The sequence below is a fragment of the Lepisma saccharinum genome, chromosome 6 (genome assembly GCF_977018435.1).
Source record: "Lepisma saccharinum chromosome 6, izLepSacc3.1, whole genome shotgun sequence".
NCBI classification, from domain to species: Eukaryota; Metazoa; Arthropoda; class Insecta; order Zygentoma; family Lepismatidae; genus Lepisma; species Lepisma saccharinum.
In genome coordinates this window covers 75,821,176-76,397,891 of record NC_139234.1, presented here as the reverse complement: position 1 = coordinate 76,397,891, position 576,716 = coordinate 75,821,176, and the positions used below count along the sequence as shown (strand labels likewise).

Here is a 576,716-nt window from a genome sequence, read left to right as displayed (position 1 = left end):
GTCTACCATTTTGAACGTCAGAACTCTAAAATTACATAGAATGAAAATCACAAGTGATAATGACATATATATTTTATTTTTATTTTGAAGAGCAAACAATGGCGTTAAGTTTTGAACAATATGTTGTTCAAATGAAATGGATTCTGAATGTCCAATTTTCCAGCACGTCTGCACACATATTGAGCGGTATAGCCTCAATGGTTCGTTCGATGTTCCGTTTCAGGTCACGAACTGTGCGTGGCGTAGTCTCATAGACCTTAGATTTGACATAACCCCATAGCAAATAATCCAGGGGTGTTAGATCACATGATTTTGGTGGCCAGTTCACATCACTCTTTCTGGACAGAAATCGTCCGGGGAAGTTTTGCTGCAATAATTCCATTTTTTGGCAAGCTGTGTTGTACCGTCCTGTTGGAAAAACACATTGTTGATGTCAAGATTTGCCAGTTTAGGACACAAAAACTGCACCACCATATTAATGTATCGCTCCCCATTGACAGACACGTGATTTCCATGTTGGCCCTCAAAACAATAAGGCCCGATCACGCCATTGGCCCAAACTCACACCACACAGTTGCTTTCTCAGGATGAAGGGATACGTCCAGAATCACTTGCGGATTTTAATCTGCCCAAACCCTACAGTAAATATGGCGTTCTGCCGGTCGATGATGTTAACCATAAATTCCTCTCAAAGCACGAAATGTCTGTCGAACTGAACACGAAATTTGATAATAAGTTCAAATGATTTCTATGCGTTGTTGCATTGTGTATCTCTCCATGATAACTTGCCACAGACTACTGCACACAGATGTCACAATCCAATCTCGTCATTTCAGTCAGTGTTGCCACAACACTCTAACCAAATTCTGACGTTCAAATTGGTAAACCCTGTATTAGATAGAAAGGGGTAAAACGATATAAAAATTAGATATCTCTTCTTGTCGTATCCACCAAATTTCACAGCATAACTGTCTCACCCTATTTTCCATTCCAAAAATTGTTTGTAGCTTTTTATCGCGAAGTTTTATCGCGAAGTTAACGAAAGCTAATAAATTGGCGCAATATCTTCGGTCACAGAGGATTAAATTTTGTAACTCTGAAGCTAGCAACTCTGTACTAAATTTTCTCAAGTGTAATATTTCGACTATTATGCACAAATCAATATCAACTAATGTGTTAACTTTTTTCCGGAGCGGAAAATGTTTTGCTAAACTGTCACGAAGAAATGATGTGTGTCGATTTGGAGTATAGTATAATTTTAACATAGCTATACTCAAGAGTATTCCTTGCATCCCAATCTTGCACTAAAGACAGTTTACCTAGTGATAAATGGTTTATAAGCATAAGTAATACCGGCATATTTTTTGTAAAAAATATTCATATAGAATCATCGTAACCCATTATTTTAGAAAAAAGTGTCCAATTAACATTGTCTTTGATCCTCAAGGTCTCGAATAGCCAAAAGTACCAAAAAACAACAAAAACACAAAATACAGAAAATTATTGACAAGACGATACTCTCAGACAGCAAGTCTTGGTCTCGTTTCCGTCTAAAGTTTTACACTGGCATCTCGGTCTCGACAAAATTTCAACTTTGTAATTCTCATTAATTTTTGTTAAGAGTAAAATATGAAATAACAGGATTTACTCTTGCTTAAAAGAGTAACACTAAAAATTCGTAGAAAATTAACAAAACTAACAGCAGAAAGAAGGATGAGAAAATACATATCTGCATCAAACTACATTTATTAGTACATTTACATTAGTACTTACATAATGTTCAGTGTTGGATACAGGTACATAAAGTCGACATTTTCATTACAGTTCAATATTATAATTTGTTGTTCTTCAAGGCTATACGAATTACAAACAATAGAGTGTTTCACAAAATCACTGCCTAAAATAAACAGCTTTGGGAAAAAAAGCAGAACCGGGCAATATGCCTCTAAGGGAAGGTAATCATGTGGCATTTTGAAAATGTATTTTACAAGATTAATACAACACACTCAAAGCTTATAAGAAATAAACTCGGGAAATTTATAATTTCTTTTATGAATATTGCATATTCAAGAACGTATTTATTTAATTATTATTGATATTTGCAAAAAAAAGAACACATTTAATATTGAAACTATAGAATTGTACATATTTCAACACACGCCTTGACTGAAATCTTAAAGAGGACATTCGCGAAGAATTTTACTTTTCATCAAGGATATTCTTTTAAGAACAAGAAGAAAGTAAACTGTGAAAGTAGAAAATTTGGTTTCTATTCTTTGATGTTATGAATAGAATATGGAATATCAGCATTAAATTAGTCCCAATGGAGCGCTTTAAAATATCTTAAACGATTAACGTCAATGTTAGTAGAAAATTAACATACGAACGTGAAAGGGATCTAGCATTTAACGTAAAATATCATAGAGAACATCCAAACTATGACTAAATGAACGTTTTCACTAGATATCATATTCTATTAACAGCGTATGCAATATATCAAGTGCTAGGTACACAGTTTTGTACGTATATTATCACTTCACACTAATAAAGTTAACAGTTTATTATTGTAATGATAGTTCAGTATCTTGATACTTACTGTGCTTCAATTGTGTGAATTATACATGATATTAAGTTAAAAGACAACATGATAAAATCACAATATACAGCGTTGCAACCATGTATCTGCCATAAGGTAATGATGTTACAATTTGACAACAACATCTTTTATAAGAATAATTCAACCCATTCAATATTTGTAGTGAAGGACTTGAACATTTTTAATTAAATGAATGAGAACTAAACAGTGGTTTAAAATGAGGTACTTATGTACATAAATGTACATTGAAGTACATAGCTATTCTGTAACAACAATATTTTACACGTTATAATAATACATGAAGAGAGAATACGAATTAAAAATTCTATATCAAGCCTGATCAACTTACCGCACTTGTATGTACGTGTGGACTGCAGAACGAGTAGTGGTGCTATGGCTATGTAAGAGGGGCAGAAAGAAAGAGTGAACGAAGCAGCAGGCTTCGTCGGTCGCGTTCATGCAGTTGGAAACCACTTGTATCTAAAGCGTGAGTCACAGTGCATCGTGGCATTGTAATCATGACAAAAGAAGCATGAAATGGTTAAGTACTTTCCCCTCTCTCAAGTCAACCGACTTCCCCTAGTATTTTTTTTTTTTCATCTCTAGCCAATAGGCTTCCGCATCCTTGCCCTGTTGCTTACTAACGTTTAAGTCCAGTGTGCAGAAAACCTCTCACTGCATGGAGCACTCGCTAGCATTTACAAATTCAGGGGAGTTGCTCAAACAAGTTCCAGATCTTAATTTTACAAAAGTAATTGATCTTGGGTGCTTTACATTTGTACGATTTCTCTGTAGAAACAAATTCCTGGCTATGTTGAATAACACTAGTACAGTTTGAACACAATATACATGAAACATTACACACATACACCCCCCACACATATACAGGGTGTTTCAAAAATACTTTTACAAACTTTGCGGGCTGGTTCCTCAAACAAAAACAAGAAAGAAAGCTCATATAAACATATGTCCGAAAATCCTTAGTTTCTCAGTTATTAATGAAAGTTTACGTTCAACGCATTTTAAGGTACAATCTATGAGACCAACTTAAGTTTGTAACCAATAATAAAATTAATTTTGTTAGATAATCTAATGATGTTATCGACAGAAGTCTGTTGATATACTCATTGTATCTTAGATGGCGATGTGTTGCCAAGGAGACTTGTTTACATTTCTCATTTGTGTACATTTGTGGGCAATCTGTTTCTCTTGCGTTGCAGGTCGGGTGAACCATGGCAAGATATTCATATTGTGAGCAGGCAGATATGATGTTTATGTACGGTCGCGAAAATGGTAATGGATGCGAGGCTGCACGGTTGTATCAGATGGCGTTTCCAGACCCAAATCTTCCGAGTCATCCAACATTTGCTGCTGTTTATCGTTGTGTTGCTGAGACAGGATCCGTAGAACCACAAAGTATGGATCGAGGAAGACCAAGAGTCGCTCGTACGCCTGACCAGGAAGAACACATTTTACAGGTTGTTGCAGAAATACCGGGTATCAGCACACGACAAGTGGCTGGAGTATGTGGTGCATCTCCTACCACTGCATGGAAGGTACTTCACAACCAGCGCATGTATCCGTTATTATCTTCAATGGGTGCAGGGTATTTAGCCTGCCGATTACCCACCAAGGCGAACTTTTGCCAGTGGTTTGTTCCACAAACTGCTAATTTCGTCTGTCTTGTTTCCAGATGAGGCACCATTTGGAAGAGATGGAATAACAACATTTGTGGGCGTTTGAAAATCCTCATGGTACAATTCAGGCTAGACACCATCATCTGTTTAAGATTAATGTGTGGGCTGGAATTGTAGGAGACTGTCTAGTAGGTCCATATGTTCTCCCAGCACGTCTTACAGGCGCTATCTACAGGAGCTTTATTCAGAGCACTCTTCCAGCCTTGCTACAGGATGTGTCCTTTCAAATAAGAATAAGTATGTAGTTTATGCATGATGGGGCTCCAGCACATTTTAGTCGCATTGTTCGATATGCACTGGCTGATATCTACCGTGACAGATGGATAAGTAGGGGAGGATCAGTTACATGGCCTGTACGTTTTCCCGACCTCAACCCTTTGGATTTTTATCTGTGAGACCACCTAAAACAATTGGTTTATGCAGCAGACATTCCTAATGCAGAGACACTTCATCAACGTGCAATGGAAGCCTGCGAAACCGTTCGACACCGTGTGGGAGTATGGGAAAGGGTGCGCCGGTCCATATTCTGACGCGTGCATACGAGTGTGGAAACAAGAGGATTACATTTTGAACATTTAATATGATTTTCTGAGCTGATGACAGTTTCTACACTTGCTAATAAGCTGACAATGTCTAATAGATGTGTCATTACCTTCCTTCATTAATAACTGAGAAACTAAGGATTTTCGGACATATGTTCACATGGACTTTTTTTATTGTTTTGGCTTAAGGAACCAGACCTCAAAGTTTGTAAAAGTATTTTTGAAACACCCTGTATAATCATAAACCACGTAAAATGAGGCAAGCAAATACTTTGATTAACTGGTAAGACAAATTAATCTATTCTTAACATACATTGATATCGCTTAAAAAAGTCTCAATTACTCGTAATTTATAAGCATTGTGTTAGACTGTACGAAAACGACCAGAAAGAAATAGAATATAAGTATCATTGTTTTACTCTATGGTAAATAGAATAGAGGTCAGACAGATGTGAAAGGAATTGCTAATGCTGTTGTGTCTATAACAAAGAATGTATTTCCTTAAATTCTTTCATTATAGACAATTAACTGTAAATCTTATTCGAAGCGATGAAAACCGGGTCTAAACTTAAGTCCCATACCTCTCAATAAAACTGTATATGAGACATGACATGCAAGTACATTTAAGATAACTATACCTACAGCCTTCCATTCTTCAAATTATGTTACTTACAAATCTGATTAACTTAACAGTTTTGTTATTGTTATTTTAATAGTGTAAGACTTCTACCACAGGACACACAATCACACACTATACGTTTATCACTTTCTGAATTTACATCTACAGAATTTGTATCCGACTATGGAAAATATCAGCTCAGATAAAAATGCCACGAAGCTGAGGGACAGGCCTAAGAAGAAAATAGCAAACGCACCTTGCAAATGTTGAAGTCCAAACACAACATTTTCATCTTCTGCCTGGAAAGTATATATTTCCTTAAGTAATAGTTTGTAATCTACAAGGGCCTCCTTCTTCCAGTATATGTAGAGTCCAGACTCAAAGCATGCGTCGATATGACGTGTAAAGGACGCTGTAAATACAGAACCAAATTTCATGTGAAACACTGTTGGGATTTGATTCTTTCCTTCGGACATTACGTGGAACTTCTTTTTGCCATGAGAATCATACATCTTGAGGAAAAGAGCGTAGTCATTTTTGAAGCTGACATAATCGAATACCTCTATGTCATAGTTCTCCACAAGGCTTTTATACGCCACTCTCACACTGTCCTTGTGAACCCATCTCTTAAAGATAGACTTTGAAATATCATCTGGATAACTAGAAAGCTCGAACCGTCCGTAAATAGGGCCAGTTACAGGCAATTTTGAATTTGAGAGGTCTTCCAGCGTGTCAACGATTGGTTCCATTTTGGGATGGGTTGCCAAACTGAAGAGAGAACTCTGGTATCCCGTATTTATCACCATGGCGCAAAAGAGCCACAAGACAAGGAATATTCTCGAAGATGTCACTTCTGGTTCTTTGGGAATCGAAATTCCTAATAGAATCAATAGGTTACGAAATGCAGAGTATTCAAACGAGAAATACCTATCCCTATCAACAGCCTGTGGCATGAACTTCATGAGAACTACAACAGCGAAGTAGCAGAGTGCGATAAAAACCCAGGAAGGACTCTGGTAAGTAAGTATTACATTCATCCATGTAGGATATGGCCTTGGTATTGGTACGAAGAATCCATACACGAATAAATATCTGGACAGAATTACATCGAAACGAACGTAATTGAAATATAAGAGCTCTGAAAATTTCACGGTTCCCTCAAATTCATTATCAATTATGTGTTTTAAATCACCACGTCCTTCACCTTTGAAGTTGACATATCCAACATGAAATGAATTATTGTAAATATCATTTAACTTTAGGGTGCCGTTATTTTTTTCCGTGTAAAGTGTCAGCAAGTTTCCGTTAATCCCTGTAACAATTTCTGTCCCGTCTGGTTGTGTTTTGATGGCAGTATATCCAGGGTAATAGCGTGCAATCATTTGAAATGGGCATCCATACAAATTTTCCGCTTTGTTTGGGTACAGATTTCGCCCATAGATAAGCTTATTGTTTATCCATATATCTAGAAGCGTCTCTTTTACAATAGTGTTGCAATTATCCTTAGAATATGGGAAATAAGTGTAGAGGAACACTGCATTCAGTTGTTTTCCAGGAACTATAACCACAACGTTGAATATGCGTCTAGTACGGAAAGCAGCAAATATGCTTCGAATTTCGTAAGGACGTGTTGCATCATTTTGAACAATTACCAAATATTTAGAATGTATTCTCCAGAACACCATAAACGCCATATTTTGCAGAGCGGCATAGATGTATGATGCTTTCCTCAGAGTAATCAACATGTGTGAGTCGAATCTTACCACCATCTTAAATCCTATTATCCTACTCATGGTTGCTGCTTGACTTATACCACAGGTGGTTATAGGCATTGGAAGAATCTTGTATATGGCAACATTAAGTTCCGTTGCGTCTTCGTCCAAAAACAGATACAATGCCCTTGTTGTGGTGAAATATTTCCTAAATATCTCTCCTAGGCAGGAAGCTATGTCATCGGTTTGTGCAGATTTCTGATGGAAAGTGATGCCCGTTGGTGCAAGGGCATTGATAACAACGGTACATGTAAAGAAGCCCAGATACCTGAAGTCCATCATGTTGGAGACAGTTTTCTGTAAATAGAAACGTTAATTTGAACTTAGTCATATTTTCCTATGGACAGGATGTCAACTTACCTCCGTAATTACCATGCATTTTGAGATGGGCTGGTCTCTTCCACTGCTTATGAGGAAGCTCATAGTTAATTCTTACTTTTTAATGTGTTGTGTTCGTCTTGTGCAAGTCCTTTTACAACCTTGCACTTTTAATTTTTCCCAAGATGCTTTTTACACCCCTCGTTTAAAATTTTCCAGTAGGATATTTTAGATAAGGAGATATTTCGCCGTAATGAAGGGTGCAAAATGGTCTATAGTGTCGATGTACCCAAATATTTTAATTCAATCAATACATCAATCAATTATATTGTATGTACGTTTTGAATGTTCTTTATAAGTGAAACTGCGTGGAAGCTGAAACTTTGACTATAGCTCTTGTCCAGTCTTACGACGGGCGCCCTAAATGCTGGCAAATGAAGTGCGGAGCTAGGAAGCGACCAATCCAGCGTGATAAGTAGATCTTGGATTTTAGGTTTTTAACCTATTTTTTTTCTTTACAGGTATGTAAGAAATAATAAGTTGTGTCAACGTTTCGTTAAAAAACGCAACAACTGGTGAAGTTTTATAGTGACTAAAAAACTATTTTGCTTGTTAGAACCTATTTTAGGTTTATGCACCTAAATCAAGCCTTTTTTAGGTTTTTATATATTTTTAAAGGTTTTACAGAATTTTTATGTCACACAGAGGCATTTGCTTTGTTTGGTCACGAAAAAATTCAATGAGGAACGTGTTTTGGAACGTACTCTGTGTCGATTTCCCTTCCTCCAAGTCCATTTCAAAGCTCTAAACAAAGCAAAATGTCTGGTGCCACTGTTACCTGTACAATCCAAAGTGGTCTTGCTCACTTTTGCTTCACTTCTGTGCTGTGTGGCATTCACACCATGCAAACTTAACATTTCAGCATTGAAGTTTGCACCACTGACTATGTTTTTGTTGAAATATTGTTTTCAGCATATAAAACGATCCTCGGACAAAATTACGGAGTTTGACTGTGGATAACATGAAAAAGATTGTTGCCTAACTGTACGGCGAAGAGTGGATTGTAATAGCAAATTTCCAATAGTAAGTTATGCCATCGCCGTAGGGTTAGGCAACACACACAACGTTATACATAGTGCGTATTTCAGGATATAGGTGTCCCTTTTTCATTGTCGGTGACTATACCTAAACAGCATTTTCAAAAATTTTGAAGTATTTTAAGTTTTTTTGAACCTACTTCAGGATTTTTCGAGCCTAACTTAAGATTATTAGGACCTATTTTAGGATTTTTAGAAACTATTTTAGGGTTTTTCGAACCTATTTTATGATTTTAAGAGCTATTTTAGGAACCTAAAAGCACACTTTTTAGAACCTAAAAATCCGAGGTGTACTGATAAGAAACACAGCAGCCTGTAGAACGAGGTACGCAGAGGTGCAGCGGGTGGTGTACATGGTCACGTGGTGTGTGCTAATTAATCAAATGAACGTTTAAAGCAACAGACAGGCATTTGTTGAATCTTCTGAACGTCAACACTGCTATTCGTCTACTTGATTGAACGTCATTTTCTTGCACAACTCTGACACCGGGATACACCTGCACTGCACAGAGTGTCAAAAAGTGCAGCATACTAGACTGGGCCTTTATAAACCTTTTGGAGCAGGCCTCTTCTCCAGGAAGTATCAACTCGGGGCAAGCCCAGGCACCTACAGACCTGTTGAGTGAAAATTAGTCAAGGTAAGGACTTCATAAACCTTTTCCTGCTCTCCCAAGAATAGGCAATAGTTAAGTTGGACAGTTCGATGAACCAACCGATTTCTGAACGCACTGTGTCACCAACGGACGCAGTTAATACGTATCTTATAATTTGAGCAAAAAGTTGCTGTATCGTTTTATACGTACAGTCTGTCCCGGGAATCTCTGGAGCAAGCGAACGAAAACAAGTCTCTGACGAAGTAGTGACTCGTGAGGGATCGGCCAATGAAAGCGTGAGATGAAAAAAGTTACTGTAGCTACCAGCTGTTTACAGAAGCCCGCATTGCTTTGGTTCGCCCACTCGCTTTCGCTCATTTTTTATCATTATGTGCCTTGCTCCAGATATTCCAACAAGAATGTAGTCTGAGAGGTCGACAGCAGAGCACTTAAATCGAAAATTCAGATCCTTGAGCAACGTGTTTTAGTTTCTGTCTGCCTGTCACTACGTCCGTTAGGGGTATAAGGGGTGAACCTTCCCCGTAGTACATCCAATTCCCATTACGTAATACACCCTTGACTGTATTTTGCACACTCTGGCCTCTGGACCTACGGCCAGTATAATCTTCTTAGGGCTGTGTGTGTGTAGTCTTGTGTTTTGTCCTTGCTTGTGCTGAGTGCTCCTTTACAGCCTCAGCTTTTAACTGAAGTCAGAATATTTTAGTCTCCTACATTACAGTTGTGTTCTTAGTTATCTTTCAGATACGGCAATGGGCTGGACTCCGTATCATGTGATGAGTGTAAAATAGCCACCAAAAATTTTAAATTCAATCAATCAATCAACTCCGTCCGTTAGTGTCAGCGGTCGGTATCTCAAAAACTAGCAGGGATATAAAAACAAAATTTGGTGATATGATGGCTCCACCAAGTGATTATAACTCAACACAACATGGTCGCGTTTGTCTGGACGTGATACAGGAAAATCGATTCATTAGCAACTAGCACCATTGTCAACAATTAAAGGTCTAGCAAATATTAGTTTATTTATATATTTTTCATTGATCCGCAATCTATTGAAAGTTAATTTTCAATGCTCCCGTATCTCAGAAATCATTCGTACTGCGCATGTAAAGTGTGGAGAATTGAAAGAACTGTGAACTTTCGACATCATTCGATATCCACGTTATCGATCGACCCTGTTCTACAGTAAAAAAAATCGGGGCCAATCGATGCATATAGATTTCTCGGAAATTACTAAAGATTGAAACAAATTCCGGTAGAGAGGAGGAATTATAGTGAAACCAGTGTTGTGGGAAAGGCTGTTCAAAGTGGAGTACGTTTCTTGGAACGTGTATCACAATTATGCAATTTTCTGGAATATTCATCTCGATTCCGCCGACAAAAAATGTGCAATGATCCAATTGAGGGACTAGCGAGTTGATCATGCAATAACACCGCTCTGCAATTTTAAATTTTTTTCTTGATGTTTTGGTTTCGAATGTCGTTTCCCCCTAATTTTGGGGCGCTGATTCCAAATGTGTAAGCCGTTTTCTTCTATCACGTCCAGATTGTTGAAAAAAAATTAAAACAAAATGTGCATATTGAACCATTACCGACATATATTTATACCCTTCTACAAGATCATTGCCATGCTTAAAAACGTGGTGTATATTATAATTATGTAATGTAAATACAGTGTACGTACAGTTCACAAGAACTACCAACAAGTGATATTATTTACAGTGACCTCACTTATTTTACAGGCAGGAATTTTCGTCTTTTTGAACTTCTTCCATATGCATGAGAAGAACTTTCCCTTTTCAGGGACCAACAGTAGTCTGCCATCATGTTCACAGTCCAACCACCATGGTAACTTCTTTCCATGTCTTTCACATCCTGATGGAAACGTTCACCCTGTTCCTCGCTGTAAATCCAAGGCAGGTATCTGGAAAATAGTGAATGTGAGCACGTAGGAAGTGTAACTTCAAACTCATGTTACAACCTAGTTTTCTCAAATTTTCCAATATGGTGTTCACAATGGTTTTGTAAGCTGCCTTCTGTTTCCTAGGAAGCTTGCTCTCCCAGGCTTGCTTTTCCGTTTGGCTCATTGTATCCTCGAAATTGGGGTCACACATTAATTTCCTGATCTGAGGTTTAGTAAAAACACCGCTTTCATCTTATCTACGGTCATTCTCTGATAAACACTGCATATGTACTTATCTAGGGCACGTACAAACTGGCTCATGATACCCAATTTAATGTGTAGAGGAGGGAGAAGAACTTTCGTGGGATCCACAAGGGGCACATGCATAACATTCTTTGTTTCGGGTATCAAGGGTCCTCTGGTTGGTCACTCCCGCCTTTGCCAGTGATTTTGTCTGTCTTGACTATCCCACTCGCACAGGAAACCGGGCATTTTGTGTATCCCATATGTAGTCCCAGTAAAAGGTTGATAACTTTGAAGTCACCACATACAACCCACCCATACTCGGAGTACTTCACACACTGCAATAGAAACTGCAAACTTTCATATGATTCTTTCAAAGTAATAGAATAAGCAACTGGTACAGATCCAAGAACATTACCATTGTGGAGTAAAACACCTTTCAGGCTGGTTACAGAAGAATCTATGAAAAGCCTCCATTCAGAAGTTACATACTTCACACCAAGCCACCTTACAAGTCTCGGTATGTCATTGCAGAAGATCATAGACCCTTCTTTTGAAAATAAAGAAACTATTACTTGTTCCCGGGATCTGTAACATGAAATTTTAGTGCCAGGTAACAATAAATGTCTGTCTTTCAGTTCAGAAGCTAACAGTTTCCTTTGATAACGCAAGATCACGTACCAAGTCATTCAGTGTGGTCTGACTAAATAAGTGTGGGGTATTATCACTTGTATTGATCCACTGATGTCCGTTGTATCGCTTACAACTTCCTTTCGAGGCGATGTACAGCTTGAAGATGGACACTATGTCACTTTTGTTCTTGGCACTAAAACCTTGCACTTGAACTTGACAAAAATAACAGTCATCCATATGGTTTAATTGTTCCCTCCATACCATTGGCAGAGCAAAATAGAATTTCTCTCTTTGTCCTTTCATCCAGAACCTCAAACCTTCCACACAAGTCTTACATACTTTCTGGGGTGCCCATCGTTTATTTTCATCGCCAAGCACAAGTCCAAAATATGCAAGGTAGGCTTCTTTGACGAATGGCGTTATCTTTAGTCTTTGTTTACACAACATGTACTTCCCACATACTTAAGAGAAAGTGTTCGGGTCGTATTTGCAGCCACGTGAAAACATTGTTGTCCGAATATACACAATTTGTCACTTCATGCAACCGTTCAGCACTAGGAATACAAATCACTCGACCAGCTGTGAAACTAAAAAACAGTTAAATTAGTGTTTCCAGACCACATACTCTCCATGCCCTCCTATGGTATATAAATGGGACTTTTATGAAACACAAATTCCTGATTTTCTCGAAAACCTGACGTGATAGGAAAAAAACTGATTGCACCGTTGATCTCAGCGTGAAAATTCCATTTAGGAGCACTCATTCATTTGAAAACCTCATTTTTGCTGCAGAGCAGTGTAAATTGAAGTACCAGACATCACATATTTTGTATGCAAAAATTAAAAGCACAAACACAACACACACAGACAAGCACTGCAAAAAAAGTTCGACAAATGTATCAACTAGCTGCCAGTACAGGCCACTTGCCTGGAGGTTAAATGTTGGCCATTTCTTCCGGCAATACTGCCGCACCCGACTGCACCTGTCTATATCTCGCTTAAGAAAAAACTAGACCTTATTCTTCCTTCCAAATAAAATAAAACAGTTTGATCGAGATATCGATAAGAGACTTCAGATCGATTGTTGTGTCTCACGGTCAATTGGACAGAGCGATCGAGTTTGTTTATGTGACATTAAGCTACTGTTTGGTAGGTCTATCAGTTCACCAAAATTTCACTTTATACCTCTGTTTATTTCTGAGGTACTGAGAGTAACACGGACCGACACGAGAGAGTACATTATTCATATTTTCTGATTAGTGCCTTAAAAATCATGATAAACTGTGTTAAGTGTGTTTTTACTCTATCTAGATACTCTTTCCATACTATGAAGTTAGGATCACCACTAGAAATCAGAAGCTGCAATTCCGGCCACAGTTGCCAGCTGACTAGTATCGAAGTCGGAATTTCACTGTTACCAGGTGAAGTTTCGAAATCGTCGAGGAAGCTCAAACGACAAACAGGTCGTGTTTTCATTGAAGTAACCCCATTCTTCACAGTCATAGAGACACGTATCAGTTCATGTTCACAAACAATTTCAATATTAAGCTGCAAATACATTGGAGAAAGATAACTAAAACTTATTGCTTAGCATTTCGCGTAACAACTGTAACACAGAACACAATTTTTCAAAAATGACATTTTTGAGAACAAGTAAATACTTAAGGTCAAAATATAAAAGTAACGGTTGAAATTACCAAGTTGGAAATTATGGGCAAATAATGCAACGACATCTACTGCCTTATATTAATGCTTTAGTTTGGTTGAAACGTGTTAGCTACGTAGTATATAAACAATTTTATGTTTGTGATTGCATGACAGATTACTAGGAAGTAAATAAAGTAAGATCACAGAGAAAAGAAATATATATTGTTTTTCGAAACAACAATTTTATTACATTCTAAAAATCTTTGGTAGTTCACATGCTCTATAATGGACATTTCCACTCAATTTTTTTTACAACAATTTTAAAAACTACACCCTGGAAAAATGACCCCTGCAAGTTCTCGCGTTTCTCTGCGTCCAGTTTAAGGCAGAAACGAGACTTCCGAAGTTGTGAGGCTAGCGTTGCGCTGAAAACACGCCGCCGCCATGTTACTACGTCACTTCTTAGGAAAAGCTCATGATACTAAGAGACATGGTAGGCTCATGCGCATCGCCGGGGGTTCCCCGAGGCCGCTGTGACGTCAACTGGTGAGCAACTCGAGATTTCGCCCGCTACATCTGGCAGTGAATCTTTGTCTCTCGCTAACAAATAGACGTTTCTTTAGGAGGAGCTGTTAGGTATTTTAGATTTCCAAGAGATGAAAATGTACGAAAACAGTGGATTTCGCTTTGTAGAAGCGTGTGTATTTCACACATACATGTTACCTAGGTAAAATGTAGAGCATGGGGAATTCCATTTTAGACGCGAATATAGAGTTTTTAATGCAAAATTTGCCTAAATAGTTTTTATTTGTTTATTTATTTATATTATTTACTTTTTAAAATTTATGACCATTTCAAAACAGGTTTCAAGACCAGATAACAATTCCAAAACATATAAAGTTCTGGAGCTTATTCTGAGCTCATTTTGAATTTAATGGGATGGAAAATCATTAGTTTGTAATATGAAAATTGCAAGCAAAGCTACATGTATTTCTTTAAATGCATTGCTATTTAAATGAGGTTACGAGCATTCTCCCTTCTCTAACTTGATTCATTCCATATCAGGAATAATCATTTCCCACCCACTGCATATGAAAATCATATTTTTTAAATATATCGTACTTATAGAATTCCACTTCAGTTGAGTTCATTTTAGAGTCCCATAGCTATATATAAAAATATCATTAAACTAATTTATGGCAGATATGTACCGTATGCACTGCTCTTTAGTCAGACTTTTAGAAGGTGTTTTACAAGTACTTTTCTATCAAATACGAAAACTTTGATGTGTGTTAATAGCACTTTTTGAACGTTTGTTGAAAGCTATAGCGTTGTGTTGCCTTTTTTTTTTAAAAAAAATACGGAATCAAGATGATTCCCGATCAACTCGCAAGAGATCTAACTTTGAAGTATTTGTAAAACATTTGACTAGTAATTATTTGTAATGTAATTAGCTGTATCTTATGATGCTCTTCAAACGCTGAAAGTACTATCATTGCATATGCTAAACCGAAATCCTTCATATCTCAGAGCAAGCAAAGTTAGAGGAAAACCATACACTCCAAATATTTTTTTATCAATGGTTGGTACACAATATGAAGAGCCGGTTTGAAAAGCTATGTGTGTTTTATGATGACATGTTAATTCCTCGTTTATATCAAAAAGTGATCTTTAATGTAAGCGAAAGCAAGATTTTCGCATCTACAAAGAAAATTCAATACACATTCCCTCCTCACTCGAAGACCTTGTGAATCAAATCCAAATTGTACCAATATCTACAGCTGACTGTGAAAGCGGTGTCAGTGCCATGAACATTACCTTAACTGATTAGAGAAATCATTTAGAAGTTTTAAACCTGCTTTTTCTTTCAATACTTGTAGACTCGCAGTGCATTGTTGTAATGCAGAAAAATTTGCAACAAAATGAATCAAGTCATAAGCATTACAGTGTCCTTGACAAGCCAACTGGCAAATCATCGAACCTGCAGAGTTTCATTAATTTCGTGCATTCAACTGAATAATGTAATTTTCTTACAGTTTGACTTTAGAATTTAACTTGAAATGGTGTTGTGTTTGTGTTGCATTCAATATCAAAATTAGATTTTAAGCAATTTATTACCAATTCTAAGCATATCTATTTCATAGTTAAATCCTCCCCTTCTGATAAAATCACAACTCGCACCTGTTTTAATGTCTAGGAAATATTGCTGATCCATTTCAACTAGGAATGATATCGAGATGAGATAAATGTATCACCACTCAAACTTTCACAACGTATATATGTCATTAAAGCAAAAACTTTTCTTAATAACGGTTTTCTGCTTTACATTTTGTTCGTCGCTGCGAACCATTTTATCCTGAATTGATGAAACCGGGCAGCACAGGTTTGCAATTGTCACTAATGGATTAACTTTTTAATTACAATGAACAAAATAAACGACTTATTTGGATTGATTGATTGATATGTTGTTTTAAGTCCACTTTATGAACAGAAAGGATAATCGGGACTGGACCTACAGTTTAAAGTGGGATCCGAACCATTATGTGCCTCCACCGGGTATCGAACCCGGGACTCCTTGATTACAAGGTGACGACGCTACCACTGCGCCATCGGGAAGGTCCGACGTATTTGGAATATGAACAAGATATACGCTTTGTTTGTCTGAATAAGAGACACTAATTTAAATTTATTTTAAGTACATTCTTGAAATGTGATACCAAAGTTTCGAACGAGATCGTCGCAGACATCAAGTATCGTCTCGTTTTGATTTTGCAGAGATTTATTTCAGTCTCGTCTCCAAATTTGATACTTTTCTTGTCTCAGTACCATCTCTATTTTTAAAAAATCTCTTAATATATGTAGGTTAAAGTACAGTTTTCCGAACACCCTCTGACAAAGTTATAAAAATAATCGGTGAGGTATATTGTACCCCCGAAATTGGTCTGTCGTGTCGCGTCTCGAAAACAAGACGAGGCAGGAATGAAATATTTCGTTTCGGAAAATTTCATTTGAAAAATTCAAAATGAAAGGAGGTCAGTCATATACTCTTCTGATGCAGATTTATATTTTCGAATCGACGCGATCACTTGTTTACAAAACATGTACCCCCTTATACGAAGGCAATTCGTCTGCAGCGTGATTTTCTGAAAGTAAACTTTAGCTCATTCCATCGACCCACACACATTTTAAATAATTTTCATGAATTTAAAAAGATTTCCAAACACAAATCAATGAACTAACTAGTAGCAAGCACAATGTAGTACATGTAGAATAAGTTTACAACGGTTTGAATTCCTGTGATAGGCTAAGAAAAATAATGTTTACAATTTACACTTTTTGCATTCAGCAATTAGAAAATACTAGGTTCTTTTAACAGTAGCATCTTGTATCTGAGGGGGTTGGTACAAGTGGTACAACTAGAATCTTCGATTTAGGGGGGTAGAATGTACCCACACCCCCCGTTCCTGCGCCATTGTTCTTATGGGTTTGATTCTATGTTAAGAAGGATTACGTCAGCCCTTGTGCTTGTACGTGTGGTACTGTAATGTTGTTTGTGTATTTTATAAAATTTGTGTTGAACTAAAAAGAATTGCAGTAAAAACTTACATTAGAAATAATGTAACTAAACATTTGGCGTTTTGGAAATATCATTTACAAAAAAGAAAAAAACTGCACTATATAAAATTTTATATTTATATTCTTCATTCTTGCATTAAAGAAAATATTCAATTTAGATTTTTGTTGTTGTTTCATTGATTATTTTTCCACCCGACGAACTGTATCTTGGATGACTACCGTGACTACCTCTCTATGTAGGCTACTTATTTTTTACTACTTTTCACAAACACTGATATGGGTATATTAAACTAACTGAAATTAGTACAATGACACTGAAGGATCTTAGAATGTGTTTTAACACGTTACATTTTATGAATTTAAATATGTCGGCTTCATTTAAATCTACGTATCATCAGACAATATATGATTTAGTAAACGCAAGTAGTGTCTAGCAAGTTACGAAAGTTCGAATACCGGGTAAAGCATTTCTGTTACTTGCCTTTGCGAAATATAGAAGAAAAAAGCAACAGCCATGGTGAAAATACGAAAATATTAACACTTACAAAGATCAATGCAACATGTGTTAACTTAAGGTACAGAGGAAAAGCAACTACAGAAATTAGCTACAGGTTTTCTTCCGTATGCTCCTCCCCTACGCTCTATTCATTCCTACTTTTACTGATTTTGTGCACAAAGAAATAGCGGTCCTTTTAGGCAGTAAATAAGGTTTTAAACCTTCCCCGGAAGACTTCATTAAATGAAAATGGACCCCTGCTATGTGTTTTCTACCCGCTGGCTGCGACACAGAGGACGTAATGCGCTGGAAGGGACGAAAGTTGTCCGCCGTATGAGCTAACCTACTACTCTTAGAACCATGGGGAAAGCTCGTTTGTCGTCTGCTTCGAGCGTCCAGTTTCGGATGGGTAGCCCACGGTGAGCGAACACGTACAGCAGTTTTACAATCTGTACCGATTTAAATACTGGAAGAAGGAGCGATAGAAGAAAGGAAAGCTATGCTTTGTAATGATCATTCTTCCATGAAATATCCGTGCTGCTCACGTGCAAGGTAAATGGATGGGTTCAGCTGCGTGTGTGTTCTCAGGCCATGCGAAAAATATTGCTTATAAAATTGGTTGCTGACCAGACACTCAAAAATATTTTTTAAACTTATATTTATCGATATTTACCGTAACCTATGTAGTGCAAAATAGGAATTTTCACATTCTTCACTTTATTTATAAAGCCTATTTTACTTTATTTTCCATAAAGCAATTTCAGTTTGTGTTTCATTTCTGTTGACCAAGTTATGATCAAATATTTTTGGGCAATTAAGAGAAAATACACTGAGAAGATTACATCAGTTGCACAGTACATATTAATACTTAGTTTATGTATAATTATTACAAGGAAATAATGTGTATAACCATGGGCGTATTTAAGGGGTATTCAACGGGTCCAACCCCCTCTTTTTTTGGTTCACTAAAATTACCAGTTTCCTTGTTCTATCCGCTTGTACATAAAAAATTCCTTCGGACTTAGCTATTTCATTCTCTTAAATTAGAGACGTATAGGACGGGATACGGATGGGAAGGAAATTTCTTAATTCCACACACCAGATGGGACTGCAGACCAATATCTGCAATTTCCTGATAGTTTCGGAATTTCTGCGATAAGAAACTGCATTGAGACTGTCAAATCAGTTATTTTTTCCCCCTCGAATCATATTAAAGAAATTTGGTTCTTAAGAACGTATTGACACAAGATGAACAGAAAAGTATCAATACTAAGTAGCATGACTTCGTGACTGCATACACACAACTTTGTCGGGTCCAACATCCCCTCCCCCCATGCTCCCCAACAAGCTTCCGGCCAACAGTGTCCTGGATTTTTACTTACGAAATAAAGCAACCCTAATCATACCAAAAGTTGATCCATCCCTCCCCACTCCCCCGTGAACTATATATACGCCCATGAAGTGTATAACAATATCCCATACTGAAATAGTACGATATAATTATTTTGAATTTTGTACTGCGAAAAAAGCCGCCTCATCTCGTTACCCCGAACGCATTAATTGGTTGGTTTACAACTTCACCACTAAGGATCCTATCGAGACGAGACATGGCAGGCAGTCGTCTCAAGTCTAGAAAAATGTAGAATTAACAACGTATGAAAATGCTTATCATTATAAATACAAAAAAAACTTTCTTAATATATATATATATATATATATATATATATATATATATATATGTATATATATTACTCCTCGTTTCGACGGTACAGCCCTCGAAAACTAAATATTATACTGCTTATATATGCAAACCAAACTGCAGATTCAGAATTACCAGGAATGAACTGGCGTTGTAATTATTATACACAAAATTCATGATTTATCTGAGGAAGTCGCATGTTTCAGGTTTGACTCTCGACCTGGGCATGACTGTTTCCTTGTGAGTGACATTTCATTGAACTGGAAATTGTTACATGGGAGGATGTTTGCTCGAGACTTTGGGGACAGCTAGGGGGATGCTTCTATTGTTAATGTTAGTGTTGCTCACGAGACGAGACATTTTCCGTCTCGTCTCATAAAAGGAATGTTTTCGAAATGAGGCAGGTTGGGTGATACTTAGATTGTGCAGTTGATGGTAGTGTGTATGTGTGTGTGTGTGGGGGGGGGTGTACTCCTGCACCCCGACTTCGAATACTGCTTGTAGTTATTCATCTTCATTGTAGCGATTAACCAAAAGTGGGAAGAAATGTGATGTTAGAGATGATACATAATAAATTAACCATGCGTTCTCATCGTTGCGGTTAAACAAAGTGAACGGAAAAGCGACGTAAAAGTAGGCTAAATACAAAAAATTGCAATATATATATATATATTAACTGAAGAAAACTGTCATTTACTGCAGGAAATTTAAAAACTCACCGTACCTTTTTATACCGTATCGCCTCCTATATTGCAGAAATTGGCGTGTAAACCAGTGTGTTCTAAAAGTATTATCTTAAAAATTGCGAAGAAAATATTATGACGAAAATAATTGTAATTCCAGAAAAGGCATTCCTATAACATTAAGTTCTTGCCATTAAGAACTAACCTATGTATTCGCAATGAACCATTCGTTCACGTGTTCAGCCATTGACTGTTACAAGGTTTGCTTTGTCACCCTAATGGGAAAACGCTCTACCGAGTGGCTGAAATATAGTAAATACTACTATACTGCTAGGGCATAATTCATCTCCAAGAAATGGAGCACAGATTTTTGCACTGGTAGTTGTAAGATACTTGTTTTACACAGTAACAAGTGAATATGCTGTCCCTCCCCGCGGCTCATGCTAAGTTGACGGGACGAGCAGAAGCCCCGCCTGCTTGCATTTCTAAGTGATGACGTCAGAGGACCTCCTGTCTGTGGAGAGGACGTTTTCAAATCCGTGACGTAGGATGTGAATTTCAGCGGTGTTTGAAGGCGTGTTTCTCGAGAACCGAAACAAATATCGCCGAGATATTTTGCACATCTCATGTTTGTGTCATTATCTGTAAAATGAATGGATTTAAAACGTTTTTCATGTCAAAGTGGAAATGTCCATTTGACAACATTCATATTTACCACTAATCCTAATGTAATGGAATTTATACAACAGTCCTTGGATATCTATCAAGGATTTATTACTAAGCAGAATAGAATATATATGCTATATAATTTATACCAATTGCTCATTCTTGTAATTTATATCCAACGCTTTAAAGTGCATAGCTAAATATGGAATTGCCTTGAAATTCTTTCCTAAGAATTATTGTTTACATCTTCTATAAGAAGTTTCTGGAATATTGTATCGAATAGTCTTTATAAAAATATCATGAATGTGTCAATTCACATAGAAACTATATACAACATATTTGCCACTTGGAAGTTTCCATAATTCCTTATTTCAGAACATTTTATATTAATCCGTGTCTGTCAAGCATATAATAGTAACGTTTTATAATTTATATAAGCGTCCTTGGACAGCTCTCAAAGTGTTATAAATTTGCAGGAAAGAATATATATATATATATATATATATATATATATATATATATATATATATAATGTGTGTGTGGGGGGGGTGGGGGGGTGGGGGGTGTGTGTGTGTGTGTGTGTATAATTTGTATCAATTATCTCAATCGTTTTAACATCCAGAGGTAAATATGGAATTGGCTTGAAATTGTTTGCAAATAATTATAATTTACATCTCTATTTCCTTTAGTACGAGGGCCTTCCCGATTGCATACTTGTAATGAAGGGGTTCCGTGTACGATACCCGGTGGAGGCACATAGTGGTTCGGGTCCCACTTTAAACTGTAGGTCCAGTTGCTATCAGACTTACTGTGCATAAAGTGGACTTAAAACACCAACTCAATCAATCAATCTTTAGTATGAGAAGGTTCTGGAATATGGTGGCTATCGCAATTGGGGTTATTATCGAATGGTCTTCACAAAAATATAAAGAATGTGCCAGTACACATGGAAACTATAACACCTTTGGGAGTTTCCATACTTTTTTTATTTCACAACATTTTACATTAAGCCATGTCTGTCACTAATCTTAACTGATTCAATTTATGCAAGACTTGCCTGCATCTTTCAACGCGTGGCACTGATTAACAACAAAGAAGGTAGCTGATGATGCCATTCGGAGTGGAGTAAAGTGTTCTTACTTATTTCACGTCGATTTTACCTAAATGAATAGAGGGATTAGATCTGGGTATATAGCAGATCATGCCATGGATCCGCAATGTGTAATTCAAATTCCAGATAACTTATTGTTAAAATAACCCCGTGAATGCTTATGCTAATGAGGAAGAGCATCCATTGTTTTTGGGCAATAATCCTCAATTTCTCCTTCCGACGTTTATTTTACTTGAGCATTGGTACCAATTTCCATACACTGGACATTTATGAAAAAAATGTAGCAGGCTTCTCGGGGGAAAAAAAATATGGAAGGAGGCATAGGCGCCGACTCCATGGGGCTTGGGGGGGCTCGAGCCCCCCAATGTTAACGATGTGGGGGTAGAGCCCCCAAATAATTTTGCTTTAGAGGATCTAATGTATTATTTTGCTTCTCTTTGTAGCGTGGGGAGGGGGGGGGGGCTAAGTGAGATTGCACGCGATAAATTGTCTGGAAGCGCACGCGGCAACTCACCTAAAAAGAAAGGAAATCCAAGACCCACTCTTCACGTACAAAAAGTAATTCCACCTCCTCCTGCGTCGTACTTCCCCCACAGTGACGCGAGAGTTTACGGGCGACAAGTGCAGGAAGCACGAGACAAGAAGGGGAGGAAGGTGACCCAAAAAAGGAACTCACGTTTAGCACGTACCGTGCTTCAAGGTTTCAAAAAGGGGGTCCGACAGCGAATAGCAACATTAACCTTCTCCGCTGTAACAAAATAAAAAAAAGGATAGTATTCCTCCAACGTAACTACTTTTCTCGCCTCTGTGCAATGTAAGTTACATAAAAAAATTGAATACGTGTACACACTCCTTTTTTTTTGTCAAGTTAATTTTAGGATTCTACGTAACGTTACTAACGGGCAACTCTTACTGTTCAAACGTTCCACCAATAATTAAGACGCTACTCAATTCAATTAACAAATATAATTGCATTCAAGATTGTTCTCCATTTTACATTATTTGAATATTACAACAAATCCCCACGTATTGCACTGGGTGCGATTTCAATAACACGTTCAATGATTAACAAACCGAGCGACCAGCGCTTTATTCTACTACGTTACATAAACTCATGTTCAATTTTAACAAACCAGCAAAATCACGAAGCAAAAAAGCTTCCACTTAACAATCTTGTCGTGTTATCAATTGATCCTACGTAATAATTTTATTTGCCAAAACATTCATCTCTCTTATACAGTATACGTAGCATATCCAAAAAATAATAATGCGACGTTCTTCCTTTGCCCAATCAAACAAAAGACCTAGATGGCCTCAATCTTTAACGTAACTTGTACGTACTTATGTATACATTAATATATATCGCTTGTCCCCTATTCTTTACGCATCAACTAGTGCTACCTTTACTTATATAGGATCGCTATTAGGACAAAGGGGGAAAAAGGGGGGGGGAGATTGCAATTAGTGCTAGTCTTTTTTTTTTTGTTTCATTTAATTCTGGTGCGAACACGCACGCCTTTGTCGTAGCACGAACAAGGTAGTGCTTCTTACAACCACGAGTTCCGCCGTAAAGCTTCAAATTTATATTTTTGCCCAATTGTAGATTACCAAGAGATTATAAGCAATTCCCCACACTTCTTCTTGCGTTTATTTTACAAAGCCAGATTCAACCGAAAAGATCGGTTCGTGAAGTTATGCCACACTAACACAAAACGTACGCGATTTGCGTCGTTACAAAAGTTCGCCGTGCTACAACAGGGTAGCGAGATAGTAAATCACAGGTCCAACACGTAAAAGCAGAAACGTATATATATTAGTTTTCTCGCAATTTCACTTATTCAATTGGGTTATGTCAAAGTTACGGGGTTCCCAACACTTATGCGACGAACGGCAAGGAATTAACCTTGTTCCCACTTTTCACGGTCTAGTTAAAGTTTGTACGTACCTCACCACGATTGTAAACGTCCCATGGAACTGCAACGCCTTCCTTTCACAAAAATCCAAGTGATCACTCCATTTGCCTTCTTCCCATTTAGCTGTCAGCGCAGCAGACGTGGTTCGGCAGGTACTCTCTAGCCGGTTGGGACTGGATGACGAAGCACCTGGCTGGTGCGTGCCGTTCGAAGCGAGCGAGAAAGACCGAGGTCGGAGGACGAACTGAACTGCAATCGCAGCAGGATTTACAAGCGGGCGTAAGCCGCAAAAATATGCCACCAGGAGGCAGCAGCAGAGAGCGATCGTGAGGCGAAACGCCCTCGATGGCGAAAAATTGAACTGCAATTTTTTTTTTTGTTTTAACAATGTAAGGATTGTAAACCGCAAGGGACAAACGTTACATCTTGTAAAGTTTACTCACAATTGTGGCACATGAACTTAACTGTAAATACACATTTGAAATGTTCTAGACCATCAATTTGGGGGGCTGAGACCGCTAAACCATCAACTTTGGGGGGGGGGGCTGAGACCGCTAAACCATCAACTTTGGTGGAGGGGGGGCTATGACCAGAGACAGCAAAACACATGACTTATTACTATATACATGTAATTATGAGTATTGTTAAAATTTTTACTAAAAAGAGTTTCAAAAGACGATGTGCATGAACTAGGGTAGTGGATGAGACTTTTGGGCTACAAATGGCTCTAACATGACATTCAGAACGAAATCATTGATATATTAGGGAGATCTGTTTTGCTCTCCGTGGTAGCAGATATTAAAAGTCGGGAATATTTTGCTATTATGGTTGACGAAACTTGTGAAATATCCATTCGTGGATAATATTAATATTCTGCATTAGAACTGTGAATAAAATTTTTTATATTTTTGAGGAATTCATGGACTTTTACGTGATTCCGAACACTGAGATCAAAACTTAAAAAAGGGAGAGAGTGAGTCATTCATTAATTTATTTCAGTGATCAGAGCCCCCCCAATAATTTTGACAAGTCGGCGCCCCTGTAGAGGAGGTGTAAGAGGGTGTGTTGGGTGTGTGTGTGCATTAATCACTGATGCAACCACACCAGAGTGTCGGTCCCAGGGGACACCAAACTGAGAACGTTACGATTGTCAATTTCGTATCAATCTCCTCTAAATAGAGAATTGCAGCAAGCCAAGATTAATAACCTCTTTCACCGGCCGTTGCTCTCGCAGGCATTCAAAGAATGTCATGTCAGTAATTAACAAATCTTCCTGGTTAAGGTGCTGATCACCTGGTAAGGCAGGGCAATGACCAGGGGATCGAAAGAAGGAATAAATCAGAGAGCAACGGGTGGTGTGGGGTCTTTGGTCTGGAGTCTTGGAAGGAGAAGCAACTGGGGAGATTGAGCGAGCCAGTACTGACGGATTCTAAGAGCTGTCAGCTAGGAACTTCTTCATCGGAGATAGACAGGTATTATCCTATTACAACAATGTTGATCTAGACTTGAAGGTGTAAATCCAAATGCTTGTGTCTTGTCATTTCTAAATGTGTGTAGTTACCCTCTTGTTCATTACTATCAAGTTATCTGCCAGGAGCGAGTGCTTAAATAATGAGGATGAATGATTAAGCGAGTTACATCACCCACCAGAATGGTTAAGGTTCTTGGTACGATCCCACATTCCTAGCAGAACGTCACGATTTATACTTAAATCCTTTGCTTCATTTACATTTTGAATGCAATATAGAGCAATAAATATTTAGCTACAGACATGTAAGTAAGAAAATTCGTACAGATATTTACAGGAATTACACTCATTCTTACAGGCGAATAGCAAAATAAACTTTATTAGCTTTCAATAACTGCCATATCAACCAGTGAAGTAAGTAGTCTGGAAATTAGGGTGCAGAGTTCCATACGGTAAGTATAAAAGTGAAGTAATAAATTTAAAAAAAAATAACCCCTTTGGTTAGCGATAATTAGAACCCTCATTTTATCGCGAAAAGATTGTTTCAGCACAATAGTTCGTTTGAGGGCGCTACAATCATTATACGTAAATTATGTATTGCCTAAACTCGCCTATTCCGATTATTAATGACTGTAAGCGCCCAAAATGCTTTGAAACAGGGACAAACAGCCTACAGAGAATTTGCCAAAGGCAATCGAAAAGTTGTGTCCTGACATGTCATCGTAAGAAAGGAAGGAAGAGAGAGAGAGAGAGAGATTTGAGACGGCATAGAACGAGAGAAAGGAAAAAGAGAAGAGACAGAGAAAAGAAGGAGACGAGATTTAAAGAGAGAGAAGGGGAAGATAAACAAAGAAGAGAGACGAAGAAGAAAAAAAATATAAAAATATAGAAGGGATAAAAGGGACTGAAGAGAAAGCGAGAGAAAGATACGATATAAGAAAGGCGTAAGGAAATTTTCCAGCGTATGAGGAGAATATTTGCAGTACCACTTAAAATAAAAAAAAAAAAACGTTGTTGACAAATAATTTAATTTATTTACAAATAACACAGATAATATGCATTTAGACAAGCACATGAATGCTAGTTCAGGTTTCATGATGCGACTCATAATATGCGTACAGCGATAGGAACACAGGCGTATGAAGCAGTGGCGTGGCGTGGCGTTGTGTGAGGTTCTCGAAAGTGTAAGGAATCCTAATACAGCCCCATCACTGACCAGTGCCTGCTCAGCAACCTTAACTTTCGTCATCAGATCAAATGTAATAAATTTCACAAAAGCTTACATTGCACAATTGGATAGATTGTATTGTTGTCTGAAAATAGTTACAGGAGAATGCCAACTGTTTCATTATAGTATGCACAATATATCAGTTTGGTGATTCACTGGCTTTTTCACTAGTGTCAGTTTCATAAATAACATTATGCTCTTAGCACGAAATTTAAAACAGTAAATGTACTTACACCACTCGAACATTTCTTGCACTAAACGATTTTACCATCAACAAGCCTTCAGTAGCACAATTGCAGACATTTTCAGTTGATAATGACGTTCTCACGGATGAAAATTTCGCCGAAATATTGAGCACACCAGCTTACACGGCAGATTATACAGACACATGCTGCAGAGAGAAAGCAATGACCGCTATCGTATCTGGCCGGAGTGGCAAGTGCGTTGCTTACATGTGTCTCACCAAGGCATCTGTTGATATTAATGAATACTATGCCCACAACAAACTAAGAACGCTGATTAGCATTTGTTGAATACCTTACATTTCACCTTTAGGATTATGCGCGGGATATAATATATTTTTTTTTATTTCTAAGCTTTGCTTAGAATGTTTAAATGCACGCCATGCCCCTGATATGAAGTACATATTATTTACATAAGGAGTTATATCTCTTCTATCCGTAATGACAGTAAAAGTTTAGTCATTATTCAAGATGTGCATAACCTCTCAGAAATATTTTTCATCTTTCTACAGTTCTCCAATCTGCAATGAAAAAAAATAATAAATGCAAGAGATGACATTGCAACTGTATTTTATGAAATGAACGGTGATAAAAACTTTGGGAAGTGTAGACCTATAAGTAAAGTAAGATCTACTTAGTTACGTAATAAAAGGACATTAAGCTTTTGAATTCAACAGCGGAAATTATAATATTTGTACAGTCAAGAGCAGAAGTGGGTAGATTGATTGATTGATTGATTTGCTTTATTTTACTTCGCTGCTTTTTGTGCCACTTTTGGCTAATTTGCAAATATGGGTATGAGTGATGATATGATGAAATTGATGAATGGACATTCACAAACATCCATGCCCAGGCCGAGAATCGAACCCGGGACCCCTGGCGTCGTAGCGCGATGTGCTAACCATTGCACAAGGTGCAATGATAACTATTACCCCAGATAAGCGCCAAGAAAATGGATTCCAGAGGTATTCAAGACTGATATTCGGACAAAGACTGATATATGTATGCTTTTTTAAAAACAAAGGCGAGTGGCAGTATATCATATGGCTTTTCTCTCCTGATCAATCCTTTATTTTCTCTGCTGCTATGTCACAATGTAATTCCCATATTCATCAACTCTGAGTAGCAACTCATTCCACCCATGATTGTACGTACGTACACGTTAAGAGGAAGATTGTTGGTTCGGTGATTTGGTGTTAGAAGTCCAGTTTATGCACAGTAAGGCTAATTGGGACTGGACCTACAGTTTAAAGTGGAATCCGAATCACTAAGTGCCTCCACTGGGTATCGAACCCAGGACCACTTGATTACAAGTCGATGGCGCTATTACTGCGCGTTAAGAAGAGAATGAGAAATTTTATATACTTTAACATTAGAGTATTTTGCAATTGATGTAATACAAAATTCAAAATTGGCACAAAATTAAGAGAGATAAACCTGCAAATTTGAAAACAGTATTATACTAAAGTTGCATAACCTTGATTCTCTGCAGCAGAGTAGTCACGTTTAAAAAGTACATAAACCAGTACTGTACAGACAACGAAATGAGTAGTAAGGTGTGTTTTATGCAGCGTATATTGATACAATTGTAGTTTTAATCGTATCTTCTGCAAATTTGCTGTAAAAAGAAACAAACTGCTGGAGTACTAAGTGAGGTAAGTATACATCTGGAAGTGAGCATAAAATAAAAATTGTAATGTTGAAAATCTGAAAAACCGATAAGGAATAGAAAAAATTTCAACTTTTGATTTACTTATTTGAAAATAAAATCATGAAAAACATCCAGTTATTCACTCACGTGTGATCTTACCTTTGACTTATAAATCTCAGTGTGGCACCTGGTGAAACTGTTCCTCCCCGAAGTTGTGAGCAGGATGACTAAACCTTTCAACGTAGGCGTAACTCGGGACACGCTGCTTTTGGCTGAAGATCTTGGCCAATCCGTTGATGGCTGACAAAACCAGCGATATCTTTCCCACAAAGAGGGCTGCAAAACCTATGAACTTAGCCCCTACAACCCCCAAGGTCACCAGAAGGGCGTAGAAGCCTGCAGCCGCGGCGAAGGGCAGGATAAGTCTCTGCTTGTGACCACCTGAGAATTAACATGTGTCATACAAGTAATTTATATCTATGAATTGAAATTAGTGTTGTCTTTTTAACACACTGACAAGTTTCATAGATGAAAATCACCACATAGTTTGTCTTATAATGTTATTAAGACTGTGATAAAACGTGAGCAAGGGCATAAACATGTATTTATGTTTGCAGTCTGCTAATTCATGATTGTTTTCCTCAATAATTGAGCTCGTGACTCACAAAGCTGCACATTTAAATACTATAACGATTCCAAAAACACGAAAGGTTCAGGAAGGTCTGAGTATCACCTTATTTCCAAACACCTCTTATACTTTTCATAGAGTGGTAAAGGCGGTTAATGATGAAAGGACATGAAAGAGCAAACATTAATTAATATTTGGTGCTTCTTCGCCTATTGACTAACTAACTAACTAACTAACTAACTAACTAACTAACTCTCTAGCCTTCTTAAACCCGAAGGTTCAAGGGCTGCAGCAACACAGGCCTTCCATCTGTCCCTATCCTGAGCAAGATCTATACACTCTTTTCCATCCCTACCAATTTCCTTTAGGTCCATCTCAACATTATCCCTCCATCTTCGTCTTGGTCTTCCTACTGGTCTTTTACCATCAGGTTTCCCAACAAGAATCCTGTAAACTCTTCTTTCCTCTTCCATTCGTGCCACATGGCCTGCCCACGTAAGTCTTCTTGATTTAATTATTCTAATAATATCTGGACATGAATACAAATTATGTACTTCTAAATTATGTAACCTTCTCCACTCACCTGTCTGCTCATCCCTTTTAGGCCCAAATATTTTCTCAAGGATCTTATTTTCAAATACTCTCAATTTATGTTCCTCTTTTAAAGTAAGGGACCAAGTTCCGAATTCATATAATATTACATGCAAAATTACTGTTTTGTATATTTTAACTTTTAGTTTCTTAGATATTAAACGAGAAGACAAAAGTTTATGAAGAGAAAAGTAACATGCATTTCCTGAATTAAGCCTGCTTTTTATTTCCTCTTTAATATCATTTTCATTTGTTAGTATTACTCCTAAGTACTTGAATGTCGAAACTGGTTCAAACGAGTTGTTATCAATAATTAGATTTTGATTATTACCTAACACTTGGTATTGGCCTGTAAGCATATATTTAGTTTTCTCTTTGCTAACTTCCAAACCTATCTCTTTAGCTGCTTTCAAAAATATTTTAGCATTATTCTTAATTGTATTTACATCATCCCCCAGTAAGTCTACATCATCTGCATATGCTAACAGCTGAGTCACACCGTTTAATTTTGACAATATGAAACCTGGAAAAATAACATAACTTTGTGAGATAAATTCAGAATATGAACAATAGACCTTCGTTAATATTAGATTACAAAATAAGAAGCAATAAAAGAAATGAAGAAGATGGTAAAAATAGAAGAAAATACGAAACTCAAATATATTCGTGATAGTAGAAATTGTTACGTTAATCAGTTTCACAATGGACTAAAGTTTATGATATTTAACCAACATATAAAGGTTTCCTCAAGGAATTTGCATATAATATGAAATAATTATACATTTACATATAATTTTTAAATGTTGAACCTACATATCTGTTCGGAAAGAAACACTTAGAAATGTAATTCTACAGCTGTTTATGTTTATTCTTTAATAGCAAACATTACAGACATGGTATTCATGTTTGATCATGATTAAAATTTTTACACATGCCCATTGTAAAATTATACTTATAATATTTTCTTTAATTGATTTCAGTGTGACTTAGATGGGAGAGACAGAGAATCTCAGTTTGTGACTCATGTTCATTTTTCTGAACGTCCTATATACCTTCCGATTAATTGTCTAGAGTTTATAGTTAGAAATAACGTAAAAGGTCTTACGTGCTTCACCAAGGACAGAGTAAAAACTTTCAACTATCCTTGGAAAAATATTTTCCGACAACAAGTTTCTTGTATCTTGTTCCTTCAGTTCTCCATCTTCTTCTACGAATTGCTCATCAGATTGTCCATCAGCTTGTACGGAAGCCACTTTACCATCTTGTGTAGCAGAGCATATGGCCAGAGCAAGAAGTGCAACGCAAAGCAAGACAAGGATTCTTGGAGAACACATTTTCTGTGCTTGTGACAAGTCTGAATGAATCTGAAGTTGTCGGTGCATTAGCTTTTTATATGCTGCTCGATTGCCTTTCATTTTCATACGCGTAAAGTTAAATATAGGTTTATATCCACTTCTTCCCTTTATTACATTACGGACGTGTTTGTAGTTAATTACATTACAATGTATGTAGATGCTTGCTAACAATCAGAGTGAGGAGAATGAAAACATGTTTAATTAAAACACATGGAATGGCAGTCCACTTGTCACCATGAAACTGAAATTTATTGCCTGGAAATAAGTGAAACAAGATCGCATTATTCGGTTACAAATTTGATAAAATGTTCTAGAGTTTGTATGGAAGGAGGAAATTTGGCAGATGTTTCCCACACACGGGTGTGCCCGTAAAACTTTGTCGGAGAGGGGTTGAAGAGATGACAAGGTCATTATTGTATAAAGCAGTGTGTGTTTGTGTGTACGCAACAAAAACACGCACACACACACACACATCACAAGAACACAATTACAGGAGTTTGTATTTTAGGACCAATTTAAGGTCAGATAAACTTTATCGGGACTGGACGTTCAAAGTGGAATCCGAACCACTCTACAATGTACCTCTACCAAAAAACGACTAATGGTTAGGAGATTAGGAGATGAAACATTAGTCGATTTTTGTGAAATACTAAGATTTAACAGTGATATTCAATAGTCGGATATTGCCCCCCCTCCTCCAACGTTTAATCCTCAATCCCCCAGCAGAATCCACGTGTCGATTTAAGACCCAATGTGTAAGATTTGGATATCCCCACTTCCTTAATAATAATATTACCCGTTACAATTTCCTTGGCAGTCTAGAATTTGATATTTATGTAACAGCAATGGATAGTTAATAACGTAATTCAACTTGTGCCAAATGCTGTACTGTTTCACATCAAATTTCCATCACAAAAAATCGTCCCCCCCTCCAAAAAAAAAGTTGCTTGGACATAACGTGACTTCACAGACCCACCTGTGGGCATCATCGCTACCTCTAAATATACTTCATTTTCCTCATCTAATGGATTAAATATGGTGTACCTAAGGTATAAATGTCTTTACATTTATTTTGGAAATAAAACATAAATGTTGAATTTTATAATACATTAAGGAAAAATCCCCCCCAAAAAAATTTCGATGGCGCAATCTACGTCACAATTCCCCCCTGTGGGCACCCCTGACTTATAACCCTTATGAATGAAAAGGTGTGTAAGATTTAGGTTCCTTATTATTTGTAAATACTGACGTGAATGTGGCTGTTTGTGACCAACTTCCTCCTGTTATCCAGGTATTATCAAACTCAAAATTTTATTTACAGGAACCCATCCATCACTGAGGCTTCTTTATGTTGTAAGTATCAAATTTTTATTAGGCCCCCACCAGAGATATTGTGGCTCATTTAAAAAAAAACAACAATAAAACTGGTATTTTCAAATAGCTATAGCAAAGAGATAACCAGTAACAGAGCTCAAATATTTTCTGCTACAACTTTGGATGTAAACAATTACATGCTCTAAAATTACAGACCTTTCCTGCTAAAGAAATCTTAAACTTTGATTTTTGTTGCTAAACGAATATCAATTTTTGCCCTAAATTTAACCAACCGTTGTTGTTGTTTCTTTCATGAAATACAGTATGTTTAGTTTTAAAAGTCTTTCAAAGACAAAAATGGTTAAGGGATCTTCTTACAAACTTACAAGTTTGGGTTTCCCCCACTTCTTTACTGCTGTCATTTGAATTTGTTAATTTTTATTCAAAATTTCTGTGAACTGTAGGTATGTAAGCCGCCCTCTGCGCACGCCAGTGGCTGGATGCCCCGCACCAGATCCCATGAGAAAAAAAACGTTCAATAACGTTACATGCAAACCATGGGCGTTGCCAGAAATTTTTGCAGGGGGGGGGGGGTCGGGCAAATGTTAAAGTTGAATAGTAGAAAAGTAATAAGTATTATTATTACCACGGTTATAAATGTTATTATACAATAATAAATATTATAAACTAATAAAAATAAATTTTATTCGAAATATTAATAATTATTAATTACTACTATTATTATTATGTAAATGGGGAGACTCGATCCATCAAACGAGTGAATACGAGCACAACTATTTTCCATTATTTCTTTTGCATTTTATGCAGTTAGTATCTGAAAAGCACTTTGATATTAACTTTTGCACGTTTCGTTCAAGAAAAGGCTTTAATGTTAGGGGTATTTTTTTTCATAAAGTCTGTTGTGTGACCTCTCACCTATAACTGTACTTATTAGAATTTTGAAAACTGTGGAACCATTTGTTCTTTGGATGAAATGGTAGAATATAACCTTGTTTCTGTATTTTTGTCTTAATGTTTTCGATCCAATGCATTTTACTTTGATTATTCTGTTCGAATACTAACTAAACGAACTTTATTTCTGTTCTTAACAATAGGAGAACAAGCTTTCGGCTTTCTTCTATTTTTAAATGAACGATGTCAATTTCCAGGGGGGGGGGGTCGACCGAACCGTTCGACCCCCCTGCCGACACCCATGATGCAAACTACAACGCCGTAATTCAAATTCAAACCAAAACTTCGTACAAGGTCGACACCAGCGCCACTGCGGATTTCATCTGTAAGTATTTTCCGTCTCGTGACTCCGACGCTACGGCAGCCTAATCTGTGCCATGTCAGTGTCACAGGAAATGCTTCAAGGTTTGCAGACGTCGGCGGGAATATCCCGACGAAAACTTAAGAGAGAGTGGTAATAATTGACAGCATACGGTGTGATTATCAAGTGCATATTACTTGGTGAAACAGCATCGGGAACTGATAACTTGATACGTATGTGCACCAAAAAAGTTTCTTAACTTTCTCTCTGTACAATTAACATTTCCAGTGATAAATTCAGGAAGCAAGTGATAACTTATTTCCAAGAAGTTGAACGCTATGAACTGGCAATTTTGATGGTCAGTGAAAGGTCTCACCATCTGTCGAGCGTGTGTTGTCGTTTCTTTTTTACGTGTTGTAAAACTCAGAAGCAGCATCTAAAAATACACAAGCATTCACAGTATTCGGAACTGAAATCTGCTGTTTGCTGATTTGTTCAAGACCGACCGTGTATGGCTAAATCAAAAACGCAGTCAAGGGGAAATCAAATAAATCTGTAAGTATTTTCTGGGTCTATCTTTAAAGTTTGCATTCACGTATTCAGTGGCGTACCCAGGAATTTCATAGGGAAGCATGATCAATGGCAAGCACAGACATTTTATTGTGGGTGAACCACTAATTGACTAACTGAGCTATAAATTGTCTTTTTTTCCAGGTTTCAATCCTGTACTACATGAAAAGTCAGACCCGTATCTACAGCCACGGGGGGTGGGGGGGGAGGGGGCGAACGAGCAAAAGAGATAAAAGTTGGAAAGGAGATGAGGAAAGAGAAGCCACATTTACTCTCCTACTGACGGCAGTCTCTATAAAGATGAGCGGCGGTTGTCTCTCGTCACCATTGTTAGTAGGGTAAACGCTACGTTTTGAGCCACCCCTAAAATTTTGGTTTACTTTTATTGTGTACACCTATACAGTAATATACTCAAAATCAAACTTTGACTGTTACAAAAATGACACAATACAAGCGCAAAAAAAAAAGTCAAAGCTCAAATTCCAATTTTCATAGTGCAAAATTGCTAATTTTAGAAAATCCCTCTATAACTTTTGCTAAAATTTTATTTTTCAAATAATTAAAGCGAAGTGCTAAGTTAAAAATATTATAAATTATTACAAATTTTAGCAAAATACCCCAGCATCTATTCGGTTCAGATCTGAACACCCACACCCACCCACCCACACATACTTACCCACACATATTTACTTCCGGTCTACTTCCGGTCTACTTCCGGTTTAAGTTCAGAGAATTAATATGTTGACTTGTAACATTCTAAATATTTTAATTCAAGACCAGGCTCAACTTGTTTATCTAATACTAAACACAATATAATATGCAAAAGTCTTCTAGAATTGCTCTGTGACTCTTTCATTTCTTACATCATAAACATATGATTTTTCACCTATAAGAATAACACTACATATGGTGTCATCAGGAAGTGTATCATGGAATTCACAGATAATTTTAATATTTGTCCTGTCATTAACCACAACTTGTTTCCTTTTTGAGGTGTTGATGACAAACATGGGTCTCTGTGCTTTCAACAGAGCCATCTATGTACAAATGTCTGAACTCGGTGAACACTTGGGAACAAGTCAACTTTTATCAATACCACATTATTTTAAACTCTTTAAATTCTTTTAAAATTATTAAGTACAGAATTTTGATTTGAATCCCGAAAAATCTGATATATAAAACCAACTTCAAAAATTAAAAATATTAACACATTATATATATACAATATATATAAAAAGTACACTGCTAAACCCAATTAATATTTTATATTAAATATAGAGGTTTAATTTAAACCCCAGGAAATCTTATAAAATAAACTAATAATAAAAAAATATTAACATATTAAATATATAAAGCATATTATTAAACACAATTAATATTTTATATTAAGTATAATGTTAATATTTCAGTATAATGTTTTCAGAATTGCTTTTTGATAATGTTCGGTACTTAATTTAATCAATTGTTAGACAAAACACACATTAGAATTCAAGAACGGAAAATATGAACAGCGAATAAATGCTTTAGAATAGATGTGATATTTAAAGGAGGTGGCTCTACCATGATAATTTTTGTTTTCTGAATTTAAACAAAAATTCATGAATGTTATCATCATTGAATGATTAATTAGGTGCTCGGTTTATCTTGTCCCTCTAGACGAAAGATGGAATGTAAATAAGCCTATGCCTCCTAAAGTTCATCGTGGCTTGCGAAAACGAAATATCTAACCGGAAACTTCCAATGATTTTTTATTTTTTTTAGAACATGCTTCGCTAAGGAGGTCAAAATGACAAGTTCCGTAATTCGAATAACTTGTTGATTTTATTACGAACGAAGAAGGAATGCATGACTGTAGTATTATTACATCAGGTAATTTTTTATTTTGTTCGCGTCGATTAATCTTCTTACGTTTCTTCTTCTCCTTGTCGTTTTCGTCCAAAATTGAATTTACTGGAACGTTGAAATGTTTACCGGAACGTTGAAACGTTTACCGGAACGTTGAAACGTTTACCGGAATCCCGAAATTTCGTCAGTGGACCATATCTCGAGAACGGTTAGAGATACAGCAAAAACGATTAAAAATCACAAAAGCTTAACGAAAAGCACGTGGTATAAGCTACCTGTATATGATGTTTTCAATAGTTGTCGTCTGGGAACCATGTTGGCCCACCCCCAAAATTTAACTTTAATGGACTATATTTCGAAAACGGTAAGAGATAGAGCAAAACAGACCGCGATTTTGACTTCGAAGAAACATTTTATGATAGTAGAGAATTAGCCATACCAAGTTTGAGCGCGCTACGATTAATATGGCCAACCCCCAAAATTTCATCAGTGGACCATATCTCGAGAACGGTTAGAGATAAATAAAAATAGTAATACCCTAAAGAGTACAGTGTCTCTCAAAAGTTTTAGGACAACGACATTTTAAACTAGGCAACTCAATTTACGCAAGGCAAGGGAAGGAGAAAGAGAAAGCGAAAAGAGAAGAGGAAAAGTAGAGGAGAGAAGAAAGAGAGGATAGATGAGGAGAGGAGATGTAGTGAGGAGAATGGAAGAAGATTCTAGGAGAGATTAGGAAAATGGAGCAAAGAAGAGAAAAGAGAAGGAAAACGAGATGAGAGAAGAGGAGACGAGAAGAGGGGGAGTGGAGAGTAGAGTAAAAGAGAGAAAAAGAAAAGAACGAAAAGAAGAGGAGAAGAGTGCAGTGGAGTTGGAAATCTAAGACAGGAGAGGAGATACGAGGAGTGGAGATGAGTGGGATGGAGATAAGATGCGAGAAAAGTAGGGAAGGCGATATGAGATAAAAGCAGAGCGAGCAGAAGGATGGGAGAGAAGAAGGAGAAGAGAAGAACAGAAGGGACTGAAGAGAAGAGGTATTTGCAGAAAATATCGTCTCAGCGTCAAGAATTGATGCATTGGTCAAATTATCGACATGAAACATTCAATAACATTTTGAGATGTATTGGAGAATGTATTAGATCGGTTCGAAATGCCTTTTGGCTTAGTTCAGAGCAAGGTAAAATCAAAGATCTTCCATGTAAGAAAGCTTAATGCATGTTATTTTTCTCTGTCTTCTCGTTTAATATCTAAGAAACTAAAAGTTAAAATATACAATAACAGTAATTTTTGCCTGTGGATGCGAAAACATGATATCTTGCATTGATATTGAGAGTATTTGAAAATAAGATTTTTAGGAAAATATTTTAGCCTAAAAGGGATGAAGAAACAAGTGAATGGAGAAGATTACATAATTTAGAAGTACATAATTTATATTTGTTTCCAAGTATTATTAGATTGATGATTAAATCACGAATACTTAGGTGGGCACGAATGAGAAAGGAATAAAGGAGATTTTACAAAAATCTTGTTGGGAAACCTGATGGTAAAGGACCAAAACGAAGATGGAGATGGATCTAAAAGAAATCTGTAAAGATTGTAATAGAATATATATAAATTTTACTCAGGATAAGTACAAATTGAACTGTAACCATGAATTTTCAGAATCAAGAGGGCTAGAGAATTAATTAATTAATTAATATTTAATGTAATAAAGGTAGTAACATGGTATTCTTATTGAGAAGAGAATTCCTACAAAACTTATTTTCCTCGTACGTTTACTAATAGCAGTTACATTTAACATGTTTGACTAATCGCGAAGATGAGTATCACAGTACGTTTTATCGTTCTTATATAAACGTTAAAACTTTTAAGAACGTATAAGAACGTTTACCGAAACGTTTTAACGTTTAATATTTTAAATATTAAACGAAGATCTTAATCTTAAAAGAAGATTAATCGACGCGAACAAAATAAAAAATTACCTGATGTAATAATACTACAGTCATGCATTCCTTCTTCGTTCGTAATAAAATCAACAAGTTATTCGAATTACGGAACTTGTCATTTTGACCTCCTTAGCGAAGCATGTTCTAAAAAAATAAAAAATCATTGGAAGTTTCCGGTTAGATATTTCGTTTTCGCAAGCCACGATGAACTTTAGGAGGCATAGGCTTATATACATTCCATCTTTCGTCTAGAGGGACAAGATAAACCGAGCACCTAATTAATCATTCAATGATGATAACATTCATGAATTTTTGTTTAAATTCAGAAAACAAAAATTATCATGGTAGAGCCACCTCCTTTAAATATCACATCTATTCTAAAGCATTTATTCGCTGTTCATATTTTCCGTTCTTGAATTCTAATGTGTGTTTTGTCTAACAATTGATTAAATTAAGTACCGAACATTATCAAAAAGCAATTCTGAAAACATTATACTGAAATATTAACATTATACTTAATATAAAATATTAATTGTGTTTAATAATATGCTTTATATATTTAATATGTTAATATTTTTTTTATTATTAGTTTATTTTATAAGATTTCCTGGGGTTTAAATTAAACCTCTATATTTAATATAAAATATTAATTGGGTTTAGCAGTGTACTTTTTATATATATTGTATATATATAATGTGTTAATATTTTTAATTTTTGAAGTTGGTTTTATATATCAGATTTTTCGGGATTCAAATCAAAATTCTGTACTTAATAATTTTAAAAGAATTTAAAGAGTTTAAAATAATGTGGTATTGATAAAAGTTGACTTGTTCCCAAGTGTTCACCGAGTTCAGACATTTGTACATAGATGGCTCTGTTGAAAGCACAGAGACCCATGTTTGTCATCAACACCTCAAAAAGGAAACAAGTTGTGGTTAATGACAGGACAAATATTAAAATTATCTGTGAATTCCATGATACACTTCCTGATGACACCATATGTAGTGTTATTCTTATAGGTGAAAAATCATATGTTTATGATGTAAGAAATGAAAGAGTCACAGAGCAATTCTAGAAGACTTTTGCATATTATATTGTGTTTAGTATTAGATAAACAAGTTGAGCCTGGTCTTGAATTAAAATATTTAGAATGTTACAAGTCAACATATTAATTCTCTGAACTTAAACCGGAAGTAGACCGGAAGTAGACCGGAAGTAAATATGTGTGGGTAAGTATGTGTGGGTGGGTGGGTGTGGGTGTTCAGATCTGAACCGAATAGATGCTGGGGTATTTTGCTAAAATTTGTAATAATTTATAATATTTTTAACTTAGCACTTCGCTTTAATTATTTGAAAAATAAAATTTTAGCAAAAGTTATAGAGGGATTTTCTAAAATTAGCAATTTTGCACTATGAAAATTGGAATTTGAGCTTTGACTTTTTTTTTTGCGCTTGTATTGTGTCATTTTTGTAACAGTCAAAGTTTGATTTTGAGTATATTACTGTATAGGTGTACACAATAAAAGTAAACCAAAATTTTGGGGGTGGCTCAAAACGTAGCGTTTACCGTACTATTGTTGTTAAGAATTGTATCTTCAAGTGGTCTGTTTGTGTTCCTATAGCTAGGGACATCGATTTTTCGGTGTTATTATTTTCCCCAAAAAGATCTGTGTTATTTTTCTTACTTTTCAATGTAAAATTAATTTTTCTTTTAAAATTTTAGTACACAATATTCTGCCAAATATAACTACCCAGAATTACACCTTCATTGTTCTTTTAAAGTAGTCTAGTAATTTTTATTATTCGTGATAGTTTGATATACTGAAAACAACTTTTGAGGGAGTTATTTTCCATTATTTATCTCGCTATATGTATCAATGTTATGGCTCCTGTGCAGGGGTGCCCCCCCCCCAAGGCCCATGACGCGCTTTCCAGTTTGTATGCTCGACTAACCTTGTATTAATGCGAATGCCACGCCCCCCACTCCATCCAAACAGATTCTAAAGGCATAAGAGGTGGTGTTTCATATCAACCCTATCGCCGCGATCACCCACAGGTAGGTCGAAAAACTATACATAATAACCATAACTAAAAATCAAAAACAAGTCAATCAAACGATACGACCCCCCCCCATTATTGTGCGAAGATATATATAGAATTGGTATAAAATTTTGTCCCCTCCAAAAAATTCCCATGAAACCCCCCTGTGGGCACCCCTGCTCCTGTGTAATATTAGTCAGTGTGCACTCGGTCTCCTTCCCTCAGGATTAGCTAAATATCAAATAAAATAAACTGTTAAGTTTTATTAGCATTTTATCACAGATGCCTACTAAAAGTTGATTGGTATTTGATGCAGTGGCTAAAGACTTCGCATTTCATGCCTTCCTTATTTTCAACATCGCACCCCCTAAATTTCATTCCGCACTCCCTCAGCACCCCTAGATGATTAATCGTGACGTCGCCGCTGGAGATAACGCCATGTCACCATTTCAAATTACATAATATTGTCATTTTGCAAAGAAACAGATCAAATAGTTTTCTTTCTCATTTCACTGGCCATACAACAATGTTTTGTCACATGATATTATACGTATTGCTTAAGAAGAGTTATTGCATTATATTCGTTCATGAAGATGTGATATACGAGTACAGGCATGGACGTACGGAAGGAGGGGCAAGGGGTGGCCACGGTCCCTCCCTGGGAAATGATTATCCACCTAAAAATTATGTTTCACACATAATTTCATTGCAGTCACAATAATTTATGCTAATTATTATAAGTGCGTTGAAGGAACATGATAATTTCAAACTGTATCAGTGTATTTTGAGGGGGCATCACTATTATGGGGAAAAAGTGCCCCCCCCACATGGAAAAAATACCTTGCTTGCCCCTCCCTGGGAAAAAAATTCTGCGTACGTCCATGAGTACGGGCACTTATCTAGGGTTCGAAACCAAGTGTTTCACAAATAATAATAATAATAATATAAATGTTTATTCATACGCGCGCGCGCGCGCCTTAACACAATTAACAGGTTTATTCATAAGAAGTATTAACATAGGTAAATTAATAATATTGTTATTGTTGTTATTACATGAATAGGTACACTGCATATTTCTTATCAAGATTACGCGTAATTACGATCGCTAGAATTGATAGAAAAACAGATGACAAGAGAAATTAATTAATGTAAAGAAATTAATAATCTAATATTTATTGAATAACAAAAAGGATTAAATACAGTAGATGAAGTGTACAATTTCTGATAAATATTTTGTGCGTATTACTTTAAGCAGTAGTGATCTTAAATCTTCTTAGACTGCCAAATCAAATCCCTATGTTCAGAGCCTAATCCTTGTCTTCGTGTGAGTTCGGCGGAAATATCATAAATAACTCTTTCGACGATCCAACAAACGCTAAACACGTAGGTATATTTTGATTATTTAATTGTACGTAGTACTTGTGATATACAGGTGCCCAGTGAACGAGAGTGGAAAGACGCCTACATGAAAATTCCTCTGCCCTCCCAGACAAATCGAAATATAAATAAATACTAAGGAAAATGCAAATGGTAAATAAAAATATATTCTGGACTTTACTCGTGCCTATTACATATGAATTTGTATTATATTGTAATTTCTAGTATGAATATTGTTGAATAATCACGCATAAGTATAGCGATCTTTTAGATTTACATTTACAGTTAAGATTTCGAAAATCGTAGTAAAATATCCTGATGTTTAATTCCAGTCAAACATAATTAATTCTACCTTTTCTTTCAAACTTCCTGAATTCTGTCCTTTGAAATAATAATTGTGATCTAGTAAACACTTCCGTGATATGCAAAGTAAGAATGTTTTCAGAATGAATTAAAAAGCTTTGAATGCTGTAGCATAGTCGTAAAATAAACAGTTTCAGGGTGCATCACAGTGATATAAAATACTAACAGTAAATACGTTAAGCTACACAATATGGTGTCATAATTTGAACATTATGTTTATTATTATTAAGCTGAATATAATTCTAAAGGAAAATGAAATTTAAGAAAATGTCACCGAGTCATTCATTCAAGAAAAAAACTAAACATACAAATTTATCTCTCGAAACTTGAGCTTTGGTCTCAAATACCTCTCAATAAAATAATTATTTGTTAGGTTAGGTTTTGCTTAGATGCACACACAACAAATTAATGTCAAATAAAGCAAATTTTGAAACTGCAAATTTTTGTGCGTTAACAGTGGTAAATAAATGGGAAACAGTTGAAACTTATGAATCTGCAAGCATGGCCGGTGTCGCAGGAATGGCTTACCCCCGAGAGATTTTACCCCCCCTCCCGCTAGTAATTCCCTAGGAATGGTTTACCACCGCGGAAACATCAAAGAGAATACAGCATAGGAGGCAGTAATACATTACTAGGGAATTTTTATACCCCCCCGTATTTAATCCCTAGGAATCGTTTACCCCGTTCATTTTTGTCGGCATATGGTGACACAACAAAGAAACTTTAAGCCTGATTCAGTGAGAGGGCGCAATCCTACCCAAGGAATGGTTTATGCCTTGAGTATACATCCCCCAGGAATGGTTTACCTCCTTAGCTAAAGGTGGCCTATGGTGACACTACAAAGGAACTTTGAGCCTAATTGAGTGAGAGAGAGTAATCGTACCCCAGGGGTGGTTTACCCCTGGGTATAAATTCCCCAGTAATTGTTTACCCCCTTAGCTAATGTCGGTATATGATAACACTACCAAGGAACTTTAAACCATTCCTGTGGAATTTATAGCCAGGGTGTAAACCATCCCTAGGGTAGGAATTAAGCTTAAAGTTTCTTTGTTGTGTCACCATATGCCGACATTTGATGAGGGGTAAACCATTCCTGGGGAATTTATAGCCAGGGTGTAAACCATCCCTAGGGTAGGAATTAGGCTTAAAGTTTCTTTGTTGTGTCACCATATGCCGACATTTGATGAGGGGTAAACCATTCCTGGGGAATTTATAGCCAGGGGGTAAACCATCCCTAGGGTAGGAATTAGGCTTAAAGTTTCTTTGTTGTGTCACCATATGCCGACAAAAATGAAGGAAGTAAATGATTCCTAGGGATTAAATACCGTGGGACAATAATTCCATAGTAATGTATTACTCCCTCCTATGCTGTATTATCTTTGATGTTTTCGCGGGGGTAAACCATTCCTAGGGAATTATTACCAGGGCGTAAAATCTCTCGGTGGTAAACCATTCATGCGACACCGGCCCTAAAGGGCTGGGATATACAATATGCGTGGTGGCCTACAACCAATATTTTACGGAGACTTTTGTTCTATATCCTTAGTCTGAAGTACACGTGTTTTATAAAATCACAATATAAACATTATTAGAATTAATAAACAATTAATTTGTATTGTAGATTAGGCACACACATGAGATGTACTACGTAGAAATTTTCAGCGAAAAATGCAGGTTCGACCAGGACTCGAACCCGGGTCTCTGACATAACGTGCCATTGCTCTTTTACCACTTTTTTAAATTTGTTAACAATTTTTCTAATACAGTAATTTTACACTTGTTGGATAACAATAGTTCTCTTCACTTTAACATTCAATCATCACCTTTAAAAAGTGTGCCAATAATATTTTTATTTTATCTTGAGACACTTTATGATATTCCTGTTTAACATGTATTAAAAATTGATAATGAAAATCTATACCTTTATATATGCAGACAAACAATATATAATGTCCATTGAACACTACGCAATTTGGTACATGGAAAATACGAAAATGTAGGTAACATTATGTTGTGAGCAGTAAACGCATTGGGATGGATGGGACAAATGTTTCTTAATAACACACACAGATATTTCCATGTTTCACATGTCCGTTTGCATTCACTTAGCCAGTGTGCAATCAAACCATTTTGTTTACACCTACAACATAGTGGGTCTTGTAACAGTTGTAATTTATGTAATTTCACTTCCGTCAGCACTATATCCTGTACCACGCAGTACCACGCAGATTTTACCAAGGACGATAAATGTGGTGCTTGAACATTGTTCCACATCTTGTGCCAGAGATGGGTTCTTTAATCATTATCTTGTAGCTAGGCAGTGTTGCCGAACAACGTGACTTGTATAATTGAGACACTTTTGGTATTTCAATAGTTTTCGCTGAAAGTAGTATATAACAAATTTCTAGCACTGATTCTTGTAAATTTTATAATGCGGCTTCACCGTGGCTATAGCGATCGGAGACTGCAGTGGGAAGTTTACTAACATTGACACATCTGCTTGTACACCCAACGGCGAAAGAAACAGTAGGCAGATTGTCCACCACCATTTTCATTCGGTCTGAATTACACAATGTGATGACAATGAATTGAAATAATTACGTCAATAAGCAGAGAACAATTCCTGCTTCGAACCAACATAGTTTCATTCCTTAAAACAACACAAGATGTAGAATAAAAAAGTAATGAAAGTAGTGGTGGACAATTTGCCTAAAAATGGCTACACATAGACATGGGATCACCTTGTCTTACACCCATTTGTATAGGGAATGTCTTAGTTAAAAAAAACATTGATTTTTACACACGATTTGGCATCAGTATATAAACTCTTAATCGCATTTACAAATTTTGGACTACAACCCATCCTTAAGAATACAGTATATAAAAATTCATGCTGTATCGTATCAAAAACATTTTGAAAATCTAATGCTACTATACCATGGTGACCTTGAATGGTCGTATGTCTATAACTAGTTATGACAACACGAATTGTTTGTAAAACAGTAAAAATCGATTTATTATTACCAAAGCAATATTGATGGACACCTATCATTGGTTCCATATAAGGTAAAAGAGGACGAAGTAAACCGTGCAAAAAGTTTATAATCCGTGCGCAACAAAGATATAGGTCTATAGTGTTTTACTACCGTAGGGTTAGGAACTTTGGAACCAGGACGATTTCACCTGTATTGCTCGTCCTTTCCAAGCAGTGTTGATTATATACTGCATTTATCCAGTCTGTCACAATATTACCTACAAGTGACCAAAATCCTTTATAGAACTTTATATGGGAATACCATCTATTCCTGGCTATGAGTTATTCTTCATTCCTAGAATCGCTTCGTACACCTCAGCAGCTGTAAAGGTCTTCGATACGCAAGTTATCATTAACAGAAAAAGAATCCGGAACTTGTAAAATCTCCATGAGCTCGATCATAATTTGTTCCTTGAAATCTAGTGTAATAAGATCGGTAAAATATTTCCTTTATTTCAGTCGCATTACTATGTTCAGAATTGTCTTCGTCTATTATCTTACGAATCGTTTGGCGTTTTCCACGATTACGTTCATGTAGAGCATGACTAATGTTGGCCATTTCAAGAGGATCAAAATGTAAAAGCTTACTACGTACTTTGCACCCGCTTCTTTTTTGCGCGTGTAATTGCAACAATATTGCCTGTACTTGTTTAATGTTCTTTTGTACTTTTCCCCCCTCTTACCCCTTTACATAGTTAGCTCTCGCAACACTTTATAGTAAAAATTGTATTTATTATTCCAATCCTGGTTCCGTTCCCTACTATATTGTCTACAAAATCGTGTGATAGCTGGCTTTAGATATTCATCCACCACTTAATTATGTTTATTTGTTTCGCCCTTAATCGTTCCCAATACTTCCACTTAGCTTGTAATTTGTCAGCAAAAAGTGGATCATCAAATAAAGAAATATTCATTTTCCTTACCCATATTCTAGTATATTTGGCATTTACATTTTCACCACCATTATAATTGCACTATGATCTGAGAAGCACATTGGCACCAAATTAACATTCGTGATATTAGGGATGATTGATTGTGAAACATAAAATCGATCTAACCGTGAAGCACCACCATCCTTCACGTATGTGGGGCCTGCACTTGTTGGGTGCAAAGTGTCCCATGCATCTTTCCATTGAAACCCATTAATCAACGTTGCAGCGCATTGGATGTATTAAATCCAGGGCGCTGGTCTTTTGGCAACAAAACACAATTAAAATCGCCTCCACAAATAATATTTTGCTTATTACCTTGAAGCTCCGTAGCTATCAGTTGCGAAAAATTCATTGTGTTGCTGCCTTTGATTACTACCAGAAGGCGCATACAGATTACATATCCACAGATTTTCCGCTTTTACAGTTGCAATTCTACCACTCGGATGGTATTCTACATTTGATGTAGGTATATTATTTCGAACTAATACAGCTGTTCCTTACGCGGAATATGTGGAATTATTATAGAATAGACAATTTAATTAGAGGGTAATTCCTAATTAGTTATTGCTACTTCTTGAACGAGGACAATATCTATAGCTGACTGAATTAGAAAGTCTCCCAATGCACTTTGTTATGTTTTGTTTTGTAATTTGTTTATGTTTATGCTAGAAAGTCTAAGGGTGGTAAGCATCACTATGGACATGTAAACATTTGCTTTTACAATACTGTTAAATGTGTACATTGTACGTACTGTTTTTTGGTGTACTTTACACACAAGGATTCTCAAAAGGCAAAAAAATACTATTTCACTCTATAATACCTATATGTTATATTCTGGCTATGTATGCAATATTTCACACCAATTATCAAGGCCAAACTATTTGTTAAATTAATTGTTTTGATTTACTTAAATCACCTACCCTGCGCCTAGATCTTCTTTTCGCTAAGTTCATGTTGCTCACTGTCGCCGAATTTTTAGTCCTTTTTTTTGGGACCAGTTACATTTTCCACTACAAGTTTCATATTTACACTACTACTCTAACTATCTTCATCAGTAATCAACTCACTATCCATGTCTTTCTCCATTGCGTCTTCTTGTTCTTCCTGTCTTACCGCTGTCTTCTGATCCTTAATAGCATTGGTGCGTACCACGCCATCCTCTGGGACAACTTCTCTCACTGATTCCGGATTGGAGTTTTCTTTCTCAGGTACCAAACATTGTGTACCATCTTCCTCTGGGGTCTTCGAAGCCGCAACTGCCACTTTCGCTTCCTTTGTTGTGCCTTCTACGGGGTTGGTGTAGATATTCCGTTCTTCTGGGGGTTAGGGTGACTTCCTGTAGGTATTTCAGTTGCTTCCAGCTGGTTCTCAAGGCTAGTAGAAGGTGTTCCACTGGATGGAACTTCGTGGTATGGTCCCGAGGTTCCTACGTAACCTTCTCGTTGTTGCGTCACTTGACTGTAGTTTCGTCCGTGTCTGAGCGGAACTCGCAGGACAGTGGGTTGACGAAGCTTGCACATTCTACGTTCATGACAAGGCTGGTGATAAATCTGGCACGTCCGTTACTGTCCATCATAGATAACGTGACACTGGAACGAGAGGATTACTAGAAAATTCCCCGACCATTGTTCTTTGTCTACACTATCGACAGCTGCAAATTCTCGCAGTTTTTTTTTTTTACACTATCATCGTCCATTTTCAGTGGAAGGTTAAGGACACGCACAAATTTCACTTCCTTTCCTGCATCCTTTAATGACACTTTCACACTATTGCCATCAGCTTAACGAAATTCCATGCCAGGCCCATGTTGTTCTAAGAGTTTCTCATTGTCCCTTCTCTCACAAATTTAATATACACACAACGTGTAATTGTCGGGAGTTGTATTCCCATCAGTTCGTCAACATGCAGACGAAATTGTCCGTGAATAAATTCATTTATATCCGTTGCCCTCGGTTTAGGAGCATTCACTGGAAAGCTTATCTTTATTGTGTTAAGCCTATTCATTTCGTTATTCTTACTTGTCACTATAGTACTTAGTGGTTTACTGATTTGTCGCTTATTTTACAAGTCCAATATTTCAGTCGTAGTTGACTCACTAGCTGCACTCGTGGAACGCACTACCAGAGAATGATATCAGCACGTCCAACACCACCGGCGTCCGCCGACGAACTACCACTGAGCTACCAAGCCGGCCTAGCCTCGCCTGGTTTTTCACTATCGCTGTTTTGCCTGCATCCATGCCAAATCAACACAGATATGTGCAACTTCCAACCTGACCATCTCCGATTTTTATGAAATTTGGGTAGTTGAAACTACGCATGGAACTTAGTAACTATGAAAATTTTTAATTTCGTTTGTCTTGTAATTGGTAAATTATTCAAGGTCAAAGTTAGCAGAAATTGCCCTTTTTGAGCCCGCTTAGCTATACTAAATGTGCTGTAACTCCGCCCCTATTTTGCCTAAGAAGCTCAAATAAAGCTTATTGTACAGGGAATTGAACAAGCTTTCCAGTTATATATAACAAGCCTACCTTTGGATAAAAATATAATTTTGTCACGTGACCATGACCTTTGACCTTAAATATCTCAAAACATGTGATCACCAAAAATCGTGAAAAAAATATATTTGGTCCCTCGTGCCATACTATAAAACATATCTAAGAATCAACCTGGTACTGCAATGGGATCAGAAGATAAAAAATAATCGTAACAGATTCATACATCGGAGACACATTTCTTCAATTTTACACAAGAAACTACTTACGGAAATGAGTTTCTCCAAGGTTTACAACGTTCGTCGAGGTATTTTCTTTCAACGTGGAATCTATTTGACCGGGAAATCATGTATTTTTAAAGAGAAATATCTCACCGAACGCACAACTGCCATTGCTTTCATTTGCTTGCACTACGACAACCGGATGCTGCGTACGTTTGATGACGTAAGCCCCTGTCAATGTTTCAACACCCCCTTTTTTTTACTATGCTTGCGTAACGTAACCATACCTAACTTAACCTTATCGGAAATGGTTCGTGGGGCTATCCGTCAGCTACCCGTGCATAATGTATAATTTCGACCGGTGACGAACAAGATAGTAGGTATTTTTCGGTGAAGAAGGTTGAAACACTGCATACCCACAACGTGAGTCAAGATGTGCCGCCATATTGTGTGTTTCGGAAGCGAAAAAAGGAATAAAAAAAGAGCACTCTGAATGTGAAAAATTGCGTTTGTTGTCGTAAAAAGCATAATGGCACCTTGAACTATGTTCCGCAGTACACAATTGGTAAGTACGAACCATGAAAAACACAAAATATGCGATTTTAATGTGTCTCCGATCTATGAAACTGGTACCAAAATAATATGTGTAACTATGTGACTAATAAAAGCCTCATTACATGAACTATGACGAGTCAAAAGTATTTTAAGTCTTTTTCCTTTGAATTTTTTGCGTTGAATTGAATATGGCGGCCAACACTATGCCGGACCTGCGCTTGACACACACAGCTAGAGATCTCCCTGTGCCTAACCTATTTCTTTCATGACCAGGATAACTCCTTTACATTTTGTAGTGGGTGTTAAAAGACTTTTCACTCGTCATAGTTCATGTAATGAGGCTTTTATCAGTCACATAGTTACACATATTATTTTGTATCTTCTGATCCCATTGCAGTCCCAGAATGATTTTTTGATATGTTTTATAGTATGGCACGAGGGACCAAATATATTTTTTTCATGATTTTTGGTGATCACATGTTTTGAGATATTTAAGGTCAAAGGTCAAGGTCACGTGACAAAATTATATTTTTATCCAAAGGTTGGGCTTGTTATATATCACTGGAAAGCTTGTTCAATTCCCTGTACAATAAGCTTTATTTGAGCTTCTTAGGCAAAATAGGGGCGGAGTTACAACACATTTAGTATTGCTAAGCGGGCTCAAAAAGGGCAATTTCTGCTAACTTTGACCTTGAATAATTTAACAATTAGAAGACAAACGAAACTAACAATTTTTTATAGTTACTAAGTTCCATGCGTAGTATCAACTCCCCAAATTTCATGAAAATCGGAGATGGTCAGGTTGGGAGCTGTGTTGATTTGGCATGGAATGACTCCTGCGTGGAATCGTCTCTGCCAGTGCTACCGCATCAGGATCTGAAACACAGTATACTTCGACCTTGCCTGGTTTGAGTCCTGGTCGAGCCTACATTTTTCGCTGAAAATTTCTACTTAGTACATCTCCTGAACATCTCTACGCTGGGAGGAACCAGGCAACGTTGAAGTCTACTGTATTTCAAAGGCAACAGATCCCGTTGCGGTAGCACTGGCAGAGACGATTCCACGCAGGTAAAACAGCGATAGGGAAAACTCAGGCGAGGCCAGGCCGGCTCGGTAGCTCCTCATTGAATAAGGGACCTTCCGGATGGTGTGCTAACGTTATCAAGGGACTGTGGGTCGATACCCTGTGCGGGCGCATGGTGGTTCGGATTCCAATTTAAACTTTAGGGCCAGTCCTGATTAGCCTAAAGTACACAAAGTGGACTTAAAAAATCCCACTAAAAAATAAAACAGTTCAAATGTCCAATACAATATAAAATTGTGAATTGTAGACATAAGCTGATCTTTAATCATATATAGTGGCTAATAAGTCAGTTGATAAAAATGCCTATTAATTAATGTAAATACTTTTTTAACAAATGCCAAGCCATGCAAGCAACATTTATTGCAAAAAGGCCGTTGCATAATCTATCACATCTTTCTTATGATAAACATAAGTTACTGCCTTAGTCAAGAGGCTACTATGATTGTCAACGAAGAGGTGAATTATTGGCATTGTCAACTAACTTATGTGCCACCTTGTACGTAAACATTTCACAAGCACTGAAACTATAATCTATAATTATATTTTCAGCATGTCATCCTTGCCAGAGAGACGTCATTATTCACTAAAAGGCTAAATGTCCACGAGCGAAGATATGAAGATGACGCAAACTACTAACCAAGCAAAAGAAGAACTTCAAGAAACTCGTAAAAGATTAACAGAAATAAATATAAGATTAGATGAATTTAATAAGCTAGATAGAAGTACGAGATCACCACAGCAACAAGGAACAGACAATGATTCTCATCCTAACTCACCATTAGCTACGAGATCACCACAGCAACAAGGAAGAGTGAATGATTCTGATCGTGAACTTCAAGACTTTGACTTTTCATTAGAAGAAAAATTATTGTATGGCTCTCTTCCAAATATTGTGTCAGATGATCCATTTGACCTTACCCAATTCCAAAACACAAGTTCAGGGAATATGACAGGAAACCAAACCTTGAATGCAGATGAACCTTGTAATAATGCCACAGGATCGTCAGAACAAGCTTCAACACTTGAGAAATTTTAAAAAAACACAAGTGATGAAATTGTATCTCTAGTTTCATGGAATGTGTCAGGACTTAGCAGGAAGATTTTGAGGCCAAGTTTCAGAGAATATGTACAAAAATTTGATGTAATATATTTTTGTGAAACTTGGTTTAGGGATGGAGAAGATTACGAACTAACAGATTACGAGTGGAAGTCAAAATATGTAGACATAGCAGAAAACAGACGCAGGTCTCTAGGTAAAGTTGACAAGGGTAAGTCAAAAAGTGAAGGTGGAGCAGAAAGCAGAGGTAGGTCTCCAGGTGGAGTCGTAATGTATTGGAGGAAAAATCGTTTGAAGTTATTGAAAGAAATACCAACAGAAACAAATGAAATAATAGCCCTGCAATTAGAAATAGACAATTCATTTATCATGTACATTGTTGGCATTTACAGACAACCTATTGAACCTTATGTGAACCAAAATTTTTGGGAAAATTTTAAGACAGTTATAGAATATATAAGAAGTGAAGATGAAGTGTCAAAAATCTTGATCATGGGTGACCTGAATGCAAGAATTGGACCAAAGAATGTGACTGATAAAGAACATGACAGAAGGAGGAGGAGTCAAGACAAGAAGTACGATCCAAAATTTGGAGGAAAACTGATGGAGTTATTGAGAGAAATGCATTTAGAAATACTAAATGGAAAATATTTTGATGACGAGGAGGGGAAATACACATACAAAAGTGGTTCTAACAGTAGTACAATAGATTATGTATTCTGTACCCAAAATCTGATTGATTGTCTGAATTATTTTAATGTAGATGATAAGAGAACCGAATCTAGTCATTTTCCATTGGTAACGCATATATTAACACGAGCATGCCAAATTAGTCATAATGAGAGTACCTTGTAAATTTCCAAGGATATTGCATGCCACTACACTCTGTAGTGATAAGTGTGGCTGCCAGTTTGGTTTCTACATTCGCAGGATGCTGACATATTTGTGTATGTTCGTAAAGATGACGAGGAAATTCCAAGATCTCCTCAATTAACTTCATCGAGGTCGAGCGACCTATACTCTTTCCAGTAACGCCGACCGCTGTGGCGAAGTTAACACAGCATGCTAAGACGTCAGGGGTCCCGAGTTCGAAGACCGGCCTTGGTATGGGTCTTATTTGTGAGTGTTCAAAATATCCACCTCAACAAATACACTACATGCATGATGGCGCTCCCGCACACTATAGTATCGTTGCCCGCAGGATCCTTCATCGAAGGTACCCTGGTCGGTGGATCGGTAGAGGTGGACCAATCGCCTGGCCTCCACGTTTACCTGATTTAAACCCCTTGGACTGCTACTTGTAGGGCCATTTAAAATCACTGGTGTATTCGTCTCCGATGGCAGATGTGGACACTCTCCGCAGAAGAAATATATAGCACGTTGTGAGACAATACGGAACACTCCAGAAATTTTAGAGCGTGTTCGCGTGGCCATGCGACGTCGCTGTGCGGCCTGTCTTGACTAGGTATGGCCAGATCCGGATCCTAGCGGATCCGAAATCCGGATCCGGTTGGTTCCGGACCCTAAGGATCCGGATCCTAAAATTTTCCGGATCCGGAACCGATACTTTCAAATATAGTGCACTTCGTAAAATAACTTGGTGACATGGCAAGGAAAGATAAGTGTGAACATTTTGTAGTAATATGCATTGTAACTTTCAATGAGCTTAGAGATTCGTGTACATAATGATATTTTATAAAATTGGTTATTTTCTAAAAATAATCATGTGAACAGCAAGGAAGTAGTGCAACTTAGTAATATTGCCTGACTTATCCTTAGAAAAATAACATGCCGAGTTCTATGCGTGCGGGAAGGTCTCCGTGTTCTCCGAGCTTGTTTTCAAAACACCAGCAAGGACAGCCTTTGAAAAGGGGTGAGAAACAGATTCTACTCAATATTTATGTAACGTTCTGTCAGTGGTATCCTGAGAAACCAGTAAATGAAGTGGTTAAGTTGGTATCCCAGTGCAGTGGTGTGTCAGTGTCTGCAGTTTTAAGGGTTATGAAAGAGAGAATGACCGGGAGAGTAACAGTGTATGCGGCTGCATATTCGTCTGATGTTTTGAGAGCGGGTTCTCACATTCAGATGCTCTTATATAAAATGAATAGGTGCGGCGAACTATGAGTGTAACAGCAGATGATTGCGGTCATGAATTAGCTGACGCGGAGTGATACATCGAATCGGTGAGACCGTTTGTTTACAGAAGGTCTCAGGGTTGGTGATTTACACTTTAGTGTGTGTGCGCGCATGAGCGATTTGTAATTAATTAATACACTTACAAGGGAGGTCTAAGTCTCCCCCTCCGATTTCCATGAAGCTTGGCAGGTGTAAAGAGGGGCCCAAAGGAAGAAATACGTGTTTTTTTTTTCAGCTAAAAAAAAAACTGTTTTAGGGGGCAAAACCCCTCTCAAAGGTCAAGATGAAGACAAATTGACGCGGGGATCTGACCCCTGTGTGCCACTCCGATTTCCATGAAATTTTGCAGGTGTATGGAGGGGCCCAAAAGGAAGAAGTACGTGTTTTTGTGTTTGAGCTAAAAAACTGTTTTAGGGGGCAACCCTTCCCCTCAAATGTCAAGATGAGGAGAAATTGAAGTGGGGATCTGACCCCGAAACCACGTAAATATGGCATAGGAAGAAACAGGGGGCATAGGGCCTCTGCCAAATTTCATGGAATTCGGAGGGGGACACAAAGGGGTCAGATGATCACCACATCAATATGTCCTCATCTTGACATTTCAGGCGGGTTTTGCCCCCTAAAACAGTTTTTTAACCGAAACAAAAAACACGTATTTCTTCCTTTGGGCCCGTTTATACACACACCTGCCAAGTTTCATGGAAATCGGAAGGGGACACTTAGATAACCTCCCTTGTTAGTCTTACACTTTGTAATTATATAACACTGCATATATTATAATGTTTTATTTTAATTTTTAAAACTGTAACTGTAGAAAAATTGTATAATTTTTGTATAACATTTCTATCTTGTTATGTGTGTTAAAGGTTTCATCCTGGAATGGAATGTCTCACATTTATGTGTGTTTCCATTTCCAATACATTCGAATGAATACATATTCGTTTCAATGGCATTTACAAAATCACCTCTCATATTTTATGTTAAACAAGTAAGATTATTTTTGTGCACGAGTGTGTTAGCCGATGCGTAGCAAAGTATATTAGGAACAACACTTGAAAAAAATTATTGTAGGACCAACTAATGAAAAATTTCTTTGTAATCGAAGATCATAATACCTTTTAAGGTGTGGTAATATTATAATGGGATTGAGATACGAAACCCTCGGATCCGGATCCGGATTTTCGGATCCGGATCCAGATCCGAAACTTTCGAACCCGGATCCGGATCCGGAATTTTCGGATCCGGATCCAGATCCGTAACTTTTGGATCCGTTTGGCCATCCCTAGTCTTGACACAGGAGGTGGACATTTTGAACATCTCCTCCAGGGTACTGTGAAGAACTCAGTGTCATAGACCACATGTGGGAGATACAGACATTCCGGTTAACACCTGTTGCGATAGCGTATAACTCGGAAACCAAGCATTTACAGACCTATGTTTATCCTACATAAACTATTTTCATTGTATGCATATGAGGAACACATTCCTGAAGTTATTCCACTTATTTTTGGGACACCCTGTATATACTGTTTATATAATATACTGATGTAGAGTAGTTGTGAGAATTTTTAATACCACACTGACGACACACTCTCAACGGTTGTTGCCGTACAATACCAACAAGCGTTCACGACGGTTAGAAAATGTTAAGACAAACTTTTGAAGATACGAGCCCTCAAGAAATGGCAATTTCTACCTTGCATGTATGCAGTCACGCGGCCTGTCGGTAATATACTACGACACACCGTGCAGAGTGAATTCTGTCTGTTTGAAACCTCCTCCTCAAATCATGAATGTATCAACAGGCAAGTTTATGTTACACTTTCACTTTCATGCTCTTGCGCTCGATATACCGTCAGTGTTATATAAATCCTATCAAAAAAAAAAAAAAATTGTTATCCATGTCTGTAACTAGAAACTTTAGTAAGGAATACCAGAAGCATGAAAAAGAAACCAAGCTATGCTGGCAGGAATTTTGTTTCTGGCAGTTATAAATCATGCTCTGCTAGCAGAAATTTTATGAAATTTCCAGTTGGGTTAAAATTTCAAAAGTTACAACGGAAACGCAATGATTCTTCAGAGGCCGGTGTTTTACTTTAAGAAAAAAAAAAACAGTAGAACGAAACAAGTATTTAGTGATGGAGGTTAATTGTCGAGACGCCTTAAAGCTCGCAATGAACTTCGTCAGATTTGCTGGGCCAAAATTGGCACATGCGTGTTAAGAAGTAATGATAGCTACAATAAAAATGTGTACGTATATTAATTGCTTACCATTGGTTTCGTACGCTTCAATAAATAGCAATGAGTAATTCAGCATGCACAAGTAAATAAAAATCACTAATCCACCTGGTTGCTAAATACACCATGCACAATGTACTAAAGATCACTTATAAAAGTAGTTTGTTTGTTCAATAACAAGATCAAGATTTCAAATTAATCAACGATAGAAAACGTGCTTTATTACGATTCGCAGAATTCTTATAATTTTCTTTGACAACGTGCTTCATTTACTTTCAACAATTGGACGGCTTATAGTTACAGTGGTGTAAGTCACTTTTTTTAAAAAAAGCAAAGAGCCTGACTCACAGCACTTTGCTGATCAACACAACTGCTGTTTCCTTTATCACTAGATCTTCAACTGTCATCTGTTGCCAGTTGAATGAATCTCCGACTTACTACTCGTTTTCTGTTAACAGATTGACTTATTTCGATCTGGTTTCTGTTGTGTTTTTTATTATTATTATTATTATTATTATTATTATTATTATTATTATTATTATTATTATTATTATTATTATTACAAAGTGGCTTACACAACTGTAACTTTAACCCGTCCAATTATAACCATAACCCCGAGGTCCGTGGATCGTAACCATGCTCTGCGCACTTTGGAAGTGTTCATTCACACTCCGTTGCCTTCATTCTGTCATTTACCTACTAAAAATGTTGTTGTTTCTCGAGAGAAAGAAAATAAATGTCAGTGGCAACTGTCACTCTGTACCGCATGCCTGCATACATACCGTACAAGATATAAATTGCTGTGTTTTGAAGTCACATAGCGTCAGTGGCGGCTATTGGGATCCAAAACTGGGGGTACAAGGGTAGTTTACTTTCCGTTGATAGATAAGGTTTAGCATAGTGCGGGGATAAAAGTGAGAGGGGACAAGTGCCCTCTTTTGCGCCCCCTAATCGTCGCCCCTGCTTAGTGTACAATAACGAGCAAAATGTTATTGAGAAAAGCTGTAAGTCTGTCTTGCTTGTCGGTTTTGTTCGGCAACACCCTATGTGCAGATAGCTTTGTTGTTACCATCGCTATTCTGCCCCTCTTTGGATAATCGCGACGATTAGGGTGACTGATGATTAGACGAAATTGATGAATGGACACTCACAAAGAGCACCCAGGCCGGGACTCGAACCAGGAAACTCCGGAAGGGAGGTCGAAAGGTGATTAGTCTACGTGCTCGACCACAGAGTCGACCATTTCTATATGTACAGTCACCAGCAATAAAGATGCGACACGTAGATCCAGAAATGCTCGTATCCCTGCAAGGCGTTATGTGTGTTGTCTAACTCTAAGGCGGTGGAAGAAATGGACATTGACAATTTCATATTAAAATTCACTCATTGCCGTGGAGTTATTATTATTGCCGGTGACTGTACATGCTAGTGTGTGTGTGTAATTACACATATAGAATACTGATATTAAGCAATTCTGTGGAAATAAATTTCAGTTTCCTATATTGTTAAAAAGGTTCAAAATTCCCTTTTCAGATCATACAGTCTGTGCTTGGAAGTAACTATATTTACTTTTCTAGTAATGAGTAACGAAGTTAACACTTACTTTTATCTATGTTTTCGCTGTAAAGAGCAGAATTATAACTGCTAAAAGATGGAAATAAAATTGTAATTTTTATATGTAAACCTACAACTACATTTGTTATGAATAAATGTTTTATGTGATGTAATTTTTCAAGTACAAGTGATTTCCTTGAATTTTTAACCTCTATACTTTCCCCATTTGTTGTAATTTAATGAGAATTAGTGCAGTTTGCAGTTCACAAATGTACCTCGAGTTAAGAGTTACAGATTATTTAAAGTAAAATAATTGTAAAATTAACTTTACAATAACTTTTTATTGCTACAGTAGGTAACTATACTGAGTTACATAGCACAAAGGGTAACTTGTAACTGTAATTGAGTTTCGTATGTTTTTAATAAAGTAACTTTAAGACTGTGCAAAGAAAAAGTCTAGAATTAACTATGATAAGTTTTCTGAACCTTGGGAATATGGAAAAATATTTAAAAAAAAAAAAATCAGAAGTCCAAGCAGGGTGTGAAATCCGTGGGAGGGGGGGGCAAGGGACATTTCCCGCCACCATGAATTTCCCGGGGGGAGTTATTGTTACAACAACAAAATATAAGCAATTAATTTCAGCTTAAAATGTAATTTACTAAGGATAATATCAAAACACACACAAGATAGTGTGGTTGTGAGTGCAGAATGCTTTCTCTCTCTGTCTCTCTCTTTTTCAAGAGATCATTAACAAATCTACACCAATAAAAACAAGATACGCACAAGAAAGTAAATCAAGAATGCAAGGCAAAAACAAGTATAACTATGAAATCTGAAAGATGGAAGGCCTGTGTTGCTGCAGCCATGAACCTTCGGGTTTAAGAAGGCTAGGGAGTTAGTTAGTTAGTTAACCGATGAGAATGCCCTTCAGATTTCTTCTTTCTCCTTTATTTTCTGTGCTTGTTAATAAAACTGGTAAAATCTTACAATTTGACATACACAGAACATGTACTATGTAGCCTATACATTTTAGCGCAAACTCAGTCGAAGTCAGTGGTGGCTCGGTGGCTCAGTTGGTAGAGCAATGGCATGGTATGCCAGAGCCCTGATTCGGGTCCTGGTAGAGCCTGCAATTTCCGTTAAAATAACTACATATGCAACATCTTCTTGCTTTCTCTTCTCGACATTCATAAAATTTTCGACTGTCCCTTCATGGTAGTTACGTATTTGTGTGTGTGCGAACCCAGTAGGCTTAAACAAAATTATTTCTTTTATGCCATGAAATTCTCGGACTGCATACATGAAATTTTGTTCGGGCACAACTAAATCATCACTCAAAACTTTGATTTTCAGTTGCTCTGTGAAGCTTATTTCTGTTTTAATAAACCGCTGAAATATTCACTTTAGAGAGAGAGAGACCTTCGATCTCTTCGGCTCTCGACCTGAACTAGATGCACTACACTGAGGCTCCGGAACTTCCGCTGTCGTCAATGTCTTCAGCTTTGAACACAAAATAGTAGACTTCGTTACTTTACGATATTCAGTCCTTTTTAATTTCGAATCACTAGATCTTACAAAGCAAGCAATGGACACTCACAGATCACTAATCGACTGTATGAATTGCCATACTCTGAAAATTCTGAAGTCTCATTAACCGATTCTGTTGTACAGATCAACCGGTAAATTGAAGCCGCATATTTATATCCTCATTATATTCTAGAACGTTCCGCAAATAAAACGATTCGTTAATATTGCCAGTAGTTCCACTCCTTCTCTTATTCAAGAACGTTCCCTCTCGCGCTTTCCAGAGATTGAAAATTACAGCGAATCGTCCTACTTGTGGCGCTACCTTTGTTGTGCAGCTTCCAAAAAGTTCGCTGCGACAACACCGACAGCGTAAGAAAGGTTTACGTGCAATACTATCAACAACAGGGTTATATAGAACATTCTCCATCTTTATAATTACGAATTTCCTTAAATTATCGTCACAGTATTCAAGAAGACAAAAACATAATTTTATGCAGTGTAAACTGAAAAATTTCCTGAAGGGGAGGTTCGAGCCTTCTGATCCCCAATTTCGATACATGCTATTAACAATAATAAATTTATAGAACATTCTTCGTTTTGCCTCTATAATTATTACTCTCAAATTAACATCATATTATTCAAGCACATAATTTTATCTAACGTAATCTGAAAAATTTCCTGAAGGGGGCTCAAGCACCCTGATCCCAACCTTGGATACATGCTATTGACAATAACAGGTTTTTAGAACATTCTCCGTCTTGTCTTTATAATTATTTTTCTCCTTAAATTATCGTCACATTATTCAAGAAGCCAATAGCCTAATTTTATCTAGTGTAAACTGAAAAATTTCCAGAGGAGGGTGGGGGGGGGCTCGAGCCCCTGATCCCCACCTTGGATACGCGCTATTAACAATAACAGGGCTATAGAACATTCGCCGTTTTGCCTCGATAATTCTTTCTCTCCTTAAATAATTGTCACATTATGCAAGAAGCCAAAAACCTAATTTTATCTAGTGTAAACTGAAAAATTTCCTGGGGGACGGGGCCCGATTCCCCTGATTCCCAACTTGGATACGTGCTATTATCAAAAATAGGGTTACAGAACATTCTTCGCCTTTTCTCGATAATTATTTCTCTCCTTAAATTATCCTCATTTTATTTTATTTCACACTTCAACGAACCAAAAACCTCATTTTATCTAGTGTAAAATGAAAACTTTCGGGGGGGGGCTCGAGCCCCCTAAGCTCCCCCTTGGATAAGTACCTGGCTAGAGAGTTAGTTAGTTCAGTGACTCTTGCCAGAATTGTGGAAATTCCTTGCCTCGTCGTATTGTGTCGGCGTTATTGCGAACGTTCTTCCCGCTATTGTTTTCGTAACCCCTCGGTGCTGAATCTACATCCATACCACTAAATAATATTGATGAAGTGTTTTGTGAATAGCCTAGAAGTAGTTAATGCGTTGAAATGTTTTTAAACTTACTTTCGAACGCAAAATTAGACTCAGTTGAATTTAGCAAGAAGTATTTTACATCGCGCCTCAGCATCATCGTGGGTGAGTTCCATAGGTAAAGGTAATGTAAATTTACCCGTGCATATAACGCCGTGCCATGAAGGCATATGCAAGAGTGGGGCCCCACACATTCTCGATCTCGACCATTTTGAGGTGATGTGATCACTACGCTCCGGCAGCCTTCAGCTCGCTGGTTTATTCTCAGGTACCCATTGATATAAGTGTGAGTGAACCTTGGAGGCAGAAGGCCGGAAAAATTCCAACCTTAGATAACCCATCCCGGGAATCGAACCCGGATCGCTCGCGTGGTTGTCAGACGCCCTAACGACTAGATCACCGCGGCTCCTTGCATGAATTCCAAATTTGATTATTTCAATATACTTTAATATATTTGCTTGCTCCTAGAATTTGTTAAATATCGAATGACTAGAAAGTAATTTCGTTCTATTACTTCATGTAGGTAGTAGTGGTATTAGTAGTGACATGAGCTGCATTAGTAGCAGTATTAGTATTAATTTCATTAATTAATTAATTATAAGTATTATTAATTAAATAAAGTATAATAAACACTGGAAATGTGAATTTGGCGGAAGTTTTAGAAATTGCTCCCGCCCCCTTTCATGTAATCCTATGTACGCGGCTGAGTACCATAGAAGAGTTTTGCCAAATAAATAGATTTATATGTTATTCTTGTTTACTTGTTTGTAGATGCATGTTCGTTTGATGGGCGAGCATGTTAAGTTGTCGACTTTCGGACTTCTGAGCGAAGTTCCCAGGTTTGAGTCCCGGTTTGGACATGGGTGTTATTTGTGAGAGTCCCTTCATCAATTTCATCATCACTCATTCTCATCATTGCGATTAGTCAAAAGTGGCAGAAGAGCCACGCTAAAATCATCCATGCCCTGCAAACATGGGCGTAGTTAAGGGAGGGGGGAGGGTTCGACGGATCCAAACCCTACCCTTTTGGTTCAGTAAAACTACCAGATTGCTTGTTTTATCCGTTTGATCATAAAAATTTCGTCGGACTTATTTTACTCTCCTAAATTAGAAACGTATAGGGGCTATCCACCGGAAGGAAGTGCCTTCGCGCGGACGCCATACTTGTAGCACAACAACTTCCGGTTCGTAAACTCACAACATGTCGCTAAAGGGAGCTGAGATTGTGTCATGTATGAAAGGAACGAATGGGTGTGTACAAGGAGGATGTAAACTACGGTAAGGGCTAAAAATCTTTCACGGATCTTTCTTCATCCATTTCCTCGAGATCTAGGCGCCAAAATTATTGCATTCAAGCTGTCAGGCGTGCAAATTGGAAGCCCATTAGCAGGAGTAGACTCCGCAGTAAAGACAACGAATGTGCAGGAAAATTAAGTGCGGGTACTATTATTAATTTTCGTCTTTTGCAAGGAAATCTTTTCAACATTGATAGATAGAGTGCCTCCCCGATGGAGCAGTGATGTCGGTCTCTGTGGAGGAGTGGTTAGCACAGCGCGCTGCAATGCCAGAGGTCCCGGGTTCGAATCCCGGCTAGGACATGGATGTTTGTGTTTGTATGTAATGAGAAAAACCGAGAAAATAGTAATATTGATATGAGTGAAAGTAGAGAAAATGCGTGAATGACGGGGAATACTACCCCATAGGAAAAAAAAAGTGGTAGCGTCGCCGCCTTGTAATCTAGGGGTCCTGGGTTCAATTCCCAGTGGAAGCATATAGTGGTTCGGATCCCACTTTAAACTGTAGGTTCAGTCCCGATTGGCCTTACTGTGCACAAAGTGGACTTAAAACACCAACTCAATCAATCAAATCAACATTGATAGAGAAGAGGTCCTAGGTTTGAACACCATGGTGTGTTATCATTAATTTTTCCAGTTTATTATTCATCTTTATTCATGTTTAACACAAATAGCAGAAAATTGACTTAAAATAACATTGAGTGTTTTGTATTTCTGCGTTCAAACGGGAACGAAACCAGCAAGTGTGCATTACCGCATCCCTCTGACTCGCCCTGACTGAAGATAGAAGAAACGTTTTCCGTTTTTTATAGGTCCGTACATCTCGCACTTTTTCACTTAAAACATAAATGTATACATTTAAGCGCTCTCGCTCTGTAGGAAAAATTACTTTCTATTAAATATGTAGGCTACAAATATCGCCAATGAAACGACGATCAGCAAATGGATCTCATCTTGGAATAATGCCGTATTACTTCCTAGTTGCTCATCCAATTGATATGCAAAGGCCTCCACTTTGCCCTGATCTCTCTTATTCTCTTCGTCGTCAAGTGCTTTTATATGATCCATTTCATCCGATATACAAAACGAGAAGAAAGACCGGAAGTACGTGCTTGAATTACCCGGCCTCCGTGAACCGGAAGTTGTTGTGCTACAGTTCCATAATCGATTGTGCCGTTCGATATGTTTTTGTTTACTCGTGGATAGCCCCTTTAGGACGGGATACAGATGGGAAGGAAATTACGTAATTCCACACACCAGATGGAAATGTAGACCAAATGTCTCCAATTTCATGATAGTTTCGGAATTTCTGCTATAAGAAACTGCATTGCGACCGACAAACCAGTTATAATTTTGTCCCCTTGAGTCTTCTTAAAGGAATTTGTTCTTTTAGAACGCAGTGCAAGAAAACTACGGGAACTCAGTAACATTCTCAAGTTGTTTGACACAAGATGAACAGATTGATTGATTGATTTAGATTTATTTTACTTCGCGTTTTGTACCTCTTGGCTAATTTGCGAAGGTGGAGATGAGTGATGAAATGATGAAATTGATGAATGGACATTCACAAACAACCAAGCCCGAGCGGGATTCGAACCCGGGACCCTTGGCGTCGCAGCGCGATGTGCTAACCACTTTTTTTAATTATTTTTTTTATTTATAAAAGGAATACCCCTAAGCGGTAGTATTCCCAGTTTATCATTTCTCGGCTTTTCTCAATTTTCATTTTTCTCATTAGGACAAACACAAATACCCAAGCCTCACCCGGGACTCGAACCCGGAACCCCTGACGTCGTAGCGCGCTGCGCTAACCCCTCCGCCACGGAGGTCGACAACCACTCGGCCACAGTGTCCGGCACAAGATGAACAGAAAAGTATCAATACTAAATAGCGTGATTTGTGGAAATGTAGAAACTTTAGAGGCTTTACAATTTACCAGTTCAAGAGAAACAGTTCAGCAAGCTCTTCAGTCTCTATAGTGTGTAACCTGTGAGGTGTTTGAAACAAACCAAATTGCTTTATGCAGTGCAACATTATTTTGGGAACCTCAAAAGGTGGACTGTTCAATATTGTGAACGTCAAGATATTTTTTAAAAAAAGAAAATCTAAGAGAAAATTCTGAGAACTTAAATGAAATTTATTTTAAAGCAGAGAATGAAGAAATGAAGAGACCTAGAACACCCAGCCGTCAAATAGAAGGAACAATGCACCAGCTGAGAGCACAAAAGAATATTACAAACTACACCATTATCGTCCATTTTTGACAGCGTCAGAACTCTGATACCAGCTCTCTTTTCTACTGCTCCCTTCTTGTAATATTCTATTGTAACGAATACGAGAAAATGTTCTTGATTTGAAGACCTTCAAGACGACAAATATATTTCAGAATATTAAACAACTTATCAATCACCGTTTGGTTTTTATTCATCCCTTTCCCAAGTAATTCACCAAGTATAATCTTACATATATTTTTTTTAAACTTTTTTCATCAATTTACTCGGGGGGGAATGAAGGTTACCCCTCGGTAGATTATCTATGCAACAAGACGATATAGTGGTGTTTTTTCTCATTTACATTGCAACGTAATTACTAAGGGCCAGGGGTGCTCATCCCCCCAAGCCCCATGACGCACTTCCCCCAAAAAAGGTAGAACACCCACCCACCCCCACCCCACGTTTATGCCGAATTAATTACTCAAATTATTTTTCACATTTTTCGGGTTACTGTCTCATTTGAAACAAAACCGTGTCCATTATACCGGCACCGGCACAAAAGCAAATCTCCCTCCCCCCTCATCGTCGCATTTTAATCGAGGGATTAGGGTTCGATACCCGCTGGAGGCACATATTGGTTCGTATCTCACATAAAACCTTAGGTACAGTCCCAAAAAAATTACTGTGCATACAAGTGGATTTAAAACTCAATTAATCAATTAAGGTGTGAAATTGATGAAGTTCTGTTGTATTTGTGTGAACAACGATTACAGAAAGAAAGATACATAACATCGGATATATCCAATCTAGAATGCTCTTGCTTTGTGTCCATGAGTTAACGTATTGCCTTGCAAGTAACAAGTTCCGGATTAAATTTACTTAGGTATCTCATAAATCTATTCCCTATTTATGCATTTGCGTCAAACTTTGCTTTATCATTTTAAATATCAGTGACGTGCACTGAGGAGTAGCTAGTCTGACAAGTTGGCCACTTTTTCTTTGTTCGTTCTGCACACATCTAGAAACATGTCCCTGTGCAATGTTAGCTTGTCTTTATTAAAGTCTGTCCCATCTCAATATTTTAATTGCTTATTATTTTTTGATAATGGCAAGTGAGAAATATTTATTTTATTTTGTTTTTATCAAACTAAAAATCTTGTGGGTGCGGCGCACCCACAATATTATTTATGTGGGTGCTCGAGCCCCGGAGCACCCACGTAGTCGGCGCGCATGCCCGACACCCATAATGCAAACTACAACGCCGTAATTCAAATTCAAACCAAAACTTCGTACAAGGTCGACACCAGCGCCACTGCGGATTTCATCTGTAAGTATTTTCCGTCTCGTGACTCCGACGCTACGTCAGCCTAATCTGTGCCATGTCAGTGTCACAGGAAATGCTGCAAGGTTTGCAGACGTCGGCGGGAATATCCCGACAAAAACTTAAGAGAGAGTGGTAATAATTGACAGCATACGGTGTGAATATCAAGTGCATATTACTTGGTGAAACAGCATCGGGAACTGATAACTTGATACGTATGTGCACCAAAAAAGTTTCTTAACTTTCTCTCTGTACAATTAACATTTCCAGTGATAAATTCAGGAAGCAAGTGATAACTTATTTCCAAGAAGTTGAACGCTATGAACTGGCAATTTTGATGTTCAGTGAAAGGTCTCACCATCTGTCGAGCGTGTGTTGTCGTCTCTTTTTTACGTGTTACAAAACTCAGAAGCAGCATCTAAAAATACACAAGCATTCACAGTATTCGGAACTGAAATCTGCTGTTTGCTGATTTGTTCAAGACCGACCGTGTATGGCTAAATCAAAAACGCAGTCAAGGGGAAATCAAATAAATCTGTAAGTATTTTCTGGGTCTATCTTTAAAGTTTGCATTCACGTATTCAGTGGCGTACCCAGGAATTTCATAGGGAAGCATGATCAATGGCAAGCACAGACATTTTATTGTGGGTGAGCCACTAATTGACTAATTGACCTATAAATTCTCTTGTTTTCCAGGTTTCAATCCTGCACTACATGAAAAGTCAGACCCGTATCTACGGCCACGGGGGGGGGGGGGGGGGGGGCAAACGCGCAAAAGGGATAAAGGTTGGAAAGGAGATGAGGAAAGAGAAGCCACATTTACTCTCCTACTGACGGCAGTCTCTATAGAGATCAGCGGCGGTTGTCTCTCGTTACCATTGTTGTTAAGAATTGTATCTTCAAGTGGTCTGTTTGTGTTCCTATAGCTAGGGACATCGATTTTTCGGTGTTATTTTTCTTGCTTTTCGATGTAAAATTATTTTTTCTTTTAAAATTTTAGTACACAATATTCTGCAAAATATAACTACCCAAAATTACACCTTCATTGTTCTTTTAAAGTAGTAATTTTTATTGTTCGTGATAGTTTGATATACTGAAAACAACTTTTGAGGGAGTTATTTTCCATTATTTATCTCGCTACATGGATCAATGTTATGGCTCGTGTGCAGGAGTGCCCATCCCCCCACAAGGTAGAATATCCCCCCCTGTTTATGCCAAATTAATTACTCAAATTATTTTTGTCAGACAAAATTTCCTATAAAATATAATACCAGGGGCAACCACTAATTTTTGTCTGGGGGGGTGGGCAAGTACCAGGATAAACGTACCAATAATAATAATAATAATGACATTATTAGTATTATTAGTGCTAGTAGTTATTGTCCTCAAAAATTACGCAAAAGGGGGTAGAAGTGAGTGCTATAGCATTTGTTTAGAACAAACGATTTGAAATATTTTTTTTAATACCGTCAATTTCACATTAGCTAATAATGGAAACCAAGCGCACAAACTGTATTTTTGAATGGCAGAAAATGAATGATAAATGCATTCCGAAGATACATGTGTAACTTTCATGTACTGTACAAGATATGTTTTACACATATGCAACATGGAGCGACATAAAATAAGAAAATACTACATATGCAACAAGCTAACACTAAATTGTGTATCTATTCAAAGATTATTCAATACAAATATACATAATAAAACACATATTATTTAAATACATCACATTACAGAAAACAAGTAGAATGCGAGCGAAGCGAGCAAGAAAATTTTTAGATCCAATTTTTGCAATTGAAAACAATATTGTTTTCATAGGGTGCAAAATAATTTCACTGGACGCCATGGCATTCTCTCTTTTACAACTTTTTTCTTTAGATCATTCGGCGCCCATGGCCGACTCCCGCCGCCCCTAGCTACAGCTCTGAACTTGACGAAAACGAGAAAAGCAGATAATGCGAACGAAGCAAGCAAGAAAATTTTACAAAATGTATTTTTATTTGCATAACATTTGGAATCGAAGGGGTAATTGCTCTTCTGTGACCACCCTGCAGGTGCCCTTGGCCGTCAATGTTTGTCCCCCCTTGCCCTCCTAGAATTAACTTCCGTCAAAGGTTGGGGGAGCAATGACCCCCCCCCCGGCCCCCTGTGTTTACGTCACTGTATAATACAGCATATTTAAGCAATATATGTTTACTTTAGATACTTTAGGCTCACTGCCATTGTTAGTCAACCTTATTCTGCACAGTTTGTCTGCTCGACTAACCTTGTATTAATGCGAATACCACGACACCCCTCCATCCAAACCGATTCTAAGGGCATAAGAGGTGGTGTTTCATTTCAACCATATCGCCACGATCACCCACAGGTAGGAAGAAAAAGCTATACATAATAACCAAAATTAAAAATCAATAACAAGTCAATCAAACTATACGATCCCCCACATTTTTATGTGAAGATGTATAGAATTGGTATAAAATTTTGTCCCCCCAAAAAATTCCCATGACGCAGACGCGTCATGAAACCCCCCTGTGGGCACCCCTGCTCCTGTGTAATATTAGTCAGTGTGCACTCGGTCTCCTTCCCTCAGGATTAGCTAAATATCAAATAAAATAAACTGTTAAGTTTTATTAGCATTTTATCACAGATGCCTACTAAAAGTTGATTGGTATTTGATGCAGTGGCTAAAGACTTCGCATTTCATGCCTTCCTTATTTTCAACATCGCACCCCCTAAATTTCATTCCGTACTCCCTCAGCACCCTTAGATGATTAATCGTGACGTCGCCGCTGGAGATAACGCCATGTCACCATTTCAAATTACATAATATTGTCATTTTGCAAAGAAACAGATCAAATAATTTTCTTTCTCATTTCTCTGGCCATACATCAATGTTTTGTCACATGATATTATACGTATTGCTTAAGAAGAGTTATTGCATTATATTCGTTCATGAAGATGTGATATACGAGTACAGGCATGGACGTACGGAAGGAGGGGCAAGGGGTGGCCACGGTCCCTCCCTGGGAAATGATTATCCACCTAAAAATTATGTTTCACACATAATTTCATTGCAGTCACAATAATTTATGCTAATTATTATAAGTGCGTTGAAGGAACATGATAATTTCAAACTGTAGCAGTGTATTTTGAGGGGGCATCACTATTATGGGTAAAAGTGCCCCCCCCCCCCACATGGAAAAAAATACCTTGCTTGCCCCTCCCTGGAAAAAAAATTCTGCGTACGGGCACTTATCTAGGGTTCGAAACCAAATGTTTCACAAATAATAATAATAATATAAATGTTTATTCATACGCGCGCGCGCGCGCGTTAACACAATTAACAGGTTTATTCATAAGAAGTATTAACATAGGTAAATTAATTAATATTGTTATTGTTGTTATTACATGAATAGATAGACTGCATAAGGATAGAAATACAACTAAACGTATTTCTTATCAAGATTACGCGTAGTTACGATCGCTAGAATTGATAGAAAAACAGTTGACAGGAGAAATTAATTAATGTAAAGAAATTAATAATCTAATATTTATTGAATAACAAAAAGGATTAAATACAGTAGATGAAGTGTACAATTTCTGATAAATATTTTGTGCATATTACTTTAAGCAGTAGTGATCTTAAATCTTCTTAGACTGCCAAATCTAAGCCCTATGTTCAGAGCCTAATCCTTGTCTTCGTGAGTTCGGCGGAAATATCATAAATAACTCTTTCGACGATCCAACAAACGCTAAACACGTAGGTATATTTTGATTATTTAATTGTACGTAGTACTTGTGATATACAGGTGCCCAGTGAACGAGAGTGGAAAGACGCCTACCTGAAAATTCCTCTGCCCTCCCAGACAAATCGAAATATAAATAAATATTAAGGAAAATGCAAATGGTAAATAAAAGTATATTCTGGACTTTACTCGTGCATATTACATATGTAATTGTATTATATTGTAATTTCTAGTATGAATATTGTCGATACTAGATATATTCTATTGGCCTACATGCTAGATATATTCGCAAATAATAATCACGCATAAGTATAGCGATCTTTTGGATTTACATCTACAGTTAAGATTTCGAAAATCGTAGTAAAATATCCTGATGTTTAATTCCAGTCAAACATAATTAATTCTACCTTTTCTTTCAAACTTCCTGAATTCTGTCCTTTGAAATAATAATTGTGATCTAGTAAACACTTCCGTGATATGCAAAGTAAGAATGTTTTCAGAATGAATTAAAAAGCTTTGAATGCTGTAGCATAGTCGTAAAATAAACAGTTTCAGGGTGCATCACAGTGATATAAAATACTAACAGTAAATACGTTAAGCTACACAATATGGTGTCATAATTTGAACATTATGTTTATTATTATTAAGCTGAATATAATTCTAAAGGAAAATGAAATTCAAGAAAATGTCACCGAGTCATTCATTCAAGGAAAAAAACTAAACATCCAAATTTACCTCTCGAAACTTGAGCTTTGGTCTCAAATACCTCTCAATAAAATAATTATTTGTTAGGTTAGGTTTTGCTTAGATGCACACACAACAAATTAATGTCAAATAAAGCAAATTTTGAAACTGCAAATTTTTCTGCGTTAACAGTGGTAAATAAATGGGAAACAGTTGAAACTTATGAATCTGCAAACATGGCCGGTGTCGCAGGAATGGCTTACCCCGAGAGATTTAACCCCCCCCCCCCCCGGTAGTAATTCCCTAGGAATGGTTTACCTCCTTAGCTAAAAGTGGCCTATGGTGACACTAATATATGCTTACAGGCCGAAACCAAGTGTTAGGTAATAATCAAAATCTAATTATTGATAACAACTCGTCTGAACCAGTTTCCAAATTCAAATACTTAGGAGTAATATTAACAAACGAAAATTATATTAAAGAGGAAATAAAAAGTAGGCTCAATTCAGGAAATGCATGTTACTTCTCTCTTCATAAACTTTTGTCTTCTCGTTTAATATCTAAGAAACTAAAAGTTTAAATATACAAAACAGTAATTTTGCCTGTAATATTATATGAATTCGGAACTTGGTCCCTTACATTAAAAGAGGAACATAAATTGAGAGTATTTGAAAATAAGATCCTTAGGAAAAATCTTTGGACCTAAAAGGGATGAGGAGACAGGTGATTTTAGAAGGTTACATAATTTAGAACTACATAATTTGTATTCATGTCCAGATATTATTAGAATAATTAAATCAAGAAGACTTAGGTGGGCAGGCCATGTGGCACGAATGGGAGAGGAAAGAGGAGTTCACAGGATTCTTGTTGGGAAACCTGATGGTAAGAGATCTGTAGGAAGGCCAAGACGAAGATGGACCTAAGGGAAATCGGTAGGGATGGAAAAGATTATATAGAACTTGCTCAAGATAGGGACAGATGGAAGGCCTGTGTTGCTGCAGCCATGAACCTTCGGGTTTAAGAAGGCGAGAGAGTTAGTTAGTTAATAAGAACGGTAAAATATTTCCTTTATTTCAGTCGCATTACTATGTTCAGAATTGTCTTCGTCTATTATCTTATGAAACGTTTGGCGTTGTCCACGATTACGTTCATGTAGAACATGACTAATGTTGGCCATTTCAAGAGGGTCAAAAGGTAAAAGTTTACTACGTATTTTACACCCAGTTCTTTTTTGCGCGTGTAATTGCAACAATATTGCCTGTACTTGTTTAATGTTCTGTTGTACTTTTCCCCCTCTTACCCCTTCATCAGTTAGCTCTCTCAATACTTTATAATAAAAATTGTATTTATTATTCCAATCCTGGTTCCGTTCCCTACTATATTGTCTACAAAATCGTTGGATAGCTGGCTTTAGATATTCATCCCACCACTTAATTATATTTATTTGTTTCGCTCTTAATCGTTCCCAATACTTCCATTTCTCTTGGAATTTGTCAGCAAAAAGGGGATCATCAAGTAAAGAAATATTCATTTTCCAGTATCCATACCCATATTGTATATTTGGCATTTACATTTTCACCGCCATTATAATTGCACTATGATCTGAGAAGCAAGTTGGCACCAAATTAACATTCGTGATATTAGGGATGATTGATTGTGAAACATAAAATCTATCTAACCGTCCGTGAAGCACCCCCATCCTTTACGTATGTGAAACCTGCACTTGTTGGGTGCAAAGTGTCCCATGCATCTTTCCATAGAAACCCATTTACCAACGGTTGCAGCGCATTGGATGTATTAAATCCAGGGCGCTGGTCTTTTGGCAACAACACACAATTAAAATCGCCTCCACAAATAATATGTTGCTTATTACCTTGAAGTTCCGTCGCTACGTCAGTTGCGAAAAATTCATTGCGTTGCTGCCTCTGATTACTACCAGAAGGCGCATACAGATTACATATCCACAGGTTTTCCACTTTTACAGTTTTAATTCTACCACTCGAATTGTATTCTACATTTGATATAGGTATATTGTTTCGAACTAATACAGCTGTTCCTTGCGCGGAATATGTGGAATTATTATAGAATATACAATATAATTAGAGGGTAATTCATAATTAGTTGTTGCTACTTCTTGAATGAGGACAATATCTATAGCTGACTGAATTAGAAAGTCCCCCAATGCACTTTGTTTTGTTTTGTTTTGTAATTTGTTTATGTTTATACTAGCAAGTCTAAGGGCGGTTAGCATCACTATGGATATGTAAACACTTGCTTTTACAATACTGTTAAATGTATACATTGTTGTACTGTTTTTTGGTGTACTTTACACACAAGGATTCTCAAAAATCCAAAAAATACTATTTTACTCTATACTACCTATATGTTATATTCTGGCTATATATGCAATATTTCACACCAATTATCACGGCCAAACTATTTGTTAAAGTAATTGTTTTGATTTACTTAAATCACCTACCCTAAGCGTAGATCTTCTTTTCGCTAAGTTCATGTTGCTCACTGACGCCGAATTTTTAGTCCTTTTTTTGGGCCAGTTACATTTTCCACTACAAGTTTCACATTTACATTACTACTCTCACTTTCTTCATCAGTAATCAACTCACTATCCATGTCTTTCTCCATTGCGTCTTGTTGTTCTTCCTGTCTTTCCGCTGTCTTCTTATCCTTAATATCATTGGTGCGTACCACGCCATCCTCTGGGACAACTTATCTCACTGATTCCGGGTTGGAGTTTTCTTTCTCAGGTACCAAACATTGTGTACCATCTTCCTCTGTGGTCTTCGTAGCCGCAACTGCCACTTTCGCTTCCTTCGTTGTGCCTTTTACGGGGTTGGTGTAGATATTCCGTTCTTCCGGGGGTTAGGGTGACTTCCTGTAGGTATTTCAGTTGCTTCCAGCTGGTTCTCAAGGCTAGTAGAAGGTGTTTCACTGGATGGAACTTCGTGGTATGGTCCCGAGGTTCCTACGTAACCTTCTCGTCGTTGCGTCACTTGACTGTAGTTTCGTCCGTGCCTGAGCGGAACTCTCAGGACAGTGGGTTGACGAAGCTCGCACATTCTACGTTCATGACCAGGCTGGCGACAAATCTGGCACGTCCGTTACTGTCCATCATAGATAACGTGACACTGGAACGAGAGGAAATGACGGTATTGTTTTTTTGACTTCCATTTTAGCCACTCGCACTCCATTATACACTGGGTATCGAAAGTTCCCCGACCATTGTTCTTTGTCTACACTATCGACAGCTCCAAATTCTCGCAGTTTTTTTTTTTACACTATCATCGTCCATTTTCAGTGGGAGGTTAAGGACACGCATAAATTTCACTTCCCTTCCTGCATCCTTTAATGACACTTTCACACTATTGCCATCAGCTTAACGAAATTCCATGCCAGGCCCATGTTGTTCTAAGAGTTTCTCATTGTCCCTTCTCTCACAAATTTAATATACACACAACGTGTAATTATCGGGAGTTGTATTCCCATCAGTTCGTCAACATGCACACGAAATTTTCCGTGAATAAATTCATTTACATCCGTTGCCCTCGGTTTAGGAGCATTCACTGGAAAGCTTATCTTTATCGTGTTAAGCCTATTCATTTCGTTATTTTTACTTGGCACTATAGTACTTAGTGGTTTACTGATTTGTCGCTTATTTTACAAGTTCAATTTTTCAGACGTAGTTGACTCACTAGCTGCACTGGGGGAACGCACTACTAGAGAATGATATCAGCACGTCGTACACCAACGAACTACCACTGAGCTACCGAGCCGGCCTGGTCTCGCCTGGTTTTTCGCTATCGCTGTTTTGCCTGCATCCATGCCAAATCAACACAGATATGTGCAACTTCCAACCTGACCATCTCCGATTTTTATGAAATTTGGGTAGTTGAAACTACGCATGGAACTTAGTAACTATGAAGATTTTTAATTTCGTTCGTCTTGTAATTGTTAAATTATTCAAGGTCAAAGTTAGCAGAAATTGCCCTTTTTGAGCCCGCTTAGCTATACTAAATGTGCTGTAACTCCGCCCCTATTTTGCCTAGGAAGCTCAAATAAAGCTTATTGTACAGGGAATTGAACAAGCTTTCCAGTGATATATAACAAGCCTACCTTTGGATAAAACATAATTTTGTCACGTGACCATGACCTTTGACCTTAAATATCTCAAAACATGTGATCACCAAAAATCGTGAAAAAAATATATTTGGTCCCTCGTGCCATACTATAAAACATATCAAAGAATTATTCTGGGACTGCAATGGGATCAGAAGATAAAAAATAATCGTAACAGATTCATACATCGGAGACACATTTCTTCAATTTTACACAAGAAACTACTTACGGAAATGAGTTTCTCCAAGGTTTGCAACGTTCGTCGAGGTATTTTCTTTCAACGTGGAATCTATTTGACCGGGAAATCATGTATTTTTCAAGAGACATATCTCACCGAACGCACAATTGCCATTGCTTTCATTTGATTGCACTACGACGACCGGATGCTGCGTACGTTTGATGACGTAAGCCCCTGTAAATGTTTCAACCCCCCTCTTTTTTTTAGTATGCTTGCCTAACGTAACCAAACCTAACCTAACCTTATCGGAAATGGTTCGTGGGGCTATCCGTCAGCTACCCGTGCATAATGTATAATTTCCACCGGTGACGAACAAGGTAGTAGGTATTTTTCGGTGAAGAAGGTTGAAACACTGCATACCCACAACTTGAGTCAAGATGTGTTCCGAAAGCGAAGAAAGGAATAAAAAAAAGCACTCGGAATGTGAAAAATTGCGTTTGTTGTCGTAAAAAGCATAATGGCACCTTGAACGATGTTCCGCAATACACAATTGGTAAGTACGAACCATGAGAAACACAAAATATGAGATTTTAATGTGTCTCTGATCTATGAAACTGGTACCAAAATAATATGTGTAACTATGTGACTGATAAAAGCCTCATTACATGAACTATGACGAGTCAAAAGTCTTTTAAGTCTTTTTCCTTTGAAATTTTTGCGTTGAATTCAATATGGCGGCCAACACTATGCCGGACCTGCTCTTGACACACACAGCTAGAGATCTCCCTGTGCCTAATCGATTTCTTTCATGACCAGGATAACTCCTTTTGACCAGCGGCGTATACTCTGGGTCATCTAGGTAATCGCAGATGACCCGGCTGTATTTCTTTTTTTTAAATATATATATATATATATATATATATATATATATATATACACACACACACACACACACACACACACACATTTCTTCGCAATATTCTTCCAAACCAATTTCGATGCATACATTTCTTTGCTTCCAGCGCGCGAATGCTTCCAACCGTTTGCCGCTGAATGTCCGGGAACCTTTCTCCAGCCGGTGGAATGACTTCAGGGAATCTCACCCCGACGTCATTCAACCCGTTTCCCTTACAACCCTTGGCGAGGAGGGAGGAAAGGGGGGGAGGAAACACTATTTCTCAGGCTCGGTGATTCCGTGGCCAGGGTAAGCTCCTTCTTGTGAGAGTCCACCGGTCGCACTCTCCACGCCAGAGCCTTTTCCATTCCCTCCGCTGAACTAGGGAAAACATACCCGGTAGAGTGCGAAGAACAGGAATATTGAATAACATGGGCAAACCAATTCCACGCTAATTTTCACTTTACATTTGTTTCTGTCTTGCTGATTTCTGTTACTTGAACAAAAATTTATCAAAAGGAAAAAGCTTAAATATTGAAGATGAAGCAAACTAAATTAAAATTCAAAGCTTAAGCAATTAAAGCACCTATATGCTGACTCCCCCCATCCTTGTATTTACAAAAATAGTTATTGTTTCTTCTCTCTAATCTTCTTAAAGCAGCGAGTATACTTCTTTCACTGAACTGAATATTTTTTAAGGGAAAGATATCAAAAATAAATTATATATATATATATTAGTTAATTTAAGTTGCTATATTCCGCCTCTTTAGATTAATAGTGATGAAGATGAACGAATTATACATAAAACGAAAAAAAACACATCAGGCATGTAGCCAGGTGGAGGACTCGGGGGACTGAAACCCCCTCCCCGAAATCCTACAAATATCTAATTTAAAAAGTGTATAGTGGTAATTAATTGTACTTTATTAGCAGGATTAAACACCTTGCATAATACGTTGTAATAATCTGAGAGTCATCTTCAGGACTTCTAACCCCACTGTTTCAACTTTATGTGGCGGCTGCTAATAAGGGATGATCCCCACCCCGAAATAAAATTCTGGCTCTGGCCTGCAATGATTTGAACTTTTAAAACCTGTCATTTCGAGCTCGGAAAAAGATTTTTTTTATCATTCATAGGGAATTTCATTCTGAGCCAGGAACACAACAACAGAAGTTTGGCGCGTGAAACTGAATGCGTGTAGTCGTTTGCTTCGTGCTGTGCTTCGTGTTTATTATTTATTTAGGTGTTAGTGTTTGTCGTGATAGTGCTGTGTTAAAGGGTAATGGATGTGATACAAGGTTTGCTTGTGGAATCTTTTGGAACAAGATCTTTTCAGGAGAAGTTGCAAATTGTTAATACAGGCCAGTGTCATCGCTTGAACTTATTTCTACACACAAAGACAAAAATCGGGAATATGTGAGGCATTTTCGCAAGCAAATTATGACAAAACACCATGGTTGACAAGAAGTATAAGTGTTGATAAGCTTTGCTTTTTGTTGGCCGTGCTTACTTTTCGGGGCTGAAAAGAATGTATGGACGCGTGGCGGATACTGTAATCTTTGCAACGCTTGTGCCAAACATGAAAAATCCAAAAGTCACTTAACTTCCTTTGTTAAGCTGCAATCTTTCGCACAGACACGTATTGACGTGCAACTGGATATGGTACAGCACAAGTAATCGGGTCCTGGAGTAAGTTGAATTTTGCACTTAAATTAATATTGCGTGTTTTTATTTCACTAGTGCGCGTCTTTCATTTTATATTTCACAGGTTGTTTTTTTATAGCTTTATAATACTGTCTTGTTTTATCATTTGAAATTCTACACGTATATTAAACTGCAATAACGAGAATTAATTGATTGTGGTCGTAGCAATAAGGCAAACATTCCGACACAATATTCCTAAATCCAATATGGATCCTGACATAAATTGCACGGAAACTTTTGGAGTTTGAGGATCAAGGGTCGGAGATTACCTACTCGTTAGAACCAGCATACGCCACTGCTTTTGACTCGTCCATGTAATGAGGCTTTTATCAGTCACATAGTTACACATATTATTTTGTATCTTCTGATCCCATTGCAGTCCCAGAATGTTTTTTTTAATATGTTTTATAGTATGGCACGAGGGACCAAATATATTTTTTTTCACGATTTTTGGTGATCACATGTTTTGAGATATTTAAGGTCAAAGGTTAAGGTCACGTGACAAAATTATATTTCTATCCAAAGGTAGGCTTGTTATATATCACTGGAAAGCTTGTTCAATTCCCTGTTCAACTCCCCAAATTTCATGAAAATCGGAGATGTTCAGGTTTGGAGCTGTGTTGATTTGGCATGGAATGACTCCTGCGTGGAATCGTCTCTACCAGTGCTACCGCATCAGGATCTGAAACACAGTATACTTCGACGTTGCCTGGTTTGAGTCCTGGTCGAGCCTGCATTTTTCGCTGAAAATGTCTACGTAGTACATCTCCTGTGTGTGCCTAATCTACAATAGTTAACATCTCTACGCTGGGAGGAACCAGGCAACGTCGAAGTGTACTGTGTTTCAAAGGCAACAGATCCCGTTGCAGTAGCACTGGCAAAGAAGATTCCACGCAGGTAAAACAGCGATAGCGAAAACTCAGGCGAGGCCAGGCCTGCTCGGTAGCTACTCATTGAATAAGGGACCTTCAGGATGGTGTGGTAACGTTATCAAGGGGCTGTGGGTCGATACCCTGTGCGGGCGCATGGTGGTTCGGATTCCAATTTAAACTTTAGGGCCAGTCCTGATTAGCCTAAAGTACACAAAGTGGACTTAAAAAAAATCCCACCAAAAAATAAAACATTACAAATGTCCAATACAATATAAAATTGTGGATTGTAGACATAAGCTGATCTTTAATCATATATAGTGGCTAATAAGTCAGTTGATAAAAATGCCTATTAATTAATGTAAATACCTTTTTAACAAATGCCAAGCCATGCAGGCAACATTTATTGCAAAAAGGCCGTTGCATAACCTATCACATCTTTCTTATGATAAACATAAGTTACTGCTTTAGTCAAGAGGCTACTATGATTGTCAACGAAGAGGTGAATTATTGGCATTGTCAACTAACTTATGTGCCACCTTGTACGTAAACATTTCACAAGCACTGAAACTATAATCTATAATTATATTTTCAGCATGTCATCCTTGCCAGAGAGACGTCATTATTCACTAAAAGGCTAAATGTCCACGAGCGAAGATATGAAGATGACGCAAACTACTAACCAAGCAAAAGAAGAACTTCAAGAAACTCGTAAAAGATTAAAAGAAATAAATATAAGATTAGATGAATTGGATAAGCTAGATAGAAGTAAACGTGGTACCGTTTTGCTGCTGAACTATTTTCCAGAGAACAATGACGTAATGGTGCCAGATAAAGTTATTGAAGTATTCAGATCCACCATTGGGTTAGTGCATCCGAAAAGGGCAATCAGGAGCTGCTTTCGCACAGGAAGTGTAATAGCTGTGGAATTTCAGTATCCAGAAGACGTAGCATCTCTATTGGCTAGATCAAATGAACTAGGAATGAAAGGATGCCATGTTATGGATTTTGATTTTTACAGATTAGAATTAATGACATATTGTCTCGAAGTTATTCACCAGAATATTAGTAAAGCATTAGAAGCAGTAGATGATATTTGCACTACACTGGAATTAACCGAGGAACAGAGAACCATGCAGCAGATACTCCAAAGAGAGGAAACTGAAGAATCAGGAAAAATTAAGAGGGATTTGTTGGGTTCTGGAGATGTGAAAGAAGAAAAATTGGAGAAATTACCAATTACAGAGCTTTACATGTCATCAGGGCAGGCAGATTCGTCATGTGATGTTTCTCTGGAAATTCAAGCACGTAAGAATATCTCAGTTCAGCAGCAAAAAACAGCGATTGATTCCCATCCTTTACAATTATCACCACAGGAGCAAAGAACAGCCAGTGATTCTCATCCTAATTCACCATTAGCTACGAGATCACCACAGCAACAAGAAACAGACAGTGATTCTGATCCTAACTCACCATTAGCTACGAGATCACCACAGCAACAAGGAACAGACAATGATTCTCATCCTAATTCACCATTAGCTACGAGATCACCACAGCAACAAGAAACAGACAGTGATTCTGATCCTAACTCACCATTAGCTACGAGATCACCACAGCAACAAGGAACAGACAATGATTCTCATCCTAATTCACCATTAGCTACGAGATCACCACAGCAACAAGAAACAGACAGTGATTCTCATCCTAACTCACCATTAGCTACGAGATCACCACAGCAACAAGGAACAGACAGTGATTCTCATCCTAATTCACCATTAGGTACGAGATCACAACATCAACAAGGAAGAGTGAATGATTCTAATCGTGAACTTCAAGACTTTGACTTTTCATTAGAAGAAGAATTATTGTATGACTCTCATCCAAATATTGTGTCAGATGATTCATTTGACCTTACCCAATTCCAAAACACAACTTCAGCGAATATGACAGGAAACCAAACCTTGAATGCAGATGAACCTTGTAATAATGCCACAGGATCGTCAGAACAAACTTCAACACTTGAGAAATTTAAAAAAAACACAAGAGATGAAATTGTATCTCTAGCTTCATGGAATGTGTCAGGACTTAGCAGGAAGATTTTGAGGCCAAGTTTCAGAGAATATGTAAAACAATTTGATGTAATATATTTTTGTGAAACTTGGTTTACGGATGGAGAAGATTACGAACTAACAGATTACGAGTGGAAGTCAAAATATGTAGACATAGCAGAAAACAGAGGCAGGTCTCCAGGTAAAGTTGACAAAGGTAAGCCAAAAAGTGAAGGTAGAGGAGAAAACAGAGGTAGGTATCCAGGTGGAGTCGTAATGTATTGGAGGAAAAATCGTTTGAAGTTAATGAAAGAAATACCAACAGAAACAAATGAAATAATAGCCCTGAAATTAAAAATAGACAATTCATTAATCATGTACATTGTTGGCATTTACAGACAACCTAGTGAACCTTATGTGAACCAAAATTTTTGGGAACATTTTAAGACAGTTATAGAATATATAAGAAGTGAAGATGAAGTGTCAAAAATCTTGATCATGGGTGACCTGAATGCAAGAATTGGACCAGAGAATGTGACTGATAAAGAACATGAGAGAAGGAGGAAGAGTCAAGACAAGAAGTACGATCTAAAATTTGGAGGAAAACTGATGGAGTTATTGAGAGAAATGCATTTAGAAATACTAAATGGAAAATATTTTGATGACAAGGAGGGGAAATACACATACAAAAGTGATTCTAAAAGTAGTACAATAGATTATGTATTCTGTACCCAAAATCTGATTGATTGTCTGAATCATTTTAGAGTAGATGATAAGAGAACCGAATCTATTCATTTTCCATTGGTAACGCATATATTAACACGAGCATGCCAAGTTAGTCATAATGAGAGTACCTAGTCAATTTCCAAGGATATTGCATGCCACTACACTCTGGAGTGATAAGTGTGGCTGCCAGTTTGGTTTCTACATTCGCAGGATGCTGACATATTTGTGTATGTTCGTAAAGATGACGAGGAAATTACAAGATTTCCTAAATTAACTTCATCGAGTTACTCTTTCCAGTAACGCCGACCGCTGTGGCGAAGTTAACACAGCATGCTAAGACGTCAGGGGTCCCGAGTTCGAAGACCGGCCTTGGTATGGGTCTTATTTGTGAGTGTTCAAAATATCCACCTCAACAAATACACTACATGCATGATGGCGCTCCCGCACACTATAGTCTCGTTGCCCGCAGGTTTCTTCATCGAAGGTACGCTGGTCGGTGGAGGTGGACCAATCGCCTGGCCTCCACGTTTACCTGATTTAAACCCCTTGAACTGCTACTTGTAGGGCCATTTAAAATCACTGGTGTATTCGTCTCTGATGGCAGATGTGGACACTCTCCGCAGAAGAAATATATAGCACGTTGTGAGACAATACGGAACACTCCAGAAATTTTAGAGTGTGTTCGCGTGGCCATGCGACGTCGCTGTGCGGCCTGTCTTGACACAGCAGGTGGACATTTTGAACATCTCCTCCAGGGTACTGTAAAGAACTCAGTGTCATAGACCACATGTGGGAGATACAGACATTCCGGTTAACACCTGTTGCGATAGCGTATAACTCGGAAACCAAGCATTTACATACCTATGTTTAGCCTACATAAACTATTTTCATTGTATGCATATGAGGAACACATTCCTGAAGTCATTCCACTTATTTTTGGGACACCCTGTATATACTGTTTATAAAATATCCTGATGTAGAGTAGTTGCGAGAATTTTTAATACCACACTGATGACACACGCACAACGGTTGTTGCCGTACAATACCAACAAGCGTTCACGACGGTTAGAAAATGTTAAGACAAACTTTTGAAGATACGAGCCCTCAAGAGACGGCAATTTCTACCTTGCATGTATGCAGTCACGCGGCCTGTCGGTAATGTACTACGACACACCGTGCAAAGTGATAAGATCACTTATGAAAGTAGTTTGTTTGGTCAATAACAAGATCAAGATTTGAAATTAATCAACGATCGATATTCGCATCATTCTTATAATTTTCTTTGACAACGTGTTTCATTTACTTTCAACAATTGGACGGGTTATAGTTACAGTGGTGTATGTCACTTTTTAAAAAAAGCAAAGAGTCTGACTCACAGCACTTTGCTGATCAACACAACTGCTGTTTCCTTTATCACTAGAACTTCAACTGTCATCTGTTGCCAGTTGAATGAATCTCTGACTTACTACTCGTTTTCTGTTAACAGATTGACTTATTTCGATCTGGTTTCTGTGTCTAAGTCTTTTTTTATTATTATTATTACAAAGTGACTTACACCACTGTAACTTTAACCATCCAATTATAACCATAACCCAGAGATCCGTGGATCGTAACCATGCTCTGCGCACTTTGTCTGGAAGTGTTCATTCACACTCCGCTGCCTTCATTGATCCCATAGTCTGTCATTTATCTATTAAAAATGTTGTTGTTTCTCGAGAGAAAGAAAATAAATGTCAGTGGCAACTGTCACTCTGTACCGCATGCCTGCATACATACAAAATATAAATTGCTGTGTTTTGAAGTCTCATAGTGTCAGTGACGGCTATTGGGATCCAAAACTGGGGGGACAAGCGGAGTTTACTTTCCGTTGGTAGATAAGGTTTAGCATAGTGCGGGGATAAAAGTGAGAGGGGACAAGTGCCCTCTTTTGCGCCTCCTAATCGTCGCCCCTGCTTAGTGTACAATAACGAGCAAAATGTTATTGAGCAAAGCTGCAAGTCTGTCTTGCTTGTCGGTTTTGTTCGGCAACACCCTATGTGCAGATAGCTTTGTTGTTACCATCGCTATTCTGCCACTCTTTGGATAATCGCGACGATTAGGATGACTGATGATTAGACGAAATTGATGAATGGACACTCACAAAGAGCACCCAGGCCGGGACTCGAACCCGGAAACTCCGGAAGGGAGGTCGAAAGGTGATTAGTTTACGTGCTCGACCACCGAGTCGACCATTTCTATATGTACAGTCACCAGCAATAAATATGGGACACGTAGATCCTGAAGTGCTCGTTTCCCTGCAAGGCGTTATGTATGTTGTCTAACTCTAAGGCGGTGGAAGAAATGGACATTGACAATTTGATATTAAAATCCACTCATTGCCGTCGAGTTATTATTATTGCCGGTGACTGTACATGCTTGTGTGTGTGTGTGTATAATTACACATATAGAATATTGCGATTAAGCAATTCTGTGGAAATAAATTTCAGTTTCCTATATTGTTAAAAAGGTTAAAAATTCCCTTTTCAGATCATAGTCTGTGCTTGGAAGTAACTATAGTTACTCTTCTAGTAATGAGTAACGAAGTTAACACTTAATTTTATCTATATTTTCGCTGTAAAGAGCAGAATTATAACTGCTAAAAGATGGAAATAAAATTGTAATTTTTATATGTGGACCTACACCTACATTTGTTATGAATAAATGTTTTATGTGATGTAATTTTTCAAGTACAAGTGATTTCTTTGAATTTATAACCTCTATACTTTCCCCATTTGTTGTAATTTAATGAAAATTAGTGCAGTTTGCAGTTCATGCATGTACCTCGAGTTAAGAGTTACGACTTATTTAAAGTAAAATAACTGTAAAATTAACTTTACAATAACTTTTAATGCTACAGTAACTATACTGAGTTACATAACATAAAGGGTAACTTGTAACTGTAATTGAGTTTCGTGTGTTTTTAATGAAGTAACTTTAAGACTGTGAAAAGAAAAAGTCTAGAATTAACTATGGTAAGTTTTCTGAACCTTGTGAATATGGAAAAATATTTTTTAAAAAATAATAATAATTCAGAAGTCCATGCAGGGTGCGAAATCCGTGGGGGGGGGGGGGCAAGGGACATTTCCCGCCACCATGAATTTCCTTGGGGGAGTTATTGTTACAACAACAAAATATAAGCAATTAATTTCGGCTTAAAATGTACTTTACTAAGGATAATATCGAAAACGAACACAAAATAGTGTGGTTGTGATTTCTCTCTCTGTCTCTCTCTCTTTCAAGAGATCATTAACAAATCTACACCAATAACAACTAGATACGCACAAGAAAGTAAATCAAGAATGCAAGGCAAAAACAAGTATAACTATGAAATCTGAATGATTTGTGCAAAAACTAAACAAAAACTTATGCATAACGAACCTATTTCAACTATTTCGTAATTTATTGGCATCTTTAACCAGTTAGTAAAGAAATTGGTTTCTACTTTATAAATATCTAGGTAATTCTTTATATGTATTTAATAATACTGTATCTTTAAATATTTAGTAATTTCCTTTATATTTAATAACATTATAAATATAATATATAATAATTTATATATTTGTATATTTATGTGTGTGGGGGGGATTCAGATTTTCCTCCCCCACCAGTCTTCAATGATTTCGCACCCTGAGTCCATGTCCTCGTCAAGGCTGATTGCGCATAGTGTATGTCAACAACCCATTTGACTCAACGATTAGATTACATCACCTCGAGATATTTTATGTTTTGAATTATAATAGCTCTGTTTATTTATTTAGTAAAATTTCAACTAAAGCACTTAACTTAGACATTTTACATTGGAATAACCACAAGGATCTTGGTCTTCTTGAGAAGGGAAAATGTTTGCATCGGGTTCAAAACTACAAGGGTACAAAAATTAACCACAATATTTTAAACGAAGTCGTTAAAACTCATTGATGTACATTATATTTATTTCACGTCATATTTATCATCGTGGACATACTGTAGATGCTTTTAAACTAGAACATAATATATTATTGAAGAAATAACTGCATATCCACTACGATGGCTGTGTCCAAGAAGTGAAAGACCGTACTTGAAACAAATATAATCCGAGAATGGTCTAGCAGTGCGGTTTTCAAGTCGTGGACTGGAAGTGAAAGTTCTTCGAATTGCACTTCGACTGCAGCGCCAAATACGATCAGGAGATAAAACTGACGACACTTTGTTTTTCACCATACAAATCACATAGCATTTTAAAATGGTTTCATACATACATCTCCACACATAAGAAGAACTTGAACCAACAACTTGCTGGCTTTCTACCTCCGTGATTTAAAAAAATGAACAACGAGTGCACGAGTCGAGTACTCAAGCTCGCAACGATGCGTGCTCCGCGCTGTGGTCTCGATTGCCGCACTAGGTGACGTCACTTCCGACAAGACCATACTTCAAGTCTGTACTTTGTACCTTTCGTACACAGCCTAAGTCAATTTTCTGACGTAAGCGAGATAGTGATGTCATTTTCTGCCATGTTGATGCTGTCATGGATTTTACAAGTAGAAAGGTAGATAGGGAGAAGAGGTACTGATCCTTCGTCAGCGCGTTCGCCTGATCTGAACCCACTTGATTTTTTGTGGGGTCACGTAAAAAAGTGTTGCATACGAGACACTTGTGGATAATGAAGATGATTTCCTGTCAAGAATCCTTTCTGCCTGTGATATAATCAAAACAACTCCGTTAAAGGCAGTCACGCATTCAGAAATATATTTCGGGGAGGGGGTCCGAACCAAGTGTCTCAGAAATAATAAAAATAATAATAAGTACGTTTAAATTAATATAATTGTAATTACATTACATTAAATTAAATAATATTAATTTAAATATGTAAATTAAATAATAGTGTATTATTATTGCATAAATAGGTAAAAAGACTTTTGAATGAATTAATATAATTTAATTTAATTAAATTAAATAATATTAATTTAAATATGTAAATTAATTAATAGTGTATCATTATTGCATAAATAGGTAGAAAGACGGTACGAGAATAGATATATAACACCACATATTCATTATGTAGCTTACGTGTAATTATAATCGCCAAAATTTGTGTAAAAACAAGTGTTTTGGCAAAGAAATTAATGTCAAAAAGATAAAGAATTGAATATTTATTGAATAACAAACAAAGATGTTAGATCCAATTGAGAAAAGTAAAGTTCCTGATGAATATTTTAGGCATGTTATAATAAGTAGTAGTGTGTGTATAAATCATATTTAGTACTATCCTTAAGTCGTATGATTCCAATCCAATCATGGCCTTCCAATAAGTTCACAGGAAATAAATAGCGATCGACATGGGCGTATTTAAGAGGAGGGTTCAACGGGTCCAAATCCCCTTTCCCTTTTGGTTCAGTAAAATTACGAGATTAACTGTCTTATCCGCTCGTTCAGAAAAAAAATCTTCGGACTTATTTTATTCTCCTAAATTCGAGCCGTATAGGACGGGATACGCATGGGAAGGAAATTACGTAATTCCACGCACCAGATGGGATTGCCGCTCAAGCGAAAAACGCTCATTGCAGCACTCTACTAGATACACACAACTTTGTCAGGTTCATCACCCCCCCCCCTCCCCAACAAGCTTCCGGTCAGCAGTGTTCCGCATTTTCACTTATGAAATATAGCAACCCTAATCATACCAAAAGTTGAAACTCCCCCCTCCTTACGCGAACTATATATACGCCCATGGCCATCGACAACAAATGCTAAACAAGCACATTCTTCTTATTTGATTTTAGTAATTGATAAGTCTTTCTGGAGGGAGCCAGACCTCCTGGATCCTCTCCCCTAAATACGACTTTCGTTAGAGCAGATGCGACAGATCTTATTGCTGCGCTGTCAGTTGCAAGCTGGAGGACGTCATTTTGATCAACTGCTGTAGATGTATTCATCTTGGCTTTCTAAGAATGACGTAGTAATAATAGCAGATAGTAATTTACTTACGTGGTTATTTTTTAAGTAAGGTCCGTTTTGCAATAAAAACGAAGTAAAAATGTTTTTTTTTTAAATATATTTTCTGAATTTACATACACTTCTCTATTTTTCTACATAATTTCTTTGCCGCTTTAAACATTTATCGTAACGATCTACGAGTTTTTGGATATCCTCCTCATAGAACTCTGCCGCCTGTGATGATAGCCAGTTAGTAGTAGTCGCTAGGCGCAAGGTCTGTTTGTGAATAATGTTTGAAATTGCGCGTGCGCGTGGGAATGAGTGCGCGCGCAGGCTCCCGGCATTCGTTGAGCAGCATCCGACGTCATTTGCATTCACGGCGTCAGTCTGTACGCTTCGTTAAAATGTTTAAGAAAATCGAGCGCCCCGCCAACTGTGAAATACGGTCAGTCATCCGACTCTTAACAGCAAGAAACATGAAACCTGCGGATATTCATCGCCATATATGTGAAGTTTACGGAGACAGTGCAATGAGTGACAGTAAAGTGCGAAAATGGGTAAGATTGTTCAAGGAAGGTCGGGAAAACGTCCATGACGAATCGCGCGCTGGTCGGCCATCTGTAATCAATGACGAGTTGGTGCAGGCAGTTGACACCCACATTCAAACAGACAGGAGATTCACAATTTCAAGTTGTCATCGGAATTCCCACAAATTTCAAGGTCAGTTTTGTTTAAAATTGTGTCTGAGAACTTGTACTGTCGATCGGTTCCTAAACTGCTGAGTGAGGAACACAAAAAGAAAAGATTGGCAAGTGCTTTAACATTTTTGACCCTCTACAACGAGGAAGGTGATGAGTTTTTGAGTCATGGCGTCACAGGAGATGAGACATGGGTGTCCCACTTGACTCCTGAGTCATAGCAACAATCGATGGAGTGGCGACACACATCATCGCCGGTCAAAGTGGAAGCAAAACAAGATACTTTCAAAGCCCAAGATCATGGCCACTGTGTTTTGGGACAGGTAGGGTGTTTTGTTAGTGGACTTTTTGCCCCAAGGAACAACGATTAACTCAGCTTCCTACTGTGAGACCCTAAGAAAACTTCGCCGAGCAATCCAGAACAAACGGCGTGGAATGCTGTCAGCCGGTGTCGTACTGATTTATGACAATGCAAGGCCACATGCTGGGGTTCACACTCAAAATCTGGTCGAATCTTTTGGCTGGGAGGTATTCGATCCGCCATACAGTCCAGACCTTGCGCCTAGCGACTATCACCTCTTCCGCCATCTGAAGACCTTCCTGGGCGGCAACCGTTTAGACACTGATGAAGAAGTGAAAAATATCTGGAGTAACTGGCTATCATCACAGGCGGCAGAGTTCTATGAGGAGGGTATCCAAAAACTCGTAGTTCGTTACGATAAATGTTTAAACAGGCAAGGAAATTATGTAGAAAAATAGAGAAGTGTATGTAGATAAATTCAGAAAATAATTATTTCGTTTTATTGCAAAACGGACCTTCCTTAAAAAATAACCCTAGTATTAAAGCTATATATATCTTGTACCGGGTGTTTCAGAAATAATTGAGGGGTTACAAAAATGTATTGCAAGTAAAGTATTGAACTTACATTAATGAAACCAGTCCAGATCGAATGAAGAACTTAAACAGTTTATTTTCTAACACCTACAAATGTTCAATGTGTGCACCACGGGTGACACGGTACACATCTACACAATAGTTTAGTCACACTCGCATCAACATGGGTCTGTCGACAGTGTCTACCGCTGCAATGATACGCTTCTTCAGGTCTGGTAAAGAATAATATATAATAATTTCACGCGACTGTAACTTTATTTTTATAGTTGTTAGTTATTAATAACTGACTTCTCTTTTTACGTGATATCATACTTTTCCTCATGGCTAGTAAATATGATTCTCTATTTTATACATACACGTTTATCCAGAAGAAAAATTAATAAAAAAATATTTTATATTCTCTTTCATGTCTCGCAACCTCTAGGGCTTTCTTATTTACATTAATTAAAATTTTATAATTGTTGTAACCCAAAACAAAAAGGACGAAAATACGGAGGGGAAATGTCTGCACAATACAAAGAAAACATATGATAATATTAAGTTATCGGATGGAGAAAAGTGTATAATAAATATCATGTGATTACTCACTTAATACATTTTCCTTTGTAATTTTGGGAGTTTCTCCGATTCCTACTCCAGCCGTTGAATTACACATAATCCCAAGTCGCAACAAGAGGAAACATAAAAGAGTAGTGTAATAATGTAAATTTTTGTATAACAGACCCATGGCAGCAAGTTTAGTGCTCTTTGTGCTGCTATATTTAGCCCTTCTGAGCTCCCTGCCGTTTCGCTTTAATATATTAATTCTTAGATTCAGGAGAATGTAATTTTCGGAAACTTATAACTTACTACATAATCTTAAAGGTTTCCTAAACACATTTTTATTATTGATTTACACGAGAAATTCTTACCATCGTTGAAAATAACGTTTGACTATCAATCCTATCGCGCTCCAATATAAAGCTTAGGGCAACCAGATGATGAACGAAATTATTTAAGGACACAACAGAGGTGTCGCCTCTAGCGAAAAGTTTTGGCAATGAACAGCCCTATTGCAAGTGACGTAAACAAGTGCTGTGCAAATTTTAAGGCTTTTTTATTTCCGATATCTTTTCTGTTGTTGACGATCGTCTTATTAAAATTCTAGTTTCAGAACACTGATCATTTATCTAACATGTTCCGACATAATTTCTGAGGTTAAGATGAAATTTAACTTGCATAATAGCACGTTCAGCATGAAATTCCCCATGACTTTAAATGGGGAACAATTGCGCATCAAAACCGTGGCGACACCTGACGTCTGCTCTGAATAAATTTGTTGTTAGATTAGGTATGTTATGTTTAGTTCTCTTAGCATAAATACACTGCAAATGTATCATTTATGCTAAGAAGACTAAACAAGCCTAACCTAGAACCATGCTAGCACGAAGGTGTTTAGTAGGGGTGTGCGGTATCCCATAAAGTAGGGACCTTGATAGGCAAGAAAATTGCCCGTCCCAATCCCGACTTCGGAAAATGACTTCCCGACTTTTCGGGATCCCGAGAAGTCGGGAAATACCGAATGGTCATTTTAGAAAGTTGTTAATTCTCGACGTTTTCTGCATTGCAAGTGTCTGGAACTTATCGTAAACTGTTTGTATTTATTGCAGAAATGCAAAAACAATCACTTATGTTGAAAATGACGTGTAGAATTTAAGATTTTGAGAGCTTCGGGAAATTTCGGACATTTCTCGTCCGAAAGAAGAACAAGTACACCAATTTACGAGCAGAACAGCAAGAGGAATAAGATGGCAAAACCAAGTAATAACAAGGAAAATAGAATTCCAATTAGTAACAGATATCAAAACCTTCAAGATGACGATTGTGGCGATGGACAAACAATTCTTCCCGGACCCAGCAACGTTAAGGAAAACAGCAGAAAGACACAACAAACGTACAATCAAGAGAGAAACCTGAGAAAACCTCAACCAATATTCATATACAGAATTACTGAAAGATACAACTTCGTTAAATCAATAGGAAGAACGCTGAAAGATTAACCGCAAGTTTTCCAAACCAAAGAATATTTGAGATTACAAACAAACAGCAATGAAGATCTAGAAAAAATAAGAGCATTTTGTGACCAAACTGGGTACGAATATGCACTTGGATTGCAAAGAAACAACAGACCTTTAAAAGTTGTTATACGATTTCTACCAATCGACGCAATAAAAGACGACATTGTGGAAGCCTTACAGGACAAGGGTTTTACCGTAGAAGCAGTAAATCAAATGTATAGAAAAAACAAACAAACGCAAGAAAAAATATACCATCCATTATTCCAAGTATGGTTAAAAAGAACAGAAAATGTGGCAAAAATATACGAGGTCAGAAACATTTATGAATTTCCATGCAAAATAGAACAATACCGTTCTATTGGAGCAATGCAATGTAGGAACTGCCAAAGGATTGGGCACAATCAGGACAACTGCAATGCTGCAACTAGATGTGTAAAATGCGGAGACTACCATATTGCCGCAAACTGCCAGCTAAAAGAAGATGAATCTCCAAAATGTGCCAATTGTAATGAAAAACACCCAGCCAACTACAGGGGATGTGTATACTTCCAAAACTACCAAAAGAAAGAAAATCAGAAGAGAGATGCCCGGAACATAACGAATAAAGTACAGGACAGATTGTCAAATACAGTCTCCAGCACAGGAAGTAGCAGTTGTACTAGTGAAGAAGAAGAGGAATTTGAAGAAAATCTTGCGAACAAAAATAAACCCTCTATAAAAAACAAGCAAACAAAAGAGAAAGTGGAAAAACAAAAAGGAACGAGACCTTCATACGCCAATAAAATCAAGAAAAATGAAAATCCATCCAATAAGAACAAGAAGAATGAAGAAGAAGAGGAAGGAAACTTCATGGAAGGTATAAAGTCAGTCGTCAACTTTCTCAAAAGTGAACAGTTCAAAAAGATACTAAATCACCTGAAGAGAGGAATGAAAAAACTTAAACATAAAAAAGACAATATTTCTAAAATAACTGCAGCAATAGAAGTAATTTCTGAAATGATAGATGATGGGTGCTTTTGAAAAAGTAATCAAAAGACAACTGAAAATAATTGCATGGAACGCAGACGGAATTAAGGAGCAAAAAGGAATTTTCACCAAATTCTTGACAGAAAATAAGATACATTGCATTAGTCAACGAATCCCATCTAAAACCCAAAATACCTTTTAGTATAAGGAACTACGTAATTTTCAGAGATGACAGAATAAGTAGTGCAAAAGGAGGCACAATGATATTAATTAAGAAAGAACTAAAGGCTACAAAAATAGACCTCCCTACTTTCCAAACCTTAGAAGCAACAGCAATAATTTTAAAAACAAAAGACAGAGAAATTATCCTTATAGCTGGTTATAGATCGCCAAGCAGAACGATGGAAGAAGGAGACATCAAAAAGATCTTCGATTTGGGGAAAAATATAATTTTAGCAGGAGACATTAATGCAAAACATAAACATTGGAATTCTAAAAACCCCAATGAAGCAGGCAGAAAGCTTTATAATACCATATCTGAATTACCGGTCATAGTAATTGCACCAAAAGAACCTACTCTATATCCAAAATGTGGCGGAGAACCGGACGTGATAGACATAATAGTATCCAAAAACGAATATCTATGCAACGAACCACGAGTACTGCACGAACTAGATTCCGACCACCTACCAATCATATTTCGAATACCAGCTAGCCTAGAAAAAAATACTACAAATCACCCAAAAATAATTCATACGGATTGGAAACAATATCAAAAAAGAATCCATGAAAGAACAGATTTAAAGAAAAAGCTAGAAACACAAGAAGATATTGAAAATGCTATAGAATCTTTAACAAATGAAATGAATACAACTTTCAAACTCAGTTCCAGAGAAGAAAAAAGTCAAAAATCCACAGAAAACGAGGATAAAGTCCTGAGTATGCTGATGAAAATAAAAAAATGGTACAGGAAGAAATGGAATAACTCCAGAAATAAAAAGTACAAAACCTTATGGAATATTCTCAAGAGGAAAGTGAAAGATAGAATAATCAAAACAAATGAAAAGCAATGGGATGAGAAATTCAAAGGAGTTGCACCACTAGACAGCAATTTCTGGAAAATCCTAAAAGAATATCAGAATACGGACGAAATGACTTCCGCAATTAAAGACAAGAATGGCCAAATCATGGAAGAAGACGAAATTGCAGAAAAATTCGCGAAAAAACTAGAAGAACAATTTAAAATAAATGAAGATCTGGATAATACGGAAACAACTAGGGAAGCAGAAGAAAATTTAAGGACAATAAAAACAGAAAAGTATAAGGAAAAACCATCTCTTACAACCCCACAAGAAGTCGCAAGAATCTTAAAAAAATTAAAAAGTAACAAAGCAGCAGGACAAGACAAAATCAAACCAGACATGCTGAAGAATATACCAAGAAGAGCAATAGTACTTCTAACAAAAATCTTTAACGCAACCATGCTCTTAAGCTACTTCCCAAAAAGCTGGAAAAAGGCAAGAGTAACTATGATCCCAAAAGGAAAGAAAAATTCCACAAACCTGGAAAACTATAGACCTATAAGCCTTCTATCCCAGATCAGCAAAATTTTCGAGAGAATATTAATGAAAAGACTACACAACAAGCCCGTAGCTAGGCAGGGGCCAGGGGGGGCTGAGCCCCCCTGGCATTGTCGTCAGCCCCCCCCTGGCGTTGTCGTCAGCCCCCTGCTATTAGGTAAAACTATTGCATAATTTGTTTGCCGTGACAAGTGAAAATGTAGAGTGTGGATATTATTTGCTCATAACTTGATAGAATGATAAATTCACAGTACATGAAGAGCAGCTATCACATTTGTTCATCTTGTTTATAAACCGAAGTTTAAGTAACGGGAAGTATTTAGAAGGTTCTCCAAATTTCTTCCACAGGGGATCTATGCACCTTCGCTCCCCCTCTTTCGGCTTTCCCTTGTAGCAGGTCCTTTCCATCTGCATCAAAGGTCATCGGCTCCCAAGTTTTGCGAAGGGAAGTTTTATGGCCCGGTCGGGGGTGGAATATAAGGGCTTGCCCATGCCCTGTCGGGGAAAAACATTGACAAAGACACTTTGTAGAGTTCTTCATTCGTGTAAAGAAGGTTTCGCGTTTGCGCGGGTGTTATTGTGTTTCGTATCTTCGTAAAACTGATTCGTGCGATAGTGAGTGTTTTTAGTGACTAATAATATAACCATGTTTTGTCCTTGGTGTGTAGTGTTGTGATATTTTAACGATTCCCCAGCACCATGGATAAATTTATAATTCGTAAAAAAACATCTGAATCTTTGACCACGGCGACCACCGTACCTACTCTTTCCCCATCTACGGCTGCCTCCAATCAAGAAGAGGATTTCTTGCCTACAGAAGTAAAGGACATTTCCAAACCAGGTGAGGAAATTAAACAGCTAAAACTCAAACATTACCCCCGAAATGCTGATGGACGGTGTTTTCAAAGTGACTGGTTTAAAAGGTTCAAATGGTTAGATTAGAGTATTCACAATTTTTAGATGCAGCATTCTGCTATGCTTGTAGACAATACCGGCCTTTCGGATGCAAAGAAGTGGCCTTTACATCTAAAGGTTTTAAGAACTGGAAGGCAGCTCTCGATAAAACCAAAGCAGGGCTAGTGAAACATGATGCGACAGTTACACACATAGAAGCAATGTCGAGGTGGGCAGAAAAGCAAAACAGTTCGTTGGTGGGTAAATCTATTTCTACACTAGTCAATCAGAATTGTAACGCCGTTCCTCGATGTCGGTAAAAATGGGAAGCATGAACAAGATGACCAATACTCGCAGAGGTATATTGAGCGTGGATAATATAAATCGAGGAACCGCAATTACAATTTTTGCTTGTTATGGGGTTAAACGAATACACATACAGAAATAATTCCCACAATAACAACAGTTTGAATAACGTGTGTGTAAATTCCGCACCCTTCTTTACCCTTTCCAAAAATTCAGCAAGTCATACAACAAGCATTACCTCAATTACGTCACCAATCGCAACTCACACCAATAAAAAAGGTAGGACATTCACTATAGACGTTTATTTAACACATTTAAATTTGCGGCAACATTCTTTCAATATTTTCCTTCTATTTTTTTACTAAGCTTCACAACAAAATTCCAGTTTATGTACGACCGACAATTCTCATTTTTTAGTATTTTTTGATCAGAATAATTTACAATAAAAAAATAACAATGCAAATAAAAAGGTACGCCTTTTTCGGCAATAATACAGATAAAATTTACTTCATTTTAAAAGGTTTGTATCATTTCAACATTTAACGGACAAATTCTACTAGTTCAAATAAATACCTAAAATTACAATTATTTAAAAAAACTTCTGCCTATTTTTTTTTTTAATTAGATGCTCATTAATTCCAAATACTCAGTCGGTTAAGATTTGTCTCGTTTTGTTATTAGTTGTAAAAGGACTTTCGTTATGACGTCTTTGAGGTTGAATGATTATCTATAAAAAATTACATTCTTGGTTCACACGCGTATCAGTTGCACATTTGGGTTACTGTTGCGGCGATATTTTTACACAATTGCTTGGTACACGCATATGTACATATCTATTTTCTCACTCGTGATCTTGTTTTATGCACATGACGCATTCAAAGCCCCATCTTTTATCGGGTCTTATTTGTAATGCAAATATCAACAAATTGGCAAGTATGAATTTAAGTTATTGCACAAGTTCAGTTCACTATAACACACGTAATCTTACGTACCTTCAAAAATGCTCTAGTTGCCAAATTAGCCCAGCTGATCGCAACATCCAAAGTAGTCGAATTGATGCAGTCAAATTCAAGTGTTTTGGTTACGTAATAGATTTTTGCTGTTACTTCCTTGATGCCATGTGCGCTTGTGGATACTGCAGCAAGGTGTATTGGTTCTAGTTATTTCAAGGTTCAATGTCTATGTTCCGACTCAAGTTCATGCCGACATTAAGTACTTCTTGGTTAATTACTTCGAAACAACAAATACTAGTCATGCAAATAAATATATGTGTAAAAATGGTTACCACAAATTAAAATACTGGGCGTGACGATTACCACAAAATAACTATCGCAAAGATTTATATATATGCTGAAAATTAGTTCACGAAAAAAATAAGTCGAAAAAAATAAGTCCAAAGCACAATTCCTCACAAATGTTTTTTAGTGACGGGACACGATGTTGCAAAGAAGCAATGTAAGTTCAAACGGCAACTCGTAACATTTAAAATGAATGACCAAAAGTTCTCAAAGTCCCAACTTACGAATATGTGGTTGCACACGATACAATAAACTTGCCCCAGTTTTTGAACGAAATACCAAGCGACGTTGAACCTTGATTGTCGCGACTTTTAGAACAACGTTGGTCAGGACATTTAAAAATGACGAGAACAATATTTGAAAACTACAGAGATATAATTCATGTTTTGCAGTTGGTGAAAAATGGAAATTTTAACGGGGATGACGTAGCAGCAAGTGTTGGTTTGCTTGTAGTCATTAGCAAACCTCAGTTTCGGTTTTGCTTAGTGTTCATGAAAAAGATCCTTGAAATATTAAGCCCAGTTGATAAAATGCTTCAAGCACGTAATGTTCATTTGGATGCTGGTAGAAAGATGATTGAAGCTGCCACAGAAACATTAAGGGGCATGCGTCAGGAAGATGTGTACGAAGGCATTCTGCAAGAAAGTAATGTACTGCTAGAAGAGGATGGAATTCATGACGAGATTGTTGAGCAGCCCGCAAGAAAGAGAAAACGAAATACACAGTTGCAAGACGTCGTTATCACTGACGTCCTAGGAGAGGAAAAGCTCACATCTCTCACACAAATATTCTACGAATGTTTAGATCTTGTGCTAACAGAAATAAATAGACGTTTTACCAATAACGACGACTTATTGGAGGCTATATCATCGGCTGAGTCCCTTCAATTTAGCAACATTGAATATTTATCAGCCTTTGGAATCACCATTCCGTCAAAAGAGGAACTAACTGTTGCCAATGCATATCTCAAGAAACTGGATTCCCCTGATACTTTTAAAGAACTGTACAAAACTAGAATGGCCTACGAAGACACTTATGCTCTACTTGCTGGCATAAGAACTTTTGCATACAGTACAGCGTTGTGTGAATCCACTTTCTCTGTGTTAACCCGCATCAATAGCCCTCAGAGACTGTCAATGTGCAGCAAGCGCCTGGCAAATCTTGTTTTTCTGGCATTTGAGAAGAAACGAGCATTGAACATAGATATGTCGAGACTGCTTCACAGGTTCAACAACATGAAGAATCGCCGACTCCAACTTTTTTAAGGCAGAGGTATGTACTGTAGTCACTATTATTGAATATTGTGCATTTTTCATATGCTAACTAACTAACTAACTAACTCTCTAGCCTTCTTAAACTCGAAGGTTCATGGCTGCAGCAACACAGGCCTTCCATCTTTCCCTATCTTGAGCAAGTTCTACAGTATATACTCTTTTCCATCCCTACCGATTTCCTTTAAATCCATCTCAACGTTGTCCCTCCATCTTCGTCTTGGCCTTCCTACAGGTCTCTTACCATCAGGTTTCCCAACAAGAATCCTGTAAACTCCTCTTTCCTCTCCCATTCGTGCCACATGGCCTGCCCACCTAAGTCTTCTTGATTTAATTATTCTAATAATATCTGGACATGAATACAAATTATGTAGTTCTAAATTATGTAACCTTCTCCACTCACCTGTCTCCTCATCCCATTTAGGTCCAAAGATTTTCCTAAGGATCTTATTTTCAAATACTCTCAATTTATGTTCCTCTTTCAATGTAAGGGACCAAGTTTCACATCCATATAATACTACAGGCAAAATTACTGTTTTGTATATTTTAACTTTTAGTTTCTTAGATATTAAACGAGAAGACAAAAGTTTATGAAGAGAGAAGTAACATGCTTTTTTCATATGGGATACAAATATTTGTGTAATCAAAAGTGTATGAAGTGTTTAGTAAGGAATGAGGTCAGTAGCATTCAATTAACACTTCGAGAGATGACCGTGTTTTAGAAGATATTGCAAAAGAGGGTATTATTTGTATTATATTTCTATTTCTTTAATGCTTTATATTAACTTAATGACCCCCTGAACACACACAAAATACGAGGGAGAATCAAATGAAAACCGCAATTAATTTTTTCCCACTATTTTAATGCAGATTTTAATGCAGGGATTATGTTTAGTTGTACATTATTTTTCTATATAGTCCCCTCCCAGTTCAATGCACTTCCCCCAACGGATAGGTAGTGCTTCGATACCGCATCAAAAGAATTATTTCGGTTGACTGAGTAGCCACTCGTGCAATGCCGATTGGATGTCTTCATCAGACTTGAAACTCTGCCCTCTTTTAATGGACCAAAGATGTGGAAATCAGATGGTGCCAAATCTGGTGAGTATGGCGGATGTGGTAGTCACTTGAACCGTAGGTCATCGATGGTTTTCATGGTTGCGCGAGCAGAATGAGGACGGGCGTTAACATTTTGAAGCAAAACACCTGCACTCAGCAATCCCTTCGCTTTGTGCTTATCGCTGGCCTCAAATTGTTCTTGAGAAGCTCAGTGTAGGTGGCACTAGTCACTGTCGTACGTGGGGGCATGTAGTGTTCCAGAATAGGACCTTTCTTATCCCAGAATAAAGTCAACATGACTTTCCCTGCAGAGGGCTGGCTGCGAAACTTCTTTGGTTTCGGCGAAAACAAATGTCGCCATTCTTTGCTTGCACGTTTCGTCTCCGGTTGAAAATGGTGCACCCAACTTTCATCCCCAGTGACAATGTGAGCTAGGAAATCCTCACCCTCCTCTTCATAACGCCTCAGCAGCTCTTGACAAGCATCAACCCGACGGACTTTCAGTTCATCTGTCGAGGAACCAACCTGGCGGACACTTTTCTGTAGCGGAGCTCGTCATGCACTATGTGTTGTACTGAACTGAAGCTCATATTCAGCAAGGAAGCCATTTTAGCCAGGGTGACACGCCGGTTTTCCTGAATAAGCCGATCTGCTCCGGCTATGGACTCCTCTGTCAGAACTCGCTGAGCCTGACCCGGACGGGGAGCATCAGTCAATAAAGTCGTACCTTCTGCGAATTTCTTGCACCAATCGTATACATTTCCCGCTGTGACAGACAGGCGTCCCCATACTTCGTCTACATTCTCCGATGAATATCAACCGGTTTCACACCTTCACTCCATAAAAATAGAATAGCTCCACGCTGTTCCTGCTTGGTGCAACTGCGTAGTTGAATCTTGAATCATCGGTAACTCACATCCAACCCCACCTACCGGTACTGCTTCGTACTACCAGTTCGGAAAGACGTCAAGGACTGTGTCTGCAAATTTCCAAACGCCTAGAAAGAAAAACAGATTATTAATGGCACGTTTGCGGTTTTCATTTGATTCTCCCTCGTAGCTTACCTTTATTTAATGTGAAACGTTTTTTTAAAAAGTCACCTGATAAACCGTGAGCCCCCCTGATAAACCCTGAGCCCCCCCTAGAGATCAATTCTAGCTACGGGCCTGCTACACAAGACCACTGCAATGAACAGAAGATTATACCTAATACCCAATTTGGATTTAGGGAAAAACACAGTACGGAAGATCTTTTACTGAAAACCACAGATATCATCACGACCAACTTTAATCGAAGACATTATACCCTAGGAATATTCTTGGACATCGAAAAAGCATTCGATAGGGTTTGGCACCAAGGACTCCTCCTTAAGATGAAGTATTTTAAGTTTAATGACGCCTACATAAAACTTGTAGCAGACTACCTGGACGACAGAACTTTTCAAGTTCATTATAAGAAAGTTTTATCATCCACTATGACAATTAAGGCAGGAGTTCCGCAAGGTGCAGTAATCTCACCTCTTTTATACTCCATCTATACCAGCGATATTCCTTCTTCGGAACACTGCACAATCGTATTTTATGCAGATGACACGGCATTATTTGCTTCAAGTAGAAACCAAAAATTCACCTATAAATATATGGAAAGGCTGCTCTTAAAATATGATGAATGGACAAACAAGTGGAAAATTAGAGTCAATGCAAATAAAAGCAGTGCAATTCTATTCACCAAAGACTCCCATAGAAAAGAAGAAACCCTAACAATCCAAGGAAAAAAGATCGAAAGGAAAAATGAAGCCAAATATTTAGGTCTTATTTTGGATCACAAACTAACTTTTGGGAGGCAAATAGCTGACGCAGCAATTAGATCAAAGACCAAACTGCATGCAATGTATAGGCTACTTAAGATGAATGCAATATCGCAAGAAACTAAACTACATTTATACAAAATGATAATCCGACCCACAATGACATATGGATGTACATCCTGGAAGCACGCAGCCAAGGACCACATAAATAAACTACAGAAAGTACAAAATGAAGCAACAAGAATGATCACTGGGATGAGCAGGAAAACAAGAATAAAGACCTTACATACCCAACTAGGTCTCGAAATGTTCGAAGAATATATAGACAGAATTGGGAAAAAGAGATGGGAGAGAAATAAGGAGCATGAGAATGAAATAATAAGAAACATAGGAAAAACAGTGACACATAAGACGATGTATAATAGGCCCAGACCTTAAAAAAAAAAAAAAAAAAAAAACGTAATCTACGCTTTCAAAAATAATGCAATACATCATTGAAAAGAAAAAAAAATGTAATTTAATTATATAAAAAGAGACAAGGGCCAGACCCGACACTCACCTATAACCAGAGTTAACGCAACGCAACGCAACGGAGCTCAGTTGGCTCCCGGATGTCAACTGGCAAACATCCTGGGAAAAACCGGCCATCCAGCCAGAAGCCTAGCAGCCATCCCAGAAGGAAGGAGGAAGAAAGAAGAAGAAGAGCCTAGCAGCAACCTAACTACCCGGTCTAGGTGCCAGGTTCTACCTGCCCGGCTTGTCTAGGAGCACCTAGACCACCTTCCTAACCTGCCGCCCTTGTACAGGAGACACCGGTCGGCTTGCCGATTCCTAGCTAGCGCCGGGGGTGTCGCGGCATCCTTAAATCCTTTACCCAGCGCCCGCTTGTCGGAGGTGCCGGCTGGCTACGGCCAGTTCCCAGCTGTGGTTGGGGGTACCGCGCACATACTACTTTCTCTTACAGGGGAGCCCGTGACGTCAGCAGCGAACAGCGCCCTAAATAAAACTAGGTCCCTATCAGGGTTGGCATGTTTAAAACACTTTGTTTTAAACGTTTAAAACACACGGCTTTGTTTTTTTTACAAATGTTTTAAACGTTTAAAACAATGTGTTTTAAACATGTTTTTTTTAGAAGTGTTTAAAACACATTTTGGTAGGTACTTGATATTTTATAGTCTGTGATATTTTTTTGTTTGGCAACCCTGTCTTTTCATTGAATCAGTGTCAATTAATCCTTGCTTTACGGATCTCACTTATCGCACAACACTTGAGCAACCTTATGTTCTGACATCACGGGAGAGAGCTTTTTAATTTTGGCCGAGTCTGCTGCCACGCGCGTATCAGCAGTAAGAATAAGCGTCAAATTTGCTCCTGCCACGTAATTCGTCTGCTAAGAGGATGTTAGAAATCTTAAGAACAGATGAAGACGATAAAAATGCAAGTATATGACTAGTGGGAATCAATGTACAGGTAATTTAGAACCTTTTTCTTATAAAGCATTTAGTTATATTATTTTAATGCTAACAGAACGTAACCTAACTACGAGAGCATTTAGGTTTATTATTAGGAGAATGCTAAGGGACCTAATCTTAAAGCATTTTGTGTAATTAATCGCTAAAACTTCACAGTGTGTGTTACGAACGTAATTGCATACATAGCATGATGAAATCACGATAAAACAGTCTGCTGCCACGCGCATGTCTCTTTTGGGTTACAGCAGAAAAAGAACGTGGCAGCAGACACTACCTTTAATTTTGGCTAAATGCCTACGTTGTTAGGTTAGGCAGGCTAGCTATGTATGCACAAGGTAGCAACACTGTTGTGCGACAAGAAGGGCCCGTGCTTTACTGTAGAAATCGAAACTTCTCAGTTCTTTGTTTCGTACCGTCCTGTAAGTTTGAGACTGGTTAAAGTATCTGAATACACAATGCGTGATTTTGATCATGACGTGAATTTTTTTTCTCTTGCGATATGATTCATTGGTTTGGATAACTGAATGAAGCGCAGACGCTTACTTTTGGTAACACAATTTTGTACTTTGGATAGATAAATTGACCTGGAGAATCTATTATGACACTGCAGGTTGTTTTCTCCTATATAAACTGTTCAGGCAGCAGGAAATATTTCACCTTTATTTTTCCACGACGAAGATAGTAATTCTATAATATTTAGTTTCTTGAAATTTAGATGAATATGAATCCTAACCTACTTCAGCAGTGGCGGAAAAAGGGGGCTATTACCCCCTACTTTTGTCCCTGCAGTAGAGGTGTGCGGGATCCCGAAAAGTCGGTACCGGGATCGGGGGGGGGGGGATCCCGTCCCGATCCCGACTTTTCGGGGTCCCAAGCAGTAGAGAAATACAGAATGGTCATTTCAAAAAGTCGTCAATTCTCGACATTTTCTTCTGTAAATGTATGTCTGGAACGTATCGGAAATTGTTAGTTTTTGTACCAGAAGTGCAAAAACAAACACTTAAGATAAAAATTACGTGTAGAATTCGAGATTTTAAGAGCTTCGGGAAATTTCGAACATGTCCCGTCCCTAAAATTTCCCGACTTTGTCGTGAAATTGAGAATTTTTCCCGTCTCGAATGTCGGGATTTAAAGAATTTCCCGTCCCGACCCAAAAAATTCTGTCCCGCACACCCCTTCCCTGAAGTATGGTAAACATTATCTCCAAAGGGATATAAACTGTTCTTGCAGCCACTGTACTTCAGTAATATAGTTTCATAAAAATGAGTATTTTTTCAAGGGGGTGTGCGAGACAGAATTTTTTTGGTCTGGACGGGCATTTTTTTAAATCCCGACATTCGGGACGGGAAATAGTCGCCATTTCCCGACAAAGTCGGGAAATTTTCGGGACGGGAAATGGTCGAAATTTCCCGAAGCTCTGAAAATCTCGAATTCTACACGTAATTTTCATCTTAAATGCTTCTTTTTGCACTTCTGGTACAAAAACTAACTGCTAGGGAACCCGAAAAATCGGGAAATTTTTTCCAGATCACGGTCCCGACTCTTCGGGATCCCGCACACCCCTAATTTTTTCTTTAACGACTTTAACTATAATTTACTGGGAAAAGGTTGACTTTCTTTTGTTTAAAACACATGTTTAAAACATGTTTTTTTAAACTCATGTTTAAAACTATGTTTAAAACCAAAATAAACATGTTTTAAACAAAAAAAACAGTTTGTTTTGTTCTTTTTAAAAAAAACACAAATTTTGCCAACCCTGGTCCCTATACTCCCCCTGGCGCCTCACTGCGAGGAATAAATTGAATGGTCCCTTCCCCCCTTTTGAATCCAGAAGTGCACGTGTATGGTAAATGTAAATGCACTTAAGTGATAAAGGTTAAAGACTAGTGTGCTAACAGACTTTCTTACGATAAGTTTATAATAAACATATATATATATAAAGCTGTTGTTCACGTTTTACCCAGCAAGCCCTGATATATCTAGAATCTGTGTTCAACGACTGGTAAGAAGTTAGCATTTATGGGTAGACTTTTGCCGTCCTCCTAATTGAAGTGTTTAGAGTGTGGTAATTTAGTGTAGGTGGGCGGAACGTTGCAACCTCTATTCGCTGCCAACAGAATGAAGGCTGATGGATACCATACACGTGCATTCACCACTTCTGGATTCAAAAGGGGGGAAGGGACCATTCAATTTATTCCTCGCAGTGAGGCGCCAGGGGGAGTATAGGGACCTACAAGTGTTGCTTACTTCCAGAATTTTCTGTGCATCCGTAACACCACCTAACGCGGTACGATTTCATGTTTGAAACTCTATAGTAATCAACAAATTACATTATGAAGTTAGCCAGTGATCGCCAGTCGTATGCTATTTATAAGAAATAAGTAAGAAACCGAAACCCGTCCGTTCATTTAAGATCGAAACTTTATGCTAATAGGATGTTTATTATTTTCAGGGTTAAAAAAGAACGTAATTTAATTTACAGTTGCCCTTAAATATCAAGTAAATCATTATTTTCTTCATGGTTAAAATTTACAAGTTTATATCAAGAGGCTGTTTTTCTTCTTTATAAACCGTGCAGCTAAGATTTGATTTTACCATTATGCACATTATTGTAAGTAGCAGTGGCGTCTCGTCCCTTGGGGCTTCCGGGGCTTAGCCCCTAAAGAAAAAAACGGACGTATTCACGTAATTATCAATCACCATAACGCATAACTATCACACAGTATTTTAAAAGGCGATTTTTACCCACGTAAATTCATCGTCTGTTGCAATGGATACGACAGCGCTCCTAGCGGCATTGATGTCAATTATCGTTTTCCGGGGCAAGTTGCAAAGGAAGGCGTGGCCTACACCCACCTACGCTACAGTGAAGGTCACGTGCTAGCAGAGAGAGGAGGGGAGAGTACAATGGATTTGAGTGCTGATTCGGGGCAACTTCCGTTGCGTCGCGTTCGATCTCGCGTGTTGTTTTGTAGTGTTTTGGTGGCTTTCATTCGCTATGTTTGAGTGAGTTTGGCAGGGTTGATGTTCGAACACAAATTGATGAAGGACATAGGCTGTCAATTACAAGACACAATGAATTTGTCCGGAAAAATAGGAATATATTAAATAGAATTATCGATTGCTTAAAATTCTGTGGTCGACATGAACTTGCTCTACGAGGACATAATGAAAGAGAACAATCTTTAAACAGAGGCATCTTCCCAGATTTATTAGCCCTTCATATAAGAGGGAAAACTAAAGAGGGAACTTCGTGTTCTTTATTGTAGTGAAGAGTTGAAAAACATCAACTCTATCAGTAGATTGCATTCATTTTTTATTTAAAATTATTTAGAGGGTACCTTTTCAGAAACAGTAAAAATGACAAACATAGTTTTAATAACTCCAGTGACAACAGCTAAATCTGAACGATGTTTCAGCACATTGAAGCGTATTAAAACCTGCTTAAGAAATGCAATGGGACAAGACAGACCAAATGCCTTGGCACTTGCTTACAATAGAGATAGAATACATTTCAAACATTGAGGGCTTCATCGAAAAAGTAATAACAAAATTTGCTGAGCAGAAGAACAGGAGTCAATATTCGTAGAAAGGTATGTTTCACAACAATACCTGTTTCTTTTGTAATCATGTGAATTGTCATTATATTTTAAATTCTTTAAAAAAATAAGTCCAGTTTTGTAGTTTAGAAGAAGATAAATACCCGTTTTTTTGTAATTCGTGCAGTGGCGGCTGCTTAATACGTGCTACCTTGCTATAGCACGTTGCTAAATTTGTTAAAATGAAAAGAAGAAAAAAGCAAATCTCACAGATGCAAGAAGTTTAATGAAGCTCCAAAGTGAAATGAAACTTCTCATGTTAAGAGCCTCAACATTTACCAGCGGCGCCACGTATTTCCCTCACGCTGTTGGGCTGTATGGAATAGCGTACCGTGCTAAAATCTCAACAGCACGTTTTCGCCCTTTTTTCATCACTCCGCGCATGAATACTGTACACCCCCACTCCTCGATTTGTACTGGAGATAGAGTCTCGGCTCGAAAAAAATCGTCTGCTAGCGTGCTACAGGCAGACTCAGCACGGTAAGTGTGCCATCTCAGGATAAGAAGAAAGTCTACGACAACCTATTGCCTCTGTCAGAACAACGTTTTTTAATGTCATTTTCAAACGTTCTGTACGTTATCAGTGTAGACTTATGTAATGTTTGTAACATGTCGTATACATTAGCAGCACCTGCAAAAAGTTGGAACGCTAATTGACACTACCCCTTAGCCTTTTATCTATTTCGGTGGTAAGTTGTAAAGATTGCAACTCTGAAACTATAGTCCGTACCTTTTTTGCTTCCGAAAGTGGATTCTGTATGTAATTTATGTTTAGGAAATTTTAATTTTATATTTTATCTAAATTACCTGTTTTTAAATGCTCTAGAAATATATTTCCTTGTGTTTACGTAGCACTTCCATAGTCAAGAAACAAACTTACAGAGCTTACAGAGTACCGTCATTTTTCCCCGGCTTCCAGACCTGAAAATTTTCCGCGCGGTTCATTGTGATAAAATCACGTGGCGCGTGAAGTGGTGGTCATTGTTGTGAAGGATTATATTTTTGTTGTTGTTAGAAGTGAAAGTGTGTGTGTGGTAGTGTACGATGAATTCGGTGGATTCTTTGTTGCAGCGACCTTTCTCTTCAAGAACGCTTGAAGAAAAGTTGGAAATAAAAGCGCTAGGACGGCCGTTGCCAGATTTACATCTATTGCAAAATGCAAAGGGAGGTAAGAACGCTATGTATAAAAGGCGATTTAATAGAAAACCGTACGATAGTGAACCATGGCTATGTGGGTGTCAAATTCGAAATGCATTATTCTGTTTTCCTTGCCTACTTTTTGGAAAAAATGATTCGTGGTCTAAAGGAGGGGTAAAAGATCTAAGGCATTTATGTGAATATATGAAAAGCATAGTGAAAGCAAAAAGCACATAAGTAGAATTGAACCGAGATCTGACCAAACAATAGACCCTTTAATTGACATTAATGGCTTTTTTATTCCTTATCGAGGGGTGACGCTATTGTTAATTAATCAAGCGCCACGTGTCGGGGGTGGAGGAGGAGATGAGTCTTCGATGACTCATGCACACGTGTGAGTTTGAAATTAATGGTTTTCCATTATTGCACAAAACATACTATTATGTATTCCGTTTTTTACCCTAACCTAACCCTATTGTTGTATTTTATATATGCGTTTCTGCCGGATATGAGTCACAGATGATTTATACAGATGTGGGAACTTGGAATTAATGGTTTTCCATTAATGTACAAAAGATACTATTATGGAGTTCGTTTTTTACTCTAACCTAACCCTATTGTTGTATTTTATATATGCGTTTCTGCTGGATATGAGTCACAGATGATTTATACAGATGTGGGAACTTGGAATTAATGGTTTTCCATTAATGTACAAAATACACTATTATGGAGTTCGTTTTTTTACTCTAACCTAACACTATTGTTGTACTTTATATATGTGTCACAGATGGTTTATACTGACGTTGGAGTTTGGAATTAATGGTTTTTCCATTAATGTACAAAAGACACTATTATGGAGTTTGTATTCGGACTATTCTAACACTATTGTTGTATTTTATATGTGTTTCATCCGGATATGAGTTACGGATGATTTATACAGTCGGGGTACTTGAAGTTAATGATTTTTCCATTAATGTACAAGCCATTTGATGGCGTCAGGCAAGGTTTCCAGGCGTCGATGACGTCATGTGGCGACGGTGCTGGATTATATTAGCTATAATTATGGATCTGGATTTACCCGAATTCAACCGGTGCCGATGCGATCGGAGGTAGAAGATATTATAACACAATATATGGCGTTATTCTATGTTCGCTTTAAAGGCGAAGAAATTGAACGATGTAGCCTATATGAAAACGAAGTATTCGGGAAAAATGCATGTTATTAATAATAATTGATTTTAAAAAAAGGGAACAATACCGCAAGAACCTGTTATGTGGTTGCATTCATCGTCACCCCAATCTGCGAGCGATCATTGACGCACGAGGGGAGAAACGACTCTATTGTTATGTCCCCCATCGGTCTTCTTCCGGAGTTGAACGGTAGGCAGGTGCCGCCATTTTTTTTTTTACACGCGTGTATTGATTTTCTTTGAGGTTCCAATTTTATTTTGTTGAAGTAATTTACGCGTTCTTTTTTCTTCCGCCTTTTGTAACATTGCAAAGACTATTTGACCTAAGGCGTAAGGAATTTGGCTGAACTAGGAACAATCAGTTCCAGTATCTGCAGGTTAAAGTGGATGTGATCCACTATTTGCCCTTATTTCTAGGTTGCGAACCACGGACCCTTTGATTATTGACTTATCAGGATTCACGTAAAATTGACCAGATGTTTTTACTGTTAGGGCCAATATTTCGCTTTTATGCTTAGTCATCTGCTAACATCGACTTGTCCTGTGATTTGTCATTATATTGTTAAATTGTTATATTTAAGGGATGAAAGAAACAATATTAATAAACATTCAGTTATAGTACTCTTGGTAAAGGGGTTTCAGTGCTTAGAGACATAATAATTTTAGTTACAGTAAAAGTTTGGCCTCTTAAGTAGAATAGTGCCCGGGTTCTGCGACCTCATTTGGGGCTCGAATCATCATGTGGGGCTCAGTGTTGCCAACTCACCCCACGAAAATTTCACCAACTGATATTTTGAAGCGTTTTATGGTGTATGTTAACCTCACACAAGCAGTGTTGCCAACTCGGCGTAGCCTTTTATGGTGTATGTTAACCTCACCAGCAGTGTTTCCAATTCGGCGTAGCCTTTCACGGTGTATGTTAACCTCACAAGCAGTGTTGCCAACTCGGCGTAGCCTTTTACGGTGTATGTTAACCCCACTAGCCTCAGCGTACATAAGAGTTCTGAATCCTTTTTTGAGGCTCGAATCATTATTTGAGCCTCGTCGTAGCTTTTTCTGATGTATATTTTGAGGGTATAGAGTTGGCAACACTGTGGGCTATTACTGTAGCTTTTTATGAGGGGGGTTTATTGTTTTTTGTTTACATTTGGCAACACTGCCGTAGATTTTCTGACAGTGTTGTTAACCTACTGGGTTTTTCACTGAGGGGTCCATGTATTTTTTTTATGTTTGGCAACACTGTTGGGGGCCTAGTGTTGGCAACACTGTAGGCTTTTACTGTAGCTTTTTATGAGGGGGGCCTATTGTCCCCTTGTTTACATTTGGCAACTCTATTGGATGTTTCTTTGAGGCTTGGGTTTTTACCAACCCATCCGAAGAAAATTCCACTATATGATCTTTCACTGGCTAAGCTAACCTACAAATAGGAATTGGCAGTACTGATTTATAAACCCACTGGGTTTTTTGGTATGTTTTTTTCATGATGTGTTGCTAGGCTATTGAGCATTTTGGCGTATACAATGTATATATTTTGAGGGGGTTATAGCTTTTTATGCTGTACGAATACTGGAAGCTTGACAGTGACAACCAACAGAGTAGGTAAACCTACATCCAGGAACTGGCAACACTAGTTTCTGACAGTGAATTTGAAATAAAATATTAAACAAAATACATGAGTAAGCACTGTGAGTACAAATAGTACCAGTGTTATGCCCCCAACTCCAACTAGGCAACTGGGGGAAATAATTGTACAACAATTTGTACTTAATTGTACAATATTTGTACCTAATTGTACAACATATACACAGACATAAAAGAAAGAGCCCTCCCGTAACTTACTTCATGTACAATTTATATGATTTTACAACTGTGAAAAGAAAGCATATGTGTTCTGTATGCACATATTTATTCTTATTTTTCGAAGTTGAATGAAAGCACATGTTTTTACGTTCTCGTAATACTAACCTTGCTCCACTGATTTTAAATTGCTTCCATCCGCTTTTTTTTTCTGTGTTATTTCCGTATGCACGCAACATTCGCTTTCAATAGTATAATAAAACACAGAAGGAGTGTTAGTATAGCAGGCTCTGAGTTTACAATTTATTAAATTAAACAATAATTTATGTAAGAATATACTTGTACTTACCGAATACAAAATAATAAAAGCACATGTGAATGTTTGCGTGTGTTTATGTTATATGACGACTGAGTAAAAAAATAATGTTGACTCCCCGAAAGTTCTTAGTTCGACATCAGATGTATGCAAATTTTATATTTTGCTCTCCAAAATCTTGATTTTATGTTTGTGCTATTTGTCATACAGCAGAGGAGGAGAAGAGGGGAGAGAGAGAGGAGGTACTATCAGCGTTATTTATTAGCAAACAATAGAAATAAAAAGTATGTCAAACTTTTTCAACACCCAAACATTTTAAACGTCCTCGCGTAGTAATACGATCTAGCTGAAGATGTTTAAAAGAGTACTCTTAGTCGACGAAGCTAATTGCTAGGGCCCTTATATTACTAAAATATTCTTTAATTTGCATATTTCTCATACCGCCATATGTTGTTCTAGTTGACTTCTTCCAAAAAAAATGCTAATTAGCGAGAGTTAATTAAGCAAGGCAAGTAAAAGAAGCAAAATAGAACAACATATGGCGGCGTGAGAATATGTAAAAATTCGATTCAGAGGTGGATCGAATTAAAATTGGGGGATATTTTGCATTTTTTCCCTATAATATACAAAACATTTACCGTACATAATCTTTTCTATTTACAACAGTATAAAATAAGAGAAATGTGTGACAATATCCATATTAACCTATTCGCTTACTATTTAAATGCCAATTTTTTGCCATGAAATACCATTTAAATTTGGCTATCTCCCGTGAAGGTTGCACAGCAAGACAAGATGTCAAATATTGTGAAAACTATTCAAGCAATTTTATATATTGAAGTGGAAGTACAGTAATAAGTTTGCACATATGCAGTTTATTTGAAAGATAATTAGAAAACTCACCTAATAAATTTGATCACACACACTTTTGCATTCTATTTCTATTCCTCAACCTTTTATATTTTTCCTGCCACAGCCACCTCTTTTTTATTTTCACTACATTCTTCAGTTTCACTAACATAAAATAAACCCCCGTGGTCACCTCCACTTCCAAAATCCATATTTTTCTCTTCATCACTATCGAAAAGCAATTTTTCAATTGCAGAATCATCTACAACATTCTAAGCAACATGTTTGCAAGACGTAACAATTGAAGGTTTGTTTACATGAGAAATTACTAAACAAAACACGCTTGAAATGGTATGAAAAACTTAGCAGCGCAAACATACACGTCATAGATTTGAAAGATCATACAACCTCTGCCATCTATTGAATGAAAAAGGAACTACGTGATGAAAATCGGGAAGCCGTCGATTGGACAACTAGGTAAGCGGATGGGTTAATTAGGAAAGTATGTTGTATGCTAGGTTAGCTAATTGTGTCTTCTACAGCTTCACTGTATAGAGGGAAGATGGAAAAAGAGAGCTCTACGGAAACTGACGCTCTTAACAATATTGTACGCCCCGTGAAAATTACATATAAATAAGACTTAAGCATATTATCTGCTTTCATGTCAGATTTTACCAACCTGTGAGCTGTAGTGTTTAGGTGACAAGCGACCTGCTCAAATATGAAACTGTTAGCAATATTGTACACCCGTGAAAATTATATATAAATAAGACTTAAGCATATTATCTGCTTTCATGTCAGATTTTACCAACCTGTGAGCTGTAGTGTTTAGGTGGCAAGCGACCTGCTCAAATATGAAACTGTTAGCAATATTGTACACCCGTGAAAATTATATATAAATAAGACTTAAGCATATTATCTGCTTTCATGTCAGATTTTACCAACCTGTGAGCTGTAGTGTTTAGGTGGCAAGCGACCTGCTCAAATATGAAACTGTTAGCAATATTGTACACCCGTGAAAATTATATATAAATAAGACTTAAGCATATTATCTGCTTTCATGTCAGATTTTACCAACCTGTGAGCTGTAGTGTTTAGGTGGCAAGCGACCTGCTCAAATATGAAACTGTTAGCAATATTGTACACCCGTGAAAATTATATATAAATAAGACTTAAGCATATTATCTGCTTTCATGTCAGATTTTACCAACCTGTGAGCTGTAGTGTTTAGGTGGCAAGCGACCTGCTCAAATATGAAACTGTTAGCAATATTGTACACCCGTGAAAATTATATATAAATAAGACTTAAGCATATTATCTGCTTTCATGTCAGATTTTACCAACCTGTGAGCTGTAGTGTTTAGGTGACAAGCGACCTGCTCAAATATGATACTGTTAGCAATATTGTACGTATATTGTATTGTATAGGAGACTAGAAGTATATAATTTGGCGGAAAAAACCCAAGTAAGGTCATAGAGAATATTTAAAAATAGATTTTTTTTTAAAAAAAAAGTTAACAATTATATTTTGTATTGCACAGCATTGGGTATTAAATAACATACCCCCAAAAAATCTCTGCATTATGCGTTCTGTAAAAAATTGTCCTACGTGCCAAACTGCTGTGTCAAGTAAACATTTTCAAAGGCACTGTCGTACTTGTGTGCCGGGAAAACAAATATGTGCGACCAAACTGTGCTCTAAGTGTGGAAAAAATATTTCTATTGCCAACTTCAAGCGACACCAGCTTACTTGCAAGAGCACTGGAACATCTCTACCGCAACCTTCCAAGCGAAAGGTAGAAGTAACCTCCCTCGATGCATCGCCACCTGCCAAACGCGTCAAGTTGGCGAAGAAAGCAGACCGGTTTGCGTTTGAGCATTTATTAGAAGACTTTGACATAACATCAGACAGCTTCTGTGATGTGGGCAGTTTTCTGGGGAGCGAGCGAGCTAAGATAATATCCATCCTCAACAATGCATTGGCCACACACTCCACTAAATTCTATGCTGTGCTATGCTGCAAGTATAAGAAACCGTCTGATGAAATATATAAATTCTTCCATGCCACAAAAGCAAAAACACTGCATAAGGCAGATGTCACTGACCTCAACAGCATCTACGACAAGTTTGTCGAGGAACTTGTGGCAAAGCACGAGGAGCATCAGGCTGAAGGCTCGGGCGGTTCGCTGTGTGGCGACCCCCACGAACTTTGTCTGACACTTAACAAGTTCCTGCCACTGGCAGGGTCTAGCTATATTGCCCTGCCACCCGAGGTTGAAAAAAGGAAAGCTGTTGTCAATATTCAGAACAAAGACACCAAATGCTTCCTCTGGTCGGTGCTGGCAGCATTGCACCCTATACCTCGGGAAAACGGTCCACACCGTGTTGCACACTACAAGCAGTATGAGTCGGAACTGGAGGATGCAATGGCCGGGATTGCCTACCCTGTAGAAGTCTCGCATATTCGCAAGTTTGAGGTTCGTGCTCGTGACTTGTTGGGCTTGCAATTAGCCATCAATGTTTACGGTCTCGCCGAGAACGAACATGAGGTCCATCCTATCCGGGTGAGCAACGTGAGCAACAACAACGAGGCACGAGAAATCAACCTCCTGCTCATCAAGGACGAGACACAACACCACTACACCCTCATCCGTTCCCTCTCTCGGCTTGTTTCGACCCAACGGAGCAAAGACAAAACCCACGTCGAGGTGTGTCGCAGGTGCTTGTCTACATTTCATAATCGAGAACAGCAGGATTACCGGCGCATCAGAGGTCCCAACATTGCTGCTGAGAAGCTAGCTCGCCACATGCTCTACTGTGGTACCAACAAGCCTGCACGAACTATCCTGCCTGAACCTGGCGCAGTAGAGTGCTTTCGCATGCACAGTGCTATGGTGAAGCATCCTGCCTTTATTGTAGCAGACTTCGAGGCCTTTCTTCAACCTCTGTCTAACTGCGAGCCCAACCCCGAAACATCCTCTACCATTCCTTTCCAAATCCACGAGGCCTCGAGTTACTCCTATGTTGTGGTGTGGCGAGACCAACATATTGCCTCCGAGCCCTATGTGTATCGCGGTCCCGACCCGGTCAAACACTTCCTGGAGAGAATGCAACAGGAAGCCATCAAGATAGGGAAGGTGCTGTTGGCCCCCAAGCCCATGCTCCCTCTGTCTCCCAAAGACAAGCATCAGCACGAAATAACTCTAAATTGTCCTGTTTGCAACTCGGTCTTCACTGACAATAACAAAAAGGTCCACCACCATGACCATTATGGGACCGGAAGCTACATTGGTCCGTGGTGCAAGAGGTGTAACTCGAGAGCCAGGGACCCGCGCTTCATACCGGTCTTTTTTCACAATGGCTCGGAATATGATTTCCATCACTTGGTCACACATCTAGGGTACGACAATGCAAGAATCAATGTCCTGGCACAAAACGAGGAGCGCTATATTAGCGTCAGCAAGTGGGTGCCGATCCCCGCCGACTCAAAAAACAGGAGCATCGAGCTTCGGTTCCTCGACTCTCTGAGGTTCCTCCAGGCAAGCCTGGATGCTCTTGCTGGGAAGCTCAAAGACGACCAACTAGCCATTACCACATCAAGTTTCCCGAACTTAGATGTCGCACTCATCAGACGTAAAGGGGTCTACCCCTACGAATACGTCACCGACCCTTCCAAGTTCGAAGAAGAGTTGCTGCCTCCCCAGGATAAGTTCTACAGCCAGCTGAGAGGTTCAGGTATTACCGACGAGGAGTACAAGCATGCTCAGTCTATGTGGGTCGAGTTGGGTTGCGGAACTTTCGGTGATTACCACGATGCATACCTGAAGCTTGATGTGACGCTTCTTGCCGATGTGTTCCAGGCGTTTCGGGCGACTGCGATAAACATTTACAACCTGGACCCTGTATATTTTTACAGCCTTCCTGGACTGGCATGGTCGGCCATGCTCCTGCTGACTAAAGTTAAACTTTCACTTATCTCCGATGTTGATATCATGCTTTTCATCGAGAGAGCTATCCGGGGCGGCATGGTCCAAGTGTCGCAACGCTTCGCACACGCCAACAATCACCACATGGCCACTGGTTACGACCCCTCCCAACCATCAAGCTACATCATGTACACTGACGTGAACAACCTTTACGGGCACTCCATGATGCAGCCACTCCCAACAGGACAGTTTGAGTGGGTTGATCCTTTATACCACGACATCGAAAAAGAGTGCGACGAGTTTGGGTTTTTTGCCGAGGTGGACCTTGACTTCCCCGAGAAGCTGCAGGATACATTCTGTGACCTTTCGCCTGCTCCGGAATTCAAATGTCCACCTGGCTCGGATCAACCGAAGCTCGTCATGGACTTGGAGCCCAAAAAGCGTTATGTGCTACACTACCGGAACCTCCATTGGTTAATGCAGCAAGAGGTCTCGGTCAAAGCAATTCACCGCGTGCTCTTGTTCAGGCAATCTCCATGGTTGAAGCCGTACATCGAACTGAACACCAAACATCGCACTGATGCCACTTCGGAACTTGATCGCGATTTTTTCAAATTAATGAACAATGCGGTATTTGGGAAGACCATGGAGAATGTGCGAAATCGCGTTGATGTGAGGTTGGTGACGAAGAAAACACAGTGTCGTCGACTTGTTGCAAGCCCGCTGTTCAGATCTCGAACAATTTACAACGAACAGATGTCTCTGATTCACATGAACCAGGGCGAGGTGCTACTCAACAAGCCCATCTATGTGGGAGCTGCAGTTTTGGATCTGAGCAAGTTGTGCATGTTCGAGACATATTACAACATACTACGTGCACACTACAACCGCAATATCTCGCTCCTCTACACAGACACAGACAGCTTGGTGTACCATGTTCGCACGGCCGATGCGTATGATGATATAGCCAAAGTTCCAGCTCTTGTCAAGCTCTTCGACACATCGGGCTATCCCCAGCCAAACCGGTATGGAATTCTGCCCCGGAACAAAAAAATACCCGGCAAACTCAAGGACGAGAAAGACGGGGATGTGATTGTGGACTTTGCTGGACTTCGTGCCAAAGCCTATGCAATCCGGGCTGAGGGTTCTGTAACAAAAAAGGCAAAGGGTGTAAGCAGGCAAGTGGTTCGGGAGCACCTCAAGTTTGAGGATTACCTCGAGTGCCTCAGAACAAAATCGCCCATTCTACAAAAAGAGCATCGTATCCAAAGCGTCGATCATGTGCTTACAACTAATATTGTCAGGAAAGTTGCTCTGGATGCACACGACGACAAGAGGTGTATTCTTGAATGTGGGGTCCACACACTTCCGTGGGGTCACTATCGCCTCCAAACTAGTAAGGCCTGCCCAGAGTGTAACAAAAAGTAATAGGCAATGCGAAAAGAAAAAAAAAAAACTATTTTAATTTACTTCCACTTCCTCGATTACATGCATGCATGGCACAGCAAAATTAAACTTCTGGGAAACTGCTTATTGTAGTTTGTACTTGTGTATATAAAATTCCACATTTCTTATTGTGTGCTATTTTTTTTAATTTTTTTTTGTATCTAAAACTGTTCAGTTACTCTTTCATTCTTGACGTCATACACAAATGTTTTCTCTGCAATAAGAATGACACTGCACAGAGTATCTGCAGGCAAGGCGTCGTGGAACTCGCATACAATCTTGATGTTGGTACGATCGTTAACAACCACCTGTTTTCTTTTAGATGTGTTGATGACAAACATGGGTCTGCGAGCTATGAACTCGTTGGGGTTGTAGTACACGTCCACATTGCCGGAGGTCACTCTCTTGTAAGCTGTGTACGCCTCGTAAAGTTTCAGGTAATCGTTGTTCGTAATGTTTAGATTGTAGTTCTCGCGTGGAAAAACTTCATTCCTTCCATTTTTGAGGTAAACATTTTTAATTTTGCAATTATCAAACTGGCTAGAATCTTTCTCTTGGTTATTATCTTTCCCCGTCTGGAAGAGCACGACCGTAAACTCAGGCATATCGTACCGGATGTTGTTGAACTGCGTAGTAACATCAAATTCAAAATGGCTGCCGGAAGCAGGTTTCTGCACACACTGGTAACCGTAAAATTGGATGGGTACTTGGGGGTTCTTCAAAATGTCGGCTTTGTACTTGAGACCGTAGTTAGATTCGTATTCCACCACAGGCATGCGCAGCTCCATGAACTGGATGACGCACTTGGCTGCGTCGGGTAGTGTGTTGGCAAGTGCTGCACCGTCTGCACCCAAGGTGCTGTAACGCATCAGCACATCGTTGTCGTTGGCGCTTCTGCGAAAAGTGACGCGCAAGCCACCCTTCCACATGATCTCCGTGTAGTCGGAGAAGAAGCCTGGTAGCAAGCGCATGGGAAACAGTACTGTGTGACTTGTGGACAATATTTTGGTCCCGGCTTCGAATCCTCCTGCTTGGTAGTATGCTGCGTCCGTTTTGGATAATTTCAATGTTCCTACTGCCGTCGACGTGATGCCTGGATAATCGATTCTGTCGATGACGGTGCCATGCTTTCTAACTTCCACCTGCGAGAACAGATGCGGCACAAAATTGTCCACAAGTCTTAAATTTGCATTGGCGTGGAATGCTTCGCCGTTGTCTCTCTTCACCACATCAAACTTGATATACAAATCAGCTCTGTGAGGGTGAATGAACCCATCCCCAACGTCCACATCGTATTCGATCTCCCTGTTCGGCTCGTTCAAATTGGCGAACGTGCGGCGATTGGGTGGGAAAGATTGCAACTCGTAACTTTCGATTTGCTCCATGATTGATTGTTATTTATTATACGTTAATCTCCACGACGGCGGTGGTAGTAGCTCCGGCAAAATTCACCACCTCATCTTTTTCGTTTGTCACTGCCAATTCTATGTTGTCTATGCGATTACGAGATATAGGGAAGTATATCGGTGGTGAGGATGTGTATATAATCGGTTCCATGAATTCAGAGTTTGGTTTGAACGTAGCGATGATACCTGTTTGCTTGTGGCTGCCTGGGATACCATCCGAGGATTTGGTGATCATGTCTTCTGCCACGTTGCAATGTATGTTCAGAGTCTCGATGGCTAGAAATTTAGGAATGTTGGCACCGATGTGCTTGATGCCAGGTTCGAGCTTTGTGTTGTTCTCGAATCCCAGAAGCTCTCCAACAGTGCCTAGGTCTACTGTTTCCGTAGCAGACACAATTTCAACTCTGTGAGTTACAGAATTTTGAGATAGCAGTACATTTCTTGGCAATTGGGCTTGCAAGGTAGACAGATTGTACTGTCCTGGCGTGATAACTATTTTTTCATTTCCAACAGTAATTTTGTTATTGTGCTCCGTGACATTGGGTATCAGGTACATGCTGTAGAATGCACGAAGAGCAATAGATTTAGGATAGATAATGTCGTCATGCAACGCGAGTTTTAAGACCGAAGTCTCGCTGGTGAGATGGAATACTCCCATGGTGTTTTAGGTACCACAATGCTTTCTGAAAATACTCCACTGAGGGGTTATTTATTTTAGACATGTATGCGAGAACGGAAAGGCATAGGTGGCCGCAGTTAACATCGGTGAAACCCTGGATGCGTTTGTCATTGTAGTAGAGGTTGGCAACACTGAGATACTTCACCAACCTGGCAGGCGGTGTGCCACCAAACGAATCGAAAACAAATGCATTGTGATCGTTAATTTTGAGGTAGCATATCCAATGTGTACCAGGATTTTTGTAACTGTCCAGGTTGACTACGCCATACTCCTTTTTCTTCACAGCAGAGGGTAGAGAATCGGACATGAAATCACCCATGAAGTTCCTTATTCCCAACAGTTCGATCAGAGATTCAATATCGAAGTTGGACAGGGCTTCTTCTTTTTTTTATATTTCTTCAAAGCATCGAGGTTGTTTTTTCGCTTTTTGGTCACACCTTTCCCCTTCTTCTCCATAGCCAGGTTGTGACGTTTCTGTTCTTCCAGCTCGGCCTTGTTCTTCTTTGCATCGATGACGGTTTTCGCGATAGCGGCACTGCCTCCTGCCAAGCTGCCCACTGCACCCAAAGCTGCCAAGATGGCCGGAATGCTAAATATGAAACCTCCAATCTTCTGCTGCTTCCGCGAATGCTGCAACTTTTTCAATTGTGGAGTGCTAAGCAGCAATTTCATTCCGTGTCCTTTAGACAAGCATGAACGTTTCTTCTCGAGTTGTTTTTTGGTGAGTAACCCATTGAGGGCACCCAGCGTTTTCAGATTCGAATATGGTATCTGGTACACGACGCCCTTGGGCTTCATAATGTATTTTTTTTTTTACGATATGTTATTTTATATATTTTCAGAGATTTTTTGTTTTCCCTCCCGTGTAATTTTTTTACGGTATGTTATTTATATATACTTTGCAGCTATTAAACAAATTCGATTATGTGCTTTGTTTTCTTACCAAGAAGTTCTTTTGTCCCCTTGTACACGATTCGAGTTGTGTTCTCGATTAAAATAGATAGCTTCTCGTCGGATAACATGCTAGCGTATCGATCTGGTAAAAATAGACTGTATTGTCCGTTGAGCAACAGACGTACTTTGGGACCATACTGGGTTGCAACAATTGAACCGGAAGTTATTGCGTAAGGTTTGTCCACTTTCAATTCCTGAATTTTTATATATTCGACTGACAAATTTAGCATTTGTTTTAATGCCTGGACGTCACTAATTTTTTCACTCATATCGAAGAAATATTTTTTTTTGGTCTCGTAGATTTTTTTTACAGTGTGTTATTTATAGAAAAAAATTTCGGCATTGCCTAATGCGATGAGGTGATCGATGATCCTGCTGGTTTCAGCATTTGAAGCATACCAGTCGTCTGTATATCGTCTCCTCCCCTGTCTCCACTCGTGAAGTTCGTCCATTTTATCAGCCAATTTTTCATCAGCAGCCCGAAAAAGAGCATAGGGAGAAGAAGAAGATTTTACACCGCTTATTTTTCTCAGATGATCCAGAAGTAGCATTTCACAGGGCAAGCGAAATTGTGGTGTTATTTTAACTAAATCAATAAGCTTTTTAACATCCTCGTGACTATCGTCGAAGGTAAATATAAATATTTTGGATAACACTTTTGTTGGTAACTCTGTTATATGCGTAGACATTTTTTTACTGTATGTTATTTAATTACAGCCCCCACCCCAATTTTCGTTTTGTATTCATGGCAATGGTCGTGCCCAATGCTGCAACCCGTTCACCCAGCGAGGCGTCTCTGCTGACGAGTCTCCCGAACGCGACATGCTCCAATTTTCTATCAGCATTGTGACGCGCATCTAAATTCGTATATGTGTTGTAAGCAATGTCGTGATCCTTGCATGCAGCATCCAGCAGATTTACCCCCTTGTCTCCTCTCTCCAGTCGCCGTTCCAGTTTAGTACCCGGTCCGCAGTATTGGTAACCTGGTAGGTGCATCTCGAAGGGTAGCTTGTTGATGATGTCGTTCACGAGACCTCGACCCTCGGCCACATTCCAGAATTTGGGGGGCAGGGTGTTGATGATTTTGATAAGGTAACCTATACCTTTGTTGTCGTTGACAATAAAATTGCTAAGCTTGGTGCTAATCATGTCCATGATGCCCACCTTCTCGTTGTGGAAGTTGCGATTGCCTGCATTTTCTTCGCCTGCGATAACCAGCAATCGATCTACAAGCTTCCTTACGTCGTCTACCCAAACAAACTCTTTAGGTAGGGTATTGTAGAGTTTGACACCGCTGCCAGTCTTGAGTTGGTTCCATATTGGCTTGATGAGGTTCCTGTATTTTTCTCCACTGCTTGATTTTACGCGATTCTGTGTTGCATCGTTGTTTTGGTACAGGGCATCCGTCATGATTAAAATTTCTGTGTAACTTTGGTAATCCTCGTCTGTGTAATCTTTAGGCTGCTTTTTGGTGATAAGTTCCCACAGGCCCACAGTGCCAGGATACCTAGTCCAGCTGTTCTTCTCGCCCAAATTAATTTTCACGTCGTCACCTTCGAACGTAACTTTTGACTTTCCAATTTTCCAAACCACACCCTCGTTAAGTTCCACAGAGGGGTACAATCCAAACACCTCGTCCTTTTCAAATTTCCTGGTGCTCAGGTAATCTCTCGCCAACGGACCTAATTCAACTACCTTGTCCGAAGAGGTACTGCCTAGAACCTGACGTCTCAGAGGTGCAGCTCCAAGTTCGAACGGGGTAGTGTGAATACTGGATATCGGTGTAGGCACAGCATAATTTCGAGCAGCAAGTGGCACGAGCTCGTTGATTAAATCTTTATTTTGCTCGGTAATATCTTTGATGTCTTTACCTAGTCCACTTATAGCATCAATAATAGGTTGGTCCTGTCGCTTTTTCTCTTCGTAAATTCCGCGATTCTCTGATTTCCAACCCCTGAAGCGTTTGGTCAGGTAGTCGCGCAGCTTCAAGTTGTCGTCTGCGAGTTTGCGTTTCATCATTTGTTATTTATAATACGTCAAGACGTTTCTTGTAACGTCGCAACGTTTAGAAAGTTGTTTATTTTGTTTCTGTATTTTCCGTCATTGGGTTTCCTCGTCATGTCTATCGTGGCGAATCCGAAATCATCTTGGTTCCAGCATGAAGAGCAAAATTTGGAAAACTGATTGTAGTTCATGTCCCCGCCTACATAATCATCGTAGGCGTGTTTTAAATTGGTGTGGTCTTGACGAAACAAGCAAATAAAATTAGCATTGTCTCGGAGAAGCTGCTTGGGAATTTTGGAGAAGGTCTGAGCAAGGTAGAAGCAGTCCATGCCTCTGTGCCGCCCCTGAGTAAAAAAATTGCGAATTTCGTTATGGTTCTCCAGGATGACATCGTCGAAGACCACCACCGAATTTTCATGGCAGCAGTCTAGTGGCATTACTTCGGAGGCAAAAATAGCTATGCTCAGCCCTTCTTACAGTTTTGTAAGCTGTTGATATTTTGCTTGCTCCAAACTTTTGGAAAAAACATACAAGTGCCTGTTCTTCCAATCTAACCAGTCGGGAGCAAGAAGAAAATTATCAATAAGTAAAGTTGTTTTCCCACACCCTGAAGGTCCGACAATAAGACAGCGAATGTTGTCCGGCAACAGTTCGCCGTTTTTCCTAGCTTGACGCTCCGGGGGAAAATCTGGCAGTCGCCTCACCACATCCCAAGCACCCGTTACACAATCACCTCGTTTGCGTCGATCCAACTTTTTTCCTCGAGTCCCAACCATTTCACCAACAGTTTGTCACCTTTTCTACGTAATACTTTTTCGATAAGATACGTATTGGGGTATTTTGTTTTAGAGAGTTCCTCCTCGTAGAATCGCCCTTTCAAAATTTCGTCGCGATTATCTTTTATTATATACGTGTGACGGTTACCGGGTAACAATCGAGCAACAGTGAAAAGTTCCGTACTCCAGTTTTTGGTAAAGCCTTTTTCAAACATGCGCTTAAATTTACTAATTCTTACTTGGTCTCCAATTTTGAATTTCGGTTTTTTGTTAGTGGGCCGGTACTTGGGGCAATAAACAGTAGAGATCAATTGTGCCTCATCAGACTTGCTGACATCGGCAGGCTTCATGCGTATCGTGCTATGCAAACTGTGATTATAGTCGTTTAGGAGTTCCGGAAGCACATTGACCCACTTGTGGTTACCTTGAAGCGTGAATCGTTTCCACATGCGTGTTTTGAGAGTACGGTTAAAACGTTCCACTATACTGGCTTTGATGTGACTGAAAGCCGAGTAATGTTGAATATTTTGCTTCTGAACAAACTGTTGAAATATCGAGTTGTAAAATTCCTTTCCGTTATCCGTTTGAAGAAATCGAGGTCGCCTGCCACTTTCATTGAAAATAGTTTTGAATGCTTCCATTACGCACACACCTGTTTTAGCCTTGAGGGGCAAAGCCCACGCAAATTTTGAAAATGTATCTATAACAGTAAGAAGATACTTGTATCCTTTATTGATTTTATGTAAATTTTTTAGGTTGCCGCTACTCATTTCCACAAGGTCAGCCTGCCAAAGGTCATCCACGCCTTTGGTCACCACCGCCAGTCGTTTGTAGTTTCGTCGTGCAGGTTTATGAAGCTCGTTCACGATACCCTGCCTAGACATGGCGCGAAAATAAGAATATAACCTGGATGGGATTTCTGGCTGCAGACAATGCTGGGTTTTCTATATACAGCTTGTCACCTATTTCTATGTCGATAATTTGAGTGGCATCTTCGGCATAGGCAGTCTCGCGACTTTCGGGGTGTGTGAAATCGACCAGCTCAACTCCTCTTATTTTAGGCTCGTCGCCAATGTTCGTCACGGTCATGGTTGGGTAGTGGGTTGCATGAGGCAAAGACCAGTAGGAAACCTTGACAAACTGAAGTGTGCCAGCGAGGAAAAATTGATGATAGGCTTTTGCAGGAGTCAACATGTAGAGTTTGTAACCTGAATTGAAAGGGGAGGAGAACTCTCTGTTTGGTATGCTGTACAGTTCGATGACAATCGTAGACTTGAGATTGTCGATGCTGGCATTTAGAGTGTTTACGTTGGTTCGAACCTCAGTCTCCACATCCTCCAATCTGCCATTCACCGATTCCAGGTGTTCCTCGATAGCATGAACAACAGTGTCGTAGTTTGGTTTGATCTTTACATCGACAATAAGGCTCTTGAATTTTTCATTTAAGTCATGTAGTTGGGTGCTGAAATTAGCTATAGTCGATTCCTGACTTGCCTCGATACTCCCAATTTGCTCTTTCACGCTGGCAATAATCTGCTGCAGGCTTTCTACAAGCGTCAACTTGGAGCTCTGTATTACAAGGTCGTGGACCTGGGTTCTAATTTCCGCAAACAATTCATGCAGCTCGGTGATGTTCTGGTTGGTAGGTAAAGTCGCAACAGACCCCCGTATCGATTCAATTTCGGATTGGATGTTTTTGATGTCGTCGGATTTGAGTATTCGGTTGAGAGTTCTCTTCACGCTTTTCAGTTCCTGAGAGGTAGGCAGGGTGGCCACCGTGTTTTGGAGCGATTCCAAAGCTTTTTTCACCGCGTCCAACTCGGAGGCATCGGCAGCAGCACGTATGCCTTCTTGCAGTTGTGTTATGTCATCCTGGGTGGGGGTAGATTGCTGCAGGGTTTCCAACTTAGTCTGTATGTCGTCGATCAAGTGATGGAAATGAGACAACTCGGATTCTGCATTCAGATTTTCCAGTTTGGCGATTTGCTGTTGAACGTTGGCCAGTGTATCCCTGATGCCCGGCAGTTTGGTTTCCAGCTCATCGTGAACATTCGCCAGATCATTTCTAATAACAGCAAGTGCATCCTCAATATGGGTTATGGTGCCTTGCAGCTTCCCGAAATCCTCGTAGGTTTCAAGTTGGAGTTTGATGTTGGCCACGCTACGGGCAATAGCGTTCAGTTCGCTAGACGACGGTAAATTGTCGATAAAATCCTCCAGTGTTTGGAGTTTAGTTTTTACTTCGTTGATGGCCGCATGCAAAGCGTCCGTTTGTAGCTCAGCCTTGATGCTTTCCAACGTAGGGATTTTGAAAGATTGAAACTGTTCGCGCAATTTAGCAATACTAGCGTTCACGCGATCGTAGTCGTCTTGTGTTTTAATACTCTGGATGATAGTTTGCAGTTCGGTCTGGATGTTGCTTGTTTGGTCCTGCAAGCGTTGTTTCAACTGTTCAACGTCTGAGGTTTGCGTTTGTTGCAGCTTCAGAAGTTCGTTCTGCAGATTGCCCACACTCAGTGCCAGCTTGTCGAGATTGTCTATCGACGCAAGGTCAGTGTATTTTTGCAGCAGCGATTTTAGCTCTGCATCAATCTTGAGTACAGGGTCCAGGCACTGAGACTGGAAGCTGGCTATCTCGGTCTGGAGGCTGGAGTTGAGCGTGGACTGTAGGGCCTGCAGGTCGCTTCGCAGCTTTTTAACCCTGACGTCGAGCATGAGAAGCTCGTCGCCATGGTCGTCGCGTTTCGTGTGGCCAAAAATATCGTTAGGCATTATTGTTATTTATTATAGGATAGCTAATTTTCATTTCTATGAAAAGAGGGATGAGTTTGTCGTAGTCGTCCAAGAGCTCTATATACAGACGATCGCCAGCAGATACATCGTACGTGGTGGTACTGTTCATCCTATCGTGTTTGATGCGATAGATGTTTCTACCAGAAGAAATTTTGGCCTCTCCTTTATTCTCGGGATTCATGTCAAACTGCAGTTTGCCGGAGATGGGGAACTGGTAATAATTCAAGTTGTTGTTGAATATGTAGAAAGTCTTGCCCACATCCTCGTCGTACTGGGTCAGAATACTATTCAAGTGTATAATCAACAAACCGTTGAGTTTAGATAATAGGGAGGGCAACAGGTCCAAGCTCGCAGGTGGCGACGGTGCATTTTGGGCGAATGCCTCCATAGCCTGCTTCCTGAAGCCAAACAGGTTCATAGGCATTGTTATTTTATTTTATATTTAGCGATTTGTTTTCGAGCCTCAAATAATAATTCGAGCGTCAAATAATAATTCGAGCCTCGTCAGTACTGCCAATTCCTATTTGTAGGTTAGCTTAGCCAGTGAAAGATCATATAGTGGAATTTTCTTCGGATGGGTTGGTAAAAACCCAAGCCTCAAAGAAACATCCAATAGAGTTGCCAAATGTAAACAAGGGGACAATAGGCCCCCCTCATAAAAAGCTACAGTAAAAGCCTACAGTGTTGCCAACACTAGGCCCCCAACAGTGTTGCCAAACATAAAAAAAATACATGGACCCCTCAGTGAAAAACCCAGTAGGTTAACAACACTGTCAGAAAATCTACGGCAGTGTTGCCAAATGTAAACAAAAAACAATAAACCCCCCTCATAAAAAGCTACAGTAATAGCCCACAGTGTTGCCAACTCTATACCCTCAAAATATACATCAGAAAAAGCTACGACGAGGCTCAAATAATGATTCGAGCCTCAAAAAAGGATTCAGAACTCTTATGTACGCTGAGGCTAGTGGGGTTAACATACACCGTAAAAGGCTACGCCGAGTTGGCAACACTGCTTGTGAGGTTAACATACACCGTGAAAGGCTACGCCGAATTGGAAACACTGCTGGTGAGGTTAACATACACCATAAAAGGCTACGCCGAGTTGGCAACACTGCTTGTGTGAGGTTAACATACACCATAAAACGCTTCAAAATATCAGTTGGTGAAATTTTCGTGGGGTGAGTTGGCAACACTGAGCCCCACATGATGATTCGAGCCCCAAATGAGGTCGCAGAACCCGGGCACTATTCTACTCTCTTATAAGTGCAAAAAAGTACAAATATTAAACATTTCATACAGCTTATCTAGAAAGCAAAAAATACAATAACTGCGCGACATACTTAAAAATTAAGCAAGCCGTGGTATTCTAGTGGCCCATAATAAGTCTAAAATATACTCGAAAATACTCTGACATAAGGTTGACGGTTATCTGAGATCGAAATTTTTCAAGCTTTCTCTCATGCATAAAGTGGCTCTAGGAATCACTAAGCCTCAATAAAATGGAAACATGCAGTAAAAGCACTTGGAGAGTTGTGGTGATCACATCATATGAAAAACATGCAAGAACAAGAATATATGGAACCCTACTCATATATTTAGGAAACTTTATCTACCGTAGCAGTAAGAAAATAACGAGGAAACTCTAAAATAAACAAACTTTCCTACGAAGCAAACCAAAAATAGCGTAGTGGAAGTCAATAAACCCTAACAACAACAACAAGATTCAACAACTACATCAAAACAAAAACAAAAACAACAACAATAATAATAATAATAATAGTAATAATAAAGTTTGTGGGTACACTCGAAATCGAATCAAACGCCCCCCCTTACGGTTATGCAACCCGGAATTTTATATCATCTAGTTTCGCCAGGAATAGCAGCTCGCGAGAAGCGTAGTGTTTCCAACTCTTGAATCTAGCCACAGATTCACGCGACCGGGTGGAGATCTTGCTTTCCTCTTGATTTGATTTTAACGGACAAGAAGTTTATTTTGAGAATGTCTCTGGTAATAATAACAAGTGTTATTAACATTTATGCTTGAGTTTTTTATTATTCTTTTACCACTTCCGAACGAATATGTGAAGATATTTTTTTTCATTTTGCAATAACGCTTTCGGCATTTTTCCTTCAGAGTTATTCATTCTTTTTGTTTTTAAATTTTTGGCGACATCTGATTTGGAAAAAGTTCCACGAAGTTTGTTTTAAGTGTAAATGCATCTGGACATACAGTGTAGAGTGGGATTCGAACAACAAATATGAGCTTCCGTCGCGAATCGAACCAGCGCTCCTTTCATTATGTTTTCTTTCCACGTTTATTAAAATTTGCTTCCTTCAGCCTACTTCCGATTGTCGTATATTTCAATTCGTATTCCCGTTTTTTTTCATTTGCATTGTTCGAGCCGTGATAACTTTCTCTCTTAATCTGGTTTTTCGAATACTTTTATACTTTTTTTTTTTCCTTTTCTCGATTTTCCCTTCGCACTCATTACAGATTTCGGTATCGCGCTTTTCCATATTTTCAGTAATTTAATTCTTTGACTACTTTTAATTTGCCCTTAGTCCGAATCAAGAAAATATGTTAGGAAATGTTTCCCGTGTAAATCTTATTGTATGGTGGTGTAAAATTGATGCCAGCTTTTTCTTGCGATAAGGGTTTTGAAAGTGCAAGGGTCTCATTTATTAACCATAGTGGGAAAGGGGGGGGGGCGGAGGGGTGCCAGAAACCTTCCAGTCGGAATATGCCTGAAACGAAAAGTATAGATCGACCACAACGAAAAAAATCCTTGGGACGAAAAGTACCCGCGCAGATGTCCCTTCTTCCCTTCAGCTCGGGCCATAAGGAAGCATGGTCCACTCTCCCCCGCCCCTCCTCGCGGGAGTACGGTGCACAGGAGTCCAGGGTCTGCGCAGGTTGTTTTGCTTGTGGTTCCACTCTTCCATCAGCAGGTGGGCTGCTGAGAAGGCTAGGCTATCTGCGAGTGAGGGGGAGGGGGTGACGAGCAACACTGCAACAGCGAGTCGCTGTAAATGATTTCATCGTCTGTGCTGTGCTGGGTGAAACCGGTTCTTGGTGCTCCTACACTTTTCCGATACATTTCTGCCAGCCTTTCTAGGGAAGCGAGGTCATATGTTCCAGATTCGAACTCTGGTCAGGCATGAATGTATCACTGAGTTTGTCCCGTCACAATTTTATAAATTGATAATTCATCCGTATTATCGCGATTAACTCAAGAGGCAGAAGAGTGATGTAAAATAACCGAAATAGAAATTGATACATTTGTGCCTGGTGCTAGTGTAACGACGAAGTTAACTCTTTATAAATGATGAAATAGGTAGCCCTTGCGCTGAAATACACTTATACCTTGGCACAAAAAAAAAATTCAACTTATCGCTGATCTCTTACTACATTTGGAATACAGCCAAGAGCGATGTAAAGCAATGCAATTACATTGTGAATGTTTCACATCCTGTAGTCTTTCTTTTTCTCGTAGCGGGAGCGGGGTTCATTCATTACAAATATCTAGGAAAGGATTTAGCAGCAATCCGTGATATACTTTAATATCATAACATGCTGCTTAGCCAGGGTTCTTGGTCCTAGCCTCTGATAATGAGTTTTTCGTTTTCGTTGTTTCTTCAATCTTCATCAATTTCCCTGAAGCATCATTCATCCTCTGTCGCCATTGGCTGGCTATATGTAAAAGTTGACATAAAATTAGTAAATTTTGAAAAGAAAACACAAGGATATGCTTTTCTCATAGCTCGCCAAACATGCACATTTCTGTATTTTATGCTTTCAGCGCTATCATTATTCTTGGCAGGCAATGGAATTGAAGCAACTCTCACAACTAACGTAAACTACATGTCACTCAGGCATGACAATTCTCGCGGACAAAGAGGATTTTTTTGTCACATGGTAGCGCAATAACTATCTTCTGGCCTCCTACATTTAAATCCGTACTTTTTATTCCAGTTGAGTGATTGACTCACAATTTTGCCATTGAAGGTTTGGGTTGTATTTGGGTTATACGTATTGTGTTTTTGGTGCGCTATGAAAAAGCAATCCTAAAGGTTCGCACTGAACAGAAAATTGTGTGCTTTTCCTCTCTCTCTCTCTCTTCCAACTCCGTCCCTCTCTCTCACCCCACGTCCCCACTATTTAGGTAAACTGTTGTTAGAAACATATTTTCCGAAAACTATCCACATTGAAAATAATATTCCCCAATTGTTTTGATAGGGCATTTCTATTGCTCCGAACGAATTATCTCCGTAAGAGGACTAGGGCCTCCCCTATGGCGCAATCGTAGAGTCGTCACCTTTAATCAAGGGGTCCCGGGTTCGATACCCGGTGGAGGAACATAGTGGTTCGGAAACCACTATAAACTGTAGGTCCAGTCCCAATTAGCTTTTCTGTGCACAAAGTGGACTTAAAAAACAACAATTCAATTCAATTCAATTGAATCATCTTATCAATATTTTTAAATCTGCATGCACCTGCTTAATTTAATAGATTATACATTTATATTCATTGCGGGCAGAAATGTGCGAGATAACAATGCATTTTTTTCAGGGAATGCATGAGTCAATAATAATGTATATTTTACGGTATATACTCTTTTATATTGCATTGATTCAATAGTATCCTTATTTCCTAAAGCAAGCGTGAGTTTCTTTGCACACACCACGCAGGCCCTGCTTGACGTAAATCTCAGATGCAGTAACTTCACGGTTGCCTTTTGCCACCACGCTTTGGCTTTAATTCGAGCCCGGTGGGTGCTTCGTTCGAGATCCTGCAGCAGTTTTACTCGTATCTATGCCTTGAGCATGCCACTTGCAACGGAACCAATAAAATGAAACTTTCTGCACCGGAATGGGCGTGAAACTCTACATGCACCAATGATAAGGTGTTTTCAAGAAGCATCTGCCACGTGCAGCGTGTCCCTTCGGTCCGAATGTTCCTTTACGATATCATTTCATCATGTCTTACACTTCGGAATTTCCAAGAGAGAAGATAGTCCGTATGTTCTTGTGCGGCGGATCTGCACTACTGATACGACCCTTGGTGTGGACGATTCATGCGTCAGGCGTTGGATTCGGTGTTACGAGGAAGAAGGGGACCAAGGAATGAAGTCAAGACCCAACAAAGGCCGGCCGAGGAAGACAACCAGGGAAGAAGATGCAGGCATCATTGAGATGAGCGAAGGCAATCCCTTCATGGCTACAACGAAGATTCGCCAAGAGTTGAAACTGGAGTGCCATGCTGCAACAGTTCGGCACCGTCGAGCGGCAAAGAAAGAAGCAATGATGCATTTCCATCACGAAGCACGGATCAGTTTTGCTTTACAATATTTACCAGCTCCTCAAGAATTTTGGCAGAACGTAATTTTGAGCGACGAGAAAGTATTTTCGTCTGACGAAAATGGTCAGGTTTATGTTTGGAGGCACGACAACACTCGCTACGGCCCCGAGAACATTTCTACCCATGCTAGGAGTGGCAGGATATACGTGGCGGTGTGGGGATGGATCAGTTCGTCTGGAGTAGGTGGATTGTTGGAAGTGTCCTCGAGAATGAATTCGCAGGAATACGTCACAGTGCTGGAAAACCACATGCTTCCCAGCGTGCGAGAGAGACACCTTGAAGATGAGATTTCGCACGTGACTTTCGATCAAGACAACAGCAGCGTCCATACATCGAAAGCGAACACCACCTGGTTTAATCAGCACCCAGGAATTTCAAGAGTAGATTGGCCAGCGAAGTCTCCCAATCGAAAACATTTGGGCGTTGATGGTGAGAGTGGGAACCTAGACAGCTGAGAACAATGAAAGCTCTACTGGCTCACGTGTTTGATGTTTGGGAGAGTTTAAGGAGAAGACCAAACATCTGCTCGTGGAATCCTTGCCTCGTCGACTAGATGCAGTGCTTGAATCCAACGGAGGTGGACACAGTATTGAAACCCCGCACGGTTTAACCGATGTTCTTTGCTACATCCCAGAACAAAACTAATTACACACATCTCAATATGCAACTTATGTTTCCAATTCTTTCTTATTGATACCTTGGTGCTCATGGTTACTTTTTCACACACCTGCACAATGGTTCTTTAATTTCCCGTCGCTCTTTCAGCCGGCGCGGGAACCACCTTTATGTCAGTGATCCTCTGTTGCCGCGTTTGCCTACGAAGGAACTCGTGGCCAAACAACGAATTAGGTCTACCGCTTGGGCAAGTAGCGGCAACTTTACAAAGCCCTTCTCCCCGAAGCAGCCAGCAGGGAAACAGGATTTTGTCAAAATAACTCTTCTGCTCTGTGAATGAACACAGGTTCTAACAGCGTTTCGATTTAATTGGACATTATCCATTGTTTTTCTTTTTGATTGACTATATATTCTATCTATATATTTGGAGACATATCAAGAGATCACCTCTTCTCTCATCTTCAGGCGAACAATTTTTGCTATGTCTGTAGTGCGATTGGAACTATGACAGTCCGTGATTTTTTCCAAATCCGGTTCGCTAAGCAACCAGTCTTAGATGCCCATTCGAAATCGACAGCTATAGAGCAAAATATGTTTGAAGTGAAGAGTCATATTGAATGAAACATAGCTCGACTTACCCTCACATTTGAATTTTTTTAGATAACTTGCTTGCACTTCGTATAGAAGGCACCACGAGACTGAAAATTCACACTATTTGGCATGGCAAATAGACCTTATTCCAGCTTCGCTGAAAGTTCGATGTAGTTGTCAGTCATTAAGTTCAACGCTCTCTGCGCGTGTGTTGTGATGGGTTACCGTGTTCCAATTTTGTTTTAATTCCATTTCATGCTCAAAAAGGCTACCCGAAGTGGGACCTACAGTTGAAAGTTGGATCCGAACCACTAGGCAGTTGTGTCTCCACCAGGAATCGAACCTGGGACTCCGTGATTATAGGGGGTTAACGCGTTCATGACTTTACAGTTTCGTGAATTCAAGGAAGCCAAGGTGAGAAAAAAATGTGAAGAAATATCTTCTACACGGAGCTAACTGTGTGTATGTATGTAAAACTTTCTAGCACATCCATTTTCCTACCTTCATTTTATCATCATTACGTTGAATTTTGCACCAGTGATTTTTCACTACGTTCTAGGTCACGTCACTTTGAGTCGTAAAGTATTGTCTGTAATTCAGTTTTAGTAAAGTTTGTAGCCTCTCATCCAAGAATTTTTAAGGTGGGAGAAGAAAGGAAGGGGGCTCAACTTCTGGAAAAAATAGTGCGAGTTCAATTGAGAATACGAAAATAGAGCGGAATGATTATATTGCTACAATATCTTCAGAAAAGTAAAGCGTAAAATTGAATTCAGCCTCTGAGTGAGTCCATGATATTGTTTATGTTTGAAGGTAATATATTAAACATGACTATCAGCATAACCGAACGCATATAATGAGATGATTTATTAGTGTTACCAGGCTAAAGGTGTGGAGTGCGGCCTGTTGCCTCTTTCATTACGGAATTCCACATGTAAAAATTGATCAGCTCTTATTGCTAGTAACCATTATAGGCTTAGACCAAATTCTGGCGTTTATATTTCAATTCACTTCCTCAACAAATCCTTTCTCGATTGACTAGATTTTAAGCGGAGCGTCATTCAGTTGTTTGTGAGTGTTCTTTTTGCAGAAGCAACAGCAGCTCGCTCGCACCCACAGTGCCCCGCCCACTCGACGAGACGCGAGGTCTGTGCAGTGCAGAACAATGACAGTGTTGCCTCTCTATTCGATCTTTGTATTCTCTTTTGCCTGCCACTACACACACATTTCAGACAATTCTTCCCATACAACAAATGGAAAAGCAATCAGGCAACTGTTAAATGGCTCTTTTCTAGATTTTGTATTAACGCTTTCCACGGTCAAGATATGTTAACTTGGTTCTGTTTCGTATTCCCACAATTTGGCTTCGTGCAGTAGGGCTTTATATTGCAAGCTAAAAAAACAACGTAGGCAGGTATTTTAACATTTTAATTTTCATCCGTTTCATGATTGTGTGAAAGAATGTGGTGGAAAAATACACTACTTGAGACAATATCACTAATAATAATTGGCCGCCGCTGTGCCCGAGCGTGGTAAGCCTTCGGCTTTTGATCTCGCTGCCGAAATTCCCGGGTTCGAGTCCCGGCCTGGGTATGATTGTTTATGAGTGTTCCTTCATGAATTTTATCATACACTAATCCTCATCGTTGCGACTAGCCAAAAGTAAAGTAAAAAAAGAGAAAGATATTAGTAATAATAAAAATATGAATCTAGCTCCCCATGGTTTCTTTATGACTGTCCTTTTATCAATTTCATCGAGTCATCATTCATCCTCATTGTTGCGATTAGCCAATAAATGGTAGAGAAGCTGCGAAAAATAAGATGTAAAATAATAACAGAATTTTCTCCACAGAAGGAAAAATAAATGCTCCAGAAAACATGCAATACAGGAAATGAGTGTCCTGTAATGTGAGTCTGTAAACCAAATGTAACTCACGAATGAAGAAGTTTACGTGAAGGTTTCGTCTTCTACGAAGCAATACAGGCTTGGATGGCGCAGTGGTAGCGTCGTCGCCTTGTAATCAAGGGGTCCCGGTGGAGGCACAAAGTGGTTCGGATCCCCCTTTAAACTGTAGGTCCAGTCCCGATTAGTCATACTGTGCATTGTGGACTTAAAACACCAAATCACCAACCAACCAACCAATACGGGGTTGGAAACACTACGGTTATAGGTTTGGAAACACTGCTCCTCTCGGGAACTACTCTACCAGGCGAAACTAGATGATATAAAATTCCAGGTTGCATAACCGTAAGGGGGGGCGTTTCATTCGATTCCCTGTGTACAGTTTTACTTAAAAGTACTTCTTCCTTAGTGATTAGAGAATTTTTTTAAATAAAGAACCAAACTCAAAGTTAAGAATTAAAAAATATAAGATACAAAAGGCAATAAATAGAAAAATTAATAAAAGAAGTTGAAAAAATTATCTTTGCAAGTCTAAACTGGAAAAAACATTCCTGCCAGAATAGATGAAATTGTGATATTAGAGTAAAAATGGAAATAAACTTTTAAAATAGCAAGTTAAAAGTTGAAAAAATATCTTTGTGAGTCCAAGATTTAATAAAAAATGTTGCCTGAATAGAAGAAATTGTGATATTAGAGTAAAAAATAAACCTAAACTTCAGCTAAAGTTGAAGAAACACAGTTTGTGTGTCTAAATTGCCATGCAAACTCTTGCTTAAATCGTTCAAATAGCGTTTTCTGAGTAAAAATACACAAAAAATGCGAAATATTGGCCCTAACAGTAAAAACATCTGGTCAATTTTACGTGAATCCTGATGTTTATAAGTCAATAATCAAAGGGTCCGTGGTTCGCAACCTAGAAATAAGGGCAAATAGTGGATCACATCCACTTTAACCTGCAGATACTGGAACTGATTGTTCCTAGTTCAGCCAAATTCCTTACGCCTTAGGTCAAATAGTCTTTGCAATGTTACAAAAGGCGGAAGAAAAAAGAACGCGTAAATTACTTCTACAAAATAAAATTGGAACCTCAAAGAAAATCAATACACGCGTGTAAAAAAAAAACTAGCGGCACCTGCCTACCGTTCAACTCCGGAAGAAGACCGATGGGGGACATAGCAATAGAGTCGTTTCTCCCCTCGTGCGTCAATGATCGCACGCAGATTGGGGTGACGATGAATGCAACCACATAACAGGTTCTTGCGGTATTGTTCCCTTTTTTTAAAAGCAATTATTATTAATAACATGCATTCTTCCCGAATACTTCGTTTTCAAATAGGCTACATCGTTCAATTTCTTCGCCTTTAAAGCGAACATAGAATAACGCCATATATTGTGTTATAATATCTTCTACCTCCGATCGCATCGGCACCGATTGAATTCGGCTAAATCCAGATCCATAATTATAGCTAATATAATCCAGCACCGTCGCCACATGACGTCATCGACGCCTGGAAACCTTGCCTGACGCCATCAAATGGCTTGTACATTAATGGAAAAATCATTAACTTCAAGTACCCCGACTGTATAAATCATCCGTGACTCATATCCGGATGAAACACATATATAAAATACAACAATAGTGTTAGAATAGTCCGAATACAAACTCCATAATAGTGTCTTTTGTACATTAATGGAAAAACCATTATCTCCAAACTCCAACGTCAGTATACATCATCTGTGACTCATATCCGGCTGAAACGCATATATAAAGTACAACAATAGTGTTAGGTTAGAGTAAAAAAACGAACTCCATAATAGTGTATTTTGTACATTAATGGAAAACCATTAATTCCAAGTTCCCACATCTGTATAAATCATCTGTGACTCATATCCAGCAGAAACGCGTATATAAAATACAACAATAGGGTTAGGTTAGGGTAAAAACGGAATACATAATAGTATCATTTGTACACTAATGGAAAACCATTAATTTCATACTCACACGTGTGCATGAGTCATCGAAGACTCATCTCCTCCTCCACCCCCCACACGTGGCGCTTGACTAATTAACAATAGCGTCACCCCTCGATAAGGAATAAAAAAGCCATTAATGTCAATTAAAGGGTCTATGGTTAGGTCAGATCTCGGTCCAATTCTACTCACATAACTAATGAGTTAAATTTTGTCTCTCTCGGAACTGTCAACATAGCAACGCAGTTAAGCCACGCTTATCTAGAATCGCATAATGAGCAAGTTGAATAAAATCGCCACGTCTTGTCAAAAATCATAGACTGCATTAAGTTCTGTGGAGCTTTTGCGTTGGCCCTGCGTGGCCGGCCACGATGAAACAGATTCCTCAGCAAACCTTTGGTATTTTTAGGGCTCCTTGATTTTGTCAGCAGTTTAGACAATGCTGTTAAAGAACATCTTGACAACAGCACTGTATTTAAAGGCACTCGATCTCGCCATCCAAGTTCCTGGTTGGAGTGTCGGCCCGGGTATGGGTATTCTCTGTAATACTTTGTAATAATGAAATTAATGAAGGGGCATTTACAAAGAATGGCGAGATCGAAAGTCGGCCACTTAACGTTCGTGGCAACAGAGTGTGGATGGGGTGGGGGGGGGGGAGGGGTCATTATAAGTAGGCCGAGTCTGCTGCCACGCACGTGTCAGCAGTAAGAATAAGCGTCAAATTTGCTGCTGCCACGTAATTCGTCTGCTAAGAGGATGTTACAAAGCTTAAGAACAGATTAAGACGAGAAAAATGCAAGTTTATGATTAGTGGGAATGAATGTACAGGTAATTTAGAACCTTTTTCTTTAGAAAGCATTTAGCGATATTATTTTAATGCGAACAGAACTTAACCTAACTACGAGAGCATTTAGGTTTATTATTAGAAGAATGCTGAGGGACCTAATCTTAAAACATTTTTGTAAAAGTAATCGCTACAACTTCACAGTATGTGTTACAGACGTAATTGCATACATAGCATGATGAAATCACGATAAAACAAAGACCGAGTCTACGGCCACGCGCATCTTTTTTGAGGTCCCAGCAGAAAAAACAACGTGGCAGCAGACACTGCCTTATAAAGTACATGAAAAACAGCATCAGTTGTAGCACGCATCCGTGAAAAGTCACGAGCCGCCGCTGAATTCGTGTAATTTGTCATTACATTTTAAATTCTTTCAAAAAAGTAAGTCCAGTTTTGTAGTCTAGAAGAAAAAAATACTTATTTTTTGTAATTCATGTGAATTGTCATTATATTTTAAATTCTTTAAAAAATAAGTCCCGGCCAAATTTGAGGCCACGAGACGCCACTGGTAAGTAGGGATGTGTGTAGGCCTATATTATATTTGAAATTGTTATAATTAACCGAAACGAAAAATTAACCCATCGCTTGCCTATCACGAAAGGTCACGGCATGCCCTTGATTTAGCCCAATATTAAAAAGGCTTTTCTCCCGTGACGTCAGAATACAGCGTTGCAAAAGTGTTGTGCGATAAGTCAAACCCTGCTCTGCTACTCCGTATGTCATGTTTGTTTTGTTTTTTGAGCACAACGCAAAAGTTTTCGGTACGAGCATGCAAGTTCTAAATAGAAAATATTACTAGATAATGCGAAGTGAAAAGTAATAATATTCAAGAGAAGTGACCTTGTTGTTTCTCTTCACTTTTTGTTCTGAGAAGTTTCTAACGTCATGCGACAGAAGAACTGCATAAGATATATTTGAAGACCGAAACAAAAAATGATGCTTGTGAAACAAGTTATATTTTCCCAAAAATGTAAATTCATATCATTAAGTACATTGAATTTTAAAACGTATAGTGCAAAAAGGCATGTCGGCTGTTTTGCTTTCCATGGAAAACGTCCGAACACTGGTTGTTTCCAAAGAGTTTTTAATTGTACTCCGACTAGTGGTGGGAACCTTTATATTACGTCTCTATTGAATAGAACTTCTTCCAGTGATAGTGCTCCTAAACAAGCAGACTCATGGAATGCTATAGAACAAAACTTAAATGTATCACCCGAAGGAAGTGCTATAGAAGATCCCTATGTAATTCAAGTTGCAGTTGTAGGCTTGCCGAATTCTGGAAAGAGTACTCTTATAAATCAACTGATAGGTCGCAGGGTAGGTATAGTATATAAACTGCAGCGGAAAACTGTCTTGTACAGAAAAATCCTGTAGGTATTTTTTTCTGATGCATAGTAGTATAAGTTCAGTTTATTTGATAACGGTTCCGAATGTTTAATATTTTGGCCCAAGTTCCTTTTGTTTTATTGCGATTTAATAATGCTACGAATGCAATTTTACATGGTTCGATTTTGATGTACGTTTTAACAGACGTACACATACTGCGGAGTTTTAGCGATTACTTAAGGTTTTGTTCCATATATGCTTTCGTGGTTAGGTTAGGCAGGTTACGTTTGGTTCCCTTAGCATTAAAATAAAGTCCGTAAATGTATTCTACTAAGGTTCCGATTTACTTCCACATTCATTCCCACGCTTCTACGATATTTACTGTCGCTTGTCGATGGAGAATATCTTGACCATTAAAAGTGCGTAAGGTAATTATCAAGTTGTTTTTTGTTTTTTTAATATAAATAACTTTTTCGAGGGTACTTGTTTGCTATCCGTCGGACAGAATTCTTCATTTCTACAGAAGAAACTACCTACCGTAATAAGTTCCTGTAGTATTGTCTAACATCGGGAAGGTGTTTTCTGTGAAATTCAGGTAAGTCTTCCTTATCCTGGAAACGGATTTCTTCAGATTTCAAACTTTGGGGACAGGTGACTCTGGCCAATTTCTAACATGCCTTTAACAGGGAGTCTATAGAAAAAGCTGGAGCGGAGGTTTAAATTTCGCACCGATTCCGGGATGGATAGCCCCAAAAACCATTCACGGAATGTTCCGCGAAGCAGATAAGTAAGTACGAATGTCAAAAATTGACGAAACTTAGAAGTTATAGGTGTCCGACGGATAGTAAACTTTTACCCACATTTCACTTGTTCATTTCGTCATTTTTTACATTCGTACTTACCTATTATGCATTGCGGAACATTGTTTAAGGTGGGATTTCGCTTTTTTCACGAAAATAGCTTCAATTTTCCAAATATCGAGTAATTATTGTTCATTCCTCTCACACACAATATGGCCTAGAAATCTTGACTAGTGTTGTCGATGATCAGTGGGTTTGCAGTGTTACAACCTTCTGCACCAAAAAATACCTACTTTTGTGTTACTCATTTCGTATTTTTTTCCAGGTTCAAAAACCCCACACACCATTCACGGATAGCCCCACAAACCATTCTAATAGCCCCATGAACCATTCACGGAAAGCACCACAAACCATTCATAAATATCCTCACGAACCATGCACGCAAGGTTAGGTTAGGTTCTGTGAGGTTAGGCAAACATAGTTAATATTGTCATGTTCTGGCAAAACAATGGCGAGTTTGGGAAACACTGACCAGGGTTTACGTCATTGAACACACGGAACATTTGGTTCACGTAGTTGAACGTAATGGAGGCAAGAGCTTTTGTGCATCGGAGAGACATTAATGTCGAAAAATACATGATTTACCGGCCGAATAAGTTGGAACGAAGGGAGAAAACACTTCCACGATCTTTCAAAAGTCTACAGAAACTCAGTTCCGTAAGGAGTTTCTCCTGTAAATTTGAAGAAATGTGTTTTCCCTATACCATACACTTACCCAATTTTCTTATGTTCCATTTTGTGTTAGTAAGCTTCCAATGCTTTACTTTTTATGGTTAATATTTTTTGGTTTGTTACTATGGATCCACTCCCAGACACTCACGACAGGTGGTCAGAATCTATGGATGTGTACCTCAACCTCATATCCAGAAGAGCTGTTATCACCCCTCCCATTTACATGCACCAATGTGTATATTGTACATAATTATGCTAATTATATGTACAATCCAAGTTATGATCCAACTTTCATTGATAATGGTAGAGTTGTAATTGATGAAAACTTGGAAAGATATGAATTGTTACTAATTTGAACTACTCTGATGATTTTTTCTGATGTTTCTGCGTCTCTTTCGTGAACTGTAGGAAACTCAACATTCAGTGACCTACAAAAATCATTGCTGATCACATTCACAAAATACCAGTTCACATATTCACAATAATTTCAATAAAACAAGACTGCACATGAAACCAGTTTTCTGCATGTGCTGGCCTCCATGGGGGTGTTGTTAGCACAGCATGCTACAATGCCAGGGGTCCCGGCCTGGATGTTCTTTTGTGAGTGTCCCTTCATCAATTTCATCATATCATCAGTCAACATCATCTTCGCAATTAGCCAATAGTGGCAGAAAAGTGAAGTAAAATAAAATCAATCAATCAATTTTCTGTATGCACTGCTAGCTATATTGATAAACTACAGTTCTTTGTAAGGGACACAAATGTCGCCAGTGTTTTGTGTAATTGCTATGTTTATTAATGTATGCTATTATTCTCCAATATAATCATGTCTCGGTAACACTTTACTATACCGGAGACGGATTTCTTCAAATTTACAGGAGAAAGTACTTACGCAAATCATTTTCTGTAGCGTTGTTGATGTTCGGGAATGTAGTTTTGATCCATTTTAATGTGAATGCATGTAGTTTTTCTACGAAAAATCTATTTCCGACATGCTATTGCTGCTGCCGCCATTTGCTTTCTGCACGAGAGCACAATACATGCTATTGCTGCTGCTACAAGCCGATGTTGTCCGTATGTGCTAAACTGAACGAAAGGAGTGCTAATGGAACCTAACAGGCCTAACCTAACCTGGTAGGCATGCCTCGTCCCCGTGATGCTTCGTGAATTTTTGGGCTAACGTCAATGGTTTTTGGGGCTACCCGTGGATGGTTTGTGGGAAATAAGGAACAACAGTAAGTACTCATTAATGTAAGAACTAAACATTATTTTCGTTATAAATTCGTTATTTCACCTAAATAAATGTTCCGCAATGCAGAATAGTACTTTAGCAATGTAAAAAATTGCAAAATATATCATTGATAGGTGTCTCCGGTATAGTAAAGTAGTACCCATGTCTCTTCATACAACCTAAGTTTTGACGGCACATAAACCTTTCAGTGTGCATCTTAATTATTTCAATTTTAATGGATTTATTCAATTTAGTCATTATTATGAAGATCCTTGAAACCCTAATCAAATGCAAGTATTTCTGACCAGCAACTTTACAACAGTTATTAAATGTTGTCGATCCACCGAACACCTCTGACTCATTTATTTCGTCACTTTGTATATTTGTACTTACCTATTGTGCATTGCGAAACATTCTTTAAGGTGACATTTTGCTTTTCTGACGAAAATAACAGTAATTATTGTTCTTCCTTTTCTCGCTTACTTAAGACACAATATGGCAGGTACATCTTCAGTAGTATCAGTGGGTATACAGTGTTTCCAACTTTCTTAACCGAAAAATGCCCCACGGACCATTCACGCAAAGCCCCACAAACCATTCACGGTAAGGTTCGGTTAGGTTAACAAACATTGTTAAAATTTTGGGTCGCAGTAATACCGAGAATGTATTTTTCGTTTTTTCATCTTCTTGCAAAACAACCGCGTCATTGGAAACACTGACAGGACATTACGTCATCATCATCCGGTTCACGTACACCAAGGAAGGAACAGCAACGGCAGTTGTGCGTCGGAGAGATATTTTTCATGAAAAACACATGATTTACCGCTCCAGCAGATTCTACGATGACAGAAAATATCTCGACGAAGTATCCAAATGCTAGAAAAACTCATTCCAGTAAGTACTTTCTTGTGTAAAAATTAAGAAATCCGTTATTCCGATTGACAACTTTCACCCAACAGTTATTTGAAATGATTGACATGTACAAGTTACATATTGGCATATGTGCTGAATAATGAATTGAATTGACTGTTCTATAACAGATACACAAGGTTATTCTCTGATTATTTAAAATGTATGTTAAACCTCTAAGTAGTAAATACAATTCAGCACACCATAACATCCCACCAGACTCCTAGCTTATCTTAGTGGAAATTGAAATCCAAATCCACCGTGCTTCTTCTCTGGTTTGTCACACAGGCATACTCCAAACTACACTAAGAATTGGAAAATATTCTCAACTTTGACTCTTTCAATGTTATCTCAAATGGCATTTAAATATAGTCATGTGTATAAAGTCACCACATGCCATGAATGAGCATATATCAAAGCCCTGGGCTATTTGCAACCTGTTGCCTTGCTCTCAGGTAACAGACTGAAAAATAATGTAATGTAATTTTATCTTTATTCACTGTTTACTAAAAAACGTCCTTAACCCCCTAAGTGTAGAATTTTCTGAACAAGTCACAACTGGAAAATTGAGGGGTTTTTTTTTTCATAAAAATTCAATTTCATTAAGGGGAATGCGAAGGGATGCTTGCGCACACCTTAATTTTCTTCCGTGCCCCCTTCGGCACCCCCTATCCAAAACCTATATTCTACAAAAATATTACCTCTTACAGTGTCATATTATGTCATTGTCATATGGAGGGCCGAATGTTAGGTACTGAAGTGAGACTGCTGTTATTATTTACAACAGGCAAGCATTGGTTCTACTCTCAAAGAGACTCCCCATTTATTTTCCTGTACTGTCGGCAGACATAAAGATCAGCGACCCTTGTGTTTCGACTTGTTCTTTCTCTTTTCTTCAAGTAGCATTGGATCAAAAAATTCAATTGCCTTCAAGTATCATCAGGTCGTTCTCGTAAAATTATTGAACGCGAGTTGTATCATGACAGTAGTTTCCTTGTTAATTCATTCTATTTGTTCTAGTAAATGTGCCATTTCAGACTTTTTCAAATACTTTTACAAAGAAGCCAGATATTTGCGAAAAAAATATTATAGTTCGTTGTTGGGGACATTGCGACCCTGCTGCACACTCAGCATTTTGTCCTGACACCACAACATCCGGGCAGACGGAAGGTAGGCTATGTATTATGTAAAACAAGTGCCTATTAAAAGAGAGGTATCAAAGCAACGGAACATTTTGAGAAAAGTGAAGCAGTCCAAAAAGAGAGTATTGATAATTCCATGAAAGTGACTACACAATTTCGTATTTATTGTGTTATTTTATTTTTCAAATTGCAAAACTTTATGTTGCTTAGTAGCGATTTCTTTCTTTTACTCAATGCACACTAACTGAACACTCTGCAGTTGTTGTTACCTATACAACGTATTTAACATTTGATTAACTGATTTTTGTACCTCAATTGGCTGTGCCTTGTAATCAAGGGATCCAGGTTTCGATACCTGGTGGAGGCACATAGTGGTTTGTATCCCACTTTAAATTTAGGTCCAGTCCCGATCAGCCTACATGTGCATAAAGTGGACTTAAAACAATGGATGTCAATTTAATATTGTACATTTCGGTCACGGTCAGTTATATTAATTATTATAAGAGAAGAGCATTGCAAGAACATGGTAACTTCAAACTGAAGGATTTTGTTAGAGAGTGAGCAACACTATTAGGGGGAGGGATATAACTTGACTTCTCTCCGTGGAAAAATGTCTGACCTTGCTTGCCTCCATGGAAAAAAATCCTCCAGTTGCCGACATATGTCATTGTTGTACTTAAATCAGGCAAAAATGAAGCAAGTCGCTAGTATTCTTCAGTCTCATTAGCATATTATCATAGATTCCTATTAAAAGTTGATTGATATTTGAATTAGGGACTAAAACATGCATACATATTTCTTTATTTTCCAACGTCACACCCCCTCAGCAACCCTAGATGATTAATGTTAGTGCCGCGGCTGATTTTATCACTCCCTTGTTCATTTTCTGATTCAGATTCACTGTCACTGCGTTCAGAGATCAACAACAACTGCAACTCGAGCTTTCCCAATGGCGTAGTGATAACGTCACCACCTTGTAATCAAGGGGTTCCAGGTTCGATATGCCTGTGGAGGCACATTTTACAGTGATTTTAATCCCACTTCACACTGTAGGTCCAGTCCCGATTAGCCCACATACACATAAAGTGGACTAAAGCTTCAAAGAAACAATTGCAACTCGGTGTCCGCATCACGCAAAATTAGTTTTTGAACCATATTTCTGTTTTCTATTGTGCACGGACTACACTGTACAAGAGCAGACAACTTTTCTTACATCTTACATGTTCATTTTTTCTTCTTTTTCATCTTCCTCTTTTGCTACTTTATTTGTTTTACTACAGCTAGCATAATCCCACCTAACATGATTGTCATGTTCTCAATGTCTGGGCGTATAAATATATATGCCTCCCACAGTCGAATCTAGTGAAAGCTAACGCAAAGTGTGTATGTATGTATGCACACATATACATTTACATACATATACCTTCCGCACTGCAATCCACACTTAAGGGGTTAAATTTATTTCATTGAAGCAATGTGCAGGAGTAGTGGTCATTGTTGTTTTTGCATCTCAAAACATGTGCTCTCAAGAGCAGTATGGACTTGTAGTTCAAGTTTTCCTGAGAGATGGCACTCTGATCAATTTCCTAATATTTCCATTCTTCATAATTTCCAACTTGCAGTGGGTACGAAGCTAACAGTTGCATAATTTCACATTAAAAAACCTGGTTTCTTATTAGGACAACACAGAGAAGACTACACGTTGAACAACTTGACTTACTTGACTTAATTCCTGTTGCTCCTTTTGGAGCATAGGTCATCTGTGAAACTTCTACATCTGGTCCTGTAGGCAGCTAGTTGAACAACTGATTCTTAATATTTCACAGTTCATTCTTGCTCTTTATGCATGGACTATATAATTCTTTTTAGAACAGAAAAAGTGCTTTGAGAAGCTGAATTTTATAAGCACAACTTCCACAGCATTTTTAGTACACAAATTCTGTGAAGTTCCTTCTTACTGCAACTTTAAAATAACAAATTCGTGTTCTTCAAACTTGAAACATGAGTTCACACTCATTTCCAAAAGTTTCAGCCGGCCCCCGTGGGAGAGTGGTTAGCACATTGTGCTATGACGCCAGGGCTTCCGGGTTCGAATCCTCACCTGGACATGAATGTTTGTGAGTGTCGAATCATCAATATCATCAGTTATCCCCATCTTTGCAAATTAGCCACAAATGGCACAAAAACGAAGTAAAATAAAGCAAATCAATCATTTCTGAAAGTTTCAGATTCTTTCATCATCCTGCTTTACACCTTAATGATTCCTAATAATTTATTATTTTTTTTTTTTTCCTCAAGGCATTCTCGACTTCAAAGAAGGTCCATACAACACGGTGCAAGGCGAGAGCTGTAATGAATTATGGAAACACTCAAGTTATTTTCCTAGACACTCCAGGCTTGGTCAGTGCTGATGAAATGGAAAGGTACTCTTTTTTTTTTCTTTTTAATACGAGGCATATTTTTTAAGTAAGGTCCGTTTGGAAAAAAACTTGTTACATCCTGCACATGTACTCCCAGCATGCATAGAAGCAGACACCATTCGGACCAGTGTTGTCAGTATGTGCACTTCGTACTGTGTGATTGCAATGTTTAAGACGGTCGAGTGGCCTGCCGACTGTGAGATTCGTTCAGTGATCCAGTTCTTGGCAGCAAGAAACATTGCAGCAGCAGAAATTCATGGCCAGATTTGTGAAGCCCCAATGTGATGAGTGATAGCAAAGCAGGCCTATAGCCAGGCAGGGACCAGGGGGGGCTCAGCCCCCTCCCCCTGGAACTAACATATCGTGTTTAATTTGTTTGCAGTGAGGAGTGAATATGTAGACAGCAGATATTATTTTACTCACAACTTTGGTGAAGGATAAATTCACAGAACACGAACAATGGCTATTACATTTGTTCATCTTGTTTATGAGAAGAAGTCTAAGTAGCAGCAAGTATTTAGAAGATCTCTTATCTAGTCTTTAGAATTTTCTTTCATAGGGGAGCTTCTTTACCTGTACAATCGCTGCCTTATTGCAACCTCCCGTTTAGACAGAAATCTGTGACTTTGACATCATCATCCAAATTCTGTCCACATCTGGGTCATAGGGTTGACAGGTCCTAAGTTTTGGGAACGAAGGGGAGTTTCATTGCTTCAGCCAGGGATTTAATGTATGGTGGACGCTATGACTGAATATTGTGCAATTTTTCATGTTTGATATAAATATGTGTATCATCAAAATTAGTATGGAATGTGTAGTAAGGGATGATTTCGGTAGCAGTCAATTAACACAAGAGATGTTTTAAAAGATATAGAAAAAATTTAATATTTGTATGATATTTCTAAATTTTATGTAACTTAATGCCCCCCCACATATAATTTACCTTCATTTAACACTGTTAAACTTTTGGAATATAGACTTGTTTACAAGGCACTCCATGATAACCCTTGAGCCCCCCCCCCCCCCCTGCACCTTGAGATCAATTCCAGCTAAGGGCCTATAGCAAAGTGCAGAAATGGGTGTAAATGTTCAAGGACAAGTGGGAGAATGTGCATGATGAGCCACACTCAGGTCGGCCATCATGATTTGGAGGATGCGGTAGACATCAAAATCCATGAAAACAGACAATTCACAATCTAAAGTTCATTGGCAAGCATTTCAGCAGCAACGAAGAAGTGAAAACAGGAGTTGGGGAATGGCTTGCCGTACAGGTGGCTGACTTCTATGAGGAGGGTCCACAAAAGCTCATCTTATGACAAATGTTTAAATAACCACGTAAACTATGTATAAAAATAAATCAAGGCATGTAGAAACTGATACATAATAGAGTTTTTTGTGTTTTTTTTCAAAATGGTCCATACTTGAAAAAATATTCCTCGTATTGTAAATTTATTAAACTGTAATTGTTAGTCTGCACATCTCATTTTTAAAAAGCACAACAGAATTGCTTTGCAGAGCATGGCTCAGTTACACAAGACATATTTTAAATACAGTCATTCCTTTGTGCTGTCGGAAACAAGAGTGTAAGGAAGATGGCCTCCTGGTTAGTTGAGGCATTGACTATTGCATGCCCACCCAGGAGACAAATTTTCATATGATAAGTGCAGTATTAAGAAGTTACATTTTAAAAGTTAAGCTACAATTATAATTACTTCCCTCTAAAAGTAACTCAATTAGTTACTCATCTTGAAAAGTAACCCATTGTAATTCTGGATAAATTGAAATTGTGCTTGAAATGCAATTATAACACCATTAAGCCTTGTTTCCATGATTATGAAAAACGAAAAATGCTGACCAAGGCAGTAATTTATTTCATTAAAAACATAAACTAAACGTAACGTTTCAACCTTCTAGCAAGGTCTTCTTCAGACTCTGTATCAAGTACAAAAGCAACAAGATACAAAAACAGGGTATTATATATACACAAACATTACTCCCTCCAGACTATTTAGAAAGTTGTTTGGAACTTTCTAGCAGGTGACTTTCACTTGCCAACTTTACTTTCACCTAAAAGGCTAAACACAATTACTTCCATATAGAATGTGGTTGGACTTTTAATCTCACGCTCTTTTCCCTTCATTTTTCTTCCTTCTCCTCTCCTCTTTCTCTCTTGTCCTTTCCACTCTTTCTAACATCTTCTTCCATTCTTTGTTTAACTTCAGTCCCCCATTCCAGTTCATTGTGTCTTCTTCACCTTTCTTCTCTATTTCCTTGGCTTCCTTCCATTTTCTCACTAGCATTCTCTTCTCCCTTCCTATCTGCTTAGCCTCATCCCACTCTATGTCATGTCCTGTTTCTCTCGTGTGTTTAAATATTGCATTTTTCTCTCTCTTAAGTCGAACATCATCCCTATGTTGTTTCAACCTGTCTTTCAGCCTTTTTTTTCGTTTCTCCTATGTACACACTCTGACATTCTTTACAGTTCACTTCGTAGATAATCCCTTCCTTCCTCTTCTCTGTTTTCCTTTTTCTTGTTTGCATTCCTCGCTATTCCTAAGATGCTTCTCCCTTCCTTCCTGTAAGTTTTAATTCCCACTTTCCTAAGCACTTTGCATATCTTTTCTGTGGTCTTCCCCATACTCCTTATTCCAAACCTTCTCTCTTTTTCTTTCTCTTCCAATCCTTCCCTGCCCGTTTTCTTCCTTCTTCTGTTTATGTCCAGTCTATCCTGCTTCCCATAGCCATTCTTTTCCAGCTGTTTCCATAGGCTATTTATTTTGCCTTCATTTTCACATTCCTTCGTGCATACTTTCTTTATTCTGTTCTCCATATTCTTTATAAAATTTGTTTTTGTCACCTCACTTACATCACTTCTTTTGTGGCAGAATACCCCTGCTGCACACTTCTTCTGATGCCAAGCGGTTTCAATTTCTTGTCCTCTCTTCCTTTGCAAGCCTTTTTTTTTTTGTGTGTGTGTGTGTGTGTGTGTATGACTGTGTGTAATTAATTTTTCGGTAAAGACCATATCATAAAGAACATGTAGCTGCAGTGGTCTACTACATGCGAAACTTGGCTTTGCAGGGTGGCTATTCACCAGGAATTCCTGGAATTTTGCAAGAATTATTGGCTCCGGGAATTATGCGTGAATTTTTCTCCGTAGACGAGAAAAACTGCAACTTTGATTAATGCAAATCCCATTGAATTTATAAATGCCCTGAGGCAAGTTTTTTAGTTTAGCTTGTGTTTTTATCGAGGATGGAAAATAATACTGCATAGAAAATAAAACATTATCTCTGATTTCCGTTTACTTTGTTAGTGTCCTTTGCAGAATGGTCTATCTGACAGACGAAGATTATTGAAGATAATGTATCTTCAAGTTGCTCAGTTAAATTTGAGTTTGAGATTCTTATTAAATTATCAATTTTTCGTAGATTAGTATACTCTGTGCGTAACATTTGTGATTTGTGTTTGTAGATATATTTTGAGTCTTGAGTATTTTTTTTAGTTGGTTTTTTAAGTCCACTTTATGCACAGTAAGGCTAATTGGGACTGGACATACAGTTTAAAGTGAGATCTGAACCACTTTGTACCTCCACCAGGTATCGAACCCAGGACCCCTTGATTACAAGGCAATGATGCTACCACTGCACCATTGGGGAGGCCGAGTCTTGAGTATGTGAAATGGCAAAAATAAATGCTTCACCTTAAATTAAATATGTTCATTATTAGGGCTAAACCGTTTAATGAAACTGATATTAGAATTTTTAATATTATATATGTCCAAGGGGGGGGGGAGGGAGGCAGTAATACGTAAGGTTGAAATAGAGAAAACCTCTTCATGAACCCTTGAATTTTTAGAAAGTTTGCCTTGAAAACCGGGAATTATACTTGAATTTTATCATGGTTCTAGAGTGGCCACCCTTTTTTGATTCCTGGGTTGGGTGATCCAAGGTCAGAATGCTTCTGATTTAGTTTCTTCAAGGAGAATGAGTCAGTACAGCCAGTGTTAATAATAAGGTTTAAGAAAAGTAATAGTAGACAATTTTTTTTTAAAAAAAGTTTCTTGGTGATGGGCGTTTCCTCGAACTTGATTTTCTTACTGTAACCTTGAAGACCTGGATTTCATCACTGCAACATTCTACAATGAAGGATTCAAAATCCGAAGCCCCAGTATAGTGGACACTACATCAAAAAGTAGTTGAAAGTATGTAGAATCTATTGACAATATTATACCATTATGATGAATGTTTAAGCTACATTTCTTATCTATTTTCTTAGATAGCACCATACAGACAAAGTAATTTTCTTGGAATGTCACTCAAAGGAGAAAAGCAGAAAGAAATGTGTTGAGAAATATGACAATGTTGCAAATTACTAATCTTTACCCTTCCAAAATAAGTGTATAGGGTTGAACAAACAGGTTTAAGTGGTTGTTAGCATTCCTTTCTCCATCCTCACTTGAGCTGACTGGTTACTGGTTGGAAAACATGCCTCAACCATGAATGAGTTGCACCTCAAAATTTAAGTTGTAAGTCATACGTAGCTTGTGCTCAAGAAAATGATGAACAGTAAGTGCGTGCACAAGTGAAGACATTGATTATACCGGTAAATTTTACAAAGTGTGTAGTGTTGAGAATAAATTGCTTTAAAATACATAGTATGTACTGAATGTAATGAACCAAGTCATATTACTCAAAGTCAGAAACGACTATTTTTATTCAACCTATGATAATACATAATTTGGACCTTGTTACTTTTCCACATAACATCCAGATTGGTCAACACATTGTACAATAACTCTTGTAGAAGTCCATTTCTGCATGACCTAACCACCGGCAAACTTCATCCTTCTCCTGGTCATTGTTGTCAAACTTGGTACCCTGCATGCTGTTCTTGAACGGAGCAAACACCTGAAAGTCTGAATGAGCCCATCTTTTCAGTTTCCAAAGCAGATGGTGAAACGTGTTTATGATCATTTGCCAGTAGCCTTGCCACAAATATTGTTATTACCAAGAGCCTCTATGATGTCCTGTATATCACTGTGTCCAATGTTCAGATAATGTGCAATTTCTCACGCAGTTATGTTCCTTCTACTTTGGATAAACTCGTCAATCTGGCTCATGTTGTTGAGTGTGCAAGCAGTTTTCAGTCTGCCACTGCAAGGCTTGTCAACAACATCGGTGTTGCCACCTCTGAAATATTTCACCCACCTTTTCACAGTAGTGTAACCCATGCAGGCATCTCCATAGAAGTTGCGTAAACTGTGATGCAGGCATCTCCATAGAAGTTCCATAAACTGTGATGAATTTCTGCAGCTTCAACATTTTCACGTACAAGAATTCCACAACAGAACGTTGACGAAACAACGTTTTTCTCCTACCGACAGCATTGACAGTGAAAGTGTGCATGGGCCAGCATGTGGTTCATGCAGTGGACAACAGACGTCTGCACCTGCCATATGTATGGTTTCAACCAAAATTGTCAAGGTCTGAGAGTAATCAAACAAGGCTCACGACTTTCAGTACAAGCCTTGTAAAATATGACTTTTGGTTATCTCGAATATAAGCCACACCCCATTTCTTACAGCCAATTTTGGTTTTATAAAAGTACGCCCTATTCACAAACCTGATAATAACTTTTGTTTATTTGTAACAAATAATAATAATAATAATAATAACCCATGGTGCAACAGCCCTCGATGGCCAGGGCTTACCTATTAACTGCCGGCCTCACTCCCACATGCCTCAGCACAGGTGGGCAATCATCCAACCAGTTAAGGGATGATGTGTGGTCAGCAACACTGGCTGCAATCTCAGGAGAAAAGTTCTTACGCTTCCCCCCAGGAGAATTGTTGATAGTCAACTGCAAATTACTATCTGGATACACTTCATAATATTTATATGCATGGACTGGAATTCTTTTTTTTTTTTTCAGATATAATTTGGAGAAGTCATTCATTGCTGATGCTGAAAGATCTATGAAGGATGCTGATCTTATAGCCGTGGTCCATGATGTTTCCAACAAAATGGTTAGACATTCTCTTGGACCCAAAATCCTCCGCCTGTTGCATTTATATCCCGAAAAGGAATCAATTCTCATTTTAAATAAGGTATGGCACACAGCGCTAATAATTAGTAATATCTCATTTTTGGTTGAACTTGAATATGGTTAAAATTCTCATGCCAATTTTGTATCAACATTTAACTAAATTGTAACTTTTATTTTAAATTTATTAAACATTTTAATCAAATCCAGTTAAATCTTAATTTTTTAAATTATATCATTTAACTTTAATTTTAACTAACTACACTTTTTCCTCTATTTATCTATTAAATATACTCTTGTACAAAAAATATTAAGTGGTGTTGGTATTATATGGATTTGTCTCTTTACTGTTAAACATGTTCATGCAATATTGTAATAATTATTAACTTATCTTTATTATATCTTTTCGTAACTCACTAATCCCACCAAACGAAAGTGGAAAATACATTAACCGAACAATGTGAATTATCCCACATAACCTCAGGGAAGTGAAGCAGGCATGACAGAATGTTACTTTATTTCCGTATTTTTTCATTCATAAAAGAAACCGAAAACACTCCTCTCGGCTCTCAGATTCTTAACACCCGAAACATAACATAGCTACATTCCTCGATGGACACTGCACTTTGGATGGTCATAATATCTTCTAACACCAAAGAATGCAGATGCAGCATTCTTATCTTGGAGCGTGCCAGATAGGCAGTTCCGTACGCTAAGGCACTGTCCTCCCTCTACCAAGGATGCCTCGCTATGGAATTCCAGAGTGAGGCATCGGTGCAGTGTCTGTCTGTCTGTCATTTCACAATGCACAAGGGAACTCCTGTTAAAGTTATTACGGGAAACTGCTCTGGAACACCAGAACAGTCGAAATGGGACTGGCCTCCATACACTGCACTCCTGCTTCATTAACCTAGAATATGCCATTAATTGATGGCCCCAGTTAAAAACATGGAACAATCAGTAATAAATATTGCAATTGCCTGAAATGCTATTAACTAATTATCAATTCACAACACATCATCTATATCAATTTGTATTTTGGAAACTAGTCAAATTGGGAAATTGTTAAAAATTAATGTATCTAGATATTACTAATGTCGATGTGATGCTTTGAGATTGGTGGGAAATATATGTCTTGGTCTTTAATTAATTGCATACTGTTATCATTCACAAACTGTAATTGTCAATAATGTAAAATTATAAATGTAATTGTAAACTTTATAAATGTATTATTTTTCTGTAGTTTACGGTTATTACAAGCATAAGAAAACAGTTTTTTCTTTGTGACGTTTCAGGAGAACACACGCTCCTTTCATCAGACATTTATTTTCATTTTGACTAAAGATACAGTTATAACAATGTTTACTAATTTGTTAAACAAAAAGAATACGTTATATAATGGATGTTGCTAATGTTATATTGTTGTAATATAGCAACTTAACTGTGAAAAGAAGCAGTCTGTTTTATTTTTATTTCAGATTATTATTATTATTATTTAATTATGAATCCCAAATATCATCAGGTAATTCAAATTCATCAAAGTCAAAGTCTCTTGATGTTTTCTGTTACATTAAATTTTAAAGATGGTGGCTTACTCCATTTGTGGAAAAGAAAAACTCCATGCTGGATCTATGTTACCATTTTCATTATTTAATTTATTCCAGTGTTCTTCTGCAATGAACGAAGCTTCCCAGACATTCAACTCTGTGTTTCCCGTTAATCTTTTTAAAACCCTTCTCTTTTTAAAAATTCTTAAAAATTAAAAAGAGAAGGTGGCTCAGTTGGTAACGCGTCCAACTACCATGCTAAAGGTCCCGGGTTTGATCCCCAGCCGGTTCAAATCCGGGAACTTTTCTAACGTTGGAAGCGGCCTCGGTGCCCACCCAGCATCGAATGACATGGGTACCTGGGGGAAACCCTAGGGGTTAAAGGCAGTCAGGGGTGTAATGCTGATCACATCACCCCCACTCACGACCGGATCAAGACAGTGTTGGGCATTACCCCCACACCCCCTATATGCCTTCATGGCATGGTGCTATGCACAGGGAAGCACTTTACCTTTTTTACCTTTATTATATTTGTAATCTCACATGTAACAAATAGTTAAATAGGAACTGACATCCGGATATATTCTTAGGCACCAGGACAACAAGCGCATACCCTTGAATGTATGCGGGTGGAGGCGGGCTTATTTCCCCCTATTTTCTTAAAATCTGCTGAAGGTTCTTGGTTCAGGTGTTTTTTTGTGATAATCCCTTAATTTTATTAATCATTCATTCTCATTGTCGCAATTAGCCAAAAGGTGGAGGAGAAACTAATAAAGTAAGAAAAAGTCATAATACAATCTTTAAAATGTATATAATAGCATTATCTACAGCTCTCCAAGACATGATACAATGTTTTTAATTGAATAAGAAGCTGTATTGTTCATGATTTGTACTAATACAAAGGTCATCCCAATATTAATGCCTCCACCTTAATAACTCCTCATATTGTTATTGGATTGCAATGAAAGTTCGAAGTTTGTGTGAAAATACACCGATGAGCCATTACTTTATGACCACCCCAACCCAGAAACATTTAGCGTGCCTGGAGCTAACGGCTTGCTGTTAGTAGGTCTCCAGTGTCACAATGGGAAAAGTGGCCGATCTCTCCTAGTTTGATAGAGGTGAAATTGTGATGGCATGGTGCCTTGCGACCAGCATCTCTGAAACGGCACGGATTGTTGCCTGCTCTCATGCCACTGTTGTGAGCATGTATCGAAAGTAATGCAATGATGGGCACACAATGAAATGTCGACGCGGGTCATTGATGCCAGAGGTCAGCGAAGACTGTCGCGCATTGTTTGGAGTGACCGTAGGGCCACAGTGCGAAAAATCTCCCACAGGTATAACAGTGGTGACCAGGATAATGTTTCACAGCACACGGTTCATCGAACACTGCTGCGCATGGGACCCAGTTGTAACCCAATGCTGACTGCAATTCACTGAAAGCAGCACATGAGATGGGCACAAAATCATCAACACTGGACTGTGGATGATTGGAAAAAGGTCACCTGGTCCGATGAATCCAGATTCCTGGTTCATCACATCGACGGCCAAGCGCGTGTACACCGATTTCCATTGGAGGCTATTGCACGTGATGTATGGTTGAGCAGAGACAGGCTGGTGGAGGAGGTGTGATGGTCTGGGTGATGTTTTCATGAGACTCGAGGGGGGTGGGGGCAGCATTATTCCAGTACACCTGGTGACTGCCACTTCCAACAGGACAATGTGTGCCATGCCGCACTGCTGGGATTGTGCAGGACTGGTTCAAGGAACATGACAGTGAATTTGCTATAATGCCATGGTTCTACTTTGAGAAGTGGGTTCATGCTACATCACCACTGCCCTGCAGTGTACACCAACTGGAGGATCTGCTGTTACACTTGTGGCATGAGATACCCCAGGATACCTTCCGCCACCTTGTTGAATCGATGCCTCACTGAATGACCATAGTTCTGCTGGCGGCTAAAGGTGGTCCTAAACCCTAGTAGATAGGTGGTCATAATGTGATGGCTCATCGGTGTAGATACACATGTTGGGTACCTATTAAGGCTATTCAAAATTCTGTCTATCGCTTTCGATACATTTCTGCCACCATTTTTACCCAATTCTGAAATCTGCTCTGGAAATAAGTTTGAGGTTGTTTTTTGACCCATACATTCACAGCGAATTCCTGAAAATGCTGTCAACGCTAAGGTTGTTTTTGAGAGGGGCAAAGAAATGGAAGTCCAATGGGGCTAAATCAGGACTCTAAGGGGGTTGGGGCATTACTGACTACCACATTTTGGCAGTGGCCCGTGACAACGCTCTATTTGCAAGAAATTAATTACAGCTCTTTGTTTTTCTCTGCTATTCATGTTGTTTGTTTACTTACCTGCAAATGAAAAATTGTGTTCATTAGTAACATATCACATTATATGTGTGTAAAGTTTCATTGCAATCTGATAACAATATGAGGAGTTATTAAAGTGGAGGCATTAATTTCGGGATGACCTTTGTAGTTTCTTATTTCACATATATTGCAATGAATTATGACTTTTTTCAAAAGTCAACAACCACTCTTCTAGATAGTGCACCTTGGAAACTGCATCTTTGCAGACCAAGGAGGCTGACGTCCATTTCAGAGTGGTTAGCACAGCATGGTATGATGCCAGTGGTCCCAGATTCAAATCCCAGCTTGGGCATGGGTATTCTTTCTGAGTGTCCCTTCATCAATTTCATCATATCATCACTCATTCTCATCTTTGCATTTAGTCAAAAGTGGCAGAAAAGTGCCAATAATTATTATTAATAATAAAAATGGTACTGTTACTTTTTTATTTTTACATTAATTTTAAACAGTTTACAATAATTTAATGACATGTTGTAACAATGTGTATAAAATAATAAAATAGAATGCGCTAACATACATTAGTCTTCAGCACTGTTGTTCAGGGTGTGGAACTCCTCAAAGCAAGTGTGTACACACAGATGACATAAATGAATGTTTGTACTGCTGAATAGGTTAATTTTTTTTAAAAAAAAAAGAAAATAGAAGAAAATGAAAGGAAAAGCTGTGTAGAAAACATCAGTCTAAAACCATGGGTGAAATAATGGAAGATTTAAATTGTCACTTAACCTGCCGTTACTCACGGGTGTGCACCGCCCTCACTTTCGTTTTCAAATGTTTGTAATTTGATCTTCATGGAATTGTCGTCTACTTTCCTTTCTGAGGATCATCTTCAATAAGATACCACAATCCGAAACATGAGACATCGCTAACTCTCTCTTTGTTTCGGTTGTGTCGGAGGGTGCGAGAAGAAGGGAGCAAAGGAGCGCCTGCAAACAACTGTATTTTCTCCTGGTAGTGAGTTACAATAGATTTTATTTGCTTCTTAAAGAAAGTAATTAAAATATGTATTACTCATAAACAAAATGACCACGAGTACTGCCAGGTTAAAATTTTCATGTTTTGCTGTTTCAACAGGCTGGGTAGTCTTTTTAAAGTACTTACTGTGAGAAGTATGTATAAAAGTAGTGACATTTGACCCCATCTGTAGTGTCAGTAAGAGTAGAGCATTTTGCCTTATATTCTTAATTGTTGATTTTGTTGCAGACTGACTTGTTGATTCAGAAGCGAAAGCTCCTTCTACTGACTGAAGAGCTAACGAAGAGCACATTAAAGATTAAAAAGGAAAGCAAAAGATCTGATATAGATACTGCACAGCCCTTAAGCGAGCTTCAAGTAAAGCAGGCTATAGAGGGCGAGACAGGATGGGATAGATTTACAGAAGTATTCATGATATCTGCGTTAACCGGTAGCGGATCTGGTGATGTGAAGGTACGTACTAGTTTTTTCTCTTGTGTTTTTCCTTCTTCCGCATGCAATACATGCTAACCTGAAAGTATCCTAATGCAGAGAGTGTGGAAGTAACAGTTACCATAATTGTTGAACCCTGTTTTTTCAGTTGTAAAATTAGTATATAACCTTTTCATCGTGTAATCGTCGCATTGGCGTATCAGATAACAAAACCAATATCAGTGCAGAATTCTCGGATTTAATTTTATAATTTGTAAGGAATTATTGCAGGATCATAATTCACAGTTTTGTGGTTTGCACAATGCAAATCTGCAGTTTGCCTGCATCTACTGCAAGTATTGGTAAACCACTAAAATGTCTATTTTCATTTCGTCCTTAAAATTGCTATTTCCAAACCTATCAAAAGCTGGACATGACATATATTGGTCGCAAACTACAGTTTAGTATGGCAACAATAACAAATCCATTCTCTTCCAAAATGATGTTCTTTAAAATTTCCTCCAACTTGAACCATTTATTAATTTCTAGAATTGCCTCTGTGGAAATTATAAGTTAGGATTGTGTAATTTTTTAAACACTCTGTATTTCCTTTATGAATATGTGATGCTCAAAATGTAGGGCATGGGCGAAAATAAAGAGGATGCTGGCAACCATGTTCTTTCCACTTTTCAGGAGTACCTGCTTCAGCATGCCAAACCCCGACCTTGGGTGTTCCTGCCTTCTTTCTTCACGGACCAGAGACCGGAGGATATGGTGGTGGAGGCAGTTAGGGAGAAGATGCTGGAGTACCTTCCTAATGAAATACCATATCTCTCTGTGATCGAGCTGGAGCATTTTCATGTTGATCCTGTGGGTAAGAAAACTTGTGGTTGGTCGATCTGAGGGATGGATTTCGTGAACTGGAACATCCTAAAAACATAGTAAAGTCAACCTATAAATGAAAAAATCATGAAGTAGTGAAGAGCATTTTGAAAATGCATCCAAAAAGCATATAAATTTCCAGGATTTGGGAATTCCACTTTTTTCTTTTTCTTAAACCAGCTCCTTGATTATTCCACATAAAAATATTGTTCATATTTTTGGAAATGAGAGATGGTGGTTGTTTTTGTTTTTTTGTATTAGTTTCAGTGGCTGAGTGACGTATTCGCTGTACATTAATATTAAATATTTTAATATTTCATCAGCTGAGTCTAATTATACTTAAAAGTGTGCAAAATTCAAAGTTTGTGAAAAATGAACTTTGTGATTAAGTAACGTCTGTTTTAATATTTCAATATAATACTTGAATATTTGAAAGCAAGAAGAAAAGACTCTGGTAAATTGCTGTAGAATACTTGGATTAATACTAATAAATATTAGTTTTTCTTGTATGTACGCATTGCTTGCATTATAGAATTATTTTCCTGTAGTTTACGATTATTACAAGCATAAGAAAACAGTTTTTCTTTGTGACGTTTCAGGAGAACACACGCTCCTTTCATCAGACATTTATTTTCATTTTGACTAAAGATACAGTTATAACAATGGTTAGTATTTTTTAAACAAAAAGAATCTGTTATATAATGGATGTTGTCAATGTTGCATTGTTGTAATATAGCAACTTAACTGTGAAAAAAGCAGTCTGTTTTATTTTTATTTAAATTATGAATCCAAAATATCATCAGGCAATTCAAATTCATCATTGTTTTCACAAAGTCTCTTGATGTTTTCTGTTACATTAAATTTTAAAGATGGTGGCTTACTCCATTTGTGAAAAAGAAAACTCCATACTGGATCTATGTTACCATTTTCATTATTTAATTTATTCCAGTGTTCTTCTGCAATGAACGAAGCTTCCCAGACATTCAACTCTGTGTTTCCCGTTAATCTTTTTAAAACCCTTCTCTTTTTAATCAAATGCTTCTCTTCGATGATATGAGTTGACAAACCTGTTCTTGGGTTTAGATTTATAATGTCCAAATCGTGTTCGTGCCATCTTATTGCCATTTTCCTTGCTGTTTGTCCCACATAATCTTTTGAACATGAACAACTTATATTATATATTCCTGTGGTTTCCACATCTGGTAGAGAGTTTCTCATTTTGAATTCATTAAATGTACATTCCAAACTTCTTGGTGATTTAAAAACAATTTTGAAATTAAAACTTCTAAAAATTTTTGCAATTTTATGTGAGAATCCCTTGTGGAATGGAATGCACACAAATTTCTTTTCAACAGATTTTTCATCTTTGTCTGTATTTCTCTTTTCCTTTAGTTTTCTTGCAACTTGTTTTTTGATTTGGTTTATTCTGTTAGTGTGAAAACCATTTTCTTTTGCTATATTAAAGAGCCTTTCTTCTTCATTTTTGATATCCTCATTATTAGAACATAGTCTTTGTGCTCTCAAATGAGAAGCATTTGATTAAAAAGAGAAGGGTTTTAAAAAGATTAACGGGAAACACAGAGTTGAATGTCTGGGAAGCTTCGTTCATTGCAGAAGAACACTGGAATAAATTAAATAATGAAAATGGTAACATAGATCCAGTATGGAGTTTTCTTTTTCACAAATGGAGTAAGCCACCATCTTTAAAATTTAATGTAACAGAAAACATCAAGAGACTTTGTGAAAACAATGATGAATTTGAATTGCCTGATGATATTTTGGATTCATAATTTAAATAAAAATAAAACAGACTGCTTTTTTCACAGTTAAGTTGCTATATTACAACAATGTAACATTGACAACATCCATTCTATAACAGATTCTTTTTGTTTAAAAATTACTAACCATTGTTATAACTGTATCTTTAGTCAAAATGAAAATAAATGTCTGATGAAAGGAGCGTGTGTTCTCCTGAAACGTCACAAAGAAAAACTGTTTTCTTATGCTTGTAATAACCGTAAACTACAGGAAAATAATTCTAATAAATATTGTTAACAATTTTCAAGCATTGGTATTGTTATTGGTGGGAATAAGTAATAATATTACCATGTGTGTTAATATTGGCTGGCACTGCACTACTTTTTATTTGAAAATATATGAGGGTAGTCAAATGATAACTTTTAAAATCTTACAAGATTGTAGAACGGACTTACATAGTTCAAATTTATGCACGATATCAGCTGTTATATACAAAACGTCCTCAAGGCTGCAACAGTGATCAAATGAACTTCCAGTTCCCTTTTTGTTATTTTAAAGATGGAGGGTTCGCTGTACATTTGCACCACTGAAGAATAGTTGTTTCTTTCCCCTTTTTATGAATGGAAAAGAAAGCCGGGGGGGGGGGGGGTATCACACATATGCAAATGGATTGCATTCACATGCCAAAGACATGAGGTAACCATGCATTTAATCAGTGTTTCAAAATACATATGTAGATCAACAGGTCATGTAAAGAAATGGTAAGCTGATGCAATCTTACATGCAAAAATCTGAGAGAAGAAAAATGAATTACAGTTTTCAACTGATTCACCCTCGTATATGTAAGCTTCGCTTACTATAATCAGAATTTGTGGCTCTGTTATGAGTCCAAGTTAAAGTGTAGCAAAAAAAATTGTTTAAGGGAGATTTCTCACTGAATGGACGAGCGACATATGTCACTCTCGCAATTTCAACTGGCGGCTGGGAAACAACGAATCAGCAATCAGTTGAATTTTCTTTGGCTGACATCGGGCATTTTCGACTCACAAGGCACCAAAAGTTCCAGGCAGGATGAAACAAATGAGTGTCATATACGCAACATGTTGCCAAACATACTGTAAAATGGAACACAGAGAGAGAGAGTTGATCAGCACTGTTACTGGATAAAAGTTGTACAATTGTACACAAAGCATGGAAATTTAGTACACAAAACACCCAAACACTACAAATAAGCTAATAAAAACAACTAACAAAAACGGATGTACGCTAGTAAAAACACCTCTCATACATTTTATTTGCAGGTTCAATAGTTGCAGTGGTTCTTGTAAGAAGTAAAAAACCCAAGAGAGGAAAGCTTTTGATTGGTCGAAGAGGAACTATGGTAAAGAAAATTGCGATGCAAGCTGAACAGGTACTGGCAAATTCATTTCAGCAAAATGTCAGATTGAGGGTGGTAGTAGATGTAGACAAGTGAGAATTTCCATTTTTGTACCAAGTTGATAATTTATTGTAAATAAGTAGAGCAAATGTACATTGTGTATTAAATTAGTAAGTGTATTTATTGGGCTGTTTCTTAATAATTTTCCAACCCTTTTATTCAGCTTTCAGATCAAAGTGGCAAGTGACACATGGCAATTGGAAAAGTACTTTCAGAATTAAATGCAACCTTTCATAGTGAAGTGACATAACTAGCTTCACATGCCACTTGTTACTTGTGTTTCACTCTGATTGGGCCATTTTCTTAATAGCATGTGTCATGTCGCCTCAGTTTGTTGTTCTCTCAGGTGTCGTTTTTTTAGACTGGAAATGCATGTCGCTTGTCACTAAATCTAAAAGCTGCTTTAGATATATTACAGCAAGATGAATAAAAGTCAAAGAACTTATGGACAGTATTCTATTCTGTCATGAACATGGTGACTGTCCTTAGGAATTTCAAAATGTGTTAGTTTGAAACATTAAGGTTAAAAAGTGGAGGAAGACTAAAACAAGTTAAAATTTAGAATCCTAACTGCATGCGGATGCTGCTTCTAGCTGGCAATCTGGACATTCACTATATTGATGATCGAACATTTAACTAAGAAAGAACAAAGTATATTAGTGAAGTGCTTCGATTTAGCTATCTTGATGAGAATATGAAGAATCTTGATAGAAACCTTTTACATATTATAGATATACCAGTAAGTGACTTGGAATTTACTACTTCTTTTGATTTATTGTGCCTATTTTTTTGCTTTTGGCACCTATTTTCCAATTATAAATGTCTTTTTGGGTGCCTATTTATCCAAAATATATGCCTGAACTTTAAGGCTGTACTCATCAGTTTCGTCTAATTATCCTTCACACTCATTGTCGTGATTAACAAAAAGTGATGTAAAATAAGAAAAAAAAATACAAAATTAGCATTTATAAATAATCTGAGAACGACTTTTGATTGATACCATGTTCAAGTATCGGTTTTTCTTTAATATTTTAATTTAACTGTGAGTGAGTTATTAACCGTATGCCAGCCTAGCCATATGTCCTCTAGGTTCCCAGATTTTCTTCAAGGTTTCTTCCCTTAGCCTTTAAAGGCCTTTCTTGACCCAGCAGTTTCTGATGTCTTAATTCTAACTCTGAGGCCAAGGTATATTCTCTTCCATCTTAGCTGTACCAAAGATCTCTGCCAAAGATAAAATTGAGGAATATGCTGTAACCCTGCCAAGGGTCTCTTACATGGTACTACCAGTTTGACCAAGTTTTTTTTTAGAGGTGTTACTCCCATGTCACTCTGTTTATTCTAGCTAACAAGCAGAGCCCAATATCCCATTTCCAGGTGTAGGATAGCTAAGCCAAGCGTCAACTTAACTTATATATATATACTTGATTGGTTGCAATCACTGTGCAGGCAAACTTGGATCTGCAGATACGCCAACTGGAATGTCTATTGCTTTGAAAAATTGCAGAAGCTCAAGAGTGAGTCGAGCAAGATCTTGTACGTTGCAGAGTGCGTGGAATCCGTGATACCAGTGTTTCACATCTCACTATTTTAACCCTATGTTTATCATGATAATCGAGGTCTCCTGTTGAGTGCGCAGTTTTACCCGAGTGTTATTTTGGCCATCATCCGAAGGGAAAGCTCTTCAGAGTCAAGCAAGTTGTTATTCCTTCTTAAGGCAACAAGATCAAAATAAAACGATGCATGAGGTGATTTGCCGTTGATGTCCACATGATCATGAATGATTTGTGGTTTGAGTTTAGGAAGGAAACGATTGTTTATTTTTTGACGAGAAAAGAATCTTCGGAATATTAAAAGATATCGCCCTGAGAAGAAACATGTTTATTATTTGGACGATACGTGCGTCAATGGGGGTGGGGGCAGGGGGGAGGGGCATACATTGAATCAAACATGGAAGGATACCACTGTACAAAACCACCGCCAGGGCTGAAGAAACCGACCAGAGAGGGGAAGGGGGGAGGCTTATTGTTTCACCGACTGGCGGCAATAAAGGCTTTGTTAAAGGTGCATGTTTACATCTTTTGTATCATTTGTAAATAATTGATTCCCACTATTAAATCTTCATCCCACGTATTTTACCTGTTCCCCAATGAGTTCCTTTGTATCTTTGAAGAAGGTGCCAGCTGGACACCACTACACTAGCAATGACGTGATAACACATCAACAGTTATGTGTCATTGTGCAGAGTCCTGCTTGTGAGGAGTTAGGAGACGTGTCTCTTATGATTTAGGTTTCCTTTGTGGTGTTTAGCAATGAGTATATTGCATGGAATGACATCTCGTGGTTCCTTCCTGCATGTCGCAGGGAGGAAGAAGTCATACACACTTATCACAACTGTGTTCATATGCAACAAATTCCTCAATGTGAGTATATATGATGTGAGTGGAGGACTATGTTGAAAAATAGGTCACCATTTATCTTGTAAATTGTAATTTGTCACGAGAATGGATATTCCTTCTACTAATGGAACTGTAATACTAAATTAGATGTATCCAGGTCAAAAGTTGAATTCCAGCTTCTTAGACTACTATTGAATTGAATTTGAAATTTTGGGTGCACCAGCACTTAGGCTATTTTGCACCCATCACATTATACGGGGTCCAGCCACTTACCATAACTAAAATATAGTTAATATAATATAACTGCAATGTTGAAGGGACTAAAATATTCTTACATTGGTTAAAAACTGAGGCTGTAAAGGGATACTCGGCACACATAAGGACAACACACAGCCCTACAATGATTATACTGACCGTATGTCCAGATGCCAGAGTGTCGTTAGTCTGCAAAATGCAGTCCAGGATGTACTAAGTGCAACTGAGGTTGACAATTGGGTGCACTACGTGAAAGGGACTCCTTACACACCATTAGACTACTACTACAGACATGCACATTTCATGGGTCTCCCCGATGGTGCAGTGGTAGTGTCGTTGCCTTTTAATCCCAGGTTTGGTACCCAGTGGAGGCACATATTGGTTCGGATCCCACTTTAAACTGTAGGTCCAGTTCCGATTAGCCTTACTGTGCATAAAGTAGATTTAAAACACCAAAGCAATGTATATTTTGTTTTTGACGAAAACACAAAATGTGAAATAACTTGCTGTAATGTTAATTTTTCACGTTTCTGAAAGGTGTGATGTGCGTTTTTCCTAGCCTGTTTTGTCACAAAATGATGCGACAAAATGCGAAATACACTCTTAAACACGAAATTGATAGTTTATTTACTGACACTACATTTTCTGAAGTTTGAATTATCCTGTGAATTATGTTGTTCACGGAAAATTGATAAATTCTTCTGTATTTGAGAAGCAAAAGCGGACCCCTTTATGCAGGAATAAACTTAAAACTCTGGTAACTACATAAATGTGCCATTAGGAGGGATATGTTTATTTTGTGTAATAAGTGCAGTTTTTAAATCAAATTTAGGATTCACAATTTCAAAACCAAATTGTCATTTTATAGACCACTTTTGATCTGATTTTTCACTGCTATAACATCGAAATTTTATTTTATTTACTGCTTTTGAACCCAAAATTGGCTCTTCTCTTTCTACTGAAATTTTGCTTTTTTATTTACCAAAAATATGTGCCTCTAGCTACTAAAGATGGTGATCCAGATATTCCCCTGAACAGAGCATGACAGCCTTCATCATAGGAAGAACTCCAGGCATAAATCTTGGAATGTACTTCCCCTCCTCTAACAGGGCAGGGGGAACTGGGCTCAGATTCACCTTCTTCCCTTCTTTCTTAACCTTCCTGTCATCATCCATCCCCCCTGGACATGCCAAAGTGTTGCAGTGACAATACCCAGAGGCAGGTTGTGCTAGCTAAGACAGCTGAGAAGAGGAAGAAGTTGTGACAACACTTTTGACTGAATTATGCCGTGCATTGTGTTTTCAGCAGGAAGAGGTATGTATGGGGTAGGGTCATCACACTCTGGCACAGCTTGTACCAGTGGTATAGCAACATATTGCGAGGCCCTGGGCGAGATCAGAATGTGAGACCCCATCCATTCATTAAATTTGAAAACTCCATGTGAATCGATACAAATTATTCAGGTATACGTCAGCAAATGTTCGTATTTAAATAATAATAATAAATTACTGACGAAAATTATATTTAATAATTTCATTCACTCTGAAAATGTATTTATTTCTCTGTTTTTCCGAAGCTGAAATCTGAAGCGGTAGATAGGAAGAACTTCTAATATTATCCATGTCCTCCTTGGGTTGAAAACATTGCAATCATTTAAATATCTCACACTGGCAGTTGGAGGTGCTGAAAAAGTGGCAAAGCGTGACATTTTTACATAGTCATCGCAAGACTTGCCAAATGTCATGATAAATCTTTGAACATGGGGAAATATTCTCCACTGTAAATCCCAAGGTCATGCAATATGTTATGCGATTCATATGTGAGTGATAATAATATCTCACGGTGCTATAAGCACATGTTCACACTATCTCAAGAAAACACAAAATTCTGAGATTGTTTACCACACATTTCCGTCCGATGAGAAGTTCCGAAAATTGGGAAAGAAAGTCCTATCGAAAATACAAAATTTCAGGTTGCTAACATTTTTTACTATAATATTACAACCGTGATTTAAAATCCGAATTACTAGGAATTACACCAAAGAAGAGACGGAAGAAAGGTGCCATTCCTACATTTATAATGATTAATGGCATATGAAGTAGGGATGGCGAAATCCAGATTTTTTTTTCTACGGAATAAATGATCGTAAAAGAAGCAAGACGAGACTTTGATAATAAATTCTGCTTGAAAATTAGAAGAAAAAAAAAGTTAAATCTCTCTCTCCAAAATTCAGATTGCCTCCGAAATCTGGCTAGTAAAATTTCCGAATTGAGATTTTCAAATTTTCCGGAATCCTGATATTTTGGCCATCTCTAGTGTGAGGTAAGATGTGCTAGGAAAAAGGTTCTATCTGAGGATGTCGACCACCTTGATACCAAAAAAATCTTGATCAGTCTTGTCATTTGTAAACATAGTAAACAAGCCCGTCTCCGTGTCGGAGTGGTTAGTGCAGCATGCTACGACGTTAGGGGTCCCGGTTCGAATCCCACCTGGGCAAAGGTGTTTGTGAGTGTGTCTTATCGATTTCATTGTATAGGTAAATCAAATACTAAAAGCAATTTTGTATTTTCGCAAGAATAAACGAAGACTGGGTGTGTCTGACGTCACCACGTGTATACTTTAAGTAAGCACGTGGAAGTAGGAGTATCCATCACTGCCCCATTTAGTCTAGTGTTGTGGAGCAAAAACGTCACACGTATGGATGCACCATTGAGGAACAGCACGCCATAGTGCACTTTCTGTGGTCGGAGGGACAGGTCAGATGACGAGGTCCAGCAGCCGGTGCAGACGTGGCTTCGTGACCAACCAAAAACCTTCTTCGTGGACGGGATACAGAAGCTGATTGCACGATACCAAAAGTGCATTGCTGTACAGGGGGCCTATGTGGAAAAGTTATATGTGTAGTTCTTGTTCTTGTGTGGAAATAAAGATGTTATGTGAAAATTGCCTTTACCTTTTGATTTACCCTAATATCACCAGTCATTCTCATCTTCGCGATTAGCTAAAAGTGGCACAAAAGCAAAGTAAAATAAACAAAATCACATAGTAAACACAAAACAACAGGAAGCATTTCGTGTTTCGTGAATCAAGATTTTTTTCTTTCCCCGAAATCGATATTTTAACCACAGGATCCAAGAAAATGAAAAGGAGAAATACTATGAAGAAGATACAATGGATCCAGAACTGATCCTTTTCCAGTTCTTTCCAACACTAACTGTAAGTAAATTTATGCTATGTATCTTTACTTTCATGTATTCTGTGTAAGTTGTGGAGTGTTGCATGCAGGGAGTCGTAACGTAACGAAATGGAACGGTATTTTCAATTACGGTTTCCGTTACGTTACAACCAGAAACAGAATAACTTTTTTCGTGAACAGAAACGTTACCTCAGGTATATGAACATTACGTTACAGGTGTGCATAACGGTACCGAACCATAACTGATCTCTAAAGGAGTAGGTCTTCACGTGACACTTTAACGTTACATCCATTGCCGGCACCCAGTAACGTTACAGGGTAAGAAAGAGGTTCGTCACGTATTGACTAGTAACTTTAGTGTGTGTGGAAAGTGATAGTAACGTTACAATTAACCAGTAACTTAATTGAGGTCACGGTTGTAAAAACGTTACACTCCTTTTCTCAAAGCAACAACGTTATTTATAGCTGGTATGATACAGACGTTCCGATGTGCAATACCGTGTCCGATGCCGTGTTCCGGAGAGAATAACATAAGTCTCTCGTATAATTGTGCTCGTTACTTTTGTAACGTTACAGTTCTTTTCCTCCACAAAAGTCTGTTTCGAAAAAGTGATACACATATCCGTTACGAATAGCAAATACCGTTATCGAAGGCGTTTTCGAAGAAGCCTCATAATTATGATCGGCAGCATACTAACATTACAGTACTTTGACCCCTTGAAAGTCACTAAGTTATAATACGTATTTTCGTTTTGGATGTCAGTGAAAAAATTAAATTGTAAAACAAAACGTTTGAAAACATCCGTAAACAAGATTCGGCGTGACAAAAGTTCTGGTTATTGGAATTTACTTATTAACTATGTATTTATCACAAATATATTTCTTTTCTGCATACTTAATCGCTTTATGTGAATTTGTTCTAATTTGATTATTTATGCAAGATGAATTTTAACATGTACGTTCACTTTATACGATAGCAAAGCAAACGTTTGTTGAGGGAAAACGTTTATATCTATCTATCTCATCTCTCTCTCTCTCTCTCTCTCTCTCTCTCTCTCTCTCTCTCTCTCTCTCTCTCTCTCTCTCTCTCTCTCTCTCTCTCTCTCTCTGTTTACATGTGTTACATCATTTTTTTTTTTAAAAAATACAGTTGTTTGGCGATGAGAATGATTCGTGCTTAGATTAAGTTGCTGAAGGACGAAACATAAAGGACCAACCATGGTCGAGCCAAAAAATCATCCGTGCCAATCGTTCGTCCACCTAAGCGAGAGGCAAGCTTTCTCCTATCGGAAGACCAAAAATAATTGCTTGTTGCGCGACCTTGAGAAGGCGAACCGAACTGATAGCAGCAGCACCACGCAAAATCGGAAAATCTGAATCCTGAAACTTTGTACACGTGACTTTCGATCACGAAGCATCCGAGTAGACAACACCTTGGGGCGATATGAAAGGCACTTTTGGCAAGTAGAAAATGCGTAGAAACGAAATGTTAGATGGAATTGTTGTACGAAACAAACGAAACCGCGTTTGTGCAACTGGTCTGTAGCTAGACAGGGCCATTGGACTCTCAAGAAGGCAAGAATTGTATGGAAAGTGATTCTTAAAACTAAGCGAATAAAATGACAGTATATTTTATCATTTACAAGGGCCCTCATCCGCTTACAATTTTGAAAATTACTTTCAGTAATTCTTGTCTTCTTGGACAGGAGGTGCATTAAACTTTTTGGTGTAGAAACAGACAGAATGCCCGCCTACCTACCACGTTTGAAAGAAGGTCATAGACAGACAAGAAAGTAATTTTCAAGAACGCAAGAACGGCAGTCGACATGGATATTGAGCAACGTGTGACTGAGAAATACAATCGGAACAAAGGACAAGATTATTCAAGAAACAGTAATTTTATAAAACTTCCTATAATTAACTCAAACTCAGTTCATCCTTTTATCCTCTTTTGTTTGTTATACTTTTGTATTATTCATGTTTTATATCGCTTTTCTGCCACTTGTAGATAATCGCGACTATGAAGATGAATGATGATCATATTAAATCTATGAAGGGATGTTATAAAAAAAAACAGCCATGCCCAGATGTCTACTCGAACTTGAAATGTTTGGTACGTACCGAGTGTATGAATGGATTACTAAACGACTTCGGCCTTCGAGGCTACGGTTTCAGTTGCAACATGCAGTATAATTACGTTTCTACTACTCTGAATTGACCAAAGCATGTGGTATGTATCCTTCATTTTACTTAAAAAGCCCCCTTTATACATGAGATACTACAAATAGTTTCAGGCATACCCTTGAATTCTGATTGCCTGGCACTTTTTTTTTTAACTAAGTAATGAAGTGACGTTTATATTCATATTAGGCCTACGACTAGCTCGAACTAAAAACTCTTGTGAAATACTGTGTATATGTTATCCTTGTGAAGTGAGGAACTTCATATTTTGCTAAGAAAATATGTATGAAAAATTATATTTGTAGCTACTACTTGAAGAATTCAAATTATTATTATGATGGAATTTCAACTTACGTACAATCTGCATATAATGTGTTATCGGAGAGGAGTTTTTGTCTCGCAGTCAATTTATTTTTAGTTGAGGAACTCGAGAGTAAGCTGGAAATATATAATGACCCACGTTGTGGTGTGCTGTTCGATTAATCAGAATTGGAGTGAGAGAAATCTGTAGTTAAGTTCATTCAACACGTCAATTTGTAACTGTGAATGCAAGTTTTCTTTGATTTAGCAGGAAATCAGTCTGCTATTGTTGTAAGTAATAAATGGAAATATATATATTTTCTGCTCGAGTAGGAATCCGCAGCCGTTATCCAATCAATCAGTTTCTCTGTGTGAAACTTCTGTCTAGGAAAGCTACATACAATTTGCTTTTAATAACAGCAGCTTCAAAATAACCTATCCATTCTTGTCATGCCAAGTAATGTTTGATTTTGATTTGTTATATTTAAATTTGGTTTTATGCCAGTTTTGGCTAATCGCGAAGACGAGGATGGGTGATGAAATGGCAAAATTGATGAAAGGACATCACAAAGAAAATAATGCACAGGCTGTGATCCGAACTCGGAACCTGTGGCGTCGTATTGCACTGTGCTAACCACTCCGCCACGGAGCTCTGCAAAATAATGTTTGACCATACATTGTTCATGAAATAAAAACATAACATATACAGTGGCTCACATTAGTAATCAAATACGTAGCATCTTGCTGCATTCCTTCACAATATTTGAAAATTAACAACATGTACATAAATATAAACGATGGTGAAATATTTATACGCATTTCTTAAAGTTATATGTAACTTTTTTTAAAAAAATTTGGGTGCGTCAGCACTTAGGCTATTTTGCACCCGCCACGTTATACGGGGTGCAGCCCCTTACCATAACAAATAACATAACTGTAATGTCGCATAACTGAAATATTAAAATATTCTGACTTAGGTTAAAAGCTGAGGCTGTAAAGAGGCACTCAGCGCATATGACAGAAAGCAGGAGAACACACAGAATTATACTGGCCATAGGGCCAGTCGCCAGAGTCTCGTTAGTCTGGAAAGAGCAGTCCAGGGCGTACTATGTGGAATGAAGTTGAGGATTGGATGTAATACGTGGAAGGTCACCCCTTACACCCCTGTTACGTTTAAATATTTGAAAATAGTTATTTATGTTTGGGTGTGAAAAAAGAGATCACTTTAATATTCAGACAAATCGTGAAAGCCTTCTGTTTCTGTTAAGCTACGTTTCCATTCTGACAAGTTCCAGACCCATGACGCGCAACATGTGCAGGCGCATGTTGCGCGTCATTCAGTGCACTGTTTCCAATTCAAAACTACTTCTGCAAAATACGCCTACAACAGCACCGGAGTGCAGGACTTGAGTGTAGCGTTGTTCCATTGTGCTTTAGAGTAGTCAGTGTTTCTTCTCTTGTATTGTAATAATTTGGTAGTGATTTAACTTGTGTAAAGATGAACAATACAACTATGGCGGGTTTTGTGGTTATGGCAGGCGCGTACCATGAACTTGTAAAAATAAGAGGCGAAAACGACCTAGATGGTGGATTAGAAGTTTTCTAGCGAAAAGAAATTCGGAAGGAGCATATAACTCGTTGATGAGAGACTTACGTCTTCAAAGTGGATACGAAAACTTTGTAAGAATGACTGTAAGTGATTTTGCATTGTTATTAAATCTTGTTGGACCACAGATTGTAGTCGCGTCGTCTGTTTCTACTCTAGTGCGCATGCCCCAGGAACTTGCTGCAGGCTGTTTCCATTGTCCGCGGCGCATGTTGTGCGTCTTAATTGTTGGGGCAATTTTGTCCCCGGCACTTGCGCCGCGGCATGTTGCAGACAATTTCCATTTCAACAAATGCTTGGCACATGCAGCGTCGCATGCCGCGCGTCATGTTGCGCGGCAAATTTGTGGTAATAGAAACGAGGCTTTACATCGTTTTTTTTTACTGGTCAACTACAGTGCGGGGAAGGAACAATTGATGCTACTTCCTGACTACATTTGTTACCAGTAGCTGCATTGCTCCCTGACTGAAGTACGAGAAAAATGGGTAACAAAAACAAAAATACAACATTTGACGAATGGCAGCTATTTATTTTTACCGTACCTAACCAAAGGGTACAGGGAAATTGAAAATGTTAAGTAGTATATGTAAGCGTACCGTGGGTGATGCAATAAAACGTAATGACAAGCAAAATGAGGTAGATTCCGTATCTCAGAAAATTCAACCAAGAGAAATAGGAGAATGAAATGAAGGAGCTTCAGTATAAAAAATCAAGACCCTTTCCTCATCCCGACCCCCTTTCCAAACCAAGAGCTCCGAAAGCAGCTGTGCAACTTGGAGTAGGCATTGGGACTGCTGTACGGTTCAGTAGCGTTTCGTCCGAAAGCGAAATTTCTAGAAAAATGCTACAGTTCGTCTGCGACGGTTTAATGAGTTGCGTTTTGTTCGATCCTGGCTGATGATGAGTCACACCTTGACTAACCACTGGCAGCGATGGAATTGGTGACTAGTATACCTCGGTTTACAACTTTTAAAACTACATTGCATAGACAGCGGAGTGCAGACTCAAGACAAATTGTCGAGAGAGAGGTCCCGGGTTCGATACCCGGTGGACGCACAAGTGGTTCGGATCCCACTTTAAACTGTAGGTCCAATCCCTATTAGCCTTAATGTGCATAAAGTGGACTTAAAACAACAAATCAAATCAAAACAAATCGTCGAGAGGAAGTGAACTTGGATCTAGAAATTTTAGTCATGGCTGATGGCAACACTTTCTTACTATCTGTCAACTACGAAGGTGAGATTTGCAATTTCCAGAGGGAAAGAAATATTAAAACAAAAAAATATATATTTTCTTCGATGGAGCATTTAAGAGTGTTAGCAAGAGTTTGCTTCATTAAACACTATTAGGATGGTAGCCCTCGGACGAAACGCTACTTGGTCAGGTAACCGTAAGTTGCCTGTTCCTGGAATTCGGACGCGAAACGCTGCGCCAGGTGCTGTACACCTGGCGGTTCAGAAAGCGAAGATGAGCATGAGCGACGAATGCTGAAACTGACGAAGGGACACTCACAGAGAACACTCATGTGCAGATCGGGATTCGAAACCGGGACCCCTGGCGTCGTAGTGCGCTGTGCTAACCACTCTGCCACGTAATATTTTTTATTTACTCATTTATAGCTACTTCCTTTTAAACTAACTAACTAACTCTCTAGCTTTCTTAAACCCGAAGGTTCATCGCTGCAGCAACACAGGCCTTCCATCTGTCCCTATATTGAGCAAGATCTATATACTCTTTTCCATCCCTACCGATTTCCTTTAGATCGATGTCAACGTTGTCCCTCCATCTTCGTCTTGGCCTTCCTACAGGTCTCCTACCATCAGGTTTCCCAACAAGAATCCTGTAAACTCCTCTTTCCTCTCCCATTCGTGCCACATGGCCTGCCCACCTAAGTCTTCTTGATTTAATTATTCTAATAACATCTGGACATGAATACAAATTATGTAGTTCTAAATTATGTAACCTTCTCCACTCACCTGTCTCCTCATCCCTTTTAGGTCCAAATATTTTCCTAAGAACCTTATTTTCAAATACTCTCAATTTATGTTCCTCTTTCAATGTAAGGGACCAAGTTTCACACCCATTTAATACGAGCACTACATACAAAATTACTGTTTTGTATATTTTAACTTTTAGTTTCTTAGTTATTAAACTAGAAGACAAAAGTTTATGAAGAGAGAAGTAACTTGCATTTCCTGAATTAAGCCTACTCTTTATTTCCTCTTTAATATAATTTTCATTGGTTAATATTACTCCTAAGTATTTGAATTTGGAAACTGGTTCAAACGAGTTGTTATCAATAATTAGATTTTGATTATTACCTAACACTTGGTTTCGGCCTGTAAGCATATATTTAGTTTTCTCTTTGTTAACTTCCAAACCTATGTCTTTAGCAGTTTTGAAAAGTATTTTAGCATTATTCTTAATTGTATTTATATCATCCCCTAATAAGTCTACATCATCTGCATATGCTAACAACTGAGTCACACCATTTAATTTTAGTCCTTCGTTAGTTTCTGTTACCTTCCTGACAGCATATTCTAAGGCAAAATTAAAGAGCAATGGATATAATGCATCTCCTTGTTTTAACCCATCATGAATTGTAAATTTGTCAGACACATAAATACCCACACGAATTTTACTTTCTGTTTCACTGGTGCATACTTGTATCATATTAACAAGCTTCTTAGGTATTCCAAATTCGACTAATATATTATATAATTTATCTCTTTTGACCGAATCATATGCTTTTTTGAAATCAATGAATACCTGATGGACATTTTGATTATATTCCCACTTTATTCAAGTGACTTCCTTTTACCTACGCTAAAAAAAGAAATTTAAAAAAATGAATATTAGTCTTTTTTTCAACATGTCCATTGAGAATGTAAATGATCTGTCCCTTTTTTATTTTGTCAGGAAACCTTTAAAGTTTGACATTATAGTTCTTGGACTTTTGTCGCCATTGCACTGAAAGTTTACATCATTGCAAAGGTTGATATATCTATCTACCAGATAGAACACTGGAATTGAATGAGATTAGGTAGTTGTTCTGTAATGGAGATAACACAATTCCATTATAACTTTGTCATTCGGTAAAATAATCGATTACTTTGATTTCACTATTATTCAAAATGTATCTATCTGTTAAAAGCAAAAGTAAGAACCGAAGTCCACCATACCAGCAACACTACTACTTCTAAGCAGCTCCCACAATTGACTGAGGTTAGAATGAAAGTTTGTCTTGTTTTAACCTTTTGACGCCCAAGACCTTTTTCACAAGTAAGCCTCTGGGTACCGAGCCGATTTTGAGCAAAATGCAGAGTTTCAATTAAATAAGTGTAGATCGGAAGCTAATTGTCCTAGAGAGATGAGTGATATACCGTTGTACACGGAATGAACCAGAGATTCAGACTATATGAAATTTTTGCAAATATGTGGCAAGGGGGAGGGGGCTAACTCTCAAAATTCCAAAATTTCGGGATAAAAATTGTGTTCCCCCACCCTCCCCTCAAGCATGTTCATGCAATAATTAACATATATTATTATAGCTAAAATGCAATTGCGCGATATATATAATTTTTGGTTGACTTTCCTTTTCCAGGTGGTTCGTGCCCTTGCCTTTTTTTCGGACATTCATGCAAAGGTTCTATTTTTATTTCGCGTCTACCACTTTCGGTTAATCGCGATGATAAAGGATGTGATAGGTGATGGAAGTGGTATAAAGACAAATGACCCATCCATATTTTCTAATCCGACATTAGACTTCGCAGTGTATTACGCTAACTAATTTGCCACGGGATCGGCTTCTTCGTGTTTGTCTACTCATCAAATGATTGATTAGTTATTCAAACTATATAGGTAGGAAAGCTATATAACATAACGAAACAGAAAAAAAATCCACTTGACGTCTTCTAGTACTATCATCAGCCTACAATTTCATGCTCTCAAATCCACACAGAAAACTTCTTGTGGCATTAGTTTTACGGAATGGCCTTGGGGAATAAAGATCGCCCATTTCCTGGTTCAGCTCGAAACAATCAGGTGCCTTATCGAAGCTGCTGTTGAGCACGCAGGGTTTCTAACCTACTTCGCCGTAATTCAGTTGTTGTATGTATTGTAGAGCCAACCGCAGATTAAATAGGAGGAAAAATACTTTTTCCGACGGAAAATAAGTTGGCAATGCTACGAACACTGAGGCATTCTTGATAAGACGCCTGAGGAGGGTCGAGAAAACTTTCCTGAAAAAGCGCAACCCCAGTATCGAAGGTCATGCTACACGTGGATTGGCAACTTTCGGGAGCATGCTGTCTGTCTACACAATTCTACCCAAATACCTGTTTGAAAATGAATCTTCTGCTCGCATTTTATTTTTCAAATGTAGTTCTGACATTGTAGTCATTTTGCAATTATTTTTATTTGTTCTTATTTTGCTTTGCTTTTGTCACTTTTATAATTAATCGAAACTATGAAGATGGATGATAAATAGATGAAATTGATGAAGAGACACCTAAAAAAGATATTTACAGACCAGGACTCGAACCCGGGACCTAAAGTGGATAGGTTGGGGGGGGGGGGGGAGACCGTCAATAACTCCCGGTCACGAACTGGCTTATAATGTTTGTAATTTCTCAGGAGTATTTTTTGTTCTGTTCATGCATAATGCCTGCTTTCGGAAACTTAATTTATAAGTGACACACTTCGTTCGGTGGGGACAAGCCACGAATTGTTTGAGAGGAGGGACAAATCTCATTCATATACTAGATACAATCATGGACTATACTTGAAATGGCCTCCCCGATGGCGCAGTGGTTGCGTCGTCGCCTAGTAATCAAGGGGTCCCGGGTTCGATACCCGGTGGAGGCACAAGTGGTTCGGATTCCACTTCAAACTGAAGGTTCAGTCCCGATTGGCCTTACTGTGCATAAAGTGGACTCAAAACACCAAATCAATCAATCATATACTTGAAAAATGACGTGCTAAACACTACTTTCGGAGATCAGATGGACATGGCAATTTTGATATACAAGATGCACTTTTTCTACTTAGATTGTTTATGTCCAAATTGTATCCTAATAGATAATCTCGCAACAACGCAAAATGTTTAAATTGACTCGAATTCACAATGACTCATATACAGTGTGTTTATAAATGAACGGTGCGGCTTCAAAAATTAATAATAAATCTATTTATTACCTTACACGGACAAAACTTACACCGTAATCAGCAGCAACTGTCCAAGTTTATATAACTTTTTTTAAAATTGGTATAAAGATAGAAATCGAGAGGGGGCAATTGCCCCTCTGTGCCCCCTTGCAGGTGCTCTTGCCGTCTGGAAGAAATAGTGCACGAAAGACGTGAAAACTAAATCCATCTTGAGTATCCTTTTGTCTTGCTACTCTTAGATTCTGCAACCTTTCTTTCTATAGTCCAATGTTTGCCTTCCTTACCTCCTAGAATTGATTTCTGTACAAGTTTGAGGGCTAATCTCCCCTGTCCCCTGTGGTTGTGCCACTGCACCTTCTTCCGCCGTTGTTCCTTTGTGAACTTTCATCGGCTTCAAAATACTTCATTTTCTTCAAGAGCATAATATCGTTTAATAACCGGCGATATGATTCCTCTACCCTAAATTTCTGGAATAAAGTATAATAATATAAGGGCATGGAAATCTGGAAGGGGGGCGAGGATGGCCACCTCTCCCCTTTAGAAAACGAATGTCAGCTAAAAGTATATATTTCACACGTATAATTTGATTTGTCATACTAATTTACATTAATTATTATAATGGGGATGCAGGAATGCGATAATTTCGAATTCAAGTGGTGTTTCTTGAGGGGGCAACACTATTATCGGGTTAATATGCAATTGCATATGGCATATTTCTCTGATGTCCATGACGAGGGGGGCATTTTACCCCTTCCCTTGCACCCCGTGCGCACGCCTATTGCTACTCCTTTCTACACTAGTTGGAAGCTTTATTCAATTTCGAGCCAAAAATGTAATTTAATATCAAATCAGGGTTGTTACACGTCCACGAACCCATAAATTCTAATGGGTTCTATTGGGTTCCGCAACAAGACTGGAAACTTTTTTATCGCACAGTTTAAATTCGGTCCAAGTTGCGTATTCTTTCATTTCAATATGGAACTTAGACCGTCTTTTAATTGATCCGGAAAGAAGGTCCCTTTGCCGTATTTCAATTGATCAGGAGAAAAGGTCCCTGGAACGATCTGAAATACATAAAAAGGCTCTTTACGGTCCAGATCCATTTATGCTTGCTAATATTCCCTGCTGAACGGGAATTGAATTGATTTAAAATTCCTGACCCTTTAACAACCCTGGTTGAAATTCATTTTTTTTACAAACAACCATATTTTTAACGGCTATTTCACATTAATCCCATACGATATACTGAGTTATTTTTCGCAATGTTCCAATGAAAGGTAAGAGATTTTGGCTATTCCTTTTTCTTCCGTGATGTTAAATAGATTATATTCGTCACGCGCCTATAACGTTACTAGCTAACATTTGTGAATTGTTCTTTCCTTGTAACGTTAACATCTACCATACTGAATTTATTTACGTTCCTTATGTAGATGGTATGTACCCAACTGCATTTTGTTCCGTTCCGCTACAGTGGTTTACATTTTGTTACATTCCTATGTAACGTTAATTAACCATATTGCCTTTCACTTCATTCCGTTACGGAGGATTGCATTCATTACGTTCCTATGTATACCGTTATTTACTACCATGTTGCATTTCGTTACGTTTTTTTGTAACGCTAGTATATACCATATTGCATTTCGTTACTACGTTCCTTGTAACTTGTAACGGTAGTATATACCATATTGCATATTACGTTATGTTCCAATGTGCTCATTTCGTTCCGTTCCTTTATAACGTTAATATCTACCACAATACATTTTGTTACGTTCCTTGTAACGTCAGTCTATAACATATTGCATTTCGTTACGTTACATGGGTACCAGCAGTGGAACCATACTTTTCCTCCTACAAAATGGAACGTACCGTGTAACGCAAATTGGGTACGTTACGACTCCCTGGTTGCATGCTTTAGTGTTGAGAATAGCAGACACTCGGAGAAGTTTCATCTTGATGACATCATAGAAACCCTGCAGTGGTTGTAAAGATAGGGGCTGAAATCAAGGTTTCTTATGACCAGACCTTCAAGAGCAGGGGAAAAGCGATCGAAGGACCTTGGATTCGCAGACCTGCTGCGATGACTTGGCCCACCGGACACCATTGCACTCAACAGGAAACATAGCGGGATGGTTGGTCATGGGGCGTAGAACTGGGCTCTCATTTCGATGTGCTAAACTTAGTAAATCTCTTGCGTATTTCATAGTGTCACGTGACTAATTTCGTGCAAATGTGTGAATATTCTGACTTATTTTTTTTACATCTTCTCTAAAATATTTAAAATACAATATTTTTTTGTTTTCCTTTGTCATTGCCGCATCTCCCGATGACCTCTGGCTTTATTGTTAATATATATTAAAATTGGGAGTGCAAGGTTAAGAGAATGAAGAAAACACAAGAACAAACTAATATTTAATAAAGAAGAGAATAAATGGGTAAGAATGTCGAAGCAAGTTATTGAGAATTTTTGTGTAAATGTCTCCCATGAGAAATACGACAATAGCTTTTACTTTTTTCAGGCCTCCTTATGGTTAGGGCCCACCTGCCTATATGTTATGCCCCTGATTTGACGTATATAATGTTTAATGAGAATTTAAAGCCAGATAGGGGTGTAAGGGGTGACCGTCCACATAGTACAACCCAATTGTCAACCTCACTTCCACATAGTACCCCCTGGACTGCAGACTAACGAGGCTCTGGCGACTGACCCTATGATCAGTATAATTCTGTGTGTTGTCCTGTATTTTGTCGTTATATGTGCCGAGTGCCCCTTTACAGTCAGCTTTTAACCAAAGTCAGAAAATTTTAGTTATACGGCATTACAGTTATGTATGGTAAGTTACAGTTGTTTATGGTAAGGGGCTGGACCCCGTATAGTGTGATGGGTGCAAAATAGCCTAAGTGCTGACGCACCCACAATTTTAAATTCAAATTCAAATTTAAAGCCAGATAAAACCGAATGTAATTTTATTGGCTATAAAAATTAGCCTTTTCCATATTTTTTCTCTTCTATTTATTACATTTTTCGTATCAATCCCATGGGATGTGAGGCCCCGTGCTGTCACCCACTTCGCCCACCCCTTTCTACGCCACTGGCCTGTACTGTAGAATTGTGCTCACATACCTTTAACAGTAAAATTAGCAACTTTATTAATTGGGTTTATTTTACTTATTTTCTGTCAATTTTGGTAAAGATGAGGATGAGTGATGATATGAAACTGCTGAAGGGACACTCATGCTCAGGGATTCAAACCTGGCATTGTAGCACAGAGATTGTCTATAGGGCAGGCAACTCTGAGGTTACAGACATTCGAACACAATAATAAGAATTCATGTAGGCAAAATAGAAATTTATATTTTGAAGGAAAAAATAACAATGGTAAATGGCTTGTTACAATTTCTTACAACATCCAGTCTTTTACATTACAACCTTGCCTCATGTAACGAGCATGACGTCTCACTCAAACTTCAACCCTTGTGCAAGTGGTAGGTCCTTGGTGTAGTTGACGGTGACGGTGGATCTCCTCATGTACTGCTTCCACGAGTCAGAACCAGACTCCCTTCCTCCTCCAGTGTGCTTCTCTCCTCCAAATGCTCCTCCTATTTCTGCACCGTTTGTCGGAATGTTGATGTTCACTACTCCGCAGTCTGAACCTTTTGGTCCAATCCACTGCAAAAAAAAAGGAAATTAAATGTCAAAATGATACATATAATGGTAGGTCCTGTAGCAAGATACCTTTAATTTAAAGGAAGCCTCATGGTGAAATGCTGAGCTTAATGTGCTACATAGTCATGTGTTTGAGGTTTGAATTCCTGGTACAGCATGCATTTTTTTGTGAAATGATTGTAAACTGAAAACACATTTCTCTTTTTCCTTGCAACTTGTTTCCTTTTTGCAAATATTTAGTTAAAAATATGCCTCCCAATGGCGCAGTGATAGCATCGTCACCTTGAAATCAAGGTGTCTTGGGTTCGATACCCAGTGGAAGCACATAGTGGTTCGGATTCCACTTTAAACTCTAGGTCCAGTCCCAATTAGCCTTTCAGTGCATAGAGTGGACTTAAAACATCAACTCAATCAATCAATCAATTAGTTAAAAATATTTAAGGCTGAGTTGATACCACTTTGAACCGATACTGATACTCTCACTGATTCCCACCGATACTGATACTTGAAAATTGTAATAATTTAAAGCTGTTCAAAATATTCATTACCAATAGTTTCTAAGTATTTAATTCTAATTATATGCACCAATTGACAAAGATTTTTGCTTTAAAATGTACAAAAATTACATCAGAATATTAAATTACATGTTATGTCATCACAAAATTAATTTTTTCACACAAAACTAGTGCAAAATAAAGATCGAATTTTGCATAATTTCCAGAATAATTAGACTCCTACAGCATTTTTGTGGAGCCCGAGACAAAGCATGTTCGTTTCCTCCTCGAAGCTACAAGCATGCCAGTCAGCATGAGGAATGGCATCACACAATGGTACCAACTTATTTTTGTGATCAGAATGTTATAGAGCACTGTGTGACTACCAAACACAAGTAAGGTTTGTTTTGAATCTCATTTCTACAAATTGTAGAATAATTTATGGATTTTTACCCCTTCCACTCACCTTGAACATATTTCCAAAACTCTCTGTAAACATGCTTGAGGACAATCCCTGGTCGACCTCATTGTTCCAAGCGATGGCTTCATCAATGGACCGAGCCTTCAGAACATAGACGATGGGAGCAAATGTTTCTCTGTGAACAACCTCAGCATCGTGCGACAAGCCAGTGATTATTGTTGGTTCCACATAAAACCCTTCACCACCTCTAACCTAGAATAGATTATGCAATGAAAAGAAATTGTAAGGATCGCATATGTAAGTTATTAACTCAGGGCTCAATATATAACATGTTTATTTGTAACTAAGTCTGGTTAACAAGTACATCACTTGCATACTAACCCTAACTATCTGTGACTTGCTCTTCTGGTACTGTAATACAGAGAATTCCCAAGTAACTTGTACTTAGCGAATTGAAGGCTTACCCTCTAAGACAGGAGCAGCGATGAACTGCAGGAGGGTTGCCTCACAGCATCTCAGGGGACACAAGAACTCTAGAATCCTATTTTCAATAGTATTTATACTGGCATTGACCTTGTGATCATGCTCAGTCCAGCTGAGAGAGCTTTCAACCTTGTGCCTATTTTTGTGCACTGTCTATTCTGGGGGAGAAATGGCCTTGCTGGCCGTGGCAAAGGTTTTGTGGTCAGTAGACCTTTGATGCTTGTCACGGGGTCAATCCAAAAATATTCATGGCCAAGGCTCTGGTCTTGCTTAGCCATCACAACTTCCTGTACGTTACCTTGGCTGTAACCTTGTCCTTGATAGCATAGAGGGATGTAAGGGCATTGACTGAATCACTTGTGCAAAGGATGAGACAAATGTGTGTGTGTGAGACGTATGATGCTTCCTAAGTCTTTCATACTTTCTTGTTGAGGCAACACCCTTTTATGTAACTTGCAGAAAACTGCTCGTTACAAAGTATACAAATTAGAGACGATACTCCATTGATATTGGTCGATGTAAGCACATTAGCGTGTCAGTAGGGTGACCAAAATATTTTGGCCCAAAAACTGGTCATCCCAAGGAGATCAGTTTAGCCTGTCCCCTCTTGAAAAATCGGTTAGGCCTTATTATAAAATTATTGTTATAATTAAAGTATATTATTATTATTATTATTATTTGAAATATGATCTGTTGTCAAAAGATGTTAATTATTATAATCTCGGTGTGACTTACACAGTATTTCTGGTTCCTTCTCATGAAACTTTGATGTTAGCCCTATGCTGAAGCTGAGGAGTGCAAGAAGTATTTATCAGAATAATCAATCTTCTTGAGAGCAGCTAAATTTTCACCAACCGTTTATAAATCTCCCCGAAAACCTTACCCCATACATCTGACACACAACGTGAGATTTGTCATTTGAGTTGGTGTCTTGTTGCAATTCCGTATTGAAACTGCATGTGTGTTTCGTGGCCATGCTTGTTCACTGCTCTGCTCTACAAATAATGGAACACACACAAAAAAAAACAAATCTCTTTTTAGCAATTTTATATTGCATTTAGAATATTAGATACTGGTTTTGGCAATTTTTTTTATTGGTATTGCAAAAAGTATCATATTAGACCATCCTTAATAGAAATAGAACTCCTGTAGTGGTCAATTGTGCCCATGTAGAAATTTAGATAATCACCAATAAATAATGTCATAAGGGGAAAAGTACATTAACCATGTAAAAAAATATATGCTGATATATATTTTATGAAGTCTGTCAGTTTAACCAAACTTTTAATAGAATTTTGTTAAAGCAATTTTTAAAACATGAAGATTGTAGAAAACACATCGTAAAATAATTTACCTTGATGCCAGCTGAAACATTGTTGATTGAAAATATTTTTTACTTTGTTTCTTACACTGAAATGAGTATTAGTGATATTAAAAAGCAATGTGCACTATCAATAGAATAAGCATCAGTATAGCCTACTATCTGATATACTGATATTTGATACTGACAGACACTTTGAAATATTGAGATAGTTTTTCCAAGTTTGCTGATTAGAGTACCACCATGATAACAACTGGGGACCACCTTTATGGCAGGGTTCCTGCCTTCACCTGTGAAGGAACATGGGGTCAAACAGCAAATTAGGCCTACCAATGACCCCCTGTTTGGGCAAGAAGTGGCAACCTTAGAATCCCACCTCACCGAAGCAGCCAACAGGGAAACCAGATTTTGTTAAAAAGAAAAGAAAATTAGGGCCTCCCCAATGGCGCAGTGGTAGCGTCGTCGCCTTGTAATCAAGGGGTCCCGGGTTTGATACCCAGTGCAGGCACAAGTGGTTCGGATCCCACTTTAAACTGTAGGTCCAGTCCCGATTAGCCTTACTGTGCATAAAGTGGACTTAAAACACCAAATCAATCAATCAAGAAAAGAAAATTCTGCACTGTGAATGGAAGCTGGTTGTTAGGGTGACCCTACTCTAGTACATTCAGGGGCATAGCCAAGATTTTGTTTTTCAGGCAGTGTTCAGCCTTCAATGAGACATGTTGCAAAATTGTTAGGGGAAAATAGCACTAAAATAACAACATATATTGATTATGACTGCTATATTTATAAAATACTGAGTTTGCCAAAGGATATTAATGATTTTTGTGATGTCCTGCATAAAAGATGTGAAAAGTGTGGTAAAATTTGCAAGAAACACTAGAAATCGCATAAAATACTAAATTTTCATTGTTTCACAACTTTTATGAATAAAAAATGTGTTTAGTATGTAGTTTTATTCACTTATAAGCCACTTTTAGAATGGTTAACTTTTTGGGTGTTACTGTGATTGTGAAAATCAGTCTCTTCATAGTGCATACCACTGGTTGAAAGTAGCTTAGCTACAAAATTTGCAGCTATTGCTGTATGGGCTCTACATTTTGAAAATTGTAGCTGTAGCTTTAGCAAAGTTACAAAATTCCTGTAGTTGTAGCGAAACGTAGCGAAAGTTTCGCTACAGCTACAGTTCTTTTCAGCATTTTGAGGTAAATTTTGTACGTGGCAACAGTAAAAAAAATCGACAATAACATTGCAGGAGGTTCATATTTATGAACTATTATGAAATATACACAAAGTCTATTACATGGAAATACGAATAATTTAATTATAAATATCTTGATATCACAGATTATCCACGTAATTTATTTAATTTGTATCTGAATAATTCTAATATTCAGATGAATATATTTTGGCTAACAGCTACGTTTTTATGATGGGCATCACTATTTGGGGTGAAACATGACTCCTTTGCACCACCCCCAGAACAAATGCTGTTGATATCCATGATGTAGGAGACGGCAAAATGTCATTAATTACTGTGTAAAACACAATTTGCAGTGCAAAAGCGAGCAATCCATTTTCCACTACAATGACAAAGCAATAGTGCCAGCAATCAATGGCCATGGATCATTGTCAGTATGTAGGATCTCACCATCAAGAAATTATTGTTACAAGAATGATAGACATACACTTTCTGGAAATACAATTAGTTTCGTCATAATATTTGTTCACAAATTTAAAAATGCAATACATTTAGAACACAGAGGTTTACACATCAGTTTCCTCAGTATATTTTAAGATATTGTGAACACTTGTGCGCGTGTGTGTACTACTCATGAACTCCATCCAGAAATTAACCCACGATTTATCATTCCCCAATTACTGGGTAAGTTCATATTATCTCATTTGGTATTTGATTATTGTGTGTTGTGTTTTGTGTGTGTGTGTTTGTGTTTAGTGAAGTTATATGTAAAAGAAGTGCTTAAAAATGTGAAGATGTCAACTGCTAACTGTCAGGTTTGGCGAGGCTAGTTTTTACAAGGAGACAGCATGTAAGTACTCGTACTCTCTCTTCTTTTCATCCCTCCAGCTTCCTCTATTCTTAAAACACCAAATAGTATTCAATGTTTTTAGGCCATTTTTAAAAAGAAAAACACCCGACTCCCTTGATAAAAACAGTTACCCTTCCTGGTCCCAATCTCAACAAATGGTCCTGTCTGGTCCCTCTGCAAAAATGCCTTCCGTGTCAACGACATCACGTGACGCAACCGCAAGAAACGGTTCCCTCCCACCTGGTCATGGCATTTCAGGGAAAGATGAACCACCCCTTCTCACCCTCGTCCGTCAGGTCTCTGTCGCGGACAAAATTAGAGGAGATAATAACAATCACACGCGAGTGCTCTCCTGACTTCCTCCTAATCACCGAGAGCTGGTCCTGTGAGGAAGCGCCCACGTCCTCTTTCGCTATCCCTGGTTACACGGCCATCAAAAAAGACAGGACTACGAAGGGTGGAGGTGGTATTATCTTATATCATCGCGACTACTTAAATATCAAGGCCCTTTCAACATCCACCAATTATAAAAATAACGATGAAGTTGAAATTATGAACATAGCTTTAAAGATTTGAAACACAACCCTGGGAATAATCAGGATATACAAAGCACACAATATATCCTACACAATTATAACGTTTAGAAACTGCTATCTCTGAAGTTTTCCCGCTTGTTGACAAATTTATTATTTTAGGAGATACAAACATAGACTTTCTTTCACCACACAAACTGGAGACAAAATACTTTCAATCAATTCTTAATTCTGTCAGCCTTACGCAAATTATCAATAAACCAACTAGAATAATAGAAAATAGCGAATCACTCCTGGATGTCCTAATAACAGATGACCCTGTCATTGTACGTTCATCAAATGTAACCGTACCTATCAGAAACTCAGATCACTGCATGGTAAGTGTCACCCTTGCCATTGAAAAACTGAAAAGAGGAAAACAATATGTCACATACCGTAATTTCTCAAATTTCAATAAGGAGAAATTTGATGAAGATGCTGCAAGAATTGATTGGGCACAAATTAACAGCTACAACAACATTGAAGATAAGGTACAGTATACTTCTACCAATATTATCCACCTTTTTGACAAACATGTACCTCTCCACACTAAACCGGTTAAGCATCAAAGCGTTCCATGGATATCCGAAAACACGAAATTACTCGTGAAACTCCACGCAAAGACAAACTCCAACTGGGAACACTACAAGGAACTAAGAAACTTTACAACTACGGTGCAATGACAAGAGAAGAAAGCATTCTTTAACCATCATCTATGTTCTAATAAAAACAACAGAGACTTGTGGGGCAAACTCAAGGCGTGGGGAGTATATAGTAAAACTACTAATAATGACATACCCTCTTATATACGAGACGTAGACAAAATAAACGAACATTTTTCAAACATCTGTCGTGAGGCCGACTGCTCGAAATCAGCTATAAATAAAACCAGTAATTTGTTTAACTCCAAAATATTTAATGAAATTGCACAACAATTTCATCTTACAGAAATCAGTGAATATGACACAATTAAAGCAGTAAATAATATACGATTCAACGCCTCTGGCAATGATGGAATAACAATAAAAATGCTCAAACTATCACTTCTGTTTATCTTAAGTCATCTGACACATATAATAAATTTCTCCTTTCGAACTGGACAATATCCAATCAGCTGGAAAACAGTGCACGTGATCCCTCTACCTAAGAAAAAAGTAATATCGTCCTTAAACGATCTTCGTGATATAAGTCTACTACCCATCCTTTCCAAGATCACGGAAAAAATTGTTTACAATCAAGTTAGAAATCATGTCAACAGCCTCAATCTCTTTCCGAAATGCCAATGGGGCGTCAGCCCTGATCACAGCACGGTGACGGTTTTTGCTAAAAGTCACCGATGATATATTTCATGCAATGGACAAGAGTATGCCAGTTGCTCTGGTTTCACTGGATCTGACAAAGGCTTTTGACAAGGTTCATCACGACCTGCTCTTAAGCAAGTTGAAATATAATTTTTCACACCCCGCACTCAAATGGTTCAGATCGTACTTGACAAACAGGCAACAGAACATGTTCCTAAAAACTGTTACGCCCTCTCTCTCTAACATGCTTCCGCTAGAAACTGGCATTCCACAAGGATCAATTCTAGCTCCTCTTCTATATACAATCTTCACAGCAGATTTTGAAACCAACATAAAGCATAGTACCGTACACTTTTATGCAGGTGACACCCAAATTCAAATCCCATTTCCACCAAAATCACCAGATTATGCAATAGCATTACTTAACAAAGATTTGGCAGCCATCAATACCTGGTGTAATACAAATGGTCTGCAAATAAATCCACAAAAGTCTGTTTTCACAGTCATCGGTTCCAAGAATAGCCTTGCAATGACAAACCCAAATAATCTACGCATCAAAATAGAGACATCCGGAATTCCACATTCGAAAAGTATAAAGAATTTAGGAGTTATGTTAGATGAACACTTGAACTGGAACCTTCACGTCCAAAAGCAAACTAAGAAAGCCTACGCAGCCTTAAGATCCCTCTATAAATTTAATTAATACTTAAAAACAGATATTAAAATGAGACTTGTTGAAACACTGATTCTCCCTCTTCTAGACTACTGTGATATAATATACGGTGCAAACTTGTCTGTTTGAAATAAAGTCAAAATTCAAAATTCTTGTTTATGCTTCGTATATAATATTAAAAAATTCGATCATATTCTTCCAACCCTGAACGAGAACAAAATGCTAAACATGAACAGACGTCGCAGACTTAATTTCTGTTGCTTTATACAGAATCTCTTGCATAAAAAAATCCCCGAAAATTTATTCGAGAAACTAAAAACCAGAAGGGAAATACACAACTACAAAACAAGAGGAACTGCGAAACTTGAACTCTACAAACATTTGCTGGAAATTTTCAAATCATCTTTTACACTTTCAGCGGCAAAAACATGGAATGAACTTCCGCCCTCCATTACCTCCCTCCCCAGTCCTAACAAATTTAAGAATAAACTAAAGAATTTTCTGTTAGATGAGCAATATCTCTGTTCAAGCTCCCACGAGTAACACTACACAATACAGTATAGACTACATACGAGCCTCGCCAATCCAATCCAATCCTTGATAAATCATCAACTATATTGTAATATTTACATATGCATTGTTCTATCGTACCTCACAAAACTAGTATAATCATGTACATCAATCTCAACATCCATGCGTGAATGTCCTGCTCAGAAATGTTTAGTATGTGTGTGTCCGTGAATGTGGTTTTCTTTCTTTTTTATGTGTTGTCTTGATTTTTTAACATCTTGTCTTTGTTCTTTCATTGTAACCATTTTTTTCATTTTTTAAATTTTTTATTGTATTTTTATTTTTATTGTATTTTCTTCTCTCTATTTTATGATTTTGTTATGTACATACACTAGGTAAATGTCAAACAGGTTTAGGTGGGAGAACAGCCACAGGCTGAACCTCGCCCTTTAATAAAGAAAATTTCAATTTCAATTTTGAAAAAGTATGTACGAGATATTGATTTTCCTGCAGAATGGAGGAGCAGAATGTGCCATACTCCCAACTAGGCATCTGTCCTAGTTTTTGTTTTTGAGTCTACTTTATGTGCAGATAAGCTAATCGAGACTGAATCCGAACCACTATGTTCCTCCGCCAGGTTTCGGATGATTACAAGGTGACAAATTTCCACCGTGTCTTCAGGGAAGCATTCCCAACAGGAAAGCTTACGTAAAGCATCGCTCCACCTGTTTCTCATTTATACCATACAAGAAACCCCAAGCTATCCTCAAGGTTCGAGCAAAAATACCTCCTCCCCCAACTAACATTCCTTTTAAGGACTTAGAAGATAAAAGTCACATTTTTATGTTATTCCCCTTTTGCACAACACGTTATAGTTAATTTCGGTACACATGATAAATTCTAAGTAATTTTTGAAAAGTAGTAAGTGACAGAAATATTTTTGATATGACTTAATGAGAACACAAGATCTCGTTTCATTAATCTTCCACGTGGGCAGCAAGAATATTTAATAAGAAAATTGATCATTACAAAGCCTAGTTTAGCCTCCAATTATTGCCCCATCTGCCCTACATGTTGTCTCTCCGTAGGCATAGTAAAATGGACTCTCGAAGAGCAGTCGACAAAGCAGCCAGGGACCAGTGACGTATCAACATGGTGGATCGTGTTTTTGAGTGAGTGTCCCACTGGCCTCGCAACTTTGGATGTCTCGTTTTTTACCTTAAATTGAACCGACAGAAATGTGAAAACGCGCAGGGGTCATGTTTCTATGGTGTAGTTCTTATAATTGTTGTACATATACTTTTGGTGGAAATGTCAGTTACAGAAGAATAATTTTATCTTATTGATGGATATCAGCTATAATTATCTACATATTCAGAAAATATGGTTATCCATCATGTTCATGACAAATATCATCCTTGAAAGAGTCAGTGAGATATATTTTTCGTTCAAAATACTGTGTTCATATCAGTCTATTAAAAATGAAATATTTATAAATGTTTATTCTCATGGAAAATATGATGATATATAAACATAAATAATCCTACGAAACTTTAATTGTGTGTAGTTGAAATTATTTATTTTGGTAACACCCTAATTGCAATACTCATATCGTCGGTCCAATGACATAACGACGTATCTCATTTTTTTGCGAAATTGAGTTATTAACATCGTTGTGATCATACCGGTGCCCTGCATGACCTGGCAAATCAGCGTAACTCAAATCCAATTAATAAGGAAGTTATGAATATTTTTTGATTTTGCGTATCTCAATTTGTTAAAAAATTTGGTATGACATAGCGGCGTATCTTGACTTCCGTCGTTATGTCAGATAAAGTAAATCCTAAATTGTTTCACAAGTTGGCGTATCTCTTTTTGCTTACAGCAGAAAAATGCAACAATCGGGGCCAATACACTCACAAAGAGGAAAATAAAGCAAAGCAGAAATGTATATTTCAGTATTTACAAAACAGCGGTCACAATCTTAACAATAACGAAACGGTCTAACAGAGGATAGTTCAACTACAGGGAAGGTTGTTAGGAAAAGAAGATTGCTGAAACACCCCTGGACAGGCTGCACCCACAAAGGAAGAAAATGTTATGTACGGAAGAACAATGAGAAATCACGAATAATTATTTTAAATTGATTTTTCGATCTTGGAAACTTGCAACGTCAAAGGAAGTACGTAGCACGACACGTTGGTGTAGAAGATACGAGACAAAAAACCACAAAACAAGAATCGAGACGTACAAAAACACAATTTTACTATCTTTCCCTGGATGGAAGAAGGCTGAAGGTTTGCAAGAAGATGTTTTTGAATACTCTTGGAATTAGCGAACGATTTATACGTACGACAGTGAACAACATTCAAGAAACAGGCATATTACTAACTGAAAAACTAGGTGGAAGATACAAGCATTTGAAAGAAAATGACTAGAGGAAACGAAGTATAGAAGATCATCATATAAATCGCTTTCCACGAATGGAGTCTCACTATTGTAGAAAATATTCAACAAAGGAGTATCTGCATTCTGATTTAACTGTAAAGAAGATATATGAGATGTACAAGGAAGAGATCGACACAACATGTCAAGCATCTTTGCAAACATACACAAATGTTTTCAAGGGTATGAATCTTGCATTTCATCAACCCAAAAAGGATCAGTGTGGATTATGCATTACGTACAATGCGGGATCTGATTAAGATAAAATGAAGCTTGAAGATACATTTAAGCAGCACGTTGCAGAGAAAAGTAAAGTGAGAGAATTGAAAGCAATAAGTAAGACTACAGCGACCTGTTCTGCTGTTTTTGATCTGCAACAAGTTATTCACTTGCCTATGTCGAACCACTCATCCGTGTTCTACAACAGACGTCTGGCTAACTACAACTTCACTGTCTATGAACTGAACACGAACAATTGTCATTGTTTCTTGTGGCATGAAGGAATCAGCAAGCGTGGATCACGTGAAATAGCAACATGTCTTTTCCAATATCTAATGAAAGTGGACCAAGAAAAGAAGAATACAGTTTACTTAAATGCTGACAGTTGTGTTGGCCAAAACAAGAATAGAATTGTGGTTGCTGCGCTTATGCATGTAATGCTAAAAGCAGAGAATATAAAAGAAATTGTGCTCAGATTTTTTGAGCCTCATCATGGGCAAAACGAGGGAGAGACTACGCACAGTGCAATCTCCAGATCGTTACGGAAAGTTGGAGAGATATTTGTCCCCTCTCAGTTTGTACCCATCATAACACTAGCCCGAAGAAACCATCCTTACATCGTGCACACAATGCAGATGGAAGATTTTCTGAATTATAAGGCAATTGCTGAAGATCTGAGGCTTTTCCAGCTTAAGAAGACCGATGATGCTATTAAGTTCAGTTGGAAAGATATTCGTGAACTACGATTGCAGAGCAACAAGCCAGATACTATCTACATAAAAACAAGTTTACTGCAAGAGAATCCCGCAAAAATCGTAGTAAAGAGATGTAATACTAAAGATATAGCTGCGAGAATGTCACCTCCATTGAACAAAGAATCTGTGAAAATAGCGCAAGAGAAATATGCAGATTTACTGTCATGTCAATGTGTGAAGGTCCTTTTCCCGTCCTTCTAGACAGTGACTGCAGAAACTTTTACGCAAATTTGAATCACTGAATCTGTTCTCCACTCTATTCCACAAAAATGTTTTATTGATGTTTATTTAATGTAGCCAAATTATAGCTACATATACGCATGTATAGCTTTTTAATTGTACTTGTAGTGAAGAGTTTTGTAATTTGTACACGTACTTAAAGCATGTAAATCTAAAGAACTTCAAAATAAAAATAACCATTCACTTTGAAAAAGAAAAGCGTCATGAACAATAAAATAATAAATATTATATAGTTTTGCTCACATTTTGACTAAAAAAGAAGATTTCTCAAATCATGAGGCTGTAACTTGATACTAATTTGCATGGCGTATCTCAAAGATATTTCTGTGTGAGTAATTATTTTGATCTGACATACCGACGTATGTCAAGAAATTATGAAATTTCAAGCACGTAACGCAACACATGTAACATTCAACCACACTATTTTACAGCAGAAACATAATACAATTTAATGACAAAACAAAATTTATTATGGGGTAAATAGTTTTCTCACAAACATCTACGAATGTGTGTGCGAAAACGTTTTTTGCTTCTCCTGAAAAGTTGGAAAAAATGAGATAGGTCGTTATGTCATTGGACCGACGATATATCAAATTGAATTGATACACCACTTACATAGGTATGTTATTCTCAAAAGTAAAAATAAGTAACTGAAGTAACACTGCTATCCAGCGGTGGCTCGTGACTTTTCACAGATGCATGCTACAGGTAGATGTTGTTCCTTGCATTTACAATTACCCCCCTCCCCCTTTACACACACACACACACACTCTCTCTCTCTCACTTGGAACTGCTATCGTATGCAGGGTTTTCTCCCGAGGGGACTGGTATCACATAGCTGCTTTCTACGTACGGCCGGAATAAACTACAAAATATTTTGCAATCACCGATTTAAACCTTCATTTTAAAAGTTTTTCAAAGATAAAAATGGTAATCGGAGATCATTTTAAGGGGTGTTTGCATTTAACATTGTTTTTTTTTTGTTTCCGAGTTCTTTGCTGCTTTCATCCAAAACTCAAAATTTGGAGATGAGATGTAGCCCCCATCAATTCCCTAGCTCCAGCCTTGCGTACGCCACTGCTTGGAACAACAGAGCACAAGTGATCCTTTACAATGACTGCTCCATATGCCACGTGCATGACCATGAACCGCACAAAAAAAATCGTGTCTGATTCTGTTAAGCTATTCGCAAACTTTCTTCTGATACCAAGATGGCAACATTTACCGTGCTGTGAATCTGTGTGGCACACTAGCAGACGGATTTCCTGAGCTGATTGCCTCAGACCCTACCTTCACCTTCGGCCAGCCTCAGACCCCACCTTCACCTTCGGCCAGATTCGGCGTGCCGCAAGGTGGCGAAAACGTGCTATGAAGCCAATAGCATGGTATTCGTTGTAGCTTAACAGCGTGTGGAAAATACATAGCGCACTGCAAATTTTTGAGCCTCTTAACGTGAGAAGTTTCATTTCACTTCAGTGTTTCATTAAACTTCTTCAATCTATGAAATGTGTCCCTTTCTTTCTTTTCATTTTAGTAAATTGAGTAACGTGCTATACTACGGTAGCATGTATTAAGCAGCCGCCACTGCTGCTATCACAATTATCAAATGACAGGAATCATGACAATAGATAACAGAATCTATTTTCCAGTAAGTACAACTATCATACTAGGACCTTTCTTTGAATATCCATCTCGTTGTTTTAAGTTTTAATATTCTGCAGAAATAGCTCAAAAGTAGCGAGTAGCAAACAAGAATAGCGTAGCGAGCTACTTTGTGGTAAATGTAGGTGTAGCTGTAGCGAAGTTACATTTTGAAAGAGTAGCTGTAGCTGTAGCGAAGCTACTTTTAAAATGAAGCGTACTGATCACTGGTGCATACAATACAACATTTGGCTCATTTCAGTTCCATTCCCTTGCACAACATGAAAACAAGCAACAGGTAATGAACCAGTTAGTGTCATTTTCAAATCAATGCTGGTTCGAGTCTCCCAGTCACGGAAACCTGCAACAACGACTGGGGGAAGGGGTTCATCCTGCTGACCCTGTAACTGGTTGTATGATCGTCCACCTCTGCTGAGGCATGTAGGAGTGAGGAGTCCAGCAGTCAGTAGGTAGGCCCTGACCGTGACGAGCCGTTGTGCCATGGAAAATAATTGCATTGTAGAGCAATGTCATTGGCAAAATTTTGGGTATGTCTGGCTATGTCAATGAGGAAATTAAGAAAGATGTGTGCTAAAGTTTGATATCATCACAGTACATACCTTTCCACCAATCTCAACTTTCCCTCCCAACTTGATGGCATCCTCAATGGTCTTCTTGTAAGCGGCAACACCTGCGGCAGAGTGAAGAGGTCCAACCAGGGTATCTTCTTTGAGAGGGTCGCCAATCCTGCTCATGATGGCAGCAAATGATTTCTTCACTCTCTCGAGCACTTCGTCGTAAACCTGCAAAATGTTAAAATATGGAAACTTCAGTTCAAATTCAGGGATGTAAAGCCATCCATACAGAATTCAGTTGTCGTTGAAACAGAGCATTCAAGACACAAAGCCAGTGAACCATGTTTTTAGTGGAAATTTGGAAAAATCTTAAATTTAACTTGTACAGGGTCAAAGAAAATTTTTACAACCTTTTCACATTTCATGGAATGTACATAAGGCAAGAAAAAGAAATAGAGTTATAACAAAAATAATAATTTTCCTTCCAAACTAAGATGTATATGAGATACTTGAGAGCAATGTGGTGTATTTTCTTGGTCTTGTACAAGGGTCGTTCAAGGCTGACTGATACTTGTATTTATAGAAACAAATTGGAAAATCCTACAAAGCACCAAACTATATGTGAGTTTTTCATCAGCCTGAGCATCCAGGCACTGCTGACATCATTGTGTTAGTTCCCTGAGTCCCTTGGCATAGAAGGAAGTTGGTTGTTTCATAGATGCTGCAGGACATCTTTTGTCAGTGCTTCATCTGTCTTCAATTTCTTCTCTCTCATATGCTCTTTAAGCAGCTCAAACAAATCTGATAATCACTGAGGGCTAAGTCCTGAGTGTAAGAACATGGAGCAAAACCCTTTCAGAGAGTTGTTGCTGTCAAAGTGACCATGTGAGGCCGTGCATTGGCATGGTGTAGAATGACTTTTGCAGACATCCCCGGCCTTTTCTTGTGAATGGCATTTCGTACGGCACCCTTCAGCAACGTGCAGGAATAGGAAAACTGGGCATTAAACATGACCCTTTCCCAAAAAAAATCCACATAAAGACACAGTTGGACAAATGTGTCCATATGGTTAATTCGTCAGCAACTAGTACTCTTCACCAAAGTGTTGACATCGTTTGTTCACTCTTATCCGTGACATTGTTTGTTCCCCCATACTGTGCTTTCAGTCTTCTGAAAATTTCAGCTGGCTTCAGGGTTTTTTTTCACAAGGGATTTGATCATACACCACTGTTCCACAACTACAGACACACTACTTGCCACCATCTTTGCTAACACAACCGTACATTCACCAACAACGTTGGGGTGAACGTGCAATACTCACGAAGGATGAAGGTACATCCTCTGGCAGTGTTATCATTCTCCAGCTATTTACCACTTTTTTATTCACAAATATTTCGGCCAATGTTGAACATCAGAAGAGGAACTGTGCGATAATAATGATGCAAAATATTGTCACAAAAGATACAGTAAATACTATTTCATAGTTGATGTTTTTTTAAAAATTGTGTTAAACTAAAATGCAATTTGCAAACCTCCCAACACAAAACATATTTAATTTTAGACTTGGTTGTTGAGTCTTAATTTATTATCATGCGTCACTGCTGCAGAAATACACATTATTCTTTGTTGTGCAATTGTGTACACCACTACTCCTTTCCTTTCTCACAACCATATGCTCACACTTTCAATGTTGCTTTCTCTTCACCACAGAATAACAAGATATAGATAGCCACAGCATTTACCAACTACCTTATCTTATTGACAGACAGTCTGTCTTGAAAGGGTTTGTTTAGAACAGTTTCTAAATTAGAATTCTTGAACATTAACATAACAAGGAGAAAAATGATGTGTGCCCTGATGTCACTTACATCAAACATGTTGTTTGAGCTTCATTTAATCATGTATGGACATCCTAAGAGCATGCTCTGTTTCTATGAGGCACCTCTCCCATCAGAGTGATCATTTGCTGTGTTGGGTTGCATACATACAGGTTTGCTTTTAAGCGCTTATAGCACAGAAACTAAGTCCTTTCGAGGTAATATTTATAAGGGAAAGTTACTTGATTTTATGGTATCTACCATCACCTAAGCATTGACTGAGTGAGTCAGTGAGTGGTTAGTACAGCATGCTACAACATCAAGGATCTCGGATTTGAATTCCTGCATGAGCATGGGTGTTCTTTGTGTGTGTGCCTTCACTCGTCCTCATCTTCATAATTAGCCAAAAGTGGCAGAAAAGCAAAGTAAAATAAACCAAATCAATCAATCAAGATTGCAAAAATGTCTTCTGAAGTCCAGTGTAACTCCACATAACCTGCCAATGCAAAACATGGACTGTAGCATGTTGACCATCATGGGATCTACTGTTCAGATGTAACTCCATTAGGTCAGGAGACTGTGAAGCCCAGACTTTTGGTGACCCTCTATCTAGTCATCTTCCAGAAATGGGGTTCATATATTCAAGACTAATACAAAGATAATAAATATCACTGTTTTCTTTAAAATGCATGCTGACTTTTGTGACACCCTGTAGTTCATCTGGGAACCACGAAAAGGATGTTTCCTTGAAATATTGTGCTATTTTTATTTGTATTATTTTATTTTTCCACTTTTTGGGTAATCATGACAATGTGAATGAATGATGATTAGATGAAATTGAAGAAGGAACACTCGCAAAGAATACCAGTACCTAGGCTTGGACTCCAACCCAGAATCTTTGGTGGGAAGATCGAAAGTCTACAACATGCTCAGCCACCAAGCCAGTGAAACAATTTTAGAGTATTTGATGTACATAAGCAAGTAAAGACAATATTGTTGCAATGCAATATGAAACTTACCTTCTCATGCAGAATTAACCTTCGTGTCGTGGTGCACCTCTGGCCTCCGGTCCCAGCACAGGCAAACACAGCAGACCTAACCACCAGGTCCAGATTAGCATCATCGGCAACAATGATTGCATTGTTTCCTCCCAGTTCGAGTAAATGTTTCCCAAACCTTTCTTGTACTGCTAGGGCAACCTTAAAAATAGATTGATTTTTTTTTTTAATTTAGGCATTTTCTAGTATACAAAATGCACAGCTTGTAGCCCAATTATTCATGGCTGATGTATTTAAGGTGGAAACGGAGCAGCTACTGAGCTCATGAAATATTCACGACCGTAATAATATTAAACTACTTATCACTACAAGGTGGCAAGACCCACATGTGCTAAAAATTGCAAGAATAGTATCTTTTTATACCAAAATATGCCTTCCTTCACTGAATTATAAAGAAACCAAAAATCAATGAAATGTCCAAGAATTTCATAAAAATAGTCTGATTCCCAGGCATGATACCTAGACTTTTTCTCTGGAGTCATTTCAAAGAAATGCTGTACTCATTGAAAATCAACATCCTCCTCCATCATTTTCATTGGTGTCTAATGTCTATGATCTCATTACACTAAGGCACTTTTCAGGGTGCATGGTGACTAGGGGTAAATGGTTGTATGTGTTTATTCAGCAGAATGGGGCATGTGTTGAACATGTGTTGTACAGTCTTTGTGATCAACCTTAGATGTCCATCCCAAGTAAACCGTACTGAAAATGGTTGACCCAACGTAAAACATACCATTGGGCAATGGTAATTTTGGCCGTGGTTCCAACATTGGCTCAACACGTGGTTTCTATGTTGGACCAACATGTGTTTTTCACGTTGGGCCAACATATGGTTTTACCTTGGGCCAACGTATGGTTTTACACATGGTCCAACTACTGAAAACTAAAGAATGGATAGGATTTTGTTCTGATATACACATGATTTATTGTGAAGGCTAATGTAAACAATAGTACAAATTATTTACGACAGTTAAAGAAAAATACACAGCACTTTCTCAGTCACATAGTATCATTGTTTTCAAGGCACCATTTTTCAAGTAGTAGCACAAAACTTTCTAGAGTTTATTTAGTTTTCCAACATCCATGGAATTTAGTCTGCACATAACATTATTTAACCACCTTCACAAGAATACCTGTAAGAATGTTCTTGTTCTACTACAGCAAGAGAGACAAACAATAAGCAATTACCAACACATCTTTCATCCATGGCAGCTGACAAAGAACAAGTTAAAAATATCTTCTACTTTCATTAAAAACATATCATATTTTTGGTATGTGCTGTGACTGAAATATTCGAAAAGAAACACTGTTACATGTCACTTATTTTACACTCTAGAATTTACAGCATACTCCTGAAAGTTGTCTTAGCATGAAAAAGTTGTTTTTAAAACCTCTCCGATGGTGCAGTGGTAGCATCGACGCCTTGTAATCAAGGGGTCCCAGGTTCGATACTCGATGGCGGTACAAGTGGTTCGGATCCCACTATATACTGTAGGTCCAGTCCCGATTAGCCTTACTGTGCATAAAGTGGACTTAAAACACCAAACCAATCAATTAAAACTGATTTTGACTCACTTTTCCATGGTTGGGCAAATGTTGGCAACCACCGTTGGCCCAACGTAAGACCAATGTCAATTTGCCAACCAATGTAAAGCCGACCTTTCCCACACAAAAACTGACGTTGACCCAAGGGTTGTGGTTACTTGGAATATCTTGCATACAACCAAATAGGTAAAAATTAACACCATCATCATTTTCGTGGAAACAAACAAGTGGCAAAATGTGCATCACATAACCCCCATCCTCTTAATAATACTGTCCCAGAATCCAAGATGGTGGACATAACCTTGAACGAATACTTCAAAAAGTCCCTCTTTCCCTTCTGTCACTAGCCGTGAGAGGCGTAGTTTCCATCAGTGTCAATTATTAGGGTTATTTCCAGACTTTTAACTCATTCTATGTGTATGTGTATGTGTGAAAGGGAGAGATAGAGTGAGTGAGTGAGTGAGAGAGTGTATAAACCATACCAGAAATACAACCTTATTACCTCAGAATCATATCTACTAACAGAAATGAAAAAGAATAATGGTGAAATAATAGTCATACGAGCTCTACAATGCAATTCAGCATGTGGGTTCGTTACTTAGTAATATACATCTAAATTATTATTCTGTTTGTCAATCATAATGCTTGTCGATGTATGCTGGGCATAAACAGCCATGAGTTAATTTGTAAGTCCAATAAAACTTGGTTGAGTTGAGCTTGTCCAAGTTAGATGTTTCAGGTTCCAATCCCAGGGAAGCATCCATTTTATTACAACCATTGGTTCAGGTTTATGTGCTACCGCTAACAATGATTTTAACCCTTAAATCAGCTTTGCCCAATTCTGTACAAACATTGCATTTTTACCTAGATAAGTGATAAGTTGTGCGAATTTTCATATATCCAATTTCTTGATAATTTGGAATAGGAATATCCATTATCCAGGTTTGACACCATCCCCTAGGGTACCTACAGGAATGGTCATAACTAGAGCCCGGATTTATAAGCACAATCAAACAGTAAAATAAGCAAGTTAATAAGCACAAAATATGAAAAAAAATAAGCACCAAAATAAGCATAAACAAATACAGGAAAATCTGAAAAAATATTTGTTTATTAGATCTCTTACCTTATTCAAAGCTGTTACAGTATGTAAGAAAGGTCATCCTGAGATTTTCTTGTGTGAAGCTCCTGCTTCTGTCAGTGAAGAATGATTTGTACAGTCAAAATGTTCTTTCCACGTAGATGTCTGTTTCAATGTCTGTTTCTTCACCAAAAATCTTTTTATAAATTTGACACAAGTGTTTTGTAACCAGGATTTTTCAGTAATTTCTGACTGAGCTTGTCGGACACAATTTTACCAACACCGTGAGTTTCTGAAGACAACGTTACTGAAATTTCATCAATAAGAGAAAGCGAATGTTGCAATGTATTATTTGGAGCTTTCAACTGTGTTATAATATCAGGCAGTTTGGAAAAATGATTATGGATGGACTGTATCTTTTCTTGGATGTCGTTTCTCTCGTGCGGCTATTTAGAAGCATTGATCTCGTCATCCCGATGCCGTCGTGTGATTGAAATAGGATTGAAATATGACAGATTTGGGTAAAATATGCTATTTTAAACCAAAATCATAAAATAAGCAAGCATAACTGTTTACTGCAGAAATAAGCATTTATAAGCACTTTCAACCTTAGTTAAATAGCTTATGAAGGTATGTAATACGAAGTATAACCTTTGTTCTTACCAATAGAAGTCTGGAAAAGAATATGAATTTCGCTTATAACTCCAGGCTCTAGTCATAACCATCCCTTCTCCTTCTGAAATAAGAGAAAATTGACTACTTATTCTTCTCTTCTCCTTTTATTTGTAATTCTGTTTTAAGTTATAGTATCTCTTTTTTCATGCTTACACTCTACCATCATCATTCATCCTTTGCTATGTTTTCTTTCCCATTTTCCCTTAATTTTTCTACACCATGTCTCTCTCTCTACGGCTATTTAGAAGCATTGATCTCGTCATCCCGATGCCGTCGTGTGATTGAAATAGGATTGAAATATGACAGATTTGGGTAAAATATGCTATTTTAAACCAAAATCATAAAATAAGCAAGCATAACTGTTTACTGCAGAAATAAGCATTTATAAGCACTTTCAACCTTAGTTAAATAGCTCATCAAGGTATGTAATACGAAGTATAACCTTTGTTCTTACCAATAGAAGTCTGGAAAAGAATATGCATTGCTTATAACTCCAGGCTCTAGTCATAACCATCCCTTCTCCTTCTGAAATAAGAGAAAATTCTCTCTATATATATATATTTGTCTGGTTTGTTTCTTTACACACACACACACACATACATACAGTCCGGCCAAGGGAGACGAAACCCTCTGGGATGGACTATTCCAAACGCGAGAGGGGAAGCAGGTAGAAGCACACTGTAAACAATGCTGCGGTATTTCGTTTGAATGCGTTCGCTTGTTTAGTTTATTTTCGCTTGCTGTGTTGTGTTGTGTTCGCGATTTGTGAATTCTGATGGCTCTTTCACCTGGTAACAAACCGTTTCGAAGTGGAACTAAAACAATTCTGCAGAACGTAATTGATTTTTGTGACCGAGAAGCAGAAAACGGTGAAGTTTTGGTTCCTGTTACTCACTCTTCGAAACGAGCAAGTCAGATTGCTGGTGTGTCATTGTCGGCAATAAAGAAGATTCGTCGTGAAGCAGGCAAACAAGAGGTTCCCAAATTTAGTTCTCCCAAAAAACGACGAAAGAAGGATATTCTGGAGACAACAGGAATAGATGAATTCGATTGCGACATAATTAGGCGTACGGTGCATGACTTCTATGTCCGAGAAAGAAAGGTTCCATCCTTAAACAAATTGCTGCCAGTTTTAAAGGACAAAATCAACTTTACCTGGAAAAAAGAGACGCTAAGAAAAATTCTGCATAAAATCGGTTTTAAATGGAAACGATGCCAAAATAAGAGGAAAGTCTTGATTGAGCGGGATGATATCGTTTTAAAGAGGATCCAATTTCTGAGAAACATAAAACGATTCCGAGAAGAAAGAAGACCTCTTGTCTACATCGATGAAACTTGGGTCGACAGTAACCTGACGTTTGGCAAATGCTGGCAATCAGATGAAACTGATGGAATTCTACAAATGGGAAACGCTTCACGCAGAGTCATTGTTTTGTGTGCAGGCGGGCTGATGGGATTTATACCTGACACCAATCTCGTGTACAAGGCAAACACGACCACAGGAGATTATCATGGGCAGATGAACGCTAATATTTACGAGAAATGGGCAAAAGAAAAACTCATCCCAAATTTACCACAAAATGCCGTCGTTATAATAGACAATGCTCCATATCATTCCGTTCAGATTAATAAGATGCCAAATTCAAGCAGCACCAAAAAAAAACAATCACAGACTGGCTTGCTACGTGACATCCACCCTTCACCTGATTCCCTTAAAGTTGAGCTGATGGAACTCGTGAAATTACATGCTCCGAAAGTGAAAACATATCGATTTGATACCATGTTATCAGAGCATGGATTTACTACACTTCGGCTTCCACCATACCACTGTGATATAAATGCTATAGAATATGTGTGGGCAGAAATAAAAAGATACGTCCGCAATATTAACCCCACAGATGACATAAATATGGAAAAACTTTTTAAAGTGACAGAAGATGCTATACGCAGCATATCAGTTGAAAAATGGCGCAAATGCTGCGAACATGTAATGAAACTGGAAACCAGCTACCGCGAGAAGGACGTAATTATAGAAGAAGTGTGTGAACCAATCCACATCTTATTGAATGACAGTCAAAGTGAAAGTGACTGCAGTTCGACAGCTGATTCTAACATTGATGAGGACACTTTTTAGAGGTATGCCAAATTCCTTACAGATATTTTCCTACATTTTCTTTAATTTGCGATATTTATAGTGCTTAGATATTATTAGTGAATACTATCCTGATTAATGACACATTAGGTTGTTCTATTATAGCCTAATATTTGTCAAGGAGACCAGTTTAATTGAATTATCTCAAATAAAGTTACTGGTTTACATACAATGTAAACTTCTAATGTGAAGCGATGAATACTTCCCAGATATATTCCGTTTTTTGGTGTAGTATACGGTTAGCTTTCATTTTATTCTGAAGCCTTCCACTATACGTGAACGTCTCTGTACTTATTTTGCCGACGATATTATTGCGCTTGAAACTTCATTGTTGTTTCCGCAGCAGACAATTTTCCCGCAGCCCGCTTCTTGCGCCGAACATACTTTCTGCTGTCACCCCTATTTTGCCACTGAACACGTCCAGTTGGCGCATGCGCACTTCCGTCCATGGTCTCAGCTAACGTAGCCAGACAGTACACACAGAGCATATCGAAAAGGACTTTACAATACAACTTACGAAAGGGATACATATACATTCAGAGGAAGTACAAAGTGTGTTGATATGCCAGAATGTAGCAATGTATGATGTATGTAGTGTGAGTTCCCAAAATTGACACTGGCAGCACCACGTGCTCCTTAAGCATGCTTCTTAGAATATAGGAAGATATTAAATGTAAGTGGGGCATCTGCTGCAGTACTAATGGAAGTCACATAGAACCATAACAATTTTAACTTTATGTTTTGCTCCATTCTGGCATGTGCAACCCCCCCCCCCCTTCCAACACAACACACACAGAGACATATGACAAATATGATGTCAATATTTTGGTTTCCCTTGGAAAATTTTCTGCAGATTGTATGTCCAGACTGTCTCTCCATCGGAGGATAAAGTGGACAATAAACAAAATTTCCCTTTTACTTTTCAATTATGCTAGGACCCATAACTGACCTTCCTTCCAACTTTTGTGCTTCCCGTGAAGGACACCAGAGGGATTCGTTTGTCCTTTGCCATGGCTTCCCCAATTTCCGCATCTCCCGTGCACATGGCGCAGATGGCTCCCGGTAGTCCATTCGCCTCCAAAACAGATGCCAGGATTTTTGTGGTTGCTATGGAAATGAGTGAGGCTGAAGGTGCACCTTTCCAGAGAAGACAGTTGCCAGTGGCCTGCAAGATGGTGTAATGGTTTCATATCAGATAAATTCTGCATTCAGTCTTTATTATATTGCACTTATAGCTGGTATTTGTAATGTATGAGACATGTAATGCAGTTACAAGTAACCCTTCCTTTTTTCAAGTAACTGTATAGCCTGGTCCACACGTAATGTTTTGCCGTCAGTCTTGCATGATCATGCCAGACAGATCAAAAAAACATTGCATGTGGACGGCAAGTTTGATGTCTTGTATATACTGAATGAGGTTTGACGACTGCTCAAAAGATGGATGAGCTGGAGCTTTGTTTTCAAACAAAACAGAAGACAAGTTGTTGCATGTAGACGCACATCTGTCAAATTGGTCAAACTTTGCTTAATTTTGCACTGTAACACATTCATATTGGACAAGTAATGTCTTGTTTTCAATTTCTGGGGTTACTAGCATACATAATTTGCAGTATAGGTGTCCATATCCATACATAAATAATTATGCCAATCCTCATGTTCCTCCCGTAATTCACTGAGCAAATTTGTATGTGAGAATTTAGCTCTCTTAAGTAACCACTCTCGAAACCACAGTGAGAGATGTGCATTTTTTTAAATCTCACTGCACACAATGAAATTATGCGTGTCAATAATGTTTCATCCATGGTGCTTTTGGAAATACTGGAGAAAAGACTGAGAAAAGCATGAATAGTGTAGCCGCGTGTTTTGCATCAGTCTTATCTGTGAAACTTACCTTATCATGCAAGACTGGCGTCAAAACATTGCATGTGGACCAGGCTTAAGAAGTAACTTTTTGAAATTATAATAATAATAATAATATATTTTTATTGAGCGGGCAAGGTTCAGCGTATGCTGTTCCCCTGCCTAACCCTTGTCAGAATACAGTCTACAGTTACAAACAGTATATATATCCAATAAGAAAAAAGAAAAGAAAACAAAAAAATAATAATAATAATAATAGTAAATAAGTAAGAAAGATGAAAGAAAAACGTATGAACAATTTGAAATCAAATAAGAACTGTATAGATACAATTAATGAGTATATGTATACACATAAAACTACATAAAACTAAATTTTAAATACAATATAAATATATATATATGTCCTCCTCCGTAGTCGAGCGGGTTAAGGCGTTCACTCGTCTTGAGATCGTTCGCTGCGGGACGGCATAGGTTCGAATCCGGCTCTGGTCGGAATTTATTCGGCCTACGTATAGGGCCGGTGGCAACCCACCATCGTGAGAAAATTGGGAAGCTCCGAGTGAGTGAGCGTAATCCGGTCGAGAAGACCTACAACAACGGCTGGGGGTTCGTCGGGCTGATCACCCGTCACCCCAATACTGGTCTAAGACCTCCACGCTATAATAGGTGATGGAGGAACAGTGTGGGAGGGAGACCAGCAGTCGGTAGGTAAGCCAAGGCCCTTCAAGGGCTGTAGCGCTGTGGGTTTAGTTATATATATATATATATATATATATATATATATATATATATATATATATATATATATAAAGGTAAAGTGCTTCCCTGTGCTTAGCACAACGCCATGAAGGCATATAGGGGGTGTGAGGGTAATGCCCCACACTTTCTTGATCCGGTCGTGAGTGGGAGTGATGTGATCAGCATCACGCCCCTGGCCACCTTTACCCCCCAGGGTTTCCCCCAGGTACCCATGTTATTCGACGCTGTGTGGGCGCCGGGGCCGCTTCCATCGTTAGAAAAGTTCCCGGATTTGAACCGGCCGGGGATCGAACCCGGGACCTTTAGCATGGTAGTCAGACGTGTTACGGACTGAGCCACCACGGCCACAACATATATATAGGCACACACACATGTACACGTAAATACATATTTGTTAATGTTTGATGGTTAATTAGTAAATCTCTTCTTGCTCTGTGCAGAAATCTCTAGCTGCCTACAACTCTTTTTCCTAACACAGGATCTATTGTAGTCACACGAACATCACCAGGTCATAGATATAAAATTGGTAATGTAATAATAACATAAATGATAATAAGACATTACATATTATTGTATCTTGAACAGGGACACCTTATCTCAAGCATAGTAGGTGAGCACGTTATTTTTATTTAGATTTCATGCACTAAAATATAGTGATTCTCATATTTTGTTTTAACTTTTACTCACCTTAATCAAAGGTAATCTTTGGAAATTGATGATGAAATTTTTGTCACAAATTTTATGTCACATAATCTTTCACATAGAAATCTCACTTTTGGAAATTTAGATAGATTCTATGAACCATTTATTTTTTTTGAATTAACTAATAAAATACAAAAACATCAAGCTCAGTCTGGATTCATCTGTTCTAGTTACTGTCTGCAAAAATGCTAATGATATTTTCTTTGCCAAGTGATGTTATGGGGAAAATGTGGATGCTTATACATTATTTACTTTGCATATCTTCCTTTTACTTTAGTTTGGTACATTTTATTGCTTGTCAGTTTGACACACAATTTACATGGGATATGAAAAATATGTCAATTGAATTAGTTATTATTATACGTTTTCTTACCATAGCAATTGCACTGTTCCACCCATACACTGCATTTGGGAAGTTGAATGCTGATATCACACCAACAACTCCCAGTGGATTCCACTGCTCTAGGAGGACATGTCCTGGTCTCTCTGAAGGAATAATCTTCCCACTGAACATACGAGACAGGCCAACTGCATAATCACATACGTCGATATACTCTTGCACCTCCCCTATTCCCTCCGGCACAATCTTTCCTGGAAGGCATAGAAATAAATGAATCATTAGAGACAGTCTTAGGAACAGAAATAGAGGAGGTTCATTTATTTATTGGTTCTATACTTAACAATATTATACAGCTAGAGGTATTAAAAAATACACACATATATTTTAGCATCTGTAAAGTATATTAACTTTCTTGTCCCAGCTTTGTACAAAGTAACTCAGAAAGTTGTTATGTTAACACTGGGGCACCTCAATATGGGCACCACTTGTAGGTCGACATATCCAAACGATACTCAAGCTCGTGCCAAGTGTTGACCAGCATTTGAGACGTTATTAGTGCAACCACTTCAATGGTACGCTGTCTCAAGTGACCCAAATCGTGAACTTTCCTCTTAAACACAACATCTTTAATGAAGCCCCATGCAGAAAAGTTTAATGGTGTCAAATCTGGGGATCTCAGTGGCCAGGCAGTTGGGCCCCCTATTCCTTAGTTTGTGTATTTGCATACTGCATTTGCATATTGTAATTTTAAAATTACAACATACAAACATGTGTTTCATGGGACTGAATATTGTAATAGCCTGTGGCAAAACCAGCCATGAGGGTCAGAGCCATCATCTACCGACTACTGGTCTCACTCCCTCCCACATGCCTCAGCAGAGATGGGCGATCATCCAATCAGTTATGGGGGTGACTTGTTGGGACCGAATGAATATTATTATGTGCTGACTGCTAGGATCAAGAGTGTGGCCATAACATTGCTACAAAGCCAGATGTCGCAGGTTTGAACTCTTGTTAAGGAGGATTAAACCTTATCCAAGAACAGAGGGAGTTAAAGGTCAGAAAGGTAATTCTCGTTTTCTTTTTCAGTCTGAACCAGGAACAACATTGGAAAGAAGATGGCCAGAAGTGAAACAATGGTGAGATGCAATTCCAAGTATAAACAAGTATTAGGAATTCCAAATGTTTGAAGGAAGGGTTCTATCAGTATTGTCTCCCCATTGTATTTTTGTAAAAGTTTGAACGAGTATTTAAAAATGAGTTGCCAATTTTGGTTTCTGATCGTGTGTTAGTCCAACGTGCCAGAAGTTTAGGAGCAGTTGATCACTCCATGCTTTAAATGCAGCCATGGAATTAGGGGCATGGAGAATAAAAGCAGGCAGGTGGATTAAATCAGGTACCCTTGTTCTATGTAAATTCTTCTTTGATGTTGTTAAGTCATGGTACTCAAGCTTAACACCCACCAATGCGATATGATCCAAGAGTCTGGGAGGATGCTTTGCTTTGTCTTCTTGTAAACACATTTAAAGGGAACAAAAGTATATCCAAACTATAACCTGGCACAGTTGACACCAAACCGTAGATTTCCTTCTGCTGTAGGACAGAAGATTAAACGTGGCACAGCTCACCCCAAAACCTTCTCCGTCGTCACTGTTTGTTGCCACTGATTTCGGTGCAAGAGAGCAAATGTGCTGCTAGCAGTCATTTTGGATGTGCAAACACAGACCTTTCCACTTGCTTTGTCTTCCACCTACCAGGAGTCGTGTTTCCTTCACGTGGGGAATATGAGTCCTTTGTTGCCATTTTGTCATAGACGTGAATGTTCTGGTAGCGGAAAGGTCTGTGCTTGCACCCCCAAAATGACTGCTCACAGCATGTTTGCTCTCTTGCACTGATTATCAGTGGCAACAAACAGCCTTGCTGAGGACGGAGAAGGTTTTGAGGGGAGCCATGCCAGGTTAAACCTTCTGGCCTGTAAGTGGGGCCACAGACAAAAGAACCTGCGCAGAATCACGTGTCCTGTGCATCGTACTTGGGCATGGAGGAGAGAAATAGAGGGAACACACATTCTTATGATCCGATTTGAACGGATGGAGGGGAAGATGCGCGAAGGCTTTTGACCGAAGGTTATTTTTAGTGGTTGATCTACCTGTATATCTGTGGAATCTCCTTACCTACTTCCAGAGACAGCAGCTTGCCCAGTGGTACCAGTTTCTTCCTCAGTGCGTCTCCAATCTGTCGCACGATTTCTCCGCGTTGTGGTGGAGGCATGTCAGCCCACATCTCCCACGCTTTCTGCGCTGCGACAACACAGGCATCGTAGTCTTCCAGAGAGCCTGTTTGGACCTCTGCTATTGGCTTCCCGTTTATGGGGCTTATTGTAGTTACTTTCTGAAATGATTTGTAATGAAGAGAAACATTAAGCAAGAAGTGACTACACACTCATACAGCTTTTATTATAAAAGTTCCAGGACAGAATCTGTTACGCCTTAGTTTGCTGTAAATGTAAATTCTTGCATGCTGTAATATTATTTTATTGAATTGCACTTAATTTAATTACACATCAGACGTAAGGGGACATTTAAAAATATCAGTATTGTTTTATTGCTGTTTAAATTTGATGCCCATGACATCCCCTTGGAGGAAAGTGGTTGGATTCAGTACTGACTGCAAAGGTTACTTTCCTTGCTTTAACTTGATAACTAACAGCAGCTGTAACGAGAGCGACACATGCAGACCTTGTGTAGAACAAGCTACAGAACATGCAGCGGCTGAAGTGCAAAAATTCTAGGCTAACCAATGACCATAATATTTTGACCCCAAAACGGGACATCCTAAGGAGGTCAGATTGTCCCCATCGTGAAAAAACTGTTATTCCTAATTACTTTTTTAAAATTATTATAATTATTAACGTATCATTCTTATTGGATCATATAAATGATACATCATAAACAATAATTGAAATACGATCTTCCGCTGTCAAGAGGTATTATTAATTATAATCTCGGTATGACTTACATAGTGTTTCTGGTTCCTTCTGATCAACTTTTGATGTTAGTTCTATGTTGAAGTTGAGGAGTGGCAGAAGTATTTATCAGAAGAACCAATCTTCTTGAGAAAAACTTCCTTCTTTACCAACCGTTCGTAAAACTCCCCACACATCTCCCACACAATGCAAAATTTGTCTTTTGAGTTCGTGTCAATATGCAGGATAGGAATTTAAATTCTAGTTGTAGGTCCTTATTGAAACTACATATACGCTTCTTGGCCATACTGGTTGCTCTACAAATAACGGAACACACACAAAACAACACAACTGTCGGCTCGAACATTCTCGACAGCCATGACACTTGTGTAAAAATCCCATCAACATTTTTTTAGCGTAAAATGTCTCTCAAATTTAGATTAGGTTTTCAAGCTAACACCTAGACTTCTATAAAATGGGACAAACAGTGTTTATTAATTATGTCGACGGGACGACCGCGACACGCCACTGAAATGGGGCTGTCCCGGTCAAAACGGGACATATGGTAACCGTTACAATTCTAAAGTTCTATCATGAACCTAAGGTGTCAACAATAATATCCATGTTTATATTACTGTAAGAGATAGTCATATTTACGCTGATAATCTCCGTAAATATTTATGTGTAATAATAAATATGTACAAATAAATAAATAAAACACATGTTCGATACACTTGCATGCAAAACGTAGGACGACATACCGTTCCTCTCTCGCCTCTGAAGTTGACCAGATTAGAGTCCCAACCTGAGTATGAGTGTTCTTGGTGATCCCCTTCATCAATTTAATCTAATCCTCACTCATCTTGATTGTCGCGATCAGTCTTAGTAGTTAAAGAGCAACGCTAAATAACAAAAATAGAAATACGAGAGTGTAATGACTGAGGAAACAGAGCAGACAGGCACGATTGAAGGATAAAACAAATGATTGTTCACTTTAATTAGCGAGTTTGACGGGTTATTTCTCTTCTTGGCAGAGCAATACTCGGTGGCGAACAAAAAGGTCCAAATAGACCCTGTTTTCGTAGTTCGGAATTTCTCTCACTTCAGCTGCATCCGACTGTTCTTACTCTTACCAAAATTAGGTAGGCATGAAAAACGAAACGTAGTAGCCTATTCCTAGTCACACAGCCACCCACACGTTAACACTTTTTCTATTTGTCAGCACCAGAAACTTCGTCATTGAGGATGCGAATTTATGAGAAAGAAATGGGAAACGCAAATTGGAACCTAGACTTGCATAAAATTCATTCAACTTGTAAGTAATATGTGAACAAAAAGATTGTCACAAAATAACTAACAAAGATATTATTTTACTATTTCGATAACAGAAACGAGGAGCTAACACTGAAAGAGTTGAGATAATTTTTCTTTCACCACTTTTTGACTAATCGCGACAATAAGAATGAATGGTGATTAGATAAAATTGGTGAGGGACTCGAACACGAAACCTTCGGTAATAGTCACTCCAAGCCCTGGATGACTGGACGGCATCAAGTTCTGTTGTAAGTTTAATGCCTGAATCACACGCGGCTGGTTCTCCTACTGGATTTTCCAGTTGAATTTGGACTAGTTGTGTGGTACCGGCACAGCTGTTAGTTTTCGGCTCACACGGTACTTGTCACCGTACTTGTCTGTCAGCGGCGGCGCAAGGATTAACTATCTAGGGGGTGTGGAATGAAATTTAAGGGGGCCGATGTTGAAAATAAAGGATACATGAAACATGCATGTATGCTTTAGCTCATCAAATACCAATCAACTTTTAATAGGCTTCTATGATAATATGCCAATCACTTGATTAATTTTTGCTTGCTTTTGACCACATGTTCAAAGAAGTAAATCCGTGGCTTCCCTTTCAGATTAGTATCAATGACTTACATTGAAGTTATGAATATTCAGACTTTATAAAAGCAGAATTTGATTCCTATATAAGCCCGGGTTATATAATAGTGGCCTCTCTACAATACTTAATATTATACGCTCATATGACGACATAGTTTTCGTAAGTCATAACGTAAATCACACTGCAACACAGAAACCAACCAGAAGTAGCAGAGCCTGTAGAGAAACAAGAGTTTTATAGGCAGCTCAATGAAACAATAAAGAAGCAAAAAAGGAAGGATATCATAATAATTGGAGGAGATTTAAATGCAAAGCTTGGGCATGACAACGAAGGCCTTGAGCATGTGATGGGTAAACATGGTTTAGGAGAGCGAAATGAGAATGGACAACTTTTTGTGGACTTTTGTGCTAGCCATGAATTAGTTATTGGTGGTACTATATTTCCTCACAAGAAATGCCATAAGGTAACGTGGGTATCACCAGACCATAGAACAGAAAACCAGATAGACCACGTAGCAATTGGACGGAGGTGGCGACGTTCGCTACAGGATGTAAGAAACAAGAGAGGTGCAGACATTGGGAGTGATCATCATTTGGTAGTGGCTAACTTTAAAATGAAAATTCAAGCTCAGAAGAAGAGAATGGAACAGACAAGGAAGCGGTATGATGTTAGTAAATTGAAGGATAAGAATCTCCAGGAAACCTTCAGGATTGAACTGAGAAATCGGTTCCAAGTATTGACCGATGAAAGTGAGCAGAATGAAACAATTGAAAGAGAATGGACAAAAATTCGATCTGCCTTCACAGAAGTAAGTGAAAAGGTTCTGGGCTTCAAGGATAGGAGGAAAAAAGATTGGATGTCTCTGCAGACCTGGGAAAGGATTAATGAGCGAAAAGTAATTAAGGAGGCAATGAACTCAAGCAGGACAAGGGCAAGGAAGGCAGAATTGCAAACAAAGTATACAGAGAAGGATCGAGAAGTAAAGAGTAGTGTTCGTAGGGATCAAAGAAATTGGGTAGACAATCTGTCTCAGCAGGCGGAGGAAGCAGCAAAAAAGAGGAATCTTAAAGAACTATACAACATCACAAAAGTTCTGTCAAGGAAACAGATGCAGAGAAATCGACCAGTGAGAAGTAAAGATGGTACCCTCCTTACGAATACCGAGGACCAACTGAAACGTTGGAAGGAGCACTTCTCTGCAACCCTTAATCGCTCTGTGGATGCTCAGATAGACCAGGGGGAAGAGGAAGATGATAATGATGGTGATGTTGGCCCCAGTGTAAGAATTAGGACGGATGTTCCAACAGTAGGAGAGATTAAACAGGCTCTGAGAGAGGTACGTAATTGTAAAGCAGCTGGTGTCGACAACATACCACCGGAAGTGCTGAAAAGTGATATAAACACCACAGCAAATATGTTGCAGCCCTTATTTGAGAAGATATGGATAGAGGGAGTGATGCCTAAGGACTGGAGGAGTGGCCTGTTGGTGAAGCTACCGAAAAAAGGGGATACATCAAAGTGTGACAACTGGAGAGGTATAGCACTTCTGTCCATTCCGAGTAAGATCTTCACTAGAGTTATCCTAAACAGAATTAAAGAGCATGTTAACTCGAGACTCAGAAGAGAACAGGCAGGGTTTCGACCAAATCGCTCCTGTGTTGATCAAATTAACACCTTGCGGATAATTTTGGAACAATGTATAGAATGGTATTCTCGTCTCTATACAGTTTTCGTTGACTTCGAGAAAGCATTTGACTCGGTCAACAGAAATGCAATGTGGAAGGAAGTGAAACGATATGGAGTGCCCACAAAAATTCTTGATCTTATCCGAGAAACTTATCGTGATTATACATGTAGAGTTATACATGAAGGCCGTGTATCTGAACCAATAGGTGTGCAGTCTGGAGTGAGGCAAGGTTGTATATTATCACCTACAATGTTCCTGATCGTGATCGATGCAGTGATGCGAAATGTAATAGGAGGGAAAAGACGTGGTATCCAATGGGGATTGAATAACAGACTAGAAGACCTTGATTTTGCAGACGATTTGTGCTTCTTATCTGAAGCACATGGTGATATGCAAACAAAACTAGCAGATCTGACAGAAAGTGCAAAAAAAGCAGGACTTGTGATTAACTCCAAGAAGACCAAGGCACTGAGGATTAACTCCACAAAAACAGACCCGTTTAATATTGGTGAAGAGATTATTGAAAATGTGGATAGCTTTACTTACTTGGGTAGTGTGGTGGCAAAAGACGGAGGGGCAGCACAGGATGTTTCTCAACGAATCCAAAAAGCAAATGGCACCTTTGTGAGGCTCTATCCAGTATGGAAAAACAAGAAGATATCTATGAAGACCAAACTTCGTATTTTTCGAAGTAATGTTAAGTCTGTACTGTTGTATGGGTCTGAGACATGGAAAGTAACAAAAACGATTACCTCTAAATTACAGACCTTCATCAATCGCTGCCTGAGAAAAATTTTGAATATCTTTTGGCCAGAAGTGATTCAAAACCAAGAACTTTGGAGAAAATCTGGAGAAACCGAGGTGTCCATACTAATAAAGCGGCGAAAATGGAATTGGATAGGGCATACGTTGAGGAAGGAAAATGAGGCTGTCGAGAGAGAGGCACTAGACTGGAACCCGCAGGGCAGAAGGAAAAGAGGGAGGCCTAGACAGACGTGGCGAAGATCTGTTCACGCTGAGGCCTTGGAGGAAGGAAAGAGCTGGAATGCAGTGAAGAGAATTGCCGTCAGTAGGACCAGGTGGAGATGCTTTGTTGATGCCCTATGTTCCACAGGGAACAACAGGAATTAAGTCAAGTAAGTCAAAAGGCGGTCAGGGGCGTGATGCTGATCATATCACCCCCACTCACGACCGGATCAAGAAAGTGTGCGGCGTTATACGCCTTCATGGCGTGGTGCTATGCACAGGGGGGGGACTTTACCATTTACCTAAAGTGTCAACAATAATATCCATGTTTATATTACTGTAAGAGATAGTCATATTTACGCTGATAATCTCCGTAAATATTTATGTGTAATAATAAATATGTACAAATAAGTAAATAAAACACATGATCGATACACTTGCATGCAAAACGTAGGACGACATACCGTTCCTTTCTCGCCTCTGAAGTTGACCAAGTTCGAGTCCCAACCCGAGTATGAGTGTTCTTGGTGATTCCCTTCATCAATTTAATCTAATCCTCACTCATCCTGATTGTCGCGATCAGTCTTAGTAGTAAAAAAAAAAAAAGCAACGCTAAATAACAAAAATAGAAATACAATAGTGTAATGACTGAGGAAACAGAGCAGACAGGCACGATTGAAGGATAAAACAAATGATTGTTCACTTTAATTAGCGAGTTTGACGGGTTATTTCTCTTCTTGGCAGAGCAATACTCGGTGGCGAACAAAAAGGTCCAAATAGACCCTGTTTTCGTAGTTCGGAATTTCTCTCACTTCAGCTGCATCCGACTGTTCTTACTCTTACCAAAATTAGGTAGGCATGAAAAACGAAACGTAGTAGCCTATTCCTAGTCACACAGCCACCCACACGTTAACACTTTTTCTATTTGTCAGCACCAGAAACTTCGTCACTGAGGATGCGAATTTATGAGAAAGAAATGGGAAACGCAAATTGGAACCTAGACTTGCATAAAATTCATTCAACTTGTAAGTAATATGTGAACAAAAAGATTGTCACAAAATAACTAACAAAGATACTATTTCGATAACAGAAACGAGGCGCTAACACTGAAAGAGTTGAGATAATTTTTCTTCCACCACTTTTTGACTAATCGCGACAATAAGAATGAATGGTGATTAGATAAAATTGGTGAGGGACTCGAACACGAAACCTTCGGTAATAGTCACTCCAAGCCCTGGATGACTGGACGGCATCAAGTTCTGTTGTAAGTTTAATGCCTGAATCACACGCGGCTGGTTCTCCTGCTGGATTTTCCAGTTGAATTTGGACTAGTTGTGTGGTACCGGCACAGCTGTTAGTTTTCGGCTCACACGGTACTTGTCACCGTACTTGTCTGTCAGCGGCGGCGCAAGGATTAACTATCTAGGGGGTGTGGAATGAAATTTAAGGGGGCCGATGTTGAAAATAAAGGATACATGAAACATGCATGTATGCTTTAGCTCATCAAATACCAATCAACTTTTAATAGGCTTCTATGAAAATATGCCAATCACTTGATTAATTTTTGCTTGCTTTTGACCACATGTTCAAAGAAGTAAATCCGTGGCTTCCCTTTCAGATTAGTATCAATGACTTACATTGAAGTTATGAATATTCAGACTTTATAAAAGCAGAATTTGATTCCTATATAAGCCCGGGTTATATAATAGTGGCCTCTCTACAATACTTAATATTATACGCTCATATGACGACATAGTTTTCGTAAGTCATAACGTAAATCACACTGCAACACAGAAACCAATGTTTTGGTTGAAGACCTGTGAAGAGTTAACACTATTTTCGGTTGAAAATTGGTTTGGAGAAAGCGATGCGGAAGAAAATTAAGGGGTGCGCTTCCCCCTGGCGTCAACCCCTGTTGTCTGTATACTTTTGTTCCCACAAGGCATTGCGCAGAAATGGTCGAGCGATTTGAAGAACGTAGAAAAGCTACTGCTGTTATTATAAATTTAAATGAAAATAAAAGTATGGGCTAGATATTGGCTCGAAAGAAGATATGGTAATCAAGGTGTTCTCAAATAGCCTTTTAATGAACTCAGGCATGTTCGAGTATATTCACACATACACTATGTAACCAAAAGTCACCGGACACCCAGTGTTGTTCATTCCAAAGACACCAGCCAGGTGACTAATAAAATGTCGGACCTCCCTTCGCTATTATTACAACTTTTACTCTTCAGGGTAGGCTTTCCACAAAGTTCTGGTATATTGCTGGTGGAGTTTTTTCCATTCGTCCTGTAGCCTCGTGAAGAGCTTATGGGTGGTTTTCGGTCGAGTGGATCTGGCACGCAACCGACGCTCCAAGTCATCCCAAAGATGTTCTATGGGCTTCCAGTCGAAGCTTTAGCTTCCAGCTAAGCACATCCACCTGATTGTCCTCAAACCACGATGCAATGGACCTTGCTTTCATGGGCGGGGGCATTATGGTGCTGATAGAGAAAAGAGTCCATTCCAAACTGTTGCCACAGTGTGGGCAGCATGCTATTGTCTAAGATGTCCTCATAAACACCACTATTCATGTTACCAATTGACCAAATGTAATGGCTTGATACCAAACCAGGAAAAAGAGTCCCAGACCGCCACGTTCACTTGAGTGCCCGGTGGCTTTTGGCTATATAGTTTATTCACGCATGAGATTCATAACCAAAGGGTGAGATGGTTCAAGACATCTCCCCTACAAATCACTTACTTTTCCGGATGCCTGCCATTTCCCATTGTACACTCCAAGATTGCTTCTTTCCAAGCCTAATTCTTTCAGAAATCCGTATGACGGGTCGTCAACGAGATACCCGCTCGCAGACATGGCTCGCACGAAAGCAAATTGAACTGCCTTAGAGACAGCAGCGCTACGCGAAAGAACGGTTAACGCAGACATCGCTCGCTTCCAACTGTGACCTTTTACCACTCTTCCTATCTGCAGAGAGTTTCAGTTCTTTTTATCTGCAGCAGATAACATTAAAGGTCACATGACAATGTTATGAAGAGAGAAGGATGGAGATTATGAGATATTGTACCAGGTCAAGGCGGATTTCGAGAGCAAATACCGGTTACGAAACCCTTTTACTGCACAAGGTGGAACACATCAGTGGCGGACTAGCTTCCTCTTCTCGTGGTGGAAGAGGGGGGGGATAGCTGTTGCATGCGTTAGGTGTCTTGTTAACATTTATATGATCCAATGATTATGAAAAAATATAAATATGCTGACCAAGTCAGTAATTTATTTTATTAAAAACATAAACTAAACGTAACGTTTCAACCTTCTAGCAAGGTCTTCTTCAGACTCTGTATCAAGTACAAAAGTAACAAGATACACAAAAAGGGCATTATATATACACAAACTTCACTCCCTCCAGACTATTAGAAAGTTGTTAGGAACTTTCTAGCAGGTGGCTTTCACTTTCCAACTGTACTTTCACCTAAAAGGCTAAACATAATTACTTTCATATAGAATGTGAAGAGATATTCATATAGAATATCTCACGCTCTTTTTCCTTCATTTTTCCCCCTTCTCCTCTCCTCTTTCTCTCTTGTCCTTTCCACTCTTTCTAACACTTTCTTCCATTCTTTGTTTAACTTCAGTCCCCCATTCCAGTTCATTGTGTCTTCTTCACCTTTCTTCTCTATTTCCTTGGCTTCCTTCCATTTTCTCACTAACATTCTCTTCTCCCTTCCTATCTGCTTAGCCTCATCCCACTCTATGTCATGTCCTGTTTCTCTCGTGTGTTTAAATATCGCATTTCTCTCTCTCTTAAGTCGTACATCATCCCTATGTTGTTTCAATCTACCTTTCAGTCTCTTTTTTGTTTCTCCTATGTACACACTCTGACATTCTTTACATTTTACTTCGTAGATAATCCCTTCCTCTTCCTCTTCTCTGTTTTCCTCATCTTAGGAATAGGAAGAATGCAAACAAGAAAAAGGAAAACAGAGAAGAGGAAGAGGAAGGGATTATCTACGAAGTAAAATGTAAAGAATGTCAGAGTGTGTACATAGGAGAAACAAAAAAGAGACTGAAAGGTAGATTGAAACAACATAGGGATGATGTACGACTTAAGAGAGAGAGAAATGCGATATTTAAACACACGAGAGAAACAGGACATGACATAGAGTGGGATGAGGCTAAGCAGATAGGAAGGGAGAAGAGAATGTTAGTGAGAAAATGGAAGGAAGCCAAGGAAATAGAGAAGAAAGGTGAAGAAGACACAATGAACTGGAATGGGGGACTGAAGTTAAACAAAGAATGGAAGAAAGTGTTAGAAAGAGTGGAAAGGACAAGAGAGAAAGAGGAGAGGAGAAGGGGGAAAAATGAAGGAAAAAGAGCGTGAGATATTCTATATGAATATCTCTTCACATTCTATATGAAAGTAATTATGTTTAGCCTTTTAGGTGAAAGTACAGTTGGAAAGTGAAAGCCACCTGCTAGAAAGTTCCTAACAACTTTCTAATAGTCTGGAGGGAGTGAAGTTTGTGTATATATAATGCCCTTTTTGTGTATCTTGTTACTTTTGTACTTGATACAGAGTCTGATGAAGACCTTGCTAGAAGGTTGAAACGTTACGTTTAGTTTATGTTTTTAATAAAATAAATTACTGCCTTGGTCAGCATATTTATATTTTTTCATAATCATGGAAACAAGGCTTCATGGTGTTATGATCCAATGATGTAGAAGTGCTAGAGTTCTTGAGTGTTCAAAAAGTTGGAAGTTGGTTTTCTCATTAGACCACGCCAACCGCTAGAAAAATAGTAAGGCAAGACTTCGCATTCAAGTTACCTGAAAGAAGACGATCGATTTCAGTCTTTATGTCGCTCTACACCTTCTACATCGTTGAGTCGATCGCATATAAAGGTCAATGGCAGGGTTGAAAAATTTCAGTATAGAACCAGTGGGACGTGACTCCAATTTATGAAATTGAAAGAGGAAATAATGTATACTTGGGAATATGTGTGACTCTTAAAAAGAGTCAGTTATTCGGAGATACGTGACTCCATCTTACTGTTAACGATTACAAGTGTCCACCTGACTCCAAATAAAGCTCTTCAGAGGAGTTTATTTGAACAAAATTGAAAAGCGCATTTTTGGAGTTACGACCCTCTGGTTCTCATACAACGAAATAACATGTTCATGTTTGGCAGTGACGCTAAAAGGAGAGGGCAGGAGCGGCGCCAGGAGAGTGCCTTAATTTTCCTCCGCACCCGCTTCAGCACCCCTTTTTCAAAACCAATTTTCAACCGAAAATATTGCTAACTCTTCACAGAGGAAAAAGTTTTGAGTAACCGAAAATAGTTTGTAGTAGCACCAAACATTGTTTAAGCGGGCGACAAACAAGTGTTTATTCAACAGTGCTAAATGCTCTGCAGTAATCGTGCACACGTGCTTTTAGTTAGCAAAGAATTTGTACAAAATCACTAACTGTAGTAAATGGTACTATTTATTTTGTTTTAAGTTAACCAAATAGCTTAAGCAAACGTATTTCGCTAATTCAACGAAATCAGTTCTTTTCTATGTGGCAGCGTCATTTACGTTATGCCTTGCGAAAACCATGGCGCATAATGTTAAGTACTGAAGAGAGACCACTTTTATGCAGACTACAGATGCAAGCCATTGATAGTAATGGAAAGCCACGTTTACTTCTCTGAACATATTGTGGTCAAAGCAAGCAAGCAAAAATGAATCAAGTCATTGGCATATTTTCATAGAAGCCTACCAAAAGTTGAGTGATATTTGATGAAGTGGCTAAAGCATACATGCGTTTCATTTTTCCTATATTTTCAACATCGCATCCCGTAAATTTCATTCCGCACTCCCTCAGCACCCCTAGATGGTTAATCCTGTTCCTGCCACTGGGAGTAAGGGTTACTCAAACATAATATATACAATACACATTACCATATAACAGATGGTTAGTATTAAAGTTTCTATATCCAGAGCCCTATGGAGTCCGGTGGATGCAACGGATTATGGTGGGAAAAAATTGTTAAATTTTTTTGCCACATCGCCTCTCCGTCCGAAACTTTTAAAGAGCGCGCTTTTCAAACTTGCCCTAATTGTCGTAGAGATACGTATAACCCGTGGCGTCTCGTGAGGGCAGGGCCTAACTAACGACTGCCGAGCAGAGGTGGGAGACCATCCAACCAGTTGCGAGGTGACGTGTGGTCAGCATGACGAACCCCCAGTCGTTGTAAGTTTCCATGACCGGGCTATGCTCCTCATTCGTAGCTCCCCAATTCCCTCACGATGGTGGGTGGCCATCGATTTCATAGGCCGAAATCTTAGGAGAAAAGTTGTTACGCTTTTCATAGGAGACTCGAATCTGCGCGCGTCCCATATCGGTAGCCGGAGCCCAAAGCTTGCGCAATCGCACTACCGGTGCAGATGAAATCGGCGAATTATTGTAGTTTTCATGAAATTATGCGTCAATTTATGCCACGCGGTGGCGGTCGATATATCGACCACAGCACAGCCTCCAAACACCCTCCCCCCCATGGACGTCCGCAGGATTTTTTCCAGGAAGGGGCAAGGAAGGTATTTTTTTCCAGGGGGGTCAAAAATGTCACATTTTCCCCCAAAAGAGTGTTGTTCCCTAAAAAAAACATTGCTTAAATTTGAATTTATGGTGTTCATGCAATAATTAACACATATTATTGTGGCTAAAATGAAATTTTATGTGTGAAATACATAATTTTTGGTTCACTTTCATTTTCCAGGGGGACCACGCCCCCCCCCCTTGCCCCCCCTTCCGGATGCCCATGCCTCCCCCCTAAAATCATTTACATGGCCATGGTCCAATTTATGCACATTCTGGCTCTAAATTTCTCCATAAATTCTCAGCACCCTCTAAATTGTTCACAAAGGTCCGATTTATGGCATTTTGACTCTAAATTTACCCTTATATACTCAATAGTTCCCTAATATTTTTCACAAAATTTCAGTTTATGGTCATTTTGGCTCTGAATTTTTCTTTACCCCACCCCCAAGATTGAAAATTCTGGACTAACTCCTGTTACCGCACGCCACTAATCAGCCATGAAAGAACGTCCCATCACAAAACTATGAACGTCATATGACACTGTATCATTAGATTTCTCTGGTAAAAACCGGCCCAGACAAGCCTTTGCATCAGATTTTTCCCTCAGGCACAGTAATCAAGAATTTATCTTATCTTTCTAGGCAAACAAAATATCAGGTGTTTTGCATATTTTATCATGCTTGAGGTTTAAGTGTATTACCGGCTACTTTCGTTTTTTAGTGTTCATACCAAATATAACTGGTCGAGTTCAGATTTTCTCCAAGTCTTCAATATAAGAGTGTCTTGAAGTAATCTACTGTCTCCTTAGGATGTTAACAACAGGGGCGGCGCCAAGAGGGTGCGAAGGGGTGCTTTCGCACTCCTTAATTTTCTTCCGCACCCACTTTTCAAAACTAATTTTCAACCGAAAATACTATTAATTTTGAAGAGAGGAAAAATATTGAAATAAATAACTAAAAAAAATAGTTTCTGGCAATCAAATACTTGCTTAAACAAACGACAAATAAGTGATTGATTATTCACCAGTACTAAATGATCTTTAGTAATCGAACACATTTGCGTTTAGTTACCTAAGAATTTGTTCAAAATTACCAACATACGTAACTGGTACTATGTTTATTGTTTACAGTTACCAAAGGACTTAATCAAATGTGTTTTGTTAATTCAACGAAGTCAGGTTTTTTCCTGTGTTGCAGTGTTATTCACGTTAGGCTATGTCTTACGAAAACCATGTCGTCATTATAATATACAAGATGTATCATAAGTAATAGTGCAAACTGACACAGTTGAAAGTACATGAAAATGGAAGCAAAAAAGTCTCAGTAAATATGGGTCCGCAAACGATCCATTTTCGAGATAATTGCGAATGTGTGGTTACAAGCCGCCACTGACTTAATTGTTTGTAAACGTCGTCCTAGTTGGTAAAATGCTAATAATACAGTAAGAAAAGTCATTGGAGATCTCATTACTTTTATTGAACATTCTACTTACTTTAACAAACGTTAGTATGTTACATGTTACAATTACTGTACACTCGTACACCTGTTAAAGGAGGTGTTCAAAGTGTCGTCCTTGCATCTGGATGCAATACTGTACGCGATTCCGCATTGAGTTTCGAATTCTTTCGAACACCCACGGTTCATTTCGGAATTAGTCAGAAGCACGTACAATTCTCTGTACTGATTGTATCCATCCTGTTTGATTACAACGCCGCGTCTCGGAAATGTTCTGTTTTGTAAACAAAAAGCAAACCTCGGAACGCGCAAGGAGTAAAGAACTCGGTGTTCACAAAATGCAATCAGTGACGCTTCTAACCACACATTCGCACTGAGACTTTTTTGCTTCTATTATCGTGTACTTTCAACTGTGTCAGTTTGCGCTATTACTTATGATACACCCTGTATATAATATTGAGTATTGATGAGAGACCACTATTATTGTCTACAGGCAAGTCATTGATATTAACCAAAAGGGAAGCCACATTTACTTCTTTGAACATGTTGTGGTCGAAGGAAGCAAGCAAAAATGAATCAAGTCATTGGCATATTTTCATAGAAGCCTTCTGAAATTGATTGCTATTTAATGGAGTGGCGCATGTTTCATTTTCCCTTTACTTTCAACATCGCATCCCCTTCATTCCGCACCCCCTCAGTACCCCTAGATGGTCAATCCTGGCGCCGGCGCTGGTTAATGATAATTTTTCATGGACATTTCATATTTCAGGTTTACTAAAACCGAGGTTGAGGTTTCACTATAGATTTCTGTATACGCACACAGTCAACTCTGAATGTAGTGAAACTAAATCACAACTAAACTGAATTTGGTACATAGGCGTCAGCACGGTGGGTAAGGGGGTCAATTGTCCGCTTAATCATGGACATCCGTAGATTTTTTCCACGGAGGGGCAAACAAGGTATATTTCCATGGGGCATATTACCCCGATAATAGTGTTGCCCCTCAAAAAACACCACTTGAATTAGAAATTATCGCATTCCTGCATCCGCATTATAATAATGATTTTAAATCCTCCCCCCCCCCCAACCTTGGACGATAATCAATTCTAGGGGGTAAGAGGGGCAAACATTGAAAGAAAGCAAGACTAGCTTAAGAGTAGCTGGACAAAAGGACACTCAAAATGGTATTACTTTAGTAGTAGAGGAACGCGCTAGTGGATGTTGCTATTTAATATTCGCAATTAATTTGCACGGGTGTTAATTAATTTGCACGTATTTAGAACGCATTCGCACGTAATTAGAACTAATTTGCATATCATTATAACACTTTACATTTATGTATTTGCATGTTTATAATTTTTATGAAAAATATGTATATAGAAGGTAATTAGAGGTACTAAACGGTATGCATATGGTTTTATATTCATTACTGTAAAGTATGCAATGTATAAATCGATAATAATGAATGTTTATAATATTGAAAATAAGAGTTTACGGTTTATGAACCGCTTTGAATGGTGGTAATGGGTGTAGGTACAGGTCCAATTGCGATTTGGGACTGTCCCGGTACTCGAACCCGCGATATGTAACGGTAATAAATGGTTAGGCCTATAGTGTACAATGTATGTAATAATGTATGTTATTATATGAAAGACGACGGTCCGAAACAGGAGACGATGAACTCCGCCCTGAGGGTAGAGGAGAAAGGAATTTGGGAGATGTGCGGTCAAGGTCAAACGACGACAGAACGCTAGGACAAAGAAAGAACCCGATTGACGAATCAGAGAACGTGTCGGTAGATTTTCAAAACCGTTTTTTCCAAGGCTAATCTGAACGCAAGAACAGGGGAAAGGTATGCAATACTGTAGGACAGGGGAGGGATTGAACCAGACAACAAAGGATGTCTGGAATGCGCAGCAAGGGTCAAATTTCTGAAGCTATGCGTCACTTGTAGAACCGGTTTCCGCCGCCAATTAATATTCCGCTCAGGTTTGCCCCAAGGCACAGGACGCTTTAGCCAGGGTTTTAGGCTAGAGCGCTTGCATGTTAGAAGAGGTTTCTGTCTAGTAGGTCAAGGTTACCGAGAACACAAGAAAAAAGGATTTTTGGATACCCAATTAGATTGGAGCGAGAATTTTATTTTGAACAAGGAGAACGAAGCGTAAGGGTTTTTATATGTACTATGAAGAAGGAAGAGCTATCAGGGACGGGGCCTACAGTTTTCACTATTTGCTTTTATCACGGGGTATCGAACCTAGGACCCTTTGATTATTGATTTAGGTAGTACATTTATGTTACTGTGTGCTATTTAACATAATATTGAGTTTATTTTTTACCAAACTTTGACTTTATGTCAAACATTTTCCCAGCTTATTCTTATTTTACCAAAATAACACAATTCAATCTGTTCAGGAAAGATTTTTAGTTAGATTTTCGACACACAAAGTGTGTGTTCTCAACTTCTATCTGTTTATTTCACAAGCTTAGGCTTATTTTTACCAAAATAACACAATTCAATCTGTTGAGGAAAGATTTTTAGTTAGATTTTGGACTCGCAAAGACATTTTTTCAATTTTTAACTTATTATTTTACAACTTTGTTAATTTTTTTACCAAAATAACACTATTTATACTATTCAGGCAACATTTTTTATTAAATTTTGGACTCGCAAAGACATTTTTTCAACTTTTAACTTATTATTTTACAACTTTATGTTAATTTTTTACCAAAATAACACTATTTATACTATTCAGGAAATATTTTTAGTTACATTTTTGACACACAAAGTGTGTATTCTCAACTTTTATCTGTTTATTTCACAAGTTTAGCGTAATATTTACTCAAATAACACGATTTGAACATGTTTTTTATTACATTTTGGACACACACACACACACACAGAAAGAGAGAGAGAGAGAGAGAGAGAGAGAGAGAGAGAGAGAGACAGACAGAGATTTTCCAATTTTACAGGATTATTCTCCAAGTTTACTCACATAACACAATTTAAATGTGTTTTGAATTAAATTGTGTACACACGAAGTGTGTTTCGTCTAGTTTTACCCTTTATTTATCAATTTTATGCTTATTTTACCAAAGCAAGACGTCTTAGTCTATTCAAGAAAGAGTTTTCAATTATATTTTGGATGCAAAAGTATGTTTTGGCAAGTTCTACCCTTTCATTTTACAAGTTTAGGCTTATTATTACTCAAATAACACAATTTCATCTATTCAGGAAAGACTTTTAGTTACATTTTCGACACACAAGGACATCATTTTTTTCAAATTTTAACTTATTATTTTACAAGTGTATGTAATTTTTTATTCTAATAACACAACTTAATCCATTCAGGAAGGATCTTTATTATATTTTGGATGTACAAAGATAAATTTTCAACTTTTTTACTGATTTTTTTGCAGGGCTTGTATTAATTTTTATTTATTTTGTTTTGAATCCGACATTCACTAATTTATAACTTAAGAGTTTAGTATTTATTTAAATCTTTTCAAAAACACTAAAGAAAAAGTACTTTTAGCTAAAATGTAAGCCACAGAATATATTATTATTATTAGGGTTTACTGATTTCCACTATGCCATTTTTTGTTCTGTATTTCTATATTAATTTAGGGCAGGTTACGCCTGCTTCGTAGGAAAGTTTGTTTATTTTAGAGTTTGCTGAGTATTTTGTTACTGTTGTACTAGGTAAAAGTTTTCTAAATATATCAGATAGGGCTCTGTATATTTTTTTGTTTTTGCTATTTTGGAGATGATGCGATCAGCACCACTCTCCATCTGCTTCTTATCTTATGTACCCAATATTATTTTGAGGCTTGGTGAATTTATGCAGGAGAGAGGGCTTGAAAATTTTGATCTCAGATAACCCAACTATTATTTTAAAGGATATTTTATACTTATTATGTGCCACTAGAATATCTAAGCTTGCTTAATTTTTATGTCTGTAACGCTGTTATTGTATTTCTAGCTAAGGCTTACTGGATAAAGTACACGAAATGTTTATCATTTCGACTATTTGCCTTTATACGAGGCCAAATTTTTAGTGTAACGAAAATTATTGTGTGTCTATGAGGTCTGAAATCCCTTTACCGAGGGTGCATATTTGGACGCTTGCTAATATTGTTTTTCCCCTTAAATATAACAATTTAACAATATAATAACAATACGAAGTTAACAGACGGCTTAGGGGCCTAGGTCCACTTGCTAAACTTTTCTCTATGCTAGAAGAATAATTTAGCCTTATAGCGTTTTTCAAAGTATTTTTGAAGTATTACTGGTTTTTTGGGTGCATCAACATTTGGGTTATTTCCATTTGGTTTATTATACGAGGCTACAATCACTATCTGAACACTGAAATTCTCTGATTGAAACTAAAAGCTTAGGCTGTAACTAGAGACTTAGTATGTATATCGACAATTTATAGGACATCACGAACCTTACAGAGGATTGTAGGTGATGTAGGCCCACACGCCAGAGCTTTGTTAACCTGCAAGAAGCATTTACAGCTAATATTACGAGTAAATGAGGTTGATTTTTTACTGTTTCACAAGAATGCTACCTTTTATGCACCCAATATTTGCTTTTTCAAGTAACTTCTTGTACCAGAAGCACTTACAGGCCAACTCTAACTAGACTTCGACTTATTCTATATCAGGTGCTAAATGTATCAAGAACATTGATTGTGTATATTTCTGAGGAAGTACGCAAAAGCAGATTACCCGATTAAAGTATCTGAAAAACAGATTTTTCTATGCAAGTATATTTTTATTGACTGGATTATTTAACAGATCAAACAGGAAGACTGCAAAATTCATTAAATGTAGTTCTATAGTATAGGTGGTTTCAGAGATATAAAAAGAACAAATATAAGATTTCGCTTTTTTTGCTTCTGAGGCTAATCGCGACGCTAAGGGTAAATGGCGAGGAAATGTAACGGAGGAGAAACAGTCCCAAAAGTTATGGGCTGCATGTAAGTTAATACCACAGAGATATTACAGTAGGTGTAGGTTCTACCACCAGAACTTTTCTATTATAATAATACTGGTTAGGTTGTACTGTTAGCTAAAGATGCTGATATTTGAGAAACTTAAAAGCTTGCTTACGATTTACTGTTGCAAAAGATCCGATGACAAAATTTAAAAATTGTAATCGCCCAGACAGGGACTCGAACCCTGGACAGATAGGTTAAAAGCCTAACGCTATACCAACTAAGCTATCTGGGCACAAGGTATTATTTTCTTGAAAAGTTAGTTATGTTAAGAAATATATTGAAACACTTGAGAACACTCTTGGTCTAGTTCGACAGAGAAGGAGACAATATTTCCAAATTTTTACAGACTGGGTGTATTTTTCCACTATAGGGGCCTTCACTATATGTAATTCGAAACGCTAAAGTTCAGCTAGTTTCCAAAATTGAGGTAAAGATTGTGTTTGGCGAGATTAACAAGTTACAATTATATCCAGTTACGGACAAATAAAGCTAAAACTCTCAGATTTACTGTACTAGCCAAGTTTTAGTAACATTTTCTTCACTTTAGTACAAATACCAAAGAAATAGGTATATTTTATTTATAATTTGACAAAATGTACTAGTATTTAATTCACAAAGTTAGGTAAAAAACAGTATTTTTTAAAAATATTGTTACTGCCTTCAAATTTTATGTTATTTAGCCACTAATAACTGGTTTACTCTGTTTGGCATCCTTTAAATAGGAAAAGAAGGAATTATTTGTTTAGTATTTTTACTACTTTATATTTATTTAAGAAAACAATTCTACAGTTTAACTTAATTTTAACAAATTGTTACTAATTTATATATATCAAAGTTATGTTATTTAGAGTGTATGAAGGCGTATAAAGTTAATATTTGTACTTATCAGTTCAACTAACAATTATATTTTACACACAAAAGATACAGTTAAATTACTTGAATCAGAGAATAATATTTTACAGTAATTGATTCATTCAGCACTAGTCAGTATTTTTATGCATCAGAAAGTTTTCTTAATTTTCTATTACGCATGCTATTTTGGGCTATTTTTAAAATGTATTTCTAGGGCAAACTGGTTTAATTTTCTGCTTATAATGCAAAGTTGACAGTTTTCGCACAATACATTGTACATTTGTTATATTCTCTACTTACAATCCAAATATTATGCTTATTTAATGTAAAACTAACTAACTCTCTAGCCTTTTTAAACCCGAATGTTCATGGCTGCAGCAACACATGCCTTTCATCTGTCCCTGTCCTGAGCAAGATCTATATACTCCTTTCCTTCCCTACCAATTTCCTTTAGGTCCATCTCTACATTATCCCTCCATCTTTGTTTTGGTCTTCCTATTGGTCTTTTACCATCAGGTTTCCCAACAAGAATCCTGTATACTCTTCTTTCCTCTCCCATTCGTACCACATGATCTAGACACCTAAGTCTTCTTGATTTAATCATTCTAATAATATCTGGACATGAATACAAATTATGTACTTCTAAATTATGTAATCTTCTCCACTTATCTGTCTCCTCATCTGTTTTAGGCCCAAATATTTTCCTAAGGATTTTATTTTCAAATACTCTCAATTTATGTTCCTTTTTCAATGTAAGGGACCAGGTTTATTTACTGTATTTAACTTTTATTTTTTGTAATGAACAAAAATTAAAAGCTTATACTGTAGTTATTATATCTTTTTCTATCAGCTTATTTTGAAATTAATATTATTAGGTATAGTTTTTGATTTATAACTATATTGCTTTTTTATCAATTTATCTAAGAGTACACGCAGACAAACACATGTGTACACACTTTTATGTAAATAGACATGCCTTTTTTCAATATTTTAGTATGAAGATTGCACTTTAGCTATTTAAGCAAGGGTAGGAAAGGTAGGATTTCTGAGAATTTGTTGCAGGATTTTGTTGTCCAAGTATAGATGAGAACTGGGCTGGGAGACTGTTTTGAACTTTTTCATGAGAGTTTGCATGTGAACTGTATGCAAATTGAGCACTATTGACTGTGCATGCTTCTAAGTTTTGCTGTTATTTCACATCAACTCTGTGAGACTGTAGACAGTTTTCCCATTTCAAGTAGTTTTTATTGATTGTATTTGTATATGTTTTGGGGACTTAGCAGTTTTATGTTATGAGGCAGTTTGTTGTAGAATATTTTTACCGGATTGTTTTGAGATTTTGAGTGTCTGCTGTTTTACTTGTAATTATTTTCCTTCTTGTGTTGTGTATTTGACTATATTTTGTCCAAGTTCGTAGTATTTAGAATAATTGTTATTGACTTGTAGATGTAGGGAGTAATAATCCTTTGCAAGATGCCCTATACTTTAGTCTGAACATTATTATTAGTGTTCACTTTTGAAGCCTTAATATTCTGGTAGTATTATTAATATAGAGGTAAATTAGGCTGAAATGTAGGCATTTTTCTGATAAATTATACTCACTTAGTTGTTTCAGCAGGTAGAAGTTGCATGATGGTTTACTGCTGATGATGTTAATTTGCTCTTCTTATGTACTACGTATGATGTAGCTTACTTGAGTAATTGGAATTTTCTACTGAAAAAAAGATTGCTTGTCTATTTTATTCCTATGTTGTTGAGTTTGTCCATAAGCAAGCCATGTTTTTACTCTATCCTATGCCTTGGAAGAATCTAGATATATTGTGTTTGCAGTTTTATGTTTCTCTAAGGTTTCAGCTATGTAGTTTTTTAAACTGTGCTATGGGTGTGACTATTGATTTATCTTTCTGGATCCCATGTTGGTTTCTGTGTGTTCCTCTTGCTGCTTGATTTTGACTTAGGTTGTTTGTTTTTTTCCTTAGATCTTTATTCTCTACAACCAGCGGTGTTTACGTATAATGTTACGCGCGGCGATTCCACTCGTTTTAGTCCGTTTTACCTCATGCATGGGTTCGAAGCCCGTCTGCCCTGGGAAAGTATGCTTCACGCAGATCCCTGCGAAAATAGTGCGAACACAGACAAACTTGAAAGACTAAACAAGGCACGAGACGCAGCTCAAGAAAATTTACGTAAACGATTTGAGTCCCAAAAGAAGTATTATGACAGACGTCATCAAGCAACAAGTTACGCTCCTGGTGAATTGGTATTATTATATAACCCCACTCAGAAGGCAAAAACGGCTAAGTGCTTTTCAGGTGTTTATTTTGGGCCCGCGGTAATAGTAAGAAAGGAAAATAGCAATGCCTATTTAGTGGAATATCAAAATAAGCGCGGCAAGATTGTGTCCGATTTAGTGGCTGTGCAAAGGTTAAAACGCTATCACCGCCCTTCAGGGGGTGAGGAAGAAACGAATATTGTATCTCTTCAAGAGGAAGATTTCGAACCAGTAACCGCCCATACGTAGCCCAAAGCACATGTCGTAGTTGTTTACTTTCTGTGTGGACTTTATTTTTATAATTTTTATATTTTATTTTAATTTTATTTTTCGTTCCATTTCCCTAAAAGTATCAATACGTCAATTCGTTTTCTCGCCAAACGTATAAAACCTAATGTACGCACCATTGTTGTTTTCTCGTAGAAGTAAAACTATTTTGTTAGGCAGTTGCATGTTTTATATATGAAGTTATTTATAAACACGCTCTGAAATATATGTGCATTTTTTCCATCCATGCATGAGTTATAAAAAGAATTAAATATGTTGTCAGTGAGCTCACTTAGTTAATTAAAGCAACGAAAGTGCGGCACGAGCGTTATCTAGTGTATATTTGTCTTTTCTATTGTGTATATTAAACCTACCGGTAGTATGTGAAAAGACCCGTTATTATAGTTAATAACGTAAGAAATGTTAATGTCCCCGTGACATTTAGCCTTAAATAAAGAAAGAAGTCTGCGTAAGCCGACTAAAATGAAGCAGAGAACCAAGTTCTCATTTAGACCATGTAATTTGTGCTAATAATAAGCAAGGTGTGAAGTTTCATACGTTTGACGAGATATTTTTTTTTTATCTATTTTCAGTTAAAATTATTCCTGGCCGACAGTTTGACTTTATCTTCTTGACCCCTCCTTGAATAATTCCTATTTACATTGCACTAATTGCATTGTTTCTAAAAACTAACTAAAATACCCGAGAAAATTTTAAGTTAAATTTATTTTGTGTAAAAATATGTGATTTATCAAATTTATTGATTTGATATTTATTGGCCGTAAAGTAATTCATTTATTCTCAATAATAACTAAAAATAACAGTTGTGGTCATTTTAGCAAGTTTAGGTTCAATAATTGCTACATATTTCAACCAGATGCAGTTTTTCCTATATTTATTAATTTTAATTGCATTTATCTCTCATGTCAATTCCCTATCCTTCAAGGAAGTGGCCATAAGATCTTTCCAATACCCGTACATTATTTGTTCAGTAATTACGTTAACACTAGTTTTTATTTGTATGTTAATTCTTGCCTTCATTTGTTGTCAGCGAAGATGTAAAAAGTTAAAAGTTTTGGAAAATAATTGCCCAAGGGAAATGGAACGAGTAAATATGTCTTCAAGTGTACAATTTTTAAATATATCCCAGTCGGATAGCGACTCTTGGCACAGTGGTCCCACCCAACCCGTTACATGTCGAAATCTTGAGTCAGTTTTTACCTTTCAAGACCCCTTTTATGACCAAGCAGATACTCAAAACGTAATTATCCCACTTGAAATTCCTCCCGTCCGTCTAGATACATTTAATGTTGCATGTCAAACTCTTAATCCATTAAAGTTAGATGATGTTAACACCTCATCTCGCTCTGTTCAAACTAATCCTGTTAAAGTAAAAAGAGTTAAAGGAGTTACGGTGAAAACACAAAACGTAGATGTGTCTCGAACCGACGACCCCCAGCCCCACTCTGAACCAATTGTCCCTTTCATTCAAAACATGTTTTACGACGACATATAATCAAGCTGCCTTTCCACGCACTCCCCTAGCCGTTATGCAACCGAGTTCGTACTAGCCTGGGGCGCCGAGCAAACATCTCCTTTTTTTTTATTTTCCTCCGGCTGCCTCGATGAAATCCAGGTACATCAAGAACCAAAAGTTCATGAAAGGTACTCTCTTCCTCTTCCTATTTGCTCCTTGGCACCGCCTCCCTCGTTACCAGTCCTAAGTTTCTATCGTCGTGTTCCTCGCAGAGAAAGAACACGTTCCTGTTATTGGTCATCACTAGAGACCGGATGTTAGGCAAAATGCCTATTCTTTCCTGTTAGAGATATGATGAAAATTAATGTTGCGAAGGCTAGGGGGGAGGGATTAGCTTCATTTAAAGGCAATTTAATTTTTCCTATTTTGCCTATTTCATACGATATTGCCTATATTATTTCATAAATGCCAGATATTGCCTATTTTAGTCATTTTCTTTAAAATTGGGACATGACTGAACTCGGTGCATACAATTTCCTGTTCCCAGGATTAGTTTCCGATGCTTCCAAGAAATTTAAAAATAACAGTTAGCGAGTTATTGCAGCTAATAAGGACTTGGACAAATTAAGGGCAATTCAACAAGTTCTGAAAGGTGAAAATATACAAACTGAGTTAGATCCACATGTTCTCGCGTGCTTTAAGTATGCTCCGGTAACATCTGTGGAGGTTGAAAGATCTTTTTCAATTCTAAAAAATGTGTTGTCCGATCGCAGACATAACTTGTCGGTTGATCACCTGAAGAAATACCTTGTTGTGATGTGTAACCGCAATTAGTGCTTCTTATTCAGACACTGCCAAACCGTACAGTACAAACTTGAAATGCATTTAAACAGTTTCGTAGTTCGAACTGCTGTGTGGAATATATAGTGTAAATTTTTTAACTGAAATAACCTTGTGTGCAAGGATAAAGTGTATATTTAAATCATTTGCGTACTGGTTGGAAGTAGCCAACAATTTCTTTTGTCAGACTATTGTGTGTAGCCACTATACAATGGAAAATTTTGGGCTGACGTGACTCCTGTTTGCAGTGATTTATTAAGTACAACATTGGACTGCTGTCTATAATGATGAGCTCCTGGTTTATTTTAAGCAACTTTAAAGAATGTACAGGTATGTTTCTATATTTTTTAAACACCTATTTCTTTTTGTATGTCTATCTTCATTATTTTGAGTTAAATTTAATTGCCTTTTTTATTGCCTATTTGTATTTTAATGCTTATTTTACTGCCTATTTTGAAAATTATAAGTGCTTATTTGCCTGCCTATTTTATATGTTTTTAGTGCCTAAACATCCGGTCTCTAGTCATCACTCACGAGGGGCTCCGCCCATCCAGAACGGCCGCTATATACTTTTCCCCTTTTCCCCCTTCCCCCCCCCCCCCCCCCCCCCCCGACTCAGATCACACATCCAGCAGAGATGAACGATGTCTTTAGCTAGACTCCTCGAGTTCCTGCTTTATGCTGAATTGCATTTCCCTCGCAATTATCATCGTCGAGACCACTTCGGTGCGCAGTTTCTACTCCACATTCAAGTTAGCGGAAGACACATATCTTATTTCAGTCTCGGAGAGAGAGAATTTGATGACACCTTTCTTTGTTGTGGATGAACTTTACACTCAGCTGGCTTCGGCAATGAAATTCCTAGTCTCCAAACGAGGTGTGAATAATAGCCTCTTCAAGGGCGCTTATTTATGCGATTTTTTTCTCGTCCCTTCAGAATTTTCAAAAGTTTCCCAAATGAAATTTAATTACTTCTTACAGATTAATTTCATGTTAATCTTCGTAAAGTAGGTAATAGCGAGTAATTGTGCTTATATTTTAATCTCCCACACGTCATAGACTTTAGTTGAAGTAATATCATACGAAATCCTATACTTTTCTCCCGGCCCGGCGTCATGATGTTCATTTACGGTTCCGTTTCAATTTTTTTCCCTAAGGCGACCATAAAAAGTAGTTTTGTTTACCTTATTAGGCTAAAAACTCAAAAGAGTGGATTTAGACGGCTACAGCTGTCATGGGTCAAGTGTAATCTCTTACGCGGCGAGCATTTATGCTAAGTGACAAAGAAAATACACGGCGGGCTATAGCATGACGTAGAGTAGTTTTTCCTCTTTTCTGTTTAACGCAATGTCTTATATTTTTTTTTTCCTTTATTCTCAGAACCGTAAATTTACTTCACAGATAGGCAAGAAATGTTTTCTAAATCAATAACCCAGATTAGTTCAGTTCGAATTTTACATTTTTACCTAAGAGAGACAAATGCGCCCCCCCTTATTTGGCGACGGTTTCAGCCCGGTCAAGGCAACCTTCCTAGGGTCACACCCGGGGTGTTTATGGTTTGCTTTGCGCAATTTTCATTTGATTTTTTTTGTTATTATTGTTTATCGTTTTTTTTCTGTAATTATAAGAATTTTTGATCAATTGATTTTTGATGATGAAATCATCCACACTCGTAGAGTTTTAGATACAGAAATAGCTATTCGAGCAATTTCTCCACTTTTTAATACCTCTGTAAATTTTTCAAATGTAATTCTTCCTGATTGGACTGACTTTCGACTGGCCATGGAGAAATTAAATCAGTCAATCGCGAACGAACCCAAATTTCATGAAATATTTTTGTCCCATTTTCCCGTTACTGTTATCCTATTACTAATTTGGAACTTCATTTTAACTGTTTATTTATGCTATACGTCAGGCGTATGCAAGCACAAACCAACCTCGACTAGTGACCGTTAACAATGCGTCACTATGTCGCCTTGATATATTCATCCATTTTTATGTATTTTTCGTAATTAATGATCTTAACGTCATTGGAGCCATGTCATTTACTCTTTTATTATATCTTAGTGATCCCGAATTTACTTGTGGCTAGGTCCGTTTTAACGGTTGTGACGTTACCAAATTTTGGGTTAATTATTTTTTTTCCGTCAGTTTCTCATTTTTTACAATGCTTTGACACTTCTGACATGATATTAATGGATTTCGTCGGGTTAATTTTCTGATACCAGGGGATATATTTTATACCATCTACATATTTTCGTTTATTTTATAGTGCCATGTCATAACTTTAGTTTTATATTGCACATTATTTTATATTTTGGGAGAAGCCAGGGGCTATATATATATATATATATATATATATATATATATATATATATATATATATAATTTAGTCAATATATACATATATTACTTTTGATGCAGTCAGATTTTCATTTTAATGGTGTTCCAGTGTTAAGGCGTCAAATGACATTTTCCGCCTTTTATTTTCTTTAGCCTTTATTCAAACTTTGTTTTATACTTTATATCACTTATTGGGCAGTTTATTTTTACTTATTTTTACTCATGATTTTCACTTGCCTATAAAAGACGATTACTTTACACATTTTTTATATATTTTCAATATTGAATGACTGAGAGCAATGTAGTTTTTCCCATGTCCAACCTGTTTCCTCCCCTGTTTGGGAATTCCACGAGTTCAAGGAATTTCGAAAGTCGCCCAGCGATTTTTTTTTTGAGGCCGCAAGAAGAACGCATTCCTGAAGGCTTTGGAGCCCACCAGCCTCCTTTGGGCTTCAGCGGTGTATGTCACGTAGCAGCACCGAAATCCCTATTCCAAGTGACATCCCAGGATCAGAAGAGCGTCAGAAACATAAGAAGAAATGTCATCCTACAGAGCAACCCCCCCCCACGACTCTAACCCCCCTTAAGAAGAAGCATGAACATCTTTCATGTACATCGTCCCCTTTTGCTCTGTAAGGCCAGGCAGTGTATTTCACCACATATTGGAACTTTCCGGGTACAGTCAACGACCCAAATGTGTTGAGACCCACCCCTGTGGATCAGCAACCTGCCAGCCACCTGTGAACAGTTTCATCCTACCAGTGGCCATATTTACTGTTCCCCTTCTTGGAGTGTTCGCAGCACGGTACACCTTCCGTTTTCACTTGCAACCAGCGTACGAAATGTGTCGCCATTCGATGTGTGCCGGAAATATGCAATGGCGTCTGCTGTAAACTTTCGGGGGCCTATCATAAATACCCCCCAGTGTTCGCCCTTGGACAACGCATATTTTGGGGCTTGGAAACGCTACTTGGAGTGGCTTCCCATGGACTACCCTGTGTTCGCCCGCCCCACGGCCAACGTCTTTTCATCTGACCTGTACTGAACAGTATTCCAGAACTTTCCACACCGGGATTCGAATCCGGCCCCCCAGTGAAATTGTAATCGGTCAAGGACCGTGTATGTCCCGGAACAGTGCTTCGTACCCCAGGACTCCGGGGTTTGAGTGTATTTGGATTGCCCTGCCTTCTGATTTCTCAGGTCATAGTGTGCACACATAGTGTGCTACGAACGTCAGTGGCAAGTGAAAACATAATCTTCATCTATTTTTTTAATCTTCGTGTGGTTGTGCGCAGTCCAGTGGAGATTGGTGTTTACCACGGTCTTTTTGCTCTCGCCTCGAACTGTCATCCTGATGAGGCGGAAGATTGCGAGCATGCGGCCTTAAGGTTTCTCACGGATTAAGTTCGGTGCTTAGATAGCACTTGTTCTGAAGACATTCGCATGTATCGCGTTACGATGCAGTGTGTTGAACTTTCCGCTGACTCCACGGACCTCCGAACAACACTCTATATCGCATGTTGACCAACCGTCAGCATTGTTGATTACGAAAGACTCTTCCAGCGTGTGGCTAATGAAAACAAAAGACTTTCTTTCAGCATTCAAGCTTGAGCTTAATTCTGTTCCTTTTACTTTTCGGTGAAGGGTCTCCGACATTTTTTTATTAGTATTTTATTTTATGTATCCTTTTTGTTCATGTAATAAACAAAACCTTTTAAATTTTGGTGAATGGCAGAAGGTTCAATTTAAACTTTCAATTATTACAATTTCAATTTTGGAAATTGTTTCGCAAGAGGGAGTGTCGTACCATGCCCTGTTCGATTAAGAAATATTGACCCTGGCAGTCCTTGTCAGCTCCTGCTCAGAATGTGATGGGTAAGCCTTTCACAGGAAATGGTAAGAACACTGGCCTTTGGCAAGAGGTGACGATAGGCCAAGCGAGGGTTTATATACGTGCGCATGAGAGCGACACGAGGTCTTTTAATCTGGAATCATCGGAGAAGCAGGAGCTACTGGTCTTATTTCTAAACCGAACAGGGTAAGCTAATCTACACCCATTCTGCCATTCGCATTGCTCACTTCAGTCTAGAAACGAATCATGAGTCTATTTTAATGAATAGTTAGATATTTGTACCTGCCCGTTCAGGGCTGTCTCTACCATCAACTAGTACTAATAGTACATCCCTATTTAAGATCCCCGCGTAAATGAGGAACGCTACGAAATAATAAGTTAAAAGTTGAAAAAATGTCTTTGCGAGTCCAAAATTTAATAAAAAATGTTGCCTGAATAGTATAAATAGTGTTATTTTGGTAAAAAATTAACATAAAGTTGCAAAATAATAAGTTAAAAATTGAAAAAATGTCTTTGCGAGTCCAAAATCTAACTAAAAATCTTTCCTGAACAGATTGAATTGTGTTATTTTGGTAAAATAAGAATAAGCTGGGAAAATGTTTGACATAAAGTCAAAGTTTGGTAAAAAATAAACTCAATATTATGTTAAATAGCACACAGTAACATAAATGTACTACCTAAATCAATAATCAAAGGGTCCTAGGTTCGATACCCCGTGATAAAAGCAAATAGTGAAAACTGTAGGCCCCGTCCCTGATAGCTCTTCCTTCTTCATAGTACATATAAAAAACCCTTACGCTTCGTTCTCCTTGTTCAAAATAAAATTCTCGCTCCAATCTAATTGGGTATCCAAAAATCCTTTTTTCTTGTGTTCTCGGTAACCTTGACCTACTTAGACAGAAACCTCTTCTAACATGCAAGCGCTCTAGCCTAAAACCCTGGCTAAAGCGTCCTGTGCCTTGGGGCAAACCTGAGCGGAATATTAATTGGCGGCGGAAACCGGTTCTACAAGTGACGCATAGCTTCAGAAATTTGACCCTTGCTGCGCATTCCAGACATCCTTTGTTGTCTGGTTCAATCCCTCCCCTGTCCTACAGTATTGCATACCTTTCCCCTGTTCTTGCGTTCAGATTAGCCTTGGAAAAACCGGTTTTGAAAATCTACCGACACGTTCTCTGATTCGTCAATCGGGTTCTTTCTTTGTCCTAGCGTTCTGACGTCATTTGACCTTGACCGCACATCTCCCAAATTCCTTTCTCCTCTACCCTCAGGGCGGAGTTCATCGTCTCCTGTTTCGGACCGTCGTCTTTCATATAATAACATACATTATTACATACATTGTACACTATAGGCCTAACCATTTATTACCGTTACATATCGCGGGTTCGAGTACCGGGACAGTCCCAAATCGCAATTGGACCTGTACCTACACCCATTACCACCATTCAAAGCGGTTCATAAACCGTAAACTCTTATTTTCAATATTATAAACATTCATTATTATCGATTTATACATTGCATACTTTACAGTAATGAATATAAAACCATATGCATACCGTTTAGTACCTCTAATTACCTCCTATATACATATTTTTCATAAAAATTATAAACATGCAAATACATAAATGTAAAGTGTTATAATGATATGCAAATTAGTTCTAATTACGTGCGAATGCGTTCTAAATACGTGCAAATTAATTAACACCCGTGCAAATTAATTGCGAATATTAAATAGCAACATCCACTAGCGCGTTCCTCTACTACTTACTTTTCACGTCTTTCTTGCATTTTTTCTTCCAAAGAGCCAAGAGTACCTACAGCGGCCACAGAGAGGCCATTGTCCCATCGATTTGGAATTTTATCCGGAGTTGGACCTGGGCGCTGAACGATCAAAAAAAAAAAGTTGTAAAAGAGAATGCCATGGCCCTCATGAAAATTATGGGGCCCCATTAAATCAATATTGTTTTCAGTTTGCAAAAAATTGAATCTAAAAATGTTCTTGCTCGCTTCGCTCGCAATTTCAGTGTCTTCTGTAATGCATTGTAAATTACCACAGAGAGAAGTAAGAGCAACTAAGTACTTCAGATTGTTGCTGCTAAACAGTTTCGTCTTAATTCCATGAACAATTTTTTGGAGGAAAAGGAGCGCGCACATGTGAAAGACAATTTATGTCATTTTTGCTGTTGGTTTGTTATGGGGCGGATGAATTGATTGTGTAATGTATTTAAATAATATGTTTATATATATATATATATATATATATATATATATATATATATATATATATACACGCGCGCGCGCGTGCATCGATGCAATAAAACTAAAAGAATGAGATGACATTAGTTTTTTATTTCCCGATTGAACTTTCATCAAGGCTTTTGCTCCCACCCCCCACCCCCCAAAGCAGAGAATCTGCGCACGCCTATGTTTGGTACAACTCGTCACGTTTCCCGCGCTTGCCGATCGTTGGCATTTCTAGCAGAAAGCACGTGGAGTTGCCACTGTAGACAGAGTGATCCCCGCGTTGGGGTAAGCTGAGGTCAGGTTAATCATAAGATACGCGGGAATGCACAAATTGAACACCACACTACAAAAAAAAACATCACGCTTCTAAAACAAACTTCTTGCAAACACAAACAAAACATATGATGTGGGAGTTAGACCACAAAGTGGCAACAGCGTCTGGGTAAGTGCCTCCCTTCTAGCTTTCATTCGCTCCTCGCTGCCCGGCAGACGACTTTTTCCTCGTTTTTCATTGGCACAGAAAAACGATCGCTAGCGCGGGAAACGTGACAGGTTCTAACAAAAGCGGTATAGTTCAGATCCAAATTTATTTTTTTTATTTTTTTTATTCAACTTTATGCACATATATGCTAATCGGGACTGGACCTACAGTTTAAAGTGGGATTCGAACCACTGTGCAATGTGCCTCCACCGGGTATCGAACCTAGAAATTTGTTTTTGAAGTGAACCTAAAAAGTTTAAATGTCATGAAAGATTGTTGGCATACTCGTAAGTAAGCAGTAACTTACTTCAAAACAAATATCTTGCATTAACTTGAAGACTTGAAAAAAACATTTCCTGCCTGTTTTTGTTTTAGTACCATGCAGAACCGACTGAAACGAAACAGGTTAGGACTGTGACTCATGATGAGACAGGTGTTTTAGGCGAGAGATAGCCTGTTGCTTTCTGTGCTGTGCTTGTCAGTTGTAAGAAAAGTGGTAGGCCTTTGCGGGAATGTCATATGATATGCGTCTCGTGGCCTCAAATTTGGCCGGGGCTTATTTTTTAGAGAATTTAAAATATAATGACAATTCATATGAATTACAAAAAACAGGTATTTTTTTCTTCTAGACTACAAAACTGGACTTACTTTTTTGAAAGAATTTAAAATGTAATGACAAATTATATGAATTACAAAAAAACGGGTATTTATCTTCTTCTAAACTACAAAACTGGACTTATTTTTTTAAAGAATTTAAAATATAATGACAATTCACATGATTACAAAAGAAACAGGTATTGTTGTGAAACATACTTTCTACGAACGTTGACTCTTGTTCTTCTGCTCAGCAAATTTTGTTATTACTTTTTCGTTGAAGCCCTCTATGTTTGAAATGTATTCTATCTCTATTGTAAGCAAGTGAAAAGGCATTTGGTCTGTCATGTCCCATTGCATTTCTTAAGCAGGTTTTAATACGCTTCAATGTGCTGATACATCGTTCAGATTCAGCTGTTGTCACTGGAGTTATTAAAACTATGTTTGTCATTTTTACTGTTTCTGAAAAGGTACCCTCTAAATAATTTTAAATAAAAAATGAATGCAATCTTCTGATAGAGTTTATGTTTTTCAACTCTTCGCTACAATAAAGAACACGAAGTTCCCTATTTAGTTTTCCCTCTTCTATGAAGGGATAATAAATCTGGGAAGATGCCTCTGTTTAAAGATTGTTCTCTTTCATTATGTCCTCGTAGAGCAAGTTCATGTCGACCACAGAATTTTAAGCAATCGATAATTCTGTTTAATATATGCCTATTTTTCCGGACAAATTCATTGTGTCTTGTAATTGACAGCCTATGTCCTTCATCAATTTGTGTTCGAACATCAACCCTGCCAAACTCACTCAAACATAGCGAATAAAAGCCACCAAAACACTACAGAACATCGCCACGCAACGGAACTACGAATCAGCACTCAAATCCATTGCACTCTCCCCTCCTCTCTCTGCTAGCACGTGACCTTCACTGTAGCGTAGGTGGGTGTAGGCCATGCCTTCCTTTGCGACGTGCCCCGGAAAACGATAATTGACATCAATGCCGCTAGGAGCGCTGTCGTATCCATTGCAACAGACGATGAATTTACGTGGGTAAAAATCGCCTTTTAAAAGACTGTGTGATAGTTATGCGTTATGGTGATTGATAATTACGTCAATACGTCCGTTTTTCTTTAGGGGCTAAGCCCCGGAAGCCCCAAGGGACGAGACGCCACTCATATCTAAACATGTTGCAACAATTTGTAATTCCGCGGACTCAGAATTTACCCAAACATCATTCACGAACAGGATGGTGCATCCCTCACAGGTATCAATAGATTAGAGCTTTTTTGAACCAACATTTCCCTCTGGACATTGGATTGGCAGCGACGGTCCGATTGAATGGCCACCCAGTTTCCCTGATATTCCTATATGTGATTTCTTTCCTTGGGGCTTCATCGACGACACCGTCTATAAGACAATAATGAACTTTGGAGCATGCATTGCAGTGGTGGATCCAGAAGTTACAGTTGGGAGGGGCGAATTTCAGTCGGGTACATACAGGCCATTCGGTTTAGCCTGAGCTCTGGCATGCGCAAAGCGAGAAATGTTTGTAGTCTGCAGAAGACGTCACGTGACTCATAGCAGCAGTGTTGCAATTCGTTCAAGTTACAATTCCACTAGACATGAAACTGACAAAGGCTATATGCTATGTTGTTGTCTCATTAAAAAAGAAAATATATTTATTACAAATCTAAAATAGGGCACTGTCCTTCATCATCGTCAAATTCGTCAATTGTTCTACGAATAACACACTTGTCAAATTCGTCCACATCACTTTAAATTTCTTTCTTCTGCGTGGTTTGCTAGGCGTTACTAATCCCCAGTGGTCAGAAGTAGCGCGCTACTTGCAGCGTCGCTACAGTAGCTAAAATTCTTCCGCCCAGAGTTTGGACTTGGAAATTCTATTTTTGTCTTTTCTGTCGAAAGTTAGGGAGGGTCACGTGAACCGCTGAACCAATCGGCTTTGACCAGTTGCCGTGGTGAGGGGGACTTCTCGTGGTATTCTGCGTTGCCAAGTGTATGCCTGACAGCAAAAGTTCGGCGTTATTGTACGGTTTGTTTGTGCTTTTTTTTCGTATCTGTGATTTTTATACTGAAAGATGATGAGCCTAACGCGAATACACCGGCGAAATCGGAAGAAAAAAAAAGTTGTCGGGCGTGGTATTCCTCTGCGTGGCCCGACTCGTGAATTAGTATGTGTAGTGCGAGTTTATTTTGAAAATGAAAGAGATAATAATGGCGCCTTGATTCCGTTTAAAAAAAGTGATTGGGAGAACAGCAGCTGCTCTGGGAATTATCAGAACGTCCGTGATGTCCATCGGGAAGGAAAAGTCCCGCTTAATGGAGACAGACGCATCATAACATGCTATAGTACCACTGGAGTAAGCAGGATTTTATTTCGGAGGGTTGGAATTGTAAATGTGGATGTTACAAAGTTGCATTTTTTCCCGTGGGGCGGAATAAGTAATACAACATTTCATAATTATTAGAGTTGAACGGATATCCACACCCATGCTGATTCTCTTACCTATCTCACCGATACCCTTGTTTGAAAATGACGCGTATTAATTAAAAGCTGTTCAAAATATTGACTAATATTAGTGTGTAAGTAAATACTTCCAATTGTGTGTATCAATTTATTAGGGTTGTGCTTTATACGTAAGAATTACATCAAATTCTGAAAATACTATTACGTAATCACAAAATACACTTTTCCATACAACATTGGTTCAAAATAACGGAAACTTGGAATTATGCATAAATTCAAGGACACCCTGAAAGTGCTTGCTGCATATTTGCAAGCCTCGCGAAAGATTAAAATGTTGGAAAAGTATTGGTCGGTGTCGGTAAATATAATCCAACCGATATCTTCCGATACTGATACCACGGTTAAAAGTGGTTTAAAGACAAAAATGATATTTGGGAGGTTGATTTAAGAGGTTCTCCAGTTACCAATTTAGTTTTCCTGATTTTTTAAAAATACTTTTAGTTGAAACTTTTGAATTTCTCAAAATTTCGGGAGGGAACTGCAGCCCCATGAGTCCCCCCTCGAGCCAACCACCCATTCTATATCGCATAAATTCTGAATTCAACCTAAATTTCAGGATCTTACTGAACATGCTGTAGATACTCTTGTGAGGATATCAGTAAAACACATATGCCCGGTTCGCTCCACCATCTTTAAAACGTTCTTAACGAGTTGATAGTTAACGCATCACTAAAATCTTAGCAGTCTGTTAAACTTTTAATGTTCGCTCAAGCGATTTTATAGGCCCGTTAACTAACGACATGTTAGAGACGTTTTGCTTTGATGCCTTGCTATTCTCATACTTTGCTACGAGAAATGCAACATTTTCATTGGTTGCACCGTGGAGAGTAGACTGTGCGTAAGCGGATTTGGGCTTTTTTGTACGAAATCCCAGGAACAAAAATAAATAAAGTAATGTGTAACACCTAAATATATGTTTCAGAAATGAATGTTAGTTAGGTATTTACGTCCGCACACCGAAAATGTTATGTATTAGGATTAACAGTTACATTGTAATTTCATAAGTTAGATTTAAATGAGTGCCTACCGACTGCCAATACAAGATCATAAATATATAAATAAAAGCTACTGTTCTAGGTTAGGGTAATCTGTTTGAAGTTTGATAAATTTAATTATATTAAAATGGCATTGCAAAAGAGGCCTAAAGGTGGAAATGAACGTGTGTTTGCTATAATAATTTTCCTCAAAAAGAGAGAACATTTCACGAAATGTACACCATGCATAACTTAACTTACTGTCCCATGGCAATTAAATAATATGTAGATATTGCAAGTCAATTCTATTGGCATTGATGTGAATGGGGCATTGCAAACAAGAAATCTACTGTTTCCAAATAATCACTGCCAAAAAAAAGAAGGCACGTAAAATGTTTACCAGTATGATTACCGTTCATGCATATGTTTCTGACGTTTCTGAATGGTTGTGTTTTTGTTTCGTACAAATATTTTTCAAAGAAAAAATATATATAATAAAATACGATATTTTATATTTGATTTATCATAAATGGTAAAAAGGACAAGTACACTGTTTGACAGTATCCTCAAAACTTGTACGAACGTACCGTGCAAAGAATAATTTCCGAATGCGTGGTACTGTGTTTTACAAACAAATATGCATACTTTTACAATGTTCATCCACGAAACTATATTACCAGAAACAGCTTAGGATTAAGCTTTTTTCTTAATAAAACATACATGTGTAGTACGGGACTTTACATTATGTTTGGTTATTCGTTATGTGATGAAATTGTAGTCATTCAGAAAATGTACCTTGTACATGGAACGGTTGATTAATATGATATTTGACATTTGATTTAACATAACTGGTAAAAAACAAGTGCACTTCCAATCAATTTACAATTCACTATTTGATATCGCTGTGTAGACAACAATGAAATTAATATAAACTATAAAGGATGGATAATATTGAGTAATCGGAACTCGACGTGCCATTTTAACTGGCGAGCAAAACGAAATATGCCACGAGAAGTAACTGGACCCTAAAATTTGATTGCAGTGCAGATGTTCATACGAACAGTCTCCACAATACCCTAGATAGAATTCTAACCCTCCGCAATAATTCCGAGTTTTCGGCTCATCGCCCCCTTTCCCCTCGAGAGAGTCCACCCCCAAAAAGGCCAAGCACGGCGAAGTCGGTTGCCGCGGTGTGGCAAGCGAATGCGTGGGTCTCCGCCTCCCTGCCTCTGCCTGAAATGCGAGCGAGCGAAGGGTGCATGTTGACAGGAAAAGATATCCTGTACGACTGGACAAAAAAAAGACGTTTGGCAACACCGCTTTCCCCCCTTCCACACTAGCACAAGTGGAGACGAAAAGTCTGCGGTTCTCAAGTCCAAACTCTAGCCGGAGCGACTTTAGCTACAAAATTTGTAGCTGTAGCTGTAGCGAAGCTACATTTTAAAAATTGTAGTTGTAGCGGTAGCGAAGCTACAAAATTCCTGTAATTGTAGCGAAAATTTCGCTACAGCTACATTTTTTCTCAGCATTTTGAGGTGAATTTTGAATGTGTCAAAAGCGTCAAAAATAATTCGACAATAATGCTTACTTTTGTAGGAAGTTCATAAATACAAAGTCTATTACATAGAAATACAGATTATCTATCTGCATGTTATTTAATTAGTATCTAAATAATTCTAATATCCAGATAACTAGCTGACATATATGAATATATTCCAACTAACAGTTACGTTTTTTTGAGCTGCATCGCTATTTTGGGGAGAAACATGCCTCGTTTGCTGCACCGCTGCAATAAAGTGCCTCGTTTGAATCACCCCCCGAACAAATCCTGTGGATATCCATGGTGTAAGAGACACCAAAATGTCATTAATTTCTGTGTAAAACACAACTTGCAGTGCAAAAACGAGCGATGGATTTTCCACTGCACTGACAAAGGAATAGTGCCAGCAATAAATGGCTCAGTACGTTTATAACGGAAAATCACGCCTTACAGATTAACAAATCTGATTAAAATAATTATAGATTAAATTATTCCAATTAAGACACGTATTCAGTATAATTCTATACTTAGTATAATTTGAACTAAGGCAAGGTGCAAGTGGATAATGTTTAATGTTGCATTTGGCCACGACAAATCGTCTCTGAAACAGCATTTGTATATGTTCTTATGGACATTAACGAAAAAAAGGAACTTTTGATCTAGTGGACCGATTGAGCAGAAATTCAAGACCATGGTAAAACACATTCTAAACGTCAAGATTCCGAAGTTTAATAAAAATCGAGTGAAGGATAAGGCCCTAATTGAGGATCAAAAATCACGGAAGATAACAAAAGGACGCTTGAGAAGATATTATTCACGCTGAGCTGTCCTACTTTCCATGCTGATGGACAAAGAACGGGTCAATCACCTAATCTCGTCAAGGGTGCATTTCATCAATACAGGGGTAGATGGCGGATAACAAGTTTTTCTGGAGGCAAAGTAGAAAAGGACTTAAGCATAGAGGCTAGACATGGAAGTCTTCGCGCGAAGCTGAAGGAAAAGACAGTACTAGTGGAATATTCGTTCGGATCGCATCCGTGCTAGCTGATTTCGCAAAAGAGTCTTTGTTAGTTTTCGAAACGTTGAACAACCACATCATGGGCGAGTAGAACACTACAGAGCCGCAAGGGGCTTTTCCCCCTTCCGATCGCGCCTACGTCGGCGACAAAATTCCATCTGTCGTCGCGAGAATTTGATTACCGCCGTGATAAATTATAGCCCGATAATTACATAACATCGTAGAAACGCCGCCCGAACTATGTAAATCTAACCGCCGCATTCGTAACCCTGTGAACTCTATTCATTGTTGAGATGCTGAACCATTGTTGAAATGCTGAACCATTGTTGAGATGCCGATCCATTGTTGAGATGCTGAACCATTGTTGATGTGCCAATCCATTGTTGAGATGCTGAACCATTGTTGAGATGCCGAATCATTGTTGAAATGCTGAACCATTGTTGAAATGCTGAACCATTGTTGAGATGCCGAACCATTGTTGAAATGCTGAACCATTGATGAGATACCGATCCATTGTTGAGCGAACTTAAGATCCTTGCTTCAACGAAGATTACTCCAGAGAAAGGAAGAGAGGAATACGGGTTGACAATCGTAAGTTAAGTTCTGGAAGTGAAAGTGATTCCGTTAATCGAGTGTCCATCTGAGATGTCATCCCAGGTAGCAATGACCCAAGTCCAGCCGTAAGGTAAGAAAGCATTTTTATGACCGTCGGATATCGATCCAGAATATCAGCGCGTGATTCTAAATATTGGATTACACAATATTCCGTAGCAAAATTGACATAAACATTATCTACTTCGCATACTAACATTTCGCCGTAGTTATTCCTTGTGAACTGAGAAAGTAATTTTATAATGGATCCAAACCCTAAATAAATAATATTCTAATCATTTCAGTATAATTATCAATCTTAAAATCACATTGCGTTGAGTAAAAAAATAAATTGCTAACAACCGTCTTTAACTGAAAGCTAGACAATGCTATTTTTCCAAAAATAACAGTATTTGTAGTAGAATTAGTATTGTGTAATCTGCCGATGAATGTGTGAGTGAGTGAGTGAGTGTGAGTGTAAGAGGGCAGCCTGTATAATATAAATTGATTTATTTAATTATATAGATTTCACACCCATTTTGTTGTGTTACGTAATTTACAGAATAGAATAATATAACTGTATGAACAAAGTTACCTCGCTTTAAAGGTCCAACTGCATAAACACGATCCCTGAAACCATATTTATTATAATATTATTATAGTCCTTATGGCTTGAGTGCAGTTATACTTTACATTATTGAATAAATTAATTAGTGTGCATTTTACTTTAATTGATTACCACTGAACCCGTCGCTTTACAAGATGGCGCCCGAACATGCGACAGGGCAGGCCGAACATGCGACAGTGCAGGTCGAACATGCGATAGGACAGGTCGAACATAGTTACGTTTAGGCTAAGGTATCGTATTTGCGTTCTAAATCAGCTGATCAGATAGGTAGGCCTGAGTGGGCTGTTGTAACTGCATAGGAATATGTTAAGATAATCGTAGACATTATGCAAGCTATGGATAGGAAAGTAAACTGTTTCATTTGTTGTTGCTAGTATAACTGTAATTTCAAGAATTGAAATTTGATTGAAAATTTTTATAGGCCATAAACCTGCCATGTTTAGCTACGGGACGTTAAAGCGAAAGGAGCTTGTGAAAAAATTTATTAAGCTAAATAATAGAATAATAGCAATTAACGCGTAACCAAAGTAATTGAATTTGAATAATTACGTAACAAAAACAAACTTATGATGTTTATCATTTATTGAGGTATTCTGGAATATTTGCATGTTTTGTTTATTGTATTTTGATATTTGTAGTAGTTAGTGTAGTTAAAGAGTATATAGAGGATTTTGTGAATACTATTATGTTGCATGTGTGTATATATATTTTGGGCTTATCGATCAACAATTAAATGGGCGAAGAATTAAATTTTTGGGCAATCCGGCGGTACGGAAAACGACTAGGCCGATGGAAGAAAGTGGAACACCGTAGGCTCTATTTATGAAAAAGAAAAGAGAAATTTATATCTCGCTGCGAGAACGCATCGAATCCAAGGAAGAAGAGAGAGAGAATAACGACCGAGGAGAAGGGTGATGGAGAGAATAACTCGACAAAGGAAGAAGATTGAAGAAATGGACAATCCAAAGGAAGGAGAGGAAGTGACGTTACTGGAAGGCGACCAGGGAGGAGAAAGCAACCGTGCTCCGGAGAATACCGTTATCCCTGAAAGTGAGCAGCCAACGGCAGTGTTACCAACCCAAGGCACCATGGATGTTCAAGCGATAATGGCGCTCTTCACTACGATGATGAAGCAACATGAAGAAGGGAAAGAACGTCGAAAAGAGGAGAAAGAAAGGAAGAGAAAATTGGAAGAAGAAGAGAAGGAGAAGATGAGAAAATTGGAAGAAGAAGAGAAGGAGAAGAAGAGAAAATTGGAAGAAGAAGAGAAGGAGAAGAAGAGAAAATTGGAAGAAGAAGAGAAGGAGAAGAAGAGAAAATTGGAAGAAGAAGAGAAGGAGAAGAAGAGAAAATTGGAAGAGGAAGAGAAGGAAAGGCAAAAAGAATTGCGAAGAAGAGAGAAAGAACAACAACACCGAGAGATGATGGATCAGTTTCTACAAGCATTAAAAAAGAATGATGAGAAAATAGAAAAAGCCCAAGAAGAGTGTGTTGAAAGACATCGTGATAACTCGAAAGACATTGAGAACCTGGAAAAAACAGTGGAAACTGAAGTCAGGCAGATCCATGAACACCTGGCACACCTGGGAGAGAAGATAGAAGAAAAGAAGAATGACGTGGAAAAGAGAATGGAAGAGGAATTCCGAATGGTTGATCGTCGACTTGCAGCGGATTCCAGAATGGTGGAAGAAAGATTCGGACAAATCGAAACAAAGATGACCTCAGAACAACAGCAATGGAGGAAGATAAAAAACATGTCGCAAGACTTACGCCAAGACGTCACACGAATCAAAGAAACGATGCAGAGAGAGACTTCTTCAATCGTTATTACGTCACCACGAACAAGGAACGAGGAAGAACAGCGAGAATCAACGCCCCTGGCGACATTAGCACAGGAACCATCTCGATCGGGGAGTCAGTCCACAGGCGATGACGGCATGGAGCAGGATAGCAGTTGCTCGCGAGTCCACTCCGTGGTACAGACCAGTGTGGCCACCTCGGAAATAGGCAGGCGTGCCATCTTCTCGAAGTTTTCACTGGACAACTTTATGATTTTCGACCAAGAGAAGACAGAAACTTTGCCATCCACGTTTCTTCAAGAATTCAAAAGAGATTGCATTTTATATGGGATTCACGAAGAGGATTACCTGAAGCTCATCCAGAAACTTCTTCGCGGTTCCGCACGCATTTGGTTAGACCACCAGGTACCAGCGTTCAAGACCTTTAGCACCTTCGAAAAAGCTTTCATTTAACAATTTCAGTGCAGATCATTGGTAGAGAGGAAGGTTACAAGGTTACCCAGTTACAAGCGGTACGACGTCAACGGAAAGCTCACATACAAACAGTTTTTCTGGCAGAGGGTGAATGAATTCCGTTCGCTTAAGCCCGGAACCGAAGTGATAGAAATCCTCACGGCCATCAGAGCTATGTACCCGAGCTACGTACAGAGGCAGCTTACAGGAGATGTGTTAGAAAATTTTGACCGAATGTCGCTTATCCTTGAAGACATGGATTTGCTGAAGGAGAACGAAAAACATCGATGGGAAGATCAATCAAGCAGAAGAGGGAATAATAATTTTGATAGGAAGAGAGGAGAAAATTTTCCACGAGTGCAAATGGCGACTACACGCAATACATACAATGGACGTCGACAACAATTCAATCGACAAGAACAATCGCAGTACAGTCCTCCAAGACAGCGAGACAGGGATGCCAAACGCTCGAATCGAGGAAACTACCGTGGAGGCAGACAGAACACAAACGCAGGTTACCGATGGCGCGGCGACATACGATTTTCACGCGGGGAGGAAGACAATCGTATGGAAGAAGGCACAACACAAGCTATTCATTTAGTAAGAACCGCCTACAACAATGAGAAGCAAGAGACTGACGAACAATGGCCTCAACCATCAACGAGTAGGAGACTCAATCCCAACGCGCCAGATTACCAGTCAGGTACTCGTCGGGATAACAGCCACGGTGACGAACCAGTCGTATCACGTGTAGGGTAAAGACCCCGAATATGAGACCCTTTTGGTAGAATTCGATTTACTTGTTAATTAAAACAAAAACTATTTATGTTTTTTTTAAAATATATTTTGTAGGGAGTCTATTTCACGATACAAGGTATTGGAATATAAAAAAAAGTAACAATCATAAATTATAAACAAAAAAATGAACACAAGTGCTACTGAGCTATTTTTATAGGGGGTACCGAATAAGAGACCCCCGACCTTGTTTGGGTTATAAAAATCATTTGAATCTTTGAACTAAATTATCTTTGAACTAAATGATTTTCTTACCAAACTATAAGTGAAACAATATTATTTTTACACCATGTTTAAAAAGATTAGGCTATTCTAAAAAAGAAACTGACTATTTTTACCATGCTAAAAATACGAAACAAAATGTTCCTTCTATGCTATCCTAGTAGCTGTCCTGTTGTCACCAAAATTGGTTCACTTCAAATGAAACTGTGAAAAGACCTACATTGTGTTACACAGGAAGTAGCTACCTGGTAGAAACGAAGTTCTACATGCTTTTACTTTTGATTTTTGCACATCGAACACACAAATGTGTCATCTGCACCACAATGAGCATGAGCCCACTTGTAACAACGTGTGCACTTTACCCACTCTTCACCACATTGATCTTTTTAATACGATGAACCACAAAATACACATTCTGTATCATCTTCTTCTTCATCTAATTCTAAACTGTCAGACGATTCTGCTAATGAGAAACATTCATCCGAATCATCTGTGGATTCTTCACATTTCTTTGCTACAACCTTCCTCTTCTAACGTGAAGTAGAACGCGAGTAATCTGATTGCTGCTTTCTTTTTACCTCAGTAGGCTTCCTACTGTGAGTGCCTGTAACACCCCTACCAAACAGGTTCTTCTTCACTTCCTTCTTACATTTCTTCGAATTATCTGCAAGTCTTTTTTTTGTATGGTGTTGTTGTTATAACTACTGGTTGATTCACTACGCGAGATTTCCCGGAGTTGGTAAGAGATGGGCAGTCTAATGTGGACAGTGGCTCAATGTCTTCTGGCATTACAATGGCATCGTCATTAGGGGGTGGTACTGTTGAAGACTGCGTAGCCTGAATAGGACTGCTTTCAGGCTCCTGCTTCTGTTCAAGTTGGCCTAACCTGCTGCAGCTTGGTTGGGGATCCACGTAACTTTTGGGTAGTTCAACTGACTGACCTGTCACATTCCTCTTTTCTTTTTAGAGCTGACACAGTGTATTGCAAAATCTTCATCACGAAAAATGTATCTATTACAAGGGAATAAACCAGTCTTTCGAAATGCATTAACAGATGTTTCCATAGTAGCAGCTCTGTTGTATGCACCTGGCAATATTCTGGCAATTTTAGTTATTTTTAGTGGTTTTCCTGGATTCTGACGCAACCATGTTTCAATGTTTTGAAGGGAAACATGAAACCTACGTCTAGAGGCTGCATTTTATGCGTCGAGTGTGGCGGTAAACAGATAATAGAAACATTGTGTTCTTTCGCTTTTTCAATCACTGCTATATTTCTTACGTGGGAGTAGTGACCGTCTAAAACCAGAAGCACAGGTTCTTGGTAACATAATTGCAACTTAACTCCCAAATTAGGAAAACCAATGATGAAAATCAACGTAAAATAGTAGATATATTTTGTGACTCCTAATACGAGACCCTTCATTATTATGGTAGTCCTATTATGAGACCGGTCTCATATATTGAACCTCTTCCAAGTCTCATAATAGGACCTTCGCAGGGTAAACAAATGAACAACGCTATCTCTCTTACAAGTGAACGAAAACTAGCAACTAATTACATGGTACAACACACACACTCACCACTACGAAACACAGTAAAAACGGGATCAGTAAGAAATTACCTTATCCATTTTCAGCAGCTAATTTCCAAACTGCAGCAAAATTTCCACGAGCACGCATTCTTTTTCACATTCGCTGCGAAACCAACTCTACACACAAGGAGCTCACGTGACTTCCAGTGCTATGGCGCGATTCCTCCTTGTGTTTCAGCTTCTTTCCACTAGGGTGCAGCTCTTTGTTTACGAGATACATGGGGGTCTCATTTTAGGTGCCTATCCTCATATTCGGGGTCTTTACCCTATATCCGGTGGCCTACTCCTACAGGGGCGAGATAAGAAAGCAGCTGAGACAGATGTTAGATTGGGACATCATTAGACCGTCGAATTCTTGTCATCTCAATCCTCTACTGGTTGTTAAAAAACCGGGAGGTAAAGGATTACGTTTGTGTATCGACTTTCGCCGACTGAATCAGCGTTGCAAACTACAACGTGTAAAAACACTGAATCTTAACGAAATATTACAAATTTTTCATGGCAAAAAGATTTTTTCAAAGTTGGACGCTAATAGTGGGTTTTGGCAGCTGAACCTATCCGAGCACAGCAAGCCTTATACTGCCTTTCTATTTGAAAATCAATTGTATGAATTCCAAACCATGCCTTTCGGATTATCAAATGGCGTTCAAGGTTTCACCAATGCAATGAACGCAGTGCTAGGAGCCGAAGTTAGTGGATTTTGCCTAGCATACGTGGATGATTTGATCATTTTTTCAGAGGATATAGAAACACATCTAATTCACCTGGATACTGTTCTCAGTAAACTTCATGACGCCGGAATGACAATTCAACTGGATAAATCAGAGTTTTTCAAAACACAAATTGAATACCTTGGCCACATAGTAAATGAAAATGGAATTCAACAGCATCCCAAACGTTTCGAGACGATCAAGCAGCTTAAAAACCGACCTCAATTAAAGGAGTTCAGAAACTATTAGGAGTCTTTCAATGGCATAAGAAGTTCATTGACCAGTTCGCACAGATGGCAGCACCGCTGTATGAACTTTGAAGCAAAACCGGAAGTGGAAATGGACTGAGGCACAGCAACAGAGTATGGATGCTCTAAAAGAAGCTGTCTGCAACGAACTGCAATTATATCACCCAGATTTTAACGACACCTTCTACGTGCAATGTGATGCGAGTATGTTAGCGCTAGGCAGTTGCCTATATCAAATCAAGGATGGCGAAAAGAGGATAATTCAATATGCAAGTCGAGCCTTGAGAGGGGCTGAGAAACGGTACAGCATAAACGAACTGGAATGCTTGGCCATCATTTGGTCTATCCAGAAATTCCACATTTATCTGGCAGGAAGGGAATTTATTGTGGTAACAGACCATAAAAATCTGCAGTTTCTAAATCAAGCAAAAAATTGGAATAGTAGGCTAACGAGATGGAGTCTCCAGCTTCAAGGCTATAATTTTAAGATCCAGCTTTGTAAAGGGAAGGACAACATTGTTCCGGATTCACTGTCACGCTACTGTGAAGGTGAAGGTGTGACTACAGCACACGTCAACCATGTAATCATTGGCCAGCCATACCTCCAGATGTACACCGCCGAAAAACTAGCGGAAGAGCAAAGGAAAGATCCAGCCTTTCAAGGGATTTTTCAGGTACTAGATGGCAACACTGACGACGGAGATCGGCGAGAGAGGAGACTGCGTGAGTTTTTTCGCCTCGAGAACGGCATTCTAGTACGCAGCGATTTCCATGACAACGGGCATATAAAGATCTGCAACCAAACCACCTCACAGCCCAGATGTTGCAGGAGTGTCACGAAGATTCAGGGCACTTTGGATTTGAGAAGACCTGGAAACTTCTGTCACCTTTGTACTATTGGAGCTCGATGAGAAAGGATCTGAAAAAATGGCTTAGGAACTGTGAACGATGTGCCGAAACCAAGCCACAAAAGCAAGGCAGAAATCATATTATTACATCTCTAAGGGCGACAAAGGCACGAGATATTGTGGCGGTGGACTTAGTTGGCCCCTTACCAGTGTCAAAAGGAAGAGAGAGATATCTATTTACAATCATGGACTTGGCAACCAGATATCTAGTGGCTTATCCAATCAGATCGAGTAACACCAAACTCTTACTCAAATATCTAACAAAATTTTATTTTGTTCATCTGGGAAAACCAACTTGTATCTTGAGCGACAGAGGCCCACAGTTTGTTAGTAAGGAATGGAAAGAAACACTGGAGAAGTATAACGTGAAGATTATGCTAACTGCACCCTATCATCCATCTTCCAATCCCGTAGAGAGAGCTCACTCAGAGATAAATAGGTTAATGCGAGTGTTCTGTGGAGAGAACCATTCCACCTGGAGCGAACACGTAACTTCCATAGTATTGCTACTAAATTACACTGTATGCACATCACTGGGGAGCTCACCCGCAGAACTTTTTCTTGGTCAAGACAACAATAGTACACTTCTGCAGCACTTAGGGATCAAAGAAGAAAGACAAGAAACACCGTGGAAAGAAAAACTGATAGCTGCCGAAACGAGAGTCCGAGAACTAAAACAGAAGAGGAACCAGAAAAGTAGTAAAATTGGGGAAGAAATCAAGGAAAATAGTAGTATAAAATATGATAGGATGAGCACAAAAATTGTACAAATGAAGAGCTCATATGATTAAACAGCCCGATTTGCCTACACTTAAAACTATGCCAAGATGCTCTTATTCCCTATTTCTTTAAGTGTGATATGCTCTTAATTTTAAGAATTCTGAATTCTAGTGTAGAAAAGAAGAACCCTCAATAGATAGATTTGCTTATACTTAAAATTATGCCAAGATGCTCTTATTCCCTATTTCTTTAAGTGTGATATGCTCTTAATTTTAAGAATTCAGAATTCTAGTGTAGAAAAGAAGAACCCTCAATAGATAGATTTGCCTACACTTAAAATTATGTTAAAAAGGGTATATAGCCCAATTGGCTATGTGTGTTTATATTTAAATTTAAAGAATTTTGAATTCTAGTGTAGAAATGAAGAACTCCTCTTAGATAGATTTGCCCATGTGTGTAAAAGCTACATCTCTCAGTTTGTTGTCCATAAACTTGTCAAAAATATGCCCCTCTTGATATTGTTTTGACTATACTTAAAACTAGGGCAAAAATGCTCATATTCTCATCCTCTACAACTTACAAATCAATACAATAGGACAAGGGCAGGCAAGCAAATTGGTTTCATGTTTTTTCTAATCTTTGATCAGTTTCATGTCCTGGCCAGCAATAAATTATGCACGCCTGGGAGATTTTATATGCTTGCATGCATGAGATAAAATTTATACTGTGCCCTTTCAGGGAAAATTCTCTATACATGCCATCATGTCATTGACTCCAAGGGAAATTCTTAGTAAAAAGAACATTGGCCTCTTGCATGCTGTCATATATGCCTGAATTGGATTCAGGTTTTGCTTTGTTCTAATAATATATACCCGAGTGAGACTTACAGAATATTCATTGCATATTTCAAAGTCCAACTTTGAATTGTATTTAGCTGATATAGAGCTCAATAACTCCTGGGTTCTGATGCTCAATAGAATGTGGACATAGTCCCATGGCTTATTGCCTTGTAAACAAGAGCTCTGGGTTCTGATACTCAATAAAATGTGGACATAGTCCCATGGCTTATTGCCTTGTAAACAAGAGCTCTGGGTTTGAATCCTGATAAAATGTGAGGCCTCCCCTGATGGCAAAGTTTTAATATTGCTGCCTTGTAAACAAGAGCTCTGGATTTGAATCCTGGTAAAATGTGAAAGATTGAAATACATGTGGCAAAATAATATCTCCACACGTGAGATTTTGAGAATAATCACTGCTAGTTGATATACAACTGATAGCTCCCAGATCTGAAACCTGGTAAAGTGTGTTATACAAGAGCATAATAAAGCAAAATTATTTTATATTGGGGATAACCAGAGCCTAGTTATTGCTGTTGTCTGGGTATAAAACCATCAGCTCAGCCACTAACTGCTGTTATAACTGTTTTGGCATATTGTCCATAGTTCTGTTTTTTTGGACCAAGAAATTTTATATAAATAAACAATAAAAATGCCAAATCAAAAATATTGCAATCAATGTAAAAAAAATATATCTAGTTCTAATTGGTCTAGGCACCGGTTTAATTGTGACCGTAAGAAATGCAGAAAGGCCACAAAAATGTGTCCAAGATGCCATAAAATATTAAGCAAGGCATATTACAAAAGGCATAAGTGTAATTCTTATGTACAGTCATCAACATTGCCCCCACAACCATCTACATCTGGTCTGAAAAGGAAGCATGAAACACCTGTTAATGCTAGACCGGCAAAGCAGCCACGCTATACACTACCTATCCATAGCAGTTTTAATGGCCAGCTTAGGGATTACCAGTTTGTATCAGAGCAAAAATGTGGTATTAAGAATTTTTTGAACAGTATAAATCCTGATGTGCAGGAAATTCTAAATGCACAAAATGGCTCTTATAAGCTGTCTCTCAAATTGTTTACACAATATAAGAAACCAAATGGCACAAAATTTACACAGCCCCACATAACAGAAACTGTACCTGTATATTCAAATACAAATTCAGACAAAATAATAAGCAGTTTGATAGATCAATTGAATATTAAACACTCTGAATTTGCAGCAAAAGAGTCTGGATGGAGCCTATGCGGATCTCCACACAAGCTCTATGTTAATATTTCTGAATTCAGCCCATTAAAAGGATCTACATATCTGCCATTACCTGCCAATATTAAAAACAAAAGAGCCGTGGTTAATATAAAAAATAATGATGAGAAATGCTTTTTGTGGTGTATTTTAGCTGCTTTGTTTCCAGTTTCATGGAATCCTCAGAGAATAAGTTATTATAAACAATATGAACACAATTTTGATGAAGCAATGGAGGGTTTAGAATATCCAATACCTGTTCAGAATATTGATAAATTTGAAAAAAAGGCCCGGGATATCAATGGTAAACAATTATCTATTAATGTATTTATTTGTTCTACTGGCCGTGGCAATTGCTTGATAGCACCTCTCAGAATCAGTACATTTGATGATGATTCTACTGTTCCGATTGATCTGCTCTTAATTGAAGGGGATGGCACACACCATTACACTCTGATACATAATCTTGAAGCTTTAGTCAGAACACAACTAGACAAATCTAATAGAATATTTAAGTTGTGCAGAAGATGTTTAACTGTATTTGATGGTCAAAAAATAATAAATGGTGTTTGTGAATGTAACACAGAAATTGCTAAAAACAAGTTAATTGAGCATCTGAAATACTGTGGCAACCAATAACCTGTTCATATGCTTATGCCTAATCCAATTGAAAATGCCAAATTCAAAAAATTTGAAGCCTTGTTGGAACACCCAGCATATATAGTCTGTGATTTTGAATCAAATCTCAAACCTCTTGCATTCTGCAGCCCAGATCCTGATGAACCTTCAATTACACCATACCAATTACATGAACCTTCTAGTTTTTATTATGTGATTGTACAGGATGGTGTTGTTAGTAAAGAATATTTATACATGGGAGCAGATGCCATCAAAGAATTTGCACATAGAATAGAAAATGAGTGCCATGACATAGCATCTAATATCTTATTAAAATCAAAACCCATGTTGCCTTTAACAGAGAAACAGAATGAAGATTTCAACAATGCAGAAAAATGCCCGGTATGTGATTCTGAATTTTCAGATATAAATATCAAGATACATCACCATTGCCATACAGATGGTAAATTCTTAATGGCCCTGTGTAATAGCTGTAATATTAAAATCCAGAGACCAAAATTTGTCCCTATATTTTGCCATGGAGCATCCAATTATGATTTTCATAATTTGATCAGGTACGAGGGGTTTGACAAGCAGAATTTAAATATTTTAGCTGAAAATAATGAAAAATATATTGCTATTAGCAAAATAATTCAAGTTAATGGTGTTCCTATTCACTTAAGATTTCTTGATTCCTACAGAATTCTGTCTGCTAGCCTGGCTACACTGGCCACTCAATTATCTGATGATCAATTCAAAATCACATGTGCTTTGTTTCCAAATCAGGACCTGAAATTAATTAGGCGGAAGGGTGTATATCCATATGACTATGTTACAGGTTTTTCTAAATTTGATGAGTGTGCTCTGCCACCACAACAAGAGTTTTACAGCAAAATCAGAGGATCTGGAATTACTGATGATGATTATCACCATGCCCAGTTGATGTGGAACAATTTAAAATGCCAGACATTTGGTGATTATCACAAGGCATATTTAAAACTTGATGTGACCCTCTTAGCTGATATACTTCAGGCATTCAGAAAATCTTCCATGCAAAATTATAAGCTGGATCCAATGTATTTTTACAGTGCGCCAGGCCTAGCATGGTCTGCAATGTTTTTAAACACTAAAATGCAATTGGATCTGATCCAAGATCAAGATATGTACTTGTTTATGGAGCAATGTATAAGAGGGGGCATGGTGCAATGCTCTCAGAGATATGCCAGAGCAAATAACAAATATATTCCTGATTATGATCCAGCACTGCCATCAAATTATATACTGTATGTAGATGCCAACAGCCTCTATGGTTATGCTATGATGGATAAACTGCCATATGCAGGGCTTGAGTGGGTTGAAGATTTCAATATTGAAGATCTTAAGGATTTTGATGACAGTAACTATGGCCTGTTCTTAGAGGTTGATTTGACAATTCCTGACGATTTACACAACACATTTTCTGATCTGCCCCCAATTCCCGAGGTTCAGTGCTCACCTGGCTCTAAACAGAAGAAACTGATGATGACTCTAGAGCCAAAACAGGGTTATGTCTTATATTACAAAAACCTCCAGTTCCTGATGAAACATGCTGTTCAAGTAGGCAAAGTTGGCAAAGTTTTGAGGTTCAGGCACTCAAGATGGTTGAAGCCATATATTGATACAAACACAGAGCTTCGAACATCTGCAATGAGCCAATTTGATAAGACCTTGTTTAAATTGATGGTCAATTCTGTGTATGGCAAAACAATAGAAAATGTCAGAAAACATATTGATGTTAAAATAATTACTGACCCCAGCCGGAGCAAAAAATTGATAGCAAAGCCCAACTTCAATTACAGAAGAATTTATGATGAGCATATGGCACTTTTTAATATGAAAAAAACAAAGATTAAGTTTGATAAGCCTATTTATGTAGGGGCTGTGATATTGGAATTGGCCAAATTACACATGTTAAAAATGTATTATGAAGTGTTAAAGCCTTTTTACAAGGATCGTGTAAAACTGATGTACATGGACACAGATAGTTTTGTTCTTGATATTCAGACAGAAGATGTTTATCAAGATATGTCCCAGCCTGAATTGTTTAAATACTTTGATACCAGTGAACATTCAAAAATTCAACACCACAACAAAAAGGTGCCTGGCAAGTTAAAAGATGAGACACTTGGTGATGTTATTGTGGCATTTGCTGGGTTAAGGGCCAAGATGTACAGTTTTGAAACATGTTGTGGTGTTGTTGCCAAAAAAGCCAAGGGCATTGGATTTTGGAAAAATTCAAAGTACCATAACCCATCTTGAGGGTACAATAGCAGCAGTGCAAAGTGATTTGACAAATGTACAAGAAACTCTAGAATCCCGATTGCCTGGGATTGTAGATACCCTTGTCAGTGTCCAGCAACAGATCACAAAACTTGAAAACCTCAACACTGAATCTGAGCTATCTCATTTCCATCACTTGATCGATGATATCCAAACAAAGCTTGAAATTTTACAACAATCAACACCTACTCAGGCAGATATAGCCCTGCTCCAAGATGCTATGCAAAATGTGGCTGATGCTTCTGAATTAAACAATGTGAAATTGGCACTTGAATTTTTGCAAAATACTGTATCAAATTTGCCTACATCACAGGAACTTAAAAATATAAAGAGGGCAGTGAATCGCATATTGAAATCAGAAGATATCAAGAATATCCAGACAGAGATCAAACAACTTACTCAGACAGTGGCCACTCTACCAACTAATCAACATATTAATGAACTGCATGCCCTGTTTGAGGATATCAGAAGACAAGTCCATGATCTTACTGCTCAAAATTCAAAATTGGCAGTTGTTGAAAATTTACAGCCAATTGCAGTTAATATCAAGCAACAGCTAGGGACCATGGAATCCAATCAAGCAAATGCTCTGTCTGTTTTTGCCACCCAGCTACAAGAGATTGTGCAACAATACAAGAAACTTGTTGTGGACATAAAAATCAAGCCAGGCCATGATGATGTTGTTAGGACTATCAATGAGCACCTTGAATCTGTAACAAGTAGATTGCTTACAGCAGAAAAAGAAATAACTGGCATAATTGAAAATCCTAAACATACAGTAATTCTTGAATTGTACAGTATCCCCAACAAAGAATATGATTCACCATTTACACCAGGTGGCAAAATATATATGCTGTCCCCTGCACAATTTTATTATCAGTTTTTTGTTGGGGGCACACTGAGACCAATCAAGATCAAATATTGGCTTCAACCACAGGCACACCACTACCCTACCTTATCAATAACAAATGCTGACAACAAACCAAAAATCACCAGTGTAGAGTTAGAGGATTTTACAGATCCCAATACATTAGAAACATCTTATGTTGAAGATGATGGCTCTCTGGAATTTAAAATACATATAGGAGACAAACTGTATTTAGAAAATCCTGTAGTATCAGCTGCTGAACACCCTATAGTTGCAATATTCTTGTTTACATACTATGTCTAGACAAATTATTGTTGATGAATTACACAGACGGGGTGTAAGGGGTGACCTTCCACGTAGTACACCCAAATGTCAACCTCACTTCCACGTTAGTACACCCTGGACTGAAGACTAACGAGGCTCTGGCGACTGGCCCCATGGCCAGTATAATTTTGTTTGTATTGTCCTGTTGTCCTTATGTGTGCTGAGTGCCCGTTTACAGCCTCAGCTTTTAACAGAAGTCAGAACATTTTAAGCTTTTTAATTATGCAACGTTAGAGTTGTGATTTGTAATGATAAGGGGCTGGCCCCCGTATAATGTGACGGGAGCAAAATGGCCTAAGTGCTGACGCTTCCACAATTTTAAAAAAAAAAAAATAAAAAAAAAAAAAAATTACACAGACAAGCCAGACATAATTATAAGAGATTGCCAGTAGTCACAAAGGGCATAGATGATTTATGGCAGTGCGACTTGGTTGAGTTGGCAAGTGGACAGCTGAAAAACTTAGACAAAATCAACAAGGGCTACAAGTATCTACTCACTGTCATAGACACATTTTCAAAATTTGCCTGGGCTGTGCCACTCAAAACCAAGACTGGAAAATGTGTTACAGAAGCCTTCAGGACAATCATCAATCAGAGTGGAAGATCCCCGCGCTATTTGCAAACAGATAATGGCAAAGAATTTTATAATTCAGTGTTCCAACAATTTATTAAAAGCCAGTCAATACAACATTACTCGAGTTACAGTGATCTCAAGGCCTCAATTGTAGAGAGATTCAACAAAACCCTAAAAAATCATATGTATAAACAATTTACACTTCAAGGTAATTATAAATGGATTAATATTCTTCCAGAACTTCTACATAAATATAACAACTCGGTCCATTCCACAATCAACATGAAACCCTCTGAAGTGACTTCATCTGATGAGCAAAAATTGATCAGTACTGTTTATTATCCTAGATACCAACCAACAACAAGGAAAGCCAAATACAAGGTTGGTGATCAAGTAAGAATCAGCAAATATAAGCACTTATTCAAAAGAGGCTTTACAAGAAACTGGAGCACTGAATTATTTACAGTGGTTCAAGTTAAACCTGGGACCCTTAACACATATATAATAAAAGATCACCGAGGAGAAATTCTCAAAGGCAGGTTCTATGAAGAAGAACTCAACAAAACTAAACAGCCTGACACATATCTCATAGAAAAAATCATTCGCAGAAAAGGCAACAAGTTATTTGTCAAATGGATAGGACTTCCAGAACACAGCTGGATCGATGCAGACAAAGTGATAATATGAGCACCTGGGATGTTATAAAGAGGCTGCCCGAACTTGAACAGCAGATTAAGAGAAATGGCAAGTTGCTGCCTGATAATATTAGATGTCTTATTGTTGGGCCATCGGCTTGTGGTAAAAATACACTAATGATTGATAATTTTTTATTGGCACCCAACTGGTTAGACTGGAAAAACAGGCACTTGTATGTCTTCTCTAAGAGCTTAGAACAATTAAAATATCAGCAGTTGATGAAGCTATATGATGGACTGGATATAGCCACTTTTGAATCAGATGTTAAGCCACTCCATGATTGTCTTGATAACTCTGTTGTTGTGTTTGATGATATTATACTGGATAATCAAAACAAGGTTAGAAACTTCTTTACACAGGGCCGACACAAAAACATTGATTGCTTCTACCTGGCACAGACTTTTTCTAAAATACCGAAGCAGCTGATCCGAGACAACAGCAATTTTATATGTGTGTTTCATCAAGATCATACCAACCTCAAACACATACATGATGAATATTTAGGTGGGGACTTGAGCTACAATGATTTTTCCAAGTTTTGCAGTAGGTGCTGGAACCAGGACAGTTATGGGTTTGTCACAATTGATATGACAAGAAAAGCCAATAGTGGCAAATACAGAAATAAAATCAACAATTTTCTAGACCTTGAAACATATATAAATAAACATGAAAAGGCCAATTATTGATGATCTTAAATTAAGAGATTATCTTGTAAAAAGATTTAAGGGATGGAAATCAGAGAACCGAGGAATCTATGAAAAACACAAGCAAACAGAACAGCCTATTATTGATGCTATTAGTGAATTAGGTAAAAATATCAAAACTGTTACAGAGCAAAATCAAAATTTAATCACAGAGCTTGTACCTGTAGCTGCAAGGAACATATTAGATTATCCATTCACCCCACTTTCTAGTATTCATACACCTAGTCCTGTTGCTCCTCGAAGAATTGAAGCTACTCAGGATCCTATTGAATTGGGTCTTCTTGCTCAAAAATATTTAAGCACACCTAAAGACAACAAAGATGAGGTCTTTGGCTTATATGCTGACACAGAGCGTGAATCATACATAGAATTGGCAATTTCAGAGTAACATTTATGGGAGATGATCTGATTGTATATTCAGAATCTCATCTTGGAGAAAAAGGTGCTTTTGTTAAATATCCTGGCACACCTGGATTGTGGGAACTGATGACTAGGAAGAGACCTGGCAGCTATACAGATCAAGATTATGAGTATTACAAAGAAATATTAATAAAATCAGATGCTCTATACCAGAACAATGATCCCACACAAAAAAAGAGTCAAGTCTAGCAGTGGAGCAAAATACAACAATTTAATCAAGCCCATATGGTCACAGATCAAGACAGGTAGTGGAATCAAACAATACAACACCCTGCCTAAAGAATTTGTGTGGGTTGATGATGTCAGGAAACTTGTAGATAGGTTGCTGGTGATAGCTGGGGAGGAAAATGCTGGCAACCACAATTTTTACAATGAAAAGGTTGGAATTATGGACATGATAAGCACCAAATTGTCTAATTTTATAGATAATGACACTAAGGGGATTGGATATCTACCACCTAATTTTTGGAATATTTCTGAGGGTCGGGGGTTGGTTAATGACATTATAAACAAGCTGCCATTTGAACTACACATTCCAGGCTATCAGTATTGTGGTCCAGGCACAAAATTGGACCATAGATTAAACAGAGGTGATCCTGGTGTTAATCCCCTAGATGCTGCTTGTAGAGACCATGACATAGCATACAACACACATTCTGATCTTGACAAGAGACATGTTGCAGACAAGAAATTAGAAGAGGCTGCATTTGGTAGATTTGTAAGAAAAGATGCTTCTTTGAGTTAAAAAATAGCAGCATTGGGAACTACCATAGCTATGAACACCAAACAAAAACTGGGGTGGGGGTTGGGAATATGTATATAATAAACCTAGGATGAAGGCCAAGGGTGTTATGTATCAGATACCTTGTGCAGGTCTTAAATCTCTTAAAACTATTGATAGCCTTTTAACCAAAAAGCAGCGCAAGAAAAAAAGCTCTTGTCTTGCCAAGGGCCATGGTATGAAATTGTTACTTAGCACCCCTCAATTAAAAAAAATTACAGCAATCCAGAAAAAAATTGCATACAGGGGGCTTCATATTTACTATCCCGGCCATCTTAGCAGCACTTGGGGCTGTTGGGAGCTTGGCTGGGGGATCAGCTGCAATAGCAAAAACAGTAATAGATGCCAAGAAGAATAGGGCAGAATTAGATGAATTGAAGCGCCATAACCTTGCCATGGAGAAACAAGGCAAAGGTGTTAAGAGAGCCATGAATAAGTTTAAAAAAAACAAGAGCCGCTTACAAACCAAGATATTGAAGCTTTAATCAAGCCACTGGGCATCAAAAATTTTAGAGGTGTGTACATGTCTGATTCTTTACCAGAACAACCACTCAACAAAGAGTGTGGTATTGTTAATTTGGATAAGTACAAAAATCAGGGCACTCACTGGATCTGTTATCTTAATTATTTAAAAGATGAGGCATTTGTGTTTGATTCATTTGGAGGTGTTCGACCTGAAAATTTAGTAAAATATCTAAAATCAGCTAATCTTTATTACAATAATGCCCGTGTTAAAAACTTCAAAGATGTTAATTGTGGACATTGTGTTTATCTGTTCTTAGATATATGTCTCAAATAAATAAACCATCAATTGAAAATTTTCAGAAAGCCTTGTGGTATTTAAAACATCATGGGGGTATTCCATCTCACCAGCCAAAATTCAATATTGAAACTTAGATTACATGATGATATAGTGTACCCCAAAACAATAGCTCTCAGAGCATTTTATGGCATGTACTTGATCCCTAATATCACACACCACAACAACACAATTGCAGTTGGTGATCAAAAAATTGTCATCACTCCAGGGCAGTATAATCTGTCCACTTTAAATGCTCAATTACCCAGAGGTGTAGTGTTAAGTCAAAATTCTGTCACTCACAGAGTAGAGATTGTATCTGCTACAGAAACAGTGGATCTGGGTACTATAGGAGAGCTGTTAGGCTTTGAGAACAACACCAAACTTGAACCGGCCATCAAACACACTGCTATTAATATACCTAAATTCTTAGCCATAGAGACTCTGAATATTCACTGTAATGTGGCCGAGGGTATGATCACCAAATCAAATGGCATAGGCACTCACAAACAAACTGGGATCATTGCAACATTCAAACCTAACTCTGAATTTATGGAGCCAATCATCTACACTCCATCCCCAACATTATATTTTTCTGTGTGCCATAATAGAATAGATTACATTGAGTTGATGGTCACTAATGAAAAAGAAGAATTAGTTGATTTTGCTGGAGCCACAACAACTGCAATCATAGAGATTAATATTTAAATAAAAATACATACAAAAAAAATGGAAAATATTGAGAGTTATGAGCTACAATCATTCCCCCCAAACAGGAGGACATTTGCAAATTTAAATCAACCCAACACAGAGATTGAGGTTGATCTTGATGTAGTTGATGGCTTTATACACCCCCACAGAGCAGATCTATACATCAAATTTGATGTTGTAAAGCTCGATGGTACAGATTATCCGGCAAATTCAAACATAAGATTAGTGGATAATTTTGTGCCACATCTGTTCTCTGAAATTGAGATCAGAAAACATGGTGTTGTTATAAACAGAGTAGATTATCCGGGTATTACCTCCACAGCTTTGGCCACACTAAAATTATCCAAAACCGAGGCTTCTTACTACAAAATAGGTGGATTTGAGGCTGGTGATAAATTTATATCTAAGAGCCACACAGTGCTGTTCCCCATGCGCCTGTTGCCAGGATTCTTCTCAGATTACAAAGATATTATGTGGAAGGGTGGTTTAAGAATCACATTTAGAAGAGATGCCATTGATAATAATGCTTTGATGAGGTACAGTACATTAAACTCTACAGGGGAAGCTCTGCCTAATAGCCTACCTGATGAGGGCAAATGCATTATTCAGACTATGGAGCTAAGAATGCCAGTTGTTGAATATGAAGCCAGTTATGCTCTTAAATACAAAGCAGATATATTAAAAAATCCACAGGTACCTTTACAATTTTATACATATCAATGTGTACTGAAACCTGCCACTGGTACCTATTATGAGTTTGATGCTACAAATTCATTCTCCAGTATACAATATGACATGCCAGATTTTGTGGTGGTACTGTTTCAGACTGGAAGAAACAATAATCAGGAAAAAAATTCAAGTAAATTTGATAACTGCAACATCAAAAACATATATCTTAAAAATGGCAGAAATGAGGTATTTCCTAGAGAAAATTATAATTTAGACATGTCCAAGGATGATTTCCTCAAATTATATGAAGCATTTACAGCATACAAAAGGGTCACTACAGGCAATACTGACATGTATTACACACCAGATGAATTCAAAGCACAGAGACCCATGTTTGTCATCAACACTTCAAAAAGGAAACAAGTTGTGGTTAATGACAGGACAAACATTAAAATTATCTGTGAATTCCACGATACACTCCCTGATGACACCATATGTAGTGTTATTCTTATAGGTGAAAAATCATATGTTTATGATGTAAGAAATGAGAGAGTCACAGAGCAATTCTAGAAAATCTCTGCATATTACATTGTTTTAGTACTAGATATATGAGTTGAGGCTTGTGTCCAATTAAAATATTGAGCGTATTCCAGGTAATAAGTATTTAAGCATATATTATATTATATTATTGTATAAGCAAAAGCTCATATTGTTTATTTATATAAAATTTCTTGGTCCAAAAAAACAGAACTATGGACAATATGCCAAAACAGTTATAACAGCAGTTAGTGGCTGAGCTGATGGTTTTATACCCAGACAACAGCAATAACTAGGCTCTGGTTATCCCCAATATAAAATAATTTTGCTTTATTATGCTCTTGTATAACACACTTTACCAGGTTTCAGATCTGGGAGCTATCAGTTGTATATCAACTAGCAGTGATTATTCTCAAAATCTCACGTGTGGAGATATTATTTTGCCACATGTATTTCAATCTTTCACATTTTACCAGGATTCAAATCCAGAGCTCTTGTTTACAAGGCAGCAATATTAAAACTTTGCCATCAGGGGAGGCCTCACATTTTATCAGGATTCAAACCCAGAGCTCTTGTTTACAAGGCAATAAGCCATGGGACTATGTCCACATTTTATTGAGTATCAGAACCCAGAGCTCTTGTTTACAAGGCAATAAGCCATGGGACTATGTCCACATTCTATTGAGCATCAGAACCCAGGAGTTATTGAGCTCTATATCAGCTAAATACAATTCAAAGTTGGACTTTGAAATATGCAATGAATATTCTGTAAGTCTCACTCGGGTATATATTATTAGAACAAAGCAAAACCTGAATCCAATTCAGGCATATATGACAGCATGCAAGAGGCCAATGTTCTTTTTACTAAGAATTTCCCTTGGAGTCAATGACATGATGGCATGTATAGAGAATTTTCCCTGAAAGGGCACAGTATAAATTTTATCTCATGCATGCAAGCATATAAAATCTCCCAGGCGTGCATAATTTATTGCTGGCCAGGACATGAAACTGATCAAAGATTAGAAAAAACATGAAACCAATTTGCTTGCCTGCCCTTGTCCTATTGTATTGATTTGTAAGTTGTAGAGGATGAGAATATGAGCATTTTTGCCCTAGTTTTAAGTATAGTCAAAACAATATCAAGAGGGGCATATTTTTGACAAGTTTATGGACAACAAACTGAGAGATGTAGCTTTTACACACATGGGCAAATCTATCTAAGAGGAGTTCTTCATTTCTACACTAGAATTCAAAATTCTTTAAATTTAAATATAAACACACATAGCCAATTGGGCTATATACCCTTTTTAACATAATTTTAAGTGTAGGCAAATCTATCTATTGAGGGTTCTTCTTTTCTACACTAGAATTCTGAATTCTTAAAATTAAGAGCATATCACACTTAAAGAAATAGGGAATAAGAGCATCTTGGCATAATTTTAAGTATAAGCAAATCTATCTATTGAGGGTTCTTCTTTTCTACACTAGAATTCAGAATTCTTAAAATTAAGAGCATATCACACTTAAAGAAATAGGGAATAAGAGCATCTTGGCATAGTTTTAAGTGTAGGCAAATCGGGCTGTTTAATCATATGAGCTCTTCATTTGTACAATTTTTGTGCTCATCCTATCATATTTTATACTACTGAAAATGATCTTGTATTTATAAAAAGCCACTATCTGAGCTCACAAGTTGATAAAAAGATAAGTAAATTCTTTAACCTATACGAAGGACCGTATATTTGTTGTGGAAGATTAGGAAATAACATCTTAAAACTCACAAACTGCAAAAATGGCAAAGAAACTACACCTCAGCACATCGATAATGTAAAAAAATGGAATTGTTCGACAGAAAAGAGAGATTCGTGGATTCAACAGCTAAAATGAACCAAACAAATCCTACCAACGACCAAGCTGCAAGCTACATGTAGTGAAACTTGTATATAGCAAATATCTATATATATCATAGTCTAAATATATATATATATATATATATATATATATAACATAATTAAGTAAAAAGTTTAAAGAATTGTTAATTAAAGTAATCACATTTATATAACCATGTCTACATGATGAAAACTAAATTAGTTATAAGTATATAATTTTCCATGTTTTACTCAAGTTATGAAAATTGATTTACGCATATAATCATTAGGTTTAAGTGCGGTAATTGTATTCATTTTTGAAAATCAAGCGTAGGTATGTCTAAAGGTTTATATATATATATATAAGTTCACTTATTCGACGAATGAGAAATATTTAATATTCATTTGCAAATATTTAATATGTAAGGTAATGATTTATAGTAATGATAATTGTGCTTATGAAATTGGTTATGAAAATGGTGTAAACAGTCCAGAGTTCGAGTCCCTGATTCGGACGTTTTAAATTTAAGAAAAAGTAGGCATAATTTTACGTTATTATGAAATTTATTGTGGGATGAATTTTCCTCTAGTCAGCAAAGCTAATTCCAGAAAAAAATTCATGTGTAAGAGGGGGAAAGTTTATAACGGAAAATCACGCCTTACAGATTAACAAATCTGATTAAAATAATTATAGATTAAATTATTCCAATTAAGACACGTATTCAGTATAATTCTATACTTAGTATAATTTGAACTAAGGCAAGGTGCAAGTGGATAATGTTTAATGTTCCATTTGGCCACGACAAATCGTCTCTGAAACAGCATTTGTATATGTTCTTATGGACATTAACGAAAAAAAGGAACTTTTGATCTAGTGGACCGATTGAGCAGAAATTCAAGACCATGGTAAAACACATTCTAAACGTCAAGATTCCGAAGTTTAATAAAAATCGAGTGAAGGATAAGGCCCTAATTGAGGATCAAAAATCACGGAAGATAACAAAAGGACGCTTGAGAAGATATTATTCACGCTGAGCTGTCCTACTTTCCATGCTGATGGACAATGAACGGGTCAATCACCTAATCTCGTCAAGGGTGCATTTCATCAATACAGGGGTAGATGGCGGATAACAAGTTTTTCTGGAGGCAAAGTAGAAAAGGACTTAAGCATAGAGGCTAGACATGGAAGTCTTCGCGCGAGCTGAAGGAAAAGACAGTACTAGTGTATGACAGTTGTATCATTTGATTAATTTTGTACTCGAGTGTATTGAGGTAGGAACGTCGCTGTGACGTGGTAGACTACCTCAGAGCTCCTCATGCCTCGCGGCTCGAGCGAGGTGGAAAGGGGGCGGGGCTAGTAGTTGAAACGGCAGATCGCTTGACGTCGGACTGGGAATCGAGCAGTGGCTTGACGTTTGTACGGGGTGTAATACCTGTAATTACGTGTTCGTATTGAATAAAGAGTAAGTCAAGGAAACTGATTCTTATTACTTCCCGTCGTCATAAGTATGGCGCACGAACAGGTGGACTCGATCGTCTACGTCGTTAGAATCTGGTTGTAGCGGTTAGATGGAAGAATTCAACTTTTTCGTCTGTGATGTTGGAACGTAAGTACTGAACTTTTTCTATGTGGAAAAGAAGAGTGACGAATAACTTTATCGTGCTGTGATTGTAGCACCGAAATTATAAAATAGTTGTACTGAATACTGCGACTAAAATTCTTAGCTAGCAGTAACGGAAATTGAAAATGGCTACAAAAAAGGAATTGGAGTTTCTCTTTAAACAATTTGAAGCTAGACTCGCGGAACAAGTTAGTAGTGTGAAAGCTGATATTAATAGTGTTGAAGCTAATGTCAAAGCTGATATTAACAGTGTTGAAAGTAACGTCAAAGCGGATATTAATAGTGTTGAGGCCAGTGTAAGTAATGTAGGCACCAGCATAGGTCTCTTAAGGCAAGACTTCGAATTATTGGAAGCACGAGTCGAAAAGAAAGTGTCTGATAATTTGGTCGAAACAAAGGAATGCACGCATGAACTAAAGGAACAAGTGGTCAACTTGAGCACGAAATTGGAAGAGAAGATAAACGAGGTTTCTGTTACGTGTGTAAATCAACATAAAAAATTGAGAGAGGTTTTCGATTCTCATGTAAAACAGGTAGAAAATGAATGCGTAGAAATGAAGAAAACACTCGAAATAAATCAAAGGAAGTTTGAAAGTTTAGTCAACCTTGTACATGGAAATGAAAGTAGTATGAAGGAGTTGTTTAATAACATTAGTGGACATGAAGTTGCTATTGCTGAGTTGAATAGTAAATTTAACGAAATTAGTGTTAAGTCTGGACAAACTATTCAAGATCTAAACTTGACCGTTCAAACCGTTCAACAGAAAATATCTAGTAATGACATTACTGTTAAGGGTTGCTTACAACAACTTACAGAGATTACTAACAAATATGAGGTTCTAGATGATAAGCTGGAGAATATTCGGTATCAAGTCAGAGATTTAACGAATGATTTTTCCATTTTAAGAGTAAGTGCTGAACCGGTAAAATCTTCTTTAGGATTAGAAACTAGAGTACAAGGCTTAGTTAGTCCTGATGTTTCTAGATTGTCTGAACAGCAAAGGGAAGCAAGGAAAGCTTCTTTACCCATTGAAAAAACTGAATATATCACGTTTAGAAAGCAAAGACCATTACGTAAAGGAGAATCTGATTCAGATGTAAAATCTTCTAACTCTGAAACTAAAGTTCAGTTAAGGGGGCTTAAACGTACATCTGTAAGTAGCTATAAGACAGGTAGAGTTACAAAAAGCATGTCAAGAGATAAATTTCGTGATAGTAGTTCGGAAAGTGGAACTGATCACAAAAGTAGTAGTTACAGAAGGAAGTTTGTACCTAGTACACTTAAGTACTCTGATCTAGATAGGTTACCTAAATTTACTGCAACTAGGATGGATTATTTGACGTCACAATTTCTTCAAGAGGTTGAGGATCGCTTGGATATGTTAAATGTTCCCAAAAAAGATTACATGAAGTATGTACCAATGCTTTTGAAAGGTGTTGCTAAAAATTGGTTCTCTCAGGAGAAACTACACATTGTAGATTATAGTTCTTTTAAGGTTCTTTTCCTTAATGCCTTTGAAAGTGCATCGTGGAAGTCAACATGTCTTGCAAATGTCTTGTGCAAGAGATACAGCAAAGAAAGTAGACAAACTCTGTTAAATTATTTCTGGTCACAGATTAATTTACTTAATTCCATTCAGCCAGACATGCCAGAACAGCAAAAAACTATTTTAGTAGCCCAACAGTTACCAAATAGAGTTAGAGAAGCAATCTTAAATCAACCTAATATTAGTCTTGGTACAGCTGCGGAATTGGTTGCACGTCATGAAGCTTTGTATGCAAGTGCTGAAGGTGAAAGTAGGAGAGATGGAAGGCCTGTTGGTATTAGACAAGTACAAGTTGTTAATGAAACTAAAAGAAATAATCAATCTAGAGTAAGCAATATGCAAAATTCTAACGCAAGCCATGAGACTAATGTAAGGAATTCTGGTAATTTCAGGAGATATGCCACTGATAATAATAGTAGTAATGATAGTAGATCTGGTCAGAGATCTTGGAGAGTAAACCGTTTTCCATATTCTGGAAATAACTATAGAAACAGTAGCTTTCGAGGTAGATACAATTATAGTAACCAAAATCGTATAAATGCTGATAATAGTAGACCTAGGTATAGAAATACTAGTACAAACACTGTGTCACACGATGATGTTCAAAACAATCCTCAAAGAAGTGAACCTAGATCTAGTACTAGGGAAGAAATAGAAAATGGTAATGGTGGGTCTTCACTTAGGGTGAATGCGCCCTGGTTTGTGCCTGAACAACCTTTAAACTAGATAGTGAGTCTATTGTTATTGTGACACAGAATAGCATAGACGAAGATGAGAATATTGTGTCAGTAGCCAATCTTAATACTGAAGATTTAAGAAACAAACTTTGTAATGAAAATTCTAGTAAAGCAAACTGTGAATCATGCCTTAAAAATGTATGTAGGGTAGATATTAATTTTTATGAAGACTTGTTAGAAGACGAAGCGAAATATAGTTCTAATAATTTAATGTTACCTGTAAACCTCAGGAACAAAGTCAAGAATACAACTTCTATCTTTGCAAATATTAATGGGATAGAGAGTAAATGCTTAGTAGATAGTGGTAGTGAAATTTGTTTGATGTTAGAGAACAAATGGAAAAGTATTACTAGCGAAGTCACCAGACCTAAATTAGAGCCAATAGAAGATATTATTTTGGTTGACTATTCTGGAAAAAGAAAACAGAAAGTACTTGGAAAATTTTGTGTGGATATAGAAATTGAAGATATTATGTTTTTTGTTCAGTTTGTTGTCGTCAAAGATTTGACAGTAGACATTCTTTTAGGTTTAGATTTTTTGTATAATGTAGAGGCTCTTGTAAACTTCAAGGAAAATTCTTTATTGTTACACACCAAACAAGGTGAAAGGTTAGTTAAATTATTACCTATATCTTGTCCAGCTTTTGATGCGAGTGAAGAGGCAGAGAGTAGTTGTCTTAATGTAACACAAAAGTCAAAGGAGGAAATAACTGTTGCTAGTGTAGAAGATCTTAAATTAAAAGCTATGCAAGCTGAAATACTCGGTGAAGATGAAAAGAACCAACTGTTTGATTTGTTACTTGAATTTAGGATGTTGTTTGATGAAAAACCTGGTTTATGTACTAAATATGAACATCATATTGAACTAGATACAACAGAACCTTTAGTTTCTAAGCCATATCGAATACCTTATCATTACAGACAAAATGTTAGAGATCATATTCAAAAATTACTTGAGTGGGACATTATAGAACTTTCTGATTCACCTTATTTAAATCCACTAGTAATAGTTCCTAAGTCTGATAAAAGTGTAAGAGTATGTACTGACTTCAGGAATATTAATCAACACCAAAAAGTTAGTCAAATTAGACCAATTAATATTGAAGAGGCATTACAAGGATTTGTTGGTAGACCATATGTATCACTGATCGATATGTCCTCTGGATTTCACCAGATTTTGTTGTCGGAGTCATCTAAAAAGTATACTGCATTTTTGTTTGAAGGTAGACAATACCAATACAAACGTTTAGTATTTGGTACATGTAATGGAGTACAAGCATTTACGATGGCAATGACCAAGGTATTAGGCGACATTCTGTCAGAGAATGTTATCATTTATGTTGATGATTTATGCATTAGAAGTGAATCTTTAGAAAGTCACATAGAACATTTAAGAAGTGTATTTTCTAAATTAAAAGAGTCTGGTATGACTGTACGTCTCAAAAAGACATTCCTCTGTAAAGAAAAGTTATTGTACTTGGGTCACATTATTGACAAAACAGGTATAAGAGTAAATCCAGAAAGAGTAGAGGCTATTCTCAATCTTCCTACTCCGAAGGATGTAAAGACACTTCAAAAAATAATAGGTTGTTTCTCTTGGATGAGAAGATTCATTCCAAACTTTGCTACCATATGTGCACCTTTATATGAATTGTTAAGGAAAGGTAAGAAATGGATATGGACTAAGAAGGAACAAGAGAGTTTTGATTTGCTCAAACAAGAAATTTCTAATGATGCTAAACTATTTCATCCTGATCTTAATCAAAGGTTTTATGTCCAGGGAGATGCTTCCTTACTTGGCATCGGAGGATATTTGTATCAAATAATTGATGGCGAGAAAAGAATAATAAGTTATGTAAGTCGTACACTGAAAGGTTATGAGAAACAATACACCATAACCGAGCTAGAATGTTTAAGTCTTATATTTTGTATTGAGAAATGTAATCAATATCTTTTGGGTAAAGAATTTACTTTAGTTTGTGATCATAAGTGTCTCACTTGGCTGAACCATTCGAAGAATTGGAACCCTCGCTTATTGCGTTGGTCCCTTCAACTTCAAAAATACCAGTTCATTGTAGAATACTGCAAAGGATCTGACAGTGGTCTAGCGGACTTATTGTCCAGACAATTTTCAGAATCAGAGCCGATTTTGATGCACATCAACAATAATGTAAGGTTTAAAAATGGAGTATTGGATGTACCTGTAGAGTTGTTAGTCCAAGAACAGTACAATGATAAGCTATTTCAACCTATTATTGATTATTTGAACAATTGTGAAAATGTAAATGTAAGTTTACCTCAAAGGTGTAGAAATTGGAAAAAGTTTTATAAAGTATGCAATGGAATTTTGATGATAAGAGATTTTCACTTTGAGAACATCTGGAAAATATGTATACCTCAATCTTTAGTTTCTGTAATACTGAGGAATTATCATGACAATATGGGCCACTTTGGTTGTGAAAAAGTACTCAGAAGAGTTAGGAAACTGTACTTTTGGCCTGGTATGAGAAAAGGTATTCTGAGTTATATCAAAGATTGTGAACTATGTATGAGAACGAAGCCGAGTAGACATCCGCCCAAGGGCATATTCCAACAACATTGTAACCAAGGTGAAACTATTTTGTTTTTGGATATACAAGGACCATTAATTAAAGGTTCGCAAGGAGAAAGGTTTCTTCTAACCTTACAAGATGCTAACACTAAATATCTGTTCGCTTATCCAATGAGGTCAAGTACAGCCAACAGTATTGTAAAAGCCTTGCTAGAAGGATATGTCAGGCATTTTGGCATTCCACACAGGTTAGTCAGTGACGCCACGGTGTTTCATTCTAACAAATATGTGGACACTTTAAAAAGCTTAGGTATAAAATTGGCGTATACCCCAATATATCACCCTAGTTCTAATTTAGTTGAGAGAATTCATTCGGAACTCAATCGGCTTATGCGTGTTTTTTGTAAAAACAACCACAAAGATTGGCCAAAATATATAGATGTAATTGTAAGCTTATTAAATGATAGTGTACACACACAGCTAGGATTTGCTCCCTCAGAGTTACAACTAAACAGAGATCTTAACTCATGTATTTTGAATCATTTTAATTTACCGCCTAATGAAATTTCTCTGTGGAAAGACAAACTATACATGGCTTTTGTAAAAGGTTTCCAAGCAAGGAAGAAAAAAATTGACAAGTACAACTTACAACAAGAAAATAGACCTGAAGTTAAAATAAAAGATCTGGTATTTGTAAAAACACATTATCTTAGCAGCCTCCTAGAAAATCGCACTAAAAAGTACTGTGAGGTCTATGAAGGTCCGTATATGGTAATTGACAAACAAGCAACTAATGTATACCTTGTAATAGATTTGAAAACTGGCAATATCAGTGGTAATCATCACAGTGATAATCTAAAAATCTGGAATTGTACCATTGAAAAGAGAAGTTGTTATTTAAGCCAATTGGAAAAACTAAATCCAAAATTGTACAAACATTTGTTTTGGGTAGATCAAAGAAAGGTTTAGATTTTGTTTCAAATTATTTATATTTATTTGCTATTTTTTATATTTTCTTTAACATAAATGTTGTTGTATTGATTATATCCATTATATTTGATCTTGATGTATACCAGTTTAACTGTAACTACACAAAGTATGAGTGTAGATAACATAACAATGTGTAAATTATAAATGGGTATTTATTTTGTAAAAATTTCACTTGAAGGAAATTTTTCTCCCAAGAGAGGGGAGTTATGACAGTTGTATCATTTGATTAATTTTGTACTCGAGTGTATTGAGGTAGGAACGTCGCTGTGACGTGGTAGACTACCTCAGAGCTCCTCATGCCTCGCGGCTCGAGCGAGGTGGAAAGGGGGCGGGGCTAGTAGTTGAAACGGCAGATCGCTTGACGTCGGACTGGGAATCGAGCAGTGCCTTGACGTTTGTACGGGGTGTAATACCTGTAATTACGTGTTCGTATTGAATAAAGAGTAAGTCAAGGAAACTGATTCTTATTACTTCCCGTCGTCATAAGTGGAATATTCGTTCGGATCGCATCCGTGCTAGCTGATTTCGCAAAAGAGTCTTTGTTAGTTTTCGAAACGTTGAACAACCACATCATGGGCGAGTAGAACACTACAGAGCCGCAAGGGGCTTTTCCCCCTTCCGATCGCGCCTACGTCGGCGACAAAATTCCATCTGTCGTCGCGAGAATTTGATTACCGCCGTGATAAATTATAGCCCGATAATTACATAACATCGTAGAAACGCCGCCCGAACTATGTAAATCTAACCGCCGCATTCGTAACCCTGTGAACTCTATTCATTGTTGAGATGCTGAACCATTGTTGAAATGCTGAACCATTGTTGAGATGCCGATCCATTGTTGAGATGCTGAACCATTGTTGATGTGCCAATCCATTGTTGAGATGCTGAACCATTGTTGAAATGCTGAACCATTGTTGAGATGCCGAACCATTGTTGAGATGCTGAACCATTGTTGAAATGCTGAACCATTGTTGAGATGCCGAACCATTGTTGAAATGCTGAACCATTGATGAGATACCGATCCATTGTTGAGCGAACTTAAGATCCTTGCTTCAACGAAGATTACTCCAGAGAAAGGAAGAGAGGAATACGGGTTGACAATCGTAAGTTAAGTTCTGGAAGTGAAAGTGATTCCGTTAATCGAGTGTCCATCTGAGATGTCATCCCAGGTAGCAATGACCCAAGTCCAGCCGTAAGGTAAGAAAGCATTTTTATGACCGTCGGATATCGATCCAGAATATCAGCGCGTGATTCTAAATATTGGATTACACAATATTCCGTAGCAAAATTGACATAAACATTATCTACTTCGCATACTAACATTTCGCCGTAGTTATTCCTTGTGAACTGAGAAAGTAATTTTATAATGGATCCAAACCCTAAATAAATAATATTCTAATCATTTCAGTATAATTATCAATCTTAAAATCACATTGCGTTGAGTAAAAAAATAAATTGCTAACAACCGTCTTTAACTGAAAGCTAGACAATGCTATTTTTCCAAAAATAACAGTATTTGTAGTAGAATTAGTATTGTGTAATCTGCCGATGAATGTGTGAGTGAGTGAGTGAGTGTGAGTGTAAGAGGGCAGCCTGTATAATATAAATTGATTTATTTAATTATATAGATTTCACACCCATTTTGTTGTGTTACGTAATTTACAGAATAGAATAATATAACTGTATGAACAAAGTTACCTCGCTTTAAAGGTCCAACTGCATAAACACGATCCCTGAAACCATATTTATTATAATATTATTATAGTCCTTATGGCTTGAGTGCAGTTATACTTTACATTATTGAATAAATTAATTAGTGTGCATTTTACTTTAATTGATTACCACTGAACCCGTCGCTATACACGTTAACAGTATTGATCATTGTCAGTATATAGGATCTCACCAGCAAGAAATTATTGTTACAAGAATGATAGAGTTTCTGGACTTAGAATTATTTTCGCGATAATATTTGTTCAGAAATTTTAAAATTACAATACGTTTAGAATACTCGGGTATACACGACAGTTTCCTCAATATATTGTATCATATTGTAAAAAGTACATACGAGTTATTGACTTTCCTGCAGAAACGACAATTTTCTTTAGTTAATATACATAGTTTTCAAATTTATGTATTTTTCCTACTTTTGCGTCACTTTTCTGTAACTTTTGCTAATCATGACATCATCATCATCCTTCGCCGTTTCCTGCCTCTGACTGGGTCGGCATAGAAGTCAAGCCTCTACATTTTTTCCTGGTGTTCCACCACTCCTCTCTTTCCACGGTGTTCCAATCTTGTCCTATTCTCCTAACACTCTCCACTATCTGCTCTTTCCACCGACATCTTGGTCTCCCCTTTGGCCTTATTCCCACTCGTTGTGCATTATAATATCTTACTGGTAGTCTTTCTGCATCCATCCTCTTCATGTGCCCGAACCATCTCATCTGTGCCTGATCTATCCTGTCCTGAAGCTTCCCCACATCCACTGTCTGTCGGATCTCCTCATTCCTTACTCTATCCCTTCTAGTCTTCTCCCATAGACTCCTTAAAATTTTCATCTTCGCTGCCTGCATCTTTTTTTGTCTCTCTATGTCACGTAATTATTGGCACATAGTATGTGTTATATATTACCTTCTTGCATTTCATAGGTACATCCCTGTTCCATATTAATCTTTGAACGCTTTGATATAGTCCACCACCCATTTATCCTCTTCTGTTTACCTCTTCAACTTTTCTCAATCATGACAATGAGGAAAATTTAATTATTCTCTTATCTATAGTCGCTTTCTGCCACTTTCGGCTAATTGTGAGAACAAGGAAGAATGATGAATGATGAGCAGTGTGGGGAATGGAGGAGCAGGAGGATCCCATCCTCCCAACTTGGCGTCTTTCCTAGTTTTTGTTTTGAGTCCATTTTATGCATAGATAAGCTGATCGAGACTTGATCCGAGCCACTATGTGCCTCCGCTGGGTATCGAACCTGGAGCCCTTTTGTAAACAAAGGGCCCCAGGTACTTTTCATTCAAAATGCTGCCTTCATATCAGTCTATTAAAAAATGAAACATTTATTCTCAAGAAAAATACGTTGATGTGAACATAAATACGTAATCCTACCAAATTTCATTTGTGTATAGTTGTAATCATTAATTTGGTTAACACCCTAATTGCAATATTCATATATCAAATTTGAATTGAAATGTCACTTGCATAGGTATGTTATTCTCAAAAACTATAGTAAAAATAAGTAACTGAAATAATATTGCTATCAAAATTATCGAATGACGGGAATCATGATAATAAATAACAGAATCTATTTACCAGTAGAAGGGGATTTTTTTAATATCTATATGGTCGTTTTTAAGTTTTTTTATGCAAAAGTAGCGAAGAGCGAGTAGCGAACAGGAGTAACGTAGCGAGCTACTTTTTGGAAAATGTAGTTGTAGCTTTAGCGAAGCTACATTTTGGAAGAGTAGCTGTAGCTGTAGCGAAGCTACTTTTAAAATGTAGCGTTCTGATCACTGCTAATCCCTTCCCAGTTACTTTGTTGCGATCATTTTCGTTTAAGATGCGTTTCAAAGTACTTACTGGCACACCAGCAGCCGCGGAAACACGCTTCTGCACTTGTTTAACGTTGAACGCAAGACCACTGCCAGCTTCATTCTTCATAAACTTATGCACGTTGAGATAATTTCTCTACTCTGACCGTGAATCACTTTGCTTTCTCCAATATTCTTTCCAGTTTTCACCTCAGCTTGCGTTGAATTAAAACACCCTAAGCAACTCGCCCCCGGCTGGAGAGGACAAGGAGGAGAGGGATGATGCCTCTTTCGCCGAGGGGCTTAATAAATGGGGGTTTCACCGACACAAAGAATCCTCTGTCATTCTTTTTCCTTGAACTGTCACCTCCTCAAACTGTCGCTTTAAAAAGCAAAAATTAAATGCAGACACCAGTAAGTACCGAACACCCCTTGAAGTCAGATTACGGATATAGGTAATTGTTGAGGCGGTTAGCAACTCTGATCTCAGTTGAACTCTCGCATAGTCGCGCTGACGGCAGGCTTCTGCGCAGCTGAAGGTCAGAGCTCAAGCTAAACCGAATGGCCTGTACATCACCTCACCAAGAATCAATTCTAAGCTACGCTTGCACTGTTTTATCTAAGCAATAATAAGCAGGTACCAAGCTGACTTTCATGTTTTAGAGACTAGAGTATTATCTTGCAAAAATTGGGTCCAGGCTTGATCACAGATTATTCAAAGGCACTGATATTTTGATCAATGAGCACACGGCGTCAAGTCTGTCTGCTTAACGAGCGAAAATCTTGCTCAGCGAGCGTCGCTCAGATACTTAACATCTTGCTGCGTGCATTATCGTCTAGATATCCTCCATGCAGTCAACAGAGCACACGTGGAAATCTACTGACCGTGTTATATAAAACTTCCACAGTTGGTATGCATTTTGGAAAGATAATTTATTAATTCTTTATTGTAGTTTCATCTCTATTACAAATTGAAATTGTATGTTTTATTTCTGTACACTTTATTTCCCGTTCCTGTGCCACTATCTTTCTCAACTCATTTCGTAGATTGAAAACACCATAAATGGTAAGTAATTACACCTGTCACATGTCTTCGTTAGGGTGTGTCAAAAATGTAAGATAGAAGGTAACCATTAAGTCAATTACGAAATCCAAAGGTGTACTCATATTGAAGTTAATTCGAAGCAATTAGGTTTGTTGTTTCATCGTTTTAACCGAAGTTGACCAGCAAAGGAAATTACATGTACCGGACACTCCAGTAATTGTTGCACGATTAGACTCACAAGTGAGTTCGGACAACTTTGTTATAAGGTTAGTACAGCAGCAATAATATTCATGAATTTTCTATAGAGGTTCAATAATAATAATAGACAATGGAATGCATAGTTATTACCAGCAAATTTGCCATATAGGGGAGACCGGGGTAATTAGAACAGGAAACAGCCTATAGAAGTTCCACTGTAAATTACTCAGAAAGTTACTGATGGATTTTTTAAAAATTTCTACCATTTAAAAGGGCATCTTTTGTATATTTTTGAAAAAAATAATGACCATACCTGCATTGCAAATACTCGTCCAAAAAAAAAAAATGTCATGACACCATAAAATTGTTCCAATTACCCCATTTGGGGTTAATGGAACATAAGTTAGAAATTTCAACTGAATAGCTTTAGATTGCTGTTGGGGTAATACAAACATCATATATAAATGTCTCATTTATCCTGCAAATTTGAACACAATAGCTCTACTTCTTCTGGAGTTATCAATGCTTGTTTAAATAAAATCCCAAGTTAACGTCTTTTTTCATAAAGTTCAATTTCCCAGCTGTGAAGCAAACATGTGTGAATGAAAATCAGTGTTCTATGATTTATTTGAAAGGTTACAGGCCATTCTACAATGTAGTAAAGAAAAAACTTCTAATAGTTACATGTACAATCTAGTATATCAATTAGAAAAAGTACAAAAAAGCATCTTTTTTGGAGGAAAACTTACTCCAATTTGTAACAAGTAGTGCTAATACTTATGAAAACACTTAAGATAACTTACATTAACAGGTTTAACTGTCGTGAAAAACTAATATATACAGAAATTAAGCTTATCAGTCTCAAAAAACAATTATATATGAAACCATAAAATATAGGCTACATGACAAAAGCTACACCAAAGAACACTTGACCCATATTAACATTTGTCAGTTTGGCACCAGTAGATCTACTGATTTGAATGTTTGATTTCTTTTTTGAAAGCTTCATACTTGCTCTTAATGATGTCATACAATGGAAGGGTAAATGGACCGATTCCATTTAACTCCAAAGGTCCGTAAAATATAAACTTCCTATCAATTTCCTCAACATCAGGTCTTCGTGGCCAATCGAACTTCCCAGTTTCTTTTTCCTCCAGAAACTTGATTGTTTGATTGATTGAGAGATAGGTCTATTTCACTTTCTGAAGAAGTAGAGCTGGATTGAAGGGACATTCTTTTCTTGTCGTTTTTGGTCTTTCCTGTGGGAATTTTTTTCTGAGTAGGGCGATTTCTTTTTTTGGCACTGGTAGGCCTATTAGACATTTCTTTCAGTCGCTGCATAGCATCTTCAGTTGTTAGAATTTCGCCATACTGATCAGAAAGGCGTACTCTTGATAGATTACCACTAGACATTGTTCTTGGATTTTGTCCGCTTGGTCTGTGTTGTTTACTAAGAGATTCTCTGATGAATTGTTCAAAAGACAGATACTGGGATGGTGGTGTAGTACTTCTATTCAGAACATTTTCAACATCTGAAGGCATTGGCATTGCTGTTGAAGTAATGGAAGAGGAAGGAGTGGTTGGTTGGCTGGCAGTGTGAATGTTTACTGGATCTTGAACTGCTCCTGATGGGATGTCAGTGGAGGCAGTTGTATTTGGTGAATTCTGAGTCATCTGAACATCAGCAACAACTGTTGACCAAGGTTGTATGTCTTCTTGACTTTGATTACGAAATCGTGCTAGGGCAAGGGGGTCAAATTCTTCACTTGGAAACATGGATTCATCCAGTGGAAACAGACCAGTAGTTTTAAATCCCGACACTAGGTATGATTTCTTGAAAATCCTAGACCACACTCTCCCTATGTACTGAGCAAAGACAGACTTCGGCAAACGAGCACCAGGATTGGTTCTGTTCCAGTCTAAAAGCAGGTTGTTCCAAGCTACTTTAATTGGTCGAAAACATGTTTTGTCTAATGGCTGGATAATGTGTGTTAGATTGGGCGGTAGCTTCACTAGAATTATATCATGGTCGAGAGCTAGCTTTACAAGATCGTAGCTGATATGTGATCTGTACCCATCGAACAAAAGAACTATCTTCTGCCCATTTCTATTCTCCTTTGATGGAATGCCTTGCAGAAATATTGTTTCAAACCATTTGGTAAACAGGTTTGTTTCCATCCACCCCTTTTCAGAAGCTGAATAACCAGTTCCAGGATACACTTCTTCATGATCTTCAATCCAAGCTTTCATAATGTGCTTCCCCTTAAACACTATGAATGGTGCTATCAAGTCACCTTTAGCATTTCCACAAGCGAGGACTGTTGTACACTCTTTACCACTTCCTGTGACATTCATTGAAACACGTTTCTTTCCTCGTTCAGCAACTACACGAACATCTTTTGGGTCATGTAGAAATGCTGTTTCATCACAGTTGTACACCAAATCAGCAGAGTTGATATTCTCAGTGATATACAGGTTTCTCAGATCCTCAAAAAAAGCCGACACAACGAATGGGTCCACACTTTTCAGTCTTCTTGTTGAAAGCAATTCACCTTTCCTGATAGTGAGTTCTGGGTGTCTCTTAACAAAAGAGGTGAACCATTCTTCGCCTGGCCTTCCATCTGTCCAGCGGGTTTTAATGTTGGCTGACAAACAGTAACTTTTGACTAATTCAAGTACCTCAGTCTTTGTCAAACCATCACCGTAACTAGCGCATGTTTTTAAATACGTGATGAGCTGCTTCTCACAGTCTGGTTTCAATTCTGTAGGTCGCCCCGCGCCATGGGATAGCATAGAAGAATGTCCAGTAAGTTTTTTTGCCAGAGTTCCTCTGGGTACGTGAAATCTTGCTGCTGCTAAGACCTGTGTCAAACGACCACTTCTGACACTTTCGATTGCATCAAGCATGGCTTGCTGCGAATAACTGCAGCGGTTGGTGGTGCGTTGTCTTTTACGAACCATCATTGACTATTCACACTTAAAACAGAGAAAAAGCAACAATTATTGTACAAATATATCACCATCCCATATTGCTATATCTGTCCTTTTCTTTGTTCCATCTTCAGCTTCTTTTATTTTTTCAAGTCACAGACAACTAGTATCAGAGCAACTAGTTCAAGCCAGATCTTTTAGTATGTGCAATCTTCAATTGTTTTTGTTTTATATTTCTGCCCATAAGTGCTTAACAGCTTGAATGTTTGTGTAGTAAATGTACATATTTGCTCTGTTACAGCTATTTTACTATGTATATCACAATATACTTATCTAATGATTACAATTACCATTTTTTGAATGTTGATACAAAATACCAAGTATGACATCATATTATACATTGAACAATTTTAAAGAGTTGACCTTTGTATATAAACCTTGATGCCAATGCAAATGTACACAATTTCAATAAATTTAATTATAAATTTGAATGTATCATATCTTTCTTGTCTTGAAAAACACATATGATTGAAGATATTTGTTTTTCATATTGCCAGTCAAAAATAACTGTTATGACTAAATTATTATAAATATTGCACAAATATGGAACTTTGAACTTAGCCTAACCATTTTCAAATGTTGTTATGACAATGTATTATTTTTATTGTCATATTCATGGTATTTCAAGATGATGTTCTTATTACCCCATGACTGTTCTAATTACCCCAAGCAAAATCAAGCAAATTACGCAATGTTCTAATAACTCCTTTGCAGAAATTTTTGGGGTAATAAGAACTTTGCTTATAAAAACCAGGCAAATTGCCCATAGACAACCAAACTCACATGAAAAGATGTGTGCCCTTATGTTTTATTATAGGGGTGAAGAAAATTTTGCAAGGGTTCTTTCATTCACATCCAGTATATGCAGAAGCAGAGAAACACCAAACATGCGTCATATCATTTTTTGCAGGTGTATAATAAAAGTCAAATAAAACTTACTTTTGTGTAGTTATTCCAATAACAAATTTTCTGCATGTAGGTTTAGTGTAGGTACATAGGTATGAAATGTTATTACACCAGTCTTTTCGTTTTAAATTATTCTACATTAACATGTTCCAATAACCCCATGTTCTAATTACCCCGGTCTCCCCTATATTTTAATTAATTTCTTCTACACTTTACGCGTTGTTAAATAATGTGATTGTAAAGATTCTAGTGCAGAGGTGTCAACCGATTGATTGTTGGCGTATTTTTTATCCATTCTTGAACCTCGCACTGCTTAAAGAAGGGGTTCCCAAACTTTCTCGTTTCACGGCGCCCTTACTATTTCAAGATCTTTCCGCGGCGCCCAAGTCAGAATGTAGGCATATCTAACACTTTCAAAGCTCAGTTAGTTTGATTAGGTTGCTTGCCTAAAGTTAAAAGATAAACACATATTTCAAATTCAGAAACATTGTATGTGTAAAAAGTACTAAATAAGCACATATTTGGAATAAATGTCATTTCAGTGAAAATACTTAAACCTCTGGCTTAAAGTAAAGTGAATGTAGTGATGGACAATATTCCACGTAATACATTCGCATCCCACTGTACTTCTAAACATAGAATTATTATGGCTGTTCAGTGATACTAGTAGAAGAAAATTGAAGGAAATATTTAAACATCGTTAATTTCTAGAATATATTAGGCTCAGTCAATAAATAACGAGGCAGAGGATATTTCACAGTACTTACGTAACGAACGTCAGAAGTATTGTCCGTCACTGTTTAGGCATTTATCCCATTGTGACACCAGTCGCAAAATGGCATGCTCGTAGAACTCCTTCGGCTGCTGTTGGAACCAATTGCGCACGTACTCCTTGACGTCATCGTCCGATTGACACCGTTGTCCCCGCAGTGCTTGTTTGAGCTCACCGAAGAGGTGGAAGTCACACGGGGACAGATCGGGACTACAGGGCGGTATGGCTCAGGACTTCCCACTTGAATTTTTTAAAACATTCCTTTGTTGCTTTGGCTGTGTGTGGTTTAGCGTTGTCGTGCAATAATAGGACGACACCACGAGAATGGTGACCGGGACGATTAGATTTGATTGCCTTCCTGAGCTTCGTTAACGTTTCACAATACCACTGAGCATCATTGACCGTAGCTCCATGCTTCAGGAAGTCGACGAGGAGCGGTCCCTTGCGATCGAAGAAGAACGAAAACATGACCTTGCCGCTGACTGGCACTTGTGTGGAAGGTCTTGAACTTTTTTTGGTGGAGGAAAATCTGACTGGACACGGCCGCTGCTCGGTTAGCAGCCTTTGTCCATACCTTTCCAGACTCGTAACGCCATTTAGCGGGAAAACGCGCGTGAATCAGTTTCGTCACACCTGCATCTCCATTTCTGGCCCGTCGACCCATTTCTAACTACCATAGTTTTGGTGTAATATCCTCTGCCTCGTTATTTATTCACTAAGCCTCAGAGTACACTTCGCAACATCTTATTTGACCGCCCTGAAAAATTTCAAAGTCCGGAATTCGTAAATTTGGCAGCATAGCGCTTCAGAGCCAACAAAGAGTAGCCAACTTTGCAACATTTCTTCTTCCTGAATGAAAACGCTCGTGATTTTTTTTCATTCTTTCACATTCCATAAAGTAAAGATACCCTAAAGCAGTAATAAAATATATGATTAGACAAAAAAAATGTTAAGTAGAAATACGAATGTTGAAAATATTTCAAGATTCTTCGTTCTGAATTTGAAAATAGGAAAATGTATGTGCATTGTGAAACACTGAACAGGTTCTCATCCACCTGGAAAGAATTGCGGTCACATTTGAATGCAAGAAGGCAAATTTATGATGATTATATGCGAAATTTTTAGTAAAGATACCTTGCACCACACCAAACGATTATGCAAAGTGTGTCTTTTCCTTGGTTCTTGGCGAAAAATGTTTCGAAACTTCGGCACAATGTTGCTTCAACTGAGATTAAGGTGTTTTACTGAGATTTCTGTTAGCCATCTGCTGGAGTAGTTGGTTAGATGACAGCACTTTCGTTTTTTTTACTGTTTTCGTCAAGATGAAAACATCGTAGGTTCAAATCCCACGCTGTCCTTATTATTTTTTCCTTTTTATTTACCGAGTACGAAGTGTTCTAATAACGTAATATAATATTATATGATGTCCTCCTCCGTAGTCGAGCGGGTTAAGGCGTTCACTCGTCTTGAGATCGTTCGCTGCGGGACGGCGTAGGTTCGAATCCGGCTCTGGTCGGAATTTATTTATTTAACAGTGTGGGAGGGAGACCAGCAGTCGGTAGGTAAGCCAAGGCCCGCTGTGGGGTTATGTTAATATTATATGATATTCATGTAAATATTTATGCGATGGATGCTCAGTGGCGGCGATTGGGTTTCAAAACTGATGGGGGAGGGGGGGCAAGGACAGTTTCTTTCCCTTCGTAGATAATGTTTAGCATAGTGCTGGGTCATCTGCGCCTCCACACTCCATAATCGTCGCCACTGCGCATGCCTCAAGTAATGCTTCTACTAATGTTTTTAATCTTTCAGTGATTGGCAGGATTTTAGGAAATACTGAAGGGGGAGAGAGAGAGAGATGAGGGGCTGTCCCCCCTTCATTTCTTTCAGCTGTTATAAGTTAACACATATTAAAACTTACATGTCAACTTTCTCCATCCGGAAATGCTGGACATAAATCACATAAATATGAACGGAAATATCCAAGAAACGTAGATAAGCATACTCGTCCAAAGCCGTTTACTTCCCGAAAAATATTTTGCAAAGAAGTAGGTTTCAACCCATGACCTTCCATTCCATAAGCAAACGATCCCCCTACACCACAAGGTTCACGTTATTTTATGCACTCGGTTCGGATCCCACTTTAAACTGCAGGTCCAGTCCCGATTAGCCTTACTATGCATAAAGTTGACTTAAAACACCAAATCAACCAATTCATCTTCTATGATACTGTAGTCGGCCAGCATACGAAAATACAGCTCCGCTTCGCGTATACCAGAGTGTAATTGCATTTAATATTGTGACTAATTTTACTTTAAAACTTGCAACGTCCCACCTACACACAATTACCACACTCTAAACACTTCACTTAGGAGGACGGCAAAAGTCTACCCATATGCGCTAACTTTTTGTCAGCCGTAGAACATGGACTCAGAAATATCTTAGGGCTTGCTGGGTGTAAGGAATGACTATACCCGCTTAGTATATATATATTTATATATGTTTATTATAGTCTCAACACAAGGGTGTCCGTTTGCACACTTACACACGTGTCTTTACCTGAAACCTTTACCACGCTCGTGCATTTACTTGTACCACACACGTGCTTTTACCTGTTCCACGCACGTTCACCAAGAGATAAGGGGGGCAGGGAACATCCAATTTATTCCTCGCTGTGAGGCGCCAGGGGGAGTATGGGGACCTAATTTTATTTAGAGCCTTGGTCGCCGCTGACGTCACGGGTTCCCCTGTAAAAGAGAGTAGGTTGTGCGTAGTACCCCAACCACAGCCGGGAATTGGCCGAAACCAATCGGTACTCCCGAATAACGGGCGCAGGGTAAAAGGATTAAAGGATGCCGCGACACCCCGGCGTTAGCTGGGAGTTGGCAAGCCAACCGGTGTCTCCTATGAAGGGACGGCAGGTTAGAAAAGGAAGGTCCGGGTGCTCCCAGACAAGCCGGGCAGGTAGAACCTGGGCACCTATCAGCCTAAGCGAGCGGACCAAGTAGGTAGGTTGCTGCTAGGCTCTTCTTCTTCTTTCTTCTTTCTCCGTCCTTCCTTCTGGGATGGCTTCTAGTTCTCAGGCTGGGAGGCCAGTTAACCCTGGATGTTTGCCTGTTGACATCAGGGAGCCAACTGAACTCCGGATTGGATTTTTTTTTTTTTTTTTTTTTTTTTGATTTGACGTCAGGATTTGTGTATCCCAGCATATTGTTTATTTAACATTAACTGGAATCGACAATAATTTACAATACTGTTACAATAATTACTTTTCTTTACATCAATATTTTACAAAAACTAACGCAACTGTCGCGTTAGTACAATATACAATGTTCCCAGAAAATCCCCAAAATCTACTCACTACTACATATATATGAACATTCACAATCACAATCATTACATTAAATTGATTGTCATTTCATTTATCTGGTTTATATAAACAGTCATGGACGGGGAAGTGAAACCCTCTCTACTCTGGGTTTTATTTGACCTATAGCTTGCACTAATGGGTTTGGATGCATCGTAATCCGCCTGCTGGTCCATGTCTTCGTGGAGTTGTTGTATACGTGTCGCTAACGGGTAATGTCCAATGTATCTGAGTGCTCTGTTTTGTACATATTGCAATTTCTGTAAATGCGTTTTAGCGGCCTGTAACCATGTAGGGCCGGCATATAATAATATAGGTCTAATCATCATTTGATACAGATGGAGTCTTGTTTCAATTGACAACGCTGGTGATCTTAGTAGAGGCATGAGGTATCCTGTTCTTTGTTTTGCCCTTCTTGCCACCTCATCTAGATGTGGGCCAAAAGTCAGTCTTGTATCAAGGCTTATTCCTAGGTACTTTATCTTATTGACCGTATGGACTGGCGTCTGGAATATTTGGAGTGTGATTTTCTCCCTAGCTCCACTCGATGCAAAAACTATGGTGTTGCTTTTTGTTGGATTTATTTTTATTTTCCATTTCTGAGTCAATTTTATTAATTCTGGCACATACTTGTTAATTCGTTTTTCGCAAGTGGACAGTAATTTTGCATGTACTAACAATGCAGTATCATCTGCATATGTTGCTAGTAATCCTTCTTTCGGATATGGAATATCTGCCGTATATAATGAGTATAACGTAGGGGAAAGGACAGAGCCTTGAGGCACCCCTGCTTCAATAGATCTGGAAGTAGATTTCTGCCCTTGCACGGTTACTATAAACTTTCTGTTTTGCAGATAATTCATCATAACTTTTAAGTAGCACTGAGGTAGCGGAAGTTGTTGTAATTTGAGCATTAGTCCACCGTGCCATACTCTATCAAATGCTTGCTGCACGTCCAGAAATAGACCAGCGACACGATGCTTTCTGTTGTTATGAACAGCAATATAGTCAACGACTGTGACAAGTTGTTCGGTAGTACCGTGATTTTTCCGAAAGCCAAATTGGTGGTTTGGTATTAGCTGATGTTCGTCTATAATAACTGTGAGACGCTGGCACAACACCCTTTCGAAAAGCTTACTAACATGAGATAATAGACTTATAGGCCTATAGTTTGTCTTCTCCTGCGGATTCTTTCCCATTTTTGGAATAGCTATGATCTTTGCCATTTTCCATTGTGTTGGAAAATAGCCCAGTCGTATAATGTTAGTAAAAAGTTTGGCAAGATACACAAACCCCTTTCTTGTGAGATTCTGAAGTGCCGCAGGTGGAATACCATCTAGGCCAGGTGCTGCTTTCGGTTTAAGCTTCTTTGTCAGCCTTTGGACTTCACGAGGTGTTACGTGTGGAGCATCAAGAATCGATGGAAGTTGTAGAAGTTGGTCGGATATATTTTGAACCTCTTGCTCTGTTTCTTGATCATTAAGTTCTGCATTAAGTTTGAAATGCGTTTGGAATTGGTCTGCAAGAGTTTCCGCTATTTCCTGAGGATTCACTATAGGTCCTTCTGGAGAATTTAAGGAATTCAACGTTGGCTTATCTCTTGCATTGAGAGTGCGCGCTAACTTCCAAAATTGCCTATCTTGTGGTTCCAGTTTTCGTAGACGTTCATCCCATTGGGAGGTCCGCTCTCTTACTAGGAAATTATGTAATTCTTTGGCAAGCAACCTCCATTCGTAAAGATGGTGGGGTGATTGAGTTCTATACCAGCGACGTCGGGCCCATCGTGTCAAACAAAGTAAAATTTCCAGTACTGGAGAAGTGTTTGGCGTAGGTAAAGTACACATGGTAATCGTTGTTCGGCTCCAAGATGTTTTAATAACCTCTGTAAAGTTGTTTACTGCTTCATCGATCTCCTCAGCCGTATTCATTGATTGATGGAGGTTCAGTCTCGTATGTGATTGCCGGCGAAAAGCATTCCAATCTGTTTTGGGTTCCTGTAGTGCTTGGAACCTATGATAGTAGATGCCCTGGGCAATAGCTGCGATAACAGGGAGATGATCCGAGGTAAGAGCGTCTTCAACATATGGTGCAGTACTAATGCCTACTCCTTTGTTCAAAAGTACGTCTAAGACATCAGGTGTTCCTCTACCCCTAGGGTAGAAAGTAGGGTCCAATGGAGCAGATATAGAAAATTCAGTATCTGGCAGCGCTTGCAGTAGAATATTTCCAGACGGGTTAGATATTCTGGAGTGCCATATAGGATGCTTGGCATTAAGATCGCCTCCAACAATAACGTTGGATCCCAGTGTGTCCAATTGTAGTACGTCTTGATAATCCAGCACTGTAGCTGGAGACCGATACGCTGCAACTAATATCAGATCTTCTGAAGTAGTATGCACCTTAATTGCAATTGCCTCAATTGATGTAAATGTGGGTAGTGCTATTCTTGCCGCGGTGATTCCTTGTCTTGTTAATATGAGAAGTCCGCCTTTTCTTTGTTGGAGTCGGTCTTCACGGAAAATTCTATAACGAGAGATGGTCCATTTCATATGTGGTTTGAGGTGAGTCTCGTTAATTAGTGCAATATCTATATTTTTATTGCAAAGTAGATGAGTGAGTTCAGGTGTCTGATTTGCTATGCCATCGGCATTGTATATCAGCAAATTGATATGTTGAAGCAAATTATGTCGACTAAAAACAGCCATCAGATTGCATTTCCATCAGTATTTGTATTATGATTGGTATTATAGACATTCCCGAGGTTGCTTGGGAGATCTTTTGTAGTCCTCGGGATACATGTTGCCATATCTTGGTAAAGTTCCATGTATTAGCCAGATCCAGGAGTATTTGAAGACCTTGGCCAGCTTGCCCAGTATTTGTTGTAGGTTGGTGACGTTGTCCCATTCGTGACTGTGGGTCAGCTCTGTATGCATAAGATGTATAACGTGCTGCTTCAGTGGGCCTGATAGATGTTGAAGCTGGAGCTGGAGCTGAAGCTGCTGGAGCTGTAGTGCTGGTTCTGACAGGTTGTCTGGCAGTTATCATCTGAGGTTTTCTCTGTTGTTGATCTATTACAGTGAAGATCCGACAGCCTCTAAAGTTTGCGGGATGTTCTCCCCCACAGTTCGCACACGTGGGGGGATCATCCCTCTTCTTCTGACATTTATATGCTTCATGTGGTTTACCACATTTAACACAGCGTGGTATGGTAAAACATTGTTGCTGGGTGTGGCCTAGACGTTGGCATTTATGGCATTGTATGACTGTTGGGGGCAGATATTCTACGACCTCAATCCTATAGATGTTAATACTTTCCAAATCGTAGATCGTTGATGCTGCTGGTGATCTCTTGAGAGTAATCAGGAATAGCGGTATGTTCTTCCTTCCGGGACCTTTTGGGTTACGCTGGCTCATTTGGTGAACCGTCATAACTTCAAATCCATAATCAATGAGCTCCGACATGATGAACTTCGTATCTAGATCTATAGGAAGATGTCGAATGACAACCCGAAGTGGACGATTTTGACGATTCGGAGCTATGGCGAATCTTTCTCTGTTTGTTTGAAGATATGTTTTCAATTTGTTGAAATCATTTGATGAAGTACATTGGAAACGTATACTATCCATTGTGTAACGCACCCTTGGGTTAATCTTGGTAGTTTCGATAGTTTTCATGACAAAATTATGAGGTGCCGGTTGATGATATACATAGATCAACGGCTCTCTGGTAGGTTTTGGCGTGGAAACGGAAGGTATTTCGTTTTCTCCCTCTGTTTGAATCTGCATATTTTCAGGTGGTAATTCCGGTTGGTCTGATGTGAACGCATCATATCTATTTGATGTTTCAATTGTTGATGGTGGATCAGCAGTCACAGTACTGGCCGGAACTGTCTTTCTTGGAGGTACGAGTTGAAACCCATCGGGATCAACGGTCTTGTTTTGTGTGGATTGCATATAACGTTCTCTTCTATCCGTTGGCTTCATAAATAACTTTTCGGAAGATCTGGAATATACTCGTCGTGGTGGGCGCATTTTCCCTCCTTGCGATTTGGGGATGGCTCCCGTCTGAACTCCGTTTTTTTTTTTTTTTTTTTTTTTTGACGTCAGGATTTGTGTATCCCAGCATATTGTTTATTTAACATTAACTGGAATCGACAATAATTTACAATACTGTTACAATAATTACTTTTCTTTACATCAATATTTTACAAAAACTAACGCAACTGTCGCGTTAGTACAATTTACAATGTTCCCCGAAAATCCCCAAAATCTACTCACTACTACATATATATGAACATACACAATCACAATCATTACATTAACTTGATTGTCATTTCATTTATCTGCTTTATATAAACAGTCATGGACGGGGAAGTGAAACCCTCTCTACTCTGGGTTTTATCTGACCTATAGCTTGCACTAATGGGTCACATGGTACCTTACGGTGCCAAAGCATCGACTAACTGGGTAATCACCCGTCGTCGTGTCGACCGGTCCGGCGCTTTCCGGATTGTTTGTAGTCCCTGGAGGAGCTGTATCAGGCCTGGGAGTATGTCGGGCTGCGCCAGTTGACGGAGTAAATCCAACAGGGACGCATGATCTGGTGTCGAAGGAGCTGCTTGGCGAGAAGGCTGTCGAGCTGTGGGAGGGCGTCGGTCTCTCCTACTGGGTGCTGGCTTCTGATTGGTCTGACTGGTTGTAGTTCTGGGACGGTAATCTCTGGCTGGCGTCTTCACCGGTACGTCCTGTCGAATGGGTCGTGGTATGACCTGGCGTTTTGGGTCCGATTGGGCCCGTCGTTCTTTCTTTACGTTTTGAAACAGGGAGCACCCCCTGTAACTGGCGTAGTGAGATAATCCGCAATTTGCACATCTTGGCAAGATAGCTTGATCCTTGTTCGGGCAGTCGGAGAATTTATGTGGCCCCGCGCACTTCACGCAGCGAGGCGTAGCAAAACAGTGACGCTGGCCATGCCCGACCCTCTGGCAGGCATGGCATTGAAGAATTTGCTGGGAGTGGTATTTTTCCACTCTAATCGTGTAAGGTCCTAGATGATCAAGCTGGTATATTTGTTGTGACTTCTCAGTTCGAGGCAGTACAACCATTATCAAAGGTAGCGGGCGTCTGGTCGAAGCGGGTCCGTGGGAGCCCTGGACTGCAGTTGGTGTTGTCGTGTGACGTCGAACTGGGGCAGTTAGGCGACTGATACTGTGGATGGTGAATCCATATCGCCCTGTCAGGAAGGTTTGAATATCTTGTAGATATACATCTATCGGAAGGAATCGGAAGAATACTTTAAGTTTGTCGGCAGCTGACGAGCCGTACGCGTGTCCAATGTTACTTTTCGTGAGGAATTCACGGATAGCTGTGAAGTCCTTTTCATCGCATGCCTGTACTCTACAGCAGCCTCTGCTGTAGATAAAACTAGCGTTAGGAGCAATATGGTCGTGAATGTCTAGTGATATCTTCTGAGTTGTCGTGTTGTAGATGGTTATGCATGGTGGCCTGCGAGTCTTCACTGGGTCACCGGTCGGCTGCGACTCTGGTCTGCTGTCATCGTCTGACTCGCTGGTGGTATCTGCATCCCCCTCTTTTTCTGGTCGGACTCTCTTCTTCCGTCTCCCCTTTTCCATGGCTGGGGTGGTCGGGATCGAGCAGTTTCCGTGCTACCACGGCGAAGGAAAACTTCCGAGGTGCTTCGCCTTCGGCATCTCGGTGAAGGATCTGTGAACTCCGGTCTCACTGCGCTGGGATTTATACTCGCGGTGGCGCATGGGTGGTGAAAATTTTAACTACAAGTACGCGTTGCTAACTCATTTTTTTACATATAGCAACCTTCGTACTGAGAAACATCCAAGAAGTGACATTAAGAAAACACTAGTGGAAAAATCACTAGATGCACGCGTTAATATAAAGTAAAACTGTGTGCATTCAGACAATACAATTAATAATGAGCCTCGCAGGACTCTGCAATTCTAAACAACGAGTTGAACAGTGTAAATGACAATAATTAATAACATTTACTGAATACAGCAACCACGCAGGGTCTAATAATAAGCGAAACTAATAAACATAGAGGTGGATCCGTTAGCATTTACAGAATACAGCGACCACGCAGGGTCAAATAATAAGCGAAACTAATTATCGTAGAGGTGGATCCGTTAACACATTTAAACTAAAAGCGTACGCCTCGCAGGGACATATAGCATGCATTCTTCTTAACAAAATATAATATGGCGACCACGCAGGGTCGTTAAATGTGGCGACCACGCAGGGTCGTTACAAACTACAGATTAAAGCGACAATAGTGTCCAGAAAAAGAACCTCAAAGTAGATCTTCACACAAAGTATTTTAATCCATTGCCAAACATTTCAGTTAAGAATAATATTATGCTTTTCCATTGACCGTATTTTCGATTCATGGTGAATTTGCTAAAAGGACCATGTCAAGAAATCTAAATATGTAAGTTTTACTAGTAAATGCATTTAAAATGCACGGGGAGGAGAAAAATAAACCTCAGAAAATAAGTAAAGATGCAAAAAAACTGTTAAAAATACTGACAAATAAACTAAAAGCCAAAAAAGGCCGAAAAATGCAAAAAAAAATAATGTAAAATAGAAAGTATTTTCCGGCTCTAACTGAAGGGAAACGGACATATCAGGTTTAGCATTGTTTTTAAGGGTCAGAAAAAATGTTGATTTTTCATCAACTTGCGGACCCTAATTAGTAATTATGACCATTGAAAAAGTTGAAGGTAGCTTACTTAAAATTTTCTTGCTGAGGGAACGTATCTTCCCATATCTCCACTTCATAATAAAGAAAAACATCAAGTTCATATTTCGAAAATGACTTGGATTTTTCTACCACGAAAATATGTTTTTCATAGTTTGAAGTTCGTTAGTATTATCTTTCAAGGTTTCAATTGCTTTAATTTCACACATATTTTATATTTCATACGTTCCTCTCTCTTTTCATACAGTCTTTGGAAAAAAGCTGGTTTCTTGTCAAACGGGGTCTGGTTCAAATGACTCCTTTTCGCTCTCCTGTTCCTACTTTAAACAAACAACAAAATACTTCTCAAAACACGGAATTTTTACACAATTTACAAAATATGACAAAACGCCAATAGACATGTTCATCATTTTTCCCTTTCAGCGTTTCTCGATTTTATCTGAATTCATTTCCTCATGAAAATTGCCATGAGGAAATTATAGATATGACATTATGTGTGAATTGGTTTCTTCAAACTGGTAGCAAATTTTAACATGAGCTACATGGAGAAGAGGTAACGTGCTTCATTCTTATGAGGGAGGTCGTAGGTTCGATTCTCCACCTAGGCAGGATTTTTTTCAGGAGTATATCGTTGGGTGTAAAGTTTATCCACCGTGCTAAGAAGTTAACATTGGTCTCTGTATTTCACGAGAGGAAAGGAAATAGTAAGAGAAAGATATTAGGAGGAAGTCACAAGCCACGTGGAATGCGCAGAATCAAGTTACATAGAGCTAAGTCTGTCTGTAATGGTGGTTTCGAATATTGCAAAGTTAGTGCGGAAAGTTTGTTATATCTGATACTCGTACTTTCTGTTCAAAGAAGACAAACATTTTAGATACAAAGTCTGAGGAATTAACGATCATTATGAGGTTTTGAATTTTTTTTGTTTGTAACTCACCATATAAATACTTATTAATAGTTTCTTATCGAATCGGCCTTCGTCGCAATAACAATTTATTTAGGTTAATTAGTATTGACAACAGCCATTACGAAGGAACGGACATAAAATTACCAATCTTAGGAATTTGAACTCATTAAACGCTCTCCTTGTCCTCCTCCGTAGTCGAGCGGGTTAAGAAGGCGTTCACTCATCTTGAGATCGTTCGCTGCGGGACGGCGTAGGTTCGAATCCGGCTCTGGTCGGAATTTATTCGGCCTACGTATAGGGCCGGTGGCAACCCCCCATCGTGAGGAAATTGGGGAGCTCCGAGCGAGTGAGCGTAATCCGTACTATAACGGCTGGGGATACGTCGGGCTGACCCCCCGACTATTCCAATACTGGTTGAAGATCTCCACGCTTAGAGGTGACGAAGGAAAGTGTGGGAGGGAGACCGGCAGTCGGTAGGTATGCCTAGGCCCTTCATGGGCTGTTGCGCAACGGATTATGATTATTATTAACTTTAAATCCTGGAAATCTCCAACTTCTAAGGGCAAATATGCGCAGAAGGGACGTCCCTCAAGTGTGCATCGGATTCATTTTTTAAATATTCTAATATCAACGGTATCTGTTCAGCAAACAAAAAAAGAAAAAAAAGGAAAGAGGAGAGGGTGGGATTTGAACCCACTACCTTTCACGCTTGATGAAAAATAAGGATAGCAGCGCCTAACCAAATGCTCTACATTAACGTAATGACGTTATACCCTTAAAAACATGTTGACGTTTATGAAGACTCCCACCTTCCTGTGTTTCAAGCACATTTTCTCGACAAAATATATGTTTTTGAGAACTGTTCGATATTATGCAAGGTATTGTAAATAAAATGTCGCATAAACTCCTCACAAATTTGCTTATTTCTGCACAAACGTGATGGCAATTTCCTCCAGGTGGAGAAAAACTCTATTCAGTGTTTCAAACCCCCCAAATTTCAAGTCGAGCAAGCAGAATCGTAAATATCCTTCAAGGTTCTTTTTCCAAATTATTATTTCTGTTTCATTGCGTATTATAATAGCGGTTTATAGTTTCTAAGTTCATGGAAAGTGTTAAATTGAAAACCTATCACCGCAGCGTTTTTCGTCTAGTGGAAGGACTTACTCAAAGTTGGCTAGTCTCACCTGGAGCTGAAGTGCAATATTGCTAAGTTTACGATTTCGGGACTTAGAATTCTTCGGGGCGGTCAAATAAGATGATGCGAAGTGTACATATAGCATATTCATCATCTACGTCTATACTACCATAGCGTTGGTGGTCACATCTAATACTACAACAGCATTTCTTTGTTCCACATTTTCAGATCCGGGCCCTCCCCCTCCCTTAAAGAAATTCTGGGTAAGAGCCTGCATTTGATTTGCTTTTAGCACTGTATCATTAATTTCTTCTTCGACTTTTGCTTCTGGTGTTAATATTGTTCCCAGATATTCGTATCCATCCAAGAATTCTAATTGCACTGCTTTCCATTTCACATCCATAATTTCTTCTCTTCCTGATTTTGATACACGCATAACTTTGCATTCAATTTCATTCCTCTGCCATGTATAGAGTTGGTCCATTCTGCTACCGAATTTTGTAATGCCTGTGTAGTATATGCTATCAGGGCAAGATCATCTGCGTATTGGAGTGATCGTTTCCACACTGGTTTCATTTTTCTGTTTCAAAGTTTACATTTCCGGATACTTCTTTTACACCCTTTATGACTTTGATCCATTACTGTTGTAAACAATAAACGACTCAGGTTATATCCATGCCTAACTACCTTAGAATTCTTCTGATTTTACTCCGCCTATAATGACTACTCTTTTAACTGTGTTAACCATTTTTAATTATTTTCATTAGATTCTCCGATGCTTACGTTTTCCTTAGAGATAACCAGAGTGATAGAGATTTATATGATACCTTAATTTGATTTTGATTTGATTTAGTTTATTTTACTTCGCGTTTTGTGCCTCTTGGCTAATTTGCGAAGATGGGGATGAGTGATGAAATGATGAAATTGATGAATGGACATTCACAAACAACCAAGCCCGACCGGGATTCGAACCCGGGACCCTTGACGTCGCAGCGCGATGTGCTAACCACTCGGCATATGATACCTTAAGAATTACTTGCCTTGAATATGTGATCTTTCTTGTGTCTTTATCTCCCTTCTGAAACCTGCTTGCACTTCTTACAACTTCTCCACTTCAACTCTTAGCTTCTTTTCAAGTATTCTTGTGTATATTTTTAACGCTCTAGTGGACAGACATAGTGCTCTATAGTTTTCACTTTTACTGCATTTCTCTATTTATGAAATGGTATAATTAGCTTTATTTCTTTCCCAATGTATCTTAATTCTCTTCCAAGCATTTCATATCTACCACATTCAGTACACTCGTTTGTTGCATTCCAGCTTTGTTGGTTCATAATATACTTCAACTCTTCCTGCGACTTTTCCAAGTTTCAATCCTTTTATTGCTTTCTCTACTTTATCCCTTTTAATTTCATCGCAATCTTAGTTTATTGCACTATGTTGTCTTACGACCTTTCAATAACCCCCATAATTTTCATCTCCAAGTACCATTCAATAGAAACATCAGTCAAAGTCAGTATTCAAGCTGTACAGCCCAAACACGTTTATCATGTTTGGAAGGTAGAAGTGTTGGATAACAGTTATATAATTGTAATCGCTAGCAATCGTTGATAAATTAATGACAATCCGACCTTCCTACAAGATTTTTCCAGTTCTATCTTGTTGCTTGTTTATTACGAGATGCAAGTGCATCTTATGTACAATTTAGCATGTTTTGAGCGTTTTAAAATCTCGTTCAATGGTGAAAAGTATCTTTACTGATTAATTATGCTTTGTTAATCTCGCTTTCAAGCATATTCACAACACAAACAAGGACTTTTACATTGAGAGAGCCGTTGTATTGTTCATTGCTATACTTCAGTTCTTTTAGAGACATTTTCTTTTCCTAAGTTCTGTACTACTAGATTCTTGGATCTGAAGAAAAAGTTATAAAAACTTTTAACACATCATTAGACTGTACTGACATAACGTGTTAATTTTGTTGCAGGGAAGTACCCACAATCTTCAATATGGTTAGTGTGAAAAGCTGCAAGTACTTGGCTACACTGCAAGTTCTACAATGGCTAATTGTTACATCAAGTACCGTATTGCTTGCAAATGAAACCAGCTTAATCGAGAGCGAAGTGTTTGAGTGCATGGAATACATTGTGCAGAAATATTGTGATGAAAATCGATTTTTGATTATTATTTCTGAGAAACAACTTCTTCGATTTGTTCTTCCTTTCTTGAAAAACTCACATCATCCAGCCATTATACTGATAAGTTCGACGAAGAGGTTGGACAGAAAAGCATTACATGTTGATAATACAGCGTTTTCAAGGAACGAGTTTATGTACATTATCTTTGTTTGGAGCGTTGATTCTTTGTACGCGGCCTTGCAAGCTTCTTGGGAACAACATCTCTGGAATCCAACAGGAAGATTTGTGATATACTCTGTGAGACCAATGAAAAGTGTAGCAACACAGAATATCATTCAAGAGTTGTTCAGAATTGACGTACTAAATGTTATTGTTCTTATACATCACGAACAAACACATACTCTCTCAGTAATTTCATACTTTCCTTATGCAGGATCTGGGCATTGCTCTGCAAAAGATTCAACACTTCTGGATACCTGGGTGCAAGGGCAATATCAGTTTGGTAACAATGTTTTTCATAATAAGTTGAAGACATTACATGGTTGTTCGCTTGTGGTAACTGGCATACACTTTCCTCCCTATTTTAATGTAAGTACTGAAGAAAATGGTAAAGTAAGAATTCATGGACTAAATGGCAAATTACTTGCTGCGTTAGCTGAACATATGAATTTTACACCGGAAGTAAAGATTCCTAAAAACAACCCGGGGTGGGGAAAACGCTTACGTAATGGAACATTCACGGGTATGCTGGGAGAGGCACGCTGTCATCAGACTAATCTAGGACTTTTCCCTATATTTTTGCTACCTCAAGACCTGATTCACTTCGATATCACATTTAGCTTTTCGTATTACACTTTTGTGTGGTTGGTTCCTTTGCCGGGTTTCGAGCCAAAGTGGAAAAGTGTATTCCATCCCTTCCAATGCTTCACCTGGCTTAGTCTAATTTCAGCATACTTGTGTGTGTCTTTTCTGTTCCGGTTTATAGGAAGGAGTACACCCGTGGAGACAAAAGTGAGTTACCAGCTGAGTTTTCTTCTCAACCTGTCTGTTCTTCTGAATATGCCCACAACCAGGTTACCTGGTAGCATGATTCAGCGCTTCTTCTATGCAGCATGGCTTTCGTTTGCTTGTGTTATCAGCACTGGTTATCAAGGGTCTCTGGTTGGTTTCCTTGCCAAACCCAAACATCTTCCTTCGATTGACACTATGAGAGATCTCCTTCAGTCGGGTTTGAAGATCGGAGGCGTACCAGAAATCAGATTTTTGTTTAAAGACATGAATGATTCTGCACACGACATCATATATGAGTCCTGGATAAACAAAGTTGATGTGATGGCTTCATTTGAGAGCATAGTCAACATTCGAGATACTGCGTTTGCATCCGATTACGCTATTTCTCAATTCATAATCAACACCAACTTTCTAGACTCTTCTGGTAAACCCCTAGTACATATAGCAAAGGAGAGAATTTCAAGTATTTCTACCTGGTTCATTTTACCTCGAGGATCGCCTTTCAAACTTACTTTCGACCTCACCATATCTTCCTTGGGGGAGTCTGGCTTCTTGAACAAGTGGAGATATGACGACATGTTAAAGTCTTTTAAGTATTCTACTAAAATGCAGAGCAGCGTCGATGTCATTGTGTTCCACGATCTAAGAATTATGTTCATATTGCTTTGTATTGGATTAACCATTGGTTTTACTTCGTTTCTCATTGAAATAATGAGTTTTAAACTAAAAAAAAAAAGAGGCGGAGTTGAATATCTGAGATCTCAGTCAGCATGCTGATTGCTCAATTTGTTGAATCATCTTTGAACAAATTTTTCATTTCTTGTTCTCGATTTGACAACTCTTAGACACACAATGTTTTTTTCGTTATACAAAATTATTGCTATTTACTTTTCAAAAAATAAATCCAGTTTTGTAATAAATGTATTCATTATGAATATAATTTAGATTCTAAGATCTACAAAGAGCTTGGAAAATGATGTTGGAAATGCAATTCTTAATTTGATTAATATGCTTTTATGGATGTTTGTACTTCTTTTCACATTTTGGACATTGAAAAAGAGATGTCATCTTTATCTTCTTGGTTTCATTCGCCACGCTCGAAACATCTGGCTATTTTCAATTTATGTAAATGAAAATTTCTTCTTATACACCTAATCGTTTTTTAAAAAGCATTTAGTACTTGTTTTCTGTGAATATTGAAATGTTTATACAAGATTTTGTTAATATTTAAGTTATTCATCTATTTATATGTTGTTTCCAGATTTTTCCATTCTGATGGTAATTTTCGTTTTAAACTCATGGTAGAGTTCTGTGATTTAAATGGCTTTCTATATTTTTGTAACTTTTTGCTTCTGTGTACTGTCTTAAATTATCATATTTGGCATTTGTGTATTTTTCTCCTTGTAAACTGTATATTAAATGTATCGTATTTATTATAATCACTGAGTAGGCTTTTACTTCCTCATCCGTTTATATATATTTTTTAATCAAGGTGGAATGCAGGTGAACCTATCAAACGATTTTTTTCGGAAATTTTCTGGAGTGTTTTTTCAAACTAATAAATCACAAGGTTAATTGAACGTAACTCACCATTCCGCCTCGAAGGTCGGACTAATAGTGACTTTTTAAATTGTAATTGTATACGTTTTGACTTCTTCAAACCTTAGTTTGCAATTTTTTTCACTTCCAGGAGATTTGTATGGATCGTTTCCATATGTTAAAAGTGGACCATATTGGAAGCATCCTGTTATTTAAAAATTTGTCAATTTTCAAATTTTACCTTCTATAATGTTTGTTTTACATGCCAGATTTTTTCCATCATTATTTTTTTCAGTTGCTTAATTAACTTCTCTAAGTGACAGCTGAGGCTTTTTTTTTTAGTTGGTCAAATTAATACGAACTGAAGTCAGCAATATTTGCCTTTACCCCATTGGGTCTCTTAGACCCACTTTAGATGGGAAGCATTTCCTTTAACATTTTTGCTAGCATAAATGGTATGTAATGTTTCTAAAAATCTTATAGCTGACTACTTTACACGGAAACATTTCATCGTTCCGGTTAGCTTTTGTGATTGCGATGTACATTGTCTCTCAAAAGTTTTAGGACAACGACATTTTAAACTAGGCAACCCAATTTACACAAGCCGTTGGTGGGTTGCGTGCAGAGTTAGGCTCAATTTCAGGGTTGCCACATGCACAATATATATTTATAAAATACGCGAAAGAAATATAAACAAGTATTATTGTATAAAATTATTAAAAATATCACTATTATATCGCAAATGACAAAATTCTTTCTGAAAGAAAAAAATAGGTTTTCTAGTATTTCATCGCTGATGAGTCTACAGTAAGGAAAATAGGTGAGAGGAAACGAAAGGTTACAAAAGAGAGGAGAAAGCGAAAGGAGAAGAGGAAAAGTAGAGGAGAGAAGAAAGATAGGATAGACGAGGAGAGGAGATGTAGTGAGGAGAATGGAAAAAGATTCGAGGAGAGATGAGGAAAAAAGAACAAAGAAGATAAAAGAGGAGGAAAACGAGAGGAGAGGAGAGGAGGAGACGAGAAGACGGAAGTGGAGAGTAGAGTAAAGGAGAGGAAAAGAGAAGAACGAAAAAGAGAGAATAGTGCAGTGGAGTCGGAAATCTAAGACAGGAAAGGAGATAAGAGGAGTGGGATGGAGATAAGATGCGAGAAAAGTAGGGAAGGCGATATGAGATAAAAGCAGAACGGAAAGAGGGGAGAGAAGAAGGAGAAGGAACTGGAGAGAAGAGGTAGTTGCAGAAAATATCGTCTGAGCGTCAAGAATGGATGCATTGGTCAAATTATCGACATGAAACATTCAATAACATTTTGAAATGTACTGGAGAATATATTAGATCGGTGCGAAATGCCTTTTGGCTGAGTTCAGAGCAAATTAAAATCTTCCATGTAAGATCTTTGATTTTACCTGCGATTACACCACTAAAATAATGAATGTAATTTTTAATATTTATAAGAATTATTCAATTTTTCTCCACTTCTCGGTCCGTTGAAATGGAAATTTTGTAATTCAATATTTCCCCTCCCCCCATCGTTAATTCCAAACTGAATCATTCCGCTTCACACGGCGTGGACAATGAACACAATGGGATATGTCTAAAACTTACGAAAATTTTCTGCCACCTTAAGGGTTTGAACCTACGACCATCAGATTGACAATCCTGAACGGTAGCCACTACCCTACAAGCTTTAGCTCCTTAAACCAGGTAGAAGAACCACTACACCACGCCTTTACCTTCGAATGAAACAACATTTTTTTTTAAAGTATTCTGTCCCTCCAATATTGTAAATGTCGTTTGGTATACGTGTAGTTGAACTTTTACTTTAATTTTGATTTGCTTTCTTCGTATAACCGATATCTTCGAGAAATAATTTTCGAAGTGATTAAAAACGAGAATATTGGTAGTTGTGAAAATGCGAGTTATTTCTTCTAACTTATTATTGTGATTAGACATTACTAATGGAAAATAACTAGAGGCTTGAACATTACAGGACGATGTTCTTTTCCTGTGATACTGTAACAGACAAAATGCTTGTTTACTAATGCAAGTCTTGTGTCCAGAACAGTCTTATGTAATGTATTTGCTGTTGCGTAAGATAACACGAAATAATTACACCGTGTGCGAACTACCAAATCTGTGCAACGTTATACGTAAACAGGCGGAAAATTTTATTCATAAAATCACTTCACATTTGATAGTGTTAGTCAAGAGAGACTCGTGGGACACTGTGTTAAGGTGCTGGACTAAATCCTTCTAATTTTTCTTCCTCGAAGAACAACAATTTCTAAGGAAGAGCAACAGTGATGATCTTTCTTATTTCTTTTAAATGCTTACACTTTCCTTTAATTGGGTTAAAAATAAATAAGAATATTGCTTGCATTTCTGTCATTGACGTAGACCAGAGAGAGAGACAGACAGACAAACAGATATTACAAAATAGTTCATATAGTGCGAGCGCCATTAAAAAGTCATGATAATTCTATGTTGCGTACTTAGAATTATTCATACAATAAAGAACATGTCTAATTGTGAGTTAACAAAAAAACAATAATAAAGAGACATTTTCGCATCACGATTGCAGTTCGAAAAAGTTGGGACAGGAATTGAAAATAACGTACTGTCCTGACTAAATCGGTGAATTTAGACATATCCCATTGTGTTCATTGTCCACGCCGTGTGAAACGGAATGATACAGTTTGGAATTAACGATGGGGGGAGGGGAAATATTGAATTACAAAATCTCCATTTCAACGGACCGAGAAGTGGAGAAAAATTGAATAATTCTTTTCTTATAAATATTAAAAATTACATTCATTTTTTTAGTGGTATAGTCGCAGGTAAAATCAAAGATCTTACGAAAAAATATAAATATGCTGACCAAGGCAGTAATTTATTTTATTAAAAACATAAACTAAACGTAACGTTTCAACCTTCTAGCAAGGTCTTCATCAGACTCTGTATCAAGTACAAAAGTAACAAGATACCAAAAACAGGGCATTATATACACAAAACATTACTCCCTCCAGACTAATAGAAAGTTGTTTTGGAACTTTCTCGCAGGTGGCTTTCACTATACTTTCACCTAAAAGGCGAAAAATATATACTTTCATATAGAATGTGGATTGGGCTTTATATATCACGCTCTTTTTTTTCATTTTCTTCCTTCTCCTCTCCTCTTTCTCTCTTGTCCTTTCCACTCTTTCTAACACTTTCTTCCATTCTTTGTTTAACTTCAGTCCCCCATTCCAGTTCATTGTGTCTTCTTCACCTTTCTTCTCTATTTCCTTGGCTTCCTTCCATTTTCTCACTAGCATTCTCTTCTCCCTTCCTATCTGCTTAGCCTCATCCCACTCTATGTCATGTCCTGTTTCTCTCGTGTGTTTAAATATCGCACTTCTCTCTCTCTTAAGTCGTACATCATCCCTATGTTGTTTCAACCTATCTTTCAGTCTCTTTTTCGTTTCTCCTATGTACACACTCTGACATTCTTTACATTTTACTTCGTAGATAATCCCTTCCTCTTCCTCTTCTCTGTTTTCCTTTTTCTTGTTTGCATTCTTCGCTATTCCTAAGATGCTTCTCCCTCCCTTCCTGTAAGTTTTAATGCCCGCTTTCCTAAGCACTTTGCATATCTTTTCTGTGGTCTCCCCCATACTCCTTATTCCAAACCACCTCTCTTTTTCTTTCTCTTCATCTTTTTCTTTCTCTTCCAATTCTCCCCTTCCTCTTTTCTTCCTTCTTCTGTTTATGTCCAGTCTATCCTGCTTCTCATAGCCATTCTTTTCCAGCTGTTTCCATAGGCTATTTATTTTGCCTTCTTTTTCACATTCCTTCGTGCATATTTTCGTTATTCTGTCCTCCATATTCTTTATGAAATTTCTTTTTGTCACCTCACTAATATCTAAATAGAAGAAGAAGGCAAGTTAAGCTACCTTGAGATATTGATGAAAAGGAAGAGAGGAGAAGAAATTGAAACAGCTTGGCATCAGAAGAAATGTGCAGCAGGGGTATTCTGCCACAAAAGAAGTGATGTAAGTGAGGTGACAAAAAGAAATTTCATAAAGAATAAAGAATGTCAGAGTGTGTACATAGGAGAAACGAAAAAGAGACTGAAAGATAGGTTGAAACAACATAGGGATGATGTACGACTTAAGAGAGAGAGAAATGCGATATTTAAACACACGAGAGAAACAGAACATGACATAGAGTGGGATGAGGCTAAGCAGATAGGAAGGGAGAAGAGAATGCTAGTGAGAAAATGGAAGGAAGCCAAGGAAATAGAGAAGAAAGGTGAAGAAGACACAATGAACTGGAATGGGGGACTGAAGTTAAACAAAGAATGGAAGAAAGTGTTAGAAAGAGTGGAAAGGACAAGAGAGAAAGAGGAGAGGAGAAGGAAGAAAATGAAGGAAAAAGAGCGTGATATATAAAGCCCAATCCACATTCTATATGAAAGTATATATTTTTCGCCTTTTAGGTGAAAGTATAGTGAAAGCCACCTGCGAGAAAGTTCCAAAACAACTTTCTATTAGTCTGGAGGGAGTAATGTTTTGTGTATATAATGCCCTGTTTTTGGTATCTTGTTTCTTTTGTACTTGATACAGAATCTGATGAAGACCTTGCTAGAAGGTTGAAACGTTACGTTTAGTTTATGTTTTTAATAAAATAAATTACTGCCTTGGTCAGCATATTTATATTTTTTCATAATAATGGAAACAAGGCTTAATGGTGTTAAAGATCTTACATGGAAGATTTTAATTTGCTCTGAACTCAGCCAAAAGGCATTTCGCACCGATCTAATATATTCTCCAGTACATTTCAAAATGTTGTTGAATGTTTCATGTCGATAATTTGACCAATGCATCCATTCTTGACGCTCAGACGATATTTTCTGCAACTACCTCTTCTCTCCAGTTCCTTCTCCTTCTTCTCTCCCCTCTTTCCGTTCTGCTTTTATCTCATATCGCCTTCCCTACTTTTCTCGCATCTTATCTCCATCCCACTCCTCTTATCTCCTTTCCTGTCTTAGATTTCCGACTCCACTGCACTATTCTCTCTTTTTCGTTCTTCTCTTTTCCTCTCCTTTACTCTACTCTCCACTTCCGTCTTCTCGTCTCCTCCTCTCCTCTCCTCTCGTTTTCCTCCTCTTTTCTCTTCTTTGTTCTTTTTTCCTCATCTCTCCTCGAATCTTTTTCCATTCTCCTCACTACATCTCCTCTCCTCGTCTATCCTATCTTTCTTCTCTCCTCTACTTTTCCTCTTCTCCTTTCGCTTTCTCCTCTCTTTTGTAACCTTTCGTTTCCTCTCACCTATTTTCCTTACTGTAGACTCATCAGCGATGAAATACTAGAAAACCTATTTTTTTCTTTCAGAAAGAATTTTGTCATTTGCGATATAATAGTGATATTTTTAATAATTTTATACAATAATACTTGTTTATATTTCTTTCGCGTATTTTATAAATATATATTGTGCATGTGGCAACCCTGAAATTGAGCCTAACTCTGCACGCAACCCACCAACGGCTTGTGTAAATTGGGTTGCCTAGTTTAAAATGTCGTTGTCCTAAAACTTTTGAGAGACACTGTACAATATATGCAGCACGAAAGACACGTTGAGTTACACCATCTATGGTTGGTTAGTGCACGGATTGAAACAACTAAAATATTATTCCATGCTACGCAATAAAGCAGTGGCGGCCGGCGGCAACTATGATGGGTAGTGCCAACGTGATCAAGAAATCGAAAAAAAAACTCCGCAATGCCCGCCCCCTCCTCGAGGTTGCGCCACTGGCCAAGATGTTTATCCTCATTTGGTAACGTGGAAAACAATATGTGTTTAAGTAATAACTCACTAATCCGGTTCATCTTCACTCACTAACCTATCTTTATACACTACAGGACACTTCCCTAAAAACACAACAATTACAAGAAGAAGGGAAAAACAAATCCTCTCACCTTCTCCTCCCCCATGCACACGTATTCCAACTGGAAACTCGCATCATCATAGGATTTCTTACTTTTACATTTTTAAAAAAGTCTGTATGGCCCTCTAAGTGCATCTATCTTTTATCAAAATGTTCATTTAACTTTGGAAAAATACTAGGTTCGTTTCTCCAAAAGTAGGCAGAAATTACTTCCCCAACGGGTCTTACAAATCAGTCGTATTTAGCGACTTATCTCTGAAGGTGGAAACTGTGTCAACACTGCGAAAGTTCCCTCGCCGTGCCAGGCGAAAACGGGCACGGTTGGTGTCTTTTTTATGGGCTAACTCCACGCCCAACCCCTGCCACTTTGTTCTCGACTCATGGTGGAAATGTTCCTCGCTGAGACTTCTTCAACCCTCTGCACGTGTGTCAACTTGGTTAGGCCAGCTCTTGGGCGGCACGTACTGTTGCCTCGCGAGGGTACGAACGAAACAGCTGGCGATGCAGTGAGGAGGTTGGGGCGGTCGTCACGTCAGCTTGACCGGTTGCAAGATTCGAATCTCCTTGTCTGTAAACTATCAATGTATTCATTTAACAATACTTGGGCGAGGTATGCGTTTCTTCTGAGGGTAGTGCCATGGCACGGCGGCTCTACCCCTTGAGCCGCCGCTGCAATAAAGTATGTTTTTAAGCAGCGCCATTGATTCGTACTTAACACATTTTAACAGGAAACGTTATTCCTCTGGGTTGAATCATTATCGGCTTTTAAAAATGTGAAGTGATACGTTGTTTACGTCTCACTTGGCCGCCATTACATCTTAACTCGTGACTAGAGCTTGCTTCTGATTGGTTATGCTACGAAAAATGTTACTGAAGTACGACCGTTTTTATCCTTGTGCGCAGGTTAAAAAACTCGGTTAGTTCATCGAACTCTCCAGCCTAACTATTGCCTCTTTTTGGGGGGAGCAGGAAAAAGTTGTATAAGCTCTTGCCTTGACTCATCTCATCTAACAGGTCGGTAGGTGCTGGGCTTGCCCGAGGTGATACCATCCTGGAGACGAGGCCTTCTCGCTTCTCAAAAAATTTTCATGAGATAAAACCGTTTCTATCCTTGAGAAATGCCGTGAAATAATGGCATGGCATCTGAAAGCCATTTTTCCAGTTGGATAACGTTTCTTGCCGTAAAGCTGAAGTTGGCACAAATATATGGAGATGACTTTCAGAAAAGTAACAAGTTAGTTTTGGAAGCAAAATAACTCTAACGTAACGTGTTACCTTTTTCATAGGCGTGCGCACTGGGGGGGGGGGCAAGGGGGGGAAATTGCCATCTAATCACGGACGTTCGCAGATTTTTTTTCCCACGAAGAGACAAGCAAGGTATTTTTCCATGGGACATATTACCCCGATAATAGTGTTGCCATCTCAAAAAACACCACTTGAATTTGAAATTATCGCTTTCTTGCATCCCCATTACATAATAGTTAATGTAAATTACTATCACTGGAATCAAATTATACGTGTGAAATATATACTTTTAGGTTGACATTCGTTTTCGAAGAGGGAGGTGTGACCATCCTTGTCCCTCTCCCCTCTCCAGACGTTCCATGCCCCTACATTGTACTTTCACCTAGAAATTTAGTGTAGAGGAATTTTGTCGCTGTTATTAAACGATATTATACTCTTAAAGAAAATGAAGTATTGAAGCCGATGAAAGTTCAAAGCAACTACGGGGGAAGGAGTGCAGTGGCGCAACCACAAGGGAGCAGGGAGGCATTGCCTTTTCCCAACCTTGGACGGAAATCAATTCTGGGGGGGGGGGGCAAACATTGAAGTAAAAGAAAGCAAGACTAGCAGAATCTAAGAGCAGCAGGACAAAGGAATACTCAAGATGGAATTAGTTTTCACGTCTTTCTTGCATTATTTCTTCCAGACGGGCAGGAGCAGCTGCAGGGGGGAACAGAGGGACAATTGCCACCTCAACTTCAAATTTTGTACAAATAAAAATACATTTCGTAAAATTTTCTTGCTCGCTTCTCGCACTATCTGATTTTCTTACAGTCTTTTCAAGTTCAGAGCAGTAGCTAGGAGGCAGCAAGAGTTGTTTCTGGGCGTCGAACGATCTGAATGAGAAAAAATATGAAAGAGAATGCCATGGCGTCCCAAACTTGTTGCGCCCTATTAAATCAATACTATTTTCAATTTGCATAAATTTGGATCGAAAAATTTTCTTGCTCGCTTCGCTTGGAGCTTGATTTTTCTGTAATGCATTGTAAATTACGAGAGAGAGAAGTAAGAGCAACTAAAATAAAAAGTCTGAATCACGAACCTTACGAGCCTCTGTAAACAAACCGTCTCACTTCGAGTAACGTATCACTCCGCGTTAGCTGTTCGTGAATGGCACGGCCATTATATGCTATTCACTCGCACTTCACCAGACAAACGTATTCCTATTTTAACTGATAGATCTACACATTCATAGGCACCGACTTGGGGGGGGGGGGGCAAGGCACTATCTGTCCCCCAATAATTCACGTAGAAGGACACATTTTATGTACATTCACATAAAGTATTGTTTATGCCGATCTTGCCCCCAAAAATTACCTTCACCCCCCAAAATGTATCTTAAGTTGACACCTCTGTACACATTGAAGTATAAGAAATTTTTGAGAAGTGATTAAATACGTGTTCAGTTCTTGTTGAAGAATGAACATATTTTTCTACGCCAAAACTTCCATTCATCTGTCACTGGCTTATCAGACCAGCTTTCCCCCTCTCTATCTGTATGACAGAGCAAAAGTAAAACTTACAAGAGAGTGAGAGAATCGTTTCAGTAAATTGAAGCCTTTTGGTTTCGTTTCTGCCGCTTCCACCAAAGTATTGCCCAACATTGTGTTGACATAAGGAGTATTTCTCCTTTGTGAAACAAATATACAGCTAGTTTTAGCAGAAGCTAAACATAGATAAGCCGAGGAATAAAAAAGAGATTGTTTCTGTTTCTCGTGCACTAGAAACCAAGAAGACGATAATAAGCACGTTATTTACCCACGTCTCATGCAAGTAATCTATTTTATTACCTTGAATCTGCAGTTCCCTTTTGAACTGGAGGCATTTTCGGCGCCTGACTAGTACAATACCGTGTCTGTCGACTTCGCTTCCACAAAACGAACCAAACGTCCCAGAAGAGTCGATTTAACGTCGACACGATAACATTGAGGATATCTTCATCGCATCCGCCAATATATCCCCACAGTGGGCAGTTCTTTGATTGAAAACATACGAATGCACCTTGTCCCGTATTGCGCTTATCTCAAAATCGGTATACTTGTTTATACGAGTAACAACGTGTTTCTTCGCGGAACTCACAACTTGACAGGTCGTTTTCCTTTCTTTCACCACACAGAAAACAGAAGACGCAGACACACAACTTCACTGGTTTCTCAGTATACCACCGACTCAACGTCACATAAACGTTATTCATCAGGTAAAAAAGATGAGAAAAAATTAATCCTTTCGGAACCATCTTACTTCCTGGGGCATAATATGTCAATTATATATTTGATTTTTGTTATTTAGCGCCACTTTACTTTCCCTTTTGGCTAATCCCGACGATGAGGATGAGTGATCATTATATGCAATTGACATAGGCGCCGACTCCATGTGGCTTGGGGGGGGGGGCTCGAGTCCCCCAATGTTAATGATGTGGGGGCAGAGCCCCTCAAATAATTTTGCTTAAGATGATCTAATGTATTATTTTGCTTCTCTTGTAAAGTTTACTCTGAATTGTGCAACATGAACTTAACTTTAAATACACATTTGAAATGTTCTACACCATCAAATTTGGAGGGTTGAGACCGCTAATCCATCAACTTTGGGGGGCTATGAACGGAGACAGTAAAACATGACTTATTACTATATACTAAGTATATAATTCTGAGTATTGTTAACATTTTTACTAAAAAGAGTTTCAAAATAACGAGGTGATATGACAATTATACCAATATCTTGTTTAGTGAATTCTAAACAATTTGAGGTCGTAAACACGACTTTCAGGCAATATTGATATGTACGATATTTAGTTATCCTCGAAATCTCTTCCTCTAGTCCGAAGAATAAGGGGAAAATAATTCTAAAGTCTTTGAGTTTATTTAACACTGGCTTGCAGTAAAATACGCAAGGAAAGCTTATGAAAAGTCTGTATTGCGAAAGCGGGAACGGCTATGATCAAAGGCATTATTGCTAAAGCACGGCGTGCTATGTTTTTATTTATTATTGCAAATGTAAATTTAAAAAATAAAATATTGTAGCAAGAACAAAAAAGTAAAACTATTTGCCTGCGATTTGTGTTAGCATTTATGTAAATAATTAAATAAAACTGTTAAATATTAGCTATTTTTATGGGTACGTCAACACTAAGGTTCTTTGCACCCGTCACATGTCCTTTCTTTACAAGTGTGTTGCTGACATTAAAACACACCCATGCCCTCGCCGGGACTCGAACCCGAGACCTCCGGATCAAAGCGAGTTGAGACGACCACCAAACACGCTCGGCTACCGAGGCCGGCATAAAACTGTTATGTTGGCCTCTTAATGTAAATACATAGCCTACTTTTAAATAAAAATGTTAATTGTTATCTAAAAAAACAAATGAGCAGACACACGTTTTTCATGTTACATTTCATTTGCATGAGGAATATAATAGCTGCTTAAAAACTCCTATACGAAGACGTAATTTTTATTTTTAAAAAAGGGTGGGAGTGAGTCATTCATTCATTTATTTCAGTGATCAGAGCCCCCCAATAATTTTGGCAAGTCGGCGCCCCTGGCAATTGATGAAGGAACACTCACAAATAACACCCATGCCGGGATTCGAACTAGGGAACTTCGGTGGCGAGTCCGAAAGTCGCCCACCACGCAAGATGTGTATTTTGATATTTCATTTTTTACATACGTACATTAACTTCCAATAGGTCATCAGTGAAACACTGCTTATTCCGCGACGGTTACAAATGGAATGTCTTTGAACCTTGTAGGCTCTGTGGATTATTTTATTTTTCATAAGTTGGCAACACTGTTAGAGTACACGTGCTTTTGTTTACAGAAGGTCTTAGTTCTATGATTTCCTTCAGACAGTTGCTGCTATAACAGTTTGGTTTGGAGGAAAAGGAGCGCGCATATTTCAAAGACAATTTATATCATTCTTGCTATTGGTTTGTTATGGAGCGGATGAATTGATTATGTAATGTATTAAAATAATATGTTACATACATACATTACATATCTACATCAATGCAATAAAACTAAAAGAGTGAGATAAAATTAGGTTTTTTTCCCGACTGAACTTTCATCAAGGCATCAAAGCTTTTGCCCCCTAATCAGAGGGTCTGGGCACGCCTATGACCTTTTTATAGAACCTTACCCATCTCTATTAATCTTATTGCAATTCGTTACTTTCAGAAAGTGGAAACAATAACTAATATTGTTACGATTTACTAAAACGACCGTTCACAGATAACAACAACGTGGTCCACTTGCAGGCTATCACGTCGTGCTAGGTCTAAGCTGCATGTTCTAAATTTCGGTGGAAAACATAAGCTATCTGTCCATGAACTCTTCTCCACCTCATTGATCAAAATCTAGACGCTTCCAGTCCGCCACACTTCCTGGCCTCAGGGTGATTCGAGGTCGACAAAATAAACTCTCATCACAACGCCACTTTGGCTTGCATGTCAAAATGTTTACCCTGTTCTTGTTCTAGAATTATTTTCAATTTTTCGGCCACTTCCGGGTTGACTCCATGACTCCATCTTGCCTTTCTGTCCGGCACACTGGCATTCCGCAACATTCCTCGATTTGCCGTGATGACGTAATCCCCAGCACGTAATCTTACTGGAAAGAAAGAAAGAAATGAAATAATGCTTTACATTTATCCCACATTCACGCCATAGACGTTGCACAGGAAGACCCTTCAACTAGACATTTTTCCGTATGTCGAAACATGTTTGTCTGTTCGAGCAAGAAGTCATGAATGCCACTGGTCAAGTCTAACACAACGATCAAGATTTAGCTGATGTGACTAAAAATAAAACAGATTCTTAAGTAATAGGACAGTTTGGGTCGTTACGAATCAATATATAAACTCGTATGATAACCATTATAGCAAATATTTGAGTATTACATTACACAAGGATTATCAATATAAAACATTAATGGTTGGAGACTTTCGACCCAAAAACTACTGAAAGAGGAGTGGGAGATTTGACACACTTCCTGAGCTCATCTGAATTATATTTTTCACCTATTCGAGGTATATTCCAAGTTCTCTTTAAGAATATATGATGTAAAGGAAGGGAGGGATATAAGCCGTCAACTTCACACTGTGTTCAAATATTGTTTCAAGAGACAGAGAAATAATTATACTGGGCGTTGCACTTCAAGATATCCTGCTGTCGGGTGTAACGGTTTGTATTATTTTCTAAAACAACAGCTTTTCATTTTTATTTTGTACAGTCACGGACACTTCTGGGCTGTAATGATCTGCTTGAAAGTCAACAAGAGTGTTACAACCGAGAAGTGCCCGAGACTGCACATTCTAAGTAATTTTTAATACGAAAAATATAGCACGTTTGACAGATGTCTACTCGAGTTTTTCTCCACTTGTAGGCAACATTTTAACAGGATCGTTTAGAAAACTGATCCACCTGACAATTACAACAGCTCTGGTGGCAATGGACTTCATTATCCTCTCTTTAAAATCTTTTGAGTATAGCAGAGGAAGACGGATATTAAGACATGAACGTAACTCGGCAGAAATAAAGAAAGAATGAGAGAGAGAGAGAGAAAGAGAGAGAGAGAGAAAGAGAGAGAGAGAGAGAGAGCACACTTTTCAGGTTTTATCAGTGGTATCTGATAAGCCGTTGACAAGCTGTCACAATGTACAGGATTGCGCACAAAAAAATGAGGCGATGTTGTCAGATGTAAAATGTTCTCAAGCCGTTCTCACTTATGTTGTGTTTGTGTGTGTGTGTGGACTTACACGTGTTTTTGCAGTTATTAACCTAACCTAACTTTTGAGTTTGAGTAAATTGGTATGATTTACTATTTTATTTCTAATTTCTCTCTCTCTCTCTTCTTGTCTAAAGAAAAGAAAACAGTTTTGCTCACAGACTTTAAAGCTATCAAAGTCGCAATGTTCGATCAAAAACTGTGCGCAAAACAGGTCAGTGAGATTTGTGCGCAATCCTGGATCTAAAGTGTGCGCAATTCGGTTGCGGCGATTGAGAGAGGGAAATAAAATAAATGAGAGACCGAGACTCGAGAGAGAAGTAAATCAAATTAAGAGAGGGGGAGAAAAGAATAACAAAAGGGATAGCATAAATGAGAAAACGAGTTACAAAAGAAATGAAAAGGTAGTAAAATATAGTATAATCAATAAGAGAGAGAGAGAGAGTAAGCAGGAAGAAATAGAAGAAATAGATTCTCTCAGACGAAGGAAAGCGAAAGCCAATATATTGCATGTCGCTTGTCACTACAGTGAAAATCTCCCTGTATCCCTTTCTTTCTTTCCTCCGTAACTTTTCTTAGTTTATTACCGTCTCTTATCTTTATCAGTTTATTGCAGTTTCCCATTCTCTATCACTTCACGTTTGTTCTCATTCTTTCTGTCTAATTGTCTCCTTCTTACTTTATCCATGTCACAGGGACAGGGTTTGAGGGACTGTACGATATCCCGGCTTATCTCTGGCACAAAGCCGCACACAGCGGCAGAGAAGAGGGAGTGAGTCAAGTGGGCAGAGCGAAGCATTACACTCTGTTGGGAAGGCTGGTAACTGGCTTCCCCCTCCACACAATCTCGTTGTATCTCACGTGCTCATTGGTGGAGTCGTCTCGCGTCACTACTTGCGCAGAGACTTGTTTCCGTTCGCTTACTCCAGCGATACCGGAGCTCTATAGTGGACGATAAATGGCGTGTCGAAGAGGGGGTTCGTGGGGTCATAGCCCTTTTAAGCCACGCATTCCATTAAAAAAAGAGTGTTTCAAATGTGTAGAAGTCTGCAAAATATAGGACTGACTACTGCCGCACCCCTTTACCTATCCTAACTTTCCATAATTCTGGGCACGCCAAGCCAGTGGCGTATCATGAAAGTCCGAGAAGAAATACAAATCCCAATGAAAAGACCATGTAAAAGAATTTTCCGACAGTTCTTTGTAAGGCCGCCAAATGGCTTTCCTAGTTCGTCAAGAGGGGTGTAATCCCCTTACACTTAATGCATAGCCTTTTGAATAATGATCTAAAAATATTTGCAGATGAATCAGTAGTTCAATTTCCTCTATTGCTGGGGTTCCCAAACTTTTTCGTTTCACGGCGCCCTTAGTGTTTCAAGATTTTTCCGTGGCGCCCAAATCAGAATGTAGGCCTATCTACTAAGACTTGCAATGCTCAGTTAGTGTGGTTATGTTGCTTGCCTTAAGTTAAAAACATTTTACATGCAAAAAATACTAAATAAGCACATATTTGGAAAAATCATGAATTTACAATTGTAATTAATGGGACAGGTGAGCCTGATGTTCACTGCATATCTTCTCAAATCTTGGTATCAAAGAGGACCCAGCCACCCTCATTTCTTGTTTCACGTAGATTTTTGCAGGATATTTGATCTTAATCACAGCAACCGCCGAACATTGGAATATTTCGCGGCGCCCCTTTAAGCCAGACACGACGCTCCAGGTCCAATCAGGGGTTTCGGGGAAATTCCATGAACTACCTAAGGCAACGGCAACCTTTTGCGTAATCTCTCCAACCACGATGGCTACGTGTGTGTGCGCGATTCTTAAATATTGAATCTCTTATCCAAATTCACTTCTTGTGCAAATGTGATCACATTAGAATAGAAAAAGGAAACCTATATTAGCGATAGACTGTATGCACAGCTGTAAAGGCTCATACTTGAAATAAATTATATTCTAATTCTACTCTAGCTGGGTTTTCCTCCGCCTCACCAGTTTCAGGTAGAAACAGTCGCTAGAAGACAAAGGGAAGATTTCTGCCTCTGTCTCCCTTGGCCCCTCGTCCCCCGCTGCAATGGTTGAAATACCGTGGTTTATGGTACCCCTGTCTATCTGCTATAGGAACAGATAGGGGATTGGTTTCCCCTCGATTCCTTTATAAATCTTGTGAAGAACTCAGGGGAGAAATTTCTGCAGTACTTACGTTCTCTGTATTTACATCACAACGTTATACACGTTCTATAATATGTATGTATAATGTGGGATGTAAAAATATAGTTTTATTGTTTATGAAATGGGAACGTATTTTGTGCAGACAAAAATACTTGGAAATGTTATGCTTTTTTTAATATATATATTTTTTAAATATGGAAGATATAACAAATATTTGCTCACGCTCTCTATCGCTCTCGTCTTAGTAGTGTTTTATTTAAATATACTAATCTCTTGGCCTCCAATAAAAAAAAAACGGGTTACCTAAACGGTCATAAATACGGATGTATTTATTTGGGCAAGAGAACACGCGTTCATATTGTTGTTGTTGGTTTGGTATATTTTACTTCGCTTTTCTGCCACATTTAGTTATCGCGGAAATGAGGATGAGTGATGGCATGATGAAATTGATGAAGGGACCTCACAAAGAACATCCATGTCCAGGCCGAGATTCGAACCCATGACGAGCGCGAATTCTTGTTCTTATGTGTTGTACTCTGCAGTGAATAATGAAATAATTTGGAATGAAAAATGTATCCCAGAACTTAAGAAACCAAATTAATATTATTGAAGAAACTGTATTTTCTTACCACTTTATCCCTTTTTAACATATTGAATTTTTGCTACCTCCCATCACTTTTTCTAGCTGTATAGATTTAATCGCGATAAGTAGCTAATAAGTTTATGGAAGTCATGAGGGCCAATCGTGAACAGATAAATCTGGACTCCTGATTTTGCAGTGCCATGCAGATGCACAGGGAAGAAATTATTTGTATTTTTTTGTAGATACAAGAGAAACACTGATGCACAGGCCAGGGTTCAGTAACGACATCGTGAGATGGAGGAATTAGGGAAATCAAGCAATTTTGTTTTAAAGAACCACTAAGAAAAAATGCAATTTGCTTTACGGATACCCACGTATCCGAATGGTTGCCGTTTTTCTCTCGTCTTTGTCGTCGGCAGACGTCCGTGGGGGAGTGGATACCACAGCGCGCTACGACAGTACGGGTTCCGGGTTCGAACCCCGAACTGCGCATGGGTGTTTTTTGTGTGTCCCTTCATCAAATCTTATTTTATTTTCGAAATAGGAGTTACATGTATCTTTTTTAGTAGTCATTCCTCAATATGCTATATTTTCCCGCCTTTGACGTTCTTCTTTTTTTTAGGAATACTAGACCCTAGAAAGGGGGGGGGGGTAACCCACATCAACCTCCCTTGGGCACGTCACTGCTCAAAACCCATACCATAAGGGACATTCACAGCGTTTGCCATCAAGTTTCTAGTTGTTTCTTATAGTTTGGAACAGTAGTGCGTGCGGCTTACATCCAACTATTATACAGGGTGATCAAAAAGAGACGCAACCTTAAGAAGGAAATGTAGTTGATTATTGTTACAACTATATCTCTGCTTCTTAGGTGGTAACAGCGAAAACTGAATTAATTGAGGCTGTAAACTGCATAAACGTCTCCTTTTAATCACCCTGTATATGCAGTGTGCAAAACGCTGCCAACGCAGCGCCGATAAGAGTCGCGAGTGCCGAAAGGAGCTTCTCTCGATTGAAATTGATAAGACGTGTTTGAAAACTGGAGCCGCTGTAGTACAGTCGGTAGGGTGGCCAGAACATGGTGATGATCACGTCGCCTCCCAAAAAGACTGAGATCGAGAATGTGTGGGCCCTACCTCTACTTCCCCTTATGCACCGCCACTGCTGGTAAACCCGTATGAGTGTACGCATCGATACACCTGCAAATTCCACTACTTCCTTCACAGGATGGCCTTTGGCACGCCCAAATGCAATCACCACTTGTTGCCACTCGGAAATGTCTGCTTTGCGCTCCATCTAAAGGCCTAATCATACGGAACAGGATTTGCAGTAGGAATGCCTTAGTTGGAGCTGAAATGGCTGGAAATTGTGGCTGCCGGGCTGGCTGCTACTGGTTTTCGCGACTAGACTGCTACTGGCTTCTCTGCTAGATGCTGTGGAAACAGCCGATCAGAGTTAAAGTTTGGTCATGGAAAGATAGTCTGTGAGTTTGCCGAGGAAAAAGGTTTTTTGTCTGTGCTTTCAGAGTGTTGGTTGTTTTTGTTCGCTCTTCGATTAAACAAAATAACGCTAGAACTAACATCCAGGAAAGAAACTACTTCTCATAAGTCACGTTGTTTTTTTTACATTAACCTCAATCATGCAGTGGATGGAGAATAGAATGTAAAAATGACCGTTACTTCTTAAAGTAACTATTCGGGCGAAGTTACTGTAACTCAGTTTTGCAAAGTAATTTTCAAAATACTGATTGAATCACCTGGCATCATGTCCTGAAACACATTTAGTTCTATCCATTCTTCTTGCTCAGACATTTCGCTGCCTCCCAACCTACAACACTCTCCCAGACGTCCAAAGAACTTTCTCACACCTTTACAACACATCGTCCAAAGGCGAGGCGAATCATGGTAACATTTGTCCAATTCGTTTCCATGGCCGATTGAACTGCTAACATCGTTTCGCAAAAGGATTGTGCGGCATTTCATTGTTGTGGGAGTTACAATGAAGGCGATGGTAACTCAGGTACCTATTTGATGAAAGAAAGAGAAAGACGGGAGGGGGGAGGGAACTACCGCTTATGGGTTTTCGTTTCATATACAAAAAAACACAGAAAAGCGGAAATAAACCAAATCTGTTAATCAATTATTTCGTTTTAACTCTTTCACTATGTAATTTTTCTTTAGCATTTTTATTAAAATCATAACACGATTTATGAAATGATGAAATCTGAAATGCTAATGAGAACACGGACAACCTTCTTTGTAATATATCGATCAGGTTTCAGAAACATGAATTTTTACAATATGTTTGCACGTGTAATTTCCCCCTTTTAAAAGTAGCATGTTTTAATTATACCTCAATACCATCCCGAAGTATGATAATTAATATTTCCCCCTCAAAGTAAAAAAAAAAAAAAAACACTTTCCCTCTCTGAACCTCGTATAGAAATTATAGCAGCCACAGATTAGAAATAGATAGCGGTCGTTTGCTTCGGCCAAGCCCCGAACATATCCGAAGGAGCACCGAGCATTACCGAAGGGATCCCGAGCCTCCCATAAGACGTCACACGCTCGTGCATGATCGGTAATCTTGGGATGGCGCTACCTTATAGACCGTGTTAAAAATGTAAACATAAACATTGGTGAGGGCTTGCCCGGTCCCCCCGGAACTTCCGGTTTAGGCCAGTCCCCGTTGTTGCCAGTGCAGATTCACCGGCATACGAAATAAGAAATGAGCACTTGTTTTCATCAGTTGTGCGACGATAGTCAAGAAAGGTATTTGTTAAAATTCTACTATGAAGGAGTGGACGTCTAGAATCCGTCGGATGATCAACTGCAGAGCAGATTATTAAAATATGACGTGTCTTTGTGGCCGCCAGTTGCATAGCAGTTTCTCATGTACACGCACGACGAACTCAAAACGTACAAAAGTTTAGATATATTCAATTATTTTGTAAATGGAAAAATGAGGGAAAGATAATTCTATAAAACTAGTGATATTATTATATTATAAAGTAAAGTAAAGCTTAAGTGAACCTTTGCCAACAAATCTGCAGAAGTAATGACACATAACAAATGCTAAAGTAAATATATGTGCTTTCAACGTCGCCTTTCCGCCTGAGAGATTTAGGGAAAACCTATGATATGGCATGCCACTTTCACTTGCACGAATATACTTCAAACGACAAGGGAATTTTCAGACTGAAGCGACAAGCGATATCGGGATTTCGCACAGAAGCATGGGATCTAAAGCAAACCATTCACCAGCCACGCTTGCGCAAATAACAGGCCGGGGCAACACAATGCACGGTATTGATAAAACGGCCCAGTTCGAGCGACAAGCGATACCTCCAATTTGTCGTGTCGCTTTAATTCGGAAGGTGTTGTTTATTTTTGAATGTTGGTTTCCAAGAAACACGTATCGCTGCAGATTGAAAGCTTCCTTTCGAACCAATTCATCACGAGAAAATGCACGTGTCGCTTGGACTGGACTGTTGTTTTGTCAGTACCATGCATCGTGTCGCCTCGGTCTGTTGTACTCGTATGCAAGGTGAATTGTTTCCTTTAGAGTAAAGGGGCTGTTGCTTGTCGCTTCGGGGTGTAATCTCCGTGCCACTTAAAAGTGAATCCTCAGTGATCAATGAAATTTTTCGAACCGAAGCGACACGACAAGCTGCACGTGTCGCTCAGATTCCCAATGGCGTGTATTGTGCCGCCTGAGACTTAATTCCCATGAGCGGTAAATGCTTATTTATAGACTAAATGGGCCTCTGTCACTTGTCACTTCGGTATGAACCACTGCTGTCGCGTATCACTTCGGTTTGAAACCTCACTAAGAGGCGTGCTTTTCACCACAACACAATACGCAAATAAACGATCAACATGCTTAACAAAATGCAAGTCGTACAAATACTTTCCGGGTACCAATCCTTTCTTCGTTCTGCTTGTATCAACAGGTTTCGTCTCTCTACGTCCTTCGGAAACCTACCAAGTGATACTTGACTCAATAAATTTGTTCCCGATCGAACTGTGCAACCATATCCCACACAGTTGACACCCAATTTCCTTGTAAAAGAATCTCCACTTTGCCCTTTCATATTAACGTCCATAGCACCTTAAGCATAACCGGATGTTCGAGGGGGACCAGACGAGTGCGCATGCTCCGCAGTAGCTCCGCGTTTAACACCGTCTATATATTAAGGGCCGGTTGCATCATCGCCACTCAAACTGCCACTTTACAAAGTGCTGGATAACGACAGGCGGGAGATTTAGGCGGCGGTGGGTTGCACCAAGCATTTTTATCCTCCGCCTTGTAAGGTGGAACTTTCTCCTGCTTGCCGTACGACCTGGCAACAGAAACTGGAGAAAGTTGTGTTTTCGATTGTGTTTTGTTTGTTTATTACGTGCTATTGTCTGCTTACGTGCTATTGTCCAAGGTAACTTAATATACTATAAGGTAGCGCCATCCGAAAATTGCCGATCATGCACGAGCGCATGACGTCATGTGGGAGGATCGGTTATGCTCGGTGCCCCTTCGGTTATGTTCGTTCGGGGCTTGGCCGAAGCAAACGGCCACTATAATTTATATGAAAGTTTCAGAGAGGGAAAGTGTTTCATTACTTTGAGGGGTAAATATTAATACTTCGGGCTGGTATTGAGGTATTCCTTTAATGATTAGTAACATAATTAAAACATGCTACTTTTAAAAGAGGGAAAATTGCACATGCAAACGTATTGTAAAAATTCATGTTTCTGAAACCTGATCGATATATTACAAAGGTTGTCCGTGTTCTCATTAGAATTTCAGATTTCATCATTTCGTAAATCGCATTATGATTTTAATAAGAAACGTTGCATGCTAAAGAAGAATTGAATAGTGAAAGAGTTACAAAGAAAGAATTGATTGACATATTTGGTTTATTTTTGCTTTTCTGTCTTTTTTTAAATATGAAAGTAAAACCCATAAGAGGATCTCTTTCTTTGTTTCCACAAGCCGGCCTCCTTGGCGTAGTGGTTAGCACATCGAACTTCAACGCCAGAGGTTTGGGTTCGAATCCTGGCTTGGGCATGAATGTTTGTGAGTGTTCATTCATCATTTCATCCTTCATCCCTATCTTCGCAAATTAGCCAAAAGTGACACAAGATGCGAAGTAAATTAAGCAAATTAATCAATCAATATTTGTTTTCACATATACTATCACATTTACTAAATTCTCAATTTTCTCATTAAGGACAAATCAATGTCTTACCCGATTGGATTCGAATCCGGGACCCCTGGCGTCGAAGCGCGATGTGCTAACCACTACGCCAAGGAGATCGACAGAGGCCGCCGAGGTACTACGGGCCTCACAGAACGTCACAGGAGTACTATCGGATTATAAATCATGGATATTAGAGTTTGGATAATAAATAAATAAATTATATAATATATAATCTATATATAAAAAAAACACTCGTTCTTTATTTATAGAATCTCAAAGAGAGCTATAGTTTGCCAAACTAAAAAATAATCCTATTTTGTTCTCACGATGGTAAAAATAGAAGGCATAATCAAAAATAAATTGGTAACTATAGATTGACACAGAATTGAATAAGCCTGAATTTTGATGTAACTCGTTTTTATGTGGTTCTACTGATTAACTTTTATTTGGAGTCCAAACTTGAATATCCGTAATTTTTAATCCGATAGTAGTCCGGTATAATCTATTTACAACATTTAACACAACGCAGTACAAAAGCCTAATATTTAGTTTTCTGACTGAATAGTTCCTTCTTATTCATTCAGAACGTTGCAATCATTTCCAGGAACATTTCAAATTTTACATAACATCAGAAAGTATTAAAATTATACTGATATACTTAAAATCCAATCTTTACCATTCTCCATAATGTAACTTTATTTTTGAACTTATCAAGTGAAAGAGGCAATATACAATCTAGATAAAATTTTACTCTGCATTTGAAACTTACTCTAAATTCGAAAGAATTCCCAACCTTCTTCATATATTTATTTACTGTACAATAATTTACGTACGGATCAAAGTTCCACATGCAAAAATTTTTTGGAAAGTTTTATGTGGAGGAAGAATGATGAAATAGTTTGTAAGATAGTAGTTTCAGACTTTGAAAACGCAATTCCAGTTTGTAATTTGCAGATATTTTAAATTTCTCTGGTTCAAATTTGGCTGCAAGTTATCGTTGCCATAGTTCTAAAAAGTATTTTTTCGTATTAAGAACTTTACATACAAACGCATACAGAAGACGAGACAAAGTGTACAAGTACTAATTTAACTAAGTTAACCTACTCGAAATACTTGATGAGTACTAGGAACATCAAACTTAAATGTCTTAACCTACTAATTCAAGCCTATAGAAATAGATTTATGATCACACGGTAAATGAAACGCTTTGAGAATATCGATGAAAATATCTTAGTTTAATTAAACAATAAAGGAGAAAGTTACATGAACTCACAATGATTGACCGTGCAAGTGTACGAATCATTATTCGTTAAAGGACTTTGTCCGCAGATTTTCCATTTTCATTTCCATGTGTGTCTGAGTTGTATAACCGGAAAATATACTCCAAGGCAGATATGCGACACACATTTGTACATTGACGAAGTAACTTGCATTACACTAATCTTAGATCTTGCTCTTTTTGACAGAAATGTACTACAAAGAAATAATGTAACATCCATTGGTTTATATTGAGTACAAGAGTACAAAATTATTCACAATATATTTGTGAAATACCAAAATTGAACGAAGTTCCAAAAATTTCAATGATGGGTGTAATATTCACTCATGCAATATTTACCATCGTGCATACAACGCTATGTAACTCGAATTGAAAATGTACTAAGTGAATTTAATTTCCAATAGCGTGGAAGTTAGCACGCGATCTTCGAAATGCCCATTTCCGACAACGTTGTTCACAATAATGTGAACATACAAATCACAATCAACATCGGTCTGTGTTAAATTAAATTGTTAATAATTATAAATCCGACTTACATAAAATGTACATAACAAATCAGTTAGGCTCACTACGTACTTCGCACTAGTTGAACACATTTTCAAGATATTGATGACTTTTCTTGTGGTACTGTCGGTTATGTTACGTTGTAGATTTTGAACTTCTTTATTCAGTTATATCAGGTTGATAGAGGTTGTTTGTAATCTTTAATTTATTTGCTTCATTATGCAGACGTGTGTTTCTCCTTTGTAAACGATTGAATATGTTTTCCAACAACAAACCATTGCTTGCAGTTTGTGCATATACCTTCGTCTATATATTTTTCTCTTTTCTGGCAGCATAGTCTTAAGCTTGTTTAGGTCACGTCTCCTTATTGCATATCTTTTGTAGCGTACATCTCTGCAAACCTTATCAACACGTCCTACAAGCGAATCATATTGTGAAGATAAGTGTTAAGGAGAACTACACCATTTCCTCGATTATTTGGTACTAAAGTAATTGGGAGTAATTTTAGCGATGGCACTGCAGTTGGCTTCAGCACGTTCTTTGGTGGAAAATACAGAAATTCTACTTTTAGATCTCGCACATAGTCTTCTTCACAATAATTGGCACTGCACACTTGCGTTTTTTACATTTCGTCTACAAGCATGAATCCACTGTTTACTTACGCAATTATCGACTGGAAATCTATGATATCTTATGTCAGTTCCTTTAGTTTTCTAGTTATAGTTTTCATAGCTTGCTACAGCACAATTAGACATGATTGCAGTCTACAAGTACAAAAATACAACAAAAATAAATCGAACGCTACAAAATCAACAACCTGCTTGTTCCGATTTTTGCGACGTGTTAGTAGCTAAATGTACCCCGGACCAAACTTACTGCACATAGCAACGAGCACCGTCAAACCCGATCCTCCCAGATGACGTAATGCATACGTACTTCACATAGCAACGAGCACCCCCTGGCTATTGTCTGCTTGTCAATTCCAAATGCATACTTTTTCAACTGAAATATGTTTAAAAAAACTAAATATTTATTGCAATAAAATGAAACCGCTGATCGAAGTAGGTAATGCATGTGTCGTACTCTCATATAATATCAAATGTATGTTGTATGATACAATATAACCCGTAATCTTTCGAAGTAGTGGGAAGCTTACAAACTTTTCACGTACTCAAATTAACATAATGCAATAAAGAATATTCCTCGCCTTATCTTTCAGTAAGACATACAGTCACTTTTTTAAAAAAATATTAAACACTACTAAACAGTGACCAAAATTTTACGAAGTCGTAACAAATGCAAGTTACATTTATTAAATTTTTAGTGCAAGGCTGACATCTCTGAGTTTGTGTAAATATACGGAATGAGAAGAGCAATCTTCAATTTTGCTCTTACTAATTTATCATTCGTTTCTGTTAATAATTTATCAATCCGTAACCCCTTCTAATGCGAATAGCGAGTATTAGTATTATCAACGTTGACCATCTTATAGGTTTCTTATTTATTTATAATGCAGCTTTTGTGCAAGATTAATATTGAAAGTTGGTTGAGTAATAACGATGCAGATGAAAATTAAATTTGTATTCAAAACAAATTCGGATAGCACAAAAAAATCGTTAATCAAGGGTTCCATGTACAAGGTACATTTTGGGAATTACTATCATCTTAGCACAAAAGGAATAATCAAATAGTAATGTAAAGTACCGTAGTACTATATGTACGCATGTTTTATTCTTATTAAGAAAAAAGAAACTCCAGGCTGAATATACTTTAAGATAGGTAGTTTCGTGCAACGTTATATGCTAGTGCAATGCAAGAACGTATATATATATATATATATATATATATATATATATATAAAAAAACAGTAATATTCACCCGGAAAATATACCTTGTACGTACGTACAATCTGTAGTCCTTTTTAGACGAGCGGATAGGGACAGTATTAGCTATTATATATGTATATAATAGCTTAAATAAACAATTATAATTTGCCAAACCTATTTACATGCTTATTTATGCTATTATATGCCTACGTGGATAGGTTAGGCAGGCCAGGTTTGGTGTTGTTAGCATGCATATATTTCCCAAGGTGCTAATGCTGCCCCTAGCCGCTCGTCTTTTTAGGAGAGTTATTTTGAAAAATCAAATACAAGATCATGTGTATTGCATATGAATGTTTAAAAAAACAGAAAAACTTGAGTGCACGTTTTATGCATTTTCAGGCATGTAGATTCGTGCAAGGTTTTTTACAATGGTGCATTTTCTTTGTATCTACGAAACGTAACACCATTCGGAAATTGTTCCTTGTATATACGTATCAATGCCTTAAAGATACTGCTGTACCTGTCTCTATTATTATTATTCTTTGCCAGTTTTAAAATTAAAGTACAAAATCTCGCACATTGTAATTAAAAATATGTTACTTCGCATAAAACGTTTCCTCTAAGTAGTAAATACCGAAAAAAAAACGTTGGCATTTACGTCTTATGCTCTCCCATGAATATTAGGGTAGGGTTGGTTAGGTTAGGTACAAAACCAGTAGGAAATTGTTCCTTGTACATGCATGTCAACATCGTAAAGATGCTTGTTAACAGTAAACTTTTTTTTTGCCAGTTTTGGAAGTTAACATTCAAAATCACACATGTACAAATATACGTTTCTTAAAAGATTGGTATTACGCCTTATGTACTACTAGGTATGTAGTTCCTTGCAAGGTTATTATTGTAAATGTGTGTGTTTGTAAAAAAAAAACACCACCATTCGGAAATTTTTCCTTGTACATATGTATGAACTGGACGGTAAGAGTAGCTACTGCTAAATATTATACGTGCATTCTTTGCTAGTTGTTATTCGGAAACAACACATTACTTGTTTATTTGCAATGTTACATTCACGCCAATGGCGACGGAAGTGACTCGAATAATATTACACGTGTTTTAATCTTAAAGATTACAAATTACTAGGATTGCGAAAAAGCAACTGATGAATGGTGTACATTTCGTGTATTGTGTTTGGTTGAAAAAATTTGTTACAGCAACGCACATTCATTTATTTGGAACGGCATTTTAATACAATTCTTCAAGTATCAAACCATAGAATAGTGATCAAACGCATTACTTTAACCTGGTTTTATTTTCTGTACCCGCATGCACTCAAATCCTACATACGAAATTACAGTGAAACTGCTAATGCTAATATCAATATAATTACAATATTTTCGGAACACACGAAAATGACCACCTAATATTAATTTCTACACATATATTTATAAACGTTGTTTTATTTATTGCCGTTCCTGGGATAATTAACAAATCCGCCTTTTTTTTTTTTTTTTTTTTTTTTTTTTTTTGCTGTTTTTTGGTAATGCAAAACCTGCAGCAAACTTTCGAATTTACAACAGCTGATCGAGACTTTGCCATTTTATCAACTATAAAAGTGCAAACACAGATTATACTAGGTACTGCTTTTCCATGTTTACCTGGCACTTAACGCGTTAGGCGGAGCCCCGACCGCCACTTACGTTACACGGGACTTTAAGTGCTAGGTAACGTTAGGCGGACATTGAACAACCGCAAAATGGTGTTAAGTGGGAGATAAGACGGTAAGCGGAGATGGTGCAACCGGCCCTAAGTTACCTTGGAAATCAACGATCTCGCATGCAAGATTCAACCGATTCCTAAAGTACAGGGTCGTCCATGAATGCGGAAACACTTGTTTAGGACAAGTGCGCATGGAGAAACACGAATCATATATCATGATACATGAGGAACGGAGGGAACGGCGGTGGAGGCTTTTCAGGATGTTTGTTTATTCCAATGGACATTTCCACTCAATTTTTTTTACAACAATTTTAAAAACTACACCTTGGAAAAATGACCCCTGCAAGTTCTCGCGTTTCTCTGCGTCCAGTTTGCGCTGAAAACACGCCGCCGCCATGTTACTACGTCACTCCTTAGGGAGAGCTCGTTTGTCGTCTGCTTCGAGCGTCCAGTTCCGGATGGGTAGCCCACGGTGAGCGAACACGTGCAGCAGTTTTACAAATTTGTACCGATTTAAATAATGGAAGAAGGAGCGATAGGAGAAAGGAAAGCTATGCTTTGTAATGATCATTCTTCTATGAAATATCCGTTCTGCTCACGTGCAAGATAAATGAAAGGGTTCAGCTGCATGTGTGTTCTCAGGCCATGCGAAAAATATTGCTTATAAAATTGGTTGCTGACCAGACACTCAAAAAAATATTTTCTAAACTTACATTTATCGATATTTACCGTAACCTGTGTAGTGCAAAATAGGAATTTTCACATTCTTCACTTTATTTAACTTTCTTTTCCATAAAGCAATTTCAGTTTGTGTTCCATTTCTGTTGTGCAAATTATGATCAAATATTTTTGTGCAGATAAGAGAAAATACACTGAGAAGATTACATTAGTTGCACAGTACATATCTATACTTAGTTTATGTATAATCATTACAAGGAAATAATGTGTATAACCATGGGCGTATTAAAGGGGGATTCAACGGGTCCAACCCCCCTCTTTTTTTGGTTCACTAAAATTACCAGTTTGTGGCCTCCCCGATGGCGAAGTGGTAGCGTCGTCGCCTTGTAATCAAGGAGTCCCGGGTTCGATACCCGGTGGAGGCACAAGTGGTTCGGATCCCACTTTAAAAACTGTAGGTCCAGTCCCGATTAGCCTAACTGTGCATAAAGTGGACTTAAAACAACATATCAATCAATCAAAATTACCAGTTTCCTTGTTCTATCCGCTTGTTCATAAAAAAATCCTTCGGACTTATTTCATTCTCTTAAATTAGAGACGTATAGGACGGGATACGGATGGGAAGGAAATTTCGTAATTCCACACACCAGATGGGACTGCAGACCAATATCTGCATTTTCCTGATAGTTTCGGAATTTCTGCGATAAGAAACTGCATTGACACTGTCAAATCAGTTATTTTTTCCTCCTCGAATCATATTAAAGAAATTTGGTTCTTAAAAACGTAGTGACACAAGATGAACAGAAAAGTATCAATACTTCGTGACTACAAACACACAACTTTGTCGGGTCCAACATCCCCTCCCCCCATGCTCCCCAACAAGCTTCCGGCCAGCAGTGTCCTGGATTTTCACTTACGAAATAAAGCAACCCTAATCATACCAAAAGTTGATCCATCCCTCCCCCCATGAACTATTTGAACTATATATACGTCCATGTGTATAACAATATCCCATACCATCATGTCCCATACTCAAATGGTACGATATAATTATTTTGAATTTTGTACTGCGAAAAAAGCCGCCTCATCTCGTTACCCTGAACTCATTAATTGGTTGGTTTACAAGTTCATCTTATCGAGACGAGACATGGCAGCCTTGGTCTGTCTCGTCTTTATTTGTAAATGTCTCATTGAGAGTCTCGTCTCAATTTATAAGCATCCGTCTCGGTTTGGGAGGGCAATTCTCGTTCTCGTCTCAAGTCTAGAAAAATATAGAATTAACACGTATGCAAAGGCTTATCATTATAAATACAAAAAAAACCTTCTTTTTATTATTTTTATTTTGACTCCTGATTCGACGGTACAGCCCTCGAAAACTAAATATTATCCTGCTTATATATGCAAACCAAACTGCAGATTCAGAATTACCAGGAATGAACTGGCGTTGTAATTATTATACATAAAATTCATGATTTATCTGAGGAAGTCGCATGTTCCAGGTTTGACTCTCGACCTGGGCATGACTGTTTCCTTGTGAGTGACATTTCATTGAACTGGAAATTGTTACATGGGAGGATGTTTGCTCGAGACTTTGGGAACAGCTAGGGGGATGCTTCTATTGTTAATGTTAGTGTTGCTCACGAGACGAGGCATGTTCCGTCTCGTCTCATAAAAGGAGATGGGACAAGTGAATGATTTCAAAATGAGATGGGACAGAAGAAAAAGTTCGTCTCTTATCATGGCAGCTTGGGCGATACTTAGATTGTGCAGTTGGTGGTAGTGTGTGTGTGGGGGGGGGGGGGGTGCACTCCTGCATCCCGACTTCGAATATTGCTTGTAGTTATTCATCTTCATTGTAGCGATTAGCCAAAAGTGGGAAGAAATGTGATGTTAGAGATGATACATAATAAATTAACCATGCGTTCTCATCGTTGCGGTTAAACAAAGTGAACGGAAAAGCGACGTAAAAGTAGGCTAAATACAAAAATTTGCAATATATATATATATATATATATTAACTGAAGAAAACTGTCATTTACTGCAGGAAATTTAAAAACTCCCCGTACCTTTTTATACCGTATAACCTCTTATATTGTAGAAATTGGCGTGTAAACCAGTGTGTTCTAAAAGCATTATCTTAAAATTTGTGAAGAAAATATTATGACGAAAATAATTGTAATTCCAGAAAAGGCATTCCTATAACATTAAGTTCTTGCCAGTCAGAACTAACCTATGTATTCGCAATGAACAAGGCTGTTCACGTGTTCAGCCATTGACTGTTACAAGCAGGCACGTATCCAGGAATTCCTTTCGGGGGGGGGCTCAACACCAATTTCTTAAGGGGTATAGTAAGAACCTCACAATTGTGTGTTTAAGACCAGAGGTGGCAATTGGGTTCCAAAACGGGGGTGGGGGGGGGGTGCGGAGGGCGTTGCAAGGAAAGTTTACTTTCTCTTGGTAGCCTAGGCTCAACATTAAGAGGTCATAATGTTGAGGCAAAAAAATAAATAAAAAATGGGGAACAACTCTCTCTTAAATCGTTGCCACTGTAAGGCTGTCATTTTAATCAGAACGTGAAATCGGAACATTTTTTACCACTCGACTCCTCTGTTTCCATGCATTTATATTGTGTGCCGGAACCATCTCAGTATGTGGGTTTGTCCATTTCATCTCATCAGACATAAAAACATCTATGGTGTCTTTGAGTGTTTTTACGAAGCTGTTACACATGCACGGGATGGACAATCCACTCGACAACGCGAGATTCAAATTGTGGGCTGCGAACTGGATGCAGACAGCTCTTGAATATTTCTCTCTGATTCGAGCCTGAACACCACTAACGTGTCTTGTCCTCCCATGTTTGCAGCTCTTATAAAAGCCGAAACCCACCAAATTGTTCAGATTCAGGCCTTAGCACTCACAAGTGTTCAAAAATGCCTGTCACAGCTTCCTCTGTCTTGTCATATATCGGCACAAAACAAAGGAAGTCTTCTCGAATACAGGTGGATCACGAAACAATTAATGCACAGTGAAAACCCTTCCGTTCCCAACACATCTAATGTTTCGTCTCCCAGTATGATGAAATGCTTACTCATTTATCTCCAGTGACGTGCCCAAGGGAGGTTTGGTGAGGTAATAACCCCATTTGACCCAGTATTCCCCCTCTCCCTTCCGAAAATCCTGGGCACGCCTCTCTTCATCTCGGACATTTTTTAAAATCAACTCACCAGATTCGTAATCAGCGACCCCATAAACCCCCGAGTAACGATTATTGTCACGATTTTTCAATTCTGTCTCGAGTTTTGATAGATGACCACCTTTTTCGAATTTTATCCCACAGTGCGTAGCGACACAAAAGGCCGCACAAACCTAATTTCGATTTGTGAAATCCTCAGGCGACAAGGTATGAAATCTCCCTTATTAGGCCACTGTCATTGTCACCTCGAAGTAGTAGCTCTTGTTGACCACAGAAAAAATTATCCTCAACCGGTGATAATGCTCCTCAGTTTTCTTCTCTCTCCTATATTTTCTGTGCTTGTTCACTATACAGGCAACACCTTACGATTTGATATACACAGGACATGTACTATGTAGAAATTTTAACGAAAAATCGGTTGAAGTCAAGGATGGCTAGGTGGCTCAGTTGGTAGAGCCCTGATTTGGGTCCTGGTAGAGCCTGCAATTTCCACCTAAAATGTCTACATATGCAACATCTTCTTGCTTTCTCTTCTCGACATTCATAAAATTTTCGGCTGTCTCTTTATGGTAGTTAAGTGTTTGAATGTGTTTCGAACCCAGTAGGCTTAAACAAAAGTATTTTTATACCATGAAATTCTCGGACTGCATATACGAAATTTAGTTCTGGCAAAACTAAATCATCACTCAAAACTTTGCTTTTCAGTTGATCTATGCAGTTTATTTCTGTTTTAATAAACCACTCCAATATCCGGTACTGCTGAAATATTCACTTTAGAGAGAGACCTTGGATCTCTTCGGCGCTCGAACCGAACTTGCACTACACTGAGGCCCCGGAAATTCTGCTGTCGTCAATGTCTTCATTTTCGAATCACTATATCTTATAAAGCAATCAGAGGATGCTGACTGATCTGATCACCAACGACTGTATGAATTGTCACACTTACCTCTGAAATCTCAATAACCGATTCTTTGTACAGATCAACCGAAAAATTGAATCTGCGTATTTATATCCTCATTATATTCTAGAACGTTCCGCAGATAAAACGATTCGTTAATATCGCCAGTAGTTGACTCCTTCTCTCATTCAAGAACGTACCCCCTCCCGCCTTCCAGAGATTAGAAATTACAACGAATCGCCCTAAGTGTGGCGCTACCTTTGTTGTGCATCTTCCAAATGCTGACAAGTATCTACATAGTGCTCAAGTACGCTGCGAGAACACCGAAAGCACAAGAAAAGTGTACGTGCAATATTATCAACAACAGGGTTATAGAACATTCTCCGTTTTGCCTCGATAATTGTCTATCTCCTTAAATCATCGTCACATTATTCAAAAAGCCAAAAACCTGATTTTATCTAGTTTAATATAAAAAAAAAATCCTGGGGGGGGAGGGCTCGAGCCACCTCAGCCCCAGCTTGGATACGTGCTATTAACAATGGGCCCGTTCCGAAAGTCGCAGGAGTTTAACGCGTTAAACGAGTTATGGTAACTCGCCGTTCCATAAGTGCTTCCCTGCGTTTCGTGAGTTTCATTATGCTGTCCCAAAAGTCGCATTCCGTGCGTTTCGTGCAAAAACGAGATTCACCAAACGCACGGGCCAGGAGGCTGGTTTGTTCCGTGCAAATCGTATGCTCCTTGAAGACAAAGCGCGTGCTGATGGATTCAAACTCTACTAGTTCGGAAAATGTATTATAATTTTAACAGATAGCGATATGAAGCAACATACACAAGACGAGTATGCCTTGACCGTTCTTAGAATGTGATTAAAATGAGTAACAGTGGCCATAATAGAGTTTATTTTTGCCGTAAGGACATTCCTTCCGCTGACGCCATTCGGAATCTTTCTCTAAACAAAACGCTGCGCCTGCGCTTTCGCCTAGTGTGTCCCATAAGTCTGTAAAATAACTGGTTTCACCAGATTCACGAGCCCAGTTATTTTCGTTGAATGCGTTCGTTTCGTTAAGACTTTCGGAAAGCACCCAATAACAGGGTTATAGAACATTCTCCATCTTGTCTCGATAATTATTTCTCCCAAATTATCATCACATTATTCAAGAAGAAAAAAATCCTAGTTTTATCTAGCTTAAACAGAAAAAAATCCTGAAGGGGGCTCGAGCCTCCTGATTCCCACCTTGGATACGTGCTATTGACAATAATAGGGTTATAGAACACTCTCCGTTTTGTCTCGATAATTATTTCTCTCAGATTTATAAATTTATTATCTTCACATTATTCAAGACGCCAAAAATCTAATTTTATCTAGTGTAAATTGAAAAATTTTCTGAGGGAGGGGGGGACTCGAGCCATTAACTATAACAGGGGTATAAAACATGCTCTGTCTTGCCTCGATAATTATTTCTCTCCTTACATTATTTTCACATTATTTAAGAAGCCAAAAACCTAATTTTATCTAACGTAAACTGAAAAATTTCCTGGGTAGAGGGTCTAGCCCCCTGTGCCCCATCTTGGATACGTGCTATTATCAATAACAGGGTTACGGAATATTCTCTGTCTTGCCTCGATAATTATTTCTCTCCTTCAATTATTGTCACATTATTTTATTTCACACCACAAGAAATCAAAAACCTCTTTTTATCTAGTGTAAACCTAAAACTTTCGGGGGGGGCTCGAGCCCCCTAAGCCCCCCCTCTGGATACGTGCCTGGTTACAAGGTTTGCTTTGTCACCCTAATGGGAAAACTCTCTACCGAGTGGCTGAATTATGGTAAATACTACTATACTGCTAGGGCATAATTCATCTCCAAGAAATGGATCACACATTTTTGCACTGGAAGTTGTAAGATACTCGTTTTACACAGTAACAAGTGAATTTGCTGTCGATTCCGCGACTCATGCTAAGTTGACGGGACGAGCAGAAGCCCCGCCTACACGCATTTCTAAGTGATGACGTCTGAGGACCTCCTGTCTGTGGAGAGGACGTTTTCAAATCCGTAACGTAGTAGGTGAATTTCAGCGGAGTTTGAAGGCGTGTTTCTCGAGAACCGAAACAAATATCGCCGAGATATTTTGCACGTCTCATGTTTGTGTCATTATCTGTAAAATGAATGGATTTAAAACGTTTTTCATGTCAAAGTGGAAATGTCCATTCGCGAACCGAATCACTACTTTGGCGCTGGTGTCGCTACCAATATGGCTGATGATCATGGGATACAAATGACAATGTTTGCTTACGATTGTCAATACAACGCTCAGAACAGACTCAGGATTTTTTTCAGAGGGGGGGGGGGCAGACCCAAAGGCGAATTTTCATAAATTATAAATTTTCTCTCATATTATACACTGTATATATATAGACGTACCCAGGATTTTTTTGAGGGGTCCAAGCCCGAAACCGTGGATGTCTGTAAAGTCATGGTGCACTTTTGACCGGTCACAGGAAAGCAACAAAACAAGATAGAAATGTGAAATCTTCACCAAATAAGAGGAAAACTCTCCAAGTTTCCGTACTATGATGCGCAAGCGTGTGCGTACACGGGAGAGCTACCTAAGGAGCCCTAAAAAATCTGTGCGTGCGTGTGCTCGACAAATACACCTAAGCAAGATTACAGTTCATAAGGTGTGGTTACAAATTGCAGCTGTTGCACGCTATCAAACCGGCGGATAGATACACACGATTCGCGTTTGCTACAGATATGCTTCATAAGATCGACAATGATGAACGATTTCTGCAGAAGATTGTGTTTAGCGATGAGGCGACATTCCATGTCTGTGGACATGTTCATCGCCATAACGTCCGAATATGGGCTGCTGAAAATCCTCGTGCCTACGTTGAGTACGAGCGTAACACCCCTAAAGTGAACGTGTGGTGTGGCCTGATGCATGGTAAAGTGATAGGCCCATTTTACTTTGCGGAGCAGACTGTGACGGCAAACAACTACCTTGACATGTTGGAAATGTATGCAGTGCCACAATTTCCAGAAGGTGTCATCTTTCAACATGACGGCGCGCCTCCACACTACGCCAACATTGTTCGTGAGTTTCTGGATACAACGTTCCCCCAGCTGTGGATAGGCAGGGGTTCTGTCCAGGCATGGCCACCACGATCCCCAGATCTGACGCCCTTAGACTTTTACTTGTGGGGTTATGTGAAGCAACATGTGTACACTGAACATATCAACGACGTTAATCATTTTAAAACAGATAATCACACACGTTATTCACTCTGTTACACCAGACGTCCTTAACCGTGTGTGGGAAGAACTTGAGTATCGTTTAGATGTGTGTCGGGCAACAAATGGAGGCCACATCGAACTGCACTGAATAGGTAAGAAACTTGGAGAGTTTTCCTTTTATTTGGTGAAGATTTCACATTTATATCTTGTTTTGTTGCTTTCCTGTGACCGGTCAAAAGTGCACCACGACTTTACGGACACACTGTATATATTATTGCCATGAAATATATGTCAATTATTAAATAATTAATTAATATGATTAAACATGTATAAATAAATTAATTTGGTACATTTATAAACTAGTAAATTAATTCCTTTAACAACTGGTTCAAAATGTCGAGAAATTAGACAATAGGTGAAATGTTTTTAATAAGTGTTAGATTTTATTTAATTATTGCTTTATATAAATAATGGTCAATAAAATTTCATACTTTTATTGTGGTATGTTTCTATAATGGTGTAAATATGTTAATGGTCTCTCGAAAGGAAATATTTCCTTATCAGAGCTGTAGCTAGAGATTTCAGCGCCCAGGACGAGAATAGATTTTCGCACCCCTTGCACCGAATTTGCACACACCCCCTGCCTAGATGAGACTGGCATACTTAGACAATGAAGAAATTTTATGTACGTAATCTTTTCCGTTGAATCCGATGAAAATAAAACTTAGCATTCAAGAAATGTGGCAAATAAAAGGACAGTCGGTTGTGCATCCTAGCTCACCCTCATTCAAGCAGTGTGTGGTATTGTTAACATCTGCAAATTCGATTGAAAATTAAAGATCTGATATACGTAACTAGGTGGAGGGGCTACAATACGAGAACACATTAGTTTCTAATTTTAATTAGAATTTCTAATTTCTGTGTTCCAGGGGCCTAGGGTGACTATAATGACAACCAACCCCCTTCGCAGATACGGCCCCGTTCCTCACTAGTCCATTTTGACATAATTATAAAATCTTATCTGTGACCAGTGGCGGCGATTGGGTTCCAAAAATAGGGGGCAAGGTGCAAAACTGGGGGAGGGGGGTAAGGACAGTTTTTCAGTTCAATTTATCTTGGTAGATAAAGTTTAGCATAGTGCGGGAGCGAAAGTGGCAAAAAGGGGGGGGGGGTATGTGTTTCTGATATTATTCTTGATGTATGAAGTCAAAACTAATTGCTTATTTTTATTGTTCTTACTTGTCGAGTGTCAAACAACTGTTTTTGACTCATAAAAAGTTCAGACAATTTTAAAAATGTACACAGTATTCTACAGAAAGTTCTACATAACCAGTACAATGTCTGTAGTGGCGCAAGAGTTCTTCTTCCCTTATAGCAAGTCGGGACATGAATTTTAAAAAAATGACTGTCCCGACTAAATCGGAACGTCTGATAGCCTTGCATCAATGGTTATAGAACTAAAATAGCCTATATTGCAGACTGCAGACCTCTAAAACCTGCTTCTCTCCAGAAACAAACCTATTCATTTGTGCAAGGACAAAATCGAAATTCATGCAAAATTTGAAAAACCATCAACGTAATTTTTGTAGGTTTTTTTACATTCAAATTAATTTTTTTTATGGTTCGAGGGGGGGGGGGGCATGCCTCCCCCCCTGGGTACGAGCCTGGCTCAGAATGCAGGAAATTTTGAATTTGAGGAATGTTTTCGTATTCTTTTTTCGTTTGGGCCTCCCCGTTGGTGTAGTGGCAACGTCGTCGCCTTGTAATCAAGGGGTCCCAGGTTCGATACCCGGTGGAGGCACACAGCCCCGCCTCCCCCGACACTACCGTCAGCCTCTCTGACATAGGTGATAGTATTTTCTGTAAATTGTTTACAGTGAAGAGTGAAAATGTAGACAGCAGATATTATTTTGCTCTCAACTTAGTGAAGGATAAATTCACAGAACATGAACAGCAACTATTACATTCGTTCATCTTGTTTATGAGCATGAGCAGAAGTCTGAGTGGTGGAAAGTATTTAGAAGATTCTCTAGACTTTAGAAAGTTCTTTCATAGGATAGCTTATTTATCTGTACTTTCACTGTCAGTTGCGATCTCCTCTTTAGACAGAAATCTGTGACTTTGACGACATCATCCACATTCCTTCCACATCTGCATCAAAGGGCAACAGTTTTTGAATCGAAGGGGTGTTTTATTGCTTCGGCTGGGGGTAGGTACTATGATTAAATATTGTGAATTTTTTCTTGTATTATATAAATATCTGTATCATCAAAAGTAGTATGGAGTGTGTAGTAAAGGATGATGTCGGTAGCAGCCAATTAAGACTTTAAGAGATGTTTTAGAAGATATAGAAAGAAAAAAAAACTGTAGTATTTGTATGATATTTCTATATTAACTTAATGCTCCCCCCACATAATTTACCTTCATTAAATACTGTTAAACTTTTAATAAGTGGAGTTCGTTTACAAAGACCCTGATCATAGGTGTGAGCAGATGCGCAGACCCTATGATTAAGGGGGGCCAAAGCCTTGAAAGTACAGTCGGGAAAGAAAAAACTAATTTAATCTCACTGTTTTAGTTTTATTACGAGGCTTGTCCGGAAAGTAAAGATACAAACCAAAAATAAGATATAAAATAAATGTATTGCTCGCAACTAAAGTTACACTTGATACACTGATACAGAGGCTATTTCTCCACATAAGTGCCACCATTGTCCAAACATATGTTCAGAAGCGGAACAAGTTTTTGTATACCTGAATCGTAGAAATCCACCGCCTGCATCTGGAAGCAAGCTGTGACTGACTTCTTCCATCGTCGTCGGCAAAGTGTTTTCCACCAAGATTTTTCTTGAAGTACAGGAACAGGTGGTAGTCGCTGGGTGCAAGGTCGGGGCTGTATGGCGGATGGTGAAGGACCTCCCATTGAAACTGTGCAAGCAGATCCTTGGTGACATTCGCTGCATGGGGGTGGGCGTTGTCATGAATAAAGCGGATTCCACTTGATAACATGCCTCTCCGTTTGTTTTGAATTGCACGTCGAAGATGTTTCAAAGTCTGGCAGTAGGTTTCAGCATTAATCGTTCTTCCAGGCGGCATGAATTCCACCAGCAGGATGCTGTGGCGATCCCAGAAAACGGTTTCCATGAGCTTGCGGGTTGAAATTGACATTTTGAATTTTTTGGCTTTTGGAGAACGGGTATGGTGCCACTGCAGTGACTGCTGCTTGGATTCAGGCATATGGTGGAACACCCATGTTTCATCACCTGTCACAATGGAGTCCAGGAATGCATCTCCCTCTTCTGCGTAGCGAGTAAGAAAGTTCAGTGCATATCCCAGTCGTTTGATTTTGTGTTCGCCAGTCAAATGTTTTGGGACCCAGCGTGCACACAACTTTCTGTGCCCTAACCCACTCACAACTTCATTAATAGTGGTTTTTCGAACTGTCAGGAAATATCACACACAATTCTCGAATTGTCACCCACCTATTAGCACGCACCTCTGCTTCAATACGATTGCGAAGGTCGTCAGTGATCACGGACGGCCTCCCACTTCTCTCTTCATCATGAAAATCACATCGACCTTCTGCGAAGGCACGGCACCATTTCGCCACATGTTGACGATTCATTATGTTCACAATTTCTCGGTGGATCTCCGATGGACGCTTTCCTTGTGCCTGCAAAAACCTGATCACGGCGCGCACTTCACACTTGGCGGGATTCGGTATCGCCGCTGCCATTTTTAACGCGTGTTCTTACTGCCAGTGTTGCCAACTTCGGTACACATTTTTTCCCTAACGTGCAAATGTGTTTGCATCTTTACTTTCCGGACAAGCCTCGTACATTGATGGGTGTGTATATGTATATGTGTGTATGTGTGTGTGTGTGTGTGTGTGTGTATGTGTGTATATTATTTAAATACATTACATAATCAATTCATCCACCCCATAACAAACCAACAGCAGAAATAATATAAATTGTCTATGAAATGTGCACACTCCTCCAAACCAAACTGTCTGAAGTACTTAGTTGTTCTTACTTCTCTCTGGTAAATTACAATGCATTACAGAAAAAAAATTGTGAGCGAAGCGAGCAAGTAAATTTTTTGATCTACATTTTTGCAAATTGATAACAGTATTGATTTAATAGGATGGAAAAAATTCATGGGATGCCATGGCATTCTCTTTTACAATTTTTCTCATTCAGATTGTTCGGTGCCCAGGCACAACTCACCCCACCCACTAGCTATGGCTATGAACTTCACAAGACTAAGAAAAGCAGACATTGTGAGCGAAGCGAGCAAGAAAATTTTACGAAATGTATTTTTATTTGTAAAAAACTTGAAGTCGAGGGGGCAACTGCCCCTCTGTGCCCCCCTGCAGGTGTTCCTGGCCGTCCGGAAGAAATAATGCAAGAAAGACGTGAAAACTAATTTCATCTTGAGTATCCATTTGTCCTGCTACCCTTAGTTTCCCCTAATCTTGCTTTCTTTTACTTCAATGTTGGTCCCCCTAGAATTGATTTCCGTCCAAGATTGAAAAAAGCCAATGACCCTTGTAATTGCGCCACTGCACCCCCTTCCTCCGTAGTAGTAGCTTTGAACTTTCATCGGCTTGAAAATACTTCATTTTGTCTTGTAATATCATTTAATAACAGCGATAAAATTCCTCTACACTAAATTTCTAGGTGAAAGTATAATAATGCAGGGGCATGGAATGTCTGGAAGGGGGGGGGGGACAACAATGGCCACCCCCTTCGAAAACGAATGTCAACCTAAAAGTATATATTTGGCACGTATAATTTGATTTCAATCATAGCAATTTACATTAATTATTATGTAATGGGGGGACGCAGGAATGTGATAATTTCAGATTCAAGTGGTGTTTTTTTGAGGGGGCAGCACTATTATCGGGGTAATATGCCCCATGGAGAAAAATACCTTGCTTGTCCTTTCGTGGAAAAATCTGCGAACGTACGTGATTAGGGGAGGGCAGTTGCCCCCCTTGCCGCCCCCCTCAATTATTATTATTATTACTATTAAACCAGCCTGCCTCTTTGGAGGAAGAACTGCAACGATACGTTCAAAATTTTCTCCTGCGCCAGTTTTTCAAGTACAGGTCAATTGCTTTTTCAAATTATTTCCGAGAGCCTCAGTTATAACATGAGGTGCAGCTTCACCTTCATTATACAACCTTAGTGACAATGAAGTTCGACCAGTCACAAATATAGGAGTACGTTGTGAAAGAAGGAGAACACATGCATATGCTGAACATATTTTATTCAGCAGGCTACATGGAACAAAGGAAAACATAAATTTCCGCTGCAACGCAGCAATGTATGGTGTCCACACAAAATAAAACATTTTCGTCCATCTACACGTGACATTGAAGTTCGACCACTGTTAGAGGGGATCCTGTTTACCATGGCGTGATGCCGCCCCGTCGACGAATAACTGTGGCAATGTGTCGGGGCATGCTGTGGACGAGTCATTCAAGGTATTCCACATCGATGCAGTTCCATTCTTCCTGCAGGCAGGTGATAAGAGCAGCCACTGTCGTGGGTCCCCTCTGTTGCACACGTCGATTAAGAACACGCCACACATTCTCAATGGGCGAGAGGTCGGGACTCGATGGTGGCCATGGCAGAGTTCGAACGTGATGGTGAGTCAACCATTCTCTTGTCAGCCACGCTGTATGAGGCCTGGCATTGTCATGTTGAAAGATGAGATGCCGCCTGTGGAAAAGGTGCCTTCGCACTGTGGGAAGATGCCGCTCCAGTATGCGTGTATAGGCATGTGCATTCACAATGCCCTCACAGACGTGTAGTGGTCCAACCCCAGATGCCGTCATGCATCCCCATACCATCACTGACGCAGGTTTCTGTACCCGACGTGCATAACATTTCATTCTGTTCCTCCTTCCGACAAATGACTGTTTTCCGTATTTTCCCGTACACAACATTGAAAATGGATTCGTCCGTCCACAAAACTCTGTTCCACTGCCGAAATGTCCATCCCCGGTACATTCGTGCCCACCGTAGTCAATTGCCTTTGTTCAACATGGAAAGGAAGGGTTTACGTTTCGCCTTGTACACTCGGTAACCGCATCCCTGTAGGTAACGGCGAATGGTTCTGGTTGACACTTCAATGTGAAAGCGTTCTCGAGTCCACAGTCGTAATTCGGCCACAGAAACATGATTGTTGGTCTGGATATAGCGCCTAAATATCCGTAGGTCACGCACGCTCAGCAGGCGTTTTCGACCGGGGGCCTTACCTGGCTCTGTAGTACCCGTATTTTGGTGGTGTTTGATGATGCAGTGGATGGTTGACTTGGGTAAGTTCAGTTGGCGCCCTATTTCCCGTTCACTGAGTCCATCCCGTTGCAACTCCACCACTCTTCTCCTCACGGTGTTGTCAATAGGTTTGCCCCTGGCCATGGTGATGATGCACTGCGGTTCCTCGGTGCACAGCACGTGCTTATATACGGCGGACTCCCTTATCGTGTCCGTGACGTCATGCTACCGTCGAATGCGCCACTCTCTGGAATTTTCCGTATGGGTCTGGTGCCTGGTCAAAGTTCAATGTCACGCGTATAGTTCCCCGTTTTCGTTCTTTACGTGACCTTGGGTGCAACATGCTGGGATCACGATTCTTGCCTGCTCACACGCCTCCTCTTACACACATGCGTCACTTCTGCGGGTCACCCATTCCACCACCTATGCCTCTGTGCATTTAATCACGTATTTTTTTCTGGTCGAACTTCATTGTCACTAAGGTTGTAGTTCCTGGTATTCACATCGTGCGTAACTTCTTCCATAACAGCCATGATTATGCGCTACTACTACCTACTACTAACTGAACGTAAACAACGGATGTATCCTACATACAGTAGCCATATTGGAAATGACTAGCACTCAGTTGGTAATTTTAATCGTGAATTGCCAGACCTTGCCTCTAGTGATTTTCACGTCTTGGGACTACTCAAAGAGGCAAGTCTTTAAAGTCCAATGAAGAGGTAACACAGGCAATGCATGAATGGCTATGCTCACAGCCAAAATATATTTTTCTAGAGATATGTATCCATGTCATACAAATACAGTCAGGTAAGTTCAAAAGATAAATCTGCATAACTTTGTGAAACAAATTGCTTTATTTGTAACATGCATATTACATTCCTGGAATTTCATAAACAAAAAATAACTTTCTTACTAAAGTATTCATTTTCCCCTTTCACTGTAAACAAATACAATTGCATCTCACACAATTCCACGCAATTTAAATACAGAGGCCATTTTTTAGGCAATTTGTTTCTGTACACTGACTTGAGTAGAATCCTTGCTCTATTTGGGTTAGGAAGTCCTCTTTCCTAGACAAATGTATTAGAGTTAGGGGCACATGAGTGATACTTTGTAGCTCGACAAAACAATATGTATTAATGCTTCTTGTAATTGTCTACTGGTTATGTACATGGGCAATAAACTTAGCATGGTCTGACATGAAACACTTGGTACATACAGTCGTTCCACTTTATCTGCAGAATTACAATCCACAGTTTCACTAAACTGTGATTGAAAAATATACATTAAATAAAAATGGAGCAATTAGAAATCTGCATCCATAAATTTTAGATATGTCTGTCTGCCTGCAGCATTGGCATATCTCAGACAGCCGTTTCCTTATCTTGTATAGTCAACTAGCCATATGTTCGATACCATATTGTTCCTATCAACTTCTAAATAAAGATGGGCCCAAAGAACAAAATAACATTTCTGCTACAAAGTTATAATAAGCAAAGTCAATGGGGCTGTTTCAACTAGGGTTGGTAACCCTCCTGGAATCACTCGCTCTCTCCTGGTCTCCAGAAGAAATTTTATCATCTCCCAGAATGATGTAATTTAGTATTATTATATTTTTTATCATTTGCTATGTACCGTATTTACGTGTGTGTGTATAATGTACACCCTGTTTTTTGATGGGAAAAAGGAACGAACAATCATATCTCATATATAATGAGCAGTACAATCCAGGTTCAAGAAATGGCTTTCTTAGTTGTAGGTCGTAAAGCTGTTGCTATGCTGATCAAGAGGGAACGAAATCATACCTATTCAATAAGTCACCTGTTGCTATGTGGACCAAGAGGAGAATATCCTCTTGCGTAAACAGTAAGTCACCAACCTATGCCACCTTCCCCCTCTCTTTCCACTGTGCTTAGCATACCTAAGCTTTCACTCTTTAACCACCTTATTTATTCTGTAATAGTACAAAGAAAGATCAAAATTACCTTATGGATTTGCAGTGCTCAAGAATTTATTTTCTATTATTTCTCACCCAAGAAATACCGCTGATACACATCCCATGTGACGGGAGGTGCATGCTTGAATTCTGCTAGAACGGCACGACTCTTCTTGGTGCCGCAGAACATTACTTTGCAGTGAAAAATCATGGGAAATCGACTTTAAATTTTTATATGTGGTTTTGCTCATTCCTTCTTTACTTTTTCTAAAAAAAAGCTTCAAAATATATACTTTTTCCGTGATTAACGTAATATTTATACGAGGCACATTCAGGACCCTCAAACTAGAAGTTAGCAACACAAGATTTTTTCCATTAAGACATTTGCACACTCCATATCATATTATTTGGAAAGTAATACATTTCAATTATCATTTTCTTTTTTCTTATCTTTATGTCATCCAAAGTACGTACCTTAAAAATCAGAACGTTCCTTCATTTTGTGATGAGCTTATTTCAACCGCATTGCACATTAGTGTCACCATCTTGAATGAAATACTGTTGCCATATTCAGAAACTGCAGAATTTAAGCTTTACAAAGATATATAGGGTTCCATAAACATGAAAAATAAATGCAAGTGTCACAAAATCATGCAATGACCCTGTACGGTTTCATGTTGGCTGTCCAAATTATTCCGTGCATAATGCACACCACAGCTTTTGGGGGCAACATTTTTGGAAAAAAGTGTGCATTATACAGGAGTAAATATGGTATTTACTGAGCAAATTTGTTATTGCAAAATACACAAACTTCACAATAGTACAATAAATCGTGAAAAATGAGATTGTTTAAGCGAAAGGAGGGAGAAACTGAAAATTCAAACAAAATGTTGCGCTATAGCATCTACATAAGTAGAGTACCAAAAATGGAACCAAAGGCATTGTTGCATCGAAGTCTCAAGACTTCTTAATTTCCTTCCACCCAATTTTACTTCATAAATTTAGTTCGTAGAATGTTATAGTGGGATCAAGGGCATTTCAGTGTTCGAGTTGTTGTCATGGCCAGTTTAGAATAGCGAGAAAATAAAATAAAGTAGCTATTACTTACTTATTTGTTTACTTACAATTGTGTTTGCTATGTTGATTCAATTATGTATTCACATTAGCAAGTCCACATACAGGCAACAGCTGATATTCGGGAATATACAAATTATTTAACTCTCCTATGTTTGTAAAGTGAAAAAGAAACTCAAATAGATTTTTATTTTCAACCGCAGCTCGTACTATCGCCATTTGCTCCAGATTATCATCAATGTACGCAAGAACCACCTGCGGACCTGTGCTGCAGGACTTTTCAGACATCCTGTACATGAAGGTTTTGAACTAAATCTCCATGGAGAGAAGGAACTTCTGTATCTATTACTGACGATAAGTCATAGCTTTAAAACAGTAGCTTGTCTGTCCACACACACACACACCTAAGACACACATGGTCAGTATCATGCCTACAGACACTTGTATCTAAAGTAGATTACATTTTTTGACACAGCTACAATAATATCACTCATCTGCCTGGTGCCGTGTACAGTTTTTATTTTTCACAATTTGTATGTTTCTGTAGTATCCGATAAAAATGTTGCACATATTCCCATAACACAAATTAAACTTTCAATAACACAATAAAATAAATACAATGCATTCATCTTTCATTAACTGAAAACGCAACACATGCACCAAAAGAGAGAAAAATGTCTCACTAAATGTACATACAAATCAAACTTCAGTATTATCACATATAGGACATTTTCTTTTTCAAATTTTCCACTTTCTACTTTTACGCTAACTCAAAAATTGTAAAATATGCACAAAAGAGACAAAAATAATGTTTCAGATTCATCACACTCCAATATATATATTCATTAAAAAATCAAAACTTACAAAACGCACAATATAATCTTAAAATATACAAACAGAAAACAAGACTATAAACAAATGTACACATATATACAAAACTGAAAGGTATTGTAACAATACAGGAAATTATCTCAGCTCAGAACCAAAATAATGACGATCATTTTTACTGTATTATTTTAAATAATATCAACAGGCCACATCAAAATTACAATATATACTATTTCAGGTATACACGTCAGCACAGCATGGAATTTTTGCAGTGCCTCAAGATATTTTATTTATATGCTTCAGATACACACAGGACATTGTCGTACACCACTAATAAACTTGCAGTGTGTCTAAATAATTTTTTTAGTCGTTTTTCTCTCTTTAAAACCTCAGTCTTCTGCTATGAGCTCTTGCATTTCACCCTGCATGTATGTATCATATAGCATGAACAAGGGTTGCCACTGACATTTGATTTTTATGAGACAGGGTATCAAAAGCTGTAGAGCCTAAGGAACCATGGGGGTTGCCGATATTTTTGCAAGGGGGCAGGGGCGTCAGGCCATTGATAAAAGTTGAATAGTAGAAATAATAACAATAATATTAATATTTCCATGGTTTAAATGTTATTATACAATAATAAATATTACAATCTAATAAAAATAAATATTATTCAAAATTTATTATTATTATTTACTATAATTGGGAGATTTTACTACTTGATCCACCAGACAAGTGAATATCCAGCAACACTATTTTCCATTATTTTTTAAAATCTTATACCGTTAGTGGACTGAAATGCATAATTATTGTATTTTCTTATTAACTTTTGCACACCTTGTTCAAAAAAGGCTTTAAAAATTACAGGGAAATTTTACTCAAAGTCTGTAGTGTGACCTCTCACTTAAATAAATATATATATATATATATATATATATATATATATATATATATATATATATATATATATATATATATATATATATATATATTTAATTTTGAAAAATGTGGAACCATTTACTCCTTGGATTAAAGGCTAGAATATGAAAATATAACCTGGTTTCTGTGTTTTTCACTCAATTTTTAATTTTATTATTCTGTCTGAATACTAACTAAATCAGTTTTATTTCTGTTTAACAATAAAAATAACAAATTTTCTGCTTTTTGTAACTTGAAATGAACGATGCCAATTTCCAGGGGGGTTGAATGGGTCCGTCGAACAAAAGTTCCAAATTCTATCTTTAACGGAGCTTACTGATCAAAGCAACATGGTTTCCTTCAGTCTGTAGAAAAACATCCCATTGCACATGCATGACGCAATATGCACTATTGAGAAAAGAGCCCAGTCCAATTGTAACACAAGTGACGTGCCACTTCAGTACAAAGAGTTGTATTTATTTCTGCATGAAAGTGACAGTGTCACTCTTTAAGCAATTTGTCTAACTGAAAAAAATAATGGTGATGCCAACCATGAATTTGTGCTACACTGTTACGTACACACAGGATTTTAAAAAAGAAAAACATTTTTTGAAGGCTCGTAATATCAAAATGAGGTCCTGAAAGGTGTTATTAAAAGAGGTTGTTCTCCTTGATGATCTATAAACAATGTGACAGTTACCAGTGCTGTATGGCAACATCTTGTATATATCCTTGATCCTGTCTTAATGGATTATGCATTGAAAAAATGCTAAGCGTTTTATATTCATAATCAAATACTCTTTGCTTCATTCATTCATTGCATGGCACTAGTTTCTCAAAATACCTGATAATATGAGAATTTCTGCCCTGATTACTGAGAATGCAATATTTTGGATCAAGTAAATATTGACAATCTGCTGTTTTGTTTACTAGTGAGGTAGCTATTAACGAGAAACAGAGAAGGTTTCCAAATATAATTTTATCCCTTCATCACAAAGAATTTTTTGCACCATCTTTATGTTTTTACCTACTGAAAATACATATAAAATAACCACATACAGGTTGAGGCTAACTTTGTAACAGGCAGCTTCAAAATTTATAATCAATTTCACAAACTATCAATTTCACCCCATTCAAATGCATGCGCAAGTCATGACTTGTATATTGATGCCGATGTATCAATTGATAACAGTGCTATCAATATCTCATTCCCGACAATACTTTTCTGGAGTTTGAGTATCTTGTGGGGTCTGCCAACTGTCACTCAACACTTTCACAGTATAATTATCCTAGAAATTATGCAAAATTTCAAATTCACAGTCATTGCACACCAGTATTGAGAGAAAAATGTATTTTGTTACGAGGGATGATCGGCTAAAAAACAATGCAAAGCCTTCAAATTCCAGTAGATATTTATTAGATGAATACAGACAGACTCACGTGAAAGGACACTTCATTCACTAGTTCTCAACATAGTCCCTCCCCGGTTCAGGCATTTATCCCAGAGCTACAGGAGTATCATGATGCCTGTCTCATAGAACTCAGGGTCTTGTTGTCAGAGCCAACCGTTACATCCTGGCCTGGGGGGTTTTGGATGGCATGTGCTTCATCATCCAGCATACTTCCTGGAGCTTGCTCCGAGCGATTGCTCCTTTGAATAAACATCTCCGAGGATGCCGGTTTCACTCGGATGATGTTGTCAAGCATGAACAAGGGTTGGGCTCCAACAAGAGGACCCCGATTTCTATGAGTTAGGCATCATGAACCTCGTGTAGCGCTGGGATAGAAGCCTGAACCGGGGAGGGACTATGTTGAGAAGTATTAAGTGTCCTTTCACATGAGTCTGTTTGTATTCGTCAATTAAATACCTACTGGAATTTGTAGGCTTTGTATTATTTTTTTCCGATCATCCCTAGTATTAAAAGACAGCTATTTTAATATTCTGATGTAGTTCTTTAAACATTTTACAGTAAAACTAGTAAACTGAATTGATATAATTGCCATGGATACTCATGTATTCATATTAATCAATATTCTGAACATTAATTCTTACAATGTTCGGTTATCGGTGGCAATCAGTAAGAGTATCACCATCATTATCGGTTATAAGTGACATTCAATTAATGCTAGTCACTATACATCCTTTCCCTTTAAGGATAAACTCTCAGTAAAGCAGGTCAGAAATCTCATAAAAGACAGATTCTTTCATTTCGTCACTAGTATTTCAATCAAACACACAAACTCAATATAGGCACCGAACAAATACAACTTTTAAAATAATTAAACAATATACTTCATACATATAAATCATTTTTCACTGTGTAAATAAAACCATAACAATAATAGCAAAATACAATCATCTGTTCTGTCACTTATTTAAAACAATTATGGCTACCTTCCTATCTTATTTATTAAACTTTATACATAAGGCTCTTATGTACACAAGTCTTTTGAACTTAATAGTATACTGTACATAAAGAATAATACCCTTAAGACTTTTTTACACAAGTGCTCAGTCTCAGAAACTATAGTTGCATACAATATATATATTTTTTTCATATCTGAATGCAGATCTATTTTCTACTTCCAGTGTTGATTGAAAATTTGATTTTGGTTCTAAGATCATTCTCGACAATACTTTGTAAATATTATAAAATTCAAAATTTTATGGTGCTTATTTATTTTATATATTGGCCTCTTTCCTCTGTCAAACATTCTGTCAGTATTTCAAGATAGCGGAAGGACATTTATTGAAATTTTAAAAGGTTGTATTGTAAAACATCAATATTTGTTGTCAATGGTAATTTTCTTTAAAGGTTTACCTGGACCTTGGATCTCAGTAATGGCTTCTGCAGAAGTAAAAAACAAATGCAAAGATTTCTAAATTCTAAATAAATGGATTAGGGATGGAACAGACTAATCAATACTTGATCAGCAGGGAACGGATTTATATGCAGTAAAAATGTGCTAAATATGTAAATACATATTTAGTTATTTTCATGAAACATACAGTTAAATATGGACTTAAAATTTTAAAAATTTACCTTTCTAATAATATAAGACACTACACGAGCTATATAAAATACGGTCATGGCATTGTACCTATTAATGTGACTGTCTTGAAGAGAAACCAGAAGCGAATCACATGTGCCACAAAGTCGTTGCTTCTGGTGCTGCTGTCGGGTGCGCAACTACAGTAGCGAGGGTGGGGTTAGCAATGGGCTGCTCGACTGAGGACTCTCTTCCAACATTGCCAAAATTATCTTTGTAACAACCAGGAACTGATGCTTGCACCCTCATTTTCTATTGTTAACAACAATTGTAAATAAACAGGAATTTCCAGAGTTTTACAATAGCAAAAGTAAACAGTTGGAAAGTGTACAATTAAAAAAATATATATGGTTCGGATGACAGAAAGCTTGTAATTAACGCAATTGGAGGGTATAAAAAAGGCCGTAAACTTTTGTTTGTCTAATACCGCTTCGGACTTTGTCAGTCCCCTCGCAAGAAATTCACCCAACTCTTTTGGTCACATGGAAACATGTAGTTATTGTGCGAATATGGAGCATATGTTGAGAAATGTTATAAAATATAGAAATAATATGTAAAATATGAGCCAAAACCTAATGTATGTACAAATATGGAAAATAACAACGGAGTTTTTCGAGTCTACATGCCATGATGCACAAAGATAATACAAAATATAACAGATTTCAGCTTCATACATAAATATATATCTACATATACATCCTTTCCCTGTTTATCAGTATTGACCAATATAGGCATATTAGCAGGGAGGCGGTCGCCTGTATACACCACTCAAATACTATACAAGAAAAGCATATTTGGGTTAAAACAGCATTTCTTCATGTAGTTTTTTTCTGTCTGCTGGGGTGCAGACTGGTCAACCAAGTGAGCATCTGATCCCACTTTGTTGTGTCAAAATTACGTTATTCACAGCCATTCCAGTAACTTTTCTAATTGTGTTTTAATCTGCCATGTATAGTTGGAAGACAGCAAGGTGGGTTTGCATGCCAAGTTTTACTGTTTAACCTCTGAAGGCAGAACTTTGGAATTTTATTAATGCAAAGAGAATTACATAGGTATGGCATAGATTCATTGATTAGACAATAATTGCATGTCTGTTTGCTGTAAGTACACTTTATGCTCGAACTGGACACACAGTTTAAAGTGGGATCTTTAACAAGGTGCAATCTGCTTCCACCAGAGATCGAACCCAGGACCCCTTGATTACAAGGGGAGGCCCATGGCATATCAATTAGGGATGAGACAGATTAATCAGTACTCTATCGAAATCGGCTGATATAGGAATATCGGTTTATCAGTAATTTTACCGATCTGATATATCTATAAATATCTTACTTATTTAGTGCAATAATGTGTCATTTTGTTATAATTTTTATGGGTATAAACATATAATTTCCATTCTGTATTTTTTTTAAGTAAATGTCTAAATACGCAGCTTCTTATGCATTTCAAAACCTTGGTTCATCTGGTAATATACATTTATTAAGAAATGAACCATTGGAATTTTGTATCGGATCGGTAGAATATCGGTTATCATCATTGGTAAATTTTATATCGGTACTTTATCGGTATCAGCCAAAATTTCATATCGGCTCATCCCTAATATCAATAAAATTACTAATCTTACCAGTTGCATATTTCTGTAAATATTCTGTAATTTGCTTACATAAAAACTGCAAGTTCATCATCAGGAATACTTTTAAAAATCAAATTTAAAAAATGTTACATAAAAGTCTATGAAGTACATCACAAACTACACTTGATATTGATCTTTTGAGGGCCAAGGCCAGTCAAGGTGTTTTCTTTGGTGTGATGTGTGGTCAGCACTTTTGAGTCCCACTGGCATTGTTTTCTGGGATATGAGACTGGAGTCTGCTAGTTTCCCCAATTGCTCTCAAAATGCAGGGTCAAATGTGAAAATTTGGAGTTCCCACCGAGGATCGAACCCAGGATGGCTGACACCAAAGGTGAGAGCACTACCCTTTTGGCTATGTGGGAGCTCATCTTTATAATCTTCTAACCTTTCTCGTAATTCCTTACCATCCCTGTGAACAAACCGAAAATAGTTCTGAGACTGAAAGATTTTGGATTAAATCACTCACAAGTACAACCTTCTCACATCATTAGGCCAGGTTCGAATCCTGGCCTGGGCATGTATGTTCGTGAGTGTCCATTCATCAATTTCATCATATCATCACTCATCCCCATCTTCGCAAATTAGCCAAAAGTGGCACAAGAAGAAAAGTAAAATAATGCAAATCAATGAATCAATCACATCATTTGGCAAGTTGTCTTTTTCTTTTTTTTTTCAGCACATTAGCAGTCTCAGCAAAAAAAAAATTAAAATTTTATGAAAACCATATCCCATTATAAATAAATCAATATATCACTTCCATCCTTAGCAACAGCATATAAAATATGCAAAGTTTGAAAACAATTATTTTCCTTCCTTCCACTATCTATTCTTAACCATCCACACCAGTCAATTCTTTCTCCTGAGCGAGGCATACAGAAACATATAATACATTTTCAAATAAATGCAAATACATTACAAGGGATCTTGCATTGTTGTAATTGTTGTACTGAGAGCTAACATCCAGAAAGAAGTTAATATAGCTTGTCTTGCATGTTTTTTTCCAACAATTTTCTGCGCTAGTGACATTAAGATTGTTTTTTCCAAATCTCTGCTGCGATATTTTTAGATAAATGCTTTATGATTACATTCTATTTGGGGGGATGTCTACAAATATTAAACAATACATGCACTGTACAAAACACATTTTTTTACATGTACATATCTTTATCACACTATATGCAGAACAAGGAACCTCATATCTAGCCCAATAATGCATATTTCTTCTTCCTCTTCAGAAGATGTGTTCAACCAGCAACTTCAGTCTGTAAAATAATTCTCATAAAATATAAGCATTTCTGCATGCATGCATGGAATTAACAAATGGAAATGATAACAAGATCAATGAATGGACATGGTACACATGAGATATATCAGGATAGAACAAACACGTCATTTAAATTCATAGCACAACACAGTTGAATTCTCTTCTAACACAATTATGTAAATTCCATGTCAGGTATGTCTCTAGTGCTTATAATAATACTAATAAAGTTGACAATATTATTATAATAGGTTAATTCATAATAATAATAATAATAATAATAATAATAATTACATGACATAATATAACAGGGTGGCTACTCTAGGACCGTGATAAAATTCAAGTATAATTCCCGGTGTTCAAGGTGAATTTTCCAAAAATTCAAGGCTACAAGAACATGTTTTCTCTATTTCAACTTACGCATTACTGTCTCTCACCACCCACCCCCACACACAAATATATTAACAATATAAAGTATGTGTGCGATTCCAATGTATCCAAAAATTCTAATTCTAATTCAATTAAAGGGTACATATATTTAAACTATTTAATTTGAGGTGCGGAGTTTACATTTGCCACTTCACATACTCAGACTCGAAATACTTCTACAAACACGTCACAAATGCTATGCCCGGTGGAGGCACATAGTGGTTTGGATTCCACTTTAAAATGTAGCCTTACTGTGAATAAAGTGGACTTAAAACACCAAGTCAAACAATCAATCACAAATGTTATTATATTCTAATCTACGAAAAATTGTTAACTGTACATGAATTTCATACGAAAGTTTACCTAATCATCTTCAAGATATCTCATCTTCCATCTGTAAGATATTGTTCTGCAAAGGACACTACCAAAGTAAAGGGGTTGAGAGAATCCCGTTTCTTCCTCGATAAAAATAAAAACTAAACTGTGAAAAACTTGCCTCAGGGCATTTATAAATATGTATAAATTCAATGTGGTTTGGATTAATAGAAGTTGCAATTTTTCATGTCAACGGAGAAAACTAGCGCAGAATTTCTGGAGCCAATAATTCATGCAGAACTCCCGGAATTCAAAGAATTTCCGGTGAGTAGCCATTCTGTATAAGGATGAAAATATAACCGCTTGTTGTCACCATCTAGCCTTTTAACTAGTCAAGATCACTATAAAAACAGCTATTCTAAAGAATTTAATGTCGAAAAATTTTGAAATGGATGATTTATTGAATACCACAAAGGACATTAGGTCCAACATATAAAGTAAAGTCTCTTCCCTGTTCAATAATTTTATGTGTATTATTATTATTAGTAGAGAGACACATAAATTTTTGCAGATGCTGTGAACCCAAAGTTGTATAATCACAATCTAATCCTTACCTTTGTGATCGTTCTGAAGAAATAAATCAACTTCATATTATAAAACAGTAAACATGTACAGGGTGCAGCACAAAAAACTAGCCCTGTTCCGATCAGTATACAATATGTACAGTACATTTGAAATAATAATGAAACATGTACTTACTGTTTACAATGTTGAAAGTGGTCACCATTAACCTGAAAACACATTTGCATACAGGATAACATGTTTCGCATGACAGTTTGCAGTTCCGCATGTACATTTTGTATACTAATCGGAACAGGGCTAGTTTTTCGTGCTGCATATTGTATTTTGATTATGGGTCATTCCACGTCAAGTGGCCTAGGGGTTATTCATCCTTAACCCCCTGCCCCAAAAATTTAGTTCATATATTTGAACCCATTTTCAGAAGCCTGCATTCAAAGCTGACACTTCTAATTTGATCACTGTTAGCATCACTGGAGAGAACACATCCAAGTTGTCTACAAACCTTGTGTTTCATTTTGGTATCTAAATGACATATTTTTATGTTGCTCGTTTCTGAGCTATTTATCAACGATTTCAATTTATTTTTTAATGAATACTTTAAATAAGATATTCAATTGTTGTTCTTATCTTTTTCTCGTTAAAATCAATAATACTGCTAGATGTTTGAAAAATAAAAATAATGTAGGAAATTTATAGTAATATGAGCAATTTATGCTTTATGGGAAAAATTCACCTGTAATTCAGGGTCATCTGATGTCTTAGATCAGGAAAAACATATTTGTCCGACTTCACACAGGGAGTAGGCCATTTATGGTGCAGGTGTCCAAACAGTAGCGTGTTCTGATTCCGGATCTCTGCTGTTTCATTGCTAACAATGATGAAATCGGCTGTTTTCAGCTTGTACCCAACGGATATGTTGTCACAAATGAAAATATTGGATTAGGACATGTATGGTAGGGTAGGCTAGTGCCATCCAAACTACAGCCCAAAGGGCCATAGAAAGCAACGATTTTCCGGATATAGCCTTTTGGGTTGTAGTTTGGGCAGCCCTGGTGTACCATATATGTCCGAATCCAACGTTTTCATTTGTGTCGTCGTCAGTTGGGTACAAAACATAGATAAAATTGCCGAAGATTCGTTGTCTCTTAGTTAAATTCTGTGATCATCATCCCCTAGCGACATCTAACCGTTGGCACAAGTAGTCACTTGTACCCCAACCATAAATTGTTACCAGACCACTGAGGTAACTTAAGTGCAATTCTAGCATGCCATTTCTATTCTACTGTAATAAACATAAAGAGCAGTAGCGAAGCCTCATAAAGAGGCCAGGAGGCCGGGCCTACCCTAATATATTTGGCTATTACGGATTATTTTAATACTTATAATTTCATTAAACGACACCTCAATACAATAAAACTGAAATTCTAGGCCTTACGATAATTTCCACAAATTTCCATCACTGCCAGAGGCTCAATTGTTGCATGTTGAGCCACTTCTCCGAGGGCCTCAGCTGGTCCCATAACATTCCGTGTGATTCATGCGGGGAAAGCATAATTTCAAGTGTGCGTTCGCCCAAAATGGACACAGTGAGTCCGGCCTCACGCAGTGAAGCCAACCCTAGCATAATTGTGCTAAACGTAGTACAATTTGAACTTTGTTGGCACCTAGCACCCTGTGTTTGGGATAATGGTAAAAAATAGCATCATCTATAAACATGCACCCCTGGGGGACAGATAAATTGAATTCAGAGGAATATATTTTGAAAAAAAAAAAAAAAAATCTCGGATCTTATTTGTTTCAAACAAAAGGTAGCATGTTGATCCAGCCACATCTGGTCCACCACCTTGTTTTCATATTTTCTTTATCTTTCCTTACTTAGGTCACGAGGAACATTTTATTGAAGGAAATTGCTAGAAAGTTGGGGTCACAGATAAAACAAGCTGCCGCCCTTTGTAGTTGTCGAATTTTCTCAATTTTTTTCAAGTGATTGCACCAATTATATGTGTTAAACCATTGTAATTAATTTAATGGGGGAAATTACCAATATTGTTTAACTAATCAACAATGCATGTTCACATCACAACTGCCCCCAAAATAGATGCATAAAATGAACTAAAGGCCTAAGTCATTCGAGCACAATTTAGTTGCATTTTGCAAAATGTAAGAGTTTAATCAGCACACTTTTCCTGATTGTTAGGTTGGCAAAGCTGGACACACGGTACAAACTGGGCTTCATATCTGTTTCTTGTCAAGCACGGGGGAAAGGGAAGATGAGGGTAGAAAGGCAAAGGCAACTTGTTCTGAAGGCGAAAAAAATGTTCCAATCACAGTGTTCTGCGTTTTCGTTACTTTATCGAATTACTCCTGTCTCATGCGTTGTTGTTTTATTGTTATATTTTATCTTATTTTTTCTTTTCGTTCATTTATTTTTTTATTGATCTTTGATTGCTTTGTTTGTTTCTTTTACTTCGCTTTTTGTGCCACTTTTGGCTAATTTGCGAAGAGGGAAGAGTGTTGATATGATGAAATCGATGAATGGACACTCACAAACATCCATGCCCAGGCCGAGATTTGAACCCAGGACCCTTGGCATCGTAGCACGACGTACTAATCACTCCGCCACGGGGGTCAGATTTAATTGTTGTGAGCATGAAGTGAGCAAAGGGAATAATGGCTTGTATTACTCTCGAATGCTACAAAACAAGCATAAAAGCCTATTACCGGGCATAGGAAGAAAGAAGGGGCATAGGAACATTGAGGACTGCTACTCGAATGACATCTAATTGATTTACAATAAAATGAAGAAATACGATTTACGAGTTAGCACACATCAAGAGTTACTATTCAGGTACGTTGATAGATGCAAGAATATGTCGTTATCTTTTCAAAAATAACTTTAAAGGTTATATTTTTCATATTTTTAAAAAAAGTCGCACCCATAACAACACGAACTCACACGCCTGTGCCTACTCTTCCAGTGACACCACGCTTCACCACTGATCAAGAGATAATTTATGAGTAGTGTTCATTTTCAATCTTAAATATCAAATATGTACCTAGGTATAGTCTTTCTCCAAGGCACAAATCATCACTACAAGTTTGACATTAAATACTTTGGTATTAATTTTCTCTGTGCTCTGTTAACTTGAAGGTTTTGCCAATTTTAAAATTAAATTCAAACAACAAATACATTTATAGTTAATAACATACCTCATTAAGTAATTATTCCTTCGAGTCCTCTTGCTTTCTCCCTTCCACTTCATCTCTTAGATCATCATCTTCATCGTCGTCAAGAAGAGGTTCTGCATTGAGCAGCAAGTTGTCATGTGATGGAGCGGGCCCCTGGCTCAAGATCTGTTTTGCACTTCGCTTCTTCCGTCGCGTGAAAACTCGTGCCAGCTGTGCAAACTTTTTCCTCGACACTGCAATAAAATATATTGTTGTAGTACAGCTAGCAGTGAAAACAACATGCTCGGAAGTTGAGTAAAATTGGACTTTACAGCAATAACATACATAAAGAGTATCATAATTTCAGGCTTACGGCCGGAGTTATCCTTTCTCGAAGAAACACTGGGAAACGACACGTTTCAACACATACACAATGACCCTTTCATTTTCCTTCCGTCTGTTTTTTCGTTGCCACCAAGTTGAAACAGCTGAGTTGTTGTGTCTTTGGAAAACAATGCATGTTAAATTCGTCTCAATATCCACAATGACCCTTCATTGTTGTGGGCGTTCTCCAACATTGCGAGTCAGTTAGTTTGAGTTCTTATATGCTGCTGTGATATGATATTATAATCCTGTGTAGAAATATTCACTATTTTATTTCACTGTATTCACATATACTGTGTATACATTATAAAAAAAATAGTTGAATATTGGACACAGCCAAATTTTCTGTCTTTCCCTTCCACTAGCAGTTAGTTTGGCAACTGCCTGCGTATTGCATGTTCCTTCTAAAAGCATACACTGTATATTGCTCTTCAACTTTGTGCATAGTAGGGATGTACAGTAAAGGACAAAGTTCCCCCTGAACAATGCAACATGCAATGAAGGCATATGCTCGGGCAACACACATTTACAATCGCATCCATTTGTGAAGAAGACGTGATCAGCACCATAGTCTGGCAGCTTTAATCTTCAAAGTTACCAATGTTTTAGAGGCTAGGTGAACTCCAGTATCACTCCATGCAGGGACACTGCTGAAAAAATTCCCACCTGAATACACACAGTATTTAAACCTGGCTATCCTGCATGGAAGTCAGATGCCCTCCCAGCTAGACCAGCATGACTGGATGAACAAACATAAAATTTTTGAACATACTGAAAAAGTGCGACTATAAAATTGAAAATGCTCATTGCAGAATATGAATAGTTCATTCACCTCTTTAATTAATGTACGTAACCAGCCGTCTTCAACAAGTTTTGCCCTTGAAAAATAAACTGCACATTTAGATATTTACTTTAAGTATGAATTATGTGCATTTAAATATAACAAAATAGCAGAATTTTGCATTAAATAGAAGCTATTTAAAGACATCAGACTGGTATAATTATTGGTAATTTTATGCATAAACTGATACAATAATATGCTATGATACCATCCTGAGCATGGGTGTTCTTTGCAAGTGTCCCTTCATCAATTTCATCATATCATCACTCATCCTCATTGTCACGATTAGCCAAAAGTGGCAGAAAAGTGAAGTAAAATACTCAAATCAATGAAATCAACCATCTCTACTTCATAGTCACAGATCAATTTTTCCAATGGAATAACACAGAAAAATGTTAATTGTTGCGAAAAAGTGTTTGTGTTATGCAGTTACATTTTCTAAACAGATTTTTTGGAAATCATAAAAAAAGGGAAATTTGTCTTAAAATGAGCAAATTAAATTTTTTCACAAATTTCAACACAATTTGTGCTTCAAAAGTGAAAAACTTGGCAAAAACAAACATTCAGTTATAAGAGTTGTTAACATTCCAAGAATGAAGTGAAAAAACTAACAAGGAACGCTGTGATGATGCATGATCCCTCTGGTAAGTTTTCACAGAGTTAAGCATTCACTGCGCATACCTGAACAACAAACTGAGTCGAGACGATGCACGGAAAACGGCACAGACCGAGCGACATGAGACACGTGCAACTTGTCGTGTCGCTTTGGTTCGAAAGGTTCAATTGATTACCGAGTGTTCGCTTGCAAGCTTTTCGCTCGTTCCTTCGGTGTGAATTCTCCCTTAGTTTTAAGTTCAAACTAACTTACCTTTTCCCATGTTCCTCAATCTCTCCTTAAATAATGCATCGTCGTCATGGCTACCTGACAATGTCTTGGTAAATGGAAAGGCACCCATGGCTTCCTCTGGGGGACTTTCAGCGTCATGTGGTTGATCTGCAGAGAATAAAAGCTCACTTTGTACCCTTGGACAAATAATAATTACGCTGCAAGTTCGTAACTATAATCATATAGCAATACTGGAAGTAGTATTACACAAATTCACATATACAGTGGAACTTTTCCATAACGGATGCCGCTGGAAAAATAAGTTTAGTATCTTGTCAAAAATAGATCTGTGCAATAACGTTATTATCTTATTAATTAAATACATATATAGAATTGAAATGGCTATGCAATTTAATTTTATGAATGTGAAAAATCTGAATTTCTTCTAAGTTTAACGAACAAAATGTAAAAATGCATGTAGATTTTACAAATTTCTTATAATGTGTGTAAACTTTTACAGAATATTTTCTTTTATTTATCTACATTTGGCTACATCTGGATGGTTTGAAATAATTAGATACTTTACACAGGCAAGACAGATCCATTCAAAAGTTAAATTGTCAACTTTTATGCCATGTGTGTTGGGAAACTAGCTTTAACCAGTACAGTTTTAATTTTTGGAACCTGATTTAAGGATATCTTTTTGGTTCTTAAAAAAATACATCCAGTTGCTGCATAATCATTGCAAGTGGCGTGCAACAATAGCTATTTGTCTATTATTGCAACATTGATACCTGTGAATTTCAGGAATTGTCAATTGTCTTAAATTATTCTGGGGTATGGTTTTCAGTGGAGAATATATTATTGATACACTTGATACACTTCCTCGAGCATACTTCTGGTGGGGAATTAAAAATGTCTGTTATTACGATGTGTCAAATAAGAGTAGTTTTATTGTGTATATATAAAAGCATAGTGGATGCCTAACTTTTTTACATGCCATGAAACCTTCGATGTTTTCAAATATTATTCATCTGAGACCTGTGGAGATTCTAAACTAGAAACTGCATGGATTCTCTCTCTTTAAATACATTTATTTGGTTGTTCAACATTGCTTTTTTGTGGATTCTGAGCCATGGTGGTCCAGATGGTAGAGCATCATGTGAGGAGACCAGGGTTTATTCCCAGAGTGGATGATCCACATCATGAATGTGGTACCTGTGGGATTAAGATGGCAGGAGCATGTTGTTAATCACATCATGTGCCTTACCTCCACATTGCCCTAGATGCCTTCAGGGTATGTTGCAACATGCAGGGGGATGATTTATCTTTTATCACTTTCTACCCATTCTTGGAAAGAATAACAATTAGACAAAAGAACAAGCACACTGAAACAACCATGCACTGACGAGGACTCAAACGCAGAACATTCAGAGGCAAGATCTTGAATGAAGCATTTGCCACACTCAGACACTGATGTAGACTCTCCAAAGACAACAATTAGGTTTTGTAGTATATGTATACAGTACAAAGAATGTATTTCAGATGGTACTTATGCAACGCCCTAAGTCTATAAATACAGTCTGATCATCATGTTTCTGGTACCATATTAAATATCATGAAAAAATCTACGTTTTTATGCCATGATAAATTCAGTTTAGTTAAATGAATTTGTGTTTTGAATAAAGTAATAGTATTAATGATAACACACAATGTGCACCATCATGAAGAATTACATCTTGAATCCATCATTTTGTATTAACAAAGTACTTTATAGACTAGATGTTGCCAATACAAAAATTCATGTTGGGCACCAAAAAAACTACCAGAAAAATACTAATTTACCAGTCTTTGCTGGTACAAACAGTACCAAAAAGAAGATCGTCTTGTAGGCCATAAATGGTTTAATAACAGTATGACAATAGCATTTGTCTGGAGGAGCCGAGGGAAAATACTGTAAAAAGCCTCATTGGCAAAGTAGTTAGCATAAAATGCCAAGGGGGTCCTAGGATCGAATTCTTGATAACATGGATGTTTCATTATGTCTGACCAATATTATAAAATCATCACTCATCCTTATCATCAAAAGTAACAACAAAAGCAATTTTTAAACAACACCTATGTAAATACACAAATACATAGAAACACCTATGTAGAAATTCCAGCGAAAATTCCATACAGGTAAAACGGTGACAGCGAAAAATTGGCCAAACCAGGCCTGGCTCGGTACCTCAGTTGATAGAGCAATGGCATTGTATGCCAGAGACCAGGGTTCGAGTCTGCATTTTTTATTGAAATTTCTACATAGTGCATCTTCTGTGTAACCAATCATAAGATAACAGGAAAACATCAGTCATGCTTGATATCAACAGGATCTAAACAGGCAAAGTACTACATGATGTTCGACTATGTTAGCTGTGTTCATAAAATGGAAACATGCAAGCAAATAAATTGATCTCTACATAAAAATTAATTACACACAACAATGTTCACACAAATCATTCAAAAATATATATGTATGAATAAGCATGCACAAAACTAATATCCACAAATAAACACATGAGTGGTGTTTTCTTCTAAGTAATGGTGGTCCAGCCAGTAAAATCACCGACTGGCACACGGGAGACACTGGATTCCCAAGGTGGGTGGCATTAGATGTAAAATGTCCTGGCAATTGCCCTGGATAAAGCAGCTCTGGGACACATTCAGTCTCAATTAATGGATACCTGGGAGCAGCGGCCATGCCATGGCTCTAACCTCAGAAAAAGCACTTGCTTCACCAAAATATAGTTAAATTAATACATTTACGATCAAGGAGATTTGAATCTCACAAGCATTCAAGCTTACGACCACCTCAATCCCTTCGCTGCATCCCCAGCTGTTCTCTCACTTGCTCCGGGTTTTCCGAGCCAGCATAGAGTGGCCCTTGCGAAAGAGGCATGAAAAAGTCTCCACAAGAAATGAGCAAGGAGGTGATAGCCATAAGACAACCAGCCGTGTCCATTTTCGGCTGGCACGACGTGAGAGCTTTCATGTTGTGTTGACATAGTTGCAAACTTCATAGAGACGTGACTAATTCTGACCGATTTTAATACTCGCTGAAGAAGTAATTAGCGAGAAAGATACTTTCCTGCCTACTTGGGAACAACGAAGTTAATATATTCCCAAATTTATATAACCAATTAGATAGATGCGTCTAAAGAGCCACCCAGACTTTTTTGTTGTAGATTTCTTTCTTAAGAAAAGACATATCCCTTGCTCTCACACACACTGACGTTGACAATATTGAAGACATTTTCTGTATAAAAGAATTGTCTAAATATCAAAGGGAATTTGCATCACCAGGGGATTCTTTACTTTAATATTTGCAAAAAATCACACGGAAAATCTATCAGTATAAGAATTTCACTTGGAGATATAAATCAATTTCTTGCATTGAACGTTAAAAATTGTAGATCCACAGTTCATTTAGCATATAATCATATTTTAGTTGTTAGTAACACCGATTGTTGATGTGCCGTCAGCGGTGCTGGGGTTTCAAATTATAAACAAAGCAAGAATACAGTGTTTGACTCAGTGTCTCTAATTGTTCAGTGCTTTTCTGCTTTTCGTTTTAGTGAAGTGAAATTGTCCGATGGTGTGTGAAGGCAAGGTTAGAAAGGAAGGCTAGTTAGTGAAGATTAGAGCATTATTACATACACCATTTTCCAAGGTACTATATGATATTAAATTAAAAGTTAAACAACTTGGCTGTCCCACGCCAGATTTAAACATAAATTCTGTTTTTAAAAAGTGGTCAAGGAGACAGGTATCGAAATTTTAATAGTCACTTTTATTTCCTAGAAACTCTGTCCGACCTACGTGCACAGCATGCTACGATGCCAGGGATCACTGATTCGAATCCCAGCCTGGGCATGGGTGTTCACTCATCCTTATCTTCGCGATTACCCAAAAGTAGTACAAATGCAAAGTAAAATAAACCAATCTTAGGAACTCTGAATTTTTGTCTGCAATTTTAGGACACAAAGTTCCATTAAAATTACCTTTCATTAGATTTCTATGACATATGCTAGCGAAAATTTTTCGATTTCTGGATCACGTTGGCACTACCAATCATACTAGCTGCCAGCAGCCACTGCCTGGGAGTACAGGTGACTGGACAGCAGCAGCACTGGACACATCATCTCCACTGCAGCTAGAGAATGTGTGGAACTCGACCTCCGCAACCCCCATCCGACACTATGTGTGGTCATGACATGGGACAGCTTTACCCTGATAGGTTTTAAAAATGAATTTTTACTTCTTAATCTTCCCAATATAACAATTTTTAAAATGCAGTACATTCATTGCTAAAAGTGTGATAGCAAATTACTAGTTATTTAAGATAAAAAAGGTGAAGCTGAGCTGGGTACATTGCTACATGCCATAAAGGCATATAAGAGAATGTAGTGTTAGGCTCCAAACATTCACAAACTCCACCACTTTTGAAGGTGTTGTAATCAGCACCACATTCTGGCCACTAGCCCCCCAGCCCCTCCTAGGTATCCATTTATTAAAGGCTGAGTGGAACCTAGAGCCACTCCATGCTGGAAAAATTCCCACCCCAGGAACTGTACCCTTCTTTCCCGCATATCAGTCACGTCACACACCCTACAGACTGGGCCAGTGGTTCTTTTGTTGTACCGACATATAAAATACACTATCATTAATTTGATAACCATTATAGATTGTCTTATTTGTATTAAACATTTTTACATTAAAATCACTCTATGTGAAAAACTCATGTCTCTGTCTGTGGATATTTGCCATGGGAAAAATTAAATTCAAACAAGTTTAACAAAATCACACTTCCCAAATTTTAGCACACAAGTTTACATGCACAGCATCATGCTTTGCTTAAAAAGTACGATTCTGCCGAATGTAAGACTAAGAAAAAATTGACTGTTCACAGACCAAAACAAACAAAAATTGTTCGAAGTAAATTTTTCTGTTTGATGAAGAGAATAAAGTAACATTTCACGATATCCAGAAAAATTCATTTTCAGTTGACAAGGACATTGACTTGTGGTAAACCTTCTTTAGTTTCGGATTTTTGCATTGGAAGATGATGATCAATATTCTGATGCTTTGAAAGAATTTACAGAAGTTTTTCTCTGCACTGCAATTTTTTCAAATATGACACGAATTTTTACAATTACTCTAAAAATAAGTATTTTGCTGTAAATTCCCAATCAAAATAAGCAAGAGGTGTAAGGAATGACCTTCTTGAAGACATCCAAGTGTGAACCTCCCTTCCACATAGTACACCGAGTGGGGTGGTTTGCAGATCGGGAAGGCTTGAAGGGCACTGCTGTCCCTAAGAGGACAGGTGGAAAGTAAGAAAGAAAAAAAGTCACAGGGAGGGAAACAAAATACCATCTGTGCTACTGGATACACGCTATGTTTTGATCTGTAAACACGTGGCCTAATATATAACCAGACTCCTTCTGAACTTTATCTCTTACCATTATCTTTAGAAACCATCTTCAGCTAGTGGTTACTGGGGTCATAATTACAGATGACCCACTTTTCATCCACCAGGAGGAAAAATCAAACGTGCATGCAAAGGCCCACAGTAAGTAACTCATAAAATGAAAACCTAGCAGGGGAAAAAGAAATTGTTTTTGAAAAAAACAACAAAATAGTATTAACAAACAAAAAATATTAATTTTATTTGTCAAGCTACATGCAGGATAAATACTTTACAACAAACAACAAATTGTTGGCAGGCAAAAATCAGCAAAATTAATTTTATGGTTAAGAGAAATAAAACCAAAAACTATGCAGAATGTAATGTAATGATAGTACATACATAAAAACACTGAAAAACGTTTTCTAAACTCCGTGATGTAATGAGAAGCTTTTGACTGGGTACACAAACCAAGCAATTCCAGTTTAGCATCTAGTTCATCAGCTAGTTAGAATCTGAGTTTAGTCTGAGACCCAATAGTGTACAATATTTTCCCACACTGGTAGACAACCTGTACATAGCTAGTTCAGTTGAATGTTTTTACTTGTATCAATTGGCATCAACTGCAATTTAATAATACCACTTTGCCTTGATACCCTATTTCCAATTACCCTTCTGCCGATACATGGAATTTGAAACAGTTTGAACTGTTACATATCGCTTTCTGCTTCATTCATCAACCACACTTAAGTGGATGTTTCAAAGCCTGGTTATGAAAAGTTGTATTGTAATGGAAACGCAGGAAGAAAGACTTGCGCAGAACCGCATCGTGCTCGCAGGTGTGAGGGAGGGCAGGGGAAAGGACCGTTCCCCATGGTCCGAGTCAGTGTTGCCAGGTCTATTGATTTATCGCAAGATTTCCTTAATAAATGTTGCTTTGGAACATACTTAAGTTTTCTCCCAAAATTATATAGGGGCATAGACGTCCGGCAGGGGGTGTAAGGGAAATAAATATTAACGTAAAGTATATATTATTTCGGACATATAAGTTGATTTCAGCCGTAGTAATTTACAAAAAATATTATAATGGGGATGCAGGATTGTGATAATTTCAAACTCAAGTGGTGTTTTTTAAGGGGGTAACACTATTACGGTGTTATATGCCCCGTTTATGCCCTGGAAAAATACCTTGCTTGCTCCTACCTGGAATAAACTGCAGACATCCAAGATCAAGGGGCAATTGCCCCACAGTGTGCATGCCCATTGACCCCCCCCCCCCTCCTGTAAACGTCATTTATCCACTACTATTAGATCATTAGTTTTTTTCTTAGCAGATCTGGTTTCCCAAAGAACAATCTCCCAATTTTTTCCAAGTCTGACTTGGCAACACTGCCCTAGATCCCAAGAATGGCAGGGAAGATGCACAAACGCTTTTGACCGAAGGTTCTTTTCCTTGTGGTCCATCTATACAACAGGATTTTTATTTGTAACTATACCATATTAACCTATCATAGTTTTGCTTTAAAATATGCATAATTTCACACAGGCATTTAATAACAAACTCCATTTCTTCCCACGATATTGTTGCCAAAATAATGAAAATTAAGAATTTTTGAACAATTTGAACCAAAGTGTCATATGGTATTTTTGTACACACTGCAAGCTACCCAGGTTCTAAAAAGTCTCAGCCAGGATTTGTGAATAAATTTGAAGCAATTCTTTCCGATACCCAGTGCTGTAACTTAAATATTGGGGAACCCAGATGCATGTTATGATTTTATAAAAATCTCTGCATTCATCAACCATACTAACTGTAAGTGGACGTTTCAAAGTCTGGTTATGAAAAGTTGTAAAGTGTGCCATATCCAATCAATATGATTTTGTTCAAATGCAACTCAATTTCTCTCCAATTTCAGGACATGATGCACACACAACATAGCAAAAATCACGTTTTTTTGTTTTGTTTGTTAAATATAATAACCAATTTTGATTGAATCAAATACCCTAATAGTCTTTCTTGTATGTACACATTGCTTGCATTGTAGAATTATTTCTCTTGTAGTCTACGGTTATTACAAGCATATAAACAGTTTCTTGTTGTGATGTTTCAGGAGAACACATGCTCCCTTCATCAGACATTTATTTTTAGTTTGATTAAAGATACAGTTATAACAATGGTTAACATTTTTTTAACAAAAAATAATCAAAAATGTTTTTTTCTGAAATAAAAATAAAACAGACTGCTTGATTTCACAGTTAAGTTGCTATATTACATTGGCAACATCCATTGTATAACTGATTCTTTTTTGTTAAATTTTCTTTAACCATTGTTATATCTGTATCTTTAATCAAACTAAAAATAAATGTCTGATGAAGGTAGTCCCTGAAGGTTTTTAGTTACTACAAAAGTTTAAATTGGAAATCTCTAAATTTATAGCAATCATTGTTGTTAAGTTGGTGAATTGGCCCCTTCTTAAATGACACAATGTATTTCAGACATGAATCCAAGTTTTGCTCTAAGAAAGCTTTCAGACTGGATGACAATCTACAAGTGACATGACCACAAACTGCACACAATGGAATAGCCACTTTCCTCTCCAAGTGACTTAAGCTGCAGGTCACGTAAAAACAAGCAAAAGCATAGAGTTTATGACCCTGCAGAGGCAATGCTGACTCTTCGGAAGCAATATTTAGGATCATGTATGTCTCTCGCATTGCTTTTCTGTCCCCTCCTCAAGTTATTGTTAACGTTGGTAAAAGAAATAAATCAAAACTGAAGAAATTTGTGATAAATTGAACACAAAAACTTTATGTTGTTGTATTTAGGTATAAAAGGTCACTCCTCGATAGCTTTTTAAAGCTAATCGCGACAATAAAGATGGATGATGATTAAACAAAAACGAAGCATCATAGAACATGCATACTCTCCAATCAAAATTCGTAAAATCATGCATCCTACAGCATTCTCATGTCAGACACCGTTATAGCAGACTATAATTACCCACAATTCCTAAAACGCATCACGTTCACCAACACTTATGTGTGGTGGAAGACATCGACTGTGCTGAATCCATTAATGAGATAATGAATGTGCAGAATGCACACTATTCAGTGCATACTTTGAGTGCCATGCGAGCGATATGTGCAGCTTATTGTCACTGGAATGAAAGGTTACATTCATTCCTGGAGGTTCGTTTCCAAGTGGCACGTCACTTGTTACTTGCCACTTCAGTCTCTGAAAGCTCTCTTGCTCTCCCATTACTTTGTTTTCTTACAGAAGCTTCAAAAATGTTAAAAATCGAAGAAAGGTCACAAGGAATATTTTGAACAGCCTGTGGAGCAGCAGCAAGCATGCCAGGCAGTGAGAGCGTGTCTGCCGGCATTGGCACTGGATGCGTCAGTGCTTCAGTATCTAGTTTGCACATGTTTGTGTTAAGTTAACAAGTGTTTTAAATTGTTTTGTTTCAGTTTATGTATTACTGGTGCTTTTCTGGTCTAATAATGCCACGCTATACGTACAATTTAAAACAATGAATTTTTATGTATGACTCTTATGTTATTACGAATTCTTGCAGGGAAGTTAGAAGGCATTTTGCAGCAGAATTCCCAGATGTTGCAGTTTCACACAGAGACGGTGTTCGGATACTTGTGAACAAATTAGGGGAACACGGTTTGTTCTTGATAAGAAACGAAGAGTGAAACGGCATGTGCTTACTGAGGAGAAAGTAGACGGAGTTTCCAGTGGTGTGGTGAGCTACCAAGCTTTTAAACCTGAAGCCACATATTAGAAGAATTGAAAGAAAACATCAGGGGAGAAATTGAAGCAATTTCAGAAGAGGAAATGATATGTGTAAGTGAAAATTTCCTTTAAAAAAATGCTGTAAATGTATGGAAGCAGGACGATAACATTTCCAACATTTCTTGAAACAAGGTACGTGCTCATTTTAATTTTACCTAGTCATATCATAAATTCTGTTACAAAGTTAATAATGAACTACAGGCACAGTGAGCAAGCTAATGTATTAATATTTGGATGTTACAAAGGTACAGGTCTTGCCACCACAGAGCACCAATCACTGTTCAAAATGGCCACCTCTGGACTTAACACACACACGAAGTCTCCGAGGCCAGTCATCGATCGCAGCACACACGGTCTCGAGGGGAAACTCTGACACTGCCTTCACAAGAGAAAGCTTGAGATTTGCAAGGTTTGGATGCCTCTTCCTACAGACCATGCCTTCCAAAACGGACCACAACCTGTAGTCCAATGGGCTGAGGTCGGGGCTGCTGGAGGGCCAATCAGCCGGAGCAATGAAATCGGGCACATTCCTCTGAAGCCACTCCTGTGTGGTCTTTGCCTTGTGGGCCGGTGCTGAGTCCTGCTGGAAGTTCCATGGCTCATTGTTGGACATGGTGAGGGTCAATGATTTCACAAGTTGCTCCAACAGTCGCTTGGTACACTTTTGCAGATGTTTTCACACCATGTTCACAGAAGTGGAGGTCAGTTGTGCCATCGTACGAAACCCCCCACCAAACCATCACTGAGGCAGGATGATGGCCTCTGAGGATCCATGGCATGTTCTCATGAGCTTCCTGGGATGTCGGGGCATAAATGCAGTCGTTTTGATGATTGTGGCGATCTTCAATCGTGAAGATTTTTTCGTCCATGAAAAGGATCCTCCTGTGGCCATCATTTGCGTAACGCTGAAGGAGTCTTTTTGTTTTCTGCTCCCTCTGGACCTTAAGCTGTGGAGTGATAAAGTGACCAGTACTTCGCCAATAAGCACGGAATCCTAAGTCACTTCGGAGCATACGCAACCTCGACATTTTCGAAATGTTCAGCTCTCGAGCCATCACTGCTTGTTTCCTGACAGGATTTCGTTGAATTCATGCCACCACTGCTTTCATGAGCTTCTGGCTCCTCACGCTGCGATGTCTACCTTTCCTGGGGTGGTCCTCAATTGTCCCTGTGTCACAGTATCTGATGATGGTCCAATGCACGAACATCCTGCTGATATTCAGCTTTTTCAGGATGTTGAAAATGTCCGATGGTGATTTGCCAACTTTGTGCAGTGCGATTACTGCCACACGGTTTTCGTATACACCCCACTCCATTCGACTTGCAGTGAAATTCACCTTTCCACTACCACAGCCTAACATGCAATGATACTGGTTGTTGTTTGATCCAACATTGCGAGATTACCTTGCCAACCAGTGTTGCCATCCCTGTCTAAACTTTGTAACAATTTATGATATGACTAGGTAGCTGTCAATGTAATTGGGCAAGCTTATTTAATTACATAGCTAGCAGTTCTAGTTACGTGGATGTTGCATCCAGTTTGCCTGCAGATGTGCTCTCACTGCCCAGCATGCTAGCCGGCACTCCACGGGCAACTTGAGCGTGAAAAACACTGTATATACGAACAAGTATTTCTTCTACACTTGAAGATGGATACATAAATCATGGCCTATAGGTCAGATTCCAACATGGGGGTTGGATGGTGTTTTTTTTAACAGGATGTACATGAGCTTACAACAATAATAAAATCAACTCGATAAAAGAGAAATTCTGAAGTGACCCATATCATGCAGTATCAAATTCACCCTGAGAACAAGGAATTATCAAAACATAGCAGGTTAAAATTAGAACCTTAAACTATGTAAAAACATGCACTAATGTCTGTTTTGGCATGCATTTCAGATCTAAGCACAGGCAATTTAAAACAACGATTGTTACCTTTTTCTAGGGTCGATAAGAAGTCCTTGTTCCTGCGTAGTTCTTGCATGAACTCCTCATTCTGCAGGAAGAGGGCGATCCGTTCATCTTCTAAGTACCTTGTCAAGTCAGGATCGCCAACCTCACCTAATGCACCACGGCACTGTTGATTCTCAGCATATTTCTGCTGTAACATCTGATGACTTAGAATAAAAGTCTATAATACAAAAATGGAAATATATAATTAATAGGCAGGGACTCGAAATTTTTATTCAAGGTTGGGGGAGGGGGTTGGAATTTCATGAACATTTAGGGTTGTCAGGTATCTTGTTTTCCTAAGATTCTCCTGTATTGTATGATCTGTTTTCATGTCCTGAAAAAAAAATGTACAGGATGGGCATTTGTCTTGTGCTTCACTACTAATAGTTTAACAATGAATTATCCATTAACCCTCCATTAGGCATGTGGGGTACAAGTGTCCCCCATTGATAGAGCCACATATGTATGGTGAATAAAACATGAAGATTTCGGTACAAAAACTACACACATCTTGGGATCAAAAGTGGTAAAAAAAATGGCATTTCAGTGTTAAAATGATGAATAAAACCCTCAATTTGATTTATAAATTACACCTATTACACAAAAGAAACATTTTCCTTGTAATAGAACATTCATGCAGTTATAAGAGTAATAAGTTTATTCCTTTTATAGGATTTTATTCTTGTCTCTCAAATATTTGCAACAGAATTAATCAATTTTCCATGATTTGCATAACTCACAGGATAATTCAGACTTCAGAAAGTGTCGTGTCAATATTCATTGCGAGATTGCAACACTGTGAACTACTACACATTCTCTATCTTTCTTCTAAGCTCATCTGTGTTGTTCTGTTGGGCTTCTAAGCCACGTAATATTATAAAGTTAATGTCAATCGCATGCTTTGGGGACTAAATACGTAACAAGAAAAATATCAAAACAAGAAAAACAGAGCACATAGTAGATTCAGATGTTACACGGAAGTGAGTTGGTCAGGAAGGGGAGGACATGTAGATTCCTGTTAGTGATGAAAGTGAACATGAAAGTGAGCACATGACTGAAAGTGAACGTGACACTGCTTCCTTTCTTACGTATTTAGGCACATGGGAGACGACTGTTTCCTAAGCATGCGACAGACCATTTAGAAAGTGCAGCAAAAAATTGCAGCTGATCTTATAGAAAGACTAGTAAGGAACGTTCAGGACAAATGCGCAGTATAATTGATGATTGAATTAAGTTTTCGGTACGTCGGCACTTTAGGCCATTTTGCACCCTTCAATGTATGTGGGGAAATATCCCATTACCTAAAATTCTGACATAAAAAGATTAAAACAAGGGTGTAAAAAGCCCCTGGGGAAAATTAAAAGTACAAGTTTGTACAGGGACCTACACAACACATTAAAGCTGGCCCCATGGCAGAGTGGTTAGCATATCGCGCTACGATGCCAGGGGTCCCGGGTTTGAGTCCCAACCCGGGCATGGATGTTGGTGAGAGTCCATTCATCAATTTCATATCATCCCTCATCCCCATTTTCGCAAATTAGCCAAAAGCGAAGTAAAATAAAGCAAATCAATCAAACAACACATTAAAAAAAATGCACAGTATAATTCATGATGTATTTCACATCTTAAGTATAATTAAAAGGTTGAGGAACAGGTATACCCCACACTCCTATGCATGTTACAGAAAATGGCGTGCCTAATACAGGGTTAAGGAAATGGAATTGCAAAAGCAGATGTTGACTGCCATGATAATTTTGTCAGTCTCAGTCGCACTTTCTAAGAGAAATACTGTGAATTAGATAAAATAATCTGAAAAGGGTGTGAGCCTCTCGTAGTGTATGCTGAGTTTTGTATTCTGTATTTGGTTTGACAAATACACTACATGGCATAAGAAAATATCTAAGAGAATATAACCGATGTGCCAATTACAAATCCCCATCGGTCTTTCTACGCTTTCCCCCAAGATCTTAATTTTCTGCTCTCTGAGAAGAAACCCAGCTGCCTCAAGAAACCAGCGTTCGTTCCCATGAAGCCTCCCATATATCACCGCCCCTACTTCAAGGTGAAGGAAACAGTGTGTCCGGCAATAAACTCCCATATCTGTCCTGTACAAATTCATCTAAACTCTGGTTCACGTCAAGATAATTTCAGCCCAGATGGAGCCTATCAAGATAATTTCGGCCGAGAAGGAGCTAATCACCTGGAACTTCAGGCATTTAAAATTTAAAAACTTTCTTCCCCGTTTTAAACAAGGAACGTCTGTTCTCGTGAGACTTTGCAGGTGGCCAGGCTCGGATTCGAGACAATTGCTCCACACATGGTGTTCTCCACGAGACGCATAACTTCCACGATCGCCGCCAGCCCGTCTGGCTCACTGACATCGAATTGACAAGAGTAAATAGCAGAGAATCTTGAACTCCAACCCCGCCAGAACATTTCTCTTCGTATCTCTTCGCCTCAGTGGGATTTTGGCAGACAAGGAAGGCATAACTTTAACGAAGTGTCCCAGTTGCGAGCAATAAAAATTGAGCTGTGAGCAATTAAATTTAATTAGAACAGATACTTTTCTTCCTCGAGATCAGCTCTCAAACAAGGTGCTATTGTGTTTTCATGCTACGCGATTATTGCCTCTCAGTGTAACGATTCTCGCGATTCTCACCCTTATCACCCCCGTGTGCAACGATTCTCGCCCCTACATGCAAAAGTGACCACGTGTGGGCAGAGCAAAAAGTTCAACGACCAATAGAGTGAAGGACAATTCTTTGGAGAACGAGAAGAAAAGACGAAGTAAGAACTTAGAAGACACAGTTCGATAGACACAGTTCGACATTCACATTTTAGAGAGACAGTTTTAGAACATTCACAGTTAAAACTTTCAGCACCTTTGTAGGTCAGAGAGAAACTGTTTTATCTTCTCTGGACCATGTTTAGATTTCTAGCTTTGTGATTTCAACTTCTTTAACATAACTAGTTAGGCATGGTGCTAGAAACATAGCGTTTATGTAAAGCATCGACCATCAGCGGTCTGCGCTGCTAACTTGTTTGACCCGGTGCATTATGGGTCCGGGAGTGTTTTGTCTTGTGTAGATGAGCGACCAGAGGTTGTAAGTATCTCTACAGAAATGTATTAAACACTATTTCGTAACATATTTCAGTGTCCAGTGTTCTGATTTCCGATTTCCGATTCCTGATTCTTAAATTCATGATAAGTTCATGGTAAATTTGGCTTGTAAACGAAGACCAATGTAGAAGGAACATCATCGTCCTTCTCCATTGGCCGAACCAGTGACCGTTCACGCAATGTATAATTCTAATCATATCTAATTCAAATTGTGTTCGTACATTTTAATTTCTCTTTAAGTGATTGAACATCCATGCCTTAAGTAACGTAACGTTGGTTCGACACCAAAAACGCCCCCCATTTTAATTTTTAATCATTGTTATAAATGGCTTTTCCCGAACAGGGACTTGTTTAGAAGCCAAATTTAATGTACCTTTTCTAAATATTCTAAATTTGCCCTAAATTTTAATAAAAGAAATCAGGACACTGCAATAGTTTATTTTTGCATGCCACGCGAGTGCACTAACCTCCGCTAAAACTAACAACAAACACTTGTTTGATATTTTTTTCCCCTCTCTTTTGTAAAATTTGAATGCCTATAACTAGAAAAATGGCACTGACCATAGAAGAGCTTAGGGGCACCCTAATGGAAATGCTCAAAGAGTCAAGTGAGAAGTTAGAAGCAAGTTTGAGCCAAAGAATAGATGCAATTAATAGGGGAAATGAGGAATTGGGAAAGAGGATAGAGAAATACAGGGAGGACACTAATGCTCGGGTAGAGGCACAGATAAAGAAATGTGAAGCAACAAGAGGGAAGGTAGTCTTGTTAGAGAAAAGAGTAGAGAAGTCAGAGGGAGAAAATAGAGAGTTGATTGTTAGAGAGGTACAGCAGGCAGAGGGTAGACTTAACAGGGAGGCTGTTAGCTACATGAATTCATTAAGGGATGCCAGGGAACATGAGTTCAATACTTATAAGATTAGCTTTGAAGCTAGGAGTAAAAAAGAGCTCGAAGTGATTAGACGCAGAGTAACTGGGATTGAAGAGCTTAATAAGGAAGAGACTGATCAGGTGAATGCTAGGTTAGGCGAGTTAGAAAAGGGAAATGCTAAGATTCTGAATAAATTACAGAGCAGATTAGATAGAGTCGAGAACCTGTCCAAAAATGTAAAGGGAAAGAAGGATCATAGTGGGGAAATTGTCAAATTAGAGAAGGCTATTGAATACCTAGAGAAAAAATATGAGAGCAACCAGGGGGAGATTAGCCAGTTAAAGATAAAAAGGGAAAAACAGGTGATTAAGCCTAAGGTTCAATCCCAAAGCACCCCTTATGCTTCCTCGGACTCGGATAGTGACTCCGGGGTAGAGCATAAGCCAAGGAGAAGGACTACCGTCAGGTTTGGGGACCTAGATAAACTCCCCAAATTCAGTGCTGCAAGACCTGAGTACCTAGCTTCTCAGTTCTTGGCAGACATTGAAGAGTCGTTTTGCTTGCTGGGTGTGCAGGAGGAGGATATTTTATCCTACCTGCCAAAGTTACTAACAGGGGTAGCCAAAAACTGGTACCTCCAAGTAAAGGGGAACTTTGATACGTATTCGGGGTTCAAGGCATTGTTTCTGTCCACGTATCAATCAGATACGTGGAAGTCAACGTACCTGGCAAAGGTAATGAACAGTAGGTACACAGACCATAGCAAGGGCTCCATTCTTTCCTATTTTTGGCAACAGGTCAACTTACTAAATAACATACAAACTGGCATGACGGACCAGCAAAAGACGGTCATCATAGCCAACCAGCTCCCCAACAAGGTTAAGGAAGCTCTCTTAATCCACCCCTACATTAGCCTAGAGATGGCAGCCGAGATTGTAGCCAGGTTAGACATAGTGTCCCAATCCAGTCAAAGGGAGGACCAAAGGAGGTTCCAACCCCGGTACCCCCAAAATAGACAAGAAAACTTTCAGGCTAGGCAGGTCAGGGTACGAAGACCTAGGTTCAAACCCAGTCCCCCACGAAGACCTGAAAATAACTTCCGTCGGGGTAGCACTTGGGATAGCAACCCGCGACGCAACAATTCATACCGGGGCAGGTCAAACTCTTATACCGATAATCGTAACGGGGGAGGAAATAGTTTCAACTACCGTAACGGGAGGGGAAACTCCCCGGTACGTAGAACCAACAACCAGGCTAGCCAGGGTCGGGGTCCCACTTATGCACAAGTGGTGGCTGCGGATCGAACCCGAGCACCAGAACAAGGCCCCACCTTAAATCCTAACAGCCCTCCATTTAGAACTGGTAACCAGCCTACCAGATCTTTAAATGCCTAGGCTCCCCTCTTACAGAAGGTAGGCAAAGGGGAAGCTCCATTGATACTGATGACAGGGAAACACAAGTAAAGCAACTGGTGAATGATGACCATAAATATGAAATTTGTAGAGTTGATTTAAATTTTTATGAGGATTTTGAAGATAATGAGGAATATTATAGTGCAAAAAACCTTTCATTGCCAGTAAATATCAGGAACAAAGTAAAATGTAGTTCATTTGTTAATGTAAGTTTCAATAATAAAGAATATAAGGCACTTGTAGACTCGGGAGCAGAAATTTCTGTAATGGCTGAGAGTGTTTGGAGAGAAATAACAAGTGAAATTTCAAGACCTACCTTGCTTAATACTGATAACATAATGCTGATAGATTACAGTGGAAAAAGGAGACAAAAATCACTAGGGAAATTCATTACAGATGTGAATATTGGAGGTAAAATAGTAACCGTACAATTTTTAATAGTCAGAGAACTACCAGCAAGAATTTTGATTGGGTTGGATTTACTTTTTGCACTAGAGGCTAAGCTAGACCTGAAGGAAAGAGAATTGTTATTAAACACAGAACAAGGAAGTAAAGTAGTACCATTGTTACCCCTACCACTTGCTGAAGGCACTCAGGATTTAGATAATCCTTGTAACCAGGTACACAGGCAACCTAGGTATACAGTACCAGTTGGGAATACTAATTGTAATACACGGGCCACATCCCAAGAACTTTTTCAAAAGGCACAAGATGCAGAAATCCTAAATCCTGCAGAAAAGGATATACTTTTAGACACATTATTAGAATTTAATGATCTTTTTGATGATAAGCCTGGGTGTTGCAATAAGTATGTGCATAAAATAGAGGTAGATACCGCAGAACCTTTGGTAGCGAAGACTTATCCCATACCGTATAACTATAAATCTCAAGTCAGGGAACACTTACAGAAGCTTTTAGAGTGGGATATAATAGAATTTAGTGAATCTTGTCACCTCAACCCCCTGGTGGTAATACCGAAATCTGATGGGTCGCTACGCATTTGCACTAACATGCGTAATGTCAACTAGGGATGGCCAAACGGATCCGGATCCGAAAAATCCGGATCCATTCGGATCCGGATCCGGATCCAAAAGTTACGGATCTGGATCCGGATCCGAAAATTCCGGATCCGGATCCGGATCTGAAAGTTTCGGATCTGGATCCGGATCCGAGATTTCCGGATCCGCGGATCCGGATCCGAAAGTTCCGGATCTGAAAGTTTCGGATCTGGATCCGGATCCGAGAGTTCCGGATCCGCGGATCCGGATCCGGATCCGGGTCTGAAAGTTTCGGATCCGGATCCAAAAATTTCGGATCCGGGTCCGAAAGTTTCGGATCTGGATCCGGATCCGAAAATCCGGATCCGGATCCGAGAGTTTCGTATCTCAATCCCATTATAATATTACCACACCTTAGTCCTACAAGAATTTTTTTCAAGTGTTGTTCCTAAAATACTTTGCTACGCATCGGCTAACACACTCGTGCACAAATGTCCGAAGTGATTTTGTAAATGCCATTGAAACGAATATGTATTCATTCGAATGTATTGGAAATGAAAACACACATAAATGTGAGACATTCCATTCCAGGATGAAACCTTTAACACATATAACAAGATAGAAATGTTATACAAAAATTATACAATTGTTCTACAGTTACAGTTTTACAAATTAAAATAAAACATTATAATATATGCAGTGTTAAATAATTACAAAGTGTAAGACTAACAAGGGAGGTTATCTAAAGGTCCCCCTCCGATTTCCATGAAACTTGGCAGTATAGTGGGGCCCAAAGGAAGAATTACGTGGTTTTGTTTTCAGCTAAAAAACGGTTTTAGGGGGCAAAACCCCCTCAAATGTCAAGATGAGGACAAATTGAAGTGAGGATCTGACCCCTGTGTCTTTCCGATTTCCATGAAACTTGGCAGGTGTATAGTGGGGCCCAATGGAAGAAATACGTGTTTTTTTGTTTCAGCTAAAAAACGGTTTTAGGGGGCAAAACCCCCTCAAATGTCAAAATGAGGACAAATTGAAGTGAGGATCTGACCCCTGTGTCTTTCCGATTTCCATGAAACTTGGCAGGTGTATAGTGGGGCCCAATGGAAGAAATACGTGTTTTTTTGTTTCAGATAAAAAACGGTTTTAGGGGCAAAACCCCCTCAAATGTCAAGATGAGGACAAATTGAAGTGAGGATCTGACCCTGTGTCCCCCTCCGATTTCCATGATACTTGGCAGGTGTGTGTATAAACGGGCCCAAATGAAGAAATACGTGTTTTTTTTTTGTTTCAGTTAAAAAACGGTTTTAGGGGGCAAAACTCCCTCAAATGTCAAGATGAGGACAAATTGAAGTGAGGATCTGACCCCTGTGTCTTTCCGATTTCCATGAAACTTTCAGGTGTATAGTGGGGCCCAATGGAAGAAATACGTGTTTTTTTGTTTCAGATAAAAAACTGTTTTAGGGGGCAAAACCCCCTCAAATGTCAAGATGAGGACAAATTGAAGTGAGGATCTGACCCCTGTGTCCCTCCCATTTCCATAAAACTTGGCAGGTGTATAGTGGGGCCCAATGGAAGAAATAAGTTTTTTTTTGTTTCAGCTAAAAAACGGTTTTAGGGGGCAAAACCCCCTCAAATGTCAAGATGAGGACAAATTGAAGTGAGGATCGGACCCCTGTGTCCCCCTCCGATTTCCATGATACTTGGTAGGTGTGTGTATAAACGGGCCCAAATGAAGAAATACGTGTTTTTTTTGTTTCAGCTAAAAAACGATTTTAGGGGGCAACCCCCCCCCCTCAAATGTCAATATGAGGACAAATTTAAGTGGGCATTTGATTTGTGTCCCCCCCTCCGATTTCCATGAAACTTGGCAGGTGTATAGTGGGGCCCAAAGGAAGAAATACATGTTTTTTTTTTTTGTTTCAGCTAAAAAACGGTTTTACAGTGCGAAACCCACTGAATTGTCAAGATGAGAACAAATTGAAGTGGGGATCTGACCCCTGTGTCCCCCTCAGATTTCCATGAAACTTGGCAGGTGTGTGTATAAACGGGCCCAAATGAAGAAATACGTGTTTTTTTGTTTCGGAAAAAAATTTGTTCGAGGGGGCAACCTCCTCTCAAATGTCAAGATGAGGACAAATTGAAGTGGGGATCTGACCCCTGAGTTCCCCTCCGATTTCCATGAAACGTGGCAGGTGTATAGAGGGGCCCGAAGGAAGAATTACGTGTTTTTTTGTTTGAGCTAAAAACTGTTTCAGGGGGCAAAATCCCCTAAAATGTCAAGATGAGGACAAATTGAAGTAAGGATCTGACCCCTGTGTTCCCCTCCGATTTTCATGAAACTTCGCAGGTGTATAGAGGGGCCCAAAGGAAGAAATACGTGTTTTTTTGTTTCGGCGAAAATACTGTTTAAGGGGGCAAAAACCCCTCAAATGTCAAGATGAGGACAAATTGAAGTGAGGATCTGACCCCTGTGTCCCTCCCATTTCCATAAAACTTGGCAGGTGTATAGTGGGGCCCAATGGAAGAAATAAGTTTTTTTTTTTGTTTCAGCTAAAAAACGGTTTTAGGGGGCAAAACCCGCCTCAAATGTCAAGATTAGGACAAATTGCCGTGGGAATCATCTGACCCCTGTGTCCCCCTCCGATTCCCATGAAATTTGACAGGTGTATAGAGAGGCCGTATGCCCCCTGTTTCTTCCTATGTCATATTTACGTGGTTTCGGGGACAGATCCCCAATTCAATTTCTCCTCATCTTGACATTTGAGGGGGGGGCTCTATACACCTGCCAAGTTTCATGGAAATCGGAGGGGGAGACTTAGACCTCCCTAGTAAGTAAGTGTATTAATTAATTACAAATCGCGCACGCGAGCACACACACTATATATATATATATATGTATGTATATTATATATATATGTATATTAGCAGGTAACAATATGTTATAAGCACATTCTTACTTTCCAAAGAAGCGCATGTGGGATGGCAAAACAGATCCGGATCCGAAAATTCCGGATCCGGATCCAAAAGTACCGGATCCGGATCCGAAAGTTTTGGATCCGGATCCGAAAGTTTTGGATCCGGATCCGAAAATTCTGGATCCGGATCCGAAAGTTCTGAATCCGGATCCGAAAGTTCTGGATCCGGATCCGAAAGTTCTGGATCCGGATCCGAATCTGAAAATTCCGGATCCGCGGATCCGGATCCGAAAGTTCTGGATCCGGATCCGGATCCGAAAATTCCGGATCCGCAGATCCGGATCCGAAAAATTTTAGGATCCGGATCCTAAGGATCCGGAACCAACCGGATCCGGATTTCGGATCCGCCAGGATCCGGATCTGGCCACCCCTAATGTCAACTTGCACCAGAAATTAATTCAAACAAAGCCTATTAGGATAGATGAGGCTCTGCAAGGTTTTCAAGGCAAGAAATACATAACCACCATAGACATGTTTTCAGGTTTTTACCAAATTTTGATTACGGAAGAGTCTAAACCACTTACAGCGTTCAGTTTCGATGGTAAACTATACCAGTATAAAAGGTTAGTTTTTGGTTCTTCGAACGGAGTGCAAGCTTTTACTGAAGCTATGAATAGAACACTGGGGGATACACTTTCAGATAAAGTAATGATCTATGTAGATGACTTGTGTATTAGGACAGAGACTTTTGAAGAACACATAGAGCTCTTAAAAGAAGTATTTTCAAAGATTAGGGCTGCTAACATGACCATCAAACTGAAGAAAAGTTTCTTTTGCAAAGAGAAAATAAACTATTTAGGCCATACAATTGATCAGAAGGGGATTCACATAAATCAGGATAGGATACAGTCAATAGTTGAACTTCCTAGACCTAGAACTAGGAAACAACTACAGAAAATTTTAGGTGCTTTTGGTTGGTTGAGAAAATTCATTCCCAGTTATTCAGAAATCTGTAAACCACTAACAGACTTGCTTAAGAAAGACAAAAAGTGGGAGTGGGGTAGAAAAGAAGAAAATAGTTTCTTATCTATGAAAGATGCCATAGCCAGGAATGCTACATTACACCACCCTGACATGCAAAAGGAATTTTTCATACAAACAGATGCGAGTGGAATTGGCATAGGAGGATATCTATTTCAAATTGATAACGGGGAGCCTCGTGTCATCTATTATGTAAGTAGAACATTGAGACCATATGAGGAAAAGTACACCATTACTGAACTAGAGTGTTTGAGTATAATCTTTTGCATTTCTAAATTTAGACAATATGTAGCTGGTACTAAATTTACAGTCATTTGTGACCACCATGCTTTGCAGTGGCTAAACAGCTCAAAAAACTGGAATGCTAGGCTAACCAGGTGGTCTTTACAGTTGCAAGCCTACCAGTTTCAAGTACATTACTGCAAGGGCAAAGAAAATGGTCTGGCAGACCTGTTAAGCAGGACTTTTGAAAGTAAAGAAACTGAAAACTTACATATAAATGCCACAAGTGAACCGTTCCGTAACGAGATACTTGACTTCTCCGTTGAATTCGTAGCTGCGGAGCAACGGAAAGACCCCATACTTCTTCCTACCATACAGTTTTTAGATGGTAAGCACACAGAAACTTCAACCAGGTCTAGAAATTGGTTTAAATTTTACAAAATTTTGCCAAATAACTTGCTAGTTACTAGGGATTATCATTTTTTGAATGAATGGAAGCTCTGCATACCAGAATCATTTGTACCAGTAGTTCTTAGAGCTTACCATGACAATTTAGGACATTTTGGGGTAGATAAAATGATGAGAAGGATTTTAAAACTGTATAATTGGAGAAATATGAGGAAAGATGTCAGATCTTATGTTGCAGACTGCATTACATGTCAAAGTACTAAAGATAACACACATCCACCTAGACAAACGCTGTTAATGCACAGTATGGAAGGTAGAGATATTGTTTTGTTCATAGATATTCAGGGCCCATTACCAAGGGGTAAGAGAGGTGAAAGATTCTTACTAACTATTCAAAATGCAAAAACTAGGTTTCTAACCGCATACACCTTACGTAACAGTACTACCGACAACATACTACGGAAGTTAATAGATGTCTATTTTTTACATTTCGGGATCCCAAATTTAATAGTAAGTGACAATGGAGTTCAGTTCAAGGCAAATAAATATGTACAGTCATTAGCCTCTCTAGGCATAAAGGTTGCTTACACCCCGGTATACAAACCGAGCAGTAACCTAGTAGAGAGGATACACAAAGATTTGAACCGGCTTATGCGAGTGGTATGTGGAGGCGCGCATAATGCTTGGCCAGAGCATGTCACCAAGGTTGTTAACTTGTTGAATGGAAGTGTCAACCATTCCACTGGTTTTGCACCCATAGAGCTTCAATTAAATTATCCCATTGACAATGCAGTAAAAACACACTTTGATTTGCCACCTGGTGAAGAGATGAACTGGGAACATAAGCTGTACATGGCTAGTATTAATACAGCGGGTGAAAGAAACAAAAGAAATACCAGGATAAATGCACAATTGTCCCAAAGGCAAAATGTCTCTGTAGGTAACTTAATCTTTTTGAAAACGCACTTTCTTAGTAGCTTATTGGATGCCATAACCAGGAAATACTGCAATACCTTCTCCGGTCCTTATTACTGCTACTAGGAGGAGAGAGTTGATGTGTTCACGCTGTTGGACTGCTGTACCGGCCAGATGGTAACCAATCAGTATGTGGAAAACATGAAGCTGTGGCACTGTACCGATGGTAAAAGGACATTGTACCTCAGGATGTTGAAGGGTAAGAGACCAGATCTTTTTCCACAGGATGTTAATGATACACATGTTACATAACACACATACTTTATAAAGGGAAGTCCTCTTAAAGGACTGGAGGCTGGGAGACTCTTTTACACTTGATTCTCAGGATGGCGTAAATAGAATCTTGTTCTTTATTTCTCCTTCAACCTAAAAATTGGTTCTTAAAAACAATATTCGGCTTATCTTCATTTTCCAAACTTAAAAGCGTTACGCTGTTAAATAAGGCACTTAAAATGAATTTTCAGCATAAAAGCTACAATTTTTGTAACAAATTCTTACATTTAGAACTTAATAATAACAATTAAGCTATAAATTACTTAAATATAAAGAGTTAATCTTGTATTGTTTCATAAAATTGAGCTACTGTGACGTAGAAATCCAAATTTTGTCTGAAATTGTACTTTTGCGGAGAACTTGAATTTTAAATCAGCCATAAAATGCTTAATTACAGTCGGATCTTTATGAAAACTAATTACTGAAGTCATAAACAGACTACCCTTGAGGGAAATTACAAAAAATCAACCAGGACTTGCATAATTTTATTTTTAATTATCCAGTTTTTATACGAAGGTGTCGTATCGGAGGCTCGTAAACCGAGAAACTTCGAATTTATGTAAAAATTTTACTTTTATTTCAGGATATTTACTTCAAACTTGTTTAATTATTTAATATAAGTGTTCAAGAAGTTTTGCAACCAACTACCATTTAAAGTTAATGAAAATCAGTGTTGCCAGCTAAATTTTTTGAAAATTTTTGACGTTCCGAGGAATTATTTTCCGAAATCACCTTTCTTCGATGTACTGATTTAACCAGCATACCTGTGACTTGTGTAATCATACAGTATAATAGTTACTAGGTAACAATTCATTATAAATGGTTTTGCAACCATCAACTTGAATATTTTTCTCAGCAAGCGTGCTTACCTGTACCTGCTGAATGAGACGGATGACCTGATGATAGATAAGAATTTATAATAAAAGGGAGACCAACTTCTTCGTTTTATATATCTCCCTAGGGTTAATTTCTTGCTATAGAGAACCTCGAAAATCAAAATTTCTATTCTCAAAGGAGACTAGAACTCAAAATTTATTTTTGCCACCATTTTGGAATATTTTTGGTATACCCCGGGTAACTTGGAAAGATTTTTTTTGGTGTGGAAGTTAAGGAGTTAGGAAGAGGAAGACTGGAGCACACCGCGTGTCACCTTTCCTCCCAACAGCTCATTAGATGATATGGCAGCGTGAGCTAAACATGAATTTAAATACGGATTTGACTTAATCATTGCGGAATTCGACAGTTTTCATGCGCGGAGCATATTTTATTTTACACTTTGCCTTCTTTAGGCTTTAAGGGATTTTTTTTTATCAACATATTATCTTGCTGTCGGATTCAAAGGGGGGGGACTCTTTTATATATACATGCAGGTTGGGTTTGGACGTGTTCGGTTCCTGGATTCTATCAGCCACGTGACAGGTCGACATTTGGCTGCTAGAAGTTAGGGCCTAACTACGTAGTCCTCATAAAATAGCCCTGTGTAGCTAACACATTGCAACTATTACTTAAGAATAAGTAAGACAACAATTACACTCGACCAAAAAGCAAAAATTTCATACACATGCTTACACTTGTAATATAAATGTAATTTTATCTTTTAACTTGGTTTTATAATGTAACTAACAGAAGGTAGTGTTAGGTCTTCTGTTTGTACTCATCTCATACATTTGTTCTTACTAACTTCTTTATTATATTTAAACGATCATATCCTCTATTAATTTGGTGTGTTTAAATTTTATGTTTTTATCATTTTGTAATCCTAATTTTTGTAAACTTGTGTAATCAGGTGCAACAATATATATGGATACACGTGACTCAGTAAGTCACCTTATCATTTTATTAATGTCTAGTTAGTGGTGAAACTTATAATTTTGTTTATTTAGCACAGTCATAGTGCCATGTAATCCTTTATTTACTTAGAAGAAGAAGTAGTTTTCTTTGTTTTCTTTTTCATTTGTTTGTCAATATTTACAGAAAATATTAATATCAATTGATTATTGATTAATCTATTTCTATGTTTTATCTAAAGGTGTATTTTGATTTATTATAGTTAACATTTGATAGGCTAGACACACCAGACCAACCAAGGCATGGAACGGCCAGTGATGTATGATGAAGAAAATAAGTTGGGTCTGTATAGTAAAATAAGGATTAAGTTTGTATAACAACTAGTTTCATGCACCATTTAGCTTTGATCAGGAGAAAATGGAGGCTAGATCCCCATAATGATTATTCACTGTTTGTTTTTATGTTGATAAGGAGAGTATTTAAATTTTGGCATTTTAAGTGGCTCAAGTTGCATAATTTTACTTAATGTAAGGTATAAGACACAGAATAAATACATCTACCACATACACTTGTCGACAACACACAACAAGGATTTTGGTGTTATAAGAGGGTTGCGTTAATTTTAATTTGCCCAAGGAGGCCTATGCTTTACATAGCATAAAGAATGTGCCTATGATGCACACATAATTCCTGCCATAGAGTAGAAGATTTGCCCATAGTGGCCATTATAGTTTTAAGTATGCACATGTAAGGGGCTGAATGCCCGTGCAGTAAATACTGCCTAACCTATGAAGTGTGTTAGTGAAATAGACTTGTGTTGGTAAAGCCTTGAGCCCAGTAATGAAATATGAAATAAGCTAAAAACAGTGAGATAAGTTGAAGAGAAGGGTGCATGAAGAATATAAAATAACGGGAATTTTCTTATTTTAATGTGTGTATCGGTAATTTTTCAATTTTTAATTTCAAAACTAGCCAACAAATTTTTATATAATATTTTATTAAATCCTGTATTGATTTTCATACTATCTTTGCAGAAGCTACAAATTTTTGTGTAATTTTCATTATTAATAAAAATGTAATCAAGAGACATAGTGGTCAAGTGCACAAAGACAAGGAACTTAAAGTGGTAAAGAGACTTGAAGTTGTGACATGTGAAGAAAGTGCATGAAGATAAATTAAGACTTTCAACTAAGCATGTTCTAATGCCTTTAAAACTTTCACAGAATAAAATACTACGGCCAATAAGATGGCAGGAGAGGAAGCACCAAGGAGTCCCCGGACACATTTCTCCAGCCGATACGAGAGCTCCAGCCAGGCAGACCAGATGGCAGAAGGAGAGGCCAGGACGGACTACTATCCCAGGATGACTAGGCAATGAGGGCGGCACACCTTTATTACCAACCGTATTCCTGAGCCACTAGACACCAGAGTTAGCAGTTAGAAGAGGGAAGAAGATGCCATGAACACCAAATGAAGCAGAGAGTGCACAACTCACTTGCCCAGAGCCAATCCAGGCAGGAGGAGAAGCAGCAGAAGAGAACTACAGCTATGGGAGAAAGAGAGAGGCAGGCAAACTTGCCAATAAGAGGCAGATGTGACCCGAACACTTAAGTCTACGGGTGCTAGGGTTACAGTCTGACCTAAGTTAACATCGGGAGGCAAGACACATCAGAAGTCCTGCAGGAGGCAACGCAACAGCTAGCTGAAAAAATTTGCTTCCCTACAGTTCAGCAAATTTTATTCGGGAGCAGGGGGATGTATAACCGATGTGCCAATTACAAATCCCCATCGGTCTTTCTACGCTTTTCCCCAAGATCTTAATTTTCTGCTCTCTGAGAAGAAACCCAGCTGCCTCAAGAAACCAGCGTTCGTTCCCATGAAGCCTCCCATATATCACCGCCCCTACTTCAAGGTGAAGGAAACAGTGTGTCCGGCAATAAACTCCCATATCTGTCCTGTACAAATTCATCTAAACTCTGGTTCACGTCAAGATAATTTCAGCCCAGATGGAGCCTATCAAGATAATTTCGGCCGAGAAGGAGCTAATCACCTGGAACTTCAGGCATTTAAAATTTAAAAACTTTCTTCCCCGTTTTAAACAAGGAACGTCTGTTCTCGTGAGACTTTGCAGGTGGCCAGGCTCGGATTCGAGACAATTGCTCCACACATGGTGTTCTCCACGAGACGCATAACTTCCACGATCGCCGCCAGCCCGTCTGGCTCACTGACATCGAATTGACAAGAGTAAATAGCAGAGAATCTTGAACTCCAACCCCGCCAGAACATTTCTCTTCGTATCTCTTCGCCTCAGTGGGATTTTGGCAGACAAGGAAGGCATAACTTTAACGAAGTGTCCCAGTTGCGAGCAATAAAAATTGAGCTGTGAGCAATTAAATTTAATTAGAACAGATACTTTTCTTCCTCGAGATCAGCTCTCAAACAAGGTGCTATTGTGTTTTCATGCTACGCGATTATCGCCTTTTAGTGTAACGATTCTCGCGATTCTCACCCTTATCACCCCCGTGTGCAACGATTCTCGCCCCTACATGCAAAAGTGACCACGTGTGGGCGGAGCAAAAAGTTCAACGACCAATAGAGTGAAGGACAATTCTTTGGAGAACGAGAAGAAAAGACGAAGTAAGAACTTAGAAGACACAGTTCGATAGACACAGTTCGACATTCACATTTTAGAGAGACAGTTTTAGAACATTCACAGTTAAAACTTTCAGCACCTTTGTAGGTCAGAGAGAAACTGTTTTATCTTCTCTGGACCATGTTTAGATTTCTAGCTTTGTGATTTCAACTTCTTTAACATAACTAGTTAGGCATGGTGCTAGAAACATAGCGTTTATGTAAAGCATCGACCATCAGCGGTCTGCGCTGCTAACTTGTTTGACCCGGTGCATTATGGGTCCGGGAGTGTTTTGTCTTGTGTAGATGAGCGACCAGAGGTTGTAAGTATCTCTACAGAAATGTATTAAACACTATTTCGTAACATATTTCAGTGTCCAGTGTTCTGATTTCCGATTTCCGATTCCTGATTCTTAAATTCATGATAAGTTCATGGTAAATTTGGCTTGTAAACGAAGACCAATGTAGAAGGAACATCATCGTCCTTCTCCATTGGCCGAACCAGTGACCGTTCACGCAATGTATAATTCTAATCATATCTAATTCAAATTGTGTTCGTACATTTTAATTTCTCTTTACGTGATTGAACATCCATGCCTTAAGTAACGTAACGTTGGTTCGACACCAAAAACGGCCCCCATTTTAATTTTTAATCATTGTTATAAGAAGATTAAATATTTCATCACATGCAATTATAAATTTCAAGTTAAAAAATGGCATATATAGAACTCTTCACTTATTTATAAGATGCTTTACCTTTTTCTGGGTCGTCCACTGTGCAGGAGAGATTCGAAGGAAGTCCTCGGGCAAAGCACCAAGTAATGGAGGATTCCAGCCATGAACTGTCCTCAGGGGAACATCAGCCTTTTGATTCACAGGAGAGGTTTTAGGTTCAGATTCCTTACTGAAATGAAACAATGTTCTCTCAATGACAATGATATTGATAAATTAAAAGTTGGGCAATATTACATTGGCTATATTGGTGACAAACTTAGCAATTATAATAATAATAGTTAGGGCTGATATGATACAACTCTGACCTGATATGATACTAATTCCAATAATCTTACCAATTCCCTCCAATACAAATGCCAATACTTGGAAATTTTTGAATCAATTTAAAGTATGAAGAAGTTTTCTCGGGTTATCAGCCAGGTGATTTCAGGATAGGCTTCCAAGCTTTCAAGAGCTAACGTCACTCTCATCTTTAGGGATTGAAGCATGAAGTGAAGCTCGGAAGCCTATCTGGAAATCACCTGGCTGATAACCCGAGAAAACTTCTTCATCACGCAAGGAAAGCTTCAAGAATTACTTCAAATGCCTCTAAGGGGAGGAAATGATACAACAAACCCTGTAGAATTGTCATCAGACTTTTTTGCTACTCGATCGATGTTGGTGACTAAGTTATCAGTGTTGGTGTTTAAATGTTATGTATTATGGGGTTTTCGGACCAAAGTGACAAGACACACATGTCACTTGGGAACAAACCAATCAACAGCAATGTTTCACACCATAGCGCCATGAAATATAAAACAAGGCTGAATTTAATTAGTAAAATACTCAGGTGACATGTGTCACTTGTTGCAATTTTGTGAAATTTTTCAGGAAAATGGTCCGAGGAACTCTTCTAATTTGAAATTAGCAACAGCTTACTAAAATCATGTCTTACCTGGGTGTATCTGTACACGAGTCTGTCTCTTCAATTGTTGGTAGACTCGGGGAAGTTGTCACAATGAGTGGTGGCTGCTGTTGCTTCTCATGCTGTTCTATTTCATTTCGTAGTTTTTCATTTTCGTTGTCAGTGCTCATCGCCAGCAGTTGGTCGATGGTGGCATCTACAGCCCCCTGGTTAGCCCTAAGAACAGCCTGAAAAAAGGAATAAGCATTTTTAAAAATGTGGCTTACTGACAAGTGTGAGAGCTTTTTGAACGAACCTTGTAAAATTGGGAAAATTTGGTGCCAAAATTTGACTATGCATTCACCTAGTTAATGAATTTATGCAACCATACATAACATGAACAATTCAATGTGAAATTTTTGTCGATACTAATAAAGGAGACACAGTGGAACCTCGATTTTTTCAGCGGACCAGTCTGAAGAAACTTAAAATTCGGGAAAATGTAAAATCAAGGAAAAATTTATAACATTTTGCTGTCTTGGGACCATCAATATAGAATGTATACAGTGGGAAAATGTAAAATCCAGAAACATAAAATTGGGGTTCCACTGTACCTACATTCTCCCAATTTGATATAAAATTTCAGATGTTCGTTGAAGAACCTGAATGGCACATTAAGTTCATTAACTAATGTTATGTAACTAGATGAGAGCAATGGGTTTTGCTCTGCACAAGAAACTGCGTGTGTAGACATTATCTTTACAAAAATAGATTATGAATTGTGTGTTTATAAACATAAAAATTATAACTTATTTAATTAATTTTGTTCAAGATGTTCATGCAGCATTTCAAAATCGATTACCTATACATACGATCTATCTTGATTTTGCTAAGGCTTTTGATTCAATTAATCACAATATTTTATTACGCAAACTTTCAAGTTTCGGGTTGACTAGTGATTTTCTTGCTCTCATGGCCTCATATCTTAATGGTCGAAAACAATATGTAACCTATAGACAATCGAAGTCGTTTGAATATATTGTGAAGTCAGGTGTACCACAAGGATCGAATCTTGGTCCACTACTTTCTGTATTGTTTATAAATGATCTACCATTACAAATTGAATATTCTAAATGTCTCATGTATGCTGATGACATAAAGATTTATAAACAAATTAATAATGATGGAGACATTAGGAAACTTCAAAGAGATTTAGATATGGTGTATGACCTTAATTTTAATATCAAGAAGTGTTCTTTTATGGAGTTATCAAGTAAAATAAATACCTCTAAAATCTCCTATTTTATGTGTGGAGAAGAGCTTGAAAGAGTAAATTTTATTAAGGACCTAGGCATTATTATGGATCGTAATATGATGTTTAACAAACATGTATCATACATGGTAAACAATGCATTTAGATCATTAGGTTTTCTTATAAGAAATACGAGGAATCTAACTAATGTAGACAGTATTTCTCTCTTGTATAATGCATTAGTTAGAAGTAAGCTTGAATATGGTTCTAATGTTTGGTTTACATATTATAAATCCCAGGAGTTGGTAATTGAAAGAATTCAAAAACGATTTTTAAGATATTTGTATTACAAAAAGTATAATGTACCATCACACTATAATAACTTATCATACAATGACCTACTTAATGAGTTTAATTATGAAGTCTTATTAATAGAAGGGAAATAACAAAACAATGAATGGCATCATAGATAACCCTACTTTTCTCCAAAAGATATGTTTCAATGCAAAGAAATGTGGCTTAAGGCTGTGGCAATTGATGTCTTATGATATTCCTAAAACAGAAAGATTCAAGAATTCGCCATTATTTAGAATGTCCTTTGCGTACAACAAAATATCTATATTGCAATCTAATCTTGATTTTAGTATCTCAATCAATGAGTACAAAAAAAATATTAAGACAAGTGTTTACAACATAAATTATAAGAGTTAGTGTTATACTTAGCAATATATCACTGCACGTGAATAAAAATGACGTGTTTTTTTTCTTATCTTGTTCTGTATTGTTTTGGGTGAAGCACTTCTAAATTGCTAATTGGGTGTTATATGATTCTATAGTATAGTTTAGTAATTTATATTACATTATATTTGTGTATGTGTTCTACCTGTGTTATGTCTCACTGTATTATATTATGTGTTTCTCTTGTATTTTTATTTGTATTTTTATTGGCTACCTTCTGTAAAAGGAGATAATTTCTCTGCTGAAGTAAATAAATAAATAAATAACACTATGGCAGTATTTGGTACTAAACTACAGGAAATTTGTAGATATACTGGGCCACTAAATTTATTGGTAGCTCACAAGTAGTACCTTTGGTGCAAATGGTCAAGAGTGTGATCCCTGGTGGAAGATACAAAATATTTAAACATCGTGAGGAGAATTGGTTAGCTACTTAAAAGTAGTAATGACAGACTAGTCTTGAAAGTCAGAAAACAGTGTCTGACCACGCATCAGCCAATGAAAAGTCAGTTGGCAGGCCATGCCGTCTAGGGACTATTGCATCATGGATTTTAGATTACTTTAGCCAATTTATTAATATTCTTTGTAGTAAAGTGATACAATGATATGCCTGATATACCTATATCCAACAATACTGATAGATTACCAATTAGTTTGTCCCGTGCTTAATATATAAAAGATTTAATTCTAGTGGCTGCGTATCTATTAGGAAAATATACTGCGTATCAGGCACGTATCCAGGAATATATTTGAGGGGGGGGGTATGCGAACCAAGAGCCACAGAAATAATAATAATGTTTAAATTAAAACAATTAAATTAAATATTAATTAAAATATGTACATTTATTAATCTTGCATTTTTATTATTACATGAATACTTAAAAATGTGGTATAAGGATATAAATATAACAGCATATTCTATTATCTAGTTTGCATGTACTTAAGATTTTTATTAAAACAAGGAAATTAAAGTCAAATAGATAACGAATTGAATATTTATTGAATAAGAAGAAAAGGATGTTCCTGATTAATATTTTATGCATATTTTCATTAGTAGTAGTGTGCATAAATCTTCTTTGGTATTGCCCTTCAAAGGAGTGTGATGCCAATATAATCATCCGTGTCTTCCAAGTTCATAGGATCGACTATAGTAGAACAAACGCTAAAAAGTCCATTATCATTATTTAATTTTAGTACTTGGTAAAGTTTTTGGGGGGAGGGTCACATATTTGTTAATTCCCTTATCTTTTATTAAAAACCAAAGATAACATTTATCCATAGGTAAAATAATGCCTATTTTATGAAAAGTAAACTCATTTGCAGTTATATGGCATAATTAAGCCAGAACAGGTGAAAAAACACCTTCGTTTACACTTTTCAATCAATTGATAACTCTGCCATCTGGTGGTAGGAATTGGAACCTCCACAGACAAGAAAAAAGTGTCAGGTGACCACAGCAAGCAAATGAGAAGCTTTCAAGGCTGTGACGTCACACAGGGCGCAAACAGATGATGGCCTATTATGATTTGAGCTTGCCGCTCAAGCTCACTTGTATTCCAGACCCACCTGAGAGCAGGTCAGAGGTGAAGTTGCTGGCAAAATTCAGTGCGTTAATGGCTGCGTGTGCCGTTAACAAAGGATTCACAAGGGAAACAGGGATCTAAGGTCCAGATATAGTAAATATGGACCTAAGCGTGTGACCAAGTGGGATATTGTGTCCCAGACAGCATCTGAGAATCAAAGTGCAAATTTCGGCAATGTACAGAGTTCTGTGTCCCTCATCAAAAGTGAAAGTCCGGACCGCATGGTCGGCAAAACTGACGCCATAACAGCATCCATGGAACATCAGTCAATATCCATGTTGTTTTCAGCCATCCATACAAGAAAAGCCAGGAAAGCTCACCCATCACTCCCCAACTGCCTTTATCACTTCAAGGAAGTACGACCTAATTTTTAGTGGTGTATACCCCAAAAATGGCCAGGTGTCGGGATGTGGCTATTGAGTGTGAAATAGTGTGTGTGGCCCCCAGGTATGAAAGATATAATGTCCAATAGGCTGATATGTAAGTACAGATTCCTTTTGTTTATCTCTTGTGTGTTTTATGTACAGTGAATGTTCATGTTTGGTGGTGGCTATGCCACACGCAGTGTTCTTTGTGAATAAATGAGTCGTTCAAAGGTGCCTGACCTGTTATCACTGCAGTGAATCATAAGACTACCAAAGCCTCCTCTAGCTACAGTTTCTGAAATTTAGGCTAAAAGTTTGTCTGTTGCTTAACAGGTCTCTCAAGGGATACCTGTTGTTATACGGAACACCACACGTGGAATAGGGTCTGCGTGTGGCCGCGTACAGCGTGGCTCTCTTTCTTTTCTCTGTCTGACTAAGTGTTCTTTTTGGTTAGTTTTAGAGGAATCTCTTTCAACTAAGTAAAACCAACCAAACCATCAATAATACAGTATAACGTAAAAGAGAAAAGAACTCACAAAGTTAAAGTACAAAAAACTTCCCCCCTTATAGTGTGATGTTTCAATTGGAATGAAAAGTCCCTCACAGTGACGAAGCTAATGTTTTTGTTCATGGGGAAGTTAATACACAGAATATGTGATAATTGTCATCTGACCACAATGCATTTCTTGTGAAATGTTAGCCTGATTGGATATATCACATCACCCCCTTCCCATTTAAAAATATTGAATTGTATTCAAAATGGTGGACATCCGCTTGGAACACAATATTGTTTCCCCTAGTTCAAACTTATTTCTAACATGACCATTTGTACCCTGCCTAACTCCTTTACATTTTATAGGGGTTTCAAGAGACTTTTGAATCACTCCCCAGATAGCACATAAGCTTGTGGCAAGCTTACGATAGCTTCCTTATAGCTTGTCAAAGCAAGCTTGACGTAAGCTTGATGTATGGGATACCTAGCGTGATTGGATGAATTTTTTTAAAAAAAATAAAACAATAGACACACCCATTTAATATAACAATAGAGAAACTTATTAAACATAAACAATATTGACAAAATGAAATAAAACCGAAATACACTACAATGAATTCCAATGCGAATAAAACACCAAAGCTTATATTTCCTGCAGCGTACACTAGATGGCAGTGCAACTCAAATATAAAACAAACATAAGTTTTAGTAACACAAATAAGGATAACTTTGATTGTAATTAGTGAAAAAAATGTGTTTTATTATCTTTCGAAAGATGTGTGAATATTGAAGTTGCAAGGAAGATCAGAAAATGAAATGTGATGAATAAAAGTGGAACTCCATTGATAAAAATTTTTATCCCATACTATATAATCAGGAGCTAAGTACTGCAAAGAGAAATATATTACCAGCATATAGTTAGAGATTGGTTAGTTTATTGAATTCTCCAGCCTAACGGTTGCCTATTTTGGTGGGAGCAGGTAAAGTTTTATCAGCTGGAAAGAGAAACTGTGAAGTTACAAACATGGGTGTTTGATGTTAATTAGCTCCAATTCTTTTTAGTTTGGCTGTTATGCTTATATAGGATGTACATTACAGCCATGTTTATTGTTTATACAGATATATAAAGAAATTTAGATGAAAATACACATTATGGCTTACTTCGAGCATTGCATTCTGTAAGATTACAGCTGCTGCAACTTCCACTTCTGGTAACTAGATTGCTTAATGCTGCTAGCTACTTAGTTTGCCATGGTAACCTTGCTTCATGCTTGCAGCAAGCTGTCTGTGCTACCTGGGTCTGTATTTCCTTTCTTAGCAAATACCAGTCCAACAAAAGAACCATGAGAAGTGCTTAATGTTTTCCAGAATAGAAGCACAGTGCTTGTACATGTAATTTGTGTTATGTTTATTATTATAAAATTTTCCTCTTATCTATTTGTTATTTTACACTCTTTATCTCATCTTGGGTTAATTGTGACAATGGAATAAATATCTTGATACATCCATGTTTGAGCATTGTTTGAACCTGGGACCTCGGGCTTCATAAAGAATTTCTACCACCACTCCACCACAGATGATGGCACTTATTATTATTGAAACTGTAAGCTCCCTAAGCATTGTACACAATGAATCAGCATATAATATCGCAAGAATGTTAAATATTGTGAGAATAAAACATATGAGTGAGCACAGATGTTCAAATAAAGAAAAATTGAAAACAACTCAAGAACAAGATCAAAAGGGGGGGGGGGAGAGAATTAAAAATGTTATTATTTACCTCTATAACATCATCATCCATTTCAGGAAACATCGTCTTAAAGTCTGCCATGGCTTGATGAAATTCTAGTTGAGTTGTCTGTTGTTGCACAGCTGCCATTCTCAAAAGTCTGTAAAGTATATTTATTCAGAATAATAATGACAGTGAATTCAACAAACAGCAAAAATGCATATGCACAATGTGTTAATCAAGGGGTGTCAGGTGAAGCCACATTGCACAGTGGTTCGGATCCCACTTTAAACTGTAGGTCCAGTCCTGATTAAAGTGTACTTAAAACACCGATCCAATTCAAACAAATAAAAAATATATCCTGCAGGTATGCAACAATGTACTGAGATTGAATTTATATTTTGCTAATAGACTTCTCTGCCACGTTTACCTAAGCGACATGAGGTTAAATGATGAATAGATTAAGTTGGCCAGGGCTCAAACTTTGAACCTTTTGTGCTAATACCCAAACTTGACATCTTAACCCCTTAGCCACCAAGGCATCTCAGCCACTGACATTCATTTTTCTGTTGGGTAACATTAATCTATCTTCTGTAGACTGCACCACTGTTCAATGTGCCTGCACCAGAGATCAGACCTTGGTACCCTTGATTCCAAAATGAGGAACAACATTTGTGTTCTAAGTCTTCGTTATGTTTATACAGGCTATTTGGGACTGGCTCTCCAGTTTAAAATTGGATCAGAACCACTGTTCAATGTGTCTTCATCAGTGCATCGAATCTGAGACCTCATGCACTACATTATAGGGGAGGCTGGGCTGGATGATGTATTAGATAGTTGTGAGATCAGATGTTTTTTCTTGTGTAATATACTTTGTATTACAATATGAAGGCAAATAGGTACACTGAAATCTGAAGTATTATTTATGCATTTGTATTTCACAGTACATCATGAGTTTTATTACGCCCACAACATCCAGGCCCAATATTTGTGATACCCCCAGGGAAAAACAGTTTGAAAAACCCTGCTCTAAGAGTGGTTCTTGAATTAATTGTTTACACAATGCACTGTACTTTCATTGATTGGGTTGGTGTTTTAAGACCACTTTATGCACAGTAAGGCTAATCTGGACTGGACCTACAGTTTAAAGTGGGATCCGAACCACTGTGCCATGTGCCTCCACCGGGTATGGAACCCGGGACCCCTTCCTGTACTTTGATTTTACAACAGAACATATAAATGCCATCAAAATCTGAGTTTTTTTTTTGTTTTAAGTCCACGTGATGCACAGATAAGCTGACTGGGCCTACAGTATTAAACTTCAAGATATCTTATCTTGCAAACCTTCCCGGACACTAACAAAGTAAACGGATTGAGAGATATTTTATTTTCCACAATCTTTCTTTACCTTCCTCAATAAAAGTAAAATCTAAACTGTGAAAAACATGCCTCAGGGCATATGGAGAGCAAATCATACATAATTCCCGGAGCCAATAATTCACGCACAATTCCCGATGAGTAGTCACCCTGTACTGTAAGGTACATAAATCTTATAATCTGGTACACACAGCAGATGCACTGAATAAAAATTTGAGCAAAATAAATGCAAGCCTAGCAGGACCGAAACGAGGGTCTCTGGCATACCATGCCATTGCTCATTTCACATGATTTTTCACTTGCACTGTTTCACCTGTGTGGAATTGTCCGTCAATATCATCACAATAGGATCAGTTGCTTCGAAACTCTGATGTTAACAGTGTCCTGTCTCTTGCTATAATTTATAAGCAGCAAATATCCTTTGTCTTCCAAATCATAAGATAATATACAGTTTTATGCTAGGACATACCCATTGTGGTATCCACTGACAGACAATTCCACACAGGTAAAACAGAGGAAGCCAAAAATCAGGTAAAACCAGGGCTGGTTTGGTAGCTGTTTTTCATGGTATGCTAGACCTAGGTTCAAGCACTGATCAAGCTTACAATTTTAACTGAAATTTTTACTACAAGGTATATTTTAAACGTCCCTTTTCATTAAAAAAAAAAAAAGTTAAGAATACTCACCAGATCCAGAGAGATATTTACAGAGGTGTAAACTACTAGATGCTGAAGAGTGATTTATCTATAATACACATAAAGCACTGTTAACAAGCGTAAACTGCTTGATGAGGTAATTTTCTAAATTTTTCAAAAAACTAGATTTAAAATGTTTGCTAGAGTTCCATATTGACACTTTTTCCTACTGTTTACACAGATGTCATTGATTATGATGCACAAAATATTCAATCAAGCATCCACAATTCAATTAGTGTGCCTGATATTCTGATTTAATTCTCTAAAGGAGCTTCTCTTGAAAGGGTCTTCATTATGTCAGCTGTATGTAGTCCACATGTATCACTTCACTTCTATTTTTAGGGAGTCAAAAATCAACTCAATGTCCTTGATATGTAGATGCACTGCCATCACGGTAGTTCATATTTCAAGCCTAGAAAGAAACATCAGAGTATGCAGGTTAGGTTCAGCAATATGCACCAAACGACTATGGCATTCCATCAACTTAATCATAAATCAGAACATTCGTAATTTCATTGCATTTCAGTGATGAAAGCATCACTTTGATGTCATCACCTGTCGCATCACTGTCGTGATAGCAGGCAAAGTCGGAAGGTGTTAGTCTCATCTCCAGTGCTACAGCAAGCGTTCCGCGTAGCTTTGCTAAGTGTCGCGAGCTGCAGGTCACGTAAAAGCAAGCAGAATCATAGGAGTTCATCACATCATCCTGCAGAGATAATGACCACTCTTCAGAAGCCATGTTTACTAGGGCTGAGTAGATGCCGATGTATCAGTATCGGAGGTATCGGTATCTGAAAGTATCGTTGGAATTCATCTACCGATACCAGCTGATACTTTCTCCTCATATTGCTCTTTCACGAGGTCCGCAAAAATGACATGCGACACTTTCGTGGCATTTAATTATCCTGGAAATTATGCAAAATTCAAATTTTCCTTTTACATGTATTTACCAAAATACACTAGTGTCCAAAACTTAAGCATAATGCTAAAATTTGCATTTAAAAGCCGAGGAGTGTTCTGCAGGCACAAAAAATGCAGCAGACGACGCATATTGTTGATGAGGCGCATTGAACAGAGCATTGACAGCATTATCCTGGCCCTCTATGGGAGGAAAGCGAACACTAGTGCTTGGAGCCAAAATGCGTGCAATCTGTGTACGTGTGTTGTAGTGAACGGAAGGTGAATGTGGCAAGAGACAGCAGAAATATGGCAGAAAGACATAATTTGGACGCATTTTCCAAGGGTCGGATCATCGGCGCCTGGAACGAGGTGACACCCAGACAGCAGTAGCACGAGCCCTCAATGTGCCACAAAGTGTTGTGTCCAGGTTGTGGAAACAGTTTCTGGACACGTGAGACGTCAGCCGTAGACCCGGTGGAGGTTGTCCACGTGTGACAACTCCACGACAGGATCGATATCTGACCATGACTGTGCGTTGGAACCGGACCATGCCTGCATGGCAACTGTCAGCGAAGCTTGCAGTCGCCTCAGTGGTGAGAGTTTCACGCCAAAGTGTATACCGGAGACTGGGTGCCAGTGGTTTGTATGCCCGACGACCAGTAACATGTGTTCCACTGACCGCAGCGCACAAAAGGGCTTGTTTACTGTGGTGTAGAGAACATTGCCATTGGACCCGCAATGAATGGAGCCATGTATTGTTCATGGATGAATCCCGATACAGTGCCCAGAATGATTCCCATCACACACTGATCTGGTGCAAACAGGGAACCTGCTTTCATCTCATTAACATTGTGGAAAGGGATCGGTATGGTGGTAGTGGGGTACTGGTCTGGACAGGCATTATGGTGAATGGTTGTACGGACCTGCACGTGTTCGATGCTGGATCCGTCACTGGCCAGTGCTACCGGGACGAGGTTCTTCATACCCATGTTCGACTTTTTAGGAGCGCAGTCGGCCCACAGTTTCGGTTCATGGATGACAATGCCCGTCCTCGTCGAGCCAAACTGGTGGATGACTATCTAGCGACTGAAGACATTCAACGAATTGAGTGGCCAGCGCAATCTCCACCTTAACCCTATTGAACATGCCTGGGACATATTGGGGAGACATTGGAAGCCTGCCAGCCATCCCCCAGGACGAAGCCGGAGCTCTGCACTGCTCTTCAGGAGGAGTGGAATCAGCTTCCCCAAGAGCTTCTGATCTTCAGCATGGAGCGTCGGTGCCAGTCATGTGTGGCTGTTCGGGGTGACCATAAACCCATATTAACCTGTTTTCTGTGCCTCTAGTGCATTTCACAGTGTTTTTCTGGTATGTGTTTTGGTCAATTTTTTGCATTTGTGGTGTGTGATGTCGGCTACCATGGTATCTTGCATATGTGGCCTGTTCCATGTGGTGTATGTGTGGTATGTTGGCTCCCTTTGGTGCGGTTTCTTTACGTTTTTCGGGTCCTCTATCCTCGAATGGTCATTATGCTTAAGTCTTGGACACTAGTGTAACAAATCCAAAATTCTTGACTTTTCATGACTTTTTCTTGACCTTTCTATCCTTTTTCTCAACATTTATTTAATCGCCCCCTTCTTAGGTATAGTTGGAAATGCATACAAGAATGTAATTCTTAAGAAACAAAATGAACAAATCTTAACCACAACTCAATACAATTTTAGATTTCCATATATCAAATTTTATCAAATCCGAGTAAATCCAATGTAAATTCCCTATAATGTAAAAAATAGCAAAATTGTTATGCACAAGCATAATTTCTTGACTTTTTCTTGACATTCATGACTGGTAGACACCCTGTATTTATTTTGCACCAAAAAAAACATATTTTGTGATTACATAACATATCTTTTAATATTCTGATGTAATTCTTGAATATTATAAACACATTTCTTGGTAAATTGATGCAGCATAAGTGGAGAAGAATAATTCCACACCAATATTGATCAATATTTTGAACAAATGTTAATTATTTCAACTTTCAAGTATCCATATCAGTTCAAAGTGGTATCGGCACAGCCATAATATTTACATCATGTATGTCTTTTCCATTATTTTTCTGTCTCCTCCTTAAGTTATTGTTAATTTTCGTTACAGAAATAGATCAAAATTGAAGATTAACGTGTTTTGTATTTACTTATTATAGGCCACTCCTCTATAACTTTTTTAAAAAACAAATCAGGACAATGATGAAGCATGACGATTAGACGAAACAAGTATGAAACAAAGTATGAAAGAACATGTATATACTGTATGGAAGTCATAAAATCACACAACCTAGAGCATACTCATGGAAGATGCCATTATAGCAAACTACAATTAACAACAATTCCTAAAATCCACCACATTTATCAGTTGTGGAAGACAGGGGTGTCCCCCCCCCCCCAAGGCCAATGGTGCATCACCCCAAAATCATATCATGTATCTCCTCCCCCCACAAATCATATCATTCGCGCCCTCAAACCATATCGTAATCCCACGAAGTATTTAATTATGACAGCGTGTCTACCAAAAGTAACTCTCTTCTTAGCTTTACTGAACACTATACTTGATCTGCCCCTCCTCCCTAAACAGGGGTGGCCATCACTCAAGACCGCCACTAAAATCATTCATCATAATCCCCCCAAAATAGTTTGAATGAATACATAATAATTGATGTCTATTTGAATGAAATACCATGTTAAACTGTCCATACTTTTTAATTCTTCGATTTTCAAAAAAACTTAAAAGCTTGCACATTGATTGGTTAAATGTAGTACGTAAGTTAAATTATGTAAATATGCATATAAATAATGTTTGTGAGTGGGTTTATAAAACTCACAATTTGAGTATTTAACACAAATTGTTACACAACTTAAGATGAAGATAGAAAATTTAACTTTGGATAACCAAATCACATGCTCTAGCCATATGGCCGATTCAATTGTTGTTTTCATGAGACATTACAGAACTCTAGCTAGAAATTTTTAAGCTCAGGGCGATAATATACTATAGTTCCTCTTTCAAAGAACTCAACCCCTCCCCCATTTTCTTGGGGTAAATAATTATGTTAGTACCCCCATATAACAATAATTACATGGATTTATCTTCAGTGCACGATTAACCTTGTAAATAACAATTTTCCTGTGACAAGAAGTTAGAAATGCATATTCGATATATTTTGTTCCAAATGATGCACCTGCTTTAAATTAAGCAGTATACCAATACTAAGCATTGTGTTTTTAAGAAGGGATGTCATTAATGAATATCAATAATATCGCTTATGTCTTGTAATGCAGCTATAGTATAAAACTTCACATTCACTTCAGTAAAGTGCCAAACACTCAATCTTGCAACACATCGTTGAGCGAAACGAGCAACAAAATTTTTACATCCATTTCTCTCCAGGCTTCCAAGAATATTAATTTAATGAGGTGTCAATACTTTCTTAGGATCCCCGAGATATTTATTCTTTTCCATTTCTTATTTGGCACGTTCGGGGTCAAAAACGTGTGGATATAATATCGCTAAATACAGTTTCCAAAATTTAATGTACGAACTCTCTCCCAACTACAGAAATCCCTTGACAATCTAAGATTTAGCACTTTATCAAGATGTTCCTATTTCCCCCTTTAAATTTAATACTCAATCCTACCACCAAAATTTCCATGCCAATTTTAGACATACTGTTGATATTGAAGAGCGGATATTGCTTCCTTAAAAAAATTACTTCTGTCTCCACCCCAAAATTTCCGCAACAGTCTAAGACAATAGTAATACACGAGAAATGGATACCCCCCTCAATTCAATGCTCAATACCTGCCATAATCTAAGGCGTAGAGTTCGATACTGTACCCCAACGTTTAATTCAGAATCCCCCCCCCCCCCCGAACCCACGTGTCAATTAAGGCCTAATATGTAAGTGGGATATTTCTCTCCCACCCACCTTCGATAATACCCTTAAACACTTTCTTTTCTTCATAAATGTTGAATTTTATATTATTTTAAGGGGGAAACCCCCCCCGCAATTCTCGATGGTGCAGCCTGCACCATAATACCCCCTGTGGGCACCCCTGGTGGAAGAGGTGGACTGCAATGGATTCAGCATTGAATCCATTGATGAGACAATGAATGGAAGTTCTGACATGCTAAAGTCATCAATGAAATAATTAATGTGTTGTATGTCTGAAGTCTATGGGTACAGGGAAAACCAAGTATTCTAATCACAAAGACAAGGTCATCACCTAAAAATGTGATGGACCATGTTCCTAATTGTACAGTCAGTTCCGTACACTTCTGATTTCAATGGCATTGTTACAGCCAAGAAGGCTAGTGCCTTACTGATTGAGATTTATGAGAAACACTGTCAGAGGTTTCAATTTTCTAGAGGAAAAAAATTGGGAATGTGTTTCAAAGTGATGAAAAAGCAGTTGTACAATCACACAACTTTTGATGCTGATTTTTTTGCTATGTATGTCATGGAAAAAGTACGTAATTTCTTGGCTTAAATGTCTTCGATGGATCGATAAGACATTTCTGAAAAAGAATAAGCTTAGTTTTTTTACATTCAAATTAATTTTTCATTTAGAAAGTGCACCACCTTAAATAAATTTACATCGTCAGTAAAAAGCGTTCAAAACAGTTACTTCTGTATTTTGACAACTTTCTTACTTAAGTACGAGGCGTATTTTTAAAGTAAGTACCGTTTTGAAATTCCGCCGCTGCAGCGCTGCGGTCTGTGTCCCGTGCATGCGCACTGTGTACTTACATCTGTTGGCAAGCCACAGACGCCATTGCGGCAACAATCGATCGTGTATACATTTGCTTTTGCATATTTAAAATGCCTCCGCCAATTGAGAATCCCGCCGACTGTGAAATACGTGCTGTTATTCGTTTTCTTAGTGCTAAAGGCGTGAAAGCAGTTGAAATTCACAGTCAGATTTGTGAAGTGTATGGACAAAACATTATGAGTGATGGAATGGTACGCAAATGGGTAAAAGCTTTCAAAGATGGCTGAAAGAATGTTCATGACGAGGAACGGAGTGGGCAACCCTCAGTGATCACTGTCGATTTGGTGCAGAAATTCAAAGAAAAAGTTAAAGAGAACAGACGCTTCACGATTTCTTCGTTATTAGAGGAGATCCCTGAAGTTTCAAGTGTTATCTACGAAATTGTTACCGAATGCTTAAACTATCGAAAATTGTGCTCATGATGGGTACCAAAAACGTTAACTGAGGCGCACAAAAGCAAACGTTTAGGTAGCGGCTTGACTTTTCTTGTCAAGATCTCATCGCATCATTTGGCTGGGAACAATTTGATCATCCTCCATACAGCCCCGATCTAGCACCCAGTGGCTACCATGTGTTTCTGCAACTGAAGAAGCATCTCGGAGGTCAGCGCCACGATGACGACGATAGCCTCAAAACGACCTTTTTGCAGTGGCTGTCAACTCAGGCGGCAAACTTCTATGACGACGAAATACAAAAGCTTGTTGTTCGATATGATAAGTGCCTTAATATTGGTGGCAATTATGTAGAAAAGTAGATAAAAGTGTGGTCTTTCATGTAACAATAACATTGTTACAAAAAGTTTACTTGTTTTTTGTACATATCAAAACGGTACTTACTTAAAAAATACGCCTCGTATTTATAGCAACAAAAGAAGTTTTATTATTAAAAATGAGGCATTCAACTTCAAACCTTTGTTAAAATAATGCCAAACTTCAATTTCTGTATTTTAGAAAATCAGGGTCTTGTGTATAAGGTACACAATATTTTCTGGGGCACAATTCTGTCTGTACTAGTGTATAGTCAGGCAGCAAAGGAACTTTTCTGCACTGTTTCATACTTAGGATTTAAAATGTGCCTGCAGACCACAGAAACGTATAGGACATCAAAACAAACAACTTTTCTCAGTAACATTTTTGTCATATGGTGCATCATTTCGGTGCTACAAACGTTCAATAAAGCCCATTTTGCCTATTGTAGGCTGGCAAACTTAACATAACATTTGATTGCATATGTGGCATATCTTCCTGTTGTGAAATGGCACAGATAATGCACATTTCTAAAGATCAAAGATCATGAAAAATGTGTTTTGGCAAACTTCTCATTGCTGGATGCTAATTCCATCATTATACATGCATTTGTTTTACATTATACAATTTGGCAGGCTAGAGCACCAAATGCACATACTATTATAACAGCATTAGTTTTCCTTTACATCAATACAGGGATGCCAGGGATGTGCACCATGTGCCACTGCAAAACATTTATATAATATCATTTAATCTTTTATTAGCATTCATTTCTTGTGCAAACGTGATCACATTAGAACAGAAGACAGCAGAAAAATGGAAATCTATATTAGAGTTAGAGCTCCATTTACAATAAGTTTATGTAGTGTAGAAAAAAGGAACTGAAGTTTCAAATGGAGACCACAAGTCTGCTGTGAAAAGAAAATTTCTGCCAGAATGAACTTCAGTTTCTCATTTTCCTTCTACCAATTTCCTGTATTAAACTACTGTTCGAGAGGGTACAGGTACTGTGATCCTTCATGTAGAAGCTGAGACACCAAATATGAGGGTGCGCCGCAACAGGAAAGATGAAAAGAGGTGGATAGAACAAGCAGGGAAAATTTTGTCCCGGCTGGCATATTCCATTTTGCGCAAAACAAATCCACAGATGAAATATAGATCTGGAGAAGGTGCGGATTTTGCAAACTCAAGTCATTATCATTTGAAAGAGTAGTGCATGCAGTTTCCATCGAACTTTATACAAGTGCTGGATAAAAAGTACTCTGTATAAACACTGTTATAATTCGTACCAGGCTTTATTGGCAGAGAAAACACCAGTTAAAACGTAGTCTCTCACCTTACTATGACCACCACCTTCTGCCACACCTGTGGAGAGTGCCGTACACTGTCAGCACATCCATCTCTGTTGGTGTTCCCTATGACAAGGTTGATGGTTTCTCTCATGTCTTCATGCTTACCTCAAAGTGGTTCTTTCATTTTTCCAGAGAGATCATAATTGCATGGACTCATATCAGCTGAATACAACAGGTGTTTCATTATCTTCCATCACCAATTACGCAGGAGATCCGTCACAGTGTAATTCCACAGTCACTTCCGTTACATTCAGAGAAGATAAAATTATTTGAAATGTGATTTCACAATAATTTACTACTTTTACCACAGTTTAAATATTTCCTTAGCTTAATTAAAATTATAATTCAACTTTCTCACTCAAATTTGATCAATGTTATTCATTGTATAATGAAAAAAAGATGAAATAAAATGGTCACTTATGTTATATAAAATGTGACAGTAATATGTGAAAAGAAAACTTGTAATTTTATTCCTGTTCTGTTTTTACGATTTGAAAAACATAACTTTGTGTCAACTTAGATAGTGTCTTGGAACTCAAAACCATTTTCAGGTATTAAAATACTCATGTGTAAAGAGAGAGAAAAAATAAAATAATAGTCACTTATGTTACCAGTCCGAATTAGGAAGAGGGTATTAGTGTGTGAGTAATAAAAAACTCAAACATAAGTGACCGTGGAATTATCTCAGGGTAATTCCATACAAAAAGAGACAAAATAACAATTTTTGAAAATACATCAAGTGAAATGTTATGTGTGTGAGTAAATAGTATACTTTCTATAGTTGTTTGGCAACAGTGTAAAATTCCCCAGCATTCCCTACTTTCCAGATGGCAGATATGAAAAGTTCCCTGTAAAGTGACTGCTGGTTTCCAAGATAATTTCTTTATCAGGTAATGTTTTTTCATTTGAATACATAATGATATTTAGTATTTAGGATTTACCAAGTTAATTGATGGCTAATTTGCTTCAACATTTAGGGATGTGCTAAATATAATATTTATTGGAAGTTATCTAATTTAGCAGGTTTTTGTAGGACATCATGTATAATTTGGTTAATTAGCTGCTAAACCTAGTCACGGAGCAACTAGTGGTGTATTTTGGCTGCTTATTGCAGTGGTTCTCAACCTTTGTGAGACCACAGCCCAGTAAATTTATTTCTTACCACCCAAATATCAGAAATTTCTCTTATCAAACCATTAGGAAATTCAATAACAAGCAACATTATGTAGAGTGTGTGTGTGTGCGTTTATGTATGTGTGTGTGTGTGTATATATATATATACACACATATATATACATAATATGTATGTGCCACTCGGCCACAGGGTCTGGCAGCACAAGTATTGACGTGATTATGAGGTACAGACAGACAGAAGTTGTTAAATTAAAATCAACTCTCCTATACACATGCGTGCCACTCACTAGTGTGTGCAGGATTTTTTTCTGGCAGGTTGGTAGAATTGTAAAAGTGGATAATGCACTCTAGAGGGTTAACACTGTATTCAGAAAAATAGCAATTTTGGCTAATTTTAGTGGGGGTTAGCTTCATTGAGTTGCTGTATGAAGCCCACTTTATGCACAGTAAGGCTAATCGGGACTGGACCTACAGCTTAAAGTGAGATCCGAACCACTATGTGCCTCCACCGGGTATTGAACCCGGGATCCCTTGATTACAAAGTGATGACACTACCACTGCGGCATCAAGGAGGCCAGTAATGGGGATTTGCTTGGTTGCTTGATTTGATTTATTTTACTTCGCTTTTCTGCCACTTTTGGCTAATTGCGAAGATCAGGATGAGTAATGAAATTGATGAATGCACACTCACAAACACCCATGCTCAGACCATGATTCGAACTCGGGACCCCTTGTATCGTAGCAGGATGTGCTAACCACTCCGTCACGGGGGGCGGGTAATGGGGGTTTGCATTTGCCACTTTCTTTCTTTGTTAGGTTACGAGTTCAATCTGAACAGCGGCATATTTATATTAATTGTGAAACAAATTTTCTACCTATTTCCCATCATAAACTATTTCTGCAGAGAGTACATTCATGATTCTTTTGTGTTGAGGCTGACAGAGACAAATTTGACGGCGTACCGCCCTGTGCACTTGCATTTAGGGTATGGCAAAACAGAGGAAAGATGAAAAGAAACGGACAGACCGCCCCGTCGGCATTCAGGGCCAGAGATCAACAGGGCTCTTTTCCACCCTCTTATGTTCACAACCGCAGGAGGGTTTCTGTGACATCAAGATGAAACTGCCTTCCGAGTATCTCATCCTTCAGTGCTACAAAACACATAGTGCTATTGTTTCTTAGAGTAATGAGCAGGGGTGTAGATTTATACACGCTAAAAACTTTTAAAATGGCAGGCAACTAGGCACCCAAAATGATGGAAATACACGTTGGCACTTGATGGCACAAGTATTGATTGATTGACTGATTTAGTTTATTTTACTTCGAGTTTTGTGCCTCTGGCAAATTTGCGAAGATGGGAATGAGTGATGAAATGATGAAAGTGATGAATGGACATTCACAAACAACAAAGCCCGAGCGGGATTCGAACCCGGGACCCTTGGCATCGGAGTGCGATGTGCTAACCACTCGGCCACAGGGTCCCGCGGCACAAATATTGACTTGATTATTTTGGTATTTTATTGTATTTTCTTATATTTGCGACACTTTATTTACATTCGGTTATTCGTAACAAATATGATAAATAGTAGCTTGATGAAACTGATTATAGAGAAAATGCTTTATTCAAAGATGAAATAATAATAATAAAAAGAAGAAAAGTGAATTTAAGCATATTGCAGGGACGAACTGGGAAATTGCTGCTTTTGCTTCATTGTTATCCTCCCCTTTTATTCCTACAATAATATCTAGTTCTCAAAATCTCTGGTATTAATCGCAGCGTTGAGGACGAATGGTGATAAGATGAAAGGAAAATTACGAAGGAACATGGACAAGACAAAACAGAACCCGTTTAAGGATTAACTGGCTGTGGGTCCACTTATCGGAGCCTAAATTAATCTTCAGAAATGCAGTCCACGGTGTCATACGTGGAAGAAGGGTTGATACTTGAGCACCCTCCATAATCACCACTCCCTATTATAAATAATATTGATGGTTTGCTGTGATACTGCAAGCGCACGTGTGTGTGTAACAATAAGTAATCATTACGCAATGTTAATAACCATGTTGGTTTTCAGAGTAGAATTTTATAGAAATGGATGTTGTCTTGTCTGTTATTTCAGTTATCATAATGTAACATAGACATATTCTTGAGCGGTGTATACTTGCGCCAAGATAACTGAACCATTGGAACTACAGACTTCACTTCCTCTTTCTTTCATCCTGGCACTTCCATGCTAGGGGTTTCAAATGCGGTGATGGATCTGTAATATGGGAATTTAACTCCAATAAATCCTCTGCTGGGCATCTCACATATATAGTTTATACCAGAATCGAACCTAGCACCTTTTCTTTCGAGGCAATCATGTTACCCACTACCGTTCCGGGAGGTACCTGTCTGTTTTCCAACTGGTTGTGAACTTCAAGAATGATGATGCTGGATAACAAATTTTACATACGTTTATGGTATAAATTCATAAAAAAATAATCTTCTTTGTGAGTGCAGAACTGAATATTTGATGACACTGAATATAACAGATATTAGATAATTTTATTTTTATACGTGAGCCGAACGTGGCTTTTTATGCACCCAGCGATGGTACTTTTAATTCAGCCCACTTTTACAGTTTTTACAAAGGATTCCGCTTCCGACGTGTAAGTGTAATACGCTATGAAACCAGAGGTCCCAGGCTCTAACTCTGGCTAGGCATGGGTGTATCATGCTTGTCCCATCACCATTTCTTCAGTTCATCACTCATCCTCACCGCCGCGATTAACGAATACCAACAAAAAAATAACCAACCTAGAAATGGAATTACACGTTCAGTACACTGCTCCATGGGAAGAAGATTTCCGAATCTGTGAGTAATGATTGATTGATTTGCTTTATTTTACTTCGCTTTTTGTGCCACTTTTGGCTAATTTGCGAATATGAGGATGAGCAATGATATGATGAATGGAATCTCACAAACATCCATGACCAGGCCGGGATTCGAAACCAGGACCCATAGCATCGTAGTGCGATGTGTTAGGTGGTAGAACAGCAACAGCTGAATCTCGCCCAGCAATAAAGTCAATTCAATTCAATGTGCTAACCACTCCGCCATCTTCCTCGAGTAATTATACAAATGATAACAGAGAGCACTTTAGAATTTGAAAAGCTAATGTATCTAAAGCATGTAGATAATTGTTAATAATTTACTACATACCTCGTTATATTCCATAAATGAGCTGTGGCTTATTCTTCATTATAGCCATGTGTTAGCGGCAATCCCCTCAATCTGAAGTTTTATCTTGCAACTTCTATCACACGCACCACACTATGACTGTCTCCGTAATCTGAGATAGGAATGAAAATGATTTCCAAAGAGTTCCGGAAAGAGTGATTCCCTATCCCGACGGACATCTGATACCGCTTACCAGTCAATCGGCCCGAATTTTGACCTGACACGGGGAAAAGTGCATTTTCAAAAGATCTCCGAGTTCCCTTAACGGGATGGGCTATAAAATGATTAGCGGCAGCTCCTGCGTTGCATCTGTTTTCGACAGGCAAGAAAAGTAGGAAAATGAGTACAAGTCTTGCTTTGGCGTTCATGCCGCGAAAAATTTGGGAGCAGTGTTTCAAACTGTCAGCAAAATTTACTGAAGAACAATTTTGCAATATTTGCCATTAAATTAAAATTTCCAGTAACATGCAGAAACATTTGCCGGGGGCAGTGCCCCCCCCCACCCCTCAACGATGTCCCTGAGACTTGCTGTCAAATATAAAATTACATTTAAATTAGTCGTCAACCTTTTAAACGGACCTTTTGCAGCCCGGTGGTTTAAAAACACTGGCACTAAAACTGAAGCAAATAAGACTCCGACCCCTTCTTATTACAAGGCAACAGCATTACTTTATTCAACTCCAGAGGCCCATTCATGATTATAAAAGTAACCTTCTATCAAAACAATTTCATGATAATCTACTAAAGTAAAAGTGTGACCTTATTTTTTTAATATTACTTAAATTAAACCCTGTGTAGATGGCTCATTGTATCATTTTCAACAGCAATTAATTTGTAAAACAATAGTCACTTAAGTTGCAATGGTACTGGTCACTTACGTTACACAAGTTCAGCTTACTGTTACTAGATATTAGTTGCTTGCAGTAAGCTGCTAATTTTTTTCAGCACTCACTTACAGCCTACTAAGAGATAATAATTTTTTAGTTAAATATTTTTATTGATATTATCAGGAAAAAAACTATCTCTTTTTTGGTCACTTACATTACAAGCTAGTCTACCTACAAAAACCTGCTAAATTACATAACTTCGAATAAATATTATATTTAGCACATCACTAAATTTTGAAGCAAATTAGCCATCAATTAACTTGGTAAAGCCTAAATACTAAATATCATTATGTATTTAAATACAAAAAAACATTACCTGATAAAGAAATTATGTTGGAAACCAGCAGTCACTTTACAGGGAACTTTTCATAGCTGCCATCTGGAAAGTAGGGAATGCTGGGGAATTTTACACTGTTGCCAAACAACTATAGAAAGTATACTATTTACCCATACAGATAACATTTCACTAGATGTGTTTTCAAAAATTGTTTATTTTGTCCCTATTTGTATGGAATTACCCCACAGCGTTAACTATGTGACAGATGAGAGTCCTTTGCAGGGGCGGTGCCAGGGGAGCGCGAAGTGGTGCTTGGCACCCCCTATTCAAAACCTACGTTAAAAACATTAACTCTTACAGTGTCCTATATCATAGTCACATTGAGTGCCTGAATGTTAGGTATTGTAGTGAGACCGGTTATTGTACAGGGTGGGCCAAAAGTCACGAAGGGGTTATAACCGTGAATAACTTTTTTATTGATCATTAGTTTCCAATGAGATTTCACAGCCTTGAAGACCAAGGATGGGAGATTGTTTACACTTATGTGTGGAATAGAAGCTCAGGTAGGTGAATGGTGATCGATATCGAAACATGATTGACACTACTGTGCGTCCTGCAGTGGAGAACATGCCTGAGATGTGGTTTCAACAAGATGGGGCCACAGCACACACGGCACGTGCCTCAATTGGGCTCCTGAGGACCATTTTCGGCCATCGCATCATCTCGAGAAACACTGACATCAACTGGCCCTCCCGTTTGCCTGACCTCACTCTGCTTGATTATTTTCTTTGGGGCTTTCTGAAGGACAAAGTGTATGTGAACAAACCACAAACATTACAACAGCTCAAGGACAATATTCGTGCAGAAATACGGGCACTCGGACCAGAAGTGTTGACCCCTGTCATGCATCATGTGCTACACAGGGCCCATATCTGTGAGGCCCATAATGGTGGACACCTACCTGAGATTATATTCCACACATAAGTGTAAACAATCTCCCATCCTTGGTCTTCAAGTCAGTGAAGTCTCATTGGAAACTAATGATCAATAAAAAAGTTATTCACAGTTATAACCCCTTCGTGACTTATGGCCCACCCTTTATACAACAGCCAAGCATTAAAGAGAAGTCGCATATATTTTCCTCTATTGTCAGCAGTCTCTATGAAGATCAGAGGCCATTGTCTCTTCTTTCATCAGTATTCTTGTTAAGAATTGTTTCTTCTTTTGATTTAAGTGGCCTGTTTGTGTTTTCGATATTTGCCCAAAGCTCCGTGAGTTCTGTTTTTGGGCATTGTTGTTAAACGGTTTTATTGTCCGCCTACTTGGTGTTCCCCTTTTCTCAAAGTCGCATTCAGGATATCATCAGGTCGTGCTTGGGAAATTATTTAACGCGAGTTGTATCGTGCTGGGTAGTTTAGCTGTTAGTACGTTCTATATGCTTCACGTAACATGTTTAGTAAAGTATCATTTCAGACTTTGTCGCGAAGAAATGTTACAGTTCGTTGATGGGGATAGAGTGGCAGAAGGAGATTTTAACAAGGATGAAGTTGCCGTTCACTTCGAGTTTTGTTTTGACACCGCAGCTTCTGGGGCAAACGGACGATAGCCAGTGGTGCAACTACAAGGGGGCAGGGGGTCATTACCCCTCGCCCAACTGTGGTCGGAAATCAAGTCTATGGGGACAAACATGGAAGTAAAAAAGAATAAGCAAGGCTAGCAGAATCTAAGAGTACCAGGATAAAATGATTCTCAAGGTGGAATTAGTTTTCATGCATTTCTTATTCTTTTCATCCAGACAGCCAAGGGTACCTGCAAGGGGGAGGGGGGCACAGAGGCAATTGCCATCCTTGATTTCAAATTTTATGCAAATAAAAATACTTTTCGTAAATTTGTAAAAGTTGAGAGCCGTAGCTAGGGAACTGCGAACAATCTAAATTAGAATGTTATAAAAGAGAGAATGTGATGCAGTATTAAATTAATAATTGTTTTCAGTTTGCAATAATTTGGATACAAAAAAATTCTTGCGAGCAGAGCAAGCAATAACATTCCTTTCTGTAATGCATTGTAAATTACCAGAGAGAAGTTAGACCAACCATGTACTTCAGACTATTACTACTAAGCAGTTTGGGGCACATCAAGTATCTGAGCACTCAGCGAGCAACGTGATCACTCAGCTACTTGATGGCCAAATAGGCGTTGCTCGGTGAGCGCTGCTCACTTGATCGCTGAACAAACTTGAACCTTGCTCGCCACAGGTTTCAGCCACAGAGTATAGCATTTTTGTGTTTCGATCTTGTGAGCAAAAGGGAAAGAAGAGGAAAACTGTATATGATGATAATGATAATGGCGGGGTGGCGATCAATGAGGAAATATTAATGATCAACGGCTTGCAATATAGCATAATTACAGAGGAAGTTCAAGTAACAGTTTTTGTAACTGTATTAAAATTAAAGTGTTGTTTATTCCAAATAATAAATATTAAATATGTAATAAATATAAACCGTAGTTTTGGAAAGCTGTGCGAATTGAAAAATTCGACAGTTTTGTCCTTATCAACTATTGCTAAAAATAAACAGCTTTTTAAACACTGAAATCTTGTCCACTCGACGCAGCCATTATGACGGATTATTCAAAGGCATTGATATTTTGATCAATGAGCACACAGCATCAAGTAAATGATCTGTCCGCTCAATGAGCAAAAATCTTGCTCAGCGAGCATCCTTCAGACACTTGGCATGCCCCTGGTCTTAAATGCATGAACAATTGTTTGGATGAAAAGGAATGCACACATTTGAGAGAATAGGGTGTCTGTCGTGGGCGAATGATACAAGTTTACATTTCTTTAAGTTCAAGCTGACTTTATTAATTTCACAGCACTGAAGCAAGTTATCCAGTTCTTCTTGTAATAATGTACAGTCATCAGCATTTATGATATTTTTATATATTTTAACATCATCAGCAAAGATTATTGTTGATGATCTGGTTGAGAAAATCGTCATCATCATGGTAACGCTGCAGAAATGTCAGCGCCGTGCTCAAGTGTTTCGCTTTGTGTTTGGGCGTCAGTTGTTTTGGCACCCACCGGGCACACAATTTCCAGAACAAGAGGCATTTGGTAACGATGTCGTGCCACAACGACCGAGAAATCGGCAGGAAATGGCTGCTGAGTTCTGTGATTGTGACACAACGATCCTCCAATATGCACTGCTGCACCTGCTCGTCCATAACGGCCGATGACCGCCCACTGCGCTCGTCGTCATGCACATTTTGCCGGCCTTCAGTAAATGTCCTGCACCAATGACGCACCATCTGCTTGCTTATGATGTCTGGCCCATACACCTGGCACAGCTGCCAATGAATTTCAATCGGCTGTATGTTTTGTGCGTTCAAGAACTTGATCACCGAACGAACCTAGCACATGGCGGGAGATGGAATATGAGCCGCAATGTATCATCGCTGCCACGACGCTACTGAGGACTTTCGAGAGGCATCTTATAGGACATTCACTAGTCAGGGCATTTGCCTCTCACGCATGCACAAAACCAGTTTCAATACGCATGGCCTGCCACCTGTGGGCGAGTGGGAAACTTACTTTCTGGATGCGCCTAATAGATCACGTTTTGCCATAAAGAAACATTTTGCATGTGATATTGTTATATTGGCTGTATCCCCCCACTCCCTCTTACCTCCCCAGCTCCTATTTTTATAGCACGATGGTTGACGTCAAGATGACATAATATTGTTATCAAGAATACTTTATTTTCGATTTCATATGACCTGGTGGATTATTGAGATGGGTGATGCCGCCAGTTCTAGACGGTGAAAACTAAGAATAAATTGTCATCACTTCAAAGTTAACGGTAAAAGCTGCGCATCCTGCCCCCTTTGACACCTAACATTACCCTATGAGGTCCGAAAGTCAATTTTAACTCCATTTTAAGTTGAAATTTAGCTCTATTGTACACCTCAGGTTTGGCAACACTGCTGCAGTGGCGTACGCAAAGGGGGGGGAGGTTACCGGGTTTAAACCCCCCACCCTTGAGCTTTTGAAATATTATGGAAAATGCTGTAGAAAAAAAATAAAAATGGCTAATTTATCACAGTCAAAGATCTGCGACAGTCATAATAATAATAATTTGAATTATTATTCCCATGCAGAATGAAGAAAAACACAACATTCTAAACACAATCTAAGCGGCTGCAAACTTCAATTTTGCAATTTTTTTTTGCAAAAACTCGCACAGTGACTCTCACTAGAATGGTGAAAATTCCTTGCTTCGTCGCAGTGTGCCGACCTTATTGCAAACGTTCTTCCCGGTACTGATTTCACATCCCCTTGTGAACTCTCAAGTGATGCTGAGTCTACGTCCACATCATTAAATAATGTTGAAGAAGTGCTTTGTGAATCACCTAGAACTGATAAATGTGTTGGAATGTCTATAAACTTACTTTTCAATGAGAACATAGACTCACTGGAATTTAGCAACATGTATTCTCAGCCTTCATCATCATCCTGGGTGAGTTCCATAGGTAAAGGTAATGTAAATTCCCCCGTGCATATAGCTCCGTGCCATGAAGGCACACGTAGTGGTGTGGTGGGCCCCAAAGAGTCTCGATCTCGAACTATTTTGCAGGTGATGTGATCAGCACCATGCTCCGGCAGCCTTCATCCCCCAGGGTTGCTCTCAGGTACCCATTGCTATAAGGCTGGGTGCAGAGACAAGGCTGGATAAATTCCAACCAATTCCGGGAATCGAACCCGGATCTCCCACGAGGTTGTCAGACTAGACCAGCGCGGCTCCTGGAATGATTTTCTTATTTTGATTATTTCAATAAATTTAATATATTTGCTTATTTTTATGGATTTTCTTCAACTTAAAATGTCACACTTATCATATACAAAAAACCGTTGACTAGACAATTATTTTGTAACAAAGAAACAAAAGAAATGTAATTTTGTTCTATTTCTTTCATAAATAGCAGCTGCTTTAGTAGTAATTATTAGTAGTAATTAAACTAATTAATTATAAGAATTATTAATTAATTTATTATTATTATTAATTAATTAAAGTATAATAAAACAATGGTGATGTGAATTTGTAGAAAGTTTTCGAAATAACACCACCCTTGATGAAATCCTGCGTATGCTTCTGCTGCGGAGAGAAGTTGTGCACCGGAGAAATACAATGTGCTTATGGGAGAATTATTTTCTTTGTTCTCTCTGGAAATATCAAACATCCAGTGGCATAGAAAAGTTGGAACTCCCATTCGATTAGTCATAAATTGAAGTTGATTCTCCATATGGAATACATGAGATTCTGTAAACATGTATTAATCATATTTTTTACACATTGTATCTCGCTTAATGATCAACTCAAAAAAGCACTTCGACTTGCAACACGGGGAGAAATTAAATATATCACACATTGTTCGGTTTCTTTTTAGTAGCAGTGTTCATTCCGATGATATTGAAATAAATGTACAACTGGTGTAAAACTGTCACTCCTCCCCTTAAATGCAACGGCATTAAATACAATATGCTACAATGCACAAATTTGGGTGAAAGGATATATCTAAGAGGTTTCATTCAGTCAGCATTTCTGCTATCATGATTCCATTTTCATAGAGTACTAATTCTCTAATGTGGTATTTGATAGAAAAAATGTCAGTAACACTGAGGAATTTGTAGTGCATGGCTTGGCTACATACAAAGAGGATAAAATATTATACGACTAGTAGCACCAAAATAAGGCATGAAGTGGCAAAAAGTAAATAAAAGTTTGTCTCGTCCTGAACATGCTGCCAAATCTCACCGAAGATTCATTGGAAATCCTATGTATGTTGATGAGGAAGGGTTCATAATTATGCAATACTACTAATCATGTTGGTTTTAATGTAGAACTTTTAAGAGGTATGGAAGGTGTCCATATTTTCAATTTTTCAAAATATAAGGGCCTTGCAAGCGCCCTGCATGTATTTAACAATTTTTAAGCTCTGAAAACACACTTCCAGTTACCTAAAATTTAGGAATACAATTTTGCAACCTACACCCAGTAGAAAATCTTGCCACAAGTACTGTTTTTTTATTACCCTGAACCCTCTGTGTCCCCTCGAGAAAGTAAATTGCTTGCATGGTTTATGAATTTTTTGTTGTTTTAAGCAAGTGGAAATGTGTCATTGTGAAATAAAGTGTATCTTACCTTACCATGAAGTAGAACAGCCCAAAGGATTCGAGCCAGTTAATATAGCATGATATTCCACAACAGCAGCTATAAACTTACGTTGTTAGGTTAGGTTTGGAGTTGATAGCATATTCCAATGTGTTCTTTTATCTATATTATATGTGTTTTCCGCATGCTGGAACTAATTACGTAATTACATTGCCATCTGTTGTTTAAAAAAAATCAACACATTTCTCGATGAGGTACAGTGGGTTAACAGCCCCCTTTTTTCAACTTAAAAATAAAACCTCTACTTTTCAAACGAATTTTGGCATGTTTCACACATTTCCATTGAGTTGTTATGTGAGATTATCATGATACTCTATGGTAGAGGCATTCATGCCACCATCAATACAGTAATAACCACCTCTGCTTCTAGCTCTCAGCACAAAATTGCTGGTGGTTCAAACAATTGTAAGCAACACATCACTTGGGGAAGACTTAGCACTCTACAGAGGAAAATATGGTACAAAATCACCCAATTGGTGTGTTGTTTAGAACTGTTTCAACCACATACTTTTTGATAAAATATCATTTTGTTAATTCACTATAGCAGTAAGTTTGTTTTGCCTCCAAATAAATATCTTTCAGCAGTGCTTGGTCTCTCCCCTAGATGCTGTTAAGTTCTTTACAGTTAAAAGTTATAAAAAAAACTGTTAATCTAGGGTGGACAGTGGTACAGCTCAAGTTAAGGGTTGCTTTTATAAACTTGTAAGGTAATGATCTACAACAAAAAGGCTTAAGTTCCTTTTGTTTTATTGCAATTTCATCATGCTACGAATGCAATTTTAACATGGTTCGATTTCGATTTACTTCTGTTAACACATAATGCGACGTCAGTAAGGTTAGCGCAGTTTGGATCCGTGGTCACATCCTACACCCTCGATTTCGCAAGGAATTTCTTTTCTTTTTTATGAAGATTGTATAAATACGGAGAAACTAGTACTCACTTTTATCTGTGAAGCTGTTTTTTCTTCTTTTTCGATTAATTTCAGTGGCCACTGCCACCATCCTCGTTGGAACTTGCTGTACTGTTGCTGAAATTAATCGAAAAAGAAGAAAAAACGGCGATTGGCACTTCGGGTTCGCTTCGTGCAGAGTTGATTTTGGCGGGAAATCAGGCTGCCAGTTTTACTGCAGCCATTGTCGTACTGCATGTGGAGGTAGATGAAGTTTAGATTTAGTTCAATGTTGCATTCGTTGCGAAGTACTGCAGAAAATGAATCGTGAAAGATGCAGGGAAATGAATCGGCCTCTTACTTCATCAAGGGCTAAAAATATTGATATCGAGAGCATGACGATTAGTGAACTGGATAATATATCTGTAGGTTCAAGTGATTTATTTCAACATTCTAGTTATGAAAGTGAAATGACTGAAAATGATGGTGTTTTGTGTGTTGATAGTGAGCATGGCTCATCAGAAAGTGAATCTGCAACAGAAGGTGTCAGTGATGCCTATTCAAACGAAGCAGACACGACCATTTGGACTGATGATCCTTCACGTCTAAGGCTAATTCATTTTACTAAAGGTAATGTGCTTCTAGTTCCTCTGTCTGGTAACAATAGCCCATGTGATTATTTCCAATTATTGCTTGATGATTTGTTTCTTGAGGAAATTGTCAGATATACAAACAACTACGCTGAAGAGAGATTTCTTTCAGAAGGTATGAAGGTTAATTCACGTATTTCAATGTGGAGGGACTTGACTGTGGAAGAACTAAAAGTATTTTTAGGTCTTCTTCTACATACTGGGACAGTCGCTATGCCTCATTTACAGGACTATTGGAAAGTTGATACCTTATTCTTGAGTTGTTTTACCTCAATTTATGAGCCGAGACAGATTTTTGATCATATTGCGCTGTTTACATTTCTGCAGAAATCCTCCTTCTGATGAGCCTGAACCTGATGATCGTTTATACAAAATAAGATCAGTGGTAGACCATTTTAACAATAAGATGCACTCAGTATACTATCCAGGAAAGGAGCTCAGCTTAGACAAAGCAATGCTTCTGTGGCGTGGTAGGCTTTTCTTTAGGCAGTACATAAAAGGTAAAAGACATAAATATGGTATTAAAATATATGTAATAACAGAACCTGATGGCCTTGTACTAAAGACTTTTGTATACAGTGGTGCATATGATGAACTAGGTGGAAAGGGTCACTCCAATAAAGTAGTCCTGCATCTCATGGAGGAAAAATTATACAATGGACATTCCCTCTACATGGACAACTTCTACAACAGTCTTGACCTATCCCAGGTTCTTATGGAGAAAAAACATATTCCACAGGTACCCTTAGGGCTAACAGAAAAAAACAACCCACAGACAGACACACGAGCGAAACTCAAAAATGGGGAAAGCACAGGGAAATACTCTGATGGAGGCATCATGATCCGCAAGTAGCGCGATAAAAGAGAAGTGCTTTATATATCTACAGAATTTCCAATGAATTAGTTGAGATCATAAATAAAAGAAATGAAAAACACATGAAACCAATTCCGATTGTACAGTACAATTGCTACATGTCGGAAGTAGAGAGACAGGACCAAATGATGGCGTACTACCCAAGTGATCGCAAGACCATAAGGTGGTATAAAAAACTGTTTGTCCACTACGTACAGCTTATGGTTCTAAATGCTTTCCATCTCCACAACAAATACACTGTAAACAAAATAATGAACCTATATGATTTCAGATTGGTTATAATTAGACACTTGCTGTCCTTCAAATCAGCCAGACCGGAAGTTCTTCCAACTCCTTCAAGAAAATCAGATCATCTACCAAAGGGAAGAACACTGTGAAAGAAATGTCGGGAATGCAAAAAAAAATGGAAAGAGAACCGACACTATTTACAACTGTGTAATCTGCCCTGGTACTCCTGGACTGTGTTTGCATCCATGTTTTTATAATTATCACAAACAAATAAAGTAATGATTTGAAAATAATGTCTGTATGTCATGCAAAGAATATGTAGAAGTTTTGATGTACCAATATTTTGTTTGCTGTATGTACAAGTAATAAGTATGTAAAATTTTTATCTCTAAAAACGAAAGCAATTATTTGTATAACATAATAAATCATAAATTTTAACAACTCCCTCAGAATTGTATGTTGAGAATGTAGATAAAAACAAAAGTATCAGTGGGTGCCTTTCGGCATCTTCAGCCCAGAGCAAGGAAATTTGAAGCTGTGTGCTAATGGCGCCGAAAGGCATCCACTGCCATATTTGTTCATGATGACTTCCATAACAAAAAAAAACGTGTTTTACGTTGTCTAGTAACTACAAGGAACGGTAACGGATTGTTTTATGATTTCTCCTAGCACACAGACTAATTATCGTAGAATTTTGGAAATCATTGACACACGAAATTTGAACCTTCCTTAAAGTAATGAGCACTGTTTGGACTCGAAAAAAGTTATTTATGTTGAAAAAAACAACTTGAAAATTATGTTGCGCACTTCTCATGGACAAGATATTCTCAGTCGACAAAGGACAGTAAATATCGTATAGGCGTGAGAATAAATGTAGAAGTAAATCAGAACCTTAGTAGAATGCATTTAGGGACTTTATTTAAATGCTAAGGGAACCTAACCTAACCATGAAAGCATATATTGAACAAAACCTTAAGTAATCGCTAAAACTCCGCAGTATGTGTTAACAGACATACATCGATATCGAGCCATGTAAAAATTTAATTCGTAGCATGATGAAATCACAATAAAACAAAAGGAACTTGGGCCATATATTTTTTTCGAAGTCTATACAGTGCTCATTACTTTAAGGAAGGTTCAAATATTGTGTGACAATGATTGCCAAAATTCTACGATAATTAGTCTTCCTGCTAGGAGAATTTTAAAAAAATCATAAAACAATCGGAACTGTTACCAAAAAATGCACATGATTCAGGTGATGATTAAGGTAATTACACTTCTAGACTATGTAACGTAAATGAATTACGATTCACTTCATGATATTTATGATGTCCTGGGGCTGATATTTGTAACAAAACCCCATCGTTTGCAAGTATTTTTAGAAATATAGCACATTGAGAAGTATTGGTGTCTAAATTTTAATATGGCTTATTTTATTTTTCATTTCAATTACTCGTATTCTTACTTTTATAAACTTAATTCTACACATTATATTCTAATAACCTCAAATTGCTATTTCAGATATGTTAGGAACAGGTAGAAATGATAACAAGTAAATGTCCAAAAATTAAAGGCCGGCTGAATTGACAGTTCAATACAACCGAAAATCATCTACTAACATTTTACAGAGTTGACTTAAAACCTCAATATACTAGGAAGCTGTCCAGAGCTGCAATTAATGTTGGCGTTTTACATTTCTGTTCCGTTTTACATCTTTTTTCTCTTGAGCATATGCTCTATCAAAATAGGTTTCAATGTACAGAGATGAAACTTCAATTTTCAAAGACGCACTTCCAATACTATGGTAAAGCTTACCTATATTTGAAGGAACAGTTGCATAGGACAACACAAATTACCTTCCTCTTCTCATTATATGCATCTTCTTATGTGTTCACAGGGTTACGATGAACAAAAGAAAAAACTAAAAATAAATGTAACTCTGTAGCCCAAAATGTATTAATCGCAATCCAAACATTGGATGGGCTCTTCTCCGACGGGGGAACAGCTGAGCATCGCCAAGATCTATCCGATTTTCGCCTAGCTCGAGCTGCCCCGTGCGCGGGAACACGTAGGAGCAGGAAAATGGTAGTTTTTCTTTTAACTCCACGGTTGCAAGAAAGCACCGCCTGTGAACGTACTTCTATTTTAAAGTAAATTAAATTAATTATAATTAGTAATACAACGATACAACAAGAGACAACGGATAAAATAAATTGCATCCAGGAACGAAGGCGTATCCAGGCCATAGGCGTGCGCACGGGGGGGTTCCAAGGGTGCCTGGGCATACCGATATGTGGTGACCTCGACTTAAATTTATATATGGATCCTACCATTAAATAATTAAAATAATATTCGTGTAAAGTAATGGCTTTCGTTTCATTTCATCAGATTAAAAATGTAAACATGAACATTGGTGAGATCTTGCCCGGTCCCCCCGGAACTTCCGGTTTAGGCCAGTTTCCGTTGTTTCCAGTACAGATTCACCGGCTTACGAAGTAAGAAATGAGCGCTTGTTTTTCATCAATTGTGCGACGATAGTTAAGAAAGGTATTTGTTAAAGTTCTACCAGTGGCGTGACGTGACTTTTAAAAAGTGTTACCGGCTATCAATCAGTATGACAATTATGCCTGCTAGACGTTATTACACCCCCCCCCCCCCATTTCGGTAAAGAAATCATGTCGTCGAGCTAGATATTTGTTCATTTCGTTCTTGTTTTGGAATCAGCACAGTGATTTAGCCACAATCACTCATAGAAAGAACTACCACTCACGAGACAGTTAACACAAAAATCCAATGAATAGTGGTAGACCTTTGTCAATTCTTCATCTGTCTCCGTTTCTTTGAAATGAGCTGCGAAGGGGAAGAAGAAGAACCACACTTTTCTCGGGTCAGTTTGACGTTTCCGTGGTGAGCACTGAGCAGACGACAGAACTCCGCTCCTTTGTGGAAAGGAAGCCCAGCTGTATACGTACTACTGTTGCCAACTTAGTATTTTGGAGCAAGGTTTGTCCAAATCACGAATCACACCAAGGAACTATATTTTCGTCTATTACCTAACTGGTCTCAGTTGTAGTTAAATCCAGCCATGGCTTTCCAGTCTACCTCTAGTTGCTTCACAGAAATTGTATTCCTATTTTAGGAGGGATTTAGCTCTTTTCTGCCAATCCGATGTGACAACACTGGCTGCCCCGGTAGGTCTGAACGGCAACAGGGCCCCTTAACAGGCATATGAATAACCCCATAAAGTCCTTCCCCGCTATTTCCTTGCACTGGCGCCCTCTTCTCCCTTGTTGCCTCTTCAGGGTAGCGGAACGGCCTCCCTCTTCGCTTCTGTCGGCTGCAGAAAAAATGTCCTAGGCAATATCTACTCGACGGAAACGTTGTTCATTAACGTATTTAACAATGTTGCAGTGGCGTCTCGTCCCTTGGGGCTTCCGGGGCTTAGCCCCTAAAGAAAAACAGACGTATTCACGTAATTATCAATCACCATAACGCATAACTATCACACAGTCTTTTAAAAGGCGATTTTTACCCACGTAAATTCATCGTCTGTTGCAATGGATACGACAGCGCTCCTAGCGGCATTGATGTCAATTATCGTTTTCCGGGGCACGTCGCAAAGGAAGGCGTGGCCTACACCCACCTACGCTACAGTGAAGGTCACATGCTAGCAGAGAGAGGAGGGGAGAGTGCAATGGATTTGAGTGCTAATTCGGGGCTACTTCCGTTGCGTCGCGTTCGATCTCGCGTGTTGTTTTGTAGTGTATTGGTGGCTTTCATTCACTATGTTTGAGTGAGTTTGGCAGGGTTGATGTTCGAACACAAATTGATGAAGGACATAGGCTGTCAATTACAAGACACAATGAATTTGTCCGGAAAAATAGGCAATTTGCTTAAAATTCTGTGGTCGACATGAACTTGCTCTACGAGGACATAATGAAAGAGAACAATCTTTAAACAGAGGCATCTTCCCAGATTTATTATCCCTTCATAGAAGAGGTAACTTCGTGTTCTTTATTGTGGTGAAGAGTTGAAAAACATAAACTCTATCAGTAGATTGCATTCATTTTTTATTTAAAATTATTTAGAGGGTACCTTTTCAAAAACAGTAAAAATGACAAACATAGATTTAATAACTCCAGTGGCAACAGCTGAATTTAAACGATGTTTCAGCACATTGAAGCGTATTAAAACCTGCTTAAGAAATGCTATGGGACAAGACAGACCAAATGCCTTGGCACTTGCTTACAATAAAGATAGAATACATTTCAAACATAGAGGGCTTCAACGAAAAAGTAATAACAAAATTTGCTGAGCAGAACAGGAGTCAACGTTCGTAGAAAGGTATGTTTCACAACAATACCTGTTTCTTTTGTAATCATGTGAATTGTCATTATATTTTAAATTATTTAAAAAAATAAGTCCAGTTTTGTAGTTTAGAAGATAAATACCCGTTTTTTTGTAATTCATGTAATTTGTCATTACATTTTAAATTCTTTCAAAAAAGTAAGTCCAGTTTTGTAGTCTAGAAGAAAAAATACCTATTTTTTATAATTCATGTGAATTGTCATTATATTTTAAATTCTTTAAAAAATAAGCCCCGGCCAAATTTGAGACCACGAGACGCCACTGCAATGTTGTCATTTTATTGAAACAACTTTTTAATTCTTTACATTTTGCTGTTACCTGAGGTAACACCGGCTACATACACGCCACGCCTCTGAGTTCTACTATGAAGGAGTAGACGTCAAGAATTCGTCGGATGATCAACTGCAGAGCAGATTATTAAAACATGGCGTGTCTTTGTGGCCGCCAGCCCAGTTGTATAGCATACTACCACTACGTATCTCAATTATTTTGTAAATGGAAAAGTGAGTGAAAGAGAATTCTATAAAACTAGTGATATTATTATATTATAAAGTATGCTTAAGTGAATATTTGCCAACAAATCTGCAGAAGTAATGACACATACAAATGCTAGTAAATGTGTGTGATTTCAACTTCTCCTTTCCGCCTGAGGGATTTAGGGAGAACCTATGACATGGCATGCCACTTTCACTTGCACGAATTTACTTCAAACAACAAGGGAGTTTTACACTGAAGCGACAAGCGATATCGAGATTTCGCATAGAAGCATTCGATCTAAAGCAAACCATTCACCACGCTTGCGCAAATAACAGGCCGGAGCAACAAAATACACAGTATCGATAAAACGGCCCAGTCCGAGCGACATGAAAACGAGAAGCGACACCTGCAATTTGTCGTGTCGCTTTAATTCGGAAGGTGTTGTTTATTTTTTTAATGTTGGTTTCCAAGAGACATGTATCGCTTCAGTCTGAAAGCTTCCTTTCGAACCAATTCACCACGAGAAAATGCACGTGTCGCTTGGACTGGTCTGTTTTCTTAGTACTATGCATCGTGTCGCCTCGGTCTGTTGTACTCGTATGCAAGGTGGATTGTTTCCTTTAGAATAAGGGGCCGTTGCTTGTCGCTTCGGTGTGTAATCTCCGTGTCCCTTGAAAGTGAATCCTCAGTGATAAACGAAATGTATCGGACCGAAGGAACGCGACAAGCTGCACGTGTCGCTCAGATTCGCAATGGGAATGTGCCGCCTGAGAATTGATTTCCCATGCTTATTTATAGACTAAATGGGCCTGTGTCGCTTGTCACTTCGGTGTGAACCACTGCTGTCGCGTGTCGCTTCGGTTTGAAACCTTACTAAGAGCCGTTCTTTTCACCACAACACAATACGCAGATAAGCGATCAACATGCTTGTAACAAAATGCAAGTCGTACAAATCCTTTTTTCGTTCTGTTTGTATCCACAGGTTTCGTCTCTCTACGTCCTTCGGAAACCTGCGAAGTGATACTTGTCTCAATAAATTTGTTCCCGATCGAACTGTGCAGCCATATGCTATGCAGCTGACACGCTATTTCCTTGTAAAATAATCTCCACTTTGCCGTTTCATATTATCGTCCATAGCAGCGTAAGCGTAACCGGATGTTCCAGGGGAGCCAGACGAGTGCGCATGCTCCGCAGTAGCTCCGCCTTTAACACCGTCTATTGGTTTCAATCGGAATCTCAACTGAAACCAATCGTTGGGATGGGAAATCAAGACAATTTCCAATTGGTAAATTGTATCCAATTGTAAGTTTGTATATACTATTGTAGAATCAATATGTTATCAATTCATTTATTGACTCAAAGCATAGGTAGGCCTACTTTGATTCTTGACACCACATTTCCTGTGATTTAGAATTCTAATGCATACTACTGAAGTCAGATTTATCTTAATAAATACCTATGAAGAACTCTTTCTTAAGAACAAACTCAACCTTAAAGAAGCTAGTACTTGGAATAAATGTTCATATTAGTTCTTGTTCTTGCAATATGAAATTTCCATGGTTATTCTTATGTGTATGTAATGCTTACTTCCTTCCTCTAGTCCCCTTCTGCCATCATAGCGTAGGGTTGGTTGCCTCGATCCATCTCCTCCATTCCTGTCTGTTTCTCATCATTCCCTTCATCATATTTATTGTCTTATTCCTTTCTCTTCCAATCTTTTCCATTCTGTCTTCAAACATTATCCTTGGTCTTCCTTTACCTCTCCTACCTTGCACCTTTACTTCTAGAATTTGCTTTACCTTTTTGTCTTCATTCATTCTAAATACATGTCCCCACCACTTTAGCTGTCTCTTTTCAATTGTTTTCTCTAGCGACTCCTGTTCCACTTCTCTTCTTACTCTTTCATTCCTCACTTTATCTCTCCTAGTCTTATTAACAGCTCTTCTCAGGTATTTCATTTCACTAGCCTGAATTTTACTCAGATGTTTATCTTGAAGTGGTAAACTTTCCATTCCATATGTTAATGTAGGGACCACTGATTTGTATAACTGCATTTTTGTCTTTACTGCCACTTCTTTCTTTCCCAATATTGTTTTACTGAACTGATAATATACTGTATTTGATTTTCTTTTCCTATTTAGGATTTCTTCATCACACCTACCATCACTTGTTATGATGGTTCCTAAATATTCATATTCATCTACTTCTTCCAAGTTCTCGTTTCCATATCTAACTGCTATTTCATGATCTTTTTCTCCTTTTGCCACCTGCATAACTTTACTTTTCTTAATATTAATCTTCATCCCTTTTCTCGCAAGTTCTCCTCCCCATTCTATTACGCTCCTCTGTAAATTCTCTTCACTGCTAGCAATTAAGACTATATCATCAGCATATAGCAGTACTTGCAGTTGTACTACTCTCATATTCCAATATCCTGTTTGTACTCTTGGGGTTCTTCTTTTGCAAATTTTAGTTATTTCATCCATTACATTAATGAAAAGTAAAGGACTGAGACTATCTCCCTGTTTAATTCCTTTTCCTATTTGAAATTCCTTAGACTCGTTTCCTTCTATTCTTACTATTCCTTTTACATCCTTATATACAGTTCTTATTGCTTTAATACGTTCCTTAGGTACTTCCTTACTTTCTAATGCCTCCCATAGATATTTTCTAGGTACAGAGTCAAATGCCGCTTTCAAGTCTAGAAATGCTAAGTATATTCTTTTATTTTTGTCCAGCATTTTCCCCATCATTGTTCTTAATATAAAAATGTGATCTTGAGTCTGTCTCCCAGGTCTAAATCCAGCTTGTTCCTCTTCAAGTTTTCCCTCTATGATTTTTCTCAGCCTCCTTTCCAATATATTCATATACATCTTATATAGCACCGATGATAGACATATTGCTCTATAATTATCACATTCCTTATTACTCCCTTTCTTGTGTACTGGCACAATTATGTTCCTTTTCCACTCTTCTGGTATAGTCTTAGTTCTCCATACTTCCCTTAATATATTCAGTAGTATTTCAGCCATTCTTGGTCCTCCATATTTTATAAGTTCTGGTGCTATTCCATCCCATCCTGCTGCTTTCCCAATTCGTATCAGTTTAATTGCTTCTCTCACTTCATTCTCTGTTATCATCATATCTTCTTCTACATGCTCCTCCTCTTCTCTGTTTCTTATTCTCTCATCCTCCTCCTGTTCCTGTTCCTGGTCCTGCTCCTCATCTTGTTCTTGCTCATTTGTTCTATCCTTGAACTTTTCTTCATAGTATTTTCTCCATTCCTCCATCACATTCTCCATTCCTATGACTAGTACATTTTCCTTATTTCTTATAGCTCTTGCTGCTTTTCCCCATTTTCCTTTCAGGCTTTTGACCATATTCCAGAACTGCTTTCTATGTTCTACAAAACTTTGTTCAATATCATTTCCAAACTTCTTCCATGATTTTCGCTTTGCCTCCTCTACAGCCAATTTACTCTCATTTCTTTTTTGCACATATATTAACCTATGTTCCTCTGATCTTAATTCTAGGTAATTCTTCCATGCTTTCATTTTCTCTTTCACTTTCCTTTTTACTTCATCCGTCCACCAATTAGTTCTTTTCCTTTTTGTATTCACCCTAACTTTGCCACATACTTAAATTGCTGTATACAGTATCACTTCCTTAAATTTTTCCCGCATACTGTCAATTTCCATTCCTCTTATTTCCAATTCATTCAATTTTTCTTCTACTAGTTCCTTATACTGATTTCTCTTCTCTTCCTTAGCCAGCTGCTTTACTTGTATCTTTTCAAACTTCCTATCTCTTTCTCTATTATTCCTCTTAAATCTTGTTATAGCTATTAGCAGTCTGTGGTCAGTACTCAATTCAGCACCTCGAATTACCTTTACATCCATAAAGGCATATCGAAGTGCTCTTGCGTAAATTATGTAGTCTATTATACTCTTTGCCTCCCTTCCCTCAGCTTCATAAGTGATTTTATGAATTTTCTTATGCTGGAAAAAGGAGTTTCCTTGCAGCAATTGGTTCTCTACACAGAATTCTATTAATCTTTGTCCATTTTCATTTATCACACTTTCCCCTCCATATGGTCCCATACAACCATGTGACCTTATCCTATTGTTTCCAGTTCTACCATTAAGATCTCCCATCAATATTACCTTCCTATTCTCTTCATTCTCTTTATTCACTACTCTTTGTAATTGAGTATAGAAAACTTCTTTCTCCAATATGTCCTGATCATTTGTCGGGGCATAAACTTGTATTATTGCTATTCTTTCTTCCATTTTCAGTCTAACTACTATTATCCTTGAATTCACTGTTTCCCATGATTCCACCCTTTCTTCCATTTGCACATTAACTATTATTCCAACTCCCTCCTTAGCTCTTCTTCCTCTACCTACTCCAGCATATGTCAGCACATATCCTCTTTCAAGGCCCATTATACGACTGCCTTTCTTCCTTACTTCACTTACTCCTAGTACTGCTAGTTTATACTTTTCCATTTCTCCTACAATCTCCACTTCTTTTCCATTAATTGTTTTAATATTCCAAGTTCCAATTCGGATATTCCATTTCCTTGCTTGTCGTCTTCTACTAAATCCTTCCTTTCCGAGGCTACCTTTATTTCTCTGAATCCGCTAGTTTTAGTCTGGTGTGGGGGATTAGCCCAACGACCAGGCTGATTTTTATTTTCAGGGTTTTCTCCCATAACCTTTGGTGCTCCCATAACCCTGCAAGGCAGCAGTTGGTTTTGGATATTTGACGGAGATATCCAATCCGCTTCTTAGTGGCTCATATTGGCCACTAAGGTCGTAACTCTTCTTCTTCCATTGCTGTTGGGATTTTCTCTATGATCCTCTTCCGCCTCTGGAACCGTTGGTCTTCGCCCTCCGGGCCGGCTCTCTATATTTTAACCCCTAGAGAGAGGGTAGCCCAGTATTAAGCCCCCAGGTACTGGGCTCCCTGTTGGTCCACGGGTCCTTATTCTATATTCGGACCACCCCACCATATCTGGTGGGATCCCTCATCCGCCACCCGAGGGACGCGCCTGGTAGAGGTCAGGGTCCCCATGCCAGGGTGTATGTAATGCAATTGGAAAAATGAGCAATCTTTTGATCAACTAAGTCAACCTCGACAGTGTTTTGTTTCTTTATAACTTTTTCAAGTGCTATGTGTCATATTCTTTGTTTAACCTAATTTGTTGCTGTTTTCGCATGTATGAAGGAAGAACAACATGTCAATTTATAACTGAAACAGCATATTTTTCGATTTTCTATAAGTGTGTTAATCACAATGAAGCTACAGAGTTAACGTGTTCATATATTTTTTAAGAAATTGTATGTGAAAATTTTTCTACGTTACACATTTCACATGCTTTACCAGAAATTTATTTTTGTTGTTTTATATGATTTCTCCTTTGCATTTACAGTTGTATATAGGGGTGTGCGGGATCCCGAAAAAAATTTACGTCCGATCCCGATTTCAGGAAATGACTTACCCACTTTTCGGGATCCCGAGCAGTCGGGAAATACCGAATGGCCATTTTAAAAAGTCGTTAATTTTCGATGTTTTCTGCATTGTAAATTTCTGGAACTTGTCGCAAATTGTTAGTTTTTATTGCAGAAATGATAAAATAATCACAAAGTGAAAATTACGTGTAGAATTCGAGATTTTCAGAGCATCGGGAAATTTCGATCATTTCCCGTCCCGAAAATTTTACGACTTTGTCGGAAAATGGAGAGTATTTCCCGTCCCGAATGTCGGGATTAAAAAAATTCCCGATCCCGTCCCGACCAAAAATCTCACTAGATGGCATATCGGATAATTTTAATCGCGAATAGATAAGAATTTTCAAGAACAATATATTGAAAGCAAGAAAATACTTTCCAATTCGAGATTAAAATTACCACCTGAGCGCTAGTGTCGCTTCCAATATGGCCGCTCTATGTAGGATAAATCTTTGTTTACATTCAGCAGTAGCCTAGTACGAAATAGCAGCGTGTTGTCATGGTTGGTATGGTAGAAAACGTTTAAATTACGCGACATTTTAAATATTGCGAATGCGATGTGAATTCCAGAAACTCTAACGAAGGTGAAGCTGTGTTGAGAACGAAGCATTTAATTATGATAGGCAAAAAATAACACGGAAAACGCAGACGAAACTAATGTACACGCACTGGTTCTTCAAAGCAGTGCTGTATCATCTGCACTTCATGTTGTAACTGGGGTTCTCGGAAATAATTTGAAAATAAAGGAATTGAAATTGATCTCTACTTGAAAAGCTGGGACAGGAGAAAATTGCGAACATCTCATTGCAGTTCTTTCTCGAAAGAGTTGCTGGTTTAATAAATATTCACGATTCCATGACCAGTCTATCCTCACTGAAAAAGGACATCGTACTGAATGAAACAGCAACATTAGCATGTCTATTTTCATTTCCTGGTTACATTTGACATTAATTCTTTCTCAAACTATTTTCATCTTCTCTCTTAATCGACTTGCACCTGTTCCAAATTTCACACATACATAATACATGGACGCATTGGGTAAGCGCTTCATGACTTTTCGGGGGGAAAAAAGCTTTATTTATAAAGTGCAATTTAAAACTTTACTTTCATGGTGGTAATGTATATTTATCTCTCGAAAAATAATGTGAGCAGACTCGTGCATTCTTCGTAATTTCCTTGCCGAATTACAGTGTTATCCCCATGTCAATCAATTACGTTCTACTGATTTATTAACAAATTTCATTTTGTTGATTCCACGGGGTGGAAATACATGGAAACTTTTCATTTGTTCTGACCCATAAAACGATTTAGAGCACAAACAAAACTGAACATTAGACCTTACTCTTTCGCATATTCGCCATGCTTTAAACGACTTAACACAACGTATCCTACCTAGACTAGTTCCTGAATGTCCCACCAGATGGCATATCGGTTAATTTTAATCGCGAATAGAAACCAATTCATTACTTTGACTAATCGGTTCCGATAGACCAATCGGTTCCGATAGAGTGTCTAAAAACTCATATTGGCTATCGGAACCAATTGGAAATTTTTTCAGCTAGGCTCTCTCTCCTTCTTTCTCTCCCCCCTCTCTCTCCTCAAACAGTAATCACGCAGAAAATATTATTATTTTTACTTTATAAGTTGCACAGAGCTCCTTCACAAATTGCATATGAAAGCCGAAACTCAACCGTTTAAAAGGATATAATACGAGGGCCATACCACAAGTAATGAGCATATAATTTTTTGCATTCAAATCTGGTAACAGCAGAAGAATGAATTTTGTGTGGTAGGTGGCGGCATTTGTAACTCGTAACAAAATGGCGGACAATGTTATTTCGTTTCGTCAGCGTGCTATTATTGAATTATTGAAATTCTCGCTCCAGAAATTCACCAGAGACTTTAACTTGCCTATGAAAATGTGTGAATGATGTTAGCAGTGATAGAAGATGTGTGAAACATTTTAAAGATGTGAACACGTACATCCAAGATCCGTCTCGAAGCAGCCGCCCTCGAACAGCATCAACTGAATGCAATAAGCACAAGGAGAGGCCTAGAGAAATTGACCGGACACTGTACATCATACAGTGCACAAGCCCCGTCGTGCATTGCACGATAAACGTCCTGGAAGAAAGATCATCCTCCAGCACGACTGTAATCGGCCCCACTCAGATCATTTCAAATCGGAAGAAATTGACAAAATGAGGTGGGAAGGTCTTCAACACCCCTCCTACATCCCTCATCTGGCACCAACAGATTCGAAGGATCATATGCGAGGCCAACATTGTTGCAGAGTTGTTCGGACATCGCGCTACGACGCCAGGGGTCCCGGGTTTGAATCCTGGCCTGTGCAATGCAGTGGGCATGGATGTTTCTGAGTGTCCATTCATCAATTTCATCATATCATCACTCATCCCCAACTTCGCAAATTAGCAAAAGTGGCACAAAAAGCGAAGTAAAATAAAGCAAATCAATCAATCAACCAGCATTGTTGAGACAATGGAAGCAATTCAGAAGGAAGTGCGTCATTTTCTTCAGCAGTTTGGAACGGTGGGGAAAATATGTACGAAGAAATGGAGATTATGATGAAAATTGAACAAAATACTGTAGATTAAAATTATGTACTTGGTTTCTCAATACATCATTGTAATTGAGAGGAAATGTTGCTCTTTACTTTTTGTATGCCCCTTGTACGTACACAGTATTAACTACAAAGTGACCAGCTACAATATAGAACAGAGCGATTCATTGAAGTGTGGACAGGGACGTCGGAACGGGGGGGGGGGCAACTTGCCTTCCACTCATCAATAAGAGACAATATGGTCATTTTGCGCCCTAAAAAATGGGGCTATATTTTTCTAACTTATTTTTGATCCTGAAGAAATTTTGAGAAATATTTTTGCACTCGTTAAATAAACCTAGATTCAAGTTTCTGCTAACAGCAAGAACAGGAAGTACGTGACTGAGAGATCCCTGAGCAGATTACGAATGGCAGTTTGGTCTCTTCAAATAAAGTGGAACGTGAATTGTCTCCCCCCCCCCTTGCCCCTAGGAATTTGCTACTTCTGTTTTGAGTTCCACCAGGTTTTGTACGTACAAGCAAATACATAACACTACACTTATTTAAGCACAGTCCAATATTACACATACTTAAAACACAGTCCAAAACGGTATACTTTGACGATAATTCATATTAACTATTAGAGGTAAAGGTGGTATTATGAGCCCCCATTTTGTTTTGTATTTTTTAAAATTAGATTTTTAACCTTTTTGTTCAGATTCTTATGATAACTTTAACTACAACATTTCATACAACTATTGTTAAAATATAAACCAATTTGAGAAACTTTAAGGATATGAAAAAAATAAAATACAAAACAAGTCATTTTGTGGAAAAAAAAAGTTTTGTGCTGGTAATATGAGCCCCTAGGAAAAAATAATAGAATAACTGGTTTAGAAAAGTATATGACAAATTAAGTCATACAAACAACATTTTATTCATTACAAAACCTTAAAAAAAATTATGATGTGAAATATCATAAAAGAGTTCTTAACAAAATCATTGAAAAAATCATTACAAAACCAATGGAAAGGGTCATTAAGAAACCATTTAAAAAGTTTTATTTTGTTTTTTTGTAATGTCTATTTACAAAAGTCGCAAATGTAAATATCCTTCTCGCATCCAGCGCAGTCGTTGTGTGCCCACATTTCACAGATGAGACATTGCACCCACAGTTCTCCTCGGTTATCATCCGAAAATAGACCCTCGCAGAACAGACAAACTGCTTCTTCATCACCGGGATATTCCATTCCGATTGGTGTTTCTAAGACAGATTCCCCAGAATCGATATCTGATTCACAGTATTCCTTATCTGAATCTTGATGAAGCTTCGGTTTCACTGCATGCTTTGTTTTAGGTTCTGTTTCTTCAGTAGGCTGTTGATCATCTCTTTTCTATTTATCCTTCAGTTGTCTCTTCCCTTCAGCTGAGTCTGACTTCTTTCTTTTTTCTCCAGTAGCCAACAGAGCATCTTTGTACGGAGACGATGTAATCAAAGCTGCCTTGGAGGGTTTAGGACCTTTGTTAGTCACTTTCCTCTTTGGTTCGGGAACAGACCAGATATCTTTTGGAGACACAGTGTGTCCGGGAATCTTCTTCTCCTTATCTTTACACAGACCGGAAGACCCTGCCCATGCCAAATCTTCAGCAGCTGGTTGGAATCTTGTTACTTGCACATTCTCCAAAACTGGTGAACTTGCAGTTCCAGCGCCGTTTGATTCTACACTTTTAGTCGCAGATGCATTTTGATTATCTTCTTGTGGAGTTTCGGTACCTGTGTTTTGTCCTCTTACTGCATTGTTGGAGGATTTAGGTATTTTCCCTTTGCCTTTTCGCAGGGTGTCCAAATCCAGTACCTCTTGAGAGGAAGGTGCAAAGTCCACAGCAGAAAAAACATTCCGGTTACACGGATATAATCCTGTAACCTGAAACCCATTCACAGCAATGGATCCGGTCTGGCAAGTCAAATAAGCCTTTCCCAATAGTTCGGCAATATCATAGGGTCCAACAGGTCTCTCACTGTGAAGCATCCACTTACGTATGTTTTCACTGTAGTGATGTTTCAAAGCGCCAAGAAATGTTTTGTCAAGAGGCTGCAGTTTATGCGATGTGTGTGGGGGTAAACTTTAGTGTTGTCCACGGGACGAGACGGGACAGGCTTTTAAAAATTCGAGACGAGACGAGATTGACCATGTGTCCCGAGACAAACGAATATTTTCGAGACGTGACAGCATTTTCATGAGACGAGACAGGCCAAAGTCTCGTCTCGTGGGCAACACTAGTAAACTTACAATGGATATGCCATTTTCTCGAGCAAGATTCACAATGTCAATGTTTTTGGTGTGGGAGTTGTGGCCATCTAGAATAAGGAGCACAGGGTCATTTTTTGAGCGTTTAGTTTTGTCAATAAAGTGCGTTAGCCAGTCTGTGAAAATATTTGCTTGTATCCAACCGGACGGATGACATCTACCAATTGCCCCCGGTGGAGCGCCTTTCATGAGAAGCTCAGACATATTTTTCCTGGAAAAAATTAAGATAGGAGGTACAAAAGTTCCCCCTGCACTCATGCTCTACCAGCTAACCCCTCTTCTGTGAATGGATGATTAATTCCATTTCTTTCACACAGTTGGTAAGCTACTCTGCGAACATCTTGTCTGGTAAGACCATAGCATTTACTTTCCATGATAAGTAAATACTCGACTAATTCACTTTCCAGCTCCTCGCCCATTATAGGTTTTCTCCCTAATTTTGTTAAAGCGGCTTCTTCCGGTGATTTGTCAACTCGAACAAGTCTTTGAAGAGTAGGTCTTGGAACAAGAAACATTTTTGATGCCTTTTTCAATCCCATATCTTTGTTTCTTACAGCCTTGATCGCCTTAACCATATCTTCAGTATTCCAGTTTTTTCTTTTGGTCTTGTTTTTTGGACCTAGCACTTTTCGTGGCATCTGAAAAGACAAAGTTGAAAACACTCCTGTAGTGTATATAATATGAGCCCCTTAAAATTTGGGGGCTCATATACCAAGCACGATGGAGGCTCATTTTACAACCCTCGCCATATTGGAATTGAAACACGCATAACGAATCTTTGTTACTTGCAAAATTACATAGTATCTACACAAAAACAATCTTTTAAACATGCTTTATCCAATGCAATAATGCACTAGGATGAGTTTAAATGAATAAGTACTGCAATTAAAAGCAAAACACTTACCTTTCAAAGTTTTTCAGATCGAGAAAACAAAAAGAACACGTTCACTCATAAACTATCAGCTGCAACTGAACGAGAACTCTCTGGCGGCAAAAGGCGTTACTAAATTAGCAGTTCAAATCATCGCCACCAGGCTGAAGCCACTCCATGAACAGATATTGGGGGGGCTCATAATAGCCTATATGAATGGCTCATAATACCACCTTTACCTCTACGTTAAATCATTTTTGTGGCTTACGTCCTTCTATCATTCTCTGCACCCCCCCCCCCCTTTATTAGGGAAGTCAAACATTTAATTTTCATTATATAATATTTGTAACTTTAACAATTTTTCGAACGTCACAATTGAGGAAGAGACATGAATTTCAGGTGGCAACTTGTTCCAAAGGCCTGCTGAGGTAACAGTAAAAGACTTTGCATAAAAGTTGGATTTGTGGAGTGGAATGGAGAGCAGAAACCTCTCGCGCGATCTGGTGTTGCGGCTGTGAAAGTCGGAAAGATGTTGAAATCGGTTATAGAGATATTGCGGGTCTTTTATTTGGAGGATTTTGTACAGTAAAATTAACTTATGAAAATTACGTTTATCACTTAATTTAAGCCACTCGACCTTCGCAAAGTACGATGTCAAATGCTCTGAATATTTTAGATCGAAAACGAAACGAATGCAGGTATTTTGAATTCGCTGCAGTCGTTTAGCTTGCTCGTGATTGACATCCAAGAAAGCAATGTCGCAATAGTCAACAATGGGAAATACAAGAGACTGGACCAGTTTAATTTTTATGCGTTCAGGGAGGAAGTTTTTGAGCCAATAGAGTGAATGCAATGCACCGAAAGTTCTTCTAGATACAGAGTTAACTTGCTCTGCCCAGGTGAGATGTTGGTTGAGTATCACACCCAGATTCTTAACAGTAGTGGAGAAGGGCAGATGAATATCATTTACGTTGAGTCTAGGGAGGCTAGATTTATCTATTTTGCTCAAAATTCTAGGGGAACCTACAAGAATACACTGGGTTTTAGTCGGGTTTAGATGGAAGCCATGGTGTGCAGACCAAGTACTTATTTGTTTAAGGTCATTGTTCACAATTTCTATTGCATGCAGTATTTCTTGCGGGGGGAAAGAGAAATATAACTGAAAATCGTCGGCTGTTGAAGGGGCACTAATGAAAAGAGCAATTACTTCGAGACTCGAACCTGCAACTTTTGGAAGTTGCCAAGGCAGCAGTATGTGAAGTCTTATTGTATGTATTATACAGGGTGATTCAAAAAAATGTTAACACTATATGGGAAATTGAAAATTTGCTTAAAGGAAGAAACTTTGCTGCAATGACACGAATTTATTCATGTTTAGTGTGTTATACAGTATGTTTAGTGTGCAAACATGGGTGTTACAATAAACGTAGACGGTACATTATTTCCCATGTAGTGTTAAAAAATTTTGAATCACCCTCTATATACAGGGTAGACCATTTACGTTCATAACTCGACAAAATATCTTACAAGCTAAGCGTTTTCGAAAAAATGTTTCAAGTAAAAGTTAATCGGCTTTAAGGGGGGGGGGGAATGCCATTTTAGTAGGCGGCCATTTTAAAGGTCACACAATTTTTTTTTAAAATGGAAACCTAATATATATTTTTTTTCTATTCATCTTACAAAAATAAACAACTTTTGTAGGAATGCTCACGGGTCTGAGTGTGGATGATCCTTTCTGAGTGCACTTTCACAAATTTCATGTTCTCATCATTCATCCCATAGTCGCAATTAGGCAAAAATGTAAGAAAACCAACGTAAATAAGGGAAATTTACAATTTAAGCATATTTTAACTATGCTTACCTAACCTAACCTAACCTAACCTAACCTTCCCGGAAATGGTCCGTGGGGCTATCGTGAATGGTTTTTGGGGCTATCGTGAATGGTTTTCGGGGCTATCGTGAATGGTTTTTGGGGCTATCCGTCAATGGTTCGTGGGGCTATCGTGGATGGTTTTTGGGGCTATCGTGGATGGTTTTTGGGGCTATCCGTCAATGGTTTATGATGACACGAAGGTAGGTATTTTTCGGTTAAGAAGGTTGAAACACTGCATAACCACTCCAAATCGACAAAACACAAGCACGACTGCACGCCATATTGTCTGTTACCCAAGCATAACAAGGAAGACAAATAATGACTTGTAATATGAAAAGTTGACACTATTGTATGGAAAAAGGCATACCTTCACCTTAAAGAATCTTCCGCAAAGCAGAATATGTAAGTATCAATGCTAAAATTAAGTAAATAAACGAGTGAGAGGTATTCGGGCCTTATCAGACAAGTACCGTTATTCTATATTACTAATGTATCCTGATTTTGTGTGTAGTAAAGGAAAATACAAACACACCAAGATATTTTTTAAACGAATATACATTTAGCAGTTGTCATCTTTAAAAGTAACGCTTTCACTCATTCTTATTGGTAGCCTTTGATGTTTTTAATCATCTTGTTTTTAACTTCCCTCAATTCGAGATCGAAACCGATATCTATCTATCTATATATATATATATATATACATATATATATACATATATATATATATATGTAGATCTATATGCATTTACAATCGAGCCCGAGGCACTGCAAAGTCTCCAGTCGATGTGATTAAATCCATGTGATTTAATGACGTAAATGATTTTTGTGATTTGTCACTCCAGCTACTATGAAGTGAGATAGTTTTTGTTACATTTGAACAACATAAATTAAAAAATACCAAAAACGAATTTCAATTTTCGGAAAACTGACTGTATTTTCCCTGCTTTTCTCATTAATGACAAGGGTGACCGCAGAGGGGGCCCGGAGGAGGCACTTGCCCCTCTGATATATGTATTACGAAGACTTCACATAATCCGATTGGTGATTTTGTATAGTAAACACATGGATGAGAGGTGTCATGAAAGACAGCAGAGTAAGTGTAATCTGTACATTGTGAAAAAAAAAGTACAAAAAGACAAATAACTATTCATCAACAGAGCGAAAGATGTTTATGGAAAGGAAGGAAGTCGAATCCAGTTTTAATTTAAGTAGTGAACTTGGGTCTGAACATGAGAACAACGTCAAGGTATTTTTAATTCACTTTTTCAATTTTGTGATTTGTAAAAAAGATATTAATAACTAAGGTAAAATGTGAGTTTTTATGACTGAAGAACAAGATGTCATATCTTACTCTGCTCCCAGTGCTCGAAGTGGAAATTCCTAAATTGGGCTGGGGGCGCTTTGCCCACTTTGGTGAAAGTTAGGAAGATGCCTGTGTGGATCGACATGAAGAAAATTCATGCCTTCGCAAAATTATCCTAGAGGTGGGATCATCTTGATCTTTAGCATCTCTTTCCCTTTCCAATATTTTCTGTTTCTATTCGCTTTTTTTTCTTTCTCCGCTTTTCCTATGTCTTCTTTTTGTTTATCTCCCTCTTATATATTTTGCTTGTCTTCTCCTTTCTCTTTTTTTACTATTCCCTTGTCTTCCTTTTGTTTCTATCTCCTTTTTCACTGTACTACTTTCTGCTTCTTTTCTCCCCTTTCTCTTCCCTCTGTTTCTTTCTCTCTTTCTATTTCTCTCCATTATTTTCTGTCTCTCCTTCCCTTTTTCTTTCTCTGCTTTTCCTTTGTCAACTTTTGGTTTCTTTCTCTCTTTCACTCCACTACTTTTGCCTCCCCTCTTCTCTTTCTTTTCTCCTGCTTTTCTTTTGTCTTATCTTTGTTTCTCTCTACTATTCTCTGTCTCTCCTTCTCTTTTTTCTTTCTCTGCTTTTCCTTTGTCACCCTTGTTTCTTTCTCTCTCTCTTTCACTCCACTACTTTTGCCTCCCTTCTTCTCCTTCTCTTTCCCTACTATTCCTTTATCTTATTTGTTTCTATCCACTATTTTCTGTCTCTCCTCATTTTCTTTCTCAGATTTTAGTTTGTCTTATTTTTGTTTCTCTCCTATCTCTATCTGTTTCTCTTCGTTTCTCCCCGCTTGTCACTCCTCGGAGTTTCCCATTTCTCTCCCATCTCTCTCCCATCTCTCTCTCTTTTCTTCTTTATTTCCCTATCATCCTTTTTACCTCTGTTTTCTTCTCTTCTTCCTCTCGCTCGTTCTCTCGCCATATTTTTAAAATTATTTCACATCATATTCTCCTCTTTATGTAGTACATTTTAACACATTTTTTCTTGAACTCTAAAACCGAATTCAGCAACAGAGCAGTTGATCAATTCTTAATGTGCATGTAATACATGTTTGGGTTTCATGATATCATTCAAGAATATTTCATACATTTTCTTCTCTGCGCGTACATTCCAGCTACTGTGAAGTGTACTCAACCCTTCCCTTCTTGATTTCTACTTACAATGTCACGAACTTGCCCCGTTGAACAAGAAAGATACAATTTCAATATCTGGATCCCCTGTAGCAAAATTCTACAATGTAAACTGCGACAAATACACATGGAATCTCCTGTTAGGAAATAGAAAACCCTATTTACTCTTCCCTAAGGTCTCCAACTCCCTTGAGGCTAAACTTCAGACAATATTCTCCTACCTGATCCTCTTTCAAGTGTCAATCCGTCATGAACTCCAGATTTACAGGTCCTTCCAGGTTTCATTAATACGGAAGGCCAACGCACTTGACTTGCCATTGGAGGATTATTAAATTTGATGCAATCAAAAAGTTCGTTGTAACTGGTTGTGAGAAATTAATTTTCTCCCGTCGTATTGCGAGCTTAGAAATGTTTCAAAAGCAGAAGTCACACAGGGGAATATATTTTGTCAATTTGTCATGAATTGAATTGTTGCTTTAAGTCAACTTTACGCACAGATAGGCTAATCGGGACTGGAACTACAGCTTAAAGTTGAATCCGAAACACTAGGTGCCTCCAACGGGAATCGAACACGTGACCCCTTGATTACAATTCTACGACGCTACCACTGCACCATCGGGAAGAACTCACACGAGAATAGAATGTTTCACAATAGCGAAAGCAATCACTTGGGAGGTGTAAATTTTGGAGGAAAGCCTTATTGTTCAGATGACAGAAAACTTGTAATTAAAGCAATTGGAGGATATAAAAAAGACCATACACTTTCTTTTATTTAACGTCGCTTCGGACTTTGTCAGTTATTCGCAAGAAATTCACTCAACTCTTTTGGTCACACGGTGGCATATAGTTATTGTGAGAAATATGGGGTATACAGGGTGTATCATAAGTAATGGCCCAAACTGACACAGTAAAGTACACGATCATAGAAGCAAGAAAGTCTCAGTAAACATGGGTTCGCAAACGAGCTGTTTTCGAAATAATTGCGAATGTGTGGTTACAAGCCGCCATTGACTTCATTGTTTGTAAACGTCGTCCCAGTTGGTAAAATGATAATAATACAGTAAGAAAAGTCATTGGAGATCTCATTGAACATTTTATTTACTTTAACAACCGTTAGTATGTTACATGTTACAATTACTGCACACTGGTATGTACGTACTCAGTAAGTATGGCGGGGCGTCAAGTTCTCGACTTTCTACATAACCACAAGCATTCTATTGCTAGGGTTCTCTGTGATTGCCTATTCATCCAATTCCTCCAACCACACACTTCGCCGCGATTTAACAATTGTGGCAGGAAAAGCACGCTTCAAATCAAAATTACCATCATCTTCTTGCTTGTGAAGATGAATCCCCAATGACAAACTTGATATGCTAGAATTTGTGATTTGCAAACAAGGGTATGTATTGCTTAGAGCCATTTAATCCAAAACCGTCTTCACCTATGTTCCCCTGAAAGATGTTAATCTTGAGTAGTGTGTGTCAAATAAAGCAATGCTCCTGTTACTGACGCTTGCTTTGATAACATCTTTTTATTTCAGTTCACGCAGGCGATGTAGAAGAAATAAGGCAGAATGACGTAAGCAGGCACACCCAGATTACAGAGGCAAAAAAGTGCCTCTTTAGCGAACTGTGTCCTTCCATCTTCTTGTAATTGCCCACTACACGACATGCTGTTGGAAGATATACTGGACGGATTCGATTGTGTGAAGAATGGTATACGCTTTCAGATTCTGTTGCAAATGGAATGCAATGATATTCCTGACAATTCCAAAGTCGCAACGGAGCCCGGCTAGCTCAGTCGGTAGAGCATGAGACTCTTAATCTCAGGGTCGTGGGTTCGAGCCCCACGTTGGGCGTTACTTTTCAGCTTGAACACTTCCTACGTACGACAATTTCGTGTAAATACGAATGTCTTCTTGTATACTGGTTTGAACAAAAATAAACATATTCAAAATAACAACCGCACTTAACAATATTCTATTCCAAAGCCGTTCGACTATTTAAAATTCCACGGGACGGGACGATATTAACACTCATTGTTTGCAAGTCTAGGAAAGCCTTAGGTATTTGAATCTACGACGAACTTTGTACCATGCAGCGTTGGTAACAATTTCTCAATGACCTCTCTCCAGTACAGTGGAAGAGTTTGTTCGGAATCACCTTGGGACGTGAACGAGCTTCTCGCAGCAACGACGCTGATAATAGGTAAAATGAAGAAAAATGGAGATGCCGGGGATCGAACCCGGGGCCTTTCAGATGCAAAGCGAACGCTCTACCACTGAGTTACATCCCCGATTACTTTCAAACTACACCTACAATATCACACTAAGCTTTTCATTTCCCGACAATACAAGTCACGAAAGCAGATTAACATTTCGTTGTCAAAGAAACCTTTATGCAACATTTCGTTGTCAAACAACTCCTTCTGCACCAATAACACAACTGATTTCAGACCGTGGATTTTCATTCGACAGCAGCTGCTGTCTTGTACATGAATGCTTCCACATTCACGCGTTATTTTGAAAGTATAACCGTTACATCAACGGAATTTCACGTTTCTAGTTTTTACAAAACCAGCTTCCCCATTTCTTCCTACGTATGCCAACGTAGTGCACTTTTTGGTAGAGAGAAAATTGCTTACTTAAGCCATAAGGCTTGTTCTTCGAGACTCTCTCACTTCTAATCGGTGCGAATATTAGACGTCAATCCAAGTGTGACTTCAATCAGTCCATTCTTCAAACACATTCGCTCCCGCAAATCATCCGGATCGTAAGGATGAGACAACAAAACAGTATGTTTTGAACTCTTCGGAAGTAAAAATCTCTCGGGCGCCTACTAATGAGCACTGATCTTCTCGTTGGAAATTCAGCCAAACAACATGATCAAATTAAACACAACAGAACAAAATATTATAATGAAGTGTCATTTTAAGCAATTTCTTTTGGTGATGATCAATCGCGGTTAATACGTACCTACTGGAATCGCTTTACCCGACTCTTTAATTTCCTGCCCTTCTTTACCTATAATTGATATGGGTAATAATTTCACCACACTCTTGACCTGATAGATCCGGTTGTGGAAGTAAAGTTGACAGGTTGTAATCTTCAAATCATCCAACGATGTAAGAAACTAATGTGACTGCCTTCAGGCTGCTATTGGGAAACTCTATTCCCATTGAAGAGAAAATGCTACTCGTGAAACGAAACATTCTATATGTGATTCTTGTTTCGAATTGTACTCAGTAAGTATGGCGGGGCGTCAAGTTCTCGACTTTCTATATCACCACAAGCATTCTATTGCTAGGGTTCTCTGTGATTGCCTATTTATCCATTTCTTCCAACCACACACTTCGCCGCGATTTAACAATTGTGGCAGGAAAAGCACGCTTCAAATCAAAATTACCATCATCTTCTTGCTTGTGAAGATGAATCTCCAATGACGAACTTGATATGCTAGAATTTGTGATTTGCAAACAAGGGTATGTATTGCTTAGAGCCATTTAATCCAAAACCGTCTTCACCTATGTTCCCCTGAAAGATGTTAATCTTGAGTAGTGTGTGTCAAATAAAGCAATGCTCCTGTTACTGACGCTTGCTTTGATAACATCTTTTTATTTCAGTTCACGCAGGCGATGTAGAAGAAATAAGGCAGAATGACGTAAGCAGGCACAACCAGATTACAGAGGCAAAAAAGTGCCTCTTTAGCGAACTGTGTCCTTCCATCTTCTTGTAATTGCCCACTACACGACATGCTGTTGGAAGATATACTGGACGGATTCGATTGTGTGAAGAATGGTATACGCTTTCAGATTCTGTTGCAAATGGAATGCAATGATATTCCTGACAATTCCAAAGTCGCAACGGAGCCCGGCTAGCTCAGTCGGTAGAGCATGAGACTCTTAATCTCAGGGTCGTGGGTTCGAGCCCCACGTTGGGCGTTACTTTTCAGCTTGAACACTTCCTACGTACGACAATTTTGTGTAAATACGAATGTCTTCTTGTATACTGGCTTGAACAAAAATAAACATATTCAATATAACAACCGCACTTACCAATATTCTATTCCAAAGCCATTCGACTTTTTAAAATTCCACGGGACGGGACGATATTAACACTTGTTGCTATCAAGTTTGCATGTCTAGGAAAGCCGTAGGTATTTGAATCTACGACGAACTTTGTAACATTGAACATTTCAACGACTATGATGCAGCGTTGGTAACAATTTCTCAATGACCTCTTTCCAGTACAGAGGAAGAGTTTGTTCGGAATCACCTTTGGACGTGAACGAGCTTCTCGCAGCAACGACGCTGCTAATAGGTAAAATGAAGAAAAATGGAGATGCCGGGGATCGAACCCGGGGCCTTTCACATGCAAAGCGAACGCTCTACCAATTTTTTTTTTTTTTTTTAAAGGAAAGCCCCTATGCGGAAGCTTCCCCCATCACACTTCATTCACTCATATCATTTCATTCATATTTCAATTTCAAGACTTTTCAGGACAGACAATCACAAACATCCATGGCCGAGCCGGGAATCGAACCCGGGACCCCTACCACTGAGCTACATCCCCGATTACTTTCAACCTACACCTACAATATCACACTAAGCTTTTCATTTCCCGACAATACAAGTCACGAAAGCAGATTAACATTTCGTTGTCAAAGAAACCTTCATGCAACATTTCGTTGTCAAACAACTCCTTCTGCACCAATAACACAACTGATTTCAGACCGTGGATTTTCATTCGACAGCAGCTGCTGTCTTGTACACTTCACAACATCTTATTTGACCGCCCTGAAAAATTTCAAGTCCGGAATTCGTAAATTTGGCAGCATAGCGCTTCAGAGCCAACTAAGAGTAGCCAACTTTGTAACATTTCTTCTTCCTGAATGAAAACGCTCGTGATTTCTTTTTCACTCTTTCACATTCCATAAAGTAAATATACCCTAAAGCAGTAATAAAATATATGAGTATGAAAAAAATGTTAAGTAGAAATACGAATGTTGGAAATATTTCAAGATTCTTCGTTCTGAATTTTAAAATAGGAAAATGTATGTGCATTGTGAAACACTGAACAGGTTCTCATCCACCTCTAAAGAATTGCGGTCACATTTGAATGCAAGAAGGCAAATTTATGATGATTTTATGCGAAATGTTTAGTAAAGATACTTTGCACAACACGAAACGATTCTGCAAAGTGTGTCTTTTCCTTGGTTCTTGGCGAAAAATGGTTCGAAACTCCGGCACAATTTTGCTTCAACTGAGATTAACGTGTTTTAGTGAGCTTTCTGTTAGCATTATTCTGGAGTAGTTGGTTAGATGGTCCTCCTCCGTAGTCGAGCGGGTTAAGGCGTTCACTCGTCTTGAGATCGCTCGCTGCGGGACGGCGTAGGTTCGAATCCGGCTCTGGTCGGAATTTATTCGGCCTACGTATAGGGCCGGTGGCAACTCACCATCGTGAGGAAATTGGGAAGCTCCGAGTGAGTGAGCGTAACCCGGTCGAGAAGACCTACAGTAAACGGCTGGGGGTTCGTCGGGCTGATCACCCGTCACCCCTTTACTGGTCTAAGAACTCCACGCTCCAACAAGGTGACGGCGGAACAGTGTGGGAGGGAGACCAGCAGTCGGTAGGTAAGCCAAGGCCCTTCAAGGTGCTGTAGAGCTGTGGGTTAAGTTAAGTTGGTTAGATGACACCCTTTCCTTATTATTTTTTCCTTTTTATTTACCGAGTACGAAGTGTTCTAATAACGTAATATAATATTATATGATGTTACTGTAAATATTTATGCGATGCATACTCAGTGGCGGCGATTGGGTTTCAAAACTGATGGGGCAAGGTGGGGGGAGGAGGCAAGGACAGTTCCTTTCCCTTGGTAGATAATGTTTAGCATAGTGCTGGGTCATCTGCCCCTCCACACTCCCTAATCGTCGCCACTGTGCATGCCTCAAGTAATGCTTCAACTAATGTTCTTAATCTTTCAGTGATTGGCAGGATTTTAGGAAATACTTTTCCTTTCATGCAGCTGTTATAAGTTAACACATATTAAGAACTTACATGCCAAATTTCTCCATCTCCAAATGATGGACATATATCGCATAAATATCAACGGAAATATCCAAGAAACGTAGATAAGCATTCTCGTCCAAAGCCGTTTACTTCCCGAAAAATATTTTGCAAAGAAGTAAGTTTGAAACGATGACCTTCCATTCCATAAGCAAACGATCCCCCTACACTACACGGTTCACGTTATTTTATGCACTCGGTTCGGATCTCACTTTAAACTATAGGTCCAGTCCCGATTAACCTTACTTTGCATAAAGTTGACTTAATACACCAAATCAACCAATTCATCTCCTTTCAGAGTGGGCCTTCTATGATACTGTAGTCTACCAGCATCCGAAAATACAGTTCTGCTTCGCCTACACCAGAGTGTAATTGCATTTAATATTGTGACTAATTTTACTTTAAAACTAAAGATCAAAGCAATAATAGGGTCCCTCAAGTGTGCATCGTACTCATTTTTTAAATATTCTAATATCAACGGTATCTGTCCAGCAAACAAAAAAAAGGAAAAAAAGAAAGAGGAGAGGGTGGGATTTGAACCCGCGACCTTTCACGTTTGATGAAAACTAAGGATGGTAGCGCCTAACCAACTGCTCTACGTTAACTTAATGACGTTATACCCTTAAAAACATGACGTTTATGAAGACTCCCACCTTCCTGTGTTTCAAGCACATTTTCTCGACAAGTCGTGTAAAATATATGTTTTTGAGAACTGTTCGATATTATGCAAGGTATTGTAAATAAAATGTCGCATAAACTCCTCACAAATTTGCTTCTTTCTGCACAAACGTGATGGCAATTTCCTCCAGGTGGAGAAAAACTCTATTCAGTGTTTCAAACCCCCACAAATTTCAAGTCGAGCAAGCAGAATCGTAAATATCCTTCAAGGTTCATTTTCCAATTTATTATTTCTGTTTGATTGTGTCTTATAATAGTGGTTTATAGTTTCTAAGTTCATGGAAAGTGTTAAATTGAAAACCTATCACCGCAGCGTTTTTCGTCTAGTGGAAGGACCTACTCAATGTTGGCTACTCTCACCTGGAGCTGAAGTGCAATGTTGCTAAGTTTACGATTTCGGGACTTAGAATTCTTTCGGGGCGGTCAAATAAGATGTTGCGAAGTGTACACTTCGCAACATCTTATTTGACCGCCCTGAAAAATTTCAAAGTCCGGAATTCGTAAATTTGGCAGCATGGCGCTTCAGAGCCAACTAAGAGTAGCCAACTTTGCAACATTTCTTCTTCCTGAATGAAAACGCTCGTGATTTTTTTTCATTCTTTCACATTCCATAAAGTAAATATACCCTAAAGCAGTAATAAAATATATGAGTAGACAAAAAAATGTTAAGTAGAAATACGAATGTTGAAAATATTTCAAGATTCTTCGTTCTGAATTTGAAAATAGGAAAATGTATGTGCATTGTGAAACACTGAACAGGTTCTCATCCACCTGGAAAGAATTGCGGTCACATGTGAATGCAAGAAGGCAAATTTATGATGATTTTATGCGAAATGTTTAGTAAAGATACCTTGCACAACACCAAACGATTCTGTAAAGTGTGTCTTTTCCTTGGTTCTTGGCGAAAAATGGTTCGAAACTCCGGCACAATGTTGCTTCAACTGAGAGCAACGTGCTTTACTGAGCTTTCTGTTAGCAATCTCCTGGAGTAGTTGGTTAGATGACAGCACTTTCGTTTTTTTTTTACTGTTTTCGTCAAGATCGAAACATCGTAGGTTCAAATCCCACCCTTTCCTTATTATTTTTTCCTTTTTATTTACCGAGTACGAAGTGTTCTAATAACGTAATATAATATTATATGATATTACTGTAAATATTTATGCGATGCATGCTCAGTGGCGGCGATTGGATTTCAAAACTGATGGGGCAAGGTGGGGGGAGGAGGCAAGGACAGTTCCTTTCCCTTGGTAGATAATGTTTAGCATAGTGCTGGGTCATCTGCCCCTCCACACTCCATAATCGTCGCCACTGTGCATGCCTCAAGTAATGCTTCTACTAATGTTTTTAATCTTTCAGTGATTGGTAGGATTTTAGGAAATACTTTTCCTTTCATTCATCTGTTATAAGTTAACACATATTAAGAACTTACATGTCAACTTTCTGCATCCGGAAATGCAGGACATAAATCGCATAAATATCAACGGAAATATCCAAGAAACGTAGATAAACTTTCTCGTCCAAAGCCGTTTACTTCCCGATAAAGATTTTGCAAAAAAGTATATTTGAACCCATGACCTTCCATTCCATAAGCAAACGATCTCGCTACACCACATGGTTCACGTTATTTTATGCACTCGGTTCGAATCCCACTTTAAACTGTAGGTCCAGTCCCGATTAGCCTTACTATGCATAAAGTTGACTTAAAACACCAAATGAACCAATTCATCTCCTTTCAGAGCGGGCCTTCTATGATACTGTAGTCGGCCAGCATCCGAAAATACAGTTCTGCTTCGCGTATACCAGAGTGTAATTGCATTTAATATTGTGAGTAATTTTACTTTAAAACTACAGATTAAAGCGATAATAGTGTCCAGAAAAAGAACCTCAAAGTAGATCTTCACACAAAGTATTTTAATCCATTGTCAAACATTTCAGTTACGAATAATATTATGCTTTTCCATTGACCGTATTTCCGATTCATGGTGAATTTGCTAAAAGGACCATGTCAAGAAATCTAAATATGTAAGTTTTACTAGTAAATGCATTTAAAATGCACGAAACAACAGGGGAGGAGAAAAATAAATCTAAAAAATAAGTAAAAATGCAACAAAAACTGTTAAAAATACTGACAAATAAACTAAAAGCCAAAAAAGGCTGAAAATGCAAAAAAAAAAAATATAAAATAGAAAGTGTTTTTCTGCTCTAACTGAATGGAAACGGACATGATATCAGGTTTAGCATTGTTTTTAAGGGTCAGAAAAAAAGTTAATATTTCATCAACTTCTGGACCCTAATTAGTAGTTATGACCATTGAAAAAGTTGGAGGTAGCTTACTTAAAATTTTCGTGCTGAGGGATCGTAACGTCCCTCCCATATATATCCACTTCATAATAAAGAAAAACATGAAGTTCATATTTCGAAAATGACCTGGATTTTTCCACCACGGAAATATGTTTTTCATAGTTTGAAGTTCGTAAGTATGGACATTTTCACTGAATTTTTTTTACAACAATTTTAAAAACTACACCCCGGAAAAAATACCCCTGCAAGTTCTCGCCTTTCTCTGCGTCCAGTTTAAGGCAAAAACGAGACTTCCAAAGTTGTGAGGTTAACGTTGCGCTGAAAACACGCTGCCGCCATGTTAATACGTCACTACTTACGAGATAGCTCGTTTGTCGTCTGCTTCGAGCGTCCAGTTTACCCGGGGTAGCCCACGGTGAGCGAACACGTGCAGCAGTTTTACAAATCTGTACAGATTTAAATAATTGAAGAAGGAGGGATAGTGGAAAGAAATGCTATGCTTTGTAATTATCATTCTTCTATGAAATATCACTGCTGCTCACGTGCAAGATAAATGAAAGGGTTCTGCTGCCTGCGTGTTCTCAGAATGCGAAAAATATTGTTTGTAAAATTTGTTGATGACCAAACTTACTTAGTTTATGTATAATTATTACAAGGAAATAGTGTATATAACCATGGGCGTATTTAAGGGGGTTTAACGGGTCCCTTCCCCTTTTGGTTCAGTAAAGTTACCACATTACCTGTTCTATCTGCTTGTTCATAAGATTTCTTCGAACTTATTTCATTCTCTTAAATTAGAGACGTATAGGACGGGATACTAATGGGAAGGAAATTACGTAATTCCACACACCAGATGGGACTGCAGGCCAAATGTCTGCAATTTCCTAATAGTTTCGGAATTCCTGCGATAAGAAACAGCATTGAGACTGTCAAATCAGTTATTTATTCCTCCTCGAGTCATCTTGAACAAGCTTCCGGCCAGCAGTGTCCTGGATTTTCACTTACGAAATAAAGCAACCCTAATCATACCAAAAGAAGAACGTGAAACGCCCATGTGTATAACATTAAATCCCATACTGAAATAGTACGATATATTTCGAATTTTCTACTGCGAAAAAAGCCGTCACTTCTCTTTACCCCGAACGCATTAATTGGTTGGTTTACAACCTCACTACTAAGGATCCTATCGAGACGAGAAATGGTAGCCTTGGTCTCGTTCTCGTTGAGGGTTCTAAATGTCTGTCTCGTGTTTATTTGTAAATGTCTCTTTTACAGTCTCGTCTCCATTTATAAACATCCGTCTCGGTTTCGGAGTGCAATTCTCGTTCTCGTATCAAGTCTCGAAAAATATAGAATTAACGTATGCAAAGGCTTATCGTGCAAACTTTCATAGTGCATACATATTAAAAATACAAAAAAACAACTTTTCTTCATGATCTTTTTTTGTTTGTTTGACTCCTCATTTCAACGCTACGAGCCCTCGAAAACTGGATATTATTAACATGAGCTACCTGGAGAAGAGGTAGCGTGCATGATTCTTACGAGGAAGGTCGTAGGTTCGATTCTCCACCTAGGCAGGATTTTTTTCAGGAGTATATCGTTGGGTGTAAAGTTTATCCACCGGACTAAGAAGTTAACATTGGTCTCTGTATTTCACGAGAGGAAAGGAAATAGTAAGAGAAAGTTATTTCGATGATAGGAGGAAGTCACATGCCACGTGGAATGCACAGAATCAAGTTACATAGAGCTAAGTCTGTAATGGTGATTTCGAATATTGCAAAGTTAGTGCGTAAAGTTTGTTATATCTGATACTCGTACTTTCTGTTCAAAGAAGACAAACATTTTAGATACAAAGCAGTGAGGAATGAACGATCATTATGAGGTTTTGAATTTTTTGTTTGTCACTCACTATATAAATACTTATTAGTAGTTTCTTATCGAATCGGCCTTCGTCGCAATAACAATTTATTTATGTTAATTAGCGACTTACTATTAGTTTTGGACGCATGGTAAGATGGTGGTGAGGGGATTGACAACAGTCATTACGAAGGAAAGGACATAAAACTACAAATGTTAGCAATTTGAACTCATTAAACGCTCTCCTTCGTTACAGTACTGCACTACATCACTACTTAACATAACTGTATATCTTTTTTTTAGTATATCGAAATCAAATAGTCAATGTTTTAGGTGTCAGTGAAGAACAAACAATACATAACTTAAATAACATTACATAATGTTATTATAACATCCTGAATACATATATGTGATTTATGAATTAATCATGATGTGTGTGTTAACACAACATATGAACAATAACTAAAAAGAAAAGTTTTAACTTTAAATCCTGGAAATCTCCAACTTCTAAGGGAAAATATGCGCAGAAGGGACGTCCCTCAAGTGTGCATCGGATTCATTTTTTAAATATTCTAATATCAACGGTATCTGTTCAGCAAACAAAAAAAAAAGAGAAAAAAGAGGGTGAGATTTGAACCCGCGACCTTTCACGCTTGATGAAAAATAAGGATAGCAGCGCCTAACCAACTGCTCTACGTTAACTTAATGACCTTATACACTTAAAAACATGTTGACGTTTATGAAGACTCCCACCTTCCTGTGTTTCAAGCACATTTTCTCGACAAGTCGTGCAAAATATATGTTTTTGAGAACTGTTCGATATTATGCAAGGTATTGTAAATAAAATGTCGCATAAACTCCTCACAAATTTGCTTCTCTCTGCACAAACATGATGGCAATTTCCTCCAGGTGGAGATAAACTCTATTCAGTGTTTCAAACCCCCCAAATTTCAAGTACAGCAAGCAGAATCGTAAATATCCTTCAAGGTTATTTTTCCAAATTATTATTTCTGTTTGATTCTGTATTATAATAGCGGTTTATAGTTTTTAAGTTCATGGAAAGTGTTAAATTGAAAACCTATTACCGCAGCGTTTTTCGTCTAGTGGAAGGACCTGTACAAAGTTGGCTACTCTCACCTGGAGCTGAAGTGCAATGTTGCTAAGTTTACGATTTTGAGACTTAGAATTCTTTCGGGGCGGTCAAATAAGATGTTGCGAAGTGTACCTGTTAAAGGAGGTGTTCAAAGTGTCGTCCTTGCAACTGGATGCAATACTGTACGCGATTCCGCATTGAGTTTCGAATTCTTTCGAACACCCCCGGTTCATTTCGGAATTGGTCACAAGCATGTACAACTCTCTGTTCTGATTGTATCCATCCTGTTTGATTACAACGCCACCTCTCGGAAATGTTCTGTTTTGTAAACAAAGAGCAAACCTCGGAACGCGCAAGGAGTAAAGCACTCGGTGTTTACAAAATGCAATCAGTGACGGCTTCTAACCACACATTCACACACATTATTAGCATTTTACCAACTAGGCCGACGTTTACAAACAATGAAGTCAGTGGCTGCTTGTAACCACACATTCGCGATTATCTCGAAAACGGCTCGTTTGCGGACCCATGTTTACTGAGACTATTTTTGCTCCTATTATCGTCTACTTTCAACTGTGTCAGATTTGCGCTATTAGTTATGATAGATACACCCTGTATGTTGAGAAATGTTCTGAAAGATGGAATAATATGTCAAAATAACTAAAATATGCAAAATATGAGCTTCCTAATATATATGTACAAATATGGAAAATAAACACTGAATTTTTTGAGTCTACATGCCACGGTGAGCAAAGATTATACAAAATATAACTGATTTCAGCTTCATACATAAATATGTATTTACATATAAATCCGTTTCCTGGTTATTGTTAATTAATTTTTGTGTACATCAGCCATTCCATTTCTTTTCTATTTTGTAATTCACTAAAAATAAATACAATAATATCTTTTCATTCGCCAATGATGCAAGACTTACCATGGCTATCGATAATGTAACAGTACAACAATGCTCACATGATAACCGTTTCCATAGAGCATATCTTTCAAAAATGGATATACAAAAAAAGAATAGAAAATACTGTCCCTGAAAAGCCGATTTATAATTAATTGGCTATTTACAATTTTTCAAAGCCTAAATTTGGACAACAAGAACAAGAACGTAAGTGTTTTTTATGAATGTAATAATTAGGTAATATGTGTACTGTGCACTCATTGAAACTTTGACAATTCGCAATTGTACTCTTCGCAACATCTTATTTCACCGCCCCGAAAGAATTCTAAGTCCCGAATTCGTAAACTTAGCAACATTGCACTTCGGCTCCAGCTGAGAGTAGCCAACTTTGAGTTGGTCCTTCCACTACACGAAAAACACTGCGGTGAGAGGTTTTCGATTTCGCACTTTTTATGAACTTAGAAACTATACACCGCTATTATGATACACAATCAAACAGAAAAAATAAATTTGGAAAAATAACCTTGAGGAATTTTTACGATTCTGCTTGCTCGACTTGAAATCAGAGGGGTTTGAAACACTGACTTCAGTTCTACTCCACCTGGAGGAAATCGCCATCACGTTTGTGCAGATAGAAGCAAATTTGTGACGAGTTTATGAGACATTTTATTTACAATACCTTGCATAATATCGAACAGTTCTAAAAAAAAAAAATAATACTTTTCACGAGAAAATGTGCTTGGAACACAGAAAAGTGGATGTTTTCATAAACGTCAACCTGTTTTTAAGGACATGTTGTCAGTACGTTTTGGAAGAGCAGTTGGTTAGACGCAAGGATCCTTATTTTTCGTCATGTATGAAATGTCGCGGGTTCAAATCCCACCTTCTCCACTTTTTTTTTGGGGGGGGGGGTTAAAAAATTAATCCGATGCATACTTGAGGGACGTGTTGCAGATTTCCAGGATTTAAGGTTAATACTTTTTTGACTGTTGTCAAGGCCTCTCACTACCATCCTACGGTGCGTCTAAAACTAATAGAAAATCGCCAATTAACGTAAGTAAATAATGGATGCCGATGCGATAAGAAACTACTAATAAGTATTTATATAGTGAATTACAACAAAAAATTCAAAACCTCAGAATTATCGTTAATTCGTCACTGCTTTGTATCTAAAATGTTTGTCTTCTTTGAACAGAAAGTACGAGTATCAGATCTAACAAACGTTCCCCACTAATTTTGCAATATTCGAAATCACCATCACAGACTTAGCTCTACGTAACTTGGTTCTGTGCATTCCACGTGGCATGTGACTTCCTCCTATCATCGAAATAACTTCCTCTTACTATTTCCTTTCACCTCGTGAAATACAAAGACCAATGTTAACTCCTCAGCACGGTGGATAAACTTTACACCCAATGATATACTCCAGAAAAAAATCCTCCCTAGGTGGAGAATCGAACCTACGTCCTCCCTGATGAGAATCAAACACGCTCCCTCTTCTCCATATTTTTTTTCTTTTTTAATATTCTTTATTTTATGCAGTAGTGACTACTTTCATGATCCTATTATAATATTACACATATATCAGATCTAGATTACATAATTAGGTGTACTTACAAGAAAAGAGCCTGCAAGAAATTTGCATACAGTGTTTTGCGGTTGGCTTGGTCCATCTGGTAATAATTCTCACTGTAGTGATATTGCAGCGAAATTTGCATTGACAATGAATTATGTCCTACAATATAATAAATATATTGAGCTACTAAAAACTGGACCGCTCTTACTTTAGTAAGAGGGAAGAACACAAAATCTGGTAACAGTAAATGATCTACAGTAAATGTATCGGGCGATGTTCTACATATAGTACCAAGGCATTTACACAAATACTTTCATTGATCTACCGTTGCAGGACATGTTACGAGGTGATGTCGTAAAGTGTCTTCAGCTTGATGACAATTGGAACATACAGCACTGTCAGTCATTTGGTATCGCCACTTTCGAGCACTGGTCGCAATGGCATCGTGAACTACTAGGTACCACAAAGATCGAACGCGGTTAGAAAGATGAGATGCAGATATATTTCTCCATACGTTTGACCACACTACATTAGTTCGGAGAAGCACAATTCGTGGCTGGTGGTGTAACCTGCAAGTCAATTGGTTATAGAAAAATTTCACTGTCATGCCATCGACATCCATGTGAGGTGAACCGATTAGGAGATAGCAAAACTCGACAATAGTTGTCCTCAAATAGTTGTAGTGGGAAGGGATCTTCCCTGGATAAATGGGTGTTCGCAGTTCCACTTCATCAATCAGAGTATGTAGTAATCTTGCTGTTAAACTATCAGGGTAGTGCAGAAGCAACTCAATGTTCCGTTGTAGAAACAAGGCTGAGGCTTGTCTCTCCACTTGGCGCAAGTTCAGTCCTCCTTTACTTGCTGGGAGGCATAACGTTTCATGTGCGACATGAAACAAATGTGCATGCCATATAAAGCGCGTTATCATCTTTCGTACTTGCGCCGCGACTTTCGCAGAGACCGGCAAAACTTGCGCAGCATACCACAACTACGATAATGCAAGCATATTCACATACTGTATTCTAGAGAGTAAGGATAATTGTCTATAACGGTTCATGTTCAACACTGCCTGGATTTTTGGGAGAATAGTTGTAAAAGTTCTGGAGACAGTCTCTGCGATGGTCGTAGTGAAGTTTATTCCCAAAATTGTCACTTTATCTACAATGGGTATAGTTACAGGTTCAGTCCACAGAGTGGGGTTACACCCTAGGGGTAAGATTTTAGATTTCTTCTGGTTCAAACTAAGTCCCGTCTGCTTTCGTAACGTTTCAAATACTGCCTCCATACGAGTCAAGTCTAGCCGATCTTTCACGATTACGGTCACATCATCTGCGTACGCACATATTTTGTGGTCTCTCCCAAGAAGCCTGAGTCCCTGAAGTTTTTCATGCATCATTCGTAAAAATGGAGCCAGAGCTGCGCAGAATGCCAATAAGGAAAATGGACATCCTTGACGGACAGAACACTGAATAGAAAAGGCTTGCAACAGAAAACCATCGATAGATAACTGAACTCGAGCTTCTCTGTATAAGCTCTGTATAGATTGTACAAAGAAATCGCCACATCACACTTTTCCAAAGTATTGGAAAAGATAGTCATGTCTGAGGGAGTCAAAGGCACTTTTGAAATCTAACGCCACTAAAGCAGATTGAGAACCTTCAATATCTTGCATAGAAGTGATGATGTCACGTACACTAGTTAGAATGTGAAATATTTTACCACTTGTACCATATACATATTGATACGGCCCTAATAAAGTATCCGCAAAATATTGCAACGTTGCAACGTTGATCAAACGTGCAAGGATTATATAATCAGCACATAGTAATGTGATTCGTCTGAAGTCTTCTGGCTTTCTGGGCTGAGATATTTTGGGAATCAAAACCATAACACCCATGAGACTCGTTCTTCCAAGGCGTTTCTTCGTAAACACAGCATTGATCCAGCGTGTGAACAGTGGAGCCACCGTTGTCCAAAAGGTTTGGAACAATTCTATCGGGACACCATCGATTTCCGGAGCTTTACCTCTTTTTCCACTGTGAACAAACTCGTACACTTCTTTCTTTGAGAATGGCTGTTCTAAATAACGACGGTACTTGAACTTGAATTGTTGTTTTAAGTCCACTTTATGCACAGTAAGGCTAATCGGGACTGGACCTACAGTTTAAAGTGGGATCCGAACCACTATGAGCCTCTACCTAAATAGCGACGGTCATCTTCCGTTAACATGGGGAGGTCCATCCCTTGCAGTGGAGTGCGATGGGAGCGTTGATCTTCCTTCTCTTTAAACTGATCTGCATAAAAGTCCCGTAAGTAATTTCGTATTAACTTGGGTTCGGTTAGTCTCCCCGTGGCTGTATCGAGACACGTTATCCTCTTGCGCTGTGCACTGCGTCTCTCTGCTAACACCTGCTCCAACGAGGCTTCTTCTTGTGCGTCAAACACAGGAAGACGACTCCTAACATTGTAACCTTGCATACGCTCTCTGTGCATGCTCAGCAGCACTGCTTGCACTCGTTTCACTTCTTGACGCACTGGCTTCCCTTGTATTAGCTGTGTTGTTAGTTCGTGAAGCACTCTGTAGTAAAAGTTATATTTCTTATTGAAATCTGAGTATTTTTCACGACTATATGCTAAACAAAAATATTTAATGGAAGGTTTTAGAAAAGTGTCCCACCACATAATAATGTCAGTTTGACGCACGCTCATTTCTTCCCACTTCTTCCATTTTTGTTTAAATTCGGTACGAAATTGTTCATCTTCCAATAACCGTACATTGAACTTCCAAAATCCCCGCCCTCGTCCAACTGAAGGTACATCCAAACTCATGTCGAGTTGGACACTTAAATGATCACTAAAGCACGTTGGGAAAATTCTAATCGCAGATATTTTGCTAATCATGTGTGCACTAACGTAAAAACGACCAAGCCGACTCGCTGTGTCGGCACGTATGTATGTGTAGCCGTGTATATTCGGACCTTTAACCACTCAAACATCGTGCAGTTTAAACCCTTCAACCAGCGCCTGCAAGCTAGGTGATGTATGGAATCCTGGATATTGGTCCTGTCTTCTTAGAGTACAATTAAAATCACCCACCAGCACAATGTTTTGACGGGAGCCACCTAATGCCTTCGCCACGTCTGTAGCGTAAAATATGTTTCGAGTATTTCTAGCGTTGGTACCAGATGGTGCATAAACATTACAAAACCATATGTTTCCTATTTGGATACATGTGATACGACTAGACAGGTGATGGTAAACTTCCGTTATATGGAGGCCTTCTTTCACAACTATGGCGGTTCCTAAAGAATTGTGAGTTAAATTGTTATACACGGTATATTCACTGCCCAGACAGAAATCATCGGTCCCGACTTCTTGCAGGAAAATTACATCCAGTTGACTTTGCTTAATATAATCTAAGAATGCATGATGCTTGACACTCGATTTCATCTTGTTAATGTTTATTGTTGCAAAATGATATATGGGGGTCGTCATGTGGGATTCTGTACTAGTGTACCCGGTGGGAATGTTATGTGCATTTACTGACGTTAAACTATTTACCTTTTTCAATTTCACTACCACATGCAACAAACATAACCCTAATAACATTATAACGCGGACAACACACTTCATAACTAGGATATGGTAGACATATATCACACATTGACCTCAAGCGTCAATCAGAGCCGCCGCCAGATTTCTCACTTTGTTCCCTTGTCGCACTCATCGTTCTACGCAGTCGCCGAGACACTGGAGACACCGAACGATGAGGACCATCTTACCGCCGTGTCGACGCCGTATCGTTCGTAGGGAGACTGCGTTTCTTCTTCTTTTTTGGTTCCTTCGTTGTTTTCGGCAGAGCGCCTGATGCGGGGGACGCCGTCTCGGAGTTCCCACCTTCACCTGCATGATCCTCATCTGCCTGCTGCATCGGACTATGGGGAATGTCTAGGGTGACGTCCATTGTTTCTTCCACATTCTTCTCTGCTACGTTGGCTGCTTGGTTGATATTCACTTGGTCCACACTGACGGGGATAGAAACGTGTGCTGTTGTCTTGTTTTCTACACTGGGTGGTAAAGTGGAATCTGGTACGGTATTTTTAGGTACATCCTGTAGTGAAGCTTGTACGTTGCCCTCATTGTCCTGGTCTCCGGAGCGTTTCAGTTGCACAGGTAGTATAGTGGGTGTCGGGTTCATCATTTTCTCAGCAGCCGGCACATACCTCGGGACAGGGCGCGCCGCCCCGGCATAGGACGTATCGTCGGGTTTCTCCATTTGACGACGTCGGGACGGACAGGTAACGTAAAAATGGTCACTAAGGTCACAGTAATTGCAAGTACGGTCTTGACCGCTATATGTCACCCAGTATCGTCCGCCACTGATTGTGACGTACGATGGAATCGCACGAGTTAGATTCATTTTGGCGATTTTACGGCCAGTTCTTACCGGATAAATATGATCACTGGAATACCGTTCATCGTCCAGGGATATTATCTGACCGTACGTACTATAAGCACCGGTCGAATAGCGTCATCGGACAGTTCACTCGGTACAACGTGCACTCTAACTATCACGTAATTTGCATCCGCCCACGTAACAAGCACTGGACAATCCCCGTCTTCGTCACTATATTTATACTCTGCGTTTGACTGCAGCAACAACTGTTCACACACTACTTTCGATAGTAGTTTCAGAAAGATACAACGTCTATAATTGTCTACTTCAATACTTACTACTTGTTCCGGTTTCAATTTCATCGTCTTGCTAATCCAATTGTGTATTTCCGTCGAAGTCGGTTTCCTTCGCACTTGACTGAAGTTCAGTTTTAGTGTATTCAATCTCTTGATTACCATGTTGGCAGCGTCGCCGTGTTTCACTTCAACCGGACTCGCGAGTAATACGCGCTACGTGAGTTCGAGCTATTAGAGAGACGCGCAAACACAACCGTCTCAGACCACTGCTCGAGCCAGACGATGTAGCTCATGTTAAAATTTTCTACCAATTTGAAGAAGCCATAACACATAACGTCATGTCTATAATTTCCCCATGTCAATTTTTATGAGTAAACGAATTCAGAAAAAATCTAGAAACGCTGAAAGGGAAGAATGATGAACATTTCTATTGGTGTTTTGTCATATTTTGTAAATTGTGTGTAAATTCCGTGTTTTGGACAAGCAATCGTTTAGTTACGAAGTCTTTTGTTGCTTATAACACCATTGAGCCTTGTTTCCATGATTATGAAAAACTAAATATGCTGACCAAGGCAGTAATTTATTTTATTGAAAACATAAACTAAAACGTAACGTTTCAACCTTCTAGCAAGGTCTTCATCAGACTTTTGTACTTGATACAGAGTCTGATGAAGACCTTGCTAGAAGGTTGAAACGTTACGTTTTAGTTTATGTTTTTAATAAAATAAATTACTGCCTTGGTCAGCATATTTAGCTTTTGTTGCTTGTTTAAAGTAGAAACAGGAGAGCGAAAAGGAGTCATTTCAACCAGACCCCAGTTCCTACAATATTTTTTCCAAGGACTGTAGGAAGAGAGGACAGGGATATTCAATGTATGAAAATTGCAAGTGCATCCTAACGAACTTCAAACTATGAAAAACCTATTCTCGTGGTGGAAAACTGGAAGTCATTTTCGAAATATGAACCTGATTTTTTCTGCATTATAAAGTGGAGATATGGGACGATACGATCCCTCAGCAAGGAAAATTTACGTAAGCTGCCTCCTTCCCTCCAACTTTTTCTATGGTTATAATTAGTAATTAAGGTTCGGAAGTTGATGAAAGATCATTTTTTTCCTGACCCTTTAAAACAATGCTAAACCTGATATCATGTCAGTTTCCCTTCACTTAGAACCAGAAAGCACTTTCTATTTTGCATTTTTTTTTTTTTTTGCATTTCTCGGCCTTTTTTGTCTTTTAGGTTATTTGTCAGTATTTTTAACTATTTTCGTTACATTTTAATTTATTTTTGAGGTTTATTTTTTTCCTCCCCTGTTGTTTCGTGAATTTTAAATGCATTTACTGCTAAAACGTACATATTTAAGTTTCCTGACATGGTCCTTTTAGCAAATTCACCATGAATCGAAAATACGGTCAGTGGAAAAGCACAATGTTATTCTTAACTGAAATGTTTGACAATGGATTAAAATACTTTGTGTGAAGACTTCTTTGAGGTTCGTTTGCTGGACACTATTGTCGCTTTAATCTGTGGTTTTAAAGCAAAATTAGTCACAATATTAGATGAAATTATACTCTGGTGAACGAGAAGCAGAACTGTATTTTCGGATGCTGGCCGACTACAATGTCGTAGAAGCCCCACTCTGAAAGGAGATGAATGATTTATAAAGGAAAACCTTGAAGTATATTTATGTAACTTGAAGTAAACCAAGAAATCTACATTAGTTGCTCTTTTCCACTTTGCTTCAGTTGTTTCAACCACCAAATAACAGGCTTCATCCACTTATTAGACTACTGACTCTCTTGTGATTTATGAAAGAAATCAAGCTTTAATTTTTTCAGCGAAAATTACTTTATAATATTTTTTTACAGTTTTTACGGAAGCGATTTTACAATACCGCGAATTTCTCCATTTTGTTTGAAATTCGGCATGCTCACTAATTTTGGCCCCCTAATCACGAATCTGCAGTTAAAATTTGGCGCTCACATGTGGAAATAGCAAAATAATCTAAATGAAGTTCTTATTTCTACACCCTCGATTTCCAAATTTCCCACCGATTCCGGGCTCCGCCCCTGGGGTAATTGTCCTACCGCCCCCAACCGCTAACGCGGCCCCGCCTCCGCTCCGCTCCGGCTCCCCGGCTTTCTCTATAGGGGCTATCCACCGGAAGGAAGTGTCTTCGCGCAGACGCCATACTTGTAGCACAACAACTTCCGGTTCGTAGGCTCATAACATGCTGCTAAAGGGAGCTGAGATTGTGTCATGTATGAAAGGAAAGAATGGGTGTGTACAAGGAGGATGTAAACTACGATCAGGGCTAAATAATCTTTCACGGATCTTTCTTCATCAATTTCCTCGAGATCTAGGCGCAAAAATTATTGCATTCAAGCTGTCAGGCGTGAAAATTGGAAGTCCATTAGCAAGGAGTAGACTCTCCAGTAATAACAACGGATGTGCAGGAAACCAAAAAGTCGGAACCTGAAAAAAAAATCCCGGTCAGATCAAGATTTCGGAAAAAATGATAAGAGTTTAAAAGTAGTTTATTCCCTACATATTTTTTTTTTGTACTAAATGTCCGAAATTTATTGAAATTAGCAGTTTTTTATTCCAGAAATGCAAAATAAATCATCACCCGAGAGTGAAATTGTGTGTATAATTAATATTTTTTTAGTATCGGGTAATGTTGAATATTTTCCGCTCCTATAATCTCCCAATTTAGTCGGGAAATAACATTATTTTTCCAGTTTTGAACGTTAGGACTTTAAAAATACCCCGTCCTGTTCCCTTCCCAACCAAAAATTTTGCGTCCCGCACCCCTTGCACTTCATTAAAGGTAGAAGAGAAATCATTCAAATCTCGATTTTCTCTCTAGTGATATGAGCAAAAATATTACTTTTCCTTTCAAAAAATGCTTGGTCATGGTCAGATAGGTTACACGTTACGTTCTTGAAGTACACACGAACTGTACTAAATTTTCGTGTAACCAGATTTTTTTTTGTGTGTGTAACCAGAGGAAATATTTTTTTTGTAACCAGAAAATTAAGTGCCGGTACTATTATTAATTTTCGTCTTTTGCAATGGAAATATTTTCAACATTGATAGAGAAGAGGTCCTAGGTTTGAACACCATGGTCAGGCAATGGTGTGTCATTGTGTTTGTCCCATTAGTAATTTTTCAAGTTTATTATTCATCTTCATCGTCATGTTTAACACAAATAGCAGAAAATTGATTTAAAATAACAATGAGCGTTTTGTATTTCTGCGTTCAAACGGGAACGAAACCGCATCCCTCTGACTCGCCCTGACTGAAGAAAGAAGAAAAAAATCTCCTTTTTCCTGTTTTTTATATGCCAGTACATCTCACACATTTTCACATAAAACATAAATGTATGCATCCAAAGATTTCCATGCTTTAAGCGCTCTCGCTCTGTAGGAAAAATTACTTTCTATTAAATATGTAGGCTACAAATATCGCCAATGCAACGACGATTAGCAAATGGATCTCATCCTGGAATAATGTCGTATTACTTCCTATATGCTCATCCAATTGATATGCAAAGGCCTCTACTTTGCCCTGATATCTTTTATTCTCCTCGTCGTCAAGTGCTTTTATATGATCCATTTCATCCGGTATACAAAACAAGAAGAAAGGCCACAAGCACAGATTAGAAATAGGTTTTGCCACAAGTACGCGCTTGAATTACCCGGCCGCCGTGAACCGGAAGTTGTTGTGCTACAGTTCCACAATCGATTGTGCCGTTCGATATGTTTTTGTTTACTCGTGGATAGCCCCTATAGAGTCCCTGTTAAAGGCATGTTAGAAATTGGCCGGATTCACCTGCCCCCAAATAAGCGCCAAATTTTAAGTGCAGATTCGTGATTACGAGGCCCAAATTAGTAAGTATCCCAAATTTCAAACAAATTGGATAAATTCCCTGTATTGTTAAATTATACCTTTTTACGTCATTCTATAGGTCATCTTTTGAACTTTCTTTAGGTCATCAACTTCCGATTCCTAGTCATGATGTTTAATCCTACAAGCATTCCTCAGCTATCCTAAAGACTAGAGCAAACCCCTAAAAGTCTCCACTTCACACTGCACTACACCACAACAGAAATGTGTATGTCTTCATCCTTCGAACCGAGTTCATAAATTAGCGTGAACCGTGTGGTCTAGGGGGATCGTTTTTGGTTGCGGAATGAAAGGTCGTGGGTTCAAACCTACTTCTTTGCAAAATCTTTTTTGGAAAGTAAACGGCTTTGAACGAGAATTTTGATATTTATGCGATTTACGTCCAGCATTTCCGGGTGCAGAAACATGCGATGTAAATTCTGAGGTGGGTAGTTTCAAACGTTGAATATAGTATAATATTTGTGGTTGTATCATTTGAAAATCCGACGTATATTTCAGGTCCGCAGTGAAGAGCACAAACAAAGAATATCGTATTTGTGCGTATGTATATATGATTGTATGGGTGTGATGGTGTGTGTGTGTGTTGTTGTTGTTGTTTTAATACTACTTTGTACACAGATAGGCTAATCGGGACTGGACCTATAGTTTAAACAGGAATCCGAACCACTGTGCAATGAGCCTTCGCCTGATATCAAACCCGGGACACATTGATTACAACATCCTGTCTAAGAACATATATTTATGACATATACAGGGTGGGAAATAACCTTTTGCTAGGGGTCCACAGTAAAATGTAACAACAATTAAGAAATTATGGTAATACAAAATATTTACTACGACAAATGTGGTTACAAAAACAAAATTAAAAGTTAGTATGTCCGCCGCTTGCTTCCCTCACAGCACGAAGACGATCAGGGTAGGAGCTCAGAAAATTCGCAAACAAGTCCGTATTCCATTGCTTGTCACGGAGGACTTGTTCCAGATGGAGTGTTGCCCGGCAATAGCGGTCCGGTCCACGTTCCACTATCATCAAGGACTCAACTGTGTCCTTCAGAATAGCCCCAAAGTGTACCACTGCATTCAGGTCCGGTGATGCACCCGCCATTCAGAACTGCTGAAGAAGTCAATGCCACTTCGCCGAAGAAGGTCTTGGGTACGTAGCATTTGCCTTGAAGCAAGGTGCTTTGTCGTGAACTAACTTTTAATTTTGTTTTTGTAACCACAATTGTCATAGTAAACATTTGGGATTACCATAATTTCTTAATTGTTGTTACTTTTTCCTGCAGACCCCTAGCAAAAGGTTATTTCCCACCCTGTAAATATTTAATGTGTGTTAACATAACTTTTGACAGATGAATGAATAGAAAGGTCTTGCCAAAAATACTGCCAATCACTGAAAAATCAAGATGTTCAGCAGAAACATTCCCGAGGTATGCATCACATAAATATTTACAGTGATTTAATATAATCTTATTCTAATATTACTTCGTACTCGGTAAAATAACAATAAAAAAACAGAATAAGGAAAGGGTGGGATTTGAACCTAAGCTGTTTCGTTCTTGACGAAAAAGTATAACAAGACGACCGTGTAACCAACTGTCCCAGGAGATTACTAACGTGAAGTTCTGTAAAACACATTGATCTCAGTTGAAAGAACATTGTGCCGGAATTCCGAACCATTTGTCGCCACAGATCAGGGAAAAGATGTACTTTGCTGAATCGTCCGGTATTGTGCAAGGTATCTTAAAATCGAGAAAAATTTGATTCATTGCATTCAAATGTGATGTCAATTCTCTCCAGGTGGTGGAGAACTAGTTCAATGTTTCAAACGGCACATATATTCCCCTATTTTCTATTTCAGAACGAAGAATCGTAAAAATATAGCAACATTCGTATTTCCAATTTACGATATTTTTTAATTGCGTATTATATTACTGGTTTAGCGTTTCTAACTTCATGGAATGTGAAAGAATGAAACAAAATTCACAAGAGCGTTTTCGTTTAGAAAGAAAAACTGTTGCTAAGTTGGATACTATTTGTGGACTGTGAAGCGCTATGTTGCCAAATTTACGAATTCGGGACTTTGATTTTTTTCAGAACGGACAAATAAGGTGTTGCGAAGAGTACAAGTTTTCTTGTAATAATACATTAAAATGCTGACCAAGGCAATTTTTATAGAATATTTTTTTTAAAATATTTATAAAATAAAGATAACAATTTTTCTTAATCTGAATCTTCGCCTGAAGCAGACACTGTTAAAGGGTGGAAACGTTACGTTTTTATGTATATTTTTTTTATTCCATAAATTTTGACTTGGTCAACATTTTAATGTTTTATTAACATGGAAACAAACCTTAACAGTTTTCTTGTAGTTTTATTGTAGATATCTACTTTTGCGACTTGCATTTTTATGCATTTAAACTTGCACTTTTCGTTTACACATCTTAAGGCATTGCTCAGTCTTAAATTACATAACAATGGATTGTTATTAAATAATAAAAATCTCGTGCTTCTGTGAACGTAAAGCTTCAAACAAGTGAAACTCAGTGTTCGCATCACGCAAATTTAGTTTTTGAGCCATATTCTGGTTTTCTATCCCTTAGGCGACCGAGCGTGTTTTGCCGGTAAATGCCTTAAGGACCGAGGCGTTTTCAGCGGAAATTTTAAATTTCCGCATGCTTTTACGTAAAGTTTTATATCTCTGGAACTAAGAACGTTAAAGTTACAAATTATAACTCGTTTTGATCAACATTGATTATGGCATAAAACAGAATTTTCCGTTATCGGTTAGAAGAAGAAGAATAAGAAGAAGAAGAAGAAAGAAAAATTGATCATTTTACCAAATTTGAAAATCTCAAGCCCTCCATTCGGCAGTGCCGCGACGTAAATGTGTAAAATTGTACCTGCACATTGCCTGATATGTTTGGCATTATCGTACAAAAAATCACTCAAATATTGAAGATAGTTTCCAAGAAAAAAATATTTTCCAATGCGAGGCACCCGAGTTTTTTCCAGCGGGAAATTTGAAATTCGGCGCACGTACATTAATTTTTTTAGCTCAGGAACTAAGAAAACTGGACTTACAAGTTATAGCTCGTTTTGTTCATTACACATATAGCTATAAGCCTATGGTATAAAAACAGAATTTTCCGTTATCGGTTAGAAGAAGAAGAAGAAAGAAAAATGATTTTTTACCAAATTTGAAAATCGCGAGCCCCCCATTCGGCAGCGCCGCGACGTAGATGTGTAAAATTGTACCTGCACATTGCCTGATATGTTTGGCATTATCGTACAAAAAATCACGCAATCGACCACTTCTAAACGCAGCTGTAACAATGAATTCGCCCTTCCAAACGCCTTCCTGAAAAACAGACCCCCCATTTCTCCTCCCTGTTTTGGACAGACATAGCTCATGCCAAAAATAGCATAGTTTGGCTGAGGGGAAACGAAAACACTCATTCGACAAGCTGAGCCCTGCTTGGGAATGAACAAAGGTATTGCGAAATATTTTGTGCCTGCGACGTGACTCCTCTCAGCGACATTCAACCCTTCCCCTCCACCGCGTGCGACTTGGATGACAGTTCATTAGCACTGATATGTGAAAAGGAAAGTCAAAAAATTATTTTCTGGGTTCATTTCCTTGCTAGAAGAGCCTATGCATATCCCAGAAATGAGAAAATAGCGAAACAAGAACGTAATATTCGGGATCTGACCCCCCTCCCCCACATAACCAAAATTATATTAAACCTTGCTCATTGTTCATCGCATACCTCTAGACTCATGCAGAACTCAAAACAGGTATATCCAAACATAATCAGAGTCACAGGGTGTCCAAAAAGTCAGATACTACATGCAAAAGCATCTTGTCACCTATAGGTGACAAGCAGTCCTCTAAGAGCTATTTTGCACGAACTACACCGCACAACATCAGACAACTTCTTACGTCTAACTTATATTCTCTTTCTTCTTCTAGCATAATCTCACATAACGTGGTTATGTTCTCAACTTTTGGGCTTATAAATATACCATCCGTAGTCGAATATAGTCAAAGGAAATGCCTCCCCGATGGCGCAGTGGTAACGTCGTCGCCTTGTAATTAAGGGGTCTCGGGTTCGATACCCGGTGAAGGCACGTAGTGGTACCGATCCCACTTTAAACTGTAGGTCCAGTCCCTATTAGCCTAACTGTGCATAAAGTGGACTTAAAACACAAACTTAATCATTCAAAGGAAACGCAAGCGTATAAGAACGCGATCCACGCTTAAGAGTTTAAAAATTGCAATTGTATAAACCTTTGTGATGTTAAAAATAGGGACTTTATTTCTTAAATTATCAAACACTTCTCGTCTTAACTGTGTTGCAATGTTTTTCCTGTCTGCACTTCCTAAAAATTCGCCAATGAATTCGCAATTAATTATTTTCTGGACCATTATTGAGCAACTTAAATGCCAAAATAGCTTTAGCGGAGAACGATGATTCGAGAAGCTGTCCGTAATATGGTAGGCACTGAAGAGAAAGCATGTGCTTCAGAGATTTGAATAATAATAATAATAATAATAATAATGGGCAAATTAGTGAGTGGACTCGAGCTCTACGTGTTCATGTTAAATTCACTCCAACAGCGAATTTAATCCTTAAAGGGAAAATGTATCTCTCAAGATACATATAATATAGGAGACTCTATACGGCAAGCATATTGAGATTTCTCGCAGGTGTGGCAATGGGTCTTACAAGATACTTGTACAGTTTCATACTGGTGAGTGGTGCCATCTTTTGAGTTTTTGTAGAATATAGAAGGAAGTATGAAATACTATTTGCTGCAAGATGGCGTACAACAATAAGGCATGCTGCAGTATGCATGTTGGTTTATTTTATTTGTAATTTCCAAATAAAATTTTCACGTATTTTTTTGTTGAATATTTAACAGAATAGTGCTATAAAACATAAGAGGTAAAAAATATAGCCGCATCTATTATATTTGGCTAAATTCAGGGAATGAAAATTGAACGTATCCGAGAAGATACATTGCTCATTTTAGCATAATTTGACTTTGGGACCAGATTGTAATGTATATATGTGATATTGTACACATACAGTATTATATTTTCACTATCTTTCAATAAGAGTTACATCAAAACTCTATTTTTTGGTCCGGGACTATATTCTACGCATAAATTAAATTATGTTATAAGATTTATAAGCTTTTCTGTATTACTAAAGACATTAGAAATTGATGTTATTTCATAATTCACTCTTCTTTTATTTGTTGGAAAAGGCAAGGAAAATGAAACAATGTTGGCTAATAATGGTGCTGAATGTTATTCATGATTAGATGACATTTATAAAAGGACACTCTCAAAGGATCGCATGTGACTGACTGGGATTCAAATCCAGAACCTCTCAGAACTCAAGATAGTGAGTTGACCCCCTCAATGGACAAGCTTTCAGAAATGGCAGATTTTATATTACCATACAGGCGTACAAAAATACTTTTCAAATTCGAATTATTTATTATATTTTTTTTAAAAAAAATTCAACTTTGCATGTTTTATGAGACTCTTAGAAATCAGGAAAAATTTTGAGTATCATTCCACCTGACATAGAATTTCTGACTTGGGAAATTCTTCAAGTGAAGGTGAAGATACTGCAAACACTGTGATCCTATATTAGTTGTCCCCATGTTTCAATTTTGGAAGTCGGTTGCCATGATCCGCTAAAGATAAAATATCTTGACGTAAATTGAACATAGAAAGTAAAGTGTCCACCCATCCCTTGAAGATGTTCCATCCCCACCAACTAAAAGATGAAGCACAACCACCTTTGTTGTGAGACCACTTGGTTACTGGCTCATATCCGATAGGATGATATCTAGATCATGAGGGGGAGATGAGGTACGAAGGATAGATACAAAAACTACCCCAAAGGACAAAATAGGGCAAAAAGGGTATATGTAGAAACTGCCCAAAGGACAAACATACTGGGTGGGCACCGGAGCTACTTGAACAAGTGGAAAAACAACCGGTTTTCCCTCACAGGGGTTCGAACCTGGGCCTCTTGCATTGTAGTTACACAACGTACTGACTGAGGTACCACGGCTATACTTTTTATTACAATAGCATATAATAATAAAATAATTTCCAAATTTTAATTCTGTGAATAAATAAAAACAAATATTAATATGTGTTCTGTTTTTGTATTCTAAAAGATATATTGCGCTATGCTGTCAAAATGTTTCACAAAGGAACTTTGTATCTCTCAGGATACAAAAAAATTGGCAACGTTGCAACAGGAATTTACAAATTTTATGTAACTTTGTGTCATATTTGAGTTTCAAGTAGTCTCATTGTAAAGTGTCATATTTTTTTGGCAAATGGAACATGTCTTGCTCCTTTAAGGGTTCACATATGTAATCTGTAGCGATTATTATAGCATGAATTGTCTAACCCCTGATTTTAAACAATTTAGCAATATGCATTGTTGGAAGTCCAACAATTCTTGGATGCTAACCGTTATCATGGAGCATTTCTTCCAAAGAAATTAAAATAGGATAGCCCTTGACTCACAATAACAGAATGGCTTTTGCAACTTCAAGCTTGAATCAAAGTAAGTAAACTTCATGTGTGTTACACTTGCAAAACCTTTTCCTATTTTAAGGCTGTGCATCTAAAAAAATCCAAGACATTCGGTTGTTAAGGCCAATGCTGGAAATGTAAATTCCTAGCTCAGGGGACCTATAGGCAATTTATCTCGAAGTCCTACAACGGCTGGGGGTTGGTCGGGCCGACCACCCGTCCCCCTAGTCTGGCTGCAGATCTCCACGCCCCCCTGGTGGCCCGCGTGGGAGGGAGGCCAGCAGACGGTAGGTAAGCGAGGGGCTGTAGCGCTTTAGGGGGTTAGGGGAAATGATTAACATGGTGGTGGTTTGTCTTATCTTTTTGGAATCATGGAATTCTAAACGACGGTCAATTAATTTAAAATAAATTATATTTATCCTTCTGTCAATTATGTAGTTTAAAATATTAACTTCTCGTTTAATTTAACGTTAACATTTTGAGGTTCATGCAAATTAGTAGATCATTGGATTGATTTAAGTCCACTTTATGCACAGTAAGGCTAATCGAGACTGGACCTACAGTTTAAAGTGGGATCCGAACCACTATGTGCCTCCACCGGGAATCGAACCCGGGACCCCTTGATTACAAGGCGACGACGCTACCACTGCTCCATCGGGGAGGCCAATTAGTAGATCATATGCATCAATATGTGTACATTTTAATACATCTAAGGTGAAATTCAAATTCTCGTTGATTGAAGCAGCTTGAACAACCAACATTTATTTATATTCACTAAACTTTTAGAATATGATATTATTGAGGGAATTAAATGGATTGATTCACTTTGAAGGATGAATAACAAGAGTTAACTAGCATAAAACGAAGATCGGAACTGATATTTTGACTGTTTAAATACACGTAATGCAAACTCGTGAAAATTTACAATTTTTAAAGACCTCCCCGATGACGTAGTGGTAAGGGCGTCGTCGACTTGTAATCAAGGGGTTAGATACCCGGTGGAAGCACATAGTGGTTGGGATTCCACTTTGAACTGTTGGTCGAGTCCCGATTAGCCTTACTGTGCATTAAGTGGACTTAAGACACAAAATCAATCAGTAACAAATTGTAAACATGTTTTTATTATTTATATAAGCTATGGGTCCAGTGTATTTCCTTGCACACAGACTAAAGAAGGGAAAGGCAGATGAGATTATTATGAGATCCATTAATGTGGATCTACATTCCAATTCTGAAATCCTATTCAGGAAGTGTTCACAGCTGTTTCTGTTGTAAGTCTAGATAGGTCTGCTTAAGAAATGTGCGATCATTTTGCAAAATTACAAATCGCTTCAATTTAATTTTAAACTTTTTAAACATTTAGATATGTCCTATAGATGAAGCAAAATAGTAAAAATATACATTTCTTCACAGAAAGAGTTGTTGCATGGCCTAACTAGTCCAAGCAAGTGCGCATTTCTTCTTGAAAGAAGTCTCAGCACTCTTCGAGACTTCGACAAGGGTGCCCGAGGAAACACAGAGAAGCTCCATTGCTACATTGGACTTCACGGCGTCTCCTAAGAAGCCAATCAAACGGAAGAAAGAACTTCAGTCTATAGCACCTGGCAAGAGGAGTACTGTACAAGCAGTAGATGAGATTTCCTTTTTATATTCATGAAATTCTACTTGTTATTCAGTGTGCATTCAAACAGGGTAAGAAGACAATTAGCATAGTCTTCGTCACTTTTGATAAAGAGCTTCGCGAGAGACCTGGATAACGTTTTTGAAAATATTTCCCATGTTACTTTCAGTCTCGAGAAGGGGCCAAGATGATAGATAACTGGGCTATATGGAGGCGAGACAGGCATTTGTATCTGTAGATTAAAATAGGAGCTTTAACACTTAAGTGTTTCCCTAGCGAGAATCAAACCTTATAATGGAAAGAGAACTCTGGGAGATAGGAAAGCGTGTGCCTAGGATTGGATCAAAGCAATTTCTTTGAAGTGAACTCTGATGACGTGTTTTGTCATCGTTCAGAGTTGTTGCAATCAAAAAATGTATCATGATTAGGGTGTGGGAATGGGAAAGGTGGCAGGAGTGTATATTTAAAAATCTGTCTCTTGGCTTATTTAAACTTTTGAAGAGGCCTCGTATTCCAAATTTGGTTTCCTGAGAAATTCCAAAATAGGTGCCTCTGCTCCCAAAGGTAGTGGAGTTACTCACTTGGACTACAACTATAGAAGCCACTAGGTCATTTTGTATTCCTTAATGGCGTTGCTTTATTCATGACTATCAGTTTTAGAAGGATAGAAAAACATTACATTGAAGAAACATTTAGATGCGTTTCTTACACTTGGCTGTTGTTCAAAATTAGTGAAATCTCTCAGTGTATTTCACGCTATTGTTCTCAGCACACCACTGTTGATATAGTACATCGATTGCCACCTCTTAACAGCTTCCACCTTTTGAAAATTTCCCCTGCCTACATTTTTGGAGGTTAGAAATCAAAACCCTCAGGTCATTTAAGATTTTAGAGAAATGAAGGATTTTCCATGTGTTGGGTTTTTCCAAATTCCGTAAATTGAAGGTATTAGTCTGAAGGTTTGACAGTTTAGGGTAATAATTGGTATTTGTATTTGGGAGAAATTGATTGAAGTGTTTCAAGATGATAGCCTTCAAACTTACAGTAACAAAACTTCGGTACACTTTGTTTTGTTTAACCATTATCACAAAGTTTCCTGAAGTATTCTGCATTCTTAAAAGTCTGGGCAATAAGTGGAGCTTTCTCGTACGTGAAAATTCAGTTACATTTAACTTTAGTTGTTAATAAACAACATTACAGCATGGATTATTTGTGTCTTAACTTGTACATTTCAGAGGCAATGCAGTGATCCAGGGACAGACTCAAAAAGATGCACTTCCGAGAAGGAACAGTCGTAGACGATTGGTGAGTACCATATCTTAAATTTCTCTATAATCGCTGAAACTTCAGGCCGTATTTCCCACTGAAAATGAAGTATACCCTTAATAAACTTGAATATCAATTTTCTGCTAGCTAATCCTAAAATCTCATCTTGCTGTTTTTGCAGTAAAACTTACAGGGACTAAATTTAATTAGTATCAAAATTGTAATTGCCTGGCAAAGTGCAACAGATTTAAAAGCGAATTGAGAACCAGCATAAAAAATATTTCTTTGTTGTGGTGGTTTTATTTTAGCTACATTTAATGTTATTTTCCCAAATAACAGGGTTTTAATCTTCAGGGTGGTCATGAATTAAGGGAACACCTTTTATCAATTACGTTTAACAATGAGAATATATTTATAACATTGGCAACTTTTTATTATCTGAAGATAGTAACTTAGACATCACAATAACATTTTTATCTGTCTTGCACGTAATTATAAATTTGAGCTCCAGTTAAATCAATGCAAGCTTGGAGACATAAATTGGCTTTCCCTCTATCTGTTCGTGGCTTACATGATTTTTCAGGTCTGAAACACTTTCGGTTGCATCAAATAACTTTTTGATTCTTGAAATAGAGTCATTTTAAAAAGGCCTCCCGATGGCGTCGTGGTAGCGTCATCGCCTTGTAATCAAGGGGTCCCGGGTTCGATACCCGGTGGAGGCACACAGTGGTTCGGATCCCACTTTAAAACTGTAGGTCCAGTCCTCATTAGCCTTACTGTGCATAAAGTGGACTTAAAACACCAAATCAAACAACCAAGAGTCACTTTAAAGTTCTACTGGTCCACATCCCTACAGCATTCGTCGGTGAACTTCAGCTACACATTACTGGTAATGGAAAATACAGGTATACATTTGACACACTGCTAATTAGCGACCTGCTGCCATTCTAAACAACAGTGTATGTCAGTGATATTTTACATACGTGTAAAGAAAGATAAGAAAAATACTAGTTCAATTAATACAAATTAGTGACAAAATGTGTCCTTTAATTCATGGTCACCCTGTATAAGCAATAGAAAAGCTTACGTCACTATCTTATATACTTGTTTCATATCACTGAACACACGCTTGACGTCACAATGTTACATTTCATGATTCTCTTCATTAGTGGCATATACAGTGGCGTGCACAGGACGCTTGGTGGGTTTTTTATAGCCTTTTTTTGTATTCACGTTTCAGAAACCGACGTAAGATATGTGATAGTAAAATATTCCAGTGTCTACTAACAAAAAAGGTACATAGTGTCTCCAAAATTTCTGGCACGTTTACTGACTGTTCCTGTATGTACGAGATCAAATGTACAGATATGTTATGTATAATTGCACAAATACACATTACATGTAAGTGGCAGCGATTATGAGGGAATGAGGGTCAGTTGCCTTCCACTTTTTATCAGCTTTTGCTCTCCTACAATGGCCTCGTAATGCTAAGCCTTGTCTACAAGAGAAAATAAACTGCCTGTGCCCCCGTAGTTTTGGCACTGTGTAAGATGTAAGGGAAATGTTATGAACGGGATTTGGTTCCAATGCAGCATATGCAACAATGAAAATACAATTCACTTAGTTGAAGGGGGTGGGGGTGGGGGCTTCCAGGCACACCACATCTTGTTTTTGTTTTTATTATTCAACTATGAACTTATTTATAAGAATTGAAAATAAATTATATTCTTTCTTAGGGTGTTCCCAATATTTCTGTATTACTTTTGTTGATAAATTTCATAAAGGTAACGTTCATATTCTCGTTTTGGGTCTTTAAGCCCCTCCTCCTTTTCTGTGGAGTGTGTTCCGACATGTATGAATGATTTATTTTGCTTCGCGTTTCTGACACTTTGGCTAATTACGAAGATGAGGATGATGAATTGAGGGACAATCAGAAACAGATATGATCAGCTCACAACACATGTACCATAGAGGATTATACTGACCATGTGTACAGACGCCAGAGCCCTGTTAGTCTGCAAAGTGCAGTCAAGGGTAACTACGTGGAAGAGAGGTTCTAAGAAAGGGACATCCCTTAAACCCCTGTTCCGACATGACACCCATGCCTGTAATGATGGTAATTTTGTAAATTTATTATAATTAGTACATATTACTGCAAGTAAATGAACAATAAAAGCAATGATGCAACAAATATATGTTTTATTTTAGGTTTAGTGAATGAAAATATGTGTGTAACACTCATTCTACAATTGGTTCTTACTATTTTTTTTATTAGTGATGATAATGTTTGTAACTATTATGTAACTGAACCTATGTAAGCAACAAAGAAAGCAGTGACACAATAACAAAATTATTTCCTGAAATTTAAGAGATAAAATCATGTGTAGCAACCATCCTTCCCCTCATCTGTGGTAAGTTAGCTTAAGTAGACCATCTCCAACAACATGTTTAAGGCGATGTTTTTTCTTTCAGATTCCGGATTGAAAAAAAAACAAAAAAAAATCATATTTTGGGGAAAAAAGCAGATCGCTGCTCTTTGATCAAACAATTCAACACTCGATTTAGAGCCTGTTTTAGGCCAGGACAAAAACTGGGGTCTTTTCTCTAAGGGTTGCTTCAACTGTAGGGGAAATGGCTGGGCAGGGGGGTTACAGAGGGGGGAGAAACAGCATTGCGGAGGGGTGAATGGTCCTTGGGGGATGTAACCCAGGCCGGGAGGGACGTAGGCACCAGCGAGTTGCTGAAAAAGCAGTCGTTGGTGAAAACTCCATACTTCCACCCTTTCACGAGCCAGGTGGCAATGGCTCCCACGGAGCTGCTGGGTGTCATTGAGGTGGTAAACAGTTCTCCTCTGTTGGCGTTCGTGAGAGGCGGGGGAGGCCGCCCCCTCTCCCTTCCCAGCTGCCTTAGGAATTAAGCTGTAAGGGAAGGGTTGCAGGGGATGTAGCGGTTGCATGGAAACTCGCACGACTCTCTCCTCTACACTTTACGCTGCTTGGTCCTCTGACGCCTGGAAGCAGTTCGATCTCCTTCTCCCTGTCTCCAGCAGTTCCAGCGATTCCTGCAGTGACTCGTGGTCCACAATCAGAACGGCCAGTTGAAAATAGGAAACACTCTATTTTGGATAGGCTATTTTACGTCTCTATTCTACCTGTCTGCGTTACAACAAGCACGAATGAGAAAGCGAACCCTGATGCAAGGCATTCAAGGCCCTTCATCCAGTCTGGAACCTAAATCACCTGACGTTAAGTTAACCATTCCGCCATTGCAGTCACGGGCACGAAGAACATTCAAAGGATTAATTTATTCAGCATTTTCTAACATAGGCTGAGAGGACGCTTTCGGGTTAAGATTGACACTTGTTTTTATGTGTGTGGGACATGTAAATGTTGGGAGTGGTCCCAGGTTCGATTCCCGGCGTTGACCAAACATCGTGAGGACAATTGGGGAGCTACTGGAAAATAAGAAGTAGCGGGCTCGGATCTCGAAATCCATAAAAACAGCGACGATGGGACTGGATGCGAAAACCCGGCTGGAAAGCCTTGGCTCTAAAAGTACAGTTGGGCCAAGGAGTTCAGTTGTGGTTGTTTGAATCACTGACAGAACAAGCCTGTTTATACTTCGGTACAGCACTCTACATATGAACACATAAACTACATTTATATATTTCTTGCCTCCCAAACTTACTTCAGTAATCAATGTCTTTTAGATACCACAGATAGGCTCAAAGTCTATTAATATTCCCTCTATATGAACAATATTCCTCCTAGACCCAAACCTCTTCCGACAGTCTAGTTATGGACATTGTATTCCCATCCGTTAGTCTTACATAACGAAGATATTATACCCTAGTAATTATTACCAAACAACAGAAAGTTTTCATTGAAACTATTTCTATGTACATTCCCCTCCAGGACAATTCTTCTGAAGTATATTTTCCATTTACTCATAGTAATGACTTCTCAAGTAAGGCGCAATTTACATTCTAAATGTTTCTTTGCACAATTTTTCTTTCCGAAGGTTATGAATAGATTGCAAGCTGCTACGAATAACAATATTATCACTAATTTTCAATAACACGGACACAGATGTTTAGGGTCAATTTGCGCTAAAGGTATATTATCATTTACAGTTATACCTAGAGATAGTTTGATATTCTGTTCTAGGAGTATTTGCGATAGACAAATGGAAAATTTGTTTAGTTTCTTCATCTCTCTATGTTAATTGCGACAATGAGGATGGACGATAAATTATTTGAAATTGACGAGTTTTCCATAAATTTCGAAGTTCACTTTATGCACAGATAGGCTAATCGGGACTGGGCCTATAGTTTAAAGTGGGATCCTAATCGCTAACCGAGAGTCGTCGATTGCAAGGAGGCAAGGGATAATTAAATTAAATGGATGAAGAGAGACAAACGCATTTCTAAAGCACCAAGTCCGTACCAGAATGCTGATGGCCAGATCGTTAGTACCCCCCATTCAAAATGTTCGGGTACTCTCCACTCAAAACAGATATATTTAACTTGTTACAATACAGGTTCAATGGTGTTTAAGTATTACGGAGGTGCTTGGCCGCATTTAACATATTTATATATATTTTTTTAGGACTTCCATTCTCCGATTTGTTGTTTCGTAGGAGGACCGTAGAAAAAATGCTCTGATTCGTCCTCCACAACAATAGAATTCAAGAAATGTTTATTCCCGCAAGCAGCTTTCAGAATGTCTTTGAGGAAACTTGTTCACTTGCTGCTTCATGGTGATTGCGGAACGATACCCTTACACCTCGCTCAAAACATTGCGGCATAATTCCCAGCATGCCCATCGCAAGTTCATGAAATGTTTGCCAGGTTGGGATTATGGATCACACTACATCATGAACGCGTTACTCTACATATAGAATGCACACGTGGGACAATATAAAATCAGTCTCATTACTTAATTGTCGGACTGTGTATATCTTTACACATTTTGAACTTTCAAAGTGAAACGCATTAGGAGATGCCCTGGCACCCCCATTGCACTCCCCTATGCCTCGCCTCTCACGTTAATCACTACAATGAGGATGAGCGGTAAATTTATGAAACTGATTGGGAACAAGCTCACTGTTCATGCCTTAGTAGGATTCGAACCCAGGACGTAGATATCCAAAAGAAACTGGCTACTGAATGTGACACACCACGAGCCACTGGACCACACACCTTTTATTCTTCCCATCTCTTTCCTGTGTTGTCCATTGCTTGACTATTTCATTTAATACAGTTCCTCTCTTTTGTGCGTGTGTTTGTTAGCCCATTTCAGATGAAGCATTTTCTGCAATTGAAGAAATCTTGTAGCATATAGTAGAACCAAGGCCAAAAGAACCTGCGCAGACCCACGACTCCTGCGCACCATACTCCCTCTGGAGGGGAGGGGCAGAGTGGAGCATGCCTCCTTACGGGCGGAGGGGAAAGTGTGCGGAGACTTTTGGCCAAAGGTTCTTTTCCTTGTGGTCACTCTATACCATAGCATATTTCACAGATAGAATCGGACCTCAGTTTCTTATCCTCTCCAATTGCAAAATGAATTAGAAGCGAGTTTTACGTCACAAGCATGGCGGCTTACTGCGATATAGACGATGTACAGCATCACATTTTTTTAAAGACAATAACTATAACACCGAGAGGAAAATTCATTTTCTACGATAAGCTTTTTGATGCACATCAATAGCGTTGCTTAAATGCATACTTTATAGTGCAAAAATACACATTTGAAAGAGTACTGTTTGTTTCAATTGTAAACAATGGGCACTGGCTCATGGACGGAAATATCACAATAGGTCAGGTTCGTGGTTACTTAATATTGCAAGAAACACGTGTGGAGCTTCAGTTTGTTTACATGATATCTCAGAAACTAAATGAACATTTCCTCTCAAATTGCATCTCTTCCTCTTTAAATTTATTAGTTGTTAAATGAAAAGCGACTATCTCGGTATACCTTTCGTGTGGTATGTATTGTCTTATGTTTTGTGCACGCTTCGCATTGCAATCACAAATACTAACAGCAATTTTACACGAAATGCTTCCGTGATAGAAATGATATGAGGTTTTTGGAAGTATTTATGCTATCAAGAAATGCTAAAGAAAATGCTTACGTCTAAAGGGGCTTTATTGTCATTCTAATGCTTTCAATTCTTGTTATTTAACTTTTTGTTGCTGTCGTACTTCTTTATACTAACCGCGACGATAAAATGGGAGTGAAGAATTTAACATTAATAGGATATACAGTACTTATAATGGAACATCTATGCTTATCCAAAATTCGATACTAGAACCTCTTTCTTCTTGAGATGGATGCTAACCGTTTCGCCGAACACACCTATTGTAAACAGATTTAGATATCGAAGATTTTCTGTGTGTGCCTCGATGTCACTTAGACATTTGTTTTTTTTGTTTTTTTCTTGTTAATTTGTCCATCAGAAGTCACCTTCATGTCATTTCTTATAATTGGACATTTCTTACATCCGCTGTCCATTTACTCATGATCTTACTCTCATTTCTCGCTGTTGCTATCCTCTCTCTCTCTCTTTCACCATAGTTTCTTCATGTCACTTCCCTCGTCCCTGACTGCTGCATTTCCTTCTTGAGCTGCAATCTCGTTACTTTACGTCTCTTTTCTACCTCGTTACATTATTCGTGACAGTGAGGATGAATGGGGAACTGATGAATCGTGCATATCCTAACCACGATGTGAACCTGCGACCTGTCTATCACCTTTCTGTGGTTATATTCTGTTCTACATCTCTAGATGCATCGCGACGAAGAGGATGGATGATGAAATATCCATGCCTTACCCAGATTTCGAACGTAGCACAACCACTGTGCCTCAACGGGTGGCATTCCCTTCTATTAACAAACCCTTGGAAAAGGAGATCGGGCTGCCTCTGTGTTCCTTCTTTGCCTCTTGTCGCCATGTTTCAGTCTTCCACTACATTACTCTCTTTGCGAACTGTCCATGTTTCGAACGCCATACTTCTTGAGTTGATAACGAAAGCATTCTTCATTATGGCGTCACACCTTCCGCAATCAATTTCCATCATTATTCAACAATTAAACTCTGTTATACGATTATCGATTAGTTGTACCTCAATCCAAATGGCTGGCTCTACGTGAGAGTCAAACAATATTACTAGTTAACTAAGGATTACTATGTAATAGGATATAGGAATAGGTTTAGGAATTGAAAGTTAGGGACAATAGGGTGTGGGGGTCGCACTCTAAAAAGTGCAGTTGTGCAAAAGATAGAGTTAAGTTAATAGGATTAAAAATTGGAAAGAAAGGAGAGACATTAGTCTCAGTTAGGTTTAGGAATTGAAAGTTAGGGACAATAGGGTGTGGGGGTCGCACTCTAAAAAGTGCAGTTGTGCAAAAGATAGAGTTAAGTTAATAGGATTAAAAATTGGAAATAAAGGAGAGACATTAGTCTCAGTTAGGTTTAGGAATTGAAAGTTAGGGACAATAGGGTGTGGGGGTCGCACTCTAAAAAGTGCAGTTGTGCAAAAGATAGAGTTAAGTTAATAGGATTAAAAATTGGAAAGAAAGGAGAGACATTAGTCTCAGTTAGGTTTAGGAATTGAAAGTTAGGGACAATAGGGTGTGGGGGTCGCACTCTAAAAATTGTAGTTGTGCAATATATAGAGTTAAGTTAATAGGATAAAAGAATTGGAAATAAAGGAGAGACATTAGTCTCAGTTTGGTTTAGGAATTGAAAGTTAGGGACAATAGGGTGTGGGGGTCGCACTCTAAAAAGTGCAGTTGTGCAATATATAGAGTTAAGTTAATAGGATAAAAGAATTGGAAATAAAGGAGAGACATTAGTCTCAGTTAGGTTTAGGAATTGAAAGTTAGGGACAATAGGGTGTGGGGGTCGCACTCTAAAAAGTGCAGTTGTGCAATATGTAGAGTTAAGTTAATAGGATTAAAAATTGGAAAGAAAGGAGAGACATTAGTCTCAGTTAGGTTTAGGAATTGAAAGTTAGGGACAATAGGGTGTGGGGGTCGCACTCTAAAAAGTGCAGTTGTGCAATATGTAGAGTTAAGTTAATAGGATTAAAAATTGGAAAGAAAGGAGAGACATTAGTCTCAGTTAGGTTTAGGAATTGAAAGTTAGGGACAATAGGGTGTGGAGGTCGCACTCTAAAAAGTGCAGTTGTGCAATATATAGAGTTAAGTTAATAGGATTAAAAATTGGAAAGAAAGGAGAGACATTAGTCTCAGTTAGGTTTAGGAATTGAAAGTTAGGGACAATAGGGTGTGGGGGTCGCACTCTAAAAATTGTAGTTGTGCAATATATAGAGTTAAGTTAATAGGATAAAAGAATTGGAAATAAAGGAGAGACATTAGTCTCAGTTAGGTTTAGGAATTGAAAGTTAGGGACAATAGGGTGTGGGGGTCGCACTCTAAAAATTGTAGTTGTGCAATATATAGAGTTAAGTTAATAGGATAAAAGAATTGGAAATAAAGGAGAGACATTAGTCTCAGTTTGGTTTAGGAATTGAAAGTTAGGGACAATAGGGTGTGGGGGTCGCACTCTAAAAATTGTAGTTGTGCAATATATAGAGTTAAGTTAATAGGATAAAAGAATTGGAAATAAAGGAGAGACATTAGTCTCAGTTAGGTTTAGGAATTGAAAGTTAGGGACAATAGGGTGTGGGGGTCGCACTCTAAAAATTGTAGTTGTGCAATATATAGAGTTAAGTTAATAGGATAAAAGAATTGGAAATAAAGGAGAGACATTAGTCTCAGTTTGGTTTAGGAATTGAAAGTTAGGGACAATAGGGTGTGGGGGTCGCACTCTAAAAAGTGCAGTTGTGCAATATATAGAGTTAAGTTAATAGGATTAAAAATTGGAAATAAAGGAGAGACATTAGTCTCAGTTAGGTTTAGGAATTGAAAGTTAGGGACAATAGGGTGTGGGGGTCGCACTCTAAAAATTGTAGTTGTGCAATATATAGAGTTAAGTTAATAGGATAAAAGAATTGGAAATAAAGGAGAGACATTAGTCTCAGTTAGGTTTAGGAATTGAAAGTTAGGGACAATAGGGTGTGGGGGTCGCACTCTAAAAATTGTAGTTGTGCAATATATAGAGTTAAGTTAATAGGATAAAAGAATTGGAAATAAAGGAGAGACATTAGTCTCAGTTTGGTTTAGGAATTGAAAGTTAGGGACAATAGGGTGTGGGGGTCGCACTCTAAAAAGTGCAGTTGTGCAATATATAGAGTTAAGTTAATAGGATAAAAGAATTGGAAATAAAGGAGAGACATTAGTCTCAGTTTGGTTTAGGAATTGAAAGTTAGGGACAATAGGGTGTGGGGGTCGCACTCTAAAAAGTGCAGTTGTGCAATATATAGAGTTAAGTTAATAGGATAAAAGAATTGGAAATAAAGGAGAGACATTAGTCTCAGTTAGGTTTAGGAATTGAAAGTTAGGGACAATAGGGTGTGGGGGTCGCACTCTAAAAAGTGCAGTTGTGCAATATGTAGAGTTAAGTTAATAGGATTAAAAATTGGAAAGAAAGGAGAGACATTAGTCTCAGTTAGGTTTAGGAATTGAAAGTTAGGGACAATAGGGTGTGGGGGTCGCACTCTAAAAAGTGCAGTTGTGCAATATGTAGAGTTAAGTTAATAGGATTAAAAATTGGAAAGAAAGGAGAGACATTAGTCTCAGTTAGGTTTAGGAATTGAAAGTTAGGGACAATAGGGTGTGGAGGTCGCACTCTAAAAAGTGCAGTTGTGCAATATATAGAGTTAAGTTAATAGGATTAAAAATTGGAAAGAAAGGAGAGACATTAGTCTCAGTTAGGTTTAGGAATTGAAAGTTAGGGACAATAGGGTGTGGAGGTCGCACTCTAAAAAGTGCAGTTGTGAAATATATAGAGTTAAGTTAATAGGATAAAAGAATTGGAAATAAAGGAGAGACATTAGTCTCAGTTAGGTTTAGGAATTGAAAGTTAGGGACAATAGGGTGTGGGGGTCGCACTCTAAAAAGTGCAGTTGTGCAATATATAGAGTTAAGTTAATAGGATAAAAGAATTGGAAATAAAGGAGAGACATTAGTCTCAGTTTGGTTTAGGAATTGAAAGTTAGGGACAATAGGGTGTGGGGGTCGCACTCTAAAAAGTGCAGTTGTGCAATATATAGAGTTAAGTTAATAGGATTAAAAATTGGAAATAAAGGAGAGACATTAGTCTCAGTTAGGTTTAGGAATTGAAAGTTAGGGACAATAGGGTGTGGGGGTCGCACTCTAAAAAGTGCAGTTGTGCAATATATAGAGTTAAGTTAATAGGATTAAAAATTGGAAATAAAGGAGAGACATTAGTCTCAGTTAGGTTTAGGAATTGAAAGTTAGGGACAATAGGGTGTGGGGGTCGCACTCTAAAAAGTGCAGTTGTGCAATATGTAGAGTTAAGTTAATAGGATTAAAAATTGGAAAGAAAGGAGAGACATTAGTCTCAGTTTGGTTTAGGAATTGAAAGTTAGGGACAATAGGGTGTGGAGGTCGCACTCTAAAAATTGTAGTTGTGCAATATATAGAGTTAAGTTAATAGGATTAAAAATTGGAAATAAAGGAGAGACATTAGTCTCAGTTAGGTTTAGGAATTGAAAGTTAGGGACAATAGGGTGTGGGGGTCGCACTCTAAAAAGTGCAGTTGTGCAATATGTAGAGTTAAGTTAATAGGATTAAAAATTGGAAATAAAGGAGAGACATTAGTCTCAGTTAGGTTTAGGAATTGAAAGTTAGGGACAATAGGGTGTGGGGGTCGCACTCTAAAAAGTGCAGTTGTGCAATATGTAGAGTTAAGTTAATAGGATTAAAAATTGGAAAGAAAGGAGAGACATTAGTCTCAGTTTGGTTTAGGAATTGAAAGTTAGGGACAATAGGGTGTGGGGGTCGCACTCTAAAAATTGTAGTTGTGCAATATATAGAGTTAAGTTAATAGGATAAAAGAATTGGAAATAAAGGAGAGACATTAGTCTCAGTTTGGTTTAGGAATTGAAAGGTAGGGACAATAGGGTGTGGGGGTCGCACTCTAAAAAGTGCAGTTGTGCAATATATAGAGTTAAGTTAATAGGATAAAAGAATTGGAAATAAAGGAGAGACATTAGTCTCAGTTAGGTTTAGGAATTGAAAGTTAGGGACAATAGGGTGTGGGGGTCGCACTCTAAAAAGTGCAGTTGTGCAATATATAGAGTTAAGTTAATAGGATAAAAGAATTGGAAATAAAGGAGAGACATTAGTCTCAGTTAGGTTTAGGAATTGAAAGTTAGGGACAATAGGGTGTGGGGGTCGCACTCTAAAAAGTGCAGTTGTGCAATATATAGAGTTAAGTTAATAGCATTAAAAATTGGAAATAAAGGAGAGACATTAGTCTCAGTTAGGTTTAGGAATTGAAAGTTAGGGACAATAGGGTGTGGGGGTCGCACTCTAAAAAGTGCAGTTGTGCAATATATAGAGTTAAGTTAATAGGATTAAAAATTGGAAAGAAAGGAGAGACATTAGTCTCAGTTAGGTTTAGGAATTGAAAGTTAGGGACAATAGGGTGTGGGGGTCGCACTCTAAAAATTGTAGTTGTGCAATATATAGAGTTAAGTTAATAGGATAAAAGAATTGGAAATAAAGGAGAGACATTAGTCTCAGTTAGGTTTAGGAATTGAAAGTTAGGGACAATAGGGTGTGGAGGTCGCACTCTAAAAAGTGCAGTTGTGCAATATATATAGAGTTAAGTTAATTTTGGATGCATGAGTTATTTTGGATACATGATTACTTAATGAAAGCGAAATACGTAATTTACTGCTGTGTTGAGATTTATGTGTAAAAGGTTCAGAAGATATTATAAATACCGTCACTGGATAGTTAGGTTTGCTTTAGATAAGTTGCAGGTTAGGTTATGTGTAAGTCTCGTGGAGAACAAATTAATTTGCCATATGATTAAGCAACTGTCCCCATGACATCCCATCTGTAACCATCGTACTCGCTAACCATCATCATTGCAAGATTTCCAATTTCGATTTCTTGCATTTTGCATTGTTTCTTTGTCATCGTGAGGCTCAGGCATGGGTGTCTGCAGGGCCAGCAACCCTTTGGTTATATGTGACAAGTAAAACGAATGGAAGGATAGTGCAGGACGACAAAGACAATAAATAGGTGAAAACATATTCATAATTGTAACTGAATTTTGAATTTGAATTTAGTATTGTTTATTTTACTTCGCTTTTATGCCACTTTTTTGGCTAATCGTAAAGATGATGATGATTGATGAGACTGATGAAGCGACACTCATAAGGAACATCCATGGGTAGGTCGGGACTCCAATGTGGAACTCCTGACCCACTATGATAACCACTCCGCTACGGAGGTCGGCGTTGGGCTAAAATTACAAGATTAGGACACTGAGCATTAGCTTATACTTGATAAAGCGGGTATGGTGTAGTTCTAGTGTCAATTATCTCAGTTCGAAGGTCATGAAATGCATGAAGGCTAATCAGGATTTGGTTTAACAAATTGTGTGCAACATTGACCATGAAATCTCTGCATTTTACTGGGAATAAAATCGGAAGCATAATCTGACAGGTTGATTGATTAATTTGGTTTATTTTTACTTCATTTTCTGAAACTCTTGACTAATCGTGAAGACCAGAATGAGTGATGATGTGATGAAATTGATGAATAAATACTCACGAAGAACACCCATACTCAGGCCACGATTCGAGCCAAGGACCCCTGTACTCTCAGCATTCTGTGATAAGCACAGACTTGACTATCCTAAGTAGTTGTATTTACAATAGGATGAGCACCACTTACAAGTGTAGAAAAGGAGAGGCTATTTGATTGAACAGCCCGAATTGTCTACACTTAAAACAATGCCAAGAGGGGCCTATACCCCAATTCTTCAGGTGTGATATGCTCTGATTTTTTAAGAATTTTGAATTCAAGTGTAGAAAAGGTGAAGCCTCTCAGACAGATTTGCTTACACTTAAAACAATGGCAAGAGGGGCCTATACCCCAATTCTTCAGGTGTGATATGCTCTTAATTTTAAGAAATTCTGAATTCAAGTGTAGAAAAAGGAAAAGCCTCTCAGACAGATTTGCTTATACTTAAAATTATGCCAAGTTCCCATATCATCTTATTGTTCACAGTGTATTTTTCTGTCAAAATCCCAAGAATCTTAAATCCCCCCCTCAGACAGATTCGGCCATGTGTGTAAAAGCTATATCTGTGTGATTGTTGTTTATAAACTTGTCAAAAATATGGCTTTTTTGTATGAAAACATGCAATCCTGAATACAATTCTGGTTTTGTCTTGTTCTGTTAATATAAACACAAGTGAGACTTACAGAATATTTATTGCACAGTTCAAAATCCAATTTTGAATTGTATTTAGTTGATATAGAGATGAGGTTTTAAACCTGGTGAAGTGTGTTGTACATCAACATAATAGAGCAAAACTATCACCAAAACCTAGTTACTGCTGTTGTTTGGGTATAAAAGCACCAGCTCAGCCACTAACTGCTGAACCCAACTGATATTTTGTATAGAATTTTGATTTGAACCCCAAGAAATTTTATATAATAAACAACAACAACAAAAATGCCAAAACAAAAATATTGCAATCAGTGTAATAAAAATATATCTAGTTCTCATTGGGCTAGGCACCGGCATATTTGCGACCGTAAGAAATGCAGAAAGGCCACAAAAATGTGTCCAAGATGCCATAAAATATTAAGCAAGGCATATTACAAATGGCATAAGTGTAATTCTTATGTACAGTCATCAATATTGCCCTCACAACCATCTACATCTGGTCTGAAAAGGAAGCATGAAGCACCTGTTAATGCTGGACCTGCAAAGCAGCCACGCTATGCACCCATCCATAGCAGTTTTAATGGCCAATTAAGAGATTATCGGTTTGTATCAGAGCCAAGATGTGGCATTGAGAATTTTTTGAACAGTATAAATCCTGATCTGCAGGCAATTCTTAATGCATAAAATGGCTCTTATAAGCTGTCCCTCAAATTGTTTGCACAATATAAGAAGCCAAACGGCACAAAATTTACACAGCCCCACATAACAGAAACTGTACCTGTATATTCAAATGCAAATTCAGACACAATAATAAGCAGGTTGATAGATCAATTGAATATTAAACACTCTGAATTTGCAGCAAAAGAGTCTGGATGGAGCCTATGCGGCTCTCCACACAAGTTATATGTTAATATTTCTGAATTCAGCCCATTACAAGGATCTACATATCTGCCATTACCTGCAAATATTAAAAACAAAAGAGCCATGGTTAATATAGAAAATACCGACCAGAAATGCTTTTTGTGGTGTATATTAGCTGCTTTGTTTCCAGCTTCAAGAAATCCTCAGAGAATAAATTATTACAAACAACATGAACATGATTTTGATGAAGCAATGAAGGGTTTAGAATATCCAATGTCTGTTCAGAATATTGATAAATTTGAAAAAAAGGCCCGGGATATTAATGGCAAACAATTATCTATTAATGTATTTATTTGTTCCACTGGCCGTGGCAATTGCTTGATAGAACCTCTCAGAATCAGTACATTTGATGATGATTCTGCTGTTCCAATTGATTTGCTCTTAATTGAAGGGGATGGCACATATCATTACACTCTGATACATAATCTTGAAGCTTTAGTGAGAACACAATTAGACAAATCCAATACAATATTCAAGTTGTGCAGAAGATGTTTAAGTGTATTTGATGGTCAAAAAATGGTGAATGGGGTTCGGGAAGTGAATGCAGAAATTGCAAAAAATAAGTTAATTGAGCATCTGAAATACTGTGGCAACTATAAACCTGTTCATATGGTGATGCCTAATCCAAGTGAAAAAGCAAAATTCAATAAGTTTGAAGCCTTGTTGGAACACCCAGCATATATTGTCTGTGATTTTGAATCAAATCTCAAACCTCTTGCATTCTGCAATCCAGATCCTGAAGAATCTTCAATTACACCATACCAGCTACATGAACCTTCCAGCTTTTATTATGTGATTGTACAGAATGGTGTTGTTAGTAAAGAATATTCATACATGGGAGCAGATGCCATCAAAATATTTGCACATAGAATAGAAAATGAGTGCCATGACATAGCATCTAACATCTTATTAAAATCAAAACCTATGTTGCCTTTAACAGAGAAACAGATTGAAGATTTCAACAATGCAGAAAAATGCCCGGTATGTGATTCTGAATTTTCAGATACAAAAATCAAGGTGAAACACCATTCTCATACAGATGGTAAATTCAAAATGGCCCTGTGTAATAGCTGTAATATTAAGATCAAGAGACCAAGATTTGTCCCTATATTTTGCCATGGAGCATCCAATTATGATTTCCATCATTTGATCAGATATGAGGGGTTTGACAAGCAGAATTTAAATATTTTAGCTGAAAATGATGAAAAATATATTGCTATTAGCAAAATAATTAAAGTTAATGGTGTTCCTATTCACATAAGATTTCTTGATTCTTACAGAATTTTATCTGCTAGCCTGGCTACACTGGCCACTCAATTATCTGATGATCAATTCAAAATTACATGTGCCTTGTTTCCAAATCAGGACCTGAAATTAATTAGGCGGAAGGGTGTATATCCATATGATTATGTTACAGATTTTTCTAAATTTGATGAGTGTTCTTTGCCACCACAAGAAGAGTTTTACAGCAAAATCAGAGGATCTGGAATCACTGATGATGATTATCACCATGCCCAATTGATGTGGAACAATTTAAAATGCCAGACATTTGGTGATTATCACATGGCTTATTTAAAACTTGATGTGACCCTCTTAGCTGATATATTGCAGGCATTCAGAAAATCTTCCATGCAAAATTATGAACTGGATCCAGTGTATTTTTACAGTGCCCCGGGCCTAGCATGGGCTGCAATGTTTTTAAACACCAAAAAGCAATTGGATCTGATCCAAGATCAAGATATGTATCTGTTTATGGAGCAATGTATAAGAGGAGGCATGGTGCAATGTTCTCAGAGATATGCCAGAGCAAATAACAAATATATTTCTGGTTATGATCTAGCACGGCCATCAAATTATATATTGTATGTGGATGCCAACAGCCTGTATGGTTATGCCATGATGCAAAAACTGCCATATGCAGGGCTTGAATGGGTTGAAGATTTTAATATTGAGGATCTTCAGGACTTTGATGACAGTAATTATGGCCTCTTCTTAGAGGTTGATCTGACAATTCCTGATGATTTACATAACAAATTTTCTGATCTGCCCCCAATTCCCGAGGTTAAGTGCTCACCTGGCTCTAAACAGAAGAAATTGATGATGACACTGGAGCCAAAACAGGGTTATGTCTTATATTACAAGAACCTCCAGTTCCTGATAAAACATGGTGTTCAAGTGACCAAACTTGGCAAAGTTTTGAGGTTCAGGCACTCAAGATGGTTGAAACCATACATTGATACAAATACAGAGCTTCGAACATCTGCAAAGAGCCAATTTGATAAGGCCTTGTTTAAATTGATGGTCAATTCTGTATATGGCAAAACAATTGAAAATGTCAGAAAACATACCGATGTTAAAATAATTACTGACCCCAGCCTGAGCAAAAAATTGGTTGCAAAGCCTAATTTCAATTATAGAAGAATTTATGATGAAAATATGGCACTTTTCAACATGAAAAAAACAAAGATTAAGTTTGATAAACCTTTTTATGTAGGGGCTGTGATATTGGAATTGGCCAAATTACATATGTTAAAATTGTATTATGATGTGTTGAAACCTTTTTATAAGGATCGTGTAAAATTGATGTACATGGACACGGATAGTTTTGTTCTTGATATTAAAACAGAAAATGTTTATCAAGATATAGCACAGCCTGAATTGTTTAAATACTTTGATACCAGTGAACATACAGAGATTCAACACCACAACAAAAAGGTGCCCGGCAAGTTAAAAGATGAGACACTTGGTGATGTTATTGTGGCATTTGCTGGGTTAAGTGCCAAGATGTACAGTTTTAAAACATGTAGTGGTGTTGCTGCCAAAAAGGCCAAGGGCATTGGCAAAGTAACTGTGGAAAAAGAGCTTGAATTTGAAGATTATAAAAATTGCCTCAAATCATGTAGCACAATCAAAACATCAGAATCCAGAATTCAGAGTGTGGATCACTTATTGACTACAAATGTTGTAAGAAAAGTGGCTCTGGAACCACATGATGATAAGAGATGCATTTTATCATGTGGCATACATACTTTACCATGGGGTCATTGTGATTTGAAAAATGGGGATCAATGCCCAATTACAGAGCATGATTTGAAATAAATAAACATGCCTATGAACTTATTTGGGTTTAAAAAACAAGGTATTATGGACCTGCCAACACCACAACCCTCTTCTGATATGATATCTAAACTAAGTGGCTTGTTAATTATTCATCTGAACAGCATACTTACAGATATTGATGATGAAACAGGCAAAATATTGTACATATTTAACAATAATTTAAATCATTACCAATTACCTGTGGGTGGGCAATTACAATTTATTACAACCCCTGAGGGTGATGTCAAAATTTCAGTAGGGAGAAATATTTACAGAATTAAGCACTCAAACATGATTTCTGGCACTGTTTATACTGTTTCTGCTGGTGACTGCTTATATATTGAGGTCCCTGGATCATATGACAAGCTTATACCCTTTTTTATAGAATTAAGAATCAGATACTCTATAATAAATAACCACTAAATCAAAAATGCCTAATGATATTTTTGGCCATACAAGACATGAAGATCACAGTGATGAGATTCTTATGCTTGATGTCAGAGTCAAGAAATTAAGAAGTGATTTACAAGCTTTACAAACTACACTCAATGCCAGTCTTCAATTAGAAATTACAAATTTACAATCACAATGCATGGACCCTCTTCTTAAAATTGATTCTGAACTCAAATTATTGCTTCAGAAATATACTGATTTGGCCACATTGGATAATTTTCAAAGTTTGGAAGAAGCTGTAGCAGCTCTTCAAGCCAAATTTAAGACCCAGGCTAACAACTCTGAGCAATTGAAACAACAATTGGAAGAGCAAATAAATAATGTCCAGGCACAGCTCCAAGCAATTGTCAAAAGCATAAAATCACAAGAAGATTTTGATCTAGTGATTTCCACTCTAAAAGAACAGATTCAGTCACTCTAAATACCTAATCTGGACCCTCTGAACAATGCCATAGCCGAGGTTAAAGAAAAAATTGAGACACTTGAAAATTTTATGAACAATTTGCCATCTTCTGATGCTTTGAATGCAATAACTCGGAGTGTTGCAAATATTAAGCTGCAACTTGAAACATATGAAGATTTTGGAAAAATTCAAAGTTCCATAACCCATCTTGAAGGTACAATAGCAGCAGTGCAAAGTGATTTGGCAAATGTACTAGAATCGCGCCTGCCCGGTATTGTAGATACCCTTGTCAGTGTCCAGCAACAGATCACAAAGCTTGAAAACCTCAACACTGAATCTGAACTATCTCATTTTCATCACTTGATAGATGATATCCAAACAAAACTTGAAATTTTACAACAATCCACACCCTCTCAGGCAGATATAGCCCTGCTCCAAAATGCTATGCAAAATGTGGCTGATGCTTCTGAATTAAACAATGTAAAATTGGCACTTGAATTTTTGCAAAATACAGTATCAAATTTGCCTACATCACAGGAACTTAAAAATATTAAGAGAGCAGTGAATCGCATATTGAAATCAGAAGATATCAAGAATATCCAGGCAGAGATCAAACATCTCACTCAGGCAGTGGCCACTCTACCAACCAATCAACATATTAATGAATTGCATGCCCTTTTTGAGGATATCAGAAGACAGGTCCATGATCTTACTGCTCAAAATTCAAAATTGGCAGTTGTTGAAAATTTGCAACAAATTGTAACTAATATCAAGCAACAGCTAGGAACCATGGAATCCAATCAAGCAAATGCTCTGTCTGTTTTTGCCACCCAGCTACAAGAAATTGTGCAACAATACAAGAAACTTGTTGTGGACATAAAAATCAAGCCAGGCCATGATGATGTTGTTAGAACCATCAATGAGCATCTTGAATCTGTAACAAGCAGATTGCTCACAGCAGAAAAGGAAATAACAAGCATAATTGAAAATCCTAAACATACAGTAATTCTTGAATTATACAGCATCCCCAACAAAGAATATGATTCTCCATTTACACCAGGTGGCAAAATATATATGCTGTCCCCTGCACAATTTTATTACCAATTCTTTGTTGGGGGCACATTGAGACCAATCAAGATCAAATATTGGCTTCAACCACAGGCACACCACTACCCCACCTTATCAATAACAAATGCTGATAACAAAGTGAAAATCACCAGTGTAGAATTGGAGGATTTTACAGATCCCAATACATTAGAAACAGCATATGTTGAAGATGATGGCTCTCTGGAATTTAAAATACAAATAGGGGATAAATTATATTTAGAAAATCCTGCAGTCTCAGCTGCTGAACACCCCATAGTTGCAATATTCTTGTTTACATATTATGTCTAGAAAAATTATTGTTGATGAATTGCACAGACAGGCCAGATATAATTTTAAGAGACTCCCAGTAGTCACAAAGGGCATAGATGATTTATGGCAAAGCGACTTGATTGAAATGGCAAGTGGACAGTTGAAAAACTTAGACAAAATCAACAAGGGCTACAAATATCTACTCACTGTAATAGACACATTTTCAAAATTTGCCTGGGCTGTGCCACTCAAATCCAAGACTGGAAAATGTGTTACTGAAGCCCTCAGGACAATCATCAATCAGAGTGGAAGATCCCCGCGCTATTTGCAAACAGATAATGGCAAAGAATTTTATAATTCAGTGTTTCAACAATTTATTAAAAGCCAGGCAATAAAACATTATTCGAGTTACAGTGATCTCAAAGCCTCAATTGTAGAGAGATTCAACAGAACCTTAAAAAATCTTATGTATAAACAATTTACCCTGCAAGGTAATTATAAATGGATTAATATTCTTCCAGAACTTCTACATAAATATAACAACTCGGTCCATTCCACAATCAACATGAAACCCTCTGAAGTAACTTCATCTGATGAGCAAAAATTGATCAGCACTGTTTATTATCCTAAATATCAGCCAACAATAAGAAAGGCCAAATACAAGATGGGTGATCAAGTAAGAATCAGCAAATATAAGCACTTATTCAAAAGAGGCTTTACAAGAAACTGGAGCACTGAATTATTTACAGTGGTTCAAGTTAAACCCGGGACCCTTAACACATATATAATAAAGGATCACCGAGGAGAAATTCTCAAAGGCAGGTTCTATGAACAAGAGCTCAGCAAAACTAAACAGCCTGACACATATCTCATAGAAAAAATTATCCGCAGAAAAGACAACAAGTTACTTGTCAAATGGCTAGGACTTCCAGAACACAGCTGGATCGATGCAAACAAAATAATAATATGAGCACCTGGGATGTTATAAAAAGGCTGCCAGAACCTGAACAGCAGAATAAGAGAAATGGAAAATTGCTGCCTGAAAATATTAGGTGTCTTATTGTTGGGCCATCTGCTTGTGGTAAAACTACACTAATGGTTGATAATTTTTTATTGGCACCCAACTGGTTAGACTGGAAAAACAGGCACTTGTATATCTTCTCTAAGAGCTTGGAACAATTAAAATATCAGCAGCTGATGAAGCTATATGATGGATTGGATATAGCCACTTTTGAACCAGATGTTAAGCCACTTCATGAATGTCTCGATAATTCTGTTGTTGTGTTTGATGACATTATATTGGATAATCAAAACAAGGTTAGGAATTTTTTTACACAGGGCCGGCACAAAAACATTGATTGCTTCTACCTGGCACAGACTTTTTCAAAAATTCCGAAGCAACTGATCCGAGACAACAGCAATTTTATATGTGTATTTCATCAAGACCATACCAACCTCAAACACATACATGATGAATATGTAGGTGGGGACCTGAGCTACAATGATTTTTCCAAGATTTGCAGCAAGTGCTGGAACCAGGACAGTTATGGGTTTGTCACAATTGATATGAAAAGAACACCCAATAGTGGCAAATACAGAAATAAAATCAACAATTTTCTAGACATTGAAACATAAATAAATAACCATGAAAAGGCCAATAATTGATGATCTTAAATTAAGAGATTATCTTGTAAAAAGATTTAAGGGATGGAAATCAGAGAACCGTGGAATTTATGAAAAACACAAACAAACAGAACAGCCCATAATTGATGCTATTAGTGAATTAGGTAAAAATATCAAAACTGTTACAGAGCAAAATCAAAATTTGATCACAGAGCTTGTACCTGTAGCTGCAAGGAACATATTAGATTATCCATTCACCCCACTTTCCAGTATTCATACACCTAGTCCTATTGCTCCTAGAAGAATTGAAGCTACTCAGGATCCTATTGAATTGGGTCTTCTTGCTCAAAAATATTTAAGCACACCTAAAGACAATAAAGATGAGGTTTTTGGCTTATATGCTGACACAGAGCGGGATGGTAGCATCATACATAGAATTGGCAATTTCAGAGTAACATTTATGGGAGATGATCTGATTGTATATTCAGAATCTCATCTTGGAGAAAAAGGTGCTTTTGTTAAGTACCCCGGCACACCTGGATTGCGGGAACTGATGACTAGGAAAAGGCCTGGCAGCTATACAGATCAAGATTATGAATATTACAAAGAAATATTAATAAAATCAGATGCTCTATACCAGAACAATGATCCCACACAAAAAAGGGTTAAGTCAAGCAGTGGGGCAAAATACAATAATTTAATCAAGCCCATATGGTCACAAATCAAGACTGGCAGTGGAATCAAACAATACAACACCCTGCCCAAAGAATTTGTGTGGGTTGATGATGTCAGGAAACTTGTAGATAGGTTATTGGTAATAGCTGGGGAGGAAAATGCTGGGAACCACAATTTTTACAATGAAAAGGTTGGAATTATGGACATGATAAGCACAAAATTGTCTAATTTTATAGTGAATGACACTAAGGGGATTGGATATCTCATAAAAATTATTAATACTCTACCACCTAAATTTTGGAATATTTCTGAGGGTCGGGGCCTTGTTAATGACATTATAAACAAGCTGCCATTTGAACTACACATTCCAGGCTATCAATATTGTGGTCCAGGCACAAAACTGGATCATAGATTAAACAGAGGGGATCCTGGTGTGAATCCTTTAGATGCTGCTTGTAGAGACCATGACATAGCATACAACACACATTCTGATCTTGACAAGAGACATGTTGCAGACAAGAAATTAGAAGAGGCTGCATTTGGCAGATTTGTAAGCAAAGATGCTTCTTTAAGTGAAAAAATAGCAGCATTGGGAACCACCATAGCTATGAATACCAAACAAAAACTGGGGTGGGGGTTGTGAATATGTATATAATAAACCTACAATGAAGGCCAAGGGTGTTATGTATCAAGTACCTTATGCAGGTCTCAAATCTCTTGGGCCTATTGACAGCCTTTTTGACCAAAAAGCAGCGCAAGAAAAAAAATTCTTGTATTGCAAAGGGGCATGGTATGAAATTGTTGCTTAGTACCCCCCAATTAAAAAAATTACAGCAATCAAGAAAAAAATCACATGTGGGGGGATTTATATTTACTATTCCTGCCATCTTAGCTGCTCTCGGGGCTGTGGGGAGCTTGGCTGGGGGTTCAGCTGCCATAGCAAAAACAGTAATAGATGCCAAGAAAAATAGGGCAGAATTAGATGAATTGAAGCGCCATAACCTGGCCATTGAGAAACAAGGCAAAGGTGTTAAAAGAGCCATGAATAAGTTTAAAAAAAACAAGAGCCGCTTACAAACCAAGATATTGAAGCTTTAATCAAGCCACTGGGCATCAAACATTTTAGAGGTGTGTACATGTCTGATTCTTTACCGGAACAACCACTCAACAAAGAGTGTGGCATTGTTAATTTGGATAAGTACAAAAATCAAGGCACTCACTGGATCTGTTATCTTAAATATTTAAAAAATGAGGCATTTGTATTTGATTCATTTGGAGGTGTTCCACCTGAAAATTTAATAAAATATCTAAATTCATCTAATCTTTATTACAATAATGCCCGTGTTCAAAACTTCAAAGATGTTAATTGCGGACATTTGTGTTTATCTGTTCTTAGATATATGTCTCAAATAAATAAACCATCAATTGAAGATTTTCAAAAAGCCTTGTGGTATTTAAAACATCATGGGGGTATTTCATCTCACCAGCCAAAATTCAATATTGAAACTCAAATTGCATGATGACATAGTGTATCCCAAAACAATAGCTCTCAGGGCATTTTATGGCATGTACCTAATCCCCAATATTACACACCACAACAACAAAATTGCAGTTGGGGATCAAAAAATTGTCATCACTCCAGGGCAATATAATCTGTCCACTCTAAATGCTCAACTACCCAGAGGTGTAGTGTTAAGTCAAAATTCTGTCACTCACAGAGTAGAAATTGTATCTGCAACAGAAACAGTGGATCTGGACACTATAGGAGAGCTGTTAGGATTTGAGAACAACACAAAACTTGAACCAGGCATCAAACACACTGCTATGAATATACCTAAATTCTTAGCCATAGAGACTCTGAATATTCACTGCAATGTGGCTGAGGGTATGATCACCAAATCAAATGGCATAGGCACTCACAAACAAACAGGGATCATTGCAACATTCAAACCTAATTCTGAATTTATGGAGCCCATCATCTACAATCCATCCCCAACATTATATTTTCCTGTGTGTCATAATAGAATAGATAATATTGAATTGATGGTCACTAATGAAAAAGAAGAATTAGTTGATTTTGCTGGAGCCACAACAACTGCAATCATAGAGATTAATATTTAAATAAAAATACATACAAGAAGAAAATGGAAAATATTGAGAGTTATGAGCTACAATCATTCCCTCCAAACAGGAGGACATTTGCAAATTTAAATCAACCCAACACAGAGATTGAGGTTGATCTTGATGTAGGGGATGGATTTATACACCCTCACAGAGCAGATCTATACATCAAATTTGATGTTGTAAAGCTCGATGGAACAGATTACCCGGCAAATTCAAATATAAGACTTGTAGACAATTTTGTGCCACATCTATTCTCTGAAATTGAGATCAGAAAGCATGGCGTTGTTATAAACAGAGTGGATTATCCCGGCATTACCTCCACAGCTTTGGCCACACTAAAATTATCCAAAACCGAGGCTTCTTACTACAAAATAGGTGGATTTGAGGCTGGTGAGAAAATATTATCTAAGAACCACACAGTGCTGTTCCCGATGCGCCTATTGCCAGGATTCTTCTCAGATTACAAAGAAATTATGTGGAAGGGTGGTTTAAGAATTACATTTAGAAGAGCTGCAAATGATAACAATGCTTTGATGAGGTACAGTGCATTAAACCCTACAGGGGAAGCTCTGCCTAATACCCTACCAGATGCAGGCAAATGCATTATTCAGACTATGGAGTTAAGAATCCCTGTTGTTGAATACGAGGCCAGTTATGCTCTTAAATACAAAGCAGATATAATAAAAAATCCACAAATTGCTCTACAATTTTATACATATCAATGTGTACAGAAGCCCGCATCTGGTTCTTATTATGAATTTGATGCTACAAATTCATTCTCCAGTATTCAATATGACATGCCTGATTTTGTAGTGGTATTGTTTCAGACTGGAAGACACAACAATCAGGAAAAAAATTCAAGCAAATTTGATAACTGCAACATCAAGAACATATATCTTAAAAATGGCAGAAATGAGGTATTTCCTAGAGAAAATTACAATTTAGACATGTCCAAGAATGATTTCCTCAAATTATATGAGGCATTTACATCCTTCAGACGGGTCACTACAGGCAATACTGACATGTATTACACACCAGATGAATTCAAAGCACAGAGACCCATGTTTCTAATTAACACTTCAAAAAGGAAACAAGTTGTGGTGAATGACAGGACAAACATTAAAATTATCTGTGAATTCCATGAGGCATTACCTGATGACACCATATGTAGTGTTATTCTCATAGGTGAAAAATCATATGTTTATGATGTAAGAAATGAGAGGGTCACAGAGCAATTCTAGAAGATATTTGCTCTATTATCCTGTTGTACAACACACAAACCTCAACTGTATATCAGCTAGCAGTGAATATCTTATGTGTGGGCAGTTGTATATATTTCAATCTTACACATTTTATCAGGACTCGAACCTAGAGCCCTTGATTACAGACAAAATTGGATTTTGTTCCTGTCATAATATTTTCTAAGTCTTTGCCTAGGCTCATATTATCAGAATAGAATTGCTTTCAGCATGAAAAGCAGTTCATTGCCACTATGCCAGAAAATGTGTATTTTTATCTCAATAATCTTGGTTACACTTTTACATGTCGCACAGAAAGATTAATGGCCTCTTCAGTGAATCGCACAGAAAAAATATATCTTTATCTCAATAATCTTTGTTACATTTTTACATGTCGTACAGAAAGATTAATGGCCTCTTCAGTGAATCGCACAGAAAAAATATATCTTTATCTCAATAATCTTTGTTACATTTTTACATGTCGCACAGAAAAATCATTAATACTCCCTTCTAGCGTGTAGATTTTATCTCTTGCGTGCCGGCAGGACATGCAGGCAAAACATTAGTCTTTTGATAGATTAATATCAATTCATGCATTTTTGAGCTATAATTGCTTACCCCAAGCAATGGAATTGTAGAGCATAGAAATATGGCCAAAAACAATATCAAAAAAGCCATATTTTTGACAAGTTTATAAACAACAATCACACAGATATAGCTTTTACACACATGGCCGAATCTGTCTGAGGGGGGGATTTAAGATTCTTGGGATTTTGACAGAAAAATACACTGTGAACAATAAGATGATATGGGAACTTGGCATAATTTTAAGTATAAGCAAATCTGTCTGAGAGGCTTTTCCTTTTTCTACACTTGAATTCAGAATTTCTTAAAATTAAGAGCATATCACACCTGAAGAATTGGGGTATAGGCCCCTCTTGCCATTGTTTTAAGTGTAAGCAAATCTGTCTGAGAGGCTTCACCTTTTCTACACTTGAATTCAAAATTCTTAAAAAATCAGAGCATATCACACCTGAAGAATTGGGGTATAGGCCCCTCTTGGCATTGTTTTAAGTGTAGACAATTCGGGCTGTTCAATCAAATAGCCTCTCCTTTTCTACACTTGTAAGTGGTGCTCATCCTATTGTAAATACAACTACTATCCTATATGCTTTGCAAATTATTTTACAACCATAGTGTGAACGCAGATGATATTAATGGACGGATGATTCCAAAATTAAGTAAATGTCCATACCCTTCATCTGTTTCAAAACCAGGTCTTTCCACTTTCGAGATAATGATATCAGCACAAAGTCTATTTAGGTATTCCCCTCCTGCAGGCATCCATGGCCTCCAGCCTTGATAGTCTCCAGCATCTCTTCTTGGTTAGGAATAGCATTGGCATCGAGAGACAAGTGGGAACGGCGAAGAGGCTGGGTCTAAACATGCTGTTACACTAAAATTATCTCCACACACCAGAGAGTTTCTGTGCTACCGCTATTTCTGAGATAGAGTATGGGTTTCTATGCTTACTTTAGTGAGTAAGGGGTCTCCGGCTACTTAGAGGTGGCTGGAGACCCCATAGCTACTAAGGGTGGTCTCCGGCTGCTGTATGGCAGTTAGAGCCACCACATAGAATATAAGGGGGTCTCCGGCTGCTTAGAGGTGGCTGGAGACCCCATAGCTACTAAGGGTGGTCTCCGGCTGCTGTATGGCAGCTAGAGCCACCACGTAAAGTATAAGGGGGGTCTCCGGCTACCTAGAGGCGGCTGGAGACCGCGTATAGATTAATAGTTGTTCTCGGCTGCTGTTTGGTGGCCGAGCCCATAGTAGTTCACCCTCCAAGTCCCCTCTTAGTTCCTGGTAGATCGTAGTTTATATTTTCTTTTTAGGTGTGTGTGAGAGAGAGAGTGTGTGTATGCGTACATGCGTGTGTGTATGTATGTATGTGTGTGTGCATGGGCCTCTCTTGTCCCTTTCGGCGCCCACTACGGGGTGTTGGGTACCGGGCGTGCCTCTCTTGCACGTCACCCGGGAACTCGGGGGGATTCTTTCCCACGTGGAGGGGGGTTTAGGAGGGAAGGAGGGTGGAAGGCATGGAGGTACCCCACATCCCCCTCCGACCTGGGCTCCCCCATTGGCCAGGATCTCCTTTGCGTGCTTGTTTTCCCCCTAGGGGACATTGGGGCTCAAAGGGGTCTCAAGGGGCCCTCAAAGGGGCCTAGGGGAACCCACAAAGGGCCCAGGGGGACTAAAGAGCCAAGTTGGATCTTAAATGACCCAGGAGGCACTTAGTTCTTAGGGAGGGAGACTCAAGGAGCCAGGGAAGGAACATCTAAGGCTGAGAATTGAACTCCAGTTCCGCGGGAGCAAGTAAAAAAATATTATTATAAAAATAATAAATAAAAAAAGGTCAGGGCAGCGATCTGCGCCAAATTATGCAGCTATCCAGGAACAAGGAGTGCAGCATACACAGGTAGGTTTTGTAGTACTTTGTATAGGACAATGTAATGTAATGTAACACATGTAAAATATGTATCACTTGAGAAGTTTAACAATTTGCACGTATGATGTTGATTATGCATTCAAAAACACGTTACAGTTATACGTTAAAGTTATATTTTAGAGTAACATTATTTCTTATTTTACAAATATATTTTGTACTTGCATGAATTGAATCATCGAAATTAAATTCCATTTTGCAGTATTTGTCATCAAATTTTAGGGTTTGAAAATTCGTAACCATCACGTAGTATACCATTATATGTAAATAGCACTGAGCGTGATGTACATAATTTGGCTAGAAATTACAAAGACATGATCGTAAATAACTTTAAACTAGAAGCCTATTAACGTGAACAGAGTGTATTTCTTTCAGCTTCCATTTTTCAGTACAACATGCGTTGAAAATAATTTAAAGTTTTTCTTCCAGAGTCCAGAGAGGAAAGTCGTGCAGGAAGGCAACCGCTGAAAACTAAGACCGCCTCGTTCAATCCCAGGTGCTACTGTACACGTCAAGGGAAAAATAAACATTTAACATTTGTAAACAATGTATGCTTTACCTACAATATTTATTGCTAGAATATTTTTGTAAGGTAAGGAGAAAGCATGCGCGTGGATTCAAGTAGTCAGCACAATAGAATGAAACTGTGAAAGGTGGCCTTGAACTATGTGGGGCAAAAATATTGCCTTAAATGCGGGTACCAGGGCTAAGATCTCAGTGCTGCAAACAGCATGATTGATTGATTCATTTAGTTTATTTCACTTCACATTACTGTCACTTTTGGCTAATCGAGAAGATGATTATGAGTGTTGACATAATGAAATTAGTGAAGGGACACTCACAAAGACCAACCATGTCCAGGGAGGGATTTGAACCCGGGACACTGTGAACAACACGATGAAGTTTCTACGTGCAGGCATTCTTGTATTATACATACCTATTGCCAACGTTGTTGAAAATCAAAGAAGCGAGATTTAAAAGTGGCATAGGCTGGGTTAAAAACCTCTGCCATCTCACATTGCCATAGTGTTAGAATGCACGGAACTATGCTGGGAGTCTTTTTCTCCTTCACTGTTTTTGAACTTCGAAGTGAAGTCACGATGTGATTAGAAATGGCCTACATAACACAGATATACTATATAGTACACCAACAACTAATAGGGGAACGGTAATATTCGAACATGAAAAAATTCAACATACAGAAGTCCGGATTCCGAATGACATAAGATTAAAACAAGATTTCCAACCAGAAATAGTAGCTATCCACGTTTCTATCTTCCTACGAACATTCACAGTCATATCGATATACATCCCTTCCAATACTAACTCCCAACGCATACGAGCAAGAGACCTGCAAGAAATGGTACAACACGTTCCCGGACCTATTGCCCTCTTAGGTGACTATAATGGACACCACTCAACGTGGGGGGACAAACATAACGACAGACTAGGTAACGCAATTGACACATGGATCACTGAGAATAACCTCATTCTCTGTAACGTTGGCACCCCCACCCATTACCCTCTCAACGGAAATAACCCATCCTGCATAGACCTGACGATAACGTCTCCGGAAATATTCCCTCAGTTCGCGTGGCATAAAGATGCAGACTTACGGGGCAGCGATCACACACCCATTCTCTTCATCAGACGTCGTCACAATCTCCGACCCCCAGGCTTGGCTAACAGCCAGAAACCCCCAGTACGGCGATGGAATAAAGCTTCCATTAACTGGGGTGCGTTCAAAGCCACGTTCTCACGGATATACATATTATAATGCGCAATACGATATTGTTCGCGTTTGGTACCTTTAACTTCCTGTAAACAGAGAATTTGGGGTTGATATTCGGCAATTAAGTCTAGTAATTCAAGTTTTCTCGCGGAGAAGCTATTAACATTCCATTGTACTAATGTTTCCATTTCCGGTATCTATCGGAAACCTTGTTCTGTCAATGTGTGGATTCTATGATAGCCATGAGATTAGATGTTAAACATTGGATTTGTTTGATTAGTTGAATGCGACGGTTTTTGTTTCCTGTTTCCCGCACCGCGTCCCATAAATTGGGAATCATGTCTAGGATCGAGTTGTAAATAAGATTGTGCTCTATTGGTATATGCGCTGAAGTTGAGTTGTTCGGGGACACATTTGTTGGTGGCCGAACAGGGTACACTCTATCTATCTCCCTCTTACTTGTCAAAGCAGCGGGCCGGGCATTTTGTCCTATCGGTTTGGAATAATTGCTTTCTGTGTCGGAGGTGGGACTGGAGGTCATGATTAACACTTCATCATCGTCATACCAGTTCCTGCTAGTGTACGTTTTGCGGGGTTGATGGTCGTCTTTTCTTTTTGTTTTGGATGAACGATGTCTATTGGGTTGCCTCGGCTGTTTAATGGCATCAGTAGGGGAAGTATTTTCTAATACTGGTTCTTCCCTTGTGAGCACCGATTGCGTATGATTCAATATCTGATAGTTATTGACCGTTTGTGTCGAATGGGGCAAGTCAAGTCTAGTGTTGTCCACCGAACGTTCCGACCTTGGAAGATGTAATGGGGGGAAATTAGTACCTGTGAATCTTGGGCGGAGAACTTCCTCCCTGGTGGGGCTGGGAATAAAAATCCCTTGTAGTTTGTTTTTTGCCTCGTGGTATGAAATGTTTTCTTCGGCCATTTTGTTTTGTATGGCTGATTCAAGTCTACGTCGGGGGCAATTTTTTGATAAAGAGGAATGGGGTTCTTTGCAGTTAATACACGAGGGTGAACTGTCGCACTGATCTTCATATTTATTAGGGATGGGACGATATGAAATTTTGGCCGATACCGATAAAGTACCGATATAAAATTTACCGATACCGATAACCGATATTCTACCGATCCGATATAAAATTGGAAATGGTCCTGGAAGAACCTGAAAGGTTCATTGACCTCCTTAAAAAATGTGTTTCAAAGTGACTGCAGTGCAAGAGAAATTGCATACTTAGACATTTACTTTTTAAAAAAGTAGGGCATGGAGATTATCCATAAAAATTACAACAAAAATGGCAGAATTTTGCACTAAACTATCAGATATTTATCGATATATCGGATCGGTAAAATAATCGGTAATTTTACCGATAAACCGATACACCGATATGCCTATATCGGCCGATACCGATAGAGTACCGATTAATCGGTCCCATCCCTAAATTTATCTTTGGCACAATTGGCACACATGGGTTTCGAACGGCATTGTTTCTGGTGGTGGGAATAACGCCAACATTGGGAACATTGCAATACTGCTCTTGTTCGAGGTGTTACTTCATGTATTTGGCTATTAATGATGATTTTGTCAGGTATTTGGTTCCCGCGGAAGGTAAGACAGAAAAACGAGGTCGAAAGTCCCATCTTCTCGCCAGATCTTTTTCGGCAAGCGTTTGACTGTAAGAACCCTGATGGGGCTTTCTATACCTTCCAATACGTCTTGTTCGGAGATATCATGTTCGATACCAAATACCAGACCTCCCTTTGAACTAATGAAAGTGGCACCCGCGATTGAACCAGCATTTCCCGATGTAAAACAGTCTGCAGCATGAAATTATTAACAGCCCTTGCTGTTTTGAATTTTACCCGGACCCGATTGATACCACATTGTTCTACCAAGTTGACGGTAACATTTTTTTCCCTGAGAATGTTTCCGACGCTACCTGCGGCAAGTCTTTTCGCGTTTTTCTCAATGCCGTCCAGGATGAAGACATATGGTCCCGGCATGTCCTTGTCATACCAGTATTTGGGAAGAGTGGGTTGAATTTCGGAAAGAGAGTTTCCGCGTGGGACTTTGTCTGGCTGGATCGATTCCTCCATTTCATCCCGGTGGCATTTTTGGGTGTTTTTGTCCGCACTTATCTGGGAGGGTGGTATGTGGTTAGTCTTGATTGTCAATGAGAGTTGTTCTATTGTGTCCATGTCGGTGTCTGGGGATTCGTTCCCGTCCATGGCCGTTCGGGCCGGCTACCCGGGTGAAGGTATACGTATCACTGTTCTATTAAACCACGCGGTATGTGTTCCTATACAATACCTGTTCACTACACTATCACTTGGTAGCAAAATCGCGAGAACTACAGCGCAGAAGAAATAGCTTGGCAGTGACGTCATCTCCCACCTTCACCTCTCCTTCCAGAAGCGAAGGCTCATTCGCTAGAGCGGACGACAAGGTGGCGTGCAAACCAATCGAAATCATTCCGAGAGGGGTGATGCAGGCGTGCAAACCCCCACACTGCTAATTAGTCTAACAAACCGCAGCTACGAGCGAGGGATTGCAGGCTATTTTGTTTCTTTGTTAGGGAGGGTTTTTTGGTTGGTTTTGTCATTGTTGTACAATGAGCAGTGGAGTAAAGAAAGGTAAGCCCTTGCACAGCGATACAAGAGAAATAGTTTTCAATGTGTATAAGTACTTTGATTGCGATGAAAACAAAACCACAGCTGTTCACAGAACGCCCGTGGCGACAGGTGTCAGTGAAATATCTGTGTGGAGAATTTTGAAGAAGAAACACAAAAGTGTTGCGATTGCGAGCGGGAAATCTTTTTCAACGGCGGGCAAAAACCGACCGAACGCCCAGCAACGTGTCACAAATCTGGATTCTTTTGATGAAGCAGTCGTGCGCCAAACAATCCATTGTTTAATACACGAAAGGCATTGTTGTCACCATACATAAACTGATGAAGGAACTGCAAGAAAATGTTAATTTTAAGGTTTCGCGTTGGTCGTTGCGTATGATCATAAGAAAATTAGGATTCAGATTTAAAAAAGCACAGCGTAAACAGCAGGAAGCTACTCCTTGAACGAAACAGCATCGTTGCGTTGCGGCGATCATTTTTGCGTGAAGTTAAAGAACTGCGCACAGAGCAAACCGCCGGTCTTTCATTTATATGGATGAAAGTTTCGTGAACACACACCACACTGTCCCCAAAGTTTGGCTGGATTCCAAAGATTCGGGGGGGGGGGGGGGGGGGGGGGTTAAAAGTGCCAACAGGAAAGGGTCCCAGGTTTATTATTGTGCATGCCTGTGGTGAAAGTGGATTTGTGGAGGGGCGAAGTTAGTGTTCCTTTCAAAAACAACTTCTGGTGACTATCATGGGGAGATGAACGCTAACCATTTTATGTTGTGGTTCGAAGAACAGCTTCTTTCCAATCTGCCCCCAAACTTGTTATTGTGTGTGACAATCCTCCATACCACAACAAGTTACTGAAAAAAATCCCAACATCAAACAGCAGAAGGATGAAATGAAGTCGTGGCTATCATCTCACAATATTCCGCATGCAGAAGGTTTGCTGAAAGCCGAATTATATGAAATAATTAAAATAAACATCTAGCAGTGCTAACATTAAATTGAAGATTGGTAGTTTGCACCGCGATTCTTGCTGCTCGTACTCTTACTCGGGCTATGGTTCCTTTCATAGTAGTTGGCAACGCTGACTTAGCAGGGAGTGACGTTACTGCCAGGTTATTTCTTCCCGGCTTGTAGAACCTTGACAGGATCAAGACGTACGTACGCAGATCCTCATGCAGTGGTTACTCGTTCAACTACAGCCGGGAAGAAATAACCTGGCAGTAACGTCACTCCCTGCTAAGTCAGCGTTGCCAACTACTATGAAAGGAACCATAGCCCGAGTAAGAGTACGAGCAGCAAGAATCGCGGTGCAAACTACCAATCTTCAATTTAATGTTAGCACTGCTAGATGTTTATTTTATGTTTGTTTATTTTAATTATTTCATATAATTCGGCTTTCAGCAAACCTTCTGCATGCGGAATATTGTGAGATGATAGCCACGACTTCATTTCATCCTTCTGCTGTTTGATGTTGGGATTTTTTTCAGTAACTTGTTGTGGTATGGAGGATTGTCACACACAATAACAAGTTTGGGGGCAGATTGGAAAGAAGCTGTTCTTCGAACCACAACATAAAATGGTTAGCGTTCATCTCCCCATGATAGTCACCAGAAGTTGTTTTTGAAAGGAACACTAACTTCGCCCCTCCACAAATCCACTTTCACCACAGGCATGCACAATAATAAACCTGGGACCCTTTCCTGTTGGCACTTTTAACCCCCCCCCCCCCGAATCTTTGGAATCCAGCCAAACTTTGGGGACAGTGTGGTGTGTGTTCACGAAACTTTCATCCATATAAATGAAAGACCGGCGGTTTGCTCTGTGCGCAGTTCTTTAACTTCACGCAAAAATGATCGCCGCAACGCAACGATGCTGTTTCGTTCAAGGAGTAGCTTCCTGCTGTTTACGCTGTGCTTTTTTAAATCTGAATCCTAATTTTCTTATGATCATACGCAACGACCAACGCGAAACCTTAAAATTAACATTTTCTTGCAGTTCCTTCATCAGTTTATGTATGGTGACAACAATGCCTTTCGTGTATTAAACAATGGATTGTTTGGCGCACGACTGCTTCATCAAAAGAATCCAGATTTGTGACACGTTGCTGGGCGTTCGGTCGGTTTTTGCCCGCCGTTGAAAAAGATTTCCCGCTCGCAATCGCAACACTTTTGTGTTTCTTCTTCAAAATTCTCCACACAGATATTTCACTGACACCTGTCGCCACGGGCGTTCTGTGAACAGCTGTGGTTTTGTTTTCATCGCAATCAAAGTACTTATACACATTGAAAACTATTTCTCTTGTATCGCTGTGCAAGGGCTTACCTTTCTTTACTCCACTGCTCATTGTACAACAATGACAAAACCAACCAAAAAACCCTCCCTAAGAAAGAAACAAAATAGCCTGCAATCCCTCGCTCGTAGCTGCGGTTTGTTAGACTAATTAGCAGTGTGGGGGTTTGCACGCCTGCATCACCCCTCTCGGAATGATTTCGATTGGTTTGCACGCCACCTTGTCGTCCGCTCTAGCGAATGAGCCTTCGCTTCTGGAAGGAGAGGTGAAGGTGGGAGATGACGTCACTGCCAAGCTATTTCTTCTGCGCTGTAGTTCTATCCATGTGAAAATGTAGCAGGGCTTGCAGAGAAAAGTCAATTCTTGAAGAAAGTGATTTGCTTTTATGATTGAATGATTCGAGTAAATATGATATTAAAATATTTACGTATTTATTATTAGTATTTTATTTCATAATATTGGACATTAACCTTACTCAGTGAGAGATTAATGACCATCTCTCACGAGTTTAAACAGACAGGACAGAGAGTGGCGTTAATTTCATTGCAATAATAGTGTTGCAGTAAATTTGAGGTTGGGAGCATGCACTTGCCAATTTTTATAACGTTCACCAATGCAGATTTATGTTTCACTTTTTCGTGATAGTATTCAATATATATCCCGTTTAGTTGGATTCTTCTTGATATCTAAGAATAGTGCAATGTCATTGTAAACGTATGTTAACTTGTGCGAAACCAGTAATACGCCAGGATGATGAAAGAAAACCTTCGTAAGCACTGCTACATTAAATAAGGTGAAGTGAGCCAGAAGAGTAATAAAATTCCAGCAGCATATTTGCAGTCTAAAGCTCTTCTTGTTTATGCATGCGATTTTTGTTGGATGTTGCAGTTCATGCAATTTCTGTCGCATGTTGTAGTGAGATACTTTGTCGGGCGGCGATATTCGACAAAAATCGTATGTATCAATGGAACCTATTTGTTTCCATGTTCCTTCAGTTTGCCCAACAAAATGCCTTACTACGACGTCTGACAACTATCGGACGGCACTACCCACTCTTATCCCCTCCATCTGTTGACAAGTCCCCTTACTACTCCCATATGGACAAGAAAAAAATGATAATTCAATGAAATTTTCATGTAATATTTAGAGGCTTAACCTTTACTCCCCCGGTTTTTGTGTTTTTTTCATTGAAATTCGGTGGTCGCGCCCCCCCCCCCTCCTCGGTTCGGCGTTCGAATTGTACACGGTTACCTATTTTTCGTAAAAAAACAGAGTTTACCATTTTGGCTTATTATTCAACTTGTATGGCACCCAAGTACATGAAACATGTTTCATTCTCTTTGGAAACGTCCATTCTTTGACGAGAATAGCGGTTTGCGCCTTCTCCCCAAAATAGTGGGAGAAGAGGGGGCAAACTCCACATTTTTGTTTTTTTCCCATTGAAATTCGGAGGTCGCGCCCCCCCAAACCCCCTTCCTCGATTCGGCGTTCTGAATTGTACACGGATGCATGCTCTGATGTTTTAGCTGCAAAACAAAACTTATCCGAAGTAGATTGCTCCCATAGTGCCAGAGTTATAACAATTTTCCTCCAAAATTGCAAATTACCTATTTTTCGTAAAAAAATCAATTTTGGCTTATTATTCAACTTGTATGCACCCAAGAACATTAAACATGTTTCAGTCTCTTGAGAAATGTCCATTCTTTGAAAAGAATACTAAAGTTCGCGCCTTCTCTCCAAAATAGTGGGAGAAGAGGGGGCAAACTCCAGATTTGTTTTTTTTTTCCATTGAAATTTGGAGGTCGCGCCCTTCAAACCCCCTTCCCTCGGTCCGGAGTTCTGAATTGTACACGGTTGCATGCGCTGATGTTTTAGCTGCAAAACAAAAGTTATCCGAAGTAGATTGCTCCCATAGTGCCAGAGTTATAACAATTTTCCTCCAAAGAGTGTTCGAATTTAAAATTCCTGCCGAGAAGCCCGGGTGAGAGAAATTTCTCTCTCTCTCTCCTCCTGCCTTCACTGGTTTCTGGCGCCATGGTTGCGTTACGCATAATAGGGGTCTAAAAGTTGAGGCCGAAACTTACGAACGAGATTTCCTGTTCCCGTGCAGAGTTCCATAACGATATCTTTAAATAAATAAATTTAAAAAAAGTCAATGAAGACGAAATTTCCTGGTTTTCCAGGTGTCGCCACCCTGGCACTGCAGTGGCCTTGTACCGGGGATGTTAAGTGACTTTTTGAGCCACCCTGTAGTTTGAAATGTATGTAGTACGTGCGCGCTTCTAAATACTGGTAATATGCAATAATTTGGATGCAATAAAAGGAAAGGAAGATATTTCAGGCAGAAAAAGTATTGTCAAAATACCATTTTCCTGGACCTTCTGCCCTGTCCAGGAATACTTCAAAGCCAACCAAAATTTCGAAGAACTTCTAAAGATTCCAACTTTGTAGGAGCTTCAGAAGCCACACTGTTAACATCATTGTAGGGATGAGGACACTGTTTCATAAACAGTTGGCTTTGGCAACAATACTATGTGCCTTGCTCTAATAAGCAGTTCAATTCAGTACACAAAAAACAGACAGAGGGATATTTTTCTTCACACCACAGCTTGATGAAAGTGAAACTAAGAAGTGGGAGTCTCTCTCCCAAAAACTAGGCATTGCAACTCATTTTCGAAAATACTATTTATGAAAAAAAAAAAAAGTATGAAATTTTTTTTAAAAGCAAGAACCAAAAATTTTTCTCAAAACGAAACTTTTTTTTTTAAAAAGTAGCATAAAACGAAAAATTTCACTTTCAAAAATCGGAAAACAATTTTTTTGAATATAGCCATCCTTAGTTTATACCCTTTCTGAATGCAAGCAAGAATGTCCATGCTGAAGGTGCATCCACACTGCTGAGAGGAGACGTGTACTACATCAGTCTGGTTCGACACATACACAATTTTACAGAACAAATGAAATACTCTGAAAATGTATGATGAAGATGAGCTTCTGTAACTGTTATTGGTAGTGCTATGAAGCGTCCACGGAGATTTTGGATTTGTCCAAGTCTAAATATCTGGTGCCCTTTTCCTTTTACATTCTCTTGCAATATCGCTTAATTTTTAAAAATTTTTTTGTTGAAATGAAACCGCAATTTCCACTAACAAGTTTGTTCCAATTTTTATAATCCTTCAATCTGCAATCCCATAGCTGAGAACATTCACATTAATGTCATAAATTCTAAGTTTGTCCACTCCATGATCAAAAGTTGACCAAACACGACCAACGCTTCAGATGCTCGGCGCCACCTCCACTTCACACAATATCCGTTCAAGTGGACTGGTACTAGTTGGCTTGCTGATTGGACAGTCGGCACATGGCATGACATGTATCCATTTGTTCAGTTTTGCCGACCAGCATAGTGGAGACGTGTCATAAGGCAGCCGCAAGGCTCACAATCACATATCACAGCTCATCCAAAGAGGTTCCTTTTAGGAGCTATTAGATTATTGGCAATTGCCTCTCCATTGTCTGACCTGCATCATCATGCCGTGCCACCCTGGCACCAGTTGCTGGAAGATCGTTGTCTGTATGCTGCGTCTTCTAAATGGAACCTGTTCGGATGAACACCTCCACTGCTGCGATTCTTGTCTGAAAGGGCCAACGTTCTATGGTAGACTGAAATAAGTAGATCCAATATTCACCACCCTGTATCGTTCATCTGCCTCTTTAGGCTATATACAACTATGAGGATGAATGAAGATTAGATGAAGTTGATGAATTGATGTTTTCAACTATACACTCATGACAAGGTGGGCCTCGAATCCAAAACCTACACGAAATAACACCTTCCTTAATGTGTAAATATGCCCTCAACTTCTGAACTAAATATCTCTTCATCATTTTATGTCAGTTCAGGATTGGTGTTAGTAAAATTTCAGATATATTCTTAATATTTATACTTATTAGATTGCAATAAACAACCCAGTTCTTTGTATAAAAAAGTAGTTTTATTTTTCTGAGAACTGAAGAAAATTCATTTCTGTAGAATTTACAGAAAAAAAAGCTGTATCAGAAAGAGAAAACATGGCCAATAAACACAAGGTAAACTGTTACTGTAATACATAAGAAGTAAACTAATTTCTTTGAACAATTCATGTTCAGAAGACACCTTCAATATTTTCAACAAATTACTAACATATTCTATCGTGGGATACTTGTACATGTCTGTTGTGCAAAACAATACATTCTAACTCTTCTCAAAAAATACTAAAAGTTGCAACACAGAAACAGTACACTATGCTTTGTACTGCCTGACTGAGGCCAGAATTACATAACAGGTTATGTAAGCATGGTGCTAGACAGTTTAAACTATATTCATTGTCACACATTATTTTACAGCAGGGAAATAAATATACACACTCTTGCATAAGAAATGTCATCCACACAGAACTCAATATTTAATATATTTGCACAAATTCATGACTGAAACAGCACACAGGTTTATCATTCGCTTGCACCACTATTCTCGGCAGTCTGTCGCGTATGTCGCCTTGTTGTTATTCTCGGTCTTTCTTCCTCTTCACTCTCTTCTGAACTTTCCTTCTTATTGGAAGCATTTGCCTTCTGCCTCCTCGTGGTCATGCTCGGGGTACTCGGTTTTTCATAATTAGGGCGTATTTTCTTTATTAGAGGAGTATCGTCACTATCATCTTCGCTCTCTGACAAACTTCGTTTCCTCGACTCCACGCCACTCGGCTTTTCTTCTTCCGTCGGACTAGTCCTGGATTCTTCAGCTGGAGCGGCAGAATCTTGATTTTCACTCTCTGCGTTTTCTTCCGCTTCGTGCACCACCTTCTCGACATTGTCGTCATCATCAGCCTTTCCCTCTAACTCCAACATTTCTTTCTCTTCGATATTAAGAGCCAGATTTTCTAAGTCATCCTCCTCCTCCTCTTGTACATCCTCTTGCTCTTTAGTCTCCTCTACTTCATTATTTTCTTCTTCTGCTTCGGTTTCCTGTTTTTCGGCACTCTCTTCTTTCATTTCCTCATCCTGTTCGGTTTTCTCTATGGTTCCTTCCTCGACGTCTTTTGTCATATCACCATAATCACTTTTCTGTTCCTCAGGCTTTTCTACTGGTGTTGGCTCTCTAGTCCTCGACTTCTCGGAGTCATTCCAATCTCGGGAGTCTTCCTCGTACACTTGACTCTCTTTTGGGACCTCTGCCTCGGACTCAGCTTGCTCAATGCTGCAGATTTTCTCATCGACCTCAACGTTCTGGTCTACCGATGGAGAATTCTTCTGGACCACGTGCTGCAGTGATTTGTTTTCTTGCTCCAAATTGGTGATTGTCTCTTTGGATTTACGAAGCTCTTGCTGCAGGAAATATATAGTACTCTGCATACCTTCAACATCCTCATCCAAATCTTGCAAAAACTCATCTAATTCTATTAAGGAAAAATGGAAAGACAAAATTAATTGATCTGCTTGGAAGAACAACTTCATTATTTATGTTGATGGTAAAATGTACTTTACAAAGAAAATTTAATGAGTCACCGAAATCAATAAGCTATTAAAATAGTTTTTCACAAATAACACTGAATTACTATTTTTTTAATACAAGAACTGAAGTTACTAAATTCATTAAACAAACACGAACATCATTATTTATGTAAGAAGTGGGAATTTTGAAAAAGCCTAATTGCTGCCAAGTTATCCAATTTGGAAAGTTGTGTCTTTTAGATCAAAATATCCCTCTTTCCATATTTTACATTCTTTGTAGTGGGAAGCCATGAATAATTTTCAAAATAAAGTTGAAAGAGATATCAAAAGAGAACTATATATTACAAAATAAAATTAAAGTTATTAACAATAAATTTTGAAGACTATTACTAGAGCCACATAGATTTTTCAGGAGACCAGGCTAAAAAAAGAAAAAATGTGGGAAATTGTACAATGAAGATTTTAGTACAAAAACTGGGCACATTTCAGGATCATAAGTGGTGTACAAAATGGCACTTCAATGTTAAAATGGTGAATATAACTCTAAATTTGATTTAAGAACTATACTTACAACTAGAGGCACATATTTTTGGTAAATAAAAAAGCAAAATTTCGGTACAAAAACAGTCGATTTTGGGTTCAAAAGCGGAAAATAAAATACAATTTTGGTGTTATAGTGGTGAATAATCACATCAAAAGTGCTATATAAATGACATTTTGGTTTTAAAATTGTGAATATAATCCTAAATTTGATTTAAAAACTGCAGTTATTACACAAAATAAACTTAACCCTTCTAATAGCACATTTATGTCATTACCAGAGTATTAAGTTTATTCCTGTGTAACGGAGTACATTTTTGCTTCTCAAATATTTACAGCAGAATTAACCAATTTTCCGTGAATTGCATAACTCACAGGATACTTCAGATTGCAGAAAGTGTCGCATCGGTATATAAACGGTAAATTTCGTGTTTAAGTGTATATTTTGCATTTTGCAGTTCATCTCGCATTATTTCGTGACAAAACAGGGTAGATAAATGCACCTCACACCTTTCAGAAACATGAAAAATGAACATTACAGCATGTTATTTCATATTTCATGTCTTCGTCAAAAATGAAATTTGCATGCCTCTACTTATTACACAAAATAACCATTACCTTTCTTATTACTTATTTATGTAGTTATCAGAGTATTAAGTTTATTACTTCTCAAATTCTTACACATAAATAATCAGTTTTCTGTGATGAAGTTATGAAAAATACAGCTACCTGACTGTGACTTTTTCACCTCCTCACTGAAGTTCTTTTGAAGGGCTAGTTCACCCTCGAGCTTCGCAAGACGGCCACTAGATATCATCCGACCAAGTTCTTCATTCTCCTGATACAGCAAGCGGCACTTAGCCATTAGACGCTTCCCAGTGTTGCTGCAAGAAGAGGGATTTCCACGTTACCACTGACGTGTGAAAATTGCTCTTAACACTAAATGTACCTATTATCACCTAACCTTATAAAGGACAGCTGGTTTCAAATGCATTACATCTTTTCTTCTGGATTTATTTTTTCATTTAAAGCATATGTATTTTTACAATGTTGCTCTATTGTATGGATGATTCTCTGTATGTATAAGGTAAGGTAAAGTTCACCACACACTCTCTATCTCTGCCATTTTTTGGAAGTGACGTGATCAGCACCACACTCTGGCCACCTTTATCCTCCTCCTGGGTTGCCCCAGGCATCCATTTAATTGTTTCCCCAACTGAAGAATACACCACAAGAAAGGTGACATGGTAACATTTCAGCAATGGAGACAACAGTGATGAATGAGCTGCCGAGCATAACAAAAAGAAGATATTTTTCCAATATCATCCAAAACCTCAAGAGATGCTAATAGCAGTGTGCTGAAGGAGGCGGTGAGTGGGCAGGGAGAGTTGCAAAACTATTCTAACTACTAACTAACTCTCTAGCCTTCTTAAACCCGAAGGTTCATGGCTGCAGCAACACAGGCCTTCCATCTGTCCCTATCTTGAGCAAGATCTATATACTCTTTTCCATTCCTACCGATTTCATTCTCAACGTTGTCCCTCCATCTTCGTCTTGGCCTTCCTACAGGTCTCTTACCATCAGGTTTCCCAACAAGAATCCCGTAAACTCATCTTTCCTCTCCCATTCGTGCCACATGGCCTGCCCACCTAAGTCTTATTGATTTAATTATTCTAATAATATCTGGACATGAATACAAATTATGTAGCCTTCTCCACTCACCTGTCTCCTCATCCCTTTTAGGTCCAAATATTTTCCTAAGGATCTTATTTTCAAATACTCTCAATTTATGTTCCTCTTTCAATGTAAGGGACCAAGTTTCACACCCATAATATACTACAGGCAAAATTACTGTTTTGTATATTTTAACTTTTAGTTTCTTAGATATTAAACGAGAAGACAAAAGACACTATTCTAACAAAGGGTGTATTATTGACATCTAAATTAATGGGTGACTACAAAAACTATTGCAAAGAGCCAAATGAAAAACCTTAAAAGTCCAATAAAAATTTTAGGGTAGACTGTATACAGCTCAAATTTACATGAACTGTAATTTAAAAAACCACTTCAAGGTTGCAACACTAATCAAGTAAACTTCAAAATGCCATTTTCCTTATGGCCTCCTATAAACACTTGCACCAGTGAAGAGGAGTGGTTTCTTGACCTCTGTCAGCCTAAAACTTACAGAACTTTCTCGGCAAATGAAAATTCAATATCACCAGCAAGTTTACTAATGGAGGAGAAAGTTCGACAATGGCCTCAGTTCGCAGGCAGATGGGTGGAAAGGCCTTCACAGTGGCTCATAAGTAACTGCACGTGGAATCCAAAGACTTACTCTTCTTAAGGTATACAGGCACTAACTCAAAGTTGAAAATATATGTAGATCAGTAATAGGTCTGCGTTAAAATGCAGCAAACTTGTGCAATCCTACATACAGTAATCTATTCAGAGTGGCCACTCTAGGACCATGATAAAATTCAAGTATAATTCCCAGTTTTCAAGGTGAACTTTCCAAAAGTTCAAGGGTACAAGCAGATGTTTTCTCTACTTCAACCTTACTTATTACCGCCTCTCACCACCTACACACATACATACACACAATATATTAACAATATAAAGTGTGTGTATGATTCCAGCATATCCAAAAATTCTATTAATTAAACGGTATATACATATATGTAAATATTTAATTTAAGGTGTGGAGTTTACAGTGTCATTTCAAATACTAAGTCTTGAAATACGAGGCGTATTTTTAAAGTAAGTACCGTTTTGAAATTCCGCCGCAACAGCGCTGCGGTCGGTGTCCCGTGCATGCGCACTGTGTACCTACATCTGTTGGCAAGCCACAGACGCCATTGCAGCAACAATCGATCATGTATACATTTGCTTTTGCGTATTTAAAATGCCTCCGCTGATTGAGAACGCCACGGACTGCGAAATACGCGCTGTTATTCATTTTCGTAGTGCTAAAGGCATGAAAGCAGAGGAGTTCAGAGAAGTTCCCTGAAGTTTCAAGAAGTGTTATCTACGAAATTGTTACCGAATGCTTAAACTATCGAAAATTGTGCTCACGATGGGTACCAAAAATGTTAACTGAGCTGCACAAAAGCAAACGTTTAGGTAGCGCCTTGACTTTTCTTGTGCGTTATGAAGCTGAAGGTGACGCGTACTTAAGTCAAATTGTCACAGACGATGAAACATGGGTGGCCTACATTACACCCGAAACAAAACAACAATCCATGGAATGGCGGCATTCAACATCGCCCAAGAAAGTGAAGTTTAGGAAAATCATGTGTACCGTGTTTTGGGACAGGAAGGGGGTGTTGCTTGTTGATTTTTTGCCTCGTGGTGACACAATAAATTCCAAAACATATTGTGAGACTTGAAAAAAACTGCGCTGTGCCATTCAAAACAAAAGGCGCGGCATGCTGAGTAAAGGGATTGTTTTGCTGCATGACAATGCCCGTCCACATGCGGCCCATCGAACTCAAGATCTCATCGCATCATTTGGTTGGGAACAATTTGATCATCCTCCATACAGCCCCGATCTAGCTTCCCAGTGACTACCACGTGTTTCTGCAACTGAATGACTACCACGTGTTTCTGCAACTGAAGAAGCATCTCGGAGGTCAGCGCCACGATGACGACGATAGCCTGAAAACGGCCGTGTTGCAGTGGCTGTCAACTCAGGCGGCAAACTTCTATGACGACGGAATACAAAAGCTTGTTGTTCGATATGATAAGTGCCTTAATATTGGTGGCAATTATGTGGAAAAGTAGATAAAAGTGTGGTATTTCATGTAACAATAAAATTGTTACAAAAAGTTTACTTGTTTTTTGTACATATCAAAACGGTACTTACTTAAAAAATACGCCTCGTACTTCTACAAACACATGCCACAAATGTTATGGGACATATTAATCTATGAAACATTGTTTATTTTAAAAGAATTTCACTCAAATTTACCTAATCAACTTCAAGATATCTTGCAATAATCTTCTGTCTCTCAGATAGATTGTTCCGCAAAGGACACTAACAAAGCAAACAGACTGAGAGAATTGTGACTTATTTTCCATGCAGCTTTCTTCTATTTTCCTTCCTCGATAAAAATAAAAGCTAAACTGTGAAAAACTTGCCTCAGGCCGGAGCCAAAAATTCACGCATAATTCTTGGAATTACCAAGTAGCCACCCTGATACTACATAAAAAAAAAGAAATTAAGGTTCTCATTTGACTACCTCGTAAGTCCTCTCATGTGCAGTGGAACCCTGATTTAACATTCCCGGATTTTATATTTTCCTACATTATACATTCAATCTTCATGGTCCCACCATAGCAAAATGCTACACAATTTTCTTCAATTTTACATTTTTCCGCATTTTAAGTTTTTTCAACTTGGTCGCATGAAGAACGTAAAATAGAGTTTCCACTGTACATGGTATGATATGACTTAACTGAATGGGGGCAAAGGACTGATATTACCTGTCAGGAGTGAACTTCCATGCGCTCAGTTCGTTCTGAGTTTCCTCCAGGCGAGCTCTGGTTGCTTGGAGTTCCTTCCGCAGCCTCTGAAGAAGCAGGTTAACTGCAGGGTCGAGGAGGGCAGAGCGTAATGCAGCAGCCCCAGGTACTTGAGCAGCTTTCAACTCGGCAATCTGGTTCTAATGGGAAAATGAAAAAGTTATGAAATGTACTTTTCTGTGAAGTCACTACCCAGATTTTTAAAATTTGAATTAGCTTCTTATAAAAATACATAATATTAGAGTGCTCCATGGAACCACTTTCGTTCAACCGTACTAGTTTGAGTCTCCCACAGTAGAGCACTTAGAATGAAATTTAATATCATTTTAATAATCCTTTGCGCAACAGCCCATGAAGGGCCTGGGCATACCTACCGACTGCCGGTCTCCCTCCCACACTTTCTCTTGTCACCTCTAAGCGTGGAGATCTTCAACCAGTATTGGAATAGTCGGGGGGTCAGCCCGACTTATCCCCAGCCGTTATAGTAGGTCGTCTCGACCGGATTACGCTCACTCACTTGGAGCTCCCCAATTTCCTCACGATGGTGGGTTGCCACCGGCCCTATACGTAGGCCGAATAAATTCCGACCAGAGCCGGATTCGAACCTACGCCGTCCCGCAGCGAATGATCTCATTTTAATGTGACACAATAAACGTAGACACATGCATGTAAAATAACAATCCTTGCAGTTTCAGGCCACAATCTGTTTCATTTTCATATATCACTGATTTGGTAAGATAGACCAAAATGCATAATAACATGAAGATAATGACCATATTTACTGAAGTTTCAATTTCACTGCATCTTTCACCTCACGATCCAGATTTGAGGGCCCACTAGCACAGACAAATTACGATGGTACGTGTATTACTGGTCTTCAAACATATACCACTCGCTTTGCCTGTTCGAGTGAAGTAGCTCTAGATTCTGTACACAATCTAGCATTGTCCGTGCGAACTATTTGGGGATTAAGCAAATTGCTCTTCCAGCAGCACTCTACATAATACAGTGAATTCTTTTTAATTTGAACTCCAAGGGAACATAAAAAAAATTCGAATTAACAAAAGCATACATTACTCAAGAAAATCAATAAAACAAAACTACTGTACTACATATAATCAAAAATAATGAACGTGCAGTGGACTTTATCATAAAAATTGCACTATTTTGTGTGTGGTCCCATAATGCAAGGAAAACCCAATTCCTCCCACAATAGTAATTAAACTACCAGTGAATGAAAAACAGGTTCGATAAGTACACTGTATGAACACACAAAATCACATACATGTGTAACAACCAACCCTGGCCCAGCCTAATCACAACTGACAACTGAGGGCAGATAAGAAGACTTTCACAAATCATTGGCTAGTAGAGGTTTAAGGAGGAACAACTGCACACAAAAGGGATTGGCAATACCACTTTATTGAAGAGAAAGTGGAGGCTACATACCAGCAACCAGAAACTTTCTCTTCCCTAAGACTGTCTCTGGATAGCTTTGAATTATCCAAACAAAAGATTCAAAAATTCAAATTACATATGAATTTCCAACATTGATTTCAATAGGAATTTCAAGGGGAATAAACTTCTGTTCAAATTACTGAATAATTTAAGTTACATATCCAACTTCGAATTAAAAAGAGTTATCTCTAATTGCATGTCTATTTTGCGAAAAATTACTTTATTCTTCTATAAATTTCAGTCCCTTACAGCCATCATCCCCAGAAGGCTGTTGACTGACATGCAATGAATTTTATAGCAGTCTACAATAACTGAACTAAGTAAACTTACTTTTCATCTGGAATCATGCTGTGGACCACACTTTCAGAAATGCTGTGCTAACTCATTTAAAAATAGGGAAAAATAACCAACAGAGATTTATTCTGGAAGTATATGCAAAAAAAATGTCTGTTAACCGTGTCTTCTAGCATGTTCATAAACGAGTACTGAAGGTTATTTTTACCAATAGGTACTCTTCCGAAGATTGTAATTCTCATATTGTAACCTTGCAAAAGTAAATTTCTGTGAACTGTGTGCTCATAGGAATCACACAGACAGTGAAGCAGGTTGGTTTCACGACAGTCATCTGAATCTGAGACACATGTTTCCCACATTTGATCCCAGGCCAAGATATTAGCTTCAGTAATTATAAAAAAAAATATTATTTAAGTTTTTCAAGGTAATTCCACTTACTGCAAACTCCTGCATTTGTTGTTCCTTTGTAGCTAATCTTCTCACCAACACCTTTTCCCTCTGAGTTGCCTCCACTTGCTGCTGGCGCATCCGTTCCTCTGTCTCGCGAAGACCAACAATCTCGGCTGCAAGTCGTTAATATGAATTTTTAAATTTTGTGAGCAATCTACAACATATACATATGAAATATGGCAACTTAAACTGGTCAACAAAACAACTTATCTTAAGGGTAACACACAATTTATCTGGAGCCACTGTGGCCAAGTCAGTAAGCCGTCTAACTGCCAGATGAGAGACAAGGGTTCATTTCTCAGGTCACGTGATTGCAGGTAGGAATTTCAGATCATGCCCCTTAATAATGCAGCTCTGATTTGATTGATTGATTTCCTTTATTTTACTTAAGACTCTTGTGCCACTTTTGGCTAATTTGCAGAGATGGGGATGAGTGATGAAATTGATGAACAAGCATGCACAAACATCCATGCCCAGGCCACGATTCGAACCCAGGAACCCTGGTGTCGTAGCATGATGTTCTAACAACTCCGCCACTGGGGTTGGCTAATGCACCTCTGAGGCCGTGTCTGAAAGATGAAAGACTGTACTTGATGCAAGCATCCTCCGAGTATGGTCTTGCAGTGCGGTCTTAAAGTCGTGGACTGGAAATGAAAGTCTTTCGAATTACATTTCGACTGCAGCACCAATTACGATCAGTAGATAAAACTGAGGACTCATTGTTTTCTCTACGTTTTAAACACTTGTTTTTCACCATAGAAATCACATAGCATTTTCAAATGTTCTTACACATACATTTCCACACATTAGACGAACATTAACCAACAACTTGCTGGCCCATAACGTATATTTAACCTGTGTTGCTGGCTTTCTACCTCCATGATTTCAAACAAATGAACAACGAGTGCAATTCACCCAGCCTCTATCAAGTATTTGTGAAATTAAACCTTATTATGCCACTTAGATATACAGTGGAAACTCTGGTATTACATTTTTCCTATATTATACATTCAACCTTCATGGCTTCCATAGAGCAAAATGTTCCATCTGAAACTTTTTGAGGGCAAAAACTCTTTGGCAAAATTTGCTTCAGTCCACTTTATGCTAATTGGGACTGAACACATAGTTTAAAGTGGGATAAAAGAAAACCAATGATAAGAAATTAGGAATGAGACAGGACAGATTGATCAAAACTGGATTGATTGATTGATTTGGTGTTTTGTCCACTTTATGCACAGTAAGGCTAATCGGGACTGGACCTACAGTTTAAAGTGGGATCCGAACCACTATGTGCCTCCACCGAGCATCAAACCCGGGGCCCCTCGATTACAAGGTGACGACGCTACCACTGCACCATCAGGGAGACCCTGATTAATCGAAACTCTTACAGCATACGTTAATATAGGCCTATCACTTTTCAGTAAAATTACCAATAATTTTATCAATCAAAAACACACACAAATGGAAAATAAATAAGTTCCGTTAGCGAACATTGTCACAACTATGGTCATGATGCATGCAGCATGTTGATTGTTTGGATAGATATGAATGCCATTTGCAGACATATTCAGCGTTTTATGCATAGTGCTGTGTGTTGATAATCTAATCTTTAAGAAACAGCACACAGCGTGTGAAATGTGGTCCATAACATGTTTCTTGAATGCAAATAACATGAAAATGAAACCAGCTCAAATTTATTGCCAACTTTGTGAGGTTTACTGAGAACATGTCATGAATATTCAATGGTATGAAGATGGGTGTGACTTCATCAATGAAATTGAGAACCTGGAAATACGCATGGTGATCTGCAGTGTGGTCAACTATCAGTGGTGCATGAAGATTTGGCTGGGAGCAATCCAACATACCCCTTAAGCTAACAATTAGTGCAAAGTGATTATCATGTGTTCCTGCATCTGAAATGCTTCTCTACTGGTTGCATTTCATCGATGATGGGGTCAAAAAAGCAATTACCACGTGGATGAAGGGACACAAAAACTGGTGAAACACTACAAGAAGTGTCTCAACAATGGTGGTAACAGTATTGAAAAGCAGTGTACGGTATGTATATCAAATACGATAATAGACTTTGTAAATATAATCATCTTTTTTCGTAAAAACTCATTGGAACTTACTCTCTGGATAGCCCTCATGCATGTTTCAATCATTGATGTTCGTGAAATACTGTATGTTGTACTGCTACTCTGATATTATACTTATGAATATAAACTCGTGCAAAGAAAATATCTAAATCCATAGCGTATTTTTCAAAGGTAAAAAGTCACTGCAGCCAGTTTTCAGAAGTAACATTTAAAGTTGGATATGTAACACGTATAGCTGCCAAACTTAGGAGATGAACCAAAAATACCATCAAAGTATTAATTTGTTGTATGTCACTATAAGATTATAGTCAATAGCATCCTAAATAAGCCATGCAAAAATCTTAATTAGTTTACCATTTTGAGGTAGAGCATTTGTATCGTCAGAGGGCAATATACAGGGTGAGTCACGGGAAATAGACCACCAAAAGTCACTGGCAACACTGCCAAACGGAAGCTCGTGGCGGCGCTAGTTGACATGCCGTCTACATTACAGAGGTCTGCCATTTAGTTCACCATGAGTCATTGGTCAGTGCACGTGTGTGTTCAAGCGGTGGAAACCTTTGTTAGCGGGAAGATCATTGTTGCAGTTCAGCGATGACCACCTTTGGATATGTCCCATCAGCTGGATAGTCTTGCCCATTGAAAGGCAGTGATTGAAGAAGAGATTGAGGCAATACCACAAGATGCAATGCAAAATTTTCGTGGACGCCTGCAGATGTGCATTGAAGGATGTCATATTTCGAAAATAATGGCAATGTCTGTACATGTCGTGGGGCCAATAAAAATGTTCCAGTTCTAACTATTTTTTTCCTTGTGAAGGTTTTAAATTGTCCCATTTCCCATGATGCACTCTGTATTAAGGAAGTTAATAAACCATCTGTGTTCAAGGAATAGTGTAAATTTATACTAGATCAGCAGAATATCAGCTAAACTTATATCTGTATTCCTTTGGTAAAAAGTACATATTGCTTCATATATATAACAAACTGAGTTCATATACTTACATAATCATTAGGGCTGGACCAATGCTGATGTATCCGTTGGAATACACCGAAACCACCCGATCCTTTTCCGGCATTTTGGTCTTTTACGGGCTCATCAAAAATACTGGGCAACACTTTTGCAGAGTCTAATTATCCTACAAGTTGTGCAAAATTCGAAGTTTCTTTTTATTTTGCACCGGTTTTGTGTGAAAAAACTATATTCCATTATGACATAAGATGGAATTTAGTATTTTCATGTAATTCTTGATTATTTACTTCAAAGCAAAAATCTTGGTCAACTGAAGCATATAATTAAGAGTGCAAAGCTAAACACTAATATTAATCAATATTTTGAACAAATTTTAATTATTACAATTTTCAAGTATCGGTAGGAATTGGTGATAGTATTGGCATCGGTATCGGCTCAGCCCTAATAATCATACTCAGCAACTCCACATTAGTGAAAATTGACTCTGTGATCAATGAATGATGCACATACCCTCATGATTTCTCGCCTGCAACTCAAGCAAGTTAATGTAAGCATCCTGTTCGTGCCACTTGGGCAGAAGTTCCTCGTGCGTCAAGGCCTCCAGCTGCTGCTCGGAGAGGCAAACCCTCCTTGGGATTCTGCTGTGGGCAGAGTTTGGAGTCTGCGGAGTTGATGGGTCATCTTCGGTCATCGCACCGTCTGAGGAAGGGGATTTCATTAAGACAGTCATATGGATGTTACAATACTAATTCAACACATAAATATAAATAAAAGGATAACAAATAGATGAGGGTTTAATTTGAATTTCATGAGTGAAATACATTACGGGAATCCATACATGTAATCATGTCAAAATTTGTAACCATGAAGCTGGATAAAAATGAGTATGCAGAGATCAATGTTTGATTTTAAAAGATAGCCCGTTGAGCCTGCATTTAAAACTGAAATTTATACATAGTAATCTCTTGTATGTGCAAAATCATGGGGTGTGAACCCTAAGACTTAACACAACAAACAAATTCATCGAAGATAACTGGGCTTGTGAACCTCGTGAAACCAGTGATTATACAAACTTAAGGAATGCTCTACGCCAAGGATCACCAAACGAGCCATCGGTAACTCACGGGATCATTTGTAGTAGCTCGTGAAGGGTTGACTACAATTCGTGATTCCAGATATATACGAGGCTTGTCAGGAAAGTAAAGATACAAACACATTTGCACTATCCTGCAAGGTGTGACGTGCATGCCGTGATCAGATTGGTGGTGGAATTCATGCCTCCTGGAAGACCGATTAATGCTGAAACCTACTACCAGACTTTGAAACATCTTCGACGGGCAATTTAAAACAAACGGAGGGGCATGTTGTCATGTGGAATCCGCTTTACTGATGACAATGCCCGGCTCTATTCAGCAAATGTCACCAAAGATCTGCTTGCACATTTTCAATGGGAAGTCCTTGAACATCCACCATACAGCCCCAACCTTGCACCCAGAGACTAACATTTGTTCCTGTACCAAAGAAACCTCTTTGAGGAAAACACTTTGACGACGAAGATGAGGTCAAGGAAGAAGTCACAACTTGGTTCCAGATGCAGGCGGTGGATTTGTACGATTCTGGGATACAAAAACTTGTTCCGCGTTTGAACAAATGTTTGGACAATGGTGGCACTTATGTGGAGAAATAGCCTCTGTATCAGTGTAGCTTTAGTTGCGTGCAATACATCTCTTGTATATATATATCTTATTTTTCGTTTGTATCTTTACTATATCGGAGGGCTTGCCTTGCCATGTGGACGCAAATCAAGAAACCTACACAAATGAGCATGTAGGAAGGGGAATGCTTCTTACATGGGAAAAAAGTAAATAAATTGACCAAAACATATCTGTAGAGATGGTAGCATCAGTTTGTTTCGTATGCAAGTCAACAAATGACTACCTGCTGTGAAGTATGTATACTGGGTAAAAAATCACTCAACATGAGACATGGGACATAATGCCTATTCAGTGAACGCTCACAAAAAGCTATGCACATTGGAGTATGAGGAAGTAGAAAAATGCATCTCCACTAAACATGCAGTAAGTAATCACTGAGCTGAGAAAGTATATGTGTAAAGACTGAATAGAAATTAAGTCATGTTAAAATGGCAGGCAATGGTTCCAAATGTTCAGTGATTTTTTTTCAAAGTTTCATAGGAGAAAGACTAAGAAGTATTGCAGAATTGTAGAAATGATTGGCACAATAAGGAAGTTGAATCGACCCTTCGTAATAGAAACATGTATAATACATTGTTGGAAAGGGTATGAATCAAGGATTCCAGAAATGTAAAATTTAAGGTGAGGAAACAATTGAAAGTGGTATTAATTGCCCCCCCCCCCCCCCACCGATTCCGTGCTAATTGACATACTGCCCCCTACCACTACCGCGGCCCGGCCTTTTTCTATAGTCCCCCTTTGAATGAAACATGAAAAAATACGAATGAAAACATAATTTTAAAAAAAGTTGAATACTAGTGGATATTCGCATATATATATTGAAAACCAAAGTTCGACCTGGCAATACTGTGGGTTTACAACATGGATTAGGTTCAAGGAAACCAGCTATGGCAAGTAATGTAGTAGTATTCTTTTTATTATTTCATAGAAATGTAACTTCAAATTGAAAAATGCACAGTGGCAATTCGAAGTGTTAAATACTTACTATTAGTGCACAATATTTTTTTTTACTTTCAAATGGTAACACACAAGGGTTGATTGTGCAGTCTAGCCCCATTGACAAGCGACTGTAAGTATCGTAGACTAGTGGGAATGAATGTAGAAGTAAACCAGAACCTTAGTATAATGCATTTAGGGACTTTATTTTAATGCTAAGAGAACCAAACCTGGCTTGGCTAACCTAACTACGAAAGCATATATTGAACAAAATAGGTAAAAGTTTGATATAGGGAAAAACGCATTTCTTCAATTTTACAGGAGAAACTACTTACGGAAATTAGTTTCTGTGGCATTTTCAAAGTTCGTGGAGGTATTTTCTTTCATCGTTGAATCTATTGGACCAGGAATTCATGTATTTTCGAAGAGAAATATATCTTCCTCTACGTGGACTGGATGTTCCATATGTTTGATGACGTAACCCCCTGTCAGTGTATCCAACCATGCCGTTGTTTTGCAAGAAGTGAAGGTGATTTTTTTTTTTTTAAAGCTATATCGCATTGACTTACAAACAAAATTTTAACTATGCTAGCCTAACATAACCAAACGTAACCTTGCCAGAAATGGTTTGTGGGGCTATGCATGAATGATTTGGTTTTTAATTTTAACTATGATTGCCTAACCTAAACTTCCATGAGTGGTTTGTGGGGCATTTTTCGGTTAAGAAGGTTGGAAACACTGCATACCCACTGATGATCCACGATGAGCCAAGCTGTGCTCGCCATATTGTGCCTTACGAAAGTGAAAAAAGGAAGAACAATAAATACTAGTAATGTGAAAAATTGAAATTATTTTCGTGAGAAAAGCAAAATCCCACCTTAAAGAATGTTTGGCAATGCATAATAGGTAAGTATCAATGTCAAACAAGATGAAAATGAACGAGTGAAAGGTGTTACCACAAAATCTTAAGTAATCGCTAAAACTCCGCAGTATGTATTAGAGTTGAATCAAAATCAAACCATGTTAAAATTGCATTTGTAGCATGATAAAATCGCAATAAAACAAAAGGAACTTGGGCCAAAAAACCATATAGTATATGGTCAAGAAAACATGCATTAAGTAATCGCTAAAACTCCGAAGTATGTGTTAACAGACATAAATAGAAATTGAATCACGAAAAAATGCCTGTGTACCATCATGAACTCGGAATTAAACAATTGTAACTTGGCCCAAATGGCGAGTGTACAATGATTAGTTAGGAATTAAACAACCGAAGTTTGTGCTGATAAATGTATGCATGTTTAGATAAGCCTAGTTATGAAATAGGAATATTTAATACATTTTACTTATCAGATCATAAAGGCCTGTGGTTCAAAGTAAATACTGATATGCCTCTGAACAATACACATACCCAGATCAAGTCTGCTAGGTTAATTAATGATGACAGATTCAATACACTGAGAAACAAACTAAAACAAATTGATTGGTTTTACTTAATTACTTCTTGTGCAAATGTAGACAAGGCATTCGACAATTTTATCAAAGTTATTTCCAAAATATACAATGACTGCTGCCCCAGAGTCCTTAAGAAAGAAAAACCAATTAAGCCAAAACGAAAACAAAAGCACCTAGGTGAATGGTATACTCCTCAATTAAAAACACAACTCATGATGTATTATTATGGATACAAAAATAATAAGGTGGATAAGGCTAGATATCTGAAAATTAAGAGCATTTATAAGTCAAAAATAAAAGAATCCAAACTTACCGCAAATGATCACTTCATTAATAATTTCAATAATAAATGTAAGGCAGTTTGGGATATTTTTAAAAATCAGTTAGGCAAAGTGAAGTACAAACCAAATGAGAATATATCAATTACCCCAGACGAATTTAATGACTTCTTTGTCAAGTTTGGAAACTGTGACTCCACAAAGATCAATGCTGCAAAAGATTGTATCCACAGTGATGTAAATGGTGTACCAATATCACATGACAATAGTAGTAATCTGACTAGATTCAGATGGTATGAAGTTAAGCCAATGGATATTATTAAAGCAACACAAAAATTAAACAATTCAAAATCTGATGATTTCTATTGTTTATCAAACTTTGTTATAAAAAGAATTATTGACGTTATGCAGTACCCACTTAATACTCTTTTTAATTGGATGTTTGACAGTGGGTGTTTCCCTACATGTCTCGAAGTCTCAGTTGTTGTTCCAATACATAAAAAGGGAGATAAGTCCAATCCAAGTAATTACCGTCCAATATCACTTGTAGCTATTCTATCAAAAATTATAGAACACTGCGTACATATTCAGCTAGATGAGTATTTTTCAAATAATAATTTATTCACAAATGCTCATTATGGTTTTAGAGCTCATTCATCTACCACAAAAGCAAATGAAAGCATTGTTGCAACAGTAGTGGATGCTTTTGAATCTAAACTTTCTGTGAGTGCAACACTTATTGATTTATGTAAGGCTTTTGATTCAGTTTCACATCAAATGCTGATAAAAAGGGTACGCTCTTATGGTTTCCTAGAAGCTGAACTCTCTCTCACAAAATCGTATCTATCAAATAGACAGCAGATGGTCAGTATAAACAGTAAACAATCAATCATATCTCCTAAATATTGAAAGTGGAGTCCCCCAAGGTTCTGTTCTTGGTCCTTTCCTTTTTCACATTTATGTCAATGATCTCCCCAGCTTCATACCCCATAAAACTGTTTTGTATGCAGACGATACTACTTTCCTCACAATTGGCAATAATAAATACATACTTGAAGAACTGGACGAAGAAGTAGAAGAGAAGTACACTCTCTGGTTTGAAACTAATCAATTGACTATTAATCAAAACGAAACAGAGAAAATAATCGGTAACATTATAGTATAGGGGTGATGGATTTCTTCAAATTTACAAGAGACAGTACTTACGGAAATCGTTTTCTGTAGCGTTGTGGAAGTTCATGAATGTAGTTTTGATCCATTTTAATGCGAATACATGTTTTTTCTGCAAAAATCTCAGTCAGACACGCTGTTTCTGATGCTGCCATTTGCTTTCTGCACGAGAGCACAATGTTCCGTGTGTTAGATGACGTAATCCCGTAGTCAGTGTTTCAAACTCGCCGTGTTTTCACTAGAACATGACGTGTCAGTATTATTTGTATTTTTTAAACTTTTTTTTTAACTATGCTTGCCTAACCTAAGCTTACGGAAAATTGTTTTTGGGGCTAACGTCAATGGTTTGCGAGGTATTAGCATAATTTCAAATCCGGACACGGAAGTAGGTATTTTCCGGTGAACGAGGTTGCAACACTGCATAAATCGACAAAACACTCGCACAACGCACGATGAACCAGTACACTGTCGCCATAATGTGTGTTACAGAATCGAAATAACAAGCAACAGTAAGTACTCTTAAATGTAAGAAATAGACATTATCTTAGAAATGCATTATTTCACCTTAAAAAATGTTCCGCATTCCAAAATAGTACGTTAGCAATGTAAAAAAAGTGCGAAATATATGATTTATAGGTGTCACCCCCATACTATAGTATAGTACTAGTTTACTATCCTTCGAACAGATTTCTTCATTTCTACAGAAGAAACTACTTACCGTAATAAGTTCCTGCAGTATTGTCTAACATCGTGAAGGCATTTTGTGTGAAATTCAGGCAAGTTTTCCGTATCCTGGTAATGGATTTCTTCAAATTTAAAAGTTTGGGTCTCATTTGGAGGCAGGTGACTCCGGCCAATTTCTAACATGCCTTTAACAGGGAGTCTATAGAGAAAGCGGGGGAGCCGGAGCGGAGCGGCGTTAGCGGTAGGTCAATTACCCCAGGGGCGGAGCCTGGAATCAGTGGGAATTTTGGACTCAAAAATTTCAAACAAAAATAATTTTTTAGTTTAAATTTCCCACCGATTCCGGGATGGATAGCCCCAAAAACCATACACGGAATGTTCCGCGAAGCAGACAGGTAAGTACGAATGTCAAAAATTGATGGAACTAAGAAGTTATAGGTGTCCGAAGAATAGTAAACTGTTACCAAAAGAAGATTTAAAATTTCTAGAACTCCTAATATGTGCAATACTAGTCTCTCCATACTTACCCTATGTATTTATTATATATATATAGGCTTGTTTATGCTTTTCTTGTATTGAGTTTTATATTTAGATATATATGCTATTCTTGTATTATGTCTTATATTTGCATGTTTATACTATTCTTGTATTAGGTATGTCTAATATTTGTATGTTTATAATATTCTTGTATTATGTTTTATATTTGTATGTTTATACTATTCTTGTATTATGTTTTATATTTGTACCAATGACGACATCTATTGCATTCTTGTAATGCTTAATGACGAATAAACATATTGATATTGATATGTGACAGATATAACTTTCGGACAGTCGATGTGTACACCACATGAAATAACTTATGCACAAATATAGCAGTACAAAAATTGATACGTTAAGCTATGAAAAGTTTCAAGCATAGTTTCCACACGTATTCTAACATACTCTCGTTGAAAAAACTAGTACGTATGAGATGAAGTTTCGAACACGACGATTGACCTTGAAAGTAATACAACAAGACGATACAATATAAACCCGCTTAATACTTTGGAGGTTTCATAAGTGTAAAAGTAACAATATAACACACATACATACCACCAGCGTACAAGGAAGGATCTCCTTCGGAGATTTGTCCATCGCATGGTTTCAAACGTCGCAGCACACGCATGTTGTTAGTTGTTGATGCTCAACTGCCTTGCACAGTGTACACTTAAAAACGTACCTGGTATATGCTGTGAGTTGTCAACTAGAAGATGGGAAATAAAAACATACATTCGTACAGTGAAAATTTGATGTTTATGCTTGAATGTATTACAGTGCTTGACTCTGTCACAAAAATGGCCAAATCAAAAGTACGCAACACAATCCTACCACTTACTATTTATTGTATACTTTTGCTGACACTAGCGGTACTTTACACACCTACATCACCCATTTTTGTCCGCAGGTTAGTATTTGCAACTACAGATAGCGAAATATCACTAAATTCTAGAATCCTATAAGACGAGGGGAGGATATTTAAGTGTTTGATGATTCTTATTGTCACAAAATACAGAGTTAAAAACTTTATGAACGTCGATCTCAAACAACAATACAATATGTTAACTCACATCAATTGAAAATGCATTTTCTATTTTAAACTTCCTCTCTAGAGTTAAATATTGCAGTTGGCAACTATATTTTGGTATTCTTGAGCTAAAGAACCTAACACTAGCGACTCCGATTTCAAGTTGATGACATTTATATTTTACTTTGTTTTTGTTGCGTGAATACATTTTATAGTTACATAACGAATGAAAATAATTCGTAAGATATGTTTTACTTAAAGCATGAATTGTGAAAACGTTTATATTCAGTTCTAGGAATGTTAGATACTTAGATTATTTGTAATGGATCAATACTTTCATACATTCTTTTCGGATAGAGACACAGATTAGAAATAGGATAGAGAGTAGAGAGGTGAGAGGAACCGCAGGCGTCGTAGTAGGGGGGCACGGGTGCACGTGCCTCTCGATAACCGATGCTGGTGTGAGCATGTCCAGTGTTCGGAATGGAAATCATCACGCAACGAAATATCATTTAGTTTTGTCATTGTTTTCCTATTATTTGTCTCTGATTACTAGAGCTTAACGACTAATGAAATAGCACCCTGTATTCAGGGGCGCTGAAACCTGGGGGCCGGGAGGTCCGGGCCATCTCAGTTCTCGCTTGCCCCCCATAATGGGACCAATGAAGGGGTTATTCTTGAGTAAACAAAATAAATGATCCATCAGACAATTAGATTATTGATAGCGGGGAAAGAACTTAAGGTTTGGCAAATTTTCCAATGTAAACAAGTGGAATACAGATCGTCACCGAGCTTATTTTCTTATAAAAGATCGGAAACAAAGTGGATCACTTGAAATTTTTGAGTAATGTAGAGAAACAAAGGTACCTAGAAAAGATTGGCAATTTCCCGGATCGTTTGGATGCACATAAATAAGGGACAATGCTAATATTTTCCAAGGCAATGTTGATCTTCTACCATCAGTTTCGTTTTTGAAAAAGACTTTTCCAGGTTTAAATGAAGCTTACATTAATTATAAACATTGAAATACTTCGATCACAACAGTAAAAGAAATAATAGTAATTACTAAGGTTAAAATTATTGTTATACACTAGTAACTAATTAAATACATTTTATTCGAATTTAATTATTATATTATTGTTGTTGTTTGTTTATTATTATCATGCTATTCGATCCCGAGTGAATATCCAGCACAAGTATTTTCCAATAATACTTTTAAATTTCATATTACTATACCGAAATACACACATATTGTAGTTTGTTATTAACTTTCGTAAGTGTCGTTTAAGAAAGGACTTTAGAAGTTAGAAAAAATACTAACAAAGTTTATATTGTGTGACCTCACCTAAAATTATAATTTTTCGAATTCTGAAAACTGTGAAACCATTTATTCTTTGAATTAAATGGTAGAATATGAAAAAATATCCTGGTTCCTGTATTTTTCACTCATTTTCTCGATCTAATGCATATTGTACAGTGATTACTCTGTTCGAATACTAACCAAGTTAACTTTATTTCTGTTATTAACAATAAAAATAACAAACTTTCTGCTCTTTTTCAACTTGAAATGAAGGATGCCAATTTCCAGAGTGGGTGGGGGGGGGGGGGAAGGAAGGGTCGACTGACCTACCGAGAACGCTTATCAACAACCAAAAGGCAAATGCGTTATAATATGATTATAAATAGTTCCAAGTTTTAAATTTAATCAATACATGTGCGTTAGACAACTATAATTTTCGAAACATGTAAAATATTTTCATTTGATTTGATGAAGTGCCGACTTCAGAGGCTACTCCCACGTGTTTGTGTCCAATCTTTTCGCCTTACTGCCTAAATCCACTGATCTTTCAATATCGGGTCTGTCTGAAAACAATGCATAGATACCTGAGAACAATTGGTTTTTTCCCTATCTCATGTTGAAACCAAATGCCACACAAATATTGTCGCCTTTTCCGAAGACACTGCCTTTACACCATTGAATTCAATGTTATTCTTTTCAAAACCGGAAATACAGTCCCCGCCAGGGCCAAGGAAGCACAGAAATGTAAACATCCGGTGAATAGCGCCTATAACTTTCAACAAAATTTCATGTTGTAACAAAATATTATTTGTGTAATGGAAATTTCATAAATTATTTGAAACTCTCTATGTGAGAACATTCAGCTCCTTATTTACTCCATTTCTAGTTTGAATTATTTTTTTATTAAATGTCAAAATGTTTTGCATGCAGGAACTTTACTCGAGATTCTGCTCTGAAATGCATGGCCGTATTTAGAGGGGTGTTTCTAGGGTTCAACCCCCACCCGAAACGTCTGACATGTTGGATTAATGGAAAAACCAAACTCTGTAACTAATATTCAATTTTTTTTCGAACATCATAAAAATACAGGGAGCCAACGTTGAAACGATGGAGCTAGAATTTTCATACATTTGGAATTCTGAAACTTGAGTGAAACAGGATTTATTCTCGGAATCGTAGCTCACCCGCGACCCCTCCATTTTCACTTCTGCTGTCCTATTTCCAGTGTTGTTACTGCGTCACAAGGAATATACACTGATAATTCCCTTATGATTGTTCCAAAATTCCCTGTCCGATAAAGTCGAAAATCCCCCTTGATAGTAGTTCAAACATAGGATCTCCATAGAAATTTTCAGCAAAAAATGCAGGCTCGACCAGGACTCGAACCTGTGTGTGCCTAATCTACAATAGGATCTCGAGTTTCGTAGCGCATTACGTGCGCGATTGAGGTTACAATCCTGCGTACCAGGCTAAGATTTTAAAAAGAATAACTGTTTCCACACTTTTCAAAATTCCAAAAATTTAATTTTCAGGTCAAACAACAAAAACATGACTAAAATGGACATTTCCACTTTGACATGAAAAACGTTTTATATCCATTCATTTTACAGATAATGACACAAACATGAGATGTGCAAAATATCTCGGCGATATTTGTTTTGGTTCTCCAGAAACACGCCTTCAAAGACCGTTGAAATTCACCTCCTACGGCTGTGTCCGAAAGCTGCAAGACCATACTTCGAGAGCATACTCGCAGTGCGGTCTTGAAGCCTGGAAGCGGAAAGCTTTCGAACTGCACTTCGACTGCAACGCCTAACACAAGTGAGGAATGCAACAAGAGTTGCTTCGAAACTAAAATTATCAAACATCGACTGGATGTGCTTTCTTTACATAAAGATCACCAAATATCATTGTTTATGCACAAATTGCTCAAGTTATCACCATGTGACATAAATGAGCTTGTTCCCGGATATTTCAACATATTAGCGATTAAATTTTTTGCATGCGATGATGTGAAAAAAACGACACCAACTTGCACGAGATGAGACACCCACCACCTCTTGTTTTTCCGTCAACAACACACATGACTCTGCGTGAAGTTTATATAACACAGCACGTTATTAATTATAGAAATATGAAAGAACTTTGCTCTTAATTTTCACACATTCCGCAACATGGTTTACGATTGCGGGAAAAAAAAATGTTGTGTCACTTTTAAACACTTTTCACTACAGAAGAAAGAAACCATGCATATATAAAAAAAAACAATAAAAAAATTACATAGTATTTTTAAAACATGTTATACTTACATTTCCACACATCGGAAGAACTACAACTAGTAGCTGGTTGACTTCCTACGTCCATTTTTTTAACAAGTGAAAAGCAAGCATAGATCGCAAGTGTGCACCGCTTGTGTACTGTGTGCTCTAGTCTTGTAGGCTCGTTTGCTTGGCGCTTTCGAACTGCACTAGGTGACGTCACTTCCGTCAAGACTGTACTTCAAGTCTGTACTTTGTACCTTTTGGAAAACGTCCTCTCCACAGACACGAGGTCCTCTGACGTCATCATTTAGAAATGCGTGCAGGCAGGGCTTCTGCTCGTCCCGTCAACTTAGCATAAGCCGCGGAAGCGACAGCAAAGTCACTTGTTACTGTGTAAAACAAGTATCTTGTAACTTCCAGTTAAAAAATCTGTGCTCCATTTCTTGGAGATGAATTATGCCCTAGCACTATAGCAGTATTTACTATAATTCAGCCACTCGATAGAGGGTTTTCCCATTAGGGTGACAAAGCAAAACTTGTAAGAGTCAATGGCTGAACACGTGAACAGCCTTGTTCATTGCGAATACATAGGTTGGTTCTGACTGGAAAGAACTTAATGTTATAGGAATGCCTTTTCTGGAATTTCAATTATTTTCGTCATAATATTTTCTTCGCAAATTTTAAGATAATACGTTTAGAATACTCTGGTTTACACGCCAATTTCTGCAATATAAGAGGTGATACGGTATAAAAAGGTACGGGGAGGTTTTAAATTTCCTGCAGCAAATGACAGTTTTCTTCAGTTAATATACTGTACATACTGCAAATTTTTGTATTTAGCCTACTTTTACGTAGCTTTTCCGTCACTTTGTTTAACCGCAACGATGAGAACGCATGGTTAATTTAGTATGTATCTTCTCTAACATTACATTTCTTCCCACTTTTGGCTAATCGCTACAATGAAAACAGTGACGTGCACTGAGGAGTAGCTAGTCTAGCAGAGATAGATCAATCAATCTCACATCTCGAATTATATTCAAATCACAATATTTATTGTCTTGTTAAAGCCACAGTTTATATGCAACACGTTCTTTTCCACGCGCTTCTAGTCCATCGGTGTGATCCGCGGGCAAAGCTGGCTGGATACCCTAGCTCGCTCTTTCTCAGCCTGACCAGTTTCCAGGTAGAAACGGCCGGCCGAAGGAAAAGGAAGATTTCTACCTCTACCTCCCTTGCCCCGTCGCCCCTGCTGCAATGGTTGAAAGCCCAGGCTTTCAGGTCCCCCAGTCTATCTCCTATAGGACAGATAGGGGATTGGTTTCTCATAGATTTTTTTTGTAAATCCTCTAAAGAACTCAGGGTAAAATTTTCTGCAGTCCTTATGTTCTCTGTATTTACACAACCTTTTACACGTTGTACAGTCATAGACACTGCCGGCTTGTAACGATTCCACTGAAAGCCAATGTATTCATTACAAGCCTGCAGTGTCCGTGACTGTACAATATGTATGTATAATATGAATGTAGTTTTATTATTTATGAAATGGGAACGTGTTATGTGCAAACAATAATGGTATGCTTACTTTCTTTTTTTTCAAATATGGAATATATAATGATTAAATTACAAATATGTGCCGAGGCTTTCTCTCACTCTCGTTTTAGTAGTGTTTTATTTAAATATACTATTCTTGGCCTCTAACAGTCATAAATACGGATGTATTTATTTGGGCAAGAGAACGCGCGTTCATATTGTTGTTGGTTTGGTTTATTTTACTTCGCTTTTCTGCAACATTTGGTTATCGCGAAAATGAGGATGAATGATGATATTATGAAATTGATGAAGGAGCCTCGTATGAACAATCCAGGCCAGGATTCGAACCCGTAATGAGTGCGCATTCTTATCCTATGTGTTGTACTCTGCAGTGAATATTGAAATAATTTGGAATGAAAAATGTATCTCAGAACTCAAAAAGCCAAATGAATATTATTGAGAAAAATACAAAAAGTGTGTTTTGTTACCTGTTTTGTTTCTGTGCATAAAGTGGACTTAAAACACCAAATCAACCAACCGTGGGGGAGTGGTTATCACAGCGCGCTACGACACCAGGAGTTCTGGGTTCGAACCCCAACCTGGGCATGGGTGTTCTTTGTGTTTGTCCCTTCATTAATTTTATCACATCATCTTCGCAATTAACCAAGTGTGACAAGAAAGCGACGCTAAGTAACAAAAATGAAATCAAATCATTGATTGATTGCTCGATTTGGTTTTTTTAACTTCGCCTTTCCGCCACTTTTGGCTAATCGCGAAGATAATACGATAAAATTGATGAAGAGACACACACAAAGAATACCCATGGCCAAGCCGAGATTCGAACCCAGGATCTCTGGTTTAGTAGTCAAATCAAATAGTTTTATATTTTCGAATGTGGTTGGGGGTTACGTGTACTTTCTTATAGTACCTACTCATTCATCATTTTGCAATCTATTCCTGTTAATGACATTCTTCTTTTTAATAATACTGGTCTGCTCTAAAGAGGGGAGGGGTGTGACCCACACCAACCCCCCCCCCTTGAGCACGCCACTGACTGCTACCCCAAGTGTCGACATCACCGCACGTCACTGAATGAAGATGAATGACTACAAGCAGTATTCGAAGTCGGGGTGCAGGCAGTGGCGGATTACCAAATAGGCCCACTAGGCACGTGCCTAGGGGCGGCAACTCTTGGGGGCGGCAAATCTTTTTTCCAGAATATCAAGAATAATAAAAAGTGTCTTACGTACACAGTGACAATTTAGACCTATGAAACCAATGTTTCAAATCAACGGTTTGCAACAGTTTCGCTTCATACGAAAGAAACCTTCATGTATCGGATTTGTGTGTTATCAAGAAATGTTTCGTCTGCTCTGCCTCCTTCAGGCGCCAATCAATTTGTTTTTAACCCTTGCTGTGGCTTTTATCGCTTACAATAACAATGCAAGCCGACCAGCCTTTGTTGGTTTGTTTTTGTAATACATACCCCTCGATCTTCCACTAAGCGTTTGTTAATGGCTAGTGTTGCTCACGGGACGGGACAAGCCTTTTGAAATTCGAGACGGGACGAGACGGAATGCCTTTCTCGTCTCGTTTTCGAGACGAGACACGAGACGGGACGGGACGGCTTTTGGAAAGTCTCGTCTCGTCTCGAATGTCTCGAAAAACTAAAAGCAAAATATTTATTCAGTTGCAAATACTTGTTTGCTTGGAATAAAGTATTTCAATTAGAAACGCTGATAAACGTGTATTAAGTCAAAAGAAGACTATTATAGAGAGAGGAATGAATGAATGCTTAAACTTATTTTCAATACTCTTTCGAAACAGAATTATTCCCCTTTTTTGTTTTTCACTTTATTCCAGGTTAATAACTTTATGTAACGATAGTACTCCAGATACTAATACAATTCTGAATAACATCAAGTAAAAGAGCAGGTAGAGAAGGTGGAAGGAGGGGCCAAAAGATAGTGGAGTGTCTGAGTCTGAGATTTATCTTGCAAAAATAGTCACAGCTCTATAGGTTGGAAAGGTAAACGGACCGACGGATAGGGTTTATTATTATTATTTAATTTTTACATCAAAGGGTGTACAGAAGTGAATGTTATTAGGAAGTAGGAAAAACATTGTGGGAAACATGGCAGTACAAATTGATAAGGAGTTGTTGGGAAAGTTATTAAGGAGTCCAAGATATTAGCAAGACTAAGAGAAGGAGACAATTAGGAACAAATAATCTTGCTTTATCCCACTCCGAACAGCTGAGAGCTAAAGAAGAGGAGAAAATACGGGAAATATGGAAAGAAGAAATTTGGTGATTTTAGTGTTTACGGGGAAACACGACAAGATTACCACATGATTATTTGCACAGGTTACACAATTATTAGAATGTTATGTAAATTTCGGATATGTCTTTGTTGACAAAATTCTTGTTGTTTACCTCAGGCATTCTACAGGTGGTTGGATTCGATTTTTTTTACGTATTTCTCATTTAAGGAGAATACTATTCCTTGGATTGTAATAACGAAATACTGAGACTGATATAGAATAGATTTCAAATGAAGGAAGTGCACTAAGTTCTGTATAATCGTCGTAGAAGGAAACTTTGTTCTATGGGGACTCCTCGATGGTACAGTGGTAGCGTCGTCACCTTGTAATCAAGGGGTGCCGGGTTCGATACCCGGTGAAGGAACATAGTGATTTGAATCCCACTTTAAACTGTGTGTCCAGTCCCGATTAGCCTTTCTGTAAATCAGATGAAGGAATGTTGTAGCTTTTGTTTTTATTCTGTAAATTTAGCCTTCAAGTTTATGAGCAAAATACATGTAATATCTACTGTCTACATTTTCACTCGTTACTAAACACATTTCACAAAGTAGTTTTATCGAACTTCAGAGAAAAGCTGACAGCAATGTCAGGGTGGCGGGAGCTTGTTTACGACCAGGGTGTATTCCGAGACTATTTTTCGCCGTTCCCCACTGACAGAGGTTTCGCTTTGAACAATGGACACCGTTGCTTCAGGGGGCAAACACGAAACATAGGGCGAGGTTGACCTGCAGTAGCGGGTACGTGCCATAAATCCAGGCCTAAAGTAGGAATGGAAGTTGATGCAAGGGAGGGGCAATAAAAATTCTGTAATTTGGTTTGCTTGCTGAGAGGAAGTTTTGCAGGGAAAGCTGAAAAGGAAAACGGCAGACTTTGAATGAAAGAGGGACAGTGAACACAAGTTCTTTGTATTATTCGCCGACACACAAGCTTCCATTTCGAAGGTGAGGCTATCAGCAGCGAAGTTATTAGAGGGTTGGAAGCAGTGACGACGCCAGAGGAGGCAGGGGGACGCCCCATGTGAGACACTTCGCCCCCCTCCCCGGGGCCCTCCAACTGAAGTTAATTAAATATCGAATAATAAGAGAGTTCATTTATTTATAAGAGTATGACGATTTTCACCTTTTCAAAGTGGTGTATTCTGCATGATATCACTTTCCTGCTTATAATACCAACTTGATTAACAAATATTAATTTGTTTAGTATATATATAGAGCTATGTGTATGTGACTTTCGTTCAAGATTCGAGCGCCGACCCGGGCATAGGTGATTTCTCATTCATTTATGACCTGTAATAGCCGAGATTAACCTAAGTTTTACCCAGTCTTAAGAACTGGGGAAAAGTGTTGAATGTGGATGGTTTTAAAACCTCACGAATATTTTCAGGACCACAAGACATCATCTGTAGTACGGGCAAATTATTCTAATCGTGGTCGTTTGTCACAACGCTAATAGTAGTACAGGTGTGCGGGTTCACCAACCGAAAATGAGGCTCGGTGAGGCTCGCCTTAATGGATTTCTCTCGTAAGGCATGAGCCTCATTTTCTCGCAGTGTTGCCAGCTCACCCCAAGAATATTTCACCATGTGATATTTTACAGGCGAAGCTAACCTACAAATGGGAGTTGGCAACACTGGCAACATCAATTGCGGTTCAGTGTTGCCAGCTCACCTCAAGGATATTTCACCATGTGATATTTTACAGGCGAAGCTAACTTACAGAGTAGAGCAGGTCAGAGAGTTCACCAACCGAAAATGGGGCTCGGTGGGGCTCGCAGTGTTGCCAGCTCCTCACTCGAAAAAATCACCAAGGTTTTTGTTTTTGGGTATAACCTAACCTCAAGCAAGGAGCTGGCAACGCTTGAGGCTTTCTCGCAGTGTTGCCAACTCACCTTAAGAATATTTCACCATGTGATATTTTACAAGCGAAGCTAACCTACAAATGGGAGTTGGCAACACGGATTAGTGGAGGTAGCCGGGTTCACCAACATCAATTGGCGATCAGTGTTGCCAACTCACCCCAAGAATATTTCACCATGTGATATTTTACAAGCGAAGCCAACCTACGAATGGGAGTTAGCAACACTGATTAGTGTAATCAGCTCAGTTGAGCGCCATCAATTGGCGATGAGTGTTGCCAACTCACCCCAAGAATATTTCACCATATGATATTTTACAAGCAAAGATAACCTACGAATGGGAGTTGGCAACACTGACTAGTGGAGGTGCGCGGGTTGAGTGCCATCAATTGATGTTGCCAGTGTTGCCAACTCACCTCAAGAATATTTCACCATGTGATATTTTACAGGCGAAGCTAACCTACAAATAGAAGTTGACAACACTGGTAACATCAATTGCGGTTCAATGTTGCCAACTTACCTGAAGAATATTTCATCATGTGATATTTTACAGGCGAAGCTAACCTACAAATGGGAGTTGGCAACACTGACTAATAGAAGTGGCCAGGGTTGCGTCCGAATCAGCAGCAGATGTCACCTAGAGCGCTGTTCCATCCGGGACTCAGCCAATCTCTGTTGTCCGAATTTGCGGTAGACGTGGAGTCGGAGGGAAGAGCAGAGAGGCGCGACAGATGCACGCTTGAACTCGCTGTGACGCTGCGCTTGGCAGCCATATTCTAACTTTCACTTTGTACAGACAATATTTACTGATTAGAGGATGTAAAACTCTATATTTTAATATTTTATCGATAATACTGAATGCAGAAAACATAAATAATGAAATAGCGTGTTATATTTTTAATGTGAGTAGTTAGGTGGAAATCATTGTCATGTTTGTTTGCGCCCCACGCGGTGGGTGAAGTTCGGGCTGACACTTGGCGGGAAAAGTGACAGCCGTACTACAAGGGGACATGCAGATTCGGACGACTTGGACGCGACTTCGAGTGCACGCGAGAGCAACGGGGGAGAACGGGATGGAGCGCTTGCCAATCCGGACACGGCTTTTGTAAACCTCTCTCGGGAACGATGTGCCACACACGCGCGCGCGCGCCTATCGGTAGATTACGTTTCGCGTATTTATTCGTTGCGCTGACACAGCGTGATGAGTAAATAATGCATTTTCTCATTTCTGAAGTACGAATGCACTTTATCGTAATCTTCCAAGTCCCGGGGACACCAATGTTTGTATATCGTGACTTTTGTAAACCTCTCTCGGGGACGATGTGCCACACACACGCGCGCGCGCCTATCTATCGGTAGATTACGTTCCGTGCATTTATTCGTTGCGCTGACACAGCGTGATGAGTAAATAATGCATTTTCTCATTTTTGAAGTACGAATGCACTTTATCGTAATCTTCCAAGTCCCGGGGGACACTAATGTTTGTATATCGTGACCTTTGTAAACCTCTCTCGGGAACGATGTGCCACACGCGCGCGCGTGCTGGCGCCTCTTATTATTTTTGTATTGTGACTCAAGCAAACAAACAAATATTTTTTTTATTTTTTTAGGATTCCTAGCCTCTAACCTCGCCAGGGTGCGTGGTGCTCAACCCAAAAAGGTTCTAACGGCTGTGGGTATGGATAACCACACCTCTGTAGAGTTTTCATGTGTTTTTTTTTTTCTCTCAAACTTCCATGAAACTCTACAGAGGACCTCCGTAATGCATGCAACGTGTACTAACGACTCTAGTGTTATTTGATGTTGTAATATTTTTGGATATAGAGTTTTATTGTGAGATATGTTTATTATAATATTTTCTTGATGAAGATGGAGAATGTGTGTTATAAAAACTAAAGTTGCATGCTTTTTTTTCTAGTGTGTGTGTGTGCTTGATGTTTGACAGCATCTGTAACGATAAAAAAAAGAATTTTATTGTTAATTTTCTCATGTAAAAACAACAAAATTTTGTGCAAATTCTGATTGTCTCGTGCTATAGTGCAAAAAAACTGATGAAAAAAAAAGATATTGTAACTGATAATTGGTGAAATTGACATTGTAACTGATCTGAACTAGAGGAATTCGTATTATTATTGTGCTAGCACAAAATTTTTATTGTAACTGATTGTGCAAGAAAAAGATGTTAAACCTGTTAAAACTGCTCTGTGACTCTCTCGTTCTTCACGTCGTACGCGAAAGACTTCTCTGCAATCAGGATGACGCTGCACACGGTATCATCGGGCAGCGCGTCGTGGAACTCGCAGACGATCTTGATGTTGGTGCGATCGTTGACCACCACCTGCTTCCTCTTCGTCGTGTTGATGACGAACATCGGCCTGCGGATTTTGAATTCGCTGGGCGTGTAGTATACGTCCACGTTTCCCTCGGTCACGCGCTTGTAAGCCGTGTAAGCTTCGTAAAGTTTGAGGTAATCGTCTTTGGTCATGTCGAGGTTGTAATTCTCGCGCGGGAACACTTCGTTCCTACCGTTCTTCAGGTAAACATTCTTGATCTTGCAGTTGTCGAACTTGCTGGAATCTTTTTCCTGGTTGTTATCGCGCCCGGTTTGAAAGAGCACTACGACGAAATCTGGCATGTCGAACTGTATGTTGTTGAACTGAGTCGTCACGTCGAATTCCATGTGACTTCCCGACGCCAACTTCTGCACGCACTGGTAACCGTGAAAGTGAATCGGCACCTGCGGATTCTTCAAGAACTCCGCTTTGTACTTGAGGGCGTAGTTTGTTTCGTATTCCACGATTGGCATTCTCAATTCCATGCTCCGGATGACGCACTTGGCTGCTTCGGGTAATGTGTTGGCTATCGGCGTGCCGTCGGCGTTCAAGTTGGTGTATCGCATCAGTGCGTCGTTGTCGTTGGCTGCTCTTCGAAACGTGACGCGCAATCCTCCCTTCCACATGATCTCTTTGTAGTCGGAGAAGAATCCTGGTAGCAGACGCATGGGAAAGAGCACCGTGTGACTTCTCGTCGATATTTTTGTTCCCGCTTCGAATCCTCCCGCTTGATAGTATGCCGCGTCTGTTTTGGATAATTTCAATGTTCCCACTGCCGTCGACGTGATGCCTGGATAATCGATTCTGTCGATGACGGTGTTGTGTTTCCTCACCTCCACCTGCGAGAACAGGTGAGGCACGAAGTTGTCCACGAGTTTCAAATTTGCATTGGGCGGAAACGCGTCTCCGCTTTCCTTTTTCACTACGTCGAATTGAAGGTAGAGGTCCGCTCTGTGAGGATGAACGAACCCGTCCCCTACGTCCACGTCGTATTCGATCTCCCTGTTCGCTTCGTTGAGATTGGCGAACGTGCGACGGTTGGGAGGAAAAGATTGCAATTCGTAACTTTCGATTTGCTCCATTTTCACTATGTGTGTTATTTATTATATGCTGATCTCCACAATGGCAGTGGTTGTTGCACCTGCGAAATCCACCACATCTCCTTTCTCGTTTGTCACCACCAACTCTATGTCGTCTATGCGGTTGCGACATACTGGAAAATAGATCGGCGAAGAGGGTGTGTAGATGATCGGTTCCATGAATTCGGAACTGGGTTTGAATGTGGCAATGATTCCTGTCTGCTTGTGACTTCCTAACAATCTGTCCGAGGATTTCGTGATCATGCCTTCCGCCACGTTACAGTGAACGTTCAGAGTCTCTATGGCTAGAAATTTAGGAATATTGACTGCTGTGTGCTTGATGCCAGCTTCGAGTTTTGTGTTGTTCTCGAAACCTAAAAGTTCTCCCATGGTGCCCAGGTCCACGGTCTCCGTCGCCGATAGGATTTCCACTCTGTGCGTGACCGAATTTTGAGAAAAATACGTGCCTTTGGGTAATTGAGCTTGCAAAGTGGAAAGATTGTATTGGCCTGGCGTGACGACGATGTGTTCGCTTCCGACGCTAATTTTGTTGTTGTGCTGCGTGACGTTAGGTATGAGGTACATGCTGTAGAATGCACGCAGAGCTATGGATTTAGGATAGACGATGTCGTCGTGCAGCGTGAGTTTCAGGATCGAAGATTCGCTCGTGAGATGGAACACGCCCATCGTGTTTCAGGTTCCACAATGCTTTCTGAAAATGTTCCACCGACGGGTTATTTATTTTAGACATGTATGCGAGAACGGAAAGGCATAGGTGGCCGCAGTTAACATCGGTGAAACCCTGAATGCGTTTGTCATTGTAGTAGAGGTTGGCAACACTGAGATACTTCACCAACCTGGCAGGCGGTGTGCCACCGAACGAATCGAAAACAAATGCATTGTTATCGTCAATTTTGAGGTAGCATATCCAATGTGTACCAGGATTTTTGTAACTGTCCAGGTTGACCACGCCATACTCCTTTTTCTTCACAGCAGAGGGTAGAGAATCGGACATGAAAACACCCCTGAAGTTTTTTATTCCCAACAGTTCGATCAGAGATTCAATATCGAAGTTGGACAGGGCTTCTTCTTTTTTTTATATTTCTTCAAAGCATCGAGGTTGCTTTTTTGTTTTTTGGTTATACCTTTCCCCTTCTTCTCCATAGCCAGGTTGTGACGTTTCTGTTCTTCCAATTCCGCCTTGTTCTTCTTCGAGTCGATGACGGTTTTCGCGATGGCGGCGCTACCGCCGGCCAAACTTCCAACGGCCCCCAATGCTGCCAGGATGGCTGGGATGCTGAATATGAAACCTCCGATCTTTTGCTGTTTCCGTGAACGCTGCAAGCGTCTCAATTGAGGTGTGCTGAGAAGTAATTTCATTCCGTGTCCTTTCATCAAGCAAGAACGTTTCTTCTCGCGTTGTTTCTTGGTGAGTAACCCATCGAGGGCACCTAGATTTTTCAGATTGGAGTATGGTATCTGGTACACGACACCTTTGGGCTTCATGTTGATGCTCTATATGTTATCTTCACGGTATGTTATTTATATATATGTTCTAGGATTTTTTTTTTGTGTAATTTTTTTTGGTATGTAATTTATATATAAATGTTCTGAGATTTTTTTGTTCCGTGTAATTTTTTTCAAGGATATACTTCGCGCAGAGTCGTTACACAAATTCTATTACGTGCTTTGTTTTTTTACCAAGAAGTTCTTTTGTACCCTTGTACACGATTCGAGTTTTGTTCTCGATTAAAATAGCTAGCTTCTCGTCGGATAACATGTCAGCGTATCGATCTGGTAAAAATAGACTGTATTGTGCGTTGAGCAACAGACGCGCCTTGGGGCCATACTGGGTAGAAACAATTGAACCGGAAGTTATCGTGTAAGGTTTGTCCACTTCTAATTCCTGAATTTTTACATATTCGACTGATGAATTTAGCATTTGTTTTAATGCTTGGGCGTCTAGTGATTGTTTACTCATTTTATAAATGGCAAACACAATTGGAGTTGTTTTTTTTTACGTAGTGTTATTTATATACCGAAGAAATTTTTTTTCACGGTTCGAGAAATTCTTTTATTTCTACACACCCCACCCAAGTTTTTGTTTTGTGTTCATGGCTATGGTGGTGCCCAGTGCTGCAACTCTTTCTCCCAGCGATGCGTCTCTGCTGACGAATCTTTCGAAAGCTGCGTGCTCTAACTTTCTGTCTGCTTCGTGACGTGCATCCAGATCGGTGCGAGTGGTGTTGTAAGCGATGTCGTGATCTTTGCATGCGGCGTCCAACGGATTCACACCCTTGTCTCCTCTCTCCAATCTTTTCTCGAGTTTGGTACCCGGTCCGCAGTACTGGTAGCCAGGTAAATGCATCTCGAAAGGTAACTTGTTGATGATGTCGTTCACAAGTCCTTTTCCTCCGGTCACGTTCCAGAATCTCGGAGGCAGCGTGTTGATAATTTTGATGAGGTAACCTATGCCCTTGTCGTCGTTCACGATGAAGTTGGAAAGTTTGGCGCTGATCATGTCCATAATTCCAATCTTCTCGTTGTAGAAATTACGATTGCCTGCATTCTCCTCTCCTGCAATAACCAACAATCGGTCTATGAGCTTGCGCACGTCGTCCACCCAAACGAATTCTTTGGGTAGGGTGTTGTAGAGTTTGACGCCGCTGCCTGTTTTCACCTGGTTCCAAATCGGTTTGATGAGATTCCTGTACTTTTCACCGCTGCTCGATTTCACCCTATTCTGCGTGGCGTCGTTGTTCTGGTACAAGGCATCCGTCATGATCAAAATTTCCTTGTAACTCTGGTAATCTTCGTCGGTGTAATCTTTCGGCTGCTTTTTGGCAACGAGTTCCCACAGTCCCACCGTACCCGGATACCTGTTCCAGCTATTCTTATCGCCTAAATTGACTTTAATGTCGTTGCCTTCAAAAGTCACCTTCGATTTCCCAATCTTCCATACCACACCGCCGCCTTCATTGGTTTCCATGGTGGGATACAATCCGAACACTTCATCCTTGTCGAACTTGCCCGTGCTTAGGTAGTCTCGTGCCAAAGGTCCCAACTCGATCTTATCCAAAGACGACGACGTGCTGCTTATGGCTCGACGTCCTGGCGGTACGTCCTTCAGTTCGAACGGCGTTGAAGGAATGCTCGAAATAGGCGTGGGTACGGTGTAACTTTTAGCTGCAAGTGGTACGAGTTCGTTGATCAAATTTTTATTTTGTTCTGTGACGCCTTTAATTTCTTTACCTAGATCGCTGATGGCATCGATCACAGGTTGATCTTGACGTTTCTTCTCTTCGTAGAATCCGCGATTCTCGGATTTCCAACCTTTGAAGCGTTTCGCGAGGTAGTTTCGCAACTTGAGATTTTCGTCTTCGATTTTTCGTTTCGCCATAACGTTATTTATACACGTTGTTGCTCACAACGTTGCAACGTTTAGAAAGTCGTTGATTTTGTTTCTGTATTTTCCATCGTTGGGTTTCCTCGTCATGTCGATCGTCGCGAATCCGAAATTGTCACTGTTCCAACAGTGGGAGCAGCAGCGTTCCGAAAATTGATTGTAGTTCATGTCTCCGCCTACGTAGTCATCGTACGCGTGCTTCAGGTTGGTGTGATCTTGACGAAACAAACATATGAAATTAGCGTTGTCACGTACTAACTGTTTTGGAATTTTGGAAAACGTTTGAGCTAGGAAGAAGCAATCTATTCCTTTGTGACGACCTTGCGTGAAAAAATTGCGAATTTCATTTTGATTTTCCAGGATGACATCGTCGAACACAACGACTGAATTTTCACGACAATCGTCGAGTGGTTTTATTTCCGAAGCGAACGTTGCAATGTCCAGACCATCGTACAGTTTTATCAGTTGCTGGTATTTCGCTTGTTCGAGACTTTTCGAAAATACGTAGAGGTGCCTGTTCTTCCAATCTAACCAATTCGGTGCGAGGAGAAAATTGTCCACGAGCAGTGTTGTTTTCCCACACCCCGAAGGGCCTACGATTAGACAACGGATGCTGTCGGGAAGCAACTCACCGTTCTTTTTTCTCGTTTGACTTTCCGAATCCGGTAGACGTTTCACCACGTTCCACGTACTTACAAGATCACTTCGTTCGCGTTGATCCAACTCTTTTCCGGAAGTCCCAGCCATTTGACAAACAGTTTGTCGCCTTTTCTACGCAATACTTTCTCGATGAGGTACGTGTCGGGATGTTTTGTTTTAGAGAGTTCCTCTTCGTAAAATCTTCCTTTCAAAATCTCGCCGCTACTATCTTTTATTATATACGTGTGTCGGTTTCCGGGTAAAACTCGAACCACCGTAAAAAGTTCCGTGCTCCAATTTTTTGTGAACCCCTTCTCGAAGGTGCGTTTGAATTTGCTGATCCTCACCTGGTCTCCAATTTTGAATTTTGATTTCTTGGTAGTCGTGGGAGTGTACTTTGGACAGTAAACTGTAGAAATTAAACGCTGCTCGTCAGATTTCGTAACGTCAGCTGGCTTCATGCCTATCGTTCTGTGTACCGTATTATTATAGGTGTCGACGAGTTCCGGCAGTATGTCGACCCATTTGTAATTCCCCCGAAGGGTGAATTGTTTCCACATGTGTGTTTTCAAGGTTCGATTAAATCTTTCCACGATGCTGGCTTTGATGTGACTGAAGGTTGAATAATGTCGAATGTCATGTTTTTGAATAAACTTTTGGAATACGGCATTGTAAAATTCCTTCCCCTTGTCTGTTTGCAAAAACCGAGGTCGTCTGCCGTTTTCGCGAAAAATTGTCTTGAATGCTTCCGTGACGCATGTCCCCGTTTTAGCTTTCAAAGGTAGAGCCCATGCGAATTTCGAAAACGTGTCTATGACGGTGAGGAGGTACTTGTTGCCCTTGTTCAATTTATGCACATTTTTTAGATTGCCGCTACTCATCTCCACGAGGTCACTTTGCCAGAGGTCATCGATTCCCTTGGTTACCACAGCTAAACGTTTGTAGTTGCGGCGTGCAGGTTTATGCAATTCTTCGACGATGGCTTGCCTAGACATTTTTTTAGAGATTACGTTTGAAGAGAAGCACCAGCGTGATGGGATTCAAAGAGGGTGGCACTTCGCTCGTGTTTTGAATAATCAGCTTATCGCCGGCACTCACGTCGAAAACGGTGAGATCTTCGTCTTCGTGTATTTCATATATGTTGCGCGTTTCGTTCCAACGTGCCAGAGGAATATTTCCTGCTTTCTGAACACCACGATTCGATATCAAGGTCATGGTGGGAACGCTAGCTTTTCTGCCGTGAGACCAGTACGAAAATTCGTTTATCTGAATTGTACCATCGAGGAGAAACTTGTAGTACGGATGATAAGGATGTAACATGTACAGTTTGTTACCTTCGACGAACGTGGAGATTCTCTGTTGATTGGGTACGCTGTTGATTTCGATGGCTTGCAGAGAATGCAGTTTAGCGAATTTAGTATCGACGCTAACGAGGTTGCTGTGAAGCTGTCCCAGTGTATTTTGTACGGGCAACAAATGTTCGACGATGGTATCCGTTACTGTAGAAAATGACGGTTTGATTTTCACTTCCACGTTCAACTGCTTGTAGTTTTCGTTGAGTTCTTGTAACTTGGCACCGAAAGAGTCCAGCGTCGATTCCTGCGTGGATTCCAACACTCCAACTTGATCTCTGATGTTGACGACGATACTCTGAAGGTTCTCGACTTGATTCAATTTCGAACTTTTCTCGGTAAGATCGTTCACGATGCTTCGCATCTCGGTAAACTGCGTGTGAAGGTCGGCGACGCTCTGCGAAGTGGGCAGCGTCGACACCAGCGAAGCAAGTTCGTCTCGAATCTGTTCCACGTTCGCCGTTTCCGTTTCTAGTCGTTTTAGCATACGTGATATGTTCCTTTTTAAAGCGTGTAATTCTTTGGAGGTGGGGAGATTGGCCACCCTACTCTCGAGATCGCTCAACGAACTTTTGACGTCGCTCGAATCGGATAGTGCCGTCACCGCCGTTTTCAATTTTTCCAAATCTTCGCTCGAAGGTACACTCATCCGTAACGATTCCAAGTCGGCCTGTATGTTGTCCAGCACATGATGAAAATGAGCAAGATTCGTTTCGACGTTCAAATTTTCTAAATATTCGATCTTCTGCTGAACCGTGCTCAACGTGTCTTGTATGCTCGTCAACGCACTGGCTTCAGCGTGAATATTTTTAATTTCTTCGTTGATCAACTCCAGAGACGCCTGAAGCGTAGCGATGGTGGTTTGAATGTGTTCGAAATCTTGATAAGCCTCCAATTGAATTTTTATGTTCGCGACGCTTTTGCCGATGACCTGCAGTTCGTCTGACGATGGTAGGTTCGTCATGGTATCTTCCAAAGTCTGTAACTTGGATTTAATTTCTTCCAACGTGCCGGCGAATTCTTCTTGTAATTTGGAAACGACGACGTGCAAGCGTTCTACATCAATATCCTTCACGACGGTTTGAAGTTCAGAGAAATTCTTTTCGATTGCCGAAGTTCGTTCTTCGATTTCGAGTTTCAATTTTTCCAAATCTTCATTTTTTGATTGAAATTGCTGCAATTTGGCCAAATCATTTTGAAGCTTATCCACACTCAACTGTATATTTTGAACGTTGTCGTAAGAAGGTACGTCGACATAATTTTTTATGAGCGTTTTTAGTTCGGAATCGATTTTCAGAATAGGGTCGAGACATTGCGTTTGGAGCGTAGCGATCTCCGACTCTAAACTTTTGTTTAAGGTCTCCTGCAAAGCGATCAAATCGCTCCTCAACTTTTTAATTCGGACGTCTAACATGAGAATCTCTTCTGCGTGGTCTACACGCTTGGTGTTGCCGAAAATATCGTTAGGCATTTTGGTTAACGGTTATTTATAATAGGATAGACGATTCGTAATTCTACGAAGAGAGGAATGAGTTTGTCGTAATCTCCTAGGAGTTCCACGTATAAACAATCTCCTGCGGAAACATCGTACGTAATGTTAGAAAGCATCTTGTCGTGCTTGATTCGAAAAATGTTCTTGCCGGTAGATATTTTGATTTCGCCTACGTTTTCCGGATTCACGGTGATTTGAAGTTTTCCATCGATCGGAATTTTGTAAAAATGTAAATTGTTGTTGAAGACGTAAAACATCTTGCCCACATCGTCATCCAATTTCGTCCAAATGCTGTTAAGGTGAACAATCAGTAGACCGTTGAGTTTAGTTAACATGGAAGGTAGAAATTCATGATCTGTCGTCGCGCGGTGTACAGTCTCCATGTTGGTTTGTTTTCGGAAACCAAAAAGATTCATATTATGCTGGTTATTTAAAATACGGTCAAAGTTTTTTGTAATAACAGTCAGTGTTGTTTTTTTTTTGTTTTTTTTTTGTTTTGTTTTTATGAATCTTCTGTTGAAGATGGGCATATGTTGCAGGTTTTGCTTTCTGCTAAACGATAGTGCCCCCACGGCAGTGTGTGGATTCCACACTCGAGGACGCACCTCTTGTCGTCGTTGGGATCCAGGGCAATCTTCCTCACTTTGTTGGTGGTCAACACATGGTCGACGCTCTGGATGCGCTGTTCTGCTCTTAGAACCGACGACCTGGTTTTGAGGCAATCCACGAAGTCCTCGAATGTGAGATGCTCTCGAACCACCTGTCTGCCGACACCCTTGGCCTTTTTGGTAACGCTGCCCTCGGCTTTGATGGTATAGGCCTTGGCGCGAAGATCTGCAAACTCAAGAATCACGTCTCCGTCCTTCTCATCTTTGAGTTTGCCGGGCACCTTCTTGTTGCGGGCCAGGATACCGCTATGGTTCGGTTGGGTATAGCCTGACGTGTCAAAGAGGTTAACCAAAGATGGAACTGTGGCTATATCCCCGTATGCGTCGGCTGTGTGAACGTGGTACACCAAGCTGTCCGTGTCCGTGTAGAGAAGCGAGATGTTGTGGCCGTAGTGTGGACGTAATATGTCGTAGTATGTCTCGAACATGTGGAGCTTGCTCAGATCCAGAACCGTGGCTCCAACGTAGATGGGCTTGTCGAGTTTCACCACACCTTGCCTCATGTGAATCAGAGCCAGCTGCTCGTTATAGATTGTTCGAGACTTGAACAATGGACTCGCGACAAGCTGACGACATCGCTCTTTCCTCGTCACCAATTTTATGTCCACGCGATTCCGTACATTCTCCATGGTCTTGCCAAACACCGCATTATTCATGAGCTTGAAGAAATCCTTATCAAGCTCGGACGTGGCTGCGGTGCGGTGTTCAGTGTTAACTTCAATATATGGACGCAACCACGGAGAATGCTCGAACTTGAGGATACGGTGAACTGTGTGGACTGTGACCCCTTGCTGCATCAACCACCGGAGATTCTGGTAGTGAAGAACGTAATTCTTCTTGGGTTCGAAATCCATGACGAGCTTCGTCTGGTTAGAATCGGGTGGACACTTAAACTCGGGTGCAGGGGGAAGATCGCAGAACGAATCCTGCACGTTCTTGGAGAACTCAAGGTCCACCTCGGCGAAGAACCCATGTTCCGAATCGTCAAAACCTTCAACGTCGAAGTTGGAAGGGTCTGCCCACTCGAACCCTCTAAAGGGGAGTGGCTGCATCATGGAGTGCCCGTACAAGTTATTCACGTCCGTGTGCATGATGTAGCTCGACGGTTGGGTGGAGTCGTAGCTAGTAGCCATGTGATGGTTGTTGGCGCGCGCGTGCCGTTGCGACACCTGGACCATTCCACCCCGCACGGCACGTTCTACAAACAGCACCATGTCCACGTCCAAAAGAAGCTCAAGCCTGACTTTCGTCAACAGAAACATGGCTGACCACGCCAGTCCGGGGAGACTATAGAAGTAGGCGGGATCCAGCTGGTAAATCTTCATTGCGGTCGCACGGAACGTCTGGAACACGTCGGCGAGGAGCGTCACATCAAGTTTGAGGTAGGCGTCGTGGTAGTCTCCGAGAGTTCGACAACCCAGCTCGCACCACATGGACTGGGCGTGGTGATATTCTTCGTCGGTGATGTTCGAGCCCCGTAGCTGACTGTAGAACTTCGCCTGGGGAGGTAGCGACGTCTCCGCAAACTTGGTAGAGTCGGTGACGTATTCGTAGGGGTAGACCCCCTTACGCCTGAAGAGACTGGCGTCCAAGTTTGGAAAATTCGCAGAGGTGATGCGCATTTGCTTGTCGCTAAGCTTCCCTGCGAGAGCATCGAGGCTGGCCGGGAGAAACCTCAGGGAGTCGAGGAAGCGAAGTTCGACGGTAGAGTCGGATGCTGGGATCGGCACTTGTTTGCTCACACTGATGTAACGCTCCTCGTTTTGTGCCAGGACATTGATTCTTGCGTTGTCGTACCCAAGATGCTTGATCAGGTGGTGGAAGTCGTACCCCGAGCCATTGTGAAAAAACACAGGGATAAAGTGCGGGTCCTGGGCCTTAAGGTTACATCTGTTGCACCAAGGACCAACGTACCTACCGTTAAAGTGATCGTGGTGATGGACTTTACGGTTGTTGGCGGTGTACTCCTCGACGCAGACAGGGCAAGCGATGGCCTCGTCGTGTCTTCGTTGATCGTTGGGGGACAGTGGGAGCATAGGCTTGGGGGTCAACAGCACCTTCCTTATCTCGATGGCCTCGACAACCATCCTCTCGAGGAAGTGTTTGGCTGCGTCGGGACCACGGTACACGTAGGGCTCGAGGGCGATGTGTTGCTCTCGTCGCACCACAACGTATGCGAAACTGGATGCCTCGTGGAGTTGGTAAGGGGTGGTGGAGGAAACTTCGGGATCGGGTTCGCAAGTAGACAGGGGTTTGAGAAAGGCCTCGAAATCCGCGATGATGATAGCGGGGTGCTCTACCATGGCACCGTGCTTGCGGAAACACTCCACGTCGCCAGGTTTGGGCAAGTCTGCCACCCCAGGCTCGTTGGCATTGCAGTAGAGCTTGTGGTTAGCGAGCTTGTCGGCAACGATGTTGGGACCTTTGATGCGCTGGTAATCCTGCTGTTTTTGATTATCAAAAATAGACAAGCACCTGCGACAAACTTCTATGCTACCATTATGCTTGCTTTTTTGACTCGACACCAACCGGGAGAGCGAGCGAATGAGAGTATAATGGTGGTGAGTTTCATCCTTGATGAGCAGAAGATGAATTTCCTGCGCACCGTCGTCGTCTACGTCGCTCACCCGGATAGGGTACACCACATTTTCGTCGGTGAGGCCATAAATGTTGATGGCCAACCGAGGGTTGCGTGTGCGGGCCTCAAACTTGCGAATGTCCGAAAGCGCCACCGGGTAGTCGATCCCAGCCATCGCATCTTCCAGCTCTGGCTCGTAGGGTAGGTAGTGGTTAACTCGGTGTGGTTGGTTTTTCCAGTGGACAGGGTGCAACGCTGCAAGCACCGACCAAACAAAGCACTTGGCGTCACTGTTCTGAATGTTCAGGACGGCCTTCTTTGCCACAATTGCTTCTGGTAAGGGGACGTAGCTGGATGCGGAGAGAGGTACAAACTTGCAAAGTTTGACGTGTAGTTCGTGTGGCTTCCCACACAGCGAACCCCCCGAGCCCTTGGCTTGATGTTCTTCTTGCTTTGCCACCAGCTCCTCGACAAACTTGTTGTAGATGTCCTCGAGGTTGTCGACATCCGCCAGATGCAGCGTCTTCGCCTTGGTGTTGTGGCAGAAGCTGTAAATTTCATCAGACGGTTTTTTGTACCAGCAACGAAGCGATGCGTAGAATTTAGTGGAGGAGTGCGTAGCCAGTGCATTACTAAAAATAGAAACTATTTCTGCTCGCTTCTCCTCTAAAAAGCTACGAACATCGCAAAAGCCATCCGACAATTGAACATAATCTCCTAATATTCCACCGAAAGCAGACCGGTCTGCTTTTATCGCAGGCTTGACGCGTTTAGCAGGTGGTGCATTGATGGAGGCTGCTTCTGCCTTCCTCTTGGTGGAGGTCGAAGGCTGGGCCCCAGATGTATTTTTGCTTAGACAAGTAAGCTTATGCTTCTTGGCATACGCAATTGTAATTTGTTTATTGCATCCGGAACACAGTTCGGTGGCAGCCAAATACTTGCCTGGCACGCAGGTGCGACAATGTCTTGCAAAATTTTTGCTTGATATGGTTGTTTTGCACACAGGGCAACTTTTCATGGAGCGCATTTTTTTTTGGGTATGTTTATTTATATGTGATCGGATGGTGGTAGAGTGTTGCCTTCCTCAAATATGTGCTTTAATCAACCCTATAAAAAAATTAAAAAAATATATAAGAAAAATATGATTGTAGATAGAAAAAAAATAAATATTGTATGCATGTGTAATTCTATTTAGCTTATTTTTGCTAGACACAAATCTTCTTCAGATTTTATTGCCCACTAATATATTTTTCTACCAATCTAATAGAGGTGTGAAACTATGAAAATGTTCTGAGACAATCTTCTCTAGAACATTCTTCCCCAAAGCTAATGTTAACAACCTGTTGTAACCTAAGCATCGTGTGTATTGCATCCGGCGAAGCCACGCTAACGCCCAAGCAGCTCGCTATTATGTACCTGCACGCTCCGGATGTGCTGACGATCTTCCATCCCAGCTCGCTGTTGTGTGCCTGCATGCTCCGGTTATCTCGCTCGCTCTGAAACAAAATATAAACAAAACAAATTGTATACACCCAAGCGACCCGCTATTATGTACTTGCACGCTCCAGATGTTGCAGGGTAGGTGTACTGACGAGGTTCACCGTTGTGTAACTTTCGTCGTCCCAAGGCCTACGTATTGTTGATAGCACACGCAGAGAGGAGAGGGAGCAAAATTGTAGTTTTTCTAGATGTGTTTGCGCTATAATACAAAAATAATAAGAGGCGCCAGCGCGTGCACGTGTGTGTGTGGCACATCGTTCCCGATAGAGGTTTACAAAAATCACGATATACAAACATTAGTGTCCCCGGGACTTGGAAGATTACGATAAAGTGCATTCGTACTTCAAAAATGAGAAAATGCATTATTTACTCATCACGCTGTGTCAGCGCAACGAATAAATACGCGAAACGTAATCTACCGATAGGCGCGCGCGCGCGTGTGTGGCACATCGTTCCCGAGAGAGGTTTACAAAAGCCGTGTCCGGATTGGCAAGCGCTCCATCCCGTTCTCCCCCGTTGCTCTCGCGTGCACTCGAAGTCGCGTCCAAGTCGTCCGAATCTGCATGTCCCCTTGTAGTACGGCTGTCACTTTTCCCGCCAAGTGTCAGCCCGAACTTCACCCACCGCGTGGGGCGCAAACAAACATGACAATGATTTCCACCTAACTACTCACATTAAAAATATAACACGCTATTTCATTATTTATGTTTTCTGCATTCAGTATTATCGATAAAATATTAAAATATAGAGTTTTACATCCTCTAATCAGTAAATATTGTCTGTACAAAGTGAAAGTTAGAATATGGCTGCCAAGCGCAGCGTCACAGCGAGTTCAAGCGTGCATCTGTCGCGCCTCTCTGCTCTTCCCTCCGACTCCACGTCTACCGCAAATTCGGACAACAGAGATTGGCTGAGTCCCGGATGGAACAGCGCTCTAGGTGACATCTGCTGCTGATTCGGACGCAACCCTGGCCACTTCTATTAGTCAGTGTTGCCAACTCCCATTTGTAGGTTAGCTTCGCCTGTAAAATATCACATGGTGAAATATTCTTCAGGTAAGTTGGCAACATTGAACCGCAATTGATGTTACCAGTGTTGTCAACTTCTATTTGTAGGTTAGCTTCGCCTGTAAAATATCACATGGTGAAATATTCTTGAGGTGAGTTGGCAACACTGGCAACATCAATTGATGGCACTCAACCCGCGCACCTCCACTAGTCAGTGTTGCCAACTCCCATTTGTAGGTTAGCTTCGCCTGTAAAAATAACATGTGGTGAAATATTCTTGGGGTGAGTTGGCAACACTGAACCGCAATTGATGGCGCTCAACCCGTGCACCTCCACTAGTCAGTGTTGTCAACTCCCATTCGTAGGTTAGCTTCGCTTGTAAAATATCACATGGTGAAATATTCTTGGGGTGAGTTGGCAACACTGATCGCCAATTGATGCTGGTGAACCCGGCTACCTCCACTAATCCGTGTTGCCAACTCCCATTTGTAGGTTAGCTTCGCTTGTAAAATATCACATGGTGAAATATTCTTAAGGTGAGTTGGCAACACTGCGAGAAAGCCTCAAGCGTTGCCAACTCCTTGCTTGAGGTTAGGTTATACCCAAAAACAAAAACCTTGGTGATTTTTTCGAGTAAGAGGTTGGCAACACTGCGAGCCCCACCGAGCCCCATTTTCGGTTGGTGAACTCTCTGACCTGCTCTACTCTGTAGGTTAGCTTCGCCTGTAAAATATCACATGGTGAAATATTCTTGAGGTGAGTTGGCAACACTAAACCGCAATTGATGTTGCCAGTGTTGCCAACTCCCATTTGTAGGTTAGCTTCGCCTGTAAAATATCACATGGTGAAATATTCTTGGGGTGAGCTGGCAACACTGCGAGAAAATGAGGCTCATGCCTTACGAGAGAAATCCATTAAGGCGAGCCTCACCGAGCCTCATTTTCGGTTGCAGAACCCGGCCCACTACTCTACTGCTAATTATTAAAAGACATTGAAAGTTGATTCAAGATTTGGTTGGTTGGTTGATTTGGTGTTTTAAGTCCACTTTATGCACAGAAAATCCAATCGGGATTGGACTGATAGTATAAAGTGCCTCCACTGGGTATCGAACCCAGGACCAAAGGTGATCGAAGAAAACCCAACACTACATGTCAGTTGTTGTGGATTCATCGCGGTTTCTTACTATTCAGGGACTTGAATTTCGAGATGATGAGTCTGAGGAAACCTTAACAAAGTGAATTTCTTCGATACTCTTGAAGTTAATGAGGGGATATTATTTGGAAATGTATTGAACTTGAACCTCAAAATGCAAATTACACTTAAAATTCGATTCAAAACATATCGCGGACATGTAAAAGAATGCTTCTTAGGATTTGTCACTCTTCAATCATTGGATGCAGGTTCGCTCTTTCTCGTGCATATCAAAATCAAAGAACTTCTTCCCATGAACCCCATAGGTGCCTGTAATTGTGTAGCACAGACATACGTTGGAGTGGTAGAGTAAGAGTAAGTAATTCCAGGGTCAGAATATTTCTTGAATTATGAGATAACTGTAACCTTTGTCTGATAATATTTATCCTGTGATAACATTTCCCTGACAGGTGAAACACAAATTTTGCCCAAAATTTTTCAGCATTACGAAGATGGTTGTCCTTAAAATCTTTGAAAAGGCTTGCTCGAAACAGGATGCTGGATGCAAACTGCCTCATTTGGCTGTTCTTGCCATTGAGAAGAAATGTCAAGTCCTGGACGTACCAAAGGTGGGCAATGTGTTCTCCAAAGCACATAGAGCAGAATTCTCCTACAGGAGAAGTGCCTCACATTGTTTCTAATACTCAAGAAGATTAATTTCTTCCAACGTCACGTTTATTTTGCAAGAAAATTAAACTCTTCGAAGAGCATTTTTTCGTCATTTATATTATTATCTTATAACTTAAATATTTATATCAGTAGTTTCATCCCAAGAAAGACGATGAATTATAAAATTATGAATGTCTTCCAATACTGAAATAGGCCACTAGAGACAACGCAACTTACCAATAAAAAAGAATGAATGTCTTTATTAAAACGAATCATGTGGAGATAAACTCGTAATCAAGAAGTAAATTAAGGCAGTAAACGTCCACTCTAAATAAATGACAAATACAAAACACCATACATGAATATAATAATAATTATAATAATAATAATAATTATTATTATAAGTATTATTATATATGTATATATATGTGTGTAGTGTTTTCTGGCGTTTTAATGCGACTGCCCCCTTACCATATTTTGTTGCCCTCCTTCCGCCCCCCCCCCCGTCACATTTCCCTGGCACCGTCACTGGTTGTAAGTAAATTTATTAGGATGAGGAAAGTAACATTAGCTGTTGACAGTGTTGCACCAAAGGACGTGATATGTGCTACTGTTTGTATAAATTATAGGAAATTTAAGCAAAGTTATAATTGTTGAGACTTGAGAGTCGTTTCCTTCATTTGATCGTAGGAAGAGGTTTTCTGAGACAGAGTGGGATTATTTTACACATACATGAGAAAGGGTGGTTGCTTAAAGATAGAGACGTATTTTGCACATTTTTTATAAGTTCAGATAAAACGAGAATTTAGCCTTACTGTTATGAAAAGAAATAACGCAGTACAGGGAAAGAATAACTTCACATTTCTCGCACCTGGAGGGATGCACCATACATGCACAAGAGTATTGCAGGAAGTCTATGAACGAGGATGAAAAGGGATATGTGAAATTTGACTTAGGTGCGGGTGAATTAATGGATTCTAATATTCTTAAGGTTGATATTGTTTATTTAAGTCCACTTGATTCACAAATAGGCTAAATCGCGAACATACCTACAGTTTGAAGTGCGATCCGATCCACTTTGTGCCTTCATTGGGTATCGAACGCGGGGACCCTTGATTACAAGACCTCGACGTTATTACAACGCCATCGGGGAGGCATCCATTTATACAATTTTTTGATTCCAATAACACGTTATATGCATAATCTGATAATGATGCACTTTTGGTGCATCTAAACATATTTTTTTCAACTATAGCATGTCTAAAAGAATCATTGAAGTTGGGATTTTTATAACTTCAGGAGGCACGGCTCTGTGAATGTGCGATATAAAATATATGCAGGTTTGCCTTCTGTACGTGGTGGTTTTGTCACGTTTCTTCGCTTCGTACAACATACACTTTTGCAGGAACGGCTTCTTGCATCCTCCTGGGGCTTTGTTCTAGCTAAACAAAAAAATATATTTGTTTAGCATAATCGAGGGTTACTTTTTCCTGCCGAACAAGGATTTTATTGCGATCATACGGCTTTGAATGACAGTATCAATGAAGATTTATGTACACTACTACTTATAATAATGAGCATAAAATATTAATCAGGAACTTTATTTTTCGTCAACTGGATGTAACATCCTTTTTTGTTATTCAGCAAATATTCAATTCATCACCTTTTTGACATTAAACTTCTTGCCAGGACAGCTGTTTTTATGCAAATTTTGGCGATCTTAACTACACGTACGCTAGATATTAGCTAATATTCGTGCTGTTATATTACTATTCTTCTACAAACTTTGTAACATTTCATGTAATAATAATAATAGAATTGATTAATTTACATATTCAAATGAATAGACCTATGAATTATATTAATGTATTAATTTACACATTTGCTTAATTGTTGTCGTTAATGTTATTATTATCGTTTTTTTCTGAAACACTCGGCTCGGACACCCTCCCCCGACATATATTTCTAGATGCGTGTCTGCCGAAGGATAAATTAGATCAAGCGGTGGTGGTACCAGACTTGGAGGCTAAAGAGAAAACAAAGAAGTATGTGCGTCATAAGCTGAGCACAATATCACAAAGAAACACTATGTCATAGAATATGTTTAACAGTGTTAAGAACAATAAATGTAATATACTAAGTATTGACATTTTAAATAGTCTTTTGTGTTCGTACTACACATTTAAAAACTTTTTTGTTGTTCCCGAGTGCCAAGCTTAGAATTTCAAGAAGAAATGTACATTTTCATAGTGCATTCGACATTCAGAAAGAAAGAAGGTCTAGTGGAAAACATTTCAAAACTTCCAAAAGGTATAGCAGTAATGAAAAGAGCACTCTTGTATGGAAGCCAGAAAAACCACAAGGTAGATTTTATAAGATGCCTAGCAATCAGTAACCAACAAACTGCATTTTTAATATTAATGTCCTCATTATTAACGAACCTTATTTATTCTCACCACGCAATGGGTAAAATATTTGGAGCTTTATCCCACTTTCCGGAAAAATATTTCGTGTTTCTGCTTCTTTTGACTTTTGTTGGCATGATATCCCGGATCACTTTTTCGAGACGAGACGAGACAAAACGAGACGGGACGAGACGAGACGAGACAGAACCCTTCGAGACGGGACACGAGACGGGACAAACGAATATTTTCGAGACGAGACACGAGACGAGACAGCATTTTCACGAGACGGGACGGGACAGATCAAAGTCTCGTCTCGTCTCGTCTCATGGGCAACACTATTAATGGCCAGGCAGGAAAGAAGACTGATTGTTTGAAACTCGCATCTGCAACAACACATAAACACTGCTGATAAGTGAGCGAGTGAGTGCAGCTTTCGCGTGGACCGCAACTAGTTTTTATCTTACTGTATTCTCTGGCTGGTGCTGTATTCTCTGGCTGGTGCATTCAGTTTGTTGCTAGTGCGTTTGCTATTTGGTGGGTTGTTTTTTTTATGCAGCAGGCAGTGAGCAGCATGAAGCAAACAAAGTTAAGTGGGGCGGCTTATCGTAAACTTGCAAACGAAAAGCGCGAAAGAGAAGCAACCTTACAGAAAAAGCTTGGTACAGTGGACACGTTTTTTAGGCGAAAGGAACAAGTGATTTCCGAAAGCAGTTAAAAAATTGAAGTGGAAGCGGCTACATCGAGTGTACTCTGTGAAACGCAAAATGTCGAAAATATTGTGGGTTTAGTGGAGGAAGAAATTGCACCTGAGGTAGTGTCCCCTCAGTTCGTAGGAGTTCCTGATTGTGACAGTGAGAGTGCAAATTTCGATAGTGACGATCTTGCCGAGTGGTGTCTGAATGAGTCTACAATTACATTCTTCTAAGACGTGGAATTAATCAGAATGCTGAAAACGATTTTTCCAAATCGGAAAGACTCATAGCAGGTAAGACAAGATTTTTAAATAATAGTGTTTTTGTTCGTAAACTTGTAAATGGCGAATCAATTTTGCGGAATTATTTTTATTTATTGTGCATCATGCAGGTTGTTCAAGGGCAAGACAAACATCGCAACTCACGGCATTTCAGACTGGAAAAACATTTCAAATATTCTAGCATCACACGAAAATTCTGAAGAACACAAAAACTGCGAGTTGGCACTCTTAACAAGGCAAAAATCTGTTGGGACCTTGGAGAACCACTTTCAATCACATATTCAGACGGAACTTATGTACTGGGTCAGTGTATTAAGAAGAGTTTTTGCTGTCGTAAAGAAGTTGACAAGTCGCGGGCTTCCCTTACGTGGTCACGAAGTACTGCTGTAACAAACTGTTCAGCTGAACGATCGTTTTCGGCCTTAAAAAGACTGAAGACTTATCTCCGTTCAACCATGTGTAATAAAAGACTGAACGAGTTATCTATTCTCCACATGGAAGCAGACATCTCGACTGATGGAAACATCAACTCTGAAGAACTTATAGCTACCCGAGTTTGCAGCAACCAAAGTGAGGCGGAAGCGGCTTCATTTATGACTGGTGAGTGGTGAATTTACTTTCTCAATACATTACATAATTTTAGGTATAGCACATACAGAAAATGAATTGTTTTATTATTGATTTTTATCCCTTGATTTTTATTTCAGTATATTCACTAATTTTTATATTAGCCTGTAAAAATACTGCAAATAAATTACTACTTTTCTTTTGAGAAGGGCGCACATTACGTTTGTGCCTAGGGGCGGCGAGGAAGCTTAATCCGCCACTGGGTGCAGGAGGACACCTCCCAAACACACACACACACACACACACACACACACACACTACCACCACCACCAACAAGCACAAACTAAGTATCACCTAACCTGCCACGATACGAGACGAACTTTTTCTTCTGTCTTTTTCATTTCGAAAACTTTCACTTGTCCCATTTCCTTTTATGAGACGAGACGGAAAATGTCTCGTCTCGTGAGCAACACTAACATTAACAATAGAAGCATCCCCCTTGCTGTCCCTAAAGTCTCGAGCAAACATCCTCCCATGTAACAATTTCCAGTTCAATGAAATGTCACTCACAAGGAAACAGTCATGCCCAGATCGAGGGTCAAACCTGGAACATGCGACTTCCTCAGATAAATCATGAATTTTGTGTATAATAATTACAACGCCAATTAATTCCTGATAATTCTGAATCTGCGGTTTGGTTTGCATATATAAGCAAAGCAGGATAATATTCCGTTTTCGAGGGCTCGTACCGTCGAAACGAAAAGTAAAAAAAAAAAAGTTTTTTTTGTATTTATAATGATAAGCCTTTGTATATGTTGTTAATTCTATATTTTTCGAGACTTGAGACGAGAACGAGAATTGCCCTCCCAAACCGAGACGGATGTTTATAAATAGAGACGAGACTGTCAATGAGACATTTACAAATGAACACGAGACAGACATTTACAACTCTCAACGAGAACGAGACCAAGGCTGCCATGTCTCATCGCGATAGGATCCTTAGTGGTGAAGCGGTACAAAATTCAAAATATATCTTACCATTTCAGTGAGATATTGTTATACACATGGGCGTTTATATAGTTCACGTGGGGGGGGGGGGGATGGATCAAGTTATGGTATGATTAGGATTGCTTTAGTGAAAATCCAGGACACTGCTGGCCGGAAGCTTGTTGGGGAGCAGGGGGTGTTGAACCCGACAAAGTTGTGTGTATGTAGTCACGAAGTCACGCTAGTATTGATACTTTTCTGTTCATCCTGTGTCACTGCGTTTTTTAAAACCAAATATTTTTATGACTCCAGGGGGAAGAAATAACTGATTTGACAGTCTCAATGAAGTTTCTTATCGCAGAAATTCCGAAACTATCAGGAAATTGCAGACATTTGGTCTACAATCCCATCGGGTGTGTGGAATTACGTAATTTCCTTCCCATCCGTATCCCGTCCGACGTCTCTAATTTAAGAGAATAATATAAGTCCGAAGAAATTTTTATGAACAAACGGATGAACAGGTAACTCTAGTAATTTTACTGAACCAAACGGGGGTGGACCAGGGTTGGCAAAATTTGTGTTTTTTTAAAAAAAGAACAAAACAAACTGTTTTTTTTGTTTAAATATGTTTTTTTGATTTAAACACAGTTTTAAACATGAGTTAAAAAATGTTTTAAACATCTTTTAAACAAAAGAAAATCAACCTTTTCCCAGTAAATTATAGTTAAAGTCGTTAAAGAAAAATACTGATTTTTATGAGTACAGTGACGGCAAGGACAGTTTATTTCCCTTTGGAGATAAGTTTTACCATACTGCAGGGTAGGGGTGTGCGGGACAGAATTTTTTGGGTCGGGACGGGAAATTCTTTAAATCCCGACATTCGGGACGAGGAAAATTCCACTTGTTGTTGTTACCAAGAAAGATGGCTCACTTCGTCTCTGCACTGACTTCTGAGGAACGGTGAAAAAAATGACTGAAAACGTCAAGTTTCCCATTGCTAGAGTCGAGGATATTTTCTCTAAGTTGGCCAGGTGTAAATACTTTACGGTAATTGACCTTCAAATGGCTTACGGACAGTTGGAACTTTCTGAAGCTGCCAAACGCATCACTGTCGTCAACACACCTTGGATATTATATAAACCTCACAGACTACCTTTTGGCATAAACATAAGTGGGGATCTGTTTCAAATGATCCTAGCGAAGATCCTAGATGACATTCCCGGAGTTTCCTTCTACTTTGATGACGTCATCGTCGGAGGTGAAACATTGCAAGAATGCTTCACACGCACGTGTGATGTCCTGAGTCGTCTGGCCAAACACAATGTCAAAGCGAGCGCCAGCAAAAGCCAATTCCTAACCTCATGTATCGAGTACCTAGGATACAAGATTGACATCATTGGTATACGGCCGTCAGACAAGAACTTGGAGGCCGTCCTGAATTCTCCACCGCCTCAAGACAAATCACAATTACGATCTTTCATCGGGATGATCAACTTTCATCGAAAGTTCGTTCCCAACTTAGCTTCGAAGCTTCACTTCTTGCTTTCTTTACTCAAGAAAAACGTCTCTTGGAACTGGGACGATAACTGTCAACGCGAGTTCGACAGCATCATGGCGGAACTTCGACAGGTAAATCCTATTGTGCCTTTGGACCCAACAAAGCCAGTTGTACTTATCACTGATGGCTCTCCTTTCGGCTGTGGCGCGCAATTGTGTCATCGAGTTGATAGCGGTCTACAGACCATCGCCTGCTCAGCAATCCCTGTCCAACCAAGAAATTACAGTTTATGTTATTTCTTTTTAATGTTGCAGAAAGCAGTGTCGCCAAGCCCTTGCCTGTAAGGTCGACTGCTAGAACAAATTCAAGAAAGTCTTCGCGAATTTTACCTTCCCTCACATCTACATAACGCACACACACAGATACCTGTTCAATTCGAGAAATGTCTGTAGTTTCGTCTGCCATCGCAGAGAAACACTCGGCAGCATTCACTTTCTCCGCTATCTCTTTCTTAATTATGTCACCACAAATCGTAATTAACTCGTTCTGAATGGTAGGGCTTGTGTACTTTGAATTGAGCGCACCCGATTCCAAATGTTTCTGAAGCACAACGTCACCTGCATTTACACGGAACTACACGGTAGTAAGGCACGGAAATTACCGTCGTTTGTTTCAGCCTCCTCAGACTTCATCACGTTTCCAAAGTCATCCGTTCCGCGAAGGGCAATTTCTTGACGACCGCAGAGAATAATTGTTTCTATAATGGAGCGCAGTTTCTCGCGATTTTCAGCTCCTTGTTTAGCTCGCTCGCTGCACAATTGGTCCACTATATTATTACTTTTCCCTTCAGTCACTTTTATGAAATTCTCGGCTAGCTCTAAACACCGTTTATGGTATGACGTATTCGCATGGTTTGCAAAATCTTCCAAAGCATTTTTTAAATTGCAGTGCTCTTTGGTAACGAGAGCCCCTAAATGTTGATGCCCTCTTTACCCCCTTCCTCCCCTCGAGAAAACAGTACGCACACTTTGCACAATACGCCTTCGAGTTTACTGGAATAGGCTAGCCACGGAAACTTTTCCAACCGCGTTAGCTGAAATCTGCGCGGGAAAGCATATGTTGAAGAAGGAACCCACGGATTCTTCAATAGTTGTTCTTTTTTCAGATTGTTGAGATTTGTTACATTAAGGTAAAGGCCAATATCATTTTCACAGAAAGAACTATCACTATTAGTTACCAAAAAATCGGCTGATGCATTTGTGATAATATCATTTTGCTTGTCATCCGTTGATTTTGCGGCGAAGTCATCATTAGAGCTGTCACCACTGTTACATCCGTTTTCACTTTTAGGTTTTTTCTTGAAAAACATCCCAATCGAGAGTTGTCCGCTCCTCCCATCTGCACCGCGTTTCATTTTTGTGTTCGCAAAGCACTAGAACTCCGGCACAAGAAACACACTCGTATCACACCACAAGGACGCGATCTAAAAGAACAAAGATACTTCCATCCAGCAATGACAAATTTGAGACTGGAGGCTATTGGCTAGGACAACGACTGGACTATAAGAGTCATGTTTGTTTGACAGTCAAATCTAAATTCAACCTTAAGCGATCCATTCATTTGTCACGATGCAGACGCATCTCCTGCATGGTGCAGTAATATTCCCAGTAGAGAAATTGTTCAAACAAGGGTTTTTGCGGGGGGGGGGGGGGTAAAAAGGAGAGACGGAGAAAAACTTATAAAAATATGCAATAAACTGGGAAATCAAAACATTAAACTTTTTCTTTTGTATATCTATCTTAAACTCAAAGATGATATTTGAATATTATAATTATAGAAATGAAAGGGGAGGGGGGTTAAACACCTTATCTAACAGCCCAGGAAATTTAAAAGTTAAAAAGGGGACATTTTGAGTCCCAACCAGAAACAACACTTAAATGAGAACGGTCAAGTGAAAGTTTAAGGGTCGCGGGTGGGCTGTGGACATAAATAGAATCTGTTTTCCTCAAGTTTCAGGAATTCCAACTGTTTGAAAATTCTGACTAAAGCCCCTATCACACGGAACTGGATTTCTATTTGGAATGCTCTAGTTGACGCTGGACTGGCTACCCATTTGCTAGTTTTCGCTTCTTCTTCTTCATGCCCCTCACCGCTTGTATGGTAGCAGTCTTGGGCAACGGTCTGAAAACATTGAGGGCTGGAAATTCGCGCACTAGTATAAACAGCACAATATTTTGTTCCACTTCACTTCACTGTCACTATAACACTGCAATGATGAGGGATGATATCAAAAGCGAAGTTCACACTGTCGAGCAAATCCATAGAGAATCCACATAGTAGAGGGGGAAGGTGATGAAAGTAAAGAGGGCAAGGAGAGAGGAAATGGAACCTTTTTTCGAAGGAGTCTGTGAAAGAGTGCCTGACGTTGTGTATTCCATAGCGGGCATTGAAAAAATAAATGGGTGGGGGTTTGTTTATGTTCTCCACAGGTACAATTGGGAGAGGGAGTTTGGTGAATTCTTGCCAGATGATCGTTTGTGGTCACGTGTCACGTTCTAAGGCGTAGGATACAAGTGATCACTTCACGAGGCATTTTTAGGTGATGAAACCAGGGTCGAATAGGGAGTTTATCGTTGAACCATTTATAAGTAGTGGTTTTTGCCACTGCGGCATGAGCCCAATTTTCCCACTGGGAATGAATTTTTTTTTTGACCCGAGGTAAAAGATCAGTATAGGCAAGTCGGATAGGAGAGAGGGAAGGAACGTCCGCAGCTGTTTTGGCATAAAGATCCACTAGGTCTTGATAAGGATTAAGATTGCTATGCGCTTTGACATAAGTGAACTGTACTCGTTGGTCGTTGTGGTGGAGGTGAAAGTACTCCTGTAAAATTAAGGTGGGAAAGAGTTGCAAACGATAAGCTGCCTTATCACAACGAGCGATCGTAAATAATACACTGAGGGCATCTGTGAGAATTAAAGTTTGCGTGTAGTGTGCTTCACGAGCGTGGAGCAAAGCCTGATAAATGGCATAGCACTCTGCCGAGTAAATAGACGCTTCTGACGATAAGGAAAATTGACGTACAACATTGTATCGAGGGACATAAAAGGCACATCCAACGCGGTCGGCATCTTTGGAACCGTCTGTGTAAATAAAAGTGTAGTCGGGCCATAATTCTTTGTAGTATTCGTGTCGACCGAAATCGGTATAATTAATATTAGGGAGAGGGGCGGTGAGTATCGGTAAAGTGTAAATCAAAGGAGATGTAAATGTGAAGCTGAGATGGTAGGCGTCTCGATCAATATTATAACAAGACAAAAAGAAAAGCCGAGGGCGAAAGCGATCGAGGGTTAAAGTTTCGTTCAGTTGTCGTTGAATAGCGAATACGGTATTGAAGGGGTGAGGGTGTCGTTCCCATGTTTTCAATATGTATTTCATGGTAGAGTATTGGTATCTGAAGGAGAGAGGCGGTTCAGTACTCTCTCCATAAACGCTAACATTGGGACTAGAGGCCATTAAGCCGAGGCAAAGGCGGAGTGCCTGACGTTGTAAAATATCCATTTTTTGTAGCAAGCGATCAGACATCCCGCCCAATACGGGAGCCGAATAATCAAAAATTGAACGAAAACAATTCTTATAAAACAATAACATAATGGAGGGGTGGCCCCCCCATTTGGTAGTGGCAAGCCCTTTCAAAATGTTTAACAATTTTTTCCCTCTTGTGAGCAAATATGTAAGATGTGGTTGCCAAGTTAATTTACGGTCAAAATGAATCCCTAAGTATTTACAGGTTTGAACCACCGGAATTTGATGTAAATGAGTTAAATTGTTAGAATAACGAGTAAGCATATACTGATTGAAAATAATGATCTGAGATTTCTCCGGGGAAAATGATAAACCGCGTAGCGATAATTGATCTCGTAATTGAATGATAAAGTTGCGTAAGTCTAAGATGCCTCGAGTGGCATCTGATGTACTATTATAGAAACAAAAATCGTCAGCATATTGAAGGATATGATGATTAGAATTTAGTGTTTGATGTAAGTATTGTGTATATATATTAAAAAGAATTGGACTGAGTGGGGAGCCTTGTGGGACACCACTCCGGATTAATCGTGGTCCCGTGACATTATGGGGAAACCAAAAAACCAGTATGCGTTCTTGATATAAATGCCATATTAATTGTGCTACCACCGGATGAATATGAAGAGTATCAAGAATTTGGTATAATATTGGAATTTGAACCGAATCGTAGGCATGAGCAACATCTATGAATAAACTAAAGCAATATTGTCGCAATATTTGGCTATTCTGAAGTGCCACTGTAAGGGTACATATAGCATCTTGACTGCCAAGCCCGGTGCGAAAACCCATTTGGGAGGGAGGAAAAAAATTGCGATTCTCTAAATTCCAAGATATTCGGTGTTGTAAAGTTCTTTCAAATAGTTTAGCCATAACTGGTATGAGAACAATAGGGCGGTAAGACGTAGCATGTATAGCTGGTTTATTTGGTTTTAATATCGGAATAACAACATGTTGGGTCCAACCTCGCGGGATTTTACCCCTACGATAAACAGAGTTAAAAATCGCAGTGAGAATATTAAGTCCTTGTTCTGGTAAATGTTTGAGGATGTCATAAGTGATACCATCATATCCTGGGGCATTAGATGGGATGTTCTCTAGAATATGTTGAAGTTCCGGTATTGTAACAGCAGGGAAATCTGCTGTGAATGTAATGTTTGTCTGGTCTATAAAGGGGGGAGGTAAGGTGACTGTAGGAGGTGTGAGGAGATCCATAAATTCAACTTCCCAGGCAGTATTAATCGGTCGGGGACGAGGAACATGGGGGTGTCGTAAAGAGTTGAATTTGCGCCAAATGACTCCGATTGGTAGATTCACATCAAGGGACTGACAGAAGAGTTTCCATGCCTGTCGTTTTGCTTTGGTATATGTATTTTTTGCGATAGTCTGAATGTTGTGTAGTACTAGCCAGGTTTCGGGCGTGGGGTGTTTGGCATAAAGTTTTGTGAGTGCTTTTTTTCTGTTTTTGATGGCGGCACATTGAGTGTTCCACCAATGAATCTTGGGAAATCGATCGATGGTAAAAAATTTTTGGCGAGTGCCGCTCCGATCAAGAGCTAACGTAATCATGTGGAGGAATTTGGTATATGTCATAGTCCGTTGGGAGGGTATAGTATCCGTATAATATAATTTAAGAAAATAAGATCGGAAGGTGGTCCAGTTAATAGAGTTACGTGTCCATCGACGGACAGGAATGTCAGTCACGCCTGTATTCGAGAAATTATTCGGTAAACAAGGAAAGATCGGAGTGTGATCACTCCCTCGTAAGTCAAAATCATTGATCCAATTGATATGAGAGAAAAGGTTAGGGGATACTAATGTGAGATCGATACTGGTCGGGCGGGAACCATTGTGTGGATAGTGGGTGGGGGTACCGTCATTCATGATAATAAAATCATTCTCAATGATCCAGTTTTCAATGGTGTAACCTAATCGATCTGTCAGGACATTGCCCCACAGCTGGTGATGGCTGTTAAAATCACCGGTTATTAAATAGGGTCCTGGGAGGAAAGTAAGAAGTTCATTGAGGGTGGATAAAGGGATGGTCTGCGAAAAGTGGTGGGGAGGAATATAAAGGGATATGAGTGTGAATAAGTGATGATGGAATTGAATGCGGACAGCAACAATTTCTACGTTATAATATTGAACCAAAGGGAGAGAAGGGGGGAGAGAAAGAAGAGAGTGTGGAATATTTTCATGTACGTAGATAGCAACACCTCGTTGTGTTGGGGGGAAAGGAGGACCGTAGGAAAGAAAATGTGGTAATCTGTAGTTCTCATATCGTGTGCCTTTCACCTCTTGTAGGCTAAGAATGTGGGGTTTATAATCCGCCATAAGTCGCTGTAATTCACATTTTCTGGCCGAAAAACTGCGGACGTTCCATTGAAAAATGACAGGAAATAACATGGGGGGAGGGAAGAGAGAGAGAGAGAGAACAAAAAGAACACATGAAGGCGGCCTATACCGGGACATTCTAACGGCCCGATATAATAGAAAGTAAATGTGTCGTAAGATCTTGAATTTTGCGAATTAATTGTTCTTGTTCTGTGAAGTCGTGAAGTTTAATAGCTGAATTCCAAAGGTGCGGGATAAGGTCCAGGAGAGAGTGATATAGAGATTGGTGGTCGCTAGATAATGTCTGATAGTCAGAACGACTGCGATGGACGTCTTGAGACTGGAGACTTGTTCCTGGCATAGCGTTTTTTAGCGGAAGCTGAAGGTTCCGCGGCCGTGGAGATACCGGGGGAATTGCCCGTTTTCCTACGGGTAAGGAAGGACAAATTTCATCCTTTCCTATCGATTGAGAGGGATGTGCTACCACAGTTATGTCGTTATCAGTGTCCGAACTGGAACTGGAGGCATGCCGACAATCCAAGTGTTCAGCACCCGGACGCCTAACCTTTGTTATCAAACTTCTGTGTGGCCGATGGCGGGGTCTGGAAAATTTGTTGTGGTTGGCGAGACCCACCGAGGTGTGGGTGACACTGGGGCCTGCTTCCGGGTGTAAAAGACTAGGTTCTTCTGTTGTCAACGCTGTGAAAGGATTTTCCCAAGCGCTACTGAGTGGCCCAAGTTGACTAGGAGTCGTATTGAGTTTGCTAGGTTTGAGGGGTGGAAAGTCCCGTTTATTATAAATCGGGTTTAGGATCGCTTCCCTGGAAGGAGGGGCCGAATATGTTCCCAAGATTTTTTGTCTTGCGTCATGGTAGGATAAATTTTCCATGGCCATTTTATTTTGGATTTGTGATTCCTGGCGCCAAATTTCACAGGTGCGATCAAGGGCACCATGACCTTGCTTACAGTTAATACAAAAGGGGGGCTTGTTACAAGGGGTATCATGGCTTTCAGATCCGCAATTACTGCAGATAGGTTTTGACCTGCATTGGGCCCTGCCGTGCGAGTATCTCATACAAACGGAACACTGCAACACTGCCCTGACACGGGGTTTGACTACCAAGACTTCACTGTTGATAAGCACCTTTTCCGGAAGAAATTTTCCATGGAAGGTGAGACAAACTAATTTGGTATCAACTAATCTAGCTGTTCCATCGTCATTCCAAAGTTTTTTCTTAAGACGTTTCGCAGCTAGTTTTCGCCTCACACGGTACTTGTTATACCGTACTTGTCGATAGTCTTTCGTTCCCATAATGGCGGCCGCGCGAGATGTAAACAACGTATCACTTCACACTTTTAAAATACGATAACTATCCAACCGAGAGGAATATCGCTTCGTATTAAATGGTTTTAGGTAGAGAAGAACGGCGCTGATAAAATACATACTTTACAACGTTTACTGTACACGTATGGAAGAATATTTTAGCTTTTTCAATTGTAAACATGCCTTTCGTGTTGTATGCACTCGGAAGCCACAGACAAAAAAAGGCTACTTTACAAACTCACAGAATATCTTCACATGGCCAAACTTTGCTCTGATTGGCTGTTCCACAGAATCTAGTCGAAGAAGTTAGTAGCAATTAGAACATGTCCTATTCCTCAAAACCAGTCAAGCAGTCAGCCAGGCGGCCATGATTACTACCCAAAAAGTCAGTTCATCGCCAACTAGGGCATTCCAACTAGAAATCCAGTTCCGTGTGATAGGGGCTTAAATTGTCCCCTATTAGGCGGATTTCTCTCCACATTGTCTTCCTGTTGCATTTTTGTACCTAGGTAGAGCTGTGGATAAGTTTTCGACTTTGGATTCTCAACCTGTATAAATGTAACATATCAGAAGTTTCGGGGGGGGGTTGAACCCTAAGAAACCTCCCCCCCTTAAATACGGCCATGCTCTTGGATGCTTTAAGACATTCAATTCTAGTGATAGTTCATCCTGATGGCTATAAGCCATGAGGATGGTGGAGACCAGATAATTTTAAAAAGGCAGTGTCTGCTGCCACGTTCTTTTTCTGCTGGAACCTCAAAAAAGATGCGCGTGGCAGCAAACTCTGTCTTTGTTTTATCGTGATTTCATCATGCTATGTATGCAATTATGTCTGTAACACATACTGTGAAGTTGTTGCGATTACTTTCACATAAATGTTTTAAGATTAGCTCCCTTAGCATTCTTCTATTAATAAACCTAAATGCTCTCGTAGTTAGGTTAGGTTTCGTTAGCATTAAAATAATATCGCTAAATGCTTTCTAAAGAAAAAGGTTCTAAATTACCTGTACATTCATTCCAACTAATCATAAAGTTGCATTTTTTCTCGTTTTCATCTGTTCTTAAGATTTGTAACATCCTTTTAGCAGACGAATTACGTGGCAGCAGCAAATTTGACGCTTATTCTTACTGCTGACACGTGCGTGGTAGCAGACTCGGCCTTTCAAAAAAATGAAATAATGCACTAACTTTCAATTCCATTTCTGACTAACACTTAGCAAATCTATTGATATGGTGTAAATAAATAGGTCAGTTTCTTTTGCTTTTGTTATTTTGGTCAGTTAAATCAGTAATATTTACCGCATTAGATATGTGTGCTACTTCATTGTTACACATTTATATAAAATGTGTAACCAACGTTACATAGTATTATGTTCCATAATTATATTTAATCACAATCTATTGATTTTTTGTCCAGCGAAAATCGATATATCTTGATATGCATATATTTATATGTTTTTAGTTAGTAATTGTAATTTCAACTTTTCAAAGTTAACTCAATTGTTTATTCTTAGGTCCCTACTATTGATATTCAAAAAACTTGCTCTCCACACCCCCCAACCACAAACTGAAAGAAATTTGTATTTATGCCTTGCTTAGCTTTGGGCCCCCTCAAATATCAGAAGAAATCGGCGCCGATGCCTGTATTACAATTAATAATAGTTAACAAATTTTGCATAAATATCACATGAAAATACATTCGTCTGGAATTCTTTTTCCTTTTTAAAATTCAAACAGATGGAATTCGTGAGTGATAATTAAGTCGCCCAATTGAGGATTTTTTTAAAATTAAATGTACATATCCGCAACACTTTATCTTAATAATACTTATTAAAAGAACAATTTTATCTTAATAATACTTATTAAAAGAACAATTTGTGCATGTGGAATATATTTCCATTTTGGTATTTTACTGATCAAAGACTGGATTTATTTTGACTGACTTCAAATTATAAATGAGAACCTAATTTCCTGAAATGACAGACTTGATAGAGTATATATATATTACTTTGGATGCAATGATACCAGGTGTGCCGGTTAATAATTCTTAATTGATCCGAAAGAAAACAAGTGTATGGTAACAAATGCTTTATTCATAGTATGCGCCATTGCTAGCTATACATTTTGCCCATCTGTCCGTCAAATTGTGGATGCCCTTCCAGAAAAATCGTTCACATTTTGAGGTGATCCAGTCAGCAAGCCATTGTTCGACATCTTCGTAATTGTTGAAGTGTTTCTAGGAAAGTGAGTGAGACATCGATGAAAACAAGTGGTAGTCTGAAGGGGCTAAGTCTGGCGAGTATGGTGGGTGGGGCAAGAATTCCTAGCCAAGTGATGAAATGGTGTCTCTGACGCCTTTCGCTGTGTGTGATGAGGTGTTGTTGTGCTGCAAAATCACTTTTACGTGTCTTGTCGCCCAATCTTGGCGCTTTTTGATCAATGCATGGTTCAAATTGATGAGTTGTTGATGGTAGCGAATGGCATTCACTCTTTCACCTGGTTTCAGAAGCTCATGGTACACCAGACCCTTCTGATCTCACCAAATGCACAGCATTGTCTTTCTTCAGAAGCAATTCGGTTTTGAGGTCGATGTTGAAGGTTGTCCTGGATCAACCATTTGTTGATCCAGGACATTTTGGGTTCACGAAGTAGATCCATTTTTCGTCACCAGTCACTATCCGATGCAAGAAAGACTTTCTTTCATGCTGAGAAAGCAACACTTCACACACCGTTTTTCGCTTTTCCATTTGTCTGTCGTTCAGATGATGTTGGACCCATATTCCTGCCTTCTGGATCTTTCCCATGGCATGAAGACGATCAGATATGGTTTGGCGACCAACATTTAACTTCTCAGACAGTTGTTGTTGCGTTTGCATATCGTCTTCGTCCAACAGTGCTTACAATTCTACATATTGGAATTTTTTTGGCTGGCCCGGGCGATCTTTGTCTTTCAAGTCGAAATCACCACTTTTGAATCATCGATACCAACGCACACACACGTCTTGCGTTAGGACATTGTCACCGTACGTTTCCACAAGAATACGATGGCTTTCACTCGCGTTTTTCTTTTGATTGATCAAGAAAGGCAGGACATGCCGCACATGCTCCTTATTTGGTTTGAAGGTCAACATGTTTCCCACACAAAGCCAATGTCATGATCACTCGCACTCGGTTGCACATCCACGGGCATTTGGACAGGTACTGTCCTGGCAAGACACTGACGTAACAGTTGAGACTGTGCACCAACCCTTACTTCCAGTGCCATCCAGCGATGAAATTAAAAAATTATTAACCGGCACACCTGGTAATAGCCTATCAGTGTTTTTTTCTGGCAGTGCGTAACAGTACACTAAGCCGCCATATTTTTATAGGTGACACTTAAACTAGAAACAATTTCATTTAACGAAATAAATGTGTGTGTGTGTGTCTACATGAATAATTCAGATAATTTATGAACATACTACAATATTTGTAGTAGTCCTTATGTAGAACACAATAACAAATAATAATAGGAACGAACGAACTTTCTTTCCCGAAGAGAAAAGAAAACCAATAATAATAATAATAATACCATTGTAATTTAATATGTATTTATTATTTTATTTTTATTATTATTAGTAGTAGTGGTTGGCTTTCCAGCTATTGACTGAAACCACTTAAAGCACTCCAGGCGAGGGAGAGAACAGTGAACAGCGAACCACTCACAATTTTAGCTTTTGATCTGGTCTACCAGTGGTGTGCCCAGGATTTTCGAAAGGGAGGAGTTACGTATACCCTTTTAGTAGTCAGTCCTCATTTTGCCATCTTTTCCTGCCTTTGACGTTTTTGTAGGAATACTGGGCCAAGGTCATACCCCCCACCAACCCCCATTGGGCACACCAATACAGTCCAGTGACGATGCCAGAGGGGGGTAGGGGGTTGGGTGCATCCCCCCAACTGAAGTTAATGAAATATCGAATAATGAGAGAGTTCATTTCTAAGAGGATGACAATTTTCACATTTTCTAAGTGGTGTATTGTGCATGATATCACTTTCTTGCTTATAATACCAACTTGACTAACAAAAATTAATTTTGTTTTAGTCGTATGTGTGTGTGTGTGACTTTCGTTCAAGATTTCAAGCACCGTCCTGGGCATTCATTTAGGCCCTGTAATCGTTGCGACTAACCTAAGTTTTAACCAGTGAAGAACTAAAAAAGGACGTTAAATGTAAATTGTTTTAAAACATCACGGACACGGGCATTCTGAGGACCATAAAACATCATCTGTAGTACGGGCAAATTATTCTAATAGTGGCAACGCTAATAAGTGAAAAACATACAAAGGTGATTCGGTTTTTATGGATGCATCGTGGTTTCTTACTATTCAGGGACTTGCTTTTTGAGATGATGATGAGTCTGAGGCAAGCCTTAACAAAGGGAATTTCTCACGGTAATTTCAAAATGAGGCAATATTATTCGGAAATACACTGAGTTTGAACCTTAAAATGCAAACTATACTCAAAATTCTATTCAAAACAAATTAATCTACATAATGTCCACACTTATTCTCAGCAAAATAAGCCAGCAAGTGGAAGAGGCAAAAGTATTCGCACTGATGTCAGATTGTGAGAAAGGAACAGGACAGATATTTGTATCACGGGCAGGTAAGGGAATGCATTTTAGGATTTACCGCCCTTCAATCATTAGATGCAGATTTACTCTTTGCACATATCAAAATCAAAGAACTTATTTCCAAGAACTCCATAGATGCCTGTAATTGTGTAGCACAAACATTTGGACTGCTAGAGTGAGTGGTGCACCAAGGTCAGAATATTTCTTAAATTATGAGAACACTGAAACCTTTTTAATATCTTTTTTCCCTGTGATATCATTTCCTAAAAGGCCCAAAACTCTTCAGCGTTATGAAGATGGAACGAAAGTAGTCCTAGGAAAGAATAAATTGGCATTTCACGAGGTTCACACTCTAGTTGTATTCTCTGCAATAATCCCAGTTTCCATGTAGCGTGTGAAAGAACCTTTTCGTGTTTGAAACCTTTGAAAAGTCTTGCTCAAAACAGGATGCAGGATGCCAGCTGCCTCATTTGGCTGTCCTTGCTACTGAGAATAAGGAATGTCAAGTCTTGGACGTATCAAAGGTGGGCAATGTGTTCTCCAAAGCATATGTAGCAATCCCCTAGAGATTCTCTAGTACAAATTATTTGTGTAAAATTAAAAAAAAATACATCACTTTCTCATTCATGTGGTATCATTGTTTTCAAGGTTCCTTCAAGTGGTAACACAAAAAGCTTTCTAGGGTTTAATTACTTTTGCACCTTTCATAGAATTTATTCTGCACATAACATTGTTTATTTTACATATATAACTGCTGGCAACTATTTGCCCAACATAAGACCAACTTGAATGTGCCAACCAACGTAAACCCAACATTTCCAACTTAAAAACTGCAGTTTCCTCAACGGTTGTGGTTACTTGGAATATTTAAGATGAATAACCTGGTTATGAATTTAGTTGCTTAGTTAGCCTGCATTGGTTGCAAGAAGCAGTGTCAGGTAGAAAGCCTAACGCTTCTTCTTCTTGATTGCACTTGTAAAGAACCCACTTATAACAATTAACAGATTAAGAAAGAAGTAAAACACAATAGAATATCTTAAAATTCTTTATTCGGGTATCTTCGTCACACAACTAGTAGGAAAAGAATAAAAACTGTACATTTATAATCTCTTTAAATACATGATTTACAATCACAATGAAAATATTCACACACATTCTACAATATTACTTCAATTATAACCTAACCTAACAATACAATTAACAAAACTAATAGATTTTAAAATTTATTATTTTTACAGGGTGGCTACTCACCGGGAATTCCTTGAATTCTATGCAATTTTTTCTCCGTATACGTGAAAAATTGCAACTTTTATTAATCCAAATCACATTGAGTTTATTCAAATTTATAAATGCCCTAAGACAATTTTTTCACATTTAGCTTTTATTTTTATCGAGGAAGGAAAAGAAAAGAAAGGTGCATGGAAAATAAATCAAAATTCTCTCGATCTGTTTGCTTCATTAGTGTCCTTTGCGGAACAATAAACTATCTGACAGACGGAAGATTATTGCAAGATAATATAATATCTTAAATTTGATTAGGTAAATTTGATTTTGAAATTCTTATACAATGGACATTTTCGTAGATTAGTGTATTCCGTAACATTTGTGACTTGTGTTTTTAGATGTATTTCGAGTCTGAGTATGTGAAATGGCAAGTGTAAACTCCGCAGCTCAAATTAAATATATACTGTTCAATTTAATTGAATCAGATTTTTTGGATACATTGGAATCACAAAGACCCTTTATATTGTTAATATACTATATTTGTGTGTGGGGGAGGGGGGGAGGTGGTAATACACAAGGTTGAAATAGAGAAAACATATTCTTGTAGCCTTGAATTCTTGGAAAGTTCGCCTTGAAAACCAGGAATTATACTTGAATTTTATCATGGTCCTAGAGTGGTCACCCTGTTTTACTTAATGCCTAAAATTACCAAGCAGTAAAAATTAGTCATGAAATCAGATTATTGACACAAACGAAGTGTTTTTCATGATTCTTGAACTTCATTGGTATTGACTAATACTGGAAGTAATCACAAATAAATATGTCAGTAACTTCATACATGCGGTCAATATATAAAAATGTATAATTTGTATTAGCATAATTGTACATATATAAAAACACACTCATACAATACACATGATTAAAAGTGAATATTTTGAATGTTTTCACTGGCATTTGCAGTATCCAGAGATTAATATTTGAAATAAATATCGGCAAGTGCAATATTATTATTATTAACATTATATAGTAAAAGTACTAGGAAAAATATTTTATCAAATATATTTGTGATGTGATGATGTTAAGTCATAGAATCAATGGCATGTTTAGTTTTTTCTTTATAGGTTTTCTCTCCACTTCAGAATTAAATTAAGAACTGAATTATTTGTAATATATTATTTAAACTTGCTTTTGAATGTGAGAAATTCTGAAATCAAGAAGTACATATTGAGAAATAATTTTATAATATTTAGTCCATGAAGGCAGTTTTCAAAACACTTCAGCAATTTTAGGGCAACAATTAGGTGTTGCTTCTTTGAAACAGAGAGCTTTCTTGTAATTGAGAAGTTTGTGTTTAATTCACTTCTGTACAGGAAATTATCATCCTACTATTGAAAGAACAAAAATCATATCATATTGACATGTACATGAATTATACAGGTTTAACTCTTAAATGCTATTGTGATTTTTGCCACACTTATGCTACGGGTCATATATGAGTAGGATTGCTATATTTTTTAAAATCCACTCACACACAAATGATATCTTATGTATTCCAATACAGATTATATCACATATTACATTAAAACAATATAAACTTTCCAGGGTGAAAAACAAATTGTAGAATAACGGGACCTGTAAAACCAGAACATCTGGCAACTCTACATATGACCCAACTAAGTCAAGTTTTGTTATATTTATATGTAATATAAAACACATTTCAAATTAGCTTTGGAACAAATACATCAATGTTACATAACAGAAATGAAAAAAAAAATATGATAACACAGCAGCATAACTGAAAGATGGTTTAACTGATTCTACAAACTACAGTTACTAATAAATCTTCAGCTCAAATATAATGTCAATAGCAGAGTTAAGGGTTAAAATTGTGGTGATGTTTCAATAACTGTGATATTTTTTATTATTGTTGTCATTATTTTATAAAATCTAACCAAATTGAGCTACATTTTTCTATTGAGCATTTGCATAGTTAAAATGCAAATTTGTGCGATAAATATTGATTCTGGCAATAAATGTCACTACTTCATCGTAAATTAATAGTTTCATTTCTGTAGCTAGCATTGTATTAATAGACAACACCACATTCCAACATATTTCGTATAGTCCCAAGTAGGTTTCCTGTGGCCATTAGTAACAAAATTTCCTACGCTCACTTGATTTCTTTCATACCTAAAGCAACCAGCATGCTCATTAGGGAAATATGACTATTATTTATGGTGGGATGGAGGGAGTAATTGCATTTAAAAAAGTCTCGATTCTAAAAGCCTGTGGATATTTAAAAAATTAAATTGTATGAGGAAGCTCAATGCACATTTGGCTACATTTATACTTCATAGTTGAACTATCACTAGACTGTCACCTAACACGTAGCTTGGATTTTAATTTTTTCTTCAAGCACCTTGCCTATCAATTGCTTTCTCTATTTTAAAAGAAAGGGAACTACACTTTACAGCATAAAGTTAACAAAATTCTGAACTTTGTGC

At 38.4% G+C, this 576,716-nt stretch overlaps 7 protein-coding genes and 3 non-coding genes across 16 annotated transcripts; 5 read left to right on the top strand and 5 right to left on the bottom strand.

Annotated features, from left to right (window-relative positions):
* Nucleotides 1-27,008: 27,008 nt before the first annotated feature.
* On the bottom strand, nucleotides 27,009-30,979 carry LOC145989464 (uncharacterized). The gene is made up of 3 exons (XM_083124811.1): nucleotides 30,739-30,979; nucleotides 28,574-28,855; nucleotides 27,009-27,284 (listed from the first exon to the last, which is right to left on the bottom strand). The coding sequence occupies exons 1-2, from the start codon at nucleotides 30,965-30,967 to the stop codon at nucleotides 28,590-28,592; spliced, it is 495 nt and encodes a 164-aa protein (XP_082980937.1). The 5' UTR covers nucleotides 30,968-30,979; the 3' UTR covers nucleotides 27,009-27,284; nucleotides 28,574-28,589.
* A 33,943-nt stretch (nucleotides 30,980-64,922) lies between these two features.
* LOC145988890 (uncharacterized) lies at nucleotides 64,923-81,951 on the top strand. The gene is made up of 2 exons (XM_083124176.1): nucleotides 64,923-65,357; nucleotides 77,630-81,951. Exon 2 carries the CDS (start codon nucleotides 77,676-77,678, stop codon nucleotides 79,938-79,940), a length of 2,265 nt encoding a protein of 754 aa, XP_082980302.1. The 5' UTR covers nucleotides 64,923-65,357; nucleotides 77,630-77,675; the 3' UTR covers nucleotides 79,941-81,951.
* Nucleotides 81,952-134,950: 52,999 nt separating this feature from the next.
* LOC145989463 (GTPase Era, mitochondrial) lies at nucleotides 134,951-158,345 on the top strand. The gene is made up of 6 exons (XM_083124810.1): nucleotides 134,951-135,538; nucleotides 142,660-142,784; nucleotides 148,716-148,890; nucleotides 153,966-154,190; nucleotides 154,842-155,022; nucleotides 158,090-158,345. The coding sequence occupies exons 1-6, from the start codon at nucleotides 135,155-135,157 to the stop codon at nucleotides 158,260-158,262; spliced, it is 1,263 nt and encodes a 420-aa protein (XP_082980936.1). The 5' UTR covers nucleotides 134,951-135,154; the 3' UTR covers nucleotides 158,263-158,345.
* An 18,313-nt stretch (nucleotides 158,346-176,658) lies between these two features.
* Nucleotides 176,659-213,152, bottom strand: Aldh7A1 (aldehyde dehydrogenase 7 family member A1). Its single transcript, XM_083124175.1, has 8 exons — nucleotides 212,945-213,152; nucleotides 204,855-205,071; nucleotides 202,714-202,931; nucleotides 199,969-200,184; nucleotides 193,528-193,707; nucleotides 190,737-190,919; nucleotides 177,951-178,157; nucleotides 176,659-176,993 (listed from the first exon to the last, which is right to left on the bottom strand). Exons 1-8 carry the CDS (start codon nucleotides 213,128-213,130, stop codon nucleotides 176,781-176,783), a joined length of 1,620 nt encoding a protein of 539 aa, XP_082980301.1. The 5' UTR covers nucleotides 213,131-213,152; the 3' UTR covers nucleotides 176,659-176,780.
* Nucleotides 213,153-310,334: 97,182 nt separating this feature from the next.
* Nucleotides 310,335-568,566, bottom strand: LOC145988888 (CUE domain-containing protein 1). 4 transcript variants are annotated; one of them, XM_083124174.1, is made up of 9 exons: nucleotides 418,390-418,580; nucleotides 394,345-394,765; nucleotides 392,333-392,441; nucleotides 386,173-386,369; nucleotides 385,260-385,407; nucleotides 367,833-368,028; nucleotides 356,689-356,814; nucleotides 354,638-354,849; nucleotides 310,335-310,711 (listed from the first exon to the last, which is right to left on the bottom strand). In XM_083124174.1, the coding sequence occupies exons 3-8, from the start codon at nucleotides 392,429-392,431 to the stop codon at nucleotides 354,650-354,652; spliced, it is 966 nt and encodes a 321-aa protein (XP_082980300.1). In that variant the 5' UTR covers nucleotides 392,432-392,441; nucleotides 394,345-394,765; nucleotides 418,390-418,580; the 3' UTR covers nucleotides 310,335-310,711; nucleotides 354,638-354,649. The 4 variants fall into 4 exon arrangements, with proteins under 4 accessions (XP_082980300.1, XP_082980298.1, XP_082980297.1 ...); XM_083124172.1 differs by lacking the exons at nucleotides 310,335-310,711; nucleotides 418,390-418,580 and adding exons at nucleotides 346,015-350,102; nucleotides 568,499-568,566; XM_083124171.1 differs by lacking the exon at nucleotides 310,335-310,711 and adding an exon at nucleotides 346,015-350,102.
* Nucleotides 332,635-333,186, top strand: LOC145989115 (uncharacterized). The gene has a single exon (XM_083124410.1). The coding sequence runs from the start codon at nucleotides 332,635-332,637 to the stop codon at nucleotides 333,184-333,186; it is 552 nt and encodes a 183-aa protein (XP_082980536.1).
* On the top strand, nucleotides 438,813-438,885 carry TRNAK-CUU (transfer RNA lysine (anticodon CUU)). Its single transcript has one exon. It is a non-coding gene; the product is annotated as a tRNA-Lys (tRNA).
* Nucleotides 439,251-439,322, bottom strand: TRNAA-UGC (transfer RNA alanine (anticodon UGC)). The gene has a single exon. It is a non-coding gene; the product is annotated as a tRNA-Ala (tRNA).
* On the top strand, nucleotides 440,894-440,966 carry TRNAK-CUU (transfer RNA lysine (anticodon CUU)). The gene has a single exon. It is a non-coding gene; the product is annotated as a tRNA-Lys (tRNA).
* LOC145988887 (uncharacterized) lies at nucleotides 507,941-527,645 on the bottom strand. Of its 4 annotated transcripts, none has more exons than XM_083124168.1 (7): nucleotides 527,631-527,645; nucleotides 527,116-527,266; nucleotides 520,293-520,481; nucleotides 516,700-516,824; nucleotides 514,471-514,649; nucleotides 510,718-510,872; nucleotides 507,941-509,393 (listed from the first exon to the last, which is right to left on the bottom strand). In XM_083124168.1, exons 2-7 carry the CDS (start codon nucleotides 527,186-527,188, stop codon nucleotides 508,450-508,452), a joined length of 1,665 nt encoding a protein of 554 aa, XP_082980294.1. In that variant the 5' UTR covers nucleotides 527,189-527,266; nucleotides 527,631-527,645; the 3' UTR covers nucleotides 507,941-508,449. The 4 variants fall into 4 exon arrangements, with proteins under 4 accessions (XP_082980294.1, XP_082980293.1, XP_082980295.1 ...); XM_083124167.1 differs by lacking the exon at nucleotides 527,631-527,645 and adding an exon at nucleotides 527,399-527,467; XM_083124169.1 differs by lacking the exon at nucleotides 527,631-527,645 and having other exon boundaries at nucleotides 527,243-527,479.
* Nucleotides 568,567-576,716: the final 8,150 nt, after the last annotated feature.

What these genes read in the sequence shown, in the direction of transcription:
- LOC145988888 (XM_083124172.1), bottom strand. Translation starts at nt 392,431, where the DNA reads ATGGCAGCTGTGCAACAACAGACAACTCAACTAGAATTTCATCAAGCC. An exon ending in AGTGGACGACCCAGAAAAAG is followed by an intron (nt 368,029 to 385,259) that starts GTAAAGCATCTT and finishes TTTGTATTATAG; the next exon opens with ACTTTTATTCTAAGTCATCA. An exon ending in ATTGAGGAACATGGGAAAAG is followed by an intron (nt 354,850 to 356,688) that starts GTAAGTTAGTTT and finishes ATTTTATTGCAG; the next exon opens with TGTCGAGGAAAAAGTTTGCA.
- LOC145989115 (XM_083124410.1), top strand. Translation starts at nt 332,635, where the DNA reads ATGCTTCATAAGATCGACAATGATGAACGATTTCTGCAGAAGATTGTG.
- LOC145989464 (XM_083124811.1), bottom strand. Translation starts at nt 30,967, where the DNA reads ATGTGTTCTCCAAGAATCCTTGTCTTGCTTTGCGTTGCACTTCTTGCT. An exon ending in CTCTGTCCTTGGTGAAGCAC is followed by an intron (nt 28,856 to 30,738) that starts GTAAGACCTTTT and finishes GTTAATTCTCAG; the next exon opens with GTGGTCACAAGCAGAGACTT.
- LOC145988890 (XM_083124176.1), top strand. Translation starts at nt 77,676, where the DNA reads ATGTCCACGAGCGAAGATATGAAGATGACGCAAACTACTAACCAAGCA.
- Aldh7A1 (XM_083124175.1), bottom strand. Translation starts at nt 213,130, where the DNA reads ATGTCTGCGTTAACCGTTCTTTCGCGTAGCGCTGCTGTCTCTAAGGCA. An exon ending in GGAACAGTGCAATTGCTATG is followed by an intron (nt 200,185 to 202,713) that starts GTAAGAAAACGT and finishes ACCATCTTGCAG; the next exon opens with GCCACTGGCAACTGTCTTCT. An exon ending in GGTTAATTCTGCATGAGAAG is followed by an intron (nt 190,920 to 193,527) that starts GTAAGTTTCATA and finishes AACATTTTGCAG; the next exon opens with GTTTACGACGAAGTGCTCGA.
- LOC145988887 (XM_083124168.1), bottom strand. Translation starts at nt 527,188, where the DNA reads ATGCGTGTGCTGCGACGTTTGAAACCATGCGATGGACAAATCTCCGAA. An exon ending in TCCTTCCTTGTACGCTGGTG is followed by an intron (nt 520,482 to 527,115) that starts GTATGTATGTGT and finishes CCCCTTCCTCAG; the next exon opens with ACGGTGCGATGACCGAAGAT. An exon ending in TGGAAGTTCACTCCTGACAG is followed by an intron (nt 510,873 to 514,470) that starts GTAATATCAGTC and finishes CTCTTCTTGCAG; the next exon opens with CAACACTGGGAAGCGTCTAA.
- LOC145989463 (XM_083124810.1), top strand. Translation starts at nt 135,155, where the DNA reads ATGATGCTTGTGAAACAAGTTATATTTTCCCAAAAATGTAAATTCATA. An exon ending in AGTGCTGATGAAATGGAAAG is followed by an intron (nt 142,785 to 148,715) that starts GTACTCTTTTTT and finishes TTTTTTTTTCAG; the next exon opens with ATATAATTTGGAGAAGTCAT. An exon ending in TTTTCATGTTGATCCTGTGG is followed by an intron (nt 155,023 to 158,089) that starts GTAAGAAAACTT and finishes TTTTATTTGCAG; the next exon opens with GTTCAATAGTTGCAGTGGTT.